We start from the raw sequence: 576,716 nt of genomic DNA, 5'->3' as shown, positions 1-576,716 counted from the left end.
CTGATTCCCTCTAACTCTTGGGCACAGACAGTGTTTTGTTCTTTTTAAATTTTCTTTCTTTTATTCTTTTAGACTTTCTCTGAGGGCTTCTTGACATCTCTTTATCTTTAGACCTTCTTCTTTGTTGAGGTTCCATCCTAGGTCTGGATAATGGGCTGCATCAGATCAGTCATGGTCCAGGGTTTCTCAATGTAGGAGGGAGTATGATTTTTCCAGCTTATGAGCTCAGTGGTGGTGAAAGGCTGGCACACAAAACTGCCTTGTCTCCCTCAGACATTTCCCTCTGGTCAACATGCATATGTCCTTTAGTCCCTTGCAGGGGCATCTGGAGAGTTTTCATCTGGGTTGTGGCTCACCTTCATCTTGGGAGGTGAAAGAGTCTTTGGTTCTAGGAAGCCTTTGGCTTTGAGGCCATCACAGAGGAAGAAATAGCCAGTATTGGGGGCCATCATTTGTTGCTTCTGAGGACAAGGGGGCTGAAGGGCCAGTCTGCTGTCCCAGTGGTCTTGGCAAAATTGGTCTTGGGTCCTCTTCTGGCTGGGGGGGGGGTGGCTGTTTCCTTTTCTGACTTTCCTAGTCAGGTTTTCTGTTTAGCTGCTTTCCGCTGGGTCTTAGAGACCTCTATGCTCCTGGCTAACATCAGCTTGGACTGTCCATCTAGACAGGCTCTCAACCAAGGGGGCTGTTTTTGTATTATCTCTTGCCAGCAATCAATATAAGAGAATTGGTTCAGGGTTCCAACAACAATCAAAAGGACCTCAGCAATGACTCTCTCATGTAAAAATCCTTCTGGTGGCCAACCCACATCTTGGGTGAGCCACTCTAATTCACAGAGTATGCAACCTTTGTGAAGTGAGTCTCACCCACAATTACCAGGAAAACCTTCCTAAAGGTTTCTAACACACATTTCCGAAGGCTCGGTTTCCTTAGTGTACCTCCCATGTTCCACCCTGCATCGGTGTCGCACACTTAAAACAAAACACACTTAGGACAAGACACGCTTAGTCCTTCTCCGGCCGCTCCCCTTGCGCTCCCCTCGCGGGGACTTAGGTCCCTCTTAGGCTTGCAGGTCGGTATCAATCCCCGACTTGGAGCTTTCACCTAGATGTTGGTTGGTGAAATTCCGCCACAGACTGTATGAGGTGCCACAGAACCGTGGATCAGGACTCTGCACTCGCTTCTGCCCTCGGGTTGGGTCGGAACCCTTCCCTTTGTCCGTCTCATTCACACACTTTCACACAGATATGGCCAGGACAGGATTTATATACCGCCCAAATTCCAACAATTCCAAACCAAACAAAAAGGGAGTCGGTGTCCCTCTGCTCGCTGACCCCGAACAGGAGACTACTCGGGCGACTCCCCAGGTCCGTTTCAGCTCCAACCACTTTGGAGGGTACTCCGGACCCAACAGAGGGTGATCAAGCCTCTCTTCCACTGGCTTAGGCCTCGAAAGGGCAGTCAGGTGGGCTGCAAAACCACATGGACCCGGGTCCTACCTGCTCAGATGGGCGGTGCTCCAAAACCCTAATTCTGGTTCCTGCTGCCTGTGGGTTCTGTTGTGCTCCAGGGTGGTAGCCCCAGGGCGCTGGGTGAGTCAATCCTCCTTCAGGCCAAGAGTGGCCTGGGCGTGCCAAGGGGACCACTGTCCCCCATTGCCCCAGGGAAGCCTGTCCGAGACAAGAGAGGCAAGATAGCCTTCCTTATCTCCTCTGTCCCATCTGGGTCGCCAAAAATGTTGTAGGGACAAAGGAGGCAATAGCAGGAAACAGTTTTATTTGGCTGCAGCCAGGTTCAGAGGGTACAGCTTTTGCTGTAATCAATCAATCCCCTGGGAGTTTCAGTGTTTTATACCCAGCATGTAAGGGGAGGGGCTCAGAAATTCACAGTCTGCAGAAGTTCACATAATAGCAGCTTTTTCTTTCACTGTTCTGGGCAAGTTAACTCTTCAAGGACAACACCTGAGAAGGGGAGAGCTTAATCTCCTCTTTCTTTCCTCCCCCTGCCAGCTGTTACCATGGGCCCATTTGTAACTTATCTTAAAAATATAGACATCTCTGTGAAGCTCAGCTCAAGGCCAGAAGCCTTGTTTGCACATTTCTTCAAAGTACTCTACTGATACGTTTGTGAAAAACTAGTAAGGGGTGTCCATCACCTGGAGTGCTGGTATCTTCTCGGCCAGTGGCCAAGTAAACAGGGCGACACGAAAATAGGAAGTTTATTTACAATGGACTCTTTCTCAGAGACTGTTTTGCTGACAGTCCTAAAATTAGCCATGTGAAGAGGGCTTTTCTGTGGAGAAAGGGGTGCCACTTCAGTCCCACTCTTAGAGTAAGGGTTTACCAATCTGCCTATTTCAGAGTGGTGTCCTCTGCTCCTCTCCACCTCAATACACCCCACACAGGCAGAGCAACAGAGTGTCCATGTTGTCCCAGAGATAGAAATATGCTGAGATTTCTGACCTCTAATGCAGTATAGACTCAGACAATAGGACCTTTTCAAGATACTTCCTGGCTATAGCACTCTGAGAGTTTGCTGGAGATGCAGTGAACTTCTTTAAAGCTAGCCTTCTGTGTGAACTCTGGGTCTCTTATTCATTTAGGCCTGTGAGGTGCAGGCTTCTGTGCCAAGAGAGCTTGCTGAGACTTTTTCTCCCTTACCCTTATCCTCTCAGAGGGGAGAAGCCCTCCCCTCCATTTGTGGTATGGGGGCATTCTATTTCTCTTACTATGTTTATATGCTTAATTTTACCAGCTCTTTTCCAGTTCTTTTCCCTGCTACTGAATTCCAGTGCTCACCCATGGCCGCTCACCTCCACATGCAGCTATACACTTTTCTTTAGTTCTGTCCCATAGAGGATGAAATGAGTGCTGAATGCTTCTGTTCCGCCATTTTGCCTCCTTCATTTAGGCATTTTAAAAGCTTTATATATTTGAGAGTTTTCTGAGATTCTTCTATTTTATCTAAACTGATGCATTGAGTAAGCAGACTACTTCCCTCTTTCCATAGCTCTGTTTTGGGGTTATTCTGAAGGAACATATTCCTTTCTCAGGAAAATTATGTGAATATTCCTGATTTGAAATTGCAGGAGCAGCAGCAAATTTGTCAACACTAAAGTTTCAAATGATAAGAAGCAGAGATACACAGAGGAAAATGATTTATCTAAGTTAATAATAGATGTTCTTTCTAATATGATCTCCTATCTCTAGTAATCTTGCTCGATTAATTGAGCACCTACTGTATAACAACACTGTGCTAGTGGATGACATTTTTATATGGATATATATTTATCCTTAATCTTTATGTCTTTGCCAATTACCAACTACAAATACTGTGAGAAGCACATTTATGGTAGGACACCCATAGAAATGTAATAAATTTTGTGATTCTATATGTAATGATTCCAGGCAAATGTCTTACCACAGTCTTATGCATTTTCAGATTAAATGTGACAGAGTAAAACAACACAGTCGCCAAGTTCCGTGTCAATCATGTACTGGTTATTAGCTTTGCCAATTAATTTTAACTCTCTGTACTTGAAGAAGACTAATATACTTTTAGAAATATTTAATACATAACATATACTGTGATCAGGGCATGTGGAGGATGCTATAAGAACACAGAGGAAGGAAACCTAGCAAGGCTGGGAGATGTTAGAGAATTAATACTTGACCTTCTGCTCTTAAAAGTTTAATATTCAGGCTCAGTGGAATGATTTAAGTCATGTAAGAAGAACCCCCGTTAAAAATAAAAGTTCCTTCCTTCATAATCAACCATTTTTATTCCAGTGTAAGACTACTGGAGTTACCTAAAAGTATCACCATTAGAATGATTTTTCTTGATGAAAGCCTCTACAAGACCTCAGTAAAATTTACAAATATTTCTAGGAAGTGGAGTACATGTTCAGAAACTATGTCTTCCGTCTGTCTTCTCTCCCTAAGTACCATCCACAAAGATCAGATATTTGGGAAAATAAATGATAACAAAAGAGCTGTAGGGAAGAGGATTAGGAGAGGATTAGTGAAAGGGCTTATCCCCAGCTAAGCAGGCAATGTCAAGAGATGTACTTCTTTAAATAAGGGAAGTTGCCCTGGAGACATGTAATGGGGGTTGATGGAGCAAAGCCCCCCCCCCAAAAAAAAACACTTTTAAAATTTTGTTTTTTCTACATTTACATGAGAGTAGAGAGTATTTTGACATATTATGCATACAAAGAATAAGTATAACTTGTTCCAGTTAGGATCTCATTCTTGTGGTTGTAGATGATGTCGAGTTACACTGGTAATGTATTCATATATGATCACAGGAAAGTTGTGTCTTGATTCATTCCACTGTCCTTCCTATTCCCATCCCTTCATTCCCCTTTGTCTAATTTACTGAATTTCTAATCTACTCCTCCCTTGTTGTGGGTTAACATCCACATATCAGAGAGAACATTCTGTCTTTGAAAAAACCCACTGTGCTTATCTAATTTGTTTCCAAAGACCCAGCTTAGTTCCTAAGTTATTCTTGAAATAATATAGACAAATATTGGGGATAGTGTCCATATAAGACACTTGACAGCTAAAAACCTGAGACTATAAAGAAGAATATTCTTCTATAGCATCAGAATGTGTAAGTCATATTTTAAAATGAGAGTTGGTATGGTTGTAAAGGTGGAAAAGTCATCTGACAAACATTTTATATTCTTTTCAATGTCTAAACCCAGGGCTTGAATGAAAGTTAGAATATAAGTAAAATGAAGAGAAACTTTTGGAAGGAAGTATCTAACTAACTCCAAAGCTGTGATTTTTCAAACCCATGAGTCACAATAGCTTATTTGTCTTGAAATGCAATTGGGATTTGTTAAAACAAATGAGGTATGGTAAGACTTGCAAATGCAGAAACTACCATCATGAAAGAAAGGTTTTCCTCATGGTTCCCTAGAAATAAGGGAATATGTCATGCAGAGGCACCAGGATTAGGAAGGAGTGAGAGGAAAGTATAGGCACAAGTCTTTGTTGTGGTTTCCACAGGGAAAGGCAAGGAGTGATAATCAAGCTTAAATTTGGCTAGATTGTTATGTAGTAACAAATAGATTGAGTTGGAAGGGAAAACAAAACAAAAAAAAACAGGCTCAGGTGCTGGGGTTGTGTCTCAGTGGTACAGTGCTCACCTAGGACGGGTAAGGCCCTGGGTTTGATCCTCAGCACCACATAAAAACAAATAAAATAAAGGTATTGTGTTCAACTACAGCTAAAAAATAAATATTAAAAAAAGAGTTTAAAAAAAAACAGGCTCACTGTCACACACCAGTAATCCCAATGGTTAGAGATGCTGAGGCAGGAGGATTGGGAGTTCAAAGCCAGCCTCAGCAACTTACCAAGGCTCTAAGTAACTTAGCAAGACTCTATCTCTAAATAAAATATAAAAAGGGGGGCTGGGGATGTGGCTCAAATGGTAGCGCGCTCGCCTGGCATGCGTGCGGCCCGGGTTCGATCCTCAGCAGCACCACATACCAACAAAGATGTTGTGTCCGCCGAGAACTAAGAAAAAATAAATAAATGTTAAAATTCTCTCTCTGTCCCCCTCTCTCTCTCACTCTCTCTAAAAAAAATAAATAAATAAAGTCTTCTACTATGATTGTTGAACTATAAAAAAATATATATATATATAAAAAGGACTGGTAATGTGGCTCAGTGGTTGAGTGCCCCTGGGTTCAATCCCTGGTACCAAACAAATAAATTAAACAGAATTCTGAGCCTCTACATTTTTCCCTTCCAGGAACTTGTAGCACAGAATGTGGGGTTGGGTCCTTTGTCCCATACATTTGAAGAATAAAATCACAAGGGTGTGAGCAAAGTAACAGTATTTATTAAAGTCATACAAAGAAAGCAGAGGTCCCAAAAAGGGAGGGGTCCCAAGAGAGGGATACTGAAGAGTGGCTATTGTCTGGGAGTTTATATAGATCTATAGGTTTAAGGAAGTCAGTCGCCTGTTCAATCCTGGATAATGCATTCAATGTATTCATGCAGCCTTGAGTCCAATCAAATATCAATCAGGCATTTTTGCTTCTTTAGAGAGGCATTGGACCTCAATCACATAGGTCTTGATTTTAAAACAGCCTTTTTGTAAATTTCTTAGCAAATATATGCAGGTACTGTTTGTGTTCTACTGCCAGGAAGTTACCCATGGGCCATCTCCCTATATTCTCAGCCTTATCTCTTCCTTATTTGTGAGAAATAGAAACTCTGGTGGTCCATTTTCAGAATATCCAATCTTAACTGGATCCAATTTATAGTCCTTTTTTGCCTGCCCTAATTCAAAATTAGACAGTCTCATGTGGATATTTCTCTTCTCACTCAAGGGTTGGATATCCTCTCTCAGAGGACACAGATGCAGTATAGAACTGTGTCCAGAGGGTACAAAACACCAGAAGATGCACTAGAGTTAAGGCCCCCTCTCTCACTCCCTCTTAGCAAAACCTTCAAGTCTGACTTTCAGAGATGCAATTCTGTCTTTGACCACAAGAGAGCATCCTCCTTTTTTAATATTTATTTTTTAGGTTTAGATGGACACAACAAAATACCTTTATTTATATGTGGCACTGAGAATCGAACCCAGGCCCTGCCTGTACTAGGCGAGCGCTCTACTGCTGAGCCACAATCTCATCCCCCAAGAGAGCATCCTTCTATATGACATTTTTTTTCTCCCTCTTTTAGTCCAGTGCCCTACCAAACTCAATTTCCTTTATACATTGCAGGTAAGTCCCAATCATGACCTTTTGGAGATAGGCTGGAGTTATTTCCTGCCACATGACTATTTAAAACCTTTCTGTAATTTTACATTTAAGTAAACCCTATATATTGTAGGGAGAGTTTATTAAAGGTATGCATAGTGGGGTCATGCCCATTCAATAGACACCTCAGTTCCAATGTTTGCATCTCCATGTACCATTTTAATTGCTCTTAGATAAACTCCTAAACCTCCCTTGGCTTTGGCAGTTTTAGGGAGGAGAACAGCAGCTGGGGGTTCTGAGGACAGTTTCTTTGTGTTCCACAAAGGAACACAATGTAATTTAGCCAACAAAGAGCCTGGCACACAGTCCCAGGAGTTTGTAGCAAGAACTTGAGTTCAGATCTCACAATTGTAGCTAATCTCCTTTGCAGGGATGGCTCAGTTACAGAAGGCTCCCTGTGTACTAGGCTGCTTGTAAACTCTGGGGGCAGTAAAAACAGGAAGTTAAGACTCTTTTGACCCCCACTGCTCTCTTCTTTATGCCCTTGGAGAAGTAATTTCCTGTAAGGACTCCATCTTGTTTGCATGGACCAAATGAAGTAAGTTTGTGGCCTGTCACTTTCATCACCGGCCCTCCTTGATCACTAGACACCCAACCCTAGACCACAGATATTTCCCTCACTGGAGCGCTGTGATATAGTGGTGACAGGTTACTCTCTTCTGGACATCATGGGTGAGTTGGTAGCATGAGGTTTTGGCTTTAAATTCCCACAAGGCAAGAGGAATTCTTTCTGTTACCCCACCCAACCCACAGTATACCCAGAAAATTGGGAACTCAGTGACAAAGGTCCAGACTATTTTTCACCCCCTTGAAGATATATACAGAGTGGGCCCTGACATGTGGATCCATGTGCTGGATCCACATGGAAAACCTCTCTTTCCAGTGGCTATGGTCATGGCAGATCTGAGATATCCCCCTCATTTAACAAGAAGGTTTGAGTCATTTAGACCTCTGAGGTCCATTATTTGGTAAAGAGGAGTATCACCTGGGGTGGAGGTATTGAAAATTAACATTTCTAGGATTGTACTAGTAGTGGAGGAGGGGTAGTGATCATACCAAGTGTCCCTGAATTATCCTAGCAACCATACAGAGTAAATTTTGTTTCCCCTCTAGGTTTCCAGAGGCTTGCTTGATGGCCCAAAAGATAGTGTATTCTGGAACATTGCATGTATTGTCATGCAGTGCTTTGTCAAGTAAATTTTGTACTGAGGTTATTTAACTCTTTACCTGACTGGGTTTTGTTGTTGTTGTTGTTGTTTATGTTACTCAAAGAGGTGTGTTAAATTTCCCGCTGAGAGGATGAATTTGTCCATTTCTCCATTTCTGTTTTTAACATATATATTTTCTCCATGTACTTCTATCAATATTTTTGTATATTTTGGCTCTGTGGCAAAAGGCACATACACATTTGTTAGGTCGGCCCTTTTAAATCTGCCTCCTTTGGCCATTGCCTCCCCCGACTGATCTGACATTTGTTTTACTAGCACCTTCATGTTGAATTGAACTTTTTATCAATATGAAATATCCCTTCTTTTCTCTTGTACTGGTTTCACTTAAAATATATATTATTTCTCTTGTAAATGAATTAAAAGTTATACCAGCTTCCACTTGGTCCGTGGTTTAATTGAATATCTTTTGCCATCTATTTTTTCTGAATTTTCTATATCATTATATTTTTTATGAGTCCCTTTTAGGAAACATTTTGATTGAATTAACTTTAAAAAAAAAATCTAGTCATGGGCTGGGGATGTGTCTCAAGTGGAAGCTTGCTCGCCTGGCATGTGTGGAGCTCTGGGTTTGATCCTCAGCACCACATTAAAAAAAAATAAAAATAAAAATAAAGTTGTGTGACCATCGAAAACTAAAAAATAAATATTAAAAAAATTCTCTTTCTCTTTAAAAAATAAAATCTAGTCATGATCTCTGCCGGTGTGTGTGTGTGTGTGTGTGTGTGTGTGTGTGTGTGTGTGTGCTGGGTGTGAAACCCAGGGCCTTGTGGTATACCCCCAGCCCTGTGATCTGTACTTTTTAATTTTAAGTCTTCATTCCATTTACATGTAATTCCTGATATAATTTGGATTAAATATACCATCTTTCTATATACTTTACATTTGTTTTCTTATTTTAATTTCTCCTTTATTTTGTAATACTTACCATTATTTTAAAATTATTCCATTTTGTCTTAGTAGTGAAACTTTCTTGTTATTTTTATAGTATTTAGACTTCAGATTATAGTGTGCATTTCTGCCTTATCATAAATTCTAATATAATTAGTTCTTTTACATTTCCTTGCATAATACATGCTTTCCAGATTTATAATGTCCTGATTTATTATTGTGCATTTTAATTATTTTTACCTATATATTTAAATTCTTCCAAGAAATTTATCTAGATTATTCAGTTGGTGCTCATTTAAATTTTCCTATATATTTACTAGTGTCTTTATTCTTCATTCTTTCTTACATTTACCTTGCTTCTATCTAGGATCATACTTCATTGATTTAAGGATGTTACAGAAAGCTTGGTCCTTGTTCCCAGTGCCAATCCAGTAATTAGGACACAGTTTTGAAGAACAAGAAAAAAGAAGTTTTATTGTTTTTCTAGTGGAGAAGCCCAGGGGACCCTTGTCCCAAAAGTTGTGGTTCTCTGTATCAGGGAGAGTGCAGCGGGACTTTTAAAGACTTGATGCAAAGATTACATTCCACATGTTCTGTCCACAGTTGTAATGACTTGTTAATCTGGGAGACAGTCATTTCAGAGATCTTCTGGTAACATTTTCAAAGTCTGAATAACTTTGTTCCTGTGGTGGATGTGTGCTCAAGGACAGATAACTCTGCCTAGGATGGAGAAGAAAGATAATCCTGTTTCTCCAGATTCTAGGAGGGGAAGAGATTAGGGAGGAGCAGGGAGAGAGGAAGAGAAAGAAACATGTCTATTTTTAAAAATCAATTGCAGTGGCAGAGAAGCAAGGATTATATTCAAAGCATAAAGTGTACCACTGTCACAAGGGTATCTCTTTAGTTTTGAATTGGCGACAAATTTGCCTAGGTTTGTTTGCATTAAAATGTCTAACTTATGTTTTTGAAAGACAGGTTTTTGTAGACATAAAATTCTAACTGTGCAGTTATTTTACTTGAGCACTATGGATGTATACTTTCATTTTCTTCAAGGTACCATTATTTCTGTTTTAAAATTAGGTGTTAGTCTTTCTCTCTCTGTTTCTTCTTCAATTATTTCCTCTTTTGGGGTTTCAACAGCTTTACTATGATGATCCTAGTTTAGGTTTTCCTCATACCCAATATGCTTGACAATATGTATTGCTTTGTGCATCTGTAACTTGACATCTTTTGATTCTTGTTAAATTTTTCTCAAATACTCTCTTTTTAAATATTTATTTTTAATTATAGGTGGATACAATACCTTTATTTTGTTTTTTTGTGGTGTTGAGGATCCAACCCAGTGCCTCACATGTGCCAGACTAGTGCTCTACCACTGAACCACAACCCCAGCCCCTCCAATACTCCCTTTCTGCACTATTCTCTCTCCTTCCTTCTAGGAAACATAAAATGTTTGATTTATTTACCGAATTTCCTTTAATTTGATCCCATATTGCTCTGTTCTTCATCATTTCATCTCTTTATACTTCATTCTGGATATTTTCTTCAGTCTCTTCTTTCGAAATTCCAATTCTCTCTTCAAACATGTCTGTTATGGCATATTGCTAGTCATATAATTGTTCATTTAAGTTATTGAATTTTTTAGTTCTAGTGATTCTGCAGATTGATCATATTTTGCAATTATTCGCTGAATTTTTAAATCTTTTATATTGTTGAAAAACTGTCATTATTTGAATTATCTCAATTTTGTGGTTTTTATTGTCATTCTAATTTCATTCATGCCATCTTACCTCCTTTTTCACAATTTTCTCAGGAAACTACATATAATTAATTGTAGATTTATTTATTTCAGTCCTAGAATGAATGAGTCTCCCTCCAGAGAAGAAATTTTTTTTTTTTTTTTCTGGTAAATCTCCTAAAAGTGTAACAAAAAGCCTGAACCCGGTGGACCCGCCCCGCCCTTGCCGCAACCTCCGCCTCTGCTGGCGCCACTGGGAGTTGGGGGGTGGGGTTGGAGTCTGGGGGCTGGGGGTTGGTGGGGGTGGGATACGGATCTTAGCCTTGCAACCAGCCAGCAAGAAATGCCGCGGTCCCTGGAAGCCTGCGTCCCAGGCCCACGTGAGTGGCGCTGCGCTAGACCTAGTTTGCAGCGCCTTTGCTTCTGTGGCTACCGGAGCTCAGAGGGCGGGTGGATGGGGCAGTCGCTGAGACTGAAAATTTAAGAAAAACAAAACAACACATAAACCCCTCCAAAAAAAATCTTGACTGCTGAGGAGGTTGAACATTTTTCCTTTAACAGTCAGTGTTGTTTTCTTAAATCCCTTAATGTGTTTGTAATTATAATGTACTAATTGTAATAAAAATAGAAGGGAGAGTAAAGTAGAGCAAGCAGATGGGGGAGGGAAGAAGAGCAGGAAATGAAAGGTGTTGGGAAATGAGATTGATCAGTTTTGTGCATGTACCAGTACAGCATTCTGAATCCCAGTATTATGTCTAATTTTAATACACCAATAAGAATATTTGAAAAAAATCACTTTAATCCCATTGGTGATTGAGATGATTAATCAGGATTTCTATCCTTTAAGGACTAGTTTGTTCTCAATTTGAGACATAGCTCTTGAAGCTCCCTATTTTAGCCAGAGTGGCTTGCCAGGGTCTTTTCTCTGGGACAGGTCTACCTTCATATTTTATGCTCTTAGTCCCATGACTGTGGAAATCTGGCATGAATTCATAACATCTCAGCACACTACATGCCTCCTTAGGAATCATTAACTGCTGCTAGCAAAAAACAGCCTCAATTCAATTGTTGAGATTAACTTTAAGGTATTTTTGCCCTATTTTTTTTCTATTTTTTATTGATGCATTATAATTATGCATTATAGTGGGATTCATTGTTGTATATTTGTATATGCACACAATACAGCAGTATAATTTGGTCAGTTTTGTTCCCCAGAACCTCTCCTTTACCTCCGCCATTCCCTTCCCTTGTAAATAAATTTTTATTTTAAATGATTTTCCCCACTTTTCTAGATGTTTTTCCTTGGACATTTGATCCAACTTAGCTAGTCTTTTGTCGCTGGAAGCAAAACTACATTTATTTTTTTCAAATGCTTAGTTTGGTATAGTCCTTTATTATCTTAGTTTTTATATTCTTCATTGTGTCTTCTAATGTTTAGGAGCCGGAGAACAGGTGTAATAAACCTTCTATGGAATTTTCCAGATGGACATATTGTCTAGCATAGATTTAGTACCACAGATATTTCTTTCTCATTTTATTATATTGCCATTGCTCATTCTCATTTATGCCCTTGTCCTTGACTCTTTGCCTGTTGTTTATGAGACACTCATCTCTTCCAGTCTTCAACTATTCTCTGAGATTTCAGCCACCTGGTTAACAATTGATCCTAGTTACCCAGCTAACAATAGATAATGAATCCTCTTCACACTACTGTCCTCCAGACTTACAAAAATATAAAAACATTGCTTGTATGTATGTGTGTGTATATATACACACACACACACACACATACATATGTATGTGTATTCAGTAGAGACAAAGTTTTTCAAAAAGATAAATTTGAAAAGTAATGATTGTTTCAAGTTATATGTTAGCACACAGATGAAGATATAGGCTCATTCACTCACTATTGATTATCACATAAAGAAGTATGATATATAGTTTTAAATGTCATAAAATAGTCTCAATGTAAAGCATGTTTTGATTTAAGTAATACAGTTACAAAAGTATTGCTTGAAAAACTGTGAACATGTGCAGAGAATGTGTGTTTAATCCTGTGCTTAGTAGCATTGCTTATAATAACAAAAACTTGGAAAGATTTGTTAAACTTTGAAATTTTATTAGTTAATTTGATAATAACTTGATATTATTATTATTATTAGGTACTAGAAAGTGACCCCCGGGGTGTTTAACCACTTAGTCATATCCCCAGTCCTTTTTTTTGTTGTTGTTGAAACAGGGTATTGCTAAGTTGCTTAGGGACTCCCTAAATTGCTGAGGCTGGCTTTGAACATGTGATCCTCCTGACTCAGCCTCCAAAGCTGCTAGGATTACAGGCATGTACCACTGCACCTAGCTAAAATTTTAACTAAAATAATAATCTAGGGGCTGAGTTTGTGGCTCAGCACGTGTGAAGCACTGGGTTTGATCCCCAGCACTACATAAAAAAATAATAAAACTAAATAAACAGTGTCCACCTACAACTAAAAATATTTTTTAAAATAATATAACATATTAATGTCAGAAGTTGTTATTTAGACATTTTAAAAAATATGAAAAATATATTTTGGATTAATATTTATCCTTTTCTGAGATTCCCAGTTAGTGATAGTCAACCCTCAGTTCTTGCTCTGGTAAACAAGTGATCTTAGCTTTAATTTCCACAGTATCTTTAAAGGAAAAGCATATTAATTTAGTAAATGATAAAGCTCAATTAAATATTATTTCTGAACATGCAATATATAAAAATATGAAATGAAACAAGTTATAGATATTTTACCATATGATTTCATTTTGAAAATGTCTGTATATATGCATAATGTATCCAATAGCATGCAAGAATACAACACTAAATATGTTCACATATCATCCTCTTCTCAATTTATTTGTTAAAATGGAGTCATTTTCATGCATTTGATTCTGCGCATCACCATGATGATGATACCTAAATTGCTGCTGAAGCTTAGTATCATGAAGATTTAATGTTTTGGGAAAGAATACTTGATAGATTGTGCCGTATATTACAAAGCACATGATGTTTGGTTATTTCCTATTTTCTGATGTGGTTTACCTGCTATTGTTATCTATTATATAGATCTTTTAATTAATTAGCAGTTTTTAAATGATCATAGTAAAATTCTACCTTGTTTTTTTATGTATTAGCTGAAATGTTCTTATAAAGAGAAACCCTCATCAACATTTTGTGTATCTTTATATTAACTTTTATAGAAAAGAGAATGAATATTTTATTCTTCTCCTCTGTTTTCAATTTTTCATAAGAATAAGTTTTTTTTTTGTATTCTACAGATGTCTCCACTAAGGTTCTTTTTTGTTATTGTTTTGGGATATCCTTATATATTCCTAGCTTTGCAATGTATTGATGGGTTTTTAACCCCTGTAACAGGATTCTGAGCCAAAGAATGATAAAATTTACCTTGTGCTTTTAAAAAAATCATTCTGCCTGATTTGTGGAATATAGATGGTAAGAGAGCAGGTGTTAAATTAAGAGTGCCATTTAGAAAGCTTTCTAATCTAGGAGATAGATGTTGGTGGTGGTAGCAATAGAGGAGGTGAGAAGTGGCTAGACTCTGGGTATATTCTGAAGGTAGAACTAAGAGAATTTCCTAATCAGTTGGAGATAGAGTTTGAGAGAAAGAGTACTCCAGGCCACATCCACATTTTCAGAATTTATTTATTTTTATTTGTTCTACTTAACTGTACATGACCACATCCACATTTTTAGTCTGAGCAAGTGGAATGTATAGATCAAATGTTCTACCCACATTTAATTTCACTTCCAGTGCCTTCCCTACACAGGGAAATTCCAAAGGTTGTGAATAACAGGACTTTTTTTTTTTTTTTTACTGCAGGTCAATTAACTATTACTCATAAGTGTGTCCTGAGACAACAATGAATAATTAATGTATAATATATATAAAATACAAACCTAGAGAACGTTCAATTTAGAGGTCAAAAGGAAGCTTTCTGAAAGTCCAATTGTGTTAAACCCTATCTCCAGAAAAACCACTGTTATTACCACTACTGGTACATTGTTTCAGTTGAATGTGACAAAAATAAAATGCCCTTAGTGAAAATACCCATGGGAGACAGAATTGGTGCTATCTTTTTGTAGATAAAAATTGAACTTCTGGATCTTACCACATTGTGAAGTGCATATTTTGGCAGAGAGTGTGCATATTATAAAGGAAATTTCTAGGATGGATACAGTCAGGAATACAATCAAAACACTTTACAGGTATACCTGAAGCTGAAATATCAGGTAAAGTAGTCTTTGTAGTTAAATTTTAAAAATAGTAGAGACAAAGAAAATGTTTTATAATAGTAAGAGGTTTAGTTCCACAGGAAGACATAAGAATCCTACGTGTGTATACACTTGGTATGATTTGGAGAAGAGTCCTCCAAAGGCCCGTGTGTTTTTAAAGGCTTAGTTCCTAGCCAGTGACACTATTGGGAAGTGATGGAACCTTTAAGAGGTGAAGCTTACTGGGAGAAAGTCAGGACTGGGTCATGCCCTTGAAAAGCAGGACCCTGGCTCCTTCCTATTTCTTTCTTTGCTTCCTGGCTGTCATGAGATGGGAAGCTCCTCCTTATGTGCTTGCTCATGGTGTACTGTGTCACCATAGACCCAAAGAAACAGGGTCAAGTGATCATGGACTGATACCTCTGAAAGTATGAGCCAAAATAAAACTTTCTTTCTTAAAATTTGATTTCTCTCAGATAGTTTGTTACAGTAATGCAAAGCTGACTAATAATACACGATTCCATACAACAGATCCTCAAAGTAAATGAGACAAAAACTGATGGAGCTGAAAGGAGAAATAATAGTTGGGGCATTTAACATCCCACTCTCAGAAATTGATAGAAATTGCTAGACATAAAATCTATAAGGATATAGACAATCTTAATAATATAATTAATATGATAACCAGGTCTACATGAAACATGAGATTATCTATGAGATTTTAGTCATGTTGTTAGATTAAAGAAACATCAGAGAAGGCAAGATTTGGATATCTTCCTGGTGTAGATGTTTATTTCAACCTGTGAATTCTTACACTTCAGTTCTTTATATAAGTACTGCTTCACATTTTATGAGGTTTAGCATTAATTTCTTCCTCTTCCAAGATATCTCCCCTGAATGTACCACCAGTGAGAAAAGGGTCTCATGTCTGGACAGACAGAGGAGTTTTTTTTGGTGGTTGTTGTTGGGGGGAGGGTTGTATGATTGGTCCTTGGAGCAGGCTGACATTTTGCTTGCCCTACTACACTGTTAACCGTTGATGCAGTGTATCGTAAGTGGACCATTTATGTGTCTTTAAACTTGTATTTTTGTTCCCAATTTCAGAAAAAAATGATGAAAGCTCTCTGCAAGAAAAAGATAAAGGTGAGAATTCTTTCCAAGGGAATTCTGACAAGGAAAACGTATATTATGAAGATGATAAAAATGAGCTTCCACCATCAAACCTCCAGAAGGATGATGGAAACAACCAGATGGTGGATGTCCATGAGGACCCTGAAGTAAGACAGTAAGTTACCAGACAACCCATTTTAAATTTAGCAATCCATAGGACTGTGCAACTCTTTCATTCTCTGTTATCTTGTTCTTCTCTCACTGAAAAAGTGAAGAGTGATAAAAGTAGAATTAGAGCAGTCATAATGATAGGTCATGTAATCAGTGATTTGAGACTATGTAGGAGACTTTGTAGCATTTCTATACATTTTTAAATTTCAGTCTTGTTTTTCTTTTTAAAAATTGCATTTCTGTACATTTATGGATACCTTCTTCTGTCCATTTCCCCCAGTGACTCCTCTACCTTCCAAGTCAACAATGGGAATATAAAATGGGATAAGGAATGCCAAGATAAAATTCCTTCAGAAAAAGAAATGAAAAAGAGCACACAGGATGAAGCTGTGGGGAGAAGGTTCAAGATCACAGTGAGTGTCCTGATAATATGTAGGTAAGGTGCAGGAGAGGTAGGTCAGAGGGAATTAGGTTGATACCATCTAAGGACAGGTCCAGAAAATGAATTAAAAGGGAAGGTTGTCTAAAGGGAAAGGTGGACTACTGCCAAGAATATGGAACAGATTCTCACTGGATGCCTTGCTTTGGCTCAAGCTGCATGTAGGATTATGAGTCTCTGAAATCTTTGTTAGATGGCCAGGAAGGATATTCAATATGTAAAATCTCCTGGAATCTTATAAATTAAGGCCATTTAGAACAGCTAAATTTTATTATTTTGAAGATCAATTTGCAATACAGAGAAAGGACAATTAAGAAATCCATGTATTGACCCAAAACAAAAAGAAAGAAAACCAAAAGGTGTATCATGTCAGTTGACCCCACATTAAAAGTCTTTTGCGGGGAGGTACTAGGGACTGAATCCAGAAGTGCTTTACTACTGAGCTATATCCTCAGTCCTTTTTTTTACTTTTTAATTTAAGAAAAGTTCTCACTAAGTTGCTTAGGACCTCACTAAGTTCCTGAGGCTGGTCTCAATTTTGTGATCCTCCTACCTCAGCCTCCTGAGCTGCTAGGGTTATAAGCATGTGCTACCATGTCTAGCTAGAACTATTTTTTTTTTTGGTACCAGGAACTGAACCCAGGGGAACTTAGCCACTGAGCCACATCCCCAGTCCTTTCTATTTTTTTAAAAAATTTTTAGTTGTTGATAAACCTTTATTTAATTTATTGATTTATATGTGGTGCTGACATCAAACCCAGTGCCTCACACATGCTGGGCAAGCACTTTACCACTGAGCTACAACCCCAGACCCCTTTATTTTTTTAATTTTGAGACAGGGTCTCACTATGTTGCTTATAGCCTTGTTAAATTACTAAGGCTGGCTTCAAACCTGTGATCCTCCTGCCACAGCCTCCTGAGCCACTGGGATTACAGGTTTGTGCCACCATGCCTGACCTAGCTAGAACTCTGGAGAAGGTCACAGTAAAATTCTTGATTGTATATGATAGCTGCCTTTAATTCCATGTTGTCTTTGTTTCATCCCTTCTTTTTACCTTTAGATTCCTTATGGGATGAAGTATAATAAGACTTGGCTAATGAATTCAATCCTGAGCCATTGCTGTGTCCCCTTTACACCAATTGATGTAAGAGAAGATGGTGAAGCCAGCTGATGGGCACAGGGGAGGGGAAGAGGTCTGCCTCAGCAGGGACCATTGGCATCTGACATTATTGCTTCTGCCTCCATTCCCTGTAGTTCCACTATATCAAAAATCGGGCCCAATTTTTTGTCCAGGATGCTAGTACTGCCTCTGCATTGAAAGATGTCAACTGCAAAATTTGTGATGAGGAAAATCAAAAGGTATAGGCTGAGAGCATTCCTTAGTTTTGTTGGGATTGGGCAGGGGAATGGACAGGGGCTGGTTATCTTTGGACCCTGATGCTTACCCTGCCTCTTCTTCCTGTAGATATCGATCTTTGTCAATCCCTGTATTGAACCGAATACCTTGCAGAATAAATTCACTCCAGAAAAAATGGAGAAGCTAATGGTAATATAGACCTAAGGCACATTGTTTGAAAAGTTTCCTGGCCCACATTTCAACCTCCGCCTGGTGATGTCCCTGTCACAACCACCCCCACAGCCTCAAAGCCCATTTCTCCATCTCTGTCTCTGCAGCTAGCGATGAACAAACGATATGATGTCTCACAGCAAGCCCTTGATCTCCAGAAGCTCCGCTTTGACCCAGGTATGACTGACAACAGTATTCCTAGGGCAGGTGAGGGCAGAGGGGTTTGCCTGGCAGGGAGACATAGAAATGGAAAATTGGGGAGGGGGTTCTTGCTACTGCTGCTCCACACAGACCCCTCTGAGCTTTCTGATCCCCTTCTCCTGGTTTCCTGAAGACTCGTTTTTTGTTTGTTTGTTTATTTGTATTCCTGAAGACTTGATGGAACATGACATTGACATGATCCTAAACCGAAGACAGTGTATGTTTGCTACCCTTCAGATCATTGAAAGGAATTTCCCTGAGGTGAGATCTTAGGCCCAGGTCTGGTATTTTGGTAGAAGGGTGGAAGGGATGTTGTGAAGGGTAGATGTATATTCCCCACTCTCAATAGTAATCATTACACTAACCATTTCTTCCCAAAAGCTGTTGTCCTTGAACTTGTGTAACAACAAACTATACTGGCTGGATGGCCTGTCTGACATTGTAGAGAAAGCCCCGCAAGTCAAGATCCTGAACCTCTCCAAAAATGAGGTGAGAAGAGAGCAAGATGAAATTTGGGTTGAGGGTGGCTGGTAACGCACAGCAGGATGTTGGCAAGAGGCAGACAAAAGCACCTCTGAGTGGAGGTATCTGGGTGCAGCTTCCCAGGTGTCTCTCTCTCCCTGGGTCTCCTTAACTGGTTCCCACCCCATCTTTCTCAGCTGAGGACCTCCAAGGAGTTGGTCAAGCTGAAAGGGATGAAGCTGGAAGAGCTATGGCTAGAAGGAAACCCCTTGTGCAGTGACTTCCCAGAGCAGTCTGCTTATGTAAGGTAGATAATGCCTGGTAACACCTGTCACCCTTCCTGGAGACCTTTGCCTCCTGGGAGCCGGAGCTCCCCCTGAAGTCCACCTCTGCAGGAGGGTGCAACCTTGATCCTCTGGAAGGACCACACTCCATACCCTCTCCTCTATCTGTGTCCCTCAGCTGTGCCCACAGGTCTGCTTTTCTTCTTCTGACCTGCTCCCCCTTTTCAGCTGGACTGGGGTGTGTGTCCCGCCCCTCTGCACTGGCCTCCTCCAGCAAGCCCTCCGAAGATGGGGCTGGGCTTCCTTCCCCTGTCCTATGAGTGGCCCTTCTTCTCATGTTCCAAAAAGGTCCCCCTTCCTGTCCCAGGAGATTTTATGCCCGTGCTGAGGACCAGGGTGGCTACCATCTCAACATCTGTTCCTCTAGGCCATTGGTGGGAACTGTTTCCTCCTTGGGGAGAAACATGGGTTCCCTGAGTCAAGGAGCCAGAGGTGGGCCACTGACAGCGAGCAGAGGCCTTCCCAAGACAGGAGGGGAAGGCAGAGGGCAAAGGAGGGGCAGGAGGAGGAGGAGGAGGCGGGAGCACAGGCCCCTCAGGGGCACTGCTGCTCTCTCCCCCACTCCACATCCCACATCCAACCTGGTCCCTCAGAGCAGCCCTGGGTAGCCCAAGTCAAGATGCTTCCTTGGGCAAGACACTGACTCAGACAGGCACAGGTGCACAGGGACCACCATGAGGGAACCTGGTGCTCATAAGAGGGGGCCACAGACCCTCTGTCACATGCTGAGCTGGTGCCTGATTCTTCACTACTGGTGCTGGGAATGACACCTCCTGTGGGGGCGGCTCCTTTTCCCATACCTGGCCCCCTCTGGGCCCACACAGGAGACAGAGGCTGAACCTGCATCCTGTGGGCCCCAGCCCAGCAGGTACATGTTTGCATTCCTGCCTGGGGCCCCAGGGCCAGCCAGGGGCAGGTGAAGGAATGGGCTGCAGTAGGACAGCTGGTTTCTTCTCACTTCCATCTTGACCTCCAGCACCAGGGGGCAGCATCTTCCCCTTCCCTTTGCTTTGCTTCCTCTTTCCCCATCTCTCCATCCCCTACCTTCACTCCTTTTCTGTGGCCATACCCCTGCCTTCCCCTGCCTGCCTCACTCACCAAACCCCCACCCCACCCAGCATCCTATCCTGGGAGGCGAGAGTATGACCTGGTCTTGGTCTGGCCAGGCCATGCCCCACGGAAGGCTGGACACCCAGCACAGTAGCAGAGCCCTGGTCTCCCACCCCATTCCCTGCTCCCTTCAGAGCCTTCCATGGGGGGACCTGGAAGAAGGTAAGGGAGGCAGGGTGGGCCCTGGAGGACGGGGTCAGGCCAGTGTAGATGGGAGGTACCCAGGGGGAGGGAGAGGGAGGAGAGCAAGAGGGAGAGAGTATGCACAACCCTCCACTGTCACCTCACTTCATTAGATTTTTCATTTGCACAGTGCTATCCAGGATTGTTTCCCCAATTTGTTACGCCTGGTAAGTACGCAGTTCCGGTCTTGTCTCCTTACTCACATGCCTGACCTCCCCGCTGGCCCCAGGCCTTGTGGGCCTTGCCTAGATTACGTGTGCACCAGACCCTCATTTTTCTTAAAGGGCATGGATTCTCCATGGCATAGACATTTTCCCTAGGGAGAACACACGTGCACGTGACACCCATACACACCCACTCACAGGGTGCATATACTGGCAGAGATTTCCAAGAGCTCATGATGCAGACACCAAGTGTGATCTCACCCATGGAATTTCCAAGGCCATTTTATACATGGCCTCTGGCCCTTGTTTCCCCTTGGGCCTGTTTAACTCCTTGCTCATGCAGTGCCACCACCCTGATCTTCACTGTTGACCTCCCCTTCCCTTCTCAAGGATGGCCAGGAGTTACCAGAATCAATTGGAATTGACAATGAAACACCTGAAATAATAAAACCTTGTAAGGTGAGGAGGGATCATCAATATTTGAGGTGTTGCAACGGAGGTTTTGTCAATCATGTAGTTTCAAGGTGTCTTCATTTCAGGAAAGCTATAAAGGATGTGATAATCTGAAGAGTCTAGTATTGCAATTCCTGCTTCAGTAAGTTCTCCTGGGATCTTGAGGACAGGGAGGGCTGGCACAGTTTGGGTTAACTTAGCACAGGTCTGCTCACAGTATTTTGAGGTATCATTTGGGGGCGGGGCCCCAGAGATAGCCTGTCCCCTTTGCTTCTCCACAGGTATTACCTCATTTATGACTATGGAGATCGACAGGGTCTCATTGATGCTTACCATGATGAGGCCTGCTTCTCCCTGACCATTCCCTTCAACCCTGAGGACCCAGACCCGTGAGTATCACAATTCAGACTCTGGCCTGGGACCATGTAGCTCTTTCCTGGAAATACCTGCACTGGCTAGACTACCACCTTCTGTTCCTCTTTTTCTTTAGGAATAGCTTGGAAGAGTATTTCAAGGATAATAGAAATATAAAGAAGCACAAGGACCCCTGTAAGTCTGTGATAAGAGAAGCTTGGCGTGAGAAATATAATATAAAGGACTCAATAATAAGCCACGGGGCAACAATTTTCCAGTCCCCATCTTTGCTTTTCTTCCCCATACAGTTTTGCGGATGCAGCTGCTAAAGCACACAAAATGTGACATTGTGAACTGCCTCAGTGTATTGCCCAAAACTCAGCATGATTTTAACTCGTATGTGATAGACCTATGTGTCCAGACAGTGAGTACCCATTTCTTCCCTCAGGCAGGCATAGGTAGTAAGTTTCTGAAGTTTCTCGACATAGGAAGTAAATTTCTGAAGGAACATGAAAGACCTAGATTTTTATTCTTCCATTTCAGGAAATGATGCTCTGTTTTTCTGTCAATGGATTGTTCAAGGAAGGTGAGTATCTGTAGATGCCCCTTACCAGAGTGCTCATGACTCCCTTCTCCTTGCTGGGTTCCCTCCCAGTATTCTCTGAGCCCACATCCTCTTCCTTCTTCTCCTTTTTCTTCCTTTCATATTTTCCCCACTGCTACTGGGGATCAGACCAAGAGCATCACACATGCTAAGCAAGTGCTTTACCACTGAGCTATATCCCTAGCCTCTTTCCTTCCTTTCTTTTCCCTTTCTGTATGACTCCCTTTTTGTTCTCCCACCCTATTTTTTTCTCTCGCAAGTGACTGATCTGATCTACATCCATGTCTGTCTGCCCTGCACAACTCAGGCATTAGGAACACAGGCTGTGGAGTTTGATGGCTCTCATTCCAGGTCCTTAGTGTGTTAAATATGGCCTGATACTTAACACCGTAGTTTCCTCACTTGAATAATGGAGGGGGGGGCTAGGGCTGTAACTCAGTGGCAGATCACTTGCCTAGCACTTATGAGGCACTGGGTTTGATTCTTAGCACCACATAAAAATAAACAAACAAAATCTACAACTTCAAAATTTAAAAAAAAAGAAAAATGGGGCTAATAATATTCATCTCTTGGGCAGCTGTGAAAAATGAATCAAGTGAGCTTATGTTTGTCAAGGAACCCACGTTAGGGGGTCTTTTCAGTGGGAGCTGATTTATTTCTACTGTGGCTGCCTCAAACCCTGAAATTCCCTCCTAATTCCCAGTAAAAAGTTGTTGGAGTTTGGTTTTTTTCAGGGTGCACATGAGTATCAGGCAAGACCCTTACTGGGGAACACTGTATGTAAACATGAATATGCAGGTCTAAGGGGGCATCATTGTTTATTGTCATTGAAGTGGAAGGAAAGTCTCAGGGTTCTGTTCGTGCCTTCACCCGGACCTTCATCTTAACTTCTGGCAGCAATTCCAGGTAAGCACAATGTTGTGGATGGCAATGGTAACACCATCCAAGCTTCCATTCAGTAGTGCGATTAGTATTGTCTTGGGGTCTTCTCAACACTGGGGAAAGCCAACAGATAGATTCAAGGAGAAGTCTAGAATAGTGGTTAAGAGCATGGAATCTAAAGTCAGAATAGATTCTCATTTATCCTAACACTTATTAATTAGCTGTGTGACCTTTGTCAAATTATAAGACTTTTCTGTAACTAGTTGACTTCCTCTGTAAATGGGGAAGAGTGCCCGCTTTTAAATAAAGGGAGTTAAATCTGTAATGTAATGAAGGTAGTAGACAATCTCTCAAAAGGTAGGTTCTAGCATGGGTTAAGGGTATCAGCCAAGAGAGCTAAGAGGTAGGCAGTGTAGGGGTTTGAAAGGAATCTGGTTGCTGAGTAGCAATGGAAACAGGATCACCATTGGGAGTGTGGGGTTGTCCATTTGTCTGTTTATTTGAGAATTCACCTTTCCTTTAGTCTGTGCATCGTGAATGATGAGATGATTGTGAGGAATGCCAGCCCCAAAGAGACCCAGAGCGCCTTCTCCATCCCCATGCTTACACCCTCCTCCAACTATGTGCCTGACCTCTACCAGGAGCAGCAGGGAATAGCACAGCCTTTCTCCACCAAGTCTGAGATGCAGAGCCTTGAGCGCTCTCAGAAGTGAGTGCTGAGAGTCTCTGGGGATAGACTTGAATTGGAAGAAGTGGGAATTTTATTAATAATGAAAATTTTCAACTAATTTGTAAAAATAACACTTGTATATTTTGTTTTCAAAATGGGCTCATGAGAAAATATATACTAACATTATTGTGATAATGTAAGTAATTTTAAAACAATGCAATGTTTAAATCAGATAGCATGATCTCAAATTCTAAGCATGATATCAAATTCTAAGGAAACCACCAAAAACTTAAAATTAGTATGTTAGGTCAGCACTGTTTCAGGGCACTCAATCAATATGCAAAAATCAACCATATCACCATATACTAGCAATGAACAATCAGAAAATAAAATAAAGAAAAAAATTCCATTTCCAATAGCATCAAAAAATAACATTTAGGGGCTGGGGATATACCTCAGTTGGTAGAGTGCTTGCCTCACATGTACAAGGCCCTGGGTTGAATCCCCAGTACCACAAAAAAGTAACATATTTAGGCTGAGTTTGGGGGCACATGCCTATAATCCTAGCAGCTTGGGAGGCTGAGTCAGGAGGATAGTGAGTTTAAGACCAGCCTCAGCAAATTTGAGGCCTTGTCTCAAAATAAAAAGGGCTGAGGATGTGTCTCTCAGTGGTTAAGCTTCTCTGGGTTCAAAAAAAAGTAAGATATTTAGGAACGTATTTATCAAAAAGTATAAAGCATACACTCCAAACTCAATAAAGCATTGTAGAAATGAATTACAGATTTAAATAAATGGATGTACATCCCATGGACCTGGATTGGAAGACTAAATATTGTTTAGATGGCAGTCACTTTCCAAATTTATATTGCAGATTCAGTGTAAATGCAAACTATATCAAAATTTTAGCTTCCTTCATTGTAGACATTTACAAATTGATCCTAAAATTCCCAAGAAAATACAGTTAACTTAGAAAAGAAAAATAATCTTGAAAGAGAAGAACAGAATTGGAGGACTCACTAAAATATGGCTGTAAACTTATAGTAAACAATTTGTACTGGATAGTATAGGCCTTTCAATAGACATGTATATGAATAGAATAAAATAAGAGTTCAAATAAAAAAAATACAACTTTTATGGTCAGTTGCATTTCAGTCAGAGTGTGAAAATAGCCTTTTTAAAAAACTGGTACAGGAACAACTGGATATCCACTTACAGATGAATTTATACCCTACTCTCATGCCATAAAAAAGCAAATTAAAAATGGGTCAAAACCCTAAAAGTTGGGCTGGGGATGTGGCTTAAGTGGTAGCGCCCTCACCTAGCATGCGTTAGGCACTGGGTTTGATTCTCAGCACCACATAAAAATAAAATAAAGATGTTGTGTCCACTTAAAACTGAAAAATAAATATTTAAAAAGCTCTAAAAGTTAAAGCCAAAACATTAACATTTTTAGATGAAAACATAGGAGTAAATTTTTGTGACATTGACTTAGACAATGGTATCTGACATATGACAGCAAAAGTGCAAGATAAAAGGAAAAATTTAGTGGAGTTCATCAGAATTTCTAACTTTTTTTGCATTAAAGGACACTATAAAGTGAAAAGGCAATCCAAAATAAGAGAAAATATTTATATACTTTGTGTCTGATAAAGGACATATCCAGAATCCATAAAAAACTCTTCAACCAGTCACAGTGGCACACACCTGTAATCCTAGTGGCTTGGGAGGCTGAGGCAGGAAGATCGTAAGTTCAAAGCCAGCCTCAGCAACAGTGAGGCACTGAAGCAACTCAGTGAGACCCTGTCTCTAAATAAAATAGAAAATATGGCTGTGGGTGTAGCTCAGTGTTCGAAAGCCTCTGAGTTCAATCACTGGTACCAATGCCAAAAAAACTCTTCAACAATAAAAAGACATGTAACCCAATTAATATGGCCAAGTAACTAAATAGACATTTTTTCAAAAAAAGACACACAAATATACAAAAAGTACTTGGAAGGATACTAAGGATTATTAGTCACCTGGGAAAAGCAAATCAGAAAGTGAGATACCACTTGTTTCACACCACAATGAATGTGATTTTTTAAAAATGGAAATAACAAGTGTTGGCAAACATATGGATTAATCAGAACCGTCCTACATGGCTAGTGAGAATGGAAAATGGTGCAATCATTGTGGGTTGGCAGTTCCTCACAATGTTAAACATGAGGTTACCATATAAATGAGCAATTCTACCAAGACAGATAAACACATAGGTTCACATGAAAACTTGTACACAAATGTTCATAGCAACATTATTGATAATAGCCCCAAAATGGATACAACCAAAGTGTTCATCAGTTTATGAATGGATAAATTAATGTGAGATATACACATACACGTCCATATATATGCACATATATGTATATTATTAAGCAATAAAATCGTGATACACTCTATAACATGAACCTTGAAAATATTATGCTTAAGCGAAATAGCCAGTTATAAAAGACTACATATATCATTATCAGTCCATTTATGAAAAATCCCCAAATGAACAAATCCATAAGGACACAAAGCAGAATAAGGTTTCCCAGGTCTGGGGACAGGTAGAACTGGGGAGTGACTGCTAACAGGTAAGGAGTTGTGTTTGATTTTGCTAAGATGGTGAAACAGTTTTGGCATTGGATAATTGTGATGGTTGTACAATTTTGTAAATATACTAGAAAACCACTGAATCATACACCTTAAGATGGCAAATGCTATAATATGTGCCATATATCTGGATTTGGAATTGACTGGAACATTTTTATTTTTGAATTTCAGTGTCTTATTTTATTGAGCATCTTTGATATCATTATATGTTAATATCATTTATTCTTCTAAACACTTCTGATTTTCTGCTTTGAATTCAGGTGAGCATGAATGTTAGTCATAGATATTTTAGTTTTCATAAGGTCATTATTCATCATTACAGTGGTACTCATTCTGGCTCATGTATCCTAGCATAAGAGTGGCATTAAGAGGTGGCATTTTGTAGCCAGTGTGCATGTCCTGGGATGTCATGGAGATCACCTGTTTTTCAGGTGCCTTGAAGACAAGGAGGAGAACTAACCAGAGTTGGTCAGGTCTTCACTGTGTTCCAGGTGAGGTATGGGAATCAAGGGATGAAAAATGGACTCTGAACCTTTGGAAAGGTGGTGGCCTGGGAATGGGGTTGGGGATGCAACTCAGGGCACCTGGTTCTTCTAAAAGCCTAACTCCTTCATTCCTTCTAGGTCAAGAATCCACAGGAGGCCTCAAACAGATGCCCTGAAAGGAGCCCTTGAATGTCATTTTCCTTTTAATCCACATTATTGTGTCTCTCTTACTAACTTACGACCATGCCCATGTCTGAGGTTGACAGTCTTGCTGTTCAAGAAGCCAAAGTTAACTTGTAGGTTGGGTAATACAACCATCCAAAAAGCCAGTTGTTATGATTATTTTTCACCACTGAAGATGGCTGTTTATTATCATAATAAAGAGTGAAATTGCATGTTGCATTTATGTGTCCTGGGTTGCTCTTCCCCTGCCCTAGCCATGAGCCAAGGGAGTCAGGACTGAAAGGCCATGTGCACTTCCATACACCACCCAGTTCATCCCTGGGAAGCCAGGTACTTAGTGAATAAAGCCTCATGAGAAAGGACACATGCTACTTTAGTAATTCACTTTTAGAGACATTAGGGGCTCTGTGAGATGCTCTTTGAGGAGGCCCACAGAAGCAGGCATATGCACCGGTACAACAGGTGCTTCTCAAGGATGTCTCTTGGCTACTGGGGGCTGCAGAAGGAAAGGATTAAGGGAGGGAAGGAAGGAATAAAGGTAGGTAGGTGAGGGCTTACATATTTTACTTCTCATTTCTAGTCATTTGAGCATTTTCATAGATCATACCATGTTCAACTTTGTGATTTGTGCACAGGTGAATGGGAAATGGGCTTTTCCACAGCTCTCCCTGCACTTCCATCTGTCTGGAAACCATGGCATGGCCCATCAACTTCTTCTACACCATCAGGCTTTCACATCCTCAACCTCCTTCCCTAGCTAGATCAGAAAACATGGTTTCCTTCCACTCACCCACTTGCCTATTCCCATAGCTACCTTTGGGCCCATGCTACTAGGCAAGCAAATGCTAACCCTGAGATGCCCACCATGTGCATTTGTGTGTGTACAAACACACTTCTCTGTATGCCGATTTTCCTATTTCTCCATGTGTTCACAAACACTTGTTATCCCCCTCTCTTTTCTTTTTGTTGTTCTTTTTATTTTTTTGGAGTTGTGGGCACCAGGGATTGAACTCAGGGGCACTCAACCACTGATCCATATCCCTAACCCTATTTTGTGTTTTATTTAGAGACAAGGTCTCCCTGAGTTGCTTAGCTTCTCACTGTTGCTGATGCTGGCTTTGATCTCACTATCCTCCTGCCTCACCCTCTACAGCTGCTGGGATTACAGACATTTGCCACTGCCCCAGGATGTTGTTCTTTTTCTTTTTGAGAGAGTTTTTATATACTCACAGAGACCCTAATCAGATACATGATTTTCAAACATTACTCCTACTCTGCAGGTAGTCTTTTCACTTAATTCATCCTCTCCTGAACAGTTTTCTGTTTTGATGAAGTCCAATTAATGCATTTTCCTTTGCTTCCTCATGTTTTTGGTGATCTGTACATATTATATACATATGTTAAAATATCACACTTGACCTCAGAAATATGTATAGTTACTATAGGTTAATCAAAATATTTAAACGGTTTTTTGAGAAAAGGTTCTAGGGATTGTACTCAGGGACACTCAGCCACTGATCCACATCCTCAGTCGTATTTTGTATTTTATTTAGAGACAGGGTCTCACTGACTTGTTAGTGCCTTGCTGTTGCTGAGACTGGCTTTGAACCCATGATACTCCTGTCTCAGTCTCCCAAGCCACTGGGATTACAGGTGTGAAAAATATTTAAAAGTTTAAGGAGGTGGAAATACTACCTACTGTGATGTAACCATACCACATTTTATATTGTATACATTTATCAAATTATCACCCTGCACTTCATAAAAATGCACAATTGAAATAAAAAACATTTATTGTCACATCCAAATTTCTCTGTTTTCTCCCAAGAGTTTTATCGTTTTAGCTCTTATAGTTGGTCTTTGATTCATGTTCAGTTAATTTGCTGTGTGGAATGGATCCAAATTCACTCTTTTGCATGTGGTTATCCAGTTTTCAAAGCCCCATTTATGGAAGACACTTTTGTTTGTTCTATTGTAAATTTTGGGGAGAGACTTATTTGCCTTTTTCCTCATGTTTTTAGAGGTCTTAGACTTGTGTATCTGTTGAGATGGATTCCTCTTGTTCTTTTATGAAGAGATTTTTTTGTGAGTGGTCCTGTGTTTTAGCTTCAATACATAGGATAAGTATTGAAGGATAAGTGTAATACAAGTGTTAATTTCAACCTCCAATGTCTCTTTGAAAGGAGAGAGTGCTACAAGTAACAGTAGTAGTTTAAAAGGGATTGGACTCAGGGGCACCATGTATTAACCATGTATTAATGTACATTGTAAATGTAATTACTAACAATCTCTACAACTCTAGAAATCCAAGTGAAACAAGGAGTGAGGTCTAATATGATATAGGTTTAAAGGGTGACAAATTATTAACTGAATACAATATTGAATTTGAAGGTGGGATAAAAATAAACAAAAGGAAAAGAGAAAAGGAGAGGAAATAAAACGGGAAAGAAGAAAGCAGGGTAGGGGGAGGAGACAGGTTCAAATAGGAAAAGTGAGTGCAGAACATCAGGTGGTATGGAATAGTTGTACATTACAGAGACTAGTTATTGGTTAATATAAATCAATGTACTAATTATCATTTGGCAGTTCAGATAATTGTTGCAGAAGTTTTTTGAAACAGCCTTTTGAATCTGCTGTTTCAAATTTTTGAAATTGCCTTCAAAATTTAAAATGCCTTTGATTTCATCTGTGACCCAAATGAGCCAAACTTGTTACATGAGTCTATATGCAGAATTCAACCCCTTCTTTGCCTGGCCATCACTTTTTTTTTTTTTTTTTTGGTACCAGGAATTGAACCCAGGGGCACTTAGCCACTGAGGCACTCCCAGCCCCATTTTGTATTTTATTAAAGACAGAGTCTCATTGAATTGCTTAGGGCCTTGCTAAGTTGCTGAGGCTGGCTTTGAACTTGCAGTTCTCTTGCTTCAGCTTCCTGAGCCTCTTGGATTCTAGGCATGTGCTACCACATCTGGTTCTGGTCACCACAGTGCATGGGTGTAAACAGGTTTTCACTTTCAAAATGGCATTATTGTGTCCTGAGGTGAGAGTGTGAGTCTGTCAGGACAATTGAACAACTCCTTCACCTGATTCCTCTGTAGACCTATCTGGCTTGAATTGCTCCTCTCACTCAGAATCCCTGTTCCTGTAATATGTTTGGGTGGGTTGGCTTGAGACTTTCCCTATGATCTTCCTTAGATCCAGATCCTCACCCCTGTCAGCCATACTGTATCTCGCAGATCAGTCTACAATTTCCAAGGCAAGTGACCTTTGTTTTTCTCCACTTCAAAGCCTCAAAATCAAAATATCTCTTTTATATTCAGAGTGGGGCTAGGTTTGGGCACCAAACATCAATTCAAAAGTATAACTTACATGCCTTACTTGGTTTCAAATCAGCATACTCCAGTGAGACAGCTATATCAATGTTTATAGCAGCTCAATTCATAATAACTAAGCTATGGAGTCAACCTAGGTGCCCTTCAACAGATGAATGAATAAAAAATGTGATATATATATATATATATATATTCACATATATATTAGAGTTTACTTAGCTATTAAGAAGAATGACTTTATTAAGTTTGGCAGTAAATGGATAGATCTGAAGACTATCATGCTAAGTGAAATAAGCCAGTCCCCAAAAGCCAAAGGTCAAATGTTTTTACTAATAAGTGGAAGCTAACACACAATAAGGGGAAGGGAGGGACAGAAAAGAGAAATTCAGTAGATTAGACAGAGAGGAATGAAGGGATGAGAGGGGGCATAGTAAAAAGAAATACAATAGAATGAATCTAACATAATTTTCCTATGCACATATATGAATACACCACAGTGAATCCCACCATTATGTATATCCATAAGAATGGGGCTCAGAGGAATTCACAGTGCTGCAGCAGCTCTGCAAGAATAAGTTATATTTCATGTTTGTATAATTATATGAAAATGGATTCTACTGTTATACTGTTATATATAACTAAAAAGAACCAATAAAAATAAATAAAATTTTAAAAAATTTAAAAGCTATCATACAAAGTACCAGACCAAAAGAAAAAGAGAAATAAAGAAACAAACATAAATCCAGCCAGTTAGCCAGGAGAAAAAATGTGATTGATTTCTGGAAAACAGTGGTAAGCTGTAGGAGTTCCAAGCCTGCTTAATATATCCCTTCAAGCTATTGTCAGTGCTTCCCCAGCTCTATCACCTCTGCTACAGCTATTCTGGTATCTTAGTTGGGGCTTATCAGTTCTGACTTCAGCCAGGGACTCACAGGCTTTCTCCCAGCTAAATACAGCCCAGATTTTTTGAGTTTATGACCTGCTCCAGTTGCGGATATGATGGGCATCTGTTTTTCTTTCTTTCTTCTTCTTTTTTTAAGCTCAGTGGGGAAGTGACTTTCTTCTTGATGAAAAAATTCTTCCCCTCCCCCACTGAGCCACCGCACACCCAACACTGCCTTGGTGTCTTCCCTCTATTAATTCTTTTTATGTTCCAACTTCCTCTGTTTTCCTACTGCAGTTTGCTATTGCAGAAATGCTGATTTGATTTATTCTTTCAGAGTTGCTGCAGCACTGTGAATTCCTCTGAGCCACCATATTTCTTCTCATTTGACTAAATTTTTGAGTATAAAATTGTGTGGGCTTGTGGGCGTGTGCATGTTTTGTGTATGCACGTGTGCACAGGAACTTTATGTACTTCATGGCTGCCCTCTTGTGGCTTTTCCCTTGTTGTTTAAATCCTTGTACTCATAAGTCCAGGTCCATATAAATGAAGGTGGAATTTTTTTTATAGGAAAGTTCATACTTGGACCCTATCCCCTGGTAGTTTTCAGTTCCAGAATGTTGATATCAAAACCTCCAATGGAAGAAGAGTAGCCCTACTCAACAATGACAGATTTTTTGGGAAAACTGGCAATACCTGGCAGAGGATATCTGTAGTATATAGATTAACTCAAAAATAAAGGGGAGGATTCTTCAGCTTCTTCCATTAATCTTGGATCCTATTGTAATAACAAGGCATAAACTTAAACAAAATATTTTCTTTTGCCTCTTCCAACACTCTACTTAATGACCCACGCATATTATGGGTAATTCCATATTTTCTGTCTAATCATAATGGTCCACAATTCCACAAGTTTTAGGATCATTAAAATCCTTAATGAATGATTTTATCAGAAACTTCTCAGGAGAAGGTGTGAAGGACATCTTAATGTTTTCTTCATATTCTCCCTATGTGTATGTTCTGCTTTCTGAAAGAAATCCTATCAGAATCTTGGGTCTCTATTAATTAAACTGATCCCATTGTCCACCCCAGGCCAGAGAGAGATCACAGATATACTTTGATCACTTTGCTCTCATTTTCTGGAGATATGACTAATGAACATCCTGTGGGTCTTTTGTAGATTCAAAGCATGATGGTGCTTTCTGGTCCTTGATTCTCTTGTCAAAGCAGGACTTTGCTGAGACCTTTCTTATCCCTTTTGTTCCTTAGTCTTGTGTGTATATTGACAGCTCTGTGGGCATTGGAATGATTTTTCCCAATAACTGTCCTTTGGTAGAGACTTCAGCTCACAGTCTGTCTCTGGCTTTCTCTGATTACCTAGTAGGCTATCTATTGCATACCCCTGCTTATACTCCAGGATGGTCCATATAAACTGAAGCCTGGTGCCTTCTCACAGATTTTATATCAGTCTGATGTCACTTTTTCTTATATGACTTTTATTACACAAGAAAGTATGACAATTTGCTGGGCGTAGTGTTGTACGCCTATAATCCCAGTGATTTGGGAGGCTGAGGTGGGAGAATCATGAGTTCAAATCCAGCCTCAGCAATTTAGCAAGGCTCTAGGCAAGTTAGTGTGTGTGACCCTGTTTCAAAATAATAATAATAATAAAAGGCTAGGGATATGACTCAATGGTTAAGTGCCTCAGGGTTCAATTCCTGGCTCAAAAAAAGAAAAGAGCTGAATCATTTTGACAACAGGATCATTCCTACAGTAACAAATGAATAACTGTTTTACTGCTCTCTGTTTTCATTAATGGAAAGGTGAAAATCTGGGAACTCTCCCAAAATAATAATAAGAAATTTAAAGGGTATTTCCCATAATTTTTATTTTCACTGGCTACTATTTCTTATTAAATGTATAAGTGTCAGAAGAAATAATTCACAGCATACTTCTGTATTTATCAGTCTCCTGAACAAAAAGCAAAATTATCTTTAATAGAAATAGCATTAGCAAGTTTAATGGTGAACTTTCCTAGTAAACTAGATTGTGAATATTTTAAGAGAAATGAGATGTTAAGGGACTCTCAGAAACCTGTCCTTCACATCTGGAGGGTAAGCCATCTACTTTAATTAATGCAGTTTCAGAATTGGAAGCATCCCTAAACCAACAAAAGGATCTCTCTCATTATCTTTTACTAACATAATGGCCCAGCTTAGAGTTGAGGAATGTAGGGCTTATAAGTTGGAACATTTATAAGAACAATGGTATAAATGTTTTATACCCTTTGATTCTAAGGCTTATTTTAATTAACATTTATTTTTGAATATTTAATATAAAAATGAGGTTCAAAGTTCACATACATAACATTTCATTCATTTAAAGAAATTCTTCAAGTCACCTTCTCATTCTTATCTGCTTTCCAATAGGTCACACTCAAAATCAGATGTCATGTTACCAGTTATTTGTTGATATTAACAGATACTCTACATACTATAAATAAACATATACATATATGTAATAATATATTTTAAGCAAGTGGTAGCATACTATAACTTTATCATGCACTTTGCTCATCTTGCTTTCTTCATTTAAAAATATATTTTGGTGTTCATTCTTTATCATTATATAATAGAGCTGCTCTGTGTTTGTATGTCTGTTACTGGGGATTGAACCAAGGGGTTCAGTTATATCCCCAGATCTTTTTTTTTCTTTTTATTTTGGGACATGGTCTTGTTAAGTTGTCCAGGCTGGCTTTGAACATGTATTCCTCTTGATTCAGTCTTCTGACTCCCTGGGACTACAGGCAAACACTATGATGACTAGATGTTCTTTTTCATAGCAGCATAATATACCATTGAATGGAGTTACACGATCATTTATTTAATCAGCCCCCATTGATGAATAGTTACCCATTTTTTTGCAATGATTTACCATTACAAACAAATCTGCAATAAATATTCTTGCAGACACAGTAGTTTTCAATGTGCAAATATTATTTTACAATAGATTCTTAAAATTCAATTACTGGTCAATTGCTATATGTATTTGTATCTTGATAAATAACCTTCATAGAGGGTATACCATTTAATGTTCCATCTAACAATGTGTGAGAGTGCATTTTCCAACCCCCTTATCCAATACAGTTTGTTATCAAACATTTTGTTCTTTACCAATCTGGTAGATGAGAAATAATATATGATGGTAATTATGATTTGTATTTGTTATTACCAATACAATTAAATTTTTATCACATATTTTAAAAACTTTGGTGTATCTTTTGTGAACAGTCTGTTCATATACTTTTCTGTCTTTTCCATTGGATTGTTGGTCATTGTTTTTTATTTATGAAATTATCAGGATTTGCTATATATTAAGGAGTTTAGCAATGCATCATGGCAAATGAGAAATTATTTACCACTATTCTTGAGTCTAAATTACACATATCTCCCCAAAGATTCATTACAACCTAAGATATTAAGATACCCCAAGCTTCTTTCCAAAACAGTTGAAAAATTTTTGCTCCCTTCTTCCACTGAAAAGCCACAAAGAGAGCATTTCCTATGTGGCAGATTCTGGGCTAAGTCCTGGGGTTACAGACATCAAAAACAAAGACATACCTATAGAATAGTATTGATCTGCAAGCAACAGAAGGTACTGTGGAATTCTCATGACTCAGTGATGTTTCACATCTTTCAACCATTGACCACTTTGTCTACTATGTGCTGAGGATACAGCAGTGAAACAGACTGAGGAAGAGGCCCTTCATTCATTGAACTTAGTCTAGTTCAAACTCCACATCACTTGGGAGAGTTCAAATTTTTATACATTCAGGGAAAGGAGCATATGCATTCATTAGGCAGGATGCAGGGCTGAGAGAAAAAGGAAGAGATAGGAACAGCTGAAATCTGCCTTGAGAAAGTACATGGGTAGTGATCTTCTGACAGAACAGTGGGCAAGAAGCCTCTCTCCAGTTCCCTCAAAAACAGAAGTACCTTCTTCCCTTTCATGTCTCTAGGAAGCAGTGGAAGAAACACATGAGGGAGTCGCTCTAGAGCCAGTGGGGCTGTCTGGGTTGAAATTACCTTTCCTCTCCCTGTCTCCTGCCCTGATACCCTCATCCCAATAGACTCTGGGGCAAGAAATATGGTGTGTCAGGCCTAGAAAGATCCCACAAAGTCAGGAAGGAGTTGGTTCAAGGTTACAAAAATATTATGGTATTAATCCTCTTCCATACGAATGTAGTTGTTTTCCCCATTCCCAAGTTCAGACCCCCACATATTTTGGTGAGAATATCATGGGAATGGGACACACCTACACAGAAGTATACTTTGATATTAATGTGTTTGGTAATTAATATTCTCTTTTCTGGCAAAGTTAAACCTGTAGTCTTAGTTTCCTAATATGTAACAAAATATGTTTGCTGTAATCTAAACCATGTGGTTAAAATGTACCCATTTTGAGCCCCCCAATATATCTCTCTCTGTCCTCAGTTTTCCAATCATAATGTCTATAGTGTAGTAAGAGATCCAATCATAATCATAGCTCTTCCCCCTGCCCTCCCCAATTTTAAATTAGTCAATTGCATAGATTGTAACCCCCAACTACTCCTAGCAGATCAAGGGGCAGTGCTGCCTTAGGGATTAAAAACTTGGGCAGACTTTTGGTTCAGTGTGCTTGCCAGCCAGAGTTTTTTGGTAGTACACCCTTCTGCAGAGGTAAAATTTGCCTTGAGGAGTAACTTAGGAGTATGTGTCTGATTTCTTGAGGCACTCTAATATATCTAACAATCTTCCATGCCTAAGTTCAGGCCCCTATATATTTAGGTGAGGAGACTATCAAGGGAATAGGACATACTCACATAGAAGTATATTTTGATATTTATGTTCTCTCTGATTGCCTCTGGTTTCCGTATATGTTTGTCCCACGTTATCTAAGACTATTTCAATACAAGAAATATGTTGGACAATAAAGGCTAAAGACTCAGGCAAGAGGTATAGGAAAAAAACAAGAGGAGGAATTGATATTGATCTGTGATGTCAGGAGAGAGAAGCTTTTCCAGACACCCCACTACAATCCCACGCATTTCGTGTAGAAAATTAAGCACTTGAAGGAGAGGCCAAGAGGGCTTTTCCTACACAGGTAATACAGAATGTGGAACAAATAAGAATTGATACTTTCATCTCAGTTTGGAGCCTTTCCACTCCACCCCATCCAGCCCGCTTTTATAAAAATATCTATAGTCCCTCCTCTGACCCGCCCATTGGTCAGGGATTTTGGAGAGGTGAGTTTGTAAACACTAAAACCATTTTATATCCGTCCGCCTCAGCAGGCCACAGCTGATTTCCTGACACCACGACCCGGAACCCATATGCATTTCAGTTTGGAGTGTGTGTGTGTGTGTGTGCGCGTGTGCGTGCGCGCGCGCGTGTGTGTGTGTGTGTGTGTGTGTGTGTGTCTGTCTGTCTGTCTGTCCTTAAAAAGAGGGAACTTAATACCAAGACACTTTGTCATTGGTCTGTTTCTCTCCATTCCAGCGCTATTTCCCCTAGGTCCCACTCCGGTCTTTGGGAATTCCAGTATGCGCTAGAAATAGAGTGGGCGGGGCGACAGTGGGTTGACACACGCAAAGCAGCGCTAGGAAACGGTTGGTATCACTCCGCTTCTCTAAGCCGGATCCCCTTAAACGACACCCTAGCTCCTCCCTTTGCCGATTTCAGTAATGGGGACGTGGCAGAACCTATTCCGCTCCGCGGAGGAAAAGGTGAATGCTAATTAGTCGCTACCTCCGGATTCCTGAGGAGCCCTGGGAACAGGAAAAAGAAGAGAATACCAGAAAGTTATAATAGTTTGCCAGTCACCGCCCTTTATCTGATAAAGCAAGTGTCTCGTCATAAGTCCCAGGTGCCGAGTCAACCCCCAAACACAGTCGCCGCCATTGTTTCGGGTATTTGCCTGTCTGACTGTCCGTCCCTCCTTCTGTGTGGCACGGCACCGCTTGAAACAACGAAATAAGAAAATTGCCTCTGATCCAAGCGGAGCAGGTCAGTGATAAGGCTAGCATCGCTTGGGGAAGTGAACATGGGTATCGGAGATGAGTGCGGAATACGTGACCTGGCCTTGGGAGGAGGGCGGTGAGAGGCTTAGAGGGACTAGAGTAAAATAAGATGGTCAGTTTTTTGCTAAGTTTCTAAACTCACCCTAATTCCGAATATATTTGGGAAGGGAAAGTAGTGTAGTCGCAGCTTTTAGCAGGGGAAACAAGTATGTAAGAGAAAGGGGCTGCTACTATTGGTGGGGAGTGTTTTCTAAGGACTCCTGAGAGGGAGAGAACTTATAAATGTGTGATAATAAAAGTCTTGTGTTGAAGAGGGTTTCATATCCTGTTTGCTTGACTGATCATTAATACACTCTCTTCATTAGTTTTTTGGGTGTGCATTATGCATTATCTGTGAGATCTGTTGTTAAGTTTGCAGTACTCCACATTTGTGTAAATATCTGTAGGGGGCAGCAGACCTCAAGGATAGGGGAGAAGAAGAAGAAAATTGGCCTGGCTTCTTTAGAATGGGCATTGCTTGAGGGTGCTAGACTACCAAGACTAGAGCAGGTAGGGATCTAGCATAACCTCCAGCTCTCCTATCTGCCAGCTTTCAAGATATGTCCTGCCCCACAACCATTATATTGCAGAAAATGATAGGCTTTGGGGGAGAGGAAGGAAATGTAAGAACTTATATAAGAAATGTGAAAATTATATTTTCCATTGTTTTCCAAGTTTCTGTAGCTTGTTTGGGTATTTCATTCCTACTAACACTACTAATACCTTGCAGGAATGTTTGAGTTGCCTCTGCATGGAAATTGTCAGATTTTGAGAATGGAGCAGAGGAACTTGGAGATGTGGGAGTGGGGGGAAAAATGAGACAGAAAATGTTTGCCAAACAGGTACCTGTATCCAAAAAGCATATATGCCCTAGGTGCTAAAGTACTGGTCTCTACCAAAGACTCAGTGTTCTTGGTCTCCTGTGCTCAATTTATTTGTCTCTGTGTGGATCTCTGTGGGTAGATATGTTCCTAGGTCTGTAGAACTAAAGTTTTTGTGAAGGTTTGAAAATTAACCCAACATGAAGCTAGGAAATATTGAAGAAAATCTACCTGTATCTTTTAAGGTTGGTATGAGGTTACAGGGATAGGAATGACTGAGGCTAGAGAATCCTATCTATTTTTTGTCAGTTTATCAATGACTCCTGTCTGCTCTCCTCTTTTCAGCCTAGTTGAAATTCTTTGTATACTTTGGATTTACAGAATGCAAAGGCTTGTCCTGTTTTCATGCTTCATACTGTAATCCAGTTCTAAGCTAGGCAAGTTCCAGAGCAATCATGGGAAAGGGAAAATGTGGGCAATAGGGGGGAGGAGGAGGAACAGCTCTGAAGCAGGAAATGGTGGAAGAAAACATGAGACAGAGTGTATCTAGAAAGACAAGACTAAGGGCCAGGGACCAAGGTCTGTCTACCAAGAGGTCAGTTTCCATCTCCTCCTGTTTGTGTATTTGTTTTTATGTCTGCCTGTAGGTATGCTCTAGGCTAATCACCATTGGAAGCAAGCAATTGAAGTGAAAAATTATTCCTGAAGAGTGAGATTGTATGAGTGTGGGGACTGCTTGGGTATTTTTGTAGTACAGGGTGGTGGAGATCTGCCTCCAGCAGGGGTCAGGATCCAGCCTAAGCATCCCTTAGCCTATCTCACTCCCATCCAGGTTCCCTGCCCTCCATACTCTTGTTTGTTACCTGGAAAGGATATTGGTAGCACTTGGAGGTATAGGGAGAGGGTGAAATGACATTTATCTACTTTTCCCACACATCACTGAATTTCTATACGTTCATATCTCTGTGTTCTAATCAGCATGAGGAGAAAAACTGGAAGAGACTTAAAGCCCCATTTCCTTCCTCCACTCCTAGGTCCAACTTCAATGGCAGATCTGGTGTCCTTGGAGTGGCTGAAGACCACCACCCTCTACAGGGATGCTCCCAGGCCCAGTCATCCTTCCTTACCTTGAGTGAGCTTCCTCAGCATGTTTATATCATTGGCAGAACCTGTAGTTGGAAAGGGGACTGAGTGACTGCTGGACTTTATATGAAAACACCAACTTGGGACAGACCTTCAGTCAAGGCTGAGACAGGGGTCTGGTGGGGTCTTGCCTTTAACTTGGATCATGATTGGCTCACGGGCTAGAGCAAGAGATAGAGAAGAGGCTGAGGATAGCCTGAAAGCTCAAATCAGTGGCCCTGATAATGCTAGAATGAAGACTCAGCCCAAGGCAGTGGTTGAGGCAGAACCAAAAGCAGAATTAGTAACCCAGGCCAAAGCTGGTGATGGAGCAATAGCCAGGACTCAAACAGTGACCTACACTGAGCCTGTGGCTGTGACAAGGGAAGCAAGCAAAACGAAAGATATGACTAATACTAGTCTCACAGCTGAGACTAAGGCAGAACTCCTGGCAGAGCCTGGTATAGTGCCTCAAACCAAGTCAAAGGCCACCCCTGTTTCTAGGGTTAGTTTGGTAACTAAATCTGAGGTAAAAGATTGTGCAGGCAGTGAGGCAAACATCAAGTCTTCTGCCAAGGCTGATGATAAGGCCAATATTGGGTCTAGGCCTGAGATAAAGGAAGAGACCAGCAACAAGTCCAGGGCTGGGAACAAAACTGGTATTGAGATCAAGTTCACTGATGAGGATGAAGAAAATGTCTGCTCCTGGTTCTGGAATGGAGAAGAGCCTAGTGTAGGATCTTGGTTCTGGCCTAAAGAAGAAACCCCTCCTCAAGTTTATAAACCCCCACCTAAGATACAGGAAGAGCCCAAGCCCACATATAGCCCCAAACTTACTACAAAACAAAAAGCAAAAGCCTGGTTAAGGGCCAGGTATATTGTCCTAGTCCCAGTTGAGGGAGGGGAACCAACATTGCCTCCAGAAGGCAACTGGACCTTGGTTGCAACCTTGATTGAAACTCCTCTGGGGATTCGGCCTCTGACCAAGATTCCACCTTATAATGGGCCTTACTTCCAGACCTTAGCTGAGATCAAAAAACAGATAAGTCAGAGGGAAAAATATGGGCCTAATCCAAAGGCCTGCCGCTGCAAATCACATACCTTTAGTTTAGAGCCTAAAGAATTTGATAAACTTGTTGACCTACTTAAGTTAACTAAGGATCCTTTCATTCATGAAATAGCTACTATGGTAATGGGTATCAGTCCTGCTTACCCATTTACTCAAGATATAATTCATGATGTTGGTATTACTGTTATGATTGAAAACTTGGTCAATAATCCCAATGTTAAAGAACACCCTAAAGCTTTAAATATGGTAAATGAAAGCTCTGAGTCTTCTGAAGAACCAAAAATGGAAGAATCATATATACATCAAATTTGTAAGGACATAATCTGTTATCCTTTGAATTCCCCTGTGCAACTGGCTGGACTGAAATTATTGGTGCAATTGAGTGTGAAATTTGAGAATCACCATATGATTGCCAGTTATATTCTAGAGTTCCTCACATTATTGAACAAAGGAAGTGTCAAAACCAAGTTTTATGCTTTAAAAGTGTTTTTGTGCTTGTCTAAAAATCAAGCCAATACAAGAGAACTGATAAGTGCCGAAGTACTATCATCACTGGTTGCGCTCTTTAACAAGAATGAGTCAAAGGCCAATGTTCTTTGTATCATTGAAATATTTGAGAATATAAATTTCCAATTCAAAAAAAGGGCAAAGCTGTTTACTAAGGAAAAGTTCACTAAATCTGAACTTATTTCCATATTCCAGGAAGCAAAAGGGTTTGGTCAGAAACTCCAAGACTTAGCAGAGCACAGTGATCCTGAGGTGAGAGATAAAGTTATACGATTAATACTCAAACTCTGAATAGTCATATGTTTTCACAAAGCCTTGAACATATTTTTTTTGCTTTTGGAATATGAAACCAATGCATATTATAATTATAAATTCAATACTTATGTTCTCTGTGTTGATTATTGCAGTTTTAAGGATACCAGCTAATCTTGCAGGCTTGAACATTTGCTTATTTTTATTGTGCTATAAAATATAAATTGAGATATTTTTAGTATTTCTGCAACATGACCTGATAATGATCATATTCATCCTGAATAAGCTACAAATCTGTTCATTGACAAAAGTGTATCCTTTTGAGATTTCATTTACATGTTGTTAATAAAGTTGCATGCTAAACTGGTAAAAACATTGTCCTAGTTCTTCAGTTGAAATGTAGTCAGAGGGATAAAGCACAAACAACAAAAAGATGGTGAAGAGATGGTGTCTGTGTCAGTTTATCTGTAGAGGGTGCACAAAGAAAAAAAAAGTTCACTGGCAGATCCTTTAGTGCCAACATGTTCAAGGAGTAGAATCACTCCAGAAGCAAGGGGACAGGACTGTACTACTACCTGTCTAGTTTCTGGCTGACAGTGCACCAAGAAATGAAGCTGAAGCCCTATCCAGGCAGCCCTAAGGAAGCAGAAGAGGACAGACTGAGGAGAAAGGGATCACAGATTATTTCATTCACTTGAATCCCAGATCTTGTGCTTGGACTTTGGTATAGGATATCTATCAGGACACCATGATGCTTTTTAACCCCCTTGAGTATTCATGGTTCTCACCCCATTCAGAAAAACCATGAGTGACTATGTAGGAAGTGTGGTTCTGAAGGGATCCAACCCTACTGTGTTCTCATCAGCATTCTCCCCATTCAGGGGTACTAGATTTAGTGTACCTCTGAGGTTCCCTCCCCCTGATATCCTGGACCTAAGAGGAGGGTCTGGGGTCCACCTATAGAAACTGCTTCATAATCAGTCTCATCTGTCTTACCTTGGTGACTATTAACTCATTGTTGGTTTTGTTTTATGGACATGCTTTGGAATTGGTAATTTGTCCTATTCTTGATGGCAGATCCTTGTTTGTGCTGATGCTTCTTGAAGGACAATTATATGTATGACACAACCATGGGATACCAAAATCCCTTAGGAGTGTATATTTTGTAAGAAATTCATTCCCTAATTTCACTGTTCTCTTTGCACAGTTTACAGAGTTGAAGCCATATTGTCTATATCACCTCAACCTCTTCTGTTTATTATTAACAAAAGCTAGGTTCTGGGCAGGGGTTTGTGGTATAGAATGACAGTATAGTTTGGGATTTGGGGTCACTTCTTCCTCTCCTGTTCCTCCCAAATTCATATGCTGTTATGATTCTCTTTAAAATTACTGCCTAGCAGTGGGAATAGTAGATAGTAGGATCTGATTGAAATGCTGGTATTTCTGTTGATCTTCCTCTCTCTGACTTTGCATGTATTTGGGGGAATGCCTAAACTGAAAATGTCAACATGGAATATACCATTGGTTTAACATCTATCCCTAGTTTAATTTCTATTATGGTCAGGTGTGACTCTTATCTTTCATAAGAGTTATAAATGAAGAACAATTGGCCTTACCTTTATATTGAGGGGCAAAAGCAGAGTAGGTTTTGTGTATTGTGCAGCTTCAATTTAGATGATTTTTGAAGTTCTTTATAACTTGTTCTTTAATCCGCAGAGCTCCCCTAGCCTATAATACCAGCTGTGGTGGGCACTGCTTTCAGTATTGGAGATCTTCACAATACAAATGGACCAGACTCTTTGGAAATATTCTGTGTCTCAAGTGCCCTGTGAAGCACACACTTAATCAGTTGATGGCTATGGAATTTTCCAATATCAGCTAAAGAGAAGGGTGAGTGTGAGATGTATGTGTATTTGTGTCAAAGCAAAAAGTTGATGGTCTCCCCTTGGGTGGGAATTGTGAGAAGTAGAATCATCATCCAAATTGTTCCTGAGGTATCATCTGTTGATGTACACTTAGGTTATTTCCACCTTTTGCCTATTATGAATAATGATGCAATGAACATAAGATACAAGTATCTGTTGAAGTCCCTAATTTCAATTATTTTGAGTATATACCTAGATATATACCTAGAAGTGGAATTGCTGGGATCTATAATTAAGTGTTTGGCTTTTTGAAGAATTGCCACCTTTTTGAAGAATGGCGGCTCTGTTTTACACCACCATCATTTTACATCATAAATGGTTATGATTTATCTACATCCTTTTTGATGTTTGTTATTTTCTATTAATTTTTTAAAATTTCTTTTTTAACGTGATACTTAGAACTATAAAAAGTTTTACATATTGGGACTGGGGTTATGGCTCAGTGGTAGCATGTGTGAGGCACAGGGTTCAGTTCTCAGCACCACATAAATGAATAAAATAAATGAATAAAATAAAGGTCCATCAACAACTAAGAAAATTTTAAAATTCACATATTAATGAATAACATAGTCTTTTAATACATGTATAGATTTTATGGTGCTCAAGTCAGATTAAACATATCCATCTCCTCAAATACTTACCACTTCTAATATACTGTGCATATCAACCTCTTATGTATAGTTTGCAAAAATTTTCTCCCATTCTGAAGGCTGCCTCTTTACGCTGTTGACTCTTTCTTTTTCTGTGAAGAAGCTTTTTAGTTTGTTGTGATACCATTTGTCAGTTTTTGCTTTTATTTCTTGTGCTTTTGGGGTGCTTGCTCATTCCAGTGTTCTGCAGTGTTTCTTCTGTGTTTTCTTCTAGTCGTTTCATGGTTTAAGGTCTTATATTTATGTCTTTAATCTATTTTGAATTGAGATTTATAACTGGTAAGAAATTATCCTATATATGAATATCCAATTTTCTCAGCACCATTTATTAGAAAACTGTCCTTTTCCCAGTACTTGTTATTAGCACCTTTGCTGAAAATCAGTTGAAGTAAATACATGGATTTACTTCTAGGGGTCTGTATTCTTTTCCATTGATGTATGCATCTAACTTTATGCCAACACCATGCTGTTGGAATTACTACAGCTTTGTAGTATGTTTTGAAGTCAGGTACTATAGTGCCTCTTGCTCTGTTCTTTTTTGTTCAAGATGGCTTTGGCTATTTGGCATTTTTGGAGAAGGATTTATATATAAATTTTAGGATTTTTCTAGTTTTGCAAAGGATGTTTTTTTTTTTTTTAAGAGAGAGTGAGAGAGGGGGACAGAGAGAGAGAATTTTAACATTTATTTATTTTTTCTTAGTTCTTGGCGGACACATCTTCGTTTGTATGTGGTGCTGAGGATCGAACCCGGGCCGCACGCACGCTAGGCGAGCGCGCTACCGCTTGAGCCACATCCCCTGCCCCTGCAAAGGATGTTAATGCTATTTTGATAAAGCTTGCATTGGATCTGTAATTTCTTTGGGTTGTGTGGACATTTTAATGATATAGAATCTTCCAATCCATAAACATAGGAGGTCTTTCCACATCTTTCGTTCTCTTCAGTTTTTTATCAGTGTTTTATAATTCTCATTTTAGAGATCTTTCATCTCTTAATATAAATTTCTTCCTAGGTATTTTATTTTGTGTGTGTGTGTGGCTATAGTAAATAAGATTGTTTTCTTGATTTCTATTTCAAATGATTTGCTATTGGCTTATAGCAATGCTATTGACTTTCATGTGTTGATTTGTATCCTACAACTTTGCTATAGGATTAAGGTTGGAGTTAGGGTTAGAGTTAGGGTTGGGGTCGGGGTCAGGGTTAGGGTTTAGGGTTAGTTCTAATAGATTTTGGTAGACTTTTGGATTTTCCATATATATAATCGTCATCTGCAAACACTGACAATTTGACAACTTCTTTTCCAATTTGAATATCCTTTCTTCCTTTCTGTGGCCTGATTACTGTGGCTAGGACTTACAGTATTGTGTTGAGTACAAGTGTTGAAAGTGGGCATCCTTGTCTTGCTCAAGAGAAAAGAGAAAGCTTTCAGTTTTTCCACAATTAGTATAATGTTGTTGCCTTATTATAAATGACCTTTATTATATGTTTCTATACCTAGTTTGTTCAGTGTTCTTATTGTGAAGGGATGTTGAATTTTATCAGATGCCTTTTCTAAAAATATTGAGAGGATTGTATAGTTTATTTTCCTTAATTTTGTCAGTGCAGTATATCTGTTTACTGATTTGCATATATTGAAACAACTTTGCATCCTTGGGATGAATCCTCTAGATCATGGTGAATAATAATCCTTTTAATGTGCTGTTGAATTCAGTTTGCTAGTATTTGTTGAGGATTTTTGCATCTATGTTAATCAAGGATATTGGTCTGTAATTTTCTTTTTTGTTGTTGTGTCCTTAGCTGGTTTTGATGTTAGGGTAATGGCTGGTCTCATAGAACATGTTTGGAAGAATTTGTTCTACTTTTATTTTTTGAAATAACCTAAAGTAAATTGGCATTACATTTGAAAGGTTCTTGCTTAGCATCTGTATGGTCATCTTAAGTGAGAGCTGCCATTTTAAGAAAAATTTTTGCTGTCCCACCCAAGGGTCTTTCTGAGAAAGGCTCACCACTCCCTTATACCAACCCACTCTTAACCACTGCATTTGGGCCTACCCGGCTCTAATCCCTGAGCCTGCCTCATAAAAGTCCCGAACTCCAAGCCTGTTTTGCTTCACTTGGTCTCTGGAGAGATGTGCTTTTATTTGTCAGCTCTGACAAATAAACTCTGATGCATCTCTATCTGGTGTCCATCTTCCATTTCTTTCTCGCCAGTCTCCTGATTGCTCACTTTCCTTTCAACATTTTCTTTACATATTTGATAAAATTCAGAAGTGAAGTCATCTGGTCCTGGACTTTTCTTTAATGGGAGGCTTTTTATTACTGATTTATTCTCAGTACTTGTTATTGGTGTGTTCATGTTTTCTCTTTCTTCATGATACATTCTTGGAAAATTGTATGTCTAAGAGTCTATCCATTTCTTCTGTTAGCATATTGTTGTTCGTAATAATCTCTAATAATAATTTATATTCCTGTGAAATTAGATATAATGTCAGCCTTTTCATGTTTGGTTTATTTTTATTTTATTTTATTTTTTTTTTTAAAGAGAGAGTGAGAGAGAGAGGGGGACAGAGGGAGAGAATTTTAACATTTATTTATTTTTTCTTAGTTCTCGGCGGACACAACATCTTTGTTGGTATGTGGTGCTGCTGAGGATCGAACCTGGGCCGCACGCATGCTAGGCGAGCGCGCTACCACTTGAGCCACATCCCCAGCCCCTGTTTGGTTTATTTTTGAGTATTTTCTCTCTTCTTCTTAGTCTAGTTAAAGGCTTTTCTATTTTACCTTTTCAAATAGCCAGCTTTTATTTTGTTGATCTTCTGTATTATTCTTTATGGGAGGTGTAGCACTGGGGATTGAACCCAGGGGTGCTCTGTCACTGAGCTACATCACTAGCACTTTTTATTTTTATTTTGAGACAGGTTGACATTGAGCTTGCTATCCTGCTTCACACCTGGAATATCTTTTTTGTATTTTTATGTTTTTGTTTCTTTTATTTCTGCTCTGACATTTATAATTTCTCTTCTTCTAATTTTAGGTTTGGTTCTTGTTTTTCTAGTTTCTTGAGATGCAGAATCTTTTTGCTTCCTTATTGCACATCTTTCTGCTTTTATTTAGGCATTGATTGTATAAACTTCCTTCTTACTACAGCTTTTGCTGTATTCCATAGGTTTTGATATGTTGTGCATCTATTTTCATGTTTCTAGAAATATTTTTAATTTCCTTCTTGATTTGTTGGTTGTTCAAAATTGAGTTGTTTAATTTCCATGTATTTGTATAGTTTCCCTAAATTTTCTTTTTATTGATTTCTAGTTTTATTTCATTGTCATCAGAAAAGGTAATATAATTTCAGTTTAAAAATTTTGTTTAGATTTGGTTTTCTTTTTCCTTTTGAGGTGGTAGGGACTGAAATGAGGGCTTTGCACATGCTGGATAAGCACTTTACCACTGTGCTGCACTCCCAGCCCTTTAAGACTTATTTTGTGGCCTATCATATAGTCTATCATGAAGAGTGTTCCAAGTATTGATGAGAAAAAATATATTCAGAAACCATTCAATAAAACGTTTGGTAGATGTCTATTAGGTCTATTTGGTGTAGGGTACAGTTTAATTCTGTGGTTTCTTTGTTGGTTTTCTGTATGGGTTGCTGAAAGTGGGGTGTTAAAAGTCTACAACTATTACCAAAATGGTATCTGTCTTTCTCTCCCTTTAGCTTTTTTTTGGTGGGGAGGTATACTGGGGATTGAACTCAGGGGCACTTGACCACTGAGCCACATCCCCAGACTTTATTTAGAGACAGGGTCTCATTGAGATGCCTCACTTTTGCTGAGGCTGTCTTTTAACTTCCGATCCTCCTGCCTCAGCCTCCTGAGCAGCTTGAATTACAGGCATGCACCACAGTGCCTGGCTTCTCTTTAGCTTTATTAACACTTGCTTTATATATGTGGGTGTTCCAATATTGGGTATATGCATATTTAGAATTGTTATTTCCTCTTGCTGAATTGATCCCTTTATATAATGATCTTTCTTCTTTCTTTTTACTGCTTTTGATTTAAAAGTCCAGTAAAGTCTTTTTTGAACCTCATACCATTATGGCCATTCTTGCTTTCTTTTGTCTTTCATTTGCATAGAGTATTGTATTCCATTCCTTCACTTTTAGTCCATGCAATTACTCAGAGCTACGAGAGTTTCTTGTAAGTGATATATATTGGTCTTGATTTTTTTTAATCCATCCAGTCACTCTGTGTCTTTTTAAATATATATTTAGTTGTAGTTGGACACAATACCTTTATTTTTTTTTTGTTTTTATCTGGTGCTCAGGATCGACCCCAGGCCTCGCATATACTAGGCGAGCGCTCTACTGCTGAACCACAACCCCAGGCCCCACTCTGTGCCTTTTAATTGGAGAATTTAATCAGCTTACATTTGAGGTAATTATTGAGAGGTAATGTGTTACTACAGCCATTTTGTAACTTGTTTTCTATTTTTATTGTGGTTCCTTTTTTGCTTCTTTCTGGTGTTCCTTTGTGATAAGTAACTTTTTATGAAATAGGTTTCGATTCCTTATTTATAACTTTTGGTCTGTCTGTTTTAGATTTTTGCTTTGTATGTATCAGGGAACTTACAAAAAGCACCTTTTATTCATAAAAAGCTATTTTGAAATGATAACATCTTAACATGACCATAAGGATAAGAACAGAAACAAAAATACAGGAAAAAATGCACTCATAAAAAAACTACACTTGTATTCCTTTCAGCCACCAACATTTTGAACTTTTGCTAACCCATTTTATACCTTTCTATGTTGCCTATCTCTAAAATATTAATGTATTTGTTACTAATTTTAGTTGTATTTTTAGTCTTAATACTAAAGATAATCGATAGTTTACATGCCATTGTTATGATTTAGTATTCTGAATTGTATAATTACTCTTATCCAGTGAGTTTTATACCTTCCCTTTTTTTCTTCTTATTTATTAATGTATCTTTCATTCAGTTTGAAGAACTTCCTTTTAATGTCTTGTAAAACTGGTCAGTGGAAATATATTCTCATTTTTTGTTTGGAAATCTTTCTCTCTCTCTTTCATTTCAGAATTTTCTGAACCATATCTTTGCTGGGTACAATATTTCTGATTGACAGTTTCTTCTTTCTTTCAGTACTATAAAAATCTATTGCTACCCTCTCCTGGCCCATATGATTTCCAATGAGAAATTTGCTGGAAAGTGAATTGGGATAGCCCTATGTGTTATTTGTTTTTCTCTACAGCCTTAAGAATTCTTTATATTTAACTTTTGAGAGCTTGATTTCAGGATGTCTTGAGGTATACTTGACTGAGTTAAATATGGATGATGACCTTTGACCTTCTTGTATCTGTATATTTGTAGTCTGCATAAGGTTTGGGAAATTTTCTGTTACTATTTCCTTAAATAAACTTTTAACTTCCACCTCTGTCATTCTCAAACTTTCTGGAACCCAAATAGCCCAAATATCTTCTCTTTTAATAGTGTCCCAAAGTTCCTGTAAGCTTTCTTAATTCATCTTCATTTTTTATCTCCAATTGTGTATTCAAATAGCCTGTTTGTGTTTATTCATTCTTTCTTCTGTTTCATCTGTCCTGCTATTGATTATTGTTGCCTTCTATCACATTTTTAATATATTAAGTGTATTTTTTAGCTCAAGTATTTCTGTTTAATAGTGTTTAGTTGCTTCCATTACTTTGTTGAATTTCTATATTAGATTATTGAAATGTTTGTGTTTTTAAGCTCATCAAGTTGCCTTAAAATAGCTGTTTTAAATTCAAAGACTATATTTGAGAGTTTTCCTAAACTGATTACTATCTGATTAGTTTCTGGCACCTTATTTTGAGTATTAGTTGAGTTCATAGTTTCCTGAAAGCCCCGATGATTGTTGATATGTGACGTCATCTTGCTATTAATGGAATAGTGATTTATTTCTGTCTTCCTAATCTGACTTCCTTAATGCTTACTTGTTTTAACAGAGATTTTTTTTTTTTTTGTAGTACAGGGGGTTGAATCCAGGGGTGCTCTATCACTTAGTACACCCATCCCTTTTTATTTGAGACAGGGTCCTACTAAGTTGCCCAGTCTGGCCTCAAACCTGTTATCCCTCTGCCTCAACCTCCCAAGTCACAGGTGTGTACCACCATGCCTGGCCTTTCCAGAGATTCCAATCAAGCTGCATATTTTCTCTGAACCTGCAGTCACTTCTGTTTCAGCACTAGATGGCGCCCAGTTCACAGGTTTGGCAGTAATCTGCAATTCTTGTGTTGTCTCTCTTTAAGTATTAGGGGGATGATCCAAACCCAGAGTTGTCCCATATACACTGTGGTATGTTTTTCAGAATGAATTGGGAGAGTATCTAGAAAGACTAGTTTGTCTACACACTCCTTTCTCTGTGACTGGGATAGGCCCAGATGCCTTGTCAACAGTTATTGTTCTGTGGTCAGGTACTGTGGAATTCTGCCCAGCTCTGGGCAAAGTCACTATTGATGGACCAGCCCTAGATTCCTAGGTAAGAATTGTGGCCACTGATACTGCCAAGCTGTGTCATATTCTGAACCCACAGCTTTCCAGGATCAGCACAATACTGGGGTAGGACCAAGGTCTATATTGCTATGTAGTGCCTATTTGGTAACGTGGATTCGTTGCCCAAGACTGCTGCAGCCAGACCAGATGATGCTAGAGCAGGGCCGCGTGTCTTTTCCTCGCACCAAAGCTCTTCCAGAGGCTTCATATACAGGTGTACCTAGGACTATTACAATCTGCCTAGTGTTAAGTTTCACCAGCCCAGCCCTAAGTTCCAGGATGAAGTCTTACACTCACTAGTTGTCCTTCTCCCACCAAAAGAGGTCTTGCACCATACTTGCTGCCTGAATTGAGTTAGTTGTGATGAAGGCAGTCCCTTGGCTACTTGGGTTGATGCTATTCTGGGTCATGTCTGTGTTTCACACCTTCAGGGAGACTGCATAGTCTGAGAGGTGTATCTAGGCCTATAGCTGGTGGTAATGCAAGCTGAATCACAAGTCCATCCCACTGGATTACAGGTATCTTCCTGATGCTGGAACAGTTCCATATCCCCATCTGAGAACAGTAGCCTGGTGATCATTGTGCTGCCCCAAACTGGGGATGAGTGGTGGAGACAGTCCTTTGGCTGTGAGGGCTGAAGCTAAGGTGGGTTGCACCTGAGTCTCATGGACACAGGATCCTTGGCGTAGTCCTGAGAGAAGGACAGATTTGCCTCAGGCCCATTCGAAGGCTGGAAATGGTGCAGGCTGAAATTGAAGTCTCTTTTGCCAGTGTCTGGTCTCTGCCTGATTCTTGAACAAGTCTACGGCTCTATCTGTGAGCTCTGTTCTAATTATTGGACCTTCTGTTTCTACTGGGTGCTGGTCTTACTGTGGTGGATCTCTCACTGAGTTCCAAGACATAGCCCTGTGCTAGCTTTTGTTGCCTGTTCCCCTGTGGGTTAAGTTTAGCTTCCCTGTTTGTTGCCCAAGAGTGAAGGAAGGGTAGTAGAAGTAGTCAGTTGTTTGGAGCTTATGGCTTGGTCTTGTGGCTCAGTCTGCAGGTATTGGATTGGGATTGGTAGTGGTTGTGAGGCATTACCCAGCACTGGGTTTCACCATGGTGGGGCTAGTACAGGGTTTCAAGGCTAAGGCGGGACTTAATTCTTTCTCTGTCGCTGAAGTAGGAGGCATCTCTCTTCAAGTTGGGCTGCCTAGAATTGGGGGAGGAATGAAGTGAACATCTTTTTCTTTATGCTTTCTTCATTGTATCTTTTCAGTTTGTATGCTAAAAGCAGGCCCTTTGGTCTCTCATCTGATTTCCTTAGCTTTTATGAATGTAGTTTTGTGTGTGAATAGGTATTCAACTTGGTGTGCCTGTGGGTAGAAGATCACTGGAGAATTTTATTCAGTAACCATATTGCTCTGCCTCCATCCATTAATTTAATTTAATTTTTTAGTAAGGGGGATTGAACCCAGGGGCGCTTAACCACTGACCTATATTTCCAGATCTTTTTATTTTTTTATTTTGAGATAGCATCTTGCTAAGTTGCTTAGGGCCTCACTAAATTGCTGAGGCTGGCTTTGAACTTGTGATCCTCCTGCCTCAGCCTCCCAAGATGCTGGTATTTTAGGTATGTGCCACCATGCCTGGCAATTCCCTCCATTAATAGCTATTTTTTGATAGCCATCCTACTAAATGTAGGATGGCATCACATTGTGATTTCAATTTGCATTTTCCTAATGATTAATGATGTTGAGCAACTTTTCCTGTGCTTTTATTCATTGTTTGCTTATCTTCTTTGTGGTAATGTTATTGAAGTTCTTTGTCCATTTTTAATTCTTTTTTGTTATTGTTGTTATATTGTAGGAGTATATATTCTTTATATATTCTGGATACAAGCCCCTTAACAGCTATATGATTTCCAAATATTTTCTTTACTTATGTAGTTTTTCATTTTAAAAATGTTCTTTAATGCACAAAAGCTTTTAATTTTAATTTAATTTTAGTTCAATTTATCTGTTTTTTTTTTCCTTTTGTTGCTGGTGGTTTGGTTTTCAGATCTAAGGAATGGTGAATTCAAGGTCATGACAATTTACTGTGGTTTCTTCTAAGAGTTTCATAGTTCTATGTTTAGGTTGTTGATCCATATTGAGTTAATTTTTTTTAATGTGGTGTGATGAACAGGTCTGATTTCTGCCTTTGGCCTGTGGAAATCCAGTTTTCCCAACACTAATTATTGAGGAGTCTTTTCTTTCTCCTTTGAATGAGGTGGACCCTCTTGTCAAAATCAATGGACCCATGGACATTTACATTTGTTTCTGCATCTCAATTCTATTCCATCTGCCTCAATGTCTGTCCTTATTCCAGTATTGTGTGTTTTTGTTCACTGTAGCTTTGCAGTAACCTTTGAAATTATGAAGTGTAAGTGTTCTAACTTTGTTCCTCTGTTTTAAGATTGTTTTTATTATTAGGAATCCCTTCCCCAAAATTTTAGGATGAGCTTTCCCATTTAATTAAAAAGTAATTGAGATTTTGATAGGGTTTGCATTGAATCTATAGATTTTTTTTGGTGGTATTGCTATCTATAATTTTAAGATTCCAATCTATGAACACAGAATACTTTTTCATTTAATAGGTCTTAAATTCACTTTTGTTTTGTTTTTAATTGTGTTTTAAAAATTAGTGCATTAGGGCCTGGGATTGTGGCTCAGTGGTAGAGCACTCGCCTAGCACGGGCGGTACCCGGGTTCGATCCTCAGCACCACATAAAAATAAAGGCATTGTGTTGTGTCATCTGCACCAATAAATAAATAAATAAATAAATAAATAAATAAATAAATAAAATTAGTGCAGTATACTTATACATAAAAGTAGAATTCATTGTGATATGTTCATAAATTCATATGACATAGTTTGGTTAATTTTGTTCTCTGTTCCTCACCTTTCCCAGCCCTCCTCATTCCCTCTTCTTCTCATTCCCCTTCCTATTCTCCATCATTCTCCCATCTATTTTCATGAGATCCCCCTCCTTTTTAATTTTTTTCTTGTTTGTGTGGTGCTGAGGATTGAACCTAGGTCCTTGTACATGCAAGGCAAGCATTCTACCATTTGAGCTATTTCTCCAGACCTAATATTCTTTATTTCATTGGAGCTTCCGCATATAAGAGTAAACATTTTGATTCTTGACTTTCTGAGTCTGGTTTATTTCACTCAGCATGATTTCCAGTTCCATCCATTTACCAGCAAATGATATAATTTCACTTTTTATGGCTAAGATAAACTCCAAACACACTGTGTGTGTGTTTGTGTGTGTACACACATCTTATTTTCTTCATGCATTCATCTACTAAGGGACACCTGCGTGGTTCCATAACTTGGCTATTGTGAATTCTGCTGCTATAAACATTGGCATGCATGTATCACTATATGCTTATTTTAGTTATTTTGGATAAATAACAAGGAGTGGGATACTGAGTCATATGGTAGGTCCATTCCGGGGTTTTTAATTTCTTCTAGTAGTACTTTACAGTTTTAGATGTATAATAATTTACCTACTTGGTTAAATTTATTCCTAGGTATTTAATTATTTTGTATACTATTATAAATGGGATTGCTTTCTCGCTTTCCTTTTTCAGATTGTTCATTGCTGGAATATAGAAGCATAGTTGATATTTATGAATTGATCTTTTAATTTGCAACTTCACTGAATTAACTCTAATAGTTTTTTGTGGATTCTTTGGGCGTTTTTGTATGTAGGATTATGTCATATACTAATAGAAATACTTTTCCTTCTTCCTTTCCTATTTGAATACCTCTTTTATTTCTTTTTCATGTCTAATCATTTTGGCTAGAACTGATAGTACAATGGTTTTTAAAAAAACATTGGTAAAAATGAGCATGCTTATCATGATAGTCCCCAGATCCATCCATTTACCAGCAAATGTCATAAAGTAATTTTTCTTTATGTCTGAGTAATACTCCAGTGTGTGTGTGTGTGTGTGTGTGTGTGTGTGTGTGACATTTTCTTTATACATTAATCTTTGAAGGGCACCCGGATTGGCTCCATAGCTTGGCTATTGTGAGTTATGCTACTGTAAACATTATGTGGCTGTGTCATTGTAGTATGCTGATTTTAAATCTTTTGGATATACACTGAGGAGTGGGATAGCTGGGTCAAATGATGGTTCCATTTCACGTTTTCTGGGGAATCTCCATACTGCCTTCCACAAGAAATTAATTTAAAAAATAACTGTAGGCTGGGTGTGGTAGTGAACATCTGTAATCCCTGCAGCTCTGGAGGCTGAGGCAGAAGGATTGCAAGTTCAAAGCCAGCCTCAGCAACTTAGTGAGGCCTTAAGCAACTCATCAAGACCCTGTCTCTAAGTAAAATACAAAAAGGACTGGGGCTGGGGCTCAGTGGTTAAGTGCCCCTGAGTTCAATCCCCATACCAAAAACAAACAAACAAAAAAACAGAAAAAACAAAACAAAACAAAGCAAAAACACCCCCAAAATTATAGATAAATGGCAGAAAGATCAATAGAGGGAAGGGAACAGGGTTGGGGATGGAGGGAAGGTGAAGGAGAGGTACTGGGATCTAAATTAGAATAAGATATAATACCATACTTGTATAATTATATCAAAATGTATTCTACTGTCATGTATAACTAAAAAGAACCAATAAAAATACCAAGCATGCTTGTCTTATTCTGTATCTTCCAGTGAAATTTATGATGTTAGTTGTGGGTTTTTAAAATAAATGCTCTATCGGATTAGGGAAGTTTCTTTCTGTGCCTAATTTTATGAATGGTTTTTATCATGAAAAGGTATCTTATCCAGTGCCATTTTTGCATCAATGGAGATGACCAAATGGAGTTTCTTTTTCTTTTTTAATGAAAGTGTGTCTTTCTTTTCTACTGTTAGAACAGAATATCACAGGCTGGATAAATTTTAAACAATAGAAGTTTATTTGGATCATGGTTCTACAGGCTGTAGCCAAGTCCAGTATGGGAGAGAGGTGAGAGCCTTTTTGCATTATAACATGGTGGAAGGGCAAGTGAGCCTGAGCCACACAAAGAGACAGCAATGAGGAGTTGAACTTACAATAGACCCACTCTCTAGTAACTAATCCACTCTCATGATTACAACATTAATCTATTAACAAAGGCACATCTCTTATCACCTGATAACCTCTTAAAGGTCTTGCTTCTTAGTGTCATGAAGAGTTGGAGGGGACATTCAAACTATAGCAAAGTGGGACTTTAGAATTCTTACGCTGACCACTGGTTATTTCTGGGATAAATTCAACTTGGTCATAGTAAGCTCTCTTTACTCACAGAAAAGAATTAGATCAGAAATATGAATTAACCCTTAAAGAAGGAAAATCAGTGGTTAAGCAGCAAAATATTAATTAGCAAATTTTGCAGCCTGAAAATGTGTAAAGAGAAAAGCATTTTTTTCTTTGCCTGAATTTGATATTCAAAATTCCTGATATACAAAGAAAATTTAAGAATTCTTTTAGTACTACTAACAAATTTGAGAGTTTACTATTATCAATTTTGAGTTGCAAGACAACTTAATCTTTTAATTGTTTCAAGTATATTGAGGCATTATTCAGATAATTATTTTATTAATGGTCAACATAATAAATGATAATTTAAAATTCTAGTAAATGATGTAATTCACCAGTAATGTAATTAAACAACAACAACAACATCATCATCATCATCATTTTTTTTCATACTGATGATTGAACCCAGAATTGATTTACCACTGAGCTACATCCCCAGCCCTTTTTATTTTATTTTATTTTATTTTTTATTTTGAGACAGGATCTCACTAATTTGCTTAGGGCCTCACTAAGTAGCTTAGGCTGGCCTTGAACTTGCAATCCTCCTGCCTTAGCCTCCTGAATCACTAGGATTATAGGTATGCATGACTGCACCTAATCTAAACTTTATTTTTAAAGAGAGAGAGAGAGAGAGAGAGAGAGAGAGAGAGAGAGAGAGAGAGAGAGAGAGAGAAAGAAAGAGAGAGAGAGAATCTTTTTTTGTAGATGGACACAACACAATGCCTTTATTTTTATGTGGTGCTGAGAATCAAACCTTGGTCGCACCCTTGCTAGGCGAGCGCTCTACCTCTGAGCCACAATCCCAACCCTAAACTTTTCTTAAAGGAATTAAAAACCTATAAAATTTTAAGTAACCTATTATCTTGGTAGTATTAAGAACAATGTAGCTCTCTGGTAAAGCACTTGCCTAGCATGTATGAGGCCCTGTGTTCAATTCCCCCATACCACAACATTTTTAAAAAATGAAGGAAAAATATCATATTTATATTATGGGATAACTCTTTAGTAAAATGGAATCTGATATGTTGTTTTCTAAAATATACTTAACACATATTTAAAAAATGTTTTATGTGGGGATGTAGTTCAGTGGTAGAACACTTGCTGAGCACATGCAAAGCCCTATTCAATCCCCAGAACTGATATATATATATATATATATAATCTATTATCTAGAATATTTAAATAACTTACAATCAAAAAAAGATGAACAGTACAGTTGAAAACTAGGCAAAGGACTTTAGCAGTTATTTCCCTTAAGAAGATACACATATAGTCAAAAAGAATATGAAGTTGTTAAATATCATTAGGCTTTAGGGAAATGAAATGAAAACCATAGTGAAACCACTTCACACTAGAGAAATTTGTACACTTCTAGTGAGAATGAGAAATGGTACAATGAATGTGCAAACAATTTGAATTTCTCCAATGTACAATTTTCATTTACTTCTCACTTCTTATTGTTTATTTTTTTTAGTTGTAGTTGGGCACAATACCTTTTATTTTATTTATTTATTTTTATGTGGTGCTGAGGATTGAACCCAGGGCCTCACATGTGCTAGGCAAGTGCTCTACTGCTGAGCCACAACCCCAGCCCTAGTTTTGTTCTTACTGATTACTCTATGGATTATAATAATACCTTAATTATATAGCACTCAAGTTTGAATTAATACCAGTTGAGTTGCAATGGTTATATAGGACCCCACTCTTTTATAGATCAATCCTCTTCTTCATGCTGTTATATAAATTCAGTTTTTTTTCTTTTTCCCTTTTTTGGGGAGTTGGTACCATGGATTGAACTCAGAGATACTCAAACCCTGAGCCACATCCCCTGCCCTATTTGGTATTTTATTTAGAGACAGGATCTCACTGAGTTGTTTAGCACCTGACTTTTGCTGAGGCTAGCTTTGACCTCATGATCCTCTTGTCTCAGCCTCCAGAGCTTCTGGGATTACAGGTGTGAGCCACTGTGCCTGGCTTATAAATTCAGTCTTTATATACTGCATGTCATTAACAAGATTTAGAATTATACTTTTAGGCATTTGGCTTTTCAAACATACAGGGAAAACATAGGAGTAACAAACCAAAGAAAGAATAATACTGACTTTTACACTTCAGTTATGTGCAGCATAATAATGTTTTAATCTAAGACTGCCTATTTATACAACAGTGACTTGATTTTGTGACATCATAACCATCTTAGTTTTTGTATACTCTATGATATTTGCATAGTGATGATGAAGTCACCTAATGATGCCTTTCTCAGAACTTATCCCTGTCATTATACAATCCATGACTATACTTCTTCCCCTCTTCTATGCCCCTGCACAAAGTTTCATATGTTACTAAAATTTTGTATTATTGTGGTATATTTATTTTTTATATTTATTTTTTAGTTGTAGTTGGACACAACACCTTTATTTCACTTGTTTATTTTTGTATGTGGTGCTGAGGATCGAACCCAGGGTCTCACACGTGCAAGGCGAGCACTCTACCACTGAGCCACAACCCCATACCTATTGTGGTATATTTTCTTAAAATTGGTAAATGAGTATTGATACATTATTATTAATTAAAGTCCCTAGTATAATTTGGGATTTGTCCTTTGTTTTGTACATTAAATGTGCCACTTTAAACTAATTTAACTATACATTTCAATGATGTTAAGTATATTCACATTACTGTACAAATATTATCACTATCTCCAGAACTTTTTGTTATCCCCAATTGAAACTCTGTTTATTTGAAAAAATAACCCCCCTTACCTTCTTTCCTCATTTACTGGAAGCACTATTCTACTTTCTATTTCTCTGAATTCGAATGCTCTAGGTACTTCATGTAAGTGGAAGCATACAATATTTTCCATTTTGTGTCTTGTTTGTTTCTGCATACCATAATGTTTTCAAGGTTCATACTTCTAGTGTGTTAGTTTTAAGGCCAAATAATATGGCATTATGTGTACCACATTTTGTTTATCCATTCCTCTCTGGGATGTACATTTTGGTTTCCAACTTTTGGCAATTGTGAATAATGCTACTAAGAACATTGATTGTATAAATATGTCTTTGAGTTTCTCAAAGACATATTTATACAATTTGGGGTATACTTAGAAGTGGAATCATGACATCATATGGTATTTCCTTGTATAATTTAGAAAGCATCATATTATTTTCCATAACAGCTGCACTGTTTTACATTCTGATCAGTAATGCAGAAGTCTTCCAATTTCTTCACATCCTTACTAGTACTTTTCGTCTTATTTTCTGTGTTGTTGGTAATTGTTCTAGTCAACTTTTTCACCCCTGTGACTAAAGGACATAAGCAGCACAACTGTAGAGGAGGAAATGTTTATTTAGAGGCTCACAGTTTTAGAGGTCTCAGTCCATAAATGGCTGGCTCCATTCCTCAGGGCTCAAGGAGAGGCAGGACATCTTGGGCAAAGAGAAGCAGTTCACATGATGATAAGAAATCAGAGAGAGAGAGAGAGAGAGAGAGAGAGAGAGAGAGAGAGAGAGAGAGAGAGAGAGAGAGAGATATTCCACTAACCAGATTTAGATATGTATTCCAAAGCATGCCTCCCAATGACCCACCTCCTCCAGCTACACTCCACCTACCTCCAGTTACCACTCAGTTAATCCCATCAGGGATTAATTCACTGATTAGGTTAAGGCTATAGCCCAATAATTTCTCTTCCAAACCTTCTTGTATAGTCTCACACATGAGCTTTTGGGCAATACCTCACATCCAAACCATAACACTAATTGTCATCCTGAGGGATACAAAGTGGTATCTTATGGTGATTTTAATTTGTTTTTTCCTATTGGTTAGTGATGACAAGCAACTTTCCCTGTGCTTATTGGCCATTTGCCTATCTTCTTTAGAAAAATATTCAAGTCTTTTATTACCTTTTAAAAATTTTTTTAATTGTACATGGACACAATACCTTTATTTTTTATTTATTTATCTTTATGTGGTGCAAGCACTCGACCACTGAGCCACAAACACAGCTCCTCCTTTACCCCTTTTAAAACAAGGTCTTTGTTTTTGAGTTTTAGTTATTTATACATTGTTGGTATTTGTCCCTTATTATATATTTTATTTATAGATAGTTTCTCCCATTCTGTGCATTGCCTTTTTACTCTCTTGATAGTGTGATTTGATACAAGATGCACAAGAGTTTTAAACTTTGACAAAATCCAATTTATCTATTTTTTTCTTTTGATTCTGGTGTTTTTGGTGTCACTTCCTAGGAATCATTGCCAAATCTAAAATGTCATGAAGTTTTTCCTTATGTTTTCTTCACAGAACTTTAGAGCTTTAGTTCTTAAGTCTTCTATTTTGAGTTAATTTTTGTGTGTGGTATAAAGTAAGGGGACAAGTTTACTTTTCACATGTTGATATCCAGTTTTCCCAGCAACATTTTTTGAAAAGACTGTCCTTTCCCCATTAAATGATCCTGATATCCTTTTCAAAAATCATTTGAACATGTATTCATGTGTTTATTTCTGGGCTCTGCATTTTGTTCTATTGTTTTATGTACCTGCCTTCATGCCAGTACTATTCTGTTTAGATGACTGTAGTTATGTAGTTAACTTTGAAATTAGAAAATGTTGATCAAAAAAAAAAAAAAGAAAGAAAATGTCAATCCTTCTTTTGTTTTTCTTTTACAAGATTGTTTTGCTTATTTGGGGTTCTTTGAGATTTCATATGAATTTTAGCATAGATTTTTTTCTATTTCCTCAAAAGGAAAACAACATTGATATTTGTTTAATAATTTTTAAAAATTTATTTATTTTTATGTGATGCTAAAGATCAAACCTGGTGTCTCACACATGCTAGGCAAATGTTCCATCACTGAGCCACAGCCCCAGCTCCATCCTTGGGATTCTGATATGGATTATACTGAATTTTTTAGATTGCTTTGGATGGTATTGACATCTTAACATTATTAAGTCTTCCAGTGAAAAATCACGTATATTTTTCCATTCAATTATGTCCTTAATTTTTTTCAGCAGTACTTTCTAGTTTTCAGTGTATAAGTCTTTCTCTTCCTTAATTAAGTATATTCATAAGTTTTTGATGCTATTGTAATGGGTTTTGTACATATATAATCATGTCATTGGCAAACATAGATGATTTTATTTCTCCTATTCCAGTTTAGATTCCTTTTATTTCTTTTCCCCTACTTAAAAAGGACTTAAGATACCATGTTGAATAGAAATGGAGAAAGTCATCACCCTTGTCCTTCTTTTAGTCTTTCATCATTGAATATGATGTTCACTGTGGGCTTTTCACCTGTATTTTTGTTTGTTTGTTTTTGTACCCAGGATTTAACCAGGGCGCTTAACCATTGAGCAACATTCCCAGCCCTTTTTTGTATTTTATTTAGAGACAGAGTCTTGATGAGTTGCTTAGGGCCTCGCTAATTTGCTAAGGCTGGCTTTGAACTTGCGAGCCTCCTGTCTCTGCCCCAGCTTCACATGTGCTCTTTATCATGTTGAGAATGTTTTCTTCTATTCCAAATTTGTTGAGATTATTTTTTTTCATGAAAGGCTGTTCAGTTTTGTAAAAGGCTGTTTCTATATAAATATGAATTGAGATGATATATTTTTGTGCCTTCATTCTGTTAACATTATGTTTGATTTTTGCATTTTGAATCACAGTTACATTCCAGGAATCAATCCCACTTGGCCATGAAGTATAATTTTTTTCAGTAGATGGAACCTAGGACCTTGTACACCAAGGAAAATGCTCTACAACTCAGCTCCATCCTCAGCCAGAGTATGATTTTTTTATACCTCTGAATTTGATTTTCTAGTATTTTGTAAGAATTTTATATTAGTATTCATAAGGAATATTGGTCTATAGTTTTCTTGTAGTGTGTAATTCTGTTTCTTGTAGTGTGTAATTCTGTCTTTTGTACCAGTTAATATTGATCTTATGAAATGAGTTAGCAAGTGTTCTCACCTCTTCCAGTTTTTGAGGAGTTTGAGAAAGAATACTGTACAAATTCTCTAAATGAAATCCTTAATTAACCAGTGAAAACATCTGGTCCACTGCTTTTCTTTTTCTTTTTTCTTTTTTTTTTTTTAGTCGTACATGGACACAATACCTTTATTTTATTTTATGTGGTGCTGAGGATTGAACCCAGTGTCTCACATGTGCTAGGCAAGTGCTAAACCACTGACCCACAAACCCAGCCCTGTTTTTCTTTCTTAAGAGATTGTTGGTTACTGATTTGATACCTTTTCTAGGTATAGGTTATTCAGATTTTCTATTACCTTATTTTTCAGGTTTGGTTGGATGTGTGTTTCTAGGAATGTGTCCATTTCATCTAGGTTTTCCAATTTGTTGGCATGCATTGGCTCACCACACTCTCATATCTATGAAAGTGGTAATGCTTGTAATTTCATTTATGATTTCATTATTTTTATCACTGTGACTATTGATTAACCATTTTTTAAAAAATCTTTCACAAACCTAAATGTTCACTGATTTTTCCTCCTATTATTTTTCTACTCTCTATTAATCTCCACGCAATGTTTATTTTCTTACTTTTGCTAGCTCTGGGTAAGTTCTTTATTCTTTTTATGATTCTTCAAGGTGTATGGCTGAATGTTGATTGGAAATATTTTTAAGTCTAATGTTTTATCTTTTCCAATTTCATTGAATCGTTCTAATTTTTATTATTTTGTTCTGCTCAACTTGGATTTAATAGGCTCCTCTTTTTATAGTTTTCCAAAGTGGAATTTTAGGTTACTGATGTTAGATTTTTCTTTTCTAACATACACTTTGAACTCTTAAAAAATCCTGTTACACACTGCTTTGTTTACATCCCACAAAATTTGGTAAGTTGTATGTTTTATTTTGGTGTATTTCAAAATATATATTTTAAATTTCTCTTAAAAGTTCTTCTTTAGACCATTTGTTATTTAGAGTATAAACTGTTTAACTTCCTCATATTTTTGGATTTTCCAGCTTTATTTATTTATTTTTTAAATTTTTGTTAGTTATTGATGGACCTTTACTCATTTATTTGTTTATATGTGGTGCTGAGAATCGAACCCAGTGCCTCACACATGCTAAGCAAGCACTGTACCACTGAGCCACAACCCAGCCCCTAGCTTTATTTTATTGTTTGTTTTTTTGCTTAATTTCATTGTGTTCTGAAAGCAGACATTGCATCATTTCTGTTCTTTTATATGTGTTAAGATATGGCTCATGGACCAGAATATGATCCATCTTGGTATGTGTTCCGTGGGAGGTTGAGGATAATGTATATCCTGCTGTTTTTATTTTTTTTTTATTTTTATTTTTTAATTTTTTTTTGAGATTTTTTTATTAGTTGTTCAAAACATTACAAAGCTCTTGACATATCATATTTCATACATTTGATTCAAACAGATTATGAACTCCCATTTTTACCCCATATACATATTGCAGATTCACATCAGTTCCACATATACTTTTTTACATACTGCCATACTAGTGTCAGTTGTATTCTGCTGCCCTTCCTATCCTCTACTATCCCCCCTCCCCTCCCCTCCCCTCCCCTCTCCTCCCATCTTCTCTCTCTACCCCATCTACTGTAATTCATTTCTCTCTCTCGTTTTTTTCCCCTTTCCCCTCACTTCCTCTTATATGTAATTTTGTATAACAATGAGGGTCTCCTTCCTTTACCATGCAGTTTCCCTTCTCTCTCTCTTTCCCTCCCCGCTCTCGACCCTGTTTAATGGTGATCTTCTTCTCATGCTCTTCCTCCCTATTCTGTTCTTAGTTGCTCTCCCTATATCAAAGATGACATTTGGCATTTGTTTTTTAGGGATTGGCTAGCTTCACTTAGCATAATCTGCTCTAGTGCCATCCATTTCCCTGCAAATTCCATGATTTTGTCATTTTTTAGTGCAGAGCCAAGGACCTGAACAGACACTTCTCAGAGGAGGACATATAATCAATCAACAAGTACATGAAAAAATGCTCACCATCTCTAGCAGTCAGAGAAATGCAAATCAAAACCACCCTAAGATACCATCTCACTCCAGTAAGATTGGCAGCCATTATGAAGTCAAACAACAAGAAGTGCTGGCAAGGATGTGGGGAAAAGGGTACACTTGTACATTGCTGGTGGGACTGCAAATTGGTGCAGCCAATTTGGAAAGCAGTATGGAGATTCCTGGGAAAGCTGGGAATGGAACCACCGTTTGACCCAGCTATTGCCCTTCTCGGACTATTCCTTGAAGACCTTAAAAGAGCATTCTATAGGGATACTGCTACATCGATGTTCATAGCAGCACAATTCACAATAGCTAGACTGTTGAATCAACCTAGATGCCTTCAATAGATGAATGGATAAAAAAATGTGGCATTTATCCTGCTGTTTTTAGATAAACTGTTCTATTGACATCAATTATATAATGTTGATTATTGCTGGTGTTCAGTATAACTATTTTATTAGTGACTTTTGCCCACTGGATCTGTCAATTACTAATATTATGGTATTGGAATCTGTATCATAGAATCCTATATTTTTTCTTGCAGTCCTATCATGTCATATCTTCTTTGAGATTTGACTTATTCATCATTATAAATTGCCCATCTTTGTGTATAATAATTTTTCTTGCTGTGAAGTCTGCTTTGCCTGAAAATAATATAGCCACTCCAATTTTCTTTTATTAGTAAATTATTAGCATGATATAGTTCTACCACTGACCTACATCCTCTACTTTTTCCTCACTTTTGAAGAATTATTTTCCTGGATACATGTTTTCATGTTGGTATTGGTATGTTTTTCCCTTTAACACTTTAAATGCAATCTTCTTGACTGCATGGTTTCTGAAGAGAAGTCTAGTATAATTCTTAAATTTGTTCCCCCATGAGTACTTATTCCTCTGTACGTTTCTCACTGTCCTAAAAATCCTTTGAACTAGGCCTACTTATTCTTCCCTTCCTCTTGTTTGAATGTCATTTAAAAAAGGATAAAGCAAGTGTTTTATCTTTATGAAAGATAAACAAGTATTGGTGAGAATATGGAGAAAAGGCAAGCCTTGTACACTCTTGGTGGAAATGTAAATTAGTATAGCCATTATAGAAATCAGTGTGGAGGTTCCTCAATAAATTAACGTAGAACTATAGTATAAATCAGCAATCCAACTGCTTAATATAGATAGGTCAAAGGAAACGAACAGTATGACATCTGCACTCCCATATTCATTGTAGTGTCTATCAACTTATGAATGGATAGAGAAAATAAGTGTATATGTATGTGTGTATGTATATATGTGTGTGTGTGTGTGTATATATATATATATATATAATGAATGTGTATATATGTGTGTGTATGTGTGTGTGTGTGTGTGTGTATATATATATATAATTTATATATAATAGAATACTATTCAGCATTTTTTTTTGGTACTAGGAATTTAACTCAGGGGCACTCAACCACTGAGCCACATCCCCAGCCCTATTTTTGTATTTCATTTAGAGACAGGGTCTCCTAAGTTGCTTAGCACCTTGCTGTTACTGAGGCTGGCTTTGAACTCACGATCCTCCTACCTCAGTCTCCCAAGCCACTGGGATTATATGCATTCATTGCTACGCCTGGTTGCTATTCACCTTTTTAAAAGAAATAAATCCTGTGATTTAGGATAACATGCACAAACCTGAAGGACATTATGTTGAGTGAAATAAGCCAAGCACAAAAGACAAATACTGAATGATGTTACATATATATAGAATCTAATGAAGTTGTATTTGTAGAAGTATAGAGTAGAATGATGGTTACCAGTGGCTCTGGAAGTGTAGAGGAATAGTTGGTCAAGGGTTATAGAATTTCAGTTAGGAGGAATAAGTTTAAGAGATCAATTGTAAATCATGGTGACAATAGTTAACAATTTATTATTATATTGTGTACTTGAAAAGTGCTAAGACAATGAATTTTAAGTGTTCTGACCACAAAAAATAAGTATTTGAGATAATGTATATGTTAATTTACTCAGTTTAACCATTCTTCAATGTATGCATATTTCAGAACACAATGTTGTATATGATAAATATGATACAATTTTTATCAATTAAAAAGAAGAAAATCAAAACATTTGCATCTAAAGTGAACCTAGAATGAATTGAACTTACAGTGAAATAAAATCTCTCTCTTTTCATTTGTCCCCCATTTTAATTGAATTACATACAGAATCAATAAATTTAGGGAAGAGTGGGAAGGCAGCTCTGAAAAAATTGAAATAAAAAATTTTAAAAAGCTAGGCGAGGTGGTGCATGCCTGTAGTCCCAGCAGCTTGGGAGGTTGAGGCAGGAGGATCACGAGTTCAAACCCAGCCTCAGTAAAAAGGCGAGGTGCTAAGCAACTTAGAAAGACCCTGTCTCTAAATAAAATAGAAAATAGGGCTGGAGATATAGTAGTGGAGTGCCCCTGAGTTCAATCCATGGTACAAAAAAAAAAATCAAAAAAGAAAACATTAATTAAGTAAGACACTTTTACCTTCATCAGGAGAAAATATTATTAGTTCCTACAAAATAATTAATATAAAGATTTTTTAAAGAAGTGCTGCATAGTTTGTTTGGTCATATATACAGGCTTTTAAAATCAGAATACATTTTCCAGACTTTAAAATATTGTGTAAACTTATATGACTTATATAATCAGCAAAGAAAGATATGCCTGGATTCCAGAGATCTTTATACAGTCAACAAATTGAACAATTTGTTATGTGCCAAGCATTGTTGTTTTAGGTTCTAGGAATATAGCATAGAATAAAGGGAAGTATTATATACTCATGGAGCTTATATTTTAGGGAAAAATACAATAATTAAATATATAGATATGTAATATTAATTAGATAAAAATAAAACAGGGTATAAAAAGAGGGTATTGGGAGGGAGATACTATTTTAGTCTTCCATGCCCATTATTTATTAATTTTTATTGGTGCATTATAAGTATACATAAGTTTGGGATTCATTGTGACATATTATTACATGCAAATGACATATTTGGTCGTTTTCATTCTCTAGTACCACCTCTTTCCTTCCCATCCTCTCTCCCCTGATCCTGTTCCCCCACTCTACTGGTATCCCTTCTATTTTCATGAGATCCCTTTTCTTTCTTCTTTATTTTATCTTAACCTTCCACATATGAGAGAAAGCACAACTTTTGACTTTCTGAGTCTGTTTATTTCACTTAATATAATGCTCTCCAGTTCCATCCATTTTCCTGCAAATGACATAATTTTGTTCTTTTAGGGCTGAATAAACCTCCATTGTGTATACATGCCACATTTTATTTATCCATTCATCTGTTGATAGACAGCAAGCCTCATTCTATAGCTTTGCTATTGTGAATTGTGCTGCGATAAACACGGGTATGCATATATTGCTATAGTATATAGATTTAATTCATTTGGATAAATAACGAGGAGTTGTATCGCTGTGTCATATGGTGGTTCCATGCCTAGTCTTTTGAGCAACCACCATATTGATTTCTGTAGTAATTTACAATACCGCCAACAGTGCATAAGTGTTCCTTTTCCCCTGCATCCTTGCCAGCATTTATTGTTATTTGTATTCATAATGTTTGCCATTCTGACTGTAGTGAGATAAAATCTCAGTGTAGTTTTGATTTGCATTCCCCGAATACTAAAGATGTTGAATATTTTTTTCATATATTTTCTGGCCATTTGTATTTCTTCTTTATTTCATTAGCTCATTTATAGATTGGGTTAGTTGTTTTTTTTGGTGTTAAGATTTTTGGGTTCTTTATATATTCTGGATATTAGCACTACATCAGACAAATGGCTGGCAAAGATTTTCTCTTATTTTCTTGTTTTTTAGAATCTCTTTGTGATTTTATTTCCTTTGCTGTGCAGAAACTTTTTAATTTGATGCCATCCCACTTACTGATTCTTGGTTTTATTTCCTGAAATTTAGGTATCCCATTGAGGAAGTTATTGCCTATGCATATATGTTGGAGTGTTTCCTTTATGTTTTCTTCTGTTATAATGTTTCTGGTCTAATTCCTAGAGGTCTTTAATTCGTTTTGAAGTGAGAATTTAGTTTTATTCTTCTACATATGGATATCCAGTTTTCCCAGCACCATTTGTTAAAAAGGCTGTCTTCTGGGCTAGATTTTTAGTTCAGTGGTAGAGTGCTTAACTAGCACATGTGAGGTACTGGGTTTGATACTTGGCAACACATAAAACCAAACAAATAAAATAAAGCTTAAATTCTTTTTTAAAAGGCTGTCTTTCCTCTAACATATGCTTTTTGTGCCTTTATGAAGGGTCATCAGACTGTATCTGTTTGGGTTTGTCTCTGTGTCTTCTGCCCTATTCCATTGGTCTATGTGTCTGTTTTTGTTCCAATACCAAGGTGTTTTTGTGAAAATAGCTGTGTTTGTAACTTAAAATTGTGTATTGTGATGCCTCTCCTATTGCTCTTTTTGCTTAGAATTATTTTGGCTATGTGGGATTTGTATTCTTCCATGTGAATTTTAGGACTGTTTTTTCTAGTTCTTTGAAGAATGTCATTGATATCTTGATTGGGATTGCATTGAATCTGTAGATCACTTTTGGTAATAGGGCCATTTTAACTATTAATTCTGTTTTTCTATAAACATGGGACGTTTTCCCATCTTCTAGTGTCTTAAATTTCTTTCTCCAGTGATTTCCCAATTTCTTTTTCAGTGAATTTATTAATGGCATATAGAAAAGAGAATGTTTTTATATTGCTTTTGTATCCTGCTACTTTGCTGGCTTTGTTTATCAATTCTAGAAGTCTTATAGTAGAGATTTTTGGATTTTGGGGGGGATGGGTACTGGAGATGGAAGCCAGGGGCACTTTACTACCCAGTACATCTCTACTTCTTTTTATTTTTGAGACAGCATCTCTAAATCTATGAGGTTCTCACTAAGTTGCTGAGTCCAACCTCAAACTTGTGATCCTCCTGCCTCATCCTTCGAAGTTGCTGGGATTACAGGTGTGCACCACTACCCTTGGTGTTTTTTTTTAAATTTTGTAAAGTATTGTGTTCAACTACAATTTTTTAATATTTATTTTTTTTAGGTGTAGATGGACACAACACAGTGCCTTTATTTTTATGTGGTGCTGAGGATCAAACCCGGGTCCCGCCAGTGCTAGGCGAGTGCTCTACCTCTGAGCCACAATCCTAGCCCCCTCCCCCCTGGTGGTTTTTGAATCTTCTGAGTAGCATCATATCATCTGCAAACAGTAAAACTTTGACTTCTTCCTTTCCTATTCACATTTCTTTTATTTTTTTCTCTTGCCTAATTCTTTTGACTAACATTTCATTCCTCCATTGATTAGGAGTTTTGAATGGACATCTTTGTGTTGTTCCTTGTTTTGAATGATATGTTTTCAGTTTTTCCCCAATCAGTAAGATATTGCCTTTGGGTGTGTTGTATATAGGCTTTATGATAGTGAGGGTATGTTTCTTCTATCCATAGTTTCTTCAGTGATTTTATAATGAATGGTTGATGAATTTTGTTGAAGGCTTTTTATGCCTCTGTTGACATGACCATTTGATTTTTGTCCTTAATTCTATTTAAGTTGTGGATTATATTTTTTGATTTGTGCATATTGGAACATCCTTGGATCCCTGGAATGAAACCAATTTGATCATGATGTAAAATATTCTTAATGTGTTGAGTATGATTTACTAATATTTTATTAAGGATTTTTGCATCTAAGTTCATCAAGGATATTGGTCTGTAGTTTTTTTTCTTTTCCTTCATGTTTCTTTATCTGGTTTTGGTGTAAAGGTGACGCTGGCTTCACAGAATAAATTTGGAAGAGTTTAAAAGTGGTAAATACTGTTTCAGATGAGGTAGCCAGAGAACTTCTCTCTAAGCACATAACAGAATAATACGAGGGAGCAAACTATGAACCTTTGTGATGGAGAAATATTCTAGCTTTGGAAACGGCAAGTGAAGAGGTCCTAGGGTAGGACTTGCTGTTCAAGAAACAGAAAGGAGGTCTGTGTGGCTGAAATGGAGAAATCAAAGTGGAGATGAGCATAGCTGATTGTAGAGTAATAGCTAGAGGCCACATCATGTAAGATACTGTAGGGCATGGAAGAGATTTAATTTATTCTCTTTCTTATAGAAAGCCAGTAGAGGGGTTTGACAAAGGGAGCAGTGTTATGTGATACATATTTTTAAAGGGTGATCCTGGCTACTATTTAGAAAATAGCCTTTAGAGAAATAGCAGTGGAATTGGGATGATTAAACTTTGGAAATCATGGTATTATGCAGCTTTGGAGTATATTTTGGATGTAGAGCAAATGGATATTGTGGATGGATTGCATATAAAGTAAGAAATAGAGGAGTCAATGATAATTCTAATGCTGGGCATTTCCCTTTGTATAATCCAGTGAATGAAGAAGTTACTTACTGAGATGGGTGAGGACTGAGAGAGACAGGTTTTAGAAGTACAGGAACTCAGTTCAGGATATGTTGAGTTTGGGGTGCTTTTTAGACATTTGTATATAGATGGAAAGTAGATAGTTGGATATATGTCTGGAATTTTTGAGAGAGGTCTAAATAGATAGAAATTTGGGGATCATCAAGATATAGATGGTGTTTAAAGCCATAAGAATAGATGAGATAACTAAGGAATATAGATATTGTGAGTAGTAAAGGAACAAGTCCAAAGACTGAGATTTGGAGCATTTCAGTGTTGAAATACAAGAGATAAGAATAAATTAGCAAACAACAAAAACAGAGCTAAGAGAGTGTAATCAAGTATAACCAGTAAGGCAGGAGAAAAACCAGGAGAGTATAGTGTCTTGTAAGCTAGGTCAAGAAGATATTTCAAAGAAGGATTGATCAACTCTATCTAAAAATTCTGATAGGTAAGGTAATCCGATATCCTTAGATAGGATATTATACATACATGGAGTATAACTTATTTAGTTAGTATCCTGTTCTTGTGATTGTACATGATGTGGAATGTCACAGGTTTTGTGTTTAGATATGAACATAGAAAAGTTATATCTGATTCATTCTGTCTTTCCTATTCCCATTCCCCTACCCACCTTCATTTCCCTTTGTATAATCCAGTGAACTTCTCTTTTTCCCTCTCCTTCCCTTATTATGTGTTAGCATCCACATATCAGAGAAAACATTCAGCCTTTGGATTTTTTTTTTTGAGATTGGCTTATTTCACTTAGCATGATAGTCTCCAGCTCCATTCATTTACCAGCAAATGCCATAATTTCATTTTTTTAAATTTTATTTTTAATTGATTTTTTAAAAAATAAATGACAGTAGAATGCATTATAATTCTTATTACACATATACAGCACAATTTTTCATATCTCTGGTTGTATGTAAAGTACATCGACACCAATTCATTTCTTCATACATGTACTTTGGATAATGATGTCCATCACATTCTACCATCCTTGTTAATCCTCTGACCCCTCTCTTTCCCTCCCACCCCTCTTCCCTATATAGAATACATCTATTCCTCCCATGCTCCCCCTCCCTACCCCACTATGAGTTAGCCTCCTTATATCAGAGAAAACATTCGGCATTTGTTTTTGGGGATTGGCTAACTTCACTTAGCATTATCTTCTCCAATGCTATCCATTTACCTGCAAATGCCATCATTTTATTTTCTTTTATTGCTGAGTAAAATTCCATTGTGTATATATGCCACATTTTTTTATCCATTCATCCACTAAAGGGCATCTAGATCCACAGTTTAGCTATTGTGAATTGTGCTGCTATAAACATTGATGTGGCTGTGTCCCTATAGTATGCTGATTCTAAGTCCTTTGGGTATAGACTGAGGAGAGGGACATCTGGGTCAAATGGTGGTTCCATTCCCAGATTTCCAAGGAATCTCCATACTGCTTTCCACATTGGCTGCACCAATTTGCATTCCCACCAGCAATGCATGAGTGTACCTTTTCCCCCACATCCTTGCCAACAATTATTGTTGTTTGTCATCATAAGAGCTGCCATTCTGACTGGAGTGAGATGATATCTTAGAGTAGTTTTGATTTGCATTTCTCTCATTGCTAGAGATGATGAACATTTTTTCATATATTTGTTGATTGATTGTATATCCTCTTCTGAGAAGTGTCTGTTCAGGTCTTTGGCCCATTTGTTGATTGGGTTATTTTATTTATTTATTTATTTTTTGGTGCTTAGCTTTTTGAGTTCTTTATATACCCTAGAGATTAGTGTTCTATCTGATGTGTGAGGGGTAAAAATTTGCTCCCAGGATGTAGGTTCTCTGTTCACCTCACAGATTGTTTCTTTTGCTGAGAATAAACTTTTTTAGTTTGATTTCATCCCATTTATTGATTATGGGTTTTAATTATGTGCTATAGGAGTCTTATTAAGAAAGTTGAGGCCTAATCCTACATGATGAAGATTAGGGCCTACTTTTTCTTCTGTTATATGCAGGGTCTCTGGTTTAATTCCTAGGTCCTTGATCCACTTTGAGTTGAGTTTTGTGCATGGTGAGAGAGAGGGGTTTAATTTCATATTGTGGCATATGGATTTCCAGTTTTCTTCTTTAAGGCTGAGTAATATTCCATTGTGTGTATATATACCATATTTTCTTTGTCAATTCATCTGTTCCACAGTTTAGCTATTGTGAATTGAGCTGCCATAAACATTGATGTGGCTGTATCACTGTAGTATGCTGATTTTAAAGGCTTTATGTATAAACCAAGGAGTGGGATAAATGGATCAAATGGTGGTTCCATTCCAGGATTTCTGAGGTATCTCCATACTGCTTTCCATAGTGGTTGCCCCAGTTCATAGTTCCATCTTCAGTGTATGAGTGAACTTTTTCCTCATATCCTTATCAACATTTATTGTTACTTGTATTCTTGGTAATTACCATTCTGACTGAAGTAAGATAGAATCTCAGTATAGTTTTAATTTGCATTTCTGAAATGCAAATTAGAAAAGAGCAATCATAAAATTTATTTGGAAGAATAGATATTGAACTTTTTTCCTATATTTTTGGTTCATAGAAATGGAAAAAGTAGTCATGAAAATCCATTTGGAAAAATAAGAGGCCCAGAATAGACAAAGCAATCCTTAGTGAGAAAAGTGATACAGGAAGCATCACAATATCAGACATTAAATTATACTACAGAGCTATAGTAACAAAATGGCATGGCATTGGCACCAAAACAGACATGAAGATAGTGGAACATAATAGAAGACACAGAGACAAAACCACATAAATACCATTATCTCAAATTAGACAAAGGCTCCATAAACATACATTGGAGAAAAGATAGCCTCTTCAACAAATGGTGCTGAGAAAACTAGAAATCCATATGGAGTAGAGTGAAATTGCACTCCTATCTGTAATCCCTTTCAAAACTCAACTCAAAGTGGATCAAGGACCTAGGCATTAGACCAGAGACTCTGTACCTACTAGAATAAAAAGTAGGCCCAACTCCCCATCATGTCAGCTTAGGAACTTTCTCAACAAGACTTCTAAAGTATAAGAAGTAAAATCAACAATCAATAAATGGGATGGTATCAAGCTAAAAAGCTTCTTTTCAGCAAAGGAAATAATAAAGGACATGAAGAGAGAGCCTACAGAGTGGGAGAAAATCTTTGCCACTTGCAAGTTAGAGCATTAGTCTCTAGGATATACCAAGAACTCAAAAAATTTAACACCAAAAAACCAAATAACCCAGTCACTAGTGGGCAAAGGAACTGAAAAGGCACTTTACAGAAGAAGAAATATGAATGGCCAAAAAGTGCTCTTTTCTGGATTTTATGCTAAGAGTATATTTATTTCTAGAAGACACTGCCGGATTCTCTTCAAAATTGGTGTACAATTTTGCATTTTCATCAGTAATAAGTGAGAGTTCCTGTTACTCCACATCCTTGTCAGCTTTTGATGTTGTCATATTTAGCATTTTGGCCAAATAGGTTGTCACTGTTTAGATAAGAGTTGTCCCCAAAATCTCCTGTGTTAATGAGGGAAGCAAAACTATCAGATTATGAGAGCTGTTAACTTCTTAGTGAGTTAATCCATTTGATGCATTGATAATTTGAATGGACTAACTGGCTGGTATCTGTACGCAGTTAGGGCATGGCTGGAGGAAGGGGGCTATAGGGGGTCATGCCTTGGGGATTATATATTTTGTACCAGGATCCTTGTGTATTTCCTCTAGTTCCTGGCTACCATGAGATGAGCAGCTTTCCTCCACTATGCTTTTCTGCCATGAAGCTCTGCCTCATCTCAGGCTTAGGGCAATGAAGTTGGCCAACCATGGACCAAAACTCTGTGCTCAATAAACTTTTCCTTCTCTATATTGTTTTGTTTAGGTATTTTGGTCACAGTGATGAAAACTGATCTAACCCGTAGATATATAATGGTATCTCATCATTGTTTTGATTTGCATTTCACTTGTGATATATGATGCAGAGCATCTTTTCATATACTTATTTGCTACCTGTATATCTTCTTTAGTGAGGTGTCTTTTAAGGTCTCAGATTCATTTTTTAGTCATGTTGTTATTATTGAGATTCAAGGGCTCTTTGTATATTATAGATAGCAGTTCTTTATCAAATGTGTCCTTCGAGAGTATTTTTCTCCTAGTTTATGGCTTATGTTCTAATTATCTTGACAGTGTCTTTCACACATCAGAGGTTTTTAATTTTAATGAGATCCAGCTAATCAACAATTTCTTTTATGGACATTCCTTTGGTATTTATTTAGAATATCATTGCTATACCTAAGGTCATCTAGATTTTCTTTTATGTTTTCATCTAGGAATTACAATTATGCATTATATATTTAGGTCTGTGATTCTTGAGTTAGTTTTTAAGAAATGTATAAAATTTGATTCTAGATTAATTTTGTACATGTTGCCTCCCATCTATTTATAATTTCTATTATGTTGCATTTGCACCTTTATTAATAATCAATTCATTGTATTTGTATGAGTCTGTTTCTGCACTCTGTTCTCTTGTGTTCATCTATTTCTCTACTCTTTTTCTAATACCATAATATCTTTTTTAAAATACTTTTTTAGTTATACATGGACACAATATCTTTATTTTTGTTTATTTATTTTCATGTGCTGCTGTGGATCAAACCTAGTGCCTTACATGTGTGAGGCAAGCGCTCTGACACTAAGCCACAACACTAGCCCTAATACCATAATATCTTGATTACTGTAGTTTATACTACATCCTGCAGTCATGCAGTGTCCATACCCCAGCTTTGTTGCTCTTCTTCAATATGCTGGGTTCTTTGCTTGTCCATATAATCTTTAGAATCAATTTATTGATATTTATAAAATACTTTGCTGGGATTTTGATTGGGATTACATTGAATTTATAGAAAAGGTTGGAAGAACAGTTACATTTATACTATTGAAACTTCCTATCTGTGCACATAGAATATTTTTACATTTATTTAGCTCTTCTTTTACTGTTTAAATCAGTGTTTTATAATTTTCTTAATATAGTTCTTGTTCAGATTTTGTTAGGTTTACCTAAGTATTTCAATTTTAAGTGCTAATCTGAATGTTATTTTTTTAATTATAAATTTCACATTTTCATTGATAGTATTTAGGAAAGTAATTTATTTTGTATGTTGACTTTTGTATCCTACAACCTTGCTATAATCACTTAACTTTTGCCCATTTCAGATTTCCTATATAGATAGATAGATGATCGTGTCATCTGCATGCAAAATTTTATTTTTTCTTTTCCAATCAGTATGCTTTTTATTTTATTGATTTATTTCATTAGCTAGGACTTCCAGTGCAGTGTTAAAAAGCAGTAGTGAGAAGGAATATCCTTGACATGTTTCATATCTTAATGGGAAAGATTTTAGTTTTTTACCATTAAATATGATGTTAGTTGTAGGATTTTTTAATGTCCTTAAGCAAGTTGATGATGTTTCCTGGTACTATTGTTTTTTGTGACAACTTTATCCTTTTGTATGTGGATGTACCATTGTTTCTGCATTACATGTAGTAAAAGGACAGGATTTTCAATAAATGGTGATTGTATGCACTAAATGGGATGTGAATGGAAATGATATTAGCATTATCTGACCAAGAATTTTAAGGAGGTAGACCATGTCTACCCTCCTTGGTCCAGTGTTGCTGGCTGGATGCAGGCTATGATGAGGTTCTGTTATGAAAAGTTAGGAAGTGATGGATTTGGTAATAAATAAAACCAACAAACCAGGCATGGTGGCACATGTCTGTAATACCAGTTGCTTGGGAGCCTAAGGCAGGAGAATTGCAAGTTCAAGGCCAGACTCAGCAACTTAGTGAGGCCCTAAGCAATTTAATGAGACCCTGCTTCAAAATAAAAAGTAAAAAGGGGTGGGGATGTATCTTAGTGTTAAAAGTGCCCCTGGGTTAAAAACTCAGTCCCAAGGGGAAAAAAGTAATGTTGATTTCTTATTATTATTTTCAAATTTTGAAAGTAATTTGACATTCCACTAATTTCAAATCTTTTCTAGCATTGTGGAAATCCAGAGTTCTTCTCCCTGCAAAGCTCATCTGCCCAGCTCCTATAGTTCTAAAAATCCTCAACAAATATTTCCGATCTATGGAATTTTACTGGTTTTCCCATGATTTTTCCAATTGCTGATGCCATTGTAAGCTTTATTGCCACAGATTTAAGCCCCTCCAAGTTTTTCATCTTGTGTTTCAACACTTCTACACAGACTCATATTTTCAGAGCCAAGCGGTAGTCATAACTTTAAAGTCATTTTGCAGGAGGACAATGTCCTCTCTTTAAGTTACTCTTTATTATTGGGATGTGCACACTGGACTGTTACAGAGTTTATTTGGAAACAGTTCTTTCTGGGATTACGTATAAATCAGCCTTTACTATGACAGATTTGGACAACAGACTTGTGTTGGAAATGGCAAAAATAGGATTCCTAATTCCAGTGCTGTCATTACAATAGCTATACTTCCATAATGAATATGCACTGTTCATGGGCTAAGGTCATTATGCCAAACTCTTTTCCTCAGGATGAATTCTCTTGACGTACATCTCTTGATAGGATGTGAACATATTTTACATTAAGGTCTCTCCACCAGTTATGAAAGTGTAACCTGCTCAAGTAGTAGATACAGGCTAAGATATTTCCCAGAGCATTTCCAGCCTGCACTAAAAGTAGATATGGATGAGGACCCTTTTCACCAGTTAGTTCACAAGACCCATTCCAGCTCAGGTGGTCCTGACTACAGGGGATGTTAATTCTTGTGTACAGTGTGTTAGCTTTCCATTACTATAATAAAATAAATGAGATAATCAACTTACAAAGAGAATAGATTTATTTTGTCTTGCAATTTTGGAGGTTTCAGGCCATGATCAATTGGCCCTGTTACTTTTGGGCCTGTAGTAAGGCAGCACATCTTGATGAGGAATGTATGGCAAAGTAAAACTGCTCACCTCATAGCCATATAGCAAAAATAAGGAAGGGGAAGAAAGACATGGATCTTTGGGACACATTCAAGATATAAACTAAAACATACAGCTCCTGAAATTCAGGTGGATGAGAAGGGATACATTCCAAAAATACATAGGGTTTGGCTCAAACTAGGCTAGAAGAGAGATCCCAGAAGGAAAATTTGTCAGAGGCACAATGACAGTCAGTAGAGAGGCTAGTTAAGCCAAATGAACCAAAACAGGTCTATGAGCATGGTGATTGAAAGAGACAAAATGTCATCATATGAACTGTAAAGACAAGGGATATGCTAGCAAGCAAATTCATGAGTAGACATGGGAGGAGGAGTGACAGTAGGGGGAGAATATTGGATAAAGTATGGTAAAGACCACAGCTGCCTCTGAATCCCAGGATTAACGCTTGTGGGTTGTTTGTGGAATTTAGAGTTCAGGGGCAAGTCAGTGTTACACAAATGCTAGAGGAGGCAGTAGGGAGTAGAATGATGGCAATTGCAATCTGTTGGATGATAGTCCACTTTTGGAAGAAGTAAATAGGGCTTAATTATCAGGATATAGGTAAGCATATTTAATCTTATTTGCCCTCTCAGATATAATAATCTGATCAATGCAAATAAAGTACTAAAACACATAAAATGTTTAAATGGGGGGCTTTTCTCAGTTCAACAAATATTAACCAAAGACCATGTTTTCTAAATGGAAGTGACAGCAAATTATCCAACAGATATTTCAGAGTCTCATACAGGTAAACCTGTCAGCTTTTGGTAGAACTGCGCCTCTCTCAGTAAACACTTTGGTATACAGATACTAGTACCTCCAAAATTGTGACAGAAGTATAATGTGGGTATAATTGTAGACAAACTTATGAAACAGAATGAAGGGAACTGGATGTCATAGTGGTGAGAGCTGAGACAAAAAATAAATACTCCCAGCACTGAAGGAAAGTAAAGACAGATAAGGGGAGTGGACTGCTTTAAGATTGTAAGTATTTTTGTTTCCTACCACTGCTATAACAAATTACTACAAACTGGGTACCTTAAAATGACACAAATTTATTATCATTTGGTCACGGATGTCGTAAATCCAAATAAGATCTCATTACACTAAAACCAAGCTGTAGTAAGAGCTGATTTCTATGTGCAGTTTCTAGGGGAGAATCTATTTGTCTTTTCCAGCTTCTGGAGAGAGCCTGCATTCCTAGGCTCCTGGCTGCCTTCCATCTTGCAAGCCAACACTGTCCTCTCTAGTCTTTCTCATGCTGCTTGCCTTAGACACTGACTCTTCTGCTTCCCCCTGCCCCATGTAAAAAGCCATTGGACTACTTTTGCCAGGATAATCCAGCATAATTTTATAAATTCAACCAATTAGCCATCTTAATTCCATCTGGTAACATGTTTACATGTTCTGTAGAATAAGGTGTAGGCATCTTTCCAGAGCCATTATTCTGTCAAACACAAAGAGGAGGCATTTCAATCAGTTTTAACTTGAACAGCGATAACAGCACCACATATATGCTTAACCCCCTTGCTCTGTCCAATAGTGCAAGAAGGGAAAAGAGAGGCTCAGGAATAGAGGAAGCATGTGGGAGTAAAAGGAGAGGATTCAGAAACAGCCGGGTTTGTCATGAGGAAGTGATAGCACAGTGGGTCCTTCCCCTGAGAATGACTGCTCAATCTAGGTAGGTGGTTATGGGCAAGATCCAAGCTAGTTGGAATCACCACATTTCTCAGTGCCAAATATCATAAAGGTTTGGACATGTCTGGCAAGCGAAGACATCAAACAGAACAGTGTGCAGGGATCCAGGTCAGGTTCTATCTGGTGCCTGACACTTTTCAGTGGGACACCAGGGGGAGGAGTGTATGGCCTTTGGGGGTCCTGGCCGAGCAAGGACCTGCCTTGGACAGCTGTGGGGACAACCCAAGCGAGGTCCAAATGAATTCCCATTTGGAGTGAAATACTACTAGTGTGGCATAAAGAATGTTGACATAGAGCAGCAATAGGTGTCTTAGGGCAAAGGGTGTAGATCAACCTTCCTTTGAAAGGAACGTAGTGGTAAGGTCTTTAAAGGGAGCCCCCACCTCAGTTCCATAAGCAACAGGAGTGCCTTCCTCCCTTTCATGGCTCTAAGAAGCTGTGAAGGAAAAACATGGAGGAAGAACCATCCTAGAGGCCTCTAGTCAGTCTGTAGTGAAGTCACCTGTCCGTCCCCCCCCAAAAAACCCCGCAGTCTGCAGTCGTGACACCCCCTCCCATTAGCGTCTAGGAAGGAGGGGGAGTGGAAGGAGGGGGGCAGGCACTGCGCAGTCTGGGGTGCAGGCACACCAAAGAGAGTTTTGGTATCCATCCGCTGCTCCCGCCCGCGCAGCGCTTCCCGACCTCCAGATACCGCTTCCCGCAGCCCCCAGCCGCCCGCCCTCTCGCCAGTCCCGCCAGAAGTAGGTGCGCGGGAGACTGGGTGGTGGTCTGCACGCTAGGGTGCGCGGGGTCTTACTGAGGCTGCTGGTGCTAAGCCGCCCCTCAGACCCGGGCTGGCGCTGGCCCCGCCCACCTCTGGGTCGGAACTACGGTGGGCCTGGGAGGGGGCGTCGAGCCCATTCGCGCCATATCCCTCCGCCCCCCTTCCCGACACCCTCGAGGCGAGCGGTTCTTGCCGCATCCTGCGTAGCCCCTGCCCGGTTTGGTGCAGAGGCGTGGGGGCGGGACGCTGCTTAGCATTTCTACTTGCACAGAATGCGGTGGGAGTCCCTGTGAGGAGCTGCCAGAGCACAGGACAGAGGAGGAGAGGACGGGAGAGGAGAGGAGGGGGATCCCGATGTCCTGGGCTCTGAACCTGTGAAGGCAAGTGGGGCGGGCAGGGGGCGTGGGGTGGTCTTCCTCTTTGGCCGGCTGACAGCTGCCCCCCCCCCCCCCCCCGCCTCCAGACATTGGCATCCCTGCGAGGAGACAGCGAGCTTGGGGGAGCTGCTCCCTGAGAGGGGTGTGTGGAGCTTGGGGACCCCAGGTGAGGAAGCAGCGGTGACAGGTTGGGGCAGGGGGCAGGGTGACCAGAGAGCCTCCAGCAGAGCTTCCAGAGGCCAACTGCGCCATCTGCTTTTCTGCTTACGTTCCTGGCGCCCGCGCTGCCCTCGACAGTGTTTTTGCCCGGTGAGAGTCCTGGGGAAGGCTGTGAGGGAGAAGTGGTGGCGCTGGAGGTGAGGATGCCTCAGCTGCGGCGGTGGGGGGGGGGGTGGGCAGGGGGAATGGGGTTTCCTGGAGGCCACAGTGGATGGGAATAGGAGCAGGGACTGGTGTCCAAGCTCTGTCCAGCCCAGCTGGCATAGCGGGAGGTGGGTCGCCTTTGCCACTCCAGCCGATTCCGGAAAGGGGCCTGTTGGACCCCGTGTCCCAGGTGCTGTCCCTTCCCACAGGCTCCTGCTTGAAGTCAAAATCTCCCGTGTGTGCGGTAGGTCTGGTGTGTTCTGACAGGCCAGAGTGCGCATCTGTAGAGGCGAGGCTTGAGGAAAAAGAGGAGCAGGAAAATGGCCTGGATTTCTGGAGGTGTGTGCGGATGGGGGGTGGGCACTGGGCACTGAGTGGACACCTGAATGGGAGTGGGGCGACTGTGACCAGACCTGGCCAGGCATTTAGTAGCACCTCGTCATCTCTTAACAGGTGTCCAGGCACTTCCCCTACCTTCTCCCTCCCTCTCCCAAATCGGGGTCCTGAAAAGATGGACTTTGCCTGGGTGGGAGTACTGGGGGTGGGGGTGAGGGAGTCTTAAGTAGCACTTACTCCATCACCTGCTTTCTAGAATGTGCGGTGCCCTTCCCCCATTTTATGCTGCGCAGGGCAAGGGGAAATGGCGCACCTAGTGGTGAGTCCTCAGAATTGGAGAAGGGAGTATTGGGAAGAGGATGACGTCAAGAGAAGGTGGTGTTACCTCTGGAGCCCTGCAACAGGGCCTAAATAAAACAAGAGTATTCTACCAGCAGGACCCTAAATGTGGAAAGACAGTTAATTTGGAGACTCCTATCCTTGTTGTCGGTCTGACCACCAAGCTCAGCTGCTGCCGGTTTTTTTTTTCCTGACTCTCCTAACTTTTCATCTGTTTGTTCATAGGCCTGCTTTAAGGCTGTTCAATTCTGCAAGAAAGGAAAAGAGGAGGAGGAGGAGGAGACTGGCTCAAATCTCTGGAGGTTGGTGAGAGGGTGGGGTGGGAGGCAGCTACTGAGGAAGAGCATGGTAGGTGGCTTTGGGCTTTGCTCCAAGTGGGTGCAAGACCGCGTTTACTTCTCTCTGCTAGACTTGCACACTGCCACAGCATCCTTTGTTTCTTCTGGCCAGAGATATTAGGAATGTTGAGGTAGGTGTAGGTTGGGCCCTGATGAATGATCCAAGAGCTGGGACCAGGAGACAGGGAACTTTAGACAATAGGACCCTTAAACTGGAAGAGAGCTATTTGTTTTGGGCCAGGTGTGTCCTACCTGTTGAGCACTCAGACTCCATTCTCTCCTGTATGTTTGTCTGTAGGACCCCCTGCAGTCGGCTGTGGTGCATAACACCACTTGAGCAAAGAAAGGAGAGGGAAATTGCACCACATCAGTGAAGGTTGGTATGGACGTGGGTTCACTTTTGGGTGGGGTAGTGGAGACCAGCCACTACTGGTGGGGTCCAGGAGTGATTAGGATCTGGTGAGAGGCTCTTCTGCCTCTCTGTGGATAACACACTTTCTCATCTCACCCATACTTATTTTGCAGCAGGCAAGAGAAACAGATTTTCTTATACCTGAGCTGTCCCATTTAGCATTCAATACTAGTCTCTCTGTGTAAGTCTCTGCATGAGGTGACACAGTTGGATGAGACTCAATCCCCCATTTCGTTCTCTCTCCCTAGATCCACCTCCAGTGGCAGCTCTGGTGGTGCTGGAGTTGCTGCTGACCACCACCCTCAACAGGTCCGCACCCACCCAGGAACCATCCATCCTCCCCCAGCTTGGTTGTGCCTCTTCTCCACTGTATCTATATTATTGACTGAGACTTTGCTTGGGTCAGAACCTGTTTGACTGCTAGATTGGCAATTTACTTTGATTTTTGTTCCAGTGTTATAGCCTAAATTGCTGAAAGATCTTAGTGTGAAGATACCATTCTTTGACAGATCTGTGCCTAAGGCTGAGACTTGGATAGTATATAACTGTACTTTGTCTAACTTTTACTATGACTGGGGCAGAGATTGAGCCTGGTACCCAGGCTATGCCTGAAAAGAAGTCTGGGGAAGATGTTTTAGGCATGGCTGAGATAGAGAATGAAGTCCCTTTGGTGGTCCGACCCAAGGTTAGGATACCTGCTCAGATAGTGACTGGAGCAAGGCCAAAAACAAAGACCAAGCTCATGCCTGGAGCAAGGTCCAAAATGGAATCCAGTATAGCAGTTGGGCTACATACTAAGGGTAAAACTAAGGTAAACCTTGGGTCAAGATTCAAGGATGATGTTAACGCCTGGACCCAGAAACCATTTGTGGCTGAGCCCATGTCAAAGACAGATGGAATTTCCCAAAACAATGCCAAAGACTCCCCACTTGTCAGTACTGATTCTGTGTTGGTTAAAACTAAGAGCCTGTCTGTGGGTAGAGAACTGGTTAATATGGACATTGACAACTTTCCTAGAAAGAAGACTCATTCTCAAGTGGGATTCCAGTCTTCATTTGGGTTAGAAGAGGTAACCAATATTGGGTCCTGGTGCTCTCCAGGTCCTATATCCAAACAAGAGGCCTCTCAGAATTCCAATTTTAAATGGGTAGACAGATCTGTGAATTCCTGGTTCTGTAGTGGAGATGAAGTCAATACCAAATTTCATCCTAGGAACAGGATGAAAGCCAGTACCAGGTCCAGGCACATGGCCAAACAAGAGGTAGATATCATGTCTAGGCGCAAAAACAAGCAGGAGTTTTATATTGTGTCTAGTTCTGGTTCTGAGGATGAGTCTGTTAAGACATCCTGGTTCTGGGACAAAAAAAAGGCTAATTCTTGGTACAGGTCCAGGTCCAGGGAGGAGGCCAATGACAGGTCCTGGTTCAGGTCTAAGAAAGAACTCTATGTTGAATCCAGTTCTGGGTCTGATTGTGAAAATAATATGAAGACCTTGTTCTGGCCTGGAGAAGAGGCCAAATCCAGGTCCAAACACAGAGCTAGGAATGAGGCCAATAAGAGGGTCAGGCACAATGCTAGGCGAGAACCTAGTATTAACGTCATGTCTGCATCTTTAGATGTAATAAAAAAAGAGTCTTGGTTCTGGAATGAAGAAAAGGATAATTCATTTTTAAGGTCCAAAACCAAGAAAGAGTCCAGGGCCAGGGCACTGGCAAAGGGAGAAGCCAAAACCAAGGCCAGAGCCAGGGCCAAGCGAGAAGCCATGTCTGAGGAGGAGGTCTTCATTGGAACCTGGTTTTGGGATACAGATGAGCCCAGCATAATGGATGGGGCCAGTATCAAATCCAGTCCACAAGTGGAGGATGAGTCTATTTTTGGGACTTGGTTCTGGACTAATGAAGAGACCAATGTGGAGACTGAGGCCAGTTGTAAATCCAGACCTAGGGTTGAGGAGGAGCCTGCTGGTAATTCCTATTTTGAGGCTGAGGAAAAAAAGACCAGTATGGAAATTGAGGCAGAGGCCATCTCTGAATCTGTACTAGCAGCTAATGATGAAGAGGCCATTGTTGGTTCCTGGTTTTGGGCTAGTGAAGAAGCTAAACTCGAACCTGAGGAAGAGACAATTTTTGGGCCTTGGTTCTGGGGTATTGATGAGCCCAGGGCGGAATCTGGTGTTGGCATGAGCTCTGAGTCCAGGCTGAGGTCTGGGGAAGAAGTCATTGATCCCTGGTTCTGGGCTGGAGAAGTCAACATAGAAGCTGGGGTTGGAGAAGAGACCAGGTCAGAATCAGAAGAAGAGGCAGTATTTGTGTCCTGGTTTTGGTCTGAAAACCAGACCCATATGGATTCTGGGGCTGAAGCTAGTTGTGATATCATGCCAGGGACTGAAGAGGAGGAAGAGGATGAGCCTATATTTGGTTCCTGGTTCTGGGCTGGAATAGATGCTTGTGTGGAGGCTGAAGTCAACAACAAGTCTATGCTGGAGGATGAGGATGAGGCCATTATATCATCTTGGTTTGGGGCCAGAGAAGAGGCCAGTGTGAAGTATGGGGCTGGTGGCAGATACAAATTTATGGCAGAAGCAGAGGATACTGATAATAGGTCTTGCTTCTGGGCAGAAGAAGAACCCTGTGTGAATCCTTCCAACAGAGGAAGTTGGAAGTCTAGACCTGAGGAGGAAGAGGACACTGTTGATTCATGGTTCTGGTCTAGAAAATATTCAAGACCAGAAGCCGCTGTAGGGTCCTGGTTGTGGGCTGCAGGAGAGGGCAGTATAGACCATGAGACTGGAGAAGAGGCCAAGTTACCAACTGAAGAGGAGACCATGATCAAGTCCTGGTTCTGGAAAGAAGAAGAAGCCATTATAGATGCTACTGACAGAAAGGAGTTCAGTTCAGTAGCTGAGGAGGAAGATATTATTGGTTCTTGGTTCTGGGCTGGGGAAGAGGATAGGCTTGAGGCACCAGCTGAGGCACGAGAAGAGAATAGGCTAGCACTTGAGGATGAACCTATGGTTGGGTCCTGGTTTTGGGCCAAGGAAGAGGCCATTAGAGAAGCTGAATTTTGCGACAAATACAGTTCCAACACTAATGAAGAGGAAGTCGTTGTTGGGTCCTGGTTCTGGGAAGAGGCCAGTTTGGAGGCAGTGGAGACAGGGGACATCCTGTTACAGGAGTCCAAGCCTGAGACTAAGGAGGAGGAAATCAGCGTTGGGTCCTGTTTCTGGACTGAAGAAGCCATTGTAGAGGCTGGGTCTCAGGCAGTAGAAGAAATGAGTTCAAAGACTGAAGAGGAGACCATTTTTGGGTCCTGGTTCTGGGCTGGAAAAGAATTCAATAGAGAATCAGGAATATGCTATGTGCCTAAGCCAGAGGATGATGAAGAGATGATTGTTGAGTCTTGGTTCTGGTCTGGAGACAAGGCCATTAAGGAAACTGGAACTGTGGCCTCCTGTGAGTTCATGCCAGAAAATGAGGAAGGGGCACTTTTTGGGTCTTGTCCTGAATCTAAAGAGGAGGTGAATAATAGTACTGGCAATGAAACCAACTACGAGTCCGGGACATTAGCTGATGAAGATGAGGACATAGTGGGGTCCTGGTTCTGGGCAGGAGATGAGGCCCATTTTGAATCAAATCCAACCCCTGTGTTCAGGGCCATTTGCAAGCCTAGGTATTCCATTGAGCAGGAACCTGATCCTTCACGCAGACCCCAGACCTGGGAAGAGGTCACTGTTCAGTTCAAGCCTGGTCCATGGTCTAGGATTGGCTTTTCATCCTTAAGCCCCTCTAGATTTCCAAAAGAAGCAGCATCTCTATTCTTTGAAATGTTTGGGGGAAAGCCAAAGCATGTGGAACTTAGCCCAGAAGGGGAAGAGCAGGAATCTTTACATCAGCCTGAGCCTGAATTCCCATTTCAGTATGATCCCTCCTACAGGTCTGTGAGGGAAATTCGAGAGCATCTTAGGGCCAGGGAGAGTGCAGAGCCTGAGAATTGGTCCTGTAGCTGTATACAGTGTGAGCTTAGAATTGGTTCTGAAGAGTTTGAAGAACTTCTTTTATTAATGGACAAAATTCGAGATCCTTTTATTCATGAAATATCTAAAATTGCAATGGGTATGAGAAGTGCTTCTCAATTTACCCGTGATTTCATTCGGGATTCAGGCATTGTCTCACTTATTGAAACCTTACTCAATTATCCCTCCTCTCGAGTTAGGACAAGGTTTTTGGAAAACATGATTCGCATGGCTCCGCCTTATCCAAATCTAAACATGATTCAGACATATGTATGTCAAGTGTGTGAAGAAACTCTTTCTTATGGTATAGATTCCCTTGAGCAGCTGTCTGGATTAAGGATGATTGAACATCTCACTATTACTACTGACTATCATGAACTGGTTGCCAATTATATGCCTGGGTTTCTTTGCTTACTAGCTACAGGCAATACTGCAACAAGGTTTCATATTTTGAAAATACTACTGAATTTGTCTGAAAATCTTGTCATGACAAAAGACCTACTTAGTGCTGGAGCAATGTCAGAATTTATGGGTATCTTTAACAGGGAAGAGACAAATGACAATATTCAAATTGTTCTTGAAATGTTTGAGAATATCAGTAACAATATCAAAAATGATGCAGTGTTTGCTGATGATGATATCAATCTTGATCCACTTATTTCTGCATTCCACGAAGCTGAGAAATTTGCTAAAGAATTACAAAGGAAAATAAACCATCAAAATGACCCTGAAGCTGATCAAGAAAAATCATATGAATAATCACTTGCCTCTGATTGTCCTTATGTTCCTGAATTATGATCCTTGGGTGATGTTTTCCTTTTCACAGTTGGTTCTGTGTTGCAGTGTACATCTTTAACTTTACCCAACCCTGTGTGTAATCTGGATCATTTTTCTCATGCCAAATGAATATTAGAACTGAAAACACATTTGTTGATATTTGTCTTGTTGAGATTGTGATATTTAGTATTTGAGCTTATAATGAACTGAGCCATCATAAATAAGCTACTCTTCTGATCATTGTTCTAATATGTAGATATCTATTAGAGTCTTGTTTGTGTTTCAATAAAGTTCTCTGTAAAAGTTAGCAGAAATCATCCTTTCACTTGAACTTAAAATAGAGATGAAAAGATGACACATTACTATCCATGTACAGGTAATTAATGTGTGAATGATATGCTCATTGTAAAAGCTTTTTCTCAGCTTGAATCCCAAAGGCTTGCTTCAGAGAAAAGAAACCACTTAAGTTGGACCCCAAAGTGTAGCAAAGAGGTTGGTGACATGAGGAAAAACATGGAGTTAGAAAAAGTTCCTGTGGAAGTGAGGTATCTATTTGCCTGGATTGGGTGGGAGGAGTATATTGAGGAATATAGAGGATGAGATAAATTTTAAAGAGCTGAGAAGTTGGATTTTTCTCCTCAAAGAACATCTTTTTCTTCAGTGCTATCTAAGGGTAAAATATAGACAGGAAAGCACACAGATTTAATTCAGTCAGGAAGATGATTCAGTCATGATGGCGCCAATGGCGAATGTTAAGGCAATATCATACAGCTATTAAAAGTGATGATGTAGCCTGATGCGGTGGTGCACAACCTATAATCCCAGTGACTGGGGAGGCTGAGGCAGGGGGTTGCAAGTTTGAGGCCAGCCTCAACAATTTAGCAAGACTGTCTCAAAATATAGAAGGACTGGGATGTATCTCAGTGGTAAAGCATCCCTGGGTTTAGTTCTCAGTACCAAAACAAAAAAAAGTTTTGATGTATATAGACTTTTAAATGAACTAAGAGAAATTACTTTCTCTTAGAATTACTTTCCATAATTTGTAGAAGAGGTGTGTTATATTTGGAAAGAGTGATCTCATTTAAAAAAATAGATATAAATGAACTAAATTTAGGCAAGATTTTATTATTTGATAATGGAAAATTCTACAATGATTCCAGACATATCAAAGGAATAGAAAAGAATGAGAGACTACAATTTCAGAACTGGCTTGCCGAATGAAAACACAAAATTATCGAAAGGGAATAAATTATAAAGTTATCAGTTTCTTAGCTTATTCCACAATGATTTTTACATTCAAAATCAAGAAGTTTGTAACACATTCAGACAGCAACAAGAATCAGTGATAAATTTGATTGGAGAGAAGGTCCAAGGATGAGGAGAGTTATACAAAATGTTTTCTTTCATGAAAAGAACTAGACAGTAAGCCTGTTAGTTTTTCTCAGAGCACAAGATGCTTTTTCCACCTGACTATAGTATATGAAGGTTAATAGAAGTAGCACAAAGTGCCAGTTTAGCATCCTTTTGCAAATCACAAATATTAACAGAAGTCATCCTGGTGGTGGAAATTGGAGTCTGAATGCTTCACCAATCACAATTTTTCAAAAGAGGTTGGTCATGGTTGCACATACCTGTGATCCCAGCAACTTGGGAGACAGGAGGACTGCAAGTTCCAGGCCAGCCTCAGTAACTTAGTGAGGCCCTAAGCAATTTGTGAGTCTTCCTCTCTCACCTACTTCCCATACATGTGTGTGCATATGTGTGTGTGTGTGTGTGTGTGTGTGTGTATGATTTTTCAAAAGAGATTGTGTGTATGTGTGAGAGAGACAGGGGAAGAGAAGGAGAGTGCTTTCATTTGTTGCCCAAACAACACAAAACACTAAAATTCAGTCCATCTCCCAAATCCTCCTGGAATACTTCTAACTGGCTGGATGCTGCTACAGAGGAAAGGCCCAAGCCTAGAGCCAGAAGCTGGTTCCTAATCCACCCTTCCTTCTAGTTCTCTATCTTTTCCAGGGTTAGGAGCTTTCTACCAAGTAGTGCAACCCCAGAGTCAGAAGATTCTGATGTTCAAGCTGCAGGGCTGCTGCAGCTGAGCTCACTGAGTGGTCATGTGAGGCAGACAGTAGGTCATGTGACCAGGCTGCTGCTTGAGCAGGCAGACAGGCATGTTTACTTGCATGAAGAAGAGACTGGGAGGACATAACATTTTCAATTGAGACAGGTGGAACAACTGGTGGAATGTTTGGGTGGATAGGCAGATGTCTGCATGTTGCATTATTTTGAAAATTTAGTTTCTCATGCAACCAGAAACAATCCCTTAACCAACTACAAGCATCTTAGTCAGGTTTGTCTTTTGTCCAGGAGCTCAAGAAGCGGGGAGTCATCCTGCAGGAAGCATTCGTGCAGAGAAGCTGCAGTTGCTATTGGAGGAGGTGGGTGCAAGGCCAGGGAATGGCATCCTTGGGAGGTTGTGACTGAGACTAGATTTCAGTCTTTGAAATGCCTCCAGCCCTCCCACTTCTTTCTACCTCTGAATACCCTCTTCCTCTACCTCAAACTCCCCACTCAACATTGCATGACTGTGTTTCTATGTATGAATGGGGGAGTTATGAATGGAACCCAGAGAGAAGGAAACAGTGACGTGACAATTCATGAAGAGCCAGCTCAAAACTGGGAGAGGGAGTACAATAAGAGGGAACACATCTGCCTTTTGTTGCAGAGTTCCAGCTTGCTGGAGGTGCAAGAGAAGAATCAACCTTAATCTGCACCAGGGTGGGAGGGGCAGACACAGCCTCAAGGGAAGGCAACTTATATACTTCGGGTTCTCCACATAGATTTCTTTCTTTCTTTCTTTTAATGTGGTGCTGGGGATTGAATCCAGGGCTTTGGGCATGTGAGGCAAGCACTCTACCAACTGGGCTATATCCCCAGCCCTCTCCACATGGATTTCTCATTGGGGTATTGCAAGCTTCTCACTCCCCAAGATGATTTTTGGACAGCAGCATCCCAGGAGTCTTCCTTAGATGTCAGGTTCTAAAAAGGCCCAGTCCCACCATATCATCAACAGCTCTCTCAACTAATGACACAGGGTTACTGCTTCATTAGATGCTCCCTGTCCCTAAAGCCCTGGGTCTCAGAAGAGAGTCTTTCTGGAAACCACCTATAGAAAATACTTTGTGGCCAGGAATGATGGTGCATGGCTATAATCCTAGCAGCTCAGGAGGCTGAGCAAAGAGGATGACGAGTTCAAGGTCAGCCTCGGCAACTTGGCCAGACCCTGTCTCAAAATTAAAAAAAAAAAATTCAAAGGGGGCCTCAGTAGTTAACTCCTGAGTTAAATTCCTAGTACAAAAAAGAAAGAAAAGGGAAAAAAAACTACTTTGTGAATTGTCTCACAGATTTCCCTCTGTAGACCTTTTGCTGTCTTCCTTGCTTTTGTTTTATTGCCAATGCTTTAGACTTACTGATTTGCACTTATTTTGGTGGCATCCTCTTGTTGGTGCTGATCCTTTTTTGTCATACCTCAGCTCTATGAGACAGCCACAGGTGTAAGAGAAGAATCAACTTAGCCAGACCCTGTCTCAAAATAAAAATGCCAAAGTCCTTTAGAAAAATAGACTTACAAAAAATAAATTCTTCCAGGGCTGGGGTTGTGGCTCAGTGGTAGAGCACTTGCCTACCATGCATGAGGCACTGGGTTCAAACATTACCACCACATAAAAATAAAATATAGTGTCCAACTAAAAAAAATAAATATTTAAAAATAAATAAATAGGGCTGGAGATGTGGCTCAAGCGGTAGCGCGCTCGCCTGGAATGCGTGCGGCCCGGGTTCGATCCTCAGCACCACATACCAACAAAGATGTTGTGTCCGCCGAGAACTAAAAAAAAATAAATATTAAAAAAATTCTCTCTCTCTCTCTCCTCTCTCACTCTCTCTTTTAAAAAAAAAATAAAAATAAATAAAAATAAATAAATAAATAAATAAAATAAATTCTTCCAGTATCATGAAGCTCTCTATATTTTTTGTGCATTTTATGGTTTTGAAGTTTTAAGTTTATTGATTTTTTTTCTGTTTTCTATTTCATTGATTTCTGCTCTTCTATGTATTTATTTTCTTCTGTTTACTTGGTTACTGAATTATTCTGTGAGACCTTTCTTCTTTTCTAAGATAGGCATTTTAGTACTGTAAATTTCCTTCTACTATTGTTTTAGCTACATCCTCAAATTTTGCTGTGTTGTGTTTTCATTTATCTTTCATTGAAATCATTCCCACATTTCTCTTTTGGTTTCTTCTTTGATCCAACAGTTATTTAGAAGTAAGCTGTGTAGTTCCCATGTATTGGGATTTTTTCTGAGTATTGATTTCCTATTTAGTTCCATTGTGATCAGATAACATGCTTTATATGACTTGAATCCTTTAAATTAATTGAGACTTCACTTGTAGCCCAGAAAATGGTTTATCTTAGTAAATATTTCATGTATGCTTGACGAGAGCATGCATTCTTCTGTTGTTGATTGTTCTACAATTATCAATTATGTTCAGTTGGTTCCTAATGTAAAAATACATATCTTTATGTATTTTGGCTCAACTTGTTTTAGAAAGAAGAGTGAAGAAATCTCTGACTATAATTGTGGATATGTCTATCTACAGTTGTGAATATACCTTTCTCATTGGAGTTGTATCAGAATATTTTGTTACTGCTTTTTAATATACCTCATTCAAATTACCATATTTTTCATTCTTCATCATGAATGAAATTGGTATAAAATTTTGTGGTTTTATACTGTAGTTTCTCATCTCTTTTTGTTATGTTAGCCTCATTAATTGATTTTGGGTAGCTTTTGTTACATTTCTAGTGTAAAGAACAGTTTTGATAAGAGAAGTTGACTATATCTCTTTTTTTTTTGTGGTGCTGGAGATTGAACCCAGGGATTTGTGCATGTGAGCCAAACACTCTACCAACTGAGCTATATCCCCAGCCCAAGAATTTGTCTATCTTAAAGATACCCTTGAATTTATCTCTAAAACATTTTGTACATGATGGCTTTTAGAATAACTCCTACATTACGTAACCCTTACAAATAAAAATTGACTTTTCGCAGACATTATCTGTCACAGCTTATTTATATAGTTCTTTGTTCTTGGAGGAGCTACCTTTCTCATTTTTCCTTGCACTCCACTGGTCAACCCTAGTTTCACATAATCTCTGCCTGTCAAAGCCTGTCCATCTGTTAGTCAGGTTTCTACCACTGTGATAAAATATCTGAGGTAAACACCTATAAAATGGTAAATATTTGTTTTGGCTCATAGTTTCAGGGATTTCAATCCATGGTGACCTGGTCCCATTGCTTTTGGGCCTGTGCCAAGATAGTGTGCATCATGGTGGGGAATTCATGGTAGAGCAAAACTTCTCACCTCATGGTGTCCAGGAAGCAAAAAGAAGAGGCCAGAATCCCAATATCCCCTTCAAGGTGATACCCCGAATCACTTAACTTCCTTCCACTAGGCCCCACCTTCTAAAGTTTCTACCACTTTCCAATAGTGATACAGGCTGGCATCAAGTTTATAATACATAAACCTTTGCGGGGTACTTCACATCCAAACTATCACACTATTCTTCCATATTTTCTGGAAGTCCATCCACCATCTTCATGATGACACTCCTGATTCTTCTTATCAACTTTGTGAACTCTTACCTTCTTTTGAGCCCACCTCTTAATATGTGATTGTATATTTTTACTCCAGTGATGACTTGTTCTATTTGAGTAGACAGGCATTCAGATGTCTTTGTGTTCTACCCTAACATTCCTGATCCTTTCTTCTCTTTGATCTTCATGTGTCCTTGGTTCAGGTGTTCAGTGCTGATCCAGGTCAGTGGTCATGCCTACTCAAGAATCAAGGAAGAAATTCTTCCTTTGGGATAATGCTATAAAATGTATAGTTTGTCTTAGAAAGTGACAGTGATCTTGTGTAAGTGTATGTTCTTTGTATATATTATTAATTTTAAATTATTTACTCATAGAATTAGATAATGTGATATTGCATTTTTATTTTTATATTGTTGATGGGATTAATGTATTTTTAAGTGTTTATCATCAGTCGAATTTTCTTTGTAAGTTTGTTTCTATTTGCCTTTTAGATATTCTTGGTTTAGAGGTTGTTCAAAGTTCAAGGAAAACCTCTTGGATTTCTGTGTATGCAGAAACCTATAAATAATCTAAAAGTTTTTTGAAAAATGAATAATTTGGAAGTTGGGCAGAAATTCAAAATTTTTATCAATCCATGGCTATTAAAACAGCAGAACTTATTCAGGATTCAGGAAAAGATAAACAAAATACAAATAGAAACAACATATGTGGAGGTTTATATTAGGGTGAGAATTCATGGAGAAAAGTGAAATATTCAGTGTACCAACCATCTTCAATACTACCCACAGGCTTACTGATTGACTAGCAGGAGTTATGGGACAGATGTGATTTATTAAGAGTGAAGGAATATAAAGCCAATTAGCAAAGGGAAAAATGCATCAAGACCAGAAGAAACTAGGCTTAAGCTTCTAAAACTCCTTTTCCAGTGTGGAGTCCCACAGGATAGATTTAATTCTTCCAACAGGGAGTTGTAACATGTCTGAAATGTTGTCTATGAAGGAACCTCATTAGATAATTAGTGACCTTTTTTTGTGGTACTGGGGATGGAACCTAGGGCCTTTGCATATGCTAGGCAAGCACTCTACCACCGAGGTACATACTCATTCAATGCCCAAGATTTTTATTGGGAACTTTTTACATAGGTGCCCTCTGCCTAGCACATACCCAAATTCCAGAATCCCAAAAAGAAAGAAGTCATTTAGCATACAGTTTGCACAGAAAGTTTAGGCTAAGTGATCCATTCTAATCAGTTCTAAGAATGGTGAGAATTCTCCCTTAATCTGAGTTCCTAGATTTCAGCTAAGGGCTAGTCTGGCAAGCAGGACTTTCAGAAGAGAGCATTCTCAGGCCTACTATATTAACTCTTTTTTGCACATTCAGTTAATTGTGTTGGAATATTTAGCTAATCATTTGAAAAAACAAGTTAGATTCCATTACACACTAACAAATTCCAGGAAGAGTAGATGTCTTTTTTTTTTTTTTTTTTTTTTTTTTTTTTTTTAGAGTTTTAGTACATGCCAGAAACTGGACACCTTTATTATATGCTCTTAATCACCCTAGAAGTAGAAAGTTTTATAGTCCTCATTTGAGAGATGGAACTTAGGCACAGAGAGGGGAGTGATGTGGTTATCCTGCCTGTGCACTGCAGAGTGGATCAACCCCAAGGTCCACACTGGCAACCTCCGTGTTTACTAACTCTTGTTGACCACCTTCTCAAGGTGTTTGGGCTTAAGTGGTACTTCTTAGGGCACTCTGATATTAAAGAGTGACTCTGAAGATTTAGGAAGAGGGCTTTATACACTGGACATTTTAAAATTTATTTTTCCAAAGACTGGGAGCTCACAAAGCAAATCCTCAGGACCCTTGAGCCATAGTTTGATAGGCAGGTGAATGGAAAATTATTCTACTTTGATCTGAGCTCTTCATAAGTTATAGAAATAGAGAAATGTGTCCCTTTGTATTTTAAGTGTTCAGATATAAATCTACAGGTTTCAAGATTCTGTCTTGGTGCCTTCAACGTAGATGGTAAACATATTGAAAATGGGCACTAGATGTCTCTGGAAGTTTGAAACTCTGCAGCCTGAATTTGCTTTCCCTGTAACATCACTAATTTGACATGATTAATTGCCCCTCCTCCCAAGCTTCACTATCTCAGGATTGTGGTTCTCTAAGAGTGGTCACCAATTAGCAGCACATGGCATCCTGTTAAAAATGAAATGCTTGGGCTCTGTTGAATGAGGAACTCTTGGGTGAGGGTCCATCAATCTACTTTACTTTTTTTTTTTTTTTTTTTTTTAATTGGTTGTTCACAACATTACAAAGCTCTTGACATATCATATTTTCATACATTAGATTGAAGTGGGTTATGAACTCCCAATTTTCCCCCAAATGCAGAATCACATATTACAGTAGATGGGGTAGAGAGAGAAGAAGGGAGGGGAGGGGGGGGGGATAGTACGGGATAGGAAAGGTAGCAGAATACAACAATTACTAATTGGGCATTATGTAAAACTGTGGATGTATAACCGAAGAGTAGATGTCTTAATAAATGTTTTAAAATGTGGGAGAAGAGAAACAAATACTAATTTCTAGGGCTTGTGGCATGTAGAGGAAGGAAATGGATACATTCCACATGATAGAAATATCATTAAATAGTTCCTCCTCCAAAAATTTCTCATATCATCTTTGTAATATATGGCATCATCTTCACATGTGTTTCTGAGACAACTGCTCTGTGGTGTTATAAAAACACCATTTTGTTTATTACATTTTTAATAAGCATCTGGTTTCTCTGAGATTTTACATCAATAACTTGCATGCATGGTTGAATACTTCAGTTTATCATTTCATCTTATCTTTAATATCCTATCCATCAGATTTATTGATGGTGGGGGACATCGATATTCTCATATCAGCCTGTATATGAGAAGTATCTGTTTGTGTTGCCAGGTGTACTGGATGTTCTTGAAGTCTTCCCTGATACTAACCAATACTTTGATGGCTTTAAAAAAGTACACCACATCTGGCTCTCAATCATATTAGTTCAGAATCACTGTTTCCTTATAACAGTAAAACAAGATCCACCTATATGGTGAAAGTTCAAGTATAACAAGATCTCAAGAATTAGAAAAAATTAGTTTGTTAATTTATTAGAAGAAATAATAACATCAAAAGAATTAAAATTAAAATAGTGTCCAGTTGATCTTTTATTGTATACAGACCTAGAAGAAATTAAAATTAGAAAGCCAAGTAATTAATTTGGATTGACATATAAATACTTTGTATATTAATTTATACATTATTTTTGAAGTTATTTTTAAATGAAAGTAGCAGTTATCCAATGTACATTATGATACAAGCTTCTTATGTCATAGTGGACTGATAATGAACAGTTTGCCAGGAAAAGAGTCCATGTATTCACTTTGAGAGGGAGCATTGCTTTATGGGATATTTGGAAAAAATATGAACCCTTCACAGGAAAGCAAATAATTCCATTTAGAAATCTACCAGCTCCAAAAGAGAAAGAAAAAAGAAAGGAAATACACCAGGTGTGATGATAGTCCCAATTCATTAGAGAGGAGTCATAAAAATATACAGTCTTTTCAGAAACAGTAAAAAAAAATAACATTTGAAATAGAAGAGAGTGGGACAAAATAGTCCAGAACTTTTGTGGCAACAGATAATTCTTTATAGGAAATAAACTCAGAATTCTACCCAAAACATAAACCTAGTAAAATCAAATGGGATGAACTTTAAAAAAATTCTTTTTCCCTTTTTTACAAAAGAAATTCACATTTTTATAAAAAAGTTATTAGCATGCTAAAGTTCTTCCTACATATGACAACAAAAGGGAAAATATAAGAGACTAAGTGATTTGGCAGCATAAAAATGTCTGTGTATAACAATAAGTATGATAAATTGTTAATATACATTTTGTAAAATAGCTTTCTAAATCGATCAAAACCTATATGTCGAAAAATTTTAAAGTAGTTTCCAAGGCCATGTTACGGTTTGGATGTAAGATGTCCCCCATAAACTCACGTGTAAGATAATGCAAGAAGGTTCAGAGAAGAAATGATTGGGTTATTAAGAGTCTTAACCCAATCAGTGAATTAATCCCCTGATAGGGATTAACTGAATGGTAATCAAAGTGATAGGGTATGGCTGGAGGAGGTGGAAATTGGGGCATTGCTTTGAGGTATATATCTGTCTCTGGCAAGTGGAAACCTTTCTCTCTGCTTTTTGATCATCATGTGAATTGCTTAGCTTTGCCACACTGTTCAACCATGATGTTCTGCCTCACCTTGAGCCCTGAGGAATGGAGCCTTCTGTCTATGGATTGAGACCTTTGAAGCTGTACACTCTCAAATAAACTTTCCTCCTCTACATTGTGCTGGTTGAGTCTTTAAATCAGAGTGGTAAAAAAGCTGACTAAAACAAGCCATATCACATATGCAAAAATATAGTAATACCCAATAAGTATCTGAAATTATCAGAAAACATTGTTCACTATTCAGTGGTCCAGTTGACAAAAAGACATGTTGAAATTATAATACCAGGGCTGGGGTTGTGGCTCAAAGGTAGATCTCTTGCCTAGCACATGTGAGGCCCTGGGTTCAATTCTCAGCACCACATATAAATAAATAAATAAAACAAAGGTCTATTGACAATTAAAACATTTTTTAAAAAAGATCATGTGATTAATTATTAAGAAAGAAATTACAATACCTATTATTTCTTATAATTCTAAGGATAAATTTTAGACATTTTTTCCTAATCAACCCCATCATGAAATGTTAATCTTTTAATATAAATTATATGTTTATTAAATTTTTGATTCAAAGGTGTTTATTGAATTTGTAGGTGTAGCAATATGGCTGGTATCTGACCACCATTTTTTATTTTATACTTTTAAAATTTATTCTAATTAGTTATATATGACAACAGAATGCATTTGATTCATTATATGCAAATAGAGCACAATTTTTCATTTCTCTGGTTGTACACAATGTAGAGTCACACCATTTGTGTAGTCATACATGTTCCTAGGGTAATGATGTTCATCTCATTCCACCATCTTTTCTTCCCACATGCCTCCCCCCTCACCTCCTTTCTCTTTGCTCAGTTGAAGTTCCTCCACTGTCACCAAACCCCCTAATTATGGATCAGCATCCACTTACCACAGAGAGCATTTGGCCTTTGGTTTTTTTGCAATTGACTTACTTTGCTTATCATGATATTCTCTAACTCCATCCATTTACCTGCAAATGCCATAATTTTATTCTCTTTTAATGCTGAGTAGTATTCCATTGTGTATATATACCAGAGTTTCTTTATCCATTCATCTGTTGAAGGGCATCTAGGTTGGTTCCACAGTTTAGCTATTGTGAATTGAGCTGCTATAAACATTGATGTGGCTGCATCACTATAGTATGATGATTTTAAGTCCTTTGTTTTTTAATTGGTTGTTCAAAACATTACAAAGCTCTTGACATATCATATTTCATACATTAGATTCAAGTTGGTTATGAACTCCCAATTTTACCCCAAATACAGATTGCAGAATCATGTAAAAATGTGGATGTGTAACCGATGTGATTTTAAGTCCTTTGGATACAGAATGAGGAGTAGGATAACTGGGTCAAATGGTGGTTCAGTTCCAAGTTTTCCCCATACTGCTTTCCAGAGTGGTTGCACCAATTTGCAGTGCCACAAGCAATGTATGAGTGAGCCTTTTCCCCCACATCCTCGCCAACAATTATTATTGCTTGTATTCTTAATAGCTGCCATTCTGAATGGAGTGAGGTGAAATCTTAAGAGTAGTTTGGATTTGCATTTCTCTAATTGCTAGATATGTTGAACATTTTTTCATATATTTGTTGATTAATTGTATATCTTCTGAAAAGTGTCTGTATAGTTCCTTAGCCCATTTGTTGATTAGTTTTTTTTTTTTGGTGTTAAGTTTTTGAGTTCCATTCATATGAAAAATGCCAATGGGATTTTTATGGGAATTGTTTTGAATCTATATTATCACTTTGTTATATATCCTGGAAATTAGTGCTCTATCTGATGTTTGTGTAAGAAAGATGTTCTCCTGCTCTGTGGGTTCTCTCTTCATATTATTGATTGTTTCCTTTGCTGAGAAGAAGATTTTTAATTTGAATCCATCCCATTAGTTGATTCTTGATTTTATTTCGTGCACTATGTGTGTCTGGTTAATCCATTTGATGAAGATTTGGGCCTACTTTTTCTTGTATTAGGTGCAGGGTCTCTGGTTTCCTAAGTCCTTGATCTACTTTGAGCTGAGTTTTGTGCATGGTGACAGATAGTGGTTTAATTGCATTTTGCTACATATGGATTTCCAGTTTCCCCAGCACCATTTGTTGAAGAGGCTATCTTTTCTCCAATGTATGTTTTTGGTGCCTTTGTCTAGTATGAGCTAACTGTATTTATGTGGGTTTGTCTCTGTGTCTTATATTCTGTACCATTGGTCTACATGTCTATTTTGGTGCCAATACCATGCCATTTTTGTTATTGTAGCTCTTTAGTGTGGTTTAAGGTCTGGTATTGTGGTGTCTCCTGCTTCATTCTTCTTGCTAAGGATTGATTTGGCTATTCTGGGTGTCTTATTTTTCCAAATGAACTTCATGATTGTTTTTTCTATTTCTAAGAGGAATGTTGTTGGGATTTTAATTGGAGTTGCATTAAATCTGTAAAACATTTTTGGTAGAATGGCCAGCTTGACAATATTAATTCTTTGTTTGCTTTAGTTGCCTGTATTTTTGGGGTCAAGAAATTGAATTGCCAAAGCCAATGACAGAGATTTTTTTCTTATGCTTCTAGGAGTTTCATTCAGCTTTTAAGTTTTTAACCCATTTTAAGTTGATTTTTGTGTATGGTATATGACATGAGTCCAAATTAATTCTTTTTAATGTGAATTTCTAGTTTTCCCAGCAATACTTACTGAAGAGAATTTTTTTCCCTTTATATATTATTGATATCTTTTCAAACATTGGTTAACCAAATACGCTTGGGCTGATTTATCAACTCTCTATTCTGTCCCATTGGTCTTTGTACCTATTTTTGTGTCAGTACGATATTTTTGGTTTATTTTAGCTTTCTTGTGTATCTTGAAGTTAGATAGTGTGATGCCTCTGGCTTTTTTTCTACCTTGATTGCTTTGCCTATTTGGAGTCTTATGTGGTTCCACAGGAAATTTAGGATTGTTTTTTCCATTCATATGAAAAATGCCAATGGGATTTTTATGGGAATTGTTTTGAATCTATATTATCACTTTGTTAATAAGGGCATTTTAACAGTACTCATTCTCCCCATTCATGAACATGAGATATTTTATAATTTATTGTGCCATCTTCAATTCTGTAATACATCATAGTTTTCAGTGTACAGATCTTTCATTTCCTTGATTAAATTTATTCCTAAATATATATTTTCTTTTGATACTATTGCAAATGTTATTATATCAGTTTCTTTTTAGGCTAGGTAATTATTAGTGTATAGATATGCAAATGATTTTTATATTGACTTTTGTATCATGCAACAATACTGAATTCATTTACTGGTTCTGAGAGTACTTTGGTGGAATTTTTTATTACTTTATATATAAGATAATGTTATCAGCAATCAGAGATAAACTCGCCAATTTTTTTTTCAAATGTAGAGCCTTGTATATTTTGTTTAATTTCTGTTGCTAGGATTTCTAGTACTATCCTGAGTAGAGATGGTAAACATGGATATCCTTGACTTGTTACAGATGTTAGAATGTTGAAACATCTTTGTGTCTTTGAGATAAATCCCACCATGGTTAGATGTTTCAACATATGCAAATCAATAACTATTTATAAAATCAACACAATGGTAAAAATTATATGATTGTATAAAAAGCATTTCAGTAAAATTCAACATCCCTTCCTCATTAAAGCTCTGACTAATTAGGCATAGAAGAAATATACTTTAACATAGTAAATGGTATGTATGACAAAACCATAGCCAACGTTTATATTTAATGGGGAAAATCTGAAATTTTTTCCCCTCAAATGTGAAACAACACAAGGACATCCACACTTACTGCTTTCATTCAATAGAGCACTAAAAGTTTTAGCCAGAGCAATTGGTCACGAGAAAGAAATCAAAGTCATACTAGGAAGTTGAATTATCCTCTTTGCAGATGATATGATTCTATATGTAGAAAAAACTGAAGAGTCCACCCAAAAGGCTATTTGAACTGATAAATGAATTCAGTGAAGTTGCTGAATAGAAAATCAACAAATAATAATCAATGATAGTATTATTATGAACCAATGATGAACCTGCTAAGAAAAAAATATCCAGTTTTCCCAGCATCATTTGTTAAAAAGGCTGTCTTTTCTCCGATATATGTTTTTGGCAACTTTGTTGAGTATCAGGTGACTGTATCTATATGAGTTTGTCTCTGTGATTTCTATGGCTTCTGTTTTATTCTATTGATCTTCATGTCTGTTTTGATGTCCATACCATGCTGGTTTTGTTACTATAACTCTGTACTATAAGATCAGTTTTGTAGTGCCTCTAGCCTTGCTTTTCTTACTCAGTATTGCTTTGGCTATTCTGGGTATTTTATTTTTTTAAATGAATTTAAGGGTTTTTTCTTTCTTTTTTTAAAATTTTTATTGTTGGTTGTTCAAAACATTACATAGTTCTTGATATATCATATTTCACACTTTGATTCAAGTGGGTTATGAACTCCCATTTTTACCCCGTGTACAGATTGCAGAATCACATCGGTTACACATCCACTGTTTTACATATTGCTATACTAGTGTCTGTTGTATTCTGCTGCCTTTCTTATCCTCTACTATCCCCCATCCCCTCCCCTCCCATCTTTTCTCTCTACCCTATCTACTGTAATTCATTTCTCCCCCTTGGTTTTTTCCTCTTTCCCCTCACTTCCTCTTGTATGTAATTTTGTATAACCATGAAGGTATCCTTCCATTTCCAAGCAATTTCCCTTCTCTTTCCTTTTCCCTCCCACCTCTCACCCCTGTTTAATGTTAATCTTCTTCTCATGCTCTTCCTCCCAACTCTGTTCTTAGTTACTCTCCTTATATCAAAAAAAAAACATTTGGCATTTGTTTTTTAGGGATTGGCTAGCTTCACTTAGCATAATCTGCTCTAATGCCATCCATTTCCCTGCAAATTCTATGATTTTATCATTTTTTAATGCAGAGAAATACTCCATTGTGTATAAATGCCACATTTTTTTTTATCCATTCGTCTATTGAAGGGCATCTAGGTTGGTTCCACAGTCTTGCTATTGTGAATTGTGCTGCTATGAACATCAATGTAGCAGTGTCCCTATAGCATGCTCTTTTTAGGTCTTTAGGGAATAGACCGAGAAGGGGAATAGCTGGGTCAAATGGTGGTTCCATTCCCAGCTTTCCAAGAAATCTCCATACTGCTTTCCAAATTGGCTGCACCAATTTACAGTCCCACCAGCAATGTACAAGTGTAACCTTTTCCCCACATCCTCACCAGCACTTGTTGTTGTTTGACTTCATAATGGCTGCCAATCTTACTGGAGTGAGATGGTATCTTAGGGTGGTTTTGATTTGCATTTCTCTGACTGCTAGAGATGGTGAGCATTTTTTCATGTACTTGTTGATTGATTGTATGTCCTCCTCTGAGAAGCGTCTGTTCAGGTCCTTGGCCCACTTGTTGATTGGGTTATTCGTTTTCTTATTGTTTAATTTTTCGAGTTCTTTGTATACTCTGGATATTAGGGCTCTATCTGAAGTGTGAGGAGTAAAGACTTGTTCCCAGGATATAGGCTCCCTATTTACTTCTCTTATTGTTTCTTTTGCTGAGAAAAAACTTTTTAGTTTGAGTAAGTCCCATTTGTTGCTTCTAGTTATTAACTCTTGTGCTATGGGTGTCCTATTAAGGAATTTGGAGCCCGACTCCATGATATGTAGATCGGAGCCAACTTTTTCTTCTATCAGACGCAGAGTCTCTGATTTGATATCAAGCTCCTTGATCCATTTAGAGTTAACTTTTGTGCATGGCGAGAGAAAGGGATTCAGTTTCATTTTGTTGCATATGGATTTGCAGTTTTCCCAGCACCATTTGTTGAAGATGCTATCCTTTCTCCATTGCATGCTTTTAGCCCCTTTATCAAATATAAGATAGTTGTAGTTTTGTGGATTGGTTTCTGTGTCCTCTATTCTGTACCATTGGTCCACCCGCCTGTTTTGATACCAGTACCATGCTGTTTTTGTTACTATTGCTCTGTAGTATAGTTTGAGGTCTGGTATTGCTATACCGCCTGATTCACACTTCCTGCTTAGAGTTGTTTTTGCTATTCTGGGTCTTTTATTTTTCCATATGAATTTCATGATTGCTTTATCTATTTCTACAAGAAATGCCATTGGGATTTTGATTGGCATTGCATTAAACCTATAGAGAACTTTTGGTAATATCACCATTTTGATGATGTTAGTTCTGCCTATCCATGAACAGGGTATATTTTTCCATCTTCTAAGATCTTCTGTTTCTCTCTTTAGGGTTCTGTAGTTTTCATTGTATAAGTCTTTCACCTCTTTTGTTAGGTTGATTCCCAAGTATTTTATTTTTTTTTTGAGGATATTGTGAATGGAGTGGTTCTCCTCATTTCCATTTCAGAGGATTTGTCGCTGATATACAGGAATGCCTTTGATTTATGCGTGTTGATTTTATATCCTGCCACTTTGCTGAATTCATTTATTAGCTCTAATAGTTTCTTTGTAGACCCTTTTGGGTCTGCTAGGTATAGAATCATGTCATCTGCAAATAGTGATAATTTAAGTTCTTCTTTTCCTATTTTTATGCCTTTAATTTCTTTCATCTGTCTAATTGCTCTGGCCAATGTTTCGAGAACTATATTGAACAGAAGTGGTGAGAGAGGGCATCCCTGTCTTGTTCCAGATTTCAGAGGGAATGCTTTCAATTTTTCTCCATTCAGAATGATGCTAGCCTGAGGCTTAGCATAGATTGCTTTTACAATATTGAGGTATGTTCCTGTTATCCCTAGTTTTTCTAGAGTTTTGAACGTAAAGAGATGCTGTACTTTGTCGAATTCTTTTTCTGCATCTATCGAGATGATCATATGGTTCTTATCTTTAAGTCTATTGATGTGGTGAATAACATTTATTGATTTCCGTATATTGAACCAGCCTTGCATCCCAGGGATGAATCCTACTTGATCATGGTGCACAATTTTTTTGATATGTTTTTGTATCCAATTTGCCAGAATTTTATTGAGGATTTTTGCATCTAGGTTCATTAGAGATATTGGTCTATAGTTTTCTTTCTTTGAGGTGTCTTTGTCTGGTTTAGAAATCAGGGTGATGTTGGCCTCGTAGAATGAATTTGGAAGTTCTCCCTCTTTTTCTATTTCCTGAAATAGCTTGAAAAGTATTGGTATTAGTTCTTCTTTAAAGGTTTTGTAAAACTCTGCTGTATACCCATCCGGTCCTGGACTTTTCTTAGTTGGTAGTCTTTTGATGGTTTCTTCTATTTCCTCAATTGCTATTGGTCTGTTTAGGTTGTCTATATCCTCCTGACTCAATCTGGGCAGATCATATGACTTAAGAAATTTATCGATGCCTTCACTATCTTCTATTTTATTGGAGTATAAGGATTCAAAATAATCTCTGATTATCTTCTGTATTTCTGAAGTGTTAGTTGTGATATTGCCTTTTTCATCCCGTATGCTAGTAATTTGAGTTCTCTCTCTTCTTCTCTTTGTTAGCATGGCTAAGGATCTGTCGATTTTATTTATTTTTTCAAACAACCAACTTTTACTTTTGTCGATTTTTTCAATTGTTTCTTTTGCTTCAATTTCATTAATTTCAGCTCTGATTTTAATTATTTCTTGCCTTCTACTTCTTTTGCTGTTGTTTTGCTCTTCTTTTTCTAGGATTTTGAGATGAAGTATGAGATCATTTATTTGTTGGTTTTTTTCTTTTTTTAAGGAATGAACTCCAAGCAATGAATTTTCCTCTTAGAACTGCTTTCAAAGTGTCCCATAGATTCCAATATGTTGTGTCTGTGTTTTCATTTATCTCTGAGAATTTTTTAATTTCCTTCCTCATGTCTTCTATAACCCATTGATCATTCAGTAACCTATTGTTCATTCTCCAAGTGATGCATAATTGTTCCTTCCTTCTTTTATCGTTGATTTTCAGTTTCATTCCATTATGATCAGATAAGATGCATGATATTATCTCTACTCCTTTATACTGGCTAAGAGTTGCCCTATGACATAATATATGATCTATTTTTGAGAAGGATCCATGTGCTGCTGAGAAAAAAGTGTAACTGCTTGATGTTGGGTGGTATATTCTATATATGTCAATTAAGTCTAGGTTATTAATTGTGTTATTGAGTTCTATAGTTTCCTTATTCAACTTTTGTTTGGAAGATCTGTCCAGTGGTGAGAGAGGTGTGTTGAAGTCTCCCATGATTATTGTATGGTGATCTATTAGACTCTTGAACTTGAGAAGAGTTTGTTTGATGAACATAGCTGCACCATTGTTTGGGGCATATATATTTATGATTGTTATGTCTTGTTGGTGTATGGTTCCCTTGAGCAGTATGTAGTGTCCCTCTTTATCCCTTTTGATTAACTTTGGCTTGAAATCTATTTTATTTGATATGAGTATGGACACTCCTGCTTGTTTCTGAAGTCCATATGAGTGATATGATTTTTCCCAACCTTTCACCTTCAGTCTATGTATATCTTTTCCTATCAAATGCGTCTCCTGTAGGCAGCATATAGTTGGGTCTTGTTTTGTGATCCATTCTACTAGCCTGTGTCTCTTAATTGGTGAGTTTAAGCTGTTAACATTTAGGGTTATTATTGAGATATGGGTTGTTCTTCCAGCCATATTTGTTTATTTATGTTACTTAACATGGTTTGTTTTTCGTCTTTGATTATTTTTCCCCCCTTTACTGTACTACCTCCCACTGTTGGTTTTCATTGTTATTTTCCTTTTCCTCTTCCTGTAATGTTTTGCCGAGGATGTTTTGAAGAGATGGTTTTCTAGCTGCAAATTCTTTTAACTTTTGTTTATCATGGAAGGTTTTAATTTCATCTTCCATCCTGAAGCTTAATTTCGCTGGATACACAATTCTTGGTTGGAACCCATTTTCTTTCAGTGTTTGAAATATGTTATTCCAGGATCTTCTAGCTTTCAGAGTCTGTGTTGAAAGATCAGCTGTTATCCTGATTGGTTTACCCCTAAATGTAATCTGCTTCCTTTCTCTTGTAGCTTTTAAAATTCTCTCCTTATTCTGTATGTTGGGCATCTTCATTATAATGTGTCTAGGTGTGGATCTTTTATGATTGTGCACATTCGGCATCCTGTAGGCTTCTAGGATTTGAGATTCTGTCTCATTCTTTAAGTCTGGGAAGTTTTCTCATATTATTTCATTGAATAGATTGCTCATTCCTTTGGTTTGGACCTCTATACCTTCCTGTATCCCAATGACTCTTAGGTTTGGTCTCTTTATGTTATCCCATATTTCTTGGATGTTCTGCTCATGGTTTCTTAACAGTCTCACTGAGCTGTCTATGTTCTTTTCAAGTTGAAATACTTTGTCTTCATTGTCTGATGTTCTGTCTTCTAAGTGTTCTACTCTGCTGGTAGTATTCTCAATTGAGTTTTTAAGTTGGTTTATTGCTTCCTGCATTTCTAGGATTTCTGTTTGTTTTTTATAACCTCTATCTCCCTGTATAGTTGATCTTTTGCTTCTTGGATTTGTTTATGTAATTCATTGTCAAAGTGATCTTTCATTGTCTGATTTTGCTGTCTAATGTCTTCCTTGAGACTCCAGATCATCTGAAGCATGTATATCCTGAATTCTTTATCTGACATTCTATCTGCGGCAGATATTACCTCTTCTAACATTGAATTGACCTGCATTGCTTGTGGTCCTTTCTTTCCTTGTCTTTTCATATTGCTTGCGTTTCTTTCTGCTTGGTGAAACTGTTGTGTTATTGACTTTTCCCCCTATATATTTATATTGCTCTTGTATAGTTACAAAGTATCCCTCGAAGGTGTGTGCGGCAGCTCTGCCCCTCCTCCAATTGGGACAATGTGCCTACCATGCCGGCAGGCCGCTGGGCCTGTTCTGCCGGGCGGTACAGGTCTGCCTACCTTGCAGGTGCGGGCGGCGGTTCTGCCCCTCCACGGGCCGCTGGGCCTGTTCTGTTGGTGGTCGCAGGTCTGTCTGTCTTGCAGGCGTGGGGGGCGGCTCTGCCCCTCCGCGGGTTTCTGGGCCTGAACTGCCAGTGGGTTGCAGGTCCGCCTACCTTGCAGGCGCTGGGGCGGCTCTTCCCCTCTGCAGGCTGCTGGGCCTGTTCTGTTGGTGGTCGCAGGTCTGCCTACCTAGCAGGCAAGGGAGGCGGCTCTGTCCCTCCCCCAACCGGGGCAATGTATCTACCAAGCTGCCGGCCCCTGGGCCTGTTCTGCTGGTGGGTCGCAGGTCCACCTACCTTGCAGGTGCCGGGGCATCTCTGCCCCTCCACAGGCCGCTGGGTCTGTTCTGTTGGTGGTCGCAGGTCCGCCTACCTTGCAGGTGCTGGGGCGGCTCTTCCCCTCCACAGGTCCACTGTTCTGTCAGTGGTCGCAGGTCCGCCTACCTAGCAGGCGAGGGCAGTGGCTCTGCCCCTCCGCAGGCCGCTGGGCCTGTTCTGTTGGTGGTCACAGGTCCACCTACCTTGCAGGCACTGGAGGCGGCTCTGCCCCTGCACAGGTTGCTGGGCCTGTTCTGCCGATGGGTCGCAGGTCCGCCTACCTAGCAGGTGCTGGGGCTGCTCTTCCCCTGCGTGGGTTGCTGGGCCTGTTCTGTTTTTTTTTTTTTTTTCTTATTCTGTGAAGAATGTCATTTTTTTTGATGGGGATTACATTGAATCTGTATATCACTTTTGGTAATATGGTAATTTTGACAATATTAGTTCTGCCTATCCAAGAACATGGGTGGTCTTTCCATCCTCTGTAATCTTCAGGTTTTCTTCAATGTTCTTTAGTTTGTATTGTAGGAATCTTTCACTTCCATGCTTAGAATTACTTTCAAATATTTTATTTTTGAAGTTATTGTGATGGATTTTTAAATTATTTCTTATTGCCCAATTCCCTGTTGGATTATGGTAAAGCTATTGATGTTAATGTAGATTGTATATCTTGCTACTTTGCTGAATTTGTTTATCAGCTCTGGAAGTTTTTTGGTGTTTTTTTGGGGGGGTCTTCTACATATAGGATTATGTCATCAGCAAACAGATAATTTTTATTATTTTTTTCCTGTTTATATTCCTTTAATTTCCTTCTTTTGCTTAATTGCTCTGGCTAGGGTTTAAAGAACTATACTGACTGGGAGTGGTGAGAGTGAACATTCTCATCTTATCTTCATTTTAGAGGAAATTCTTTCCTCTAAATGGAAATTCTTCACTCAACATGACGTTGATTTTATGTTTGTTAAATATATAGCCTTTATAATGTTAATGCACATTCCTTCTATCCCTAGATTGTTCAGCATTTTTAGCATGTGTGGTTGCTGGATTTTGTTAAAGGCTTTTTTGTAACTATTAAGATGATAATGTAAGTTTTGTACTTGATGCTATTTACATGCAGGATTACATTTATTGATTTGTATATGTTGAACCAACCTTATCTACCTGGGGTAAAACCAAATTGATAGTGGTATAAAATTGTTTTTTGCTGCTGTAACTAAAAGACCTAACCAACACAACTCTAGAGGAGGAGAGGTTTATTGAGGGCTCATGGTTTCAGAGATCTTGGTCCATAGAAGGCTAGCTGCATTCCTTGGGGCTCCAAGTGAGGCTGAACATCATGGAGGGAGAGTGTGGTGGAAGGAAGCAGCTCACATCATGGTTATGAGGAAGCAGACAGAGAGAGACTCTACTTGCCAGATACAAATATATACCCCCAAACCACGCCCACAACTAACCACTTCCTTCAGCTACACTCCACCTCTCTCCAATCACCACTCAGTTAATCCTATCAGGGACTAATTAACTGATTAGGTTAAGGCTGTAACCCAATCATTTCTCCTCTAAACCTCTTGCATTGTCTCACATGTGAGCTTTTGGGGGACACCGTATCTAAACCATAACAGCAATCTTCTAATGTGGTTTTGAATGCAGATTGCTAATATTTTTAATGATTTTTCCATTATCAGGGATATTGGTCTGTAATTTTCTTTCTTTGTTATATCTTTGTTGTTTTGGTATCAGGGTGACTGGCTTGATAGAATAAATTTGGGATTGTTTTTTCCTTTCTATTTCATGGAATAATTTGAGGAAGTTTGGCATTAGTCCTTTTTTACAGGTCTAGTTGAACTCAGGTTAGAATCCATCTGGTCCTGGGTTTCTCTTTGTTGGCAGGCTTTTAATTACTGTTTCAATGTAATTACTTGATATTGATCTGTTTAGGCTTTCTGTATATTCATGGTTCAATCTGGGCAGAATATTTGTGTCTAGAAATTTGTCAATGTCTTCTAGATTTTCCAGTTTGTTGTAATATAAATTTTCAAAATATTTTTTTTGGTGCTGGAGATTGAACTCAGGGGTCATTGAGCCACATCCCTAGCCCTATTTTGTATTTTATTCAGAGACAGGGTCTCACTGAGTTGCTTAGTGCCTCAGAGTTGCTGAGGCTGGCTTTGACCTCATGATTCTCCTATCTCAGTCTCCCAAGCCTCTGGGATTATAGGTGTGCATCACCGTACCTGGCTTAAAATAATTTCTAATGATCCTCTGGATTTCAGAAATGTCAGTAGTGGTATCTATTTTTTCATATCTAATTTTGTTGATTTGGATTTTCTGTATCTTACATTCTGTTAATCTAGTTAAGGATTTAAAAATCCTGTTTTATCTTTTCAAAAAACCAAATCTCTTTTTTTTTGTTAAGTTAATCCTTTGTATTGATTTTTTTTTCTCTTGACTTCATTAACTTTGGCTCTGATCTTAATTCTTTCCTGACTTATACTGATTTTGGAATTAGATTGTTCTTGCTTTTCTAGGGCCTTTAGGTGTCACTTTGCATTATTTATTTGGAATCATTTTTTTTAAATATAGACATTCAATGCTATAAACTTTCCTTTTAGTACAGTGGTAGAGCGCTTGCCTAGCATGTGCGAGGCACTGGGTTTGATTGTCAGCACCACATAAAAATAAATAAAAATAAATGTCCATCAACAACTAAAATAAATTTTAAAAAAGCCTTTAGAAAAGCCTTCATACTATCTTAGAGATTGTGATATATTGTATCTCTCTTCTCATTTGTTTCTAAGATTTTTTTATTTCTTTCCTGATTTCTTCTGTGACTCATTCCTCATTCAAAAGCATTCAATCTCCATATGTTACTCTTTTCTGTTTTTATTTTGTTATTAACTTCTAATTTGATTTATTTATGATCTGATAGGATGCAAAAAATTATCTCTTTTTAAAAATTTGCTGAGACTTGCTCTTTGTCCTAATGTATGACCTATTTTAGGGAAGATTCCACATGCAACTGAGAAAAAGGTGAATTCAGTGAGATCAGTGGATGGACTATTCTATAATGTCCATTAGGTATATTTGATTAATAATTTATTTATATATATATATATATATATATATATATATATATATATATATATATATATATTTGGTACTGGGATTGAACCCAGGGGTACTTAACCACTGAGCTATATCTCCAGCCATTTTTATATTTTATTTATAGACAGGGTCTCACTAACTTTCTCAGGGCCTTACTATATTGCTGAGGCTGGCTCTGAATTCCTGATCCTCCTGCCTCAGCCTCCTGAGCTATTGGGATTACAGGTATGTGTCACCATGTCCAGCCGATTGACAGTATTTTTTAGTTCTGAAGGGTCATTACTTAGTTTTTGTCTGGTTGGGATCTATTTATTGGTGAAAGAGGTGTGATGATATCACCCAGTATTATTTTATTGAGATCTAATTGAGTTTTTATATTGAGAAGGTTTTGTTTTATGTATATAGGTTCACTGATGTTTGGGTATAAATATTTACAATCATTATTTCTTGTTGTCAAATGATTTCCTTAACCAAAATAAAGTGACTCTTTTTTGCCTGTTCTGATTAATTTTGTCTTTACATCTACTTTGTTTGATAACAAAGTCATTATTCCTGCTTGCTTTCTGTCTCAGTTTGCTTGGTATATTTTTTCCTATTCTTTCATCCTCAGCCTGTGGATGTCTTTGTCTGTAAGTTGAGTCTTTTGTAAACAATATATGGTTGTGTCTTGTTTTTAAATCCACTCTGCCAAGCTATGTCTTTTCACTGGATAGTTTAAACCTTTTACATTCAGTGTTATTATACAGCTGATTTTGTATTTTCTTCTATTTTGATTTATTTCTAATGTTTAATTGAGACTTGATTCACCTTTAATTATTTTTTCATGAAATTCATTTATAAGCTGGCTCTGATGTTTATTTTTCATTTCTTTTCCATGTATCATTTGAGTGTATTTTGTAGTAGTGGCTTAGTAGTTACGAATTCTTTGACATTTTGCTTATCATGAAAGGTTTTTATTCCATTTTCAATTCTGAAGGGTAGCTTTGCTGGAAATAACAATCTTGGTTGGCACCTGTTACTTTCAGGTCTTGGTATATGTTATTCTAAACTCTTCTAGATTTTAGAGTCTGGGTTGAGAAATCAGTAGAAAGTACAATTTGTTTAACTCTAAATGTGACCTGTAATTTTTCTCTTTGGACTTTTAAAATTCTATCCCCTTTCTGTATATCAGACATTTTAATTGTAATGGTCTTGGAGAGGCTTTTTAAAAAATATTGTCTATTTGGGGTTCTAAATGCCTCTTGTATTTGGATTTCTATATCATTCCTAAAGTTTGGACATTTTTCTGATATTATTTCATTGAAAAGATTGTGCACTCCATTAGTTTGTAACTCAGTGCCTTCTTCTGTACCAATGACTCTTAGATTTGGTCTCTTAATATTATCCCAGATGTATTGAATATTCTAATCTTGGTTTCTTCACATCTTTTTTTATTGTCAGCTTTATTTTCAAGATTATATACTTTGTCTTCAAGGTGTGAAAATCTGCCTTCTATGTGGAACTAATCTATTGGTGATTCTTTCAACTGAATTTTAACTTTGATTTTTTGAGTCTTCCATTTCCAGGATTTCTGTTTGGTACTTTTTTCAGAATTTGTCTTTATTGAAATCTTCTTTTACTTCCTGTATTTTCTGTCTGAGTCCATTCCTTACATCTTCTTTAGATAATTGAACATTTTTACTATAATGTTCTATAATGTACTATAAGAATTTCCTAAGTTCTTTAGCTGATATTTCCTCCACTTTAGTGTCTGTGGGAGCTCTTGTTGAAGTCTTTTAGGCTATTTGAAATGGCTTATTCCCTTGCTTTTTTATATTGTTTGTATTTCTACGCATCTGATTATCTCTTTTACTTTTATGCAAGGGATTCTTTAGTGAGTATCTTTCTCCTAAGTGGCTCAGGTTGGGCAATTATTTAAGTATTGCTACTCCCACTCAATGAGTATCCACTGCTATGCCTAGTGTCCAGTCTCACTTTGAGAGAAGATAGTAAACATTATTAACTGCAATCACTTCAGAGCAAAGCTATGTACTGATAAACCATAGAGGAAAATGTTCTCCACAATTCTTCTAATCCAAGTATAAAATTGGAATAATATTCTTGAATAGGTTGAAAAATAGTTGTTAAAGATAACAAAATTGCTATTATATTATTTATAGGTTGAATGGAGAAAAAGAAAAATGAGCAGACAAAGAAATAAAGAGAAAATAAAAATAATACGAACTATAATTTAAAAAAGGAAAAGTGTGGGGGGGGACAGTTGAGACAGGAGCAGGTAATGCAAGAGGGAAAAGAGAGACAAAGAGAGGCAAGTGTAAACCTAAGCTTAAAAAAGCAAAGATAAGGAAGAAAAGGTGAGAATGATCCCTGGTCCAACCAAAGCTGTGTGCCACCATATCCCTATGTTCAGTGCCTGCATCCCGCTGCCATTTCCCATGCCCAAGAGAAAGGCTGAAGGATATGCTAAAGGAGATAAAGCCAAGGTGAAGGACAAACCACAGAGAAGATCCCAAGGTTGTCTGATGAACCCACCCCTGCAATGGAGGGAGAGAAGGTACCCAAACTGATCAGGCATAGAAAGATGAAGTTCTGGAGATACTAAGTGAAGTATGTGCATTTTTTTATATCTGTGGACTTCCTGTGACTGTACAGTTTGAATACTATTTTTATCACATTTTATAAAAATGCAGAAATTTTTTACTTTGTTTTACTTTTTTTAAACCTATGTTGTTAGCACACAGAACACTTCATTTTTTTTTTTTTTTTGCGGGGAGGGGGGATAGGTCACTGGTAGAATGTCTCCAAAGCTGGATTGCTGTGGGAGAAATCACCTTTCACTGCTAGTTTTGAAAGACTTCCTCTTGGCTCCCAGGAGGAGGGATTCCCTAATGATGGCACACATAGCCACCTTGGCACCAATGCCTTGTGGTATGGGAAAACTCAAATTTATCTTTATGTCCTCCTCTCCCTCTCTACCATTGGCATAGGCTTAACTCCCCTAGACTCAGTCTTGTTAAGACCTGACTCCCAACAATTGGTTTTATCAGTATGTCAGGCAATCTAGACTTTCCAGTGACATCATTGAGAAAAGCAAAAGTTCCTTTTCTAGATTGTGGATCTTCAGATTAATAATTCTGACATTTTCATTTCATTTCCTGAAAGTCAGGACCCACTCAAGAAAGTTGTTAAACAGCATGCTAAATGTGAATTGTCAATCCTCACTCTAAATTTCCCCTATTCAGAGCATCAAATGAAGACTTTATTGGATTTTATAGTGGCTTTATGATTTTGGTAGTCTATCCAAGAAGAGAGTTTGAAAGTTGTTGTATACTATTAATGATTGTCTGCCCATGTCCTGTCTGAAATTCCATGATTGTTTATGAAAATTATCTTTAATAAATCTGGGTAGAGTTTTGCTTAGAAAAAAAAAGCAAAGATAAAAAGAATGATTCTAGTTAAAGCTTTAAAACATTAGAAGAAATGCAATCATTTGGATTGAGGACTACAATACTGAATAATAAAGGAACATTTATCAATTCAATACAGAAAGAGTAATATTTAAAATCCAAATTGACATTAGAGCTATTTATGATATTCCCTGACAAGCTATTTGAGTTGGGGAGAGTTCTTGTTGAGTCTTTCTGATTTGGATTTCATCAGGATTTGGGACTTAGAAGATGCCTACTATTTCTTGGTTTACCTCTAAGTTTCCCTGGGGGTGGAGGTAGTAATCATAACAGCTTGACTGTGATACAATTCTAGGAGGCTCCCTTCTGATCTTTGTTTTCCAGGTACCTGATAGTTTTCTGATTGGTCAGAGGAGAAGTCCTTAGTTGTCATCTGTTATTTAGTTGCTCTGTATTTACTTATTAGGGGGTGCAGTCTTATATGACTTCCTGAAGAAAACCTCTGTGTATACAGTGCTGTTGGATCCTATGTGGGCTCACCAGTGTGTATTTTAGAATGTACATAGTATGTTGATCTAAGTTTGAAGTACTGTGGTTCAGTACTTCCAGTAATGTGGTGCTGGGTGGCTGGTAGGAGGTATAGAACTGCTGCCCCCTGGAGTGTGAAGGTCACAGGTTAATGGGCTTGTGCCTCAGCAGACTAGGCTGGGCTGGTGTCTGTGGAATGTCCCTCTGTAAGTCTCTTTGTGTGGTAAGTCATATTGAGTATGAGTGAAATTCTCTGTTGGCTGCTTGGGTGGTATTCTCAAGAAATGTCTTCTGTGGGTCTGTGTATCAGAGATAAGTGAATTAACTGGCAAATCTGTCTTAGCTGTGGACCCTCTGAGAGGTGCTGGGAAACAAGAACTACTTTCCTAATTGATAATATTTTCTCACTATCCAATGCTTGCTATATAGCCCAGAGGCTCATGTCTGTATATTTAGAGGGTGCTATATCTGCTGACTGGCTATGTTCCGTGTGAGGGCAGAGAGTGCAGGGTTCAAAGCTTTTCTGGCTTCCATGGAATGTAGAGCATCTACAGCCTCTGCTGCAACTTGTAGTGGTCCTATCTAACCACTTGGTGGCTCTTGGAAACTGTGGAGCCTGTGAATGCAGGCTCTCTGTGGGAAGTCTGGCACTGAAATTCTACCCTGGCTGCAACAGCTCACCAGGGTTTTACCCCATTCCCATGACAGGGTATAGCATCCGCTTCCTCACCTTCACCTGAGTTCCTGTGGCCTGCAGCTGTGAATCATTGAGCACCTCTCCCCCTCTGCTCTGGTGCTTGTTTGTAACAGCCATGTCTAACCACTTAGTGGCTGGCTGCAGGCTATCTGTGGCACAGAAGCCTCCATCTGGCTAATACAGCTCACTGGGGTTTTAATTTTAAACACAAGAGAGGTAGGGAATCAGGAGTTGGTGTCATTTGGTTTGTCTTCACCTGAACTCCTGTGGTGGCTGTGGGGAATGATGGACTGATGCTAGCACTCCCCAGGAGTGACTCTTGGGTCAGCTCCACCCCACTCACCTTGTGTGAGGTAAAGGGGAAGAGGTTCTGATAATTTACAGCTAATAGCCATCCTTCTATAAGTTCCTTCTAGATCAATTATAAAGTCAACCCTATTTAGAAGTGTTCCCTCTGTTTTTTTAATCTCTTAGTCATAGATGGACACAATATCGTTACTTTGCTTATTTTTATGTGGTGCTGAGGTTCGAACCCAGTGCCCTACATGTGCAAGGTATGTCCTCTGCCACTGAGCCACAACCCCAGTCCCTCTCTCTGGTTTTATTTGTCACTATCAGTAGGGAGTAGTGATATTGATTTAATTTCTTCTAGGGAGGCTGGTTAGCTATTCACTCTAAAATGGCTGCCCTGCCTGACATACTTTTCTGTCAATAATTTGAGCTTGGACTGGGGTTGTGGCTCAGTGGTAGAGCGCTTGCCTTGCACACATGAGGCACTGGGTTCAATCCTCACCACCACATAAAATAAATAAGTAAAACAAAAATATTGTGTTCATATTCAACTAAAAAGATAATTTAAAAAAAACCAATTTTAATTGTACAATCTCCTTCACTGTCTTTGCTGCTCCTGTCTCATTTTAACTTGATCTGCTTTCCTATCCAGCTTTCAAAGAAGTAAACCTTATGGGCTTTTCCTCTCTTTGCTGGCCTTCCCCCAGATCACAACCTGGTCAGGGTTTGGGATCATATAATTCTTTCTTTGCTTTCTGCTCTCATAACCAAATTCCAAGTCCTGCCAATCCTAGCTGTCCATTATTGAGTGTTAGAGTGTTTACTCTGTACCACTTATTGGGTCAGCTGTTTTTTCCCTGCTTTGTTTCTGGGTTGTGGAGGAGTTGAGAGTTGCTGCCCAGATCCCCTCTGCCATCTTCCTATCTTCAGATGTTACTCAGGGTTTTTTTTTTTCCATTTGACTTACTGAGTTGTTCAGTTCTAAGATTTTTTTGTTTGGTTCTTTTTTATATCTATATCCCTTTGCTAAATCCCTTATTCATATCTTGAATTGTTTTCCAAATCTTATCATACTTGTTTTCTTGAATCTTATTGTGATTCCTTAGAAGTAATCTTTTGAGTTCTTCACACTTCATTGATATTCTTTTCTTTGGGGTCTATTGCTGGAGAGTTATTGCTTTCCTTTGCAATTATCATGTTACTTTGTTTTGTCTTACTTCTTTTGTCCCTACATTGAGATTTGCACATCTTGTGGATCAGTTGTCTCTACTTGTATATGGTGGCTTTCATAGTAAGTGGCTTTCTCCTGAAGATAAGTCTTAGGGTATTGTTTTGACAGATTACCTTAGTTTTCATTCCAATTTGGATCTGGGCCACCAGGGTTGACCTTCTGCTGTAGTCTGCTGGTCTGGTACTTGTATTCTTGATAATTGTCATTCTTATAAGAGTGAGATGGAATCCCAGTGTAGTTTTAATTTGCATTTCTCTAATTGCTAGAGAAGTTGAACATTTTTTCATATATTTTTTGACCATTCATGTTTCTTCTTCTAAGTGCCTATTCAGTTCTTTTGCCCATTTATTGATTGGGTCATTTGTGTTTTTGGTGTTAGGTTTTGTGAGTTCTTTGTATGTCTTGGAGATTAATGCTCTATCTAAGGTGCAGGTGGCAAAGATTTTTTTTCCCATTCTGTAGGCTCTTTCTTCATGTTCTTGATTGTTTCCTTTGCTGTGAAGAAGCTTTTTAGTTTTATACTGTCCCATTTATTGATTCTTGATTTTACTTCTTGTAATTTAGATCCTTGTTGTGGATGTGGTTCCTAAGCCAACTGACAGAGAGTAGGTCCAGGGTCTCTGGTCTAATGCCTAAGTTCTTGGTCCACTTTGAGTTGAATTTTGTACAGGGTGAGAGATAGGATTTTAATTTCATTTTGCTGCATATGGATTTCCAGTTTTTCCAGCACCATTTGTTGAAGAGGCTGTCTTTTCTCCAATGAATGTTTATGGCACTTTTATCTAGTATTAGGTAACTGTATTTATGTGGGTTTGTCTCTGTTTGTCTCTGTGTATTCTGTTCCCTTCATCTTCATGTCTGTTTTAGTACCAAAACCTTATCGTATTTGTTACTATATCTCTGTAGTATAATTTATGGTCTGATATTGTGATGCCTCCTGCATCAACTTTTTCACTAAGGATTGCTTTGTCTATTTTGGGCCTCTTATTTTCCAAATGAATTTTATGATTATTTTTTCTCTTTCTATTAAGAATGTCATCAGAAGTTTGATAGGAATTGCATTAAATCTGTATAGCACATTTGGTAGTATGGCCATTTTGACAATATTAATTTTGCATATCGAAGAACATGGGAGGCATTTCCATTTTCTAAGGTCTTTTTGATTTCTTTCTTTAGTACTCTGTGGTTTTCATTGTAGAATACTTTCACCTCTTTTGTTAGATTGATTCCCAAGTACTACACCTTCAGTTGCAGTAGCATACATCGAAGGACACCAGCAGGATCTGGAAGTCCAATACCAAGGAGAGGTACAGACAATCTGTACAAGTACTATAGGAATATAGGGTAGAAACTGTAATATCTCATATCTGCACTGCAAGAAAGGAAGACACATAGACAACATGAAAATACAAGGGAAGAAAGTGCCCCAAACAAACCAGGATACTATAATAACAGAACCCATGGACAGTGAAGTTGATGAAATGTCAGAGAAAGAGTTCAGAGGTTCATAATTTAAATGATCTGTGAATTAAAGAATGACATAAATGAGCAATATAGGAAAAAATTGAACAATCCAACAAATAGCTAAGAGAGCAAATACAGGTAGCAAAAGGTTACTTTAAGAAAGAGATAGAGACTGAAAAAAACAGTAAAAAATCCTTGAAATGAAGGATACAATAAACCAAATAAAAACTCAAGAGAAAGCATAACCAACAGACTAGATCTCTTGGAATAAAGAACATCAGATAATGAAGACAAAGTATACAATCTGGAAAATAAAGTTGATCACACTGTGAAGAAAGTAAGAAACCATGAACAGAACTTCCAAGAATTTGGTCAAAAGACCAAATCTAAGAGTTATTGGGATAGAGGAAGGCACAGAGTTTTAAACCAAAGGAATGCACAACCTCTTCAATTAGATAATATCAGAAAATTTCCGAAGCATGAAGAACAAATTGGAAAACCAAATACAAGAGGCTTACAGAACACCAAATGTACAAAATTACAACAGATCTACACCAAGGCACATTATAATGAAAATGCCTAGCATACAGAATAAGGATAGAATATTAAAAGCTGCAAAAGAGAGGAATCAGATCACATATAGGGGGAGACCAATTTGTATCTCAGCAGATTTTTCAACCCAGATTCTCAAAAACAAGAAATTGTGGAACAACATATACCAAGCTCTGAAAGACCATGGATGCCAACCAAGAATCTTATATCCAGCAAAACTAAGCTTTAGATTTGATGACAAAATAAAAATCTTCCATGATAAACAAAAGTTAAAAGAATTTGCAACTAGAAAGCCAGCAGTAGAGAACATCCTCAGCAAAATATTCAAAGAAGTGGAAACGAAAAACAATGATGAACATCAGCAGAGGGAGGTATTACACTAAAGGAAAATCTAATCAGAGGAGAAACCAAGTCATGTCAAATACCAAAAATAAACAACAATGGCTGGGAATACAAATCATGTCTCAATAATAACCCTGAATGTTAATGGCCTAAAATCACCAATCAAAAGACATAAGACTAGCAGACTGGATAAAAAAGACCCAATAATATGCTGCCTCTAAGAGACTCATCTCATAGGAAAAAAAAACAACCACAGACTAAAGGTGAAGGGTTGGGAAAAATCCACATGAACAGTGGAAGCAAGCAGTGGTTTCCATCCTCATATCATATAAAGTAGACTTCAAGCTAAAGTCAATCAAAAAGGATAAAGAAGGACACTACATACTGCTCAAGAGAAGGCAAAATTAATATTGTCAAAGTGGCCATACTACCAAATGTTCTATATAGATTTAATGCAATTCCTATCAAACTTGATAAAAATAGAATAGAATACAAAAGCAGACCAAGATAGACTGAATAGATGATAACTCTGTGACAGAAGATGGGATGTTCAAAAATGGCATTTGGCAAGTGATATCAGGGGAATATGGTGCAATAGGAAGTGTCAGGAATACATCTGTCCACTTAGACTGCTATAAACTACAGTGACTGTTTTGGATCTGTGGATTTATTTAAACTCTCAGCTTCTAAAGGAAATCCTGGCTTATAAATTGTGGTTGTTATCAGTCAATTTCAGCCCTCGGTGTAGTAGGAGCTACTCATCCCCCACCCATAAACCCATGGCAGTGTGGGAATAGCAACCTGTGTTTCCAGCATGACTTGCTTGAGTCAGGGTGGAAGTCAAGGACATTGTCCTCCAAATACCAGGGGTGGTAATAGTTGCTTCTGATCACAGAGGTGTAGGCTCTGAAGCTGATAACCCTTGTTCAGTCCCCAGCAACTTTAGAAACTTTTAAGGAATTTAATGCTGTCACATATTTTTTGACATTCAAAAACAAGTACATACACAAGGTAATTTAGAAAAGCATTGTGCATATGTAGAATGAGAATGAGGCTCAAAAAAGACCTTAGAAGACTTTAAAAGACCTTTCATCTAATGCCAGTTTCTGGTACAGAGACATGCTATAATAACAAGAAAAATGGCAAAGTTTTAGAGAAAGAGAAATATAATGTGATTTCCAGAGTTTTCACACTATAAGATTCAGATGTTCACTTTCAACAATCAAAAGACATACAAAGAAACAGAAAAGTATATCCCATTAAAAGAAAAAAAAATTGACAGAAAACATTCCTGAGGAAGCACAAATGTCAAACTTAATAGACAAATATGTTAAAACAATGTTCTTAAATTTGTTCATAAAGCTAAAGGAATACACATATTAAGACAGAAAAATGTTGTACTTACAAAATGGTCACAACAATAAAAACAGAGCTGAAAGATATGATAAGTGAAAAATACAGTAGAGAGGTCCAAAAGCATATATGATCAATTAGAAGATTCAGAGAAATGAAGACCTACTGAAAATATTGAGTCTGAAGAACAGAAAGGGGAAAAATGAAGAATAGTGAACAGAGCCTAAAAAAACCTATGTTAACACCATCAAATAGATCAACAGAACAACTTTTGGAAACCTTAGAAGGTATATTAATCAGGGTTCTTTAGAATAATAGAACCAACAGGATATATATATATATATATATATATATATATATACACATATACACATATACATATGATTATGAAAAGGAGAATTTATTAGATTGACTTACAGGATTAAAAGATGTATAATGCCACAATGGTCATTGGCATGCTGGAGAGCTGGAGGAACCTGTAATTTCTCAGCCCAAGAGACTGGAGATTCAGAAGATGGAGGACCAGTGATGCAGTCCCAGTTCAAGACTGAAGACCTGGAAACTCCATGGAGAATTGCTAGTCAGAGTCCATTTTGGAAGAGTGAAGGAATTTGAGTCCAGTGTCCTAAGGCAATCAAAGCAGCAATCCAAACACCTGCTCAAGAAGAATAAAGCTTGCATCTGCATTGAATTCCTCCTTCTTCTACCTTTTTGTTTCATTCAGGCCCCCAACCTATTGGACTGTGCAGATCACCCTTCAGTGGGTCTCCCCCTCAGTTTGCTTTCCCACATGCCAATAATTCCTGGAAACATCTTCATCTGTACACTCAGAATCCTCTTACTTTTAGGAATCTCTTAATACAATCAAGCTGACAACCTAGATTAACCATCACAGAAGAAGAAAAAGAAAAAAATCCAAAAGATTATTTAAATAAAAATGGCTAAAACTTCCCACATTTGATAAAACATGAATGTAAAAATGTAGGAAACTCAATGAAATCCAAAGTGACAAATATTAAGATCCGTGATAGTCAAATTATTGAAAGACAAATAGAAAATCTTATAAGCAGAGAGAAGTGACTCATACAGTGGATCTTCAAGATTATCAGCTAATTTCTTATCAGAAATGTGGAGGCCAGAATGCATTGGGCTTAAAATATCAAAATGGTGAAAGAAAAAACTGGCAACTGCGAATTCTATGCCCAGCAACACCATTTTTTCAAAATCTGGGGAGGAATTAAGACAATCCCAAATGAGCAAAAACTGAAGGTGTTTATTTTCACTTTAAATGCCATGCAAGAGGTCTGGGGTTGTGGTTCAGTGGTAGAGCACTCACCTAGCAAGTGCGAGGCCCTGGGTTTGATCCTCAGCACCACATAACAATAGATAAAGGTATTGTGTCAAACTACAACTAAAAAATAAATATTAAAAAAATGCATATTAAATGCCATGCAAGAAATGATAAAAAGAAATCATGTAGACTACATTGAAAATAAACTACAGAGTAATTTCAAGCTGTGTGAGGAAATAAAGATCTCTAATAAAAGTAAACTACATGGGTAATAGCTATTGAAATTTTATATTGTAATTCCACTTTTAATTTTTTACAAGATCTAAATAACATACATAAAAGGCAACCATTAATGTATGTTTTAGAGCATAGAATGTATAGATAAAATAAGTTGCAATAATAACAGAAAATACAACTAACTAAAGATAAAAAGTTTTAGAAATGGAGTAATGTCAGCAAGATAGCAGACAAGGAAGCTCAAGGACCTCCTCCTATCACAGACTGACTTATCAATAATAGTTCTGCTAAACTCTAGAGAATAATTAATAAGAAAGAGTAACCAGACCAATTCAAAAAAACAAGAAAGAATTTCAGCAAAAAGAATGTGAAAAAACATGCTCTTTTGTATGCTTTTCTGTGAACCTCTCCCTACATAGCATACCATGACACAATTAAGAAGAACCCTACCATGAGACATTCTGCTTTTGAAAACAAGAGTGTACAGTGTTTCCACTATTCTGTCTTGTTCAGAAGATGTCTGAGAGACTGTTTTTTCTCTCACCTGACTTGAAGCACAGATAAGACAGAAAGCAAAATTAAGAAGCTGCTGAAAAAAGTTGCAGTTTTGCAAGGAGACACTAGGGGGAGCAAAAGATCAGAAAAGGTTTGAGAGGACCTAGAGCATCTAATCAGATATTGGTGAAGGTCTTCCCTTCACAAAGCCAGAACTCTAAGACTGGGAGTGGTGATTGCTTTTCAAATAAATGCAGAACTCCAAGAAAAATATTACAAGGCATGTGGGTGGTGAATAGAAACACAGCCCAATCAAATGTACAAAATAAAACTTAAGTAACCAACCATTAAAAAAATAGATATATGCATGGTCGTAAAGATATTTAATGAGCTACAAGAGAACACAGACAAGTAAACTAAATAAGAAAAATAAGGCGTGAACAAAATGACAATATCAGCAAGGAAATAGATTATATATAAAAAATAACCAAACAAATTCTGGAGCTGATAAATACAATACTTAAACTGAAGAATTCACTACAGTAATTCAATAGGTGGTTTGAGCAGGCAGAAGGAGGAATCTGCAAACTTTTAGACAGTCATTTGATATGTCAGAGAGGCAAACAAAATAGGAAATGAAAGATGAAGAGAGAATCATTAGGGACTTATGGGACACTATCAAGTAAACTGATATATGCATTATGGATATCTTAGAGGAGAGAGAAAGAAAGGGACAGAGTGCTTATTTGATGACATAATACTTGAAAGTTTCCCAAATCTGAGGAAAGAAATTTATGTACAAATTCAATAAGTTTAAAAACATCAACTAGTATAAATTTAAAGAGAACCACAGTGAGACATAATAAAATTATAAAATCAAAGAAAAGAAGAGAATCTTAAAAGCCAAAAGAGAAAAGTGGCTTGCCACATACAAGAGAGCTGTCATAAGATTATTGGTGGATTTCTCAGCATAAACTTTGTATGTCAGAAAGGGGTGGAATGATATATTCAAAGTGCTGGAAACAAAACATTTTCAACCAGGAATACTGTATCTATCAAAATTGTCCTTTGAAAATGAAAAGAAATTCACTTTGCCCAGATAAATCTGAGTTCATTACCACTGGATCCTCTATTATAAGTAATGCTAATGAGAATTTTTCAAGTTGAAATGAAAGAATGATAGATTGCAATAAAGCCATAAAAAATAAAAAGTTATCCAGTAAAGGTAAATACATGGACAAATATACTAATCTGTATTATTGCAATTTTGGTACTAGAGTTTAAATAACAAAAAATTCAAAACTATAGATCTTTGTTAATGAATATACAGTATGTCAAGGTGTAGTTTGTGACATAGATAAAGTAGGGAAGATGGAGCTATAAGGAAGTAGAATTTTTTTATATAATACAATAATACAGTGGTTGAAAGGAAGTTGTTAACAGTTTAAATTAAAATGTTACAAGTTTAAGGTATGTATGTAATTACAATGTAACCACAAAGAACACATCTGTACATAAAAGGAAATGAGAAAGAACCCACACCACATTCCAGGAAAACACAAAGAACAGCAATAAGAGAAAAGGAGGGAAAATCTAAAAGCATTCATATAACAGATAATTGGCAATAGTAAGTCCTTCCTTATCAATGTTTACTTTAAATGTCATTGTATTAAACTTCCAATCAAAAGACATAGAATTGGCTGGATGGATAAAAATGTAGAATTCAGTAAGACACTTTCTACAAGATAATCACTTTAGACCAAATTTACGAATAGGCTAAAAGTGAAAGAATGGTAAAAATATCTCATGCACATATTAACTAAAAGATAACAGGGCTGTCCCTACTAACATCAGATAAAATATATTGTAAGTTAAGAACTGTTATAAGAAACAAAAAGGTAATTATATAATGAAAAAAGGGTCAATTCACCAAGTATATAAAAATTTAAATACACACCAAAGAGCACCTAACTATATCTTACAAAATTTAAAGAAATGAAAGGAGAAACAGTTACACAATTATAGTAAAAGTCTTCAGTATCCCACTTTCAATCACTCGTGAGCAACCAAACAGAAGATCAATAAGGGAATAGAAGAAGTATGCAACACTTATAAATAGACATATATGGAACATTCACCTCAGCAGTAGAATGATACACATACTTTTCACATGCACATGGAATATTCTCTGAGATTCACCTAATGCTATGGATAAAATAAATTAACAAATTCAAGAAGACTGAAGTTATATAAAATACATTTTTTACCACACTGCATTGAAACTAGAAAATGCCTAGAAGGAAACTGAAAAACTAAAAGCGTTCATGACAGAAGAAGGAAAGTGAAAAATTTTCAGACATATTGAAATTTAATAACACATTATTAAATAACTGAAGAATTAAAGAGAAGTACCAGGGGTAGTCAGAAAATACTTGATAAAAATGAAAACAAATTATATCAAATCTTATAAAATGTACCAAAAGTGCTAATCAGAGGGAAGTTTAGAACTGTAAATATGCAAATCAAAAAAGAAAGATGTCAAATTGACAACCTAAAACTTTTTCTCTGGAGAAACTGGGAAAAGATGAATAAATTAAACCCCAAAATAGCAAAATGAAGGACATTATAAAGGTTATACTAGAGATTAACTGGAGAAAACAATAGAAGGAAAAAATGAAACTCAAGAGTAGATTCTTAGAAAACATTAACAAATTTGATAAGTCTTTTCCTAGATTAATATATAAAGAACAAAGATTAAAATAGCTAAAATAGAAAGTGGAAGAGCCGTGTTACAGTTAGTTGATGCTACAAAGAGCAGAAAAGCGTTATAACAAGGAATTGGATATGCACCTGGAAATGGATGGCTTTGGAGAAACGGATAAATTCCTAGAAACACACAAACTGCCCAGACTGAATCAAAACGAAATAGAACATCTGAACAGACCAATAACTAGTAAAAAGGTGGAACCATTAGCCAAAACCCTGCCAAAAAAACAAAAGCCAGATAGTTTCAATTGAGAATTCTACCAAATATTTCAAAATAATTGACACTGATTCTCCTGAAACTATCCCAAAAATATTGAAGGAGAAAACATCCCGAGTTCATTCCACGAAGCCAGTATTACCCCAATTCCAAAGCCAAGTGAATATATGACATGAAAATAAAATTACAGATCAATATCCCTCACGAATATTAATATAAAAATCCTCAGCAATAGCAAAAAGTATTGGAGAAGAACAAACTGATACTACCAGATTCAAGGCTTATCATAGAGCTGGAGTAATTAATACATTGGGGTATTGCTGAAAGAATATGCCCATAACTACTACAACATAGAGAGCCTGGACACATACCCACATAAATATAGTAAACCAGTCTTTGACAGAGGAGCAAAAACAAAACAATACAGCAAAGATAATCTTTTGAAAAAAATAGTGCTAGAATAACTGGACACCAATGTACACCTACCCTTAACAAAAATAAATTAAAAAATAGATTACAGATATAATCACAGAATTACAAAACTCCTAGAAGATAATATAGAAGAAAACCTAGATGACCTTGGATATGGCCATGACTTACAGGTCTGTCACCAATCATGATCTATGAAAGAAATAATTGATAAGCAGAATTTCCTTAAAATTAAAAGCTACTGTTTTACAAAATATAGTACAAACAGAATGAGAAAACAAGACAAATACTGGTGAAAATATTTTAAAAAAACACGTGATCAAGTACTGTTATGCCCAAGCAATTCTTAAAACTCAACAATAAGAAAATAGCACAATTAAGATAGGGCAAAGGGTTGAAACTGTAGCTCAGTGATAGAGTGCTTGCCTCGAACGCGTGAGGCACTGGGTTTGATCTTCAGCACCACATAAAAATAAATAAATAAATATATTGTGTCCATCTACAATTAAAAAAAAAATTAAAAAGATGTGGGCAAAAACTCTGCAGGGGTTGTGACTTGGCTGCAGTTGTGACTCAGTGGTAGAGCGTGAGACACTGGTTTTTATCCTTAGTACCACATAAAAATAAATAAATAAAATAAAGTTATTGTGTCCATCTATAATTAAAAATATTTTTTGAAAAGCTCTGCATCTGTAAAGACCAATCCCCTGAGGCCCAAGAGGGAGAAACAGGCTTACCTTTCCTGGAAACTTAAGAGAGAGATTACTTTGGCTGCAGTCTGTACTTTTGTGGGGAGTCAGATTTACAAAGAATGCATAAAACAAATTAGGAATCTCTAAAGGGTTTTAAACAATTTATCCCTCAAGTGATAGAAATTATGGGAAAAAAGACAGGGCATAAAGAATAGCATAGCATAGAGCATTCTTTTTTAAATACATTTTAGTTATAGATGGACACAGTACCTTTATTTATTTTTTTAAAACATTTTTAGTTGTAGATGGACACAAAAATCTTTATTTTATTTATTTATTTTTATGTGGTGCTAAGGATCGAACCCAGTGCCTCACAGTACTTAGGTAAATGCTCTACCACTGCACTACAATCCCAGCCAAGCATATAGAATTCTAAAATATAATGCTGACAATTTTAAACAGTGAGAGTAACTTAAAATGATAAGAATCTGAAAATTCAGCATATGATAAAAAGAGTAGGAATAAATTATGGACAGTTGCAAATAATCCATAAGAACTGGCCAAATTTCACAATCATTATATAGATGCTTTTTTTAAAAAAATTAGAGCTTGATTCTCCTCAGAGAATATATTCACATTTGTTTTCTATGTGATGTTATTTGTTTTGAAATTCTTCTATGATTTGACGTATAACAACATGAATATTCTCTATTAAAATTTCCCATCTTCTGTGCCATGCTTCTATGTAGTTTTGAGTAACTGGAAATCGATTCCATGTGCATTCACATATAGACAACAAATACGGCAGAAACAATAATGATGCTAGAACATAACACCATTGCATGTCTTTCTGTCCTACCATACACATAATTATTTTCAAACTGTTTGTAATGTCACTGGCTTCCTCAGGAAAATGCAGTTTTAATTCATTAAAAGCTCCTGAAATTTCATCCGATGAAAGAAATTCCAATGCAGATTAATGATGATGCAATTTTATACGGCAGTTTTAATCATTGCCATATTACATAGCCAATCCACTTATCTGGATTTCCTGCCAAGTATATTATGCTGAATGGAACAAACAAACTTTATTGGTAACACCTTGACATTTATGTTTAGAAACATTGATCAGCTGTGGTTCCAAATCTGTCATCATTTGGGGGGGATTCAATTGAAATAATTTTATTCTGGAAAGTTCACCAGATCTTCAGATAAGCATTTTTTTTCAAGTCAAGTAATTCATAAATGAATTGTTAAGTTGATGAGTCTTTTTTAAATTTTTGGATCCAACAAAGACATGAATGATATGTATTTGATTAAAAAAAAAAGCAATGGGGACAGTTCAAAGTTCCATCCATTAACCAAAGTGAAGCATTTGTTAGTTTTATTATGTTATATTTAGCAATAAATATATGAAGTCTGTCCTTTTTGATGTCAAATCTCTAGCCAACAACAACTAACTCTTTTATATGTTTTATAACACTGAAGAAACTTCTATATTAGCAAGTGTCTTTGGTTCAGAGAGCTTGTAGAATTATTTTTATTCTCTGAAGAAGGGTATTTTTCAAAAGCAAGCATGATGTTATGTGTAAAGGAGCAGAAACTACACATAATTGAATAGCTTGTCAAGGGAGTCCTCCCTTTCTTTCTTTCTTTTTTTGCTGATTTTATTTATTTATTTATTTATTTATTTTATTTTGGTACTGGGGATTGAACCCAGGGGCGTTTAACCACTGATCCACATCCCCAGCCCTCTTTGTTTTTTTTTTTTTATTTTGAGACAGGATCTTGCTAAGGTGCTTATGGTCTCACTAAATTATACAGGCTGGCCTCAAACTGGGAATGTTCCTGCCTCAGCTTTCTGAATCACTGGGATTATAAACATGTGTCGCTGTACCTGGCTATTTTTACTTGTATGATCCTCAAAACTCTTGCTGCACTTGTAGTTAGAGAATGGTTATAGTCTACAATTTTTTTAAGTATATGCCATCCAGTTAAAAGTCTGGTTATTGCTCATCCATTGAAATTGTGATTTTGTTTTGTCAGCACCAAAAATAGCTTTTCAACTTTGATCTTTGAACATTAAATAGCCTTGTGCACTTAATTTTTCACAGTCTTTTTATTTTTTGAGGGGAAATTTTCACAGATGGCATTCATTGTGTTGTAAAAACTGTGGTAGGGCAAGGTGCATGCCTATAATCCCAGCGGTTCAGTAGGCTGAGGCAGGAGGATCACAAATTCAAAGCCAGCCTCAGCAACTCTGTGAGGCCCTGTCTCAAAAATAAAGAAGGAGGGGGCTGGGGATATTGCTCAATGGTTAAGCTCCCCGAGTTCAATCTCCAGGATCCCCCAAAATAGGAGTACTGTAGGAATAGTAAGGTTCCCCAATACCAAATCTGTCCCAGGGTTCTCCAGAGAAACAGAACTAATGGGATATGTATAGAACTATATGAGAAAGAACTTATTAGGGAGATTGGCTAATGTAATTATGATAGCTGAGAACTCTCACAACAGGTTATATACAAGGTAGAGACCCTGGGACACCAGTAGTGTGCCTTATTTAGTCCAAATCCAAAGGTCTTATAACCAGGAAAACTGATGGTATAACTCAGTACTAAGCCAAAAGCCTGAGGATCCAAGAAACCATTGGTGTAAGTCCTGAACTCCAAAGGCCAGCAAGCCTGGAGTGATTTTTTTTGTGTGTGTGTGTAGGGATGTTGGGGTATTGATTATTGAACCCAGAGGTACTCCACCTCCAAGCTATATCCCTAACCTTTTATTTAATTTAATTTAATTTTATTTTATTTTAACACAGGGTTTCTTCATATTGCCATTGCTGGGCTTGAACATGTGTTCCTCTTGCCTGAGCCTCCTGATTTGCTAAAATGATAGACCTGTGCCACCATGTCTAGTGTGAGCCTAGACTTCTCATGTCCAAGTCAGCTAAGGGAAATTGTCTCAGCTCTGGGAGAGACCAATTTGCATTTGTTCTTTCTTGACCCCCAGCCTGATTGAAAGATGCCTACCAACACTGAAGATGGATCTTCCCCATCAGATCCACTCAGATCCACACACTATTCTTCTCTAACACCCTCATAGGCACACCCCAAATCATGCTTAATAGGTTTCTAGGTATTCATTATGCCTAATATGATGTAAATATCTGCAAACAACCCAAAACACACTAATCCCTTTTTCAAAATTCAGGGTTTTTTAAAAAATTTTTTTAGTTGTTAATGGACCTTTATTTATTTATTTATTTATATGTGGTGCTGAGAATCGAACCCAGAGCCTTACACATGCAATGCAAGTGCTCTATACCACTGAGCCACAATCCCAGCCCCTCAAAATTCAGTTTTCTGTGTCTTAAAGAGTCTTTTGTGGTTTGGGGAATTTGGGCTTTCAGGATTTCAAAAGTCAGGATTTTAATCTTTTAGGACTGTGATTTGTGGAATTTTAGACATTAGGAATTTTGCTCCTTAGAAATTTATACGCTCAGGATTATGGTATTTAGGATTGTATCTATTCAGATTATGATCAGCACCAAAGAAGTCTTTAAAAATAAACAAATATCTGGGCACAGTGGTACATGTCTGTAATCCCAGTGGCTTGGGAGTCTAAGGCAGGAGGATCACAAGTTCAAAGTCAGCCTCAGAAACTTAGGCCCTAAGCAGCTTAGCAAGGCCCTGTCTCAATAAAGGTGGGGGACTGTGCATGTGGTTCAGTGGTTAAGCACCCGCTGGGTTCAATCCCTGGTACCCAAAAATATACTAACAAAAATAATAATAAACAAATTCTAAGCAAAATACTAGCATATTAAAAGCATTATAGACCACTTACAATTGGAGTTTATTCCTAGAAATCCGGTATATTTTAACAGATGAAATTCAATGAATTATGCCATATTAGTATAAACAAGGAGGAAAAAAGGAATTGCATGCACCACTGTGCCCAGATATTTGTTTATTTTAAAAGATTTAAAAGATTGAATTTTACAAAATGCATTTCCATCCAAGAAAAGCCCAGGACAGGATGCCTTCACTAGTGAATTCTACCAAACAAGTAAGAAAAAAAAATAACACCAATTCTTCTCAAACACTTCTAAAAAGGTAAAAGCAGGGAACAATTTAAAACTCTTATAAAGCCAGCCTTACCTTGATACTAAAGTCATGCAAGGACACAAAAATAAGAGACCAAAAGCCCTTATGATCACAAATTAAGTAATCCTCAACAAAACACTAAAACACCAAGTTCAACAGCACATTAAGAGGATTATTCACCAAGATCAATGAGTTTTATGTCACTTTGATCAATAAATGTCATACCACATTCACACAATGAAGGATAAAATTATGTATTCATCTCATTAGATACTGAAAACACACGTGACAAAATTAAACATCCTTTTAAGATTAAAATTTTTAACAAACTAGCTAAAGGAAGTCTATCCCTCAGCACACTAAAGGTCATATATGACAAGTCTTCAACATACCCAATGGAGAAAAATTGAAAGCTTTTTCTTCTAAGATCAGGAACAAGACCAGGATGTCCACTCTTATTAACTGTGTGCAATAACAGTACTAGAAGTCCTAGCTAGAACATTTAGGCAAGAAAACTAATAAAGGACATCCAAGTAGGAAAGAAAATAATGAAATTTTGTCTGGTCCCTAATCATATATGTAATATAGTAAAACCTAAATATTCACCAAAAGAATATTAGAACTAGTAGATGAATTCTGCATGATTGCAGAATATAAAACCAACATACAGCATATAAAAATTGGTAGCATTTCTATACAACAACAATCTATACAATCTGAAAAAAGGCAAGCAAAAATTCTCATTTGAGATAGCTACAAATATAATAATAAGATACTGAGGAATAAATGTAACCAAAGACGTGAAAGGTATATACAGTGAAAACAATGAAACACTGACAAAAAATGAATAATGCACAAATAAATAGATATTCCATGTTTGTGGATTAGAATAATTAATATTGTAAATGTCCATATTATGTGAAGAGATCCACAGATTCAAGATTCCAATATAATTTTTCGTTGCTTTTTAGTTGTAGATGGACACAGTAAGTTTATTTTATTTATTTTTTATGTGGTGCTGAGGATCAAACCCAATGCCTCACATGTGCTAGGTAAGCACTCCACCACTGAACTATAGCCCCAGTGCCCTGTAACATTTTTGGGGCGGGGGTACTGGGGATTGAACTCAGGGGCACTCAACCACTGAGCCACATCCCTAGCCTTTTATTGTGTGTGTTTTATTTATTTAGAGACAGGGTCTCACTGAGTTGCTTAGCCTCTCATCCTTACTGAGGCTGGCTTTGAACTCACAATCCTCTTGCCACAGCCTCCTGAGCTACTGGGATTACAGTGTGTGCTGCCACACCTGGCCCCTGTGTATTTTTTTCTTTTATATACATTTTTATTTTAATTATAAAATTTGTTCTAATTAGTTATACATGACAGTAAAATGCATTTTGACACATTATACAGAAGTGGAGCACAATTTCTCATTCCTCTGTGCATGGTTCATAATCACACCAGTAGTGAAATCATACATGCATATAGGGTAATAATGTCTGTATCATTTGACCATCCTTCCCATCCACACAGCTCCACCCCTTCTTTCACTCCTCTCTGCACAATCCAAAGTTCCTTCATTCTTCCCAACCCCCCACCCATCTGCTTATCAGAGAAAACATTTGGCCTTTGGTTTTGGGGGATTGGCTTATTTCACTTAGTATGATATTCTCCAAATCCATCCATTTACCTACAATGCCATAATTTCATTCTTCTTTAAGATTGAGTAATATTCCACTGTGTATATATACACCACATTTTTTTTTATCCATTCGTCTGTTGAAGGGCAGCTAGGTTGGTTCCCTAGCTTAGCTATTATGAATTGAGCTGCTATAAACATTGATGTGGCTGTGTCACTGTAGTATGCTGATTTTAAGTTCTTTGGGTATTAACCTAGGAGTGGGATAGCTGGGTTATATGGTAGTTCCATTCCAAGTTTTCTGAGGAAGCTCTGTAATGCTTTCCAGAGTGGTTGTACCAATTTGCAGTTCCACCAGGAATATATGAGTGCACCTTTTTTGCCACATTCTCACCAACACTTATTATTGCTTGTATTGTTGATAATTGCTATTTGACTGCAGCAAGATAAAATCTCAGAGTAGTTTTGATTTACTTTCTCTAATTGCTAGAGATGATGAACATTTATTCATGTTTTTTGATTGATTGTATTTATTTTTCTGTGAAGTATCTGATCAGTTCCTTAGCCCATTTATTGATTGGGTTATTTGTTCCTTTTGGTGTTAAGTTTTTTGAGTACTTTATATATCCTGGAGATTAGTGCTCTGTCTGAGCTGGTAAAGATTTTCTCCCATTCTGTAGGCTTTCTCTTCACATAATTAATTGTTTCCTTTGTTGAGAAGAAGTTTTTTAGTTTGATTCCATCCCATTTATTGATTCTTAATTTTAGTTTTTGTTCTTTAGGAGTTTTGTTAAGGAAGTCAGGTCCTAAGCTGATAAGATGAAGATTTAGAACTACTTTTTCTTCTGTAAGGTGCAGAGTCTTGGTTCCAGTGCCCGTGTCTTTGATCCATTTTGAGTTGATTTTTTTAAGTATTTTAATTTTAAGTATTTATTTATTTTATTTGTATGTGAACCAATACCTTTATTTTATTTTTATGTGGTGCTGAGGATCAAACCCAGTGACTCATGCATGGTAGACAAGCACTGTACCACTGAGCCACAGCCCCAGCCCGCTTTGAGTTGATTTTTGTGCAGGGTGAGAGGAGTTGAATTTCATTTTGCTACATATGAATTTCCAGTTTTCCCAGCACCATTTGTTGAATAGGCTGTCTTTTCTCCAATGTATGTTTTGATGCCTTTGTCTAGTATGAGATAAATGTATTTGTCTGGGTTTGTCTCTGTGTCTTCTATTTTGTACCATTGGTATACATGTTTATTTTGGTGCCAATACCATGCTGTTTTTGTTACTATTGCTCTGTAGTATAGTTTAAGGTCTGGTATTGTGATACCTCCTGCTTCAGTCTTCTTGCTAAGGATTGCTTTGGCTATTCTGGGTGTCTCATTTTTCCAAATAAATTTCATGATTACTTTTTCTAGTTCTATGAAGTATGTCATTGGGATTTTAATAGGAATTGCATAAAATCTGTATAACAGTTTTGGTAGTATGGCCATTTTGACAATAATAATTCTGCCTATCCAAGAGCATGAAAGGAAGATCTTTCCATCTTCTAAGTTCTTTTTCAACTTCTTTCTTTAGTGTTCTGTAGTTTTCACTCTATATGTCATTCGTCTCTTATTAGATTGATTTCTAAGTATTTTATTCTTTCTGAGGCTATTTTGAATGGGGTAGTTTTCCTGATTGTCTTTGCAATGGATTCATCACTGATATATAGAAATGCATTTGATTTTATGGGTATTGATTTTGTATCCTGCTCCTTTGCCGAATTCATTTATTAGTTCTAGAAGTTTTCTGATGGAATTCTTTGGATCTTCTAAATGTATAATCATTTTGTCAGCAAATATTTATAGTTTGAGTTCTTCTTTTCCTATTTGTATCCCTTTAATTTCTTTCATCTATCTAATTGCCCTGGCTAGAGTTTCAAGGATGATGTTGAATAGGAGTGGTGAGAGGGCATCCCTGTATTGTTCCAGTTTTAAGAGGGAATGCTTTCAATTTTTCTCCATTTAGAATTATGTTGGCTTTGGGCTTAGCTTTTAAAATGTTGAGGTATGTTCCTACTATCCCTAGTTTTTCTGGTGTTTTGAACATGTAAAGGTGCTGTATTTTGTTAAATGCTTTTTCTGCATTTATTAAGATAATCAATCATATGATTCTGTATTTAAGACTATTGAAGTGATGCATTACATTTATTGATTTCTGTATGTTGAAACAAACCTTGTAGCCCTGGAATGAACCCCACCTGATTGTGGTGCACTATCTTTTTAATATGTTTTTTATGTAATTTGCCAGAATTTTATTGAGAATTTTTGCATCTATGTTCATCAAGGATATTGGTCTGAAGTTTTCCTTCCTTGAAGTATCTTTGCCTGGTTTTGTTATCAGGGTGATACTAGCCTCATAGAATGAATTTGGAAGGGTTCCCTCCTTTTCTATTTCATGGAATAATTTGAGGTGTATTGGTGTTAGTTTTTCTTTGATGATCATGCAGAACTCAGCTAAGAATCCATCTGTTCCTGGTCTGTTCTTGGTTGGTAGGCTTTTAATGGTGTCTTCTATTTCATTGCTTGAAATTGATCTCCTAATTTAGTTTGGGTAGATGGTATGTCTCTAGGAATTTGTCGATGTCTTTGAGATTTCTATTTTATTTGAGTATAAATTTTCAAAATGTTTCTAATTATCTTCTGTATTATATTAGTATTCATTGTGATATTTCCTTTTTCATCACAAATTTTAGTAATTTGAGTTTTCTCTTTCTCTTTATTAGGGTAGCTAAGGGTTTATCAATTTTATTTATTTATTCTAAAGAACCCATTTTTTATTTTGTCAAATTTTTCAATTGTTTCAATTTCATCTCTGATTTTAATTATTTCCTGCCTTCTACTGCTTTGGGTGTTGATTTGTTCTCTTCTTTTTCTAGGGCTTTGAGATGTAATGTTAGGTCATTTATTTGTTGACTTTTTAGTCTTTTAATGTATGAGTTCAATACTTTCCTCTTAGCACTCCCTCCATAGTGTCCCAGAGATTTTGATATGTTGTATCGGTGTTCTCATTTACCTCTAAGTATTTTATTATTTCCTCCCTGATTTCTTCTGCTATCTATTCATCATTTAATAGCATGCTAATTAGTCTCCAGGTGTTGGAGTAGCTTCTATTTTTTTATTTTATCATTGATTTACTACATTATGATCTGATAGAATGCAGATAGTATTTCTATTTTTTTTGTATTTGCAGAGAGTTGCTTTGTGGCATAACATATAGTCTGTTTTGGAGAAGAATCCATGTGCTACTGAGAAGAAAGTGTATTTGCTTTATGGTGGATAAAATACTCTATATATGTCTATTAAGTCTAAATCATTGATTGTATTATTTAGTTCTGTAGTTTCTTTGTTCAGTTTTTGTTTGGAAGATCTATCCAGTGATGAGAGAGATGTATTAAAGTCACCCAGTATTGTTGTGTTGTGGTCTGTTTGATACTTAAAATTGAGAAAGGTTTATTTGATATATGTAGATGCTCCATTGTTTGGGACATATACTTTATGATTAGGTCTTGTTGATTCCCTTAAGCAATATGAAATGTCCTTCTTTATCTCTTCTGACTAAGGTAGCTTGAAGTCCAGTTTATGTGATATGAGGATGGAAATCCCTGCTTCTTTACACAGTCCATGTAAGTGATATTTTTTTTCCAACCTTTCACCTTCAGTCTGTGGACGTCTTTTCCTAGAATGTGAGTCTCTTGAAGACAACATTTTGTTGGATCTTTTTAAATCCAATCTTCCAGTGTATGTTTTTTGATTGATAATCCTAGGCCATTAATATTCAGGGTTATTATTGTGGTATGATTTGTATTCCTGGTCATTTTGGTTTATTTTTGGTTTTTAACTTGATTTAGTTTCTCCTTGACTGATCTTCTTTTTTGTGTAGTACCTCCCCTTGCTGGTTTTCATTATTTTTTTTTCATTTCTTTCTCATGGAATAGTTTACCAAGAATGTTCTATAGTGCAGGTTTTGAATTCTTTTAACTTTTGTTTATCATGGATGGTTTTTATTTCATCTTATAATCTGAAACTTATTTTTGCTGAATATTAAAATTCTCAGTTGGCATCCATTTTCTTTCAGAGTTTGATATATATCATTCCAGGACCTGGCGTTCAGGGTCTTGGTTGAGAAATCAGCCGAAACACATATTGGTTTTCTTTGCAGCCTTTAAAATTCTATCCTTATTCTCTATATTAGTCATTCTCATTATAACATGTTTTGGTGTGGGTCTGCTCTAATTTTTTACAGCAAGTAAGTCTTTTGTATTTGTTTCCCATTTCATTCTTTAGATTTGGGAAATTTTCTGATATTATTTCATTGAAAACATTGTGCATTCTTTTGGTTTGTATCTCCATGCCTTCATGTAGTCTGATAAATCTTAAATTTGGTGTTTACATGTTATCCCATATTTCTCAGAAGTTCTGTTCATAGGTTCTTACCATCTTCCCTGTTTGGTCAACTTTATATTTCTTTTTTTAAAAAATAATTTAACCTTTATTTTATTTATTTATTTTTAAATTTTTTGTTATGTGATGCTGAGGATCAAACCCAGGGCCTCACCCATCCAAGGCAAGGGCTCTACCACTGAGCCACAGCCCCAGCCCCTCGTCAACTTTATTTTCAAGAGTATATATTTGGTTTTCATTGTCTGAAGTTCTTTCTTCTAAGTGGTCTAATCTGTTGGTGATACTTTTCATTGAATTTTTAATTTGATTCATTGTTTCCTTCATTTTGAGGATTTCTGCTTGATTCCTTTTTATAATCTCTGCCTCTTTATTGAAGTGCTCTTTCATTCCTGTATTTTCTCTCCAATATATCCTTTATTTTGAAGATCAGTAGAACTGTGTACCTTCTAAACTCCTACTCTGACATTTCTTCTACTCTGGTTTCTATGGATTCTATTGTTGGAACATCAAAGTTTGTTTTAGGGACTTTGTTCCATTGTTTTTTTTCATGTTGTTTGTGTGTCTTCCCATCTAGTGGTATAGGTCTGAGGCAGTACAGTTTCTATCCTGTAGTCTCATAGTGTTGCTAAAGGCTTCCAGTACTGTACCTTTAAGGAGGAGACCAATATTAACATCACCCAGTGCAAACAATACACAACTGTAAACCAAATATCTCCTATTAATGTGTCTATGGTTCTGTCGCAATAAACAGAAATGATGTGTTCAATTATTGTCTACAATATAAGCAGTAAATTTTCTAAAAGGATTTACAATTTCAAATGACAGACAATGATGGAAAAGAAGTAGGGTAAGATGTGATATTTATGAGTGAGAAATAGAGCAGATAGATATAAAAATTTATAGTAAGACAAGGGAGGGATTAATAGAGGCTGTTAGTATGAGAGAAGTGAGAAAAAGAATTCAGGGAGACAGGTGAGAAAAAATATATACAGATTTTTTTTTTTAGAAAAAGTAAAAAAAATAGGAATGCACAACAAAACTGCAATATAGTATTCAGACATCCCATTCCTCAATAAATGGATGCATGAAAAATATTTGGATTCAAAAATGGTAGGGATATGAGAGAGAGGGCAAAAATTTAAAAAAGGAAAATCTCAATGGAAAATTGAATGATTGCTTCAGTTGGCTTTCAAAAATGTTCTCAGCTTCCCTTCTCCACCGATAGGTGAGGTTGTTTTAAGTTTGATGGTAACTCCAGTCTGGTGGATGCGGGACCAGTTGGGTGGGTGAGCCAAGAGCAAGAAACTCTCACACTCTTTTTTAGTCTTCCTACCTGCTGTAGCCAGCTCCTTCCATCCCTGTGCACTTCAGAACACACTGAGCTGGAAAGAGTCTGGTTTTCTCCAGTTTCTCCAACCTGTACTCCACCCCCTACCCTGGAACTGCCCCTAGTCTCTTTCCACAGGCTTCCTAGGCCCAGACTAGCCTACACAAACCCGGCTACAATCTGATGGACCTGGGCTTCAGCTTCCCCAGACTCTGCCTTGCTACAGTCCCAAGATCTCAATGCTGTTTCAACTTTCAGAGAGACTAACAGGAATTTGCTCACACAAAGGAGTGACCCTACAAAGAGGCAGCCTTATGGCAGCTACTAGCACAACTAGCAGAAAAACCTTAGGTGCAACCAGACCTACAGGTACCCCAAAAATATATCTTCAGGCCCTGACCAGTGTCTTCAGACTGAGGCAGCCATGCCCCCAAGATGGCAGCAGTGGCAGTGGCGAACTTTCAGGCCCTGGCCAGTGTTCCAAGATGGTGGTGGCCGCATGTAACCAAACCTGTGGGTACAATGGATTTCCAGGCAGTAGCGAACAGCAGGCAGTCTGTGGGAGGTGTGCAGGTTAATGGTTGGTGATCAGCAGGTGGATGTCAGGCAGCGGGCAATGGTCAGGCAACAAGTGGGCAACTGGGAAAATGGTGGACAATAGGCACTGGTCAGCAATAATCTGCTCTTGAAAGTTAGGCAATATGCTGGCAGAGGAAGCAGCTGGGGATCACACTGGAGGAAATGGGGGGTAAACAGCCGGGGATTGGTGGGCAGTGATGGCTGACTCACAGAGAAACAGTATCTCCTCTGCTTGAATCCCCCAGTCAAGGAGCAACAAGGAATGCAGCCTCCCTCTAGTTCACCATCTTGGATCTCCTCCTGTATCAGTTTTAATAAATATAAAAAAGTCCAAAAATTTTAAGGAACAACAGAAGATTCCAAATAGCCAAAACAGTCTTTAGGAAAAAGATAAAATAATTTTAACATAAAACCTAATTCTGTAAAACTACTAGAAGAAAATATGGAAAAATATCCATTATATTAATGTTAGCAATTATTTTGTATGGTCTATAAAAGCACAGGAAACAAAAGCAAAAATAGGCAAATGGGATTTCATCAATTTAAAAGCTTCCTCACTGCAAAGAAAACAACAAAATGAAGAGACAAGCTACAGAGTGGGAGAAAATATTTGCAAACCATATGTATGATAGAAGTTAATATCCAAAATATGTAAGCAATTCAAACAACTCAAAAGCAAGAAAATAGCTGGGTGCAATGGTACACACTGGCAATCCCTCATGATTGGGGAGGCAGAGGCAAGGAAGATCACAAGTGTTACTGCTGTTTACCGGTGACAAGTCCTTGCTTCCCCAATGCTGAAGTATAACACCAGAGAAGCACATTGAGGCAAGTTTAGAGTGGAAAGTAGAAGCTTTATTAAAGGACAGTACAGTGGAATATTATTTAGCCATAAGTTGAATGAAAATTTGATTTATGCTACAACATGAATTGATCTTGAGGACATTATGCTTAGTGAAATTAGGCAGACACAGAAGAACAATATAATTCCACTTATACGAGGTACCTAGAGTAAGTGAATTTATAGAGACATAAAGTAGAACAGTGGTCACCCAGGGGCTGGGAGATGAGGTATAAAGAAGTTATTTTTAATGATTATGGAGTTTTTGTTCAGAATGATTAAAAAGTTTTGAATATAGATAGTGGTGATGGTTTTACAGCACTGTGATGTTTTCAAATTTATTGAATTTTAAATTTACAAATAGTTAAAATAATACACATTATGTTGATATACAATATCACCACATTTTTTTAATATTTATTTTTTAGTTTTCGGTGGACACAACATCTTTATTTTTTTTTTTATGTAGTGCTGAGTATTGAACCCAGCACCCCGCACATGCCAGGCAAGTGCGCTACCGCTTGAGCCACATCCCCAGCCCTCACCACAATTTTTTAAATGGCATTGGTCAAGTGGTGACCTGTTTGAAGAAAAAATACTCTAACATATATTTCACCACAATACATTTCATTTGGTTCATGTAAATACACATTTGAATCAAAAGTACTAAGAGAATATATTAGATATTCATTTTTATTTATATTCTTGAAGAGAGAAAATGTTATTTTTGGTTAGATAGAAATCAATGGGACATTTAAAGTTGATATGATTTATAATGCCATAAACATCTGCAGGTGAATTAATCTTATTTATAAAAATCCTAAGATAGCAACTAAAAGCTATTAAAATTAATAAAAAGCTAGTAAAGTTTTACAAATATTAATATACAAAAGTCAGTATTATTTCTCTAGTTGTAATGGTCAAATCAATAATGAAATATTTAAAGCAACTACAATAGCAAGTAAAAGAGTTCTAAAAACTAAGGAATAAGTTTTACCTAGGAAGTGTAATATTTGTACACCAAAAACTACAAAACTTTGTTGAAAGATATTTAAGAACATTTGAATTAATGGAAAGATACCCTGTGTTCATGGATTGGAAGAGTTCATATTAAGATATCAATACCAGCAAAATTATTTTCATCTATAGATCTAATACACAATTCTTACCAAATTCCTGCTGCCTTTTTGTAGAAATTTGCAAGATACTCTTAAAATTTACATGGAAGGGGCTGGGGTTGTGGCTCAGTGATAGAGCCTCACCTAGCACATGCAAGGTGCTGGGTTCAATCCTCAGCACCACATAAAAATAAATAAATAAAATAAAGGTAAAAAAATTTACATGGAAATGCAAGAGATCCACAATCTCCAAAATAAAAAGTCCAGTTGGAATAATCATATTATCCAGTTTCACTGTAATTCATACTCTATGGTACTGATTTAGGGGAGACATAAATATGAATGTAATAGAGGTGAGGGTCCAGAAATAAATACTTACATATATTGAATATTGGTAAGGTGATGAGAGCCATGCAGTAGGGTAAGAATTGTCTTTCCAAAAAATAGTGTTGGCACAATTGGTTAGGCACATGCAAAAAATTAATTTGCCAGGTGCGGTGGCACATGCCTGTAATCCCAGCAGCTCTGGAGGCTAAGGCAGGAAGATTGCGAATTCAAGCCAGCCTCAGCAAAAAAAGCAAGACACTAAGCAACTCAGTGAGACCCCCATCTCTAAATAAAATACAAAATGGGGCTGGGGATGTGGCTTAGTAGTTGAGTGCACCTGAATTCAATCCCCAGTGCCCCTGCCCTGGAAAAAGAATTAATTTGACTTCCTATCTCATACCATATATAAAAATTAACTCCAGGTCAGGCATGGTGACATATTTGTAATCCCAGCTACTCAGGAGGCCAAGGCAGGATGATTACAAGTTTGAGGCCAGCCTGGGCAACTTAGATCCTGTCTCAAAATAAAATTTTAAAAAGGGCTGGGATGGGGCTGGGGATGTGGCTCCCGTGGTAGCGCGCTCGCCTGGCATGTGTGCGGCCCAGGTTCGATCCCCAGCACCACATACCAACAAAGATGTTGTGTCCGCCGAGGACTAAAAAATAAATATTAAAAATTCTCTCTCTCTCTCTCTCTCTCTCTCTCTCTCTCTCTCTCTCTCTCTCTCTCAAAACAAAACAAAAAAAAGGGCTGGGATGTAGCTCAGTGATAGAGTGCTTGCCTAGCATGAGCAAAGCCCTGGGTTTGATCTGCAAGGAATAAGCAGCAAAAATTTCTCTGTCATATGAAAGCATATGTCTCCCATTATACTTTTTTGGTAAAACGTATTTCTCAGTTTTTACAAAAAAAAAATGGAATTGATCAAGACCTAAATGTAGGAGCTAATATATAAAACTCTTATAAGGATACAACTCTTATAAGCATCTTCTAATCTTGGACACCAAAGCACAAGAAACAAAGGGAAAAATAGGCAAATTGGATATCTTCAAAATTAAAAACTTCCATGCTTCAAAGGATACGAGTAAGTGAAAAGTCAACTTATAGAGAATGGAAAAAAATTGCAAATCATATATTTAGGAATTAAAATGTATAAAAACTGTTTCAACTTAAAAGGATAACTCAGTAATAAAAAGACAACCCAATAGTAAATTGATTTAAAGATATGAATAGATACTCTTCCAAAGAAAATTTTTAAAATGTGCATAAGGACATGAAAAAATGCTTGACATAATAAGCTAGCTAGGAAATGCAAATCAAACCCACAATTAGACACCTCTTCACACCTACTGGGCTATCTATAATATGAAGGCACATAATAAAAAAACGTTGGCAAGGATATGGAAATATTGGAATCCTTATATACTGCTGATGGGAATGTAAAATGGTGCTGCTGTTTTGGAAAACAGTGTCAGTTCTTCAAAGGGTGACCATATGTCCCAGCAATTACACTCCTAGGCATTTAAAGAGAAATTAAGACATATGATGTCTACACAAAATGTTGTACCCACATATTCACAGAGGGCATTATTCATAATAGATAATAGGGAAAAGCAATCCAAATGTCCATCAATTGATAAATGAATGAATAAAATGTGTAATATTAATACAGTAGACAAATTTTCCAGAATTAAAAGCAATGAAGGACTGATAAATGCTACAACATGGATTAACATTGAAAATATTTTGTTAAGTGAAAGAAGAAAGTCATAAGGGACCACTGTAGTAATTTTCTATAATTTTATCTTGCCCTAGCTTCAATTTTAAATATAGGGTCAGCCGGCTGCTGTGACACACACCTGTAATCCCAGCCACTCAGGAGGCATAGGCAGGAGAATGGCGAGTTCAAAGCCAGCCTCAGCAATAGTGAGGTGCTAAGCAACTCAGTGAGACCCTGTCTCTAAATGAAATACAAAATAGGGCCGGGGATGTGGCTCAGTGGTCAAGTTCCCCCAGTACCAAATATATATATATATATATATATATATATATATATATATATATATATATATAGAGAGAGAGAGAGAGAGAGAGAGAGAGAGAGAGAGAGAGAGAGTGTCAACTGTCAACTTTCTCATACCAGAAGCAGGGTTTTTGTCACCAAGTACTCTTAGTTCATTTCTTCAATATATTTGACCCAGATATCATTCTTACATAACTGCACTCTGGTAATCACCACCCTCTGAGACAAACAGATATAACCTTCTCGACTTGCCCACTGACTTTCATAACCACAAGGACTTTGAAGATATCCCACAGTGATTACCTTTAATCAAGGCATGACTTCCTTAAATTCATGCTTACTTAATTTAAACTCACCAGTTTGAATTCTCCAAGGGAAACCTATTTGGGTTGTGCCCTTGATCTCAATAATGACAGCCCATAAGTTCATCGGTTTCACACTTCCCACTCTTTGGTTGAGCATCCTGTTGTCTCTGTACTTCCCAGTGACCCTCTTAGGCACCTCTCTTTTATGGATCTAATTAGAAAATGCTTATTTTGTTTCATGTTTTTTATTGTGCCACCTTCTTTGTATCTCACCTGACCAATGTACCCAAATGTAACTCTCCTGCTGGTCAAGACTGACCTTAAAAGTGGTTATCTTGATAAGAATAAACTATATACACATCAGACAGAAGCCATAGGGTATCTGCTAGTGTAAATAGTTTCTTGTGAGAGAGATATCTGATCACATTATGTTATGCTAGAATAAAGAATTATTCCATAAAAGGCACAGTATAAACATCCATAACTACCTGAGCCTTGTCAGGGCAGAGAAAGAATTTATAGCCAGCCTCCAGAAAGAGACCTAAGACCAAATAAGAAAAAAAAAATCACAATAACTTTAAGTGTATGTTTCCACATATATGAAATATCAATAAAAGGTCAATTCATACAGACAGAAAATACATTAGTTTTTGCCTCTGGTTTGGAAGTGGGGGCAGTATAGTTGACAGTTAAGGAATCTGGAGAATTTTAGGGTAATGAAAAAAATTCCAAAATTGATTTAAGTGTTGAATGCACAACTCTGTGAATATAAAACAAGCCACTTAATTGTACAGTTCAAAATGGTGAGTCATATTTTAAGAAAGGTGTTTTAAAATATGATAAACAAGTAAAAAATGGCAAATACTGGAAACATTCTTATAACAAGGTAGTTGATGGGCTATTTTTCTGAATTTACAAATACTTTAAATCAAAGGTATAAATAACTTACTGGAAAGCTGAGTTAGTAAATAGTTCACAGGAAATGACACAGGTTTGCAGAACTCAGTGAAAAAATGTGGGACTTTTGTTAGTTATTAGTGTTGTCTACCAAGATTTTCTGCTGCCCAATTTCCAGACATGTAGACTTGCACTTCCACACACCTTTTGAACACAGCCACATCCATGTAACTTGTTTCAGTCAATGAAATGTAGCAGAAAGATTTTGTCTATTCTTGGGGGAAATATTTAACAGACACTAAGATTTCTCATGATCTGTCTTTTCTCATACATGTTAACCAGCAATGTTCCAGATGGTAACTGTTCTATCATTTTAGTTATAGTGAGCAAAGCCCTCAATGGACATGTGTTGGTCTTGTAGTACAGGCAAGAAATATATTTTTGTTATTTTAAGTTACTGAGATTTTGGGGACCTATTTTAAAACTGCATTGCAGTGTAGCATATATTGACTTGTAAGTTCATTCAAAATTGTACAGCATATTAAAATAATAATATTGCATTTTTACACATCACATTGACAATAGTCTTAGTTGGTTAATTTCAACTGAAAATATTTTTCTGAAATTAACAATTAAAATTTTAAATGTTACATTCCTTTTTTTAAAAAATGTTTTAGATGTTATGGACCTTTACTTTATTCATTTATTTATATGTGGTGCTGAGAATTGAACCCAGGGCCTCACATGCTAGGCAAGTGCTCTCTCACTACTAAACCACAACCCCAGCCCCACATTTCTTTTTTAATGTACTAAAAATGCATATATTTACAGTGTACAACATTATGTTTTGATATATGTATACATTGTGGAATATCTAAATTCAGCTAATTAACATATTTATTCCATCTCATTAGCTTGTCATGAATTAACAAAGTCCCTATACTCATATATTTAGGTCGTATCTATTTTTTCCTATCATAAACTACCCTGCAAAGAACATCCATGTAGGAAATTTCTAGTTTTAATTGGTACATTTCACTTATGCCTTTTTATTTGTGACAACCTAAATAGAGTTTTTGTCCTCTTTTGCCTGGAGTGCATTCCAGGATATTGAAAACAGACCTTGAAAATCTGTGGGTTGTGTGGGTGTTTGTGTATGCTGCTGCTGGATCATGTCTCTCAGTTTATTCATTTCTTTTTACTCTGAATGCATAATCTCTGTGGTGTTTTCTTCTCTAAAATCAACCCCTAAATGAAACTATAGAAAAGAGTTACTATCCTTATAGTTAAATTGATTTTCACATCCTTAGCTAAATCCTTAGGGAAAACTAAAAGTGGAATGGGTGTTTATATTGTCAAATAATCTGTATTAAGTAACTCTCAGATGTAAAAATAAAAAATTACTTCTTCTGTCACTTTCATTACAGTGACACAGCAACTAACACTTATCCAGTTATCAATTCAAGTACCTGAACATTGAAATAGAATACTTAATGGAGTCTTCAGAGACTTGAGAAAAAATAGTTGTCAAGACATATCAAGTAGTATAGCATTAAAAAGTCAGAAAGTGTAGTTTCAGCTGTAATATAGAAAGAGCATGGAAGTGAACATTCTCAAACTAACAATAAGTAAAAGCTAAATAAACCAAAAATGAATAACTTTTCTTGGGCCCATCAGAGAACTAAGGTCATAGGACAAACCACTAGCATAAAATCTGGAGAAATGGTTAAATTCAGAGTCAAAGTTCACATCTGTTTGTCTGGAACAGAGTCTACTGAAGCCCTAAATTTTGATGAATCACTTAAGGCTGAGTATGGAACAGTAGGAGAGAAATTTTGAAGGTCATAGTCTTACAAGGACTCTTGACTTTTAGGAAACCAACTCAGTTCTCATAGTGAAGATGTCACCAGCTGTCCATGGACTGTGTGTGTGAGCTATTACATATCATAGCCATATAAGGAGATAAGCCTGGCATTGAGGGACCCCTGTCAGGGAGAGATCACATGATGTAGGTGCATCTCCCCCTCAAGCTCTGCCTAAGATCCCACAAAGCAACTGAGATGGGTGTGACTTGCCAAGATGTTAATCAATCTGCTGACCACAAGACATCAAGGAATCAAGACTCCACCCTTAAAACCTTATCCTCTACCTTATTTGGTGAAGAACATTCTATGGAAACCACTTTGTTAGTCCTCCTATTAAAGAGATTCTGGGTGCACGCGCTCTTTTCAGCGGGGAAGCTGACCCTTAAGTTTGTAGAGCCATCCTTACCCTCAGTTTAAAAACTACTCTCTATACTACGTGATTTTTTGCCACTTTCTTAACTTAAAGTTGAGGCCAGCTCTTTTAAACCCAGTTCATCTCGTCTGCACAGGTGCTGGCGAGATGAAGAGCCAAGAAATCCTTGTGGATCTGACTGAGCGAGAACTGTAAATATTTTCAAGTACACCCAGAGCGTCGTTCATAACATCTGCCTGCTCTTCAGAGAAAGACTACCAAAATCTTATTCCACTTGGGAATGACATTTCTTCAATTTCAATCCCATCTAGCATTCCTGATTAGCTGGGGGGTGGTGCAGGGGAGATAAGAAATACTTGTGAGGTCACAGACCTGAGGAAAATATCCAGTTCTAGCAACCTCTAAACTTCAGGATACAATATCTGAAAGAACTACAGTATCAAACTTTATTTAAGAGAAGTCTGGGGAAACCCAAAGACAGAAGCATAGACAAAGACATCAGAAGAAAATTTTGTACAGCATAAAATAAACACATCCTAACTACTATTAAGACTAAAGGCCTATTTACCTCAGTTTATTTTACTTAGTTCATCATGGTAGTTTTTCAACAGCAATAACAACAACAAAAAAAAGGCAAACCAAGAGACATTAAAACAGTATCAAGAGGTAGAGCAAAGGTCAGAAGTAGATTCATATGTGATAGAAATTTTGGAATTATCTGACTGGGAATTTAAAACAACTATGATTAACATACTAAGGGTCCTAATGGAAATGGTGGAAAATATATAAGAGCAGAGTAGTGATATAAGCAGAGATGGGAAACTCAGTAAAAGAATCAAAAGGAAATGCTAAGAAGTTTTTTTTAAAAAAAAAAACTACTGCAACAGAAATGAAGAATGCCTTTGGTGGGTTCCTCAATAGATTGGATGTGCTGCATATAAAATCAGGAAGTTTTTCCAAAAAAATCAATAGAAAGTTCCAAAACAGATTACAAATTAGTAAAACAAGGAGGAAAATGCAACTAGGGGGAAATTCCAAAAAATGTAACATACACATAATAGGAATATCAGAAAGAACATAACAGAGGAAATATTTAAAGTAATAATTGGCTGAGTATTTTCCAAAATTAATTACACAACTGCACTACAGATCTAGGAAATGCAGGGAACAGGAAGCAGGAATAAAACCAGAAAATCTACACCTAGGTATATTATATTCAGATTGCAAAATTCAAAGACAAAAAAATTGAAAGACAGAAAACAACTGCATTATCTACATAGGAGGAGGGATAAGAATTACTTTCAAATCATCTTTGGAAACTATGAAACAAGAATAAAGTAGAGTGAAATATTTAAAGCAATGAAGAAAATAGCACCACCACAGAATTCTTTACCCAATTAAATTATTCTCCCAAAGTGAAGAAGAAATATATATATTCTCAGATAAGTGAAATTTGAGAGAATTTGTCTCCAGAAGACCTGCCCAGCTTCAGGAGATATTAATAACATTCTTCAGAGAGCAAAAAAAAATTGTATAGATTGGAAACTTACATCTACATAAAGAAAGAAAGAATGTTAGTGAAGGAATAAATGAAGGTAAAATAGAATCTTGTATTTTTATTCTTAATTGATTTAACACATAAAAATTTATCCAAAATAATATTATCAAAATATATGTGATGATTATAAATAAGTGAAATAAATGTTAGCAGTGTTTTAAGGGATGGGAAGGAGAAATTAGAAATAGTCTATCATAAAGGACTTTTCTCAGGACAGATTTTTAAATATTTTGAAAATGTTAAAATATAATTTATTAAATTTGTCAGATGCAGCAAAACAGTGCTTAAAAAGAAATACGTAGCATTTAATGAATATATTAGATAAAAAGGTTATTGAAAATCAGTAATCCAACATTCTACTTCAAAAACTAGACAAAGAGGAATTTAAATCAAAAGTAAACAGAAGAAAAGAAATTTTAAAAAATTAAGGCAGAGGGCTGGGACTGTGGCTCAGCGGTAGTGCACTTGCCTTGTATGTGTGAGGCACTGGGTTCAATTCTCAGCACCATGTATAAATAAATAAAAGATCTATCAACAACTAAGGGAAAAATATTTTTAAAAATAGTAAGGCAGAAGTTAATGATATTAAAAACAAGAGATTAATAGAGAAACTCAATGAAAAGAAAAGCTATTTGTAAAGATAAAAAATTTTTAAGCCTCTAACCAGACAGTCTAAGGAAAAAAAAAGATATAAATTACTAATATCAGAAATGAAACATAGGCTATTGTTACTTTCCTATGAACAATTAAAAGATAATGAAAGAATATTATTAACAATCTTGTCCTCAACTATGATAAATTAAGTCAAATGGAAATATCCCTTGAAAGACCCAACATACCAAAAGTCACACAAGGAAAAACAAAATCTACATAATTCTTTCACCAAAACTATTAATGAAATTGAATTAAAAGAAATTGAATCCATGTTTACCACCACCCCCAAAAGGGAAAGCAGCAGGCACAGATGTGTTCACTGGTAAATTTTTCCAGATATTTAAGGAAAAAGCTATACAAATTCCATACAATCTCTCAGAAAATGGAAACCAAGTCAATACTTCCCAAGAAATCCTATGATACCAGCATTTTCCTGATACTAAAACCAGGCAAGTAGGAATACTGCAGACCAACATTCCTTACACAGATAGATGTAAAATTTAACAGCTTGTTTTTAGCCAATCAAATCAATTTATAAAAATCATCATACAGCACAATCTAGTAGAATTCATTCCAGATATGCAAGACTGGTTTAACACTTAACAATCAATCAATATAATCCATCACATCAAAATATTAAAGAAGAAAAATGATATAACACAATCAATAAAGCAGGAAAAAAAAACTTTGGCAAAATTCACCACCCATTCATAATCTAGAAAATAAATAAATAAATAAAACTTCTCAGAAAATATTACTGTCTATATGTTACTATCTAAATGTGAATAGCCCACCAAAAATTCACATATTGAAACTCTAAGCCCCAATGTGATGATATTTAGAAGTGGGGCCTTTCAAAAGAAAACAGTTTCAAATTATGTGATGTGGGTGGAACCTTCCATGATGAAACCAATGCCTTTATAAGAAGAAATACTAGTGAGATTGATCTCTCTCCCTCTTCCTACTTGCACATACTGAAGAAAGGCTTCCTAAGAGCACAGTGAGAGGGACTTGAATATAAACCATGAAGCAGGACCTCACCAGCAACAAAATCTGCTAGCATCAGCCTCCAGAACTGTGGAAAATAAATGTCTGTTCTTTAAACCACTGTTTTAATCAGTTTTGTATCACCTGGACCAAAAGTCCTGATAAGAACAATATAAGAGCAGGAAAAGTTTATTTTGGCTTACAGTTTCAGAAGTTCAGTCCATGGTTTCCCAACTCCATATCTCTGGGCCCAAAATGAGACAGAATATCATGACAGAAGGATGTGAGAGAGGAAGGCAGCCAGGACATGGCAACCAGGAAACAGAGAGCTCCACTCACCAGGGTCAAAATATAAACCCCAAAGGCATGGCCACTTGATCTATTTCCTCTAGTCACACCCTACCTGACTATAGTTACTACCCAGTGAATTCATATCAGGAGATTAATCCACTAATTAGGTTACACCTTTCACAATCTAATAATTTTCCCACTGAACATTTTTGCATTGTCACACAGGAGCTTTTGGAGGACAATTCATACCCAAGACGTAACAGCCACTTAGGAATACCATTTTGTAACAGCAGCCCAAACTGAGACAGAGGTAACTCTTTTTTTTTTTAAAGAGTGAGGGGAGAGAGAGAGAGGAGAGAATTTTTTCTAATATTTATTTTTTAGATTTTGGCGGACACAACATCTTTGTTGGTATGTGGTGCTGAGAATTGAACCTGGGCCGCACGCATGCCAGACAGGTGCGCTACCGGGCGCGCTACCGCTTGAGCCACATCCCCAGTCCCGAGGTAACTCTTTAAAAAAAATGTTTATTCTTCAGTTGTAGTTGAATACAATACCTTTATTTTTATTTATTTATTTTTATGTGGTGCTGAGGATAGAACCCAGCGCCTTGCATGTGCTAGGCAAGTGCTCTACCACTGAGCCCCAACCCCAGCCAGAGGTAACTCTTTAAACTAAATTTTAAAAAATCTCCAAAAATCTTACAGCCAACTGCATAAGGGTCAGAAACTAGATGCTTCCCTGCTTAGATTAGGAATAATGCAAGGATGTTCCTTCACCACTTCTATTCAATGTCAAACTGGATATCCTAGTTGATTGAGTGGGAAAAGTAAATTAAGTAAAAGGTATGAAACTGAGAAGGAATAAAGAAAACCATCTGTTCCCAATCACATTATCATCTATATAGAAAAATCTCCCCCAAATTTCCTTCATTTGCTCCCAGTGAGCTGTTGTGTCCTATAAGAAAAAGATAAAAGACTTCCACAGATTGTTGAACCTCTCACTGTGAAACTGAAGCCCACTGGTTATAAATGCAGAAGATGACAGCTGTCTCTCAACAGTATAATCTCCAAACAGCTGAGCACAACTCTACTGAGGAGATACAAATTCTAGGGTTTGGCATTGTTCTTGAATCACCTTTCCTAGATCCAGAAGTGTAGTTCACTGAGGACTTTTATGTGTTTGTGCCTAAAACTCAGGAACACTATTGTCAAACTATACTTGCTAAATAAGCTGTTTAGAAAACTAGTGTGTGCATTTTTTGATGACAAGATTTTTGCTAAAAGTCCTCATGGAAGACTTTTTCCCAATGGAAAAGGGAAAAGAAGACTGAATGAAAACCAGAAAGTACTAGAACAAAATACTGCAAGTGAGTTGTGGAGAGAAGTGGTATAGCATTTCTAGAAAGGAGTAACATGAAAAAGCACAGTAAAACCATGAGTATTCAAAACACTGCAGGGCTGGAAATGTAGCTCAGTGATAGCATGAATAATGTGTACAAAGCCCTAAGTTCACATGATAAAATAAGAGGATAAGGAAACATACTAAGAAAATGAAATTAAGAAGCACCCTGAAGCAAGACAAGAATGCATGTATTCTTATAGCTATAGATGACTCATGAAGGGTTTTACATGTGTGGTAGTAATATGGTCAATTTGGATGTGCTATTCAATAGAGCTTTCTATGATAAAAAACATGTTCTGTATTTATGTTGTGCAGAATGGCACCCATGGCCACTATAGCCATCAAATAACTATTAAACATGTGAATCTAAAATATATAAAGAAAAATAAAAAAGATCATGAACAATGGTCTTTATCTCTGGATTACAAAGTTTGCTTAATACTTGAAAGGCAATTCATTATTTTAGCAGAATGAAGAAAACTTATATGATCATTTTAATAGTTTCAAATTTTTGACATATTTTGACAATCATTCATGATAAGGGGAAAAAGCTATGGAAAGGCTTGGGGTATAGCATGCTTGCCTAGGATGCTTCAGGATTTGGGTTTGTTCCCTAGCACAAGAAAGAAAGAAGGAGAGGAGCAGGGAAAGAAGGAACGAAAGAAAGAAAACTAGGAAAAGAGAGATTCCTAAGTCAATATTGAAAAAGAAGACCACTGTCAGAGGATATATTTACGTGAATCCAATAGTTACCAAGAAGCTACAGTAATCAAGAATGTTTGATACAGGCATGAATGTCAACAAATAGATCAATAAACCAGCCCATGCGTTAAAAAAAAAAATCGTTAGATTTTTCTGCAGAGGAACCAATGAGCAAAGTCTTTTCAACACATGATGCTTAGAATTTGGATTACAGGACATACATCTGGAATAAAATGAACTTTGATTCCTGCCTTATACTACAAATTAAAAAATGTGAGAAATCTGATAAACCATTAAACTGTAAAGCCTTTGAAGAAAACAAAGACTTTTTTCTTGATTGTGAGTGTAGGATACAAGCAATATATTAGAATGGGGAGTGAGTAAATCAGCCAAGAAAGGCAGATAAATTTTTACAAATTAAAGAGAAACAAACACTAAGTCCAACATGTATGCCTGGCTTTGACTCTGAACCATGAAAAAAATTACTATAAAGGATTGGGGGGGCAGTTAACAGTAATGTAATTTATAAGTTAGATAATAGTGACATATCAATAACACATTGTATCATTTGTATAAATAATAAATTTCCTGATTTTGATCATTAAAATAAAAAATCTCAGAGAATCAATACCAAAATAATTTATAATGAATAAATATAGCAATATCACAATATAGGTTAAGATGCAAAATTGGTCTTTTTCTTATATATCAGCAATGAGAAAAATAGAATTTGAATTTTAAAATATACTACTTAATTATATTAGCACCAAAAGTTGAAATACTTAGGTATAAATCTAATAAAATGTCTATAAGTTCTATTTGAGAAAACTAAAAAATGATGTAAGGAATCAACTAAATAAAGGAATAGATATTTCATGTTCTTGGATAGTAACACTATTGTAAAGAAATCGATTCTTTTAAACATTTGGGTAGATGAGAGGCAGGGTGGATACTGGGGAATGAACCCAGAGCACTTAAGAACTAAATTACATCCTCAGTCCATTTTTTATTATTTTTAAATTTTGAAAGTCTCTCATTAAATTGCCAAGGCTAGCGTCAAATATGCAATCCTCCTCCCTCAGTCTCCCAAGTCTGTGGGATTATAGGTGTTCAACACCATGCCCAGCTTCCAAAGTTCCTGCATGTTATTTTGTGGATATTGACAAATTGATTATAAAATTTTCATGGAGAAGCAAAAGATTCATAATGGCCAACATAATATTAAAGAAAAACAATCAGAGGACTGACAATATACAACTTCATAACTTACCATAAAGCCATCGGGATTAAGAGAGTTTGGTATTGGTGAAGTATAGATATACAGTGCAACAGAGAAAGAACCTAGAAATAGACCCATAAAAATATTGCCAACTGATCTTTGACCAAAAGTGAACAAAATTTGATGGAGAAAGGATGTTGGTTTTTAATTTTTTTAGTTGTATACACACAAAAATTTTATTTTATTTATTTATTTTTATGTGGTGCTGAGGATTGAACCCAGTGCTTCACAGGTGCTAGCTAGTGCTCTTAACCACTGAGCTACAACCTTAGCCTCAAGGATATTGTTTTTAATGAATGGTGCTAATCTAATGCAAAAACAGGAAAGAATTTAGACATGGACCTTTATCCTTTTACATATATTAACTCAAAATGTGTAATAGAAATAAATGTTAAAGGCAAAACTATGAAACTCAAGAATAAAACACAGAATAATATCTAGTTAACTTTAGAAGACTGTTTTAGATATAACACCAAAAGTAAGACAGATGAAAGAAAAAAATCAGTAAGTTGGGCTTCATTAAAGACTAATCTCTTCTGCAAAATACTCTGTTAACAAAGAGTGAAACACCAGAGACCAAGAAAATAGCTAAGAAACAGACATCTGATAAAAGATTGGTATCTAAACATACAAAAAACTCTTAAATACAACAATAAAAAAAACAAACCAATGTAAAAATAGGTAAATAGTGGGATTCTGAATTTTAATAAATGTCCATGCATGTATGAATTTGTCGGGTTGAACCATTTACCATGTATATTTATAAAGCTCTAATTTAAAAAAAATGGGCAAATGATCTGAACAGATACCTGGCCAAAAAAATATACAAATGACAAATGAGCATATTTAATAGATGTTCAACATCATATGTCATTAATGAAAATTAAAACAACACCAGAAATTCAAGTTAAGCTAAATAGTAAAAGCAGGTCCACATCCATGGTGATTGAAAGGGACCAGATCACGCAAGCCACATGGGCAATGGATATGCTAGTGTTGAAGTTCACAAACAAACATGTGGGAGGCAGAGTAAGGTTGGGGCCAGAGTGTTAGGTATGATGAGTCAGCATAGCTGTCTTTGTGCCACAGCTTAATGCTTGTGGGCTATTTGTTTCTGAAAAATTAGATTTCAGGGGCAAGTCAGGGTTATGCAGGTGCTAGTACAGGCACTGGGGAGTGAAACTGGCTGGTGCAATCTGTTAGTCTGGAATCTGTTTCAGGGGGAAGAAATAGTGCTTAGCAATTAGACAGACAAAAGTCAGCATCCTGTTTCAATATTTGATTTGTTCTCTGACTTTATAAAGCTGACATTTAATTATTTAAGCTGCTTTATGTGTAACACATAGGTAGAGAAAGAAAAAATTCAATTAAGAACATGTAAACAGCGCATTTAAAGTTGCCTTCCTTTGGTGGGCACATTCATTCATCTCCAGATATGGTATACAGTACTTCTCAGATATTTTCTTCATATTATCTATTGAAGAGCTAATCGTCTGAAAACAAAAGCTGATATGGAAGCATATAGATTCATGTTGAAAATAGGATTCCCTTTTCATCTATGGAAATATGAGTAGTTTTCAACAAAAATGGGCATTCCACAAGATAAACTTCAAGGATCATTATACAACTCTTTCAAGAAAAGGAGAGAAGGGGATTGGTGGAATGGATGGTGATGGTGATGAAACATGATCCAAAAATACATTGACCCAGAGACAGAAATACATTTAAAAAAAGGTGACATATCCTTTCCTGATGATGAAAGTACTTAGTTCCAACTGCTACTATAACAAATGACAGTCCTACTTTGGTGTCCTCAGGAGTTTGGTTCTAGAACCACTACAGATAGAAAATTCTACAGATGCTAAAATCCCTTATTTTAAAAAATGACATAATATTTGCTTATAATTTATGCACAACCTCCTGTATAATTTAAATTTCATCTAGATTATTTAGAATACCTAATACAATGCAAATGCTATGTAAATGTGTTATACTGTCTTCTTTGGGGTATGATGACAAGAAGAAAAATGTCACTATGGGTTCAGTACAGGTGCACTTTTTTCAAATATTTTCCATTTGGGTTAGGTTGAATCCACAGATGAAGAAACCATACATGTAGAGGGGCAACTCTATTACAATTGTGGTGACTTCAGATAACACAGATTTATTATCCTACAGTCTTGATGTTTGAAAATACAAATAAAGTATCATTACAATAAAACCAAGCTGTAGGCAGAGCTGATTTCCTTCTGCAGTTTCCAGAGAAGAATCTGCTTCTTCGTCTTTTCCAGCTTCTGGAGAGAGCCTGCATTCCTAGGCTCCTGGCTGCCTTCCATGTTGCAAGCCAACAGTGTCCTGTCTAGTCTTTATCATGCTACTTGCCTTGGACACTGACTCTTCTGCCTCCCCCTGCCCCATGTAAAAAGCCATTGGACTACTTTTGCCAGGATAATCCAGCATATTTTATAAATTCAACCAGTTACCAAACTTAATTCTCCTTCCCCAGGTAACATAATATGTTTACATATTGTGGAGTATAAGGTGCAGGCATCCTTCCAGGGCCATTATTCTGTCAAACACGAAAAAGAGACATTTCGATAGATTTTAACGTGGTCAGCAGAAACAGCACCACGTGTATGCTTAATCCCATTGCTATGTTTGTCCCATGCAGCAAGCAGGGAAAAGACAGGATCCAGAATACAGGAAGGATGTGGGGGTAAAATGAGAGCATTCAGAAACAGCCTAGTATATGTCTTAAGGAAGTGGGAGCACATTGGCTCCTTCCCCTAAGAAAGAGATGGTTATGGCCAAGCTGGTTCAAATCACCACCAAATTTCCACAGTGCCAAATATCACAAAGGCTTGGACATGACTGGCAAGAGAAGAAAACAGAACAGTGTGCAAGGATCTAAGACAGGTTCTACCTGGTGCCTGAAACTTTGTGCTGGAGCACCAAGGATAGGAGTGTGTGGTTCCCTTGGAGACTTGCCTTGGACAGCTGTGGGGACGACCCAGTGGCCAAGTGAATTCCCATATGGAGTGAGCTATTACTAGTGTGGCAGAAAGAGTAATTGTTGGTGCAGAGCAGCGGTACGTCTCTTAGGGCTAAGGGTCTAGGTTAATCTTCCTTTGGAAGGGGAGTGGTAAGGCCTTTAAAGGAAGCCCCCACCTCAGTTCCATAAGCAACAAGAGTGCTTTTCTCCCCGTCATGGCTCCTAAAGCTGTAAAGGAAAAACATGGAAGAGCCATCCCTGAGGCCCCTAGTCGGTCTGTAGTGAAGTCACATGTCCGTCCCCCCAAACCGCAGTCTGCAGTCGTGACACCCCCTCCCATTAGCGTCTAGGAAGGAGGGGGAGTGGAAGGAGGGGGGCAGGCACTGCGCAGTCTGGGGTGCAGGCACACCAAAGAGAGTTTTGGTATCCATCCGCTGCTCCCGCCCGCGCAGCGCTTCCCGACCTCCAGATACCGCTTCCCGCAGCCCCCAGCCTCCCGCCCTCTCGCCAGTCCCACCAGGAGTAGGTGCGCGGGAGACTGGGTGGTGGTCTGTATGCTAGGGTGCGCGGGGTCTTACTGAGGCTGCTGGTGCTAAGCCGCCCCTCAGACCCGGGCTGGCGCTGGCCCCGCCCACCTCTGGGTCGGAACTACGGTGGGCCTGGGAGGGGGCGTCGAGCCCATTCGCGCCATATCCCTCCGCCCCCCTTCCCGACACCCTCGAGGCGAGCGGTTCTTGCCGCATCCTGCGCAGCCCCTGCCCGGTTTGGTGCAGAGGCGTGGGGGCGGGACGCCTCTTAGCAATTCTAGCACGGAAAGCGGTGGGAGTCCCAGTGAGAAGCTGCCAGAGGACAGGACGGGAGAGGAGAGGAGGGGAATCCCAACGTCCTGGGCTCTGAGCCTGTGAAGGCAAGTGGGGCGCGCAGGGGGCAAGTGGGGTGGTCTTCCACTGTGGCCGGCTGACAGCTTGCCCCCCCCCAGACGTTGGCATCCCGGCGAGGAGACAGCGAGCTGGCGGGAGCTGGTCCCTGAGAGGGGTGTGTGGAGCCGCGGGACCACTGGTGAGGAAGCGGCGGTGACCCGCCCGGGTCGGGGCAGGGGGCGGGGTGCCCAGAGAGCCTCCAGCAGAGCCTCCGGAGGCCAACTGCAGCAGCTGCTTCCCAGCTACGTTCCCTGCGCCGCGCTGCCCTCCTGGGTGTTTGTGCCCTGGGGGGAGGCTGTGAGGGAGAAATGGCGGCGCGCAAGTGAGGGGCTCCCGGGAGGCCGCAGTGGGTGGGAATAGGAGCAAGGACTGGTGTCCAAGCTCTGTCCAGCCCAGCTGGCATAGCGGGAGGTGGGTCGCCTTTGCCACTCCAGCCGATTCCGGAAAGGGGCCTGTTGGACCCCGCGTCCCGGGTGCTGTCCCTTCCCACAGGCTCCTGCTTGATGTCAAAATCTCCCGTGTGTGCGGTAGGTCTGGTGTGTTCTGACAGGCCAGAGTGCGCATCTGTAGAGGCGAGGCTTGAGGAAAAAGAGGAGCAGGAAAATGGCCTGGATTTCTGGAGGTGTGTGCGGATGGGGGGTGGGCACTGGGCACTGAGTGGACACCTGAATGGGAGTGGGGCGACTGTGACCAGACCTGGCCAGGCATTTAGTAGCACCTCGTCATCTCCTAACAGGTGTCCAGGCACTTCCCCTACCTTCTCCCTCCCTCTCCCAAATGGGGGTCCTGAAAAGATGGACTTTGCCTGGGTGGGAGTACTGGGGGTGGGGGTGAGGGAGTCTTAAGTAGCACTTACTCCATCACCTGCTTTCTAGAATGTGCGGTGCCCTTCCCCCATTTTATGCTGCGCAGGGCAAGGGGAAATGGCGCACCTAGTGGTGAGTCCTCAGAATTGGAGAAGGGAATATTGGGAAGAGGATGACATCAAGAGAAGGTGGTGTTACCTCTGGAGCCCTGCAACAGGGCCTAAATAAAACAAGAGTATTCTACCAGCAGGACCCTAAATGTGGAAAGACAGTTAATTTGGAGACTCCTATCCTTATTGTCGGTCTGACCACCAAGCTCAGCTGCTGCCGTTTTTGTTTTTTGTTTTTTTTTTTCCTGACTCTCCTAACTTTTCATCTGTTTGTTCATAGGCCTGCTTTAAGGCTGTTCAGTTCTGCAAGAAAGGAAAAGAGGAGGAGGAGGAGACTGGCTCAAATCTCTGGAGGTTGGTGAGAGGGTGGGGTGGGAGGCAGCTACTGAGGAAGAGCATGGTAGGTAGCTTTGGGCTTTGCTCCAAGCGGGTGCAAGACCGTGTTTACTTCTCTCTGCTAGACTTGCACACTGCCACAGCATCCTTTGTTTCTTCTGGCCAGAGATGTTAGGAATGTTCAGGTAGGTATAGGTTGGGCCCTGATGGATGATCCAAGAGCTGGGACCAGGAGACAGGGAACTTTAGACAATAGGACCCTTAAACTGAAAGAGAGCTATTTGTTTTGGGCCAGGGTGTGTCCTATCTGTTGAGCACTCAGACTCCATTCTCTCCTGTATGTTTGTCTGTAGGACCCCCTGCAGTTGGCTGTGGTGCATAACACCACCTGAGCAAAGAAAGGAGAGGGAAATTGCACCACATCAGTGAAGGTTGGTATGGGCGTGGGTTCACTTTTGGGTGGGGTAGTGGAGACCAGCCACTACTGGTGGGTCCAGGAGTGATTAGGATCTGGTGAGAGGCTCTTCTGCCTCTCTGTGGATAACACACTTTCCCACCTTACCCATACTTATTTTGCAGCAGGCAAGAGAAACATTTTCTTATACCTGAGCTGTCCCATTTAGCATTCAATACTAGTCTCTCTGTGTAAGTCTCTGCATGAGGTGACACAGTTGGATGAGACTCAATCCCCCATTTCGTTCTCTCTCCCTAGATCCACCTCCAGTGGCAGCTCTGGTGGTGCTGGAGTTGCTGCTGACCACCACCCTCAACAGGTCCGCACCCACCCAGGAACCATCCATCCTCCCCCAGCTTGGTTGTGCCTCCTCTCCACTGTATCTATATTATTGACTGAGACTGTGCTTGGGTAGGAGCCTGATTGACTGCTGGATTGGCAATTGACTCTATAATTCTTATTTCCAACTTTATTTCCTGGATCATCAAAAGATCAGTCTGTGAAGATAAAAATCTCTGATAGATCTGTTGTCAAATTTGGGACAGTGGTAAAGGTCATTAATTGAGCCTTCTCTGTAAGTGTTACCATGACTGGGGCAGAGATTGAGACTGGTGCCCAGGCCAAGTCTGAAAAGAAGGCTGGGGAAGAAGTTGTTAGTGGGGCTGAGCGAGAAAATGAAGTCCCTCTGGTGGTCAGACCCAAGGTTAGGGCCCAGGCCCAGGTAACAACTGGAGCAAGGCCTAAAACTGAAACCAAGTCTGCATCTGGGGCAAGGCCCAAAACTGAGGCCCAGAAAGTGGCTGGGGCAAGACCCAAAACTGAGGCACAGACAATGGCTGGGGCTAGGCCCAAGACTGAGACTCAGGCAATGGCTGGGGCAAGGCCCAAAACTGATGCCAGGGCAGTAGGTGGTGCCCGTCCTAAAAGTGAGGCCAAAACAGTCTCTGGGGCAAGGCCTAAGGATGATGCCCAGGCATGGGCCCAGACTGAGTTTGGTACTGAGGCAATGTCACAGGCAGAGGGAGCATCCCAGACTAATGCTGTCACCTGGCCATTGGTCAATACTGATTCTGGATCAGTTACTAAATCTAAGGGCCTGCCTGTAGATAGAGAACTGGTCAGTTTGGATGCTGAAACCTTTCCTGGCAACCAGGGCCAGGCAGGAATCCAGCCCTGGTTTGGACCAGGGGAGGAGACTAGTATGGGGTCTTGGTGCTACCCCAGGCCCAGAGCTAGAGAAGAAGCCTCTAATGAGTCTGGATTTTGGTCAGCAGATGAGACCTCTACCGTGTCTTCTTTCTGGGCTGGAGAAGAAGCCAGTATCAGATCATGGCCCAGAGAAGAGGCCAATACCAGGTCCAGGCACAGAGCTAAACATCAGACTAACCCCAGGTCCAAGTCTACATCCAAGCAAGAACCCTATATTGATTCCTGGTCTGGGTCTGAGGATGAGTCTGGTAACCCATTCTGCTTTTGGGCTGGAGAAAATACCAATAACTTGTTCCGGCCTAGAGCTAGGGAAGAGGCAAATGTCAGGTCCAAGCTCAGGACAAAGAGAGAGGATTATTTTGAATCTGAGTCTGAAGATGAATTCTATAAAGAGTCCTGGTTTTTGCCTGGAGAAGAGGCCAATAATAGATTCAGGCGCAGAGACAAGGAAGAACCTAATAACATCTTGAAATCCAGGGCCCAGAAAGATGATAAAAACATTGATAGGGCCAAACAGGAGCCCAGGTTTGAGGAAGATGTCATTATTGGGTCCTGGTTCTGGGCAGAAAAAGAGGCCAGTTTGGAGGCTGGAGCTTCAGCAATCTGTGAATCTGAGCCAGGGGCTGAGGAGGGGGCCATTGGTGGATCATTGTTCTGGGCTGAGGAAAAGTCCAGTTTGGGGGCTGTGGCCAGAGAAGAGACCAGGCCTGAGTCTGAAGAAGAGGCCATATTTGGGTCGTGGTTCTGGGATAGAGATGAGGCCTGCTTTGACCTAAATCCCAGTCCTGTATACAAGGCCAATTGCAGGTACAGAGATCCTGCTGAGGATGAGCTTAATGCATCATCCAGGCCTCAAACTTGGGAAGAAGTCACTGTTGAATTCAAACCTGGTCCTTGTCATGGGGTTGGCTTCCCATCCACAAGTCCCTTTAGAATTCCTGAAGGGTCTTCTGAAATGAATGAGGCAAAGTCCAAGAATGTGGAACTTGGCCCAGAAGGGGAAGAGCAGGAATCTTCGCTTCAATCTGATCGGGCTGAACCTGAGTTCCCATTTCAGTATGATCCCTCCTACCGGTCTGTGAGGGAAATTCGAGAGCATCTTAGGGCCAGGGAGAGTGCAGAGCCTGAGAATTGGTCCTGTAGCTGCATACAATGTGAGCTTAAAATTGGTTCTGGGGAGTTTGAAGAACTCCTTTTATTAATGGATAAAATTCGAGATCCTTTTATTCATGAAATATCTAAAATTGCAATGGGTATGAGAAGTGCTTCTCAATTTACCCGTGATTTCATTCGGGATTCAGGTGTTGTCTCACTTATTGAAACCTTGCTGAATTATCCCTCCTCTCGAGTTAGGACAAGTTTCCTAGAAAACATGATTCACATGGCTCCACCTTATCCAAATCTAAACATGATTGAGACATTCATATGTCAGGTGTGTGAAGAAACGCTTGCTCATGGTGTGGATTCCCTTGAACAGATGACTGGGATAAGGATGCTTAGACATCTCACTATGACTACTGACTATCACACACTGATTGCCAATTATATGTCCGGGTTTCTCTCCTTGTTAACCACGGGCAATGCAAGAACAAAGTTTCATGTTCTGAAAATGCTACTGAATTTGTCTGAAAATCCTATGGTGGCAAAAAAGCTATTCAGTGCCAAAGCTCTGTCAATATTTGTGGGTCTCTTTAATATAGAAGAGACAAATGATAACATTCAGATTGTTATTAAAATGTTTCAAAACATCAGTAATATTATAAAAAGTGGAGCATTGTCCTTGATTGATGATGATTTCAGTCTTGATCCGCTTATGTCTGCATTCCATGAATTTGAGGAGTTAGCTAAGGATCTTCAAGTCCAAATAGACAATCAAAATGATCCTGAGGTGGGACAACACAGTTAGTATGGTTAACCACCTGCCGCTGATCAGCCTTATGTTCCCAAAGAACCCTGAATAGTGCTTTGGTGTTCACAGTCTGGCTTTATGTTGTAACAATTTTAATGCCTATGTTAACTTGTCAAACTCTTGTTTTGAGCTGGATTAATTTTTGGATGCCAAAATGAATATTAGAACTGAAAACACATTTGTTGATATTTGTCTTGCTGTCCAGATTGTGATATTTTTTCGTGTTGAGCTTCTGATGAGCTAAGTCATCTGAGTATAAGCTACCCTGCTATTCGTTGTTTAAACATGTGGTTCTCTACCTGAGTCTGTGTTTTCAATAAAGTTCTATGTTAAAATTGACATAAGTGACCCTTCTTCACTCTGAAAACCAGGTTTAGCTACATTGTTCACACTTACAAGCATTGGTAATTAATAGTATAATAAATATGCTCATTAGAAATTCCCATTCTTGGATCTTAAGAAAGGAGAGATTGTTGTGGGCCGTGTTACTGCAAGAATGCTTCAAAGACAGGGACCCAGTAAAATTAGTCAATGAAGGATAGGATGAGACAAATCATTCTTAGAAAGTGGGCCATGATAGTATGAAGAAAAGTGTGATTGGAAAACATTCAAATAGCATGAGTGTACCCAATATGCCTGAATTAAGTGAAGGAGTTCAGTGAGTAATACAGTTAAGAAGATGGGATAAAGTCAGTTTTGAGGACCTGAGTAAACCAAATCTGCATTTTATAATTCAAAGGACAGGTGTTAGTTCAATGTCACATAAGAGTGAAAGAAAGATTCAACTATATGGGCTCAGGTATAGGATTATCATTTATGATCCTAGTCCAAGGAAAGTGTTAAGGAAATACCATGCAGCCATTAAAATAGTTATGTGTGGATTGATTTATTGATATTAAATGACATTGTTAATTTTATATTCAGTAAACTAGATAACAATGTGGTGTTATCTATGGAAAATTAGATCTAGTTTTTTAATGTATATAAATACAATTTCTATGCAACTTCAATATGACTTATTAAGCAATTTCATATGTTCCACAGTCTGGAATAAAATATATCATGGAAAAATTCTCAGAGACAGGCATTGAGGAAATTAAAAACATCAATATGCTTATATCTAGTGCCTCAAGTTACCGGTGGACATGCAAGAATTGAGTTATATAAATGAATAAGTCATTTTTAGAGGTAAAATAACAGAAAAGTAAATGGATGTGGTTTCAGAAAAACTAGCTTTTTATATGAAATGTTTTAAAGAAAAATCACAGCTGATAAGTTTATATTAGTCTCTTGATGGTACAAAGATAACAACTTTTGCACATGATTATTACATTCAAACAATCATAACATTTCCTTTTTAGGTGACAACAAAGTTCTGGAACTAGACAGTGATGATGATTGAACAACATTGAGAATATACTTAATTTCACTGACTTGTACACTTTAAAATGGTTAAAATGGGTAAGTTTTATGTTATGTGTATTATGCCACAATAAAAAAGACCATACATTCAGACAGAATAATTACAAACATCAGAGATAAAAGTGGTTTAGATAGAAAATCAAAACTTGTGGAAAATATCAAATGTTTTATTATTTTTAGATATGGAAAAATATTACTTCTTATTTGTCTGATGCTGTCAATTTTCAAAAAGAAAATTATGACTTATATAAATTAAAATTTTTTTCAACACAACAAACAACTGCTGAGATCAAGAAAATGGTTAAAGGAGATGTGTGTGTATACAATGTACACAATATAAAGATATAAGCAAAATATATTTCTTTCATAGGAAATTAAAAAATATTAGAATCAGATAAGATTGCTGAGTTAAGTATAAAACTGATTAATATCTTACAGGGCAATAAATTGTAACATTTAATGTTATCTGTACCACTGGAAAAATAATTTATATATATATATATATCTATAGAACAAAATATCTACAATTTAACATTAACCTCTATGAAGTTGAAAAATAGTTCAATCAATAGAAAGTGAAACCCAGCACTGCACTGAAACAATATCCAGTAATCTATGTTGACTTTATCCAAATCTTGTATAATTTTCCTGACAGTCCAACAAAATTTTCTATACCTGTCTATCATACAAAGGTGAATAGAAGTAGGGCAAAGTAGAAATTTAGCTTCTATTTGCAAACTGCAAATATTAACATGATTATCTTTGTGGTGGAAATTAGAGGTTGAATGTTTGTTTTGCTTATGAATTTTTTTTCAACAGATCTTCTGTCAGTTCATGTACGTCTCTGTTTTAATACTTCCAATTATATAAAATACCAAAAATCAGTTCACCTCCCAAATCCTTATGGAACATTTATCCCTGGCTGAGTGCTCCTAGAGAGCAAGGTCCAGGCCTAGGACTCAAAACTTGGTTTTCTAATCCAGCCTTTCTTCCAGTTCTCTGTCTTCCCCAAGGTCAGGAGCTTCAGGTTCTTCTAGCAAGTAGCTCAACCCCAGAAGCATAAAGATTCTGCCATCAAAGCTGCAGAGCTGCTGCAGTCAACCTGGCTGCTTTGGCATGTGAGGCAGACAGTGGGTTGTGTGGCCAAAATGTTGCATGGGCAGACAGAGTTGTGTTTATTTGCATGGAGAAAGAATAGGAATGACACACACCTGGCAAATGAGACAGATTGGATGAGTGTCGGGGTATTTAGGTGGGTAGAAAATGGGTGAGGAGGTGTCTCTGCATGTGTCAGTAGCTTAAATTTCTCAGGTGATCAGAATTACATCATTTGTCGGTAGAGGAAACAATCCCTCAGCCAATCACAAACATCTCAGTCGGATCTGTCTTTTGTCCAGGAGCTCAAGAAATGGGGAGTCATCCTGCAGGAAGCATCCGTGCAGAGAAGCAGCAGTTGCTATTGGAGGAGGTGGGTGCAAGACCAGAGAATGGCATCCTTGGGAGGTAGTGGCTGAGACTAGGGCTGGTACTTGAAATACCTTGGACTCTCCCACTCCCTCCTGCCTTCTGAACTCCCCCATTCCCAGGCTCTCTACTGTGTTTCTGTATGTGGATGGAACAGGTGAGTATATGGACAGAGTTGGATTCAGGAGCCCAGATAGGGGAAACAGTGAAGTGACAATTTCTGAACACTTGTAGCTCTAGATCAGGTAAAGCAGTGCTAGGAATGAGAACTGTGAGCTATGCTACCACTCTTCCTTCTTTCATCATGTCAGTACTCCTGCTGTCTGTCTATTTCCTTAGTGACAGTATTCAGGCCATGGAGATAGCTGAGATCAACTTAACACTGGGAGAGGGTTGATGGGAAGAGAGGGGAACACATCTTCCTTTTGCTTCAGGCTTCCAGCTGACTGGGGTTGCAAGGAAGGAATGAACCTCAAGCTGTGTGGATCTCTGGAAAGGGAGAGGAAACAAGGCTTAAGAGGAAGGAACCTAGCTGCTATGGGCTCTTCACATCTGATATCTCATTGGAATATTCCAAACTTCTCAACCCCCAAGAGGATTCCTGGGTCTCTGTCTCATGCAGCAGCTCTCTCCCATTTAGGAACACAAAGTTGCTGATCTATTCAAGGCTCCCTGTTCCTATTGTCCTGGGCCTGAGAGGATGATCTTTCTGGGACTACCTACAGAAACAGTTTCATTGATAACATTATAAATTCCCTCCTCACTGTTTTGCTCTCTGCCTATTTCTTAGAAGACTTGTTTCTTTGGATCCATCCTAGGTAGCTGTCACTTAATACTTCCTTGTCCTCTTTCTATCTCCCCCACCTCAATGCATCCACTGGGTACCAAATGAAATAAAACTATTCCTCTGCTCATAACACTTCTGATATAAAATGTGTGGGTTCTTCACACTCTGTAGTTTTCCAGTTCTTTGAGGATACTAATTAGGTACACTACAACTTAATAACTAACTACCCAGGGTTATGGGAGACCCCACTGGTTAAGGGCTCAGTCCCACAAGATTACCCTCAACTTTAGAAAACACAGATAGTGAATCTTCTCAGGTTATTCACAATTCTGCCTGACTTGGGTACTAATTAGGAGTTCCCACAGTCATCCTTAGGACTGATAATTTGCTACAAAGTCTACAGAAATCAGAAAAACACTTTACCTACTATTACCAGTTCATTATAAAAATATAAATGATATAAGTGAAAAGCCAGATGAGGTGGTACAAAGTATGGAAGGGTCCCAAGCATAAGGGCTGCTGTCCCTATGAAGCTGAGGTGCACCACTTTTCTAGCACATGAATGAAGTCACCAACCTGGAAGCTTGAAAATCCATCACTTAAGGTTCTTATATAAGTTACATTATATTGACATGATTGATTAAATCATTGACTGTTGGTGATTAACTCTTGTTTCCAGTCCCTCTCCCGTCCCTGGAGGTGAGAGTATGAAACTGAACATTCCAACCCTCTAATCATGTTTTGGGCTTTCTGGTGGAAAGCCTATCCTGTAGTTACCTAGGGGGTCCAGTCACAGTTATCTCATCAGTATACTAATCTTACCTCACCAGAGATTCCAGGAGTCCTGAGGCCTTAGAAGTTCTTGTGTCAGAAACTAGGGAACTAAGACAAATTATGATAATAAAAGATGGTTCTATTGCATATATCTACCAATAAGGAAATTACAAGGGTTTTAGGAACTATGCCCATAACTGGGTACAAATATTCCTGCCTCCTTTGTTACTTTTATTTTTTAATTTAGATGTAATAATTCTGCATATTTGTTATTGTTTGGATCTGAATTGTCCCCCTAAAAGTTCATGTGTTGAAAGCATGATGCCCAATATAGCAAGGTTCAGAGGTGGGGCTTTTGGGCAGTGATTGGAACTGTGACCTCATCAGTGCATTAATCTATCTTGTGGATTAATAATTTGAATGGACTACTAGGTGTAGTTCTGCCTTTCTTCTCCATCTTCCAAAACAGTTTTCCAACTCAAGGCAGAATTAGAATGTGATAAAATGCTTAAAACGTTTAAAGAGCCATTCACTCTCAAATCCCTCACTTTAATATCTAGGTCCTGCTTCACTTTGCCCACATTCAAGCCATAGTCTGTTTCCCAACCCACCCATCACTGTAGATGGGTGAGTGTGGCTGGAGGAAGTAGGTTACTGGAACATGCCTTAGGGCACTATATTTTGTTCTGGCTCCTTGCTTTTTCTTCTTTCTGCTTTTTGGCTGCCATGAGTTGAGCATCTTGCCTCTACCATATCCTTCCCTAATATGTTCTGTCTCACCTCAGACTCAGAACAGTGAAGTTAACTGACCATAAACTGAGAACTGTTACACCATTAGCCCCCCAGATAAACTTTTCTTCCTCTGAAGTATTATTGTCAGATATTTTGGTGATAATAATGAAAGAAATGTGTAATGATAAAATCAGGGTAATCAATGTTTCCATAGTCTCAAACATTTCTGAGTGATAGGAGTGTCATTGAAATGCTAATGAAATGAATTATGGTGGGCTTATAGATAGTTTCAGATTGTGAGCTGGTCACCCTTGTAATTGAAAGGTTGGAAATTTGGACCAAATCTCCATGGAGAATAGTTGGGAAGAGTATTAGTTCAATCAAATGGAAAATGATTTAGTCAATTGTGCTTGTGTAATGAATCCCAATGAAACTGAATTTCAAGGCTAAGTGGAACTTCCTGTTTGGTAAACATACCATTACTCAGGGAAGGTGATGTTTCTTGACTCCACATAGAGCATGGGAGCTATAGTGAGGGCCTTTGCACACTTTGCCCTACATGTATCCTTTATAATAAAACTATAAACACAAGTATAACATTTTTAGTGAGTTCTGTGAATTGTTCTAGTGAATTATGAAATTTGAAGATGTGGTCATCCCTAATTGTACCTTGTCTGTAAGAAGTATGGGAATTGATAATTGTTGTTGGAGTCTGATTTAAATGTGGGAAATATTTCTGTTGACTATGCCCTTAAAGCTGTATGGTATGGTGATATCTGGGTAGTTGAGTCAAATCAATGATGTCATTGACCATAGTTTTAGCAACCACTCCTGAATTAATAAATGTAAAGCCTCCCTCTGATCTTATATATCCTATATCAAGTTAAAATGAAGGAGGCAGAGCCTATCAATGTCCTACATGTGAATGAGCAGTGTATGTTTTTGTGTCATATACTTAAAACTTAGATTTTGAAAGTCTACCTACCAACCTATCTACCTATCTAGTTATACCTATATATCTATATACCTATCTAGTTTTACCAGCAATTCCTTACTGTGGAAATCCTGTTGTGGGTACTATATTTATATTCAGGGAAGTTCAAATTGTGGCCTGGCCTGTGTATACCTAGGAACAGGTATGTAACCAGTTCATACCTGTTGAATTTTTCTTTCTCAATTAAAAGACCAGGTGAGTTTGTGTGTGCATTCATGCGGATAATTGTCTCTGTCCTGATAACTCCTTGGGTAAGACTTGTAGGGGGCAAGGATCATCCATCACATTTTTCCTGGAGTATGGTTGGAATAAAAATTTCAACATTTGGATAGCCTTCTGTTTTTTCCCCCTTTTTGGATAAATACTCTGTTATTTCACGTAACAAATATATCAGGGTCAGTTCAGATATTGCCTGACCTGAAATATTGCTTCTTGAAAATACAATTAGAGAGGATTTGTCATCTTTCTAGTCATGAATAAAAGAAAGGTGTCTTCTTATATTCATGGAATGTTATTACCCACCAATTCTTGACTCTGCCATCAACTTCAAAAGAGCAATCTTCAATGGGATCTCATCTATAAAATACCTCCAGATTTCCTATCAAGGTTTTCAAGATCCTTTGTCCTTCTGTACAGTTCTGCCTTTCTTCTCCATTTTCCAAAACAGTTTTCCAACTCAAGGCAGAACTATAATGTGATAAAACATTTAAAGAGCCATTCACTCTCAAATCCCTCACCTTAATATCTAGGTCCTGCTTCACTTTGCCCACATTCAAGCCATAGTCTGTTTCCCAACTATATGTGTACTTCACTATTTTTGTGCCTTTCCCCATTGCTGTCCCCAAGAATCTGAAATATTTTTAGAATTCTTTTATGCCCATTGATAATAGATTTATCCTTTTAGGTTCAGCTCAAATGCCATGGCCTGTTTTGAGTTCTTACTGATATCCTCATCCTTGTCCCTTGCCCCTTGGTAGGAATTAATTCCTCCATCCTATGTACTTATTATTTTATTTGCCCTTATATTAGCACTTCTTCCTTCCTTTCTTCCTTCTTATTTATTTACTTAATTATTTTTTGATGCTGAGGATTGCACCCAAGGCCTCACACATGACAGGTAAGCATTCGATTGTGGAGCTGCATCCCAGCCCCTTAATTTAGCACTTGTCTTTTTTTTTATATACCATGTATTGAAATTTTTTATAAATAATACAGAACTAGTGTTGGAAGACAGGAAGCATAGGAAAAGAGCTCAGACTCTGGAATTGTGATTTAAATAGTCTGTTTGACTACAAAACCTAAACTTTTCACTACTTCATATAACAATATTAAGATTTACTTGGTCCTTTCTTTTTTATTAATAGTGTGATGTGGGGGGGAGGGGGCTTGCAAATTGAACCCAGAGGCATTTAACCACTGAGCCATGTCCCCAGCCCTTTTTATGTTTTATTAGGGACAGGGTCTTACCAAGTTGCTAAGGGTCTCACCAAATTGCTGACACTGGCCTTGAACTTGTAATCCTTCTGCCTCAGCCTCCTGAGCTGCTGGGATTATAGGTGTGCCTAGCTCAACAGTGTGATATATTTAAATTTTTTTTTTATCTATCTCGGTTATCATTTTCTTTTTAAAATAATATATAAATTATATGTATTTATAATGTACAACATATATAAGTATATATACATTACATAATGGTTGAATCTAGCTAGTGAACAAATTAATTATTTCACTTAGTTATCACTTTTTGGTGAGAACATTTACTCCATTTTGTATTTTACAAGAATACAATATACCAACATTTACCCAGCTATACACAAGATCTCTTGAATTTATTTCTCCTAATTATAATTATGTGTCCTTTGACCAATATTTCTGTCTCTCTGTGCTAGTCACCCTAACTTCTGGTAACCACCATTCTACTCTCACAACTTTTATGAGATCAACTTTTTTAGATTTCACATAAGGATGAAAGCATTAATAGCTCTTTTTCTATGCCTGGTTTTAAAAAATTAATTAATTAATTAATTAATTAATTTTTGTGCCAGGGATTGGACTCAGGGGCACTTAACCACTGAGCCACATCCCCAGCCCTTTTTGTATTTTATTTAGAGACAGGGTCTACCTGAATTGCTTAGGGCCTCACTAAGTTGCTGAGGCTGGCTTTGAACTCACGATCTTCCTGCCTCAGCCTCCTGAGCAACTGTGACAATAGGCATGCACCACTGCGCCACGCCTGTGTCTGGCTTTTTAAATTTTTTTTTTAGTTGTATATGGACACAATACCTTTATTTGTTTATTTTTATGTGGTGCTGAGAATCGAACCCAGTGCTTCACATGCACTAGGAAAGTGCTTCATCACTGATCTACAAGTCCAGCCTCTGTGCCTGGCTTTTATCACGACTACCATAATGCCCATCAGGATCATTCAGGTTGTTACAAATTATAGGATATCCTTCTTTTTATAAGTGAATGGTATTCTACTGTATACATATGAGACAATTTCTTTTAATCTTATTTTTTTTTTGGTGGGGTTCTTTTTTTTTTGTCTTTTTTGGAACTGGGGGTCGAACCCAGGGCTTTTGCGAATGCAAGGCAGACGCTTTGCCACTGAGCTACATCCCAGCCCGAGACAATTTCTTTATATGTTATTCTATTGATGGATTCTTACATTGATTCCTTATCTTGGTAATGCTACAATAAATATAGTAGTGCATTTATCTCTTCAACATATTGATTTCATTTCCTTTGGATGTATGCTCAGTAGTGGGTTTGCTGTATCATATGGTACTGATGTTTTTAACTTTTTGAGGAAACACCATATGGTTTTCCATAATGCTTGTACTAATTTACATTCCCACCAACAGTTTGTGAGGGTTCCTTTCTTCTGCATATTTTTGTCAGCATTATTTTTTTGTCATTTGTTAATAGCCATTCTGACTGGAGTGAGGTGACATTTTACTTTGGTTTTTATTTCAGTTTAGTGAAGATTAGCGATACTGGGCATTTTTCATGTACCTTCTGGCCATTTTTAGTCTTCTTTTTAGAAATGTTTATTCAGGTGTTTTGACCATTTTAAAATTAGGTCATTTATTTTCTTGCTAGTGAGTTTTTATATTCCTTTTATATTTTGCATATTAGCTCATTCTCAGATGTATAGTTTGCAAATATTTTCTCCCATTCTGTAGGGTATATCTTCACTCTGTTTCCTTTGTCACATAAAAGATTTTTGTTTTGATATATTCCTATTGGTCTATTTTTGCTTTCTTTCCTTTGCTTTTGGTGTCTTAAAAATCATTTTGTTCTAGTATTTTCATATATTACATTTAGATTATTACTCTATTTTGAGTTGACTTTTGTATATGGTGAGAGATAGGGGTGTAGTTTCATTTTTCTATATGCGAATGTCTAATTTTCCCTGAAACATTTATTGAAAACACTGTCCTTTCACCAATGTATGTTCTTGGCACTTTTATCGAAAATCAGTTGACTATAGATGCATGGGCTTCTTTCTAGGCTCTGTACTCTGTTCCATTGGCCTGTGTGTCTGGTTTTACGCCAGTGTCATGCTGTTTTGGTTACTATAGCTGTGTAGTGTATTTTAAAGCTCAAGGTGGCTTTGGCTATTTGGAGTTGTTTAGGGTTCCATATCAATTTTAGGATTATTTTTGTTTTGGGAAGTATGAAGATTTTACCTATATTAATTCTTCCATTACATGAACAGAGGCTATCTTTCCATTTATTTAGGTCCTCTTAAATTCCTTCATCAGTGTTTTTATAGGTTTCAGAGATATATTATGTTTATTGAATTACAGGTTGAACCATTCTTGTGTGCCTTGGATGAATCCCACTTGATCATAGTTAATTATCTTTATAATATGTTGTTGAATTCAGTTTGATAATATGTTGTTCAGGAGTTCTGCATCAGTGTCCATCAGGTATATAAGTCTATACTTTTCTTTTTCATTCTTATTGGGTACTTTCAATGTATCAGGCACTCTTCTAAGGGTTATAAATGTGTTAATTTATTTAATCCTCAAAACAAACTTATGGGGGTTGATGCTGTTGTTCCCATTCTATATATGAAGTAACTGAGGTGAAGACTGGTTAACTTGGCCATGCTTACTGAGTTGGGTAGCAATCATTTGAGGTTTGAATCTGGAGCTGTTGTACATTATCACTGTACTATGTCTATACTTCTGTAATGCTAGTTATCATGAAAACCTTTAATTATCATTGTCACTATTATATTAATCAGATTTTCTTTTCCTTACAAGTTGTAGCAAAGTACTTTGTTCATCATTTTGAAAAAAACTTAACCCTGAATATTGTTAGACCTCCTTTCCTTTTTCCCATTTCACTATGTATTAGCCACTCCATATTTTCCTTCCTTCCCAACCTAATGTCCCATTATAGAATGCTGGTTTTTTTTTTTTTTTTGTCTGTGTGTGTGTGTTTTGTTTGTTTGTTTGTTTGTTTGTTTTGGTACTGGAAATTGAACCCAGGGGTGCTTAACCATTGAGCAATATCCCAAGATCATTTTATTTTTTTATTTTGAAACAGAGTTTAACCAAGTTGCTGAGGCTGCCTTTGAACTTGGTAATCCTCCTGCCTCAGCTTCCCAGGCCACTGGGATTATAAGTGTGCATCACCATGCTCAGCTCAGTACAATTTTTTTTTTTAACTATGTTCCTACCTCATTCTCTGGCATCTGGCTCCGCTGTCCTGACAAAACACCAACTTTCAAAAAATATCAAGTATCTACATCTTTCTATTATCAGTGTTGCTTAGTGAACCTGGAGAAAATTAATCAAACATGCTAACTATTGACACTAAGAATTTATCTTTTTCAACTTTAGTACAGTCCCCTGAGCTGAAAGTATATAGTTTCTGATACCTTTATATTTTTGATATTTCTATAAGGGTATACTTTAATACAATGATTCTCAGAATTAAGTCTATGCATATCTATGAGCTCAAGCATTTAATGTACTTCTGGACCCTCCAGATCATAAGAGTTTGGGCTCTACCCGAAGCTTTAGTTTTCAATCTGGAGCAGAAAACACAGTTGACAGACTTCTAAAAATTATTAGGTATGATGTTCAGAATCTACAGTTTTCCTTTTATGTCTAAATGCAAGTTTTGCCACTGTAGAGGTATATACTCACTGACATGCAGAAATCCACAGCTATTACTCATTTAAGAGCTATTTTGCACCCGAACATATGTGTCACTCAGGATTGTTCCATTTTTTCACATAACTAGAAAGTCAAGTAAAACTAACTTAATAAGAAAATGTCAATTGGAAATACTAAAATAGGGTAGCCTTAGTGGTTATTTAATTCATCTAAGAAATTGGATTTTTTTCCATCTCTTTCTTCTGCCATTTACAATGTTAAAATTCCATCCTAAAGCTGGTAGGATGACTGGATGACTGTAAAAATTCCAAGACTCAAGCAACTTCCTAAGGAAGAAGAGGAAACAGTCTTTTCTAATGTTCTTTTCTTATGAATTAGAACTTTCCTCAGAAATACTTCTGTAATCCTCCCCAAATGTCTCATTTATCAGAGTTAGATCACTTCCCCACCATGAACCAGACAGTAACCCGGGGATAGATTGCTCCTAGAACAAAGAGGTTTACCCTTGGAACTGGGATTAGCCTCTTTGGCACATGGCTACAAGAAGTGGGGTGGTATATTTAAGCAAAAACGATGTTCATTTAGTAAGGGGTTATGGTAAGCAAAACAGTATACAAAACACTGAGGTTATAACAACAAAGACCACAGTGACAATGTCTTAGCTGTTATAACCCCTATAAATCACCATGGAGTTTTCATTCCTTTTTTCCTGCTTTCCCAAGCTATCCCATGATATGAATAGATCAGAATTTTTAAAGGATCTAGAAATAGCTGGGCATGGTGATGCATAACTCTAATCCCAGTGGCTTGGGAGGTTGAGGCAGGAGAATCTTGAGTTCAAAGCCAACCTCAGCAACAGTAAAAAGCTAAGCAGCTCAGTGAGATCCTGTCTCTAAATAAAATACAAAATAGAGAAGGGGATGTGGCTCAGTGATCGAGTGCCCCTGAGTTCAGTCCCTGTGTCCTGTCCCCCCCAAAAGGATCTAGAAATACTAGTTCTTTTAAGGTGGTACAGTATATCAGATACTTTTTTTCTCAGTGTGCATAAGAATCCTGTGAAGTAGTATTTAGTATTACCAGTCTCTTTTAAGGATGAAAGAACTGAGTTATAAAGACATTAGTATTCTTTACCAAAGTTACAAAAATTACTAAGCAAAAGCCTGTGGCAAAGTCTATATTCAAACTTTGTATTTCCTGACTCTGAAGTCTGGGTACTCTTTAATATATTATGCTACTTCCCTTTACAAAGTACTTCCAGAACTCAGAAACTGTTCATTCAAGTCTAAGCAAGCACCTAACAATCATAGGCAACTAATGTAAAGTGTAAATTGTAGTAGTATTATGCACTGCTTCCTGGTGGTGGTGGTGACAGAGATTACTGTTTTTCTCCCTGAATTAAGTCAAGGTTTCTTAGACCTCACCACCAGGAATTTTGATTTAGGTCTAAATTCTAACTTGCATTCTGAGTTAAGAATTTTGGGACTAGGATGACAGGTTCAGGGAGCTACACAAATTTCCTGCACCTGGGAGAGAAAGGAGCTAATATTTGGGGAGCAGCTGGGTTTTCAAGGGCAACTTTATTCCTACATCCAACATCCAACTGAAAAGAAGGCAACAGCTATATTCACTGGTCTTTAGGCTACCCTTGTGAATTCCACAGCCAGATTCCAGTGTTCTCTCTGACATGTGACAATCTTGGAAGTCATTGTTCCTGTGCATAACAACCAGAGGAAAAAATCTTATTAATCTGAGAATGAACTGTTTTTCTTAGACCCACCAAAGAACTAAAGTCATGCAGTAAAATGGCTACACCAAATTTTGAAGAAAAGGCCAATTCAGAGAACACAAACTCTCTTTACATAGGACAAAAACTGCTGGAGATTTCATTTCTTACTATTCAGGTAAAAACACTTGAATGGTAATTTTGACAAATTTCTTCAGACTGAATGTGGAATACTATGAGAATGATAAACTTCCAGAGACCTGCAGTCTTGGAGGGATCCCCACAGTTGTATGGGATTTACCTCCAGAAAATTTACCATATTCTTGCAGTGAAGATGCCACAAAGATCCCTTAATGGCACTGGCCATGAGAAGGAAATTGTATGCTTGTGAAATATACCCAATATATTTATCAAAACAAAAGCCTACTCTGCAATGGAGAGAGCCTTATCCCAGTGGAAGAAAGGCATTCCTCCTACACCAGCCCCTTAAAGGCTTCCAGTCTTATGAAAGGGAGAGAAAGAATCTAAAAAATATCTTGTGAAAGTCATAGTGTCAGGACACAGGCCCCACAAAAGCCTTGAATTTAATCAAATTACTATAAAATACTTCCTCTCCTTCACACTTTACCATCATGCTAACAAGTCTTTAGTTAATCATAGTGGCTAACAGCTAAAAGAACTGCAAGATGCAGGCTCTCAAAGGAAATTTTAGGGAGGTCCAAATTTAAGAGGGGAGACAGAAACAAGGACACTAGAGGAATTTGATGTCTCTGCCACCTGTAGCTACCATAAACACTAAGCACAGCCAAACTCCTAACCAGCTTAACATAAAATTTTCCACCACAGATCTATTTACCTCAGTTCTCATTATCCAATACATACATAATACTCAGCTTTCAACACAAAACTACAAGTTATGTTAAGAGATAAGAAACAAAATAGTCTGAATATACAAAACATGCATCAGAACCAGACTCAGATATAATGCAGATATTTGATTATCATAGAGGGATTTTAAAATAACTATGTTTAATTCATTAACAGCTATAATAGATAAAACTGACAACATGCAAGGAAAAAGATGAGCAATGTAAAGTAAGCAGAAATACAGAAGCAAAATTAGATGCTAAAAATCAAAAACACTAACAGAAATGAATGATAACCTTATGGTGTCAACAATAGACTGGACAAAGTGAGGAAAGAATGGTGAGCTTGAAGATAGAGCAACAGCAACTCCCACATTGAAATTCAAAAAGAAAAAAAAATAAGAAAAAAAAACAGAATAAAACTTTGAAGAAATGGAGGACAATTTAAAAAGGTATAACATATCCATAGTTGGAATACACAGAAATAAAATAATGAATTTCAAACAGAAGAAATATTTAAAGTAATAACACCTGAGAAATTTCCAAAATAATGAGACACCACAGATCCAGGAATTACATAAAATACCAATCAGGATATTTAAAAAGTCGAGACCTAGGCATATAATATGCAAACTGCAGAAAACCAAAAAGAAAATATTACAACAACAACAACAAAACTTACCTGTAGCCAGGCATGGTGTTGCACACCTGTAATCCCAGCACAACTCTGGTGGCTAAGGCAGGAAGATCACAAGTTCAATGCCAGCCTCAGCAACTTAGTGAGACCCTATTTCAAAACAAATTTTTAATATTTATTTTTTAGTTGTGGTTGGACACACAACCTTTATATTATTTATTTTTATGTGGTACTGAGGATGGAACCCAGGGCCCCACATGTGCTAGGCGAGTGCTCTACCACTGAGCCACAACCCTGGCCTCAAAACAAAAATTTTAAAAAGGGCTGGGGATGTGGCTCAATGGATAAGTACCTCTGGGTTCAGTCCCTGATACCAAAACAAAACAAGAAAAACCCTTACATATAGAGGAATAAGGACAAAATCTACAGGGGACTTGTCAGAAACCATGTAAGCAAGGAGAAAGTGGAGCCCCAATACCAAAACCAGACAAAGATATGTCAAGGAAAGAAAACTACAGACAATATTTCTGATGAACATAGAAGAAAAAATTCTTAATAAGATATTAGCAAACCACATTGAAAAACACACTGAAAAGATAATAAACCATGATCAAGTGGATTCTATTCCAGGGAAGCAAGGTTGATTCAACATACATGAATCAATAAATGTAATTCACCACTTAAACAGAATTCAGCACAATAACCATACACTCATCTCACTAGATGCAGAAAAAACCTCTGATAACATCCAACACCCATTCATGTTAAAAATGCTGGAGGAGACAGGGATGGAAGGAACTTATCTCAACATCATAAACACTATGTACGACAAACCCAAAGCCAAAATCATAATAAATGGAGAAAAACTAAAAAACATTTCCTCTAAAATTAGGAGCAAGACAAAGCTATCCACTCTCACCACTCCTATTTAATATAGTTCTTAAAATATTAGCCAGAGTAATCAGGCAAGAGAAGGAAATGAATGTGATACAGGTAGGAAAAGAAAAAATCAAACTATCTCTGTTTGCCAATGACATGATCCTATATCTAGAAGACCCAAAAAACTGCACCAGAAGACTTCGAGAGCTTATAAAGTAGTTCAGTAAAGTAGCAGAATATAAGGTCAACACCCACAAATCAATATCTTTCCTACATTTCAAGACTGATTCAGCCAAGGAAGAAATCAGGAAAACCATTCCATTCACAATAACCTAAAAAAAATTAAATATTTGGGAATCAATCTAACCAAGGCGGTATAAGAGTTCTACATTGAAAACTATGGAACACTGAAGAAGGAAATTGAAGAAAACCTTAAAATATGGAAAGACCTCCTATGTTCTTGGATAGGCAGAATTAATTATCAAAATGGCCATAGTACCAAGAGCAATGTACAGATTCAATGCAATCCCCATCAAAATACCAATGACATTCCTCACAGAGTTAGAAAAAAATTCTGAAATTAATTTGGAACAATAAGAGACCCATAGCAATACTGAGCATGAAAAGTGAAGCATGAGGCATTACAATACCTGATCTGAAATTATACTACAGAGCTATAGTAACCAAAACAGTATGTTATTAGCATGAAAATGGACATGAAAACCAATGGAACATAATAGAAGACCCAGAGAAAAATCCATATACCTTCAGCCCTTTGGTACTTGATAAAGGTGCCAAAATATATTTTGGAGAAAAGACAGCCTCTTAAACAAATTGTGGTGGGAATTTTGGATAGCTTTATGTAGAAAAATGAAACTAGGTCCTTATCTCTCACTCTGCATGAGATTCAAATCAAAATGGATCAAAGACTTAGGGATTAGACCATAAACCTTGCAACTGCTAAAAGAAAATATAAGGTCAACACTATCATATTTGTGCTGGCACTGACTTCTTTAACAAGACCCCCAAAGCACAAGAAATAAAACCAAGAATCAGTAAGTGAGATGCCCTCAAACTAAAATCATTTTGCACAGTGAAGGAAATGATTAAGGACATCAAAATATAGCCTAAAGAATGGGAGAATATCTTGGACAGCTACTACTCCAACAGGGGATTGATATCCAGAATATATAAAGAACTCAAAAAACAACACCAACACAACAGATAACCCAATTAATAAATGGGCAAAAGAACTAAACAGAAACTTACCAAAGGAAGAAACACAAATGGCCAAATATATAAAAAAATGTTCAACATCTCTAGCAATCATGAAAATGCAAATGAAAACTACATTAATATTTCCTTTTGCTCCAGTCAGAATGGCAATGATCAAGAATACAAACAGGGCTGGGGTTGTGGCTTAGTGGTAGAGTGCTTATCTAGTATGCATGAGGCAGTGGGATTGATCCCCAGCACCATATAAAATAAAGATACTGTGTCCATCTAAAGCTAAAAAATAAATATTTAAAGAAAGAATACAAACAATAATAAATGCTGGTGAGGTTGTGGGAAAAAGGTACACTTGTACATTTTTGGTGGGATTGTAGACAAGTACAACCATTCTAGAAAGCAGTATGGAGATTCCTCAGAAAAAACTAGGGATGGAACCACCACACAACCCAGGTATTTCACTCCTTGATATTTTCCCCAAAGATTGAAAATCAGCATACTATAGTGATATAGCCACCTCAATGTTTATAGCAGCACAATTTGCAATAGCTAAATTATGGAATCAATTCAGGTGCCCATCAATAGATGAATGGATTGAAAATTGTGGTATGTATATGCAGTAGAGTTCTACTCAGCCATAAAGAAAAACGAAATTTTGGCATTTGCCAGTAAACAAATGGAAATGGAGAATATCATGCTAAGTGAAATAAGACAAACTCACAAACTCAAAGGTCAAATGTTTTCTCTCATGTGTGGAAATTAAGGGTAAAATAAAGGAAAGGAGGAGGGAAAGAGGATATCATAAAGATATAGGGAAATCAGTAGTATAGAAGAAAGAGATTGAGAAGCAGAGTGTATGTCAGAATATACCCTACTGTAATGTATATATCTAAAAACAACAAATAAATTAAATTTTTAAAAAATCATGTAAATATACAATAGGGAATTTTACCTTTATGTATAAGTAAAAAAGAACCAATTAAATATAAATAAATAGATGAGTGAAAAGAATTAGTAGAGTAGAGGAAGGAGGACAGGGGAGGGGAGAGAGTACGAGAGGAAATAGGGTGGGAGAGGGAACAAACATACCAAATTCCATGTATGTTTGTTTTTTGTGAGGATGAACCCAACTACCATGTATAACTACAAAGCTCTAATAAAATAAGAAAATGCAGTGAAATATTTAAAATGAAAAGCATCAACCTTTGGGTTGGGGTTGTGGCTCAGTGGTAGAGTGCTTGCCTAGCACAGGTGAGGCAATGGGTTCAATCCTCAGCACCACATAAAAATAAATGAATAAAATAAAGGTATTGTGTCCATCTACAACTAGATTTTTTTAAACCCTACATTTCTATGACCACTGGAATTGTCCTGTAAACACAAAGAAAAAATAATTTCTCAGACAAATAAGAATGGAGGATATTCATTGCCAGAAGACCTGCTCCACAAATAAGGTTAAGAAATTTATCAGGCAGCAGCTCAGAAGCTGAGCCAGGAGCATTACAAGTTCAAAGCCAGCCTTTGCAACTTACTGAGGACCTATGCAACTTAGTGAGACCCTGTCTCAGTATAAAAAATAAAGGGCTGAGGATGTGCTCAGTCTTTAAACACCCCTGGGTTCAGTCCCCAGTAAACTCTCCCCACACATACACAAAAAAAATTCTTCAGGGAGAAGAAACAATAATATTGATTAGAAACTTACATCTAAATAAAAAAAAGTAGAGCACTGGAGTAGAAATAAATGGAGACATGCTTGCTAGTGCCCTCATCATTGTTCATCTCAGTGTGTTAACAACCATCCTCACATGTAATACTCAGGTACAGTTTAACCAAACCAGGAAGAGGGAATTTTCACTCTCTTGTTCTAAAACCACTATGCTACTAATGCATTCATCAAAAGCACATGAGATGGCTGGGGATGTGGCTCAAGCGGTAGCGCGATCGCCTGGCATGCGTGCGGCCTGGGTTTGATCCTCAGCACCACATACAACAAAGATGTTGTGTCCACCGAAAACTAAAAAAATAGATATTAAAAAATTCTCTCTCACTCTCTAAAAAAAAGCACATGAGAATCTCATTTACAAATGTGTTTTAAGTATATAATTTTTCTCTGTTCTCATAAGTGAATTACACTTCCTAGCCCTATAGAATTTGAATAATACAACAGAATTCACTTTAAAGTTCTCTCTCTCTCTCTCTCTCTCTCTCTCTCTCTCTCTCTCTCTCTCTCTCTCTCTCCTCTCTCTCTCTCCCCCTCCCCCCCTCTTGAGGTGCTGTGGACTTTATTGCTGACAAAGTGACAGGTAGGGTTCCCTAAGGCCATCTACTTCTTCAGGAGTCTGGGATGGATACTGGGAGGGGGGTGAGATTCTCAGTGTGATGAGGGATTGAGTTGTGTGGCAGGGTCTCCCTAGCAGCTGAGGGTCTCTCTTTTTCTCTCGTGTTCTTCCTGGGGTGGGTGGATCAGGGGCCTAACTCTTTCGATGCCACATAAACCATAAAGTCTACCACCCTGTTGCTGTATCTAAATTCACCATAATACCAGAAAATGAACTTGACAAAGTGATTGTTGAGGCAATATCAGCCCCAGGATTGAAGGTGGAAGAGTGGATATCACTGTTTAAGTCATATGAGACAACCTCATCCTTAGTGACTCAGGATGCCCTTGAGGGGGCCCTCTGATGCCAGCTTCACCAACTCGCATTATTTATTTATTTATTTTTGGTACCAGGGATTGAAACCAGGGATGCTTAACCACTGAACCACATCCCCATCCCTTTTAATATTTTATTTAGAGGCAGGGTCTCTCTAAGTTGCTTAGGGCTTCACTAAGTTGTTGAGGCTGGCTTTGAACATGTGGTCCTACTGCCTCAGCCACCCAAGCTTCTGGGATTACAAGCATGTGCCACCATGCCTGGCATTCACTACCTTCTTGATGTCCTATTTGGCAGCTTTCTCCAGGTGGTAAGTCAGATTCATGAATGACATATTGGGGGTGGGCACAATGAAGGCTATGCCAGTGAGCTTCCTATTCAGTTCAGAAATTATGTTGCTCACGGCATTGGCAGTGTCAGTGGATGCAGGGATGATGTCCTGGGCAGCCCCACAGCCATCATGCCACAGTTTCCTGGTGAGGCAGTCCACTGTCTGAGTGGCAGTGATAGCATGGACTCTGGGTATTAGTCCTTCCAGAATGCTAAAGTTGTCATGGGTGTCTTTGGCCAGGGGAGCTAAGCAGTCGGTGATGCAGGAGGCATTGCTGATGATCTTGAGGGAGTTCACAAACATCACAAACATGGGGGCATAAGAAGAGACAGAGATGATTGCCATTTTAGCACCACCCTTCAAATGAGTCCTGGCCTTTTCCATAGTAGTGAAGACACCATAGTGCACTCCATGGCATATTCAGCACCAGCACCACCCCTTTGATGTTGGCAGGAGCTTGCTCTTGGAAGATGGAGATGGATCTCCCATTGATTACAAGCTTCACATTTCTAGGCTTGATTGTGCCATTGAACTTTCCATGGATGGAATAATGCCAGAACACATAGATAATGTAGTTGAAGTCAATGAATGTGTCATTGATGACAACAATATCCACTTTGATAGAATTAAATATATATCTGGTGACCAGGTACCCAATATGGTCAAATTCATTCAACCCTCACCACTATGTCTGAGGAATACAACTGGCACTGCATGAGATGTGGCAGATTGTGAAACAGGGCCTCCCCAGAGCTAATCACTTAGCAATTGGTATAGACAAATTCCACACATACATATGCACACATATGTAATACATGTGTATATATTTTTTAAACAATACATGATTACCATAAAAGGAATCATATGTATTACTCTACAACTTCGATTTTCACTTAACATTGGATCTGGAATTATTTCCATTTTGGCATATAGAGAGCTGCTTCACTCTTTCTGATATCACAATAAAGTAGAATAGGACTTTATCAAATAAGTGTACCAAACAAGTTTACTTTCCCTTTTGATGGACATATAGATTATTTACAATTATTGTTATAAGAAATACTTTTAGTGAATGTCCTTGTACATACAGATTGAATATCCTTTATGCCTTATCCCTTATCCAAAATGCTTGGGACCAGAAGTATTTCAGACAGACTTTGAGGTTGAGCATATTCAATCTGAATTCTCACATACTCCAAATACTAAGCTTGTGATACTTCAAACTTAAGTTTCTGATTTTGGAGCACTTCAGATTTTTGGATTAAAGATGCACAACCTTTAAACATTTCTGCTCCCAAGCATTTTGGTTAAGGAATGGATGCTCAGCTTACAAGATCAGGACCTTGAAAGTCATATATACAGGTGTGTCAGACTGAGGGACTCCCAAAGGGAATACAAATTAACAAATAAAAGAATCATTAATTTTTGCTGCCTTTTTGTGTCTTATAATTTAAAATGGAGGTATTCTTAGTATTTCTAAAATGCGTGTGCTTCAGAAATTGACTCACAATGTCTGTACTTGCCTCTTGCTCCCTTTCTCCACTGAAAAGCTATGTAGGGAAAATCTCCTGGGTGACTGACTCTGGGCCAAGTGCTGGGTTTACAGGCATCACAGATAAAGACATAGCTACAGAATATTAACATAGAGCTGAAAACAATAAAGAGTACTATGGAATTTTCATGACTCAGTGGCACCTAACTCCTTACCACTGTCTACTTAGAAGCTGAGGATTCAGTGGTGAAAAATACTGAAAAGGGAGCTCATCTTTCATGGAATATATACTTTTAATTCAAACACTCCACCTTTGGAGAGTGTCAAAAATTGTATATAATTAGGAGGAAAAATGCACATGCATTTATTAAACAGGAAGCAAGGCTGAGAGAAAGGGGAAGTTGAGGAAAGGAGCTGAAATCTGTCTTGCAAATGTACATGGGTACGGGTCTCTTTCTCTAACAGAGCAATATACAGGGATCCAGGAGTGGGGCACCAGGGTGAGGAGTGTATGGCTCCCTGGGAGTCCTGGCGGAGCAGGCCTTGACTTAGACAGCTGTGGGATGACCCAATGGCCAAGTGAATTCCCATTTGAAGTGAGATACTACCCGTGTGGCAGAAGAGTAACTGTTGACGCAGAGCAGTAATAGGTCACTTAGGGCAAATCTTCCTTTGAAAAGGGCTCAAAGGTAAGGCCTTTAAAAGCAGCCCCCACCTCAGTTTCCTAAGCAACAGGAGTTGCTTTCCTCCCTTTCATGGATTCAGGAAGCTGTAAAGGAAAAACATGGAGGAAGAGCCATCCCAGAGGCCCCTAGTTAGTCTGTAGTGAAGTCACCTGTCCGTCCCTCCTAGCCCCGCAGTCTGCAGCCCTGACACCCACTCCCCTGACCCTCTCGGAAGGAAGGGGAGTGGAAGGAGGGGGCAGGCACACCGGAAAGGTTTTGTATTCATCCGCAGCTCCCGCCGGCGCGGCGCTTCCCGACCTCCAGATACCGCTTCCCGCAGCCCCCAGCCTCCCGCCCTCCCGCCAGTCCCACCAGGAGTAGGTGCGCGGGAGACTGGGTGGTGGTCTGTACGCTAGGGTGCGCGGGGTCTTACTGAGGCTGCTGGTGCTAAGCCGCCCCTCAGACCCGGGCTGGCGCTGGCCCCGCCCACCTCTGGGTCGGAACTACGGTGGGCCTGGGAGGGGGCGTCGAGCCCATTCGCGCCATATCCCTCCGCCCCCCTTCCCGACACCCTCGAGGCGAGCGGTTCTTGCCGCATCCTGCGCAGCCCCTGCCCGGTTTGGTGCAGAGGCGTGGGGGCGGGACGCCTCTTAGCAATTCTGCCAGCACAGAAAGCTGAGAGAGTCCCAGTGAGAAGCTGCCAGAGGACCGGACGGAAAAGGAGAGGATAGGAATCCCGATGTCCTGGGCCCTGAGCCTGTGAAGGCAAGTGCGGCACGCAGGGGTGGTCTTCAACTGTGGCCCGCTGATAGCTTGCCCACTCCAGACTCTGGCATCCCGGTGAGGAGAGAGTGAGTTGGCGGGAGCCGGTCCCTGAGAGGGGTGTGTGGAACCTGGGGACCCCTGGTGAGGAAGCGGCGGTGACCCGCCTGGGTAGGGGCAGGGGGCGGGGTGCCCAGAGAGCCTCCAGCAGAGCCTCTGGAGGCCAACTGCAGCAGCTGCTTCTCAGACTTCCTTCCCGTCTTGACTGTGTCTGTGTCCGGTGAGAGCCCTGGGGGAAGCCTGTGAGGGAGAAATGGCGGCTTGGGAGCTGGGGCGGGGGCCTGGGGGGCGCCCTGGAGGCCGCAGTGGGCGGGAACAGGAGTAGGGGCTGTTGTCCAAGCTCTGTCCAGCCCAGTTAGCTTAGCGGGAGATTGGTCGCCTTTGTCACAACAGCGGGTTCCAGAAAGGGGCCTGTTGGACCCTGAGTCCTGGGTGCTGTCTCTTCCCACAGGCACCTGGTTGATGTGAAAGCCTCTCATGAGTGAGGTAGGTCTGGTGTGTTCTAGGAAATGGGAGCAGTGAGAGTTAAGAGGAAATTGAAATGAAATGTTCATCAGCCTTTAGTACCACACTGTCTTATTTCATTCTATATTTAGATTCCCATGCCCAATTTAGTACAACCGAATGGTCAAGATGGTAGAATTTCGTAGCAACAGGCCATGTAAATTAATGGTGTGGTGTTTATTTTGTCATTCAAAATCTATTTTTCTTAAAATCCTGGTGCACTATAAATAATATTTTGATGTGTGAGAATAGCAGGTCAGAGTAAATGGGAAGTCTCTCTGAATGATATATTTAGAACATTTGAAGTCAGTCTGCTTCTTTGGTTTCTTTTTCTGGAAACCCAAACATCACCCATCACAGCCTCACATTCCCTCTCATTTTTTTTAATACAGAAATAGTCCCACAGAAGGTTTTGTGATGTTTCTGAGAAATGGTGAGAGTGCTAGACTTCATTTACTTTGTTCCTCGTGGTCAAAAAGGAGGTGTTCGAACTTGGATTCTGGAAATCTAACATGTTTTTCTACCATTGTTAACATATTGTCTTGACTGTTTACTGAATGTCTGCTTCTTTTTATAGGTACTGACTCTTCTGTAACCAGGGGACTCTTCTTTGGTGCCAAGGATAGCATTTCATGAGGACCCCTCCTTTGTGACCAGGCTGGCATAAATGAGGTAGGTTCTATGTATGGGAATTGGCAGCATGCAAAGATGGCATTTAAATAATAATAATGCACATTAGTTTCCCTGCCTGCTTTCTAAACAGTTGCTTAGTTCCACTACCTATTCCTGTACTTCATATTTTTGTTCAGGAAAAGAGGTGTATCCTTTGCTGGGAAAATGACTGACTCCAGAGTTGGAAGGAAATATAATCAGATATACTACAGGTCTCGAGGGGTTTGGCTTGGGAATCTCTGGGGGGAGCAGACTAGTGGGAGACATTTGACATAGCCTTGAATATGCAAAAGCATGTTATAACCCCGTCAAGTGTATTATACCAACTCAGTCTCTTCTGTTTTGGGTTTTTTTTTTCTTCTATCTGTAGGTCTTTTCTTTCTAGGTTCCTGTAGGGATCTGTAGGTAGCTGTTCACTTGGAAGGTAATTAAGAAAAAAGGAAAACTATTCATTTGGATCCAGGTTAGGTGTGAGTGCATTAATACCCCTGTTGATTGGGGTTAGGGGTAGCTTTGGCATGTGGTTGAGACCAGATCATGTCTTGGAGACATTGTCTTCCAACTTTCCTGACAACTTGGCCCTCACATTTGTGTACAGATAATGTGGGCAGGATAAGCCAAGGTTATACCTATAGGTAGATAATTGGTTGATATTGGAACAGGAAATGGGGAGGGAAGCCATGAGGAAAACTAGGGTGGGGCAGAAGCGATATGTAAAAATCTCTACATATTAAGATACCAAAGTGCAGTCAGTCTAGCAAATACTCACAATTACAACACCACGTGTATTTTTGTCCTTAGGTCTGTTTGAGGGTCAACTGTTGCTCCTATCAATACTGAAAGCAAGGAAGAAGGACAACATTGCATCAGAACAGTTCAGGTTGGTGTGAAACCTGTCTGTATGGACCTATAGTGTTTATTAGTATGTATCACTATGGCACCAAAGGGATTGGACACTCCTTATCCAATTCTACATTCAGCAAGCTTATCTACCACTACTGTTGTGTTTAATACAGTGGAAAAAAAAAGAATGTTAGTATTTGGGCAGGATGTTTTGGGCATTAGTGGGATGTACAAGGAATAAAATGAGGTGACAGGGTTTTCTTTGTTTTTTTTTTTTTTTTTTAGTACTTTAACACTGAGCTATAGCCTCAGCAGTTTTCATTTTTTAATTTGTGACATGGTCTCACTAAGTTGCTTGGGGTCATGCTTGACTGCTGAGGCTGGCCTCAAACTTGTGGTCCTCCTACCTCAGCTTCTGAGTCACTGGGATTACAGGTGTGTGCTATCATGCCCAGGTAGCAGAGTTTTTTACTAATCCACTTCTGCCATACAATCATCTCTACTATCGTGTTTTTCTATGTAACTATGTATAGAGAGGCAAAGTTGCAGGAGACTCAAGCCCATTTTTTTCTTCACCTCAGATTTCTCTCCAGTTGTGGCTGTGGTGGTCTCAAATTGGTAGAAGATCTTCACATTCAACAGGTCTGCATTCAGCAACCATCATCTTCCCCCAGCCCATGTATTCCTCCACTCTATCTGTATCATCGACAGAGGTTGTGTGCTTAGAAAGGGGACTGTGTGACTGCTAACTGACAATTGACTCTTGCTACCAAGTTCATCTCTGACCCAATAAAAAAGAGTGTAGAGACACTGACCTGGGACACACTGAGAACGAAGGCTAGGACTGGACAAGACTGTATAACTGATATTCAAACATGCCTGGGACAAAGAATAAGGCTAAAACCCAGGCTAAAAATGAAAAAAGAACAAATGTACAGGCTAAAAGTGGAGCAGAGAGGGAAGCTACTGGCACAACCAAACCTGTAACCAAGACCCGGTCCAAAGCAAAAGCCAAGGCACGGCCTAAAACAGATGCAGTTGCAGAGACAAAAGCAATATCTAAAAACAGGGTTGTTGCTGAGAATAAGGAAGGAGCCCTGTCAGAGCCTAAGGCTCCAGTGAAAGCCATGGCAAATATCAGTCCCAAGGCTGATAATGAGGCTACCAGCTCCACATGTAAAGATAATGCTAGTGTTGATACCTGGTTCTGGGCTGGGGAAGAAGCCAGTATCAATTCTTGGTTTTGGAAGGGAGATGAAGCTAGTAATCGTACCAGTGCTAAAGATGAAAATAAAGCTCATGTTGGTGGCCAAGTTCGTCCTGAATTGGAGCCTACACCTGGGGTCAGCAGCAAGAATAGGTCAGGGGATGAGGAAGAAGAAGAGGAGAATGTTATTGGGAGCTGGTTTTGGGAAGGAGATGATGCTAGTTTTGACCCTAATCCTAAGCCTGTAAGCCGGATAGTTAGGCCTCAGCCTGTAGATGAAATTAATGAAAAAAACAGGCCAAAGGACTGGTCTGAGGTAACTATCTGGCCCAAAGCCCCTGCTGTAACTCCAGCAGTGTTAGGTTTTAGATCCCAGGTCCCATCTGAGCCAAAGCCTTCTTCATATATTGTCCTGGCCTCATCTGAGGAAGCTGCTCATTCTTCAGCTGCAGCAGCCTGCTCTTCTAGGAGTGCTCGCTCAAACTTACAGCCTATCCCTGAGTACCCATTTGGTTCTGACCCTTGCATTCAGACGATAGATGAAATTAGACGCCAAATTAAGATCAGAGAGGTAAATGGGATTAAGCCATTTGCTTGCCCTTGCAAAATGGAATGTTACATGGATTCTGAGGAATTTGAAAAGCTTATTGGCATACTTAAGTCAACTACTGATCCTCTCATTCATAAAATAGCACAGATTGCAATGGGTATCCATAATGTTCATCCATTTGCCCAAGAATTCATTAATGAAGTGGGCGTAGTGACACTTATTGAAAGTTTGCTCAGTTTTCCTTCCACAGAAATGAGAAAAAAGACTGTGATTACTCTGAATCCTCCTTCTGGGGATGAAAGACAACGCAAGTTGGAATTACATGTGAAACATATGTGTAAGGAAACCATGTCTTTCCCCTTAGACTCACCTGGACAGCAATCTGGATTAAAGATACTAGGGCAACTGACTACTGATACTATTCATCACTACATTGTTGCCAGTTACTTTTCAGAGCTTTTCCATTTGCTATCCCAGGGAAATCGTAAAACTAGAAATCTTGTCTTGAAAGTACTTTTAAATATGTCTGAAAATCCAACTGCAGCCAGAGACATGATCAATATGAAGGCATTGGCAGCATTAAAACTCATTTTTAACCAGAATGAGGCAAAAGCCAACCTCGTTAGTGCTGTGGCCATATTTATTAACATAAAGGAGCATATCAGAAAGGGCTCAATTGTAGTTGTTGATCATATGAGTTATAATACACTTACGGCCATTTTCCGTGACGTTAAAGGGATTATTAAAGCAATGTAAAATGAGCCAAAAACAAGAGAACACTGAACAATCTTCAAATTCTGACAGGCTGTACATTCCCAAAGAATCTTGCATAATGTTTTGGTTATTAGAGTGTGCACAAAATATACATTGCATCTTTAACATAATGATACCTGTGATAGGCTCTAGCTCAGAGCTAGTGTTTTGGTGTATCAAATGAATATTAAATCTAGAGGTAAAATGTTTGTTGATGTCTATCTTGTCTAGACTGGCAGATTTTTAACGTTTTACTTAATAAGATAGTGAATCAGTTCATTATACATAAGCTAGCTTGATCATTGGTATTTTCTTAGATCCATTTGTAGCTTGAAATGGCAAAAAAGAATATTATTATCTAGTTACAGTAATATGGCCTATATACACAAAAAGATAACCAGTAATACTTATAGCATATATGTGTGTGTGTGTGTACACACACACACACACACACACATCCACATATGCTCATTGCCAAATGTGACTTCTCAATTTAAGGAGGCAGGTGTTCTTACAACTGTTTAAGATAAATGTCTATTTTTCCCCTATTCTAGCTATATCAGACACTCATTCTATAATATAGAAATGGCCCTGCATTCCAGATAAAGTGTAATGTTTATTCATTTTTTTATTTTGCTACTACATTTATAACTCTTAAATCATTAGGCTATTTCATTTAAGTCAGATATATCTCACAGAAGAAAAGGGAGGTATGAGTGGGGAGAAAATACTTATTGAGTGCCTACTGTGTCAGACACTGTGTTGACACTATATTTTACAAAAATTTTCCCTCCTTTTGCAGTGATCCCATGAACTAGATACTTACATTATGATTAAAGCTCATTATTCTGGATACCCTCCAATGAATGAGAACATTTCCTAGATTCCCACAGCAGGCAGGTGGCATTGCTCTTCCTACACCAGACCCCATCTTTCCACATGACCTTACAGTCCTTCACTTTTTTAGGTGGTAGCTTTCAAAGCTCAGAGACTGGTTGTAATTGTTTAATTTTGCAGTAGATTATGTCACTTCTATGGGTAGACAAATGCACTTGTCACTAGGCATTTGGCTATACCTGGCTAGAGGTTAAGAGGAAGGTCTGAGATGAATGTATGTTTTTTACCCAGCAGCATCTGGGAAATAGTAGGTGTTCAGACTGTTGAATGAATAAGATGTGGGTGTGGAGTTGTCAGAAATTGAAAGTTCTTATACACCCTGTCTTTTTCTATTAATGTGTCCTCTTTTCAAAAAAAGAGGAATCATTCTGAATATTTCGCACTCTGCATTTGAAAAGGTAGTTGCTTTCTTTCTCTTTGCAAAATCATACCTTAACTTTTTAGCATTTATGGTTTATTCTCCTATGTGTCATATGAAAAGCTAAATGCTGTATCTTTTACTAGTTGGCAAGGGCATTTTCTGCATTTGTACTGGCTAAAACTGAGAATAAAGTTAATTGGAGAAATTTACATCCAGAGCTGCAGCTTCAATAATACAAAATAAGAAAGCAAAGAGTGGCACTACTGTCTCAACATACAAGACAGTGATTCCTGGAAGTCCACATGGTCTTGAAAGCATCTCAAGATTTCAGGCTATGGTTGAATTCTTTAAGACTCATGGTAATGATTACAGACCCTGGTCTAAGTTGTAGAGAAAGTTATTATGCAATGAAATCATCCAATGATTTGAGATTTGGGGCAGTTAAGAACTCAAGACCACACTTTAAATATTATTTGTAACTTGTATCCTCACAGCTAACTGTATATCGTGAATGTATTTTTTGTGTCAATAAATATAATTCTACAGAATATTTTTGAATCATGTAATATTTTCCTGTTAACAGTTGATGTAGTTTTATGATATTTTATTGTATATTCTCTTAACATACAATATGCACAAATTTATTATTTTGCAGAAGTAGTATTCAGCAACTCACCCTTTTATCTTAACAGTTATTTTTCCAGTTCAGTATCATGCAGATCTACCACATGCTTTTTGTTTAATAGCTTTATTGAGATATAGTTGACATACATTACACTGCATATTTCAAGTGTACAATTTCAGATATATATATATTCATATATATGTGTATGTGTGTGTGTGTATATGTATATATACACACACATATGTGTGTGTGTGTGTGTGTGTGTATGTATATACCATAACAACAATCAAAATAGTGAAAATATCCAAAAGCTTCTTTGTGCCTTTTTGTAATCTCTCTCACCCTGTGTCCCTCTGTCCCCAGGCAACTACTGATCTGCTTTCTAACAAAATAGAATCATTTTCTGTAATCATATACAAGTAGAATTATACAGCACATACTCTTTTGGAAGGGGGGAGCCTGGCTTCTTTCACTTAGCATAATTGTATGAGTTTCATTCATGTCATCTATCTCAGTAGTTCATTAATTTTTTTATAAGTAGTAGTCTATGGCTTTTTTTCAGTTTTTTTTAATCCATTCAACTGTTGACATTTGGGCTCAGATTTTGGTTATTACAAATAAAGTTGCTATGACAATTAATGTACTTGTGTCTCTATGCACATATGTTCTGGATTAATAAATATCTAGGAGTGGAATGGCTGGATCATATGGTAGTTACATGTGTAATATTTACATTTTTCAAAGTGATTATGCAATTTTTTAAAAAGTTTTTTTTTGTAGTTGGACAGTATCATTTTATATTTTTAAAATATTTTTTAGTTTAAGGTGGACACTATATATATATATATATATATTTTTTTTTTTTGTGGTGCTAAGGATCAAACCCAGTGCCTCATGCAAACTAGGCAAGCATTCTACCCCTGAGCCACAACCCCAGCCCTATTTATTTTTATGTGGTTCTGAGCATTGTGCTAGGCAAATGCTCTATCGCTCAGCCCCAGCTCCAACCCTGATAATGTAATTTTACAACTCCATAGTGGTATTGTGATTGTACAACTTTACATTCCCACAGCAGTGTATGGAGTTATGATTCCTCTACATCATTGCTAGCAGTTGGTATGGTCAGTCTTTTTAATATCATATCTCATAGTAGTTAAAATTAGCATTTCTCTGATGACTGAAGATGTTGAATGACGTGTGTGTGTGTGTGTGTGTGTATGTGTGTGTCAGAGAGAGACAGAGAGATAGATACTGGGGATTGAACCCAGGTCCTTATACAGGGTGGGTAAATGCATACCATTTACCTTTTTAAATTTTTATTTTAAGAAAGGTCCTTGCTAAGTTGCCCAGACTGGCCTTCAACTTGGGATTCTCTTGCCTCAGCCTCCCAAAGTAGCTGGAATTATAGATGTGAGCCAGCTTGAATATCTTTCCATATGCATATTTACCATCCATATATCTTCAATGAAATATGTGTAAATCTTTCCCAATTTTAAAATTTATTCTTAATTGCTGCATTATAGTTATTCATAAGAGTGGAATTCATCATGATATATTCATATATTCACCTAATATCCTTTGGTTGATTTCATTCTGCAGTTCCTCCCCTTTCTCATCCCTTGACTCTTTCCCCTTTTTCTCCTTTCTTTTCTCTACTATTCTCTTTTCTATTTTCATGAGTTCTTACTCCTTTATAAATTCCTTATTACTCTCTCACTTCTGCACATGAGAAAACATTTGACCCTTGACTTTCTGAGTATGGATTATGTCCCTCAGCAAGATACTCTCCAGTTCCATCCATTTACCAGAAAATGAAATAATTTCATTTTTTAAGCTGAGTAAAACCCCATTGTGTATATATACCACATTTTCGTTAATCATCAATTGAGGGACACCTAGACTTGTTTCATAACTTGGATGTTGTGAATTGTGCTGCTATAAACATTGTTATGCATGAATTGCTGTAGTATACTGATTTTAGTACTTTTCTATAAATACTTAGGAGTGAAATCGCTGGGTCATATGGTGGTTTCATTCCTAGTCTTTTGAGAAATCTTCATAGTGCTTTCCAAAGTGTGTGTATTGATTTGCAGTCCCACTAACAATGTATAAGTGTACATTTTCCCACATGTCCTCACCAGCATTTATTACTATTTGTATTCTGATAATTGCCTTTCTAACTGCAAACTTCTATTTTTCAAAGATCAGGTTGTTGATTTTTTTATTTATTTTGGTGCTGGGGATTTAACCCAGGTCCTTGTGCATGCAAGACAAGCACTCTACCAACTGAGCTGTATCTCCAGCCCCCATGACTTTTTTTTAAAATATGAAGTGGTTATAAGTGCATTATCAGGTATATGTTTTATAAATATTTTTTCCCAATCTATGGTATTTCTATTCTTTTAAAGATGTCTTGAAGAGCAGAGTTTTTTAAATTTGTGATTAATAACAATTCTTTCACCAGCTAGGCTTTAGTGTTATCTATAAGACATCTCTGTCTAAACAAGGTCACAAATACTTTATCCTTTATTCTAAAATTTTTATTGTTTCTCTAGATTTCAAGGCCAGGGATGTATAATACATTATGAGTTAAGTTTTATATGTGGTATAACTGATAGGTCAGAATTCTTTTTTGTGTGTCATTGCAATATCCAGTTTTTCCATTACCATTTTCTGACAAGAGTTGTCTTTCTTCACTTGAGTTGTCTTGGTGTCTTCATCAAGACTCAGTTTTCCCAATCTTGTTTATCTTTTCAAAGATCCAACTCCTTGTAACATTGATCTTTTATGTTATTTTTCTATTCTATTTAATTAATTTTGGTTCATGTCTTCTACCAGTTTTTTTTTGTTTTTATTAGTGTATTATAATTATACATAATAGTGGGGGGATCATTGTGACAAAGTCATATATACACATAACATAATTTACTCCAACTAATCCCCTAGTATTTCTTCTTTCCCTCCCCATTTTCCACTCTCTGTTTCTCTGGAATTCCTTTTATTTATTTATTTACATGTATTTTTATTGGTACATTATAATTATACATAGTAGTAGGATTCATTCTGGTATATTAATACATATACAATAATTTGATAAATTTTATTCTCCAGTACTTCTCCTTCCCTCCCTACCCCTTGATCCTCTACCTCTCCTCTACTGATATACTTTCTACTTATATGAGATCCCCACATTTTCATTTCTTTTTTCTCTCTAGTTTCCACATATGAGGGGAAAACATTCTTTCCTTACCTGTGTCTGGCTTATATCATTGAGCATGATGTTCTCTACTTCAATTTACCAGCAAATGACACATTTTCATTCTTCTGTATGCCTGAATAAAACTCTATTTTGTATATGCACATTTTCTGTATCCATTTGCCTGTTGATGGACAATTAGACTTATTCCATAACTTGAATATTCTCAATTGCACCACTATCAACATTGAAATGCATATATATCACTATAGTATGCTGATTTCAGTTCTTTTGGAGAAATACTGAGGAGTAAAATATCTGGGTCATAAGGTCATTCTATTCCTAGTTCTTCGAAGAAGCCACACTGATTTTCACAATGCTGAAAATATATGGGATGACATCAAATTAAAAAGCTTCTGCACAGCAAAGAAAACAAAACCATGAAAAGAGAGCCTACAGCTGGGCATGGTGGCACACGCTTGTAATCCCAGTGGCTCAGTAGGCTGAGGCAGGAGGATTTAGAGTTCAAAGCCAGCCTCAGCAACTGAGTGAGTCTCTGTCTCTAAATAAAATAGAAAAAGGTCTGGGCAACAATAAATATTGGCAAGGATGTGGGGATAAAGGTACACTCATACATTGCTCACCGGACTGAAAATTGGTACAACCACTATGGAAAGCAGTATGGAGAGACCTCAGAAAACTTGGAATGGAACCACTATTTGACCTAGCTATCCAACTCCTCAAAGTACCCAAAGGACTTAAAATCAGCATACTATAGTAATGCAGCTGTTGAGAGCCACAGCTGAAGGGGCCCCAGCAAACTTTCAGACTGCCAGCTGATGATTGGCTCACAGCGGCCCTAGCAACATCTAGATGATTGGCTCCTCTGCGGTGATGCTCATTGGGCTGTTTCCCTACCCTTTCAGGCCACGGAGTTGCTCATTGGGGGACTTTTTTGCCTCCGCCCATGCGACCCAGCCAATCGGCCTCAAGAGCAGGAGGATTGTGGAAGGGGGGGGAGGCTGGTGGTTTTGAGGAGAGGCTTGTGGGAAGCCGGTGGTGGCAGTTGGGCTCTGAGGGTTTTTCCTGAGGAGCTGTTTTGTTTGGCGTGTGTGGTTCTAAAAATAAAGATCGTTTCTTTTGACAAGTGGCTCCTGATTGTGCCCAGCCAGACTGCGGCATTTCGCCTAGCCGTCTCCTTGCAAAATTCCTCATTGGCAACCTTCCATAACAGGTATTGTCCTCCATTTAGCACAGCTTTACACATATTAGCCCAATCTGCTGATGTCATGTTCAAGTTGTTAATGGATTCATCCAAGCTTACAGTGAAGGGTGCTTGAGGACCATAGGTTGTTACAGCCTCTTTTAGCTGCGTCACTGTTTTGAAATTTAAAGCATGGTGAATTTGCTGCCCTACTGCCTCAAATACAGGGCATGTTAATATTTGAGATCCTGTCTCAGGATCCCAACTATCAACTGCAGGGGTTGGGAGCCTCCCAGCATATGGAGGTGGCACTGTTGGTTGGAGACTTACACCCTCTGGTGATAGAAAGGTATTAGTAGCAGTCTCCTGTAGAGGTGGCGCTGTTGGTTGGACCCTTACACCCTCTGGTGATAGAAAGGTGTTAGTAGCAGTCTCCTGTTGTAACTTTTCCCCTGATGGCTTTTTCTGCTCTAAACTTTCTTCCTCTGTCTGACTAGTTCAAGAGACCTTCTCTTTTACTTGAATCTTTTCCTCTGTCTGACTAACTTGAGAGATCTTCTCTTTTACTTGAATCTTTTCCTCTGTCTGACTTACTTGAGAGACCTTCTCTGTTACTTGAATCAATATGTTTTCTCCTTCCTCTACCATTGCCGATAATGCCAAGGTCTCGGGTTTGTTCCCCTTACAGGTCACCAAATGTCGCAGTCTGGCTGGGCACAATCAGGAGCCACTTGTCAAAAGAAACGATCTTTATTTTTAGAACCACACACGCCAAACAAAACAGCTCCTCAGGAAAAACCCTCAGAGCCCAACTGCCACCACCAGCTTCCCACAAGCCTCTCCTCAAAACCACCAGCCTCCCCCCCTCCCACAATCCTCCTGCTCTTGAGGCCGATTGGCTGGGTCGCGTGGGCAGAGCCAAAAAGTCCCCCAATGAGCAGCTCCATGGTCTGAAAGGGCAGGGAAACAGCCCAATGAGCATCACCTCAGAGGAGCCAATCAGGTAAATGTTGCTAGGCCGCTATGAGCCAATCATCAGCTGGCAGTCTGAAAGGGCGGGGAAACAGCCCAATGAGCATCACCACAGAGGAGCCAATCAGCTAGATGTTGCTGGGGCCGCTGTGAGCCAATCATCAGCTGGCTGTCTGAAAGTTTGCTGGGGCCCCTTGGGCTGTGGCTCTCAACATGCAGCCACATCAGTTTGTAGCAGTTCAACTTATAATAGCTAAACTATGGAACCAAACTAGGTTTCCTTCAATAGATGAATGGATAAAGAAAATGTGGTATTTATATTCAACGAAATATTATTCAGCTTTAAAGAAGAATGAAATTATGGCATTTGCTAGTAAATGGATGGAGTTGGAGAATATCATGCTAAGTGAAAAACAGCTGATCCCAAAAAACCAAAGGTCAAATGTTTCCTCTAATATGTGGAGCTGATTCACAATAAGGCTGGAGGCACTATAGGAGAATAGCATTACCTTAGATTAGGTAGAAGGAAGTGAAGGGAGGGGATGGGAGAGGATGTGGGGATAGGAAGGATAATTGAACGAAACAGACATTATTACTGTACGTATATATGTGACTACATGACCAATATGATTCTACAACACGTTCACTCAGGAAAATGAGAAATTATATCCCATCTATGTATGACACATCAAAATGCATAAATGCATTCTACTGTCATGTATAGCTAATTAAAACAAATTTTTAAAAATTTAAAAAGTGCTGGGGATGTGGCTCAGTGGTTAAGTGCCCCTGGCTTCAATCTCCAGTACCAAAAGGGGGAATGGGGGAGGAGCCTACAGAATGGGAGAAAATCTTTGTTCACTACTCTTCCAGCAGGGAATTAATATTCAGCATATTTTTTAAAACTTGGCACCAAAAATGAAATAACTGAATCAATAAATGGGCAAATGAAACACACATTTCTCAAAAGAAGAAATGCAAATGACCAACAAAGATATGAAAAAATATTAAACATCATTAGCAATAATGGAAATGAAAATCAAAACTACACAGAGATTTCATATCACTCCAGTTAGAATGCAAATCATTAAGAATAGTAACAGCAAATGTTGGTGAGAATGTGGGGAGGAAGGAACAAATATAAATTGTTGGTGGATCTTTTGCTGATTTTGGAATAAATTTGTTCCTGCTTTTCTAGAATGAGATATAACCTTAAATTGGGGGATAATTTTTTAACATAGGTATAACTTAATGCTATAAACTTTGCTCTTAGAACCACCTTCATAGTGTCCCAGAGATTTTGGTATGCTGTATCACTATTGTTGATTGATTCTGTGAGTTTTTTTTAAATTTCTTTCCTCTTTTCTTCTACAATCCATTCCTCATTCAAAAGTGAATTGTTGTGTTGGGGGTGTGGCTCAGTGGTAGAGCATTTGCCTGGCATGTTTGAGGCACTGGGTTTGATTCTCAGCACCACATGTAAATAAATAAAGTCCATTGACAACTAAAAAAGAAAAATATCTTTTAAAAGTAAATCATTCATACTGGGCGAGGTGGTGCACACCTGTAATCTGAGCAGCTAGGGACGGTAATGTAGGAGGATTACGAGTTCAAAGCCACAAATCAGTAAGACCTTGTCTCTAAATAAAATACAAAATATGGCTGAGGATATGGCTCAGTGGTCGAGTGCACCCCCTTCTAAGAAAGTGAATTGTTCAATCCCCATACGTTTATGTGGTTTCTATTATTTTTCTTGCTATTGATTTCTAATTTAATTTTGTTATGATCTGATAATATGCAAGGAATGATAGCATTTTTTTAATTTGCTAAGACTTGTTTTGTGACTTAACTATGATATATTTTGCAGTAGGTTCCATGAGCTGCTAAGACAGAAGGGAATTCAGCTGTTATTTGATAAAATGATCTACAGATGTCACTTAGGTCCATTTGATTTATATTATTTTTATTTCAGACGGGTCTTTGCTGATTTTATGTTTGGATGATGATCTACTGGTGAGAGGGGAGTGTTGAAATACTCAGGATTATTGTATTGAGGTATATCTGAGACTTAATGTCTAGAAGTATTTTGTGGGAGGCCATCATGTCATGTGAGCAGCGTTTTCCTTTCCTAATCGGTTGAGGCACTGTCGGTCATCTCCCACCCCACCCTGGCCTATGATCTGGCTATGTCTTCTCTTGCTGAAGACTGTAGTCCCTATCTTGAGGATAGAAATAATGCAACCTAATGTGTCTTCATGCATAGGCGTGCTTTCCTGCAGCCCCATGGGTCGAGCTACACTTACCTGTTCCTTTGTGATATTACCCCTTGCCCTGTTTGGGATAAAATGTTCCATGGAAATGCCCTTTGTGTGTCTCCTTCTCTTACTCTGCCCTTGGGTGTGGCCTTCCTAGATGTCAGTCAATCTGCTGTCAGAAGACATCATGAAGCTAGACTCAACCCCTCTGAAACCTGACCCCTTGACTCATTTGAATGGCTTCTTCTCAGTAGAAAGAGGTCAGCGCTCTCTCTCTCTCTCTCTCTCTCTCTCTCTCTCTCTCTCTCTCTCTCTCTCTCTCTCCAGACTCTTAAGGTCAGAGGAGCCGTCACAGGACCCCCAAAGAAAAAGGTATTTCATGCAGCCCAGTTCCCCTGGAGTGACCCTGAGTATTTAAGTTGGGAGCAATGCGACAGTATTTGTTTTATGTAATTAGGTGTATTGATATTTGGGACATAAATATTGCTATAATTATATCTTCTTTTCTATTTCTTTTTATTTATACATGATAGTAGAATGTCTTTTGGCAAATTGTACATACAAAGAGTATAACATTCTAAGTAGAATTGTATTTTTGTAGTTGTACATGATGTGGAATTACTCTGGTCATGTATTTAAAATACAAGGCTAGGAAAGTTATGTGATTAATTCTACTGACCTTCCTATTCCCCTCTCCTTTCCTTTCCCTTCAATTCCCTTTGTCTAATCCAATGGAATTCTCTTCTTCCCCTCCCTACCCTCCTTTGATTTGGGTTAGCAACCACATATCAGAGGGAACATTTGGCCTTTGGTTTTTTGAAATTGGCTTATTTCACTTAGCATGATATTTTCCAGTTCCATCCATTTACCAGCAAATTCCATAATTTCTTTCTTCCTTAAGGCTGAATAATATTCCATTGTTTATATTTACCACATTTTCTTTATCCATTCATCCATTGAAGGACCTAAGATTGTTTCCATAGCTTGGCTATTGTGAGTTGAGCTGCTATAAACACTGATGTGGTGGCATTACTGCTGTATGCTGATTGTAAGTCCTTTGGGTATAGACTGGAGAGTGGTATAACTGGGTTAAATGATGGTTCCAATTCAAGTTTTCTAAGGAATCTCTATACTGCTTTCCATAGTGGTTACACAAATTTGCAGTCCCACCAACAATGAGAGTACTTTCAATAAGACTCCTAACGTGCAAGAAGTTAAAATCAAGAATCAATAAATAGGATAGTATCAAACTGAAAAGCTCCTTGACAGCAAAGGAAATAAAGAATGTAAACAGAGATTCTTCAGAATGGGAGAAAATCTAAATTTCTTATAAGTAATAAATTATCAATTACTGAAATGTTTTCAACTGAAAATATTGTTTCTGAGTTCTGTCTAATAAGTTGGCTTTTGGGTAATTTCACAATTTAGTTATGGTGTTTTATAACGATTGCACACATGTACAAGACTCTGAGTGCAGATTTAAGAAAGCAGCTGCTAAGAAGCCCTTGCTTTACTCTCTTATAATGTTTCCAAGTGTGTCTACAAATAAGTTGTTCCGATGGGTTCTCTCTTAGCAATGTGTGGAGTTTTCATAACTGCATAATTTCAGCTTAAACAGGATGCAATGTAAATTCAAACTCCATGATCAGGTTTTATTATCAAACTCTAAAATTATTCCAGGGCACAATCAAGTTCATTCAGGAAGTCAGTTTGCCAGAAAATCTAAATCAATATTTTACAATATTGCCCTTATACGAAATAAAGTCAATGTATTGCTCCTATTATTCTTTGGTCATATTTCTTAATTTGTTTAAAGCTCAAACTAGGAGTGGGAACATATTTTGGGGGCCCATTAAAGATCCAAATATTGGGAAGTAAGATTATAGGAAAAATTGGAGAGCCAATTAGACACATAAAGGGGAGTACAGCTTTGAGTTATTATAAGACCTACCCCGAAAGCAGAGCAGAACAAGTGTTCTGAAAGCCAGCTTTGGTAATAAGGGAGAGGACTTGGACTAAGACACATTTCTCCTCTCAAACTCTCCAATCAGGTAAGTCATTCTTAAAATACAGAGGCCGTGAGTGTGTAGAGAGGCTATATGTTTTTTTTTTCCATGAATTTCCTTTCCTTTGGAAGTAAGCAGGAATAAAGAATAAGAATTTCCTCAAGATATACCATTATATGGTTGAACTGAATAGATTTTTTACTACCCTTGATTATATTATCCTAGATACGCTTTCCTGAAATTATTAATATTTTTGTATTCTCAGATAATTGTTACATAATTATGTGACAGTTTTCAGCCACAGTTGGCTAGCTGCTTTGTGTAGAGCATGAATTTTATATGATCATTCTCAGAGAACTCTCTCATCTGCAAGAACTCTAGAATACCTCACTGTTTCTTTGTGCACTGATATTACTATCATAAGTTCACTTTATTTATTTATTTATTTATTTATTTATTTATTTATTTATTTATTTATTTGCAGTGCTGTGGATTGAACCCAGGGTCTGTAGTACTGAGCTACATCCAACCTCTTTTTAATATTATATATATAAAATTTATTTATATTAGTGTATGGACAGCTTGCCTTTATTTTACTTTTATGTGGTGCTAAGGATTTAATGCAGTGCCTCACACATGCTAGGCAAGTGCTCCGCCACTGAGCCCCAGCTCCAATATTATATTTTGAGATAGGGTCCCCTCAAGTTCTATGGCTACTATCCATCTTGTGATCCTCCTGCCTCAGCCTACCCGCTCCCTGGGATTATAGGCATACACCATGCCATTGCGCCTGACTTTAAGGTCACTTTCAGAGCAAACAGAATTCATGACAAGAACTTCCATTTCTTTTACCTTAAGGAGTGGAATTCCAAATATTGCCTAAGTCCCAGCCTAATTTCTATAATTAATGTGCTTTCTCAAGTTGTGACCTGAATGACGAAGATGTTTTCTCTCAGTCAAATGCAAGAAGACAGGATTGAGAATGTAGCTCAGTATTGGAGTGCCTGCTTAGCAGGGGAAGTGCTCTGGGTTAGATCCCTAGCTCTAAAAAAAGGAGCAAGGACACAAAGGGCCAAGAAGGCATTTCCGGTGTGGCATCGTGGTTGCCATAGGAACCTGATGTCATTAAGGCGACTGAAACCGACATTGGACTCAGCGGAGGGTGTGGATGCCCCGCCTGCGGTGGGAGCTGAGCCTGTCTGGGGTGTGGGAAGACTAAGGGATCCCAGACCCAAGTTGCCTCGTTTGCGGTCTTGGTGCTCCCTTGACTGGAGAGGGAGAGAGATGGGGGAGGTTACTGACCACATGCAGAGGGAAGTCCTGCTGCAGGGTGTCCTGGACCTACTTTCCTTGTAAGGTGGGGCGCAGGAAGATAAAAGACAGGGTACAGCTCTCTCTGAGCCCTGCCTCTCTGCAAAATGGGGGCAAGAATGCTCACCCACATGCCCACCCACATGCAAACTCATAGCCCTGTGGTTATTGTGGGATCACAAATACATGTGTGAATATAGGCCACTTCGTATTTTCAAATTTATTGTTAGGGGATAGATGATGAAAGGAATAGAAAAAGCCTCTGGTGAGAATCCCATTGTACCTCCCGGTTATGATTTCTATTAAATTGTATCAGTGTCATTGGTCACTGCCAGTGCCTAGCATGTTGATGACAGGCACATAGTTCCTCCAATAACAGTTATTGCTGACTTAGTTTTCTTCCTGGGCAGCTCTTGATTGGGTGACTGAGCTTACATCAGGTGTGTGAAGAAGGTGGGTTCTAAGGATCTGGACCACAATGGCTGTTGAAGCCTCTAGTCCAAATTTAAAGGTAGCAATGCTCTGGACCTCCAGTGTTTCCTTTCATGGTGGAAATGCCTGGCACCAGTAAGTTCATGTATCTGAACAAAAGCATATTGTAAAACTGCACCTGTGGAATTCACAAAATAGCCTAAAGTAGAGAAGGTGCTCAGATCTCATCACTTAAAAACAGATGTAATTCATTCTATTGGCAACTGTATACTGGAATTAGGGGTTGTGGTCCATCTCAGAGATGCTGTCTTTGAAGGCAATGCATTTTCCAATTTGAGGAAGGAACTTGATGTTTATCATATCTTTTTGATAAATTTACATGCTTTTTCTGATTACATAAATAATACTGATTCCCTTCAACATCATCAAATATCAGATGGATATTTGAAAGATGCAATTGAGTAGAAGGTCTTCCTAATAATTTAAGGTTGTAATATGTACTCTTCCATGGTTATCAACATTCATTTTTGACAAAATATTTTATGAAACCAGAATTTATAAAGTATTACTTTAATATGTCAGATGCTATATTTTTACATGTATACATCCATCGTGGAATGACTAAATCAAGATAATAATATGATTTACATGTAATTTTTGTGGTAAGAAAACCAAAATCTACTGTCTTAATTTTTAAATATATAACATATTGTTGTTAACTGTAGTCAGTTTGATGTACAATAGATTTCCAGAATTTATTCCACATAATTGAAATTTTATATACTTTGACTAACATTTCCCAAGTGCCTCTCAGAAACTGACAATTATTCTACTCTCTACCTTTATGAGTTCAATTTATTTAGATTCCATATATAAGAGATCATGCAGTATTTGTCTTGCTGTGTCTAACTTATTTCATATAACTTATTGTCCTTTGAGTTCATCCTAGTTGTGGCAAATGATAGAATTTCCCTCTTTTAGGTTGAATAGTATTCCACTGTCTATATGTACCACATTTTCTTTTCTTATTATTTTTATTTTTGTTTGTTTGCTTTTGGGTACCAGGGATTGAACTCAGAGCACTCGACCACTGAGCCACATCCCCAGCCCTTTTCTTTGTATTTTATTTAGAGACAGGGTCTCACTGGTTGCTTAGTGCCTCACTTTTGCTGAGGCTGGCTTTGAACTGGTGATCCTCCTGCCTCAGCCTCCCCTGCTGGGATTACAGTCATATGCCACTGTGCCCAGCTTCTTATTATTTTTAACTAATATATAATATACTTATTTTGGGGCTATAGTATTCTAATTTTATATATCAGTGTAATTAGCCATCTCTTCAAATATGATTGTTCCTATGTGTTGGGACCTTCAACTATTTCTCCTCTATTTATTTAAAATGATAATTAATTGTTGTAGACTATAGTTACCCTACTGTGTGCTACAGAACATTAGAACTGTATTTTGGTACTCACTCTCTGTCCCCTCTCTATCCTTTCTCCCTTCTACCCTTCTTATTTTCTAGTGTTATATATTTTACTCTTTTATGTGATCACCTTTTTAGATTCCACAAGTAAATGAGACCATGTGATATTTGCCTTTCTGTGCCTGGCTTACTTCCCAAAATATCCTCCAGTTTTATGCAGGTTGCCACAAATGGCAAGATTTCATCTTGTTTTATTGCTGAGTAATATTCCATTGTGTATTCATGCCATACTTTTGTTTTTTTATCTATTTTTTAGTTGTAGATGGACACAATATCTTTATCTATTTATTTAATTTTAGACAGAGAAGAGAGAAAGAGAATTTTTTAATATTTTTCAGTTTCAGTGGACACAACATCTTTATTTTTATGTGGTGCTGAGGATCGAACCTAGTGCCTCACACATGCTAGGCAAGTGCTCTACCACTGAGCTACAACCCACCCCTTTTTTTGTCTGTTGATGGATACTTATGTTTATTCCATGTCTTGACTATAGTGAATAACATTGCAATGAACAAAGGAGTGCAGATAATACATTTACATGGATGCTATAAAGGAAGGGTTCTCGGGTGGGAGTGCCTATTGATAAATAACGCAAAGTTTATCCTGAGTCAGTTTAGCCTGATGTCATAGACCTACATATCTTCCAAACCTCCTATGTAGATAAACTTGATCTGTTTTTCACTGGTATGCTTATCTAGCCCTGATATTTATCCCTCAGATTAGTCTAAAAGATGCATTGTGGCCCCTAAAAGCCCTAACTGATACAGTTGAAGGGCTCCCTCTACAAAACATAGAGGTCATGTTAATGAGAAAGCTGTTTTACAGAAATCAGATTGCATTAGATATCTCAACTACAGCTGAAGGTGACCATTATAAAAACTAAATATTGTGTATATGTTTTTTAACAACTCTGCTAATGTTTCTGTAACAGCAGTCCACCTAATGCTTTGAATATATCCCTGTTGCTCTGCCACTGAGGCTTATTTTAAAATACATTTTTTTCTCTTCTCCCTCTCCCCCTCACTAAGCTGGTAGAGGTGGGGGCTCTATTACCTTTCCTACCCTAGGAGTTATCCATCCTGTAGCATACATCCACTGCAAGAACAAAGTAATTTAGACTTAGAGGATGTCCCCAGAAGATCTAAAAATTGACTCTTACCCAAATTAAGAAGTGAATTTTGACTTCCTTAGGTCACACCTGGAATGTAGCCTTTGAATCACCTCTTTAAAATCCCTCTGTTCACTCTGATGGGTAGAATCACAGCCTCTGGGATGGGAGTCTTCTATGTTTCTCCTTTGCTAGCAAAGCAACAAAACTTCTTTTTTCTTTTTTTTCAAAATTGTGTCCTCATGCTTGATGTGGGGGCATACCTGCAATCTCAGCAACTTGGAAGGCTGAGGCAGGAGGATCTCAAGTTCAAAGCCAGGCTCAGCAACTCAGCAAGACACTGTCTCAAAATACAAAAAAATAAAAATAAAAAGGGCTTGGGATATGGCTCAGTTTTTCCAATACCTGGTACCAAAAAACAAACAAACAAACAAACAAAAACAAAACAAAACATGTCATTGTGCTTGGGATTGGCATGGGGACAAGGACTCCCATTTTCTTGGGCAGGTCTGGCACTCCCAGCAAACCCCCTTCTGTGAGCTCACACACACAGTTAAGTTTTGCTGTGCTTAGCAAAACAAGGAGTTCTGTGAGAAACTATGAACTCTTTGAACTGTGTCCTTGTTGCTGACTTAAGAAGATAAAAGAGGGCTGGGGATGTGGCTCAAGTGGTAGCGCGCTCGCCTGGCATGCGTGCGGCCCGGGTTCAATCCTCAGCACCACATACCAACAAAGATGTTGTGTCCGCCGAGAACTAAAAAATAAATATTAAAAAAAAAAAGATAAAAGAAAAAAATGATCTGCCAAGTGTAAAATTTATGTGTGTGTGTGTGTGTGTGTGTGTGTGTGTGTGTGTGTGTGTGTTTGCCTGGGAATAACTAACCACAAGTTAATTGATAAGAAATATGGAGCACTGTGACCATAAACAAAGTTTTCCTGAGAATGTTTATCCATGCTTGTAAGGATTAAGCTGGCAAAAGGATATTTTTTTCTTTCCCCTTGTTTTAATTAACAATGCTGTGCAAAAGAAGGAGAGAAAAAAGTAAAGACAATGCTCATTTTCTACTGAATGTGTGTGTGTTCGTGTGTCTTTCTTAAGCATCTCTGCTGTACCAGGAATTACAGATTGTCAGCAGGTCTGACACCCTTCTATGCTGAGGCTGCAAGGTGGACGGTGAGTATGTTGAGAGCCCACTGGAGAATTAGGAGATGGAGTGTGTTTGCCTTGGACCCAATCAGAAGAGCTATTCCTGTGAATAAAGGGAGGGATTGAGGGACCATTCTAGTAGCTGCCAAATCTTGCTTTGGGTAACCACCCCCTTTTCTCCCTGATCAGGGATGCTTCATCAATTGGTCTACTTTGAGAAAAAGGAAACTGAATACAGTAAATTCTCAACACCTTGGCATTTGGTAAGCTCCTCCAGCGTGCATGCTAAAACCCTTGATTCTACACATCTGGTTCCCCTCTGTGGGAACATCTGGTCCTTCCTTGAAGGGACATAAGTGGGAGTAGAGATATGTCTATTTTAAAGGTTCCTATCTGTCAGCCATAGTTTTGGTTATCCCCTCTGGTTGTATGTGTTTTTGTATGTATCTGTTACTGTCCCTTTAAGACATAGGTAAAGCTTTGTTGATGCTACACATAGTCTCTTGGGAAAAATATTGGCTTAAAGAGTCACCTGTAGGTATGAACCTGTCTTAAAAAAGATGATGTTTTACTGTAACAATCAGGCCTTTGAATGGCATTCTGAATATTATACAATCTTGGAGTTGGTCTGTCAGGGGGAAAATAAGTGAAAGAAATTCTGTATGTGCAGACATTCATGCAGTTGATCTAGAACCTGAGTTGATGGTGCAAAAAGGCACTGCTTCTCTGCCTGGCCCCAGGAAGTCACAGATCATCCTGCACTGGGTCATGGACATTAACCCTAGGTTAGGGGGATAAGTCCCAGGAAATCCTCTTGGGCTATAAAAAATGGGCAAAGAGGACTTGGTCTCTGCGCTGCCTTTCGACCCCTTTTTGTCCATTCAAATGAATCCAGAATATGAGAACAGGGCTTGGTTTGCCACTTCTGCTGGTTGATGGAGTCTCTATGGGCTGCAATTCTCCGCAGTTTCTTTCTGGTTATTGTCTCATGGGTTCAAGGAGTGAAATCCACAGATAGAGATGGAGAGCAAGAATTAAAGAAGTGGGATTTCTGTGAGTGAGAAGAAGGGAAATGGAGCTCCCATGATGTTAGAGGGGACCTGGCAGTGGGTTTTTCCACTTAGGTGTACTAGTCTGGGGACTTGTATGGCTTCAGAGTTCATGATAAACAGTTATTGGAAAAGTGTTGGGGTTGCTGTTTGAAATTTGTGTTGAACAAATATCGGCAGGGTACCAGGGCTATTGGCCTGTGACCTTCTAATTGGCTTTGCCCTTTAGTCTTTGTATGGGAACTTTTCTGTAACCTTCATTTAGGTCCACCCTACTTCATTTTCCCACCCTGCTCCAGGACAGAGGAGTTGACTGGAGTGTTTGGCATACTTCTGAAAGATAATCTCATGGAGTTACCTTTACATTTTGAAAAAACCTTAATAGGGGCATATTACTCTGAGTGCCTGACCATTAACTATCCTATCTTATTCAGGAAGTGGAGGCTGCCAATCACAAATGATGTGGCAATGTTATATTATGACATGAGGAGAGGAATGATCTCCCCTTTTAAGGTCTAACAGGATGTCCCATTTGGCCAGGACATACCTATTGCTGGGACTGAGTAGTTCTTGCTTTGACAGTTTCCCATCAACCTAAATGCATGGGGAGAATGGCAGGATTAACAACTGTACACGGAAAGGGAAAAAAAAGCTATGGCTCGAAAGCAATACCTAGAGGAGAGAAAAAACTGCAACTACTCAGGCAGTGGAAAAAAGCAGCAGCTATGAAAATAGCTGGGCAACTGCAGGGTCCTAAGCTCCAACTAAAAATAACTAAAGGCCCTGGACTGCTGGGGCTGAACTGAAGTTGCACCACAAGCAGCAGGGGTCATGCTTGGGTGGAGATAAAGAAGAGCCACCTGTTTAGCCTCAGTATTAGGAAAAAAAAAGCCCTTCAGGCCCTGATTGTAATCCCAGGCCAAAGCTGCCAAGGAAAGACAAGGTTTCCTGTATATGCTGTCCCAGCTTGTGTTCTCTGAACAATTGTTGAACTCTTTCACCTATCAGGGGTCACTTCTGTGTGGAGCCCTGCCTGTTGACCACAGAGTTGAAGTACAAGGGTCTCTTGGAGTCCCCATATATGCAGGTACCTGTGTCTTGGCCCAACTGGTTTCTGCAGGGAGAGGTCACTAGCAGTCTCGGTATGGTCAATGTAACCTTCATTGGACAGAGTGCTCTAGACATAAGAAATAAAAGCTTCACTGGACAGAGGGGGAAAATTGATATAAACCCCTCACAGCTAATTGATAGTGCCTTTATGGTATATAATGCCTGGAAGGAACAGAAACTAAAGCCAACTCATATTTTTTTCAGCCTCTGCAAAGGGCTCTTCAGGGGAGCCTAAAGAAGGGAAAGGACCTGTTGAATATCAATATGCTTACTGTAAGAAAAAGACCTTAGAAGAGACTCTTGGTACAATTGACAGTGAGGAACTCACTTTAAGTTGATGGCATTGTGATAATGATTAGAGAGACAAGTCAGGCTTAACAATATCCTATGCTCCAACCCCTTGAATGCAACTTGGAAAAAGAAAAGATTAAGGCACAAGTTTTGAATATACCAGGTTTTCTGATTCTTCTCCTGGGACAAAATTTGTTGTGTAAATTAAATGCACAGATACCATTCATAAAGTTTGTTTTAGAATGTGAATTTAAGAAAGGGTCTGAAACTAGAAAAGAGATATAAGAAAGTTATAGTCATGGAAATATATTATAGTACAGAAAATTAAAAGGAAAAAGAAATGTTTCTGGATGAGAAATATTTTGTATGGTAAAGTAATATTCTTGTGCTATAGTCCAAAATGAAAGAGAGGACAAAATGGATGTAAACAAGTTGTAGAATGTCTAAGTAAGTTGCAGAGTGGAAGGTAAGTTTCAAAAGGTATTTTTAATGACTTAATTAAGTTGGCTATAATTAGCACAGTCATTTAAGGGTTTTATTAAAAGTCAGATTTTAATGTGCTGATACATTGAAGTATTGAAGTCTAAAATATTATGTCTGTTAGGTTTTATTACTCAGGGAAAGTAAGTCTTAAAGGAATTCAGGTTTGTAACTGCTTTAAAGTCTTTTAAATGATTACTGCATAAACTGGTTAAATAAACAACTGTTATTTTAGGTTATTACAATATAGTTGACACTCCAAGTATATATGGCTAGAGATATGTATATATCTGAGAACTATGTTTGTCTGAACCTTGTCTGGATATCATATAAAAGTTTATAAAATGAAAATTTATTCAGGTTTACAGGCAAGATAACAATAAGTGCTCTCTTTTATACATTTATCTGACATGAAAGGGCCACACTGTCATTTAAAACCTGGCTTTGACTAAGTCTATTTCTGATCATTAACAGTGTTTCCTAAATGCAGAAGAGATTTAAGGCTATCCTTTGATTTTGCTAGTACTGCTAACCTATGGAGATCTGTGATTGTAGTTACCATGCACTATGGATTCTAAATTTGACTTTAAGTTAAACTTGGTTAATATAAGGAATTCAGTGTAATTGTGATGCTAACCATTACTGGCTTTTTTCTGTATTAGATGTATTCATGTTCTTCAAGTATATAAGCCTTTTAAAATATAAAGCTTAAGACAGTATTTTGCCAAGTTGGTATTCTCCAATAGCCTCCTTCAGATTTATATAGAAATAACACATGTGGTTAGTATTTATTTATGTCATTTAATGTTTTATAAGTGGATAAAGATAACCTGTTATCAGTGAGTTATATATAAAGTTTTATGTTACTTTTTACACTGGGATGGGAAATTAAATGTATTTTTGGATGGTAGTAATAAGGAGAGCCTGGCCAGTGGCACACGACTGTAGTCCCAGTGGCTTAGCCAACCTCAGCAATGGTGAGGTGCTAAGCAACAAAATGGGGCTCGGGATGTGGCTCAGTAGCTGAGTGCCCCTGAGTTCAATCCCTGGTACTCCCATCAAAAAAATTAGGAGAGCCTGGTTTGTTCAAATGTTCCCAATGTGGAATGTGAAAACCTTTTGCCACTTCTTCCACAAAAAGGAAGTTTAAGAACTCTCAGACTTTCAGTTTGATTCATGTTTCAGATGTAATGTTGTATTATGTTAATTGATATTCAGATAGAGTCAGGAAATAATATATGAGAACTTTGTAGAATGATACTTTAAAAAAGAGGCAAAGATCAGCTAAAGAAATAAAGCACTTTAAGATTTTCCAAGAGGCCAGCCTTACCTGATTAAGGTTTTTCTCTTGTCCTTCTTAATGTTAGAATGGCTCCAAAGTAGGATAAAATTAACTTATTTAAGTTGTGTTCATTAAAAAAAGGGCTGGGACTGTGGTTCAGTGGTAGCGCACTTGCCTTGCATGTGTGAGGCACTGGGTTCGATTCTCAGCATCATGTATAAATAAATAAAGTAAAGATCTAGCAACAACTAAAGGAAACATATTTTAAAAAATAATTAAAGTTGTTTTCAAAAGATAAATTTTTAAAAAAATTACTATGGTCTCAAAATAAACTGGGGATATAGTAGAAAACTTAAGTAGGGATTGTAAAAGGTATTTAGGTTTATAAAAGAGGTTTTTAAAAGAGTAAAACTTCTATGTAATTGAGTTGATAAATATATGGGTCTTTGTAGAGGCTAAATATATACCAAACATACAATAGTTTTCATTTTGTATTTTCCTTGTAAAACTTTATAACTGTTTCATTTAGTGTTTTACAGAAGTACTACTTTTAAGAAACAACCTAAGTTAATTTAAGACAATAAGTCATCACCTACAGGACATATAGGATATAATGCTGACTTCTAGTGTTAATATTGACCACAATTAAATGAGAAGACTAACTGCAAAATTATGGACAATTGAGTTATAACCCATTACTTCCACTTTAAGACTGGCAAAACTGGCTTGTTCTATGTTTAAAACCAAAGAGATGAAAAGTCAAGTAAGTAATCTGGCGTTGTGGCTCAGTGGTAGAGCACTTGCCTAGTGTGTGTGACACACTGGATTTAATCTTCAGCACCACATAAAAATAAATAAATAAAATAAAGGTATTGGGTCCATCTACAGTTAAAAAATATTTTAAAAAATTCAAGTAAGTGGGCTGGGGATGTGGCTCAAGCGGTAGCGCGCTCACCTGGCATGCGTGCGGCCCGGGTTCGATCCTCAGCACCGCATACCAACAAAGATGATGTGTCCGCCGAGAACTAAAAAATAAATATTAAAAATTCTCTCTCTCTCTCTCTCACTCTCTTTAAAAAAAAATTCAAGTAAGTAAAAGCGCCAAGGAAAAAAGCAGCCAACATTTTGGTCCTTGCCCTCTAAAGTCAGCTAGAACCCAGGGAACAATGGAACCTCCTAAGGGCCCTCCAATTTTGCTGAGTCCCCCAACCTCCTAGTCAGAGGGATCGAGGTAACCTTAGAGAATAGGAAGCCATCCTGTGCACATTGTGCAAAAAAGGTTATTAGAGGGCAATGTCCCCTATGCTTCCAAGGGAAGCCCACATATGGTCAGCAAGTCCCAGACCCATCCTGGCAGATGGAATGACTGGGAGATGAAGGTAAAAGCAGCCAAGAGGTTCCTCAGACAAACCCAAGAGTGATTGCTGAGAAATCTCAGCTGGCCCTAAGAGTAGGTAAGAACAAGGTGAGTTTTGATCAATTGGGTCTTAAACACCTGGCAGGAGAGTTTAATTAAAGCACAATCATACATGGACATTTAAGAGAAAGATAGTGACTTTTTTTTAATACAACTTAAGATATATATTTGTGTCAGCCCTACCAAAAGTAAGTAAAGCTGGAAGCTATAAAGGAAGGTTTCTTATGTGGGAATGCATAAATATCACAAAAGTCTCTAGAGTCATGTGTTTGTCCTGAGTCAACTTGAGCCTGATCTCATAAACCACAAATCTTCCTAACCTCCTACATAGATAAACTTGATCCCTGGTATGATTTTCTAGTGCTGATATTTATCCCTTAGATTGGTCTAAAACACACAATGTGGCACAGAAGAGCTCTAATTAACTTTACCAAGAAAAGCCTAAATTACACAGTTAAAGGAATCCCTCTATAAAGCATAGAGCTAATGCTAATGAGAAGCTATTTTACAGAAATCAGATGACATTAGATATCTTTACTGTAGCTCACTGTGCCATTATACAAACTAAATGTTGTATATGTTTCTAACAACTCTGCTAATGTTTCAAAAGCTTTAAATGGCCTCCACTCACAAATCAATGGCATGTGGTATCCCACCTTGAGCTTTAATGAGTTACTGTCTTCATGGTTTTCAGAGACTGGATGAAATATAAATTGCGTTTGTGCTAATTGTTTACAAATATGTAATGCTTTGCTGTCTTTTATCATTGTCCTAGCAGGATCCCTACACTTTGTATGTCTTGTCCAGTTACCCACCAACTGCCACTGTGGGCTTCTGGACTGCTCTGATGCTAAATACCCTTAACTGTTCATTCCCCACTTGATAGAGAACTAGGACTTTCGGTCACTTTCCCCAACTTTGCCCTCTCTCTGCAGGAAACAGCTTGAAGATGTCATCACCCATTTTTCCCTAGAAATGGAATGTAGAAATTGACAGTGGTGAAATTTAATAGAAGTTCACTCCATGCTTTGAATATATCCCTTGCTGCTCTGCCACTGAGACTTGTTTTAAAACCCAACATTTTTTTTTCTCTTCTCTCTCTCTCGCCATCACTAACCTTGTGGATATGGCAGGGGTGCAGGGCTGTATTACCTTTCTTCCCCATCCATATCTGTCCTGGAGCACACAACTACCAAAGGAATAAAGTAGTTCAGAATTATGGGCTGGCCCAGAAGACCTAAGAAAGGACTATCACCCAAATTAACAAGTAACTTTCAACTCCCTTAGGGCATGCTGGAAAGCAGCCTTTGAATTGCCTCTTTAAAACCCCTCTGTTTTGGGGCTGGGGTTGTGGCTCAGTGGTATAGTGCTCACCTACTATACAGGAGGCACTGGATTTGATCCTCAGCACCACATAAGTGTAAATCTAAAACTTAAAAATAAATATTTTTTTAAAAAAAAACCCTCTGTTTCCCCTGATGGGCAGAATCACAGCTTGTGGGACAGGGGTCCTCTGTATTTCTCCTTTGCTAGGAAAGCAATAAAACTTCTTTTTCCTTTTTTTCCAAATCTGTCCTCATCATTGGATTGGCATAGGGACAAGGACCAAGCTTTTGATAACAATGAGACTGCCCTTTTCCTATTATATGTTTTTGTCACCTTTTTTGAAAATCAGTTGTCTTTATGTGTGGATTTATTTCTGGGCTCTTTATTCTACTTCATTGGTTTATGTGTATTTTTTTTTAAGAGAGAGAGGAGAATTTTTTAATATTTATTTTTCAGATTTCGGTGGACACAACATCTTTATTTTATTTTATGTGGTGCTGAGGATCAAACCCAGCGCCCCACGCATGCCAGGTGAGCGCATTACCGCTTCAGCCACATCCCCATCCCATGTGTATGTTTTACTGCTGATACTATGCTGTCTTGATTGCTATAGCTTTGCCCATAGGTTTTAAAATCAGGTAGTCTGATGCCTCTAGATTTCTTCTTTTTGCTCAAGGTTGATTTGTTTATTTGGGGTGTTTTCTGATACCATATGAATTTTAGATATATTTTTTGTTCAAGTATAAAACAATTGGAATTTTTATAGGGATTACATTGGATCTATAAATAAGACTGCTTCAGGTAGAATGAATATTTTGACAATATTGATTCATTTAGTTCTTAAACGTAGGATATATCTCTGTTTTCATCTGTTTAACTATTTCTATTTATAATATTTAAATGTATGGTTTCTGGTGTACAACGTTCATCTTCTTGATTAAATTATTATCTACATATTTCACTTATTTTGTAGCTATTGCAGATGGAAATTTTTTCTTAACTTCAATTTTGGTTAATTCATTGTTTTTGAACAAAGATCCAAAGACAATTCAGTGAAAAATGTATTTCCTATACATTGTGGCAGATCAACTGGATATTGCATAAATGTAAACTGTGATCATGCCACATTGAAAAGGTAACTAAAAATTAATCTCATAGATCTAATCAAACCCTAAATGTATAAAACTTAAAGAAATAGGAGAAAATCCTCTGTGCTGCCTCAGAACAATAACTTCCACCTCTTCCAACCACACATATTCACTTAACCCCAAGACAGGCTGCTCTGTGAGTGCACACATTATAGACCCCAGCTCTGTGTCTTCAGTGTGCTTCATACACCATAGTAAGCAAATACGTTCACACCTTGGGCCTTGGAACCAAAGTCTCTCCACATGTGCCTATACTGCAGATACCAGCTTAGCCAGCCTGAAAGCAAGTCAGTGCTCTGGACACTGGATCCATTTCCTAGTTTTCCTTCACTAGCATGGTTACCATAGTGACTCAATGACTGCAGTGAGATCTGGTGCAGACTGAGCATCCGTTTTTTTTTTTTTCTTGTCTGAATAATGTATTGCCATAATAGTTGTCCAGTGCCTCTTTTTGAATTCTCCTTTGCCTTCCAAAATTATTAGTTGACACTTGAATGTATAATTTTTATTTATAATTTGTTTATTTATAATAAACAGGTATGTATATTAAGGCTTGTATTCTCCTAACGGACGGTGATCTAATGCTGTCCATGACTCCATACAGGCAGTATAAAAAAAAATTCAGAGCAAGTGACACATTCTAGATACAAGTCAAAATAATATAGGTTATACATTAACTTAGAGGTTCTTTTGCATTAAATAACTTCAGAAGGTATCTACTCTCTAAGACAGGAAGGATCCTCTGTGGTAGGTATGTGCAGAATTGGGGTATGAGGGTGATGGGCCTGAGTACCACTTACATGCTGAAATCTAACTCCAGGCAGTGATCTCTTCAATAGGCCCCTCACTCCACAAAACATGACAGCAAATTTGTTTTCTAAAAAGTGTGTGTGTGTGTGTGTGTGTGTGTTTTGCTTTTTTTTAACCCATTCAACAGAAAGAAAAATTAGATACACAGTGAAATTTAGTAGGTGGCATCACCCATCACACTGTCTGTACTATCAAATCCTACTTTAAAGCTCATTATTATTGGTATAAAACTTAAGATGACATTAGGAATCTCAGTTGAATAAAAGGGGAAAATGAAAAATGTTCTGCCAACAACTGAGAACAACTGAACACTGACACATACTTAAAACACTAAATAATCCTCCCTAAGAGATTAGACAGTAGCAGGGGTGGGCAAGACATAGTGAAGGATGGCTTTTCCAAGGATACAAAGGTGGTCATCACGTTAGAAAAACTAAAACTTATCTTTCTATCCAGTAGAAAATCCAAATGGACAGATAAACATTTTTACACAGATAACACAAATAGTAAAAATGGCAAATCAATTGAAGAGGATCATCACTAACCATTTTATTTCAGCACTGTGAGATTGTAACAGCATTCTTTATATGACACAACAACCCATGGGTTCTTGAGTTTGCTACAAAGAAGTAGAGTGGTAAAAACTATTAAGTCATCTTGGAAATAATAAATGACTGAATATAAAATAATAAAATTCCAAAAAAATCTTTGAGATAAATTAGGTTTTTGTTGTTTTTAAGGATATTTATATTTTGCATTAGTTCTGACTGATAAGCTGACAAAACACTTCTCTGTTAGTGAATTCTGTAACATTATAACACAAGGAAAAATACAAATGAATGCAGATCCATCTGGCAAAAATTAACTGCAAAGTAGGTGAACATGAACATAGCATGAAGATAGCACCAAATATACTTTGCTTTCAAAGTCAACTGTTAACATAAGAGACTAGTTGGTCCTTATTGTTTGCCTCGATTTTGCCATTCATTGTGCACCACCTCTCCATCCTGACATTTCTCATAGTGAGAAAAGTCTCAAGGCTACAGATGGTGTGCTTGAAGGAAGCAATGATTCTCAGTATTTGTTTTGTTTTTACTAGAGACACCTCCTTTGTCTCTTAGGGGTTTGTGACTGATTTGTTGTTGTTCCATAGTCTGATGTGCTGGAGCTGGTTATTGGGCATATTTTTGACAAAAATCCACTTCATGTCAAACGTGACCTTCCACTTATCTTGAGACCAGACCACAGCTGTGATGCCATAGTCCACAGGAAACTTCATCTTGGCCACCCCACAGAAATGCCTAGTCTCATTGATGCTGAGAAGCAGGTAGACAGGCCCCTATCTGCTCATTGCAGGGAAAGTGTTATTCAGGAGCTTGTTGCCATGTTTAGTGTGGCACCAGATGCAGTACTTGATGCACTGATGGATGTTGTCTTCTGAATAACTCTTTTTGATGAACATGCCCATTTTTAAGGGCTCACTCAAACTATTTAAGGTTGTAGCTGTAGAGGGCCTTCTATTTCTCAAGGACAGGGTGGAAGTCTATTCTTGGGGAAAAATTAATCTGGGTGATTTCAGGAGTGTCACTACCACTTCTAGCTTCCCTGTTTAACTTAAATGAAGTGTTTTTGTTATAAGGGGTGATCCAGCAGGTTTGGGTGGCTGCTGAGGGCTCTGATACTGTGACTGGGCCAATGGGGGAGGCCTGAGCTGGGAGAATATGGACCACCTGCTGGGGCTGCAGGGTAAACTAGGCAGGTGACTGCCAGGAGCTGGGACCTTCAGCACAGGCCCTTTATTATCCTGGGTGCCAGTGTCCATGTGTTTTTTTATAGGTGGAGGAGGCATCACAACCCCTACTTTTTCATTTTAGGCTATGGTTTTGCAGGCTTGTCAGCAATGGCAGCCCAAGAGGTTGGCTTTGAAACTAGCATGTTTACATTTGTCCCACTGGTGCTAGAAAGGATTCCTGTCAGTGCCACATCATTGATAAAGAGACCACCATATTGACTTCAGAAGTGGTGACATCCTTGTGCCCCGTTCCAAGCTGTTCATCCCAGGTGCCTTGGCAAGTATGTCACTGTGAATACCTGTCTGTCCATCAATAACCATGCCACTCAGGGAGCTTGGCAGATAAGTATAGCTGCTTCTGTATGTGGAGCTCTGAGTCTGCTGCTCTGAGAATTACTTGCCCCTCCTGCTGAGAATATAGGGTTTTGAGGGAAGAAACTAAACCTATGTTGATACATGTTGTTCCCCAGGCCCCCTGGCTTCCTAAAAACAGCATCGTGCATGGAATGATTGTCTCCATTATGGAGCTGCCCATAGGTGGTGAGGTATGGAATTGGAGGCTCCCCTGCACATCAAGGGGTAACTGTTACCCTGATTGGACTGTCCAGAAAGGTAGGGCTCAAAGTTTTTGTCATGAACTATATCCTTGTGATGCAAAGAACCATTTTGTACTTTATTATCTTGCCTTTTTGTTCTCTGGGGGTCCACACCACTGGTCCACCTGCTTTATGAACAGGTGGAAGTTGGGCCTCTCAAGCCCTTCCGTGGGCCTCATCCCAATTCCACCTGGTACAGCTAGTTGCAGCAGTAGGCACTGGGTGTGCAGCTGTGAGTGGCCACACTGAGGGAGTGCTGACCCAAATGGCCTGTTTTATTTATTTATAAATATATTTCTCAATGTATTATTTATATTGGTATGACCCAAAGAACAACATTTTTAACAAAGGGTTAGCCTCTGTTGTCATTATCATATATACTGATGTTAAAATTATCCAAGCATTGGTCAGTGGAAGGCCCTTCAAATTGGCTTCAGTGTCAATTTGACATCTCTCTAGAGCTCCTAGAGCATGTACTTTGCTCTCTAAGCCCAGCTGTAGGAAGGAGGTAATGACCTGAACCTCAAAGTATCACTTTAGGACTTGAAGAGAAAAAGTCTGAAAATACCTAGCTATAATGTGTGGCATCTAGTAGGCCCTCAACAAATATTAGTTCCCAATTCCATCTTTGCCTCCTTCATTCTGTCCGTGCAATACATTTGACATTAACATAACAGCATAAATGTAGAGAGAATACTTGGGAATATAACAGCAAGCAGGGATAAGTCCACATTTCCAATATTTGTGAGCATCAGTGTCACTGCTGGGTGTAAGAGGGTAAGGAGATGGAGCTGAGGAAAAGTGTCATTGCACAACTTCAAGTTAACTGGGTAGGAGTAGGCAAGGCATCACTCCAGCCCCATTTTTTTTTTGTATGGTGGTTTCAAAAATAGTCTTTTTCTTTCAAGTGTACATCTGAGGAAGATGTGGACTGTACACCACAGAACCAATAACTCATAGATAAGAACCTAGTGAGATGTAGAGTCTCATAGGCTACTGGAGCAAGAATGAAATGATCATAACCTCATCACTGGGACACTAAGAAGGTGACTAACTTTCCACCAGTCTTATCTATGAAACAGGATAACAACACCTACAACCTCCTGATGAGCAGGCATGCTTTAGGTTTTAATTGTGATCCCATGTAAGAAAGCAATCTTCATTCTCAGATGGAGAGAAGGATCAGTGCAATTTGGGTTAATTACAATAACAGGCACGCCAGGTATCCTGGAATTCTGCATGACTGTCTGGTATGGTTTAGATATGAACTTTCCCGAAAAGATTAATGTGTTGAAAGCTTGTTCCTCAGTACAACAATATTTAAAGGTGGAACTTTTGGGAAGTGATTGGATCATGATAGCTTTGACCTTATCAATGGATTAATTCACTGATTGATTAATAATTTGATGGCATTATGGGGAGGTGGTAGAAATTTTAGGAGATGGGGCCTAGTTGGAAGAAGTAGGTCACTGGGAACATGCCCTGGAAGGGTATTTCTTTTCCTGGCCTCTCTTTCTCTCTCTCTCCCTCCCTCCCTCCCTCCCTCTCCCCTCCACCCCCCTCTATTTCCTTCCTAGCAGCTATGACATGAGTAGTTTTCCTCTGCTATGCCCTTCCGCCAAGATGTTTTGCCTTATCTGAGGCCCAAAGCAATGGAGCTTTCTGATCATGGAATGAAACTTATCATTCACTAATATTAACATATACCAAAGCATCACAGAATATCCCAATAATGTGTGTAATTTCCCCCTGTCAATTAGAAATAATATTCAATAAAATTAATTGATAATTAATATTTAGTTTTAAGACTTTAGAATTTTCTTTTCCATATGTCATGAATTTTTAAAATGTTATTCCTGAACATTTATATATTTAAAATTTTTTTTAGTTGTAAATGGACACAATATATTTATTTTATTTATTTTTTGTGTGGTGCTGAGAATCAAACCAGTGCCTCATGCATGCAATGCAAATGCTCAACCACTGAGCTATAACCCCAACACTATATTTTTAATAACCAAAGCACAAAGAAATATTTAAAAATTGTTTTCTCTTCTGTGAGAAGTACTATCTAATGTCAGTTTTACCAATGAGGCCAATAAGTGATAGTATGCTGAATAAATGTATTCAAAGAGTTTTCAAGTGATGTAACTAGGGCTTGTCCCTAGTCTGTCTCCAGAGCCCACACTCCTCACCAGTATACTTTAGAAGAAACAGACATTTGTTGAACTCTATCAGCCCATGATGTTTAATGTTACATTGTGACCATAGTTCTTTTGGGGGAATCTATGCTTGTAGAATCACCCCACATTGTATCAAATGAAATTTAGTTTAGAAAAACAAAAATGTAATAATTATCAAAGCAAAAATGTTGACAATCACCACAATTACTATGCATTAGACAGCTGGACTCTTAAGATAATTCCTTGAACCTCCATGGTGAATTTTTTCCTTTAGAAACTCATAGTGCTTTTCCAGATGGAAATCACATTGTTCTGTAATCCAGACTTCATTGGTTGGGAGACGTGGCTAATTAGACCCCCACTGATGGGTGAGTCAAATGATGTTTGGTGACTTACCCAACATCACCTAGAATATGTGGGTTAGATCTGGAACTGAGAGTCAGGTATATCTTGTCATTCACTAATGTGTCTGTCCATCAGATAAAGCATTTGCCACATATTTATATGTAGTAAGTCATTTTTCATGAGCTTAGGATATAGATAAATAGGAGACGATATTGAGTATCTTTGAATAAGAGGAAATGAGGTGTTGACTTTTTCTTTCTTTCTTTTTGTTGTAGATAGACACAATATCTTTATTTTATGTGTTTATTTTTATGTGGTGCTAGGGATAGAACCCCCAACTCCAGCTCCAAGTTGTTGAATTTTCTTATCTAGCACAATACTATGTTGGGAGATTCAATTTTCTGTCCAATTTCTTTCAATTAATTAACATGCTATGTGTGAGATTTACACTTATTGTTGTCTATAGATGTTGATTGTTCATTCTTATTAGTGATAGTATTACGTTGAATTAGTATATTTCACAATAAGTGTATTTGTTATGAGTATTTGGATTGTTTTAGTTCTTGACTTATGTATCATGACTGTCTTATACATATATTTGGATGGATACCTATTTTCATTTCTCTTGGGCCTCTATCTACCCCAGACCTAAGAGTGGAACTTCTAAGTTATAGGATATATGTATGTTCAGCTCAGCAGTCACTGCCAAGCAGTTTTTCAAAGTGATTATTCTAATTTATATTCTCCACAGCAGTGTGAGAGTTCTGGCCTTTTTACATCCTTACCAATACTTGGCATTTTCCATCTTTTATTCTCTTGTTTTCTATGTGCAATAGTATCTACTTATAGTTGTATTTTTTTGCTAATTCAACTTTCTCTGAAGTTTTAGCTCTCCTTTAATATGAAGAAGGTCATCTCTCTCCCTCTTCCCCTCTTTGCTTTCTAATTTCATTATTGTACTTGGTCTTTGGCCTATGTAATTTGTATTCTCAATTTTGCTCATTGTATATTGTATTATTTATTACTGTTCTGATCCCTCATATTTCCTATAAATTGGTAATTAGAGTCTTTATACAATTCAGATTTCTTTTGGTAAATGTACCTCAGATATGGTGTAAGTTACCTCCTATAGTCTCACACCATGTGTTAGTTCAGACTGCTGTAAGAAATAACCATAGAGTGGATGTGTTAAACAACCTTTATTTCTCACAGGTCTAGAAGCTCGATATCTGAGTTCAGAGTGCTAGCTCCAGCATTGTTCGGTTTTTGGTGAGGGTCCTCTTCCTGATTATGTCCTCATATGACCTTTCCTTTTTGTGTACTTGCAGAGAGGAAGCAAGCTCATTGGTGTCTCTAATTATTAGTAAATTAATCCCATCATGAGAATTCAACCCTCATGACCTAATGATCTCCCAAAGGCCCTATTTCCTCGTACTTTCATATTGGGTATTATGATTTCAATATATGAATTTTGGGGAAAAACAAGTATTCACTCCATAGCATAATAAACTAGGAACCTTATTATGTTGATTGTCACTGCTACTGTGACTTTAAGATTGAACACTGGGCTCAGGTAATACATCCATTATAAAATTTCCCATTAGTTTTTTTTTTACCTCATGATTTTTAATGTCTCTTAAGATTTATATCTAGATACGAATTTCATTAAAAATTATACAGTGGTCATGTTCTAATTCTGTAATTTCTTTAGTTATTAGCTGGATGTTTTCTAAAACAGAAACTACTACCCCATTGATTATTAGGATTCACACTTATAGTACACAGAGGAATAGAATGATGAATACTTGTATCTTTTATAGTATTTCCACTTTTCAAAATAATGAGATATTTCTTTAGAAACTTCCAAAGGTGAGAAATAAGTTGATATTTTTTGTTTTGTTTTCCTTTTTAGAGTGTCATCATGACTAAGAGATTTTTCTATATTTAATGTTTTAATCCATTACAGTCACTAATATTTGTTGTTCAAATTGTTTTCTTTGACTGTCCTTTTTTTACATACCATCTGGTGTGATTGTTTATTCTTATCTGGTAAAACCCCAATCTCAGACCTGGGTTTAGTCATATAGACTTGCTTTCTTCTTCCTTTTTTAAGTAAGAAATGAGTATAGGAGACTCAATCTTCATATGTAAGTTGCTTATTGTTCCTGGGTTGGTCATTGATTCTTGACTTTGTCAGTGCATGTATTATATTTTCAGAGAATATACATCATCAACCTCAATATGTGCAACTTCTCTGTCTCTATAGAAATATTTATTTTTATCAGACTTAATTTTAACCTACCAATTTAATGATTGTATATCTTTATGTGTATTAGATTTTTCTTCATAGCCAAATAGCATATTCTGTTATAATCTCAATGGCTTTTTCATGTTCTTCACCAGAAAAATCACAAAAAGATACAACTGTGATGGAAATGAAACTCTTTATTAGGACTTCTTGAGCAGAATGGAGACACAGCATTGACCATAGAGTGTTAAGCTTGCTAACCAAACAAAGAAAAGAGCTAGTTTTTACTTCTGTATAATGACAGTAGAGGCAGACTAGTGTTTAAGAATTTTGATTAGCTTTAGGTACATTTAAAAGGTGCTTTTCCTTTCCTTTGTGAGCATTTCAGCCTTGTGGAAAGGGCAGTCATTTGGTCAGTAAGTCAGTCTAGAGCCAAATATTACATATCTCCTATTATGCTGCATACTGTATAATCATATTTGCCTGTGATAGAGATGAGTTACTGCAGCTGTTAAGAGAACACATAGATTGGGGGTGGAAGAAGGCACAAATCATGCAAGTAACAAGGATCCTGCTGTTTGGTGATTCCTTAACAATTTTATCTTTTATGTTATTCATTCCTGGAGAGTCATGGCATGACTATCCTGGCTTTAATGATGTACCAGGTTTTGTTGTTGTTGTTGTTTTTGTTTTGTTTTGTTTTGGTACCAGGAATTGAATCCAGGGATTCTTAACCACTGAGCCACAGCCCTATTTATATATTATTTAGGGACAGTATCTCTCTGAGTTGCTTAGGGCCTTGCTAAATTGTTGAGGCTGTCCTTGAATTCACAATACTCCTGCCTCAGCCTCCCGAGATGTTGGGATTACAGGTATGCACTGCCACACCTGGCTGATACATCTGTTTCTTTGTTTGTTTGTTTTAGTCTGATAAGACTAAGTGTTATTAAGTGAGAAGGTAGAGAAAGGCAGATATCATGTTTTTTTTTACCTTTATTTTGTTTATTTATTTTTATGTGGTGCTGAGGATTAAACTCAGTGCCTCACATGTGTGAGTCAAATGCTCTACCGCTGAGCCACAACCCCAGACCCTCATGTTCTTTTTTTTTAATATTTATTTTTTATATGTAGTTGGACACAATACTTTTATTTTATTTATTGTATGTGGTACTGAGAATCGAACCCAGGGTCTTGCACGTGCTAGGCGAGCACTCTACCACTGAGCCACAACCTCAGCCTGCCTCATGTTCTTTTTTTTAAATATTTACTTTTTAGTTGTAGTTGGACACACTATCTTTATTTTATTTATTTATTTTATGTAGTGCTGAGGATTGAACCCAGGGCCTTGCACATGCTAGGTGAGCACTCTACCACTGAGCCACAACCCCAGCCCAAATATTTTATTTTAAATTTATATATAACAGCAGAATGCATTACAATTCTTATTACATGTATAGAGCTTATTTTTTCATATCTCTGGTTGTATACATAGTCAAATACCATGTTCTTAATAGTTAACATGCTATGGATTAAGGTCCTTGGAGTACATTTTCACCTTTTGAGTGGGGCTGATTGTCTTATTTTCCCCTCAGAGTTTTTATGCAATGGGACAGATTATATGACAGAATATGAGGAGGCAAAGATCATTGGGGTCATAATTAGAGCCTGTCTACCACAGCCTCATTAGACTAATTATCCATATTGGTTATTGGGAATGTTTCATATACCAGGAAAACTAGACCTATATAATTTTCAAGTATTTATTCTGCCCTCCTCAGACAAACTAATGATTTACTTCCTTATACAGTGTTTTTAAATTTTCAATGTTATAATTTAAAGTAATACATCTCATTATATAAATAAATTAAATCATACCCTGGGCAGCATTGCTTTTGAGCACCCAGGGAAATCAGAGCATACAATTCCTGGTGACTTCAGGATAGGACAATTTGGGGAAATTCTAATTTCTACTACTATACAGGCCTTAAAGAAGTTATTTTCCAGATTTTCTAAGTTTTCTTAAATTCCTATATCCGATATAAGCTATATACTTGACAATGTTATTTGAATAAATGTAAAGACTAAAGGAAATGCAAATTAAAATACTTCTTCATTACATTATTTCTAGAAACATTAATTTCCTACCCTCTAATTCATCTGTCTCAGAGATAATGTCTGATGTTCTTACTAATCACCTACATTTCACCTTAAAATCCAGTCATTTTATGTGGTTGCCATATCAAGGTATCTTGGCCTAAGAGGGAGAATTTTATTTCAACCATCACCATTACCAATAAGGATTGTTGAGTGGGTGAGTATCCATGGGGGAATGCAAAATATCAAGTTCCAAAGCTTGGGTGACCTATAACCCATGTAAGAGATCACAGGGTATGTACAATATTTTTCAACTTTTCTTTCATCATTATACCACTTGTAGAGGACTTTTGTACATTTAATTTCTCACATTTCCTTTATTCCTACAATATTAAAATTTAATAACACAGATAAAATGTTAAAGTTTATGCACTTTAGTCCTTTGTAGTGCTAAAAAAATTCTAATTTCTACCAATCTTCTACATTCAAGAACAAATTTTTAGCCCATGGAGGAAATGTGGCCCCTGTTGAGAATGTATGAAATAATGTCATGAGAGTAAAACACAGAATCTCATTTCTACTCCTTATTTCTACTGTGATGCTGGAATAATTTTTCAACCTCTGTCAGCCTGCCTTTTGTCGTATGTATCAGGGAAACCACAGTGCTTTCTGTTGTGAATGACAAATGAGAAATCCTATACAGAGTAGATGGAATGTAGTTTCTCTTTCATTCCAGAGAAGTGATGACAGTTACCTAAACTGAACAGGGAAAGTGCCATACAGACCACCTAGAAATGTAGCAGTAGGAATGAACACATACTTAAACTTATGTTATGAATGAAAGTTTGGGGTCATTTTTGTGTAGTGGGATGACTTTGCTGAAACATTTCAGGAGAAAGAAGATTGTTAAACCATTTATTTAATCCCTCATCATTTTTGTTCCTTTATTTGATCTTCTAAAATTATATTAGAAGGGCTGGGGTTGTGGCTCAGCAGTAGAACACTCACCTAGCATGAGGCCCTCCCTGGGTTCGATCCTTAGCACCACATTAAAAAAAAATAAAGGTATTGTGTCCAACTATAATATTTTAAAATTATATTGGAAAATAAGGATTCCATTTAACTTCCAAATGAAAATAAGGTAAGAATCACAAGCCCTTCAGCCTGATATTATACCTATTAGCTCTTACAGAACCTTAAATCGGGGTTTGATCTACACCATCAGCTTCTTCAGTGAGAGAAATGTTGAGTGAGTATATATGTGGGCACAATAGTAGAAACATAAAATAAAAGTTTTTAAATCCTAGAAGCTCATCATCTATAAAGGAGAATTCTACATGTTTTGTGGGAAGGGTGAGAGTTAGAATTCCTATTATTGTTCCTTACGACTAACTAAAAGATTGATTTTACATCAATGAATTTAATCTTGTCATCTGTAAATTGGGAATAATGACACAGTTGTGAGAGTCATACAAAATACATTATTGCATGCTTTTAGCTGTAAACGTATAAGTGGGACCATAAAGGAAGTGCCATTTTGAGGCTTTTTATTCTCCAAAAATAGTGTTTCTAAGATATACCTAATAAGGTTATGTAGTGTTGTTTTGCTATTTTTAGTCATGCGATTGTAATCATGCTTGCACATATGCCAAGGAATGTATGCAGTCCAGACCCAAGAGTACACTGGTTAATAGGTATATCATTTTCTTCTTTGATAGGTTGTTGGTAAATGTCTCTGTCTCTACAAACAGGTTTGTCAATTTGTCCTCCCCCAAAAATGTATGGAGTTCCTTTAGCTCCATTTTTTCTATTTGAATAGGATGATGCATAAACCCAAATTCATTAATTGAATTTTCTTTTCAAACACTAAAATTGTTTTAGGACATATTATCAAGCATCTCATGGAACTGTTATCTTCATATTTAGAAATGTACATTTGAAATATGCCATTTATACTAAGGGAAATAAGATAGAGAAATTAAAAAATAATCTGTCATTCCAATCTAGGTATATTATATTAGCAAATATTAACAATATTATTGCTGGGTGTGGTGGTGCACACCTGTAATTCAGTAACTCAAAGGCTGAGGTAGGAGTATCACAAGTTATTGGCCAGCCTGGGCAACTCAGTAAGACCCTGTCTGAAAATAAAAGGGGGCAGGCTGGGAGTGTATCTCAGTGATAGAGCATCCCGAGTTCAATCCCCAGTACTACATCATTGTTATCATATTATTATCATTATTAATTATTAAATTCTTTTCTATACCAGTTCTCAATATGTTTCCCAGTCTGGCCTCAAACTTGTGACCTTCATGCCTCAGCCATTTGAACAACTGGCATTATAGGCACATGCCATCATGCCCAACTTTTCATTTTAACTTACATAATATTGTTTAACCCATGAAAACAAAGTGCTCTTATCTCATATTTTATTGGGACATATTGGTGAAGAGATTTTAAATTTTGTTAGAAAAGTGTTTGATATCATGCTCTTTGATAGTCCCACTTATAGGAATTTATATCTCAACATTCAATGTGGGGAAGCCCCTGACACCATCATTCATGTGTTCACACTGCTTAGAATTGAGCTGACCATTTCTCTAACTATTTCAGTTCCTTCAGGATGCCCGATCCTGCTGAATCCATAATCAAATCAAGAAATTCTGTCTCTGGGCTGTGCATGTGGCTCAGTGGTAGAGCACTTGCCTAGCATGTGTGAGGCACTGGGTTCGATTCTCAGCACCACATAAAAATAAATTAAATAAATATATTCTGTACATCTAAAACTAAAAAAAAAAAAAAAGTTTAGAAAAAGAAATTCTGGCTCATGGCTGGGTGACTACCTTAGAAGGACCATCTAGGATCCTCCCCAAGCATTGACATTGAGCAGTGCTAATATTCCTCCTCCTAGAACGACCTGTAGACTTACTAATTCAGTGGTAGAGTGAAAAAGCATGCATGAGTTCATGGGTTCGATTCCTAGCAACACACACACACACATACACACACACACACACACACACACACACACACACACCACAAATTCATACCTGTCTTGGGGAAATTTCCTTCCTTATCTCCTTTCTGTGTCCTCAGAGGCTCTACCCTCCTTACCAAGTACAGGTAGCCCAATAATTTTGATATGTTTAAGTTTTATTAAAACGTGGAAGAATACTGGCTTTAGACAGTTTCCACTTCCACCCCTACCAAAAAGTTCCTTTGAGGCAAAAGAAAGGAGGGGAAAGTACACCTCGAACCTCACTCCTTGTTTCAGGGAGGATAAACATGGAGAACAGAAATTAACCATCATGGCCTGGGGTTGTAGCTCAGTGGTAGAGCACTTGCCTAGCATGTGTGAAGCATGGGGTTCTATTCTCAGCACCATATATAAATAAATAAAAAATAAAAATCCATAGACAACTTAAGAAATATTTAAAAAGGAGAAATTAACCATCACAGCATGTGTCCTGACATATACTGTTGCAACAGACTTGCCACCAGCAGATCAAGGTGCCTAGTCTTTCTCCTTGCCTCTGGTGGTGGGCCGGGGTGAGCAAATACTTTGTCATTCAGCTCTGTGGCTAGGAGCAGCCACATATGCTGACCAAGAGTCCATAGCAATATCTTACTAACAGTGTTTTTATGGTAGTTAATTAAGCCATTAAAGTAACAAAAGTGGAGCTAGACCCTCTAAACAAACTGTTGCATAAAAATTAATTTCTTTTCCTCCACAGACCAAGAACTCATTTGGATCCTTGACCTTACCCTTCATTGAGAGTTCTCTTACCTGAATGCAGGTCAGATTCAACATGGGGATCCTTTCTAAACCCTGAGCTGAAACTTTCTTGTTGTTAGAAATAGAACTTATTTTTTTTTAAAAAAATATCTCTTTTAGTTGTACATGGATACAATACCTTTATTTTATTTATTTATTTTTATGTGGTGCTGAGGATCAAACCCAGTGCCTCATGCATGCAAGACAAGCACTCTACCACTGAGCCACAACCCCAGCCCCCAAAATGGAACTGCTTTATTGAAGGTCATTCATGTTATTTTGTCCCAATAAAATGGGCCTAAAAAATAGGCAAGTTTGGCACTTACAGTATATACAAAAGCCTGTTCTGCTGAGTGTGGCGGCACATGCCTGTAATCCCAGCTAATTGGGAGCCTAATGCAAGAAGATCAAAAGTTTGAGATCAGCCTCAGCATGTAGTGAGACCCTGTCTCAAAATTAAAAAAAAAAAAAAAAAAAAAGGAAAGGGCTGGGGATGTAGTTTGGTGGTTGGGCACCTTAGTTTAATCTCCAGTATATCACACACACACACACACACACACACACACACACACACACACACACAGCCTCATACAACAGCGGTGAATATTACTAGCTTTTGCTTTTATTGACAATCTGCTTGTTTATTTTCTGTAGACCTGTCCCGATTGAAACATTGTGCTTAGATGGTGCTTAATCTTACAGACTCACAGATCTTGTTGTTCTATAATATCAAGCATTTTAACAGCTCAAAATGGAAAACCACTTCTATCATTAATTAGAAGAAAAATTGAAAGCATACAAAATAACATATTAGATGAAATTGGTCTGTTGATTTTTTTGTTTGTTCCAGATGCAAAATCTTATAAATCAAGTGATGAGATGGAAAATGATGGATGATGCCTTATTCTTTTTTAAAATTTTCTTTCTTTTTTGGTACTGGTAATTGAATTTGGAGGCACTCAACCACTGAGTCCCACTGACAGGGTCTCACTGAGCTGCTTAGTGCCTCACCATTGCTGACATTGGCTTTGAACTCACCATCTTCCTGCCTCAGCCTCCCAAGTCACTGGGATTACAAGCATACACCACCACACCCAGCCCATGCCTTATTCTTAACAAACACAATCCAACTGGATCTGGCAGCCCCAGTGTGGGCTCTTGGAGATACCTCTACTTCACTCCTTGAATCATTTTCTGTGGACTAAGATATGCTCCATCTGTGGCTCTGAGGATGTGTGACTTCTGGGAATTAGTTATGGAGAGGAATTCTAGGAAAGTGTTAGCATATGCAGAAGCCATGAGAGGAGAGGAACACGATGTGAAAAATGAGTGAAAATTCCGGGCACAGTTGTACAGCCTATAATCCTAGCAACTCAGGAGGCTGATGCAGGAGGATTACAAGTTCAAAGTCAGCCTCAGTAGCTTAGTGAGGCCCTAAGAAACTTAATGAGACCATGTCTCAAAAAATAAAAAGGACTGGGGGTGTAGCTCAGTGGCTAAGTGCCTCTGGGTTTAATCCCTGAGACAACAAAAATAAAAATCATGGCCCTAAATTATATTAATCAGTCATAGATATGATGACCAAAGTGCCACATTTTCTGTCCTCATGGAATCCATCTGGAATCCTATGTCTGTGTGCCTTGGAAACTAATTCCTGATATTGTGAGCAATGACAGCATTATTGTTACCTTCACATGGCTGAATCAGGGGAGGTCATGAGAGAAGGTGGATTCCTTTGATTGGCACAGGTGCTCAGGGTTACTTTAAGGGGCAGCAAGAGCTCCACACTGGTAAATGAATACCATCAGCTTTGCCTAAGTGTAATGCTGGCCTGGGATTTTAGAGGACTTTACATGCTTCCAATGAACTGGAACTAGAACCTGAGCCTGCTGAATCCTAGCTCTGTACTCTCCTCATGAACATCCTACTCCAAGCTGCCTATTGAAGAAAGGCAAACCTGATTCTTGCCATTTTGGAGACAGTTTCCCTGAGAGAGAGACAGAAGCCCTTTACAAGGGTGGTCCTGAAAATGCACCAGCATCCTGTGTGTGTGGAAAACAAGCCCCATGCAAGTAGAACCCCTTCATGTTAATGGGGTGCTGGGGCACTTGGAAAATGGAAGGGTCAACTACCAATGGAGCAGTTTGTCCAGAGCACCCAGTGCTTGGCATACAGGCTAGGACCATGGGGTGGGGTGGGGAGTCTTGGTGGGAAAAAATGTGGGCTGCTTTTAAGAATGTTTTGGAGATATGATCTTTATCTGTTTTCCTCATAGCACCAACATTATCTGGGGCCACTCTTCCTTCTAGGGGTTATATTTGGCTCTGAGCCTCTGTTGCTATGCAACAGCCTGCCTCTGAGCTCAGAGCATGATTCAGGGAAATTGGTCTGGGCAGCTATGTCCATGGAGTCCTGGAGAGGGACAGTGAGGGTGTGGGGAGAAAATGTGGGCAGCCATTACAGGGGTGGGGTCTTGGATTCTTGATGGCCTGCTTTCTGGGAGGGTCCATCTCTGCAGTATGGACAGGTCTGCCAACACTGATAAGGGAAGAGTGTAAGTAAAGGAGATGGTTGATGAACAAGATATATGGGGTCAACCTTAAGTGAAACTTCTTTTTAATCTTTTAATATACACAGGGATGTTTGAAGCAGAGTTGGCTGTATACTCTCCATACTTTTTCATGAATTCTAAAGAGTAGCATCTCTTTTCTTATTTAAAAAATTAGGAGCTTTAATAGTTAAGCACAAAAGGGCAAAACCATTCATAATTTTAGCTATCTGTAATCTCAGGCAGGGACTCAAGAAAGAATGGTGGGCGGGAGATAGCAAAACAAATTGATGGAGTTTTCCCTCATTGGCAGCAATTCTTCTGTATCCATTACTTTTTGGAATCTCTAAACCAAAAGACAATAGGCTCAACTTCTCTGAGATGAGAAGAAGCCTTACCTACTAAATGTATATATATGGGGTAGTAGAATTTAAGATCTAGAAACCAAGAGTCTCATTATGTTTCAGCCATAGAAATCCATACCTGCACATAGGCTTATACAGACACATCAAGTATGTCTAAACAATCATTGCTCTTTTTGTGGTGCAGGAGTTCAAACTTAGGACCTCATGCATTCCTTTTTTTTTTAATCTTTTTTTTTAAAGAGGGAGAGAGAGAGAGAGAGAGAGAGAGAGAGAGAGAGAGAGAGAGAGAGAGAATTTTAATATTTATTCTTTAGTTTTCGGCTGACACAACATCTTTGTTTGTATGTGGTGCTGAGGATCAAAACTGGGCCGCGTGAGTGCCAGGCAAGCGTGCTACCGCTTGAGCCACATCCCCAGCCCTAGGACCTCATGCATTCTAAGCAAGTGTTCAACCACTGAGATACAACCTTAGCCATAAGTAATAATTTTAATCTATTTCTCCCATGAGAAATATGTTTTATATGTATTTCAAAAATAGGGAGTATATGTGTACATATTTTTGATACTCCATGTACAAATTCAATATTTAAATTATGATAAGCATTTTCCTGATTATAACATTTCAAACAATAAGGGAATATGTATGTATGTATGCATTTATTTATGTTTTAGTACTGGGGATGGAATCCAGAGATGCTTAACCACTGAGCCACATCACCAGCCCTTTTTATTTTTAATTTTGAAACATGGTCTCCTTAAGTTGTTTAGAGCCTCACTAAGTTACTGAAACTGGCTTTGAGCTTACAATCCTCCTGTATCAGCCTCCTGTGTCACTGTGATTATAGGTATGTGCCACTGCACCCAGTTAGGAATATGTTTTAATAAATGAAATGAAATATATATAGGAGTATATACACATATATATGAACACACACACACACACACACACACACACACACACACATATATATATATATATATATATATAGAGAGAGAGAGAGAGAGAGAGAGAGAGAGAAATGATTGCTACAATGAAGCAAATTAACATATTCATCTCCTCACATAAATATCACTTTTGGTGTGTGTGAGATTATTAATTTTCTACTCTGTCAAATATCTAACCTGTATTACTTTATTAGCTATAGTCGTCATGCTATACATTATACCTTTAGACTTATTCCTCTTGGATAATTGCAATTTTGTACCCTTTGAACAATATCTAACCATTACCCACTTCCCCCACTCCTGGCAACATCTTCTCTACAATCTGTTTTTGCATGTGACTATTGTAGATTCCATGTGGAAGAGAAATCATGTATTGTTTGTGTTTCTGTGTCTGACTTATTTCACTTAACATGATGTGTTCCATGTTCCTCCATCTTATCACAAACAGCAGATCTCCTTCTTTAAATATGAATAATATTCCATTGTACATATTCCACAATTACTTCTGTCAACAGACACTTAAATTATTTCCCTGTCTTGGCTATTGTGAATATCGCTATAATAAACATGAGTGTATAGATATCTCTATGACATAATGATGTCATATCCTTTGGGTATATACTCAGAAGAGGAATTGGATTCCTGATTCATATGGTAGTTCTATTTTTAATTTTTGAGAGAACTTTCTATTATTTTGTATAATTTCTTTACCAATATACATTTTCATCAACAGTGTATCAGGGTTCATTTTTTCCACATTCTTGCCAACACTTGATATCTTTTGTCTTTTTTTAACTTGTTCTCTTTATATATACATGACAGTAGAGTATATTTTGACATATTATACACACATGGAGTATAACTTCCCATTCCTGTGGTGTACATGATGTGGAGTTTCACTGTGGTGTATTCATATTTGAACATAGGAAAATTATGTCCGATTCATTCTACTCTCTTTCCTATTCTCATCCCCTCCCTTCCCTTCATTATCCTTTGTCTAATCCAATTAATTTCAGTACTCACCCCCCCATTGTGTGTTAGTATTTGCATATCAGAGAGAACATTCAGCCTGTGGGTTTTTTTTTGGGGGGGGGGTTGGCTTATTTCACTTAGCATGATAGTCTCCAGTTCTATCCATTTACTGCTACATGCCATAATCTCATTCTTCTTTATGGGTGAGTAATATTCCATTGTATATATATACATCACATTTTCTTTATCCATTCAGCTATTGAAGGGCACCTAGGTTGGTTATCTTTTGTCTTTTGATAATAGTCATCCTAACAAGTATGAGATAATATCTCATTTTGATTTGGATTTGCATTTCCCTGGGGCTTTCTGATGTTCAACATTTTTTTTTTTCATATACCTGTTGTTCACTTGTATATCCTCTTTGGAAAAAAAATGTCTGTTTAGGTCTTTTACCTATGTTTGGATTTTGTATTTTTTGTGTGGTGTAGTTACACACACACACACACACACACACACACACACATATTAAATCTTTATCAGGTATATAGTTTGTAAACATTTTTTTCTCATTTCAAAGGTCCCCTTTCATTTTATTGAATGTTTCCTTTTTTGTTCAGAAGTGTTTTAGTTTGGTGTAGTCCTACTTTTAATTCTGTTTTTTATTGTCTGGGCTTCTGGTTCATTTCCAAAAACAAAATTAAAAAAAATAATCACTGCCAGGGCCAGTGGCAAGGAACTTATCTTTTGTGATTTTCCAGGAGTTTTATAGTTTCAGGTTTTAAGTTGAAGTCTTTAATTCACTTTGACTTTTTTGGGGGTGGTATGATGTAATTTAAAGGTCCATTGTGATAACATCACAGACATAGGTGCTGGAGTCAGATTTTCAGGGATGTGATACTAGTTCTCCCTTCTAAACTTCCTGATGTGTAAAAGGAAATCCTGACCCTATCTGAGGTGAGCTTTGTGAGAGTTCAAGCAGAAACCTTGGTCAAGATCCCAGGATGATATTAGGTCTATTATCTACAAGGACAATATATGCTTCCCTCATGACTTAACTGCTGTGATCTTCAATAGAGAAAATGCTTCTTTAACTGGAAGCATCAGTATATTTTAGTATTTAGGAATATAAGTAGAAAGGAACCACACATGTTCATATATATTATATAAGAAATTCAAGCCAGGCTCAGTGGCACCCACCTATAATCCCATTGTCTCAGTGAGGTGCTAAGCAACTCAGTGAGACCCGGTCTCTAAATAAAATGCAAAATAGGGCTGGGGATATTGCTCAGTGGTCAAGTGCCCCTGAGTTCAATTCCTAATACCCCCTCCAAAATAAATTTAATGCCATCTCTGCTGTACAGTATAATGGAGTTGGAGTAAGGGAAATGTACACATGACCTGGAGCTTCGAGACCTTCCGAACTCCAGAAGATGTGAAGAGAGTGAGTCTATAGGAGGAACACTGGAGTGATTCAGGAGCTCTTCTTGGGACAATTCCCACAATAGAGGAATAGATATAGAAAGGTTAGAATTATTTTGGTCATGTATAGCCCCTCACATGGAAGAAATTGTGAGGAACTGAGGATAAAAATTCCTCATGATATCCTAATATTTGTTTCAATTAACCAAGTTTCTGCCTAGCAAATAACATTAATTATAGGCTTTCTTCTGAAAAATTCCTTTAAATATATTTTGTGATGTTACTAGATCATTCAGTCACATCATTATGGGCAGTCTCAGATTTTTGCCACAGATGGCAGACAGCTTAGTGTGAGTTTTACATGTTTCCCTGAAGAGGGATAATTCATCTCCAGGAGCCCTGGGATAACCCTCTGATACTGTTTACTGATTAGTATTCCTCTTTGGATATGCTTTGTTTTTTTTCAGAGTGGAAAATAGAAGTTTATTAAAGGACAGCAGAAAAGACTTCTCCCAGAGGAAGAAAGGGACCCAAGAGATGGAATCCCAATATGCTTTGTTTCAACAATTGGGCAGAGGACTGTCAGTTGTCTGCATACCCACCTAGTTTCTCTGATTAGTATGCTTTCAGGTGGCCTGAAAGTTGAAGGTATTTTGCTTTAAGGAAAAAAAATAGGGACAGAAGACTATAGAAAGCATTTCCTGTGTAAGCGAATACCATGCAACACCATTGCCATAGAAACTTCACGTCGTTTTGGTGACAATAATGACTTTATTGGAGACCAACTTGCTCTGGTTTGAGAGCAGTGTCCCTACTACAAGTGTATGGACTCTGGGGAAGTGTGGTGGGGGATGAACCTCCCTAGGGTGTGGGTAAATGAAGGGATACCAAACCCAGTCACCTCATTCTTGCTCTGGCACTTGGTGCTTTGCTGACTGGAGAGGGAGAGAGATGTGGGATCCTTCTGTCCCTAGCAGCTTGATAACCTGCTCCAGGGTGTCCTGGACCTACTTTCCTTATAAATGCAGGGTGTGGGAAGGAGGATAAGAAAGGGAACAGCCCTCTGTGACCCAGTTACTCCTCTGTAAAATGGGAGCAAGAATGCTCACCCACAGAATTTTTGGTTTGAGGAAGAAACATGATGTTTAACATGCATTTGTGATAAATTTATATGTAATTTCCTGAATGAATTGAAAAAAAAGTGATTCCCATCAACATTGTCACATGTGTGTTGAAAGTTGTTGAGAAGGTATTGTGGTAAGGTAATATAGATTCTTATTTGATAATCAGGTTATTATCCTTTCTATATTGTTTACGGCTTAGAGTTCTTTTAAATAAAGATGGTATAAACATTTGTGTAAAAGGCTTTACATACACATATGTTTACAGGCATGTGCCTCCATACCCAGCTTATGTGTTTGTTCTTCTTTGAACATGTTTTTCACAGTCTAAGACCTTTGAAATTCCATGTGAATTTCAGAATCAGCCTGTTAACTAATTTTAAAAGAAGTTTAGTAAAGTTTTCATTGAGTTTGCATTGAAACTATTAGATTAGATTGGGAGAATTAACATTAACAATTCTTACTCTTCTGGTCCATGAACATGATGTATCTTTCTTTAATTCTCTGATCAATGTTTTTTGGTACTTAGTGTACAGGTAAACAATTATCCATAAATAATTTCATACATTTGATGCTATTATAAATCATATTATTTTAAAAGCACATTACTAGTTATTGTATCCTCACTAAGATGTCAGTAACCAAATGCTTTACAATAACTGCTGAGGAAGCTTTTTGTTTGAAAGCACAGGCTATCATATGAAAAAAAAGTGTTTGATGCTTAGTACATATTTTTCTATATTTTCTTATCATCTATTTGGAGTCATTATTAATATATGGTATGAAATTCAGAATAAAAATGCCCCAGAGATAATTCTACAGATAAGTTCCTGAAAACTCAAACTAAAGAACATAATTTGGACTGGGCATGGTGGTGCATGCCTGTAATTCCATCATCTCAGGTGGCTGAGGCAGGAGGATCAAAAGTTCAAAGCTAGCCTCAGCAACTTAGCTCAGCCCTAAGCAACTCAGTGAGACCCTGTCTCTTAATAAAATTCAAAAAAAGTCTGGGGATGTAGCTAAGTGGTTAAGTGTCCTGTGTTCAATCCCCAGTTACCCACCCCCCAAAAAACATAATTTGTTAGTTTTCAACTTTATATGTGGTAGAATTGAACTTCTTGAAGTATGTGTGTTTACTTTTTTACCACTGCACCACAGTAAATAAATTTCAGTGAATTTCTGGGATTTTTGGTGGTAAGAGAGAGAATGGGAGAGGGTATATATGTATGCATGTACCTTTGTATGTATACGTATGTCACTGAAGCTGTCAACAATGTTTATAGTTTGGGTTAATTGCTGGGTTAACTTTTCATTGCGGTGACTAAAATGCCTTAGAAGAGCAACTCAAAGGATAAAGGATTTATTTTATTTTGGCTCCCTGTTCCAGAGGTTTCAGTCCTTGATGGAGTCATTCCATTGCTTTGGGCCTAAGGCCAGGCAGAACATCCTGGTAGAAGTGTATGGTGATGGAAAATGCTCAGCTGTTAACAGCCAGGAAACAATGAGAGGGGGGAAGAAGAGGCCAGAGATAAGATATAGTCCCCGAGGGCATGACCCCTAGTAACCTACTTCCTCCAATTCTGCTTTCCCTGCCTACAAGCTTCCATTTCCTACTAGTAGGAAGAACATGTAAAATCGATTAATATGTAAAATTGATTAATCTGCTGATGAGATTATAATTCTCATGATACAATCACTTCCCAGAAGCCCCACTTCTAGACATTGCTGCATTGGGACCAAGTCTTCAACACCTGAGCTTTGGGGGAAAATTCCAGATCTAAACCATAATATTTGTGCTTAATTATTGTGTATTATGTCAGTTGTAATTGGTTCTTAGCACATATTAACAGCAAGATAAGAATGGTAATTGTTTTTGCTTTCCCAGCTTTCCTTGGTCAGTATGGTTACCTTGGTGATTCAGTGAAAGCTGTGTAATTTGATGCAGACAGAGCTTCCAGTTAGGATTCTTTCCTGAATCGTGTATTACTATGAGAGTTATCAGGTATTGCTTTTCCAATTTTGATATTTCTTCTAGAATCATTAGTTAGTGCTTTAGGGAAAGACTTCTCTTCTCCCTTGTTTATTAATGCATTTATAAGAATATTCATTTGTATGAGTATGATTCAGATTTCCATTTTTATCAATTTTTTAATAATTTTCTATTATTCTCATTATATATTTTGGTGCTCAAATTTTCCTCAAATTAAATAGTGGAAGCCCCTTCAAAATGATCTCAGTGTCAACTGGATACTTCCCTAGAATTCCTGGAGCTTGTACTTTGCTCTCTGAACCTGAGAACCTCCCCATCTGTATAAAGGAAGTAATGATGTCTACCTCAGAGCATCACTTTGGGTATTTGAAAAGAAAATGCCTGAAAATAATAATGAACAGTGTGGCATATAGTAGGCCCCTCAGCATATATAAATTTCCAATTCCTAGTTTGCTTCTTTCATTCTGTCAGTTCCATACTACTGACATTAACAACAGCATGATTACAGAAAGATTATCTGGACAAGTAATAGCAAGCATGTAAAAACTTACATTTCCATTGAGTATGTATGTGTGAGAGTTGTGGTATGGAGCTTGGAAGAGGAAAACTTTCATCATACAGTTTCTAGTTAGCTGGGTAAGGATAGGTAAGACATACTCACCCTAGCCTCTATGTTTCACATATTTCCCATCCTCTTACTTCTCTCTCTATTACATGTGCTTTCTATTCCATTACTGTGCCCTCCAGTGTAACATCAGGGAAAAGGATGGTATCTGTATCCCAGAACCAGGAGCTCATAGACAAAAACAAATGAGATGTGGACTCTATTAGATAGGCTACCAGAGCAAGTAAAGATATCAGAGTCCCATCATTGGGACACTACAGGTAAAAAGCAACAACAACAACAAAAAACTACTCTTCCACCAGCCTCCCCTATACAACAGGCTAGCAAAAGCAAGTTCTGATGATAAGTAATTAATACTCTGGAATTTGAATATGATATCACATGGGAAGGGAACCATGATGTCAGGTAGGAGGGAAGGACCAATGTACTTCGGAGTAATTACATTAAGATCCTTCAGGGGTCTCATAACCCTACATGGTAAGTGTTAAATTAATAATACTCCAGTGAGAGCTGTTGAGGTCAGAATTTTTCCAAATATGATCTATGAACTACTTCAAAATTGCCAGGAGGTGATGGTTAAATTTGCAGATATCTGAGTCTGCCCTAAGAAAGATGAATCAAAATCAGGGAGTGGCATGTGAGGTATCTACATTATTAGTAATTTCTCCATTTCATTCTGCTGCTCATCCAAATTTCAAAAACACTTCTATAGATTAGCATCAAGGTCTAAATTTTTGAATCCTCTGATATCCAATTTCACTGTTGGTTTCTCCTGCTACTTGGCTTTAAGTATCCGTGTCATGTCTTTTGCCTCAAATAGGTAGCATTTCATTCAATTAAGTAATATTTATTCAGTGATTTATGTACAAACCTATGGTATATGCTCTGGAGAAATAGCACAGAGAACAAGGCATGCAGGCTCCCTAGAACTGTCATCCTAATTTGGAAAAACTGACAATGAGGAGACAAACAAATCATCAGACAGAGAAGTTTGATATGGTGATTTGTTGTTTGAAGAGAATAACCATAGAGAGTAGAAAATCAACGAACAAGGATTATGATGTGTGGTATGTAAGTGAAGCATTTTCTTAGGATGTGGCATTTGAGCTGAATCCTGAATCCAAAAAGAATCCAACAACAGAGAGGCCATACAGAGTCCCTGTGGCATGTTTCTGTACCAGTTGATCAAGGACCAGAATAAAACCTCCAGTGGTTTGAGCCTGGCAGACAATGTGTAGACTTGTGGGAGTTGAAGTGCAGAGGGCAAACAGAAGCCCTAGGGTTTGGGCAATGTAAGAAGTTTGTATTTTATTCTGAGTTTTGTTAAAGGGATAGAGTTTAGTAGTGACATAATCTGACATTTGGTATTAGAAGGTGACTCTGGCCACTGTGTGGAAAATGGTCTGGAGAGAGACAAGAGAGCATGTGGGACAACCATTAAGGGACTATTGTAGAAGGCCAGGACATGGACTTTTTGTTCAGCAATGTGGAGACATGGTGGTATTGTTTTTGTCGTTTTGATACCTTCTCAGAATGGTTACATCGTCCAGCAGTAGTTGTACCAAAATTTTGTAATTCTGAAGATATATCAGTTTTTCAATAGAATTCAGTTGTAAGACTATTAGTTATTTTGAAGATAGATGCAAACTGTAAAACTGTCAAAACTGTAAAAATCTCAACATGCAAGAAGTTACTGTGTACCTACCACTGTTTTACAAGTTTTCTTGTATTAACTCAAGTCATTCTCAAACCAACAACCCCTTAGGTATGGACAATTGTTGTGTTTTTTTTTTTCTTTTGAAAAGAGGAGACAACTGAAACACAGAGAGTTTTTTAATTCTCTTAAGGTCACAGAGAGCCAGGTCAATATCTCCACCTTACAATTTTTAAAATAATGGGATTCCTGATTATTTATTCTTGTAAAATTAAACACAAGGAAATAGTCATTTAAAAATGTTTGTGGGCTGGGTTGTGGTTCAATGGTAGAATGCTCGTCTAGCATGTGTGAGGCACTGGGTTCCATCCTTAGACCACATAAAATTAAAATAAAGGTACTGTGTCTACCTTCAACCAAAAAAAGTTTTTAAAATATCTTTAAAAAATATTTTGAGCTGGGCACGGTGGAACACACCTACAATCACAGGGGCCTGGGAGGCCGAGACAGGATAATTGCAAGTTTGAGGCCACACTCAGCAATTTAGTGAGGCCCTAAGAAACCTAGTGAGACCCTGTCTTAAAATAAAAAAATGAAAAGGGCTAGGGATATAGCTCAGTGGTAAAGTGTCCCTGGTTTCAATCCCCAGCACGAGAAAAAAAAAATGTTTTATCTCCTACGGAAAGTACTGTATAATCCTGGTTTTACAGATGAGATATTTGAATAACTGTAAGATGAAATAAAATTATTCGATGTCACACAATTTGTAAGAACTAGGGTCTGTCCCTAGTCTTTCTTCAGAGCCTATGCTACCAACCAACCAGTATAATTAGGAGGACGAAAAAGAAAAAGATGTTGGGGCTGGAGTTGTGGCTCAGTGGTAGAGCACTTGCCTGGCATGTGAGAGGCACTAGGATCAATTCTCAGCACCATATATAAATAAATGAATACAATAAAGGTCCATCAATATCCAAAAAATATTTTAAAAAACTGACTACTATAGGAATGTAACAAAACATGGCATTTCTGAGTCAAAGAGTGTATGTATGTTCAGCTCAGGAGTTGTTTTTTTAAAGATTTTTAAAAAGATGGACACAATACCTTTATTTATTGTGTTTATTTTTATATGGTGCTGAGGATCAAACCCAATGCCTCACATAAGCACTCTACTGCTGAACTATTACCCTAGCCCAGCTCAGTGGATATTGTTCAACAGTTTTTGAAGTTGTTCTAATTTGTTTTTAGCATTGTATAAGAGACTTTGTTCTACATCCTTCCCAATATTTATTATCATTCTGGTGGCTATATGGTGGTATCTCCTTGTGGATTTAATTGTCATTTCTCTGACTTAATATGTAACTCTATTTGAGGTTTTGGGACATTTAATCTAAAGAAGGCCCCTCAACTTTAAAAAAATCCTATGTATTTGCAGTTTTAGTCAGATTTTTCACCTCTGTTACTGAAAGACCTGACAAAATAATTAGAGGAGGAAAACTTTATTTGGAGGCTCAAAGTTTTGGAGGTCTTTATTGATAGAAGGCAGACTCCATTTTTTGGGCCTCAAGGTGAAGCAGAATGTCATGGTGGAAGTGTGTGATGGAAGAAAGTTGAGAGAGAGAGAGAGAGAGAGAGAGAGAGAGAGAGAGAGAGAGAGAGAGAGAGAGCGTTCTACTCTCTGTGCCAAAATATATATCCCAAAGGCATGTCCCAATGACAAATCTCCAGCCATACTTTACCTGCTAATAGTTAACACCCAGTTAATCCCTATTGGAGATTAATACACTGATTAGGTTAATGCTCTCATAATCCAATCTTCTTACCTCTAAACCATCTTGCATTGTCTCACACATGAGCTTTCGGGGGACAGCTCACATCTAAACTATAACATTTCCTTAAGGAACTAGCCATTCTGTCCAATGGAAGTTACCCTGGATATTGCTAATCTTATCAATATCATGTTGTTTATTTTGTTTCTCTAGCCCTTCCTATTTCCTTTATTTTTATATAACAATTATTATATTTTATAATTGTATTGATTCTTTTTAGTTAAATATAACATTAGGATACATTTTGATATAATAAAAAAACATGGGATATAATTTTTTTCTAATTCAGTCCCCAGCACTTCTCCCTCCCACCTACTCACTCCCCTTTCTTCCCTCATTCTACTCTTGATCTTTCTGCAAATTCACAGTTTTTTTAAATTAGTGTCTTGTGGATATACTTGATATTGGGATTCACTGTGCTGTTTGTGTATGTACATACAATAGTCAGCTCAGATTCATTCCATTGTTCTTCCCTTTTCCCATCCCTCCTTCCTCCTCCTCAGTCTCCTTTGTCTATTCTACTGATCTTCCCTATTTTGATGAAATTCCCTCTCCCTTTCTTTCTCTCTTTCTTATCTTTCACTTATTTTGGATTAGTTTCTATGTAGCAAACATTTGACCTTTGACTTTGGGTACTAGCTTATTTCACTTAGCTTGATAGTCTCCAGTTCTATCCACCCATTTACCAGCAAATACCACAATTTCATTTTTCCTAATGGCTGAGTAATGCTCCATTTTGTATATATACCACATTTTCTTTATCCATTCATCTGTTGAAGAGTACCTAGGTTGGTTATATAGTTTGGCTATTATGAATTGTGCTTCTATAAACATTGATGTGGCAGCATCACTGTAGTATGATGATTTTAAATCTTTTGGATATATACTGAGGAGTGGGATAGATGGGTCAAACGATAGTACTATCCCTAGATGATAATGTAGTTTTTGTCCTTGATTCTATTTGTGCAATGAATTCTCACCTGTGACCTGAAGCATGTGGTGGAAATAGGGTTCCCCTTGGTGGAATGGCCTGGCTGAGAAATAAAAGATAAGAGAAATAAAAAGACAAAAGACAACGAACACAGAAAGTAATTTCAAAAGCGCGGGCAGGATGGGCAAGCTGATCATATGGATCGAGCTTCTATACTTTGGCAAAATGGAGCCCATGCCAGGTTTATTTATATCGGGAAACATCAAAGGCCTTCCATAGAATGTTCTTCACCAAAATAGGTTAAATGTGGGTTGTCCAGTTCCCAAGGGGTTATGCCCATCTCCAGAACTACTATGAGGGATCTTCCTAGCAGAGCAGAGATAAAGGTCACATGCATTGGGCAATCAATTGTGCAAGAGAGCCCCAGGTAGTTCACAATGACAAACCTAAATCTTCCTGGCTACCATACTGAGAAGACCCTCATGTAAATCATGGGTGGCTTCCTGCAATGAATTATATTTATTGAGGTTTGCTAATGCTTTATTTTTTTATTTTATTTTTTATATTTTTTTATTGGTTGTTCAAAACATTACAAAGCTCATGATATATCATCTTTCATACATTTGACTCAATTGGGTTATGAACTCCCATTTTTACCCCAAATACAAATTGTAGAATCACATCGGTTACACACTCACATTTTTACATAATGGCATATTAGTGACTGTTGTATTCTGCTACCTTTCCTATCCCCTACTATCCCCCCTCCCCTCCCCACCCATCATCCCTCTCTATCTCATCTGCTGTTGTTCAATTCTCTCCCTTGTTCCCCCCTTTCCCCTCACATCCTCTTCTATGTAATTTTGTGTAAAATTGAGGGTCTCCTACCATTTCCATATGCTTTCCCTTCTTTCTCCCTTTCTATCCCCCTACTCGTCTTTGTTTAATGTTAATCTTTTCCTCATGCTCTTCCTCCCTGTTCTGTTCTTAGTTGCTCTCTTTATATCAAAGAAGACATTTGGCATTTGTTTTTTAAGGATTGGCTAGCTTCGCTTAGCATAATCTGCTCTAATGCCATCCATTTCCCTACAAATTCTATGATTTTGTCATTTTTTATTGCTGCATAGTATTCCATTGTGTATAGATGCCACATTTTTTTTTTATCCATTCATCTATTGAAGGGCATCTAGGTTGATTCCACAGTCTAGCAATTGTGAATTGTGCCGCTATGATCATTGATGTGGCAGTATCCCTATAGTACGCTCTTTTAAGATCCTCAGGGAATAGTCCAAGGAGGGCGATAGCTGGGTCAAATGGTGGATCCATTCCCAGCTTTCCCAGGTATCTCCATACTGCTTTCCAAATTGGCCTTACCAATTTGCAGTCCCACCAGCAGTGTACAAGTGTACCCTTTTCCCCACATCCTCGCCAACACTTATTGTTGTTTGACTTCATAATGGCTGCCAATCTTACTGGAGTGAGATGGTATCTTAGGGTGATTTTGATTTGCATTTCTCTGACTGCTAGAGATGGTGAGCATTTTTTCATGTACTTGTTGATTGATTGTATGTCCTCCTCTGTGAAGTGTCTGTTCAGGTCCTTGGCCCATTTGTTGATTGGGTTATTTGTTATCTTATTGTCTAATTTTTTGAGTTCTTTGTATATTCGGATATTAGGGCTCTATCTGAAGTGTAAGGGGTAAAAATTTGTTCCCAGGATGTAGGCTCTCTATTCACCTCTCTTATTGTTTCTCTTGCTGAGAAAAAACTTTTTAGTTTAAGTAAATTCCATTTATTTATTCTTGTTATTAAATCTTGGGCTATGGGCGTCCTATTAAGGAATTTGGAGCCCGACCCCACAGTATGTAGCTCGTAGCCAACTTTTTCTTCTATCAGACGCAGTGTCTCTGATTTGATATCTAGCTCCTTGATCCATTTTGAGTTAACTTTTGTTCATGGCGAGAGAAAGGGATTCAGTTTCATTTTGTTGCATATGGATTTCCAATTTTCCCAGCACCATTTGTTGAAGATACTATTCTTCCTCCATTGCATGCTTTTAGCCCCTTTATCAAACATAAGAAAGTCGTAATTTTGTGGATTGGTTTCTGTGTCCTCTATTCTGTACCATTGGTCCACCTGGCTGTTTTGGTACCAGTACCATGCTGTTTTTGTTACTATTGCTTTGTAGTACAGTTTGAACTCTGGTATCGCTATACCTCCAGATTCACACTTCCTGCTTAGAATTGCTTTTGCTATTCTGGGTCTTTTGTTTTTCCATATGAATTTCATGATTGCTTTATCTATTTGTACAAGAAATGCCATTGGGATTTTGATTGGCCTCGCATTAAACCTGTAGAGAACTTTGGGTAGTATCGCCATTTTGATGATGTTAGTTCTGCCTATCCATGAACAGGGTACATTTTTCCATCTTCTAAGATCTTCTTCTATCTCTTTCTTTAGGGTTCTGTAGTTTTCATTGTATAAATCTTTCACCTCTTTTGTTAGGTTGATTCCCAAGTATTTTATTTTCTTTGAGGATATTGTGAATGGAGTGGTTTTCCTCATTTCCATTTCAGAAGTTTTGTTGCTGATATACAGGAATGCCTTTGATTTATGCGTGTTGATTTTATATCCTGCCACTTTGCTGAATTCATTTATTAGTTCTAGTAGTTTCTTTGTAGACCCTTTTGGGTCTGTTAAATATATTATCATGTCATCCACAAATAGCGATAATTTAAGTTCTTCTTTTCCTATTTTTATGCCTTTAATTTCTTTTGTCTGTCTAATTGCTCTGGCTAGTGTTTCAAGAACTAAATTGAATAGAAGTGGAGATAGAGGGCATCCCTTTCATGTTCCAGATTTTAGGGGGAATGCCTTCAGTTTTTCTCCATTTAGGATGATGCTAGCCTGAGGTTTAGCATATATAACTTTTACAATGTTGAGGTAAGTTCCTGTTATCCCTAGTTTTTCTAGTGTTTTGAACATAAAGGGATGCTGTACTTTGTCAAATGCTTTTTCTGCATCTATCGAGATGATCATATGGTTCTTGTCTTTAAGTCTATTGATGTGGTGAATAATATTTATTGATTTCCGTATATTGAACCAGCCTTGCATCCCAGGGATGAATCCTACTTGATCATGGTGTACAATTTTTTTAATATGCTTTTGTATTTGATTCGCCAGGATTTTATTGAGAATTTTTGCATCCAAGTTCATTAGAGATATTTGTCTGTAGTTTTCTTTCTTTGAAGTGTCTTTGTTTGTTTTCGGGATCAGGGTGATGTTGGCCTCATAGAATGAATTTGGAAGAGCTCCTTCTTTTTCTATTTCTTGAAATAGCTTGAAAAGTATTGATATTAATTCTTCTTTGAAGGTTTTGTAAAACTCTGCTGTATACCCATCCAGTCCAGGGCTTTTTTTGGTTGGTAGTCTTTTGATGGCTTCTTCAATTTCTTCCTTTGTTATTGGTCTGTTTAAATTGTGTGTGTCTTCCTGTCTCAATCTGGGCAGATCGTATGACTTAAGAAATTTATCGATATCTTCACTATCTTCTATTTTATTGGAATATAGGGTTTCAAAATACTTTCTAATTATCTTCTGTATTTCTGTAGTGTCTGTTGTGATATTGCCTTTTTCATCCCGTATGTTAGTAATTTGAGTTCTCTCTCTTCTTCTCTTTGTTAGCATGGCTAAGGGCCTGTCGATCTTATTTATTTTTTCAAAGAACCAACTTTTAGTTTTTTAAATTTTTTCAATGTTTTTTTTGTTTCAATTTCGTTGATTTCTGCTCTAATTTTATTTTTTTTTGTCAGAACTTCACCTTTATTTTTTTTATTGGTTGTTCAAAACATTACAAAGCTTTTGACATATCATGTTTCATACATTAGATTCAAGTATTATTTCTTGTCTTCTACTACATTTGCTGTTGTTTTGCTCTTCCTTTTCTAGGTTTTTGAGGTGTCGTGTGAGTTCATTTATTTGTTGTTTTTTTCTTTTTTTGAGGAAAGAACTCCAAGAAATGAATTTCCCTCTTAAAACTGCTTTCATTGTGTCCCATAGATTCTGGTTTGTTGTGTCTGTGTTGTCATTTGTCTCTATGAGTTTATTTTATCTCCTCCTTTATGTCTTCTGTAACCCATTGATCATTCAGTAACATATTGTTCATTTTCCATGTGATGTAGGAATTTTCCTTCCTTATTTTATCATTGATTTCTAGTTTCATTCCATTATGATCAGATAAGATGCATGGTATTATCTCCAGGCCTTTATATTTACTAAGAGTTGCCCTATGGCATAATATATGGTCTATCTTTGAGTAGGATCCATGTGCTGCTGAGAAGAACGTGTATCCACTTGATGATGGTTGATATATTCTATATATGTTGGTTAAGTCTAGGTTATTGATTGTGCTACTGAGTTCAATAGTGTCTTTATTCAGCTTTTGTCTAAATTTGTCTAATGGTGAGAGTGGTGTGTTGAAATCACCCATAATTATTGTGTTGTAGTCTACTTGACTCTTGAACTTGAGAAGAGTTTGTTTTATGAACATTGCAGCTCTATTGTTTGGTGCATACAAATTGATAATTGTTATGTCTTGTTGGTGGATGGTTCCTTTTAACAGTATATAGTGTCCTTCTTCATCCCTTTTGATTAACTTAGGTTTGAAGTTGATTTTATTTGATATGAGTATGGTCACTCCTGCTTGCTTCCGAGGGCCATGTGAGTGATGTGATTTTTTCCCAACCTTTTGCCTTCAGCCTGTGTATGTCTTTTCCTATCATATGAGTCTCCTGAAGGCAGCATATTGTTGGATTTGTTTTTTTGATCCAGGTTACTAGCCTATGTCTTTTGATTGGTGAGTTTAGGCCATTAACATTTAAGGTTACAATTGAAATATGATTTGTACTTCCAGTCATGTTTATTTATTTATTTATTTTAGTTTGGCTAGTTTTTACTTTTTGGTTATTTTCCTCCCCCTTTACTGAGATACCTCCCACTGTTAGTTTTGGGCACTATTTTTCAATTCCTCTTCTTGTAGTATTTTGCTCAAAATGCTTTGCAGTGCTGGTTTTCTGGCTGCGAATTCTTTTAGCTTTTGTTTATGGTGAAAGATTTTAATTTCATTGTCAAATCTGAAGCTTAATTTGCTGGATACAGTATTCTTGGTTGGAAACTATTATTTTTCAGCGTTTGAAATACATTGTTCCAGGATCTTCTCGCTTTTAAAGTCTGTGATGAAAAATCAGCCATTAACCTAATTGGTTTACCCCTGAATGTAATCTGCCTCCTTTCTCTTGTAGCTTTTAATATTCTCTCCTTGTTCTGTATGTTGGCCATCTTCATAATTATATGTTTTGGAGTTGGTCTATTACAGTTTTAAATGTTTAGGGTCCTGTAGGCTTCCAGGATTTGGCAATCCATTCCATCTTTCATCTCTGTGAAGTTTTCTAGAATTATTTCATTTAATAGGTTGTCCATTCCTTTGGTTTGATTCTCTATGCCTTCTTCTATCCCCATGACTCTCGAATTTGGTTTTTTTTATGACATCCCATATTTTTGAATAGATTGCTCGTGGGATTTAAGCATTTTTTCTGTGTTGACTATATTCTTTTCAAGTTGATAAACTTTGTCTTCATTATCTGATGTTCTGACTTCTACTTGATCTAGTCTATTTGTAATATTCTCGTTTGAGTTCTTAGTTTGGTTTATAGTTTCCTGCATTTCTAGGATTACTGTTTGATTTTTAAGATCTCTATCTCTTGGTAAAGCTCATTCTTTGCCATTTGAATTTGTTTGTTTAATTCATTTTCAAAATATACTTTTATTGCTTGGACTTGCTGTCTCATGTCTTCTCTAATATTCCTTTCCATCTGAGTTAGGTATGCCTTGAGTTCTTTCCCTATCCCTGTTTCTGATGCTTCTAGGTCCTCCTGTAGAATTAAGTTGTCCTGCATTGTTTGTACTCCTTTTTTTCCTTGTTTTTTTTCATGATGTTCATGCTACTTTCCAGCTCTATTTGATTGCTGTGTTTCTGCTCTCTTCTATAAATTTGTATTGTTTTTTTATATCTCTGTTGTCTCTCCTTTGTGTTGGTAGACTATTCCTGCTAAAGTGGATTCAGCTGGGAAGGAATTTTGACGGCCGAGCTCCATTGATGTCACCTCTCTGCTATGGCGGGCCCCAGGCTCCTTACTGGGGTGTCTGAATGGAGGGGTGGGACTGGACTGTCTCTGATTGGTTTCAGCTCCCGGATGCCGGCAGCCAGGCAGTCTCCAACCACCCAGTCGTGTTGGCAGCTGGCGGGCGATTGGTCGCTGGCGGGTGTGCAGTCTCCAGCTACCCAGTCGCAGCGGCAACAGGCCAGCTGTCGCTGGTGGGTGGGTAATCTCTAGCCGCCTAGTCGTGTGGTCGGTCGCCAGTGGGCAGGCGGTCTCCAGCTGCCCAGTCACGCGGTCAGCTGGCGGGCGATCGGTCGCCCACGGGCATGCGGTCTCCAGCCACTCAGTCGCAGGGGCAATGGGCTGGCTGTCGCTGGTGGGCGGGCGATCTCTAGCCACCCAGTTGCAGGGACAATGGGCCGGCTGTCGCAGGTGGGCAGGCAGTCCCCAGCTGCCCAGTCGCCGGGGCAGCAGGCGGGTGATTGGTCGCCGTCAGGCGTGCAGTTTCCAGCTGCTCAGTCGCAGGGGCAATGGGCCAGCTGTTGCAGGCGGGCGTGCGGTCTCCAGCCACCCAGTCGCAGGGGCAATGGGCCGGCTGTTGCTGGTGGGCGGGCAATCTCTAGCTGCCCAGTCCTGCGGTCGGTCGCCTGCGGGAGGCGGACTCCAGCCTCCCAGTCGCGGGGGCGGTGGGTGGAGTTTCGCCGGCCGCCCAGTTGCAAGGGCCTGGCCTCTAGTCCCCTGGTTTCTCCTTCTAGTCCTGGTTTCTCCTGCTATACCAGATTTCCCCTGAGTGATGCCTCTTGGCAGTTCAAACTGTACTCTGGGCCTGCTGTTTGTTGGGCGTGGAGGGTGGCTATTGAGAACCCCCCAGCACTCTATTGTTTTGATTTTTTCCACTTGCCCCTCCCCCCGTGCTGGCAATACAGGTTTCCTTTTCCCTCGCTGATGGGAGGGGGAGTTGAAGGTCGGGTGTCTCTAGTTTTCTCCGAGTCTTTATGCAGGCTTGCTTTGATAATCCCTCCCCCGGAGAGCCTAGGAGAGATTTTATGCGAATTCCCCGCTGTATGGGAGATGAGCTGAGTAACACGCACCTGTTTTATTGTTGCAATCTGTCGGAGAGTGGCGATGGTTACTTCAGCTCTCCAAGATGGTGGCCGCTGGTTTCCTTGGTGGAGTTTCCGTTGTGGGGGTAGAACTGTCCCGTTTCCTTCCCCATCTGATATCCCGAACTCAGCCTGGGGCTCCGTGAGTGCTCAGGCGGCAGGATTCCACAGAATATGCAGCAATCTCCCTGCTTGCTGGTCACTTCTCGGTGGCTCCCCGCCGTCAGTAGCCACAGGGCGGGCCGCGCGGATCAGTCAGCCCGGATCTCCGGTCGCACAGTTGGCTCGTGTATGAGACTCAATTACCGGACCTCAGTGCTGGAAATCCTTCCTCTAGGTTTCGGTGCACCCCCATTTTGCTGTAAGTTCCTAACAAGATAGTTTTTTGTCGTTCTAACTCGTTATTCACCCGCGCAGTGGCTTGGTACACGGGGTGCGATGCACTCTATTCGAGGCCATCTTGGGGATCTCCTGGTATTCTGCTCTGGGTGCCTGTGCCGCCCCTGGGTGAGTGCAGTGCCACCAAAGGGCCCGGGTCACTGGTGTCGCTAATGCTTTATTAAGGATTTTTACATCAATGTTCATTAGAAGTACCAGTCTACAGTTTTCTTTCCTTGATGTGTCTTTTTCTTGTTTTGGTGTCAGGGTAATACTGGCTTATAGAATGAATTTGGTAGTGTATCCTGCCTTCCTAATTTATGGAACAATTTGAGAATTCATCCAGTTTAAAAAATAAAATACAATATGTATATTAATTTTCTCCCCCATTCATGGGCAAAAGGTGGCATATTCTATACTAATACTGTCCAATAGAAATTTCTGGGGAAATGAAAATATTATGTATGTGCACTGTCCATCATGGTAACCACTAGCTATCTGTGGCTATTGAGCATGTGAAACATTGTGCATGCTATTGAAGAACTGAGTTCATAATTTTATTTAAATTTTCTTTCTTATATTTAAATTGTCATGTGTGATTAATGGCTATTATATTGGACAACACCAGCTCTTCACATTTTTCTGCACCTTACATTTTTTAACTTACAATGTATCCTGGAAATCATTCTATATCAGGATAGAGAGGAAATCCTTTTTGCTTCCTGTACCTACATAGTGCTCTAACTTGGAGATGTACCCTAGATTACTTAATCAGCCATCTGTTAGTGCATATCTGTTCATGTTTCTAGTTTTCTACTGTAGTAAATTATTCTGCTAGAATTGGCATTGTTAATATAACTTATTTTTGGGATAGTAACTTAGGAGAGTGATTGCTCATTCCAAAAGTAAATACCTATGCAATTTTAGAGATAGCATTAAATCCCCTCTAGAAAGTTTATACCATTTTCACATTATCTGCAACAATGTCCAAACCCATGTTAGGAACCTTCCTCACACTTGCATTTCAGACCTGCTATTACAGACTTTCAAGCAATATGGGATAATATATATTTCCTCTAAGAGGAATGCAGAGGGGAGGTAATGTTAAAAATCTATGAAAACGATTTCACTAAATCAGGAGAATTAAATATTCAGACTGGGGTCCTAGTCTTGTTCTTGTCTTTTGAGAACTTGTTCTTTACTTCTCTTTGTTTCTTGTGGATTTGGATCCAGTCCCACCAGTGAAAGGAAACAAGACTAAAACCCAAATAGGGTTGTGTTTATCTTTCCCTCTGTGAGGTGCAGTTAGTTACCTGTTAGCATTATCCTGTTAGCTCTATGCAAGATGATGCAGGTACAGATTACAAGGTGCCTCAGTTTTCTAAGGTAGAAACCTCTGTTTACTCATGCATTTCACTTTTTTGTGTAGATGCTGTGAGAAGCCTGGAAAAATAAATTTGGAATACAGTTTATTTGAATCATTCATCATATGTGAGCCCTAGCATCCATTTTTCTCCCTGTCTGCATTTTCCTTTATGTAGGTCTAGAAATCAAAAGGGTGACATTATGGAATGCAGATATGGAATTGGATTCATAATGCCTGGCATATAGTAAACTCCTAAAACATATTAATAAAGCAGTGACATGTAGATTCAAGAATAAACAGGAAATAAAATGACATATATATCCTCTTGTTCTTTTTATAAATATATGATTTTTTCAGTGTTGAGCCACTTGGTACTTACTGTTTCATAATCTGCTTTAAGGGGAAAAAACTAGTTTCTGTTTATAAAAATTATGCCTTTTTGTTTCATGAGACAATTACCCATTGAAAAAGAAGCTGGATGCCACCTGGTGAACATAGTCAAAATTGCAATAGTGAGACTGGGGAGGAAGTCTGGAGGTAGTGACAGAAGTATATATATTCCATTGTATAGGCCAGTGCTTCCTGGAAATTTTCATACCATAGTAGCAATCTTGCTACATTTGCACTGTCCTAGAATCTTCAAATCCTGGGGATGGAAATTCAGCCACCATGTAAACTAAAGAGTATACTGCATCAATTTGTTATCAAAATTTTATTCAATAAAGTTGACATAGTTAAGACACTAATGTATACATACTGAATTAATACTCAATTATTTTTTGCAGTACCGAGTATTGAACCCAGAGCATAGTATTGAACATACTAGGCAAACATTCTACTTCTAAGCTACATCCCTAGCCTTTTTGATTTTTTAAATTTTGAGACAGGGTCTTACTAAGTTGCCAAACTTGCTGTCTTCTTGGCTCAGCTTCCCCAGTAACTAGGATTGTAGGCATGCAACACCATGTGTGGCTCCAAATAATTATTTTTCATGTGCTATTTTATTATGATTCTAAATCAATAAAGATTCTAAATCAATAAATATATCTCAAATATCACTTTGAGATATATGTCATATGTTTCCTATTTTATTAAACTCTATAATTATTTCATAGTGCCAATTAATTTTTTATTGTTTAATAAGTATCAATATAGAAATGTATAATTAGAAGCTGGAATTATTCTGTTACTTCTTTGCACCACCTCCTTTTTCCATAATGGAAAAGATACTTCTGTTAACTTTTTGTTGCCTATTTACTATATATTTTTCTCTGTATGTAATCCCCTAAATTATGTTTAAACACATAACATCTACGATTATGGTTACTTTTATGTGTCAACTGGACTGGCAATGTAGTACTCAGCTTTGGGGTTAAATATTACTCTCAGTATGTCTATGATGGTGCTACTAGATGACATTAACATCTAATTCTTTAGACTGAGTAAAGCCAATTGACCTCCTCCATGTGGAGGGACCTCATCCAATCATATTAAAGCCAAATTAGAATAAAAAGAGTGAATGTACCATAAAAGGGAACTCCTGCTGTCTGACTTCCTTCAAACTGGAATGTAGTTTTTTTTTTCTTGCCTTTGGACTACAACTGAAACATCAGCACTTCCTGGATCTTGAGCTGACTGGTCTTTGAACAGAAACTACACTGTTGGCTCTCCTGGTTCTGAGTCTTTTGATCTGAGACTGAAACTACACAATTGATTCTCCTGGGGCTCCAGCTTTCTGACTGCAGATTTTGGGACTTGTCAGAAACCATATTTACATAAGTGAATATCTTATAATGAATGTTTATCAATCTACCTATTTATCTATCTCCATTTCTCTGGAGAACCCCAATACAGATTTTGATACCAAGTGTGTTTCCAGAGGATCAGAGTTTTAATGATGAGCTTTCTAAATTTGTTCTGGGATTTCTCAAATGAGCACTTTAGATCTGATTAGATTGAAAGATGCTAAGGACTCTATTTCCAATAGTGAAGCAGCACTAATAGGACATAGAATTATCTGACAATAGAAATACACAAAATATTATCATTTGGTAACCCTAATCTTCTACTTATGAGAAGTAAGGTTCTGGGAAACTGTGTATAAAATTACTTTGAATATTTTAGTCAAACAAAAACAATGATATTCATACAATGTCATTAGAAAAAATGAAGAAAATGGGGATTTGCTTGGGGATTCAAATTCCAACCTCAAATGCAACATACATTTATCTGAATGCTTCTGTAGGTGCCCTGAATGAATCCCTTATCTCCTTTGGATGCAGGGCTGATATTTCTGAAAATCAAATAAAGAATCTCATCCTGAGACTGGCTAAATTCCAAAACAACTTGAATTTCCAGGCTTACAGGGAGTGGACTGTTAAACTGATTTTCCCATTGACTGGGAAAGAAGTCCCCCGCCCCTTACCAACAGTTTTGCTTTCAATCGTTTTACTTACTTGTGGTGATCCACAATTTGAAAATATTAAATGTAAAATTCCAGAACTAAGCAATTCATAAGTTTTAAATTGTACACCATTCTGAGTAGCATAAATAAATCTCATATTACCCCACTCTGTCTTGGCCAGGATCATCCCCTTGTCCATTGTATCTACACTATGTACTACCTGCCTATTAATCACTTAGTAGCTGTCCAAGTTATCAGATTGATTATTGAAGAATTGAAGTGCTTCATAATGGCTCCAAAGTACAAAAGTAGTAATAAAAGATGGATATCAGGACATAAAACATGGAAGGAAAGGTTTACTTTGGTTGTGAGAACACTTCAGGGCATATAGGAAAAAAAATGAATGTATAGGGTTCAGCACACTCTTTTCAAACATCTAACAGGTGTCTTGAAAGATATTTTTTTGCAGTTCTGGGGATTGAACTTTGTGTGTGCTAGGCAAGTACTCTACCAATGGGCCACATTACCAGCCTTTGGAACATATCTAAATGTTGTCCTAAAAGTCTGAATACATACATGTGGGAAGACTCTGATGAAAGTGGAGACATTAAACTTGAAAATTCTGATGATTCTTCTTTGCCAAAGATAAAGGCCTCTCCATCCCCAGTGGAAGTGGCCTCTCTGACCCTATTGAAATTGCCTTCTCTACCCCTATTTGAGGGGGTTAATCTGATATTGTCTGAAGAAACTCTAATGGCTTTTCCCTGGGCAGTTGACATACAAAACAATGTAAGTCTCCTCAGGAGCTACCCCGGCCATCTCTCTTTGCTTCTAAATCTATAACTAGACTCAAGCCCCAGCAGACATGAATAAAGTGAGGTACAAAGTATGACCCATGAAATAGTGCACTGTACTTCAAAAGAACTATTAGAGGTGTCTAAATTATGCCAATAGGAATCAGAGAATAAGTGTGGGGATAAATATTCAAGGTATGGGATAATGGTAGAAGGAACATAAAGTTGGATCAGGCTTAATTTATTTATATGGGCTCACTAATAAGGGATGTTGTATTTAATGGTACTATTTATGGAGTTAGAATGAAATCTAACAGTTTGTTTTGCTGAAATGTGGACCAAAAAGGTAGCTCACAGTGAGCTAGTTAGAATTGCCAGACCTACTTTAGTTTAATATAGTAGAAGGCATTCAAAGATTTAAGGAGATTAGAATGTTAGAGAGATTTGTCAGTTAAAACCTTCTCAGCTACCCCTTTAGGGTTCTAAAGACATACCTTTCACCATGATCTTGAGAAATAAATTTGTGAGGGAGTCCTAAAATCCTTGAGGAGGTCTGTTATCACTACTCTGTAGGTCACACCTTTCAGTGGCCACTGAATTGGGAAATCTAAATGCAGTGGGAATGATTGAACCCCAAGTAACAAGGGAAAAGTGGTGGCACTCAAACATCAAAGACAAAGTCGGCATGGTTACCATGTGAGTAGCAGCATTAAAGCAACTATCAGAATATTATGACTTGCTCAGACCTATGAGGGATATATCAATTATACAAGCCTATGCCATAATTGAGTTTTCAGGGATAGATTGTATTTCTTGTCCATTATTGATGACATTTTGCTGATGGATCTAGTTAGCAAGAAGTAGCAACTCTTTAAAATTATTGTTAAGATGTTTGCATATCAGAAGTTGGGAAATGAATGTTACACATATTCAGGGGAATTCTACTTTGGTCATATTTTTAGGGGTCCAGTGCTGTATGGCTTGTTGAGATATTAGAGTACTTCTTGTTACATTAATTTTGGCAACATTAACTTCTTACCTTTCAGATAATCTTTCCTGGAAAAAACACCTGTTTTTCTGACTGAGCACTTGTCTGTCTGCTACCTTAAAATCCTATTGACTCACATGATCCCCAAACACAAGACTCTTTACCCAAGGGGTAGATTTCACTTTACCCTCCTCCTGCTTCTCCTTCTCCTCCTTCTCATTTTCTTCCTCCTTATCTTCTTCCTTCTGCTCCTTCTCCTTCTCATTATCCTCTTCTCTTCTCCTCCTCCTCTTCTTTCTCCACTTTATTCATCATGAGAGTTTTTGTTAATGAGAGCATTCATGGAGGAATGGTCTATGCTTACCCTAAGACTTGATGGTCCATTATCTGTATAAGAAAACACTGGGTATAGGCAATGTCCCTTTTAGAGGACTTTTACACATTTTTTTTCTCAAATATCTTTTCTACCCAGAATTTAAAATTTCAGTACAGCTTATGAAGTGTTAATTCTTCATACAACAGTCCTCCATAGTGTCAAAACCCATCAGGCACTGTAGCACACGACTGTAATTCCATTGACTCTGGAAACTGAAGCAGGAAGGATTTCAACTTCAAAGCCAGCCTCAGCAACTTAGTGAGGCCCTAAGCAACTTACTGAGATCTTGTCTCAAAATTTAAAAAGGGCTTGGTTCAATCTCTGGTACCAAAAAAAGAAAAAATAAATAAGTCCTTATAATGTCTGCCAACTCTCTACACTGCATTTACACCAACAATAAAAAAAAAGAAAAAGAAAAAGAAAAAAATTATAGATGAAAAAAAAGAAATAATTTTCAGTAATTTGATGGCAATATCAGGACATATGATTCCTGCCTCTTAAAAATATTGTAAATTGACATTTATAATTATATGTGTGTATATGTGGCATACAGTGATGTTATGATGTATAAGTACAATGTGGAATGGTTAAATCAAACTAATTACATATCTACTACCTCAAATATATATTGTTTTGTATAGTGAGAACTTTTGAAATTACTCTTAGCAATTGTGTAATGTATAATACATTATCAGTCATTATATTCACTATGCTGTTCAGTACATCTAAAATATTTTCTCATGGCTAACTGAGACTTTAAGACTAATTTCTCTGCACTCTTCCTACCTCTAGCCTCTGTTACCATCATTCTACTCTCTGCTTCTATGAAGTCAATTGTTTTACATTTCACGAAACTCCCAACTGTTTTCCATAATGACTGTACCAATTTACATTTCTACCAACAGAACCATTGATTGTTCCCTTTAGAAAACATCATTGCCAGATTTTTTTTTTTGTCTTTTTGATAATGGCCATTTTAACTAGGGTGAGATGATATTTCATTGTGGTTTTGATTTGCATTTCCCTGGTGGCTACTGATATTAAGCATTTTTTCATAGATTTGTTGGCCATTTGTATATTGTTTTTTGAAAAAGGTCTATTCAGATCATCTGCCCAGTTTTAAATTAGATTATTTGCTTTGCTTTTTTGCAATTGAGTTTTTTTGTTTCATCAATATTCTGATTATTAATCCTTTGTCAGATTTGAATAATGCACAAATATTTTCTCCCATTTTGTAGGCTGTCTCTTCAAACCATTGATTGTTTCCTTTGTGGGGTAGGAGATTTTTATTTTGATATAATGTGATTTATTTCTTTTTGTTTAGGCTTCCTGTTATTTTGAGGTTTTTTAAAAAAAATCATTGCCTATACCAATGTCTTGATGTGTTTCTTTCTTTTTATGCTATTAGTTTCATTATTCCAGGTCTCATATTTAAGTGTTTGATCCATTTTCAGTTGATTTTTATATCATGAGAGATAGGGGTTAAGTTTTAATCTTCTGTATGTGTATATCCAGTCCAGTAGATGTTTAACATTTTGAATATGTCCATTCTTATTGTATCTCAGAATCTAAGCAAGATTGGGCCTTGAAGGTACTTGAATAGGAGACTGTTCTTCTTTCCTTTCTAATTCTATTTTCAAAAAAGCCTGGGTGCCTCAGGCTTTTATCATTGATGTTTTCAAAGATATTCTGATATATGGATAGTTGCTAGTTTAAGCCTGAGACTTCCTATCATGCCATCTTGCCCTAAAGCTTATCTGTTGATGTTATTAAGATGTACTAATATGGAACTCAGAAAATGGATATAGCAGGCTGGGGATATAGCTTAGTTGGTAGAGTCCTTGCTATTCATGCACAAGGCCCTGAGTTCAATCCCTAGCACCAAAACAAAACAAAAGAAAATGGATATGGCCATTTGGGATTTAGGCTATATATGAAAGCCCTTTTCCCATCAGCACCAGGAAACTAACACCAGCTAAACACACTTTTATGATTAATCTGAAGGAAATTTTAAAGCACAACAAAATAACTTATTAAATGAAATTGGCTTCTTGATTTTTTTATCCCAGATGCAAATCTCATGAATCGAGTGATGAGATGGCAAATGACTGATAATGCCTTATTCTTAATAAGACACTATACAACTGGATATGGCAGCCCCAGGGTGGCTTCTGGAGCTCCCTCTACTTTTTAACTCCCTGAATCATTTTCTATTTACTTAGTTATGCTCCATCTGTGGTTCTGAGGGTGTGTGACTTCCGGGAATTAGTTATGGGGAGAAATGCTAGGAAAGTGCTAGTATACACAGAAACCATGAGAGGAGAGGAACTTGATGCAAAAAAAAAAAATGAATGAAAATGCTGGGCATGGTGACGCATGCCTATAATCCCAGAGACTTGGGAGGCTGAGGCAGGAGGATTGCAAGTTCAACTCCAGCCTTAATAACTTAGGGGAAGAATGGTAGAAAAGTGTCAGCATAAACAGAGGCCATGAGAGCAGGGTGTGATGGCTAAGTGTAATGTTCCTCATTCATAACTTACTGCCTTTTGAGAAGAAGCAAACCTAATTCTTGCCATCTTGGAGACAGTTTCAGAGAGAGAGAGAGAGACAGAGACAGAGACACCAGCCCTTACAAGGGTGATCCTGAAAATTCAACAGCATCCTGTGTGTGAGGAAAACAGGCCCCATGCAACTAGAACCCCTTCATGTTAATGGGGTGCTGGGGCACTTGGAAAATGGAAGGGTCAACCGCCAATGGAGCAGTTTGTCCAGAGCACCCAGTGCTTGGCATACAGGCTAGGACCATGGGGTGGGGTGGGGAGTCTTGGTGGGAAAAAATGTGGGCTGCTTTTAAGAATGTTTTGGAGATATGATCTTTATCTGTTTTCCTCATAGCACCAACATTATCTGGGGCCACTCTTCCTTCTAGGGGTTATATTTGGCTCTGAGCCTCTGTTGCTATGCAACAGCCTGCCTCTGAGCTCAGAGCATGATTCAGGGAAATTGGTCTGGGCAGCTATGTCCATGGAGTCCTGGAGAGGGACAGTGAGGGTGTGGGGAGAAAATGTGGGCAGCCATTACAGGGGTGGGGTCTTGGATTCTTGATGGCCTGCTTTCTGGGAGGGTCCATCTCTGCAGTATGGACAGGTCTGCCAACACTGATAAGGGAAGAGTGTAAGTAAAGGAGATGGTTGATGAACAAGATATATGGGGTCAACGTCTAATGAACTTATGTTTAAGTTTTTTGATGTAAGTAGGGCTTACCCAAACAGAATTAACAACATACTCTCCAAACTGATTCATGAATTATTCTAAAGAATAACACACATTTTTTCATTTCTAAAATTAGACATTTTAAAGTTTTAGAAAGCAGAACCAAAAGCAAAAAGGAGACAGATGTCTATTTGCTTATTTGCACCTTTATAATTCTCAGACGGGAGGGAAATAGGGACCTAGATAGACTTCATAGTATCAGCCATAGTCTTTTGGAATTTTCCACTTAGTGGCATCAGTTGTTCTGTATGCAACACCTTTTGGGATCTCTAAGCTCCACGAAAGAAAGCACAGCTCCTCTTGAGGTGGAGAGACAGCTATGCATGTGCATGTGTGTATACAGTGATAGAATTTGAGATCCAGAAACAAGGACACACACAATTTGTACTTCAAACATAGAAACACATATGCACAGATTCATAAGCATATGTAAACTTACATATTTACCATGATTAAGCTATTTTAATCTACTCCTTTCCCCACAAGCAATATGCTTTGTAAATATTTGAAAAATAGTAATTATATGTACATCATTTGTCAGTTCATTTACAAATTTTACCTTAACATTATTTTCCTGATTATAATATTTCACATTGTAAGGGAATGTGTATTTCTAAAATAAAATTATCTTGTATTTCCCACATTTCTGTTTCCTTACCCTCCTAAAAGGTGAGGGGAGCACATTCTGTCAATAGGTGGATATATATTCTCCAGGTGTCTTTACCTGAGGGTAGAGCATTAACTTGTATTTACATATATACAATTATGCCTACACATTAACATATTTGGTAAAATGATAATCACATGCATTATAATCTTTAGCTTGCTTTTCTCTTTAATATTATCCATCTTCATTATTATTTACATTTCACCAGTCCTTGTGGTTTGAGAATTTTATAAATATTTCTGTGTATATATATTTTAACAAAAATTATGTATTTAAGGTATACACCATCATACTTATGTTTATATTTGTATATTTATATAGAGAGATCAAATTATTACTATAGTGTATATAATGTATCTCCTCACATAGTTATCCTTTTTTTAAATTTTTTGAGGACCTTTGATATTTACTCTGTTGCCAAATTTTCAATGTATATTACATTATTAGTAATTAAAGACATTATGAAATACATTAGATCTCTAAGCTTATTCATCTTATGTGCTGTAGTTTTTTACCCTTTGGCCAACATCTTTATCTTTTCTCCTCTCCCTTGCCACTGGCAATGACAGCTCTATAATTTGTTTCTACGAATTTGATTATTTTTGATTTCACATATGAGTGGGATTATGCTGAAATTTTCTTTGTGTGTCTGGTTTATTTCACTTAGCATAATGTCTTCCTGGTGCATCATGTTACCACAAATGAAAGAATTTCAATTTTTAAGACTAAATTTTTCATTTTGTGCACATGCGCGCGTACACACACACACACACCACGCCATTACAATTATCCTTACCATCAACAGACATTTGTTCATTTCCCTATCTTGGCTGTTGTGAGTAGTGCTGCAGTAAACATGGGAATGCAGATATCTTTAACATACTGATGTCATATTCAACATACTGATGTCAGAAGAAGAATTGGATTGTTGGATCACAAGACAGATGCATTCTTAATTTTTTGAAGAACCACCATAATGTTTCACACAATGTGGATATCAATTTGCATTCCTACTATCAGTGTATATGGGCTCTATTTTCTCCAAACCCTTGACAAAACTTGTTATCTTTATTTTTATTGATAGCTGTGTTAGTCAACTCTCTCATGTGGTGACAAAATACATGTGATAAAAACTTGAAAGGAGGAAGATTTTGACTCAGTTTCATAGGTTTCAATCATCTAGCTCCATTGTTTTTAGGACTCTGGTGAAGCAGAATACCATGGTGGGGAATATATCATGGAGCAAACCTACTTAACTCATTGCAGTGGAGAGCTCACTTTCATAACAAAGCCTCTCCTCCCAAACCCGTAAGCTATGAATCCATAAATTGATTAATCCATCCGTGAGGTCAAAGCCCTCATGTTCCAATCACCTCCCAAAGGTCCCATCTCGGAGCACTGCTGCATTGGGGATCAAGCTTTCAATACATTAACTTGGGGGAATATTTAAGATCCAACCCATAACAATAGCCATCCTAATAAATGTGAGGTAATATCTCTTTGTGGTTTTCATTTGAGTTTCCCCAATGATTACTGAGGTTTGGCATCTTTTCATATACCTATTGGCCATTTATACATCTTCTTTGAAAATTGTCCCTTTGGTTCCTTTATACACTTTTAAAAATCAATTGTTTTTTTCTTTGCTATTTTGTTGTGTAGTTCCATATTATTTTGAATATTAAATATCAGGTATATGGTTTAAAATATTTTCTCCCATTCCATAGGTTGTCTTTTTCTTTCATTGATTGTTTCCTTTAATATGTAGATGATTTTTAGCTTTGTAGTTTACCTTTGTAATTCCACTTGTTTCTTTTTTCTTGGTTGCCTGAACTTTTGCTGTTATTTCTGCCCCCCAAATCATTGCTAAGACCACTGTTATAGAGCTTATCCTATATGTTGTATTCTAAGATTTTTATGTCTGATTTTATATGTCTTTGCTCCATTTTAACTGATAATTTGACTCTTTTGTATGTGGATATTCAGTTTCCTAGCACCATTTATGGAAGAGATGATGCATTTCCAATTGTGAATTCATAGCACCCTTGTAAAAAATTTGTTTTCTTAATATGCTTGGAATTATTTCTGAGCTGTCTTTTTTGTTCAATAACCTCTGGGTTTGTTTTTATGCTAGTATCTTGCTGTTTTGTTTACTATGGCTTGGTAATGCATACTTTCAAGTGAAATCTCTGTTGCTGTCATTTATCCTTCTTTCTGTTGGTTGTTAAATGTGCTTTATACTTCAAGATAATCACATTCAGTTTTGTTAGGCATTATCATATTGCTCTTCAGAGTAGCTGTATACTCAGTGACATGTGTCAATTACTTTTGCTCCAATCCTTCATCTGAAGGGGAGGGTTTTTTCCCCTGGACTCTTCAGTGTAATAGATTTGGATTAGAAAAATATCTTCACCTAATTTCCATTGAAAAAATGTCCTCACCCCTTTTTCATGATTTCTGGGCTTCCCTTCTAAAATGTCTAACAGTTTCTGACGTGTGTGTGTGTGTGTGTGTGTGTGTGTATGTGTGTTTTATATATATATATATATAATTATTTTAGTTAAAATTTTAGCCAGGTATGGTTAGCCTGTCATCCCAGCAATTCAGGAGGCTGAGTCAGTAGGATTGCAAGTTCAAGGTCAGCCTCAGCAATTTAGTGAGGCCCTAAGCAACTTAGCAAGACCCTGTCTTAAAATAAAACATAAAAAGAGCTGGGGATGTGGCTCAGTGGTTAAGTGCCTCTGGGTTCAATCCCTGGGAAAACAAAAACAAAAACAAAATCCTAACCTCACCCCTGAGTTGCTCTCTGGCTTCTTATTTGCAATGTAATCCCTTTTTCCAGCATACACTCCTGCCATCTGCCATGAGGCCTTCACCAGAGTCTGTGTTCAGCCTGTTCCATGCTGTCAGACTGTCTGCCTCCAAAACTATGAGTTATACAAACCTCTTTTCTACATGAATAGATATTTTCATAGTAAAGTAAAAATGACAAATAGTATGTCAATTTATAATAATTAAGAAATATAAATTCATATCCTAGCCCATTATCCTGAATTAAAAAGGCAAGTACTGGGGCTGGGATTGCGGCTCAGTGGCAGAGTACTCACCTAGCATGGGTGAGACATTGGGTTCAATCCTCAGCATTACATATAAATAAATAAAATAAAGATATTGTGTCCACTTACAACTAAAAAAAATATTTTAAAAAAGACAACTAAGGGCTGGGGTTGTAGCTCAGTGGTAGAGTGCTTGCCTAGCATGCTTGAGGCACCAAGTTCAATCCTCAGCACCACATCAATGTAAAGTAAAGATATTGTGTCCACTTTAAAAAATTTAAAAATAAATATATATATTTTTAAAAAGACAACTAACAGCCAGGAGCTGTGGTGCATGCCTGTAATCCCAGCAGCTCAGGAGGCTGACAGGAGAATTGCAAGTTCAAAGCCAGCCTCAGTAATGGCAAGGTGCTAAGCAACTCAGTAAGACCCTGTCTCTAAAGAAAATACAAAATAGTACTGGGGATGTGGCTCGAGTGGTTAAGTGCCCCTGAGTTTAATCCCCAGTAACCCCCCCAAAAGGGCAAGTACCTACAATATCGTTTAAAAAATTGATAACATTTTATTCAAGCCAACTATCTGAAATATTAATTGTAGACAAAAATGGAAAGGGCAAGAAAGCAAAAAAAATTAGAGATCATTAAAACTTTTCTACTCATGCATGAACATGATTAAGCTTGACTCAATATATATCTCACTCAGAAATTGCAAATATAATCAAGTATATTTACAAATAGCAGGGAGATGATACCTTACTTATAGCTTTGAAAGCTGTTTTTTGACATTTGTCATATATGAAGTTTGATCCATGCCAATCTATATAAATCCATGAAGTAATAGAACTGATGATAGAAACGTTGATGGTCAATTTAGTACAATAGTAATAAAAACAATACTATTTATTGCTGACTTACTCAGTGTCCAACACTCTTGTAAGTGATAACCTATATCTTCAAATTTATTCCCCACCATAACCTATGAGGAGGAGCTATTATTGCCCAACTTTAGACATAGGGGAATTGAGGCATATTGAGGGCAAGGCTAGAAAATGGTGAGGCTAGATTTGAACACAGGCCATGATGCTCCCATCTATACACATCTGATCAGTACCTGCTATTGCCTCTCACATGGTAGGATCAGCTTCATTGTTAAATAGGGCTCAACACAATAAAACAAATTAAGATTCTGTGTTTTTTCTATTAACTTTTTTTTTTTTTTTTTTTTAATTTTTTAATTTTTTTATTTTTTTTATTGTTGGTCGTTCAAAACATTACACAGTTCTTAATACATCATCTTTCACAGTTTGATTCAAGTGGGTTATGAACTCCCAACTTTACCCCGTATACAGATTGCTGTTTCACATCAGTTACCCTTCCATTGATTGACATATTGCCTTTCTAGTGTCTGATGTATTCTGCTGTCTGTCCTATTCTCTACTATCCCCCCTCCCCTCCCCTCCCCTCCCCTCCCCTTTTCTCATCCCTGTTTAATGTAAATCTTCTTCTCAAGCTCTTCGTCCTTACCCTGTCCTTGTTTACTCCCTCTATTAACTTTTAAGAAATTGAAAATATTGATAGCAGTCTATGTTGTTTTGAATTTAAAAGAAATGTGTCTAGTAATACTGTTGCTGAGTGCTTCCCTACCATCTTGCCACTTTTTCTGTGCCTCAGGGATGTTCCCGTTCTATAGTGAGTGGCTTTTGTATGGTTGGGGCAGATAATGATTTTTCCCCCAACCGTTGTAATATTTTGCATAATTGCAACATCAATAAGTATTTATTATAGGTAACAAAACAGACAACATTGAAAGAGCAAAACTAAAACCTACCACCTATCAAGAAGGCATTCTAATGTTTTTAATCTGCATTATAGTCTTCCAGAACTTTTCTTACACAGGGATTTCTATATTTATGCATGTATACAAAACATATCTGATCTTAGTTTTATAATTTTTAAAAATTTTTTAGTTGTAGTTGGACATAATACTTTTATTCTCTTTATTTTTATGTAGTGCTGAGGATCAAACCCAGCGGCCTCGCACATGCCAGGTGAGCGCTCTATCACTGAGCCACAACCCCAGCTCCTTAGTTTTGTAACTTAATTGCTTCACTGCAGTGGATTGAATTGTGTCTCCTCTGGAAAATGCACATATTATATTAAAACAGTTCTATCTTCTCTTGACTACAAATGTTTTTTCTTTTCTTTTTCATGGAACTGGGTATTGAACCCAGGGGTAATCTACTACTGAGCTTCATCCCTAGTTTCCCTTTCTTATTTTGAGACATGGTCTAATTATGTTGTCTAGGCAGACCTCAAACTTGCAATTCTCCTGCCTCAGCCTTCAGAATCTCTGCAATTACAGGCATGTATCATTGCATCTAGCTAGAAATCTACATTTCAGTCATGGATTTACCTCCCCCTTCCTCAGTTTAGGCTGAAATGTCCACACTTTGGAGAGGTGCTTCTCAGAGACCATGACATTCCCCCTCCATTAGCCCACCTCTGCACAGGCTTTCCAATCCTTTGCTCAGTCCTATCAGTCATAGCTGCCAAAATCCTCCAACAGTGCTAGCATCCTTTTTCAGTCACCTCCTGCCTGCTCTGTGCTGCCTTACGCATGCCCATCTGCTATAGCTGAGGTGGGTTAGAACTACCTGATATTTTATCATATGGATGCCCTGGAATATATGTGGTTTTTGTTGCCTTCCTCTGTGTTTATTTGTAAGATAAAATTAGAATCATTCTAGTGTTTCTACATAGTTTCATTAGCCAGGATTTTAGAGACGTCACTGAATTTTTTATCTCTGTATTCGCTGCTTTCTAGAGAAATCTGATCGGAGGTACATTGGTGCTACCTTGTGACAGAATATTGAACTGCAGCTTGAATGGGGCTGAGCAGGAAGGTGGGAGGGAGGGATTGTGGTCTAACCCAATTCTATAGGGTTTTCTGAAATTCTGGGTATAAAAAGGGGCATACACAGACACTGAGGCTCTATAAACAGGAAGGTATGACTCTTATTATGTTAAAGAGAAAGTTATGTATGGAGAGAAACAAAAGGTTATTTTAATTATTATGCATTCAAACCTCTAAATAAATAGCTAGAAACCAATATAATAAAAAATAGAATTAGACCTTTTATGATCTTTGTAACTTGCATTTACCCTTATTATGAATGCATTTTAAATTATACCAAGATTTTAGTTGCATTGTTTATTTCTCATGGCCAAGATGTTTTATCATGTGGATGCCCCCAAATTTATTTCATTAGTATCCTAGTGATTAAAATCTAATTCCCTTACTGATTTTCCATTTTAAGTAATAGTATACTTAACTCAGTGCTGTATATATGCAGATATGTTTATAAGCATCTCTTCAGAATAAATTCAAAAGGTATTATTTCAAAACCCTTTGAAATATGAAACTTTATATTAATGTATTTAATCCAATTACTAATTTGTATTCCTAACATCAGTATGAAAAGGTCTGTTTCTCCACATACTATAAATAATGTAAATTATTAATCTGAAATGCAGGAAATCATCTCTTGTCACTGTTTTTGATGATGTTATAACTTGTTTCTCTGCCTTCTGGAATTTCATTCTAAGAGTGTGACATAATCAGTTTTCACAATCCCATGCTATTTAGAGTGTTGTGATTTCATTGTTGTCTATATTGTGAAGTGGCATCTGTTCAAAGTCTGTACACTGCCAAAGGGTACGGTTCAGAGCAGAGTTCTGTTTGCCTTATGAGCAGAATGTGTTCTCTTTGAGTCCAGGAAGCTGTCTTTTGAGAATTCTAGTATTGTGTTAACAGAAACTGGTTGATATAGTAGTGCTGCCAACACATTTCTTCTGCTTCCTTCTGCCTCTTCATGGATTTGTGTCCTGTTGGGTCTCCTTCCTTAAATTTAGGCCCAGAATGAAAGAAGAGAATTCTCAGGATGGCATTCCTAACAGCCTCTGATGCATACCTGGTTTCTTAAGGGACAATTAATACAGGAAGAAAAAAAGTTTGACCATTTCAACTGTATGAGTCCTGATATATTTACTACGATTTTCTACCAACAATTCAAGGTGCTTAGGCTGGCAGTTTCTGACCTGGCTCTTGCAGCATGCCTGCTGAATGACTTCTTTGCCATATAACTCTGTGGTTAAGAGCACATATGTTGTAGTCACATCAATAAAGAGAGGTTATTAATATCTTAATAGCAGGGTTGTGGTGAGGATTAATTTCAGCCACTAACATGAAGGATGTGGCATTTGGTTCTGCTAAAAACTCTCTCCTTCTCTGGAGCAAGAAACTCAGACCTGCCTCCTTACCCAGGCTCCCTTAACCAAAATTTAGATCTGAATCTCCTTGGAATCACTTTCTAAACCCTAACCTGAAACTATTTTGTTGGTAGAAAAAAGGGCTTCTGCATAAAAGGCCATTTAAATTATGAAATCATAATGATATAGATTTCAGAAAACTGATATACCCATTTGTCATCAACAGTGTACGTTGAGTGACTACTGCCCTTTATAATCCCAACACCAAGTAGAATAGCTTTTGATTTTCATGCTAATCAGATCTGTTTATTTTCTCCAGTCCTGCCCTATTGGAAGATGGTCATTAAACTTAAAATTTTACATAGTTACCAGATTTAGCAAATAAAAATATATTATTTGTCATTTAATTTTAATTTCAAATAAACAGAACTATATGCATTAAAATTATTCATCTGAAATTAAAATTTAACTAGGTGCACTCTGTTTTATATGGCAACCCTACACATGGAGAACCAAGTTGCTCCAGGGAACAGCCTCCACTGAGCTCCCAGAATATGCCAGTATAAGGGCCAGATAAATGAGAATGGTGGGAATGTGAGGTTAAGAGAATAATTCTATAAAATAAGCCCACTGTGCTGACCCACCCCACATACTTTCTTTGCCAAAAAAAAAAGCAATCTGCCTGCAGCCCTGCCTGGCAGAGGCAGGAGCAAATGTCAGACAGTCAGTTTAGGCAATGAATGATGGAGGTCAAGAGAAGATCAGGACTGGTTATCAAAGAGAGAACAATGGTTTGTTAACCTTTGTGATCATGCTCTTGGGCACTCTGGATTGCTAACAATTAACCTCTGCTTTCCTGCCCTTGGTCATGTATATGGGAAATAAAGAGAAGATTATAATTAAAAGAGGGGTTCTGGGATCTATAAAAAAGCAAGACACGCCCATTCCCACAGAAGTTCTGGAGCCCCTTTGGAGAAGTCTCTCTGTGTCTTTTTCTTAAATAAAACTTGCTTTATATGCTTGTCTCAGTGTTTCTTGGGTTTTTAATCTTTAACACCAGGGAACAGGGATCTGTTTCTGATCTTCAAGACCAATATCACCATCACAAGTCATCATCCATGTAAGTGAGTTCTCTTCGATATCCCAGGCTGCATTTGTATGAAGAAAGCACATAGAGAAGACATCAATTTGCTGAGCTTACTTATCACACAGAATTCTGACAGACAATAAATGGCTCAGGGGCACTTTGTTAAACAGAAATGGATATTTGGGATATGGTGAACTTTCCTTCTTTTCCTGTGACCTGTTACGACCAGAATATATAAGGATTCTGTAAGCCTTGAAAACTTGATGAGAAGTTCTTATAATTTCTACTATAATCTGAGTATTGGTTTATATGTTAGAAATTTCTGAGCATGTCTCAATTCCTTCTTGTAGGAATTTCCAAGGAAATTTTTCACTATAGACTTCCAATACAATTTTGAAATTTAGAATCTAATTCTAGTCCCCATCCATAAGATAAGCTTCCACTGGAATCACTGTATTAAGGATTTGAGAGATTGTTGCTGCAAATTGCTCCATGTACCACATGGAAAAACCACATCTTCAGCAGACTTCTTTGTAAGTATGATATCATAACAATGAATATTTCTATTTACTTCAAGTTATGTTTTTCAGAGGTGTCCTAAAACACTTTGTCCTGCCACACAGATCATCTTATGACAAAGAAATCAATTTTCTTGGACAAAAATAGGGTATCTTCACAAGACAGGAGATAGGCACACATCATAGCCTTTGGAATTTGTGACTGCTTCTATGCAACACTGCTGGCTCTACTATTCTAGGTCTCCCCTTCTAAAGTGAAATGAAGATTCCTCAGATGACATTTTTGGTGTTCTTAGATCATTCAGTCACTGATTATGGACAGTTTTAGTTTCTCACAGATGGCCAACTACCTAGCACAGTGCATGAGTTCTGCGTGGTCCCCTCAGAAGGCTAGCTCGTCTTCAAGAGCCCTGGAATACTTCCCTTGGTCTCTGCATACTGATAACAGTCATCCAAGGTCATTTTTAGTGCTAATAAAATTTCTGGTAACAGACACATGCTTTGTTCCAAAGACTTGGGCAAAGTGCTCCAAATTGTCTGCATCTCCGCTGAGGGTCTCTAATTAGTGTTCTCTCTCAGGTGTTTTGCTTTAAAGGAGAGGCAAAGCCCTCAGAAAGGAAGACTGCATGGAGCCTGCGCAACACAGTTGCCACAGAAACCTGACGTCATTAGGGCGACTGTGACAACATTCTGAAGGAGACCGACTTGCTTTAGTTGGAGAGCAGGGCCCCACCTCCAGGGGTTTGGACTCAGCGGAGGGTGTGGGTGCTTCTTGGTGGGGACTGAACCTTCCTGGGGTACGGAAGACGAGGAGAATCTCAGAACCAAGTCACCTCGTTCCTGTTCTGGGACTCGGTGCCCCGCTGACTGCGGAGGGAGAGAGACTGGCCCCATGCAGCGTGATGTCCTGCTCCAGGGTATCCTGGACCTAATTTCCATGTAAAGATGGGGCGCGGGAGGGTAAGGCAAGGAAGCGTCCTCTGTGACCCAGCTACTCTGTAAAATGGGTAAGAGCTGGGCGCTGTAGCACACGCCTGCATTCCTAGTGACTGGGAGCCTGAGGCAGTAGAATCTCAAGTTGGACAACAGTTAGCCTCAGCAAGTTAACAAGATCCTGCCTCAAAATTAAAAAAAAAATAATAATAATAATAAATTTTAAACTTTTTAAAACGGGCCAGGGATGTAGCTCAGGTGGTAAAGTGCCCTGGGTTCAACCCCCAATACAAAAAAAAAAAAAAAAAAAGGAGGAGAAAAGAAGAAAAAGGGCTAAGAATGCTCACGCCCAGGGCCACAGGGTTGTGGGAATCTTCAGTGATAAAATTACATTCAAACCCATAGCCTAGTGGTTACTGTGGGACCATGAATGGCTGTGTGAACTCAGGATTCTTTTTTTTTTTAAAGAGAGAGTGAGAGAGAATTTTTTAAAATATTTTTTAGATCTCGGGGGTCACAACATCTTTGTTTGTATGTGGTGCTGAGGATCAAGCCCGTATGCCAGGCGAGCGCGCTACCGCTTGAGCCACATCCCCAGCTCCCAGGATTCTTACTATTCCTTTTCAAATATGTTTTTAGGGGACAGATGAGGCAAGGGGAAGAAAAAGGGGCCCTAGGTAGAAGCCCATTGTACCTTTTTGTTGTTAGGATCACTACCCAATTGTATCACTGTCATTGGTTACAGGTCAGTGCCTTGCCTGTGGCAGGCACATAGACTACAATAAAGCATCATGATTGCTAGATTCTTTCTCCTGAGAAAGAATCTCTTCCTGTGGATGACTGAGGTCATATCATATGGCAGAAACATGGCAGAGAGCTTCACAAAATAGCCTGGTAGTAGAGAAGCAATTTTGACCCCATCTTGGAGAATAGTTTTAATTTCCTTACAGCTACATGTTTTTTATTTTTTTAATTTTTTTTGGTGGTGGGGGGGATAGGGTACCAGGGATTGAACTCGGGGACACTCAACCACTGATCCATATCCCCAGGCGTATTTTATATTTAGAGACAGGGTCTCACTGAGTTGCTTAGTGCCTTGCCAAGGCTGAGGCTGGCTTTGAACTTGTGATCCTCCCATCTGTGCCTCCCGTGCCGCTGGGATTACAGGTATATGTCATGGTGCCCAAACAGCTGCATGTTTTGTAATAGACCACGGGACCCATTTTAGCCATGTCCTCTTTGTCTTAAAGCAATTAATTATCTAGCTTGGAGAAGAAACTTGATTTTAACATGTGCTTGTGTAAACATTTTTCTGACTGCATAAACAATAATCAGTGACACCTCAGATAGGTGTTTTAGATAGATGTCAGATGCAGTTATAAGGAAGACCTTCCTAGCATTCTGAGATTGTAAATGCATTCTTTCCTGGTGACCACAATTTTATCCATTTTTATACTGACTTTTTTTGAAAGATAGGAACACTCATGGTGTTAATTAAATATATTAGTTACAAAATTTATAATTTTTTAAAAGAATAATTATGTATTGACATTTTTAATTTTTTTAGTTATATACAACATCAGAATACACACTGATATAATCACAAAAGCATGAAATGCAATCAGCTCCAATTCAGTCCCCAGCACTTTCCCCCTATCCCCTGTTCATCTCCCTTCACTCCACCAATCCATTTTCAATCCATTTACATTTTTAAAACATTACTGTCCTGTGGATACATCCAGTGCCAGGATCCACCATGCCATATCCATGCACGCACGTATGAAAGTTTAGTTAGATTAATTCCACTGTTCTTCCCTTGTCCCTTCTTTCTTCTTAATCCCCTTTGTCTACTCTAATGGTCTTTCCTCTATTTTGATGAAGTCCCCATTTTTAATTATACCCAACATGCTAATCAAAATAGTATTATGTTTATATTGCCAGGACATCATATTCTACTTTCTGTATACTGGACAGCCTTCCCCCTAGCCATGCCCTGTCCCAAGGCAAATACTGGTCTTTTATTGAATCAGTTTTGATTCCCTGTTATTCCATGTAAATGAAATCATACAGTTTACTTTTTTGAAGGGAATTGGTATGGCTTGTTTCTTTTAACCTGTTTATTTATAGTTTTAAAAATTATCTTTTAATTTATAGACACTTGGGTAACATGTACTTGAATATTTAATGTATACTGTCCACTAGAGAAAGGCTTTTACTTGGGAAACCTGGGGATTGCCAAACTTTTTATGGATCATCAAAATATCCTATTATATATACACCAAAAAAGAAATACCAGCAGAATTATGTTGAGATTTAAGATTATAGAAAATATTTAACAAGGGGCTGAGGTTGTGAGTCAGCAGTAGAGCACTCACATAGCATTGTGAGGCACTGGGTTCGATCCTCAGCATCACATAAAAATAAAAAGAAATAAAAATAAAGGTATTGTGTCTAACTACAACTAAAAAATTTTTTTAAAAATTTAACAGTGAATATAACAAGTTGGAGTGGTAAAACTCTCCTAAAAATGTATGCTATGGATTGAATTCCTAAATTCACATGTTGATTCTCTAATTCTAATGTGGTAGTGTTAGGAAATGGGGCCTTTGGTAGGTAATTAGGTTTAGATGAGGTCATGAGTAGAACCTTTAGAATGGAATTCATGCCCTGATAAGACTACACAAGAGAGAGATCTCTCTGGTTGTCTCCGGGTGTGAACACATAGTAGGAAAAGGGCTATCTGTACATCAGGAAAAGGGGCCTAACTAGATAAGGAATGTATAGGCCTCTGGATCTTGGATTTCTCAGCCTCCATGACTGTAAGGAAAAACACTTGTTTAAGCCACTTAATATTTCATAATAGCAACTTGCACTGACTAAGCCAAGGTATGATAAAAATACTAGTAATTTTGCTAGTTAATAAACTATTGGATTTTAATGATGATAGAAACCCAAGCATGGAAATGAGTTGGTTCCTACACTTATTGTTTTGTATCTACACATTTAAGTACAAGAATAGGGAAGTTTATAAGAAAATAATCACATGAATATTTTCAATTTCAGTAGTTTTATAAATATTTCATGTAACACATATCCTTAGATATAATTTAATGACTATATGGATTAATGTAATTTTTTTCCTACTTATTGGTGAATATAGTAAATGGATTATTTTAAACCTATGTAATATTAATGGTTTTCAGCAGAAACTCTGACTAGCTATTGTAGACTAGTGTTTTTTAGATTTTTTAACAGCTTGACTTAGAGTAAACATAATTGTTTATAATTGGAACCAATAAATAATGACTTATGACCTGAAACCCGCTGTGTATTTAATTCCATTTGCCTTTAATCTTTTTTTAAGTTCTCTTTAAAAATGCTCTACCAAATTATTTAATAAGCCACTAATGGTTGCAGCTAACTATGTGAAAATACTGTTCTAGACTAATCTCTAGGACACAGGTTAAAGATATGCTATTACTAGATTTTCCCTGAATTTTATCTGCCTGGGGTACGAATGGTGTAGGTGTCCCTCCTCATGGTCACTATTTGTTTTCAAATGAAGGCATGCCTCTATCAGTTAAACATGAACACCCATCTCTTTTTAGAATTTGTAGCCATCATTTTTGGTATTAGGGATTTAACTCAGGGGCACTTAACTACTGAGTCACATGCCCAGCCCTTTTTAATATAATATTTAGAGACAGGGTCTTGCTAAATTGCTCAGGGACTTTCTAAGTTGTTGAGGTTGGATTTGAACTTGTAGTCCTTCTGCCTCAGCCTCCTGAGCTGCTGGGATTACAGGCGTATGTCACTGTGCCTGGCTGAAATTCTTTTTAACTCTAAATGTATGACTAAGTGTTTTTAGTATTTAACAATGTTGTACAATCATTACCACTATCTAAATTTGTTAAGGTTTTTTTTTCTCATAATATGGTGTAGTTTCATGAATGTTCTATGTGAGTTTGAGAAGAATATGTATTCTGTTGTTGAATGAAGTGACCTATAAAAATCAATTATATACAGTTGATTGATGGTATTATTGTTTACCTATATCCTTACTGATTTTCAGCCTGCAGGATCTTTCTATTTCTGAGGGATGGGTGATAAAGCCTCCAACTGTAATAGTGGATTCATCTGTTTCTCTGTAGTTTATCGATTTTTGCTTCATGTAGCATGATACTCTTTTGTAAAACATGTATGCCTCTTATAATCAGTGTGAGACCTTAGTAGAACTCCTAGTGGTAAAACTTACTACATTGTGGGATTCCCCTGTGACTGGGCACCCCTGGAATTTTTTAAAAAGATGTTTGTGGACTTTTACTTTATTCATTTATTTATATGCAATGCTGAGAATCAAATCCAGTGCCTCACACATGCTAGGCAAGTACACTATCACTGACCTACAACCCCAGATCACCCCTGGATTTTTTTGAAAAGAAATTATTATGGCAGTCAATAATTCTTTGTACACTTCAGCTGCCACTGGGGCTTTCTTGCTTGGATGCCAGGTGCCAGAACACTGTGGCACATTACATGGATAGGTTTCTTCACCTTCAGACATTCCTGAGGCCACACAGGCCAACAGATATGTCTGCAGGGGACCTACATCATGTTCTCATCCATATCTAAGCACATACCTGACTAGGGTATTGGCCTCTGTCATGGACCCTGCCAACTCTATACCAAGTATCACAGTCAAGCTTTTGTGCCTATATTTTGCTACCAAGTGCTAGAAAACTGTGGTATAACTTACAGATAGGTTTCTACCTTGCCAACACTTGACATGCTCATTCTTTAATTTTGATCATCAACACAGGGTATAATGGTTTATCAATGTAGTTTTTTTATTTGTCCTTTTAGGTACACATGACAGTAGAGTGTATTTTGACATATTACATGTACATGAAGTATAACTTAATTTGTATTAGGATGCTATTCTTGTGGTTGTACATGATGTGGAATTACCTTGGTCATGTATTTATATACAAGGATAAGAAAGTTATGGCCAATGTAATTTTAATTTGTATCTCCCTAATAGCTAATATTGATGGCCATATATTCATGGGCATATTTACCATTTCTGTATCTTCTTTGGTCAACTGTCACTTCAATTTTTTTTAAAATTCAGCTACTTAAGTCTGTTTTCTTCTTATAGGTTTTTGAGAGATTTTTTATATTTTCGTGTACAAATCCTTTATCAGATATATGATTTTCAAATATTTGAAATATTTCACTTCCATTAAGTGTTTCACTTTATTAATACTGATTCTGAAGTAACAGATTTTGGGGGAGGGGTACCAGGGATTGAACTCAGGAGCACTCAACTACTGAGCCACATCCTTGTTCCTAAATTTAATTTTATTTAGAGACAGGTTCTTAGTGAGTTGCTTAGTGCCTTGCTTTTGCTGAGGCTGGCTTTGAACTCACTGACCTCCTGCCTCAGTTTCCCAGGCTGCTGGGATTACAGGTGTACACCACTGTGCCTGGCAGTAACAAATAATTGTAAAAATTAATGTACTCTAGATTGGTGGATTCCAATAGAACTTCCACAGAGATGAAAATATTCTGTGTATACATTGTCCAACACACTATCCACTAGCTACCTGTGGACATTGACACTGGATATGTGGTAAGGACAATTGAGGAACTGGATTTGTAATTTCATCTATACTTAATCAACTGAAAACATGTAGCAACATTTGGTCATTGCATACCATATTGGAAAACAACAGCCAGACACATTTTTATGCACCTTGAATTCTTAACAATATATATTTATAACTAAATAGCAGTAGAAAGAAGGAATTTCCATTGCTTTTGACACCTATATTGTACTCTAGGATGTAGTTACACCTTAGATTTTTTTAAAAAAAAATTAGTTGTAGTTGGACACAGTATCTTTATTTATTTATTTATTTTTATGTGGTGCTGAGGATCAAACCCAGTGCCTCACATGTGCTAGGTGAGTGCTCTACTGAACCACAACCCAGCCCAATACCTTATATTTTTAAATCAATCTTTTATTAATCAACCTGACTCATTTCTGGTTTTGTACTATTATAGTTTGTTCTTCCAAGAATGACCTTGTGCTTATGCCTTTTTGTATTTCTTCATTGTAACTGTGGGATAGATTCTTAGGATATGCTGGTTCCAAGAGAAAACACCTGTGTTCAACAAAATAAACTATTGGAAACAGAAAGCATCTGGAAATGTAGCAGCAAGAAGTAAGCTTTGTTATTATCTCATTATTCCTTTTATTCAAGCTACTTTTTGCTCTATTATTTTCTTCCAAGTGTAACATGGATACAGAAATTTCTAACTGAACCCCAGGAAGACAAAACCATACAGAAAAGCAAAGAATAATAATGGGTCAGTTTGATAGTTAATCTGGGTTTGTAACTTGATAGGATTGAGAGACACCCAGGAAACACATAATGTTGAGAGACTTCTGGGTGTGTATATGAGGGTGTTTCCAGACACCATTGGCATGTGGGACAGCAAACTGAGAGAAGAGATCTGACCTGAATGTAGGCAGCACTGTACAGTAGGCTGGGGGCCTGAATGGAACAAAAGGCAGAAGAAAGAAGAAGCAGCAGCAGGTGCAAGCTCCATTCTTCTTGAACCAGTGTGTCTATTACTGCTGTCACCATCTGTGAAAAACAATCATCATCTCTTTCACTCATTCAATATGGACACTTACAGTGACTCTTCAGGAAGTTTCTAGGCCTTTAGTCTTGGACTGGGGCTGTATTATTGGTCCCTCTTGTTCTCAAGCTTCAGCTTCTTGGGCTGGGCAGCTATTGGTTCCTCTTGCACTCCAGTGGGAAGATGGTCATTGTGGGACTTATCCTGCTTCTGATTGTGTAATTTAATCTAATAAATCCCCTTTTACATATGCATATCTTGTTGGTTCTTTTCATTTAGAAAATCCCGACTTCTTTGGTCAGCTAGACAGAAGATGGGAATCATCAATCCTGTATCCCAGTTGACAGACACATCTATGAACCACAGGAACTTGGGTGAGTCCTTTCCATTTGCTGACCTCTGGGCTAATGCAGAAGAGAATTCAATACAGAAAAAGTGGTTAGTGCCATAGGCTTTGGTGTCATAAGCTCGGACTGGATCCTGGGAAACATTACTTGCTGGGTGTATGATTTTGAACAAACGATTTTTCTACTATATGCTTTATAATTACTGGCATCTATTATTATTGTTTATTATTATTCCACCACCCTTCCAAATAATGAATAATGGGAGTGGATATTACAGTTCCAGGTATTAACAATGTTCCATGAATCTTTGATTTTTATGACCATTGGTTAGTGCAGTTGACATACTAATTAAATGATAACAATAGAATGCTCATGAGCAGACCCAGACATTATTTAATATACAGGTATGGCATTTCTAATCAAATGCATTAGCTATCAAATTGGCTGGGACAGATGACAAAATGTTTATTACAAAGTAAAACTAGGGCCTGAGAGTGGAGTTCAGTGTTAAGAGTACTTGCCTAGCATGTTTGAAGCCCTGGATTAGATCTCCAGCACTATAAAAAAATGGTAAAGTTAGATTATATTTTTGCCTTGTCAATGAATCAGAATGCTTTGTCCACATGTAAATATTTAAGATAAAACAAAATCAATACAAAAAAGTCAGAATCCTACACTGTACATGCTTATAATGGCCATATGAAACATACATATAATTAATGTACAGTAGAAGTACATATATGAATGCACAATATAGCCACAAGAATGGCATAATAACTTTAATAATAACTTTAATCATGGTACTATTGCCTGGTATTCATATTTTTAACCTTTGCAGTTAGATAAATATGAAACTATTTACTAAGATTAATATGGATTATATTTATGAGAAAAACTATATCCCCTAAAACATTTGCTGGTTATGAAACATTTCAGATAAGCAAACATAGCTATAAAATTAGTTGAGGTTAAGGAAAAAAAATTTCCTCCCTGATCGCATCTCTTTTCTTCTCCCCTAGACATAATCACTGTCTAGAATGTTTATCATTCCCATGTATTGCTTTATCATTCCATATGATAGCTTCTCTAAAGAGAATGCACAACTTCTTTTTGCATTTCACTATATATAAGTACACAGATGCATAAACAAAGTGCTCATTTTCCCCTCTAATTTAACATTGCATATTTATATCTATACATATTTTTATGTTTTTACATATGTTTGTACATGCCCACAAATGCATGCACACGCGCACACGCGCGCGCGCACACACACACACACACACACACACACACACACACACACACACACCCCTCTGATCCTTACACTTGAGGGAACACTTGAAGAGTTCAAGGAGAAACCTTAATCAAGATCCCAGTGTAGCATATGGTACAACATCCAGAATGCCAGTGTTTGCTTCTAGTCTATCTAAACTTTTCTGATCTTAAATAGGAAGATTGTTTATTAACATTTTCACTTCTACTTTTGCATTTAACTATTCTTTCCATCTGCTCTCTTTTAGTTTATATATTGTGTTTTTCTTTATGGTTTTCATGTCAAATGTTTAATTCACTTATTTTCCTTATTGATATAGATATTTAATGTTCACAAATGTAACATGATAACTGTACTAGCTATATAGTACATGTTGTGTTTTCATTATTGTATTCATCAAATTATGTAATTTTAATATATTTTCATTTGTTCTCAAGATTCATTTTAGTCTTAGAGTCAATTTTCGTGAATTTCCCACACTCCTCTCTAAAGTATATCAATTATCTGATATAGATGTCTCAATTTAGTATTTCTAAGATATATTCTTGGTATTAAGTTGTTTTGGTCTTCTGTATAATCATTAAATTTTGCTCCACTTGTACATATTTTGGTTATGACAAGTGTGCTAGAATTATCTAAGTGTATTTTTTTCTATTTCTGCTTGGACCAATTATAGCTATTGCTCTATCAATATTTTTTGCTCTATGATTGAGTACATAATTATTAATATCTCATATCTTCTTTGTGAATTATAGCCAATTTAGCTTTATCACCTATGTTTTTGGTCTCTTTAAACTCACTTTAGCCTGAATCCTTCTCTCTTACTTATCAAGACTATTACCCTCACTTTCTTCTTATTGGCAATTGCCTGGCATATAATTATTTATTTTATTTTTTAACCTATTTGAATACTTTCTTTAGGTATATTTCTTGAAGAAGCATCATTTTGGATTTTGTTTTAATAGGCAATCTGAAATAATTTTCTTTTAATAGATGGTAAGTTAAGCCCATTAACATTTATTAATATGATCAGTTTCTTTTAATCATTTGTGCTCAGTTTTAATTTATTGCTTTTAAGCACAGAAACTGTATAGTTTTTCACTCCCTTGTTTAATTTACTCTCTTTTAGCTTAGTACTTAGTATGATTGCTTTATTCCAAAGGTTTCTTTTTTTCCCCAATGCTTCACTTTACTAATTAGTATCTTGATATGTAATGAAATCTTATTAACAAGTAGAGACATAGTCAAATGATATAAATGGATAATGGGCATAAAACACAATATACATACCAATTAAATTTTTTAAAATATACCAAATTTTCAACAACTAAAAGAATGCAAATTAATACTGAATTATGAACTTGAGCAAAGAAAATATGTTGCTAAAAATCATGCATAACATGATAATATGGATAAGGAATATATATATATATATATATATATATATATAACACAAGCATGTATTGCAATAATAAATATGATCCTGTAGTGGGGAGATACCCTTAGAGATCCTGAATTTGCTGGTCTATAAAATGAGTGTACCAATATTTAAATCAGAGGGACTTTATGAATAGAAATGAGCAAAACAATAGAAGTATATGATATATAATACTTCAATATCTCTCTATATATAGTTCCCTTTATTCTCTCTACCACAAGAGATGACTTGAAGATGACTATCTCATAGAAATCAATTGGATTTGAAGCAGAAAAATGAAATTTTTAATGCAATTTCTTTGGAGGGTGATATACTAAGTATGGTGGAAATTTGGATGAAAATCATTGCCTTGTTATTTTTTATTTGAGGCATTCTTCTCTTTTTACCTTCCATTTTGATACTGAAACAAGAAGCTTCCTCTCATGATTTGTATGTTAAATAACCCCCAAAGGCCCATACACTAAGGGCTTTGTTGCCAACCCTTAGCACTACTGAGAAGTGGTAAAACTTTTAGGATATGGATCTAGTAGAAGGAAGTTGGCCAATTGGGGCATGCCTTTGAAGAGAATATTGGGATCCTAGCCTGGCCCCTTTGCTTCTTGGAGACAGTGGGAATTGAAGATAAGCACTAAAAACATTTGAAAATATTTTTTTCAGAAAATTTACTATACAAATGTAAATATATTTAAGAAAAGAGATAATATTCTATTTGCACACCTTTATAAACCACTTTTAAAATGGTAAACATATCATGAAGGTGAATTCATGCCAATCAAAAAAAATCTATATAACCAAAAAATATCTGTAGAGACAATAATAGTCAATTCAGGTGTGAAAATAATGATAAAAATGGTTAATACTTATTGGGGCTTTCTCAATTCTTGACACTATTGTAAGTGTGAACTTTTACTTACTCATTTCATCCTTACTATAACCTTAAACATAAGGGAATGTAGGCAGAGCCAGGGCAGAGTTATCAAGTGATAAGGCTGATATTTGAACATAGTCTGTGTGACTCCTGAGTGAATATATGTATTGTAGTATATGCTACTTTTGCTCTTATCATAAGTGCTACACCTTACTGTTAATCACAGCAAACAAAAAATATGTTAATAAAAAGTACTATATTATATCCTAGGACTGCTCTAATAATTTACTCCAAATTTGTGGGTTAAGAAACTAACATTTAGTCTCTTGCAGTTTTAGATGCTGAAAGTCTGAAATCCTGGTGTTAGCTGGGCCTTGCTTACTTTGAGTCTCTGGGAAAATCTTATTTTTTTCTTTTCATAGCTCATGGATACTTGATGTTCCTGATATACAGCAACTTCATTCTGATCTCTGCCCCTATCATCACATGTTATTGTCTCTGCATGACTCTAGCTTCAATGGGCCACAGCTCTTATTGACAGAGCATATTGATTAGAGTCTACCCCAAAGAGCTCATCTTAACTTGATTACATTTACAAGCACCCCAATTCCAAAAGAGTCCACATTCACAGATATCTAGGGTTAGGACCTTAACATATCTTTTGTGAGGATAGAATGCAACCAAATAACACTATATTTGATTTTTTCCAATTGACTATGCAGAAATTTAAAGTATTTATTATCAGTGTGGCTTGAAATTTGCAGAATATTCACCCCTTGCAACCCTGTTCTCAAAGTCTGTGTCTTCAGTGTGGTTGGGGCCTATAATGTGAAAGTTTTATTTCTGCTTCATTATTTCGTATAATTGCAAGAGTAATAGGTGTTGACTATAGTTAAAATTGGATATCATAGGAAAGTAAATAAATAGCATTATCCTCCAATAAACTACCAGAAAAGAAGGTCTGCTAATGTTTCCATCTAAATAATAGTATTCTATAAGTTTTCATACTTACATATTTATATAATTTCATACATTTTCAAATATTTATATTTAAATGCATACATTTATATATTTATCTACAAATGATAAGCTTTCATCACACATTTATTTTTGTGATAGTCTTTTCTCTAACAATATACCTTGCAGGTTATTTATTATAAGTAAACCCAAGCCTCTGCTATAGGGATAGTGGAGATATGAATAACCATTAAAGATGGAGAAAAAAAAAGAAATGTACTCTGTGTCAAATATTTGTAAGGTATTGACCATGTAATGCTTATAGCTCATTATAAGGTAAATATTGTGGCAATATTCATTGCATTGTTAAAAAAAATGAGGGACAAAGATAATAATGACTTTGACCAAGACTGCACATATAGTGAGTAGGACATCTTAAAATTGTACCCAATACATGATACTCCAGAGCCTTAATAACTGTTAAAGGTTTATTTTTAAGTAAGATATGTAGTCTGCAAAAACATATACATTTTAAAAGGTTGTTGAATTTAATACCTATGTGTTGGTATAGCCATACAAAATAGTTGACTCTAGTTACAAAAAAGTGGTTTATGACCTTGGTGAGATCACATTCATTGCAGTCCTGGTGACAGTAGCCCAAGTACAATGGGATAAGGAGTCAGGGGCAAGTGAAGAATATTAACAGTAATAGAATAAAATACAGGGAAAAGTATAAAAGGTTTCATGGAACTTTGAAGAAGAAGAAGAGAGAGAACAGAAAAAGAGAAAGACATAGTAGAAGTGAGAGCCTGTGGCTAGATGGAGGAATTTAAAAATCTTCATTTCCTTGTTACTTGAGCAAGTTTAAAAGTAAATATGAAGGAGCCATCTCATCCCAGGTTAACCTTTGAAGTTGTTCATATATTCATTTCTCCTCATACCTTTTAATTTTTACTTTAGAGATAATGAGATGCCATTAGTAGAATAGCATGGATTATGAGCTCAGTACAAAAATTTCAGTTATTAGTGAATGGAAGAATGAACAACTATATGTCAAGGAAATTCTATTAATTCTTGGATTTGTGTGAGGAAGCAGATATCTGACATTCTGATGCATTGGGGCTAGATACTATATCATCTGAGGACCCTGCACTGGTGATGAGGTCCAGGTCAGAATTTTCTACACAAATGTTAACATATAAAATGATCCCGGAATAATCATTAGGCAGAAACCATGCCTTGCTTCCCTGGTGTGATCTGTCACTCACATGAGTTACAAGATATTCCTGTCTTTCCAGCATGTGGAACTGGATTTGGGACTTTTCAGAGAGAGGTACAATGTGAAACAGCTCTTATGACCTGATGAAACACTAAAAAGGAGAGCAACTATTGTCATCAAAATTTTGAACTCATGGTGTATCAGGGAGTTATTTGTTTCCTTCATCTAGAGGAAGGCTAAACAATGAGCAGTGAGTTTTTATAATGGTTATCTTAGACCTAAGGCTGAACCTCAGGTTGTGTGGCAGTTGATTAACAGAAATAGATATCCAAAATATTATGTTTCTGATGAACTTTACTTCTTTTGTTATGTGTTATTATTAGATAAGAAATTCTCTTTTTTTGAAGGTGAACCTTCATTATAATTTTGACAGTAGTCTGTGCATGTATGTATCTCTGTAGATTTCTGAAGATTTCATCAATTTTTTCTTGAAGAGATTTCCAAGGGTGCTTTTCACAATTTTGCTTTTCAAGCTACCTTGGAATTTTGAGTCTCTATTTCAGTCACATTAATGAAGAGGATGTTGATATAAACCACTCCATAAGGAAATCCTTGCAGGCTGGTTTAGTGACTCTTCATTCTGAACAAGGCACCTTTATTTATGTTGAGAAGTGTTTCTCAAATAAGGTACCTCAAAACACCATCTCCTGTTACAGGATCCCTTTGCAAGGAATTCATTTTCTTTAAGCACCTAGAACAGGACTCCTTCAGCAGACAGCAGATAGATGTGCATTGCAGTCCTTGGACTGTGTGACTATCCCAAAACAGTACTGTCAGTTGGATGAGTCTGTTATGGGGTTTATTTAGGAGGTCAACTTATTAGCAAATCTAAGTCAATATTACCTTTATAAAAAATCAAGTCAATATATTGCTTCTCTTTATTCTTCAAACATATTTGCTTAGTTGGTTTAAAGCTCAGAGGAGTATATTTTAGGGGCCCTTTAAAGATCCTGTTACTAAAAGCTTTGTCTTCCCTGAGGCTAATCCAATAGTGAGTCAAGGTTTGGAGAAAAGAAAGTTGTTTTATTACTTTACTAGCAAAGGAGAAACATGGGGGACTCGTGTCCCAGAGACTGTGATTCTCTCAGGGGAAACAGAGGGCTTTCAAACTGATGATACAGTCTGTTTTCCAGCTGTGCCCTGTCAAGGGACATAATTCACTAATAGCCTTTAGAGGTAGCCATTTCTTAGAACTTCTGGCACTAGTCATGAATTCTGGATTCCTTCATTCCTGTGTTGCATGAGCTTAAGGACAGATAACTGGGCCTAGGACCGGAAGAAGGTTCATCTTGCTTCCCTCATGGTTAGGGATAAGGAGAAAAGAAAGGAAGGAAAAAAACCTGTGTCAGTTTTAAGATAAGCCTCAGTGACAGAGCAGCAAGGATTATATTCAGAGCATGAAGTAGACTCCTATCACAATCCAACTATTAGGAAGTAAATCTATAGGAAAAAACTGAGAAGCTAGTGAGACACATAAAGGGGAGTAGAGCTTTGATCCTAATATAAGACTCACCCCTTGAGGGCAGAGCAGACAAGTATTCTGAAGGTCTGCCTATTACCAAAATTACTGAAGGGAGAGGACCTGAACAACACTAGTGTTTTCTTACAAACTCATGAATTATGATATATGGATGTGCAAAGGCTTTTCAGATGTCGGTGATAGGCCTGTGCATAGTGGTTGCCATAGAAACCTGATGGCATGACAACTTTTTAATGGAGGCTGATGTGATTTGGTTTGAGAACAGGGACTCACTTCCAGGTGTTTGGTCCTAGTGAGGGTGTGGGTGCCCTGTCCATTGGGGCTGAAATTTCCTGGGGTTTTGGGAGAGGAAGAGATCCCAGACTCTAGTCTTCTCATTCCAACTTTGAGGCTCAATGCCCCCTATCTCAAGAGGGAGGGTGATGTGGGACCCTCCTGGTTCCAGCGAGTGTGGGGTCCTGCTCCAGGGTGTCCTGGACCTACTTTCCATGTAAAGGCATGCTGGAGGATAAGACAGGGAACAGCGCTATGTGACCCAGCTTCTCCTCCATAAAATGGGGGCAAGAATGGTCAGCCACAGGATTTCTAGGACCTTCAGGGATAGCACTTGCTCAAATAATAATTAGTGATACCTGTGTATCTTTCTCTTGAATGCTGAGTCATGCCATTAGTTAGACATTCTTCCTAGCAATTTTAGAATTTGGTATGCATTCTAAAATGGTCACCAATTTATATGTCTTATAGTGAAATTTATTAAGAAGTTAGAATTGGTCCTTGAAGGGTTAACTTGCCCAGAACAGCAAAAGAAAAAAGCTACTTGTGTGTGAACTTCTGCAGAAGTTCCTCCCCTTACACACTGGGTATAAAGTTCTGAAACTACCTGAATCGGGGTTCAGGGGGATTAATTTATTACAGTGAGAGCTGTAGCCTCTGAAGCTAGCTGCAGCTAAATAAACTGTTTCCTGGGCTAGGGTTGTGGCTCAGCAGTAGAGCACTTGCCTAGCAAGTGCAAGGTGCTGGGTTTGATCCTCTTCAGGACCACATAAAAATAAATAAATAAATAAAAGATATAAAAATAAATAAATAAAAATATTGTGTCCATCTACAACTAAAAATATTATTAAAAAACAAGAACAAAAGTCAGAATTATATCAAATGTAATTAAACATGTAAAAATGTCAGAATATGGTCTATCTTATGTGTAGAAGTTTTAAAAAAGTTGATCTGGGTGTAGAATAGTGATCACTAGAGGGTTGGAAAGTAGAGAAACGGGATGGATAAAAGGGAGGCTGGTAATGATCATGTATGCTATATGTATGCTATATGTATGTATGAAATATGGCAACCCTATCAGCATGTACAATTAATACATGTTAATAAAATAAAATATTAAAAGAATTCAATATTTTCAAAAATAATAAGTATATTATTATTTGCTATATTTGATGATACCCAGTCATGTCCCCTAAAATAACTATATAGTTCTAAACATCATTAGTATTTTCATTTTCAGTTCTATGGTATCCAGTCTCCCCACCCCTCTACTGCCCTGGTCTCAGGCAAACACAGTACTTCTATAACTTATGGATTAAATTTCATGACCTAGAAATTTATTTAAATAAAATCATGCAAATGGGGTTATTTTGTTTGTTTTCAGCAGAGTCCAGTTTCTTTCATTCACCCTAATTATCTTTTTTTCATATATCAATACTTCATTCTTCTTTTAATTACTGAATAGTATTCTGGTATATGACTATTCCACACTTTTATTTTTAAGCCCAGTTGCTTAACCACTGAGCTATAACCCCAGCATTTTTGTATTTTATTTTGAGACAGGGTCTCCCTAAGTTGCTAAGGCTCACTAAGTTGTTGAGGCTGGCTTTGAAGTTGTGATACTGCCTCAGCCTCCTGGGCCTCTGGGATAACAGATATGTACCACAACACTCAGCTATCCACCAATTTTATTATCCATTTACTCATTGATAGACATTTGGATTATTTCCATTTTGAGGCTCTTTTTAAAACAATATTTATTTTTTTAGTTGGACACGAATCTTTATTTAATTTATTTTTTTATGTGGTACTGAGGATTGAACGCAGGTCCTCACACATGCTAGATGAGCACTCTACCACTGAGCCACAACCCCAGCCCCATTTTTGTGCTCTTATAAATAAAGTTTCTGTGAATAATAGTGATTAAATCTTTTCATGGGAATATGCAATATTTCCCTAATGTTTAATACTTAGGTATTCAAAGACTGGATCATATGGTAAATGTAAGATTTACATTTTAAGAAACTTTAAAATTATTTTTAAGGGGTTATACCATTTTTATTGCCATCAGCAGTGTTTGAGAGTTTCATCTTCCAAAAAAGTTCCAGTACTTGTTATAGCCAGTTGTGTAATTTTTTGTTATTCCTCTAAAATTTAATAATATCTCATTGTAGCTTTCATTTAAATTTTTAATGATTAATGATGGTGAGCATTTTTTTTTCACTTGTTTATTTCAAATTTGCGTATTTTCTTTAGTGGAGTCTGTATTCAAATCTTTTCCCCATTTGTTTATTGGATTGTCAATTTTCTTATTCTTTGGTCAAATTTTCCTATAATCTGGCTGGATACAGTGACCCACTCATGTAATCCCAGTGGTTTGAAAGGCTGGGGCAGAAGGATCACAAGTTCAAGGCCAGCCTCCGCAATTTAACAAGGCCCTAAGGAACTTTAGTGAGACTCTGTCTTCAAATAAAAGGATTGCAAATGTGACTTAGTGGTTAAGCTTCCCTGGGTTCAATCCCTGATACAAAAAAAATCTGAATGCAAGTCCTTTACCAAATATATGATTTTTCAAACATTTTCTCCCAGTCAGGGCCTTATCTTTTTCTTTTTTCAACCAAGTATTTGGAAGAGCCAAAAATTTTAACTTTGAAGAAGTTGTCAATTTCTTTTACTTATGGACTGTGGTTTGAGTGTCTCATTTATGAACTCCTTACCTAACCCTTGTCAGCAGCATCACAAGGGTTTTCTCCAGTATATTTTTTCTCAAAGTTGTATATTTTTAAGTCTTATGGTCAGATTTGTCATCTATATTGAGTTGACATTTATATGTGAATGTAGATATCCACGTGTCCCAGCACAGTTTGTTGAAAAGATTATCCTTTCTGGATGCCATGCCTTTGTGCCTTTGTTAAAAAAAAAAATCAATTGTCAGTATTACTATATGTTCATTTCTCAATACTTTATTCTTTTCTTTTGATTGACTTCTTTTTACCTTGATGCCAACATTTCTTTTAGCATTAATGCAGATTTAATAAGGAGTGTTGAAATAAGATTGTTTGCCCTCTTACATTTTTATTTTTCAAAGTTAATTCATAGTCTACATTCTTTGCATTTCCATGTGAATTTAGACTTGACCGGTCAACTTCTTTTAAAGAAAATGTCTTTTTTTTTTATTTGAAGAGAATAGACATCCTAAAAACAATGAGTCATCCAGTTCATGAATATGTCATTCTGTTTATTTAGATTTGTAATCTCTCAGTAATATTTAGAAATATTCAGTGTATAAGTATTATACATCAGTGGGAAGATATTCCCAATTATTTCATACTAACTGATGCTATTATATATAGTGTTTTAAAATATAATTTTATGTATTTTATTTTCACTGAGATGTCAGCAGCAAAATTTTTGACAGTAGATGTTAAGAAATCTATGATGTTAAAATTTCAGGATACTTACTCTGAAGTTGCTTGTGTCACATTTTGATGTGATTGGCAATGTATTGAAACTTGGGAGAAAAATATCCTAGAGCTAATTCAACAGATAACTTCCAAAAGAAACCATTCCTAAAAGTAGTCGCTTTTAATTATATATGTGTGGCCAAAACTGAATGTGTTCAATTGTGTGGTTTCTCTTCTTTATCTTCCAGCAGTCTACCTCCACAAATTCCTGGGATTTGGGGTGATGGTGGTGGTAGGAGATAACATGTATGTATGTGGGTTTGTATGCATACATGAATATGTATATGGATGACGATTTTGGGAGTACTTATTGTGAGGGGACCTGCATGAAGTTAATTACTGTGCAATTGGTTCCTAGAACATATTATAAACAAAATCAGGGTGGTGTTTTTTTTCCACCTTTCCTAACTAGCATGGTGACTCAATGACTGCTATAGATTCGGTACAAACTAAGCATCTATTTATGATTCTTACCTTAATCATTTATTACAGTGAAAAGAATACTGTTATACTTTGTATAATAATTACCTGGAACTTTTATATAAAGCTTTCACTTTCCCCTTGTTTATTTAAAAATGTGATTATTAATGTGTTTGTCAGTATGACTCAGAGATTCACATTTTTCTCAAAGAGTTACTCATATTCTCTGTTTATAATATTATGCTAAAATTGTTATAGAATTGGCCAGTGGAAACACCTTCAAGTTGGCCTCAGTATCCATTTGATAACTCCCTAGAATTCCTTGAGAAGGTACTTTGATCTCTGAGCCTAACCATCTCCAGATCTGTAGAAAGGAAGTCATGATGTTTATCTCAAAGCATTGTTTTGAAGACTAGAAAATAAAAAAGTGTGAAAATAACAGCCTATGGAGTGTGGCATCTAATAAGCCTTCACCAGAATGTTAGTTCCCTATTCTAACTTTACTTCCTTCATTCTGTCAGTGAGATACCTCTCACATTAACATAATATAATGACTACAGAGAGAATACCTGTAAATATAGCTGCAAGCAATAAGAAACCCATATATCCATTATGAGTGAGCTACAGTGTCACTGCTGTGTGTAAGACGGTTGTGGGATAAAAAAACAGAGTAAAGGTAGGCAAGACATCATTCCTCTATCCCTTGCATTTTGTGTTTTTTCTCATCATCTTACTTTCCTCTATTCCATATACTTTTTATCCCTAGTTTAACATCAGAGAAGCATGTGTACACATCCTAGAAAGAGGAGTGCCATTAACAATTCTCTATTGCTTTTCATTTCATGTTTATTGTAGTCTCTGCAGACAGCCAAATAAGCTGAATTTCATAAAATGTTATAAAATGGTGATGTTCTAATTCTGATTTATTCTACATTCATCAGCTGGAAATCTGTAAAAGAAACTTCCCCTCATCAACTACCAGGATATACTAAGGTATGTATACAGGAAACGTAGGGTGGATATTTAATTTTTTTCAGTATCTTCACTTTTCAAAGCAATGAGTAGTTTCCCTGGGAACCCTCAAAGATAATCAATGAGTTAGATTTGTGTTTGGATTTTGTTAGAATGTCATCATGGACACATAGATGATCCTATATTCAATGTACTTTAATACCCAGTAAGAATTAGCCTTTTTGCTGTTCTTTGTCCAGTGGCAGCTCTTTCAGCTTGACTTTTGAGTCTTTTTGACATATTCTTTGGTATGATATTTTGGTCCATTCTCATCTAGAACAATCCAGATCCCAGACTTAGAATCAGATATTTCTGAAAGGGAACTCACATTTTTTTTAAAGAGGATGAAATTTTAGAGGATTCAGTCTGAGTACTAGAGTAGGTCACTGTTACTTTGCTGCTCATTGTTTTATCTTTTTAAATGTATGAATCCAGTAAAATACGTATTATATTTTAAGGAGAATAGACATCATCCACTTCCATCCGGGGCTACTTCTCTATTATTATTTTAGTATGCCAATGTAAAATATAACCAAATATAATATATATTATTTCTTTCCCATGTTCATAGCTAGAGTGTTGCATATTATACACCAATAGAAATTTCTGTTGACATAAAAATATTCTGAATCATCAAATATGGTAGCCACTAGCTGGTAAAGTATGGTGAATGTTAATGAAAATCCAAGTTTGCAATTTAAATTTGATCAGTTTGAAATTACCAACTATGGCTAGTGGCTCCTATATCAGAGAGCCACAGCTAGCACTTCCTTCTGCACCTTAATTTTCACTGAACAATCTATCCGAGAGATCACTCCATAGCAATATAGTGAGAGAGTCTTCATTGCTTGTTATAGTTGCATAGCACTCCTGGATATAGATATACTTTATGTTACTCAAACAGTTCCTACTTAGTGGTCAACTGTGATATTTCCAGTCTTCTGCTGTTCCCTCAGGAAGGATCTTGTGTTATTCCGTTTTTCTTTTCACACTCTTTCTATTGTATCAAATTTTAGAAGAGATAGTGCTGGTTTCTAGAATAAATACCTATATAATTTTTCCTGTGTAGCTTTACTAGATAGTATCAAATTCCCTCTAGAGCAGTTGTTCCATTAGATATTACTCCCACAATGTCTAAAAATGCCGACTTCCTCACAGTTTCTAAGAGGAACTGAAGGAATCTGTGAAAATTATTCCATTAAGTAAGGAGGATTAGATGTTGGGGCTGAGGCCTAGTCCTGTGCTTGTTTTTGAGAATTTGACCTTTATTCTTTTCTGTCTGTGTGGCTCTAGGTCCTTACCACCAACTCAGAGAGAGGGTCTTATGTGAATCAAAACTCCACGTCCCATCAGGAGATTCAATAGGAGGAACCTCCCTCCCAGGGAAAGACAGGTAAAAATACAGTTCAGAAATCCATCACTCTTACTTAACAAAAGGTAAAGGGAAATGGAAAACCTGTAGATCTCTACCTATGAGAAAAACTGAGACAGTATTGGTTCCACAGAAGAGTTACCTCATCATTTATTTTCTGTGAGTGAGATCCCATGGGGAGAAGGTTGGCCATTAGCACTAGGTGCTTCAATTTCCCACAGTTCCACTTTTCCTGATTCAGCCATATCATTTTCTGTTTAGATGCTGGGTTCCCAGCACTCAGGATGACTGTTGGACTAAACTTGCCTAGAATGGAGTCAGTTTGAGGTCATATAGCATGGGTTGGGCTGCAACATCTGTTTCTCCCTTTGGACATTGCCAGTTGTGCAGGTCTAGAGATTGTGAAGGGATTGTGGGATATGCATACACAATTGGACTGACAGTGCTTGGAACACAGTAATAAATAAATTACATGTAAGTAAATTAATTACATATAGATGTAGGAGTAAGTAGGAAATGAAACTAAGTATATGACATTTCATTTTTTATATACATATAACTTTTTCAAAGACAGTTGTAGTTACAATGTACTAATTCTTCAGTCATCTTTTTTGAGGAAAAATTGTCTTCTGATTATAAAAATTTTTCCTTTTCATTGAAAAAAACATGACTTGCAGAAAATGGAGGATGATGCCACTTGGATGAAAATTTCAACCAGGGGGCTTCATAAGGGGTAGGGGATTTGGGAGAAGTGAAAGAGATGCCTGAATTCCTTTGTATAGTCCAAAGCTTTCTGGATTTTTCTACATACTGGTGGCAATCCTACTATCTTCACATCTACTCTGGAATCTTTCTTCCCTGGGACTGTAAGTCCAGGCTGTATGTGAACTGAATAAAAAACCAAATGAGATGGTGTACGAGTACTTACTGAAAAGAAGGATGAGACACAGAAGAAACAGACACCCCCCACAGACACGCTGTCAAATAACTTGTTTTGATATGCTTCTTTTAAACATAAGACTATATACCATGAACATGTTTCCAAAGCAATGAATATATGAGCATCATGTGTGTAATCAATTCACAACTAGGTTTTCATTTTATACAATAAAGATCCTGTATATAAAACACTAGAGAAATATACCTTCATAAAAGTAACAAATCCTCAGTCAGTGCCTACATACAAAATTATTGATTTTTAATGTGCTATTTTTACAAAGAGTATATGAACATGATACTTAGTCAACAAATATTTTTCTATACTGCATTTTGAAACTCAGTTTACACATTTTTTCTCATTTACAAAATTTTATCTTAATAACTTTGCACAGTATTGTTAATTCCTTTTGTTGTTTAAAGTGTAACAAACATAACAAAAATTATTTTAGAAATAAAAAATGCTCAGCTTCTTATGTTGTTATTACTATCTAATCCTCTATAATACAATCTCTTTAATTTACTGCATCTGTTCTTCAATTTATTTTCTATTATATAGCATACTAACTTATATTTAGTCACCATAAATACAAAAAACATTTTGATTTATATATTCCTTTGTATCAAGGGATTATAGTCTATATTATAGTTTATAATTTGTATGATTGACTAAATATGATTCATTTTTATTTGTTTACATGATTTTTATGCTTCTGAGAGGTTTTCAGGATTGCTTTATGTTTATTGTCTCTTAAAAAATGGCCAATCTGTATTGTTTAAGAGTTTTTCATAATGTATGAAATCTGATTGAATATCTGTTAAGAATAACTTTGCCCAAATTTCCACTCTTATATATATTTTTAATGACTTTTGGTGTTTAGAGAAAGGAATTTATTTTTCTGTTGTGGTGCCAAGGATTGAATTCAGGGCCTTAGGCATACAAGGTAAGTCTTCTACCACTGAACTACATCCTCTGTCCAATGGCTTTTGGCATTTAAAACTTCAAAAGGTGTCTTGATGTTTTTCACTGGAGAGGCAGCATTTAAAATATTGATGATTGTCATTGTAGTTTGGAATCTGGGGAAAATATACGCTGTTATACTCATTCAATATCTTGTTTTCCTTCCTGAGCCTGAGAAACATTCCTAATGCTGAAAATGAGTATCTTTTCTGTGATTAGAACTGTGAATGTTTATATTTCCCTGCCATTGTATAATTTTGTGTAATTTCAACACCAGTAGGGGTGTATTATAATTAAAAAATAAATAACATAGAAAGAGAATAAAATAATGATTCCCTAAAACAGAGTACTCATATTTAAGTCTTGATAATGTCTTTTTCTGTGTAAGATTTTTTATAGAAAATTTCTCATGCAGTTATTTGTGCAGAAATGTATGCATTTATTTATTTATTTTTTTAGAGAGAGAGAGAGAGAGAGAGAGAGAGAGAGAGAGAGAGAGAATTTTTAATATTTATTTTTTAGTTCTTGGCGGACACAACATCTTTGTTGGTATGTGGTGCTGAGGATCGAACCCGGGCCGCACGCATGCCAGGCGAGCGCGCTACCGCTTGAGCCACATCCCCAGCCCGAAATGTATGCATTTATATATTTATATTCAAGAGGAAAAGTCTTAGGCTGGGCTGTGACTCAGTGACAGAGTGCTTGCCTAGCACTTGCAAGGCACTAGGGTTCAATCCTTAGCAACACAAAAAATAAACAAATAAAGGCATGCTGTCCATCTATAACTGCAAAAAAATAAAAATAGAAAAGATAAAATCTCACTCTAAATTTAGTTTTGTAACCTTTCAAATGACATTCAGTGTGAATAAACATGAATCTACATTATAGGAGTAGTAAAAATACTAATGGCTAATAACAATAGAGAAAAATAAACAAAAATAGCTAGAATGTAATGTACCAAATAATTTTAAAGCATTGAGTTATTTAATGCTAACAGCAACCTTAAAATACAATTAATATTGCTAATATCCATTTATTTATTTATTTATTTGTGTTATTGATTTTATTTTTTAAATACATGACGTGGAATGCATTACAATTCTTATTAAACATATGGAGTACAATTTTTCATATCTTTGTATATAGAGTATATTCACGCCAATTCATGCCTTTATACATGTACTTTGGGGTTTTTTTTGCATTACAATTCTTATTACACATATACCACAATTTTTCATATCTCTGTTTGTATATAAATATATATGTGTGAATAACTGAGCTATAATAAGGACATTGCCTAAGACTTCACAGTTAGGAAAAAGGACAGCTTGGATTTGAGCCATGTATGTCATGCTTCAGAGCCTGGAAAACTGTCAAAGAAAGATGTCTTGTTAAGTGAAAGAAGCAGTCTGCATAGACATGCATATTTTAGGAGGTCATTAAAAGTAATTCTCAGTATGTTTTTGATACACACAATTGGACATAGTGACAGAAAGATAATTTGTGACCTTGGAGAACACTAATGTTGCAATCCTGGGGATAGAAGCCATAGTGCAGAAGGATGACTCAGTGGTAAGTAACAAATGTTAGTAGGAAATGCCTGAAACTTTCTCAGAACTTTAAATGGGAAAAGGAAGAGAGAGACAGAATATTTATCTGGTGGAAGAATGGGTAAATGGGGCCAGGAGGGATTTTTTAAAACCTTCAGTTTCTTGAAACTTGAATAAGTATAAAATTTAAGTTGAAGGAACCATCTAATCTCAGACTTAACTTTTAAAATCACTCATGTATATATGTACCTTTCTGTCCTTTCATTTCCACATTAGAGCACATGAGATGCCTCCAATGAAATAGTATGGGTTTAAGCATAATAGCTATTCTAATGAAAAATGGACAAATGTGTGTAAAAGAAATGCCAGTAACAATAGGATTTTTGTCTCTGTGAAAGACAAGATGGCTGAATAATGTGATAAAGTTAGATAATACATGATGTGAGGACATTGTGACTGTGGGACATTTCAAAGTTTGTTCTGAATATATTATCATATTGAGCAGTCCAGGAACAGCCATTAGGCAAACTCACCCTACATCCAAGGTATTATCTATCATTGAGCTCACCAGATGAGTTCAGACGTACCTGTCTTCCCATCACGGGGAATTGGAATTGAATCTGCTCAAATGAGTGATGTGGAACCACTTTTGTAAGGTATGAAATGCCCAAGAATATAGAACAGCTTTTGTTTCTAAAACTTTGAACTCAAGCCATCTCAGAGAGATTTGCTTCCACTGTCTAGCTGTCTGTGTTCTTATTAGCAGAAACAATGAGAAATGACTTCACAATTCCTAATTTAGTTAGCCCTGAGGTTCCTAGTGCTGTGTCTGAACATTTTAAAGGACATTGGAGTCCTGTTCTATGCCACACTGTGGGCAAGTGTTCTTAGTTACCTTTAGGTCAGCTGTGTAAGGATGGCATGGTCAGTCCCATTTAATGGATAACCAAACCAAGGCTCACAAAGCCTAAGTCACACTAGCAAGACTGGAATGAGCTTCTATCTTTTACTCTACCTAGAGGTCACAGAGCAGCTTTTATATATATATATATATATATATATATATATATATATATATATATATGAAGATGGGCTTCCAGAGCTTGAGACATGGTCAGATTAACTCCCCTGCTATTACATGAGCCCCATAGAACAATCCCTCTCAGTAGTGAAAAGGGGAAAGGAGATGAAATACCAATCTATGTGCCAGGAGACCTGGGTATAGGGCTACATAAGGTGGTTGATCCCTGAATTGGTGAATAGGATCAGAAAGATCAGCTATTGCCATTGAAGCAAGTAACCTAGAGAGAAAATAATATGTACTAAAATGCTTTATGCTAATGCATTTTATATTTCACTCCTTTAATCCCAACATCTATCAAGTTACCAATTGTTAGCACCATTATTCAAATTAGAGTACTAACTTTAAAGGAGTTTAAATAAACCAGAAACTATCTTGTCTCTTGATCGTCAGCTAACCTTGGAATTGGTGTAAAGTTTTTTTTTTTTTTTTTTTTTTTTGCCAATTTTTATTTCATTCTTCCTTGGCTCTGAAGTCTAATTTCTAAGGCTGCTATTAAATGTTCCCTGGGGTATTGTTAAATTTTTAGAAAAATAAGGCCTCTATAGTTTTTAAGTAACAATATTATTGGAATTTTAAAACATTCTAAAGGAAACATATACTAAGAATTTTATGAAAATGAGGTAAAAAATTTGTGAACTCATATATCCATGATTTCAGAAGCACACTTACTAATAAATAAAGATCTTAGCACTTCCAATGGATAACTCACATAAGATATATACCAAAAAGAAACATTGAAATGTGTCAAAAACACTGTAACTGGTGAAATGTAAAGATAAATTATGACACTAGATGAAAAAGAATAGTTTCAATAGAAGTCAAATACTGATGTTTTACTTTTGGAAAAGACATGTGTGTTTGTGTGTGTAAATATATATATATATATATATATATATATATATATATATATATATATATTCATGTACATTGTTCATAGGTGGACACTATGTATCATTGTTTGAACAGCAGACATTTGAGGGGTCATGAGGTAGGAGGGAAGCTAGTGAGAGATGCTGCTTAATTTCAATTTATAAGAATGCATTTGTGTATCATTTTAAATTTTATATTGCAAGAAAAACATTTTCATAAAAATTGAACACAGAATACTTGGGAAAAATAGACAAAAGTAATGTGCACATATATTCTTTAATTTAGAAAAGCATTCTTTGCATTCAATTTAGTTTGGAAACAGAAGTATTGCTTATAGAAAGTGGAAAATTTTAAAATATTCTACTTAATACCATTAAGCCAAGCTCCAAAACTCCATCCCTCCGGCTGCTGAGGCCCCTGGACTGAGATTCTCAGAGCTGCTGTTCTTAATCTAACCAATATGTGGCATCATATCCACTTTCTTTTTTAATGAAAAGAAATAGATTTTCCAGAATATCAAATATGAAATGGTTTGTTTACTAAGATAGTAAATTTCTTTGGAAAACTCCCATGTACATTAAAGATATAGTTGCTGTTGACCCCAAGTCTACATGCCATGCACTAATTTATCTCTTCTCCCTTAACATAGGTTAAGATGTCCATACTGCAGAGGGGTCCCTTCCAGAGAGCAGGGGCCTTTACCCTCCATTACCCATACTTGCAGAGGCTCTCTAGACCCCCCACCTCCTTCTCAGTTATCCCTTCTTTAGAACACTATGGGCACAACTATCCATACCCTGCTTTGGGAGGCCCATCCTCTTAGTCACCTTTCACCTGCACTGCACTGCCTGATGCACACTGATAGTTGCCAAGATGCACTAGAGCTACCTGGTATTTTATTGTTTGGATGCCCTGTGTATGTGTTTTTACAATCCTCTTTTGCACCTTCCAGTTTTTTTTCAGATACAATTAAAATCATTTTGTACATAAGTTCATCAACTGGGTTTTAAGAGATGGTAGAATAGTCCCTCCTTATCCTCAGGGGATATATTTCAAGAATTTCTGTGGCTCTATGAAACTGGGGATAGCACCAAATTCTATATATACTATATATTTTACTTTAATATATCCCTATAATACATTTTGTAAATTAGGCACAGTAAGATATTAACAAAAATTAATTAATAATAACAACATACATATATAGAACAATAATTATAACAATATATCATTACAAAACTTACATGAGTGTGCACTCTGTATATACTATACATTTTACTTTAATATATCCCTATATATTACATTGCACTATTACAGTATTTTCAGACCCAATTTGACCATCAATTACTGAAACCTGTGAAAGCAAAACCATGAATGAAGAGGGATTAACTGTATTTTTTGGTCCCTTGCATACAGTTCTTTGCAGAGATGTTAGACAATGAAAGTACATTGAGGGCTGGGGCTGTGCCTCAGCGATAACACACTTACCTGGTGTGTGTGAGGCACTGGGTTCAATTCTCAGCACCACATATAAATATAAAATAAAGGTCTACTAATTAATTTAAAAAAAGAAAAGAATTTCCCTCTCTCTCCCTTGTTTAATGTTGGTCTTCTTCTCGTGCTCTTCTTCCCTAGTCTGTTCTTAGTTACTCTCTTTATATCAAAGAAGACATTTGGCATTTGTTTTTTAGGGCTTGGCTAGCTTCACTTAGCATAATCTGCTCTAATGCCATCCATTTCCCTCCAAATTCTATGATTTTGTCATTTTTTAATGCAGAGTAATACTCCATTGTGTATAAATGCCACATTTTTTTTTATCCATTCGTCTACTGAAGGGCATCTAGGTTGGTTCCACAGTCTTGCTATTGTGAATTGTGCTGCTATGAACATCGATGTAGCAGTGTCCCTGTAGCATGCTCTTTTTAGGTCTTTAGGGAATAGACCGAGAAGGGGAATAGCTGGGTCAAATGGTGGTTCCATTCCCAGCTTTCCAAGAAATCTCCATACTGCTTTCCAAATTGGCTGCACCAATTTGCAGTCCCACCAGCAATATACAAGAGTACCCTTTTTCCCACATCCTCGCCAGCACTTCTTGTTGTTTGACTTCCTAATGGCTGCCAATCTTACTGGAGTGAGATGGTATCTTAGGGTGGTTTTGATTTGCATTTCTCTGACTGCTAGAGATGGTGAGCATTTTTCCATGTACTTGTTGATTGATTGTATGTCCTCCTCTGAGAAGTGTCTGTTCAGGTCCTTGGCCCATTTGTTGATTGGGTTATTATCTTATTGTCTAATTTTTTGAGCTCTTTATATACTCTGGATATTAGGGCTCTATCTGAAGTGTGAGGAGTAAAGATTTGTTCCCATGATGTAGGCTCCCTATTTACCTCTCTTATTGTTTCTTTTGCTGCGAAAAAACTTTTTAGTTTGAGTAAGTCCCATTTGTTGATTCTAGATGTTAACTCTTGTGCTATGGGTGTCCTATTGAGGAATTTGGAGCCCGACCCCACAGTATGTAGGTCGTAGCCAACTTTTTCTTCTATTAGATGCCATGTCTCTGATTTGATATCAAGCTCCTTGATCCATTTTGAGTTAACTTTTGTGCATGGCGAGAGAAAGGGATTCACATGGAAATGGAAGGAGACCCTCAGGGTTATACAAAATTACATACAAGAGGAAGTGAGGGGAAAGGGAAAAAATAATACAAGGGGGAGGAATGAATTACAGTAGAGGGGGTAGAGAGAGAAGAGGGGAGGGGAGGGGAGGGGAGGGGGGATAGTAGAGGATAGGAAAGGCAGCAGAATACAACAGACATGAGTATGTCAATATGTAAATCAATGGAAGTGTAACTGATGTGATTCTGCAAGCTGTATACGGGGTAAAAATGGGAGTTCATAACCCACTTGAATCAAAATGTGAAATATGATATATCAAGAAGTATGTAATGTTTTGAACAACCAACAATAAAAAAAAAAATTAAAAAAAAAAGAAAAAAGAAAAGAAAAGAAAGAAAGTACATTGATGCCACCTTGTGACAGAAGCCTGAACTTCAGCTTTAAATACTAATCAGGAAAGCGAGAGGGAGGGGCTGTGGCCAGACCTACCAGAGCCTTCTGGAAGTCTAGGAGGAAAAGGGGGCATTTCCAGTATACAGGGATTCTGAAGGCTTCAAACATAAAGTACAGACTATCATTATGATGGGAAAAACATTCTATGTGAGATGAATTTATTTAATTTTTATTTGTATTCTTTAAGACATCCTGATAGCTAGACCCATATAAATAAAAATGGATCTGCCAAGAGTGGTGGTGCAATCCTGCAATTCCAGCAGTTTGGGAGGCTGCAACAAGAGATTCTCAAGTTTAAGGCCAGCCTCAGCAACTTAGGCTTTCAGCAACTTAATGAGACCCTGTCTCAAAATAAAAAAAAATAATAATAAGGACGACTGGGGATATGATTCAGTGGTTAAGCACCCCTGAGTTAAATCTCCTGTGCCAAAAGAAAAGTATCTGTGCCATTTATGAATTTTGCAACCTGCTTTTTCCCTACTTATGATGACCTTTCTATGTAAATATATTTTATAATGACATTTTCTATTACTTTACAACAAGATTTCATTTGTGTTTGATTTTTTCTATATGTTGAGCATTTTATTATATATATGGAGGCCCAAATAAATTTCATCAGTACCTAATAAGGAAATTTAGACCCCTTACCTTATTTTCTATTACACACAGTGTAATTGACAGTGTTTCTCATATATATGCAGACATTTTTATATATTTCTTATAAGTTTCTAAAATGTTTTTCAAAACTATATAATCTGTTAACTTTTATATTAACACATTAAATTCAAAATTCTATTGCCAGTTTATATTCCTAATCTTGTAGTATGAAAGTGCTTCTTTTTCTGTACATTGGAGATAATAGGGATGGTTGCTTGCCCATCTGATAGACAAAATATCATCTTTCATTATGTTTTTTAATTAACCATTATATTTTAATGTTTCAGAGTAAGAAAATTACAATATTGGCATAATTTTGTTCCATTTATACAAAAGTACATATTCTTGCATCACTGTAAAATTGCAAAATGTAGACAGTAAGATAGGGTTTTCTACATTTATTGAAATAGTCATTTATATAAATTTTTTGGTACTGTTAGGTGACAGATGATGATGGATGAACACATGAATACTAAAATTAAAGTCATGATATTATTTCTAATTACTCATAAAATGAAATACTTAGGTGTAAATACAACAAAACCAGCATAGGATCTGTATGCTAAAAACTGAAAAATGTTGAAAAAAGAAATAAAAGAAAGCCTAAAGAAAAAGAGAGAGATTTTGTGTTCATAGATTAGAAATTTCAATATACTAAAGGTATCAAATCTACCCAAATTGATCTATAAGTTTAATGAACATTCTTTCAAAAATCCAGGGATTTTTTTTTAGATATTGATAAGCTCATTTCATTTTGTGTGTGTGGGGGGGGGAGAGGTGTACTGGGGATTAAACCCAGGGCCCTTTGCCTGAAAGGCAAGCACTCTAACAACTGAGCTATATCCCCAGCCTGCTAAAATCATTTTTTAAAAAGAAAAACAAAGCAGAAAGAATTAGTCTACCCAACTTCAATAACTATCATATATCCACAGTAGTCAAGACAGTGTGATACTGGTGAAAGAACTACATATATATTAAAGAAATAAAATGGGAAAACCTGAAAATAGATCTACACAAATATGCTCAGCTCATTTTGGACAAAGTTTTAAAGACAATACAATGTAGAAAAAAAAGATTTTTCAATAAATTGTGATGGAACAATGTATAGCATAGGCAATAAATAAATAAAATTTAAAAAGTTAAAGTGCTCAGCCTAATCTACACTTATTATATAAAAATTAATTCAAAATGGAACATGGACTTTATTTGTGAAATAGTTATAAGGCTCTGAGGGAAAAAGGAGAAGAATCTTGAGGTTAGGCAGAAGTTCAAAATTTGACACCAAAATAACATTCATATAAAGAAAAATCAATAAATAAGACTTCATCAAATTTAAATGCTTTGCTCTGTGAAAGATTCTGTGAAGATGAAAAGACAAGCTACAGACTGGGAGAAAATATTTGCAAGCCACATAACAAATAAAAGACTATTATTTAAAATATAAGAAGCTTTCTAAAAACTCAACAAAAAACCAAACCAGTTGGAAAATGGGCAAAAGACATAAAGAGACATTTTATCAGAGGATATAAAGATAGCAAATGAGTACATGAAATGATGTCTAAAATCACTAGCCCTTAGGACATGCAAATGAAGGCTGTGAGGAGAAAGCACTGTGTCATCAGAGAATTTCACAGTACTATATGTCACTGGGAAATTTCAAATTTAAACAATGAGATACCACTACAGACCTATTAAAATGGCTACATTTTAAAAATAGTGACATTGCCAAATGATGGCGAGGATGTGGAAAAACCCGATTACTCATGCATGCATATACAAGTATTTGGGAAAATACTTTGGCAGTTTTCTATATATGATCTAGTACTGGCACTGGTGACTATTTATCCTAGAGAAAAGAATGCTTATATCCACATAAATGCTGTAAATAGGGATGAGGATATAGCGGTAGAATGCTTGCCTCACATGCCCTGGGTTCAATCTCTAGCAACACACACACACACACACACACACACACACACACACACACACAACCCTGTAAATAGCCAAAACCTGGAAACAACTCAGATGTCTTTCAATATATACAATGATACTGTAGAACACTACACAGCAATATAAAAGAATGAGTTATTGATGCATGTAACAACTTAAACAGACCTCCCAGGGAATTATGCTGTATGATCAAATGCAGATCCCAAGAGGTTACACATTGCATGATTCTCTCTCTCTCTCTCTCTCTCTCTATATATATATATATATATATATATATATATATATATATAAAGATTCTTTTGAAAAAAATGACAACTAACAAATAATATTGACCAAAATTTGACAAAGTTCTTTTGAGGGCAGTTTAGTGATTGTCCCAGATGAAGAAAGGGGAGAGAGGGACAGAGGGACCTGAGGGAAGGGCTGCAACTATAAAAGAATGATAGAAGGGATTCTTGTAGTGATGAAATTCTATATCTGTCAATGTCCTGTTTGTGATATTGTACTACAGTTTTTCAAGACCTTAACCATTGGGGAAAACTGGGTAAGTGGTTCCTGAGATTTTTTTCTGTATTATTTCTTACAACTGCATTTACAGTCATGATCATCTCCAAAAAAGTTTAATTTTACAAAAATACTGTGCAGGTGCCTGGGAGAAAAAAGTGCATGACTCAAATAATTCTTTTTCCCCATATAGGCTAATAACTGCTTTTCTGTTTTCTGGATGTTTAAAGAGTATCATGACATATATTTCATAATCAGTCTCTGTATGGATTCAAATGAGAGCCCCTGAAAGAAAATCAGGCTGATCCAAGGATCTGTTTTTTAAACCCTTTACATATTTTTAAAAATTTTTAATTTAATTTTTAAAAATTTTTGAGGTAGGTCTCACTATTTTACCAAGTCTAGCTTTGAACTTGTGATCCTCCTGCCTCAGCCTCCCAAGTCACTGGGATTACAGGTTTGTGTCACCACACCTGGCTCTAAAGATCTATTCTGATATTTAAGCATTAATCAATGCATATTCAGAACTAAAATAAGAATTCAGATAATAGTTTGTACAAAAGACAACCCACTTGTTTCCCACTCCTACCCACAGAGTAAGATCAGCTTGACAGGAATGAGTCTCAAACAATTTCATTTAAAAGTCTTCTCTGATGTCTTCAAGCCCCATCATTTGGAAGCAAGTGTACTTACCTCCAGTTTCCTACAGCATTGCATTTTTTTGCTATGGAAGATATATTTTATACTGTGTGGTTAAGATGTATTTTCTACTCCCATGGCATGTGAATGGGTGTACACTAGTGCAAGCCTGTGCCATGCACACATTTATGTGTTTGAGAAAGAATATGTGAATGAGTGTTTTAGATTTTATCCTTTGAGGATTTAAATAGAAAGTTAAACCAAACTAATAGTGTTTACAACTCATATATAGATAAAATATTAGTGAATTTATATTAATAATTATATTGTTATATTAAATGCTTATTTTATTATTACACTGGTAATAATATATATACATTTTGTCATTCTGTTCTTATTCCTGTAGAGTATATGGCATAAAGAAGGGATTCTATACATCATATTCTGATGACTAAGAATAGTGCATGGTGTTACCCTGTTTCACAGATGAGAATATCAATGTGAGAGAGACTTACCCAAACCATGAGAGTCAGAAATGGTTCAGGCACTAATACAAAGACCTTTTGACTCCTCCTGTAATGCTGTGACCAATAGCTCAATTATGATTGTTTCTTTCATAAGACCCTCTCATATAGGGTGTTTTTATCTTTCAGGGCTCAAAGTTATTTATAGACATGCAATTCACTCATTTTTCTGATGTTAATCAACAGCAAAAAACAAATCAGAAAAGCATAATAATTAAATGGTAGGATTACACAGCAAACCATCCAGGAAAATCACAAGAGTGGTTACTATTTTGGGTCCTGCCACTCTTTCAGCTGCTAATTGATTTTGCCTCTCTGAGCTTCAGATTCATTGTCTGTAAACTGAAGTTGGTGGATTGGGTAACCTCTAAGATCGTTATATCTGATACAATAATAAAGAAGATGAAGGGAAATCCATATGCAGCAAAGTGAAATTAAGCTCCTATCTCTCACCATGCACAAAACTCGATGTGGATCAAGGACCAATTATTTAATTTTAATGTATAAAATACAAGTAGTTTCTGTATGTAAAAGAAGATGAAGGACTTGGATATTAACACATTTTTGTCACCTACAAGGTAAGTGAAAATTGTCTAGTAATAATAGATAGGAACCTTATTCACCATGTGTTTGATGAGACATAAGGCTGACTTTATGAATTCTCACATATGGCTCCATGTTAGTCACAGACATTTTAATCATGTAGATAATAAATATAGGTGTGCCCTAATCATCCACTCAGTGTTAAATAGGGTATGAGGTGAGGGGGGAACTGATATCAGCTGTATGCCCTAGGTGATAACTGCTGTATTGGGCATTTTAAATACTTGTTTCCTTGGTTACTCACAATAATTCACTAATGTAAGAATCATTGCTCACACTTTAAAAATGGGGAATGGGGCACAAATAGGTTAAGGTCATTTTTAGGAAAACAACTAATATAAAGGATTATAGAAATTCTAGCTCACATTTTTCTGATTCCCAAGCTGAAACTGTGCTCTGCCTACCAATCTTTCTCACAGATTACATACAACTAAAACAATTACCTGAGTGCTTTTATTCAAGATGATCATTCTGCTTTTATATATAGAAAATACTTTATATAAAGTTTTGACTTCATCACACAGTATTAAAAGTACATATTCTCAAGTGTTGTGATCTAATAAAATGAACGTATTTATACTGCTTCATAGAGGACATTTGCAAGGTAAACTTTTTTTCCCTCTCTTCCTCACTTTCTTTTTTTGTCAGACTGTGCAAGTAAAGAATTTAAGTAACACTATTACAATTTGGTGCCAAAACCTTGATTCATGCTCATGTGTCTTTTATACTCTGTTGAAACTTACATTGATAATGCAAATATGGTTGTTGTTAAAAAATCATATTGCCAATAAATTTAGCAACTTATATTAAATGAGAAAAATCCCTGGAAAATAGAGCTATACAGATGGGTCCAAGAAGAAATAGAAAACTTGAATAGTCCCGTATTTGATAAAGAAATTAAATCCACAGTTAAAATCCTATCCAAAAACTCAATCTACAAAAACAAGATGACTTCACTAGTGAATACTTCCAAACATTTTAAGATGAAATTACACAGATAATACACAAATTCTTTAAGATAACAGAAAACAGAAAATGATTCTCAATTTGTTTCATGAGTCAGATTATTAATTTTCTCTATTTTGTTTTCAATCAATGGAAGCTTATTTTAAGGAGAAACCTTCCCCCAGTAAAACATATTCAAGAAAGTGTGTGCTTAAAAAAAAAGGAGAGAGTTTATGGATTGCCCTATTTTGTCCACCAACTTCCCCTCATCAATAGGTAAACAAGCTCAAATTTACATCCAGGTAATTAAACTTTCCCCTTCATATTTACACACTCTTCCTCAATTCTTATTCTCTTCCAGATGAAGTCACTTCCTATTTTCCATCTTAACAACCAAGCTTCTCCAAAGAGTAACCTATAGTCTAACTTTTTCACCTCCTACTCACTCCTTAGGCTACTCCATCTGCCTTCTGTCCTTGCAGCTCTACTAAACCATTCTTGACAAGATCACCAGTGGTATTATTGACTTACAATTCAAAGGGATATTTTTCATCCCCATCTCTAGTCTCAGCCTGTGATTATTTCTTCCTGATTATACTATATGCTTCTTTTTAAAAAAATCTAAAAATATTTGGAATAGAAAGTGTTGTCTTTTTAGATCTCTACTTCCAGAAATCAACATTGTTAACAATTCTTTGTATATAGGTATATTTTAATATAATTGATGAAATGATTATGCTTTAAAAATGTGTCATAATAAGTATAATGTACATTAGTTTTAATTTTTCAATTATCAATAATACCCACTGGTTTATTATCTGAATTTTCCTCCCTAAACTCACAAAAAAACAAAACCTCAAACAAAAAGTCAAAATATTAAAGGACAACATGTTAAACAAAATCTATTAATATAACATGAAAACATTCTGAGGACTGTTATTCATTGTTTTTCCCTCTTGAGACAAATAAAGACATGACATAAATAAAAAAGTAAACTAACAAACATAAATTCTGCTAATAATAGAAAAATATGAATGGATTAAGATCTAATTCAAAAGGATCGATTGTCATATTTGATTAGAAAAAGTCAGATTATTGGGCTAGGAATTTAGCTTTGTGGAGCACTCGCCTCACATCTGTGAGGCCCTGGGTTCAGTCCACACCATAGCAAAAATGAACATACAAAAAAACCCACCAAGTGTATGCTCTCTGTGGGAGACACAATTCTAATTAAATATTACAAGTATATTTATGTAAAATAATGACAAAATATGTAGCATGTAAATAGCAACTATAAGAGAGCTAATGTGGCTCTACAAATATGAGGATATATATATATATAAATTTAAAACACACACACAAATGTTATAGAGATAAAAAGTGGCATTTTATAATGAAAAAAGTGTCAGTCTAAGTCATAAGAATTAAGAAGGTTGTGCACATAACAGAGCCCCAAATATTGTCATGTGTAGAACAATGACTTCCCAAAGTTGCTCACATTCTAATCCCTGTACCATTTTATGTATGATAATATACAAATGTAATATTCTTACATATATATATATATACACGTTATTTGTTCATTTCTTATGGCTATGATTTTACACACACACACAAACACCTTGTATCTTTTCGTTTATAACATAAAATTAGATATAACTTTTCTTTTAGGGGAAGAGTATACAGTTGACCCAGCCCCATTTAAAACAAATTATAGCTTTTATTGGGATGTATTATAATTGTTCATAATAGTGTAATTTATTTTGACAAACTCATTATTGAACTATATGTATTTGATAGTATGTAGCATCACACATTGCACATATGCATGTAGTACAGTAAATTTGCCTGTATTATGCTCCTTGTTGATAATAATACCAATATTGGTAAAAAGGAATGAATATTTACTTATTACAAAGTATCAAGTACCATATTGAATGTTTTACAAGTTTATCTCATTTATTTTTCACTATAAGCATATGAGGTAAGTATTATTCCCATTTTAGAAATTAAGATATGGAGACTTGGAACAAAAGGAGATCTTGTGCAACACCATACAGCCAGAAATTAATGGTGTTTAGATTTAAACCCTAGTTTATCTGACTCTAAAGTCACCATCCCTGACCATAGGATTATATCAAGTATGATTCTGTGTTAGGATTGAGGCCAGCACAGAAGTGACTCACCCAAGGTCCTGTGGTCACTAATGGTTATGGTATCTGAAGCTCACTTCCCCTGATGCCAACCTTCAGTCCAAAAGATCCTTTATTGGTGTTGTTCCCTTGGAATATCTGTTCTATCTAGATTTCAATGGTAATCTGCATTTCTCACATTCAATCTAAAAAGTAAAGAAACAATGAAAGGTATACAGATGTGATTAGATAAAAAGACATGATGATTTTCTTCCATTATTTCAGCTCAGTGAGGGATATATAAAGAAAAACAGAAATGACACGAAATACATATGTTTCATAGAAGTTTATTTGTTTGACCTGGATGCTACATCCCAGATGGTATCTATGGCAGCTAAACCCTTTGTTTTAGACCATAATCTTCTCTTTCATGACAGTGAGGAGGCAGAATGGGGACTGGACAAGTATTTGTTAAATCCTATTATGTATTACCCATACCTCTAAATTTTAACATTTGTATAAGAGGATAATAATATTATTTCCACTTCACATATGATCCAACTCAAGCTCTGAAAGGAACATACTCTTCCAGGGTCAAATATCTGGGTGACAGGAATGGATATCTATTTCTTGTCTATCCTACAGGACACTGAGCAACTAGAGCTTCCTGGATTGAGGACTGTTAATTTTAAACATCATCTTGGTGATTAGGAAGGAATGTCATCTAAAAAGACATGAAATTTTGCCCTTTAGGTCAAAAGACTCAGATAAGGGGCTGTGTGGGACTCAGGCACAAGCAAGCATATAGTTTATTCCTGAAAGAAAACCAGAAGCCAGAAAAAAAGTCAGTGTATTTCTTTAAGCAAGAGTTGCTTTACATTTTATTTTCTTTAATCTTAGTGCATGTGGTTATCCCTATTATTCAGATCAAATTACATGAATTAAGTGATGGTTAAATAAATCAGGGAAACAGTTTTGTATGACTGTGCAATCATTAAATCTGGAATTACTCTAAAGCTTTTCCCATTGTATTTTGAAACCTCAGAGCTATGAATGCTCTAATCTCCCTTGGCAATTGATGCTGGCCATGGTATTGCTCAATTTCTATTACAACAATGTGTGTTGTTTTAAAATCAAAATACTATTGAAAAATTTTAAATATCATCTATTTGCAAAAATAAAAGTTGGCTGAGAAACTAACAGAAAATATCAGCAAACAATGTAAAACCTATAACCATAGTTTTTAAAGCTTGTTATAGTTAAATAGGAGATTATGAGTAGATGATTGTGGCAGAATATTCATATAATTAATATGCATATCCAATAAATATCTGATTATATGCCAAAGCATATTAACTGACGAAATACAAATTAAAATCCTGAGAAGAATTTGGATAATAAGATTTCAATATTGAAGAATACATGATTGTGAATACATATTTGTTTTTATTTAAATACAAATTAAGATATAATTTATAGAAAAACATATCTGGGGAACATGCCCTAACCCATAGACAGTGGACAATTTTAGGCCAGGGGTAAGGATGAGGCAGATGGATGATACAGGATAATTTTGTTTTATTAATATGTAATTCTATATTGCTTAACACATATTGTAACTAGGAAAATTATTGAGATAAAATTTTTTAAGGAAACACTTTAAAAGAAATATATCCATGGTGTTATTAATCTGGAAATAAATTGAAAATAAGTTTTATAGGGGAAAGAAGCAAAATTAATAATTTTATTAGAAAGCAGATATTTATATCTAATTATCAGTAATTGTTTCAATGAGATTTGACAGTGAGTGAGTGTGTGTGTGTGTATGTGTGTTGTGTTGGCATGTGTATGTATATAAATCTCAAACTCTTTCACCTCTACTAAAATGCAGCTTTCTCTTCAGGATTATATTTCACATATTGTAGTTAAGCATGTCAAGAAGTCAAGGATTCAGAGTAATTGCTGCCAATGGGTAGAAGATTCTAAAAAGTTCTGCTGATATCATGAAGTTCAGACCCTTCGTTTATTCTCACACTACTCGCTGGACCCCTGGTCTGACACTTTGTGAGCTGCAATTCTGACTTTGACTGCCAGATGGCATCAATTTCCTTTTCCTCCATTTTTTTTAACTTTTTTTTGTTGTTGTTGTTATTTGTTTTCTCCAGTGAAAGGTCAGAACCTAAATTTTCACACAGCACTTAGTATTTCCAATTTTTTAAACAAATACTGACCTGTTACCTTCTCTGATAGGATGGAGCTACATGCTGAGTAAAGGATGAGGCAATCCTTGGAGTGTTTGATTCTTGAAGGCAGGAAGGAGGAGTTTTAGACACACTCTCATTTAAACTTGCTCACAATGAGAGCATTCTTGCATTGACTTTGTGCTGTTTTTATTTCTTGAAAGGTGACTCCTTCCACTTAATCCTCCCATTTTTCTATGGTACTGTGTCTGAACCATCACCTTTGAATTGGCAGGGAGTTGCTTTTTCATATACCACCTCTTTCTCTAGTCACAGGGCCCTGGGAGAAAATAAGTTCTGAATGGTTGGCTGAAAAGACAATAGGGCAGTGACAACAGTTCAGCTGAGCCCATTACTGATGGTGCACATTTGTACTATATTATTGTGTCCAGCTTTCACCTCACAGCTGTAAAGAGCTTCCTTTGCTGAGGTTCTAACCTGTATTCTCTATAGGTTATCAACAGGGAAAAATGATCTGGAAATCAGTCTACCATCCCAAGGCTTTAGTACTTCTTCCATTACCAATAAAGTTTGATCATGCTGTACACAAGAGTGCATGTTTATGATATAGGTTCCTATTCTATCCAATGGAAATCAGTGACTTTCAGCTCTCTCCAAGATGGACTTTCAAAGGTCCATTCTGAACCATCATTCTGCTAATGGAATAAAATTGTCACCTACTAAGTCCCCCATCATACAGTGAGATAACACTGAGATGTCTACTTTTGAGTTTTTTTCATAAGTTTCTTGAGAGACATTTCCTAATAGGATCAATGCCCAGAAGGAGGGTAGGGTTATGGTTGCATTCCTTTCAGAAGCTTGGTTCTGGATCTACATGGGAGAGAATGAGAATTCCTGAAATATGTTGCCCTTTGTCTTAGGAGCAGATGATATTCAGCTGCCATGGAACAGAGGTTCTCAGGCCCTGCATCTTTGCAAGTCCATGCACAAGAATGTGGGTGCTCATGCAGAGATTTAACCCAGGAGTCATATTCATTCTTTCATCTATAACTACATGCTGATTGGTCTGGTATGTGCCAGATGGAGGATAAAACGTCAGTGTTAGCTCAGAAGCTCAGCCAGCCCCTGTTGCTTTGTTTCAACATTTCAAAGGCTATTAAAGTGCAACTACATGCTATAGACTCTGGACAGGTTTTCCTATTTAATCCTTGGGGCAGATTAGTAAGGAATGTGCCTTAAGTTCCTTTTCACTGATGACCAAGTTCAGGTTTACAGAGCCTATGTCACCTCTGAAGATAAGTGTCAGGATTGAAATGAAGTTCCATTCCTGGCCCTCCCTCAAGGTAACTGTGCAGCCTCCCTGGTAGAAGATAGACTTCCAGAACTTGAGATGTGATTATACTTCCCTGCTATTGTGGTCCCAAGGGCCCCACTCAACCACCCCTTTCCATGACAAAAATAGAGAAGAAATCCCAACCTATTGCCAGGAGACCTGGGAATAGGACCACATGAGGTGGCTGGTCCCTGAAGTGGCAAGTGAGGCCAGGAATCAGTTCAGATGTTGCCCTTGAGACAAATAAACTAGAGAGAAAGAAAACAACAAGCACTGAATGCTTTGTGGTTAGGCACATTATATTTTGTTGCCTTTAATCCCAATAGCTGTTCAAGTTACTCATTATTACCATTATTCAGATTAGGAAACTAACTTTAAGGGAGTTTAAACAAATCGGAAACAACTTTATTATTTCCTGATCAGAAAACTCTGGAATAATTATAAACATTCCCTTCCCCAGATAATGACTTTATCGTCTTTTATCTTCCCGGGCTTTGAATAGTCTAATTGGGAGTCCCTTGGGGCTACTAGTAAATGTTCCCTGGGGTGTTTTCAATGTGTAAGTGTGTGTGTGTGTGTGTGTGTGTGTATGTTTGTGTGTGTGTGTATGTGTGTGTTTAATTCTGTCCTGTATATCTTTTTGCTGTTGTTTGGGGAGGGTACTGGGCAATGAGCCCAGGGATAGTCGACCACTGAACCACATCCCCAGCCCTATTTTGTATTATATTCAGAGACACAGTCTTACTGAGTTGCTTAGCATCTCACTTTTGCTGAGGCTAGCTTTGAACTCACGATCCTCCTGCCTCAGGCTCCCAAGCTACTGGGGTTACAGGCATGTGCCACTGCTTCTGGCTCCTGTATAGCTTTTAAGACACAATAGTATTGAAAGTTAAAATCATGTTCCCATAGAATAAAAACACCAAGAATTGTGTGAAAACCAGGGAGAATACATTGGCAAACTCATATAATGGGTTAGTATCCAGGATTTGTGAAACACAGTTACTAGCAAAAAGGTTAAGAAACAATTTAAATAGGTAATTCATATAAAACATACATGAACATATTAAAGTATATGCAAACACAAGAACTAATAAAATACAAAGATGAATTCTGAGAATATTAAGTGAAAAAGAATACTTCAAATAGAAGAGAATTACTATGATTTTGCTTTTAGAAAATGCTATGGGTGTGTGTGTATTCTTCACCTTCAGGGACACATCTGGAGAATATGTTCTGTTCTTTTTTTTATTGGTTGTTCACAACATTACAAAGCTCTTTGACATATCATATTTCATACATTAGATTGAAGTGGGTTATGAACTCCCAATTTTTACCCCAAATGCAGATAGCAGAATCACATCGGTTACACATCCACATTTTTACATAATGCCCTATTAGTAACTGTTGTATTCTGCTACCTTTCCTATCCCCTACTGAATATGTTCTATTCTAAGGGCAACATATATTTGACTCAAGAAACAGAAGTCGGACCAATGGGAGATGTAAATTAATTTTTAATTTATGAATATGCTTTTGGCCATGGTTTCAAATTTTTAATCAATAAAACAGTTTTTCATAAAAAGTTGAACAAAGAACATACTTATGATCAGGCTAACAAAAGTAATTTGCATATATATTCCTTACTTTGGAAAATCATTCATTGTATTTGATCTTATGGGGAAACAAAATAGATTAAAAAAAAACAATTGTTTTGGTAGTGTCTGTGTATGCGTGTGCATGTACACATGACATTACACAATCACAAGTGCAACTTTACCAGTTTTACCTTCACTTCAGCAGGGTCTAGACTTCCAATTTTAAGTTAGAGGTCCAGGAAGTAATGGACACAGAGTGACTATCAGTAGATAAAAAATACCAGAAAACTCTGGTTGATATCATTAAACCAAGCATCCAACCTCATCCTCTCCTTGTCTGCAAGCTGCATCTGGCCACTAGCAGACATCACAGCTATTTCTGTTTTTGTCATTTAATGAAAAGGAGTATATTTTGTAAAGAGTAACAGATGTCTTGGAATGGTTTGTTTATTGTGACATCAATTCTGTTTGAGAGGTTCATATGTAGGTTAGAGCAGTTCTATTTGCTGTTGTCCCCAAAGCTAAGTCATGTTCATTGATTTATTTCTTCCCTCCTTAATGTAGGTTGAGGTGTCCACATTGTAGAGAGGCCCTTCCCAGGGAACGGGGCGTTAATCCTCCATTACTCTACTGAAGGTGTTCCTAGTCCCTTCGTGGTTGATGGTCACTGGGCTACCTTGTTGCGGGGGTAGAGACGCGGAATCAACACACAGACTCCCAGAGCTGGTGAGAGAATTTGCTGGAGACCCGCCTCAGGTCGTCCTCCAGTAGCTCAGTTTCTTTTTGGAATGCACACAACGGTTATAGGGTTTGAATGGGGCGTGCCTGTCAATCATACATAAGCAAGACAATATCCATAAGCCAATCATCTTCTGCCTAACGTATCCGCACTGTGAGGAAACCCTAAATATCGCTGTTGTGGCAGAAAGCAATCTGGAAGGGTCTTTAGCCCTTACTGAGTCAGGGGTTTCATGCCCTGAAGCCCCTGACTCTTGGTTTCCTGGCCAGGCAGTTCGGCAATGCTAACCACAAGTGCTGAGGATGTGGTTTCACCCCATCCTGCAGGCGCTCCTGTCAGGCCTGAAGGAAGGTGGATATTTCAGGCACTTCCGAGCTGCTAGTAGCTGCTAGCTGAGACTGAAAGTTATTCCAACACTCTACCCCTATACAGGCTTTTGAAATCTTCTCCCACTATCTCTCATTCATCTCTCCAAACAGTCTGGAAACTACCCTCTCACTGATTTCCTGCCTGTCCTGTGCTGCATTATGCCTGCTGGCTAATACCAAGGCATACTAGAGTTACCTTGATGTTTTATCCTATGGATGCCCCAGAACATATGGTTCTAATCTTTGCTATAGTTTGGATCTTGAGGGTCCCTCAAAGGTCCAAATGTTAAAGGGTTGTTCCCAGGGTGGCACTATTGGGAGGTGGTGGGACCTTTCATAGGTGAAGCCCTGTGGGAGGTTCTTAAGTTTATTGGGGGGTGTGTCCCTAAAGGGGATTGTGGAATCCTGGCTTCTTCCTTTTTCTTTTTGCTTCCTGGCCACAGGGTGAGTGATTTTGTTCTGTCATGCACTCTCAACATGATGTGCTACCTTGCCACAGACCCAAAGCAACGGAGTCAACTGATGATGGCCTGGAACTTCCAAAACTATGATCTAAAATAAACATTTTTTTCTTTATAAGTTGATTACCTTAGGTATTTTGTCATGATTATGGAAAGTTAACTAACAATATTCTTTAACATCTTTCAGTATTCTTCAGAAGAATTACAAACATTCTGTACACAAGTTCATAAACTAAATTTTTTTTAATACCAAAGGTTGAATCCAGGGGTGCTTAACCATTGAGCCACATCCCTAGCCCTTTTTACTATTTTATTTTGAGACAGAGTCTTGGTAATTTGCTTAGGAACTTGTTAATTTGCTGGGGCTGTCTTTTGAACTTGTGATCCTCCTGCTTCAGCCTCCCCAGTTGCTGTGATAACAGGTATGTGCCACTGTGCCCAGCTCATAAATTAATTTTAAGGGAAGTATACTTTTTTGCTCCTTGCATAACTGTGTAGAAAAGTTTGAAAATATTGGTACATTACTGTTGCCCTGTGACATAATCCTGCACTGCAGCTTGAACATCCTGAGAAGGAAGGTGGATAGGGGGCTGTGTTTCACACCATCCAGATATAGCTTCATGGAAGTATGGGTGGAAAAGTGGGTATTTTTAGGCTAAAGGGACACTGATGGTCTCTAGGCAGAATGTGCATTTTCTATGCTAAAGAGAAATTTCTGAGTGGAAGTAGTAGTTCATTTTTTATTTTTGTTCTGAGAACTCTGGATATATATATATATATATATATATATATATATATATATATATATATATATATATAACAAAAATGAATTTGTGTCATTTTTAATCCTGTTAATCTTTTTATAACCATCTTTCCATGTAAATACATCTATATGATAACATTTTAAATTTCATTGCAACAGAATTTGTTTTTTGTTTCTACATTGATGTAGTGTTGTGTGATATGAAAGTCTCAAAATGCTTTTCATCACTACCCTAGTTGAATTTAGTTCCTTTACCATGTTTTCTAATATAAGGAATGGTACACTTTGTAAGCATTCATGTATAATAGAATCCTGAAAGTGTTCTTTCAAATCCATAAAGCTGTATTTTATATTAACACTTTGTACTATTACTAATTTATATTTCCAATAACAAAATATTAAAGTGTCTGCCTTTCCATGCATTGGAAAAATGTGAGTCTTTGCTGTTCTGATAGATAACAAATCATCTCTTAATTGTTTTCTTTTTAAAAAATATTTTTTAAAAAAGAGTGAGATGAAATCTTAGAGTACTTTAGTTATACATGGATGCAGTATCTTTATTTTGTCTATTTACTTTTTCTGTGGTGCTGAGGATCAAACCCAGTGCCTCACAAGTGGGAGGCTAGCACTTTACCACTGTGCCACACCCCAGCCACCTCAATTGTTTTCTTTATAACTCATTTTTATTCTCTGCCTAGAGTTTCATCAGTTTTCACAATGTTGTTTTAGAGTGTTCTGATATTCCCTATTATCTACACTTTGTGAGGGACATTTTTTTTTTGAATCTGTGTACTACTTAAGGGCACAGTTCAGTACAGAGTTCACATGGCTATTTGCACTGATGATCTGAATGTGTCCTCTTGCTGAGCCCAGCACACTGTCTTAGGAGAATACCAGTATTGTGATAACAGAACCTGGCTCTTGTATGAGTGTGTGTGTAAGAGTGTATGCATGCATGCACTGAAAAACCACATTTTCCTGTTTCTTTCTGCTTTCTTTGCAAATAAATATTGTATTTTATTATATGAGAATCAATAATTTCTTCCTCATATCCACTACCACCTTTTATATTTTAATTTATTCTCTTGGAAAACCATCAGCATACCTCCACATGAAAATTTTAAAATTAAAAATTATTTAATTTGTTCTAATTAGTTATACATGACAGTAAATGCATTTTGACACACTGTATACAAATAGAACATATCTTCTCAGTCCTCTGGCTGTACATGGTGCAGAGTCACACCAGTAGTGTAGTCATACATGTATATAGGGTAATAATGTCCATCTCATTCCACTATCCTACACATCCTTATATCCTCTTCCCTCCCCTCATTCCCTTCTGCAAAATCCAAAGTTTTTGCATTCTTCCCTACTCCCCCCTCCATTATGGATCTGCATCTGCTTATCAGAGAAAACATTCAGCCTTTTGTTTTTAGGGTTTGGCTTATTTCACTTAGCATGATATTCTCCAACTCCAACCATTTACCTGCATAATTTCATTCTTCTTTAAGGCTGAGTAATATTCCATTGTGTAAATGTACCACACTTTCTTTATCTGTTCATCTGTTAAAGCACATCTAGTTTCTTACATAGTTTAGCTATTGTGAATTGAGCTGCTTTAAACATTGATGTGGCTGCGTCAGTTTAGTATGCTGATTGAAGTTCTTTGTGTACAAACCAAGGAGTGGGATAACTGAGTGAAATGGTGGTTCCATTCCCAGTTTTCTGAGGAATCTCCATACTGCTTTCCATAGAGGTTGCACCAATTTGCAGTCCCACCAGCAATATATAAGTATGCCTTTCCCCCCACATCCTTGCCAATGCTTATTGTTGCTTGTATTCTTGATAATTGCCATTCTGACTGTAGTGAGATGAAATCTTAGAGTACTTTTGATTTGCATTTCTTTAATCACTAGAGATGATGAACATTTTTCATGTTTGTTGATCAATTGTATTTCTTCTTCTGTGAAGTGTCTGTTGAGTTCTTTAGCCCATTTATTGATTGGGTTGTTTAGGTTGTTTTTTTTTTTTTTGGTGTTAAGTTTTTTGAGTTCTTTATATATCCTGGAGATTAATGCTCTATCTGATGTGCATGTAGTAAATATTTTCTCCTATTCTACAGAATGGAAAATGGAAATGAAAAATGTAGGCTCTCTCTTGACATTATTGATTGTTTCCTTTGCTGAGAAGATGCTTTTTAGTTTAATTTCATCCCATTTATTGATTCTTGATTTTACTTCTTGTACTTTAGGAGTCTTGTTAAGGAAGTCAGGTCCTAAGTCAATATGATGAGGATTTCGGCCTACTTTTTCTTCTATTAGGCAGGGGTTCTCTGTTCTAGTGCCTAAGTCTTTGATCCACTATGAGTTGATTTTCATGCAGGGTGAGAGGAAGGGGTTTAATTTCAATTTTCTAGATATAAATTTCCAGTTTTCCCAGCACCATTTGTTGAATAGGCTATCTTTTCTCCAATGTATGTTTTTGGCACCTTTGTCTAGTATGAGCTAAATGTGTTTATGTGGGTTTGTCTCTGAGTCTTCTATTTTGTACCATTGGTCTACATATCTATTTTGGTGCCAATACCATGCCATTTTTGTTAATATTGTTCTGTAGAGTAGTTTAAGATCTGGTATTGTGGTGCCTCCTGCTTCACTCTTCTTGCTAAGGATTGCTTTGGCTGTTCTAGGTCTCTTATTTTTCGAAATGAATTTCATGATTGCTTTTCTAGTTCTGTGAAGAATGTCATTGGAATTTTAATAGGAATTGCATTAAATATGTATAACAGTTTGGTAGTATGGTCATTTTGACAATATTAATTCTGCCTATCATAGAATATGAGAGATGTTTCCATTTTCTAAGGTCTTTTTAGTTCTTTCTTTAGTGTTCTGTAGTTTTCATTGTAGAAGTCTTTCACCTCTCCCATTAGATTCATTCCAAAGTATTTTATTTTCTTTTTTGAGGCTATTGTGAATGGGGCAGTTTTCCTAATTTCTCTTGCAGTGGATTCACCATTTATATACAGAAGTGCATTTGGTTTATAGGTATTGATTTTATATCCTGATACTTTGCTGAATTCATGTATTAGTTCTAGAAATTTTCTGGTGAAATTTTTTTTCAGTCTTCTAAATATAGAATCATGTTGTTGGCAAATAGTGATAGTTTGAGTTCTTGTTTTCCCATTTGAATCCCTTTAATTTCTTTTGTCTCTCTGATTGCTCTGGCTAGAGTTTCAATGACTATGTTGAATAGAAGTGATGAAGGGGGGCATCCCTGTCTTGTTCCAGTTTTTATGGGGAATGCTTCCAATTTTTCTCCATTTAAAATGATGCTGGCATTGGACTTTGCATAGCTTTTACAAAATATTGAAGTATATTCCTATTATCCTCAGTTTTTCTAGGGTTTTGAACATGAAGAGGTGCTGAATTTCATCAAATGCTTTTTCTGCATCTATTGAGATGATCATATGATTCTTGTCTTTAAGTCTATTCATGTGATGGATTACATTTTTTGATTTCCCTATGTTGAACCAACTTTGTATCCCTGGGATGAACCTCACTTGATTGTATCTTTTTAATATGTTTTAATATGTTTTTGTATTCAATTTGCCAGAACTTTATTGATAATATTTGCATCTAAGTTCATCAGAGATATTGGTCTGAAGTTTTTTTTTTTCCATGATATTACTTTGTCTGGTTTTGGTATCAGGGTGACACTAGCCTCATAGAATGAGTTTGGAAGGGTTCCCTCCTTTTCTATTTCATGGAATAATTTGAGAAGTATTGGTGTTCATTCTTACTTGAAGGTTTTGTAGAACTCGGCTGAGCATCCATCTGGTTCTTGGCTTATTTTGGTTGGTAGGCTTTTTTTAAAAAAATAATTTTAGTTCAGATGGATACAATACCTTTATTTTCTTTATTTAGTTTTATATGGTGCTGGGGAGTTAACCCAGGGCCTCTCACATGCTAGGCAAGTACTCTATTACTGAGCCACAGCCTTAGCCCCATTTGGTAGGCTTTTGATACTGTCTTCTGTTTCCTTGCTTGAAATTAACCTCTTTAAATTGTGTATGTCCTCCTGATTCCGTTTTGGTAGATCATATGTCTCTAGAAATTTGACAATGTATATGAAATTTTCTATTTTGAGTATAAATTTTCAAAATAGTTTCTAATTATCTTCTTATTTCAGTGGTGTCCATCATGATATTTCCTTTTGTATCACAAATTTTAGTAATTTTAGTTTCTCTTTTCTCTCTCTCTTCATTTATGTAGCTAAGCATTTATCAATTTTATTTATTTTTTTCAATGAACCAACTTTTTGTTTTCTCAATTTTTGAATTGTCTCTTTTGTTTCAATGAACTTTCCCCTTAGCATGGCCTTCATAGTGTTCCAGAGATTTTGATATATTGTATTGGTGTTCTCATTTACCTCTAAGTATTTTTTTAATTTTCTCCCTGATTTCTTCTGCTATCCATTTGTCATTAAATAGCATACTAAATAGTCTCCAGGTGTTGGAGTAGCATCTACATTTTATTTTATCATTGACTTTTAGCTTCAATTCATTATGTTCTGATAGAATGCAGGGTAGTATTTCTATTCTTTTGTATTTGCTAAAGTTGCTTTGTGGCATATTAGTTCTATAGTTTCTTTGTTTAGTTTTTTTATGTCTTTGTGTGTGTGTGTGTGTGTGTGTGTGTGTGTGTGTGTGTGTGGTGCTGGGGATTGAACCCAGGGCCTTGTGCATTCGAGGCAAGCACTCTACCAACTGAGCTATATCCCCAGTCCTCTTTATTTAGTTTTTGTTTGAAAGATCTATCCAGTGGTGAGAGAGGTGTGTTAAAGTCACCCAGTATTATTGTGTTGTGGTCTATTTGAATTTTGAAGTTGAGAAGGATTTGTTTGATGTATGTAGATGCTCCATTTTGGGGGGCATAAATATTTATGATTGTTATGTTTTGTTGATGTATGATTCCATTAAGCAGTAATGAAATGCCATTCTTTATCCCTTCTGAATAACTTTGGCTTGAAGTCCACTTTATCTGATATGAGGATGGAAACCCCTGCTTATTTACACAGTCCATGTGAGCGATATGTTTTTTCCAAACCTTTCACCTTCAGTCTGTGGATGACTTTTCCTAGGAGGTGAGTCTCTTGAAGACAGAATATTGTTGGGTATTTTTTTAAAAATTCAATCTGCCAGTCTATGTCTTTTCATTATTGGAGTTTAGGTCATTAACATTCAGGGTTATTATTGAGATATGATTTGTATTCCCAGTCATTTTGTTTACTTTTGGTTTTTAACTTAACTTAGTTTCTCCTTTGATTGACTTTTCCTTTAGTGTAGTTCCTCTCTTTGGTTGTTTTTCATTGTTTTTTTTTTCATTTCCTCCTCATGGAATATTTTGCTGAGAATGTTCTGTAGTGCAAGCTTTGCTGTTGTGAATTCTTATAGCTTTTGTTTATCATGGAAGGTTTTTATTTCATCTTCAAGTATGAAGCTTAGTTTTGCTGGATATATAATTCTTGGTTGCCACCCATTTTTGTCAGAATTTGTTATTTCAGGATCTCCTGGCAGTGAGGGTCTAGGTTGAGAAATCAGGTGGGACCTGATTTGGTTTCCCCCTATATGTAATTTGATTTTTTTCTCTTACAGCTTTTAAAATTTTATACTTATTCTATATATTAGTCATTCTCATTATAGTTTGTCTTGGTGTGGGTCTTCTGTAATTTTGTACATTTGGGTTCCTGTAAGCCTCTTTTAGTTGAGTTTCCATTTCATTCTTTAGATTTGGGAAAATTTTTATATTATATCATTGAAAATATTGTGTATTCCTTTGGTTTGTATCTCCATGCCTTCATCTATTCTGATATATCTCAAATTTGGTCTTTTCATATTATCCCATATTTCTTGGAAGTTCTGTTCATGGTTTCTTATCATCTTCTTTATTTTCAAGAGCATATATTTTGTCTTCAAATATATGAGAGATATAAAAATTCATTTTCTGGGATTCTGTCTTCTAAATGGTTTAGTCTTTTGGTAATAATTTTCATTGAATTTTTAATTTGGTTTATTATTTCCTTCATTTTGAGGATTTCTGCTTGATTCCTTTTTATAATCTCTGCCTCTTTATTGAAGTGATCTTTCACTGCCTTTATTTTGTCTCTGATACCATCCTTCATTTTGAAAATCAGTCTGTGTACCTTCTAAACTCCTTCTCTGACATTTCTTCTACTGTGTTGTCTATGGATTCTATTGTTGGAGCATCTTGGTTTCTTTGAGGTGCTTTGTTCCCTTGTTTGTTCATGTTTATTGTGTGTCTTCCCATCTAGTGGTATGGATCTGAGACAGTACATTTTCTACCCTATAGTCCTATAGTGTCCTTGTAGGCTTCCAGTACCTCACCATTAAGGGGGAAACCAATATTAACAGTATCCAATGCAAACAATATATGACCTTAAACCAAATAGCTCCTATTAAGGCATCTACAGTTTTGTCACAATAAACAGAAATGATATGTTCAATTATTGTCTATAATATAAACAATAATTTTGCTAAAAGAGTTTACGGTATCACATGATAGACAAAGAGGGAGCAGAAGTAGTGTAGAATGATGCTTATGAGGGAGGAGGAGAGAAGATAGAGAAAAAAATTATAGTAAGAGCAAAGGAGGAATTAATAGAGGTTGGCTGTTAGCATGAGAAGTGAGAAAGAGAATCCAGGAAGTTAGAATGAGAGAAAAAATATATGCAGACTTTTAAAAAGGTAAAAATATAAGAATATACAATAAAACTGTAACATACTGTTCAGGCATCCCATTCCTCAATAAATTGATGCATGAAAAATATTCAGATTAAAAGATGGTACAGATGTTAAAAGAGAGGGGGGAAAAGGGGGGAAAGTCTCAATGGAAAATTGAATGATTGCTTCAGTTGGCTTTCAAAATGTTTTCAGTTTCTCTTCTCTACCTATAGGTGGAGTTGTCAGAAGTTTGATGGTAGCTCCAGTCTGGTGGGTGTGGGACCAGTTGGGTGGGTGAACTGATAGTAAGATGCCCTCCCAACCTCTTCTAGTCTTCCCACCTGTGGGAGCTGGCCCCTTTCATCCCTGCACACTTCAGGACTTACGAGATGGAAAGAGCCCAGTTTTCTACAGATTCTCCAGCCGGTGCTCCCGGGGGTAACTGCCTCCCTTCTCCATCTCTGGCTTTACACAAACTTCTCTGGTCCATATTGGCTCACACAGACCCAGCCACAATCAGATGGATCTGGGCTTCAGATTCCCTAAGGTCTCTCTTGTTGCAGTCCTAAGATCTCAGTGCCATTTCAGCTTGCAGACAGACCACCAGGGTGGGACTCACACAAAGAACCAACCTTTCAAAGAGGCAACCAGATGGCAGCCACTGGCATACCCAGCAGGAGGACCTCAGAGGCAACTAGACCTTCAGGTAACCCAATAATATATCTCCAGGCCCCAGTCAGTATCCCCAGACTGAAACAACTGCCCCCTAGGATGGCAACCATGGTATTGGCAAACCTGCAGGCCTCTTGGCCCTGGATTCTCAGGCCCTGGACAGGGTCCCAAGATGGTGGCCAAGGCGTGTATTCAGGCCTGCAGGTACCCTGACATTGGACTTCAGGCAGCAGTGGGCCGCAGGTGATCTGTATGCCATGCAGTCAAATGGCAGATGATTGGTGGGTGGACATAAGGCGGGCAGGCAATGGCAGGTGAAGGGGAAACAATAGGCAGTCAGCATCAATCAGCAAGAGATCAGGTGGTATGCTGGCAAAGGGCAGATGGTCATGGTGGACAAATGGAGCAAAGAGCAGGGACCAGAGAGCAGCAAGGGCTGCCTCTCAGAGATACAGTCTTTTCTTTCCTGAATCCCAAGTCATGGAGTGACAAGGAATGCAGCCTCCCTTTAGGTCGCCATCTTGGAACCCCCTCTCTTTCTGCTTCTTTATGATATTGTTTCCCTATTCTTCTGAGGAACCACTGTGGCTGGCATCAAAATGAAGTGCTTTATTGGCTGAGCCTTTGGACCATGCAATATGTGCTGTTTTGATTGGTCCTTTCCATATTTTCAGTGTTCTTTTTCCATACTACAGGTCATAAAACACTTGTCAGTAACAGTATATTAACAAAAGAAAAAAAAAGAGATACAGTAGGAGAGAAAATAGACTAAAATGCAATAAATTAGAAGATTAATCTAAGAATTCATCAGTCATATTAAAGTTCATTTTGTTTCAATATTTTGGTTAGCTATTTTTATGTATTGTGTATTTCTTTGTGTTATCTGGGTCTTTTGAAAAATATATTTTTAATGTGCATATTGCTAAAGAAAAGCATGAAAATATCTTAATAAAACCTATTAAATCTAGGTGTTATAGGTGGAGTCTTTTCAAAGTACATGTTCTGAAGGTCATTTTCCATTACTTTGTTGATTAAGGGCCTGTTTATCTCACATTGGTTGATGGCCAATAGGACTATCCAATCAGAATTGGGCTGGAATATATCGTTTACAAAAATTCCTATATTGCTTTTACTTCACTCAGGCTTTGAGATTGCCCAAAATCTCATCTGAATATTTGTCATGATTCCAGAACCAATCCTTTTTTCCAGGCAACCTCAAGTCTGGTTTATTGCAATAGAGCTTCATAAATCATGAGCCCAAATCGAGAAGCAAAAAGGTGAGAAGATTAAATGATGCAGTATGGACAGCTGTGGTAGCTACTTCTATAAGTTTCAAAATCAAGTTCACCTCAGGGATAGCTTTTCCAAGGCTATGTGCCTGGATTTTTTTCTTGGCCCTTTATTTAAAGCAGACACTTGATGATTCTGGAAAAGCCAGATGTCTGTGGACCTGCTGCTGCCAAGGAGCTAGCCAAAATCACATTTTCCAAGAGCACTAGCAACAACACCAAAGCTCCTAGAAAACCTGAGAGATAGATACTTGTTTGCAGAAACCAAAGGCACTTTTCCAAGCCATGAAAAATAAGGTATGGCCAATTAAAGTATTTTGACCATTTTGAAAGTCCTTCGCTTGTTCTCTTTGGGGATTGTTTTGTTTGTAAAATTTTTTTCTGTCATTTTTGACAGTAAACATTTTATTCCTTGCATTTCCTATATCAATAAGGATGAAATCTGCTTACAGTTGTTTTTGTGGTTGAAGTCTGCATAAGCTTATGTTATATGCACATTTTACCACACAGACCTTTACTAAATTATTAAACAATCAGGATTTGCCTCAATGGTATTGTCAATTATCATTTTGTATATCTGTCTATCCTTTTTCTTTGTACTAACAAAATTTTCATTATGTTCTAAAGCCCATTTAAATTTGTTTCTGAGTGGACAGTGAAATTTACTCTTCAAATATCAAGACTTTTTTACTTTTATTTTTCTCTAGATTATCATTGAAACACACATATACGCAATTCCCAGTACTCTGTGGAAAATTGTACTTGAATTAGATTAAATTTCTAAACAATTGTGTTTAACTTTTTTTTTGTCCTGAGTTTTCTTCTCTCAATAAGCAGGTACATATGTTTGAAACTGTTATATTCCTTTTTAGATATTAATATTTTCATGACTACATATTTTATGCAATTTTCATCCAAATTGTGTATAGAGTTGAAGTTATTAAACTCTGACAAGTAATATTTTATTGATCTATATCTGCTATTCTGCTTTTCTTTCTCCAGGATTTTTTAGGTATGCAGTCTATTCAGCTTGAAAAAACGATTTTGTGTCATCATTTCTGTAATTATTGTTCATGCTTAGACACACTGTCTAAAATTCCTGAGTAATAATTAATATTGAGTCTCACAGGATCCCTTGCCTTGCTCCTAATAGCAGGGACACTATATGTGACTGTGGATGCTAGAGCTCCTCTTCCCTTTAAAGCTGATTGCTCATGTTAAAAATTATTGAGAGAACATGCCTTGAAAGTCAGTGCATGGTGGGATCAATGTCACTGTGGCTGCTGACAACCCCCATCCAATTACCTGCCCCCACAGACCTGCCTTCCCCATGCAGTGGGAACCTGTAATCCCCAAGGAACATGTGGGGGGGGGGAGGGGGCGGTGGTTGGCTGCTTAAGCTCTGGCTTCCAGTACCCAATTTGTATCCTCACCTCTGGGGTAGGTGGCAGCTGCACCCCAGGACGGTTTTGACAGGCAGTGGCATGGAAGAGATAGGCCTGTAGGTGCTAACCCCACTGAAGCTGGTTTCCATTGTGTACATCTTCCAGGCACTGTGTCTGGACATGAAAGCACTATTGAGCCTAGCTTGGACCACCACTGACCACCAATTCTTGTGGGAATCTTGCCAGAAACCTGCTAGCTTAGACATTTGGCATTTCAAGTCCACATTCAGCAGTGTTTGGCAGATTGCTACTCTGGCTCTGCTCTTGGGAGGCATTGCCATCACTCACTGCATTCTTGGTGGGTTTGATTTATATCTATGTGGGATATTGAAGGTGCTTCTACAGACTTGTTGCTGTCATGCTTTTTGAAGCAGTTGTTTTATAGGTTTGAGACCTGGTCTTTTACTGAATCAAGTTGATTGAAATTGTAAGCTTGAAATTTTATCATGAGTTCAAATCGGTTATGGTGTGTGGGGTGCAACTATTTTCATTTGAGGGTGCCATCTTTTATTGCCTGAACCTTAAGAACTATGAAGACTACTACTAAAACCAAGTCCAAAATTTTTTAAAAAAAGAAAAAAAGAAAAAGCAGCCATTCAACAAAAGATGTACTTCTCTATCTTTTTTAACTCACTGTTTTCTAAAATACTTGTGCAGCATCAGTTTGCTCAATTCATTTAATATATTTTGTCTTTTGCCTGTCAACATCATAACCAGCTTTTATAGCCACTTGAGTGACCTGCACAAATTAAGATATGGATTAGACATAGGCAAAAGCTGCAAACTTCCAATATGTTCATGTCATTTTTCTTGACAAGTGAAATGGCTGTATGAACCAGCAACAATTGTGAGAAACTAGTTGGAATGAGAATTACCTGAATCTCTTATTGTCTGCAGGGGAGCAGCTGACATAAACAACATTTAAAAGCTTCTTTGTGGGCTGGGGTTGTGGCTCAGTGTTAAGAGTGCTCGAGTAGCATGCATGAGGCACTTGATTTGATCCTCAGTACCACATTAAAAAATGAAATAAAGATAGTGTGTCTGCCTAAAAAGCAAAGTTTCTTTGCCCTAACAAGGATTCCACTGTTCAAGTTCTTATCCCACCCAACCATATAGAATGAGTGTTGTTTTTTTGCTTGAGTGAGCTCTTGAAAAGTGAATGCCATTCAGCACCTAATGTGAGCTGTGAATATAATTGGTTAATGTTACACATTCCACCTTCAAGAATTCTCTTTTTAATGGGAGGTTATGCTTTGGCAATCAGCATCTCCTGGGGAAGGAAGTTTAGAGGTAGAGACATGTGCTTTTCATTATGTAGTTAGAAATTGTGCCTCAGACCCATCTAGAATGAAGGAAATTGAAAGTCTCTGTTTTCCCTGGGGCAATCAGAAAGAAATATGCATGAGTTCCTTTTGAGCACTATAAATCATTTACCAAACATTGCAGCAAACAATTGTGCATAAATTTTTATAGAAAAAAGTGAATCTTTAGTATAAAATGGTAAAAAGTTGTTTCATAATCCTCCATATACATTTACCAATTACACATAAAATTATTATTTGCTCTAGTGAAGTGCACTGAACACTAATCTTACACATATTCTTAAGAGGCTTATATTGGTATTCAGACTTATTTACCATACAGAAGTACATGTACCTTAAAGATTTTGGTCTATTTTCCATACTCTTCCACTGGAAAATATTAATGGAATTGCCTAAGAAGAAAAATTGAAAATGTGTTAATCTCAGTATTAATGATTGTTCTGTAAGGACTGTAGTTCCAAAGAAAGTAGCAATTAGGATGATCACTTTGTGTGAAATTCATTAAAATAGAAAGCTGCTATATTTGAAAGTATTTTAAATGTCTTCATTAAAAAAAAGAAATAGCCTTAGATTTATATACATTTCCTGAGAGAGGAGTAGAATTTATGTGATACCACCTGGTCCAGTAAATTCAACTAATGGGCTGATTTGTGCACAGAATTTTAATGTATTTATGTTAGGGTAATCATTAACTGACCATGTAACAGTGGACTACCTTATGCATTGACTATAACCCTTGCTGCTCTGACACTGAGGTTTATTTTAAAATGGACATGTTTTCTTTTCCTCTTCTCCTTCTCCCCCTTCCTAACCTGGGGATGGGGAACAGGATTACCCTTTTTCCATCCTAGGCTGAGTTATCTGTTTTTGAGCACAAACCAAGCAATTCATACTTCGGGGATGGCTCCAGAAGATCTAAGAAATGGCTATGTCCCAAATTCACTTGTTAGTAAATCACAACCCACTGCCCCTCCCCCACAGGGAACACCTTGAATGAATCTTAACCCTCTGTACTCCCTGATGGGCAGAATCACAGCCTCTGCAACAGAAGTCCCCTGTGCTTCTACTTTGCTAGCAAAGCAATAAACCTTCCTTTTCCTTTTTCTCAAACCCATGTCCTTGTAACTATGGTTTGCTTAATGCTTTTGAATACAGTCCTTGCTTCTCTGCCACTGCAAGTTATTTTTCAAACAGATATTTTTCTTTCTCTTCCTCTCTCCCGCCCTGTTTCAAGGGAAACAGGATTATCTTTCTTCCCAATCCTAGATAGACTTATCTGTTCTTGAGAACACACTCACCACAGGAACAAAGTAATTCAGACTTTGAGCATGTTACCAGAATATCTCAGAAATGACTATCTCCCAAATTAACAAGTGAATTAGAACTCTGGCAGAGAACAAGTGGAATGTAGCCTTTGAATCATTTCTTTAAAAGTTCCTTGCTCCCCTTGATGGACAGATCCACAGCCTCTGGGAGAGGAGTCCCCTGTGCTTCTCCTTTGCTAACAAAGCAATAAAACTTATTTTTCCTTTTCCTCAAAACCATGTCCTCATTATTGGATTAGCATCAAGGACAAGGACGCAGCTTTCATTACTGTTTTTTGTAAAGCTTTGTAAAAAGCTTTCAGTCAGCTTTTTGCTGCAGTGACTATAATATCTGACTAGAACAATTGTAGAGGAGGAAAAGTTTATTTCAGGGATCATGATTTTTTAGTCCATAGAAGGTCACCTCCCTTCCTTGTATTTATGAGGCAGAACATCATGGCAGAAGAGTGTGGCAGAGGGAAGCTGCTCACATGATCATCAGAAAGCAGAGAGATAGATAGATCTCCATTTGCCAGATACAAATATATACCCCAAAGTCATGCCCCCGATGTTCCACCTGTCTTCAATTACCACTCAGGTGATTAATTCACTAATTGGGTTAAGGCTCTCACAACCCTATCATTTCCCCTCTGAATCCTCTCACATTGTCTCACATGTGAGCTTTTGGGAGACACCTCATATCCAAACCATAACAAGTATCAAGGGAACTATTTCAAGGGAAGGAAATGTTAATAGTAGGGAATAAGTTTGCAACTAATCTCTCATTGAAAGCTTGAGTTAATTCTGTTTAATATACAAATTTGGAAGTTTAATTATGAACCTATTTTTGTATAAAATATACAATTTTTCCCTTTTTTTAGTAACTACTTATCTTCATTTTTTCATATGGAACAGCCAAAAGTCCAGTCTTTAACAGCATGCTACACATAACAGCTTGATATACAAAGGATAGAAATGACTCAAATTATATTCAGGCCAACCTATTGAGAAATTAGACCAGAGCTGGCCAAGATCAAGCTGGTTGTCAAAGAAAAGTGTTTACACTTTGAAAACTTACTCTGTGGATTAAAAAAAGTCCCAGTTCATGTCACTAAGAAACCAAGTAAAAAATATCACATATGGAGCTCACCAATTGTGCTGAGGTCTTCCATCAGAACATGAAGGTAGAGTTAAGTACAAGGGTTAAAATATTTTGATATTTTAAAAATAAATTACTTAGTAACAAGAAATTAGACATACCACACTCTTCCATTTGGTATAAAATAAAATTGACAATGAAGACTATTTAAAAGAAATTCTCAATGTAAAGAGGGAAGTAGTGGTAACACTTTATACTACAGCAAACTTCCTGCATTCCCAATTAGTAACACTGCTATTCCTCCATGATATATATTCATGTGGGAAAACTTGTTGAGCTTTTGCCAGGGGCAGGAGATGAAAAACATCATGTCCTGATCAGCTAATTAAGCTCAGTGAACATTCTTGGAATGGCCCCCAAAACTCTAGCTATTGTTTTGTTAAACATCTGAAAAATACAGGATTCCTTAGTCTTTAGCCCCTAGTTTCTGCTCAAAATCTTAAAGGTGGGTACAGTCTCATTGTGACCCTTCTCAGTGCTTAAGTGCTAATCATCAAAGTTTGGAATGACATCACAATAGTAACTCTTGTAGCCTTTGGATACATAGTGGGCCATATTCTGATGGTAAAATCCTGGCAGGAACACCAGAATGCCAATGATCAGGACAGGAACTGCTTGGTCTGACCCCACTTTGCTGATGTAGCCTGACAGCAGGATAGAGCCTGAAATAATGGGAAAGGCACCAATCAAAAACAGCACAGTGGCAAGTGCAATGACCTTGTAAGGAATCTTAGGAGGTTTTTCTTAAACTGAAGGTCAATATAGTCATTGTCTGTGCTGGAGAGCCTTGAATATTTTACTTTACTACTGGGGATTCCAGTAGCTAGGTTACCCTGACACAACTATAGTACTATTTTCCTGCCCATCTCCAGTCATTTTCCACATGGAGAAGAACTGTTGCAAATTTAGACAAAAATCAAACAAAACTAGTTTCTGGAAAGCAGCCAACCATTTCAAACTGAGAACTATGCTGTGCTTGCTTCAGGCAATAGCCCTGGCTCCTGACAAAGAGGGCGTGTTGCTCCCACCCTGCCTCAGGTATGTATTACCAGAGCCTTCTACCAAGCTGCCTTCTTGCAGGGAACTTGCCCACAACTAGTGGCCTAGAGGTCCCAGGCTGCATGGCATAGCCAGCCTTACTGATACTCCTAAAATATGCAATTCTACTATAAAAGTTTTAAATAATTATTTTGTTGACAAAACACTAAAACAGTATGTTCTGGTTTGGCCCTCCTACAAAAATAAGCATAAGAAAAATAAAACTTTCCTATGTGCTATTGTATTGCAATATCCATTAAAAGTAGGATATCAATAATAGTACTAATAATTTGCTTTACTGTCCAGAACAGAGTTCTGTTTTCAGCTTCTCTTAAGAATAGTTGCCAAGAACAATAGCCTCCTCCTCTCAAATAAAACTAATTTAGTATTCAAATGCCAAAGGCCAGATCTTGTGAATTTTCTATAGAATCACAAAGCAAATATGAAGTACCAGGTTTATTATTACCAGGTTTAGTTGTGATAGACAAAAGTGATTAAATGTATCCTAGAGAGAAACCTTTATAAAAGTGTATGATTCTATAAAGAATCATTAGAAACTGTGAGTGGAAAATTTCCAGAATTAGCAGTATTATAGAATATTTTGAAGCAATTTCTTGAGAAATAGTAAAATCTGGGGCAGACTGTATTGCAGTTAATTGCCTATTGTCATAACAGCATGAGAAATATATTTGAGTAGGGATTTCAGCTACCAGATACACTCTACTGTGAGATCTCTTTATTCCTGAAAAATAAAAGTACAGTACTATGGTGCTGACATTAATTAGGCATTTTTCTTGGACCTAGTGGGGGATGCAGTATGCTGTTAAACCAATATGTTTTCTAGAGTCTTATCAAGTTTTTATTTTCTGTCAGTATGACAAGCTGGGAAGCAGCAGAATATGCTACAGATTGAGGCATACATATTTGTCATTTATTGAAAAGTAGATTTCTTCTGTAACATTTCCCCCTTCCCAAGAAAGAGCCATACACTATATTTCTTCCATCAATAATATTTTAGAGTGTTTCGTACCTAACAAGGCTCAGCACAACAGGAAAATTGGAATAAACATGAGTGAAGTTTTCACTTACATTAACGTTACATATTTGTAGTTTTAGATTTGTTTGATGATTTCATAAGCAAAGTTATTAACCACAAACCCATTGTTTGTCTTAGATAAGTAATACACACACACAGCATAAAAGTACTCAAAAAAGTACTCAACAGGGTTAATTGTTCAGATATCTTGCACAAGTATTTAGCTTTTTGTAATTTCAATGTATAAGTTTTAAAGAAAGAAATATAGAGAGATTTATGTGCTTGAAATATAAATTATATACCTGGATTAAGATGTATCTGTATATTATTAAATATTCAATGAATTGACTGGTAAGTGATATCTAATTGTATAGCCTGAAATGTAACTTATTTAAGACTATATTTTTGTACAGAGCAGTGCATACTAAGGTATAACTCTGTGTCCTCTTTAATACCTAAAACTGTGTTTAGAAATTTAGTCTGTCTTAAAAATATATGTCAGGCTCTTTGTGCTGGTAATTTCCCCTCTGCTATACTATATTTATTATTTCTCAACATATGATGTGTTTAATACTTAAATATGAACTTATGATATCCTGGTTACTTATAACAGTGGGGAAGCCTGTTTATCACTCCAGTGATTTGGGGTTTGCAGTTCATGATCAGTTCTTCATTTCATGATTTTTGTAGTTGACATGAAGTTAGTTATGTGGAAAATATAAAAATAAAAGTGGTTTCACTGAAAAAAATAAATATTAAAAACTTCCTGCTTTCTAAGAATATTTTATTAATATGAAATATCACATAATAGAAAATATATTTTTCACAACTGAGACATGTTTTTCAGCTTTTTAAAAATATTTCTCCAAGTGTATTTATTTATAACATTATGAAGTGTACACTGATACACTGATTTATTGAAGTTTATAACACATGGAAATGTATGGCATACTGTTATTTTTTTTGACGTATCATACATTTGAATCAGATGGGATATAATTTTTAAATAAAATGGACAGATAAAATTTATATAAATTCAAAGTTTCTTATGTGATTTATATATATAAATGAGGGTGGAGCCCCTATGACATAATTACCTTCTACTATGTATGTAATGTGAAATGTATGCAATGTGAAATGATCGCTACAACCAAACTATTAATATATTATTATCTCAGGTGGTTGCTTTTTGGTTGAGAATATTTACGATCTTCACTTTTAGAAAACTTGAAGTGTATAATACATTATTAACTATTGTTACCATGCTGAATATTACTCTCCAGAACTGGCCTCCAGAACTTATTCATCTTAAAACTAAGTTTTTGTCCTTCAACTAACATCTACCCATTCTCTTCACTCCTCACCCTGAAAACTATGATTCTGCACATTATGAGTTCAACTTTTAAAATTTCATATATAAATGGGATCATATAGTACTTATCTTTCTATGACTAGCTGATTTCAATTAGCATAATGTCTTCTAGGTTCATCCATGTTGTTGCAAATAGCACATTTTCCATCTCTTCCCAGCCTGAATAAATATCCCACTCTGTGTGTGTGTGTGTGTGTGTGTGTGTGTGTGTGTGTGTGTGTGTGTATGTGTGTATGAGAGAGAGAGAGAGAGAGAGAGAGAGAGAGAGAGAGAGAGAGATTTTCTCTAACCATTCTTCTGTTGATGTACAATTAAGTTGATTCCATGCTTTGGCTTTTGTAAATAATACTGGATAAATAAGGGAAGGCAGCTATCTCTTCAAAATAGAGATTTTATTCCCTTTGGATAAAATACAATATACAATGAGTAGTGGGATTGTTGGATTATATGGCTTCAAAAAATTCCATTCCCTCTGATAATTAATTTATAAGAGTTCCTTCTTCTACATTCTGACCAATACTTCTCATCTTTTGACTTTTGATTAATAACCACCCTAACAGGTTTGTGGTTATATGTTGTGGTTGTGATTTGAATTTTCCTGATGATTAATGATGTTAAGAAACCTGTTGGCCATATATGTGACTTTCTCGGCAAACTATCTATTCAAGTCTAGATAGTTTCATAAATAGGATTATTATGATGATGATGATTGTTATTTGCTAGTGAGGTGTATGAGATCCTTATGTTTTGAATATTAACATCTATTATGGTTTGTCTCCCAGAGTTTCATGTGCTGGAAGCTTGGTTCCCAGTATGGCAGTGTTGAGATGGTGGGCACCTTAAGAAGTGGGGCATAGTAGAAGGTAATTATGTCATAGGGGCTCCACTCTCAGGCATAGATTAATGCTGTGCCATGGGTTGGTTGGAGATTTCTTCCCCAAGGGCATATATATTGGAAGCTTGCTCATCAGTCACAAAGTTAAGAGGTAGTGGGACCTTTAAGATATGAGGCATAGTGGGAGGTCCTTAGCTCATTGGAATCATACCCTTGGGATGGATTAAGATACTTCTTATGAGGCTCCAGAAAGTCCCCAGTATATAACTGGCTTTCTGTCTTACCATATGACCTTTCCCTCTTTCACAAGTTTTTACCATTGTGATGCTATCTGTCATGAGGCCCTCACCAGAACCAAGACAATATCAATACCATGCCCTTGATCCTCCAGAATTTTAAGCTAAATAAACTTATTTTCTTTAGAAGTTATCCAGCCTCTAGTGTTTTATTATTTAGACTAATACATGCTGTCTTATGAGAGTGGGTCAGGTCTGTTAGGAGTGGATTAATTCACATGAAAGCAGATTGCTATGAAAAGAGTGATCCTGGCCTGTCCCCAGTCTCTGATTTCCATGTAAACTCTTCCACATGTGCTCCTGCCATTTTGATGCCATCTGCCATGAGGTCTACATCAGACCCAAGAAGATGTCTTGCTCTAACTCTTTATAAAATTCCCATCTTCAGACATTTTGTTATAGTAACACAAAATGAACTAAGACACCTCTTATCAGATATAAAATTTGCAAATATTTCTCCCATTTCCTAGATTGCCTTATCATTTTGTTGATTCCTTTTCTCAATCCAGCAAAGCCAATCTGAGTCAAGATCTTCACATTTGTTTCCCCTAGGATAGTGCCCTGAAATGCTCAAGTTAGTGTGCCTTCTCCCAATCTTGCAAAGTCAGCTGGCTGATTGTACTGCACACTTATACTCACAGCCCACAGATGTGTACTTGCAGAGCTAATCTGGTGGAGAGCATAAAGCACACAGCGTGTTTGGAATGTTTTGTGGTCCACATGGAGGTGTGTTCTGCAGGGGAAGCATCCCAAGCAGCTCAGAGGCAATCATCCTGATGGAATCTGCAGAGTGATTAGTAGATTTTTTTGGCTACTTTTCCCTGTTCCCATCCTCTTCCAACTATTCAGCTGTGCCAATTACCTCAGTATTAGGTGGGATGAGGAAGAGCTGGGCCTCTTGGCTGTGTTTCACACTCAATAAGCTCTGATTGTGGGAAAGTGTTTTCTTTCTTGTGATTTACTGTCAGTGAATTGCCAACAAACCAAAAACCAATTAGGTATAACACATGATGCCTGTAATTTCTATTTTCTGCACTTGTAGCTTGACATTTAATAAACATAAGCTTACTCTCTGATGAACCAGGTTTAATTTAAATTATTTCTGTCTTCTAGAAGCTTACTGATATTGACTTTCTACTTGTCTAAGGACTGGAATTAAACATGTGCTTTCATGCCAAGCTTCATTTCATCAGCTCCTGAAGGAGCACTTACTGTGCAATTGTAACATTTTTTATTAAGTCTTCTAGGAATTACCCCATAGATTGAAATTAAGAATAGCCAACGGGAAAGTGTCTCAGTCTATTTATGCTGCTATAACAAAATTTATAAAGAACAGAAATTTATTTCTTACTGTTCTATAGTCTAGAAAGTCCAAGATCAAGCTACTGGCATTCAGTTTCTGGTAAGGGCCGTTTTGCTGCATCCTCACCTAGGGGAAGAATGGAAGGGCAAAAAGTGACCTAGCTAGTCTCCTTGAACCCTTTTATAAGGCACTAAAGGTTCCACCTCTTAATATTATTGCATTAGGAATCAAGTTTTAATAAGTTTTGGAGAGGACATAAATATACAAACCATAGCATTATTCCCTTGGCTCCCTCCAAATTCATTTCTCACAAAATGCATTCATTCAGTGCCAATATCCCAAAAAGTCTCAATTCATTCCAGTATCAACTTTGAAGTCAAAGTCTGAAGTATAATCTAAATATTAATTAAATCATTTATGTATGAGGCTTAAGGTGTGATTCATCCTGAGGCAAATTTTTTCTCACTGTTGAGTCTGTAGAATCAAACAAGTTAGGTGTTTCCAAAATACAATAGTGGGAAAAGCATAAGGGAGACATAGGTGAGAAGAAAGGGACAATGGGTCCCAAGTAAGACCCAAGACCAACAAGGTAAATATTAAATCTTGAAGCTTGAGACTAACTTCATGCCCTGCCTTCTGGACACACAGGACAGGGGTTGGGTGCACATGGCTCCAGGTGGGCCTGTATCAATGATTTTGCTGGGTCCAGCACATAAACACTTTTCATGTGTTGGAATCAGATACCGGAAGCTCTCCCAGGCTGGTGTTCCATGCTAGTAGCTCCACAGGTATGGGATTTTGCTAGGTAGTCCATCCAGTACAACTCCACTAGGCATTGCACTTATGGGAACTCTCTGAAGTGGTCTTGACCCTCAGCTCTGCTGAGCATTTCCCTAGTGGAGACTCTCTGTAGTGGTCCTGACCCTATGGCTCCACTGGGCATTTCCATAGTGGAGTCTTTCTGCAGCAGTCCTGCTCCACTGGGAAATCTTTGTCTAAGTCTTTGAAACTAAGATGAGATAACCATACCTCCACAGATTGTGCACACTGCATGATTATATCATGTGGATGCTGCCAAGCCTAAACACTTGTGCTCTCTGGAGCTTGGGCCCAAATGAGTCACAGCTATCTGATCCCTCACAAGAAATACTCTTAATACCCCATTTATAGCAATGTAGGCTTTTCTAGCATGCACCTCCAAACTCTTTAAGTCTCTACCCATTACCTAGTTTCAAAGCTACTTCCATACTTTCAGGAATTTGTTATAGCAATGCCCTACTTTTCAGTACCAATTTCGGTCTCAGTCTGTGTCTGATGCTATAACAAAAATGCCTTAGGTTGGGAGTTTATAAAGAATAGAAATTTATTTCTCACAGTTTGGGATATTGTGAGGTCCAAGATCAAGACAACAGCATTTAGTGTCTTGTGAGATCCCTTTTCTTATACTCTCACATAGGTGAAAAGTAGAAGGACAAAAGAAGAACCAATTGGTTCTCTTGAGCCCTTTCATACAGCACTAATTCTATCCATGAAGGCTGAGCCCTTGTGGCCTAATCACCTCTTAAAGACCCCAACTCTTAGTACTGTTGCATTGGGAATTGTCAACATGAAATTTGGAGGGGACACAAACATTCAACCCATAAGAGACAATAATCTTCATTGGAAATTCTATAAGTGTCCCCACTTTGCCTACGTGGATTTGTAATCAGTGACACTCTATTTAGTATGAGCGGAGTGTCTTTGTGACTATATTTGCATTTTTGAGATGACGAACAGAGTGAGAGTGTCTCATTCACTACTGAGGGATAAGGATTTCAGAGTTCAAAGCACGGAGGACATTGGAAAAGTCAAACTTTTTTATATTTTTTTATTTGTTTCAATTAGTTACACATGACAGTACAATAATCTTGACATATCATATATTTGAATCAGATGGGATATAATTTCTCATTTTTCTGGGAAAGTCAAACTTTAATCACGTTTCAGTTCATGTCTAGCCAGGTATACTTAGGAGCAGAAGTACAACTCACAGCCTAGTCAACTCCACTCAGGAATTTTTTTTTTTAATTTGAGGCATCAAAAAAGTACAGATGGTACATTCCTTTGTGTCACAGATGAATGATTTGTTGAGGGCAGGCTAATTTATGTAGTTTCAGTGGCCCCTCCTTGTCCTTATGCTACTTAGAACTGAACACTACAATCTGAACCTTATTTCTGGCCAAAACTCATCATGTTCATTGATTTAGTCTTGTAGCAATTTATCCTCCTTACATCATTCAAACTTCAATACCAGGCAGAAGACTGCCACTAGTGTTGTCCTGCACATAGATAAATATCTCACTCTGCACCAAAGTCTGACTCATAGAGTTACAGCCACTGCTCTCTTTTTTTTAAAAAAAATATTTTTTTAGTGTTGATAGACCTTTATTTTATTTATTTATATGCAGTACTGAGAATTGAACCCAGTGCCTCATAGGTGCTAGGCAAGTGCACTACGGCTGATCCCCAGCCCCAACAGACACTGATGCCACTGCTGCCTTTGTACTGATACTCTTGGTAATCCACTCATATATCTTTATTTTTCTTTTTAGTGGTCCTGTTTAGTTATAAATAACATTAGGATTTATTTTGACATAATTTTAAAAGTATGGAATATGATTTATTCCAATCCAGTCCCCAGTGCTCCCCCTTCCCTTCCCTCCTCCCTCCCCCTGTGTCCCTCTCTCTACTACACTGATCTTTCTGTATTTCCATTTAGTCTTTTTAACAATTAGTGTCTTGTGTATATACATGATGGTCAGATGCACTGTGATATATCCATATATATATATATATATATATATATATATATATATATATATACACATGTGAAAGTTAGGTCAGATTCATTCCTCTGTTCTTCCTTTATCATGTCCCTTCTCTCTCCCTCTCAGGCCCCTTCATCTAGTCTACCAATCTTTCTTCTATTTTAATGGAATCCCCTCTTCCCCTCTCCCCTTATTTTAGACTAGTTTCTGCATATCAGAGAGAATATTCAACTTTTTGCTTTCTGAATCTGGCTTATTTCACTTAGCATGATAGTCTATTTCCATCCATTTACCACCAAATGTCATACTTTCATTCTTTTTAATTGCTGAATAATATTACATTGTGTATATATACCACATTTTCTTCATTAATTCATTAGTTGAAGGGCATCTGAGTTGCTTCCGTAGCTTGGCTATTGTGAATTATGCTGTTATAAATACTGATGTGGCTGTGTCACTATAGTGTGCTCATTTTAGATCTTTCGGCTATATATCAAAGAGTGGTAAAACTGGATCATATGATGGTTCCATTCTTAGTTTATTGAGACATCTCCATACTGCTTTCCAGAGGGGTTGCACTAATTTGCAGTGCCACCAACAATGTATGTCCCACTCATATTTCAACATTCTGCTCCTGGTCACATCTGCTCACACTCACTACCTACATAGCCAAGTACTCTGCTCAGTACCCCTAATTCCTGTTTTATTTTAAAAATCTTTTTTTTAATTTTAAATAATATATTCACGAGAATTGCCAAAATAGTACAGAAAGGTACTGTATATACTTCCCCCAGTTTCTCCGAATGGCATTTTCTTACATAACATAGCACAAAGTCAAAACTGTGAAATTGATATCAGTACAATCAATCAACCATATTCAAATACAGCCAGTTTTACTTTCAATCATCTGTATGTACGTATCTCACCCTTGTAGAAAATCATTTGACTACAGATGTAAAGATTTTTTTTAAGATTTAATTCTGTTTCATCTGTGTGTGTGTGTGTGTGTGTGTGTGTATTTAAGCATTACATTCTTTTGATTGTTGGTAGCTTTGTATTAAGTTTTGAAACCAGAAATTGTGTCTTCCAACTTTTTTTTTTTAAGATTACTTTGAGCATTCAGGTCATTTTCAGTTTCATATGAATTTTAAGGTAAGCTTTTCCATTTCTTAAAAAAAGATGTGATTTCAATACGGAATGCATTGAATCTATAGATTGCATCAGTAGTATTGCCATCTTGACAATAATAAGCCTTCCAATTCATGAATACTGGATGCCTTTCAATTTATTTAGTTCTTCTATCATCATGTTGTTTTCCTTGTTCAAAGCATGCACTTTCTTGATTTAATTTATTCCTAAATATTTTATTCTTTTTTATGCTACTGGAAATGGAATCATTTTATAATATTCCTTTCATATTAAGTATGGTCAGTTTATAGGAATATAACTGATCTTTACATGTTGATCTTGTACCTTGAAACTTAATTCATTTATCATCCCTAGCAGTTTCTTTTTTGTAATATATTTTGCGATTTACTAGGATCATGTCATTTGTGTTTAAAGATAATTTCACTTTTTCCTTTCCTATTTTCATGCCTTTTATTTCTTTTCCTTGCTAAATTGCTCTGGCTAGAATTTCCAGTTAAAAGTTAGCTGAGCATGGTAGTACATACCCATAATCCCAGCTACTTGGAAGGCTAATGCAGGAGAACCACATGTTTGCAGCCAGCCTGGTAACTTAGCAAGATCCTATCTCAAAATAAAAAAATAAATAAAAAGGGATGGGTATGTATCTCAGTGGTAGAGTGCCACCGAATTCAATCCCCCATATCACAGAATAATAAAAGAGCATTTCTAGTGCAATACTGAATAGCATGAATAGCATCACCGCAGAGGAGCCAATCAGCTAGATGTTGCTGGGGCCGCTGTGAGCCAATCATCAGCTGGCAGCTGGAAGTTTGCTGGGGCCCCTTCAGCTGTGGCTCTCAACAGGTGGGGGGAGCTCAGAGGTTCACAATCTGCAGAAGTCCACACAAAAGTAGGGTTTTTTCCTATTGTTCTGGGCAACCAATTCAGGTCAGGTTTTACAACAATAACCCCAAGGATGGTCTCTGAATCAGTGCCTATGAGAGGGAGAGTTCCCCTCTACTTTTCCCACCAGCTGTTTTCCCTGGACCTAATTCACCATTTACTCTCATCTTTTGAATTGTAAAAGTCCCCCTACTATTATTGTACTGAAGTCTATATATCCCTTTAGATTTAAAAATATTTGCTTTATGTATACATATAGGATGCTTATATATTTAGAATTGTTATTTCCTCTTGTTGAATTACCACTTCACCATTATATAAGGAACTTCCTTGTCTTCTTTTTACTGCTTTTGATTTAAGGTATATTTTAATTGGTATATATAGGGCTACTCCTGCTTTCTTTTGGTTTTACTTTTACATGAAATGTTCCTATTCTTTTCTTCACTTCCAGTCAAATGTGTGTCCTTAGAGGTAAAATGAATTTCTTATAAACAGTTTACACTTGGTTTTTATTTTTTTTTATCTATTCCATCACTCTATATCTTTAAATTGGGAAATTTAATCCATTTACATTTATGACATTTATTGATAGGTAAAAGTCTTACCACTATCATTTTGTAACTTTTTACTAATTTTATTATAGAATTTTATTTATTGCCCCCTTCCTTCCTTCCTTCCTTCCTTTGTTCCTTCTTCTTCTTTCAGTGCCTCCCTTTGTGCTTAAATGACTTACTCTAGAAGTTTTTATTTCTTGTTTATTATTTTTGGTACGTCTATTATACATTTTTGCTTTGTGGTCACTTTGAGGATTACATAAACATCTTTTGATTATAACACTATATTTTTAAATGATAGCAACTCATCATGACTGAAATAATAACAAAAGAAACAAAAGAAATAGAATATATTCATGAAAAAGTTTACACATGCCCTCTATTCCTTCCCACAGTTTGAATTTTAAATGTTTTATTGTACATGTTTATATATTGTCTCTCTTCATTTGTTAATGCAGTTATTTTAATTGTTTTCTTTTAATTCTTCATAGTAAAGAAATGAATGGTTTGCAATATTTGAGCATTCTGAAATTGAATAGTCTTACCAGTGAGCATTAGATCTTCTGATATTTTCTTTTTACTCATCAACATATCTTTCAGTTTGAAAAACTTCCTTTAGCATTTCTTGTAGGATAGCCCTGGTGGTAACAAATACTCTCAGTTCTGTTTGCCTGAAAATATCTTTATCTCTTCTTTACTTGTAAAGGATGGTATTACCGGGTACAGTATGCTTGGTTGGCAGTTTTCCTTCAGTACTGTGAAAATCTCATGTCATTCTCTCCTATAAGGATATTGCTGAGAAGACTGCAGACAGTTGAATGGGGCCACTCTACTGTCTTATTTCTTTTCCCCTACAGCCCTGAGGATCTTTGTTTCATGTTGAGAGCTTACTTTTAATGTGCCTTGGGGGTAGGCTTAGTTAATTGAAATTTGGCTGATTACCTTTGACCTTCCCATCCTCATCATTTGTATCCCTCTTTAGGTTTGGAATGTTTTACAATTATTATCAGTTTAATCAAGATTTCTACCCCTTTGGCATTCTCAAGAACTTTGAACCCTAATAATCCAAATATATGTTCTTTTAATGCTGTCCTCAAAGCTCTGTAACCTTTCTTCATTCCTCTGCATTTTTATTTTATTTTTATTATTTTATTTTCCTTCTCTCACTGTATTTTCAAAAAACATGTCTTGAGAACACTAATTCTTTCTTCTGTAAGACCTTCTTGGCAATTGATACTTTCTATCATGTTTTTAATTTTGCTTAGTGTATTTTCAGGTCAAGTAATTTTTGTTTAACATTTTTTAATGGCTTCCATCTTTCTGTTAATTTTCTTTGTCAGAGTATTGGATCATTTCTCTTGTGTTTTCTTGAAGCTTGTTGATTTTCCTTAAGACGGGAGGAGAGGGGAGGGGAGGGGGGATAGTAGAGGATAGGAAAGGTAGCAGAATACAACAGACACTAGTATGGCAATAGGTAAATCAGTGGATGTGTAACCGATGTGATCCTGCAATCTGTATACGGGGTAAAAATGGGAGTTCATAACCCACTTGAATCAAAGTGTGAAATATGATATGTCAAGAACTATGTAATGTTTTGAACAACCAACAATAAAAATTTAAAAAAAGACAGCTGTTTTAAATTCTGTGTTGGAGAGATTATTCATACTGGTAACCATCTGGTCAGTTTCTGGAGACTTATGTTGGTGCCTAATGAGTGAAGTAATGGTTCTCTGAAAGTTCTTGATGCTTAATGTATGATGAAATATGCACATTGAAGGATTAGGCATTTATTTCAGTCTTTGTTATATGGCTTTTTTAAAAGCCTGTCTTTTCTGTAATTTTATGTAGGCTCCTCATTTTCTCTGAGTATTCACTTCCAGTACTTTCACACTGGATGGTGCTCAGGTCCAGGTTTGCCTACAATCTGCTATTGGTGTGTTGTCACGATCTTACCACTAGAGGGCAATCCAAGCCCAGGTTTTCCTCAAAGATACAGTTAGTATGTTGCTGAGAATGAATCAAAGTACCTAAAAAGATAATCTATCCCCAAAATTTTCTCCCTGGAGTTGAGGTGGGCCTAGATACCTTCTAAATAGTCACTGGCTTCTGGTCAGGCATTGCAAAATTCTACCTTGCCCTGAGCAGTTTTACCAAGGAGGAACCAGTGCCAGGCTTCTATGCCAACATGTACATACTGATACCAGAGAGCCAAATCACACCCTGAGCCGTCAGCCCACCTACAGCACTGGGTAGGAAAAAGATACACACATCTATTGGCTGCCTATTCCTGAGAGGGAACAGTGGCCCAAGATGGCTACAACCAGTCATGAGTGATGCTGACTAGAATGGAAGTCCGATATATTAGGGCCACATGTCTTCTTCTTGCACAAGAGTTATTCCAGAGGCTCTGCCTACAGGCAGGCCTGGAGAGTAAAGTTATTAGGATCTGCCTAATGTTAGGTTTTCCCAGTCCAACACTCAGTTCCAGAGAAAAGTTTGTGCTTACTACCTTGGCCTACCCCTCAATGAATGGGGTCTTTGCCATACAGACTGATACTAAATTGATTCATACCAGAGTCCCATAGCTACAAAAGTCTGCACATTCTCAAGGGGACACTGAGGCCCATGCCACAACCAGCAGTGATACAGGCTGAAACATGAGTCTGTTGCACTGGGGCACAAGTTTCTTCCTGGTCCTGGGGGCAGATCTAGAGGCTCCTTCAACCAGCCCTGGCCGGTTGGCTGCACTATCCCAGGTTAGGGAATAGTTTGTAGAGATACTTCCTTGGCCACCAAGGCTATAACACTAAGCTGAGTAGCATCTGAGTCTTGCCCACAGGATCAGTGTGCAGTTCTGTGTGTATGTATATGTGTGTGTTTGGGGTTTGTGCCAGGTTTATTGAAATACTGGCAATATGCAGGCTGAAAGTTGAATCTGGCTAACCAACACATAGGTCTCCACCTGACACTGAGGCAGGTCTAGAGTCTCGGTCTATGAGTTCAGGGCCTGGCCATGGAGAGTTTGGTTTGTACCAGGTGCTCACCATGGCAGGCCTGGCACTTAGCTCCAAGATAAAGTTCTGTGCTAGATTTTGTGCACTCCTCATTTGGTATAGTTTTGCCTCCTCCTCTGTTGCCTGAGGTTGGGGAGGCAGTAGTAGAGGTATAGTTAATGCCATTCTAGGAGTTCAGTCCATGGGCATTTTGTTAGACAAAATAAATGATTCTGATATGGCAAGACTTTTAGCATTTGGAAAACATGCCTCTAAGCCATTGTACTCACATGCTAGGGCCTGTGGAGTCTTTAGGGGAGCCTAAGAAAGGGTCGGGAGCAGGTCTTAATGAAAGACAAGTCATTATAAAAAAAATAGTTATCTTGTTGTATGGAAATACCTTAGTCTATTTATCCATTCATCAGTTGATAGACATTTCCAACTTGAGGTGATTATAAATAGAGTTATTATAAACTTTGGTGTATAAGTTTTGTGTGAAAAATATGTTTGCATTTCCCTTGAATATACCTTCCCCAAAAAGAGCCATCACACATAGAATTAATTTAAGAGATGCATTAGGAAAAAGATACTAAAAGTGGCAACCGAAGGGGATTATTCATTCTTCCTCCTAGGCAAAGTAAAAGTACTGGAAGTAAATCTATGTTTAGTGTTTTGAGGAACCGCCAAAATATTTTCCAACTATCAATATGTGAGGGGTTTCAATTCCACTACATCCTTGTATAAACTTGGTATAAGCTGTATTTTTTATTACAGCCATTTTAGTGGCTAGGAAGTGATTATCTCTTTGTGGTTTTGATTTAGAGTTCCCTGATGAATGCTGATGTTGAGTATATGTTCTTATGCTCACTGGTCATGTGTGCACCATTTTTTGTAGCAATATGTATTCATGTCTTTTGCCCATTTTTAAATTTGATTATATTTTAATTGATGAGTTATAGAGATCCTTTTTTTGTTGGTTCCTTTTAGTTATACATGAAGTAGAATCAATTTTGACAAATATACAAGCATGAAACACATCTTGTTCTATCTGATTCAGTCCCTGGTACTTCCCCTTCTCTTCACCTCCTCCAAACCCCTGCTCCCTTTGGTCTACTGATCTTTCTGCTATTCACTTATAGTTATTTTTTTTCTTTTTTTTTTTAAAGAGAGAGTGAGAGAGGAGAGAGAGAGAGAGAGAGAGAATGAGAGAATTTTTAATATTTATTTTTTTTTTAGTTCTCGGCGGACACAACATCTTTGTTGGTATGTGGTGCTGAGGATCCAACCCGGGCCGCACGCATGCCAGGCGAGCACGCTACCACTTGAGCCACATCCTCAGCCCACCTATAGTTATTTTAAAAATTAATTTATTGTGAATATACACAATGGTGTGACACACTGTAGTATATTCATCTATGTACATAGGAAAGATATGTCAGATTCATTCCATTATCTTTCCTTTTTGCATTCCTCCTCCCTTCCCTTCATTTTCCTTTGTCTAATCCACTGAACTCCTATTCTCTTTTTTATACCCCCTTTATTGTGGGTTAGCTTCTACATATCAGAGAAAACATTCAACCTTTGACTTTTTGGGACTGTCTTATTTCACTTAGCATGATAGTCTCCAGATCCATCCATTTACTGGCAAATGTCATTCTTTATGGCTGAGTAATATCTTATTGTGTATATATACAACATTTTCTTTACCCATTCATCTGCTGAAGTGCACAAGGTTGGCTCCATATCTTAACTATTGTGAATTGTGCTGCTATAAACATTGATGTGGCTGCATCACTATCATATGCTGATTTAAAATCCTTTGGTTATATAATGAGCAGATAGATAACTGGATCAAATAGTGGTTTTATTCCTAGATTTGGGGGGAATCTCCATATTGCTCTCCAGAGTGGTTGGACCAATTTTCAGTCCCACCAGCAATGTATGAGTGTACTTTTCCCCCCACATCCTTGCCAACATTTATTGTTACTTTTTTTCTTGATAATTGCCATTCTGACTGCAATGAGATGGAATCTCAGTGTAGTTTTTCATTTGCATTTCTATAATTGTTAGAGATGTTAAACATTTTTTCATATATTTGTTGAATGTTCATATTTATTCTTTTGAGAAATGTTTTAGTTCCTTTGCCCATTTATTGATTGGGTTGATTTTCGGTGTTAAGTTTTTTGAATTCTTTGTATATTCTCCGTATGAATGTCCTATCTGAAGAGCAGGTGGCAAAGACATTCTCCCACTCTGTAGGTTCTCTCTTTATGCTCTTAATTGTTTCCTCTGCTGTGAAGTAGTTTTTAAATTTGATGTAATCTCATTTATTATTATTATTTTTTAATTTTACTGTTTGGGCTTAAGGAACCTTCTTAAGGAAGTTGGTTTCTGAGCCTATATGTTGGAGTGTTGGGCCTACATTTTATTCTAGCAGGTGCAGGATTTCTGGTTTAATTCCTAGGTCTTTGATCCACTTTGAGTTTTGTGCAGAATTAGAGATGGGGTTTAATTTCATTTTGTTACATATGGATTTCCAGTTTTCCCAGAACCCTTTATTGAAGAGGCTATCTTTTCTACAATGTATGTTTTGGCACCTTTGCCAAGTATGAAATAACTGTATTTATGTGGGTTTGTCTCTGTGTCTTCTATTCTGTTCCCTTGGTCTTCATGCCTGTTTTGGTGCCAATATCATGCTGTATTGGTATTGTGATACCTCCTGCTTTGCTTTTATCACTAAGCACTGCTTTGGTTATTCTAGGCCTCTTATTTTTTTCAAATGAATTTCGTGGCAACATTTTCTATTTCTATGAAGAATGTCATTGGTATTTTGATGGGAATTTCTTTGAATCTATGTAGTGCTTTTAGTAGTATGTCCATTGTGATAATATTAATTCTGCCTATCCAAGAATATAAATATAAGTACATAATGATCTATATGTTTATTGTTCTGCTGGTAGCATAAAAATCTTTCTTATTGTAGCTTTTGAAATTGGGAAGGGTAAATACTCCAACTTTGTTATTTTTCAATATTGTTTTGACCATCTCTGATCTCTTTGTATTCCCAAGTGAATCTTGGTATTATCTTGGCAATTTCTACAAAGTGTTCAACCAATGCAGATAAGCAGGACCTTCCTCTACCAAGCTCCCACAGTTCCCACTGTTAGTACTGCTTAAATCCATTATTTCCAATGCTCCTAGAGGGATCCAAAGTGCTTTATTTACTACCAAATATACAGTCCTCTTACATATATCCTATGACCTATTTTTCTTTGGTTGCCTCATTATAATGTTTCACTATTTCACATTATATACTTTCTTTATACTATCTCTGTTTTCTGTGGTTTATTGTCAACCTCCATCTATAATAACATGGGAATAGGCTGTTGTGGATAGAAACTTTATATATTTCATTCAAATGCTGCTTTATCCCCATGCCTAGATAAGTCTTCACACAAATGAGACTGAGAATAATTTTGAATGAACAAATGAAAGATCTTATTAAATTGACTTCTGAATTCCAGAGAGAATGGACACACAACTTTCTTGTAGCAAGTTAATACATTATGTATACTATTTTTTAGGAGACTGAAACCAACTGGACAAATAGTCTTTCTCATAAAACCTCCTTGGTATCCCTGTAAAGGATTCACAAACGGGCTGGTTGAAGGTATTAATTCAGACAGCTGCTTATAGGCGACAAAAATCAATTTGAGCTGGTGTGATCAGAGTATACATTCTCACTGTTCCAGTTTGAGGGGCTTGCCAATGTTCATTTGAGTATCCAAAGTTCAAGGCTACTTCTCACAACCTTGCCAATGTCAAAGCTTCCCACATGATCTTAGAATTGTCCTATGGTCTCTTGGACAAAGGCTCTTTCATTAACATCTAGATGGACAGAAGCAAAGGCAGCTGGCTAACAAAAGTGCTTGTTTTGCCTGGTGCATTCCTATGAAGCCCCTCAGGGCCTCTTTTGCAGACCACTTGGATACTACTTGGATAAAAACCAGCAAGTCAATGGCAAGAATTCTTATCCAAATTTCATTAAATAATTATGATTCAATAGATCAAAGCAGAAAAAAAGCATCCTTTTTATCCACACTTAATCTTTAAATATAATTAAAAGAATTATTTTCCTGTTTCTTAGGAAATCTTGGTCATATCTAGCAGCTTTTGGGGTTCTTTTCACATGTGAGAATAGTCTGGGTTTTTTTTTTGTCATTTTAAAGTTACATCAAATGTAATGTCAAATCAAATCCTTAATTAGTTTGAAAGTTCTTTTTTTTCTCCATCTAACTGAAATTTTGTACCATTTTATCAACATTTTCCCATATCTTAGTCTGGATGCCTCAGGCAAAGAACTCCACAGTTTAGAGGAAGGATAAAATTGTCTTCTTCACTCTTTTCTTTCTCCATCTTCTTCCCTACTCACTATTCCTCCTAGAAATTACATGAATAGAAGGAAGAGAGGAAGAAGAGTTAAGGAACAAAACAGGCCATGGTAACTGGCAGTTGTCATCAAAAACCAGGACCTTCAATATAGCAGATAAAAATATTGAGGATTCATCTGTTAGGGTGCTTAAGCAGGTTTCTTGGTGATCCTTCTCTGGGAATATCTGACTATGAACCTTGCCCCCTTCATCTGTTGCTTTTAAGATCCCATTTAACCCCTAAGATTCTGATGGATTCCTGTCCTCTGGTGTCTTGGTGTTCTCTAGACAGTCTTCTTGATGTGGTTCATTTTAAGATTACCCCAGAAGAGCCCCCTTCTCTTGGAATTGCAAGATAACTCATACCTTAGTTATGCTTTCAGTGAAACTTCAGTATGTTTAAAAACAGAACTGTAGTATAATTTTATCAGTGGGCTAGGGCCACCTTAGCCACAGCTTATTCCCTTCAGTCTTCTATGGGCAGGACTGAAACACTGATCCCTTTCAGCCCTTCAAGTGCAAAGATATGAATCAATTTTTTTAAATGTATCTTATGAAAGCCTACTTGAGAGTGAAGCCTGGATGTCTAGGACACTGAGAACTCTCCCCCCACAAGCCCTCCATCCAGGCCTCTTTTAATTTTCTTTTTTTTCATATTTGTAAAGATTTGTCTTTTACTAAAAATCCCAGGGATTGGGTATTACCACCTGTCAGCATATCTTACACTGGTGTCTAGACTCTCCTAAGGGGTTGATTCTCAAAAGACTAGGTATGGAACCACCATATGACTCAACAATACCACTTTTCAGTATGTATCCTAAAGAATGAAATTCATCATACTACAGTGATACATGCATACTCATGTTTATAGCAGCACAATTCAAAATAGTTGAATCACAGGACCAGCTTAGTTGTCCATCAACAAATGAGTGGCATTTTATTTATCCATAAAGAAAAATTATCTGGGTGTGGTGGCACACACCTGTAATCCCAGTGGCTTGGGAGGCTGAGGTAGGAGGATTGCAAGTTCAAAGCCAGCCTCAGCTCTCAGTGAGATCCTGTCTCTAAATAAAATTCAAAATAGGGCTGGAGATGTGGCTCAGGAATTGAGTGCCCCTGATTTCAATCCCCAGTACCACCCCCCCAAAAAAAAAGAAAAAAATGAAATTTTCATTTGCAGGAAAATGATTGGAACTTTAGAGCATTATTTTAAGCAAGATAAGCCAAACTCAAAATATGAGGGGTTGTATGTTGTCTCTCATTTGTGGAAGCTAGAGAAGAAAACAGAAAAGAAAGGCGAGGGTGATCACATGAAAAGCAATGGGAGATCAGTAGAGTAGAGACAGGGGACAAGCGGGTAAGAGGAGGAGAGGGAGGCAGGAAGTGCTAGGAAGGAATATTAGTCACATTATATTGTTATATGTGTGCATGTACTAACATATAACGACAGTTCCCACCATTATGTTCATAATGCACCAATAAAAATGTGGAGGAAAAAACATATCTCCAGAAAAGAACAGTCGTGTGCACACCTTGATTTCAGCTCTGTGAGATCCTGAGCAAAACACTCAGTTAAACAATGTTTCAGACTTCTGACAAAGAGAAATAGAAAGATAATAAATATACATGTTCTTTTAAGCTGTCTTTAACTATTTGTTGAGCAGCAATAGAAAACCAATAGAAGTTTTATACAGGTCATAGAGTATGCACATTTTCCATTTTAATAGTTACTACCAACTTGCTCTCTTATGTGACAGTACACAAGAGTTCCTATTTTCCAACAACCTTGTTCACACTTGATTATACAAATGAAATTATTACTTTTGTGTACTACATTTCAGCCATCACACACACACACACATACACACACACACAAATTTTACATTTCTATATTTCTTGAAACAAAATTTGGAAAGAAATGAATGGCACATACATAGTCTTTATCAAGACCTTCAAGTCATCTAGGCTGTGCGATTCATTTATTGTAAGTTACTTATTTGTGTTCAGTGGACTAGCTTAGGGTGCCAATAAAATTAGTTATTAGGACAAAAACTAGAAACCCTTGGATCATAATGACACTGAGTATGTTACCATATTTAGGGTAAAACCCATCTTTTGTCACTTTCATTTCCTCAGGAACCAATATAACAAATCACTTTCCCTTGTGATGATGTTTGAATTTAGATGGCTTTTTTTATCATAAACTAAAATCTAGTTAACTTAGAAAATATAGAAAGAGGGGGCTGGGGTGGTGGCTCAGTGGTAGAGTGCCTGGCCTAGCATGTGTGAGGCATGGGGTTTGATTCTCAGCACCGCATAAAATAAATAAAATAAAGCTCCATTAACAACTAAAAAAAAAAATAAAAAAAAAGAAAATATAGGACGAAAAAAAAAATCTGTCACCACACAAAGGTAGGTGCCTTTAACATTTCAGTTTACTTTAAGCCACAGTTTAATATGTTCATACTACAGAGTTAGAATTGTTAAAGAAACAAATTTGGTCCAAACCAGCCTCTGTAAAGTTTAGCCTAAAACAGTTTCTAGACATAGTTTGATGGGAAAAAAAAAATCGTAGCTTAATCAAGAGTAGAACTTTGTAACCGAGCAACAAAGTCTCAGCCAATCACAGCAGTGGAGCTTCAGCCAATCACAGGCTGCCAACTGACCAGACCATGCCCATATAAAGTAAATGCAAACTTCCAATCCGGTTATTTTTGTATGTCACTTCCTTTTCTTCAGCTATAAATATAACCTGCACTTGGGAGGGCAGGGTGGACAGGGGAATTCTGAACCTTGTTTGGTCTCTAATGCTAGCTGAGCATATTCTTCTTGCTCAAGTACACTTTGTTAAATTCAACTGTCTTTAGCTTTTCTTTTAACAGGATCTTGTGATAATAATATTACTTTTTTCCACTTAACATTTTAGATATCTTCTATGCTATTGAACCTTGTTTATGAATACAGAATTTAAAGTCTGCATATTAAATATGTATATTTACTTAGGGGTGACCACTTTGTCATTGTGGTTTAATTGCATATTAGTTTTTTTTAAAAGTTACTACCACAGATCTTTTGTTTATTTCATGGAATGACTGCAGAATTTTAAAAATATTACATTGCAAACACAAATATTACCTAAAATATTAATACAGTACTACTAATAATGGTGATTGTGGCTTAGGTGAATAATATATAATGTGAAAAAGTCTAAAACATCCACTTTTTCCTTTTTATTATTTTGCCAACTTTTTGGAAGTATGATTGACAAATGAAAAGTGTATATAAAGTGCAAAACATTAAGTTTTGATATATATGTGCATATACATATATATATTCTTTATTTTAAAATAATGTCTCAAACTGGCTATTGCACAGGCAAGTAACTGCTATTTCTTTGGAAGTACTTGAGATAACATAGAGCAGCATCAAATAAAAGCTATGATTTCTTTGTCCTTGCTCACATTTTAGGATCCCGGTAAAAAATAACTTCTATAAATGAGAACTAAAATGAACTCCAGAAAAATGAGTAGGAGAATCAAAGAGAATGAAAGACTGAGTAAAAAGTTTTATAAAAGTTTATCTATTAGTTTATCTAAAAGTTTATCTATTAGTTACTCTAAAAAGTGGCAATGTTTTATAACAGCTTCATTTAAATAGTGGCAATATTTTATAACAGCTTCATTTAAATATAATTCATGAACTGTAAAATTCAACCTTTAAAAGTATTTGATTCACCACTTTTAATATATTCACATTTGTACAACAATTATCTAATTTTAGAAAAATTTCACCTTAAAATAAATTTTAGATCCATTTGCCATCACCTCCCATTCTCCAGCCCCTTGTAATTCATGTTATTTTGAGTCATACCTTTCTCCAAACACAATGAATATTCTTGTTCTTATGTTGTGAGAATTTCATCAGTTAGAATGTTATAAGACTATCAAGTGCTTTTAAAAGTTAAACATTAATGTAACTTAGGGCCCAGTAATTCACTCCTGGGTATTCATCCAAGAGAAATTAAAACATATCCAGAAATCTTTGTACAAAGATGTTCATGGCAGATTTCATCCATAATAACCGAAAACTGGAAACAGCCTAGATATTAATCAGTAAGAGACTCTATAAACCATTTATGCTCCAATAATGTAATGAAATACTACCCAGGAACAAAAAAAGAATTCACTGTTGATATTGCAATTAATATTGCAACAATATTGGATATACCTCAAAAGCATTATTCTGAATAAAAGTAGATATGCTCATAAATGCTGTACAATTCAATCTATATGTGTCACAGTGATTTCCTCTAGTTTCAGAGGTTGGCTAATTGTTTGCAAAAAGCAATAGGATGCTTTCCTAGGTGATGGAGGAGTTGACTTGATATTGGTATTAGGTTATAGTAGTGTATGCCCTTGACAAAACCGATTCAGTGGTATATTTAAGATTTTAGCATTTCATTTTATGTATATTTTATTTGGGGGTTATCATTTTGGGTTATTTATTTTGGAATTGAACCCAGGGGCACTCTACCAATAAGTCACATTCAAAGCCCTTTTTATTTTTTATTTTAGACTGGTATCTAAGTTTCTGAAGCTGGCCTAGAACTTGTGATCCTTTTATCTTGGCCTCCACAGTTGCCAGGATTACAGGCATGCACCACTGCACCCATTTGTACATTTAATCTTAAAAACAGGATGAATTTAAGGCAATTTATTATGCAATTGTCTACACATACTATAGGTAATATGCATAAATAAATGTTTATGTATTTATATAATTATAAGGCATAAGTACAAAATGAGCACCTGTGAATCTGCCATCTGATTTAACTAGACCATTGCAATATGATATAACTTCCCCTTTTTTCCCCTAGAAGTAATTGTTATCCTGATTTTTGTATTGTGTCTCTTTAAAAACATTCTATCATGTATCTATCCATAATGATATATTCTTTAGCTTTATTATTTTTAAGCCTTATATAAAATTGCGTGATCATGCTGGGGTTGTGGCTCAATGATGGAGCACTTGCCTTGCACACTGGGCTCCATCCTCAGCACCACATAAAAATAAATAAATAAATAAAGGTATTGTGTTCATCTACAACTAAAAAAATTTTGAAAATGAATATTATTTACCATAACATCAAATAAAACAATATTGAGATTATAAATCTTAAAAATATGTGGTCTTCTGTGACTTGTTTCTTTCACTCAGTAGTATATTTGTTTCTATGAGTCATCCATATTATCTTGTGCATCTAATAAAAATGAATAAACTGCATGTGAATATACCACAATTAAGGATATTGGAGCAAGAATTTGGATCTAAGCCTAACTTCAGAGGTCATACTCCTTCTATTATATTTGTCCTGTCACTGATAAGCAGAGATTAAAACCAGGAGATCTGCTGAAGTCTCATGCCATTCTTTTTCACACTTTCTATAACCTCCTAAAGCCATGTTATGATCACATTTATTTTCAATTCTCAATTTTTAAAATTTTGACATTTTTTACAGAAAAAGGAAAATACAGAGAATTTTCACATGTATTTCACCCAGCAAATTTTCCAAACACTACCATCTTTCATAACCAAAGAAAAATTATCTGATCTAGGCAATGAACATTGATACAAACCTCTGTAGAGGCAGCTAAGATTATTCTATTGTATCCAATTAACAATTAGATTTTATAATGTAATGGCTAGACGTAGAAGCTCCTCTATCACCAGACAGTCCTGGTTTCTAGTCAATTTCATCTTACTGGTTAATTGTGTGATATTTGGCAGTTCATGTAACCTCATGAAATTCTGTTTTCTGTTCCAAAAAGTACAAATATTAACATCACTGTACTGAACTATTATAAGAATTAAATTAGATAACATGGGAATCACAAACACATGGGAAAAACTCAGTAAATGTTAGTTGTTATTATTTTCATAACAATCTCCCTGTTTCAGCATAGTCATTGGCATTGAGAGGAGCATCCTATCCTGCCTACATGAAGGTACCACTACCACATATCAAATTCCACCTTTATACTCCTTGCCCATTGCCTACAATGTAAGGGATGATAGAGGACCTGGTATTGCAGCCCCACCATGAAACTCTGGCTCTTATTTCCCTGATTCCCAATACCCTTCAGTTACCAAGATGTTCCTGGCCACCTGTTTCAATCTAGGAAAAGGAAGACTCATTCCAAATTGACTATCCACACGGATTATATAGATTCCTTATGGGAAGAGAAGTCACTTCTCAGAGCATGGAAAATTTCAGGACTTTTAACTAAGAAGCAGCTGAAACCTTCAAAAAGGAGTAGAGAAGAAGGGAGAAAAAAGATAAAGAAAAAAGCAGGGATGGGTGAAATGAGAGTGGGAAGTCAACAGGAGCATTACAGCAGCAGAAACACACCTAATTACAGGTTCTTTAACTATCCTTGGTCATGACACTCAAAAATTATGGTTTCCTGAATGGTGCATAACAGTCCAGATATAATGCCATCAACTTCTCTTGCATCTGGACCATACCTTTCTTTTTAGCTCTTGTGCATATTAGCTTCTTCAACAAAGCTTCATACTAATTTTAGATTGTGTTGCAAATATAGTCAATTAAAATATTTAGGTATTGCTGGATATTCGATCACATGCTGCTGCTTAGTGAGAGCTTTTCTTGGTGTTCTATATTGCAATTAAAAAATAATCTGCAGTCAGATTTTCACCTTTAATATTGTCTAGTTACTGTAAATCTAGCACACAAAATTTCAAGGTAATTTGATTTTTGATCATTCCATCTTTATATTTCTAGGCCAAGTTTTGAGTTATCTGCAAACATGAAAGTATGTCATAGGTCAATAAAGGGAAGATAGATGTGTACACTCTGGATATCAGGAGCCAGACCTGGAGGGAAGGAAGAAAAATATGAGGGTCAGAAATAGTCTGAAGGGGGGAGCAAGCATGATCATAATAGTTATTACTGTAAATACATGCCTTTCGTTACCTCTCCTCCATCTGCTTCAAAGATGCTGGTTAGGGAACAATCCCACAATGTTTTATACCCAAAACTATATTTTAGAACACTTCCAGTATAATACTTAATATTCTCCAGGAACCATGGGCACAAAATTGTTACCATTTCCATATAAAGTTTTTCTTTTTATTATTCAAGGGTTCACTAGGAGACCTATGCTTCTTAAGTAGAATTTCCCCATCTTTTCTCAGAGCAAGATACTATTTCTATATTGGACTTTATCATGCTGGATCTCATCACTTAATACATATTCAATCAGTCCTGATTCTCTAATAATTCACCTGGCATTAACTATAGCTGTATTACACCTGTAAGACAAAATTTTCTAATGGAATAATAGCCTTTGGGACAGGAGTCCCCTGTGCTTCTCCTTTGCTAGTAAAGCAATAGGACTTGTTTTTCTCAACCCATTGGCAATACAATGGTAATATTATGAAATATTTTACAATCTTGGTTTCTTTATTATTATGTGATTTTTCTCATTTCCAATGTACTGCAAATCCAAGAGCAAAGAGAAAAAAGTCAGGCAACAATGTTATAATGTAGTGAAACAAATAGAATTAGAATCTTAGATTTGTCACCAAAGTATCAAGCAACTTTGGCAAACTTTCTTCATGTTTGATTTTACTGTGAAAGAAGAAATAGTGACTGGGTTATAGGTTTGAGTTAATTAGTTTACTTGTTAATTAGTTAATTAATGTCCTCGTTATTGGATTGGCCTCACAGACAAGGACCCAGCTTTGATAACAAATTGGCAGCCTAGATAGAACCTGAGAGCAGCACCCACTCCAGATTTCTTGGGCAAGTCTGTTACTCTGAGTAACTCACCCACTTCCATCCTAAGGATGCAAGGTAACTGGCAAAATTGTTGAGAATCAACTGCTGGAGAGTTAGTAGACAGGTAAGTTTGCCTGTAGTTGATCTGGAGGAGCTATTCCTGTGAGTAAAGGGAGGGACGGAGGGACTGTCCCAGCAGCTGCCAAAACTTCTCTTGCTTCAGAGAACTTCCACCTTCTCTCCCTAAGTGGTATGGATTGCTCCATCTTGGTTCCTGATTTAGAAAAATGAAACTGAAGCCAGTAAAGTCGCAACACCTTTGGCCATCTGAATTATCTGCCCTGGGTATACCCTGTCAATTTACCTGCCAACTGCTACCGTGGACCTCTGTACTGCCTTGATGCTGAATACCCTTAACTGTCCCTGTCCCATCTGACAGAGAACAGGACTTTGAATCACTTCCCCCAATTTTGCACTCTCTCAGCAGGAAGCAGTTTGGAGATACCGTTGCCCATTTTTCCATAGAAAAGGAATGTAAAATTTGACAATGAGGAAGTGTAATAGTAGTTCACTTTATGCTTTGAATATAGCACTTGCTGTTCTGCCACTGTGAATTATTTTTAAAATAGATAAGTTTCTTTCTCATCTTCTCTCCCTCCCCTTCCTAATCTCAGGGGAAACAGTATTACCTTTCTTCCCTATCCTAGGCAGAGTTATCTGTCCTTGAGCACACACCCGCTACAGGAACAAAGTAATTTAGACTTAGGGATGACACCAGAATATATCAGAAATAACTGTTTAATAAGTGAATTATGCTAGGAGTAGTGGCACATGCCTGTAATCCCAGCAGCTAGGAGGTAAGAGGATTATGAGTTCAAATCCAGCCTCAGCAATTTAGTGAAACCCTGTTTCTAAATAAATTATCAGAAAGGCTAGGGATATGGCTTAGTGGTTAAATCCCCCTGAGTTCAATACCTGTTACCAAAATAAAATAAGATGTGAATTATAACTCTGGACAGAGTGCACATGGAATGTAGCCTTTGAATCACCTCTTTTAAAAAAAAATAGTTTCCCCTGATGGGCAGAATCACAGTCTGGGATAGGAGTTGCATGTGTTTCTCTTTGCTAGCAAAGCAGTAAAACTTCTTTTTTACTTGTTCTCAAAAGAGAGAGAGAGATAGGGAGAGGGAGAGAACAATTTTTCCTATGTCTTCAAAGTGACAAATAACCATTTAGAACACTAGAAAGTTTTAAGACAGGACCCAATAGGGCTGCAATAGTGACTTCAACACGTTCTGGTTAACAGGAAGACTTTTAACAACACTTTTAATATAGTTATCTATCTATGCTTAATGAACTCAACAATAATTTTACCAGTATTTTTTCCATCTTAGGACCAAGCATGACATCACCAAAACTTTGAAATTTCTGTTTTTTTTTCACATTTTCATTTTATTTTTATTTTCCATGTTTTTAAAATTGATCTCTTTCCCCATATTTTTGGTGCATTATAATTATACACAATTATGGGATTCATTGTTATACATTCATACATGCACATGATATGACAATATAATTTGGCTAACATCATTCCCCAGAAATTTCTACTTTAACAAATATTCACTTATTAGGCAAAATATCATTGTTTTGGAAATGCTGTTTTCATAGTTAAAATCAGGTATGCTCCATATTTTAATTGTTCACTTTTTTCCTACAGACTCACAAATCTGTTTTATATTACAGTCTAAAATTACAGTCTAAAATTCCAATTATGGATTGGAATCAAGCATTAAATTGGCAATACAATGGTAATATTATGAAATATTTTACAATCTTGGTTTTTTTATTATTATGTGATTTTTCTCATTTCCAATGCACTGCAAATCCAAGAGCAAAGAGAAAAAAGTCAGGCAACAATGTTATAATGTAGTGAAACAAATAGAATTAGAATCTTAGATTTGTCACCAAAGTATCAAGCAACTTTGGCCAACTTTCTTCATGTTTGATTTTACTGTGAAAGAAGAAATAGTGACTGGGTTATAGGTTTGTGTTAATTAGTTTACTTGTTTACTCTAAGTGGTCACTTAAGTTGCCTAGGCCTGTGTGTTGATGTCATTTATCCGTTGCACCTCAATGCACATGGTCGGGGGCTGCCTTTGACTAAGATACCCGTAGTAATGGAATCCTGCTTTGTGTTTCTCATTGTGTCTAATTTAGTCTGTCTGTGAAGTTAAAAAGAAAGCTGTCTATGTCTTTGTGGATACTTTCAACATCCCTCTCATACTGTCATTCACTGGGTAAATATTCATCCCTGGTCAGTGAGGCCTCAATATCCTGAACAGACACCAGATATGAGGATCAAACTTCAAAGGATAACATTTTATTTTATTTAGCTGTCTGGTCATTTGGACATCTGGGAAGTTGTATAACTGGGAGGTCCACAGACTGGTTTCCATCTTGTTTGGCTTAACTTTATATTAATTATGTAATGGTCTTTGTCTTCCATATATGTATAAAAGAAAATCTTCAAACAAAATAAATCTAACGGAGTTAATTTGAGCAAAGAATAATTCATGAAGCAAGCAGCACTCTGAAAAAGAAGAGGTTCAGAGATTTCACTAAGCAGCTTTAGTTTATAGGCCAAACACGGAAGCAAAGTAAAGAAATCACCTGTCTGGCTACAAGTAGGTGTTTGCCATATTTAGGCACGATGTGATGAGAAATTTGCCTTAACTTGGCATAGTATGATCATTTGGCTGCATTTGATTGGCTGAAATCCAGATTTTTGTTATAAAATATACTCCTAAATTAGGTTTCAGTTGGTTTATTATATAGGAGCTCAATATGGAGACAGCTTCAGGTCAATGGCCTCCTGCTTTTTACCTTTAATACATGGTTAGGCTTGTGGTTAGAGAATTTGGACTTTACTTATAAGCCAGGAAAATTTTAATCCTGAAAGTCACCTTCAACCAGAAGATAAAACTCCCAACAAACACAAAACTGAATAATCTAACACGCTAATATAGCCAATCTTTTTATGTCTTCAATTATTTATATTAAATGTAATATTTCTCATTACAGTTAGGCCTGGATCTCTAGATCTAGAGACAAGAATTCTAAAGTTAAAGGTTAGATATAGTATGGGCTAAATTGTGGGTGATTAAGTGTATGTTTCTGAGAAAGATTCCCCCTAAGTGATTCAGAATGTTTTTTTATCATCTCTCATTTGGAGTTGTTCATCCTGTTATTTCTCACTTCCTGATCACCAAGTGTTAAATGTATAATTATAAGCAGTTGATCATATCAAGCCACCCTTTTATCAGGAGGATAATATTTGCAAGGCAGCAAGCCCTTCCTCTATATTCATGGCTCTAGAAATTCAGTTTATAACCAGCTCTTAGTATGAATTTTTAAGGATGGCAGAACTCCATTTCCCTTCCCATCCAAAATTAAATAGAACAAACTTGGTTTCTCAAAGCTTTTAATGTTTTTATTATAACTGCTATTGGTAATGAATGTGTTAGCTTTAATTCCTTTCCCTTCACCCAAATATGCCATTAGTTGATGACAATATAACCAACTCTTCTGGTTGGAGCTACAATGTAGGCATTCCTCTGATACGACAGATTGTTTATCTATGTTTGAATTCTTCCAGATTCAAAGTTGTGAACTTCTAGTTTTTATAAAATATCAAATAGATATATTTATTAAAAAGCCAAGCATAAAAAGTGAGCATAAAAAGTTTTGAAAACTTAAAAAATTCAAGCACATTATAAAAATATTAAAGGCCTGGCTTTGGGCATATGTCTGAGTTTTAGCAAATCTCTTCAGATTCCATGTGTATTCAGTTGCCATAGGCATTGCTTTTATGATTTCACTAGTATCTTGGAAACCTCAGTTTTCTCATTCATAAAAGGAGAGAGTTGAACTAACTGATTATTTATTCCTTCATGTAGTGACACTCTATCATTTCACTGGTTGATTTTCTTCTTCATTCTTTTGATTTTCCCCAGTCTGATAATCCCCCACTTTCAGACTCACCCGAAATCTTAAATTGGCATCATTTTTTTTCTGATCTTCTTTATACATGCATGTAACTATGTATGTGGTAAATAGTTTTAATTTTATATTAATTTACTTTTTCTCCCTGTGTTTAGCATCCACCCATGAAATTCACAACAGAGATATTTTCCAACTCTTCAAAGTTGAAACTCAACTTTCCTTTTTCTCCTCCTTTCTTCCTCCTTCTATGGCTCCTCCCCTATTGTCCCCTTGATCCTTGTTGCCCACCTGCCTGTTTTCCTTCTATTATTTTTGAGGCTCCTGGAGCAGGTCTGATCTATCACTCTACTGGGCCTTAAATCATGTCTGTGCACCAGGGAAGACTTTATCCCTTATCCGAGTTCAAACGTGGAACAAATTAGAGGAGTGAGAACTCTTTCAAAGGAAACTTTTTGGTATAAATCTACATAATGTGTTTTTGTTAATCTATGAATAACAGTCACTCAACTAGATTGTTTTGGAAACCTTGGCAATTGATTTCTTTTAAAATTGTTATTGATATTCACTAGATATGTCACTAGATATTCTTTTTTAAGTTTTTTTAAATATTTATTTTTTAGGTGTAGATGAACACAACACAATACCTTTATTTTTATGTGGTGCTGAGGATTGAACTCGGGTCCAGCCTGTGCTAGGCGAGTGCTCTACTGCTGAGCCACAATCCCAGCCCTAGATATTCTCTCACAACAAATTTTAGTAAAATCTATATTAGTGTCCGAGTGCTTTGCATAAACCATAAGGTTTATTGAGTATTTTAAAATTTGAATATCATGAGATTAGAGATCAGAAATGATAATAATAAAAAGAGTGGTCGTGAGATCTAGCACTTGAGATATAAGGAAATATTGTATTAAGCTAAAAATAAAGGCTAACAGGTGTGTGTATGTGTGTGTGTAGTACCAAGCATAACACTCTGCATGAACCAACTGATAGATATATGGACCTCTTCTGACAAATGATTTTGATTCAAATGTATTTAGGAAAGCAAAAGCATCTGCTGAAATGACTTTTCTGAAACAAAGAAATGATGTAAGTTAACAAAAGCACCATAATGAGTAAACTTACTATTTTGCTCTTCTTTGGATGCTAACTGGTTTCTAGTATTTGGTTGCCAGCATTCATGCCTGATCAGCACGGACCGATTCTTCTGTATTGATGGAAAGTAGACGTCTCTTAAACTTTTGTGTCTCTAGGATACCAGTAAAGAACTTAGGAGCAATTCAATATCTTTCTAGTGCTCCTGAGATAAGATCAGACAGAAAGATAAGATTTCCAAGTCTTTTCAGATCTGTGGGTGTATTTCTTGCTGCATGTTAGGCAGCTTGCACAACTGCTCTTTGGGGCTAAAGCACTACTGTTGTCAATGACAGAGCAAATGAAATGATGGTGTCTGTTTGTAAAGGGCAAATAGAGCATTTCCTCTCCTCTTCCAAGAGCCATTCTACTGGAAACCTAATTAGCCATGGGTCCTTACTCTAACCTTTTGGAATGTAAATAACTTTCTCTGAGAGTCTGGACTTCATCCTTTTTAAAATGTAAACAACAGGGAAGTCTCTTTGGCATCTTGGGAAATTAACTCAAGTTTAGTATCTCAGGCTGTAACCCTTTAAGATGAGGCTACAAAGGTTCTCTTATACTTTGGATGAAAGAAATTAAGTAGAACAGCGATAGCAATTTGATAATGAATTTAGGATGAACTATAATGAAAACAACGTGCAAATTGTGCTGTTAATTTCTTTTATGAGAAAAAAATACAATAAATTTGAAGGACAAATTATCTATATAAATGAAGCTACAAATTATCTATATAAATGTATTTGAAAATGCCCTACTTTATAACATTAAATAAAAATTATCAGAGACCATTGTTTTGAATTCTAAGTTCTTCTGTGAGGCCACTACAGACCAGACTAAAAATAAAAATGGTGTTATTCATACTTAAGTTTCACCAAACTGAAACTTAGTTGTTATTTGACCTTCTAAAGATAAGAAGAAAGAAATAATAGCCAATTTTCCCAAACAGCCCAGTTTTTAAAAATTTTTTTTTCAGAGAGAGAGAGAGAGAATTTTTAATATTTATTTTTTAGTTTTCGGTGAACACAACATCTTTATTATTATTATTTTTTAATGTTGTGCTGAGGATGGAACCCAGCGCCCTGCGCATGCCAGGCGAGCACTCAACCGCTTGAGCCACATCCCCAGCCCCAAACAGCCCAGTTTTAATAAGCATGATAAAGAAATCCTCTCTGTTTCCAATCCGAACATAAAAAAGTAACTTGAAGCAACCTAATGCTAATCAATCAGTTATTTTGATGTTGATTTGTCTTGGTCCTTCCTTACAAGGAAAGTAACTTTTAAAGGAACTTTGAAAGAATGATTCACTCTTTGTTCTTTGTTTCTGTTTTCTTCTGCCCTTCTCTGTGTACAAATCCCACCCCTTCTCTGCTCGGGTCACTGGAACATTTATTCTACTTTGTAGAATGAAGTGTTTCTTGATTCTAGAATCACAAATAAAGACACCTAAAATCTTTAAACTTTTTGTAATTTTGTCTTTTGACAGAAGTCTCATTCAGATTGCCTATATGCACTTAGCTTGGATATGCTTGTCCAGTAATACAACATTGTTTTCTCTTTTTCTATATTACTCTGTGTTCATAGAATTTCTATATCCTGAATACTATAGATATACACAGTTTTTTTTTCTGGAAGGATTTTTTTTTATTAGTTCTAATCAGTTACACATGACAGGTTTGAGACATGGTAAAGAACAGATGAAAAGCCAAAAATTCAATATGGAACCTTTTTATCTAGATTGGGAAGAAGCTAAAAAACTAAAATTATACTTAAATCAAAGATTAGCAGAGGGCTGGGGTTGTGGTTTAGTGGGAGAGAGCTTGCCTAGTATGTGTGAGGCACTGGGTTCGATCCTCAGCACCACATAAAGATAAATAAATAAAATAAAGATATCTATCTATATCTATATCTATATCTATCTATCTATCTATATCCATATCTATCTATCTATCTATCTATCTATCTATCTATCTTTCTATCTATCTATCTATATAAAGGTTAGCACAAAGATCAAGTCAGAAACTATTCCTGAAAATAAGAGACATAAGATTGTAAGATGCATACAATAGGGTAAACCTAGAGACAAGCACAGGTAGACACCCTGAAGGAATTCAGGGAAGACTTTAATACATAAAGACATAGAAAAGAGAGTAGTCAGAATTTCAAGGGTATTCAGGAATTCCACAGAATCCAGAGTTATTGGGGTGAACCAAAGAACAAATATAATTTTGCTTCCTACATTAAGAGGACAATATAAGGCATGCTATCCTGGCCATGGGGACTCACATTTTCTGTAAGAATGTCAGTTACAAGACATTGGTCTATGGTATCTTGAAAGAATGTAAGGGAAGATGTTCATTTCCATCTATAAAATGAGAGGGTTTTTTTATTCTATTGGAACCAATGCCTACTCTTCTGTTACTTTTTGGTAGTTTAGGAAGAGTGACTAAATCTAACAATGTATGCAGAAAATCTAAATAAATAATTTCTGGGAATGAGATTGTGTTTTCACCTTCTCACCAAATAATAAGTGACTGAGACAGGGTTCAAGTCCTGAATGGCTGACTCCAGAGTTCACATTCTTTCAACTACACCACAGCCTACTATTAAAACTAACAGCACCTCCTGACCCAATACATCTCAAAGTATATTTAAGAATGGAAAAATAGAAGGAAAAGAAATGAAAATGAAGTTACAATTCATTAAATGCTTACTAGTAGCATACTCTGTAGAAAGTGTTTTACACAAAGCACCCTGTAAATAGAAAAGCACTTTTCAAAATGTATTAATTAATAAAGATAGGTGAGGCTATGTCTTTACCACTATTTCCCTTCATTGCACCCCAGTACTCCCTTTAGTATCTTTTTAGCTTCTTTTCTCCCATTATTCAATGTCCTTTTGTCCTCTTACTTTTGAAGTAAACATTGGTGTTTACCATGGTCTGCATTTCTCTAGTTATAGATCTTTCCTTTCTTCCTCTTCCTCATCAAAAGTTACTTTTGAGCCAGAGACATAGCTCAGTGCACTTGATTAGCATGTGGAAGTCCCTGTGTTCAGTCTTAAGCATTCAAAAAAAAAAAGGAAGAAAAAAGAAAATAAATAAACAAAATAAATAAACAAAAGACCCAAACCAAAATTCTGTCCTATGTCCGATCAAAATGGCTATTCAATAAATTTAGCAATGGGCCTTCTTTTTATGCAAATGAATGATTAACACAAAACTCTATTTCAAAAGAAGTTCTTATTGATGGGCTTGCAATCACTGCAGTGGGCCAATGGAGGAAATACTTTGAGGGTGATAGTAGCATTTTGCATTCATAAAGACATGATTTATATTCTCAGTTCTGCCATTAGTGGACTACATATGTTATTAAGTTAGTCACTTAGTCACTTTCCCTCTAGTAACTTTATTTTCCTGATGAAATAAGTGACAAAGGGTTGTATCATCTATTGCAGCACTAAAATTGTGTGATTTTTATTAATAATGAAACTTCTCAATGAGAAGTTATAAGTAGAAAGAGCACTATGTACTATGTACACTATGTAATGTTGACATTTTGCAGTTCACATTAAAGGCTGGCAAAACAAGATACAGGTACACAGTGATTTTGGGAGCTGCCACCAGTATACCTACATAGGATTCCTTTCTCAGGAATTTCATCTGCAATTTAGCTGTGTAACCTCAGGCAAGTTGACCTCTTGGTTTCCACTTCTGAAAAAAATGGGATGATACTAATAGTTTTTAATTGGGCTGTTGTGTAATAATGGCAATTCATGGAAGGCACTTAACAAATTATTATTAGTGTTGTAAAGCTCTGGATTAATATAGTATCTTAATCTGTTAAAAGAATTATTGAGAAAAATAGAAATATCCATCAGAGGTAGTGCAGAAAAAGGTGTGTGTGTGTGTGTGTGTGTGTGTGTGTGTGTGTTGAGAATATGTGCATCAACTATTATATAGTAGATATTCCATGAGCAAGCTGAACATGGCAGTGAGATGATGAATCCAAAACTAACTCTTAACCATCTTTCATGTGTGTTTCACAGATTGATGATCTTCCTTTTCTTTTTCTTATTATCACTTGACAATCTTTCTTTTGGTTTGGAATACACAGAACTTAGCCCAATAGGATGAATTATATCCCTTTCCTCAGATTAGCATGGAATTAAGATGAAATGTTGTATTGTGACATGCTAAGAGTACTGAAATCTTTTCTAAGTGAGGTTTTTGGCAGAAATGAGTGGGTGCTATTCTCAATTTTTCAAATGCTATAATTTAAAGTCTATGTCACAAGAATAATTTTCATCTCTAGAAGAAAAGGACTATCTTCTCACACACACCCTTTCCACCAAGATTTGTGGGTTTTTTAATTATATGAGAGCTACCTGGAACTTTTAGTGTCCAAGATTCCACTGGAGTCTGCCTAGTGCAATTAAGAGGACTCATAGGGGTGAAACTGAAAGAAAAAAATTAGAAGCACATATGTCTGCTGATTAAGGGTGCCAGTTGAGGCAACAGAGCAGAGCTTCTGGGACTTTATGTGACTACACATGCCAGGGTGAACTTTAACACTTTAGCCCTTATTATAGGTCCCTGATGAGGTTCAATGTCTACATTGAATAAATATTACTTCTGTTATGAAATTTCTTCTCACATCTTCCCCAATTCATCCATTCCCTAAGGTGCTGTTCCTCTTTTCATCAGAAGAAACCATCCTCTCAGGTCCCTATACAATCAGGAAAGGATCTCTTTAGGGCTATAAGGAATCACTCCCTATTTCCTGGCAGACTGCTTTTGTTTATTTCTAAGAAGTGAGAGTCTTGGGGTCAATGAATTTTGTTGACCTGTTATTATAAGCTAGAAGTTCTTCTAAGATCTCCAGATTTTTTCACGAGTGTTCTAAGTGGATTTTGTGAAAATAAATAAATAAATACCCTCTTCTATCAGATTTTCTACTCTGCAGTACTTGAGATAGTACCTGTTCCTGAGTTCCACTTAAAACCTTGAAATTAGATAATCTCAACTTAAATCATATCTGTCATCTCTGTCCATAATGATAGCTCTTGAAATCCCACATACTTTTATACCAAGAACTCTCTTTCCTTCCTCTGAACCTTGTCTATTGACTTAAAATTCCACTGGGTTTTCACTTTTGCAGAATGCTTGAAACCACCACTTGGCTCTCATTTAAGGGCATTTCCTTTTTCATGCACCTCTTATAAAAGAATTGATGGTTCTTTCAAATCCCATTACACAGACCTAAAGATGATTCCAACATTCTCCTGATAACCTAATGGCTACTTCTTAATCATTTTTCTTATCCCTTCACATAACAACTTCTTCTCATGTCATCTGATTATATGTACTCATCAAACATTCTTGATTATTAGTGTTTACAAACCTTCTGGTCATTATGTCCCTATTCATATCCTTCCTCTCTTATCTTTTCCATCTTCTGTGTCTTCAATGTCTGTTTATAAAAACCAACTAACCCCTGGGGCTGGGGATGTGGCTCAGTGGTGGAGTGCTTGCCTAGCAAGTATGAGGCACTGGGTTTGATCCTCAGCACCACATACAAAGATGCTGTGTCCGCTGAGAACTAAAAAAATAAGTAAATATTTAAAAATTCTCTCTTAAAAAATATACACATACATTTTAAAAAAGATCCATCAACAAATAAAAAATATTTTTTAAAAATCAACTAATTCTTTAACTTCATACATTCTTGATTTATTCAATTCCAGTTGTTTTCACCATTCCTACATACTGAGAACAGCGTTTCATGGCATATCCTGAAAACAGTTGTCACTCATATTTCTATACTTCTGACACCTTAAAGACTAATACCACTTTCTAATCACCACTTCACAACTTTTCACCTTTCTCCTTACTCTCTCCACTTGTTATGGCTTATAAATGAGGTGTCCCCAAATGCTTATGTGTGAGATAATGCAAGAACATTCAGAGGAGAAATGATTAGATTATGGGAGTTACAATCTAACCAGTGAATTAATCTACTGATATGGATTGACTGGGTGATAACTGTAGGCAGGTAGGGTGTGGCTGGAGGAGGTAAGGCCCTGCAGGTGTGTCTTTAGGGTTTATATTTTGTCCCTGATGAGTGGAGCTCTCTCTGCTTCCTGCTTGCCATGTCCTGAGCTGTTTTCCTCCAACCTGTGTTTATGCCATGATGTTCTGCCTCACTTTGGACCCAGAGCAATCAAGTCAGCCATTTATGGACTGAGACCTCTGAAACTGTGAGCCAAGATAAACTCTTCTTCCTCTATGTTATATTTGTCAGGTCTTTTTGTCACAGTGATTAAAAATCTGACCAAAACACCCATAAAATCTGTATAGATATTATTGAGACCTTGAGAATTTGCCTCTACATTTTTTCCATCAACAATATGCTGTCTTCACTTCCTTCCCTCTTGCCAATTTATAACTTTCACCATTTTCTTGCAAATACATATAAACTTCTATCCTTTTTGACCATCCTAACCTCTTGTTTGCAGCTTTAAAATCTGATTTTATTCAACTTCATTTTTTCCCTAACATCACCCAAGTGTGCTAATCACAGCTAAGGACAATAGCATATCTCTTAAGCACATGTTCCTTTATAAACTCCAGTTTTAAAATGTCAACTTGCCCTTCAGTACTGTATATGCCTCTCTCTCCCACTTATTCCTTTTATCCCAGTAGTTATTTCAGACATTTGCTACTGTCCTTGAATCCTCTGCTTTCATCACATGATTTCATCACTTAAGAAAACAGAGATTAGAAGATAAGATTCCCCAATTTTCTGCTGCCACACTCACAACCATATCTGTACCTGCATTTATTTCCACTCTTTTTCACTAGAAGTTCAGTGGAATGGGAAGACTCCTTTTCAAACTGAGTCCTCCATTTCCTTCATCTCTGCCTGTATTGTTTGCTTTTCCATACACACATACTTTGGTGCCTCAAATACCTCACTTCTGAACCATTAGCTAAAAACTTCAGTGCAACCTCCAACTCTTTGGAACCCCCTTCTTCCCTATGACTTTAAGGCCTTGCTCCATAAATAGTCCCCTTCATCCCTTGAATTCTGACATTTGACTATCTATTGAGCTTTTTATAGCAGTCAATAAAAAAGATGGTAACTCTTTGATCACTTTTTCACAATAGAGTATTTTTAAAAGAATTGTTCTTATAATTATCCACATTTTCACCTCTAATTCCTTCTTTACTCTATTATAAACTAAAGCCCCCATCCCTCCATTAAAATAGCTGTTTTAGATAGATTTTTGCTGCTATGACCAAAATTACCTGATAAGAACAAGTAAGAGGTTGAAAGTTTACTTTGGCTCATAGTTTCAGAAGTTCAGTCCATGATCTGCTGACCCCATTGGTCTGGATCCAACATGAGGCAGAACATCATGGCAGAAGGGTTTGGTGGAGAAATGCAGCTCTGCTCATGGTAGCCAGGAAGCAGAGAAAGAGAGGGGAATGGGCCATAGAGAAGATGCACCCTTCCAGGGTCTACGACCCATGACTCAGTTCTTAAAGTCACGCTCCACCTGCCTACAGTCATCAGCCCATTATTCCACTCAAACTAGGATGGACTTAGTTTAAGTTGTAGCTCTCATAATCTAATAATTTCACCTTTTAATATTCCTGCATTAACATAGGAGTTTTGCAGGGACACCTCATATCCAAATCACAATAATAACGCTCTAAAATTGACTCCAGTGAATACTTTTTATTTTGTTTGAGCTCTTCATCAATGGATGCTTTCTGCCCTTAAATTCTGTGATACCACTTTCTTGTATTTCTCTTTCCAATGTGGCTAAGTACTTATCATTCTCCATTATAGGCTTCTCATTCTATAACTGCCTCTGATATATTAGCCTTTTCTGCTGCTGTCTTTGCTTTTGTCTCATTTTCATTTCACTGTATAAACACTATGTGAATTTGACCAGCTTCTTAGCTTAACAACCTCTGATAGGCTAATGATTCACAAATATGAACCCCCTGCTCTTACTCATGAGTTGTGGATCCATACACTCAATTGCCTGTAAGACATTCTGCAGATATATCAAACTTAGTGCATACAAAATAAGTCTTCTTATTTCCTTCCCTCAAATAAGTTCCTCTTTTTCTTTTCCTGTTTTCTACCTTAACATACCAGCCATATACAAGTTGAAATTTTGGGAGTCATTTTTTATTACTTCTCATCATTGTCCTGCATTCATTCAGCTGCCAAATTCTACCCACTGTCAGTTAACATTTTCCCCTCCTCTCTATTCCTATTGTCTGTACCTTTATTCTAGCTATTGTTACTTCAGAAAAACTGTGGAATACTACAAAGTTCTCTTATAAGATCTGTACTTTTTTCTACCTAAATTTCTCCCAACAGTACTGCCAAAGTGGTCTACATGTAATACAAAACTTTTCAGCAATCTCCTATTGACTAAATAATAGGAACCAGACCCTTAGCATACCACTCAGGGTCCTTCATGATTTGACTGCTGACATTCTCTTCTTTGGCTTCTTCCCTATGTGCACTCTATACCTCAGCTAAATTCAAAGATTCACTAATCTTTGAAAGGACCACATTTTCCAAGTCTCCCTAACATCACACATACTTTTCTCTTTTGAATCTTGAAATATTATATCTAGAATACTCTCAAGTTGGCTCAGTCTATTTCACCCTTAAAAATCCAGGTTAGAAGTATCTTCTCTATGGTGACTTTGAGTTCCCTTTATTCAGCTAATTACTCATCTGGGATATCTTCTTTCATCCTGGAATACCCTCATCATAACACTCTTTATATGCTTTGTAAGCCTATTTTTTTAATCTGCCTATTTCATTAGGTTTAAAGGATCCCAGAGGGTAGGAACTGTGCACACTTACTCATTTTTCTATCTAGTAAAACTCCTGGAACAAAGTAAGTATTTAATGAATGTGTATTGAATGAGTGGGTGGCTTTTTTTTACACCAGAGCAAAGGTTTTCCCCACTTTTATCTTTTCTCTGTGAAACTGCAGAAGTTTCCCTTATTTGCTTTTGTAAAAGAAAAAGGTTTTCCAGATCATAATATATTTGGCTATTATGTATCAGAGCTTTCTTTCCACCTTCTTTATCCTTTGCCGTTTTTTCTTAAGTAGCTATGTGCATGGAATAATGGTCTGTTTCCCTTTTAGGAATTGTCTCATTGAATGGCATAGAAAGGAGCCAAGGAATGCTAATTGGAAGCAAACGCCTCTGGGAGGATTGGGGGGGGGTTTGCATGCACCTGCTTACTTAGGCAGACCCAGACCAGTTGGAGAATGGATAGCCTATCTCAATTGCTGAGGTTGTGGTGGAAGATGAACAAATCCTGTTGTTATAGCAACTCTACTTGAACACTGAAAAGCTTTTTGCCTGCAAATATTAGGTTCATATATGGAAATTTATGACAGTAATCCTTTGGCATGAAAGAGGTATTACTCATTCAGGTGGAGAAATCCTGAAGCAAAGTACTGGGAAGATGGCATGCTGTGAAAAGTTCAGAAGGGAGAGAGAGAGGGAAAAAAAAAAACACATGGACATTTCATAAAAGGGAACCCAACTGGTATGAGTTTAAAAGAGGCAGCTTCCAGAAAAAAAAAGTTGAAAAGAGGAATCAAGAGGTTGCATGAATTTGTGGGGTATGTGTGTTGGAGGTCTGAGACTTCTCAGGATCCTAAAGGAGGCAAAAGCACAAGACACAGGTACGAAATGTAGCTTGGGGGTTTCTGGAACTCAGTCAAATTCAGTAAGGATATAAACTACCTTGCTTTCTTCTTTTCTTTCATCTTTCCTTCCTTCCTCCCTCCTTCCTTCATCCCCACCCCCACCGATATCCCCATCTATACAGTCATTCCTGATGTTTGAGTTAGCACAGCAACCTTTCAGGTTTCTTGAAAATGAACTTACCCTTGGTCTGAGAGAAAACACGTTTGCAAAGTTATTTCAAAATAATTAGATAACCAATTATTGTAGCTCTCTAAAGTAGTGCAGAGCTAGTCAATGCCAGCAGAAGGAGATGGCAAGAAGAAGAAATCAACTAAGGTTCAGAGACTCTTTTAAACTCATATTGTTGTATTGATTATTGTATCTTGTTGTATTTGTTTTAATATTCTGGAGAACTTACCTATATTCTTGATCTACATACAGAAAAAAATCTAAGTTTAAAACACAACCTTACTTTGAGATTTCAATGAGTACTCCAATACTAATCTTCTGTCAGCCACTGCAGCAGTTAGAGAGCTTTATGCCATATTAAGGGTCTAAGTCTTGAGTTTCTTAGTGTGTGGTCTTCCAGGAGTTCTGACAATGTCTGGGTGCCCTTATTAATTGATATCATTTTACTAAAGAGAAAACACCTAAATTTATGCCTGTTGTACCAAAGATTGTAATGAAGATCAATATGATAGATAAAAAGATGGCTCAATGCTTCTTTTTGTGGGAAGGCTAGATTAGGAAGGTTGTTGTGGACTGCATGTTTGTGTCACCCCTAAATCCATATGGTAATATCATAACCCACAATGGGTATATGGAGCCTTTGGAATGTAATTAGTTCACGAGAGTGGAGTCCTCATGATGGGATTAGTGACCTTATAAGAAGTGACATAAGAGAGCTTGATTTCTTTCTTCTTTTGCTGTGTGAGGACATAACAAGAAGATGTCCATCTGAAAACCAGAGCCTTAAAATGATTGAACATGATCTTCAACTCTCCAGCTTCCAGAACTGTGAGAAATAAACTTCAATTGCATTCTGTTATAGCACCCTGAACTAATTCAGATAGTGATGGATTTTCTAGTTTGACATAGGGTAAATTGAGTACTAAGTATACATAAAACAAAGGTCAAGTTACATAAGGAAAAAAGGGATAGGGATGTAGGAGTAGAATGTGTAACCTTGGTAAACAGGAGAATCAATATCCCAAGAGGACTTGGAAGGTGAAATTTCTGGTGGATAAATTGATCTTAGTGCAGACATGTCAGGAAAGACATGGCTGTGTGTAATATTGATTGAAGAGGTGTCAGGAAGGATATTAGGTCCACAAAGGAAAAGTAAATGAGGTAAAGGGAATGCTGGAAGGAAATTCAAGGGCCATAATGAGAATGGGTAAGATGATGAGCTCTTGCCATGAATATTCAATACCTAGAAAGAGGAGAACTTAGCTGTATAAGTGGTCACCTGTACTGGAAAACAAGTAGACATGGCTTGGGTATGATCTAGGCAGGTAAGAGTTTACCAATAACCTTCAGTTTCTTGTAAGGTAGTTTGTGTAAGATAGAGAGATAGGAAATTACAAAGACATGCATAAGCAGAATCAGTAGCATTCTGATAATGCTTAATAAACAGTTAAATAGTTTACAGTACCCATGGTGAGGTTGGCATCAGTTGAGAACAGATATCTGTATAGACTGAAACTTAAAGGAAGGAATGAAGTGAGAGAGAATAAAGGGAAATTGAGGAATTTATAGAAAATTCAAGGTGTATACAAGTGGAATGGATTAGCCAAGATTTGCGTTTGAGGAAGGGATGGGATTAGAATTTTTCTTTGGTTGATTTGAGTGTGGAATTGTTGTGGCAGAACATTTTAGAGTGCCATTTGTTCTGAGATCATCATTTGGGATATGTTGGTCTTCTCAGCAGAGCTCATCATTTTTTTTTTTTTAGTTTTGGGTTGTCTGAGTTCATCATTTCCTGAGGTGATGGACACTGAGTATTCTTGTCTGTTACTGACTTGAGGATGTTGCCTGTAAAGACCTTAATGTGGTAGAGGTTAGGGGTTCCTTAATATAAGTCCTAAGATAGGACTTTGAGGTGAAGTTTTACATTTGAAAAATTACTACAAATGTGGCTGAAGATTTGGAATTTGCCTTGAGTTTTCTGGAGTCACTTTTGTGGAGAAAATGTAACCTCAATACTACAAACAAGTAAGATGAAAAGGATTACAAGGAATTTAACATTGAGCTGGAGTAATAAAAATCCTATATCCAAACCATGAATCAAATAAAGCATACCCAGGAAAAACTGAACAAGAATGAATGCTCTACAACATTTTTGAGCTTCTGCCACATAGTCTTTGGTTTGCAGGGAGGTGTTTGTTTATTATGGTGGGAGTCATGGGTATTGTCACTCTGGATCCTCTAGTAGCTGCTCATTCAAGATCACTATAATGAGGTGGAGCCATATCTGGTATCCTATTTAATATTGGCTTTGAAAAATAATTTAAGATCATTTTCTTTTTGGGAAGATGCTCACAGTTGTAAATAAGTAATCTGTTCCCTGCAAAGAGAAACTTTCAGTTAACCAAAGCTTACAACCATCATTCTGGAGAATGAAAGTCTACTGTGGTAGAAAGTTTCCATTCATAGAGGATAACCTTTTGGGGTGAGGGAAGGTTATGAATTTTCAGTGAATCCCATTTTGTTATCTATCTTCAACCTAGGTGCTAATATAGTATGATTTGTGAAAAGATAGAAAGGGGATAGTAGAATGAGGCACTGTCATTAAGCAGAAGGTGTGTTACATTTGGGTTTTGTGTACCTAGAATTATAAATGGGAAGTGTCCTTTTATGGCTAGAAAAACCTGACAAAAGGTTAAGGAATAAAAAGGCAAGAGATCTATATATGGACCTATTTAATGAAACTTAAGTTCAACCTCTTGCTATTTGCATGATAATTTATCAGTTATTTATTTTTTCTAAGGACTTATTTCCTCATTTGTGAAATATAAATAAAAGTATATATCATATAAAGTATCTTTAAGAGTAAAATAAAGAATGCACATATCTTAAGTGGTATTGTTCTTGATATTTAAATTATCAGTATATGTTACCTGTATATCATTGTTTATAAGCTTCTCAGTAAACCAGAAGGAGAATGAAGGTTAGTGGATACTGGTGAAGGTTAATGCATTTTGTCCAATCCAGTACCCTCCCTCTGGTGTTGTATTATGAAGAGACCCATATAGATACTTTGCTAGGAAATTCATGGTCAGGAATTTCCTTGGACTGCTTAAGTGTAATTGATCAGCTCTGGTGGTAAATGATTGACATCATGGAATCCATTCATGACTATTTAGATAATCTCTTAAGAATACTGATATTTTCTCTATAGCTCTCCTTTTACTGTGAACCCTCCCCAGTATCATCCTTAATGCTATGCTCATGGCAAAGTAGGATTTTCTAGCATACTCCTCCAAATTCTTCCAGTAATTACCCATTTTCAGTTCCAAAGTCACTTCCACAATTTTATGTATTTGTTACAGTACCACACCATTTCTCAGTACCATTTGTATCTTAGTCTGCTTGGACTGCTAATACTTTATACTAGGTAATTTATAAACAACAGAAACTTATTGCTTACAGTTCTGAAGGGTAGGAAGTCCAAGATCAAGGTACCAATAGATTTCATATTTGATGAGGGTTCATTCCTCATAGATGGCGTCTTCTAGTTGTATCCTCAAAAGCAGAAGGAAAAAATTAGGGAAACAAGTTCCCTCAGACATCTTTTATAATGTCACTAATCCCAACTAGTCACCCTTACAGGCCTCACCTCTCAATACCAACACATTGAGGATTAAATTCCAACATACGAATTTCAGAGGGACACAAACATTCAGATTATAGCAAGTATCAGAATTTATGGACATGATTTAAAATAATCATGGTTCCTTTTTATCCTAATAACTCACATCCTTTTACCTTATTAGCTTCTCATAAGAAAAGCCAATAAGTAATATTATTTTTAAATTGCTTGTTGGTTGTTACCATTAAATAATTGCCCACTGGGGTTTGCAAGGATTGAGGAAAGTTTGCATGGTCCTTGTACTCTGGGGTCCCCCAGGGGATTCTATATTACTATGGGCCAAATACTGTGCTTTCTCATTGTCACAGATTACCCCAATTTTTCCCTACAACGTAACTGTTGTGTGGAGTATTTTCATATCCATTCATTTAATGATATCTTGGGTAAGAGATATTCTATTTTGCATACCTGTTAACAGGTATGCAAAGATTCATGTTGTACTTCATATCTTTATAATATTGAGATATTATTGCCTTTGGAATTGGAGACATATTTGAAAAGAACCTGCAGTAAAAATATTGGAATTGACTTCCTAAGTCATCTATACTATATACTTGAATTTATAATACATAGATATATGGGGCTGGGGTTGTGACTCAGCGGTAGAGCACTTGCCTCTCACGCATGAGGCACTGGGTTCAATCCTCAGTATCATATAAAAGGAAATAAATAAGATAAAGATATTGTGTCCATCTACAACTATGTAGATAAAATATAAATGTTTTAAAATCATAGGGTTCTGGAAATGGAAACTATGGTTTGAAAAACAGTTGGAAAAAAGGCAACTCAGCTGAACTTTTATGACCCTGGAGGGGTTGTGAACATCATACATTGGTTGACTGTAACCACTGTCTTCATCAATAATAACGTTACCAAAAAGTTGTGTGTTCTCACAGGAATGGAGGTCTATTTGGAAGAGCAATCCTGGTTTTGCATTTTAAATTCTAGTTTTGGTGAAGAAGGAAAGAAATACACCTCTTTACTTCATTGATACTGGAGTGTAAAAAAGGGGCCTCCAATTATAAGAAGAAAGACACATGGGGCTGGGGATATAGCTCAGCTGGTAGAGTGCTTGCCTCACATGCCGAAGGCCCTGGGTTCAATCCCCAGAACCACACACAAAAAAGACACCTATATAATCTAGAAGAGGAGCTAGTGTCCTTTAGCAATGGACACATGTTTGTTTTATGGGGACTTGGGTAGACTCTCAGTAGATGCAATGTTTAACTGGATTCCATTTTGTAGTGAAATGATAACCAATAACTTTAATATAGGGTTCTTTAAACCATTTTTACATGCTTCTTATGAATCAAGGATCAGTATCAGGGCTACTGAATCTAAGACTTCTACTTTTGCTAGTAATTAGCCTCATTGCGCCTCTTGATGCTGCCGTGCCTCAAGGTCATGAATCAGAGGGCATTTAATTAAAACAATTCACCCAATCCTCTCATTTGCCCCCATACAATCCTGTACATTTTAGAAGAAAAGTAAGTGAAATACAGATTGATAAACGAGGTAAAGGAGAGAGGCAAAGGGATTTATACAAGGTTATTAAAGCTATTAGTTAAGTCTGTCACAATGACCCAACGAATTCTTTCTGAATTCACTCTAGCAATCTCTCTAGCATCCAAAGTACTGATTTGGTTTCTTGTTAAGTGGTTATCTTATCCTTCAGGGAAATTGTGCATGCTCCTGCACATGAATGTACACAAGCACAGCAGGGTGAAGGACACAGGCATTTAAAATTATTTTTAAGATTTATCGGTTATAGAATGAGTTACCTAATGGAGTTGGTAAAAAAAAGTAATTTTCCATTTTCTTTTATGTTTTTTCCTATCTTCTGGTTTTATTGTATACTATGATTTAGGAGAAAAAATTTCGTTTCATTCCAGGAGTAAATGATAATACAAAAAGAAAGAAAGAAATAAACCCAGAATATAACACTGAGATTTCTAGATAGAGAAATACATTCAAGAAACCTATGGTATTGTTCACATGCATAACCTCCATCCTTGCTATTAATGGTTACTCTATTTGGGTGCCCATATTTTGTGCACTTTAGTAGACTGCCAGTAGGAACTGGCTGGCTTATCGTGTCTCAACTGTTTAATATCTCTTCTGTGCTGAATGCTGTCTAGTGGGTGTTAAAACATAATACAAAGATTTTCATTTATTACCTACTTTCATTAATCCATCCACCTGCTTCCTCTCCATGCATTCTGGTACCTTATATTCCAGCACTTCTTCCTCCAGGACACTGACCAACTTGACAAGTCATTTTCCACTGCCTTGAATTCATATTTATTTTTGCCTTCAACCATTTCTCTTTGAATCCATTGACCAGATGCTCTGCCTACAGTTATTCATATTGGAAAGTTGGACCCTTAAAGTGGATATCATTCAGGGCTGTCTTTGAATGAGGCTTAATACTGCAGCATTCCTCTTCAATTTGTACGGTAATACTGAGTCAATCAATCTAGGAATCAGGCTTTGTCCTTTCCCATCTCCATTTGCTCATCATAGGCATCTCCTATGACCATAAATGTGAGCTGAGACCTGAGGCTTTGCTCCAAGTGTTGATGACTTGGGAGTTTGAGACTCCCCCTTCAGTAGTTTCATTGTACTTTCTGGACATGACAATGCCCAATCTCAGCAGTACCACTTTCAATTTACAATGAATTTTTACTGGGCCCATTCACTCAAGATTTTGTCCCCACATTTTGTATTAGTGCATTATAGTTGTACATACTGATGGGATTTGTTGTTACATATTTATACATGCATACAATACAAAATATGACAATACAATTTGGGCCATATTGCTCCCAGCACTTTCCCCTCCTACCATACCTCCCATCCCTTGATCCCTTTCCTCTACTGATCTCCCCTTGATTTTAATGTCATGCAAGCTTTTAATTTTGTGGGTCTGATGGTATCTGGTTTATGGTGGGAAATTTAAAATGTTGTCTAATTTTTCATTGCATATTGCTCTAGAACATCAAGCATTATGTTGTAAATATCCTGTTGAGAGCTGCCATCAATTCCATATGGAATCTGTCCCCCCTGCATTTCCTCTAATGTCATAAGATCTGTTGGGTCATATGCCCTAAGTAGCAGGGCTGCTAGTACCCCAATTTGCACCCAGTACAGAGTCTTTTACTGCTTTTGGCCCTATTCAAAGTTGTTAGCTTTGCATGCCACTTAGTCAATGAATGAGAGCAATATTACCAAATTGGAATAAATTGCTCCACAATCTGAAAAGGTCTATCAGGTGTGATGTTTCCTACTTATAGTGGATACCACAAAATCCTATAATGTGTTATGTGTTTTAATGTGGTTTTCCGAATATGCAGAAGACCATGGACCTTTACAATCTTCACTGATATAAAACTGGGATAGTTTTCTCTCTCATTCTCTGGAGCACATGTGATTTACTAAGCACTCAAGTGTTCCTACAAATTCTATCTAAATTGATTTAATTCAATGTTTTTATCTATATAGTGTATCAAAATAATATTCTACAGAATGTCCATATGGTCTGCATTTCTTCAGACTGTGTTACAACAGAATGAGAGTGTTAATACATCCTTCAGGATAATAATTTTTTTTGGTGGTTTACTCTCCCCCTCCATAATCTCTCTGGACTTTTAATAGTCTAAAGAGTGAATTAAATGAGAAAATGGTGGACATTACTACCCCTACATCCTTGAAGTTTTAAAGGGTGTCACAGATTTCTGTCACCCTCTGCAAGATTTTGTATGTTTTTAAATTTATTTTCTTGGCTGTAGTATTTCCAGCTTCAGAGGGTTCCACTTATATATCACTAGAATGATAGCCATTTCTTTACCAGTTAAGGAACAACTGTGGAGGTTCCATCACTTGGCATGTACATCAATTTAATTATATATTTGAAGATCAGAGAAATGACAAGCAGGTTAGTTCATGAACTCATTAGAATGATAGCAAATCAAAGCTGGATGACTCATCTGCTCCCTCTTCCAGTGCCATGAAAATGTCTCAGGTCTTCAGATATCAATGTCAATAGAAGTCTGTGTCCAAAGGTCTAAAGATGTCTGTGCATCTTTCTTTCCTTTGTACAGTTAGCTAAGTAAATGGCCATAGATCCCTTTGTGGAAAGATTGTGAGAACCATTACTATACAAACTTGCTATAAAGTTGCAGAGTCTTTCCTTTTAGGGACCTCATGTCTGTGCTATCCCTAGAGACTGACAGGACAAAATACTTAGTGGGGTAGGCCTGTGGGACTGAGTACTGAATTGAGAGTCAACAGATGTGTGTCCCATAGTCAGAAACATCAGTCTCTAGCATCTGAGAGAGGTTACTTTCTCTCTCATCATGTTTGTTGCCCAGCAAATGCAACTCTTATTATAATTAGTCACATTTCCTATGTTACTACTTTTGAGTGATTTTGGAATACCAGAATCTGTACAAATACAGATTTGTATTTCAAAGACTTCAAACACTTATAGAATGGAGTCATTTAAAAAGACAATCTCCTGAAGAAAAGACTTACAGTGAATAACTCTATCAAAGAGGAGTTCAAAGATGTGGATCTAGTTTATTTAGTACCTTCATGTGTGTGCACATTCCCATACACAATATATATCAAGCTGAATTTTCAAATAATTTCTGTAACAATGAAATCTTACTTTGTGTAGTTGTGCTGAATCCTTTCGGAATGCCCATTCAAGGAATATACCTTTTAGCAATAACAAAAAGATGACTACAGTGATTTATTCTGCTATTCTTTACATCTAGAAGATACTTTTTAACTAGGTTTAGGTTCAATCCTCAATTTAAAAAGATCTTCAAATCCATAGTATTGGGTGTGCAATTGCTTTTATTTAAATTATTTGTTAAATGCAGAGAATAGTCTCCACTGAAAATATAACTCTAGACTAATCACCTGTGAGGATAGCTGATGTCTCTTAAAGCAAAAGCTGCACAATGATGTAAAGAAGATGAATAACATAAAGCATAAAAGCCAGAGGACATGAAAACATATGAAACAAGAGACAATGGGATGATGGAATTGCTCTCTGACTGCATAGTCCAGTGTGACCATTAAGTGACTAATGTATAGCATATTTTTCCTTTAACAAATTAAAATACAAACTTAGGTTAAAGGGGAAAATCCCTTCTCTATAGTTGAATTTACCCAATAGAATTTTCTGGAAATTTTTAGATGTTTATGTGTCACGGGAAGCCTAAAGCATGATTTTAGCATAGATTTGGATGCTAAATTACTGAAGGATGTTCCCTTGAGATTCTCTCTAGGTGGTTGAGGTGTATGTGAGTCAGGGGGCAATCTGTGTGATGAGAGTATGGAACAGAACAAGAAGGAGAATCCAGGAAGGTTCATAATATGAGAGAAATAATTCAGGAATAAAGAGGCAAATTCTTACAAAAACTCTGGATAAACTCATTTTAATTAAAAATATATATTTGACAAACTTTAATCAGTAAAGATTCATTTCTATGACATCAATCTCTAACCAGACACATACTATAGTATAATAATTTTATCTGGTATTATCTTTTAAAAATGTGAATATGGGTTAATTATCTTGTATTTTCATCTTAACTATGATCCACCATAAGCTGTCAACTCTTAGTATTTTCATATATATTTTTCATATACACAGAATATTTGAACTATATATAAATATATATAATTTATATATAAATATATAATATATTTAATTGAAATATTCTACCTGTTCATATGTGTAAAAGTTTTAGTTCAAAACTGAGTCACCTTATACACACTGCTATGATCTGAATGTCTCCCCAAACAATTATTAGTTATATGCCACAAAATTATGTTTTAATTATCATTTCAAATGAGGCATGTTACATTGCACTGTAAATATAGTGAAAGGAGCCCTAATATGTTTTTTTTTCACTGATTTCTCCTTTATGCAAAAATATGCTCCTTTTTTAGCACCTTTGACCTTCCCTTCCACCTTAGATCTAAATTCTCTTTCCCACCCTCACTCCCATCTTCTTTCTATGATTTGAGGGGTTGGTAGTTAAAATTCATTTAAATCAATACAGTCTATTCACTTTGGCCCAATGGTATAGACAGACCATTTTCAATCACTAAGTTAAAAACCATAGAACAGTTAGTTGCACTCATGAGACTGAGTTTTTCGTTCTTTAAATGGATTAATGAGCTCAATAGAACATCAACATTGTAAGATGAACAGGAAATTATGGGAAATGTCTGGTCCATAATAAGGCATTTACAATTATTATTCTTTACAACATTCTATGCCTTTCCTGTGAAATAAATTACTTTAGCATTCATTTAATAACATTATTGTTACTGAGAAAAATGATAAGTATAAGAGAGAGAAAAAAAGTATGTAGGATTATCATAGTATATGACTGAAATCTGGTGAAATTTTCATGTTATAGTGTAAGAAGGCAGTGGGTTCACCCCTTGGGGAATACAAAGCTAATTGACTATAACCAAGGAAATTAAAGTGTGAAGGTAGGTTTATTACTTGAAGAAAGAAAGGAGACCACTGGGGCTCATTTAAAAAAAAAAAAAAAGCAGTGTTTCCCCAGGCAAACAAAGCAAGGGTTTTTGTTTGTTTGTTTTTAAGAAACTCATATATTCATATACAATAGACTCATCAGGCACATTCTTTTTGTAAATTTTTTTAGTTGCCAATGGACCTTTATTATTTATTTATTTATATGTGGTGCTGAGAATTGAACCCAGTGCCTCACACATGCTAGGCAAGTGTTCTACCACTGAGCCACAACAGCAGCCAGAAGGCACATTCTTGAGCTTGCTGTTTGACATCATGCCTCTTCCTACATTGCATGTTCAGAAAATGACAGATAGGACCACCAATGAGCACAGAATTTAATATTATAGCAAGCAAAATTCACTTCTTGGTCACCTAAATGTGGGGCAGGATAGCTGGGCAAGTTTAAAGACATATTGTTCACTTCTAGATGACCTTGGAAGTTTCTCTGACAGACCTTGTCTGACACAAAAAGCAACTTCAGAGGCCAATTTACAGTTATTTAAAGGTGCCACAGCCTTTTTTTTCTGCAAGCTTAAGTGATTGTGCTTGAAAGTACTGGCCTAGCAGATAGAAATAGCATGTGACCAAATGGATTTGAAGAATGGGGAGAAAAATCATTTTCTTTCATTTAATGTATTACTCTTTCTCATATTTTTACTATTTGATTGAATGGCAGACACAGAATTTTCCATGGGATCTCAGGAGGAAGAAGTTATTCTATAATTTAATAAATATTTGTTATAAATAAATAATGATTATTGCTACACAGGTCAGAGAACTGCTGAATATTTCTGTTAATGTCACAGATCCTCAAAAGAAAGTCACAGAAGAATGCTAAGACTCCCCCTCACCCCAAATTCATATTCTTTACCTGCTGAATTCCAGGTAAGCTGGCTTTTAAAGTCTCCATTCTATAGAAAAATATCATACATATTCATATAAATGTTTTACTCCTCTAACCTTTCTTATTCCTTTAAGTACCTGATTCCTACATTAATTTTCTTTTCTGTTTGAAATACCTAATGCAATTTCTTTTTTTGCTGACTGAATGTTGACTGATTCACACTCCCCCATTCTGAGTGAATATTTCTTACACAAGTGAACTGTGATTCATATTTAGAGGGACAATGTGTTTGAGGGATTTCCTCCCTCATATTGGAAGGGATAAAATCACATCCCATTTTTATGTTTACCTTGTCCTACTGGCTATTTCAGCAGAACATTTCTTTTGCCTGGCCTATCTAATAATTTCTTCAATGACCAGAAGATACCCTAATTTACAGAATGCCAGTGAGAAACCACTTACTTACTCACTCCAGTATTCTTGGGTAAATCTGAACAACAACAACAAAATCCCATAAAGATACATTCTTATAAACCCAGCACACTGAGCCTTTGAATTTGTTATTCAGCTTCAGCTAATTGTTGCCATTCAGGAATGCAGAGCCACACAACTGACAAATATTCAAATGTTTTAAAGTAATTTTTGCTTGAAACCTCCCTTTTAAGCTTTGAGAAAGAATAAACAATTGTGCAAGGAAAAACACAGGTATCTGTAGGGCTTAGGGACCTGGAGGAGGGGTGTCACTGCTTTTGTCTTAGGACTTTACTGGGCTGGGGCATTTGGAGTAAAAAATAAAACAAAATATCTTTAGTCTCAAATGGCTCCAGGCTATCAAGAGGGGAGGCAGAAAATATGATTAATTACAATAAAAATATGCAACAGGTATAGGTGTAAGTACACAAGATGGGGATTAACTCTAAGAAAAGACAAAAGAGGTTACCAGGAGGAGGTGATTTATTATCTTGTTTTCTGAGTTCATGTGGGCAGAAGGGTATATTAGGAAGAAGGAAGAACATAATAACACTGTCTCATGAAATAACATGGACTCCACAGGAATCTGTAAGATTTAGTATTGTTGAATCATAAACTAAAAGAGGGGAGGGTTGGGGGAGTGAAAAGAAGTGAGATCAGAAGGCGAGGGGGGATTAGTAAATGCAAATATGTGCCCTTTAATTTTACCCCATAGGTGATGGAGAGCTGGTGATGGACAATAGCAATATTGAAACAGGTTGGAGACACTGAGACCACAGGTAAGGAGATTAGTGGGATAGGATACCATAGTTCTGTCAAGACATCGTAAGTACTTAAATACAATAATGAAAGTGAGCCTGGAAAGGAGAGTATACTTTTGCATACATGTACCAGGAGGTATGTTTATCAACAAGGCAATGGATGGGATGTAAAACACTGAGAGTGAATAACTACAACTCCAAGTGACAACATGCGTGTTTCTTTGAATCAAAATGCTGAGTTAAAGAAACAGTTTCAAGCCAGGCAGGGTGGCAGGGTGGCACACACCTGTAATTGTAGTGGCTACAGAGGCTGAGACAGGAGGATCACGAGTTCAAAGCCAGCCTCAGCAACAGCGAGGTGCAAAGCAATTCAATTAGACCCGATCTCTAAATAAAATACAAAATAGGGTTGGGGACGTGGCTTAGAGACCAAATGCCCCTGAGTTCAATCCCTGGCTCCCCCACCCCCACAAAAAAGGAACAGTTCCAGAATGCTACCTAGAAAAAGATATAAATATTTGTGAAATTTGAAACCAATCAAAACTAAGAAACATTAGTTAGACAAACATCTATGTGAAAAAAATGTTAAAAGAGCAAGGAAATAATAAGCATGAATCAGGTTTGGGGAGTAAGGGAATTTGAAAGAAAAGAAAAAAAATATCAGTAATATCCCAGTTCTTTGGGTACCAGATTGACGGAACTTCACTGTAATTTAGATGGGTAGATGTACAGATAAACAGTCCTTTAAGAGGCCATGGGGAAAATGTATAGTGACCAAAGATTCTTATTTTTAATCTCTTTACTAAGGGTTGTAAAACAGAATAAAATGTACTTTAGAGATAATTTGGAGTTGGGATCAATACATTTCCAGACTTACTTATTATTATTATTAAATTGGTTTTAGATAGATGCTCCAAGAGGCCTCACTGTGTGAGGTCCACGTGCTTTTACACCCTGCGCTTTTTGACCTTTACCCTTGGCTATCATCACTTTCCCTCCAAAGGGAGGCTGGTGACGCCAAGCAGGAGGAGGTGGGAGGGGGAGGCGTCCTGTGGGTGTACAGCATTCCCATTGGCGGACAGAAGGAGCCAGAACGAGGCTCCAGTTGAAGCGAGGAAAAGAGGGGCGAGGGGGAGGAGCTAAGAGGAAGGCGGAGCTAAAGAAGCTTAACCGGAGCGGGGCGCAAGTGCAATTGTATGCGCCTCGCTGTGCGATGGCGGCGGCGCCGAGCACAGTCATCCTGCTGACCGCGGAGTCTTCCCCTCAGGAAGCTACCGTCTCTGCCGCCTCCTCCTCCTACGTCGCCTGCGCGGCGGCGGCGGCGGCGGCGGTGGCAGTGATTGTGCCTGCCTCCTCCGCCACCTCCACCCAGGTCTGCCCGCTCGCCGGTGGCTGTGGCGACGGCAGCGGCTTTGGCGGCTCCACTATGGCGGCGGCGGGGAGGGGGGGCAGTAGTTTTAAAGTAGACACCCGCCCTTGCCTCAGAGAAGGTGAGTTCCCGTCCCGGGGTGCGGGGGCGGCCCCATCTCCTTCTCTGCCTCTCTTCAGCTTGTCCGAAATCGGACTGGGCGCGGTTCGCCTCCGCCCCACCCCCCACCTGCTGTGGCGCAGTAAAGGCCAAACTCGCCCCGCCCCGCCCCGCTGTATTAGCCCTGAGTGTGCAAGAAGGACTGAAGCAGAGGGGCTTCCCTACCTCTTCCCCTTCCCCGCAAAGGACTGGGGTCCTCAGGCAGAGGAACTGCAGGTACTCACAAGGCAGGAGTTAGAAGGGAAAAAATATGTATATAACACATTATTTCTCTCCCAGCCAGACGCTTTAGTGTGATGTAGAACGGAGGTGTGATTTGGGAAAAGAAGAGGCAAGGTAGAAGTGCTGTAGTCCTTAAGGGTCAGGGAAACGAAAGGGGAGGCTGATGGAGGAAGGGCACAGAAATCAAAGAGGAAAGAAAAGAAATGAGGGAGACACCCCCCCCTCCCCCGTGAAATTCAATGTCCTGAAGTGTAGAAACTAGCAGTAGGCTATTTACAGAGAGACGGGGTTAGGATTTCCCGGAGGTTAGCTTGTATACTTGGGCTTTCAAGTAGGATCTGTTGTATTTTAGGATCCAGCGTATGGTGCAGAAGACTACTGGAGAAAGAGAGGCAGAGAGTTTGACAGAAGTAGAGATTTCAGAGACCACTGGAGAGTTTTCTGTGGCTATTTGAGGTTGTATACTAGTAAAGCAAGGTTTACAGGCCCATCTTAAAGGTGCTTTGGGTTTGAATCAGTGCTGTATTACTTATCAACACATACTACTCCTAACAAAAATGTATTTCTTGGCTATTTCAATATAAATGGACTTTAGTTCACATGAAGTACAATATACTTGTAAACAGTCTACTAATATCAGACTTATAAAATGTGCCTTTGAAATGTGTTTTAAAGCAGTTTTGGAAATGTTCTTAGATGGTGGAGACCGATATCATTGTAGAAGATCTCAGAGAATCTTGCCATTGCAAATTTTGTAATTTCCACTGTATGCTTTGTTACTTTATCTTGCTAACTTACCTCCAAAGTGAAAGATTATGGATGCCAAAATTGAATAAAATAATTTAAAATAAGTAAAATTACCCCATAAAAATTTGCTCTTCACATTTGTAAATGATATATATTTGTGTGTGATATTCCATAATTTTCATACCTTTCACTTTGGTAGAATGGAAAATCAATAAAAACAAATCCCTCACAATAATTGTAATAGGCACATTACATAAATGCCACTTACTAAATATGGATATTAGAAATACACTGTAATATGATGGTGTTTTATTTGTCAACTTTCTTAGCAAAGATGTTAGTATCTTCGATCAGCTTGGATTTATGTCATTGTCCTAGGATGAAACTCTTAGATTTTTAAGTTTTATACCAAACTGTGCTGTAACCAGCAGGAAGGTGAGAGCAGTGTTATAGGCATCAAAATCACCACTCAATTTCGCTCTCATACCTGTTCACAGTTAAGGTTAAGCTCATCATTTCATGGGGTGGGGGGAAAGAGGCTTTTGCCAGGCTCTCTAACTGGTTTGATTGTACTATCTTTGAATATATGCAAACATTAAAGGCTTTAAGAGATGTAAGTTCATAAAGTAGCAGCAACACCTTATCTGTATGAAGAGAACTCTGGCTTAGAAGTCCAGTGCTGCTAACTAATCCACTAGACTTTGTGACCCTGAACAGGTCCTAAGCTTCTTGGATTTGGGTTTTGTCATTTCTGAAATGGGGGAATTGGACTGTCCAAACTCTTGAGTTAAATTTCATATCTAAAAGCATGAACCATGATTTTGGAGTTCTGCATTGATAGTCCTTTGTGGGTCATTTGCATGGTTGTGTATGGGGACAGTAACTTACAAAATATAAGAAACCTTGACCAATAATCATCATCTGACATTCACTGAGTAATGAATTCCGTGTTGAATTTGGGTTCATACAATTTATTAGGGTATGAAAAACCAAGTATAATTGTTACCTAAAAATCATTTATCATTTCTTTTTAGCTAAATATCCATCATTAACTCTTTAGTCCAAATTAAAATTTTCTCACCTTTTCACTTCACAAATGGTGAATATTTGATATATCACAATGCCCAAAACACTGTTAGGCCTCAGTGGCTTTGTGAGGGTGTTATGAAAATAGATAGTTATAAAAGTCATAATGGCTGACAGTTACAGTGGATAAAGGAGAAAAGAGAAAAATGTTACTTGGTTGTGTGCCAATATCTTTTGCCCATTTGGTTTTTTGAAGTCTAGTTAGGATACAGCTCAAAAGACACCAAAGGATTGTCAGGATTCCGCTTATTATAAGTCAGCTCCTGATAAGATCATTAAATGTGATTTGAAAAAGCCTTTGCTGATACATTTTTTCTTTTGTTTTCTTTTTTTTTTTTTTTGATACTAGGGATTGAACCCATGGTACAACTGAGCTATATTCCCAGTCCTTTTAATTTTTGCACAGGGAGGGACAGGGTCTCACTAAGTTGCTGAGGCTGGCCTCAAACTTGAGATCCTCCTGCCTTAGCCTCCTGAGTCACTGGAATTATAGGCATTTGCCACTGTGCCTGAGGCTTGATAAATTTTCATTTCCTGCTAAGATTCATGGATCTTGTCCCTCCTGGGTTGGCAATGGGCAAATGTCAGTGGAAATCAGAAATTGTCAAGGAATATCATCAGACACTGTAAAAAAATGGGATGTGAACAGACATGAAAAAATTCAAACATATACACTCAATACACTCAGAATTCATGGTAAGGGGGGGGGTCATGAGATTTTGTAGAACATATTTCATTTAATGAAGCTTTTAAAAAATGTTCAATGGCTCAAACATGAATTTTCACCCAGTAATGATGTTACCTGTACTCATAGTAAAAAACAAAACAAAAAAATAAATGAAGCTCCCTGTTAATTTGCTATTTTCTTTCAAGAAAAATAAATTATGAAATAGTTGTAGTTTTAGATTCTTGCTTTTTATTTAGTTATTAATCCTTTTGCATAGCACTAGAAGTGTTTTGTTTCCATATTGTTCAATAGAGTTTCAAGTCATATGTCAGTAAGTCCACCGTAAGAAAACCTAGTTACTAACCTTTCCTTCATTTATTCAGGAATCACTTAATGAATACTTGTGTATGTGTGCCAGGCACTAGGCTTAGTGCTTAAAGATACACAGACAAAAGACACAGCTATACTGAAGAGCTCAATAGTATTTCTCAATATTAAAACTACAAAATAAACAAGTGGGAAAAATGTAGTTTTAAATGACTAATTGTGCTCCTGAATGAATTGTGTTCCATTGTTTATTATAAATCTGCATTCTGATCATGGTGGTTTATATAATAGCGGCATACTAATGCACATAATATTTTCAGTCTAGTATATTTGTGAAGAATAATTAGTAAACTGTTAGAAATATTTTTTATTTTGTATTTCACAGGTTGGGGATGTCTGGAGAGAGGTTAATGAACATTTGTTGGCCCTCTCTCTTAGGTGTCAATATATGAAAATATTTACTAAGCTTATAAAGAATAACTTAAGCAAGTTTCCTACCATATTCATTATATCTGTGAGAACTTTGATTCTTTCCCATCTGAAAACCAGTCTTACAGATCCAGTCACATTTATTAACCTGTTGGAATGAATGGCATGTATTTGGTGGCTTTCTGATGCAAAGTAGCTGTCATGGGATCAAGTAAGTTAATGGATTACACAGGACCTAATTCAGTTTCTGACTTCAGAAGCATGAACCCTGAATTCACTAGCCACAAAGGTTTATGATTATAAAGGTCAAGGTTTAGTTGAAATAAAAATGACATAAATGTTTAACATTATATCTAGTACTTTTCAATTATTTTGTTAATTCCTTTTTATTTGTAATTATTAATGTACAATGGGAAATGTCATTATCTGATTGTGATAATTTCTGTAAATTAGTCAAAACTTGGTAAACTAATGAATCAGACACTAACCTAATAACCTGAAAGTTTAAGGATATTAGATGGCTTTATAGCTTTGAGTGTTCATCACGTTGACCAGTACAGATTTGTATTTCTAGCGCAATTAATCTTTCTGAAAACTCCTTAAGAGGAGTGCAGCCTTTAAAACACCTTGGCAAGATTAACACAGTTCCTCATTCTGCTGTGTCTTAGTATTGATGTGCTCTAGTCATTCTTTCCTGAGGTTATGATGGTATGCAAAAGATTTCAAAGGTCAAGCCAGCATTTACCAAAAAAGTCCTGTTTATTCAAGAATGTTTGACAGATTATCTCTAAAGATGTAATCATGGAGAATATAGCACATGCACTCTTTGCACAATTAAAATGCTTATTTCTCAAACTTCTCTGTGACTATGTTTATAGTATTACAGCCAACACTTTTGAGGTTTGCTCCATTTTGGTCACTTTATTTTAAACAGGGATGTACAAGAAGTTCTTTACAATCCTGGATATCTTTGCATCAAGATCAGTTAGACTATGAAATTCTCATTCAGCAATGAATTAAAACAGCTAATAGCAAGTTCTTGCCATAGATATATATGATTTGTCCTTAGGAAGAGATTTGATGTTTGTATAACTAAACCTAATTGTCATTTAAGAGATGCAAGTAAGATTCATTTTATTCATACAGCCAGATATATGTAGAATCACCTAATTTTAAGAAATTTAAACTGATTATCAGGCTAATCAAAGAACATTTCATAAAACAGAGAAAATTATATTTCCCCAAACTGAATAAATATGGTAATCTTCTGTTTCCCTTCCTCAGACATCCTGTAACATTTATAATTCCACAAACAAGTGTGGACCAAATTCATTTTTCTTTTCTGATCCAAGCCATAAGTGTTATATTTTTGTCACAAAAATCTATTTCATTTTAAATTGTCTGGTGTTATCTAGTATATTAGATAGGAGAACGTTTCAAATATGATAATTTGGTTTTAACACACAGTTGCATTTTTGGAAGCAGAAGATAGTGATATTTTGCATTTTCATAATAGTGTAACTATTCAAACTAGGCCCAACCTAACAAAAGTCACTAAAATTAAGTTTCTATCAAATGACTCCATCTTATTTTATTTCATTAAAGGCAAATATTCTGGTATAAGCTGAATCAAATATTTTTATATTGTAATCCTGTAATGCCCAAGTCCACAGAACATGAGCTGTTCGTATTCATAATTATGGTTTACTGATTAGCATTTCTCTGATATTACTATTGACTTTCCTTGGACTACTACAGTTATTTTCTGGACCAAATCCAACTGAATCTAGAATTATATCTTTTAAATTTTAGTCACCCCATTCATTTATTTCCTGTAACCTCCCTGGGCCTTAGCTTCCTCATTTATGAAATGAGGACATTAGGATGGATTCGTCCTGAATTGGAGGCAGTTTTGCCCCTCAAGGGACATTTGATTATGTCTGGATATGGTTTTGTTTTTAAAACTAGGGAATGCTACTGATATCTTATTGATAGAGGTCAGGGATGCTGTCAGATATACCTATAATGCATAGGACAGCCTCTCACAACAAAGAATCATCTGACCCAAAGTAACAATAATATCAAGAATGAGAAATTTTAGACTAGATGATCTTTCAAATAACCTGACCTGAACTAAGATGTTTAAGCATAATATTAAGTAAAAACTCAAAAGTGTTTGGATTGGTTAAAAAAAAAAGTGTACTTTTTTTAAAGTGTGTACATGTTGAATGAAAAAATTTTGATCTCATTTAATATTTGCCAAATCCTTGGAATTACATATGCATTTCTGTACTTCTTAGATGAAAAATCAGTTTAGAATAATTAAATAATTTCTTGAAGTTTATATAGTTACAAGTACAGATGGGATTTGAATATATTTAAACAACTCAAAAGCTTAACTTGTTTTCTCTTACTACCCAGTGAATAGGTCATAGTTCTCTCCCATTCCAAATTATTATGAAAGCTTTATTTTTTTCAGATCATGTAAATATTTCCTGTAGTAAAGAAATAAAGAGATAAACACTTTTATTTTTATTTTTGCAGTGCTGGGGGTTAAACCCAGTGACTTGTGCATGCTAGACAAATACTCTGCCCCTGAGCCACATCCCCAACACAGTAGTTTTATTAATAGAATATTGGGGTTGATTCATTCTCCCACCAAAGGCTAAAGCCACACTTAAATGTAATAAAATACATTACATTGAATTATGAATACTCTTGTCAGATTCCATTTATAATTTGTCACAAAATCACTCTTTCATTCAAATAATCCTTATAAATATTATTCAGGAAGTTCACTTATACTGTGGTAGCAAACAAAAAACGTTTATCACTTGCTCTTGCATTTTCTTCTCATTAATGGGTTTATTCTGGGGCACTTGTTTTCATGCACTGATTCCAGAAGAAGAAGGTGCTTTAATCTTTTATTTTCTCAATATTTAAAAAGTTTTGCAAAAAAATTGCCTAAATATTATAAGTGTGCCATTTAGTGGCATAAAACACATTCATAATGCAGTGTAGGCTTTACAGTGATTCATTTCCAGAACTTTTCCATTGTTCCGAACTGAAACTCTGTACCTGTAGGTAATAGTTTTGTTATATGACCATGTTTCTCCACTCTGTACAACTTTCTGACATGTCTAACTTCTAGAAAATAACATATTTAAAAGCTATGCTTAATTTGTTAACAGTTGACAACCTGAGGAAATACAGTTTATTATGACCACAAGGCACAAAGCAAAACAGTTTTACCCTCTTTACCATAGTATAAATGGGACCATCCGTTAAACACTATTTTATCTTTTCCATATCCTATCATTTTAAGCCTTATTCCATTGCAGATTTATTTTTTCCCATTTCCGCTCTAGTTTTTGTGACAGTTATTTCCTATTTCTCATTACACGTATGTTAAAATGTAAAGAAATGATGTTAGCATTAGAAATTCTTATTTCAACAACAGTACATCCCTGTCCATATTTGAGAGCATTCTGTTGTATTGTTAAGATCTCATTACTGTTTTACTAAAGTAAGCTTTGATTCTGAGAATAAAATCTTGCTCTGCTATCTGTATATCTTTTCCAAGTTCATAGTAGCATAAAAATTTAAGTACCATGAAATGAAGAACAGTTCAGAAGCACTATGCTAGAAATGTTAAAATAACATTCCAGAGATTGACTGGGGGCATTTACCTTACCATGTTCTATGACATTTATTCAATGCAAATGAGAGATGAATTTATACTTTGCAGCATTCAGTATATTGTCATTTGATATTCTAATGTATAATCTATATTTTTTACCCTACATCTCCTAACTTCTTACTGAATTGGATTGAAAGCTACAAGACCCAACATGCTATGAATTTTGTGTATTTATTGGCGGAGAAAAAAAATGAGCTATTTATACCAATCTATAACAAGAATGTTAAATTGCAAAAAAATTCTTTTCTGACACTTGTAATAATGACTAAAACAATATAATTGTTGATAGAAAGGTTGTGTGTGTTTTTGCAAAAAAATATTTTGGGGAGAGCCAGCTTTAGGGTTTGGACATAGACAAGAAAGTAAAGGGAAGGAAGGAGTAGTGGGAGAAATATCGATTTTTTAGGCCCTTAAAGTTCCATGTTTACAGTAAGGCTTCTTAAAATGTTAAGTCATCTTTTTTGTTTCTGATTGTCTTATTATGTGGATGCAGGTAAAATATTTATGTCCTCTGTAAGTGTTTCACCAAAATTCTGCTTCTATATGTATTCCTATCTAAAAACTTTTTTCCACCAATCACCATAAAAAAAAATATAAAGTCAAGTACAACAGAAATCTGAAAGGTTGTGATATGTTCTTAGTCATACAGTAAGTAAATAGCAGGATGACAACAGTAATGCAGTCTCTTACTCTGGTGTTTTTTGTTCGTTTGTTTTTTGTTTTTGTACTTGGGATTGAACCCAGGGGCACATTACCACTGAGCTACATCCCCAGCTCTTTAAAAAATTTATTTATTTTGACTTGGATGGGGGGTCTCACTAATTTGCTGGGGCTGGCCTTGAAATTGTGATCCTCTGGCCTCAGCCTCCAAGTTGCTGGAATTACAGATGTGCACCACTTCTCCCAGCTACTCTGGTGCTTTTTACAACTCTGTTTATGGAATTAAGAAACAGTGTAAAACTGAATGTAACAACTAACCAATAAATACATTTGTTTAATATTCTAATCAGTTAAGGAAGAAAAGATCTTGGAAAGACTGTAAAGAAGAAAAGAAAAGAGGATGACACAAACCCCCAGGTTTCCTCATTTCTTCAGCTATGCTTTGGTTCCCATTACTAGCAGAAATACTTTCTAAGTTCCAGTTCTTTTTTTATAGACAGGGTCTCACTAAATTGTTGAGGCTGGCTTTGAGTTTGTGATCCTCCTGCCTCAGCTGCCCGAGCCACTGGGATTACAGGCACACACCACCTTGCCTTACCCCCATTTTTTACTAGAACACTTACTTTTAATTTGAGGCACATCATGGATATTTAGTAAATAATAATTTCTGTCCCCACCATCTTCCTCACAGCCAACATCATCTGCTTACCTGACTTCTAATTCAACATCTGTTCCCTGAAATTATCCTTCCCTCTAGGCCTTCACACTGAGACAGGCTGAGAAACATTTGTACTATGAGCACCAGTTTCCTCTCCCACTCTCAGAATTGGCTATTGGCCATTTATTTCTGGGAGTTCAAAAGTCATGTCTCAAATAGTGGAGGAAGCAGGTAGGGTGGGTCTAAAGAAACAATTATTTAGCGTCTTATGAATGCTGAGCCTAGAAAGGAAGTTTCCCATTCCAGATATTGCCACCTCTTTTTTGTTGTAACTGGGAATTGAACTCTAGAGTCTTATACATGCTAGACAAGAATTCTACCATTGAGCAACGTGTCCAACTCAAGACTTTGGCCTTCTTGAGAACCACCTCAAGGAAACCTTTTGTCAACATATATTTGAATCCTGGCTCTGACACTAAATGTGTAACTTTGGGAAAACCACTTAATCTCTCCAAATCTCACATATCACTTTTAGAAAGTGAAGATCATCACATCCATGTCAAAATTTAGGGGCCATGCAACTTGAGAATTTGTCAGTACAGGGTGACCTCTAAGAAACAGTATTCAAATTACTTCTTAATAGAAATTCACCACCCACAATCCCCCAGATGACAAATTCAGAATCCAGAAAGATCTTGAAACACTAGAATGATAAACTGAATCTAAGAAGATGAAATTTAAATGGAACTAATGTGTTATGGTTTAGATAATAGATGTCACCCCCTCCCCCCAAGCTCATGTGTTAGACAATGCAAGAAAGTTTAGAGGTGAAATGATGGGATTATGAGAACCATTATCTAATTGGTGTATTAATCCACGTCGATGGATTAAATGGATGGTAACTGTAGGCAGGTAGGTTATGCCTGGAGGATGTGGGTTACTAGGGGCATTCCTTTGATTTATATATTTGTTCCTGGTAAGCAGAGCTATCTCTGCTTCCTGGTGGCTATATTCTGAGTTGCTTTACTCCACTATGTTTCCACCATGATGTTCTGCTTCTCCTTGGAATCAAAGCAATGGAATTGGCCGTCTATGGACTGAGACATCTTAAACCGTGAGCCAAATAAACTTTTCCTCTTAAATTTTTCTTGTTAGGTCTTTTGGTCACAGCAACAAAAAGCTGATTAAAACAAAAACTGTATACTGGGTCTGTTTAGGGGTCCAGAATTTTTTCTGATTATATAACTGTGCCCTGCAGGAACACAGATTAATCAGTCCTAGGTGAAGTAGAACCAGATATTTGAGTCAAAAGTTAGCTGAGCATGAGTCAATTGATGTGACCCCCACAAGTAGTGAATTTAACTTAAGCTTCCTTGATAAATTTTCAAAACAAGGTATTGAATATAGTTAATGCTAATGAATTGTATACTTCAACGTGGTTGAAGTGGTAAATTTTGTTTTTTTACCATAACTTTAAAAAAGAAGATGATCCCATTTTACTTGTTTGTTGTCATTGTGACCCTATTAAAGAGATTGTGTTAGTTATGAATGGCAAGGATTTAGGCAAACTAATAAGAGGACTAGAAATCATGCCATATGAACTAACTGGAATTAATTCACAAAAGGGGTAAAGACAAAGAAAAGGAAGAAAAAGCAATAGCTCTTTTAAAGGATTGAAGGAATATTAGAAGAGGGGTCATACTCACCATGTCTTCAAGAAATGAAACTTGGCCCCATGGAAGCTCTAGATGGTCCCTACACCAACAGCATCAGTATTTCCAGGGAACTTTTTAGAAATGTAATTCTTGAGCTCAATCTCAGAACTACGGAATAAAAAAATTCTAGTTGTGTGAATCCAGTGATCTCTTATGACAATTCTCCAGGAAATCCTGGTATACACTAAAGTTAAAGAACTCCTACACTAGGAAAACAACTTTCAGTTTAACAGAAGCCTGGAAAATCCTTAAAAGATAGCATTAGTTCTCAACTCTCACTATGCAACTGAATCATCCAGGAAACTAAAATAAACAATGAATGGGAAACACTTAGATTCTTATTAATTAATGTGGGATGGAACCTTGGAATTGGCCTGTTTAAATTGGTAATTCTGATGGGCAGCCAAGGTTAAGATGATGGAAAGCTCAATGAGGTAAATAGTTCTGCTTTTTCAGAGAGTACAGCCAAACACCAGCTTCTCAGAAACCTGCTTAAACACAGATTCTTGGGCTTCAACCATGGAGAGATTTGAATAGTGCCGAGGAATATGGGCATTCACTCATTCATCCTTTTTTTTTCTTCTAAAACCTTTACAGATTAGACTAAACATAGTTTAGCCTGATAAGTAACATTCTAAATGACAATCTTTTTACAGTTCATTTTACTCACCAAATAAATATTTGACCATCATTATGTGTAAGAATCTGAGCCTGTCCTATAAGGAAGGGTTCCCATCAGGTTGATCATCATAATCACTTGTGGATAAATTGAACCACCCACAGAAATTTTTATTTTAAATCAGTATGTATGATTTTGAAAAGCTTCACATGTGAATTTGATGTGAAACCCTGATTAAGAAGAATTTTACATAAAGAATTATTGCTGAAAATTAGAGTAGAATTAATCATATTTAAATTAAGAGAGTTGCTATTTATATAAAATTTGGGGAAAGTATTTCAAGTCAATTTTAAGTGTGAATCATCACTTCAGCATCATCTTTTATAATTTTATGTTTTCATTTTTGATTCACTGAAGTCGGGACATCAGCACATTCATATAAAATTCTCCCACAAAGAGAATTTGCCACTGACAAACAGTTGTAGATACATTCATTGGATGTAATGCCAAAGCTCCACCTCTTACATCAGAAACAACATTACTGAAGTTTATTTGTAATAGATGTAAAGGCTTATAATATTCACAGAAAGTTCTTATCTCAGTCTTTAATATCCTCTAGTTTTGATAGGCATCTATGCCCATTGCCCCTCTTCTAGTTCAAGCCTCAGGTCTTCCATGGACACCTAACTGATATGCCAATTTTAAATCACTCCTTTTGTCTATTGTTTACATAATTAAATCCAAATGCCCTAATGAATCTCATTATGATTTGACTCTATTCTTTTTTCCCAGTGTTATTCCTTCATACTCTTTTACCTTCCTTGAAATACCATTATTCTACTTTTTAAAATTTTGCATATCTTTTAATGCTTAGTTCAAATTCTGTTCTCTTCTATGAAGTTTTCTCCAAAATTTTCAGCAAGAATACGCTATACTTTCTTATGCCCTATAGCATATAAAATATTTTGGTTTTCAGATTTTAGCACTTTCTATACACATATTATCTTCCTTACTGAATTGTACATTACTTGAGATTAGAAATTACTTAGTTTGCATTCCCAATAATTTACATTCCAGCTTGATCACGTAACATGTGACAGGTTAGTTTTGGTTCACTGAATCACAATTTCCAAACTTTTGGAATGTCAAAAATACCATTTACCATATGCATTTGTCTTAAATTCAGAAGAGGTAATCTGTCACCTTGTTTGACTCACAGAAAACCCTCAATGTTCAATCATTTTTCTAACTCTTTTCAAAACACCTACCACAATACTTTGGATCTAAACACAATAGATATCAGTAAAGCTAAATTATACCCAAAGACACTTGAGGGCCTGTACTAGGTGGTGTTAAGTGGCATTAAGAGGTAAATAGGAAAGGATGTCATGTTATAATTGGTATGAATTAGTGATTTTCTAGGGACAATGGTTGGAATTTTGAGCCTGAAGATATTATATCATTTGAGAAAAACAGACCCAGGCCTTGTTTGAGGAAATGAGTCAAAGGCAATCTAGACAATATTATCCTAAAGGAAAAGTTATAGGGACACCAGCAATTTCCTGGACTTTATGGAAGTGATCTGGAATACCAGTAATAAAAGACTGGGTGGAAAAATCTAGGCTTCTTGTTTACCAACTTGAGTGTCAATTTCAGATTATCTCAGTAGTGGAGAAACTTGGAATTAAAGGTTGATCTAGGAGAAAAACCAGGGTAAATTTTTTGGAATTCTTGAACCTATAAATTAGTGGTTCCCTACTTCTGAAAGAAATGTTTCTGCAGGGTGTGATGCCCCATGCCTATAATCCCAGCCACTAGGGAGGTTGAGGCAGGAGAATCACAAGTTTTAGGTGATTCTCGTCCTCATCCTCAGCAACTTTTAGGTCTTGAGCAACTTGGTGAGACCATGTCTGAAAATAAAATATAAAAAGGCTTGGGGATATGGCTCAGTGGTTAAGCGCCCCTGGGTTCAATTCCGGGTAACAAAGAAAAAAGAAAGAAAAAAAGAAACACTTTTTTCTGTAAAGATATAATGCCACCACAGGATAATTAGTGATACTTACAAACTTCTTATTCCTTGTTTCTGTTTGTCTGGGGAAGTCTTTATTTATCTTTAATTTCTGAAGGGCTGCTTTTGTGAGTATGTTATTTTTGGTAGTTATTTCCTGCATCATCTTGAATACATTTTCCCATGTTCCTGGTCTATAAGGTCTCTGCTGAAAAATCCACATTGAGAAGTTAAGATTATGACACTATGCTTACATTGCATATAGCGTTTATTACTGAAATAAGGAAAGTCCTGAAATAAATTTTAGATAACCTTTTTACTTTGCTGATGTTAGAGTCAGATAAATCATATATTTTAGGATAATCTCAAAAATAATTCAGAGGTGATGTGATAAATTATAGGGATAAACTTGAAAATATTAATTATTTTATGACATGTTTCTAATTACAGTTATTCTAATCTTGAACATGTAATTTTTAAAAATAGAAAGGTATTGAAAATTAAGCTTAGTGAAAGATACCTCACTTAAGTTTTAAAGTAAACATCTTCAATTGTTTTCATGTAAGTGTAGTTATTCCTTCTATTTTTGGTATTCATTTTCATAGAAAAACTTTCCATCTTCTCACTTTCTACATGTGTTTTTAACATGTGAAGTGAGTGTCTTATAGGCATCATGTGTTTGGGTCTTGCTTTTTTATCCATTCAGCCATTCTCTTTGGATTGGAAAATTTAATCTATTTATATTCAAGATAATTATTGATATGTGAAAATTTAATAATGTCATTTAATTGCTTAATGTCTCCTTTCTCTTCTTCATCTCTTACAGTCTTCCTTTATGATTGATTTTCTCTGATGTTATGCTTTGATTCCTTATATTTCACCTTTTGTGTATCTACAATAAATTTTGCGTTATGGTTACTATGAAGATTTCAAGAACATCTCATAGTTATAACAGGCTACTTAAGCTAATAACAACTTTGATCATCTAAAACCATTTCACACTTCTTTACTCCTCCCACATTTTATATTTTTTTAGATGTTGATGGACCTTTATTTTATTCATTTATTTTTATGTGATGCTGAGAATTGAACCCGGTGCCTCACACATGCAGGACAAGCACTCTACCACTGAGCCACATCCCCAGCCCACATTTTATATTTTTGATGTCACAGTTTATATTCTTTTATATGTGTATCCTTTAACAAATTATTGTAGCTACTATTATTCTCAAAAGTTTTATTTTTTTAGCTTCATTATTAACAATATAAGTGATTTACCCACCACCATTTCAGGACTAGTGTATTCTGAATTTATATGTGTACTTACTTTACCAGTAAGTTTTACACATTCCTACATTTTCATGTTACAAATTAATATCTTTTCCTTTCAGCTGGAAGAACTTCCTTTAGCATTTCATGTAAGACAAGTCTGGTGGAGATTTATTCCCTATTTCTGTTTGTCTGGGGAAGTCTTTATTTATCTTTAACTTCTGAAGGGCTGCTTTTGTGTGTATGTTATTTTTGGTAGTTTATTTACTTCATTATCTTGCATACATTATCCCACATTCCTGGTCTTTGGGGTCTCTTCTAAGAAATCCACTGCTGGATTTTTTTGTTATGCTGACACTCCAGCACAGGGACGTGAGCATTCTAGGCAAGCACTGTTCCACTGAGCTAGATTATCAGCTTTCACTGCTAGCTGTTTTGAAACTCCTTTGTATGTTATTTGCTGCTTTTCTCTTGCTACTGTCAAGATCCTCTCTTTGTCCTTGATATTTCAGAATTTCATTATAATTTGTCTTGAGATAATCTTATTTGAATTGAATCTGATTTGATACCTTTTCTCTTCTAGTATTTAGATATTTATACTTCTCCAAATTTGGAAAGTGTTCTTTGTTTTTTTTTTAATTTGTTCCTTTTTGTTATACATGACAGTAGAAGGTAATTTGACATATACATACATGGAGTATAACTTCCCATCCTTTTGATTATCCATGATGTGGAGTTACACTGGTTGTATATTCACATATGAACATAGGAAGGTGATTTCTGATTCATTCTACTATCTTTCCTATTCCCATACCCTATCCCTTCCCTTCATTCCCCTTTGTCTAATCCAAAGTATTTCTATTCTTCATCATCCCCTCTTATTGTGTGTTAGCATCCACACATCAGAGAGAACATTTGGGCTTTGGTTTTTTTGGGATTACCTTATTTCACTTAGTATGATAGTTTCCAGTTCCATCCACTTACCAGCAAAAGCCATATTTTCATTCTTTTTTTATGACTAATATAACATTGTGTATATATACCACATTTCTTTATCCATTCATCTATTGAAGGGCACCTAGGTTGGTTCCATAGCTTAGCTATTATAAATTGAGCTGCTACAAATGTTGATGTGGTTGCATCACTGTAGTATGCTAATTTTAAGTCTTTGGGTATGTACTGAGGATTGGGAGGACTAGGTCAAATGGTGGTTCCATTCCAAGTTTTCTGAGGAAGTTCCATACTTCATTTCAGAGTGGTTGCACCAAATTGCAGTTTCAACATAAATGTATGAGTGTACCTTTTCCCCCAATTCTCACCAACATTTATTGCTACTTCTATTCACAATAATTGCCATTCTGACTGGAATGAGATGATATCTCAATGTAGTTTTAATTTGCATTCCTCTAATTGCTAGTGATGTTGAACTTTTTTTCATATATTTGTTGACCATTCATGTTTCTTCTTTTGAGAAGCATTTGTTTAGTTCCTTTGTCCATTTATTGATTGGATTATTTGACGTTTTTTGGTGCTAAGTTTTATGAGTTCTTTGTATATCTTGGAGATTAATGATGTATCTGAGGTTCAGGTAGCAAAGATTTTCTTCACTCTGTATGCTCTCTCTTCACATTCTTTATAGTTTCCTTTCTTATGAAACAGCTTTTTAGTTTGTTATCATCCCATTTATTGATTCTTGATTTTACTTCATGTGCTTTAGGAATCTTGTTGAGGAATTAGGTTCCTAAGCTGACTTAACGGAGAGTTGGGCCTAGTTTTTCTTCTAATAGGTACAGGGACTCTGGTCTAATGCCTAGGTCCTTGATCCACTTTGAGTTGAGTTTTGTGCAGGGTAAAAGACTAATTTCATTTTGTTACATAGTTTTCTCAGCACTGTTAAAGAGGTTATCTTTTCTCCAAAGAATGTTTGTGATGCCTTTGTTTAATATGAGACAACTGTATTTATGTGGGCTTGTCTCTGTGCCTTCTATTCTGTACTATTGGTCTTCATGTCTATTTTGGTGTCAATACCATGCTGTTTTTGTTACTATAAGTCTGTAGTATAATTTAAAGTCTGATATTGTGATGCCTCCTGTTTCACTTTTCTTGCTTAGGATTGCTTGGGCTATTCTGGGGCTCCTATTTTTCAAAATGAATTTCATGACTGCTTTTTCTATTTCTATGAAGAACATCATTGGAATTTTAATAGACATTGCATTAAATCTGTAGAGTGCTTTTGGTAGTATGGCCATTTTGATAATATTAATTCTGCCTATCCAGGAACATGGGCAGTCATTTTCTAAGGTCTTCTTCAATTTCTTTTCTTTAGAGTTCTGTAGTTTTCATTGTAGACAACTTTTACCTCTTTTGTTAGTTTGATTCCCAAATACTTTTTTGAGGCTATAGTCAATGGGATAGTTTTCCTAATTTCTCTTTCAGTTGATTCATCACTGATGAATAAGAACGAAATTGATTTGTGGGTATTAATTTAATATGCTGCTACTTTACTGAATTTATTTATGAGTTCTATCAGTTTTCTGGTGGGATTTTATGGGTGTTCTAAATACAGAGTAATGTCATTGGCAAGTAGGGATAGTTTGAGTTCTTTTTCTATTCATATCCCTTTAATTTCTTTCTTGTAATTGTTCTGGCTGGAGTTTCCAGGACTTTGGTGAGTAGAAATAGTGAAATAGGGCATCCCTATATTGTTCCTGTTTTTAGAAGCAATGCTTACAATTGTCTATTTAGAATGATGTTGGACATGGATTTAGCATATATAGCTTTTACAATGTTGAGGTATGTTCCTACTATTCCTAGTTTTTCTAGGGTTCTGAGCATGAATTGTTGCCCTACTTTTTCAAATGCTTTTTCTGCATCTACTGAGATAATCATGTGATTCTTGTTTTTAAGTTTGTTGATGTGATGAATTATGTTTATTGATTTTTGTATGCTGAACCAATATTGCATCTCCTGGCATGAACCCCACTTGATCATGGCATACGATCTTTTTGATATTGTTTTGTATGTGATTTGCCAGTATTTTATTAAGTGTTTTTGCATCTGTATTCATCAGGCATATTTGTCTGAAGTTTTCCTTCTTGATGTATCTTTGTCTGGTTTGGAAAGGCTCCCTACTTTTTGATTTCCTGGAATAATTTGAGAAGGCTTCTTGTTTGTTCTTTGAAGATCTCATAGATCTTGCCTGAGAATCCATCTGGATTTTCTTTGTTGGTAGGCTTTTGATGGTTCTTCAGTTTAATTGCTTGAAGTTGATCTGTTTAAATTTTCTATGTCTTCCTGATTAAATTTGGGTAGGTCATAAGTATCTGGAAATTTGTCAGTGTCTTCAAGATTTTCTATTTTATTTTATTAGAGTATATTTTTTCAAGATAGATTCTGTTTATTGTCTGTATTTCAGTAGTGTCCATTGTGATATTTCCTTTTTCATCACGAATTTTAGTAATTTGAGTTTTTTCCCCTCTTTCTCTTTATTATCTTGTCTAAGTGTTTATCAATTTTATTTATTTTTTCAATGAACCAACTTTTTGTTTCTTTTTAATTTTTTTTGTTTCAGATTCATTGATTTCAGTTATTTCCTGTCTTTTGCTGCTTTTGGTGTTGATTTACTCTTCTGTTTTGAGGGCTTTGAAATGTAATATTAGGTTATTTATTGGGTGACTTTCTGTCCTTTTAATGAAGGACCTCTGTGGGATGAACTTTACTCTTAAAACTGCCTTCATAGTGCCCCAGAGATTTTGATAAGTTATGTCACCATTCTTATTTACCTCTAAGTATTTTTTTGTTATCCCTGATTTCTTCTGCTATCCATTGGTAATTCAATAGCATATTATCTAGTCTCCAAGTGCTAGAATAGCTTTTATTTTTTTATTTTATCATTGATTTCTAATTTAATTCCATTATGATCTGATAGAATAAAGGTATTATCTCTTTTTTTTGTATTTGCTAAGAGTTGCTTTGTGGCTTAAGATATGGTCTATTTTAGAGAAGGATCCACATACTATTGAGAAGAAAGTGAATTCAGTCATTGATGGATGGAACATTTTGTATATGTCTGTTAAGTCTAAATTTCTTATATTTTTAAGTTCTATAGATTATTTAGTTTGTTTGGAGTGTGTAGCCAATGTTGAGAGAGATGTATTAAAGTCACCCAGTATTATTGAGTTGTAGTCTATTTGATTCTTGAAGTTCAGAAGGGTTTCTTTGATGCACATGTATGCTCCGTTTGGGGGATATAAATATTTGTTATACCTTGTTTTTGTTTAATTCCCTTAAGCAGTATGAAATGTTCTTCTTTGTTCCTTCTTATTAACTTTGGCTTGAAGTCCACTTTATCTCATATGATGATAGAGACCCCTGCCTGTGTATAAGATCCATGTGAATAATATTTTTCCCCATCTTTCACCTTCAGTCTGTGAATGTCTTTGCCTAAGAGGAGACAGCATATTGTTGGATCTTGTTTTTTTAATCCAGTCTATCAGTCTATGTCTGTTGGTTGATGAGTTTAGGCCATTTATCTTCAATGTTATTGAGAAATGATTTTTATTCCCTGACATTTTGATTTAATTCTGGTTTGACTTTGAGGCAGTTTCTCCTTTGATTGACTATTCTTGCAGTGTAGTTTCTCCCTTTTCTGCTTTTCACATGTATTTTTCATGAACTATTTTATTGAGTATGTTTTGTAGTATAGGCTTTCTAATTGTGAATTCTTTTAACTTTTGTTTCTCATGGAAGGTATTTATTTCATCATCAATTCTGAAGCTTAATTTTGCTGGGTATAATATTCTTGGAAGGCATCCATTTTTCTTTCAGAGCTTGGTATATATTATTCCATGACTTCTCAGCTTTGGGAGTCTATGTTGAGAATTGAATTGAGATCTAGATTGGTTTCACTCTAAATGTAACCTATTATTTTTCTCTGAAATACTTTAAAATTCTATCCTTGTTCTGTTTGTTAGGCATTTTCATAATAACGTGAGTTGGTGTAGGTCTGTTGTAATTTTGTACATTTGGGGACTTTAAGCCTCCTGTATTTGATTTTCCATTTCATTCTTTAGATTTTGGACATTTTCTGATATTATTTCATTGAAAAGATTATATATTCCTTTGGTTTGTATATTGAGCCTTCATCTATCCTGATAAATCTTAAATTTGGTCTTTTCAGTTTATTCCATATTTCTTGTAATTTCTGTTCATGATCTCTTAACATCATTTCTCCATGGTCATCTTTATTTTCAAGATTATGTATTTTGTCTTCATTGCCTATCTTTCAAATGGTCTAGTCTGTTGGTGATACTTTCTGTTAAATTTTTAATTTGGTTTATTGAACCCTTCATTTTCAGGACTTCTGCTTGATTTTTTTTCAGAATCTCTTTTTATTGAAGTGATTTTTCACTTCATGTATTTTCTCTCTGACTTCACTCCTTACACCATCCTTTACCTCACAGATCAGTTTAATTTTGTACATGCTAAATTCCTTCAATGACATTTCTTCACAGTGATATTGATGGATTCTGTTATTGAAGTATCTTGGTTTGTTTGGGGGCAAATTGTTCAGTTGCTTTTTCATGTTGTTTGTGTATATACCCATCTAACAGTATGGATCTGAGGCAGTAGAATTTCTATCCTGTGGACTTGTAGTGTCCCTGAGGCTTTCCTGTATCTCACTCTTTATGGAGAGATAAATAATAACAACCACCAATGCAAACATACAGCTTTAAAACAAATAGCTCCTGCTAAGACATTTACAATGATAATTTTCACAATAAACAGAAATGATATAATCAGTTATTGCCCACAGAAAAAACAGTAAGTTTGAAAAGGGTTTACAATTTAAAATGGTGGACTGAAAGAACAGAAGTGATATAGGGTTGGGCATAGTGTGCACCCCTGTAATCCCAGCAGCTCAGGAGGCTAAGGCAGAAGGATCATGAGTTCAAAACCAGCCTCAGGCAAAGCGATTGCTAAGCAAATCAGTGAGACCCTGTCTCTAAATAAAAATACAAAATAGGCATGAGGATGTGGCTCAGTGGTTGAGTGCCCATGAGTTCAATCCCTGGTACCCCACTCCCAAAAAAGAAGTGATGTAGGATGATTAGTAGAGAGGAGATGAGAAGATAGGAGTAAAATTAAGGGAAGAATGAAAAAGAGAATAATAGAGTTTGGCTATAAGCAGAAGAGAAAGAGAATCAAGGGAAATTTAAGAGGTGTGTGTGTGTGTGTGTAATGTAAATTTTTAAAAAATGAAAATTAAAAAAATACAAAACAAAACTGAAATATACTAATCAAACATTGTAGTCCTCAAAATACTGATCCATGAAAAATAACTAGTTTCAAAAATGCTAGAAATGAGAAAAAAACAAATATGAATATGTATAAATGTCCATGAACCATTAAGGTCACAATTAAACAGAGGAAAGCAATAAAAAGAACCTCAATGAAAAGTTAAAGAATTGTGTCGGTTGGAATTAAAAATATTCTCAGTTTCCCTTCTCAGCACTGTTTGGTGGGGTTGCCAAAGAGAGGGAGGTAATCCTGTAGGTGGAACTCATGTAGGCAGGGTTTAGTCTTAGGTGGATGCAGGTTCTTTGCTAAATGCCAGTTGGTCTGGAGATTTTAAATCAGTTCCCTCCAGGGCCCAGTACATGCTGATCCACACTGAAAGACTGTATTCCAAGGATCTCTCTTGGGTTCTACTCATGTAGTCAAGGAGCCAATTCTTAGTCTACTACATCACCTGCAAACCTGTTTCTTGGGTTGGGTACAGTCTCCAAACTCAATCTCTCCCGCCCCCACTCTTTCGAATTCCTGGCCAGATGTTTCTTTCCCCAGCTGGTTCTGCAAGCAACCTGGATGGAGGAGGAGGGGGAGAGCCATGTGGGTTTCTATGACCTGTTGTCCCATGTGTGAACCTCTCTCCACGTTTGATTTTCTTCTAGTCACTTAGGCACACTCTATGTTGTGCAATGTGAGTTTGCCAGGACTGTTTTTCAGGCCATATTTAGGTTTGCCAGGAATTGGCTTCCCCAGCTGCCAGCTTCAGTTCTTTAGCTGCAAATGTTTTTTTTTTTTCCTCTGTCCACACACAGCCAGGAGAGATGCAGTTTCCTTCCTGTATGAGGATATTGTGTAGCACACCTTTAGGTTTAGTCAGGCAGTCTCTTTGATCTCTAAACTGTGTGTACCTGGACATGCCTCAGTCCTCCTAAAAATGTGGGTTTCTTTAATTCCCTTATCCTTCCACTTTGTTCATGGAGGGCATGCCCCAGATGGTGCCTCCAGTCACAGCTGTGGCTGTGGGGTACTGTGGATTTCTTCCTTATTTTATTATAGCCAATTATTATCCCCAATCTGGTTTGAATGTCCAGTATTTAATTCCAGTAAAGCTCTCCTTTTTGTTGTTGTTGTTGTTGTTGTTTACCCACCTCACTGAGAAGCTGCCTGTTTGCTTTCTTGGTTTCATAGTCAGGAAAGCAATCTTCTCTATTCCACCATCTTGAACCCCCCCCACACACACTTTGCTTTATACTCCTTTGTCTTTCTCTTTTCCTTCATGAACATCCGTAACCTGAACATTTGCTTTTTTTTTTAATTGTTGGTCGTTCAAAACATTACACAGTTCTTAATACATCATATTTCACAGTTTGATTCAAGCAGGTTATGAACTCCCAACTTTACCCCGTATACAGATTGCTGTATCACATCAGTTACCCTTCCATTGATTGACATATTGCCTTTCTAGTGTCTGATGTATTCTGCTGTCAGTCCTATTCTCTACTATCCCCCCTCCCCTCCCCTCCCCTTTTCTCTCTCTACCCCTTCTACTGTAAATCATTTCTTCCATTTGTATTATCTTGTCTTACCCCTCCTTTCCTCTTATATATCATTTTGTATAACCCTGAGGATCGCCTTCCATTTCCATGCGATTTCCCTTCTCACTCCCTTTCCCTCCCACCTCTCATCCCTGTTTAATGTAAATCTTCTTCTCAAGCTCTTCGTCCCTACCCTGTCCTTGTTTACTCCCCTTATATCAAAGGGGTCATTTGGTATTTGTTTTTTAACGATTGACTAGCTTCACTTAGCATAATCTGCTCTAATACCATCCATTTCCCTCCAAATTCTATGATTTTGTCATTTTTTAATGCAGAGTAATACTCCATTGTGTATAAATGCCACATTTTTTTTATCCATTCATCTATTGAAGGGCATCTAGGCTGATTCCACCATCTTGCTATCGTGAATTGTGCTGCTATGAACATCGATGTAGCAGTGTCCCTGTAGCATGCTCTTATTAGGTCTTTAGGGAATAGACCGAGAAGGGGAATAGCTGGGTCAAATGGTGGTTCCATTCCCAGCTTTCCCAGAAATCTCCATATTGCTTTCCAAATTGGCTGCACCAATTTGCAGTCCCACCAGCAATGAACAAGAGTGCCCTTTTCCCCGCATCCTCTCCAGCACTTATTGTTGTTTGACTTCCTAATGGCTGCCAATCTTACTGGAGTGAGATGGTATCTTAGGGTAGTTTTGATTTGCATTTCTCTGACTGCTAGCGATGGTGAGCATTTTTTCATATACTTATTGATTGATTGTATGTCCTTCTCTGAGAAGTGTCTTGAACATTTGCTTTTTGATGCTATCTCCTAAATCCTATAAATTTCTTGTTTCTTTTCATTCTTTTTTCTCCTCTGATTGTATTTTTAAGTAACCTTTCTTTGAATTAATAGATTGTTTCTTTCACCTGATCAAGTCTTCTGTTAATGCTATGGATTCGATTTTTCATTTCATTCATTGTATTTTTTAGATTTTTAAAACAATATCAATCTATTTGTTAAATTTATTATTTTTGTCACATTGTTTTCTTGATTTCATTAAATTGTTTCTCTGTATTAGAGTTTTCTGAGCTTCTTTAAGACAATTACTTTTAATTCTTATCAGGCAGGAGTCAGCTATAGGGAAATTATTGTGTTCTTTTGGTGGTGTATGCTTCCTTTTTTTTTTCTTTTCTCATTGCCTTACATTGATGTTTGTGCACATAAAGAAATAGGGACTTATCCCACTCATTGCATACTATCTTTGTTTGGGAAAGCCTTCAAGAGTCAGACTGTCCAGAGATTTTGAGCAGGCCATCTGATGTAGTCCTCAGGAAAGCTTGCTGCTGGAGGCTTTGAGCAGTCTATCTAATGCCTAGGTCAGCAGGTGGGAAGGCCTGTCACCTGAGTCCTCAGGATTGGCCTGAAGCCTAAATCCAGTGTGGTAGACTAGTTGATTTGGACTTTGGGGATGAGCCCAGGGCCTGGGTCCACAAAGGCAGGCCTAAATCTTGTACCTCTGCTGGCCAGCCTGAAGCCTGAGCTCACAAAGGTTGAAGTGGTGCTGGGGTGGGCCATAACCTGAACCTGCATGGGCTGGCCTAGCTCTTGGTCAAGCTTACTACCTGGAACCATTGAAATAAACCTGGCATCTGAGTCTCTAAGAGTGATCTTTGAATCTCAATCCAAGGTGTCTAGCCTGGCATCGTGGTCTACTTGAGTGGGCATAAGGCCATGGTTCCTCTGGAACCTGGGGCATAAGAACCATCCTGAAACCTGAGACTGGCCTGATTCTGGGGCCACTCTAGAGCCTGAGTCCACAGGGACAAATCTAGAACTTAGGATCATAGGTACTATCCTGATTCTTAGAGCACTGAGGCAAACCTGAAGCATGTGGCTGTGGTGCTTGCCTGAAGGCTGGGTATGCAGGTGCCTCACTTAGAAGTTATATCCAAAATAACTACCCTAGGTCCTGGGTCTTCAGTGGGATAGGCTGGGTCCTGGATACTCAGGTCATCCTGGAAACTGAGTCTCTGAGTGCATGGTTCAGAACTGGGATCTAGTGGAATATTCCTGGATCTTGGTTTGTTAGAGCATGGGGACAGAGGGGCCAGCCTGAAGGGTGAGGCTGCAAAGGCTGGAGGATCCTGCCTGGTGCTGGGTCAGGCTTGAAGGCTCAATCCACAGGTACAAGCCTGGAGCCTGTATCCGTATCTGCCCAGAACCAGAGTTCACCTCAGCACTGAAACAACCTGGAGACTGAATATTTTATAGATTTGGAGACTGGGGTGGCAGAATCTGGACTGGCACCAGAACAGTCCTGCAAGTTCAGCCTTTTAGCACCAGCCTAGAATCTGGGACTATGGAGACCTGCTTAGTTTTGGGTTTCACTGTGGCAGACTCAGTGTTGGGGTTCAAGATAAAGTCTGGTTCTAACTTTCCTCTTCTTCCCTCATACACAGGGTATCTCTCATGCTGTACCACTTGGGATTTGGGGAGGGGTGATGCAGGTAATGTTGGTCTTTCCTGTACTCTTCAATTCATTGTATTTCTGTACTACACTCAGAAGATATTATCTCTCAACTGATTTCCTTAGCTCTTGAAAGTATTTTCACGTGTGAATAGTTGTTCACTTTATGGTTTTAGTCAGGTAGTAGCAGGATCAAGTGCTAGAGGGTCTTATTTTTCCATATTTCTGACAGCCATCTTAATCATTTTAATTAGAAAATACTACATACTTTTTACAAAACTTTAGATAGTTGTACAGAGAGTTAAACATTATTTTATCTCCCCTTGTTCCTTTTCTTGCTTAACTTCCCAAAGTTAACTACTTTTAAATTTAGTTTACATCATTCTATACATTCCTATGAATATATGTGCATATATTTAATTTTTGTTAGTGTTGGGGATTGGACATATTGCATTTGTTCTACAAATTTTAATTTAATACATCAATGGAATCTCTTCATGAAAGTATATATGGTACCAAATTATACATTAAATGCCCAAATAATAAACAAAATTTTGATATTTTGTGATACATGCCCTATAGATAAACTAATAAACTTTGGTATAATACATTGAAGCTCTTAAGGACTTTAGATATAAGTGTGGACACTAAGTATAAATGCAAAATTACTTGGCTTGTGTTACTTATTACATTGAAAAATACTATAGTATAAATTTCTGTATGTTAGTGTATGTACTCACACACAAACACAATCTTTGGGGGTTAATATGAAATTTGTTTGGCCAAATGATTGTCCTAGAGTTTGTACAGTGATAGAAGATATTTGCCTATGGTGGACAAAGGTGATTTGTAGTTCCAGGTGATTTCCTTTTTCTTTTTCTTTTTTTTTCTTTTTTTTTTTTTTTTTGCAGTACTGTGGATCTAACCCAGGGCCTCATACATGCTAGGCAAGCACTTACCATTGCTCCACATCACCAGGCCCCTCCATGTGATTTTTAGATAACATTGGAGTCATATCTTGAAATAAGTGACAGACTTAAAACAACAAATTGCTAAGGATTCTCTACTATAAAACTCAAAATATCAGGCTAAGTTTTAAAACTCAGTCTTTCATTATTGATTGCCCAAATCATTCTATGAAGCTCATGAAGTTACTGATGCCCCATGACTATTCCTTTAAAATGTCATTGATTAGACTTATCATACTAAATGAATGTAACTTTTCATATTAGACATTAGAGACATTCTTAATATATGCATATTAAGTTGAATGTTTTAGAAAAAGCTATTACTGCAGCCTCATAAACAGTCAAACTTCAAGTGGTATATGAAATATATAGTTGAGGAAAGAAATTGGTACCTGTATGTATCCATTAAAGTGATACATTGTCTTACTTCCCTCTATTTTATTCATAGATGCCACTTGGAATGAACAGGGAAAGACTGAACTTTTTACAGATAACTTTTGTCGAGTATGTGGAGTGATGCTACAGTTCGAATCACAAAGGATTTCACATTATGAGGTTGGTTAAGTACAGTGGTAATAGGGTTGAAAGCAAGTTTTTGAATATAGCAAGTAAGTTTCATATAAGTAATCTTATTTTATGATTTCAAGAATCCTGTGAAATGGTGGTATTATTTCCCTGTGATGGAGAATACTGGTTCAGAGAGGGACAGTAATATACTACCTTAAGTTTGGGGAATCCAGATTTAAACATAGACTGTTTCCCTATATCTATTTTACTTTCTTCACATCATTCTCCCTCCTTTATATCCATCAAGCAACTATACTATTCATCCTTGTAGTAAATATTCCACGTGGTGTAGGAAACTGTTAATGCAAATCAAGGGAAACTGTAGAACTCCAGGGATTTCCTTTTACAATACAAGATGACTACACAAACAAAATTAACCAGTTATTGACTTGGTCACATGATTTTAGATACTCAAACATAAATTCTTCAGCTAGAAGAGAAAATGTTTAATATTCTTACTCTTTTAGTTAATACATTAGGAAACAGACCCAGGGTGATTTTTTTCTTTTTAGCATTGGGATTGAAACCTGGGGTGCTTAGTCACTGAGCCACATCCCCACACCTTTTTAAAATTTTATTTAAAGACAGAGTCTCATTAAGTTGCTTAGGGTCTCACTAAGTTGCAGAGGTTGACTTTGAACTTGTGATCCTCCTGCCTCAGCTTCCTGAGTCACAGATGTGTGCCACTGAACTTGGCCAAGGGTTATTCTGCATAGCTATTCATTGACATGATTAAGCCTAAAGTGATTTCTTCTGATTTCATATTCAGTGTTCTTTGCTTTCATTGGATATTGTTCTACATTATACATCATTTGATAAACCATTAAATTTCTTTCATATCTGATATCTAGATTACCAAAAGTAATAGATATTTTTACTTTAAACAGTGTAATGCCCATATGACTTTTTAAAATACTTATTCTATTTTTGTTCATTACTAATCTTACTGGAAACTATATTTTAGTCCTTATGTTGACTAGGATTAAGTTATAATTACTGATAGGAAAATTTTGTTTGTTGTGGATTAAGAGCTTGGTTCAAGTCATAGCTCCACCACTGAATAGTGGTGTAACCCTGGGAAAGATACTTCACCTCTCTGAGCATGTTTATTGAACCTACAAAATGTGGGTAGCAAAAGTTTTGAAGTTGCATTTATTAATATCTCCTTTTATATCTATGCTTATATGTTTAAGAAACTATTCTATACACTTTCTTCTAAAACTTTGAAAAATTCTACTTCATATGTAAAAGTGTTTAATCCATCTGATATTGATTTTTGTGCATGATATCCCAGAACTGTCTGTTGTATAGTCCATCCTTGCCCCCACTGATTTGTGGTGGACACGTCATTGTATACTAATTTCTACCCAATGGTCTGTTTTGAGGATATTCTTCTGTTTTATTATATTGGACTGTTTCCCTATATCTACAGCAATTTCACCTTTAAGTCACAGCTTTATAAATTAAATCACAGTATCTGTAAGAGAAATTTATATTATCTGCAAAAAATGTCACAATAAAGTCAAATATAAGCCACACATTGGGTGATGTTTATAACTCATATAAATAACAAAGGATTAGTGTCTAGAATATACAAAGGATTACCACTAAGTTAGAATAAGAACCCAAAATAAAAATGGGAAAGGGATATTAACTGGCTATAGAAGAGATACTGAATTAGTGATCAAACAGGAAATGCAGTTAAAATGATATTGTGGTACTTTATATGGATTACCATATAAAAGTGATACTTTATATGGACTATCATATAAAAACCATAATACTGGCAAAATATAAAATCTAATGATACTTAACACTTCAGAATATCAGGAGACAGAAACACTACCTTGAGAGATATAAATTGCCTCAGAATGTTACAATACCTCATAAGGTTGAAAATTTACATATTTTAGAAGCCAAGGATTCCATTTGTAGGTATCTGCTCAAACTTAAACATGTATGTTAAGAGATATGTTTATTGCAGAAATGTTTGTAAAAGCAAAATAAATTCAAGCATAACTGCACTTGATAGAGGACTGGATGGGTAGAATGTGGAGTAGAATATTATATAGTATGTAACATGAATGAACTAGAACTGTATGTATCAATATGGATAAATCTTTAATACTGAGTGTTTTTTAAAAAATTTATTTTTTTAGTTGTTGTTGGACATAATATCTTTATTTTAATGTGGTGCTGAGAATTGAACCCAGGGCCTCACACATGCTAGGCGAGCACTCTACTGCTGGGCCTCAACCCCAGCCCCTTTAATACTGAGTTTCAAAAAGCAATTTGAAAAAAAAAAAAAATATATATATATATATATATATTAAGTGATTCAATTTTTGTATTTTTGTAATGTTTTAAAGAGCAGTATGTAAACTTTACATACACATGTAAATGTGGTCAAAGAATAAATGCAGGAAAGGAAATGCTATATATCAGATTTGCCTGTGGGGAGGAAGAGAGGTGGAAAGGATTGTGGGCATGAGGGTATAGGACTGTGTCTATAAAATTTTACCTCATAAAAAGGACTTTTGAAAGAAACAGAGCAAAACCTAGACATCTATTGAAACTAGATAGTATTACAGGCTTCTGGCTTGTTATTTCCTTTCCTATTCTGTATGATGGACTATTTAAAATTCTGTAAAGAGAGTACTTTACCATTAATCTAGGTACATGTATGATTACACAAATGGTGTGACTCTACGTCGTGTACAGCCAGAGAAATGAAAAGTTGTGCTCCATTTATGTACAATGAAATGAAATGCATTCTGTTGTCACGTATAACTAATTAGAACAAAGAAAAAAATTACAAAAACCCGCCAAAACCCCCAATATAGAATTTACTTCTCTGTTAAAAGTGTATATATTGTGTCTTATTTCTTTTATTTTTTATCATATCTATGTTTCAATCATAATTAAAGTTTTGGTTATCTCTATTTAAAAAAAAAGAGAAATGTTGCCTCAAGCAGTATGTTAAGAAATTGTTCATTTACCCTCTCCCTACACTAATTTTAATCTTGATTTTTCTTACGTATTAGGTTATATATTTGTTCAGAGATTGTTTCTAATATTGCTTGAATCCAGAAAGGTTTAATTCCTCACATAAAATATTTTGAGAGGTAGGCAGTGTTAGAATCCTATGACAGCTCAGTACTATTAGGAGTGACCTAGGCATTTCATGTCTTTCTGATCTGATGAACTGGCTTTTGTCCTCACAGTTACCTGTGGTCCAAGGTGAATTCTGTCCTTTTCAACATAATTCTAGAAGCATGGGGGAAGTAGGATAGAAGAAGGGCTTATCTTTTTAAGGAAAGTTTTAAGGAAACATCCCAAAAGTTTCACCAAACACTTCAGATTATTACTGGCCAGAATCTAGTTACATGACTAGATCTTATAGAAAGGGAGGCTGAAAAATATATTCTTTTGTTGGGACCATTGACGAGGGTTTGTAACTAAGGAAGAAGACCTTTGATATTGGGTAGCAACTAGAAGTCTGTCAAAAATGAGAACCTAAAAATGATTGACTTCTAAATTTTAGCATTATTTTTATGTTAAGTGAGATTTAGAGATTTGAAAGCCTGTGAAGTTTTTTACATAAGCAATACAGTTTAAATGTAATAAAACTCATGAGTACTGTCTTTAAATTCAGAGAGAGATAAAATTTTGATGACTTTGTTATTGGATAAACAAAGTCATATCTTTTTTCAGAGTGAAAAACATGCTCAAAATGTTAGATTTTATTTTCAAATGCATGGGGAACAAAATGAAGTGCCTGGTAAGAGAATGAAGATGCATGTTGGGAACCTTATGGTGAGTGGTCTATGTTAATGTCATAATTCTAACCTTTGGGTCTGGGATTGTGGCTCAGTGATGGAGTGCTTGCCTAGAATGTATGAGGCACTGGTTTCAATTCTCAGAACCACATTAAAAAAATAAAGATATTTGGTCCATTTACAGCTAAAAATATTTAAAAAAATAATTCTGAACTTTGAGCTATTGAATCATTCTAACATGCTTGTGCTTATTTCAGGTGCATAGGAGTGGAGTAGTGGACAGAAACAAATTTTGTGATCTCTGCAACATGATTTTTAGCTCTCCAATTGTTGCTCAATCTCATTATGTGGGGAAGGTCCATGCTAAAAAACTGAAGCAACTAACAGAGGAACATTATCATGTATCTCCATCAGGATTTCAACCAGAGATGGGTAAGGTTCTACTCACCTCTTTTTGCTTTTTAGAGAGAGAGAGAGAGAGAGAGAGAGAGAGAGAGAGAGAGAGAGAGAGAGAGAGAATTTTTAAGATTTTTTTTTTTTTTTTTTTTTTTTTTTTTTTAGTTTTTGGCGGAAACAACATCTTTGTATGTGGTGCTGAGGATCAAACCTGGGCCGCACGCATGCCAGGCGAGCGTGCTACCACTTGAGCCACATCCCCAGCCCCTACTCACCTCTTTTTCTTTAATAAAAGATCTAGACATCTTTTCCCTCAAACCTGCCATCCATTTTTTATCAGGCAGACTTTCACTTCAGTTTAAACAACTTAATTATTTTTCTTCTACTCAGTTAATCTCTTTCTGTGTCCTTGTCAATGGAGATTATAATTGCTAGCTGAATTTAAAAGGTGTTATGACATCTCACTTTCAGTTTGCTAAATCCAAATAAAGCAAGTGACTTGCTATACTGCTGTAAATATTAACAAGTAGCTAGAGCTCTATCAGTTTATAATCAAGTAATAAGCTCTTTAACACTTTCTTATTTCTGCCCCTTGGCATCTTCTTTATTGCTGTAGTACTTGCCAAAATGATGTCTTAAATGTGTGTTCAGAACAATGTTTTCACCATAATATAATCACAGATGCAGCCTTTCCTGGCTATAACTGCAGGCAAAAAGAAAGTTATTGACTTTCCTTTTACCCTGGCTTTCCATTTATTTCTTCCTATGAATATAAAGAAAAAGTACCACTAGCATTATCAATCAGTAGTTGCTGAGTAATTTTGTTATGTTAAATTCAAAAGATACAGAAAATTATAAAATATTATTTTTTCCCTTCTTCTTGTAATGTTGGGCTACCAGTGCAGAGAGATATGACCCAAAATTATCTAAAAAGGCAGAGCACACTCTGGGGAACCCAACTTCTATTTTGAAAAACTTGTGTGCAAAACAAAAAAGATGATGATTAATCCTCTGAAATAAATTTTTTTTTTTACATTCTAAGTAGCTTCAACCTTGTAGTTCTAAGGTATACCTGGCATGTAAAATTCATCTACATTAATTCCTAAGTCATTTTATAGGCATCACCCAGCAAAGTCAATGCTACAAGAAGCAGTATTAAAACTTACTATTTTCTTAACAAATGAAACCAGAATTTGTTTTTAAAGTTATTCTAGTCTCTTTAATTGTATTTTTTCTGACTGCCAATCTAATGAAGGACAGAATTAGTGTGCCTTAAAAGAGAAAGTATTTTATAACAACCATATCTTCCGTACACCAATATCCATTGTCTTGGCCTTGAGGAGAGAAAGTGAAGTAGCAATGAAATAACTGGAATTGTAGAAACAGGTATAGTTTCATGGTCTTAACTGCATCAATTTCATTCTGATGCAAACATTATAAATCTAGGCAGGGGCTGGGACTGTGGCTCAGTGGTAGCGCACTTGCCTGGTATATGTGAGACACTGGGTTCGATTCTCAGCACCATGTATAAATAAATAAAATAAAGATCATCAACAACTGAGAAAAAATTTTTTTAAAAAAGGAAAAGAAGAAGTTAAAATTTAGCCTAGGCAGAATAGGTGCATTTGCTATGTTACTTAAGAAAGACATCAACTTAGAGGTTGGTACCATTTGTTTTACACTAAGACAATTGTCATACTTTTATTGGTTCCTCAAATGAACCAATAAAATTTAGGCAATGCCTGATGTGGAAAATTCCTTCCCTCTCATGTCTTTATTGGCAAAACCTGGTGATAAATGAGTGTTCAAATTTCCATTCTCAAAGAAGGAAATTCTTTTTGACTTCAGTTCTTCTATCCAGCATCCCTGTGCTGAAAAAGTCCAAAGATGCTGGGTTTTTAAAGAATTCTAAATGTCTGTAATACTTTATGAATGCAGCTCAAATATATGAACACATACTGATCTCTTTTCATTATAACTGTTTCAGCAGGTGTGCCTGTTCGTACTTACACAGAGTCAACCTTCCTGAAGCCTTTTGCTGCCAAGCCTCCTCCAGGTGGGACTAAAGACAAGACTATGCCTTCCTCTTCCAGCAGTGCTTTGGATTTGAATAATCTGTCCTGCTTCCTTTAATAGTCCAATAATGGCCCAACAACATTATGTTGGGAAAAAAAACACAAAAGAAATGAAGCTAGGAAGACATTTGTAGACAAGATAAGAGAGAAACCTCTTCCAGTAAAATCAAATGCAAATGATAGACAGCAACATTATCCCAAAACTCTTTCATGGGAAGTTCATGTTTCATAAAACATACTAGTTTATTTATATAACATTTTATTCTTATTGAGTGAGGGACTGAGGGTATTCATGGAATCATGGAATTTTAGATAAGTAAGGACTTTGAAGTCCATCTACTTTGATCTGTTTGTATTCTAGAAAATGAAACACAGAATGGTTTAGGTGACCCTTATTAATTCAGAAGTAAATATAGGTATTCACATGGTTGTATGCTATCTTAGGTTCATAAAAAGTACCTTAAATTTGTATTGTGATGGTACTGTTCATTCACTAAATATGGCTTAAGTGTCTCTTGTGCACTAGGCTGGCTATTCTTGGGAATACAAATGAGAATATATCATTTTCCCTGAAGGACCAAGTATGTAAACTAGTTGGGTTAATAACACTTTATTGCATGAGGATATATATATATATATATATATATATATATATATATGTTATTTGTATATATATGTCATTTGTCTACATATTTTTGGTAACTAGAAGTGTGAAGCATTATGGTTTATAAGATCTTTATAGACTTCTGTGATTTCAGTTAACAGAAGTGGGAAGGAGAGATGATGAATGAAGAAACTAAGAAAGTCTGGCAAGAGTTCAGGCACAATATAGACTGATCCTGACTGGAGTGACCCACTTGCTCTTCTAACCATTTGTTTTTTCATTTTCCCCCACAGGCACCTTCTCATTACTAGTATATTTTATTCCCCTTTCATACTTTCTCTTCCATCCATTTCTTTTTCTCAACTTGCTGTTATTTTTCAATTCCTTCTTTACTAAACTTTGCTATTTCATGTGGAAATGCTCATTACTCCTATCTTCTTGAAGCTCTATTCTTTGTCATATGTAATTCCTTATGCTCTGGTTCTTCTAATGTGTTTCTATTTCTTACCTGTTCTCTATATGGGCTCTTTCTTTGTGGTTGTTCATTACCTAGATGTATTCCCATAATTCCATTCTTGACCTTACTCTAGAAAACACGATTCAAATCTATTCCTCTGGTTTCATCTCTCATCTGTAGGCTTATGATCTTACTGTCAAACTTTAGACATACATATTCAAATGGCAGCTGCTGTTTTACCTGGATACCTCAAAGCCATTTAAAATGTATTCATCCAAAGTAGAAACCTGTGAACTCCCCAATGCTACTTTTTTCACTTTCTATATCTAATCAGGCACCAAGCTGTCACTATTTTATGTCTTTATCTCCAGCCATATTCTTCCCCTAAATTCTTAGATCCCTAACATCTTTCCTAAAGTAGTACTACTCAGATTGTGGGTTGTTGATCAACAGCATTGGTATCACCTGGAAGCTTATTAGAAAACATAATCTTAGGCCCCACTGCAGACCTACTTAGTCAGAATCTGCATTTTAACAAGATCCCTAGGTGATTTGCACCCAGTAAATTTTGAAAAGCATTATCCTTCCATAACCTCCTGACTACTCTCCCTCTCTCCAGTTTTTTTCTGCCCAAACATACCCTCAATTAAACCACTGAAGTGTTTTAGTTAAGATGCAAATATTTTCTTGTTGTTCCCCTTCTTAAAAAATCCTCCATTGTCTCACCATCTCCTAAGAATAAATACTAAGCTTCATAGCTATGCACCTTCTTATTCTTGCCTATCTTCTCCAGGCTCACTCTTTTCTGCTCCCTGCCATAATCTATGCAGGTCATTTCCTGTGAACCATTTGTGGTTTCCAGAAACCATTGTCTTGTTTCTTGTCTCTATACTTTTGTTCATGCTGTCATATTGCCTGAAATAATTCCCATAACCCTCCTCTGGCTAACTCCTATTCATTGTTTAAAATGCAGCTGCTACCTGGAAGCCATTTTACTTCCTTCAAGGCTAATTTTCTATGCTTTCTTAACTTGCATTTCCAAGTATCTCTCCATGTGTTTTTATCTCCCATTACAATGTGAGATCCTTGAAGGAAGGGGTGTTATTTAACTCTTATAATTCCAGTACTAGAAATAAAAACTGGCATAAAAATTAGTCCTACCTCAGTAGAGATTGGTATAATATATAAATCAGTGAACTGTTAATTAATATTTATCAAGTGCTTACTCCATGTTTGTACTATTTTAACCTACTTAAAGTGATTTAACATATCCCCCAAAGTTCCATACAGATGTGATTTTATCTATGATCTTATTTTATTTCTTTTTTATTATTTTTGTACCAAGGATTGAACCCATAGGTGCTTAAACGCTTAGCCACATCCCCAGTCCTTTTTATTTTTATTATAAGACAGGGTCTCACTAAGTTTCTTAGGGCCTCACTAAGTTGCTGAGACTGGCAGGATGTGATCCTCCTGCCTCATCATCCTGAGCTGCTGGGATTACAGGTGTGCACCATAACTCCTGGGTATTTATGCCTTTAAATGTTGATTTAAGCAAGTGTAGAAATAGAAGTGATAGGGCTTCTGAAGGTAAAAGATGTTTAGAGAAATGACAGAGTCCTGTTGTTAAGATATTTTTCCTATCTCTGAGCTGAAAGTATCTGAGATAAGTGGCTTATAGTTTAGTGGCATAGAGTAAATTTTAATTGAGTCAACTATGAGTAGTGTTTGCACTTTTGTCACTATTAAAGGGGAAATCATTTTAGTACTCTGAAGTTTCAAGGTTATTATAATGAGAGATAAAGAATTTTGGTGAAATTTTCATATGATGAGGAGGGAGGGGAATGATCATCAATTTAATTCAGTCATTGAAGTCATTTTACACTAGTTTCTAAAGCTAGAACTCAAAGAATAGATTTGTCCTTTCTTGCCTATTGCCTGAAGAGCAGTAAACATTTGAGAATTTAAAAATTGCTAGAGAAATTAAATTAACTAATGAGGATTTCAAAGAACTGTGGCAGTAGAAGCCCATATTACAAATAAACAGACAGTAAGAAAAAAACAATTTGACATATGCCACCTTAACTCTTTCACTCTTTACCAATTTCTCCTTTATGTTTCAACCTTCCTCTCCATCTGCTGTTGCTTATATGTGTTTCTTCCATATGAATCTCTTTTCTCGTTTTTTTTTTCCTTCATCATTCTCACTGCTTTCTTTATGTCCTTTATCCAGCCCAGGCCTTATTAGCCCAGGAATGGCTACCATAACGATATGGAACTAAAGTATGTATGTATTTTTATTTATTGTATTTGTTTTGTTTATCTTACTAATTTCTAGCTCTATTATTGCACTTAATGTCTTGCCTTCACATGCAACTCAACGTATCTAAAAGTGAATCAATAATATTCTCTAAAACTAACTTGAATTTCCCAAGATTTCTGTCTTTGCCAGTAGGACCATTATTTATTAGCCATCTATACTTGAATCTTTGAGGGCATCTTTGATACTTACATGCTGTCCATCCTCAAGTATTATAAAATATTAGAACTGGTTCTCCTTTCTGTAGTCCTTTATTGTATTTCCTCTACCATCATATTGCACCTTGATGCTGTAAGAACCTTTTGGAATGGCTTATTTGTACCTCTTACATTCTCGTAATGAAATATTATGTTTTCCACCTTTTCTATTTCAGCATACAGGCTACTGAGTAATGCTGAGAAAATTATATAAGTTTAGAGATTGAGTACCTCTTCAGAGTCTTGGTATCTAACCACTTTGGGTCTTTAGTCCTACTTAACCTTTTTCTTTTCCTTCACTTTTCTCCTTAGCAATCATTTTTAATTATTTTTTATTTATATATAACAGCGTAATGCTGCTATATATAAATAAAAAAATAATATAACCCCATTCTTTACATTCTTATTATATATAGAGAGCTCAATTTTTCATATCTCTGGTTGTATACACAGTATACTCAAGCCAATTCATGTCTTCATACATATACTTTGGATAATAATGATCCTCACATTTCACCATCATTAATAATCCCATGCTCCCTCCCTTCCCCTCCAACTTCTCTGCCCTGTTGAGTTCCTCTATTCCTCACATGCTCCCACTCCCTATCCCACTATGAATCAGCCCCCTTATATCAAAGAAAACATTTCGGCATTTGTTTTTTTTTTTTTTCGGAGGGGGTTGGCTAACTTCATTTAGCATTATCTTCTGTAATTCTGTCCATTCATCTGCAAATGCCATGACCCTTAACAATCATTTTAAAACTGTATCACTCTCCAAGACTCTCTTCCCTTGCTCTACACTCCCCCTCATCACACTTCTTAGACAAGCTTCTTTCTTAATTTTATCAACAAGGAATTTTCCATCAGATGTGGATTACTAAGTATCTTGCCCTTCCCAGATCCTCTTCCTCCTCTAACCCTAAGCACCCCCCTGCAGATACTTCTCTTATAACCCTGAGTTCCCTTTTAACTACAGCACTCTCCTTGTCTCCTCGGTAGCCAAGTTTCTGTTTTTTAAAAACTTATTCTACCCTTACTGTCTTAATTTGTTATTCACTCACTCCTCAATTCATTGCCATTGTTGGTCCATATTCACCCAGCCTTCATGCTACCACTCTATCATATCACTCCAGTGAAACTACTCCTCACTGGGTCATAGTGACCTCCAAATTTCTAAATGCAGTGGACATCTTTACTTAGCTTCCTAAAACATTGTTTTCTCTGTTCATCATTATAACCTCATCCTTTACATTTTGTACTTTGCATAGGCTCCTCCTTCTCTACTATCTTGGTTTAAAGAGTGACATTCTCCAGGGTTTTTATCATTATTTTGCTGTTCCTATGCACACCTATACATTATCTTAAGGAGATTTCACCCATTCTGATTATTTTAACTATCCCCATGTCCTGATATCTCCAAAATCTCTCTGGACTTTCTTCTGTCTCTTTCTTCTGACTCTTATCTATAACTGCCTATTGGATAACTTTACATGAATGTTTCAAGAATATTTCACATACCCTTAAGTATTCAAACTTATACTCATTATTACTTATGCTTCTACTCTGTAAAACAACACTTCCTTCTGAAGTTCCAGTTTCAGTTAGTGGGATCATCACCCACTCAATTACCAAAGTAGGATTCTGGGAATTATTTTACACTCCTCTAGATTCCTCTCTCTCCTTACCCCTCACTTCACCTAGTCACTAAGTTTTACCAATTTTGATACTAAATATTTCACCAACTTGCCTGTTTCTCTCTACTTCTACTTAGAACCTTTTAGTCCATGTCTTCATTTTCTCTTACCCTGTTAATTGTATTCACTTCATGTATGTGGTCTCCTTACATATAGGCTTGCTCTTCTTTTTATTTATTTTTTAGTTATAGGTGGACACAATGTCTTTATTTTATATTTATATGGTGCTGAGGATCAAACCCAGTGCCTTGCACATGCTAGGCGAGCACTCTACCTCTGAGCCATAATCCCAGCCCGGAGGCTTGCTCCTCTTAAAATTATATTCTATATTATAGCCAAAAGAGACATTCTTCAAAAACACATAGTTGAACAACCATGTCATTTACTACTTAAAACACTTCAAGTTTTCTTAACATACAGAAAAAAAGTTTTAGATCTGTCTTTTATCTGACCCCGTATGCCTCGCTCAACTTGTCCCCTGGTATTTTACTCTACAACAATTCCAATTTAAAAAAAAATTCCTAAAAACCTATCAGTGTTTTTTTCTATTTCCTGTATCTATAAGGCTCTTAGCAACTCTTTCCATCAAGTTAACTATTTTTCATCCTTCCAAGTTTAGGTAAGTCATTGTCTTTCCTGGTAACCCATTTTTTGCAAGTTTTCCCACAAATTTTATTATTATTTTTTGGATTGTCAATAAGAGTAAGGAGTTTAATTCAATTATTAGAAGAAAAAAGATTTTTAGAATGGATAACAAAGTAAAACAATTCTACAAGGTATCAATTCTCAAAATTGTTGCCTCAGGACCTACCCTCTTATAACTCAGAAATTATAAAGAACTACAAAGAGTGTCTACTTGTGTAGATCACTTCCATTGGTATTCACTGTTTGGGAAATTAAAACTGAAATTTTTATTTTTTTAATAATTATTATTTTCTCTAAAATAACAAAATAAGCCCATGGCATATTAACATAAATAACATTTTAAGGAAAAAAAACTACATTTTCCAAAACAAAAATTTAGTGAATAGAGTACTACTGTGCTATATATTTTGCAAATCTCACACCTGGCTTGAGAGAATAGCTAGATTCTCATATATGCTATAAATATAGTCTATTAATTCCAGAAAGCAAAAATAAAACAGACAAAACTGACCACTATGCAATAAAACTAGAAATTAATACAATTGAAAATTTAAAAGATCCTTTCATCTGAAAATTTTTATTGGTTCTTTTTAGTTATACATGATAGTAAAATCCATTTGATTTAATTATATAAGCATGGAATATATCTTATTCTAATTAGGATGTCATTCTTGTGTATATACATTATGGTGTGATTTACTGTGGTGTCTTCATATCTTCAGATAGGAAAATTATGTCAGATTCATTCCACTGCCTTTTCTTTTCCTTCTCTTCTCTTCATTCCCCTTTGTCTAATCTACTGAATTTCTCTTCTCCCTCTACCTTATTGTGGGTTAGCTTCCACATATCAGAGAAAACATTCAACTTTTGGCATTATGGGACTGACTTATTTCATTCAGAATGATAGTCTCCAGATCCATCCATTTAATAGCAAATGTAATAAAAACATTCTTCTCGATGGCTGAGTAATAAATATTTCGTTGTGTATATATACCACACTTTCTTTATCTATTCATCTGTTTAAGGGTACCTAGGTTGGCTCCATAGCTTATCTATTTGAATTAAGCTATAAACATTGATGTGGCTGCATCATTGTAATATGCTGATTTTAAATCCTTTGGATATGTACTGAGGAGTGGGATAGGTTGGTCAAATGGTGGTTCCATTCCTTTTTTTTTTTTTTTGAGGAATCTCTATACTGCTTTTCAGAATGGTTGCACAAAATTGTAGTCCTACTAGCAATGTATGAATGTACCCTTTTCCCCACCTCCTCACCAACATTTATTTTTAATTGTTTTTCTTGACAATTGCCATCATGACTGGAGTGAGATGAAATCTCTGTAGTTTTAATTTGCATTTCTCTAATTGCTAGAGATGTTGAACATTTTTCATACATTTGTTGACCATGCATATTTCTCTTTTGAGAAGTATCTTTAGACCCTTATACTGTGCTAAGTGCCTATGCCTCACTGTGCTCCCATACCTCTCAAACATACTTTTCTTACTTTTACCATCTGAGATCGAAATCCTTTGTTCATTTATCTGTTTCTCACATTGGTCTTGTAGGAAACCTGGCTGTTTAATTCATTTCGTACTTCTAACATGTAGCATGATGCTTGGTGCAACATAGATACTCACATTTTGTTGAACAGATTGTTCAAATTCCACACATCATGCTCATTTCTGTCTCTTCCATATTTGATGTTGTTTCATCCCCTGGTAAGCTTTCCTTACAATTCAAATCCTTCCTGTACTCTGTGATACATCACAACTTCCATTACTGCTATAGCTCTTGCTATTATACTTTTTCTCTTATAGTCTACTGTTCATTGACAATTGCATCAATTATAGCCCCACAACTGACTCACTCTCCTTGAGACAAGGGGTTATATTTTATTCTGCAATATACTTCTTAGTGCTTTATATGGTAATGAGTTTTTCTCAATTTATATTTGGTAATTGCTTATTTTAGGCAATATCATGTAGAGGGATAAATATAGGTTTAGACATGTGTTTGAAGCCACTTGTGAATTTGCACCTCAAATTTGTTGGGTAAAAAGTAAAAATAATTTAACATCATAGGATTGAACAAAGGTGAAGTGAAATAAGGTGTAAGTATGCGTGTGCATGTGTGTATGAGTGTGTGTGTAGAGAGAGATAGAATAGATTCCTCTGTGTATATATAGATATGTGTATGTATGTGTGTGTACGTATATCTCATCACAGAATAGGTTTAAATATTAATTTTTTAAAAAAGTTTTGTTTTCTATCATAATTCTAAGACAAGTAATTTGGATGTTTTTTGTTTTTCTTCATGAGTTCCAAATTAAGCTGCTTTTTATTTTTTTACTTTCATGTAACTTTCAATTGTTGCCCCGGATTTAATACATTAGACCTGAGGTTCTCATCCTTGACTTCACATTAGAATTATTTGAGGGGCTTTTAGATATCCCAATGCTCATATCATTCCACTGGTCAATTAAATTACCATCCCTGGATCCTACACATTGTGTTTTGTTTTGTTTTTTAAAATTCATTGAGTGGTTCCAACATGAAGCCAAATTGGAAACTACAATGTTAGATTATAAATACATACCCTACCCAATTCATGTTTTAAAAATAAAGACCTTTATTCAAGGAGTTCTGAGATAGGGCTGTGATTAGGAGAAGATTGGACATCCAAGTGCTGGGTTGTCGAAGATTCTGAAAATTACAAGATGCAAAGAAGCCTCAGTTTCTGGATAAACTCAGAAACAAAGGATCCTAGCAGGGGCAAGTACAGCAAATCTGAATGGGGCGAAGGAGCAGTTTCTAAGATAATGGAGAGTGTAAGAAATAATGAAGTTTTATTATAGGATTAGACCAGGAGTTCTGATATTTAGATCAATGAATAGGTTTCCTGACTTCAAAGAAAGTGTTTACACATTTTTTTAACATTTATTTTTTAGTTGTAGATGGGCACAATGCCTTTATTTTATTTATTTATTTTTATGTGGTGCTGAGGATCCAGTTCAGGGCCTTGCACATGCTAGGCGAGTGCTCTACTGCTGAGCCACAATCCCAGCCCTGTTTACACAGTTTTTATACATTATTTTATGAGATGTCTACAGATGAGAACAAGAAAAGAACATCATTCTGTGGAAAAGCCAAGGGCTAAAGTAATAGTAATCACACCACAGTACTAGAACTGCCTCTGGATATATGATTGGCAGCTCTTTTGAAGTCCTATGTTGTCTCTATTAGACTCTGTTGTAATTGTGGAGAAACAAAGGAGGAATTAAAGATAAAACTACATACAGTGTATTTTATAATTATAAGCACTAAATAAGTGCACAAATGCTCTGATATATAATCTGAGTTTTTAATCACAATAAAGATCATTGGCTCAGTCTAGGGAAGGTGCTCAACAATAGTTAAAGTATAAACATCTGAAAAGCTTTCACAAAGTAAGGAAGCCATGTTCCACCCCTAAAGAGTCTGATTTAATTGATCTTACATGGAGCTGTAACATGACTATTTCCCCCAAACAATTTTAATATAGCCAGCATTGAGGACCACTTATATAGAGGAAGCCAGGATTCCTTGCATACCTTGGGTGCCTTAAAAAATGCATAGTATTGGCTATATAAATCTAAACCTTAAAATAAGGATAGTAGTAATTTCCTATAAAAGGTTTTTGTAAAGATTCATTTTAGTCCCATGTTTTTCAGGAAGTCCAGAATCTTCAGTTGATCATTATCAAATCAGGGAGCCACTAATCACAAACTTGAAAGGGGCTGAAATTAACCAAGGATCAGGAAAATATTCCCTTGGTATATTTCTCATGAAATATCAGATAATAATAACTAATGATATTCATTAAAAAACAAATTCCCTGTCCCTGCCCCTAAAAGAGTGAATCATGTTCTGCAGGATGATACCCCAGGTGATTCTTATCAGAGAAGATTAGTAAACATTATAGTTTAAGTTGATATATTGTCATTCTGCTATTGATTTATGGTAGGAGGATATATATATATACCATAAGGATATGGATATATATAGATATATATATAGATATATATCCCCAGGATATATATATGTATGTGTGTGTATATATATATATATACACACACACACATATATTTATATGACCCCAATGCCCAGTTTTTATGTTTGTCATCTAGATTGTACTTTTCTTGGTATCAAAAAATATGGGAAAAATTATAAACAGAGAGTGATATGGTGAGCATGAAATCAGAATACAGGGATAGGAGGACAAATTTGGGGAATCATTCATTCAAATTTTTACGTGACCTGCTGAGCTCTTCTGGTATCACACTAAGAGTATATCTTAATAGTGAACAGAGTCTCATGTCTTCAAAGTCAGCATCTTTCTTTCCATTTGACCGTAGTCTTTTATTTCTGTGAATAATCTTCACTCAGACAAAACAGATATACTTCATAATGATTAATTTAGCTTCCTTTCCATGATTAGCTTATTGTTTGATATAAAAGAGGGTGACCTTAGTTGTCCGTAATATCTCTACAGCACCAATTTATTGCCTCATTTCCTAGTGTGGGATTGTTTTTATATTTGATTTAGGAAATTTATTAATTTGTTTCTTCTGACCAAAGATGAAGTAGAAGGATGGTGAGAGTAAGACAATGAAAATAATTTATTCCCCCACTTCTATCCAAGAAGCAAACTATTAAGGTAGTTGGACATTTCCTATTTTATAGTTTTTGACTCTTTTAAAATAGTAACTAGCAGTTTTGTTTTAGAATTTTGCTTTCAGCTTTTATCCTGTGAGTGAGGCTCACTGAACCTCTCTCCTTTCTAAAATATGTGGAAATTACTTTTGGTAGCTAATGCACTACAGTGATTTCAGGTAAGAGTGTAAAAATTTGCTTTTGTTTGTCTTTAATCTTTTGGGACATTTCAGACTTTGGTTGGGTGGAAAAGAATTAGTGGCAAACAAAAAGAGGTTTGTCAAGGGACAAAGAGTCAAAAGTTGTGCAAGCACGCTAAATTTGAGGTGCCTGCTACACCATCATGTAGCAACAGTAAGCAAGCAGATACCAGATTTTTAGGGAATAAATCAAGGCTACAGAAACAGTGTGGTATAGTGCAAAGAATTCTGGGGATTAAATTAAGAGACATGGGCACAAAGGCTCACTACTACTAAATGACTCTGTGACTTTGACTAAGTCATTTTGCCATTCTGGGCCCAGTCCTAATTGGAAAATTTCAAGTAGATCATCTCTAATAAATTCTTCTCCAGTCCTAATATCAAATGATTCTAAGTGTATCCATACTAACCTTCTTAACTTGAACTTTCTATTTTTTTCAGCATTTAATATGAGAACCTACATTTGCCATATTTGTAGTATAACCTTTACATCTTTAGATATGTTCCGGTCCCACATGCAAGGGAGTGAACATCAAATTAAGTAAGTGGTTTTTTTGATAAAATGTTCCTGACACCAAACACATATTTTACAAAACTTCTCTGGGCATTCATTTCCTTATGAGTTGAACTAGATATGGTTAACAGTATTAGTAACATTGTACACTAGTGTTCTTGTGTCACCATAGTGTGCTGGAAGAGCTGGCTCTTTTGTATCCCTCCTGACCAGAGAGCATTACATTTTTTAGAGAGATGCTAAGGAATCATTCTCAGGCTAACCATACAAATTCAAAGCATTTCTAGAAACTTGGCTTAGTTCCACAGTTTCAATGATCCAGTCAGCATTCAGTGAGGTGTAGTGGTTAAGAACAAAGGTTTTGCTGTTAGACAGACCTGGATCAGAATACCAGATCCATCTTTTGTAAAGTGTATAATTGTGAAGAACTCTTATATAAGATTGTTAAAAATGAAATATAATAACATATGTAAGGTACCTGACTCGAACATAGGTGGAGCTCAATAAATGCTTAGTTAACAGTTATTTTAAGGAGATAATAATTGAATGTGCAATTGAGGAGTGGGTAATTTAGGTAATACAACAGAGGGACATTTAATTGTTATATAATTGGCTTATTTTTAAAAAATCAAATATAACATTTCTGTTACTTTATTATAGATGAATATTTAGGACCTAAATTGTCTGACTTGCCAAAATTAACCTACATTTAGATATGTTAAGAAGAAATTCAGGGTTCTAGAATACTTGCCACATTTGTAGATCTATACAAGGAACTGATTAATCAAAACACATATCATTTTAACATTCAGATCAGACCATTTATTAGAGCATTAAATATTAATGGCCCTTACTCACACATCCAAACATGTCTTAAGGTTTTTAGTACATCAGCATCTGATATATATGCTCCTCCCTTTAATCCCAGCCAGAGAAAGTTTTCTTAAAAACAAAAATTGTGAGATGCCTGGGAGATATCTGATCATTCCCACTGTATCTTTTTATCATGAAAAGTAATTCTGTATAGCTTTTATCCTGAGGTTGATTTTAAAATTTTATTTGGATTTTTTTTATTTTGAGAGCAAAGAAAATATTCAGAATAAAATATTCTTGTAACAAGAACTTTCTGTCCTTTTTGCAGAGAATCCCTTGTTATCAATCTAGTAAAGAATTCAAATACACAAGATTCTTACCAAGTTGAATGTGCAGATTATATCAAAATTCAGAAAACGAGAGAACTAGAGTATAGGACTTGTTTCAGAAAGATGGAAGAGAATTACTTGGAAAGCCTTGGGTACAGAGAAATGGTTGATTCCAGATCCAGACCTAAAATGTATGAAGAAAGACTTCCATTTGAGACTTTCCAGACATACCCAGGATCATACAATAATTCACAAACAGTGGAAAACCAGTTACCACATTGCTTACCAGCTCATTCAAAGAAGACACATGACTCTTTCAAAGATGAACTTGAAGATTACATCAAAGTGCAAAAAGCTAGAGGACTAGATCCAAACACTTGTTTTAGAAAGATGAGAGAAAACTCTGTGAACCGAGGGTATAGAGAAATGGTTGATTCTGGACCCAGACAAAGAATATGTGAGCAAAGATTTTCTTTTGAGACTTCCCATACCTACCACCAATCATACAGTAGTTCACCGGTGGAAGGCCAGTTACCTCATTGGTTACCAGCTCATTCAAAGAGAACATATGACTCTTTCCAAGATGAACTTGATGATTACATCAAAGTGCAGAAAGCCAGAGGATTAGAGCCAAAGACTTGTTTCAGAAAGATAGTTGATAGCTCTGTGGAAACTCATAGGCACAGAGAAATGGTTGATAGCAGAACAAGATACAGAATGTTTGAGCAAAGACTCCCATTTGAGACTTTCCAGACCTATACAGGACCATACAATAGTTCACAAACAGTAGAAAACCAGTTACCTCATTGCTTACCAGCTTATGACAGCAAACAGAGACTAGACTCTGTAAAGTACTGTCAACTTCCCAGAGACTATTTCTCAGAAAAACCAGTACCTCTGAGCCTTAGTCAGCAAGAAAATAACTCTGGCCCATACAGTGCAGAATGTGAAATTTATAAGCACTTTTCCTCAGAAAACAACACCAGCGACGATCAAGCAGCTCATAAACGGCGACACCAGAAGAAAAGACGACACCTTGAGGAAGGTGAAGAAAGGCAAGAGAAGGAGCAGTCCAAGCATAAAAAGAAAAAGAGTTATGAGGATATGGATTTAGGCAAAGACAAGAGCATCCAACAAAGTAAACGAGAAGAGGATAAAGTCAGAGTCAGTTCAGGAAAACTTAAGCATCGAAAAAAGAAAAAAAGCCGTGATATATCCTCTGAAAAAGAAGAACGTAAGCACAGGAAAGAGAAAAGAAAATCTGTTGAAGAAAGGACAGAAGAGGAAATGCTTTGGGATGAGTCAATTCTTGGATTTTAAACTTTTAGTTTACCAAAGGATGATTTGAAGAAAATAGTATGGGTTTAGATAAAGACAGGAGAATCCAATGAAGAAAAGGAGAGTTTGATGTGGTCATTGTTGGTGCAGGAAAGCTTCATTGTTTTGTGTGCAAAAATTAAAAATGAATTGAAAGAAGAAACACACGAAAAGCCTAAGTCAGTCTTTTAGAAAGAAGAACAGCAGAGAAAATCAAACCTATGAAAGAAAAACAGAAAAGTCAGTATTTTGGGATGAATCTGCTTTTGGATTTTAAACTTTTAGTTGGTGTTTCCTCAAGGATGAACTGAAGAAAACATCAAGAAGATGAAATTAGATAAACACAAGAGCATCAGATGAAAAGGAGAGGTAGATACAGCCATTGTCAGTTAAGGGAAACTGGTTTTCTCTTTTTCTTTCTTTCTTTCTTTCTTTCTTTCTTTCTTTCTTTCTTTCTTTCTTTCTTTCTTTCTTTCTTTCTTTCTTTCTTTCTTTCTTTCCTTTTCTTTCTTTTTGTAAAACTTGAAATTTAACTGAAAAAACAACCAAGAAAACCCAAAACTAACTTCTGAGAAACAAGAACATAAGAACACAAGAAGAACATAAGAGAAAAGGAAACTTATAAAAGAAGTCAGAAGAGTCAATGCTTTAGGGTGATTCTATCCTCTAATTTCAAACTTCCTAGTTTTATTCCCTTAAGGTTGAAGAAACAGGTTGAAAAGTTTGGTTTTATTAAATAATTATTTGATTTTTCACATGGACAGTTAATGTAATAACTATAAAAGCCAAGTGAACTGAAAGTATTCACTATGCCTTTTCCTCAAATTACTCTCCTCAATTTTTTAAAAAAGAAGAAAAAAGAAAGAAAGAAAGAAAGATTATTAAATGTATCTTACATAAAATGTAATTTCCCTAAATGGGGTTATCTCTACTTTGTCCATCAGATTGCTGTGATAGTGGATTTTTTTACCCAAGAGAGATAATTTATTTTTTAATGAGAGAATTATCAAGAATTGCAGTGTACAGCCATACCACCCTGAACTCACCTGATCCTATTTGTTCTTGGAAACTAAACATGGTCAGCCCTATGGGAGACAAGGCATTGCTGAATCCATTCCTTTTGGGGTTTGTGTTAGTGTTGGTGGTATTTTATTATCGATGTGTTTGTTTATGTTTCTTAGTTTTCTCAAAAGAAAATGTATGAAACAATTTACACTGATTTTTTTCTTTGTTAAATCTAATTTGCAGTGTATTTTTGTATTTTCTAGTTCTGAAATTGAAAAATTAAATAGTCTATAACAAACTTAGAAGATATATACTTTTAAAAAAAGTTCTCAAAGTGCTGATACAAAAATCACTCTATATTCTGGAAGTGTTTATATTAAAGTGTTCTAATTTCTATACATTGTTTTATTTAAATGATCATTTTCCATCCATAGATGATTGATCTTGGAGTGAAGGGGCAGTAATTAAATAGTTTGCACTTAATACTTCTGGGAAGATCACACTATAAAGCTATAATAATTTCATTGCTTTTACAGCTTGTCTAGTAGAAACTGGTACTTTATCTTCAGCTTAGTGTTATCTTAGAAAAATATGACCAGCTAAATACTTGAAATTGAAGAAGGAAAAATTTTAAGTGATAGGGGCCCATGAGGGTTTATTACCTTTAAATTGTTTGATTTTGATGATTTTTTTATTCTGGTGCTCCTTTTTTTTATCATCAGCAACTCCTGTAAGCATTTGAGCATCACTGTGGTATAATAGAAAGTATAATGGCCTGGGAATCCAAATCCCAGGGTTGGATTCCAGTTGTACCATCAAGTTGCAGCGTGATCTTGAGAATGCCATCAGAATCCAACATGGAGTCACCAGGAATAGGAAAAATAGGCTATAGTAGTCCCTTCACGTGCTAAACCTATTCAAAAAGTAAGTAAATTTTAATGGTGATATATCTGCATTTAGGCAAGCCATTTCATAGTTGGTTTTTATATTTGAAATTTAAATAAAATGGTAGATATGTGCTAAAGCATGATATTATTGGTTGGGCTTATACCTAGTTAAATAAATAATCCCAAAGAGTTAGATGGTCCCCAAATCTTTTTTTTCTTTTATGAGACTGTTAATATAAGATTATTTTATGCTATAGTATCATCCCCCCCTTTTAAACCATATTTGGTATACTAGTGAAAGGAGAGGAAGAAGAGCCAAGATAGAACAAGTAGACTAAATTGTCAGCCACAAAATTGGCATTTTTTTTTCTGAGCACACACACATAAATACAAAAGTACAAAGTTTTTTTTTTTCCGTACAGAAAATGCAAGATAAGATCAATTGAATCATTAACATTTTTACAGTTGATAAATTCTTATGCAGAAGTCTTTTTCTATTTAAATCTGTTGGGGGAATTCAACATTATATGTCAAGAATATTCACTAAGATACCAAATTACTGTGTTATTCTCAAAATGTATAGATACAATGTTCCATTAAAATTAGCCATACATAACTTTATAGAAATGAATCATGTAAATTAAAAAAAACATTAAATTGGGTAGTGTGGCTATTGTAACAAATAGGGTGTGGTTTTGATTACAATCTTAAGACAGTAACTTGGCTTGCCCAAGAAAAGTGGTTTTCAAAGATTTTAGGATAAATTTTTTGGCAAAAGTAAATTATTTGTTAACCAGAAAATTTAATTTTATGGTTGAAGCTGGTGACAAGCACTTGGAACCCAAGTTTTGCATATTTGCTCTGCTCCCATCTTCTGCCTCTAAGCATCTGGAGGTAAGAATATATCTAAGTCAAAATACATCAACACACAGAGAGAAGATATAAAGTGATCTCCACTTCTGGAGTTGACTGCTGACTCTGTTAAGATTAAATTCAGTAGTAAAAGTTTTTTTTAAAAATCCTGCACGGGGTATGGAAGACAATATAAAGACTTATTTGAGGAAAAATAATTTAATATATTACATATGAAAGCAATGTTTGGGGATGTATTACATGTTTGGTTTGAAAGACCAATATCTAGACATAAATTCACATGTGATCTGAGGCAAATGTTAAAGACAGTATTCAGAACAAGTAAACTAATAGTACCTAACATCAGAGATGTGCCCTGAACTGGATAGTAGAAATGAGCAAACATAGGCTTAATTTGAAAAATATTTTTCAAAAATGGGAGTTTTAGAAAAAAATATATAATTGGCTGTCCTATTATATACATGCATTGAGAAAATAATAGCTGACTATCAGTATTGTGCCAGAAAGGGACCTGAGAAAGAAATGAACATATGTCCTGTTTCGCAAAAAGCCCACACAGTCCACAAGAGGAAAAGGACCAATAAACAGGTAATTGTGATATGAATTGGATAAAGGCTACAACAGGAATGATTATGAAGGGTAACATGGCATTCAGGAAAGGCTTCACAAAGGAAACTGTTCTAAATAAACTTCCCAGTTCAAAGTTGTATCTCTTTAATATATCCATGTAGCTAGAAGGCACCTCAAACTTAATATATTCAAAATAGAGTGCCTGCCTCTATCATTATTAATCATTCATTTTCTAGTTTACCCATTTATGTAAAAATCTTCATTCAGTTGCTCAAGCAAAAACAAACAAACAAACATTTTTGAGCATCTCTTCTTTGCATTAAACCAAACAATTCCTCTTAATTATATGACCAAAAGAGGAAAATGTTTGAGAGCAACTAAAACATTAGAAGTCATTACAGTTTCTGAATTACAGGTAAGTGAAGAAAACTGCACAGGATCATCAAAAGAGAACTGTGGTGAACTAACTCCTTGAGGATCTCAGAACCATTCAGCATACATTTTCCTCCAGGGTAAATCCATGTGAAAAAAGAAAACTTCTAGTTTCTGAAATCAAATTGAACAGAGCAGAAAGATTGTAAGGAAAAACGTAAATTCATATGTTAGAGGATGGGAGAAGAATCTAGAGAAAGCAGATCTCAGAAAGCATTATGGCACCAAAATAAATATATAAACATGAGATTAACACATTAGACCAAGACCTGTTGAATGTGAACACCAGAAAATGCAGACAAAAAGCAGCTGGAACATCTGACCTAGTAATTTTTTAAGTGCGCTAAATGGAAGAAAACATTTAAACCTTTGAAACAGAATGAATCAGAAAAATAATCCAGAAACAGTCAACTGAAGGGTGTGAAACAAAAACTGACAGAAGGGAACAATTAAAAAAATCCATAAATGAAAGATTTGGAAGGTAGGAGAAACACTGTGATAAAAATGGTAAGGAAGATAAGAGCAAAGTGAAGACAATTTTTAATTATATAAAAGATTGATAGGAGTAATAGGTAAAAAAGCCAATGGAGATCTAAATTAAATATGTTGTATTGGATGCTGTATTGTGCTGACCCAAACCATCCTCTATCTGTCACACCTTTTTCAGGTGAGAGGCATTCATTTCTCCAGTTTCTAGGGAATAGTCCTTGTCTAAGGAAACTGCCCTTCCTAAGACCAGGCCTCCTGCTTCAATCTGGGACACCTGCAAAAGGCTATTCTAGTTACAGAGTTCCTTATGGGATGAGCAGAGGTATTTGTCGTGACTGTTTGTAGTTCCATTTATCCTTCTATCACTGCCTTACAAATATTTTTCTGATAACCCTTTAAATTGCCTTCATCAAATCCCTACCTCATAATAATTTCTTCCCAGAACCTTACCTAGGACAAGAGGAACCAGAAATGGTCTTAGGAAATAGACACCAAAGAGGGGCGGTTTGGAGCAGGCAATATGGATTCTCTTATTTGTAGGAGGTAAAATACAGATGATAGGTGGTTTCTCTCATGCTATGGCAGTATAGTTTTAAAAGTTTCACCAGTGATGCTGTTGGACAGGAATATACATGCATGTGTAATATCTCAAGCAGTTGAGAGGATCAGGGGACATAGCAATTATATGAAAACTGCTAAATTTCAGAGTCATTGTTGCATTGGAGAAAGAAAATGAAGGCTGACAGAAACACCAATTTAAGGAAAAATATGAAAGTTAAAAGGTGTTATGATTTAGATACCTGGTATACCCCAGAAGCCCATGTCTGAGAATGCAAGAAGGTTTAGAGGCCAGATGATTGGGCTATGAGAACTTAACCTAATCAGTGTGTTAATTCCTTGATAGGGATTAATTGAGTGGTAACTGAAAGTGGGTAGGGTGTGGCTGAAGGAGGTGGGTCATTAAGGGAATGCCTTTGGGGTTTATATTTTGTGGTTGTGAGGAGAGCTTTCTCTCTGCTTCCTGGTGCCATGTCCCCAACAGCTTTCCTCTGCCACACACTTCTGCTGTGATATCCTGCCTCACCTCAGGCCCTGAGAAATGGAATTCACTGTCTGTGGATTCAGACTTCCAAAGCAGTGAGCCCCAAAATAAACTTTTCCTCCTTAAAATTGTTCTTGTCAGATCTTTTGTTCACAGCATCAAAAATATGTCTAAACTGAAGGCATCCTTGGTAGCATATAAAGGGATTTTCATCTCTTCATCTTCATCATACCTTCCCCTGGACCCTCTGAACTCTAGAATTGCCAGATAAAATACGGGATGACTAGTTAAATTTGAATTTCATATAATGAGCTAATTTTAGTATAAATGTGTTCATGGAATATTTGAGATAAAATCACTTAAAATTGTTTATATAAAATCCAAAATTAACTGGGTGTCATTATATTTAATTAGTTTTGATAAATGTGGCCACTTAACACATTTCTAACAATTAATGGCTAGCATTCTTTTCTTGCTTGAAGATAATATTGCCTTGAAAGACAATAAGGCCCTTCCCCAAGCATTTATACCCATCACTCCTACTGTCCATCAGACCAATTACTATGATCAAACCACAGTTTAACCCAGCCTGAGAAGTACTAGTCTTATAAGGGGAAAAAGACTGTATGTATTCAACAGAAGGAAAGAACTAGGAAGAGGTTTGGTGGAACTGGTCTCTAAGATTAGACAATTTGTGGCCAGAATGTAAGAGAGCTAGAGGTTTCTAGGAGGAGCTCCAGGAGAAAGGCAAGTCAGGAAAGAGTAAGGGTGGGCTCTCCAGAAATGGGGCATAGAGGACTTTGATAAACAGTATTAGTAGCCTTGTTCTGTTATGAAGCAGGAGTTGCTATGGTTTGAATGTATTTATATTCTCCATAATTCACATGCTGGAAACTTAATTCTCAATGCATCAATATTGGGAGGTAGGCCATAGTGGGAGGTGCTTAGATCATGAGAGTCCTGCCCTCACAAGTGGATTAATGTCACTATACAAAGGACTTGTGCATGTGGCTTCATTCTCATCAGTGCTTATGCCATATGAGGAATGGTTTTTACCACCCCTCTCCCACCCCTGGTAATAAGTATTCAAGTCACTATCCTGGAAGTGGAGACAAGGCCCTTAACAGACAACAAAAATATGCCAGCATGTTGATTTTGAACTTTGCAACCTCTATAACAGTGAGAAATAAACTTCTGTTTTTTATAAATTACCCAGTCAAGTCTCAGACATTCTGTCATAATAGCACAAACAGAATATAACAGGAATCATGAAATATTTCTAAGCAAAAAATAAAATAAAAAGTTGGACTGGATTGTCTCTGATGATATTTTATGAGTCTAATGTGCTCATAAAACACATTTAGTGTGAAGCTGGAGGCTAGGCAGGGAAGGAGACATAACATAGGATCTGTACAGTAATCTAAGTGTGATATTAGGTAATAGGGTAGTATCAGAGAGAACTGGGAGTGAGACACAGAGGGAGAAAAACTGTAGGATTCCTTGACAAAACTGAAATGCTAGGCTAGGTCATAGATTCCTAATGAATATTTGAACTGAGAGGAAAGTGGGAAAGCAAAGCCCTATTTAGATGGGCTAATATCAGAAACACTGATACAAAGAAAGTCAAACTGAGATCATGCTGAGATTAATGGGAAAAGGCTTCAGATTGAAATAAAACCAAATAATTTTTCATTACAAATGTTAAGTTTCTTAGGACATTCTAGACCAAGGAGGATTAAAAACAATTTTAAGTATGTAATAATTGACCTATAACACTTGGGATCAGTAAAGCTTCACCCTGTACCTCAATTTAAGATAAGCACTTAGTAAAAAGATGTTTGGGAATAGCAAGGATCAGTCATATTATGGAAAAGTCAAAAAGGATTCCCCACATACCTGTTATTCTAGAATATACCATATGGGTACAGCCTCACCAGATGTTTGATGCATTTGTTTTCTTCCTTGTTTTTAATGAGTAGTTCATATAATTCTTAAGCATATTATGACAAGGTTCTGGAGGAAGATTTCATAAAATCTTTCAAAATTTTTTATTTGTCTTTAATTGGCACATGGAAGATAGAACAGTTTAGACAGGAAATCTATTTGTGTACTTCTTTTCAAAATATTAGCTGTACATCAATCTCACCTCACCAGCTAGACACAAATGTAAAGGATATTTATTAGAAAAAAGAAAGCATAGATGCAAGGTAACCCCAAAGAGATGGAGAAGAAGGAAGTGTGCAGTACTTAGGTGATTTTCATAAATGATGTATCTAAAATATAGAAATAGGTATAGGCAGAAGTGAGAGTCATCAAGCCCTTCTGTATCCTGAAATGCTGTATAAAGTAACTAAGAAAGTAAGCATTCATTTGACTGTATATTTTCCACATAATGTTTCTCTTTTGCAGAACTCATAGATCCTGAAGAGGTTGGGTGGGGCAGAGTTTTTTTCCATCCCAGAAAAAGATAAAATCCTGGCCTTATATATTTCTGCATCTTACATCAAATAAAACCAGTAGGTGATACTGAAATGTTCCTTGAATTCACTTCTATGTAATATATCTTATTTAGTAACTAGAAGTAAACTACCATGTACCAACATAACTCATAGTGCCAAAAGTGGGAGAGAAAACAGGATCCTAACATGTAAATGGTTCAGGCAATGGATTCAGATTCAGAAGACTGGGTTCAAATAATCACTGACACTCATTTGTTTTAGGGTCACTGAAGGCAAGTCATTTAGCTACCTTAAACCTTTTTCTGATTTGTGACAGGAAGACTTTGTAAAAAATTTCACTTAGTAAGGTTATTTAAGGACTAAATAATATAATATGCCAATATATTTTCTGACCTATTGAACTCTCAATAAATGTAATTTAATTAGAATGCCAAGTAGAGTAGTATTGAGGGAAACATTACTAAATTGACCAAAATTCAGTTGCTAAATTACATGATGGTAACCCTAGGAAAAATCCCTCTCCAGTAATAACAGCCAAATATAAAATAGGTTATCTCAAGGGTTACTGAATAATGGAGTGTTCAAAGGCTGGAAGGTTATTCAGGTAGATTGTATGGGAGTGTGTGGGAAGCATTACTTGTGTTGTTTGATACCAAATTCACCCTCATTTGTCACTCCACTTCAGTCTTAGTTCTTTCTACCTTATTTTTATCTACAATTCCATCACTTTATCTACAATTTTATCAAGCCTATCTTTTTAAGCTGCCTTGAAGTTTTGTTTAACAAAACCTGGTACAAACCAATACACAAATTTCTCCAAAATGATATGTAGCATTGGACCTCAGAATTTAAAATTTTATGTTTTCATTATTTGTGCTGAAAATAATTTGGTAGGAGTCTACTCTCTAAAAGGCTGAGAGAATAAACATAAGACAAATTTCTTGTGTTAGTACAGTTTTGGGGCTAATGCTTTGTGCATAGAATTTATTTTACTAATAGCTAAGGTTATATAATGGTTGATCTGTATATTAATAATTATATTGGCTTACTGGTTAAGTTCAATTTTGTAATTGTTTTCACGTGTCACCTTCATTATCCCTGGTTCACAGCGGAGCCAAGCAAAATTTCTTTTTCTCAAATCTCACAATTTCCTACCTACAGATAGTTAATATATACATATTCGTCTCTAAGTGGTCCAACTTGTTAAACATCATATCCTTTGATGAAAAAGGTTTTATCTAGATGAGGCATCTACTAGAGCTCCTCCTTCATTAAAAGCATTTGAAAAGACTAGTCCTTCTTTTCAAAGTGCACTTCTCCTAGAAGAAATGTGACTTTCAATTCCATTGAGATTTAAATCCTGTGAATTAATGAGTATCCTTTGTGAGCCACCAAACATTTTTCAAGGAATAATTTATTCAGTTATTCCCAGCTACCAATTTCCCTTGTGGAAAAAGCAGCAAATGATTTTCTAAAAGAGAGGAAATAGAATATTCAAGAAACATTTGAACGTAAGGGGAGGGAGTTGGAACTAGATTTTTGAAAACCTGTATTGGGCTGGGCACTTTCACAATGTATCTCTTTGAAATCTTAATTCTGAGAACCAAGTGAAAAAAAGGAAAGTGAGTCTCAGAATAGTTAGGTGTATGGCTTAAGATCATAGAGATGGAGGCTGGGCTGAGAATGCAATCCCCATTTTTCTAACTCCTGAAGTTGGTCCATGGTGAGTCAATCCATTAAGTACAGTAGGCACAGTACCCAGGACTCATGATACATTTAGGGATCTACAAAAATTGTTTAATTTAGGGCAGTGGTGTCACTAAGAAGTCAAGTGGTGAGTTTCAGGACCCTGTCTCTCTATAAAAGCAAGTAATAAGCTAACAAAAATCTGTCAGACTCACAGAACTCTTGAATGTAGTCAAAATTTAAGTTTCAATGAAGAAAGAAAATTCAGTGTTGTGGGAAGAAAGTTTTATGGCATTTTAAATAACTCTTTTACCATCATCAATCCCCAGATCATCAGCAGCCATGAAGATTCCTAGTGCAGGTGGTGAAGAGCCAGAGTGAACAGTACAGACCTTTCTCTCAAATAATTATAGTTGTGTGTTTCAACTACTCTGGCAACTCTGTGAAGGACTGTCTCAGGGCTTCCCTTTGTTTCTATTTACTTAGAGATTTCCCACAGCTGAGGCAACTTCCCAGGTAATATTGGCCAAAAGTGTTTGTGGTGATTAATATTATGTGTCAACTTAGCTAAGCTAAAGTTTCCAGATATTTGATCAAATGTTATTCTGGATGTTTCTATAAAAGTTTTTTTTGGGGGGAGGGATGTTAACATTTAAATTGAAGCATATCACTCTACATAATATGAGTGGGCTTCATCCAATTAGTTGAAGGACTCACTGGAACAAAGACTGACCTCCCAGGGCAAGAAGGGATTCTGTTAACAAGTTGACTTTACACTTGAAGGGCAATTCTTCCCTATGTCTCTAGCCTTTAGTCCTATTAAGAAGCCTCCTATAATCTCAGGCTAATTCCTTAATATCTGTCTATCTATTCATTCATTCATCTATATACTGTTAATTATCTTCCTCTGGAGAACCCAGACTAACATGAATTTTGGTATCAAAAAGTACAGTGCTACTATAAAAATGCTTAAAAACATGGAAATGATTTTGGAACTGGGTAATGAGGAACTGGAAGGGTTTTGCAGTGCATGTTAGAAAAAGTCTAGATTACCTTAAAGAGAGATTGTTGGTATAAATATGAATATTAAAGGTAAATTTGGTGTTTTTTAAAATTTATATTTGTTCTTTTTAGTTATACATGATAGAAAAACTTTGACATATGTATACATAGACTACAACTTCCCATTTTTGTGGTTGTACATGAAGTGGAGTTCCACTAGTCATGTATTCATATATGATCATAGAAAAGTTATGTCTGATTCATTCCACTGTCTTTCCCATTCCCAGCTCCTGCCCTTCCCCAAACTCAGCCCTGTACAATCCAGTGAACTTCCCCTCCCCCCACCCCCTTTTTATGAGTAAGCATCTGCATATCAGAGAGAATATTTAGCCTTTTTTGGATTAGCATGGTAGTCTGCATTTTCATACATTTACTAGTAAATGCCATAATTTCATTCTTCTTTATCACTTAGTAACATTCATTTGTGTATATGTACCACATTTTCTTTATCCATTCATCTGTTGAAGGGACAACTAGGTCAGTTCCATAGCTTAGTTATTTTGAATTGAGCTGCTTTAAATATCGATGTGGCTGTATCACTATAGTATGCTGATTTTAAGACTTTGGGGTATATGCCAAGGAGTGGGATAACTGGGTCAAATGGTGCTTCCATTCCATGTTTTCTGAGAAAGTTCCACACTGCTTTCCAGAGTGGTTGCAACAAATTGCTGTCTCAACAGAAATATATAAGTGTACTCTTTTCCCCATACCCTTAACAACATTTAATGTTACCTGTATTTTTGATAATTGCCATTCTGACTGGAGTCAGATGAAATCAGTGTAGTTTTAATTTGCATTTCTCTAATTGCTAGTATTGTTGAACATTTTTTCATATATTTGTTGACCAATTGTATTTCTTCTTCTGTGAAGTGTCTGTTCAGTTCCTTTCCTCATTTATTGATTGAGTTATTTGTTTTTTTTTTTGTGTGTGTGTGTGTGTGTTAACTTTTATGAGTTCTTTATATATCCTGGAGATTAATGCTCTATCTTGAGGTACAGGAGGCAAAGATTTTCTTCCATCTATATGTTCTCTCTTCACATTCTTGATAGTTTCCTGTGATGTGAATAAGATTTTAAGTTTGTTACTATCCCAATTCTTGATTTTATTTCTTGATTCTTGATTTTATTTCTTGAGCTTTAAGAGTCTTGTTGAGGAATGAGGTTCTTAAGCTGACCTAATGGAGAGTTGGTCCTGTTTTTTCTTCTAGTAGACACAGGTTCTCTGGTCTAATGCCTAGGTCCTTGACCCACTTTGAGTTGAGTTTTGTGCACGGTGAGAGATAGGGGTCTAATTTCATTTTGTTATATATGGATTTCCAGTTTCCACAGCACCATTTATTGAAGAGGCTATCTTTTCTCCAATGTATGGTTATAGCACCTTTGTCTAGTATGAGATAACTGTATTTATGTGGGCTTGTCTCTGTTCCTTCTGTTCTATACCATTGGTTTTCATGTCTGTTTTGGTGCCAATACTATCATGGTTTGTTGTTGTTGTTGTTGTTGTTGTTGTTACTATAACTCTATAGTATAAAGTCTGGTATTGTGATGCCTCCTGCTTCATTTTATTGCATAGGATTGCTTTGGATATTCTGGGGCTCTTATTTTTCAAAATGAATGTCATGACTACCTTTTCTATTTCTTATGAAGAATATCATTGGAATTTTAATAGACATTGCATTAAATCTGTGGAGTGCTTTTGGTAGTATGGCCATTTTGACAATATTAATTCTGTCTATCCAGGAACATGGGCAGTCTTTCCATTTTCTAAGGTCTTTTTCAATTTCTTTCTTCACAGTTCTGTAGTTTTCATTGTAGAAATATTTCACCTCTTTTGTTAGATTGATTCCCAAATATTTTTTGAGGCTATAGTCAATGAGACAGTTTGCCTAATTTCTCTTTCAGTTGATTTATCACTGAAGAATAGGAACAGAATTGATTTATGGGTGCTAATTTTATGTCCTGCTACTTTACTGAATTAATTTGTGAGTTCTAGAAGTTTTCCAGTGGAGGTTTTTGAGTCTTCTAAATATAGAGTCATGTGATTGGCAAGTAGGGAAAATTTGAGTTCTTCTTTTCCTATTCATATCCCTTTAATTTCTTTCTTCTAATTCTATTCTTCTATTTGAAGTGGTAAAAGAAGGGATCTCTTGTCTTGTTCCAATTTTTAGATGGAATCCTTTCAATTTTTCTCCATTTAGAATGATGTTGGCCTTGGGTTTAGCATATAAAGCTTTTACAATATTGAAGTATGTTCCTACTATCCGTAGTTTTTCTCATGGTTTGAATATGAATTGATGCTGTGTTTTATCAAATTCTTTTTCTGCATCTATTGAGATAATCATGGGATTATTGTCTTTTAAGTCTATTGATGTTATAAATTACATTTAGTGATTTCTGTATATTGAACCTACCTTATATCCCTGGGATGAACCCCACTTGATCATGATGCATTATCTTTTTAATGGTTTTGTATGTGATTTGCTGGTATTTAAAGGTAAATTTTGTGAGTGCTTAGGAAAGAGGAAAATATAATAGGAAACTGGAGAAAAGGCAACCCTTGTTGTAACGTGTCAAAGAACTTGACCAAATTGAGCTCTAGTGTTTTATAGAAATTATAACATTTAAGTTTCAAATTTGGATATTAGCAAAATATATTTCTAGGTAAGATTGCTGAAGATGCAGCCTGGTTTCTCTGTTGCTTTATAGTGAAAGGAGAGAGAGAAACTTGATAAATAATTATTAAGCAAAAATTGACCAGAACTTGAAGAGTTCCAGTCTATATATATTATAAAAAGTGACAAAGCATGTTCTGGAGAAAGCCTCAAGTGTTGTGACTGGTCGGTCACACCATGAAGAGATTAAAGGTGTGACTCATGTGTCTGATCAGTCATCTGAGCAGAATCCAGGAATAGAGATGGGGTCATACCAGCAGAAATACTGCCAACTTCTATTGAAATGACATGTAGCAAGATGAAGGAAAACTATCATACTTTTAAGACTCTACAGGATGGGATAGTAGAACTATCTTGCTGTTGATATCTTTCAAGAAAAGGTAAGAAATGGCCATGAAGGTAGGAATGGCTGTTCTTGGTTTCAGAAAGCAGGGGTACCTTATCAGTTTCATCAGGCCAGGCTAACATGCCTAGGGTCTGGATGCAAGGCTCCTACCACAGTGAGACAAAAAAAGTGAGGCTACCACTCCTGTGGGCCCAGAAGACAGAGTATCAAGCCAAAGAGGATTGTCTTGAGAATTAAACTTTAATGGAACTTGCCTTGCTATGTTTTAGACTTGTTTGGAAACTGTGGTCCCTTTCTTTCCAATTTTTCTAGTTTGGAATGGAAATATCAATCTTATGTTAGTCCCACCATTGTATTTTGGAAATAAACAACTTGTCTGGCTCCACATGTTCAGAGTTGGAAAGGAGTTTTGCCTTAGGATAAATGATAACCCTGTCATTCGAAAGAGGGTCTGAGGAAGTCCCTCTGAGGGGGAAGCAGGACTTCAACTTGGACTGGGTATATTTTTGACTTATGCTGCTGAAAAGAATTTCAGTAAGGCAAAAGCAAATATTTTTTAAAGGACAGCATAGCAATACTATACATATCCCCAAAGTAGGGGGCAGATGTTCTTCTTCTCTCAGACAAGTGACACAGCCAGAGTTGAGCTTTATGACTACATATATGATTTTCCTGGGAAGAAATGTACAGGTTCCCAGGCAACCTTTTGTGAACATCAAATCCCATATAAATCATTTGATATTTAGGGTTCAGAATGTTTCTCCTTGGTTAAGCATTCTAGCCATAAATCAGTTGTGGGCACATTGTATAGGTTTTTAAATTTTATCTGGTATAAGCATATATTGGAGGTTTTATTCACCTAATTAAATAGATGAGCATGGCTGGTCATATTCATACATCTGGGTCTCCATCTAGTAAGGACATCTTTTCCTTTCTCCCTGAGAACCCACCTATCTCAATACCCCAAGTCTCTTTCACTCTTAATTTAGATACTTAGCTTTATGACTTAGAGTTGATACTAAAATAAGTTAAGACTTTGGGGATATTGAGAAGAGGATGAATGTATTTTGCATGTAAGTAGTACATGAGGGTTGGGGCTGTAGCTCAGTGGCAGAGCACTTGCCTAGCATGTGCAAGGCACTGGGTTCAATCCTCAGCACCACGTAAAAATAAACAAATAAAGGCATTCTATTCATTTAACAAAAAATTAAAAGAAGTACATGAATTTTGCAGGTCCAAAAAGCAGAATATTATGAATTAAATTGTTTCCCCTCCATATTCATGTGTTGAAGTTTGAATGCCCAGTTCCTCAGAATGGGACTGTATTTGGAAATAAAGTCTTTATAGAGGTGATTGAAGATGTTAAAATGGCTCCTAGACAAATATGACTGTTGTCCTTGTAAGAAGAAATTAGGACACAAAGAAACATTATATGTACATGTGCATACACATAGGAAAGAGCATATGAGAAAACAGAAAGCAGTCAACTGTAGGCAAGAAGAGAGGTTTCAAGAGAAACCAAGCCTGCCAAATAAAATCTTTGTTATTTATATACCCTTTTCTATAACTCAATTTTTTTTATTGGTGATACTGGGGATTAAATGCAGGGGTATTTTACCACTAGCTGCATTACCAGCCCTTTTTATTTATTTTATTTTATTAAAATATCTTTAGTTGTAAATGGACACAGTACCTTTATTTTATTTGTTTATTTTTTATGCTGTGTTGAGGATCAAAGCCAATGCCTCACACATGCTAGGCAAGTTCTCTACCACTGAGCCAAAACCCCAGGCCCCCTTTTTATTTTTTATTTTGAGAAAGAATCTTGCTAAATTGCTAAGGCTGGCCTCAAACTTCCAATCCTCCTGCCTCCATCTCCTGAGTTATTGGAATTACAGGAACCTGTCCTACAGCACTTTTAATGGAAGCCCTGGCAAACTAATAGAACATTTATAGGTAAAGAGATTAGCTCCAGTAGCCTGGAGCAAAGCACAATAATCAAGATCAGTAATAGACAAAAACCTTAGAAGTAAAAGTTGGGAAAAAATGGATGCAGGAAGGGAATGAGATTCTTTGAAAGCTCCTTGTATATTACGAAGTCTAGAAGTCCACTTACTACTACTAGTATTAGTAGCTGTTAGATTTTTTTCCCTTTCAGTTTAAAGAAATTCAATTAATATAATCTAAATTATTAGTTTGGGCTATAATTTCCCACATTTAAGACATTTTAAATACAATGTGTACATGTTGAAAACTCACCTATAGACATTTCCACATTCTGTAGTTTATTGAGTAGTACTTATTATTTTATAAGAGATATGCTGTGATATCATAATTGCCAAAATAAGCTAATCAAAATAAAAAAGCACCAGCAGCACCAGCACATTCTCAACCTTTTCATTAGACAACTCTCACAAATATACTGCTTGCTCTTTATTCCTGAAGATCACTTGTGTGAGATGTTTCATTTAGTGATAACTGTGGTTCCATCCACATCACCACTGAGTTCCTAGGAGGGAACTGAAAAATCATGTCCCTATCCATGTATATTCTAGAGTTGTAACTCCACTTAAAAGGGAGCAAATATTCAGCACAATGGGATCTCACATTGGTATATGTTTGCTGGGAATTTTTTTGCTAAATTATCCAGAGTGGCAAGAAGTTTATGAAAGGAAGACTTTTTATCAGAATCAGACATAAGGTAATATCTGTTAGGCCACAAACACAATGACTGGCACATAACAGGTCTCCAAAGTTCCTCAGAGTCCTTAGAAATGAAAACATGACATCTACTTACAGTCATGTCTTACACAAGAAGGTATTAATTCATTCATTCAACAGCTATTTCTTGAGCACCTTCTATGTCGCAGATACCATTGTTGGCATTGAGAACACAGCAAATAACAAAACAGACAAGAATCCCTGTTTTCATGATGCAGGGAGAGAGAATATAAAGTACATTATCTAGTAAATTATAGAATGTTAGATGCTAGGTAAAAATAAAGAAGGAGGATAGAGTGTTTCTCAGGGTTCAGTTACAAATAGGGAAGTCCTCATTGATAAGTTGACATTTATGTTTCATCTCTGTGACCAAAATACCTGACAAAAAACTTAGAGGAGGAAAAGTTTATTTGGGCCCATGGTTCCAGAGGTCTCTTGTCCATGGAAAACTGACTCTATTGCTCTGGCCTGAGTCAAGGTAGAACATTGTGGTGAAAGGGCATGGAAGAGGAAAGCTACCATGGCTCATGCCAGCTGGGAAGTGAGTGAGAGGGAAAGAAGTGAGTCAGAGACAAGATATAATCCAAGCCAAACCCCCAGTGCCTTCTTCCTCCAGCTATGTCCTACCTGCCTATGGTTATCACTCACAATCCATTCAAATTATTAATCCATAAAATGGATTAATCCACTGATGAAGCTATAGGTCTCATAATCTAATCATTTTACTACTGAAAATTGCCTAACATATGAACTTTTTGAGGACATTAAAGATTCAAATCATAAAAACAAAACAATTAAGCAAATATCTGATGGAGATAGGGAAGAGAGCCTAGAAAATGTCAAAAGAAATAGTAATTTAAATAGAGTGAATAGCATACACAAAGAGTCAGAGGCACAGTTTGTCTGGTGACTGACATATTCAAGAAGCCTCACAGAGGCCAGTTCGACTGGCACAGATTGAGAGAACAGAAGAATAATATGAATGCGTGTTAGGAAGGAAACTAGTATTATTCAACAGGCCTATTCCAATGTGCTGTTTCAAAATCATGACCCAATATTTTAGTTACTCTCCTGTTAGGTTTGTTGATTCTCTCACCTCTCTCTCTGTCCCAAAGAGTGTTTAGAAAATCTCACACAACTATATATTCCCTGTAACAGAAAAAACCTGGAAATAAGTATTTCTTACAAATAAATTTTCAGAAATGGTTCTATGGCTCTGTACATTTAAAATAGTTAAATGGGAAAATAAAATAGTTAAATGGAATAATATCTATATTTTATAGTGTAATAATTTTTCCAAGATGAAAATATCTCCAAATTTCATAAGCAAGTTTTACAGTTGAGGGAACCTGATCCAGCTCCATGTCTGCCCTCTCCAAGGAGTTGCAGAAAATGGTACAGACTTTCTCCACCTAATCTGAGATGAACCTCAAGTGGTCTCAGAAATGAGTGCTCAGTGTGCACAAGAATGGGATGGACTCAGAGAAGCATGGGCATTAATAATTGGAAATAGCAGGAAATTATTTAAAATCTATTGTTTTATACAAAAGTTTCCCTTTTTAAATTTTTTAAAATTTTATACTAAAACATTTAAATATACTATACAAATAAACATTTTCCTACCATACATACTGTTTTAAACTTCATGTTTATTTATTATCCAGCATAGTTTTCTCCTCAGTGTATATTAAGCTACCTTGTTCCTTCTAAGGGCTTTTTGTTAAACAATGAATTCTAGTAGGCCACAAATAGATATACATTTGCCTTTTTACTACTCTCTCCCCCTTATATGCAGTGCAATCTGTTTATTCTGATACATATATCCTGGTAAACTTGAAAGCATATATCTATAGCAAAGATTTATCATTGGAATTATGTAGTCAGAATTTCTACATTTTCATCCCAAAGGAGGTTATTGTACTCCTCAGCACAGTTACCGCAGTACAATTACTGGACTATAGAAGGACTTTAAAATTCTTCACTCTTATCAAAATGTAGTCTAGGAAACACAAGTGTAAAAAGAAATAGGTTTCTAGGTTTTCAGGAAGGTCAAGTAGGCAGAACTCAGGTGCTCAGGGATGATATTCAGGGATTCTGTCTCTGCTGATGTCTCAACTCTTTCCCTTCACTTTCTTCAAAAATATTTTGTCCCAGAGGATGACTTGGACCTTGCAATGAACAAAGATATTAAAAATAAATCCTTTAAATTATCCCTTAGATGCTTTTATTTTTATTCCATCATGTTTATTTTATTCTTCTTTCAACCTGAAGCCATACCTATGACTGAGATTGGGCTCTGGCTTATCAGGAAGCTAAAGTTTACCTTGTAAAAGCTGAAAGGTGTTCTGTGTTTTTCCCCACTAAAGATCCTGCTTCTTTTCATAATAAAGAGTGACTTTGCACATTATATATTGTATGTCCTGGATTGCTCTTCCCTTACCCCAACCATGAGTCAGTCAGCAGTGCTAGGACCAAAAGATACCATCTCTCCATCACTGAAAGTCCCTAGCATTTACATCAGGCATTCATAGTGCCTGAAAATTATACAGAAGGGATTCAAATCCTGGACTATTCTGAAAATCACATTTTTCTCCCTTATCTATTTTTTTACTGAGAATTGAACCAGAGGTGCTTTACCACTGGGCTACATCTCTAGCTCTTTTTATATTTTTATTTTGAGACAGGGTTTTGCTAAGTTGCTGAGACTGGCTTTGAACTTGTGATCCTCCTGCCTCAGCCTTCAAAGCTGTGGTATTATAGGCATTCACCATCACCCCAAGCTTCTGTTCCCAATATCTTGATAACTGTGGTGGTTAGCTTTTTGTCACTGTGACCAAAATATCTGACAAGAATTAACTCAGAGAAGGAAATATTTATTTTGGCATACAGTTGCAGAGGATTCAGTGTTTGGTCTTCTCTCTCCAAGGCAGAATTTTCATGGGGGGGGGAGAGGGAAGGATGGAGGAGGAGGAGGAGGAGCAGGAGGAGAGAGAGAGAGAGAGAGAGAGAGAGAGAGAGAGAGAGAGAGAGAGAGGAAGGACCCCAAAACAAGATAAATCCTTTCAGAATATGCTCCCAGTGACCTACTTCCTTCAACTAGTTCCCACCTCCCACCAGTACTTCCAGTTATCAATGGATTAATCAAATGGATTACTCCATGGTGAATTCAGAGGCCCTATGTTCCAATCATTACCTAAAAGCTTCATCCCTGAACTTTGCTGCATTGAGCATCATGCTTTAAAAACATTCCCTTCTGGGGAACATTACAGTCAAAACCATAACAGCAACCTTCACCCATCACTTCATAGTAACTCACAGTTCCAACCATTCTCATGCCTATTTATATAAACAAATTTAACACCTTATCGAGTAACATGTCATATTTACTTGGTATTTATGGATCTCTTATCAGATCTAAAACAGTACATTCATTTTATTAAGTATTTTCAATGTGTTACTGATTAACTTATTAAATGTTGTGCCCCAACCTCATTTTCCCCACAAGTCCAGTGAATTTTTAACTTTAAATTTTGAAACATGGTCAGTATTCAAAAAGTTGCAAAAGAATGTGTATGGAGGTTGTATATACCCTTGATGCAACTTCCTCTAATTATAATGTTTTGCATTAGTATACTACATCATCAAAACAAGGAAACAGACATTAGTACAATCCACAGAGCTTCCTGAGGCTTCACTAGTTTAATATGCATTCATTTGTGTATGTACTAATATCTGTGTGGGTATAAATAATTCTTTGCATTTATGGTACTTTCTGCTCAATTCTCCAACTGCAGTTTTCATGGGTTCAAACAAAACTGCTCTTTTGGAGACATCTGAGTTTGCTCTCTCATTAGCTAGACTCTGGCTGTATAATCATGACTTAGCATACATATATTTAAGTCACTTAATTCCTTCAACAAATATTTATTGGTTACCAACAAAATGTACAGTCCTGTGAGGAGCACTGGAAATAGAGCAGATAATTTGACTGATATGGCACAACTTCTCATGGAACTTACATTCCAGAGGGGTTGATATACTGAAGAATTAAGAACCACAAAAGATAAAATGGGGAAATGTGATAACTTTAGTGGGGAAGGAAGTAAGGATTATTTGAGGAAGTTATTTTGATCTGATACTCAAACATAAGTCAGCAGTGGGAAGATACAGGAATTGAAGTACTCTAGTCAGAGGGAATAGCAAGAAGAAAGACCCTGAAATATGAATAAGCTTGGCACATTTAAGGAACAGCTTGGATGCCACCTTGTGCTATGGAACATTGGTAATAAATAAGGATGGAGTGGTAGGCTCTTTAGGACATAGTAAGGATTCTGGGTCTGGTTCTTATTATGATAGAACAACTAATTTTTTCAGAAAGCAAGGGATCTCATCACAATGTACTTTATTAGGAGTTCACTCTGGAAGTTATTTACAGTGTAGACTAAAAGAGAATAACAGTAGGAACCAGGAATCTAGTTAGTGGGTTTGTTAGTCAACTTTTCATTTATGTAATAAATAGCTTAGATAAGCAATTTAAAAGAAGAAAAATTTTATTTTGCCTCATGTTTTCAGTAGTTTCATCCCATGGGCTCTTGGACTGATTGCTTTGGGCCTGTGGCAAGACAGATCATGAAAGCAGGAAGTGTATGGTAGAACAAAGTTGCTCACTTCATGGCAGTCAGGAAGCAAGAGAGAAAGGAGGGGAAGGAGAGAGGAGCCAAAGTCCCAAATCCTCTTCCAGAGCATGCTTCCAATGACCTAACTTCTTTCTACTAGGCCTCACATTCTAAAGGTTACACCATATCTCAATAGTGCCACAGGCTGGCAACCAAGCCTATAATATATGAGACTTGGGGGACATTCCACATCCAGACTATAACAGCAACCACTGCAATCATTCAGGTGAGCAGATATAGTGCCAATGTACAAATGTTTACAATGTAGAACATGAGAAGGAAATAAACCCTGGGAGTGCTGAGCTTGCTGATGAAGTAGATGTTTGTGGTAAATGACAGAAATGAATTAAGTGTGTCCCTTGGAATGTGTACCTTTGCAATTGAGACAGGGAAGTTTGTTGAGATGAGAAAGTGAGGGAAAGACAAGGTTTTGTTTGAGGCCCAAAAGGTAAAAGCTATTTTAGCTGTGTTGTTTGTGGATACTATAAAGAATCTTGGTAGGGCCATGTGGTTGGATATATAAGTCTTCAAGCCCTTGACTATATCATAACAACAAAACAAAAAAATCCTATATTGCTTAACAGAATAATACAGATGACTTCATACCTGAACAGGACATAGCTCTAGAATCTCAGAGGAATTCAAAGATATTTTCAAAGACAATTCTAATGAACAAATGATATTGATGTCAAAGAGATATCTACTCTCCACATTTATTGCAGTATAATTCACAACAACCATGATACAAAGTCAACCTAAGTATCCATGAATGAATGCATGGATAAAGAAGATATGGTACATAAACAGAGTAGAATACTGTTCAGTCATAAAAAGAATGAAATCCTGTCATTTGGAACACTGTGAATGGAACTAGAAATAATTATGTTAAGTGAAATAAGTCAGGCACAGAAGACACATCACATGATTTCACTTTGATATTGAATTTCTGTCTTCGTTGTGCTCATGAACTATCCAGCATAAGGAAGGAGTCACCATCCTGCCAGGGGTAACTGACTCTGATTTTCACAAGAAGAAAGGATGCTGTCATTCATTGGAAGAGGGAGAAATAAGTATGACTCTTAGGTGATCTATTAAATTTTTCTTGATACTCTTCTGCCCAGCATTGTCAGTAAAAGGACAAGGTAGCAAGATAGGCCAGGAAAGGGTAAGATGACGAAGGATGAGTGTATGGATAATTCCATATAAATCACTAAGACAACCTTTAAGTCTTAAGGCTTAGGAACTGAAGGTGAAATGATTGTATAGTGAATTGTGCAAGAAATAGTTAAATACTAGCTGTGGCCACAAGGCCAGGTACAATGGTATTGGCTAGTATCTATATTCTTCTAAGTTTCCTTAGTAATTCAAACCAAACAGATCCTAGAGAAGCTGATACTTGAATGTTATGTGGAAACATGAATCCAATCACAGCAAAGAGTAAGCTGTGAGGGACAACATATGTGTGTTACCTATATTTTTCCTGAGTGAATGACTTGTTGCCCACCTGCTGGCATTGATGTCAACAGACTTCCCTTATTTGTTGTGTTTTCAGGGCTAACTCTGCTGCAGAAAGCTATATTGACCATGGTTATGTTCTATCTATGTGACTGAAGGAAGTAGTATATAAAGGCTCAGCCACTTAGGTCTAATACTTGGCAAGTCTAGTAGGACATTTTAGCTCCTAAACTTCAAATGGTATTGGCAAAAACTGTCAATAGACCTGCATTGCAGACTGACTTTTTTCTTAGTTCAATCAGTCTGCCCACTCTTACCTATGAATGTTGATCCCAATGAAACTTCATAATAAACATCCAGTATAGTAAGTTTAATCTCAGAGCCTGTTTCCAGGAGGGCACCTTGGAACACCCATTTAGCTTTTGGGAATGGAGATATGCATATTTATCTGCTTTCTTCAAGGCTGTGCCCACAGAGTCCAGAGTATTGCCTGGAACATAGTAGAACCTCAATAAGTATTGGTTAAATGGAGATATAAAATAGTTCAAACATTTTGCCAGGAATGGAGGTTAGACAGTCTAATGAAGCAAGTTTGATGAGGTTTTATTCTGCAGTGTGCCAGAGATTTCCCTCCTTTGTCTCTCTGAAGATGTCCATAAAAAAGTACATTGATTATTTTTATAATTATACACATCCTTGGCAGAGAGATAGGGATATATGTACACCCTTGGCAGAGAGATAGGGATAGAGTTCAGTGTGCACGCTCAAATTTGTGGTAAGAGAAAATATTGCCCTAAGGTCCCCATAATATTCTGCTTCATTAAGTTAGGTGCAGTCATAGTAAATTATTTAAACTGAAGTTGAATGGTCAAATATGGGTTTCACTCAGATAAATAGAACAATTCTGAAGAAGTAGAGGGAAAAGATTCAAATTTTCCACAAGCAGATAGCAACAGGTTTTCTAGTTATCTTCAGAGGAGTTTAGCTGTTAAAACATTGGGTGATTTTTCCAGGTGACTGGTATTTCCCATACCTACCCTGTTCTTAGTCTTCAGTCTTATTGTTATATCAGCTACCTGCTAGTCTTGAGAAGAAAAGGTATAACATGTTATGGTCTTATTTTGGCAAGTTGATTTTTTAATCTTTATTTATTTATTTTTATGTGGTGCTGAGGATGGAACCCAGTGACTCACATGTTTGAGGCAAGTGTTCTACCACTGAGCCACAACCCCAGCCTATCAAGTTGATTTTTTAAAATGAGTATTTGACAACTTTTTGCAACCCCAGTAACCATAGAATGGAAAAAAACTGAGGTGCAATGGATGTTATAGGCACTAGCAGAGTATAATGAGGATGTGAAGAAAACTTGAGTTCATGTTGAGGCTGACATAGGAATTCTGACTATTTAGGGTGGAGGACAGTAGAGAGGTAATGGCTTTTTTGATGTTTTCCTTGAATCATTCAGTAATTATATATACTCTTCAATCTCTGCCTTGGATATAACTTGATATCTCCAATTCCAGAGTTTTTAATTTGTTTCCTATAAGATTAGTTTCATTCTTTGTGACTGTCTAAGGGCTTATAGTTCATCCACCTGTTTTCTAGCTCCTGAAATTTTACTCACATATTTTTCTTGGCTTCCAGACCCTATTTTACCCCTTTACTTCTTTACCAGCAGTTTTCTGAAAGGAGAAATGAAGCATTTGTATTCATTTTTCAGGCATTATTAGAAGTTTGTTGATTGATTTTTTACTAATATTTTACTATCCTTTCATTTTAGGAACAAATATTTTGTGATTATGCATTGGTTAGTTCAGGTTGATAATGTTTTATTTGTAATTTTTACATTTACATTTAAACATGTACTATATTTTTTTCTTGCTTATATTGTCTCTTTCTGATGTTTATTTAGTGTCCAATTTTACCAGCCTCATAAGAGTATTTTTATCTTGTTGATTTTACTAATTAATGTCCTCTCACCTATAAATTGTAATGGAGGTAGAACCTGGACAAATTAATAAATTGGATTATACTAGGATGAAAGGAAAAGAAGAACACTCTTAACATTTGCTAAGAGACCATTAGTATTTTAGAAGCACTGCTCTGTGAAATGAAGCAAAGTAAATCTCATTGCATTGACTATTACTCATAGGATTGGGGTAAAGGGTTGTTTTGGGGGACTGTTCATTAAAATGTCCTTATTATTTATAATGTTGATTTAGAGAAAAGCCAGTAAATTGTTTGAATCAATTAATACTCTCTGAAGCCCCCACAAAGTCAAAAGTAAACCCTGAACTAATAATTTTCATCTAAATTACTTAGTACCAGGATCTGGTATACTAAGGCCTGACATGGGCCAAGAAATAACTGTGCATTTCTAGTCATCATTGCCAGGATGGAAGGAGGGATGTGAGAGAACACTGGAGCTCTCTTCTTTAGCTACTGTTATGAATAATTGTCCTGACCAGACCTGGGAGGAAATCTAAGCACTGTGAAAATTCATTCAGGTTTTCTGTCTTATCTCACACTGGTTTCTTGGAGTTGAGCAGACAAAACCCTTAGTTGTACATGCCTTAGAGAAGTTTTCTGTTAGCCTCTTTCCTAAAGCAAGAGAAAGTGATATAGACAACAGAGAATGCAGAACCAAAACATATTCCAAGTTCCACTGGTATGCAACATGAAGTTTGAGAAACTTTGAAGTTGTTGCTTGGAGTCTCTTAGAGAAGAAAGGACTTGATGTAGGTAGGAGCTGAACATGTATTTTTATGTGTGATGCTAGGGATTGAATCCAGGACTTCATACATGCTATGCTAGTGCTTTACCACTGAGTTACATCCCCAGCCCCTGAATATACATTTGAAGTACTTGAGCATGTTATTTAATGTCATTATGGTAATGATGCATGACTGTGTGAGATGTGGAGAAGGATTTGGGAGGATAACTGGATAAAACAGTGTCATGGCAGAAATGGCTAGTTGGTATTAACTAGGTTGGTGACAGGAGAAAGGATCAAAAAATGCCTCTTACAGGGATCCACTGCCACTGCTCCTATACCCGCCCTACTGTATTGAACTTAAAGTAAACATTGCAAACCTTCCTTCCCCACAAGATGTTGAAGCTATGGTGTTTGAAGTTAACTCATGACTTGAGAACTAGAGGAATGCATTTGAGACCTCATCTGTACTCATTGGCATTATTGAAACATTGTCAGAGACAGAGGCATACCAGTTCATAGCCAATCCTAAATCAATTTATATGAGTATCTATTTAGAAAACAAATAATTATACCACTTTTGCATAATTAGGATACTATGACTATTAAACATATATCACTGGTCAGGCAATACTTCTAAAACTAAATATGCTAAAGGTAATGGTTTTGATAAACAGGTGGGATTTGTATTTGTGATTTTCCTTTTACTTTTAAAAAATCTTTCCTGTGAAAATACACACGAACATTTTGCAGGTGGTTGATTTAGTTTCTCCTTACCTATTGCAGAGATAGGAGGAGCACCAGGGACCCTGTGACTTCACTATAGGGCACAAATGAATGCCCACCTTCCATTCTACAGCCTTGGGTAAATCCATGGAATACTGGAGCTGTAATCATTCTAAGAGGTAAGCTTGCATTATTGGACACAGTTTTAACTCCTGTTCTTTACTTCATCAGTATAGATTAACATCTAGGGAAATCACACGATGGACAATATCTTCAAGTCTTCCCTTCTGACTCCTCCCTGTAGAATAAGTCATATCATCTCCAAATGTTTAACTTGATTATCAACTATCTCTCAGGACAGTTACATAGGTCACTCAGACAAGTATGAAGAAAAGTGTTCTGAAGACACAAAATCCATGATCCCCACATAGACCCTCTGAAATCTTATCAAGTTAGAGGCAGAGAGAGAAGATGGCAGATTAGAGGAAGGCTGTGCTTTCCAGCAGTTCCTTTCCTTAAGATTTGAAAAAGGGATGGCAGCACCTCAGAAAGATGGATAACTAAGAAACTCAATGAAATTCAATATTTGACAGTAAAGGAAACCAGAGAGACATAGTGTCAGAGTAGCTGGTGCAAATATCCATGAGAGACACAGCTCTGAGTTCAAGCAAAGGTTTACTAACAGAGAAAATCTGTCAGGCTGCCCTTCTGCAAAGTGCAGCAGCCAGTGTCACTTGAATGGAAGCTTATATATCTTTTGGACAAGGAGCAAGAGCAAGCTAGAAATGACTTTGGTTACAGGTGTTTGGGTAACAACAGGTTTTTATTGTGCTTAGGAACCTTGGGGGGTTATGGGAACAGGGTATCTCAAGTTTCTTTTTCTTGGCAATTTATAAAAGTTTTGGTTTCAGGTCAAGATGGAGTCTCAGAACCAAAATGGAGTTACTAATATCTAGGGACCTAAATTTTGGCCTTTTGTCTTATAATAATAATGAGTGTTGTTCATTCTTCTTTGAGCTGAATGGGGGTGAAGAAGGGTTTAGGCCAGAACTTTGGGGAGGGGGCTATGTTGATTCATAAAGAGCTGGTTTACAGTCTGATTAGTGAGTGCCTTTACTCAATCTTGTAAAAAAAGTTTTCAGGCATTTTACCAGACAAGGTCTTATTAAGAGCACTATGATGAATATAAGGAGAGGGCCCATCAATGGGAGCAGCCAGAGGAGAATCTGACCCAAAAGGTTCCAGGGAGATGACTGCTGCTGCTCCTGGTGGCGCTTCTTAATGCTCTCCTGGAGCTCAGCTATTTTTCCTTGGACTATTCTGGATTTGTTGGCAAAATAATAGCATTCCTCTTCTAAAAAGACACAAGTGCCTCCCTTTTCTGAAGTTAGTAAATAAATAGCTCTCCTATTTTGGAAAACTACATTGGCTAAAGAAGTGACTTGAATTTGAAGAGATTCTAGGAAGTCTGCCACCCGCTTAAAGTCATCATTCAATTCTTGGGAGAGTTTATGGTAAAGATGGGTGGCTGTACCAATTTCTACTACCCCTGTGCCAGCTGCTGCCAATATGCCTGAGCCAATGAGGACTGGGTTGAAGATTGTTCTTTTGCATCTGGGATGTTGAAGTGAAGTCCAGGAAGGAGAGAAAAGGGACAGTTCAACCCCCCCTCATAGTGTATGGTGATATCAGGTGTAAGGAGGACAGGGAGGCAGAAAGTGGGAATAGGGATTGTCAGGCAGTGAAGAATGGAGCTTCCACAGAGGAAGAAGATGCCAGGTTGGCTCTGAAGTGCCTGAGTGATATTGTAAGTGGTATTACATAAGGAACTATTAGATAGAATGGTGGAATAGAAACATAGGGTGGGGAGGATGCAGCAAAGTAGGAGACATTGGAATAAAGTGGTCCTGAGGAATTACATGAGGAAGTGGTGAAGATCTTTTTCTGGTCCTTTGGGAAATTTTGGTGGCAACTGAAAATGCAAGGACCTATAAGAATTACTAAGAGAATCTGCTGAGGGCCATTGCCAAGTAGGAATGACGCATCAAAATTTCCTTGCCAGCGTACCCCATGTTAAATGGACTTGCCTTGGAAATTCGCTGTGACATTGCATGTGTGTTTGAGAAAGGTGACCCTGCTCAAGGACCAGGGTGGATCCAGGTTTAGGGTGTATCCTGCAGGTTTTAGGAAGTATCTCACTCCTTGGGTTTAGGGTGTTCCCGGTTTAAGACAATCTGGGTTTAGGGCAGTTCCAGGTTTAAGGTTATTCCTGCTGGGAACAGGACATATCCTGCTGCCTGAGTTCCCCTTGAGTTCTCGTGGAATTGAGAAAGTACTTTGGGACGTGAATTGAGGGCGGCCGAACTTGGATTTCCCCAGAACGTGTTTGTAGAGGGCCGGTGTGAGTTCGGGAATAAAGAATTCTGTTTGAATCTACAAAGTGTGAGTGGCTCGTGATCTTGTGCCCAGACAGACTGCGGCAAGAATCATTAGTGAAGGCCCGATGAGGGGAATCTCCTGTGTCTGGTGTGTGCTGTTATTGGAATGGGTAGCCTTTGGTTGTGGGGTTGAATGTCAGTTTGAGAAGTAAAGAAAATTAAGGTATAGAGGCCAATTTATGAGCCACTTAAAGAATATACCTCAGGAGTTTGGGGGCATCAGGGCTGTGGGACTGAAATAAGTGTACATCTTAAGTTTTATTAAAAAAACTATTGGGTTTTTTGTTTTGTTTTGTTTTTCTAAATGTCCATGTGTGGCTGTGTTTTGGTTATACTCTCTTGCCAGGTGTTTAAGACCAAGTTGGTCAAAAATTAACCATGTTCCTATCTGCAGTTAAGAGTCAGCTGAGTTCCCTCAGGGGTTAATCTTGGGGAACTTGAGAGTAACTTCTTAGCTCTTTTAGTGCCATCTACTAGGGTCTCCTTGATGAGATGGCTTCCCTTGGAAGCATCAGGGATGTCTCCCTTCTCAAATGACCTTCTCCTTTTGTAGAGGTGCATGGATTGGCTTTCCATTTTCCAGTGGTCCTGTTGATCTCTCTGATCAGGAATTCATGTGGCCTAGAGTTGGAAATCTCCTTAGAGAAGTTCTCTTGTTCCCTAGGTTCAGGCTGACTCAGAGTTAGAGCCAAATATTGGTTTTCTTGGCCCTTTTATTTTAACTTTAATCTTTAAGCCTTGGTTTTAAACATCTAGCAAGTCTGTCTCACCAGTCTTAAAGTAAGAGTGCTGAGCTTTAACTTCAGTGTTTATAACCTTACAATCATTTACCCATTGTATTTAATTGGGGTATGTATTAGAAGTTAGTTTTATATCCTATTTGTCCAGTAGATGATGGCTTATTATCTTAAATTAACCCAGGCTGTGTGTTCTTTAAGCAATACCTCTGTAGAACATTAACAGGCAACAGCTATGAAGTTTACAGGAAAATATAAAATGAAGTCAGTAAGAGTAACAACATATTCAGTTTGTATAATGACTTTGAACCAAGAAATATAATTTCTATAATAGTACTAATTTAAATTTGATATCTATTTAGTCCCTAAAAAGACCAAATAATTTATGAACTTAATCACTTATGAAATCCTTCACAGTTTATTTTCTTTTTAAACTCTCTTACAACCATAAATACCTTTTATACTTTATCAAAATCTTTATGTAATTTTGTATTATGTTCCTTATTTATTTTGAAATCAGTTATCTTTATAACAAAAAGTTATCCTTTGAACATAACTTTAAATTAGCTTAAATTTATCTACTTTGAGATTATCTTAACACGAAGCAGTAACATGAGAGACAGGGTCTTAATTTATGTGAGCTGGGGCTCTTGGTAAATTTTAGTTTAAGTGTTCCAGTTCTGAAATTGATCTTTGTCTCTTTATTAAATGTAATTTTATAAAGTTTGTATATATTTTTCCTGAGTTTATATGAACATTAATTAACATAATATAACATATTTAAAACATTAATCAGAGAAAGGTTGAGTGAGCTTTTAACTTTACTTTTGTGTGGTTAAGTGGCAAAATGTTTTGTTTTATGATATTACCTTTAAATAGATCATATTCTCCTCATTATCTTTCAAAAGTGCATTTAAATTCCAATTCTAGTGTGAAGAGTAACATAAAATTGTATATATAACTTATTGACAACAGATTAATTTATCCAGCTATAAAACATTAGAAGATATGAATACATACCAATTTAATTTGTTATTCTACACAAATGTGAGACTCTTGCTACAGATAATTTTAGTTTGGAGAACACCAATGTGACAAAGTGCTCTCCTAAGCTTTACATTTAACTAAGTTTACCTTTTAAAGTATAATTTAGAATACATAGGTCTACATAGGTTAACAAAAATCAAAGGATAGCATTAAATCTCATACATTTAGGAAACTGTGTTAATAATCAGAAATTGACTTAGTCAAAGTAAACCAATATAAGACATATCTTCAAATGACAGTGTAACCCTTTTATGACCATGCACAAAAGAGATAACTTAATGGTTATCTTGCTGGTAAACTTATATAAATTTTCACTTTATAAACCTTTACATAACACTTAGATAAGACTTAGACAGATGTAGTTCTCAGATGCATAAATATACCTAGTCACATATATTTTGGGGTCAATTATATTGTTATAACCTAAATAATATCTGTTTATTTAACCAGTTACAAAGTAATTATTTAAGACCTTAAAATAGGTATATACCCTAATTCCTTTAAGACTTAGTTTCCCCAAGTAATAAAACCTAACAAATAAAAGAAAATTATCAATAGATAAGAGCAGATCAATGTTTCATACTTTGCTTCATATCAGTACATTAAAATTCAAATCATCCTTTTCCATTGAAGGAAAATCCTAGAAGCAATGGACATTACACTTTAAACATTTTTTTTTTTTGGTACTGGGGATTGAACTCAGGGGCACTTAACCACTGAACCACACTCCAGCCCTTTTTTTGTATTTTTTTTATTTAGAGACAGGGTCTCATTGAGTTGCTTAGCACCTCACTGTTAATGAGGCTGATCTTGAACTCGCAACTTTAAACATTTTATAGAAAACAACATCCTTCATTGTCTGATCCTCTGGGAAAAAAAGCTTGTGGGTTAGTGATTTTAAAGACATTAAAATTTTTATTTATTTACCCAATTTAAATTGAACCTTTTTGAATCAAAAGTATTTGGATCCACATTTTTAATTTTAGTTTATGAGTGCTCTATATGTTGGTTTTGATACACAAACACATGTAGACAAGACAATACACAGAACGAACAAAGGCCTTATAGCTTTTTGAAATCTATAGACGGGGAATATTTGTCTGCTGCTTGGCCATTTGTCATCTCTGTAACTTGGTGCTCCTAAAATGTGTTATCTGAGGTGACAGGGGCAGTGGAATTTGGGTTCTCTCATTCCAGCAATTCAGTGTATGAGACTTAGGAAGTTGGCTTCATTGTGGGGAGGATTTGAAGAGGGGCTTTGGGGAGGGGAACCTGCAGGAGAGGAGAAGACTACTGGGAAGGCTATGGAGTCCCAGGATCTCTGTGAAGAGGATTCATCAGCTATCTCTATAGCTGTGAATGAAGAAGGGGATTGTGGTCAACTTTAGTATAGCATTGAAGTGCCTTTGTAAGGCATGAAAGAAACTTGGCTAGATTCTCATTAGGGTCCTTGGGTAATTAACTTAAATTTATCAAAATTAACCACTTTCTGAGAGGCCTTTTTGAGAACTGTCAGGATACAAATAACCATCTGGTCTCTTAGTGTTTGGCCATTGGTTTGATAATCCCCATTAGGCTCAGATGAGGGAATTGCAATAGCTCCAATAAGAGAAGCAGGATTGGTTCTATGTGTCTCATCTGTCTCTCCTCAGAGGAGGGTAGAAGATAGAATGATGTAGATTGTGCCCTGTCATATCATAGAATCTGGTAAGATTTTGGAATTCCCTAGTATAGGTATCAGGATGAGTAGAATAGGAATCTAAATGTTTTTCAATCTGGGACAGGTCAGTGAGTGAGAAGGGAATGTGAATACATACAATGCCTTTGGCTCCAGCTGTGTCCCCTAATCATAGGAGGGGGGCTGCTGAAGCTGCAAGGTGGGGTTCATGGGAGCAATTATGAGGGAGAGGAGAAATAAGGAGAAGAAGAGGTGGAAGTAGGCTTTGAGGTCAAGAAAAGGGGAAGGGGGAGGAAGGACAGGGCTGGACAGGGAAGTTGGCTACCTATTTAGTGAAGGTGTGTCCGAGTCAGGTGATGAAAATGTGGCTGGGCAAGGAGTTGAAGAAGAATAGGGTGGAGGTCAAGAAAGTGAAGAGTGATCTTATTATGGGTCAAAATAGGGAAAATTGCTAGGATTGGGAGGTGAAAGTGTTAAGGGAGAGTGAGCAAGGTGGACCTGGGCAGGGAAGCAGAATTGACAAAGAGAGGAGTGATAGCGAAGAAAAGAGAGGGCTTGAACATAAGGAATCTCTGCCCAGTTGCTACTGTGGTGACAGAAGTTGTGTAAATCCTGTATAATGGTGGGATTGAAAGTCCCATTCTCTGGCCAGGAGGAATCATTATCTAATTTATATTGTGGCCAGTCTGTGTTATAATAGAAAATGGGCCTGTGAGGATTGAGATCAGGAGTCATATGGAGAGGTTTTTGAGAAGAAAGCTGAGGGGATGGGAGAGTTGCAGGGAATTTTAGATTGAGAAGAGCCCATGGCTAAGTTCTCAGGATCCCAGAGTAGGGAAACAGAGGATGCATTCCCACAACTTCTCTTATTTCTCACATAGAAGTAGACCATCAGTGAAGGTCATCATTATGCCTGACAGGTGTATGACCAAAGCCAAGGGAGGCCCTGAACCAGGACTGGGATCTGGTGTGTGTGTGTGTGTGTGTGTGTGTGTGTGTGTGTGTGTGTGTGAAAGAGAGAGAGAGAGAGAGAGAGAGAGAGAGAGAGAGAGAGAGAGAGAGAGAGAGAGAGAGAGAGCGCACTCTCAGAGCTGCCATAGAAGGGTTCTGAGAACTCACTGCCAGTAGAAGGAAGGCTAGTTGAATTCTGTGTTGAGTGAGGAGGTCAGCAACAGCAAGAGGCAGAAACTCCCTATTGTGGATACTGGCCAGGGGGAGGGGGCACAATCAAGGTGGTCAAGGCAGCTCAGATCCCCGTGAGGGGAGAACCAGCAGGCAATGACCATAGACCCCCTCCTGAGTTTCAGCACCAGAATGTTAGGGTAGCTGGCACAAATATCTATGAGACACGGCTCTGAATTTAAGCAAACATTTATTGACAGAGAATATCTGCCAGGCTGCCCTTTTGCAAGGCACAGAAGCCAGTGATACTTGAATGGAAGCTTATATATCTTTTGGACAAGGAACAAGAGCAAGCTAGAATTGACATTGAGTGCATAGGATTGGGTAACAACATTTTGGGGGAGCTTAGGAACCTTGGGGTGGGGTTACAGGATCAAAGTATCTTAAGTTTCTTTTTCTTAGCAGTTTATGAGTTTTGATTTTGGGTAAAGATGGAGTCTCAGAATCAAAATGGAGTTACTAATGTCTAGAGACATAACACACAGAAATTCAGAAACTTCAAACATAATATAAGAAATAATATGTTAGAGTTGCACTGGCTTGACTGACTGATGGTGGCAGTCTAGGCTGCTAAGGGGACTGGGAGCACAGACAGAAAAAGAATAAAGTGTGGTAGGGAAAAATAGATTTTGGGGAACCTTTGTGATAGGGAGGTTGATCTTAATGGACTCAGAATTGCTGGAGAATGTTGAGCGAAAAGCAACCAAAATTGGTCAGCCCATGAGCAGATAGTTTGACAGGAACCAGGGTTGCTTGTGTGGAAACAATTTATAAGCACTCTGCAGCTGCAAGCAGAGGCAGGAGATCATGAACACATAAAGGAAGTTGCCAGAATGACCCAACAGTTGCCTATTCTGGGACCCAGAGTGTGGGGACCAGTGTGACTGAAATGGGCACAAAGAGAATTGTACCTAGGGTATCTAGGCTTGGGATACTGAGAGATAGAAAGCTCCTGTTGTTGCCGGTGTCCCTTAAGAGCTATAGGGAAGACACCAATAATGGCCACATAGGAGCATCTGTGCTCTAGGTCTGATCCTGGGTAATTCATATGAATAGCAGCAAATGTGAAACCTGTAGAGGTTTAGACTCTGTATCCTAAAAATTGAATTTACAGGAGTCCCCTGAGACCCATATGTCCAGCAGAGATCTGTATCACCCCGATGAAAGGGGATATGAATCAACTCTCAAATACCCATGAACAGAGTTCCAAAGGTCATCTGGGACTAAATCCCAACTACTGGAACTTCCAATTTAAAACTCTGCACCACCCCTGCTACAAGAGTATCCACTACATGCTGGTCTCAAATTATACTATACAGTTGTAAAAACAAAAATAACATGATACAGACATAAAAAATAAACATGAAGATCAATGGAATAGAATAGAAAACAGAGAGGAGAAACCCACATACTTACAGTCATCTGATATTTGACAGATGCCAAAAATATAAATTGGAGAAAAGATAGCATTTGTAACAAATGGTTGTGGAAAAACTGAATATTCATATGTAGTAGAATGAAACTAGATCTCTATCTCTTCCCTGCATGAAAGTTAAATCAAAGTGGATCACAGACTTAGGAATTATACCAGAAACTTTGCAGCTGCTAGATAGAATAAAATGTAGGGTGAGCACTCCATCATTTTGGGGCAGGCACTGGCTTCTTAATCAGACTCCTAACACTCAAGAAATGAAATGAAGAATAGATAAGTGGGATGACATCAAATTAAAAAGATTCTGTACAGCAAAGGGAATGCTTAAGAGTATGAAGATATCCTGCAGAGTGGGGGGGAATCTTTTCCAGCTACTCCTCTTACAGGAGATTAATATTCAGAATATATAACAATCTATTTTTTAAAAAGCCCTTACCACCAAAAAGTCAAATTCCCAATAAATAAATGTGCAAAAGAATTCAATGGACATTTTTCAAAAGAAGAAACACAAATGGTCAACAAATATAAGAAAAAATATTCAACAACTCTGCAGAAAGGGAAATGCAAATTAAAACTACACTAAGATTTCATCTCACACCAGTCAACATGGCAATTATCAAGTATACAAATAAATATAAATGCTGACAAAGTTGTGGAAAAAAGGTACTCTTATAAATTGTTGGTAGGACTACAACTTAGTACAACCACTCTTGGAAGCAGTATGGAGATTCCTCAAAACACTAGGAATGGAAGCACCATACGACCCGGATATCCCACTTATCCAAAGTGTCTGGAATCAGCATACTATAGTAATACAACCACATCAATGTTTATAGCAGCACAATTCACAATAGTCAAATTGTGGAACCAGCCCAGATACCGATCAATAGATTACTGAATTGAGAACATGTGATATATATTCACAATGGAGTTTTATCAGCCATGAAAAAGAATTAAATTATGGCATTTGGGGGTAAATGGATAGGACAGGAGGATATCATGCTATGTGAAATAAGCCAGATTTAGAAAAATCAAGGGTTGCATGTTTTCTCTCATATGTGGAAGTTAGAGTTAAACAAGGGGAAAATGGCAGGATGGTAGATCAGATATCATAAAGGGCAGATCAGTGGAGTTGAAGAAGGAGATCAAGAGGGTAGAAGGAGGGATCAGAAAGTGGAGAAGATGTGGAATAAATTTAAGAAAATCACTGTTATGGTTTAAATGGCAGTGTCTCCTCAAAACTAATCATGAGATAATGCAAGAAAGTTTAGAGGTGAAATGATTGGGTTATATGAGCCTTAACCCAATCAGTGAATTAATCCCCTAATAGGAATAACTGAGTGATAACTGAAGGCGGGTAGGGTATGGATGGAGACAACATCTGTTTGGTGGAGGGAGAGGGGATAAATTCCAGGCCTTTGATTTGAAGCAGTTCTAAGTCCACCACAATGAAAACCAGAGATTAACGGAGATCCACAACCCTTGCTTCCAAGCCAGAATTTTGAGACTAAGCTGGACCCTCCTTTGACAGGTGGACAAGGGACTCTCCCCACAATTACTTCCCCAATCTTGGATAGTAAATCAAGGTACAAAACTCCAGAAGCTAGGAAGTAGGTCAGAAAAGTTAACAGGACATTGTCTTGCAGCCCAGTGCTAAATCTGCTAGAGTGAGACCCAGAACCAGGTAGAGGCCAAACCTTATTTCCAGGCAAATGCTCACAAATAGAGACTCTAGACCTGAATCGGATGGAAATCTGTGTCCTTGTGTGAGATACTCTTGTTTCAGCCTGCATTACCACCTGCAGTGGGTCTGTGACTGTATGACTCAGGTGCAATCCCTGGGCAGCCAAGGGATTGCCTCCACCAATCCTCTCCTCCCCCAACCTTGAGAATGAGAGGAGAGAAAGACTCCTTCCATTGAGAGACAGAGCAAGAAAGTAAGCACAGATTTTTCCTTTGAACTCAGTGACAGACTTGTGAAATCTAACACTGGAAAGATCCTGACAGTCCCTGTTCACAGGTCACTATGCCTCCAGATGAAGCCTCTGAACTTACCCTGGAGCTTGGTAGAAACTTGTAGCCTCAGCAAATTGGACTCATTTTCTGGTGAGCAACACCCATGTCTTGTTGCCATGTTCTTGGACCACATATCTACCTCATAGTAGGCAACTCATGCAAGTGTGGGCCTTGGTCCTATTCCTATGTTGTGCTGTTCTCAGTGGGCTGAGAGATTCAGTTGTGACCAAACACTGTGGCATTTGCGGCACTAAGATTTGCACACTGCTTTTCACCTACTATGAAGTGAGAAGCTCTTCTCTACCACATTAACCTGACCATTATGTTCTGCTTTGCCACAGGACCTTGCCACAGGGACAATACAATCAGTTGACTATAGACTGAGACATCTGAAAACATGAACCAAAATTAATCTTTTCTTCCTTTAGTTTGATCTCTATTCAGGTATTTAGCATAGCATTGGAAAACTGCCTAACACAGAAATTTGGTACCAAGAGAGGGCTCATAGAACTGGAGTTGTAGCTCATTGGTTGAGTGCTTACCTAGAATGTGTAAGGCACTGGGTTTGATTCTCAGCACTGCATATAAATAAATAAAATAAAAGTTCATCAACAACAAAAATAAAATAAAATTTAAAAAAGAGTGGGGTAATTGTCTTTGGTACTTGTTGGCCAAAGAAATTTGAAAAGATTTGAAGATGCATGCCTAAAGAAGTCCTAGAATGCTGTCAGTAGAGCCTGATTTGCAATTATGATGACGATTCAAAGAGCCAAGATGCTGAGAGGAATACAGAGAGTTAAGATTGTTCTCAGTTTCAGACAGAAATGAGGACCATGTTGAGAATTGGACTATAGGATATTCATGTTATATTATGACAAAGAACGTGTCTAAATTTTGTCCATGCCCAGAGGCATCATGTGAGGCTTTGTTTTAAGATGATGGACTAAATCTTGCAGAGGAAATTTCAAGGCAGCAGAACATTCAGGCTGGGACATGGGAAGCATAGCATTCATGATGTTGTTATCCAGATTTACAGTGAGAATTATGATGAATAAGTAAACCAGGAAATTTGAAAAATTTGCAGTTTGGTCAGAAAAGAGGCACATATAAAGTTAGTTCTAGGAAGATGTGGTTGCTGAAGAGATTAGCACCATTAAAATGAAACCAAGTACTTTGCATCAGTACAATAGGAAAGATGTCTTGGGGCATCTCAGGAATTGGCTGGACCTCACCCATTGCAGCTCAAGGTTGCAAAAGTGAAAATTCATTTCAAATTTTTCTTTGAGGAGAGAGTTATGGGATGTTCTGTTCCCACGGAAATCACTTAGAATGCAGTTACCCCAAAATTTGCTTCATTGTGCTCAGTCATCCAGGTACTCAGAGGCAAACAAGTAGCAAGTACTACTTGGAAGTATGTAACTTGATTTTTTCTTTTTCTTTTTCTTTTTTGAAAGGGCTCACATGTAAAATGTTTTTTTGAATATTAGAGGAGAATTTGGACCTGGACTTTTAAACAATACTAAAATTATTAAGATTGCAAGACTCTTGGATATGGACTAAATGGAATTTGCATTATGAGGAGGATATGAACTTTTGGGGGCCAAGGGTGGAATGTTATGGTTTGGATCTTGTGTTAGTCAGGTTTTTTTCTCACTGTGACCAAAATACCTATAAAGTACAACTCAGAGGATGTTTCTTGGTTTATATATGAGTTATTCCCCAGAAGCTCATGTGTGAGACAATGCAAGAGGGATCGGAGGGGAAACTATTAGGTTGTGAGAGCCTTAAATCAATCAGTGAGTTGATCCCTGATGGGATTAACTGGCTGGTGGCTGAAGGCAAGTGGGGTATGGCTTGAGGAAGTGAGTCACTGTAGGTGTGTGGCTTTGGGTATATATTTGTATCTGGCAAGTGGAGTTTCTTTTTTTTTATTGGTTGTTCACAACATTACAAAGCTCTTGACATATCATATTTCATACACTAGATTCAAGTGGGTTATGAACTCCCAATTTTACCCCAAATGCAGATTGCAGAATCATGTCGGTTACACATCCACAATTTTACATAATGCCCAATTAGTAATTGTTGTATTCTGCTACCTTTCCTATCCCCTACTATCCCCCCTCCCCTCCCCTCCCATCTTCTCTCTCTACCCCATCTACTGTAATTCATTTCTCTCCTTGTTTATTTTCCCATCCCCCTCACAACCTCTTATATGTAATTTTGTATAGCAATGAGGGTCTCCCTTCATTTCCATGCAATTTCCCTTTTCTCTCCCTTTCCCTCCCATCTCATGACTCTGTTAAATGTTAGTCTTTTCTTCCTGCTCTTCCTCCTTGCTCTGTTCATAGTTGCTCTCATTATATCAAAGAAGACATTTGGTATTTGTTTTTTAGGGATTGACTAGCTTCACTAAGCATAATCTGCTCTAGTGCCATCCATTTCCCTGCAAATTCTATGATTTTGTCATTTTTTATTGCTGCATAGTACTCCATTGTGTATAGATGCCACATTTTTTTTATCCATTCATCTATTGAAGGGCATCTGGGTTGGTTCCACAGTCTAGCTATTGTGAATTGTGCTGCTATGAACATCGATATGGCAGCATCCCTGTAGCATGCTCTTTTAAGGTCTTCAGGGAATAGTCCGAGAAGGGCAATAGCAGGGTCAAATGGTGGTTCCATTCCCAGCTTTCCCAGGAATCTCCAAACTGCTTTCCAAATTGGCCGCACCAATTTGCAGTCCCACCAGTAATGTACAAGAGTACCCTTTTCTCCACATCCTCGCCAGCACTTGTTGTTGTTTGACTTCATAGTGGCTGCCAATCTTACTGGAGTGAGATGGTATCTTAGGGTGGTTTTGATTTGCATTTCTCTGACTGCTAGAGATGGTGAGCTTTTTTTCATGTACTTGTTGATTGATTGTATGTCCTCCTCTGAGAAGTGTCTGTTCAGATCCTTGGCCCATTTGTTGATTGGGTTATTTGTTATCTTATTGTCTAATTTTTTGAGTTCTTTGTATACTCTGGATATTAGGGCTCTATCTGAAGTGTGAGGAGTAAAAATTTGTTCCCAGGATGTAGGCTCCCTATTTACCTCTCTTATTGTTTCTCTTGCTGAGAAAAAACTTTTTAGTTTAAGAAAGTCCCATTTGTTGATTCTTGTTATTAACTCTTGTGCTATGGGTGTCCTGTTAAGGAATTTGGAGCCCGACCCCACAATATGTAGATCGGAGCCAACTTTTTCTTCTATCAGACGCAGAGTCTCTGATTTGATATCAAGCTCCTTGATCCATTTAGAGTTAACTTTTGTGCATGGCGAGAGGAAGGGATTCAGTTTCATTTTTTTGCATATGGATTTCCAGTTTTCCCAACACCATTTGTTGAAGATGCTATCCTTCCTCCATTACATGTTTTTAGCCCCTTTATCAAATATAAGATAGTTGTAACTTTGTGGATTAGTCTCTGTGTCCTCTATTCTATACCATTGGTCCACTCGCCTGTTTTGGTACCAGTACCATGCTGTTTTTGTCACTATTGCTCTGTAATATAGTTTGAAATCTGATATCGCTATACCGCCTGATTCACACTTCCTGCTTAGAATTGCTTTTGCTATTCTGGGTCTTTTATTTTTCCATATGAATTTCATGATTGCTTTATCTATTTCTACAAGAAATGCCATTGGGATTTTGATTGGCATTGCATTAAACCTATAGAGAACTTTTGGTAATATCGCCATTTTGATAATGTTAGTTCTGCCTATCCATGAACAGGGTATATTTTTCCATCTTCTAAGATCTTCTTCTACTTCTCTTTTTAGGGTTCTGTAGTTTTCATTGTATAAATCTTTCACCTCTTTTGTTAGGTTGATTCCCAAGTATTTTATTTTTTTGGAGGATATTGTGAATGGAGTGTTTTTCCTCATTTCCGTTTCAGAAGTTTTGTCGCTGATATACAGAAATGCCTTTGATTTATGCGTGTTGATTTTATATCCTGCCACTTTGCTGAATTCATTTATTAGTTCTAGTAGTTTCTTTGTAGACCCTTTTGGGTCTTCTAAGTATAGAATCATGTCATCTGCAAATAGTGATAATTTAAGTTCTTCTTTTCCTATTTTTATGCCTTTAATTTCTTTCGTCTGTCTAATTGCTCTGGCCAGTGTTTCGAGAACTATATTGAATAGAAGTGGTGATAGAGGGCATCCCTGTCTTGTTCCAGATTTTAGAGGGAATGCCTTCAACTTTTGTCCATTCAGAATGATGCTAGCCTGAGGCTTAGCATAGATAGCTTTTACAATGTCAAGGTACGTTCCTGTTATCCCTAGTTTTTCAAGTGTTTTGAACATAAAGGGATGCTGTACTTTGTCGAATGCTTTCTCTGCATCTGTTGAGATGATCATATGGTTCTTATCTTTAAGTCTATTGATGTGGTGAATAACATTTATTGATTTCCGTATATTGAACCAGCCTTGCATACCAGGGATGAATCCTACTTGATCATGGTGCACAATTTTTTGATGTGTTTTTGTATTCAATTCACCAGAATTTTATTGAGGATTTTTGCATCTAGGTTCATTAGAGATATTGGTCTGTAGTTTTCTTTCTTTGAGGTGTCTTTGTCTGGTTTCGGAATCAGGGTGATGTTGGCCTCATAGAATGAATTTGGAAGAGCTCCCTCTTTTTCTATTTCCTGAAATAACTTGAATAGTATTGGTATTAATTCTTCTTTAAAGGTTTTGTAAAACTCCGCTGTATACCCATCCGGTCCTGGGCTTTTCTTGGTTGGTAGTCTTTTGATGGCTTCTTCAATTTCATCCATTGATATTGGTCTGTTCAAATTGTGTGTATCCTCCTGACTCAGTCTGGGCAAATCATATGACTTAAGAAATTTATCGATGTCTTCACTATCTTCTATTTTATTGGAATATAGGTTTTCAAAATAATTTCTAATTGTCTTCTGTATTTCTGTAGCATCTGTTGTGATATTGCCTTTTTCATCCTGTATGTTAGTAATTTGAGTTCTCTCTCTTCTTCTCTTTGTTAGCATGGCTAAAGGTCTGTCGATCTTATTTATTTTTTCAAAGAACCAACTTTTAGTTTTGTTAATTTTTTCAGTAGTTTCTTTTATTTCAATTTCATTAATTTCCGCTCTGATTTTAATTATTTCTTGCCTTCTGCTACATTTGCTGTTGTTTTGCTCTTCCTTTTCTAGGGCTTTGAGATGAAGTGTGAGCTCATTTATTTGTTGGTTTTTTCTTTTTTTGAGGAATGACCACCAGGCAATGAATTTTCCTCTTAAAACTGCTTTCATTGTGTCCCATAGATTCCGATATGTTGTGTCTGTATTTTCATTTATCTCTAAGAATTTTTTGATTTCCTCCTTTATGTCTTCTGTAATCCATTGTTCATTCAGTAACATATTGTTCATTTTCCATGTGATGTAGGATTTTTTCCTTCCTTCTTTTATCATTGATTTCCAGTTTCATTCCATTATGATCAGATAAAATGCATGGTATTATCTCCACCCCTTTATATTTACTGAGGGTTGCCCTGTGGCATAATATATGGTCTATTTTTGAGAAGGATCCATGTGCTGCTGAGAAAAAAGTATATCCATTTGATGATGGTTGATATATTCTATATATGTCAGTTAAGTCTAGGTTATTGATTGTGGTATTGAGTTCTATAGTTTCCTTATTCAACTTTTGTTTGGAGGATCTGTCCAATAGTGAGAGAGGTGTGTTGAAGTCACCCATAATTATTGTGTTGTGGTCTATTTGATTCTTGAACTTGAGGAGAATTTGTTTTATGAATGTCGCAGTGCCATTATTTGGTGCATAAATATTGATAATTGTTATGTCTTGTTGGTGAATGGTTCCTTTTAACAGTATATAATGTCCTTCTTTATCCCTTTTGATTAACTTAGTCTTGAAGTCGATTTTAATCGATATGAGGATGGCCACCCCTGCTTGCTTACAAGGACCGTGTGCGTGGTATATTTTTTCCCATCCTTTCACCTTCAGCTTGTGTATGTCTTTTCCAATCAGATGTGTCTCCTGGAGGCAGCATATTGTTGGATTTGTTTTTTTAATCCATGATATCAGCCTAAGTCGCTTTATTGGAGAGTTTAAGCCATTAACATTCAGAGTTACTATTGATATATGGTTTGTACTTCCATCCATGTTTGATTATTTATCCTTTTTTTAAAAAAAATTTAGTTTGTTTCTCCATGATTATTTTTCCCCTCGCCCTCTGTCTTTACCGAGGCACTTCCCTCTGATGGTTTTGGTTATTGTTTTTCATTTCTTCCTCATGTAGTGTTTTGCTCAAAATGCTTTGCAATGCTGGTTTTCTGGCTGCAAATTCTTTTAACTTTTGTTTATCATGAAAGATTTTTATTTCGTTGTCATACCTGAAGCTTAATTTTGCTGGATACAGAATTCTTGGTTGGCATCCATTGTCTTTCAGTGTTTGAAATACATTGTTCCATGACCTTCTTGCTTTCAGTGTCTGTGATAAAAAATCCGTTGTTAACCTTATTGGTTTACCCCTGAATGTAATCTGTCTCCTTTCTCTTGTAGCTTTTAATATTTTCTCTTTGTTCTGTATATTGGATATCTTCATAACAATGTGTCTTGGCGTTGGTCTACTGTGATTTTGTGTGCTCGGTGTCCTGTATGCATCTTCAATTTGTATATCTGTTTCCTTTTTTATTTCTGGAAAGTTTTCTGTAATTATTTCATTCAGCAGGTTACTCATTCCCTTGGTTTGAATCTCTGTACCTTCTTCTATCCCGATGACTTGTAAGTTTGGCTTTTTTATGTTATCCCATAACTCTTGGATGTTTTTCTCGTGATTTTTTACCAGCCTTTCTGAGTTGGCTAGACTCTTTTCAAGATGAAATATTTTGTCTTCATTATCTGACGTTCTGGCTTCTACTTGCTCCACTCTGTTAGTGATACTCTCAATTGAGTTTTTGATTTGGTTTATAGTTTCCTTCATTTCTAAGATTATGGTTTGATTCTTTTTTATAATATCTATCTCCTGATAAAGGTGCTTAACTTCTTCTTTTATCTGTTTGTGTAATACATTCTCAATGTGTTCTTTCGCTGCTTGAATTTGCTGTCTCGTATCCTCTTTAAGGTTCCATTCCATCTGTCTAAGGTGTTCCTTGAGTTCTTTATATGACCATTTTTCTGATGACTCTAGGTCCTCCTGAATATTTAGGCTGTCCTGCATTGTTTGTACTCCTTTTCTTCCTTGCTTTTTGAAGCTGCTCATGTTACTTCTTGTTCTTTTTGACTGCTGAGTTACTGTTTACTCCTATAAATTTATTTGATGCTGTAGCTGCAGGTTTCAATGAAGTTATCTCCTCCGCCGCAGTCTGATGACGTCAGTTGTCTGCCATGGTGGTATCTCTTGCAAATGGCGACAGTTCATTTCCCTTTGCCAGGTGACCAATGCAACGGGTGGGTCCTTACTGTCTCTCCCAAGCCCCGTTTCAAACCTGTGGCCACTACCTATGAAGGCTTGGTTGGCATTTACCTCCGTAGGATCAGAAGGGCTGACCAGTTGTTTCAGCCGGATGGATTAGTGCTGAGTCACAGCTGTTTGTCCGCAAGTGGAGTTTCTTTCTCTGCTTGCTGATCATCATGTGAGCTGCTTCCCTTTGTCATTATGTTCAGCCTCACCTGGAGTCCCTGGTAAATGGATCTGTCTGTATATGGAGTGAGAACTCTGAAACTGTAAGCCCTTAAATAAACTTTTCCTCCTCTATAATTGTTCAGGTTGGGTGTTTTAGTCACAGCAGTGAAAAAGCTGACTAAAACAGGTGGAAAGATTTATTTTGTTTCATCGTTTCAGAGATTTAAGTCTATGGTCAGTTGGTTATAATGCTTTAGTCTTGAGGTAAGACAGAACATCATGATGGAAGGATATAGCAGAGGAAAGCTGCTCAGCTCATGGCAGCTGAAAATGAGAGAGAAAAAGAGAGGGAGAAATAGAGAAAGAGGGGGAAGGGTCCAAGGAAAAGATATTTTCTTCAAGGGCATTTCCCCAGTGACCTTTTCCCTCCAACCATGCCCCACCTTCTTATAATTTATACCACTTCCACTTTCAGCTATCAATGGATATTAATGTACTGATAAGGTCACTCTGTAAAATCCCCAACTCTAAACATTGTTTCACATGAGTATTTGAGGGTTGCTTCACATGCAGATATGAAATATCCTCAAAAGTTCATGTGCTAAATTACTGCTTGCCAGCCTATGACACTATTCGGAGGTAGTGGAACCTTTAGGATTTGGGAACTATTTGGAAGAAGTAGGTAACTGGGACATGACTTTAAAGGGTTTATTTTGTCACTTCCTCCCTCTCTCTCTGCTTCCTAACCACCATGAGATAAGTGTCTATGCTTCATCAAGATCCCTGCCATAATGTTCTGCCTTGCTACAGGCCTAAAAGCAATGTAACCAGGCAACAATGAGCTGAAATCTTTTACACTGACCCCAAATTTTCTTTCCTTTAAATTAATTTCTGTTTAGGCATTTTTTCACAGTAATGGAAAGCTAACAAACTCATGTACATAGAGAACCCCAAAATTGCCACCACAAAAACCTATTAGAGATGATAAATGAATTCAGCAAAGTTGCAGAATACCGAATCAGCATATGAAAAAACAGTACCACTGCTGTACACAAATAGCAAATTATCTTTAAAAGAAATTAGTAAATCAGTCCTATATCTAATAACCATACACATATGAAAACAAAATACTTAGGGATAAATTTACCAAATATGTAAATATGTAATATAGACATATGAAATATTTCTATACTGAAAATGATAAAACATTAATGAAAGAAATTAAAGAGGCCAGGTAAGATGACATACTCCTGTGATCTCAGCTACCCAGGAGGTTGAAGCAGGAGGAACACAAGCTTGAGATCAGGCAATTTAGCAAAACCTTATCTCAAATTTAAAAATATAAATGCCTGGGAATGTAGCTCAGTGGTAAAGTACCCCTGGGTTTAGTCCTCATACAAGGAAGATAGATAGACAGATAGATAAATAGGACACAAAGGAATAGAAAGATATCCCATTATAGACTGAATAGATGATACAATATCATTAACATATATGCATTACCCAAAACAATCTACAGATTCAATGTAATTCCTATCAAAATACTAAGGAATTTTTTCTCAGAACTAGAAAAAATCCTAAAATTCATATGGAACCACAAAGAATTCTCAATAGCCAAAACAATATTGAGCAAAAAGAACAAAGCAGAAGGTATTACACTCCCTGGCTTCAAAATATACTACAGAGCAACAGTAATAAAAAGAGCATAGCTTTGGCATTAAAATGATTAATTGAAATAAGCCAGGCACAGAAACATCAGTATTACATGATCTCACTCATATATGGAATCTAAAAGAATGTAGATTTCAAAGAAACTGAGAGTGGAATGGTGGGTTTTGGAGGACTGGGAGCGTAGAGTAGAGGGAGAGAGAGAGAAAGTTTAAAAGGAACCCAGTTACAGTCAGATGGAAGCAAGTCTGGTGTTCTATTGAGTATCAGGATGACTATAGATAATATAAAATGTATTGTATATTTATTTATTTATTTAGTACCAGGGATTGAACTCAGGGACACTTGACCACTGAGCCACATCCCCAGCCCTATTTTGTATTTTATCTAGAAACAGGGTCTCACTGAGTTGCTTAGTGCCTTGCTTTTTCTAAAGCTTTCTTTGAACTCAGGATCCTCCTGCCTCAGCCTCCCAAGCCACTGGGATTTCAGGCATGCACCACCACTCCTGGCAAAAATGTTTATTTTGTAAATGCCAAAATAAAGTTGGGTGAAGTGGTGCACACCTATAATCCCAGCTACTCATGAGGCTGAGGCAGCAGGATCTCAAGTTCAAGGTCATCCTGGGCAAGTTAATGAGACTCTGTCTTAAAATAAAATAAAGTGCTAGGGATGTAGCTCAGTGGTAGAGTACTTGCCTAGCATGTTCAAGGACTTGTTCAACTTATTCCCACCACAAAAGCTAAAATAAATTACTTTGAGTGTTCTTATGATAAATAAATGATAAACATTTGATGGGATAGGTATGTTTGCACTGATTTGAGCATTACACAAAATATATGTATATATATATATATGTATATATATGTATATGTACGTATATTATATATATCACATAGTTCCCCCAAATATGTATAATTTTAATGTATCAGTCAGGTAAAATATTTTAAAGATAATGGTAAAGTATTTTGAAATAAAATATGAGTTCTATTGGTAATAAGAGAATGTTAGACCTTATTATATAAGTTATTAACTAGAGCTATGGTTTTAATATGGGTTTATTCTCTCTGAAACTCAAGTTGAAATTTTATTTACTTTGATGAAGAGGTGGGTGAGAACTTTTGGGGGTGATTAGGTCATTAAGAGAGATTAATGCAGTTCTCTTGTGATTGTATTAGTTGCCTTGAGAATAGGTAATTATAAAGGATAGTCATCCCTCATTTTTTCCCTCTTCCCCAATGCCCCCATACCTTTCTGCTTTTTTCCCTCCATGTTATGATACAGCATAAGAGCCTTATCCAATACTGAGCAGATGCTGGTAGCATGGTGTTGCACTTCCCTGCCTCCAGAAACATGAGCCAAACTAAACCTCTATTCTTTAAAATAACTAACCTAGTCTCCAGTAGTATATAGCAATGGAAAAAGAACTATGACAACTATCGTGAGACACTGGCTCTCATCCTTCAGATCCAGGCTTACATAAGGACAATGCAAATTTTCCAGTCCAATGTTCTGAACCTTGAGGGTTCCTAAGGCTGCTGGTCATATGGATGCTTCCATCATGTGGACACTATGATGTGGCAGACCTTGGTCTACTGTCAGGTCAGCACCATGAACTCTTAAAGGCTGAGATAATTTGGTCTCCGTGGTTACTTTTCTGTTATGATCATTTGGTAGATGCAGCTTTTCTAGTGACTAGAGTATCCTGCTGGCTATCTGTATTCTTTCATCATGTGGCCACTGCTGGCTACCAGAATGTGGAAGTTTCTACCCTCATGTCATATAGGTGACTTACTGGGTTATGTGTTTCTATGATCATATACACCGTATTACCTACCCCTCAGGACTCCCTCCTTCACAGTGTCAGGCTCAGCCTTCTATCTAGCAAGGATTACAAGCTATGGAACTCTGCAGATCCAAGGTCTGCAGCCAGGTGGCTCTCACTATCACATAGGAGGCAAAGACCTTGCCATCACGTGAGCATTGTAGCTACCCTATAGCTGTTGTTCAGGTAGTCATGTGTCACACTATGGTCACGTGGTGCTCAGCCCTCTCAATCACGTGAAGACAGAGCGTGCCTGATCCCTGAGGGAGCTAGGATATTGCCATCATGCGGTCCTCTTCAGATAAGCGCCAGGCAGTCAGGTAAGACCCCACAGCTGTGGGTTATGTGGATCTTATGGTCATGTAACTGCCCCTTTGATCAGATACCATTCCCCCAACCCCTGTACCTCCATCGACCACCGTCACCCCTCCTCCGCTCCCACCCCCACCTCACCACCCACCTCACCACCCATCCCCCACAGCATGCTTGGCCTTCTGAGGAGACAGCACAGTGTGTGCAGATATTTAAAACTGCAATCAGTGGCAGAGCTCAGGCTTAAGTTTGATCGAACTCTGCCTTAAATCACAACCTTCCCACAAACTTTTATATTCTGCCACCATGGACAGTTTTCTGGTAGTAGAATTTTACTCAAGGAATAAGGCTTCGAAGGGTAGCCAACTGGCCACCACAGAGCCAAAATTTGTGAGGAGTGAGAATTGGGTGGAAGTAGGGAGATGACTTTCTGATCGAGGTCAAACTCCTGTACACGTGGCAAAGAAAGAACGCAGATGAGTGCTGCCCCCACCAGGGACTTAGTGGCACTGTTGATGGTGGAGAGTGAGGCAGAGGAGAACAATGCAAGGGACTCGGGGCGGGTAGCAGGGAAGGGTGGGCGGGGTTCCTGGACGTGTCAGTCATCTCAAGGGCGGGGCTCTCAAGCCAGATGGAACCTTGCTCTCCTCCTCCCACCCTCTGAAATCCCGTCTAGGCGCATCACACTGCCTGATTCACTGTTTGTGCCTCGCATCCGCTTCGACTTCCTCTGTCCCATTGTTTCTAAATTTTTACCAAACATTTTCTATATGCTAATTTTTATTGATGATTCTAAATCCAATCTTAATTTCCTACTCATATTTGATTCTCTGAGGAAAATGGAGGGGGCTGAGAATGTGGATTGGTGGAATAGTGAGTGCTTGCTTGCATGTGCGAGGCTCTGAGTACCATCCAAGTACCACCACCACCACCACCACCACCACCACCACACACACACACAAGGGGAGGGAAGCTTTTTTGAAAATAAGAATTGGGCATATTGCTAAAAATGTGGACATAGCCATCATGTGAAAATTCAGGATTTGTTTCTTGTATTTACTTGAATTTCAGTTGTTTTCTGAAGTGCATATGAAGTAGGGTGCCATAATCTTTATTGAGCTTGAAATCTCTAAATATCTTAAAGTAGTTCAATCAAACATTATTTCTGTGGGGTGCTCTCCCCTTCCCCCAGTTTTCTGTTATTTCCTCCACTCCTTGAAAACTACATTACAAAGTAATAGTGACTTAAGAAAACGTATTAAGTAAAATTATAGGTAATATATGTCAAAATCCATGAAGATAATACTAAATAAGTAGAGTTTGACAAATAAATGAGTGTTCTTACATTTATGGGGCACTTGATGGATGTGAATAGTAGGTATTTAATGTAGACATAGCACGAACATGGATATTAACTCAGTTACTACATTTGTATTTTGGGATTATAGAAAATTTGTGTGTTATATGCTTTACTTCTAAAGTTATTTACAGTCAATTTATGTTTGGAACTATTAAATCTTTTATGTTTTGTATCTTGATATATGTAAAATATTCTGAATCTTGTAATTCTCTACTACCACAGTGATAGTGCTTTAATCATTTTGACAAACAATTAATTTTGGGAGAAATATAAAGTATTATTTCTATATAAAATAAATAAATATCCATTGAAAGAATGTTTAAAATATTATAGCTTGTGATACTTTATTTTATATGAACCTTACATAATTCCCTTTTTTAATTCTTATCTCAGTACTTCCAAGGTTATTCTGCAAAACACTAAGTCTGAGAGAGAGCCACAACAAAAATGTGATCAACCGTTAGAGAAATGTGGGACAAACAGAAATGAAGGTAAAAGGATTTCAATATTGTAAGAAAGTTTTAGATAATTTGCTAATATGAAACATGAGTCTTGAAAGGAGAGGTAGTTTGTCCAATTTATGCCTGAATGGAACAATTTTCCATAGTGTATAGGTATCTCAACTTCAGAAAATATTTTGGGAAAACCTGTTCAAACTAAATACTTTATACTACATTATTATTTTGTTCCCAGGGCTGGGGTTATAGCTCAGTATTTGAGTGCTTGTTTCGCATGCATGAGGTACTGGGTTCAACCCTCAGCACCACATAAAAAATAAATAAATGAAATAAAGATATTGTGTCCATCTATAACTAAAAATATTTTTAAAAATAATGATCCATCAGTGATATAAATTGTTTTAAAAATATTTTGTACCCATATTTACAAAGAACAATGGGTTGTGTGTTTACTAATAATTATAATATACTATATTATAATTATTACATTATGAAGTTACTTATTGGTCTTTAACCCATTTTCTTATTTGACTAGTCAGTCTCTGTCCTGCTGTAATATTTTCACTTTTCTGTTCTTTATGGATATCCCCAAATTATAACATATTACTTTTTAAAATTTTTAGTTGGATATGGACACAATACCTTTTTTAATATTTAATTTTTAGTTGTAGTTGGACGCAGTACCTTTATTTTATTTATTTATTTTCATATGGTGCTGAGGATTGAACCCAAGGCTTCACATGTGCTAGGTGAGCACTATACCGCTACACTACAACCCCAGACTCTTTTTTATTTATCTATTTTTATGTGGTGTTGAGGATTGAACACAGTGCCTCACACATGTGAGAAAAGCACTCTACCACTGAGCTACAACCCTAGCCCCATATATTACTTTTAAATTTTTTTCATTGTTGATGGACCTTTATTTTATTTATTTATATATGGTACTGAGAATTGAACCCAGTGTTTCACACACCACTGAGCTACAACCCCAGCCCTGTAAACATATTCCTGACATCATGATGGCAAGAAATTTATTGAAAAGTTTAAGTTGTTTGGAAGTATTATGTGTAGTAATAAATAAAATGCATCACTTTTCTAAGAAGGATACAATTTTATTTTTCAGGATAGGCAGATATAATACCTTTCATTTTATACAATTTTCCCATATTTTCCAGAATTGTTAGGTTATTATCAAGTATACTGTCATATTTTGAGATCTTATTATATGTTAATCAATTACATCATCATGAAACTTATCCTCAGAAAAAAAATCCTGTGAGAGTGTTATTTTAATTTATAGATGAGATATATGAGTCAGTACGGGCTGGTTAATGCTGTGGTTCCAGGCAACCTTCAAAATTTGGTGGCTTATTTTTTACTGCTACTACATGTCTATGGCACGTACACATCCTTCAGAAGATGGTGGATGTTGAGGCCTGAATGATTCATACTGGAATGGCTCAAAGACACAAAGTGATGAAGCAACCACCATTTAGAAAATGGTCTGTCACTGTGCCAGATGTAAAGTGAGTCCCAGTCTCAAACTAACAAGATGTTCTGTCCCATAAATAGCACACATCACTCAACAATGGTTTAGCCAGAGCTAGTCACTTACATTGCACCACCCAAATGAAGGCAGTTAGTAAGTTCAGTTCTATCAGGTAAGTGCCTGGAACAAGGGAGAACACTTGGCAGACAGAATCACTTGACTTCAACATAGAAGAATGGAATCCCAGAGAGATTCAGAACTTTCCTAAAACCACATAGACCATAAGTGACAGAGCCTGGATTTGAATCCAGACAAGTATGATTTCAAAATGAGTGTCATTTCTAGGCTGTATGCTATTCTCTTAAACAAACTTCATATATTTTCATAATAATAATTCCTTTACTTCAGTGATGCAGTTCCCTCTTCCTTAATCATCTGATATTCCAACAGTTGAATTGAACATACATGATGACATTTATTAAAAACACTAACATTGAAAAGCCACAGGTCTTTTATGAACCATTGAAAGTATTGGATATTTGAATATCCATTTCATTCAAGGATAAAAATTATAATAAATAAAACCTGGTGGTATATGAAAAGATTGTTACTTTATTATTGACTTAAGAGAAAATAACCTCAAATCTTTCCACTTTTTCATGGAAAAGTAACAAAAATAAGCACAAATATTAAATGAAACTGATAACAGAGATGATATAATTGAATAAAAAATGCTAGAAGTTAGTGCTTTAGAAATACAGGATAATGATAAATCCTCTGCAAGATGGGTAGAAAAATTAGAAGGTACAGAAAATCCATTTTGGAGTGAAGAAGGAGTCATGTTTACAGTCACAGAAGAGGTGAAAAGATAATATGAAAAAGATATGCTGATAATTAGAAATTTCAGATTAAATAGACAAATGCCATAAAAATAATTTTCCAAACTAAATGAATAGAAAAATCTTAATATTTTTAAAAGTGTTGTTGACAAGGAATACATGCAAAATCAAAATTACTAGTCAACATCCATTAGTTACATAAATGCAAAAGCCCACCAAATAAATCAATAGCAAACTAACTCCAACAATAGCTAAAATAGATAATGCAACATCACAAAGGGAACACGTTTACAATGCTGGTGGGATTGTAAGAACAAGAGGTTGGTTTAGAATTGTAAGATATTTAAACATATTACCTGAACAAAGGAAGAAGGAGAGTGAGATTATGACAAAATATCCAGCAAAGACATATTTAGTAAATTAATCAGCCAATATTAAACCACAAAATAACAGTAAATCTCAGCAAATTGAAAACAGAACTTTGTTTCTGTGAACTGACAACCAATGTTAAGATAATAAACTACATCAAATGCCACCCTTAGTAGTAAAACATTAGAAGTATTCCCTTTACAATTAGAAAAGAGGCAAAGACAACTCCTATGGAGACCTCTGATCAATAAGCTACACATTCTACCAGGCACTGCAGTGATATATAATACATACTTGCAAACATACATACATAGATTAACACAAATATGATAGTGAAAATAAGCAAATCTATCCATTACTATCTTCTTATAAAATTCAAAATAAGGTAAGAAAATTAAAATTAAAAACAGATTAACAAGTATGTTGGGTAGAAGACTAATACACACAAAACCATTTTAACAAATAGAAAATACCATTTTCATTGTGAATACTATTTATAATAGCAAACATTATATTGGTTTTTGTTTTTTCCCTTATTTTTATTGGTGTATTATAATTATAGTACATAATGGTGGGCGTCATTGTTACATATTCATACATGCACATGATATAACAATATAAATTGGCCAGTATCATTCCCCAGTATTTCCCCCTTCCCTCCCCTCCTGCTTTACCATAGTTTCCTTCCTCTATTGATTTTCCTTCCATTTTCATGAGATTCCCCCCCCCTTTTTTCCTCTTTAGTCTCCACATAAGAGAAAAATATGACCCTTGACTTTCTAAGTTTGACTTATTTCACTTAATGTAATGTTCTCAAGTTCCATCCATTTGCTACAAATTCCATAATTTCATTATTCCTTGTGATTGAATAAAACTCCATTGTGTGTGTGTGTGTGTATATATATATATATATATCACATTTCCTTTATCCATTCATACATTGCCAGATTCTTAGGTTATTTTCATAGTTTGGCTGTTGTGGATTGTGCTCCTATAAACATGGTTATGCATGTGTTGCTATAGTATTCTACTTTAATCCTTTAAAATAAATATTGAGTAGTGGTATAGCTGGGTCATACAGTGATTCCATTCCTAGTCTTTTGAGGAACCTCCATATTGATTTCCATAGTGGTTGTACTAATTTGCAATCCCACCAGCACTGTAAACATGTTCCTTTTTATCCATATCCTCTCCAACATTTATTATTGTTTGTATTTTGATGGTTGCCATCCTAACTATTGTAAGATAAAATTTCAGTGTAGTTTGGATTTTAATTTTCCTGATTGCTAAAGATGTTTGACATTATTTAATATATTTGTTGTCCATTTATATTTTTTCTTTTAGGAAATGTCCTTTTAGTTCATTTCCTCATTTATTGATTTATTTGGAGGTGTTAAGTTTTGAATTATTTATATGTTCTGGATATTCATCCTTTGTCTGAAGAGTAACTAGCAAGGACTTTCTCCTGTTCTGTAGGTTCTCTTCACATTCTTAATTGCTACCTTTGCCATGCGAGTTATTAATTTGATGCTATCTCATTTATTAATTCTTAATATTATTTCATTAGTTGCAGGAGTCCTCTTTATAAATCATTGTCTGTTCCAATATGCTAGAGTGTTGACCCTACATTTTCCCCTAGGAGTTGCATATTTTCTGGTCTGATGAATAGGTTTTGATCCATTTTGTGCTGGGTGAGGGAAAAGATCTACTCTCACTCTTGTATATATGGAAAACTAGATTTCCAAGCATCATTTATAAAAAGGCTGTCTTTTCTCTAATATATGTTTTTGGCACCTTTGTCAAGGATCAGATGATTGGATCTATGTGGGTTTGTCTCCATCTTCTGTTCTGTTCCATCAGTTTGTGTGTCTGTTTTTACATCAGTACTATGCAGTCTTTGTTCATGTGGCTTTGTAGTGTAATTTGATGTTAGGTAATGTGTTGACTCCAGTATTGCTTTTTTGGAATAGAATTGCTTTTTTTATTCTTGGACTTTTCTTCCAAATGAATTTTAGGACTATTTTTCCTACTTCTGTGAAGAATTTCATTGGTATTTTGATGGATTGAATCTTTATATTGCTTTTGGCAATAGGGCCATTTTTTAATTCTGCCTATACATAAATATCCATGTTGTGTCTTCAATTTCTTTCTTCAGTGGTCTATAGTTTTCATTCCAGAGGTATTTCAGCACTTTAGATTTATTTCTAAATGTTTTTTTTTAAGCTAACATGATTGGAATTGTTTCCCTGACTTCTTTCTCAGCTGATTCATTATTGGTATACAGGATAACTATTCAGCTTGTATGTTGATTTTGTAACCTGTTACTTTGCTGAATGTCTATTATCTCTTGAAGTCTTTTGGTGGAGCTTTTTGGATCTTCTAATTATAGGATCATGTCATCTGCAAACATTGATAATTCCTTTCCTATATGTATCTCTTTTATTTCCTTCTCTTCCCTAATTGTTCTGACAAAAATTTCCAGTGCTATATTGAAAAACAGTGATGAGAGTGAACATCTTGTCTTGTTCCAGTTTTTTAAAGGAAATGTTTTTGGTTTTTCCCCATCACTATGTTTGTTGGCTTTGGGTATATTGTATATAACCTTTATGATGTTGTGGTAAGTTCCTTTCTTTTTTTTTTTCATGCTCTCATGTGGTTTTCTTTTTTTAATTTTTTATTTTTTTTATTGGTTGTTCACAACATTACAAAGCTCTTGACATATCATATTTCATACATTAGATTGAAGTGGGTTATGAACTCCCAATTTTACCCCAAATGTAGATTGCAGAATCACGTCGGTTACACATCCACAATTTTACATAATGCCCAATTAGTAATTGTTGTATTCTGCTACCTTTCCTATCCCCTACTATCCCCCCTCCCCTCCCCTCCCTTCTTCTCTCTCTACCCCATCTATTGTAATTCATTACTCTCCTTGTTTATTTTCCCATTCCCCTCACAACCTCTTATATGTAATTTTGTATAGCAATGAGGGTCTCCCTTCATTTCCATGCAATTTCCCTTTTCTCTCCCTTTCCCTCCCATCTCATGACTCTGTTAAATGTTAGTCTTTTCTTCCTGCTCTTCCTCCTTGCTCTGTTCATAGTTGCTCTCATTATATCAAAGAAGACATTTGGTATTTGTTTTTTAGGGATTGACTAGCTTCACTTAGCATAATCTGCTCTAGTGCCATCCATTTCCCTGCAAATTCTATGATTTTGTCATTTTTTATTGCTGCATAGTACTCCATTGTGTATAGATGCCACATTTTTTTTTATCCATTCATCTATTGAAGGGCATCTGGGTTGGTTCCACAGTCTAGCTATTGTGAATTGTGCTGCTATGAACATCGATATGGCAGCATCCCTGTAGCATGCTCTTTTAAGGTCTTCAGGGAATAGTCCGAGAAGGGCAATAGCAGGGTCAAATGGTGGTTCCATTCCCAGCTTTCCCAGGAATCTCCAAACTGCTTTCCAAATTGGCCGCACCAATTTGCAGTCCGGTGGTAAGTTCCTTTCATCCCTAGTTTCTTCAGTGTTTTTTATCATGAATCCATGCTGAATTTTGTCAAAGACTTTCTCTGCATCTATTGAGATGATTATGTGATTGTTTTACTTAATTCTTTTTCTGTGGTGAATTACATTTATTGATATGCATATGTTAAACCATCCTTGCAAATCAGGAATAAAACCAACTTGATCATGGTGTACAATCTTATTATTATGTTGTTTGCCGCAGTCTGGCTGGGCAAAATAACGGGAGGGGGGGTGGTGACAAGCAACTTGTGAAGATTGATACATCAGGAGCCGCTTTATTGCAGGACAGCAGAGATATATATACTTAACTAATTACACACAGCTTATCTTAATTAACATAAACTAGATACAGCAGTCAACCAATAAAGAATCCTCATCTTAATGATTACACACAGCTTAACTTAATTGACATAATCTAGACACAGCAGTCAGTCATTAAGGAATCTATCTTAATGGCTTGCTGGTGTTACTTCTCAAACCACTCCTCTTGGCATAGTGCCAGGTGCCATCTTGTCTGTGGCTCTCAACATTTCCCCCTTTTGTTTAATTTAAATAACAAGTTAGGGACTGTGCCTGTTTTAGGTTGTCCAATACTACATATGGTCCTTACCCATCATTGGATGGTCTGACCTCAAATCATCAGCCTCCTGTCTTAGGTTGGTACCATTGTAATTGGATCTTACCCGTCCTTGACTACCAGCCCAACACACTCAGCCACACTTGTGGATAACGACCATAGTGGTTTTTACACAAACACCATAAATAATCTGCTACAAGCAAAAGGGGAGGATACAAAATACCATGATACCAAGCCAATTGATGGCTCCAAGTAAGAAGCCCTTGGAAAAATTGTACCACAGGTGACACCATCAGCAAAGATACCCTGGTACTATCACAATTCGTTGCATCAACAGATAATTCACAATGCATATAAGTAACACATAGTCCAGGTAAATCACAGTCCAGGTAAGTTCGAAGATCAATAGATTAATTAAATCACAGTCCAGGTAAGTTCACAGTCCAGGTAAATTCACAGTCCAGGTAAGTTCAATCACAGTCCAGGTAAGTTCTGCAGGCAGCTAGCTTAAGCTGTAGCAGCAGAAACAGCATCAGCTCCGAAGTCCCCTTCGGTTCTCAGCAACACTAGAAATCCCTCCACCCTCGTCCTCGTCCTGCACTGGAATGAAGGCAGGAACTCCGGCAGTGATGGCTAAAGAAAATCCTGTAGCATTCCACTGAGAAAACAACCTTCTGAACAATTTAGTACATGATCTCAAGGTTTTTTACATTTGAAATAGGTCTTAATGGTGCTCATTATTCATTAGCCTCCAGGTGTGGGAGAACCATTGTAGTTATTGACATTGGAAATGACTAAACTTCAGGGGCGCAGGGTGTATCCTCTGCCGCTGGCTGTAGCGTCCTCAGGCAGTCCCATGGGGGGGGGAGGGCCACCGGCTGGAAAGTCCCTGCTGCGCTCACAACCAGCGGCAACTGCCACGCTGCTTCTGGCATCCTCCGGTAACAAAAAGTATTCAGTAGTAGCCTTTTGCAATTCCTTTCTTGATAGTCCTTCCTCCTCTGAACCTTCTTTCTCTTCCTGACTAGAGTTCCTGGGCCCTTATCAACGTATGCCCTAACTGTTCTTGGTTCCACTGGGGTGTTTCCTTCCTTAGTAATTTACTTAACACCCCTTCCATATTTTCGTTACAAAGACAATACAATACACCAAGACAAAGCAAGACACAAACATACTGTATCAATCTTCTCCATTTTCTTGAAATGGCCATCCTTCCTCTCGTCCTATCTGCTTCTAGGGATGAGCAGATTTGCTACCATCCTATCTAGGGACTGGCAGCTTTTCCTTACCCCCGAGCGTCCCGGGGCTCCCCGTATGGGCCACCATCTGCCACTCTCTGGCTGGGCAAAATAATGGGGGGGGTGACGAGCAACTTGTGAAGATCGATACAGCAGGAGCCGCTTTATTGCAGTACAGCAGAGGTATATATACTTAACTAATTACATACACCTTATCTTAATTAACATAAACTAGATACAGCAGTCAACCAATAAGGAATCCTCATCATCTTAATGATTACACACAGCTTAACTTAATTGACATAATCTAGACACAGCAGTCAGTCATTAAGGAATCTCTATCATCTTAATGGCTTGCTGGTGTTACTTCTCAAACCACTCCTCTTGGCAAAGTGCCAAGTGCCATCTTGACTTGTATGTGGCTTTCAACAGTTGTTAAATGCAATTCGTTAATATTTTATTAAACATTTCTGCATCTATGTTCATCAAGAATATTGGTCCGTAATTTTCTTTCCTTAATGTGTCCTTAATCTAGTTTTAGTATGAGACTGATACTAGCTTCACAGGATGAATTTGAAAGTGTTTCATCCCTTTCTATTCCATGAAATAATTTGAGTAGCATTGGCATTAGTTTTTCTTTAAATATTGGATATAATTCAGCTAAGAATTCATCTGTTACTGAGTTTTTCTTTGTGTCAGAAGACATTTTAGTACTGCTTCATGTTGCAAGTCAGTGGTCTGTTTAGGTTTTTTGTGCCTTGTTGATTCAATTTTGGCAGGTTGCCTGTGTCTATAAATGTGCCCATTTCTTCTGGGCTTTATAATTTTTTGGAGTATAAATTTTCAAAATAGTCCCTAACGATCCTCTGGATTTCTGTGATGTCTGTGGCAAATTCTCTTTTATCTTTAATTTTATAGATTTGGGTCTTCTATCTTTTGTCCTTTGGTTAGTTTGGCTAAGGTTTTATTAGTCTTACTTATCTTTTCAAAGAACCAACTCTTTATTTCATTGATTCATGGTCTTATTGTTTTATTCTCTATTTCATTGATCTTGGCTCTGATCTTAATTATTTCCTTACTTATACTATTTTTGGAATTGGTTAGTTTTTATTTTGCAAGGTGCCAATGTCTTGGCTGGGCACTGAATCACGAGCCACCACACACCTTGTAGATTCAAACAGCAATTCTTTATTCCCGAACTTACACCGGCCCTGTACAAACACGTTCTGGTGAAATCTCAGTTCTGCCCGCACAATTCACATCCCAAAAATACTTTCTCAATTCCATGAGAACTCAACGGGAACTCAGGCAGCAGGAACGCCCTATTCCCAGCAGCAATAAACTTAAACCTCGAACTTCCCTAAAACCCATATTGTCTTAAACCGGAACACCTTAAACTTGTCTTAAACCAGGAACGCCTTAAACCCAAGGATGGGATACTCCCTAAAACCTGATCAGCTCTAAACCCGGATCCACCCTGGTCCTTGAGCAAGGTCACCTTTTTCAAACACACATGCAAGGTCACAGCGGATTTCCAAGGCAAGTCCATTTTACATGGAGTACGCTGGCAAGGAAATTTCGATGCGTCATTCCTACTTGGCAATGGCCCTCAGCAGCAAGGGCCACAGAGAGATGTGAGATTCTGCCCTTTTCATGGTCACCCTCATTTCACCTCTGGAGCCAGAGGGTGAGTAGAAGCAAGTAACTTCCTGGTTGAAATGGAGTGCTATTGACCTTGAGAGCAAGGTTGGAAAAATAATCATAATGGTTTGACCTACAGTTATTTTCAAAATTGGGTAGTTAATCAAAATATTTCCTGGATATTGAAATATCTGAACATCTTATAAAGTTGTTCCTATAAGGTTATGTTATGATTTAGATCTTTAATATCCCCTGAAAAAATTCATGTGTTAGGCAATGTAAGAACTATTCAGAGGTGATATGACTAGATTATGAAAACTATAACCTTGACAGTTCATGAATCCATTTGATGGAGTAATAAGTTGAATGTACTTCTGAGTGGTAACTGTAGGCAGGTAAAGGAAGTAGATCACTGGGGGCATGCATGCCCTTAGAATATATGTTGCCTCTGGCACCTCTCACTCCCTCTGCTTCCTAGCTGGAATGAGCTGAGCAGCTTTCCTCTACCACACCCTTGTACCCTGTTATTATGCATCACAATCAGGCCTAGAGCAATGGAGTTAGCGAGCTAACGAAAGAACCTCTGAAACTGTGAGCCTAAAATAAAGTTTTTACCTGTAAGTTACTCTTTTGCCAACGAAGTCCTGGAAGGTCAGGTAAAGTGTAGCAGCATTGGAATTATTGTGAATAGCCCCTGAGGAAAAGATGCATTAAGCTGTAAGAGTGAAACCAAAGCTGGGATGGTGACCCCAGGAAATAAGAGATGCCAGAAACCTGGAATGTCTGTCAATGAAAACTGTAGGAAGTGATCAGAGCCAAATCAAAAGAGAAGCCAGGTGGGCTGAATCTGGGAAGGCCAAAGTGGTAGGGTTGTTCAAGTCCTTTGGGGCCCACATCTTGCCACCATGTTCAACAGGTGCTAGACATGAAGCTCTAGAACTTAATATTTCCCAGCTGGGTTTTGGTTATGCTTTTATACCATTTCTTCATTCTATGTTCCTATGCCTCCCTTTTGAAATGGACATATTTACTCTGTGCCATTTTATATTGGATATATGTATTTGTTCTTTATTTTTACAAAGGCCTTGAGTCTCAGAGGGGATTTAGGCTTGGGCTTTTGGGCAGTGCTGGAACTGTTAAGACTAAGGGACTTATGGAGATGGATTTAAGGCATTTTTTACTATGAGATGGACATGAAGTATGGGGAGCCAGTGTTGGAATGTTATGGTTAGGATCTTTAATATCCCCAAAAAGCTCCTGTATAAGGCAATGCAGAAATGTTCAGAGGTGAGATAATTAGATTATGAGAACTGTAACCTTGTCATTGTTTTAATCTATTCGATGTATTAATAATTTGAATGGACTTCTGGGTGGTAACTGTAGGTACATGACATATGGCTGAAGGATACATCAGTGGGAGCATGCTCGTGTACCATATCTAGTCTCTGGCTCCTCTCTTGCTCTTTCTGCATCCTGGACACCATGAGCTGAAAGCCTTTCTTTGCCACAACCTTCTGCCATAATGTTCTGCCTCAACTCAGGAACAGAACAATGGAGTTGGCTGACTATGGACTGAACCTCGGAAACTGTGAACCCAAATAAATTTTTCTGTGACTTAAGTTTTCTTATGAGGTATTTTGATCATAACAATGAAAAGCATACTAGCATAGGTTGTATTTGATCCATTTAAAAGTAAATACAATATAAAGAATATTTCTTTATAAGATATAATTTAAAAATATACAAAGAAATTAAAAATGAAATTCAGCTTCAGAGGAATTGAACAATCATGATGGTGAGTGGTGGTCCCTTACTCCATTTCTACACCTATCCTACAGTGCTTTGAATGAAGGGATTATTACAGAAGAACCTACAATGAAGTCACACAGGACTCCAACAAATCTTTCTTGGCTTAGCCAAAGGGACCCATGACCATTTACCAGAGTTACTGTGAGCTTGCTCTAAGCCATAGTTCAACAAATTTGTCCTGAGAAGGGCTGAATTATGAATATTTAGGGCTTTGTAGGCCATTTTGTTCCTACTAGAATTATTCAGTTCTACCCTTCTAGAACAAAGGCAGCCATAGGCATAGCATGAGCATGACTGGGATCTATTGTACCTTTTTGGATACAAAAGTGAATTCAAATGATTTTAACATGTCTGGAAATAATATTTTTTTCATTTTTTCTAACCTGTTAAATATGTAAAAGCCATTTTTAGCTTGCAGACTGCACAAAAACAGGCTGTAGGCCAGATTTTGCCATCATTCACTGTTTAAGTTCATAGACGCTTTAGGTCTCCAAAATAATGCTTAGTGGAAGTCAGCAAAACAAGGTGGAAACCATTTCAAGAAATCTTCCAGCAAGTGTAAATCAAAAGTAGAGGCTTCCTCAAAATCGTTTGCAACCTCAGTTGCACACCTCAGTGCCTGATGTGGAAAGTTTAAAAACTGTGCTTATCTGGTCAGACCCCAATTCTTCTTTAAGAGTTCTGTGGGTAGCCTGGTCCTGATGATTTTTTCAGACTCCCCAAGCAGCCATAAGGTATAATCAAAGTTGTCAATCACCAGAACAGTTTAAATGATGAGAATCCAGGTATTGTACAAGATTTAATTTAAAATGTTTATAATTTCTATTTTGGGATAATAATGTTCCATTCAAATAAATGTAAAGGTACACTGGAAAACATGAATCAAAATTCTCATGTAGAAAAAATAGAGAAAAATGGCTTTTTAAAAGAGAAAGGAAATGGTAAATCACAGTGATAAAGCACAGACCAACACAGTTTGGATGTGAGGTAAAGCTAAACTGCTTGCAAGGCCAGAACAGGGTCTGGATTAAAGCCAAGTATCAACAGTTCCAGCGCAAGACTGTCAGAAATGAGGATCAGCAAGGAAGGGAATGGCACAAACAACAAATCCAGTGACCAATTCTGAGGGAGTAGAAAGCATGGAAAAATCTGGATGGCCTTGAGATAATATTTCCCCAGAGAGATAAAGTAATGAAAAGGATGAAGTTGTAACCATTATAAAATGGTACAAACTGTCCAAGGAAGATGACTAACAAAAGCATTTATTTTCTCTCCCTACTCAAACTACACTGAAACAACCTCAAGGGTAAACAAATTATGATCTCTCCATATGATGGAATATTTCTCATCAGTAACAAGTCCAAAGCAGGGATGACTCCAACAACATTATGCCAATTTAAGGAAGCCAGACACAAAGCAGGAGAGACTGTATGATTCCACTTACAGGAATCTCTATAACAGGAAAACTAATATATAGTAATCTAAAGCATATCAAGGTCTGCATGGAGTCACAACCTTGGCTTGTATTATTTTTTTGTATACCATGATTGAGGTGGTGTTTAGCCCTAATCCTTGAGTTTTACATGTGAGGCACCTGGCATCAGATGTTGGGTGTCTTATCCTAAGTGATGCCGCTTATTTATCAGTGACAACATACTGACATATAATAATATATTGCTATTATTTTGTACAGTGGATCCATAGGAATAGTGTTGTATCCCCAAGCATCTGTCAAAACCCCTACTTGGCCATTAGCATGCTTTTATACAAGTAAATCATAGATGTGAAAGCATAATTATTCTGCATTATAATCATCCATTCATATACACAGTTGACATTCCACGTGTTCATTTTCCTAACTTCTTTGTGTTTAAGTTCACACAAAAATGCTATAAGTCTCATTAAATGCTGAAAGTCTCATTTCTCTTCTGAGAAATAATGCCATAATATACAGTTTCATAAACTAACTTTTGTCTCTGCACAAATATTACTTCTTGCTTCTTGTAGTCTGCCACTGAAACCTGAGCCATTTCTTGAACGATAATACATTTTTTGCCCAAAGATTGAAAATGGGAAGAAGGTAAGCCCCCAACTTAATCCTTTCCCATACTTGTTTCATTCTTGGTGTTTTTAATTTTGTTTCACTCAATCTATATATCAGATTATTTCCCATGAGAACCACCGTGATTTACTATTGCCATTTTGTAAAATATATTAATAGCTGACATGGCAGCCTGCCCCATTCACCCATCTGTTTTTCTTCTTGTTGCCAGGAGGACTAATATGAGCAAGTGCAGTGAGTACATATGTATCCCTCACTAAACAGCAGACGATATACCAAGTACTTGACCTAGTAATAGCTAACTTACTTTAGTGCTTATTAGGTTACAGACATTTCTCCAGGTGCCTTCCACTTATTTCCATATGTTAACTCACATACTTTTCAAAATGACCCTAAGGACAGTGACAACAAAAAAATCCCAAACCGAAAAAACTTTAACACTGAAGCCAAAGTTACATGCCCTAGAGCATAGAATTATGCACCAGGATTCAAACACTGATCAATCTAACATCAGTCCCTATGTCCATAACCAATAGCATATGACTCTGTGTTTGAAATGAACACTGGACAGGACTCACTCAAAGTCTGTAGGGCAGTGATGGGTTGGTGGCTAGGGAGCTGAGATCCCCAGCTTTCTGACCACGAGACCCATCATCATTGAACATTGTTTCCCTGCAATGCCTCTCCTTTCTCAGAAGGTGTGGGAACTATTTCTCTGGGGTTCAACTTGAAGTAACAGAGACAGACGATATATGTGTGGAAAGGAAGGTTTTCGAGGAGTGCATATCTCCAGGATGAATTCACTTCCTCAGAGACTTTCTTAGTGTGAGTTTCATGGTCTTTCCAACACTCCCCTCATCTTCCTGACCCATTCATCCATCCCTTGGCTTTTTCATTCTCTATCAGGTACTCTTATTTCTTCTTTCCCATCTATACTTTGTTCCAAGGACAGTCATTTCTACTCCTCTCTTGACAATATTAGCCACTCTCTGACCTCATCATCCTTCTGTTCCAAAGAGCCTGAAAAGCACAGACATATAATCATGTGGATATATTAAGGCAGATATATTTTGCATGATAAATTAAGAACCTGAAATGTCTTCATCAAAGTATAAGTTCTGGATTGTTAAACATATGGTAGGAAATTAGTCACACATGATTAGTGGAAATGTGTCTGGGTGTAAACATCATTTAATCTCCTTGAGAAAAAAAAATTACTTTTAAAAATATTCATGTGCATTTCCTGGGAAACTGTAGAGTAATGATGCAAAATTCCTGAGCCCACTCTGAAGACCAAGCTATGCTCCACTGTGTCTTTAAGCCTTCTCCAATAGGGATATTTTCTAACTCTAGCTAAACTATGGATTTTGCTCTACTATATTTTGATACAGAAAACTCTAATACTTTCTTAATTAGAAACATTCTAAATATTAAAACACCAAGATTTTAAAAACACACCAAGATTAAAGAAAATAGCACTAAAAAGCACATTCACAACAAGGAACATGCTGGGCTCAGTGGCATGTGCCTGTAATCTCAGTAACTGGGGAGGCTGAGGCAGGAGGTTTGTAAGTTCAAAACCAGTCTCAGCAGATTAGCGAGGCACCTAATAACTCAGGAGGACCCTGTCTCTAATTAAAATATGAAAAAGGGTGGGATGTGGCTTGGTAGTTAAGTACCCCTGGGTTCAATCTCCAGTACCAAAAAAAAAAAAAAGAAAAATGAAAAAAACAAGGAACATAATTTGCCCATATATAATATGTAACACATTAAAAGAAATTCTGCAGTGAGATCCAGTTCTGTGTGGCAATGCAGTTACCAACATGATTTGAAATGTGCATATCTGTAACCTATGTATAGAAGCACATCACACAAAGCATTCATACATGCCCATGTGTCCATATGCATATACACTCATACCCACACACACATGTGCACTTTCCTTCCTCTGTGATAAGGATGTTCCTTTATGTCTGTCACGAGGCTGAGTGCCACAGACATGCCTGTGGGGCCAGAACATTCTTCCTACACATACCATGTGTTCAGAAAGCTATGTCTGCTGGATTCAGGGAAAGCCTCTCCTCATTTTGGTCAGCAGTATTTACAAATGCCTCCTTCTCTGACATTGTCAAAGCTACAGTTTTAGGATTAGTCTATAGGGAGTTACTTAGTTCTATTTTTCACTGCAGCCCAAATTTGGGATAGACAAACAGATGGAGGTAGAAACAGGTGCGATGTATGTAGTCTTCTCAAAAGTGGTTTTGTTGGTGATCCCAAATTTACATCATGTGCTCTCATAAAATAAATATTAGTTAGGGTCCTGCCAGCCCAAAGTAACTCCTAATCTGCAAACCTATGGCCCAAATAGATTCCTCCCATCCGGTCCAAGAGAGCTTTCTCCACTTTGCCCTAATCATCTGCTTCTTACCCCAAGAGGAGCAACTAGCACAAAATCTTATCCCTCACCCATTCCTAGAAATCTTTCCTTGAGATCTAGAAGTTCAGAACAGTGCAGTTGTTGGAGAAGCACTTAAACTGTGGAGGCAGACCAGAGGGTCCTGAGAACAATACTTGTTCTCCACTTGCTGGGCTAGAAATCCAGGTAAATGTTCCTCATGTCTGTGGGCTTCATGTTCATGATCTGAAAAGGAACTGTGGATATACTTCTTGTGGCATTTCTGTGAGGAGGTCAAATCAAACCTAGAGTTCGCACAACACTGAGAAAATGTTGGTTGGCACTGGGCAAGTGCTAGTTTACTTCTTGCTCCATTTTCCCCTACCACACAGCAGGATGAAGTTGCCATGTATTGGGGGAATTGGAGGGGGTGTGGTTCTAAAATGACACAGTAAGTAGCATGGGAACACATACCATGTCATAAAGGATCCTCACTAGTGTTTTGATGTGGGAGGAAACACCTGAGGGGGACCTAGGCAGACCCAAGCAGAGACACTCTGGCTCCTTTCTCATACTCTTGTCAGGGCCTTTGGTTCTGGCAGCAGGGCCATGAGCCAGGGACTGGGCTGAGATGTGGGAGTTCAGTAAGTGGATGTGAACCTGTGTGTGTTTAGTCTTCAACATCTCTGACTGTCAAGGCCCATGGTACTTTCTATCACATGTTCACTGTCCCCTGTGATTCACAGCACAGGGCCTTGCCTGAGATTGTAGCTATAGGCATTTTCTAGCTCACTTTTATATTTTCCCCTCAGTTATGTTATCAATGAAATCATATTCTCAAAATGACTCAGACTCTGCCTGAACTCCATACCTGGACAAAGTGCCCTGTTAACCTTCAGTTTAACATCCAGAGTTTTCCTTTTGTTTATGAACATTCATGGAAATGGGCTGGTTTCCTGGCATTCTCCAAATATCACCAATAAGGTTCCCTTTTGTTGTCATTTTGGACTCATATCTCTTTAACATATTGATGGGCTCCAAACCTCTGTTACAGTATTTTGAGCAGAGGAATGACAAGATTTGACTTGTACTTAAAAAAAAAATCACTCTGGTGCCCAGGTGTAGGGGAGCATGCCTATAATCCTAGTAGCTCAGGAGGGTGAGGCAGGAGGATTGCAAGTTCAAAGCCAGCCTCAGCAAATTATCAAGGCTCTAAGCAATTTAGGAAGACCTTGTCTCAAAAATATATAAACAAACAAAAAGGCCTGGGTATGTGGCTTAGTGGTTAAGTGCCCCTGGATTCAATCCCTAGTACAAAAAAAGAAAGGCAGGGAGGGAGGGAGGAAGAAACAACAAAGAAGAACAGGAAAATCCCCACACCTTTGGGAATTGTATTTGAAGCTACTCATTCCAGTTTGTCATTCAGACTCTTGTTACAGAAGAGTAGAGTTTAGGAAGAGCCCTGTTCTGGGCTGAAAGCATTGCAGGCTGTGCAGAAGGAAAGCTTGCTCTGAACGTTTCAAGCTGAGTATTGTTGAAGGCGAGGGCGGAAGTGTCAGGGACAGTGTAGCAGGATGTTAGATTAGTCCCAACTCGCATTAAAACTTTTACTATACCAGCAAGGGAAGCTTGGCTAGCTGATTATTCACAGTGAGTTCTGGTGGGTGATTAGAATCAGGGTGTGTTACAAAGGTTACCTCCCAGCAATTGGTGGTGATTGGAGAAGCCTGAGAAGGCAAGTGTAGAACAGCTGTCTGGTGTGCAGATGATGTCTAGCCTAACCCAAGGGCAGACACATCCTTGATCCTTACCAATCCTGCTCCACTTATTAAAAGGTCCAACAGAGTTACTTCTTCGTCTATAGTATCTCCCTTGATTGTGTCACCTATGAGAGAAGGCTCTCATATCTGGACAAAGGAGTTTGTTTTCTGGAGTTTGTGTGATTGATCCTTAGGGAAAGTTGGCATTTCGCTTGCCTTAACTCACTGTTGGGCCATGACATGGTAAGTGGATAATTAATGTTTCCTTAAATTTGTATTTTTTATGTTTTTATTAGTACATTATAATGTACATAATGGTGGGGTTTATTGTGACATGTTCATATATGCACATAACATGATTTACCCTAATTCATCCCCTAGGACTTACCACTTCCATTTCTTCTCCCTCACCCTATTCTGCATATAATTTTCTGGCCTTCATTTTATTTATTTATATATGTATATTTTTATCAGTATATTATAGTTACACATGAAACTGGGATTCATTATGATATGCTCACACCTGCACATAGCATAATTTGGTTGATTTTATTCCACAAGTTCTTCCCCTTTCTCTCCCTTCCCTCCTCCCTCTTGGTCTACTGCCTTTCCTCTACTGATACCCCTTCAAATTTGCTGAAATTCCCCACATTTTTATTCCTTTAATCTCTCTAGCTTCTGCATATAAGGGAAAACATTTAATCCTTGACTTTCTGAGTCAGTTTGGCTTATTTTACTTAGCATGAAATTTCTTCTCATCCCAGTTAGAATGTCAATCATCAAGAAAATAAATAATAATGCTGGAGAGGATGTGGGGAGAAAGGAATATTTACACATTTTTGATGGGATTGAAAATTAGTACAAACACTGTGGAAATCAATATGGAGATTTCTAAAAACACTAGAAATAGAATCATCATATGACCCAGCTATTCTACCCTCTTTGTATTCATCCAAAAGAACTGAAATCAGTGTGCTATACAGTTACATGCATTCCAATGTTTATAGCAGCACAGTTCACAATAGCCAAATTATGCAACCAGGCTAGTTGCCCATAAGTAGATGAATGGATAAAGAAAATATGGAATATATACACAATGAAATTCTACTCAGCAATGCAGAAAAATGAAACAATGTCATTTGCTGATAAACAGATGAAGCTGTAGAACATCAGGCTAAGTGAAATTTATACTTGCATTTTTGTTACCAGTTTCAGAAATCAGTGATGATAACAGTGCTGTTCAAGGAAAAAAGAAAGGTGGAAAAATTTCCCAGGGTAATCTTGGCAGGAAGAATCTTCATTATGAGCATACTGGGTATAAACTGCTTCCTTCGAAACTCCAGGAGGGAGATCGAAATGTGGCAATAAGGTATGTCCACAAAGACCCACAATAAGACAGGAATCAGGTAGCCTGCTTTGCAGATAGCAGCCCCTTGGACAATGCAACTCTTTTACTCTCTGTGGTCTTTTTTTTTTCTTCTCTCACTGGAAAACTGAACAACAGTGGAAGTGGCATACTGGTGAAGCAGTCCTCATTGTGACCCTGGTATCAGTGAGGGGAGGGGTATAGAAGGCTTTCTTAGCATTGATGGACACCCTCCTTCTCTCCATTTGCCAGCACTCAAACCACCCGCCGCAATAAGAAGAGAGGGAAATGGCATAATGAAGAGCAAATCCATATTACTGTGTGGAAAGATACAAAACCTGAAGAGAGAGAAACAGGAGAGGACACACAAGGAAAAACAATGGGCAACTGGTTCAAGGTTACGGTGAGTGTCATGGAAAGGTCTGCACTAAGTAGGATATTTTGGAAACTAATAGAAGGAAGATGACATTAAACCCATACATTGGTTATTTGGAGAAGAGCTTCTGAGAAGGAGGTTTCAGAAATCCATATTTGGCACAGAAACAAGAAATCATGTCAGTGGTCCCTTTAGAAGTACTTTAAAGCTAGATAGAATATTGGAAAATAGCACTTGGCTGGGTCTGTCCTCCATCCTAATTCCTTGCTGTCTCCTTCCTCTCTGACTCTTTCTTTTTATCCTTAGATTCCACATGGGAGAAAGTATGACAAGGCATGGCTAATGAATACAGTCCAGAGCCATTGCATTGTCCCCTTCACCCCGGTGGATGTAAGAGAGGATGGTGAAGCCAGCTGAGTGGGCACAGGGGAGGGGGAGAGGCCTGGCTCAGCAGGGGCCATTGTCATCTGACACCATTGCTTCTGTCTTCACTGTAGTTCCACTACATCAGAAATCAGGCCCGGTTCTTTGTACAGGATGTTAAAACTGCTTCTGCATTAAAGGATATCAGCTACAAGATTTGTGATGAGGAGAACCGAAAGGTGTGTGCTAGGGGCTTTCCCTGTATCATGTTGTCTTGGAGTAAGAGCATGGTTGTTATCTTTAGGATTAGAACTCCAGATGTTTACCCTACCTCTCCTTCCCACAGATATCTGTCTTTGTCAATACTTCTGCTGTACCTTACTCTATGCAGAATAAGTTCACGCCAGAACAAATGGAGCAGCTAAAGGTAGTGTAGACTCAAAGCAAGTTATATGCCCATTTCTTAGAAACTACCCATTCCCCTACCCCCTGATGTCACTGTCCCCATCCCTATAGACTAAGAGCTGCTATTTCCATCTCTGTCTCTGCAGCTGACTATGAGCAAACGATATGATGTCTCCCAGCAAGTTCTCAACCTCCAAAAGCTCCGTTTTGACTCAGGTATTGCTGACCACAGTAATCCTAGGGCAGGTGAGGGCAGAGGGTTCTTCCTGGGAGGAGGACATAGGGATGGAAACTTGGGGAGGGGTTTGTGCTGACATTGATCGAGCTGGACCCCTCTTAGCCTTCTGATTCCCTTGTCTTGGCTTCCCAAAGACTTGGTGGGCCATGACATTCACATGATCCTGAATCGAAGAAACTGCATGTTTGCCACCTTGCAGATCATTGAAAGTAATTTCCCTGAGGTGAGACCTTAGGCCCAGGTTTGGTATTTAGGTAGAGGGGTGGAAGGGATGGTGTTCAGGGCAGATGTGTCTCCCAGGTGCTAGATAATCCCCATCACTCTAACACTTCCTCCCCAAAAGCTGTTGTCCTTGAACATGCAAAACAACAAACTGTACCAGCTGGATGGCCTGTCTGACATTATAGAGAAGGCTCCCAAAGTCAAGATACTAAACCTTTCCAAAAACGAGGTGAGAAGAGAGAGCCAGGTGAAATTTGGGTTGAGGGTGGCTGGTAGTGCACAGCAGGGTGTTGGCAAGAGGCAGACAAAGGCACTTGTGGGTAAGGATTCAAGGGGCTGGCATGTAGGATCCCAGGTGTCTCTCTCTCCCTGGCCCTCCTTAACTGGTTCCCTCCCCATCTTTCTTAGCTGAGGACCACCAAGGAATTGGACAAGCTGAAAGGGCTGAAGCTGGAAGAGCTGTGGCTAGAAGGGAACCCCTTGTGCAGTACTTTCCCAGACCAGTCTGCCTATGTAAGGTAGATAATGCCTGGTAACACCTGTCACCCTTCACGGGGACCTTTGCTTCCTGGGAGCCGGAGCTGCCCCTGATGTCCCCGTCTGCAGGAGGATGCAGCCCTGGTCCTCTGAAAGGACCACAGGCCACGCCCTATCCTCTATCTATGTCCCTCAGCTATGCTCACAGGTCTACTTTCCTTCTTCTGACTTGCCTCTCATTTTCACCTGGGCTGGGGTGTGTTTCCCACCTCTCTGTACTGACCTCCTCCAGCAAGCCCTCCGAAGATGGACTTGGGCTTCCCTCCCCTGTCCTAAGAGTGGCTATTCTTCCCTTGCTCCAGAAAAGTCCCCCTTCCTGTCCCAGGCTGACATGGAAATTTTATGCCCATGCTGAGGACCAGGGTGGCTACCATCTCAACATCTGTTCCTCTAGGCCATTGGTGGGAACTGTTTCCTCCTTGGGGAGAAACTTGGGTTACCTGAGTCAAGGAGCCAGAGGTGGGCCACTGACAGCGAGCAGAGGCCTTCCCAAGACAGGAGGGGAAGGCAGAGGGCAAAGGAGGGGCAGGAAGAGGAGGAGGAGGCGGGAGCACAGGCCCCTCAGGGGCACTGCTGCTCTCTCCCCCACTCCACATCCCACATCCAACCTGGTCCCTCAGAGCAGCCCTGGGTAGCCCAAGTCAAGATGCTTCCTTGGGCAAGACACTGACTCAGACAGGCACAGGTGCACAGGGACCACCATGAGGGAACCTGGTGCTCATAAGAGGGGGCCACAGACCCTCTTCACATGCTGAACTGGTGCCTGATTCTTCACTATTGGTGCTGAGAATGACACCTCCTGTGGGGGCGGCTCCTTTTCCCATACCTGGCCCCCTCTGGGCCCACACAGGAGACAGAGGCTGAACCTGCATCCTGTGGGCCCCAGCCCAGCAGGTACATGTTTGCATTCCTGCCTGGGGCTGCAGGGCCAGCCAGGGGCAGGTGAAGGAATGGACTGCAGTAGGACAGCTGGTTTCTTACTTCCATCTTGACCTCCAGCACCAGGGGGCAGCATCTTCCCCTTCCCTTTGCTTTGCTTCCTCTATCACCATCTCTCCCTCCCCTGCCTTCACTCCCTTTCTGTGGCCATACCCCTGCCTTCCCCTGCCTGCCTCAATCACCAAACCCCCACCCCACCCAGCATCCTATCCTGGGAGGCGAGAGTATGACCTGGTCTTGGTCTGGCCAGGCCATGCCCCACAGAAGGCTGGACACCCAGCACAGTAGCAGAGCCCTGGTCTCCCACCCCATTCCCTGCTCCCTTCAGAGCCTTCCATGGGGGGACCTGGAATAAGGTAAGGGAGGCAGGGTGGGCCCTGGAGGAGGGGGTCAGGCCAGTGTAGATGGGAGGTACCCAGGGGGAGGGAGAGGGAGGAGAGCAAAAGGGAGAGAGTGTGCACAACCCTCCACTGTCACCTCACTTCATTAGATTTTTCATTTGCACAGTGCTATCCAGGATTGTTTCCCCAATTTGTTACGCCTGGTAAGTATGCACTTCCGGTCTTATCTCCTTACTCACATACCTGACCTCCCCGCTGGCCCCAGGCCTTATGGGCCTTGCCTAGATTATGTGTGCACCAGACCCTCATCCATCTTAAAGGGCATGGATTCTCCCTGGCATGGACATTTTCCCTAGGAAGAACACACATGTATGTGTGCACACATGCATGCACACTCACCTACAGGTTGCATATAATGGCAGAGATTCCCAACAGCTCATGATGTAGATGCCTAGTGTGATCTCATCCACAGAATTTCCAGGGCCATTTTTTACCTAGCATCTGGCCCTTGTTCCCCCTTGGGCGTGTTCAACTCCTTGTTCATACTGTGCCACCACCCTGAGCTGCACTGTTGACTTCCTCTTCCCTTCTCCAGGATGGCCAGGAGATATCCACACCAGTTGTCATTGACCCTGATGCCCCCAAATTAATAAAACCCTGCAAGGTGAGGAAGAAGGACCAAGAGAGATGGGGGTGTTGCAGGGGAGACTTTATCCACCACAGAGTCTAAAATGAATTTTTATTCCAGGAAAGCTATAAAGGATCTGAGACCTTAAAGAATCTAGTTCTGCAATTCCTACAGGAGTAAGTTCCCCCTGAGACTTTGAGGAGAGGAAGGCTTGGGACAGGCTTGGCTTCCATAGCACCAGTCTGCTCATAGGAGTCTTCTGGTCTCATTTGAGGGTTAGGCCACAGAGATAGCCTGTTCCCTTTGCTCCCCAATAGATATTACCTGATCTATGACTATGGAGATCGACAGGGTCTACTTAGTGCTTACCATGATGAGGCCTGCTTCTCTCTGACCATTCCCTTCAACCCCAAGGACCCAGCCCCGTGAGTATCACAGTTCAGGCTCTGGTCCAGGATGGTGTAACCCTCTCACAGACACATATGAGTTCTGGAAATAAACACACTGGCTGACCCACCCTCTTATTCCTCTTTTTCTCCTAGAAATAGCTTGTGCAAGTACTTCAAGTATAGTAGGAATATGAAGAAGCTCAAGGATTCCAGTAAGTGTGAGAGGGGGAAGACTGGGTAGCATAAGGGGGCATGACAGGCAACAATTTTAAGGACCAAGGGCCAGGGTATGGTATTGCTCCTATTTTTGTTTCTGTTTTCTCTACAGACATGAGGAGACAACTGCTGAAACACACAAAACATGACATCGTGGACTACCTCAGTGTGTTGCCCAAAACTGAGCATGACTTCAGTTGCCTTATGGTAGATATGTGGTTCCAGACGGTGAGCACCTGCTTCCTCCCTGAACACTGGAGGTGGGAAAGAGATTAAGCAAAATCCTGAGCTCTTGCGTTTTCTCCTTTTAGGAAACAATGCTCTGCTTTTCTGTGAATGGGGTGTTCAAGGAAGGTGAGTGTCTTTTTGGCCCCCTACTCAGATCCCCTACTGCTTCCTCCTTCTCAGAACTTCTCCAGCTTCTCCAGTTCTGGCTGGAACTTTCCGTTCTATTCTTCTCTCTATGTTCTCCTGCCTACACTATCCCACAAACCATCCTGGCATGAATATTGTCCATGATTGTCTGTCCCATAGCTCAGGTGTTAGAGACATAGGTGTTGGATGTTGATGGCTGTTCTACAAGGTCTTTACTTTATAGTCTTGGATCCGTTACTCTCTGCTTCCCCATTTGCAAATCAGAGCTTACAGAGCCCATTTCTCTGGTAGATGTGACAGAAAGATCAAGTAAACTTTTGAAGTGGTTTTCACATGGCCCAACGTGTGATAAGGGATTCATCACTGGGATTTAATTGTTCCAGTTGTTGTCCTCCATTCCTGTCATGCCTCCCAACTCCAAGTGAATGATTGTCTGAGTCTGGCCCCCTTCAGCAGAAGACCCTGATGGGAAACATTGTTTGAAGTATGTGCATCTCTAAAGGGGTATTGTTTGCTGTCCTTGAAGCAGAAGGAAAGTCTCAAGGATGTGTTCATGCCTTCACCCGGACCTTCATTGCTATCCCTACCAACAATTCCAGGTAAGTTCTAAGTTATGGGTGGGAAAAACCACACCATCGTGGGGCCAGAATTATAGTACTGTGATGGTGCAGTCCTCAGAGTATTCTTAATATTGGGGAAAGTCAACAGATTAGTTCAAGGATAAGTCTAACCTAGTATTTAAGAGCATTGACACTTGGGATAGACCTCTCTTTCTGACCTCAACACTTGCTACCTATATAACATGGGTCAAGACACATGACTTATCTCTGATTCAATGTCTTCTTCTGAAAACAGAAGTTCGAGTGTTGTGCAGAATAAACGCAGTGGAGTTAAGTCTAAAACTCTGGTCAGGCTGGTAGATAGTCCCTCCAAAAGTAGGCAGTGTGGGAGGGATGGAGGCTTCCAGACAAGGAAACCATGCAGAGTAGGGATATGGAAAGAATCTTGTTTACTGAGTGGCAGTGAATGTAGGATTGTCATTGGTAGTGAGGGATTGTCCATCTCTACTATTGTCTGAGGGTCAATTTTTCCTCCAGTATATGCATCATGAATGATGAGTTGATTGTGAGGAATGCCAGCCGTGATGAGATCCAGAGCTCTTTCTCCATCCCAATGCCTGCACTGTTTTCCACCTCCATGCCTACCCTCTCCCAGGAGCAGCAGGAAATGGTGAAGGTTTTCTCTACACAGTCTGGGATGAAACTTGAATGGTCTCAAAAGTGAGTGCTGGGTATGTACAGGAATGGGTTAAACTGGAGACTGGGTGAGTGAATCATGGGAACTAGCAGAAAATTAAGAAAAATAATTATTGGGATATTTTACTTCCCCCTACAAAATGGGCTCATAAAAATGTATCCTAATTTTATACTGTAAAGAAATGTTAAAACAGTTTAATGTTCAGCCAACAAAGTCTTGCATATGGAAAATCCTAAAGAACCCCCAAGAAAATATCAGTGTTGATTTAAAAATTCCACAAGATTGCATGATAACATATCTATATACATATATTATTTGCATTTCTGTGCACTTGCATTGAACAATCCAAAAAGGAAATTAAGAAACCATTTCCATTATAATAGCATCAGCAAGAAAAAAATAACAAAAGATAATGGGAGGTAGAGCAAGATTACAGCCTAATAAGATCCTCCTGTAATCTCTCCCCAAAGATTTACCAAGTTGAATAGCTATTAATGCACCAACTACCAGGACAAGAACTAATGAAATCAGGTGAGAGGGCTGATTTACAAAATCAGAGAGACCTAATTTACAAAAACAAAAAATGCATTGAAGAAGGCAAGAAGGAAGGAGGATTTAAAAATTTAACAAGCTTACAGGATATTAGACAAAGGGGAATGAAGAGAAGGGAGGGGAATAGGAAAAGAAAAGATAGTGGAATGAATCCAAAATAACTTCCCTATGTACTTATATGGATACACCACAGTGAATCCCATCACCATCATGTACATCCATAAGAATGGGGTCCTAACTAGAATAATGCCACAGTCTGGCTGGGTGCAAAATCATGAGCCACTCAAGCAGGAACAAACTTTATTTTTGAAACTGCCACCAATGCCCCGTATGCTCCCTACGCTCCCGGGAAGATTGCCAACTGACCCAGTGACCCACCGCAGCGTTCTCCGGCACCCCAACAGGAAGTCTCTCCTCCGGAATTCCCTCCTACCACACTTCCCCAACCAATGGGAACTCTCCAGGAGTCCCTAGCAGGCCAAGGTGGACAGCAGGAGTCCAACATCCATATGAATGCAGATCTTAACATAATCATATCATCTCAATGGCTTGCTGGCTCACCTTTCAACCAAAAATGCCATGCATCATATTACTTTGCTGTGGCTCTTAGCAGAATAAGATATATTCCATGATTTTATCAAAATGAATTCTACTGTCATGAATAACTAAAAAGAACCAATTTTTTTAAAAGGTTGCAGGATAAAAGGCTTATCCTTACCTTCTTCCTCCAACTCCAAGCAGCTCAGAGCATAGAGAAGCACCTCCCACTTTGGGGAGGGAGAAAGATGTTCAGGTCTTGGCCTTGAAACTCAGTACCAGGCCTGCCACAGTGAAACCCCAACTATGCAGAGCTCCATAACCCCCTACCACCAGGCCAGTACCCCTGGACTGAACACTGAAACTACATTAGACAAAGAGACTACCTCTACCTCCCCTCCTCAATTCTTGGGCAGCAGAATGGAGAGTAGGACTTTACTTGCTGGGGAGCAAGACAGGAAAGCTAGCATAGGGCTTTGTCTCAAGGCCCAGTGCCAGGCCTGCCGAAGTGAGACCAAGCACCCAGTAGAAATGAAAGTCCCATATGCAGGCCAGAACTCATAGACAGAGCCTCTAGACCAGTCTGGCATCAGAAAAAGACTGTATGTCTGCATGACAGACTTGAGTTTTGACCACATCAGTTCAGCCTTTGAGTGGACCTAGGGAGCATTCATTCTCCTGAGATTGTGCAGGCCCCTGCAGTTGTAAGACTCAGGTGGGACCAGCTTGGTACCAACCTTTGTGGCCAAACAACTCTTTCCACCAACAATCACCAGTACTAGACAGCACAGCTATCACCAGGACAATGCTCACAGACTGAACCCTTAAACTGCCCAATACCAGGCAGATCTGTGTTTCAGTGGGACAGATTGATGTTTCAGCCAGTATTACCACACTGGCTTTGCCATTGGACTGGGTGTACTCCTGAGACTGTGTGGATTCCTGTGGCTATGAGAATCTGCTGCAGCTCAGCTGAGAGTCAACCCAAGTGGCAAAGTACCTTGAGCAACACTACTCTAACCTTGGGCATTGTAGTGGTGGAAGACCCCATTCACTTCGGGTAGGAAAAAGCAGAAAGCACAGGACATTATTACTAGCTCTTAGTGCTGAACTGATGAAACTTAACACTGGGCAGATCCTAATAGTCCTCTCCTCAGGCCTGCCTATGAACAGAGCCTCTGGAACAGTTCCAGTGCCAAGGAAAGACATATGTCCCCACTCAATTATACTTCTGTTCCAACTACATTATCTATGGATGGTTCCAGCAGTCTTAAGCCATGAGTCCTCCTCAGTAATAGCCCATAACATTGTGTGCCTTGATCCTAACCTAGTGTCTCGGTAGTCTTAGTGAGGTGTTGGCTCAGGGTGTGATAGAATTTGGTGGTTTTGATGGCCACAGGTGTAACATAGGAGCCTCAGGCTGATACATCCATGGTGATTGCCTACAGTTGGGAAGAATCTTACAGTGTCAGACTACACTCCAGTAACTATGGTTTAGGGATATAGGCCTAAACACACACATGCCCACACATGGCATTTTACACATCCATAAAGAAGAATGAAGTTTTGTCATTTGCCTGTAAATGGATGAAATGACAGAACATAATATTAAATGAAATATGACAGCCTCAGAAAATCAGGGTCATATTTTTCTCTTATATGTGGAACATAGAAAAAAAGAAGGGCAAGGAAATTTTCATGAAAATAGAAGGGAGACCAGTAGAATAGAGAATGGAGATTTGGATGAGGGAGAAGACAAGAGCAAAGGGAGGTACTAGGCAGTGAAATTGAACAAATTATGTTATGTTTATGTACAAACATATCATAATGAATCCCACCATTTTGTATAATTATAATGCATCAATTCTAATCTTGTGTGTTGCAAGATTAGATTTCTGTTCCAACTACATTACCTATGGATGGTTCCAGCAGTCTTAAGCCATGAGTCCTTAGTATAAATACTAAAACAAATTATTAAAAACTAGTAAATGATATTAATGTGTTAAGTGATAGGCAATATTGAAAGATGTAAAAATGGGATATAAAAATTTTTAAATATGAGGAAAAATGGAATGCAACAGGAGAGTTTTCTTGTGAGTATATTTTCCTCCTGTTCTTTTTCCATTTTGTTTCTTTCTCTTCTTATGCTCATGTTAAATTGCTGTCATTCAAGCTAGATATGATCAGAAGATTTTGTTGGTGAGCCTTATGGTAATAGACAAACAAAAATAAGCAAGAAATCAAAACATACCAGTAAATTCACTTAACCACCAAATAAAACTACAAAAGAGGGAGGGAGAAAGAAGGAAAAAAACTACAAAGAAATTAGAAAACAAGTAAGAACTTAGGTATCCATAAATACCTTGAATATAAATGCCTTAAGTTTTCCAATTAAAAGATATAGAGTGGCAGAATGGATTAAAAACAATGGCAATATGTTACTTAAAAGAAACTCATTTCACCTGTAAGGACACGCATAGATTGAAAGTGAAGGAATAGAATAAGGTATTCTATGCAAATAGAAGCCAAAATAAAGAAGTATCCATATTTATATTGAAAAACAGAGTTTAAATCAAAAGCAGTAAAATGAAACAAGGAAGGTCATTATATAATGATGAATCAGTCAATTCATCAAGATGAATGAACAATTCTAGACCACAGATAATCAGGGGGCACTCCTTCTAACTCTTCAAAGAGCAATTAGGTGCCTAGACATGCCAAGGAACTGTGTAACACATCTCTGCCTTGGCTCTGAGATATACCCCCAGTAAGAGATCACTCCATGTTAAATAACTCAGCAAGGAATATTTTTAGAATCTTTAATGTAAGTTTTTTACTTCATTGTTATTTTCTTCTGTGTTTACTTCACAGTTTTCCTCACTTTTTGATATTGCATACTTTAATCCAATTTTATGTATTTTAATGTATTAATTGGATTTACTCTTCTGTCTTTCTCATTGTTATACTCTGCCCTCTTTTTTTCTCTGTGTCTGCTCACATTATCTGTTTTAGTCTCTCTTCTGCCTTTTCCTCTGCCTTTTTTGTTAACTTCCTCTTTACTTTTCCTTGTCATGCCCTATATCATTTAATGGAAATCTTTCTTCCTTTAATACTTAATTTTTCACTTTATTCAAAATCAAAGAAGAAATAAAAACCTTCCAAAATAAGCATGAACTAAAGGAGTTCATAATCATTAAACTAGCATTGTAGAACATACTCAAAGAATCCTATACAGAGAAGAGCAAGATAAAAATAAGAAAGAATGGAGGAGAAAGAATAAATCACATTAGAAAAATAAATAAGCTGCTGAGAAATAGAAATGATTCAAACCTTAGAAATAAACCACAATTACAGGAAGTAACATATACCTCTGTATATTAACAATGAATGTAAATGGTCTTAATTCTTTAAGTACATGACCAGAAATTTTGAAACTGACAGAAGGAAAAGAAAATGGTGGAAACACTTCAATATAGGTGCAGGCAAAACTTCATAAATAGTATCCCTATAACTCAGGAAATAAGAGAAAGAATCAATAAATGGGATGGCATCAAACTGAAAGTTTCTGCATATCAAAGAGAACCTACTCAATGGGAGAAACTCTTTGCCAGCTACTCCTCCAACAGAGGACTAATATCCAGAACATAGAAAGAACTCAAAAATCTCAACATTAAAAAAATGCAATCAATTAAGAAATGAACTAAACAAATATGTCTCAAAAGGAGAGTACAAATGGCCAATGATTATATGAAAAATATTCAACATTTTTGGCAATCAAGTAAATGTAAATCAAATCCATTTCATTCCAGTTAGAATGGCAACCATCAAGAATACAAATTACAATAAATGCTGGTGAGGATATGGTGAAAAAAGAATCTTATATACTGTTAGTGGGAATGTAAATTACTACAGCCACTATGGAAATTGGTATGGAGGTTCCTTAATAAACTAAAAATAGAACTACTACATTATCCAGCTTTACCACTCCTTGGTATTGATCCAAAAGAATTAAAGTCAGCATATTTTAGAAATGTATACATACCCAAGTTTATAGCAGTACAATTCACAATAGCCAAGTTATGGAACCAACCTAGGTATCTGTCTACAGGTGAATGGATAAAGAAAATGTGGTGTATACATGATGGAGTTTTATTCAACCATAAAAAAGAACAAAATTATGTAATTTGCAGGTACATGAGTGGAACTGAGATTATAATTCAAAGTGAAATAAGTCATACTCAAAAAGAAAGCTATCATGTTTTCCCACATCTGTGGAAACTGGAGGGGGAAAATAGGGATGCCATGAAAGTAGAAGAGAGACATGTAGGGTAGAGGAAGAGAATCAGGAGAGCTGAGATGGGATGTTGGGATGTTATTAGGAAGTGGAGTTGATCAAATTATATATTTATTTGTGCACCAATATGCCACAATGAAATCTACCATTTTGTAAAATTAATATACTCCATACAAATGAATAAATAAATCACCTTTGAAACATAAAATATGAATTGTTCAGTATTACACTGAACTCTATTAATAGGTACAAATAATATGTACTAATAAAAATAAAAATAATTAAAAATAAGAAAAATTGGTAAAAAATGAAATCAAAATGTCACAGTTACAGATGACATGACGTTCTATGTAGCAAACCCAAAATCTCAACAAAAAATTAGAACTAATAAATGAATTCAGCAAAGTTACAGGATACAAAATCAACATAAAAAATCAATAGTGTTGCTATATACCAGTAGTGAGTTATACAGAATAGAAATCAAGAAAGGAATACCTTTTACAATTGCTACAAAAATTAAAAGAACTAGAAATACAGTTAACCAAAGAGGTGAATGATCTCTACAATGGTTATTATAAAGCATTTATGAAAGGTGCAGAGGACAAAAGAAAATGGAAAGACATACTGTGTCATGAATTGGAAGAATCAATATTGTTAAAAGGCCCATACTAACCCTAAGCAATTTATGGATTCAGTGTGATGTCTATTAAAATGTCAATGGAGGGCTGAGGCTGTAGCTCAGCAGTAGCACACTTGCCTGGAATGTGTGAGGCACTGGGTTCCATCCTCAGCACCACATATAAGTAAATAAAAGGTCCATTGACAACTAAAAGAATATTTTAAAAAATCATTAAAATGTCAATGGTATTCTTCATAGAACTAGAAAAAAAACATATAATATTTATATGGAACCACACACACACACACACACACACACACACAAACACAAAAATAGCCAAAGCCATTTTGAGCAAAAAGAACAAAGCAGGAGGCATTATGCTACCTAACTTCAAAACATGGTCTCAGAATAGCCACAGTAGTCTTTAGAGAGAAGAGAAAATTAGTAATCTCATACTTCCCTGTTTCAAAACTTAGTACAAAGTTACTGTAATCAAAACTGCAGGGTGGACTGGGGATGCAGTTCAGTGAGAGTGCTTGTGTACCATAAGAGAGGCCCTGTGTTCAATCCCCAGCACTACAAACCGAAATAAAAATTTAAAACACTGCATGGTACTGGCATGTGAATAGATATGTAGATCAATGCAATAAAATTGAGAATTCAAAAATAAACCCTGACATTTATGGTCAATTTATTTTTTTTTAATTTTTTTTAATTTTTATTGTTGGTTGTTCAAAACATTACATAGTTCTTGATATATCATATTTCACACTTTGATTCAAGTGGGTTATGAACTCCCATTTTCAATTGATTTTTTAAAAAATTATTTTTGTTGTTGATAGAACTTTATTTTTATTTATTTATATGTGGTGCTGAGAATCAAACTCAGTACCTCACACATGCTAGGCAGGCACTTTACAACTGAGCTACAACCTTACAATCTTAATTTTTATAATTTTTATAATCTTAAAAAAATAATTTTTAAAGAATTTTGAAAACAATGAAGAATAATCTTCCTTAAAATAAATGGTGCATCTATTCGGTGGACAAATAGATAATTATATGTATATAAAATTATAAGATAAAAAATTTTGAACCCTTCCACTTATCACAAACAAAAATTGACTCAAAGGATCAAATATAAAGATCTAAAAGTAACACTAAAACTAAAAAGCTCTGAGAAGGAAATAGAAGTTTATATCCTGATGACCTTGGATTAGGCAATAGTTTCTTTCATATGATATCAAAAGCTCAAGCAACTGAAGAAAATAGATATGGTTAACTTCATGAAAATTAAAAAGTTGTTTGCACCAAAGGACAATATCCAGAAAGTAAAATACAACCCAGAGAAATGGAGAAAACGTTTGGAAGTAAATAGTACTATCCAGAATATATGGAGGACACTTACAACTCAACAATAACAAGACAAAAAAAATTGAAAGTGGGGAAATCATTGGAATAGATGTTTCTCCAAAGAAGATATATAAATGACCAAGCAAATCACATAAAAACATACTCAACATCAATGGTCATTAGGGAAATACAAATCGAAACTATAATGAAATACTGCTTCACACAAAAATGACTTTAATAGTTGAAAAAGAAGATAAATGCTCGTGAAGTTGTAGAAAAACTAAAAACCTCATAAATTACTGGTGGGAATGTAAAGTGAAGCTGTTACCATTAAAACATTTTAGTGGTTCCTCAAAATTTTAAACATGGAGTGGCCCAGTAATCCCATTCCTAAGCATATACTATGAATAATGATAATGTATCTTTTTTCAAAAATTTGTATGTCCATAGCAGCATTATTTCTAATAGATGAAAAGTAGAAAGAACTCAAGGGTGATGAGCAAATAAATAAATGTGGTACATACATGCACTAGAATTTTATTCAATCATTAAAAATAATATAGTCCTGATACATGCTATAACATAGGTGAACCTTGAAAATATAATAAGTAAAAGAAATCAGTCACAAAAAGACACATGGTATGATTCCACTTATATGAAATGTCCAGGATATAAGGAAGAGTTGTTGTTGCCAGGGTCTGGGAGAAGAGGGAGAATAGTTATCTCTAACAGTTAAGAGTTTCTTTTTGAGGAATTTGATAGATGAGGAAATCACACAATATTGTGAATATGCTAGAAACCATTAAATTATACACCTGAAGAGAGTAAATGTGTCTTTTATCTACAATTTTAAAGGGATTGGAATTCTTTATTTTTGAATTTCAATTTGTTATATTCTTGAGCATCTTTTTATCAGGATGATCGATGCTTTTGAACATCCCTATTTTTCTGCTTTGAATTTGGGTGAGCATGAATGATAGTGACAGACATTTTGGTTTTCACAAGGTCTTTTTTCATCATTACAGTGGTCTTCATTCTAGTACATGCATCCCAGCAAAAGAGCAGCATAGGTTAAGAGATGGCATTTTGTGGCCAGTGTGTCTGTACTATGGTAATAATGGAGATCACCTGTTCTTCTCTCACTGAAGGTGCCTTGAAGACAACGAGTGGAACTACACCAGAGCTGGTCAGGTCTTCATTATGCTTCAGGTGAGACCTGGGGGCCAAGAGGGTAAAAAATGTATGTCTGTGGGCCTTCAGTAAAATAGAGATTGGGTGGATGGAACTCAGGGCACCTAGCTCTTCTGACATTCCAATTCCTTCCCTCCAGACGGAGGGCAAGATCCCAGAAGAGGCCTTCAAACAGTTACCCTGAAAGGAGCCCTTGAATATTGATGTTCTTTTCATCCACATCATTGTTTCTCTGTCACCAACTTAAGTTTATGATGCTTTGGAGATCTAGCTGACCAAGAAGCCAAAGTTAACCTGTAGGCTAGGTAAACATAGCCTTCCTAAGGGCCAGTTGTTCTGTTTTCCCCATTGAAAGTGGCCGTTTATTTTCATAATAAAGATTGATATTCCACTTTACATGTTGTTGTGCCCAGGATTGATCTTCTTTGACATAGCTGTAAGCCAGTGAGGACTTGGGCACCCCTGCTCCCACCAGAAGTGTGGAGAATAAATTTGGTTCAAAACTTGCCTGAAATTTGAAACTGCTAACTGCCAGTCATTGGGAAAGATCCAACAGAACTGACCATATGATATGAGATTCTGTGCTATTGTTATTTGAATGTGAAAATAAGTGGCTGAAGGCCTTCAAGAACATGAAGAGAGAACATCAATATCACTTCTGTGAGGGATGCTGTCCTGGCTGTCCTTAAGCAGATCTTTTTAGGCTTTCTTCCATGGGTACTTGTAAATAAATTTTCATGAGAAAGGACACACGTATATACCATGTTGGCCTTTGATGATGTTGAGACTGTGAGATGCTCTACCCAGCGCTCTTCAGAAGCTAGGGTGTGACTTGGCACAAGAGAAACTTCTCAAAGGATGCTTCCTGGATTTCAGGGGCTGTGGACGGATGGAAGGAAGGAAATTAGGTAGGTGAGGGCTCACATATTTTACTTCTCATTCCTAATCATGTGAGCATTTTCATAGACCGTACCATGCTTAGCTTTGTGAGATGCACATAGGTAAATGGGAAATGGGCTTTTCCACAGCTTTTCCCACCCTTCCATCTGTCTCCCTACCCAGCTTTCCACCCTTTCCCTTTCCTGAAGGTGCTCTGGGAGGAGTTTGCAGTCAGCACTTGCAGGGGAAGAATCAGCATGTCTGCCCAGTGCATCCCTCACAGAGCTGATAGCAGGTGCTCAGGGCCATGATCTTGAGTGGCTTTAACCACATGTGTTGTGTTCATTGACAAATAACAACAATGGTGTGGTCCTATGGGATATTCCTATTGACTGGCAGTTAGAAGTTCCAAATTCCATGCAATTGTTGAACATGCCATCTGCATACTATATTCTTCACACTTCTGGAATGCTTGCACTTTAGAAAACAGGTATAATTTTTTAAAGTAAAATAATAGCAGTACAAGATTTTCAAGTTGTTATCCTATAAATGACATGGGTGAAGCACCACCAGTTGGCAATAATTGCCTGTACTTCTTGGGTGTTTGGCAGAAATAATTTCTTACCACTTGACACTTTTGGATTTTTATATATGCTTCCAGTAGGGAGCCAGATATTGAAGTGTGGATTTCTGAAAAATTGGTACTGAGGCAACAGTTGGCATTACATAAAGAATAATGACAACTGTTCTTCCAAATAGGACCTCAGTGGTCAGAGCCAAGCTCCTGCAACTCACTAAGCCTTGGCCTTCTTACATTGGGAACAGAGATTACACCACATACTTCTTGGCCTCATAGGAAGGGATAGAGATGGCCTCACATGGTATTGAACAATCGCAGTGTCTGGCTCAACTCAGGCTCTCTCAGCTATCTGGGTTCCCTAGTAGGCAGGAGCCATGGAAACCATGGCATGGATCCTCTACTTCCTCTACCATCAGGCTTCCACATCCTCAAACTCCTTCCCTAGCCAGATCAGAAAGCATGGTTTCCTTCCAATCACCCACCTGCTAATTCCCACAGCTATCATTAGGCCCATGCCACCAGGCAAGCAAATGCTAACCCTGAGATGCCCCCCAGGTGAGTTGGTATATAAATATGTACACACACAAACACGCACACACTTCTATCTACAAATATTCCCTTAGGATATTTCTTGGAAGAGTAAATGATGATTCTAATATTGTTACTGAAATTTGTGGTTTGGGGACAGCAGGTATACTTATACATTGTTTATGAACATCTACTTAAGCATATTTATTTTTAGTGCCCACACAGAACAATTGCATCCTATATACATACATATTTACACATATAAATATTTTATATAGAGATAAATATTTTAGAGAGATTCATAATGCATGTACCCATTTATATCCATTATTGACACAAAGTTGTTTACAATCACACATGCTATCAATTTTATAGGATATATGTGATGATCTTTTATTCTTGACATTGTTAATTTGGGGTTAATTGCATATAGTGTCTGGTGAGAGAACTGATTAGTGTAGGAGTCAGCAAATGGAAGCTGTGGCCAGCAAGGTCCATCTACAGCTCCTATGTTCATTTCCCTGGGTCCTTAAACAGTCTGCTTAGGGATAAGGTGAGAAGGATGCTGAGACTACAGAACTCACATGAGCTTAGATCTAATAGTGGTATTATTTTCCATATGTCACTTCCCTTCCTGTCCATCACGTACAAAAGCATCAAGTTCATGGACACCTCCAAAAAAGTGCACCTCTTACAAAGGTTACATGTGAGGGTAGGTAGTAGACTTCCGCCCGTGACCCATCAGGGCCCAGCAGCCTCTGTGGGGAAGGGGACCCAGGAGTGCCTACAGGAACACCAGGGACAGTGGCCCTGATGATGCTCTTTTCCAGAACTCACTCCAATTGTGTGCCTCTCCTCAGAATACCCTTGGGTCCTGCTTATTACTCTTCACTCCTAACTCTTTGTTCCAAAATCTGTTTCTGAACTGATCCCCATACTCCTGGGACGCCGCCCATAGCTCCAACCCTCAGCCCTATGCTTAACTGCTGATTATCATTGTAAACATGGATTCCTTTCCTCCTATTTTGCTTCTCAGAAGGCTTAGCATTATTCCCCTCCACACAGACTTCCCTTTCACACATTACCCCTTGTGATTATACCCTCCCATAACCTGTCTACTGGAGAAAACCAGAAGGTAGTTGTGAACCCTTCACTCCCACAGTGAATATACAAAGGCATGAAACTCAGACTCAGAACAGGAAATGTTAGACACTAGTCCCCACCCTCACCAGAATATAAAAACATAGAGAAAGTTGGGGCTGGGGTTGTGGCTTAGTGGTAGAGTGCTCGCCTAGCATGCACAAGGCACCAGGTTCCATCCTCAGCACCACATAAATATAAAATAAAGATATTGTATCCACCTAAAGCTTAAGAATAAATATTTAAAAAATAGAGAAAGTGTCTGGGTGTTTTAGCATCCTAAACTGCATCAAAGGAATGTGATGATGAAATGGTAGGAAGACACACTTTCTGGGGATTGGGAAAGTTGTGCTAAGGCCTTAAAATCTACATTTGTAACAGGATCCAGCTGTGATACTTAATTTTATAGGTCAATTTGGGTAGGTGACAATACTCAGATATTTGGTAGAACATTTTTAATGTTTCTGTGATGGCATTTTTAGATGAAATCAGCACTTAAATCAGCAGGCCTTGAGTAAAGCAGATTACCCTGCCTAGTATGGATTGGCCTCATCCAACCTCCTTCAAAGATATTGGAGGAAGAAATGACTGACTTACCCCAAGGGAGAGAGAATTCTGCTACAGACTGCCTCCAATTGGAGCTGTTTGTTGGGTGTTCAGTCTGCTGGACTTCTCTGTAGATTTGGGACATTCCTGGCTCCATTCTTTCATGAGCAAACTCCCAATAAATACACAAACACACACACACACATACACACACACCTTATTGGTTCTGTTTCTCTGGAGAACCCTAATAAATCAAGTAATTCTGAAGCTGCTATTTAATGGATTGTGCTTTGAGTAACAGGTAATTAGAGAATATCTGGCATGTGGGCACATGGCCTGACTCATATATAATAATATTCATTGTTGTATTGTTTGTGAAAGAATGAAAAACCAAAACATCCATCAAAGTTATCCAAATAATACATTGAGATGAATTCTTTGAGTATAATATTACATAGCAGAGAGAAAGAATGTCCCAGACCTATAAGAATAAGGAGATTATCTATCTATCTATCTATCTATCTATCTATCTAGATATCTCAGAAAATATAATGTTAAATAAAATTATCAAATGAAAGATAAGAACACCTACAGTATGAAATAAATAAATATAAAACATATACATATAACATTTTAAGGATCTTTTCATTCACAATACAAATATAAAGCAACTTGTGGAGAGGATGAACAACTTATTCTGGTTATGTTATATCTTCAGGGCAAAGGAAAAGACAATGTACAATTTAGGGGAAGGGCCCAAAGCATTTGTCAAGTTTATTACTTAGTATGAGTATTGGGTACATAAACCTTCATTTTATAGCTCTCTGTAACACTTGTATATTTGGTATGTTTGATAAGTATCAAAGATTTTAGAGGTTAGTTTTTATTATAAATCTGATGTATACTCATTTTACCAACTGATTAAAATATGTTTAATTATACAATAACCAGCACTTCCACCATCACTGAAAAAAAACATTAATATTTGTTGTGTTTCATTCCTTTATTTTTTGTTTCTTTGAATATGTGCTAATACATGGTATATATTACATCCAAATTTCATGGAACCATGATGTATATGTAATTTTATGCTATCCTTGTCCTGTTGACTTTTAATATTAAATCATGTGACATGGGAAAAATATTGAGTTTTGATTTTTATGCACCTGTCCAATTTCTTGAACTATGCCTCCAAATGCGCTGGATGGCAATGTACATCAACCAGTCTGTTCTCAACAATAATGAAATTGCCCCACTACCAAATAATTGCACTACCTGGCAATGCAAACCCCAATGATTTATCTTTTGAATGGCTGGGAGGGGTCCTGGTAATCATAATGAATGATGCAAGCATACACTTAATATTAGAAGGTGCTAGACATTGCTCTGATTGCCTTCAATGTAGTCATTTTTTAATTTTCACCACAACCTCAAGGGGGCAGGTACCATTACAATTCCCCTTTAGCACAAGAGGAATTTTTGTTTTGTTTTGTAATAAATATAATGTATACTTGTTTTACAGAGAGTAAAGAAAGTAAATTACTTATTCAAGATCACAAATCCCACAACAGAGGGTTCCTAGGTCAAATCCCTCTGTCTCCTCCCAAATCTTGCACCCATAACAACTGTTTTTAATTTGAGTGTTCTTCTGTGTTAAGGCTGAGGCCAGTGTAGAAGAGGCTCACCCAAGATCCTGTGGTTTTGCAGTGGGCACGGATATTATTTTGTTCACATTTATACTCTTATCTAAAATTAGATGGAAATTGTTCAAACAAGGAGGAAAATAAGGGGACAAGAAATTACTTAAAATAAAACTGAGAAGTTAAGCAAATTTCCTGGAGAAAGAACCTTGTCAATTAATTATCAGGAATTCAAAACCTGTAATTAAACAGAACCAATATTTTTATGCTCTATTATCTTGGAAGACAATCAATGAACTTAGGAGTATTGATTAGGATTTTTCTTTAATGATGAGCTTTACTGCTTATCTGTCATCTACCCATTTACCTGTCATCTACCTAGAAATTACTAAATGCGTAGCAAAATTTAAAAATTCAAAGTATATAAAATATTTGCAACTTTTACTACAGATATGAGGTTAATATCCTCAAACGCATAACAGAGAAATAGGCCAAAACTTACAACAGAGTATGCACATAAAATATAACATAAAATCCCAATAAAACACTTGAAAACATGCCCAATGATAGAACTGATTAAATGCTAAATAAGCTCTCAGACTACATGAAACAGGTAAATATCAACACAATATTTATAGGGCAGTCATAAGTTTATAAAAGAATATTGGGCTTACATTTGAATAAATATATCTGTATTATATTAAGATATACACAAAAATCAGATGAATATACATCAAATTATTATTAATATTTTCTGTTGGGGTGGGAGGGCAGGCAGGATGATTAATATCCCGAGGCTTGAATTTGGCAAAATGAATTAACCCCCAAATATCTTTTCGAAATACTGATTATGAAATACTTTTCAATAAACAATGATTACCCCATTCTGAAATAACCATTTTTTTCTTTCTTCTTTATTCTTTTAAAATATATAATTCATAGTAAGAGCTACTGTATTTAAGTGGCTACAACCCTGTTCATATCTCACAGTGTTGGTGAGCAAAAGTGTCTAGGGTCATAACAAAGAGGTCACAATGTACACAAGTGTAATATTCCTACAGCAGTGGTCAGGATCTCAAAAGTAAGTAAAACCAGTATATGTCATCTCCCTTATACACATCTCAGCAGTGATAAGTCCAGTATGAATGTTCAGAGTACCCCTTCCCAGGAGACCATTCATAAAGTGTCTGTTCATATTAGGATACTAGAAGAAGTGCTTGAATTAGACACATTTGTAACATAATTTACAGACATAATTAATCTGCCTGACAAAGGGAAATCAGACTAGCCAAAAGAGTCATGTTCACCTATGACAACAGGTAATTTAAAAAAGAAAAATGAATGGCAATCGACATATGTTAAATTGCTCAAACACACCAAAACTTCAAGAAATATAATAAAAGCACTGAGGTATATAAATATATAAGCAATATACAGAACATGTTGTTCAAAGATATCTGATTTCTGAAGAATACATATTTTCATAAGAATATACATATTTTTAAAAAAAAACTATTTTTGATGGTAGTTGAACCCAATACTTTTATTTTATTTATTTTTATGTGGTACTGAGGATCAAACCCAGGGCTTCACATGTCCTAGGCAAGTGCTTTACCACTGAGCCACAACCCCAGCCCCTATTATTATATTTTTAAATATAAAGAAACCCACATAAAACATCTGGAAAGTATTTAAAAATCAATTGAGTGATTATTTTGAGGCAAGATACAATAAGGTAGTAGGCAAAGATAATGCCTCCTTTACATTTATCCTTCTGCAGTTTTGCCAAGTGCTGAGAGAACACTTACACAGAATTTTAATTAGCAAATTACTAAGATAAAACTATGCCAGCATATGATAAAACTGATTGTAGTTTGATTTCTAAAACTAATGCTGCAAAAATATATGGATAGTAAAAGATACTAAATATATTGTAACATAAAAAGGAGCTTGATATTTATAACCACACATGCACATTAACTTAACTACATTGAATCAGAGAGAGGAGCCTAAGGAAATATTGTATCACAAGATTAAATGTCTGTGGGCCCTGTCTGCATCATCACCTAATGCTTCCTTTGTCATACAACTTCCAGAAAGTTTCTCCTCTGAGCTTCCATGAGGATAGTCCTCTTTCTCCCCCTCTATATTTCCTAAGTCTCTTTTTAAAATTTGTTCTTTTAGATATACAAGACAGCAGAGTGTATTTTGACATATTATGCATACATGGAGTATAACTTACTCTAATTCTAGGACTCTTGGAGGCAAGAATAGCCAGGGTGCCAAGCTGCAATTCTAAGTTTGATCACCAGATGGCACTGACCACCAATTTCAATCTTATTTTTCCATGTAAAGATATTCATTTGGTAAACCAACAAATACTACTTTGGAAGTTATGAAAAAAGTGAAATAAAATAATTATTAATTAATTAACTCAGAAGTTAACACTTTACATTTGCTACATTATTTAAAGAATTTTCAGAGTATGGGTCTCAAATTTCAGTTTACATCAGAATCACATGATAGGCTTATTAAAGGATTGCTAGAACTCATCCCAAGAATTTCTGATTCAGTAGTTCTGGAATGGAGCCTAAAAATTAGTATTTTCTAGAAAGTTCCCAGCTGTTGCTGGTGATGGTCTGAGGACCACACTTTGAAAACCACCAATGCAGATCAACAAACAAAACAGTATTTAGCCTTTACAGAGTATTTAGAGAATCATACTGTGTTGAGAGTGCTAGTTGGGGTACATGATTTGGGGTTGAGGCAATGGAGTTGAAGTGTGCAGTGGGACTACAGACTGAAGCAGTGAATGTTGTAATGTCACTCTCTCTAAAGTATGAGGGGACCAGTCATAGATGTCCTATTCATAGATGAATAGGACAGCATAGATCCCCCACGTGGACATTGGTAATTTCATCATGAATTTCCAAGGAATAACCTTCTACTTCTGGGGAAGTGATGTAATTACAAACAGGTCAGGTCACAGGTGTTCCCTTACTGTAGCCTTCTCTCCTGCAGATCTGCTATTAGTATTGGTTCCCTCTACTGTCTCTTCCTTGAAAGGGAATCTACTCTTATACCTCTTTTTTTAACCTCTATTTTACTTATTTATTTTTATGTGGTGCTGAGGATTGAAACCAGTGCCTCACACATGCTAGGCAAGTGCTCTACCACTGAGCCACAACCCCAGCCCCTTCTCTTATGTCTCTTACAGTCTTTCTTCTCTTACAATATAAAAGGCAAAATGCCAAGGGCAGGAAAGCATGTTAGATGGCAGAAAATGGTGTGACAATTTTTTGTTGTATTCCCAAGCCCCTTAGGTAATTTATCCTACAAAACTAGAGTCATCATGGCTAATACATCAAGAGAGTTTGCACATATTTGCCTCCCTACTTTCAGGGACCCAATTTCTGAGAGTTATGCTATTTATTTAGTTTCTATCACAGTCATCTCTATTGCATGAGAGAGAAGGCAGGGTCAGGCAGAGACAGTAATCAGTAAAGCCTTCATGGGTTTTTTGTTGTTGTTGTTGTTTCCCCAAAACAACTGTGTGAAGAAAGCACCTTTATTTCCAATTCACTGATGATCAGCATCAAGATTGCCAAGGATAAACCACATTTCTAGGAAAATAGCAAGTAAGAGATTCAGCTTTTTCACCTCCACATGGTATTCCCAGCAACCTTCATTGCGGAGGATACCTTCCAGAGAATATGAACTGGCCATTGTAAACTTTTATGGTTTTGTTCCTGAATTATGCCATGCACATAGTGTATGTGCACACAGACTCTGAAACCCAAGCTTTGCCCACTGTGTTGTCTTCCTGGGCTTTGAATGATCTCTACCTTAAATCTTCCCAGAAAATGGCAATCTCTGCACTCCTCCAATTCTTTGAAACTTTGACAATGAACTATATTGTTTTATTCATTATAAAAATCAATTACATTTTGGGATGGAGATATGGCTCAAGCGGTAGTGTGCTTGCCTGGCATGCATGCGGCCCAGGTTCAATCCTCAGCACCACATACAAACAAAGATGTTATGTCTGCCAAAAACTAAAAAATAAATATTAAAAATTCTCTCTCTCTCTCTCTCTCTCTCTTAAAAAAATCAATTACATTTAAAATTTAAAAGATGTATAAAAATTGTGGGGGAAATTTTCACATATACCTCAGAAAACACTTTGTATATCAGAGACTTTTAACCAAGAGAAAGAAAAATACATAAAAAAATGTAAATCTCATAGAAAATTATTCGAATGCAATTAAACTATGACGTGTCCAACAAAAATTAACACAAAAATAAAAGTCAAAGTAACTTTATCCTGAGCTAACAATGGTAAGTTGCATATACAGTTTAGAGTCATCACATTTTTATAATATATGTGTGTATACATCTATACATGTATTCCCATATAAATATATTCTCACAAACATTTTCTCTCTTTGGAGAAAAAAGATCATCAACATATTATGCCCTGAATGATTAACAATGGATATCTTAGGTAGGAGAGAGGAAGTAGATACAGGATTATTTTACTTTCCACATGTACAAGTCTTATTGTTTGATTTCTTTCAATTGTAAACATATTTTAGTTTTGTGATTTAGGAAAGTAACAAATTTTGTAAGTGAGGAAAAAATCTTGTTATGATTTGACTTCAGAACTAATTTCATATAAATCTACTAGCCTGAAAAAGAATTCACAGTTAACAATTTATTTTTTAAAAGGCAAATTACATGCCATATGTATAGTATGTTCAGTCACATTAATTGTTGATAATAACAGATATGTATGAGTAGGTTCATGTTATAAAGCAAATGTGTCTAAAAGGATATGACCAAGAATACAAAATAACCTCCCTCACCTACACACAGGCACATGAGTGCGCACACACACACACACACACACACACACACACACACAACTCCTTCAGATACACTAACACTGTTTTCTTTTCATTAGAAGACAGGAATGGAACTTCCTGCCAGGAGCTGTGAGCCAGGCAGCAACTGATTCTGCAGGAAAGGCTGCCTGTGTCATTTAAGTCTCCAGCAAGCCCGGTTTGTGGGGTCAGGTCTTAGGCTGGTTTTGAACTCCTGATTCCCCTGCCTCAGTCTCCCAAGCTGCTGGGATGACAGGCATGCACCATCATTTCCAGATCTTGAGACTATTTTTTAGCATATGTTTCCTAATGGAGTTTGAAAGAGGAGAGGAGATATATGCATTTCCTTTTATTATTATTGCGTTATCCTGTTAGATTCCCTCCCTCTCCCAATTCCTTGCATAAGGGCCTCCAAGATATCTAGAGTTGTAGTTCTAACTTTGACCAACTGGTGGCGACAGGCTCACTAGTCTATCTTTGCTGCAATAGAAAAGCATCGATTTTTGCAGAGATAAAAAAATATGCAATGAATATTACTAAATATATTTAAAATTTTCACATGGGGAAACAAAACTAAAAATGTCTATGCAATTTCATTTATTGATAACAACTCCCAGAGCTGAGTCATTCACCATCTTTTGTTTATTCAGTACACATTCATGGGGCACCGCCAGGTGGAGTCTATTTGTCCACCTCGTTCTTATCTCTGATGCCCAGATACCCATTTCCAACTTCTTATAAACATGTTCCCTTGAAGAAAGATGACTGCACTTCCTTTCTGCATGTTACAGTGAACGTGTATTTCTCTGTTACACTGAAGAGTAAAAAAATTGACAGGATAAAGCATTAAATAATAAAAGGAAATGCATATATCTCCTCTCCTCTTTCAAACTCTGTCAGGAAACATATGCTAAGAAATTGTCCCAAGATATGAAAGTGATGATGCACGCCTGTAATCCTAGCAGCTTGGGAGGCTGAGGCAGGAGATTCAGAAGTTCAAAGCCAGCTCAGCAATTTAGTGAGCTCTAAGCAACTTAGTGAGACCCTAAATATAAAAAAGGGCTGAGGATGTGGCTCAGTGATTAAGTACCCCGAGTTCAATCCCCAGTACCAAAAAAAAAAAGTCCCAAGATCTTAAATTACATAAGTGTTTGTACAGTGCATGTCTTGTGTATCTTTAATATAGTTATGCTATTTATTTACACCCAAATACCCTCATTTATGGAAGAAAGGATTCTGGGAATTGCAATTCTGATATCTTAAAGGCCATATAGTACATTCCAAACACTTTGTATAATTTCTCTGATATTCTCCTTTAAAATGTGGTTAGGCAGAATTTTTGCTACTTAGCAATAATCTATTGCTTATGTCATTATTTTACATTGATTTTGACATATATTATATATGTATATATGACAATAAAGAGGTAATGTACTACTTTTGAAAACATTGTGGTGATTAAAGAGTTGGGGACCCAGGAAAAAGGTCATGGCCAATATCTGTTATACCTCAGCATTCATGAGTGCGGGGAGCTGCTTACCACCACAGGGACAAACTACCACTGTTCCTTGTCTGTCCACTCCACAAACACCCACATGCCCAAACCTGTAATGCAGAATGTCAAAATGGAGGGCAAGGTCAACCAGAAAAACTCTGTGTATTCTCAACAAGACACAGATAGTGAAGATGCAGACGGAGCCAATGAAGACAATCTGTAAAGTCACGCAGAGATAAAGGTGCTACATAGTTTTGTACATCTGAGTGCATGGTGGGCAAACTTTGGCACCACTGTGCTAAAAGATTATCAAATCAGAATTCTCAGTTTATTTCTCAGTGTGTAAGTTCATCTTTTCAACTGAAAAGTCTATTGCCTTTCCATGTAGACATTCACCTCTTCACTTTAAAATAACACCCTCTGTCAAATCATTTCTTTTCCCAGTGTGTGAAAATGGATTGTCTCAACAGGAGAACAAGTATTCCTTTGTATTCAGTCATATTTATTTTGAGAGCTTAAATCAGAGTATTTACAATGATTCTGGGACTTTTTTGTCACATATTCCTTATCTAGGAATCAAAGCAACCTAATTTTGTTCTTAATTTGTATGATTTGAATTTACACTATCCATAAGCAAACATATTGTTGTGCAGTCTCATATTGGTGTTTGGATTAAAATAAAAATATTGAATTTTGAGAAAAATCATTCAGTAGGAAATTATGTATTCTGTATGCTTTCTGCCTAGTTTTGACAAAGAGATATTTTCCATTGGTGGGTATCTTTTCAAAGTCAAATGATAAGTAGATTTCTCTCTCTTGAAACACTATCCACATATTAGCAGATAAAACTTCACAAATGCTGTTAAACTGAGTACTGTTTTTTTCACATTAATAGGATTTTAAAAATAGTATTCAAAGCTCAGCAAAGACTAGTAGTAATATTCTGAGTCCTAGACATCCGGTTGACATTTCCTCCTTCACTATGTGAAGTTGTAACTGAGATTTGCATGAAGAAAAGACTACTTACTCCCTGTCTTCTCTGTGAAATATGTTCTATGCTCAGGGTTTCTTGATGTATGGAATTTAGATCATTACTCATTGCCATAAGAGATCACGATCATACAACAACAGTCCATATAAACTGAAAATCCCTGTAAAATAAAATAAACTGGTATTAGTGTGGCAGGCAAAAACAGTTGTTCTTATTTTAGGAAGGCTCTTGGGGCCTGACCATAGTGTCCCCATTTTTCTCATTGGATATTATATTTAACCTTGATCGTTGAAACTTTTTGGTAAACATTTCCATTAATGTCCATAATAAATCAAGTAATAAATAACTTCTTGTTTCCTATATCTGGACAAAGCATGTAAGGTCAGTTTCTTTGTGTTTTGCTGTTGATTTAATTCCCTTTTTTTCTACTTTTAAATCTTTAATTGGACTTTGTTTATATAAAGATACTTGTGAAATATTAATTAAATCTCTTTCATCTTGATTTTATTTATCTGGTTTTAGATGTTATATCTTTCAATAAATATCAGTTTACAACAATTAGAAGGTAAAAACTGATGATTCAAGGGGTACAATTTTGTCTACACACTGTTTAATTTTTAGATAGTTGCTAATATGTAAAAATTGGAAGATTCTCTCTCTCTCTCTCTCTCTCTCTCTCTCTCTCTCCTCTCTCTCTATCTCTCTCTCTCTCTCTCTCTCTCTCTCTCACACACACACACACACACACACACACACATATCTCCCTGCCTTATCTTGAAAAGTGAAAAGTTCGGCCACATGGGAGGAATACCTTCCCATATGCCCTCAAGGAAAAGGACTGACTGGAGCTGAGTAGCATCTTCTTTATCCTGTTCACCACTGTACTTCCCTCTCCTATTGTACGACTGCCCAAATGACACAAAATGCTGTTTTTTATTGTACTATTATTACTATAGCTTTTCTTACAGTAAAGAGAAAAAATGAACTATTTCGTGCCAAAATAGTATATTTTAAACATTCTCACCATAAAAAGTGAGTCCATAAATATGTTAATTAGTTTGATTTAATTATTCCACAATGTATACATGTATCAAAACATCATGTTATACCCCATAACTATATACAATTAGTATTTGTCAATTAAAAATAAAATTTGTAAATGGGCAAAACAAGACTAGAGAGCACTTACTTGTGGTAGCAATGAATTTTCCTATATTTGTAATATCTGTCTGCTTCCATTATTTACATAATCAATTTAGCTCCTGTGTGCCCCATACAACCCTTCTGAGAATATGATAAGTACACACATTTTAGCATTTTGAAACAAATAAAAGCATATTTGAAGCAACATTTAATGACATGTTAGAAAAAATATTCAATAAGACACGAGAAACTTCCATTTGTCTTATTGGTGTTGGTATAGTCTTTTATGTGACCTCCTTCTGGAAGTCATAATGGAGTATTGGAAGATAATATATCTTAGATGAATTCATTTCTGTGCCAAGTTACCTCTGGCCATGATATTTTTCTATGACCCTATGAGTGATGTGGGAACAGTATTTCAATCATACCACCTCACATTAGAGATAAGATAGTGGTCTGGACAACCTTTGCCTGTTTTCAAAATGGTTTGCTTTATGCCCTTATATGAATTGTATGGCAAACATTCAACATGACTCTAAGTGCCTGAAAGCTTAGGGAATGAATTTGATGGATTTAGATTGCAGGTAACCAAATCAACTCCTGCTGCTGTCTACATTTGTAATTTTTATTTGTGAACCACAGGAAAGCATTAACTTAACTGCTAAATGTGCTCTTTGAAAATTTCAGGTATTTTATTTGTCCATACTCCCTACAGGTCCTTGCTCATATGCAGCCATTTGGTAACACTATGAAAAGAGGGGATTTTTATTCATTTGGGGTTTTTTTGTTTTAAATTGATGCATATTAATTGTTAGGTAATTATGGGGTACAGTGTGTTATTTCAAATTATGTATACAATGTATAATGATCAGATCAGAGTATCTGGCATGTCCATCACCTCAAGCATTTATAGTTTCTTTGTGATGAGAACATTCAGAGTCCTCCCTTCTATTTTCATATACACACTACAATACTGTTAACTATAGTCACCCTACTGTGCTATAGAACACCAAAACTTACTCCCCCTATCTAACTGTAATTTTGTACATGTTGACCAATCTTTTCCTATTATCCCTTCCCCACACAGCTTTTAAGTGGGCAGAATTGCAATGGATCTTGGCTTCTAATTCTCTGCTCTTAACTATTTCTATACTGTGCCTCTCCAAATTAACTATAGCATCTCACATACTCTATAGTTTATATTTTGTTTATTTTTTTATCAACACCACCATAACTTGAATTCCAGAAGGGCAAGAATTCTGTTCATGGGTTCATGGCTATAACGTAAGGCAGAGGTACAGTGTCCTATAGCCACCAAGTAAAAAACCTGGTATAAACATAAGCACTCACCTTTCTTATGTTTAATGTTTGGGTGGTGCACCTTTAGCTATCCTTTAACTTTTAGCCTATTTGGCTATAATATTTATATTTAGATCTTGTTTTGTACATTTTCATAATCTGTACTTTGGGTGGTCTATTAACATTCAATAGTCTATTATCAATAAAATTTGATTTAATACCAACATTTTATTATTTTGAATGTCTTCTTTTACATTTTTTTTGTTTTTCCTCATTGACTTCTGTGTCAAATGAGTTTATTTTAGAATTTCATTCTACTCTATAGAATGACTTTATAGATATACCATTTTGCATTTTTAAGTGGTTACATTAGGGATTGGAATGTAAATAATTAACCTGTTGCAGTATTCTTAGAGTTCATATTGTACCACCTCACATAAAATTAAAGAAGCATAATGTCATGTATTTTATTTTACCAGCCCTCTCTTTTATGCTACACAGATGGTTCTTAACTTGTGGTCTGGCTTACAATTTTTTTTTTACTTTACAATGGTTCTAAAGCAATATGCATTCTGTAGCAACTCTACTTCAAATTATTAGATCTTTTCCTGATTGTCTCACATGATGCTAGGCAGTGATAGTGAGACACAGTTCCCAGTTAGCCATGCCATGATGAAGGGAAACAATTGATACTCTACAGCAAACTGTTTTGCTAAGTTCTAATATTTCATAGGTTAGTAGATCAGATGTATTTTCACCTTAGGATATTTTTCATTTACCATAGGTTTATTGGGGCACGACCACATTGAAGTCAGGGATCATCTATCATTGCCATATTATTAAACACACATGCATTAAACCTCAAAATGTGATCATTTTTGCCTTAAACAATTTTTTTATATTTCAAGTAAATAGAGAGAAATAAAAGTGTTTTATATTTACTCACATATTTACTACTTATTATGTTTTTCATTCTTTCCTAGAGTTGATTTTATACCTGGCATCATTTCTCTTCAGCCCGAAAAATATATTTATGGATTGATAGGGTTTTATTTTCCTTTCTGTCTTTTCCTACTGTCTTCTGGCTTCTGTTGTTTCTGATAAAAATTTAGTCACCATTTGTACTGTTGCTATTCTACATACAATGGGTCATCTTGATCTGACTGCTTTCAAGATTTTTCTTTTTAACTTTAACATTCATCAGTATTTAGGTGTGCTTTCTTTATTTTGTCTTTGTCTTGCTTGGAATTTTCTTAGCTTCTGGATCTGTAAATGTATGTCTTTCACCAAATTGTGTCAATTCCCATCATAATTTTTTCAAATACATTTTATTCCCCATTGGCTCTCTTGATTTCATATGGAACTCTAGGCATTGTCCACAGGTCACTGTGACTTCTTAAATCTTTCAAATATTTTATCCCTTTTTTTCAGGTTGTATAATTTCTACTGATCTAATTTTAAGCTCACTGACTTCCCCACTGTTTTCAGTCCTCTGTGAACTTATCCAAGACTTTTTTCCTCTTGGATATGTTTTCCAGGTCTCACATTTTAATTTTTAAACTGTTCAGATTTCATATGCTTACAAAATTAAGAGTTGTTTTCATTGAAAAAGCAGCAGGATTGTTCAAAAGGAGCTTATGTTTTAGGCTTGGATTAGTATTACACAAGCTAACAGTCTTTGTCCTTGGTTTACTTTCTAATCTGTGTAACAGGGATTATAGGTTTGGCCTCCATCAGCTATGATTAGGATTAAAAGGTCTAAAATATGCCAGCATGAGGTGGGCTCTAAAATTGTTGATTTCTTACCCCTTACCCTGACCTTTCCCCCACTGTATAGTCTGTGGTTTTACAAAAGTATTTCAGGAACTTGGGGACTAGCTTAATCATGAGGCCTTTGACCGCTTGTCTTCACAGCTACTCATGAAGCAAATACAGCAAGTTAAGACTATCAATCTTTGAGCCTGGAAGCCCATGAGACTTCCAAATGGGAGACGTGGTTATTTTAGGTCAAGATTCAAAGTCCTTCTTCTGTTTCTTACAGGATGGATGATCCTGTGTGCCTCAGATGGATTATATATAAAATAAGACTAATGGCATCTTTCTGATAGTATTGTGGTCTATAATGCTAGGGAAAATTAAGAAAATCCATAGAAAGTATCTATCATACAGAAGATCTACAAAAACAACTGGCCCAGGCCTTAACCTGTCTCCTCTCTACTCCCATAAAAGAGATTCTTAACAATGTAATTCTTTGAAAATGTGTCTGGAAATCTAACCATGAGAAATGACATAAACCTGTTGTTAATGGTTTGAGTGTGACATGTTCTTCCAAAAGCTCATTTTGAGACAATGCAAGAAGGTTTAGAGGGAAAATGATTGGGTTCTGAAAGCTTTAACCCAATCAGTGAATTAATCCCCTGATAAGGATTAACTGAGTGGTAACCGAAGGCAGATACGGTGTAACTGGAGAAGGTGGGCACTGGGGGCATACCCCTGGGGTATATATTTTATATCTGATGAGTGGAGTCTCTGTCTCTGCTTCCTGATCATCATATGAGCTGCTTTCCACTGCCACACTCTTCTGCCATGATGTTCAGCCTCACCTCAAGCCCTGAGGAATGGAGCTAGCTGCATATAGACTTAGATATCTGAAACCATGAGCCTCCAATTAAATTTTTTCTCCTTTTGTCCAGTCTTTTAGTAACAGCGGCAAAAGAGATGACTCAAACACCTATTGTGTTATGAATGAAGATCAGGGCTATTTCTGAATTGTAGGGCAACTTAACCAAGGGTTGGAAGAAGAAAAGTAAATCATCTGCACTTCTGACATCATCATTGTGTCAATGGAAAAGAGATGTCTCTGAATGAAAGGTTTGAATAGTTGCAGAGAGAAGGGGGAACTCTACTCAGAACCAGCAGTGTTTTGGGCATACATGATGGAGAAGAATTTCAGCATATTCTAGTCAGACGCAGAGACAGAGGTTTGTTTAGGAAACTGGACACATATTCAAGGAAGAATGTGGACCACCTCAAGAGCAAGAGATATGTTTTTAGAGTTCATATCTCTTCTTTTAAAGTAAATTTGGTGAGGGGTGGATATGGAAAGGTATATAGGACAATGTCAGTCTGGTGATCTCAAGATGATTTCTGGTGGTGTGGTCAATCTCCAGATCCTTAGGCTGACATGGTCTTCATTATCTGGTTAATATATTGCTGCAAAGTCCCCTAAATTATTATAGGTTCCTCAAGGTTTAATGTGTTTATTGGGGAACCGATTAACAGTGCACATGCAGACTTATAGATTTACTGAGAAATTGGGAATTACAGGCCTGCAAGAGAGAATGGTTGAGGGAGTGACATGCCTGGAAAAATATACAGAACTTCTGAACTAAAATATTTTATTCCTGTCCTTCTTGTATGTCTCCTTCTACCTATTTCTTATTCCTTCTATCCTACTTCAAATTGGAGTACATGGTTGTGATCATCATCATTAGTGTAAGGTCGCAAGTTTTCCATAGACTTTTTGGCCTCTGAACTCTTACATCTGCCAGCTTCTTAGTACAGCAACAAAAGAGGTACACAATCTATGCCAATGACATTGTTTATACATATAATATATAAATGTTCATACAAATATATATATAAATCCTCACAATAATAAGCAAGAAAAAACTATTACTAAGTAAAAGCAACAATCATAATTTTTCTTCTTTCTGATAATATCTCTATTTTTGCACATTTTAAAGTATGAGTATATTTCTCAAACATAATATTAAATATATTAGAAGAGTGTCTTCTCATTTAAAAACATAAAATGTGCAGGACCATTGAGCCTATAATATTTTGGGAGAATTTAGCCCTCTCTCATTTCCAGGTATTTTGTGATAAATGATATCACTGTGTACCTTATGCTGTGGTGTTTTGAACAGTGGCTGAGACAGAAGGAAGTTAGGATGAGAGATTTGAGGAAAATTGTAGGAAAGCAATTGAAGCAATGGTTTGTCATGATATTGAGACTTCCTGGCAGAGGGTAAAGGTTAATATGCTATGAGATCATAGAGCTTATAAAAGGGAGGTACCCAATCTGGAGGTTAATGTTAAGGTCAGTAAGAGTATTGGTAATATAATGAAGAGCCAAATTCATACTGGCATTAGTCTCCCCCCTAGGAGCTTCCCTCCTGGAGTAATATTGTGCCTTTTCTTTGTTTAATCACTGTGTTGGGGAAGGAAGGCACAAAAGACTGAGGGGTAGGGGAAAAGCAGAAGAATCCAAAAATAGGAGACACAGCTTCTTCCTGCTTGAGAGCTGAGGGAATTCTGAATGCCTACTGTGTGCTTGGTAATGTAGCTACATCCCTGCCAGTACTGTCAGACTTACCCTCTATATTCTTGTGATGTAAGAAAATTATCACATCTATTTCCTAGGTGATGAGATTGGGACACAAATTGATGGATTATCTTTTTTTTTTTTTTTTGGATCACACTGTCACTAAGTGGATAAACAGAGATGAACACCAATGTCCTTCTGATTTTCAGTTCTGTTTCTACTAGGACACCATGGAATCTCAAATGTAAATCCCATGCTTACCAATCAGGTGATATAAAAACATTAATTTACTATACAAGGTAATAGATATGCTTTATATCTATAATCTGGTCATACTTTTCTCTCATTAATTGACTGAACATCTTGGATGGTTTGTTGGACCTCTCTGAACTCCAGTTAAATTGCATGTGAAATACCTGGATTTGTGGTGGATCTTTAAGTTCTTTTTGACCTTTTTAAGTGAGCATTATGTTTCACTGTCTCCTCCTGTTGGAACTGAAATGCAGATACTCAAGTACATCAGGCATAGACTTTTTGTAAACTAAATCTTAACTAATGAAGATGTGATGAGAGGTCTGGTTGAAGTGGGTTTCCAAGACTTGGATTTGATTAATTGCACAGAAGACATATAATCTCTCTCTCTCTCTCTCTCTCTCTCTCTCTCTCTCTCTCTCTCTCTCTCTCTCTCTGTCTCTCTCTCTTTCTCTCTTTCTCTTTTCCCAATGAGAGTGTCAAGCATAAGGAGGAGAAGACTTGGATGTGTGAAATGTGTGACATGCATGTGGCTCCATCAAAAGAGTCAGCTATCTGAACAACCATAAACACACCTCCTTTACCAAGCATAAAATCCCTTGCCTCTCATGATCATCTTTCCATCTGTATGACTATATGTCTGTAGGGAAGGTATAAACTGAATATTTTAGTGTGGTAAAAGGAGCATTAGTTTCAGCAAATGTAGAACAGTCAGCCTGTACTTTGCATTCTTTCAATTCCTTTAATTATTAGGAGATTTGAGGGCTGGGGTTGTGGCTCAGCAGCAGAGTGCTTGCCTAGCACATGTGAGGCCCTGGGTTTGATCCTCAGCACCACATAAAAATAAGTAAATAAAATAAAGATATTGTGTCCAACTACAACTAAAAAATAAATATTTAAAAAAATGTTAGGAGGTTTGAGAAACTATTCACACCTTTGATTCCCTCACCATTTTACCACCTGGTTGAATATTAAAGACACAGGTTTTCATGAGCATGAGACTGAAGAAACAGATAACTCAGTTTACAATTACTGAGTGCTCACATTGTGCTAGGTATTGTTAAAGATCAGGAGAAACAGTGGTAAAAAAACTGACAAAAATTTGTACCATCTTAAAATTTATATTATACAGGAAAATTTAAACATTGAAGAATTACCAATAAAGATTCATTGGGTCCAATAAATGGCAGTTACTGTTCTAAGTGTAGCAGATATTTTGGTAAACAAGCATGAAGAACCCAAGCATGATGGACCAAAGCATTCCTTGTATTGAAATATTCAGTAATCAAAATGAATAAACTCATGTGCTTGTTTTTAAAAGTACATTTTTATGACAGTATATAGAGCTATAATTCACAAAGTGTATAATTCACCTCTTTGAAGTGTACAATGCAATCTATATGATAATATTTTCAATATTTATTCATATTGTATCATGTATCACTGTTTTTTTATTCAATAATATTCTAATGTGTAGATATATCACTGTGTATATTCACCAATTGTTATGGTTTAGACATTAGGTGTCCTCAAAAGCTCATGTGTAAGACAATGCAAGAAAGTTTAGAGGAAAAATGATTGGGTTTGGAGAGTCTTAACCCAATCAGTGAATTAATCCCCTGATGGAATTAACTGAGTGGTAACTGAAGGCAGGTAGAGTATGGCTGGAGGAGGTGGGCTTTGGGGTGTGGTTTTATGGTATATATTTTGTGTCTGGTGAATGGAATCTTACTTTTTTTTTCTTTCTTTCATCATCATCTCCTCCTCCTCCTCCTCCTCCTCCTCCTCCTCCTCCTCCTCCTCCTCCTCCTCCTCCTCCTCCTCCTCTCCTTTCTGATCATCAGTGAGTCACTTCCCTCTGACTCACCTTGAGACCTGAAAAGTGGAGCCCACTGTCTATTGAGACTCTGAAACTGTGAGCCCCCAAATAAACTTTTTCTCCTCTAAAATTGTTCTTTTTAGGTATTTTGGTTGCAGAAGTGAAAAAGATAACTAGAACACCTTTTGATCAGCATAGGATTGTTTCCATCTTTGTTTATTATGAATGTTGCCATAAATATTCATGTACAAGCTTTTAGTTGAACAAATTTTTTTAAACTCTCTGTGTATATACCTAAGAGTGTGATTGAAGACCATGTGTTCATTTTTAAATGAAGCAGATATTACCTGTGCAAAAATTATAAGCCAAGCAAAGACAGACACATACTTCATGATCTCACTCATTCATGGAATCTAAAAAATCTGATCTCATAAGATTACAATCATGTTTAGTAGAGGTTGTGGAGGGGAAGGGAAAGGATGATGAAGAGAAATTGGTCAATGGGTAAAAAATTATGCTTTTATAGGAGGATAAATTATGATGTCCTATAAAACAGTAGGGTCACTAGAGTTAACAATATAGCAGCCTGTGTTTCAAAATAACTAAGAGAGGGTTCTTACTGTTCTTGCCACAAAGAAATGATAAATGAGGTGGTGGATATACTAAATACCATGATTTGATTATTACATGAAATGTTGAAGTATCAAAATATCACAGTATACATATTATTATCATGTGACATTAAAAACAAAATAAAACCTTTAAAAACCAAGATAAAATAAAAACATAACTGACCTTATTATGGAAGCTACTTAAACCTCTCAGTGTCTCCCTTTGCTCATCTCACAGATGAAAAATTGATGATGATGATGATGATGATGATGATACCTCCTCTCCCTAAATTTTGATATGAGAAATAAATGTGTTAATGGATATGAAACACTGAGAAAAATGATTGGCTAAGAGTGAGAATTACCTAAGTTTATACTATCATTTTTTATTTTAGAAATATTAAAGCTGGGAGGAAGGACGAGGAATGCCTGGAGGTATGTGAACTTTCCAAGCAGTGTAGGAATTGAAGTTCTCACTGATGAAGGTGACACTTGAGCAAAAACCTATTTCTATACAGAGGATTCTTGAATTTTACAGCAGAGACCAGCACCAGGGAAATGGCTCACTGAAAGTTCTATGATCAGTGATAGATCTGGTATTTGGGGCCTACATATCTTGATGCCAGCCTTCTGGCTAGTAGATACATGACTGTCATTTCTTTCTCAGACTTAATGGGAAATTGCTTCTTTAATGTGCAACTAGAAGTTGAAATCACAGAGGCAGAAAAACCACATAGAATAAAAAGTTCCAAGGATGAATTCTCTCTCACTGAGGATTTTAACATTTCATTCTAATTACATAATACTCTTCTTTACATTAGCTTCTAAATTTCTCCTTCTTAACACTCTCAAAAACATCTTTATTTTCCAATTTTAATTTTAATTAAAATTAATCAGTTAATTAATTTTAGTTCTAAAATCCACTACATCACACACTTTAAAGACAAAATCCTTTACTTATGTACATTATCAGTGGAGTTACAATTTTTTAACAGTGATCATAAGTGGTAAATACATATTGATTGGTTCCAAAACTTTTACAGTGAGTTATATTATGAATTTAAAATATAAATATTAAGGGTAAGTTAAAAGAGACTTTATGTATCCAAAAAGAACCAGAAAACATGACTTTAAGGAAACATGAATTGTGGGGGAAAATCCCAGTATAATATACAGATGGATATTTAACATTCCTATTATGTCTAAATACCTAAAACTCTTTATTAGAAGTCTACAAAGAAACAATTCAAATAATTTTGTATTGCAAACATATAAAGACTAAAGAACAAGCAATTATAATGAATAGAAATAAAAAGTGATATTAAAAGAACAGAATATACACATATATGCAGTATTCTGCATGTACAGTGATCAACATTTTAAAGAACAATATATAAGTTTATGTGAATTTAAACTACATATTTCTATACACATAGAAATAAAGCTAGAAAATATAAACTAAATTATTAAGAATGAATACCTTACTATGTAATAAGATGAAAAATAAAAAGATTTTCTCCAATAAATGAATATATCTACACTGTATTTATTTGGTTAATAAGTACAATAATTTTGAAATCAGAAAAAATAAAACATAAAACATTGTAACAGGCACAATCCCAGTAGCTCAGGAGGCTGAGGCAGGAGGATTGCAAGTTCAAAGCCATCCTCAGCAAAAGCAAGGTGCTAAGCAACTCAGTGAGACCTTGTCTCTAAATAAAATACAAAATAGGGCTGGGGATGTGGCTCAGTGGTCAAGTACCCCTGAGTTCAATCTCCAGTACCAACAAAACAAAACAAAACTTTATAACATTGTATCATTGCTAACTGGAATTTGATCACAAAAATAATTTTGTCAAGATTTTCTGGACATGAATATATATGAATAAATACACATATTTTAATACATATACACACAAATAATTTTTAAATAAAACTTTTTCGACACTAGAAATTAAACCCAGGGGTGCTTATATCCTCTGAGTTATATCCTCAGCACTTTTTCATTTTTTTTATTTAGAAACAGGGTTTTGCTAAGTTGCTTAGTTAGGGCCTCACTAAGATGCTGAGGCTAGCCTTGAACTTGCAATCCTCCTGACTCGGCCTCTTGAGTCACTAGGATTACAGGTATGTGCAACCATGCTTAGCACACACACAAATAATTTTTTAAGAAAATACAGCTTTTTCCACATTGTAAATTGCTATTTAAGTAATGCATCCTGAATAATTGTGCATTTTTGGCAGATTTGGTTTAGGGACTATAGGTTTCTATGTTAATGACATTTTTCTGTTAATGACATTGAAAAACAAAATACAATTTTCAATGCATATCTATATGCAGGCATTATCTCTCTCTCTCTCTCTCTCTCTCTCTCTCTCTCTCTATATATATATATATATATATATATATATATATACACACACACACACACACACACACGTATACACACACGCACTCACAATCACTCTCACATACTCAGACACACATACAGAGCTTTCTTTTTATCATGGATGATGCCAAATAAAACTTTATACCACATATTTTAATGTGATTTAACATCCATAGGCTCTATCTGAGTCACTCCACTTGCCACATAATCTTCCAGAAACTTTCTCCTTATTTGGAAGTGGACTCCTTCCCATTTCCATTTTTTTCCAGTGAAAAATATTATTTGGTAAAGTGAAACAAATATCTAAGAGATATTTTATACATTCATGAGTGTATAAAACAAAATTATGATAAAATTTATTTGTTCAGCATCTTTTTTCTTTTCTGTAATTCCACAAATATAAATCATAGTAATAATGGTAACATGATCCAGGCTGATGGATATTAGAGGCCTGAGGCCAGAACTAAGAAAAAAGAAAGAATTCAAACACTTTCTCCAATTGTCCTATTAAGTTTCACATAGTTTTCTAGACATGCCAAACTGCCTGGTAGTGGATTTCCATACAGGATTTCCCCAGGGATGAACTAGGTCAATAGAGCATTTCCTGTCTGCAAATCTGAATAGAATTTGGGCATAGTTCCTCTTTCTACCCTTTGCCTGGCTGATGCATTCTTTTCCTTGGAGTCTCAGTTTAACCATCCATTTCTGTGGGAAACCTCTACAACACACTCAAATGTCTTGATGAATTTAATCTTCTAATAAGCCACCGACTTCTCTATTTTCAGGTACATATTTTCATTTAAAAGGGGTCCAGTGAATTTAAGTTCATAATTTCTCATGGCTGTGGTTTCAGAGAGTGGAAGTCTCTGGAACTTTTAAGTATCTGATGACTGGCTCCAGAATTTGCCTTTTCCACTTTAGAGAGGAATGCCTGGGACATAGGTCAGATGTGCAATAGAATTCCAGAGATGTTCCATAGAGAACAGCTGGTGTATACTTCAGAGAAGCTGTCAAAACTACAGAGGACTGTGGATTAATGCTTCCTCCTCTGAAAGATTCCATGAGAGATTAAAATGACAGCCACTTTTTTATAGCAGACATGGTTTTGCATAAGAAAGTTCATGTGCACTTCCTAGAGATGCAATCATAGAACTGAAAGTTTTTAAAAGATTTATTTTGTGGAATTCTCTTTTAAATATAATTCTAAAATATTTACATTAATTTTGAAAGAAGGAAAAATTTTAAAATCAATAAAAGTTTTAACTCCTCCTTAGATATTCTCATTTTGTACATAATTTAACTCTCACTTATCTTTGAAACTACACAATATTTAATCCCTTTGACATAGCTGCAAGGTCAAAATGATGTTTCTCTGTTTACAGTCCTAGGCATGACTGATAACAAAACATCTGTGTGACTTTGGCTGGCTATTTTTATCAAATTCCAATAATAACCCTATAAGGGAGGGAATCCTCACTCACTAAATGCAGAACCAGAGGTTCAAAGCATATATGAGTTTCTTATTACCATGCATCATATGCCCAGCCATTGGTAGAGTCAAGATCGAAACCTGATTCTTTCTTGCTCCAAAGCTCTTAATCTTCCCCCTGTTTCCTTGATTATGGGCTACACTTTTATCATTTTTGTTTCTGAATATAACGGGAATTCACCCTCAACTTAAACAGTATGGAAATACAATCATAGATACAGGAGAAAATATAAATAAGCAGCTCACTCACAACAGAATCACAAACAGTTTTGGGGGGTTTCCTTTTTTTTTCTTTTTGTCAATTTTTTTCTTTTTTTAGTTGTCAATAGACCTTTATTTTATTTATTTATTTTCATGTGGTGCTGAGAATCGAATCCAGAGCCTCAAACATACTAGGCAAGCACTCTACCACTGAGCCACAACCCCAGCTCTTGAAGTTCCCTTTCTGATGCTTGAAAACTACTTTCAATTTAATGATCATTTAGGAAAACTCTGAATTTATTTCTGCAGCTGTAAACCATATTTTAAAAAGTATTAATTTTGCTGGGTGCAGTGACACATGCCTGTAATCTCAGTGGCTTGAAAGACTGAGTCAGGAAGATCACAAGTTCAAATATATATATATATAAAATTTTAATACAGAAGGAAAAGTATATATAATTTGCTTTGAAAGTGAACCATTGCAGGAAAGTTAGTAAAACATTATCAGACACATTCAAAGAACATAATTCCTTTCTCTCACAAAATTAAAGATTTTTATTTTAAATGAAAATGCAATTAGAGTCTGCATATCCATGTATTTGGTTATAGGTAATGCAAATTCTAGGCTAAAGAAATTGAGGCCAAAACTCATGATCAATCTGAAAAATAAAACTTTTAATTTAATTTGGTGATGCATGAAGATATGGTTAAAATACATCCATTACACTCTCAAAATAGCTGGACACAAAGCAACCTTTTTTTAAGAGAGAGAGAGAGAGAGAGATAATGTTTTAATATTTATTTTTTAGTTTTTCGGCAGACACAATATCTTTTCGGCAGACACAACATCTTTGTTTGAACGTGGTGCTGAGGATCGAACCCGGGCTGCACACATGCCAGGCGAGCCGCTACCGCTTGAGCCACATCCCCAGCCCCAACAAAGCAATCTTTTGATGAATACAAAGTACTACTTTAAATCGCAGAGAAATTGATAAGTATGTTAGATAGAGAACCTGTTAATTGGCTTGATTTAGCCATTCTACAATGTATATACACTTCAAAACAATTTTGTAATATATAAAACTCTTGTCAATAAAATGCAGAAAGTGTCCATAATAATAGGGAAATTTACTTTATATTAGAAAATACAATACATTTATTCCTTAATATATTGAGATGAAATAAAGCATGAGAAAAAAAATGTTGAAAACTTCATTCATGGCAAGCTTTCCCCTGAAGAAAACCCTAGGGGTGTTTATAAACAAACATCCACATCTCACTTTTTCAAAACTTAACGTTCTCAGCCTTAACTTTCTGCCAGTCTAGGATCTATCTGCTTTATCAATTCCTTACATAAAAACTGCCCCTAGATGAATTGAATTCCTTCCCCTGTGCTGGCCTCACTAGTAAAGAAGCATTAAATCTTAGTGTTCAGGAGTAGATAACGAGGAGTATAGCATCTGGGTTTCAACTCTTGTTCCATTACCTTCAAGCACAATGTTGTCCATGTTTCCTTGCCATGACCACATATGTGCAAAAATATGTAGGGTCTTTGCCTCTATAATTGGTCTGGTTGTCCTTATTGGCTCCAGTTACACCTGGATTTACCTAGTTCAGCATTTTCTGGGTGTCCTATTAAGAATACTAACAATCTCTTAGGTTTGCTTTGCCCTCCACTTAATCATTCTCCATCATAAAGTGGCCTGGTATTCACAAGTGGATAGTGGTATTCTGCTGTTGAACATAGACCATCTCAGAACACCAACATTAGACGACGTCATTCTGTGACTTTGATAAAGTGAAACAAAAAACAAGACGAATATAAAAAGCACAAAAATCGCTAAATATCTTTTGGTCAATTAGGGTGGCTATTTCTTCAATACTGATAATAATATTATTATAATATCATTAACCTTGTTCTATTTTCTTCTTCCAGATAAAATGCATTAAGATGCCCAATCACAGAATTATTCCAATTTTCTGAAAGCACCTGGTCTTGACCAATAACCCATTTCCTTATATTTTCCAAAATCTCAATACAAACCCAAATATTAAGTAATTTTGAACACTGTCTCACTGGGACCCTCCATTAAGCTCCACGGTATGCATTTTTCCTCAATGAAAATCCCAAATTTGTTGGCTATAGGTGTGTGTTCCTGGTGAACTTTTGGCTAAAAAACACAGCAGGATTTTCCTAAACTGGTTCATCACTAATTCATGATGGCAATGCAGTTTTTCTAAGCCCAGTCACTCCCTGTTTCCAACAGCTCTATACTGACCAATTATCTGCAAGGTACAAAGTCACCACAATGACAGTACAAATGTGGGTAGATGGTCTGTGAAATAGTATAGTGTGGTATGGAGTGTGGGGTGAGAGAACTGATTAGTGTAGGAGTCAGCAAATGGAAGCTGTGGCCAGCAAGGTCCATCTACAGCTTCTCTGTTTATTTCCCTGTGTCCTTAAGCAGTCTACTTAGGGATAAGGTAAGAAGGATGCTGAGACTACAGAATTCACATGAGCTTAGATCTAATAGTGGTATTATTTTCCATATGTCACTTCCCTTCCTGTCCATCACGTACAAAAGCATCAAGTTCATGGACACCTCCAAAAAAGTGCACCTCTTACAAAGGTTACATGTGAGGGTAGGTAGTGGACTTCTGCCCATGACCCATCAGGGCCCAGCAGCCTCTGTGGGGAAGGGGACCCAGGAGTGCCTACAGGAACACCAGGGACAGTGGCCCTGATGATGCTCTTTTCCAGAACTCACTCCAATTGTGTGCCTCTCCTCAGAATACCCTTGGGTCCTGCTTATTACTCTTCACTCCTAACTCTTTGTTACAAAATCTGTTTCTGAACTGATCCCCATACTCCTGGGACGCTGCCCATAGCTCCAACCCTCAGTTCTATGCTTAACTGCTGATTATCATTGTAATCATGAATCCCATTCCTCCTACTTTGCTTCTCAGAAGGCTTAGCATTATTCCCCTTAGTGATCATAAACCTCACAACAAAGAAAAGCCTAGGGCCAGATAACTTCATTAGTGAACTGTACCAAATACTTAAAGAAGAATCAACACCAATCCTTATCAAGATCTTCCAAAAACTTGATTAGAAGGGAACACTTGCTAATTCATTCCATAAGACAAATATTAATCATATAACACAACAAAACTGTAGCCATGAAAAACTTGGAAGACAATATATTTATTTCACACATAAGGTTAACTCCATTTGAGAGAATACAAATCTCATTAAAAGTAAGAGTAATCAGGGCTGGGGCTGTAGCTCAGTGGTAGAGTCCCTGCCTCACATGTCTAAGGCACTGTATTCCATCCTCAGCACCACATAAAAAAATAAATAAAGATATTGTGTTCATTCACAACTAAAAAAAATTTTTTTAAAGTAAGAGAAATGCCAAATGTAATCATCAATATCTTCCCAGCCACAGTATGGCAACTATGAAGTACAAAAATACATTGTATATTTTTTAAAAGCAGGAAGGAAAGGAGTTTGAATATTTTTTACCATAAATAAATGGTAAATGTTTGAAGAGATATGTTTACCCTGATTTGAACATCACCCAATGTATTAATGTATCAAAACCTCACATGTATACCATTAATATGTACAAATTTTATGTCAACTAAAAATAATTAAAATGGGGATTAGTATAAAATCTATTCAACCATAATGACTACAGAAATGCAAATGCAAGTTTTGACATAATATAAAAAATAAATTTTGGAAGTATAAATTCTGGGGCAGAAAATAAATTATTATCCTGTATTTTTAAATTGTACTCTAAGACAGTGCTGGAGGGAATTCAAAATGATATGACTTTGGAAAACAATTAGGCAGTTTTTATAAACTTGAGTATAAACTTAGCATACAATCCTGGGTATTTACTCAAAAGATAACAAACATGAGTCCACACAAAAACTTATACTGTTTTTGAATATTTGCAGTGCCATAATTCATAATATACAAAACGCAGAGAAACTAAAATGACCATCAATTGATGAATAGATAATCAGCATATGATCTATCTGTAAAATAAAATATTCATATTTCAGAAAAAATGAAAAATTGATATATGCTATACTGTGGATGAACCTCAAAACATTATGCTAAGTGAAAAACAGACAAAAGATTAAAAAAGAATATTTATTGTATGACTCCATTTATATTGACATTGGGGGAATTTAAAATTATAGGACCAAAAAAAATCAGATCAGAGGTTGCCAGGGACTGATGGGTGTGGGGAGGAAATTTACTCTAAAGAACAAGACTGAAATTTGCCAATGATAGAAATGTTTTTGACTGTGCTATGGTAGTGGATGCCAATTGTATTCATTTTCCAACTTATAGACCTGAACACTTGAAAACAATCGGATTGGCTATTGGTAAAGCATATGACAAAAATCTGAGTTGGGGAACAAAAGGACCACATTTAAGACCAGTGCAGAATTGATGACGCTGGTGGAACACTCAGAGAAGAATACTTATCAGAAGCCACAAGAAACATTTAAAAATAGCTATTACAGCAACTGTTCACATTTGTTATTTCCTTTTCCCTCTGTGCAACCTTTTTTGTTTTAAAATAAAAGGAGTATATTGTAAAAGAAATTCTTAAATTCAAGACTAAAATGAGTAAGTTAATGCATACTTTTTGAAGGAATAGAATTAAACTAAGGAGTTAAGGGGGGGACCTTAAACAGTGCAAAAGATGTTAGGAAAGTAGGGGGAAAAGAGGATCAAAGGTAGGAAAAAAAAGACACAAAATAAAATGACAGAGAGAAATACAGATATATATGAAAGCATACTAAATATACACTAATCCATTTAGTTTTTTCTTGATGTGATTTTCAAGAAAGCCAGCTAATATACCATGAAACAGAAAGGAAAAAGTATTTCCAAATATGTGGAGTTGATAAGATTAAAACTGAAATAAGATAGCATAGAAATGTTGGAAGTAATGGGCCTGGAAAAAAAGATATACTAGGCAAATACAGAACAACAGAAACCTAGTGCAACTATATTATTATCAGAAAAAATAGCCTTTACAGCAAAAAGCATTATTAAAGATAATGAGGGTCAGTATAAAATGATGAAAGGTATAATTCTCCAGAAAAGTATCTCAGTTATATGCTTTTATGCCTCCTAATAACACAGTTTCAAATCCTACAGAGCAAAAATTGACGAATTACAAAGAGAAATTGACAAATCTACCATTACAGTGAGAGTTCTTAACATTCCTCTCTCCGTAATTGATAGATCAAGCAGGCAAAAAATCAGTACAGATATAGAAGATTTGAAAAACAAAATTAACAAGCTTGATCTAATGGACATAGAAGTCTACACCAACAATTAGAGAAATCAATTGCTACTCAAGCATTTTGTAAATGGAACAGTTATAAAAATTGACATTATACTCGCCCATAAAACAAGTATCAAAAATGTACATGCTGATTCTAAAGTATGGTGTCAGCCTTCCATACTTGTGGGTTCTGTATATGTGTATATAACTTGCAGATTGAAATATTTAAACTAAATTTCATCTTTACTGAACAAGTGTAGACTTGTTTCTTGTCATTATTCCCTAAGCAGTACAGTATATCAACTATTTACATTGTATTATTAAAGTATAAAGATTATTTAAAGTATTCAGGAGGATGTGTGTAGGTTATATGCAAATGCTCAGCCATCTTTTTTTTAACTTTTTTTTTATTAGTTGCTCAAGACAATACAATGTAAGAAGGAAGAGCTCAGCCATCTTATATATAGGTCTTGAGCATCCACAGATTAGGGTATCCAAAGAGTAACTGGAACTAATTCTTTTGGTAAATACCAAAAGATGACTGTATTTAAAGGAACAGAAGTTCCAGGAGCAGCCAAAATCATATTGAATCCCAACACAAGTTAGGGAGACTTTCACTACAGGACATCAAGACCTACTACAGGACATCAAGACCTAGAAGCTATAGTACCTAAGAAATTGTTGTATAGGCACAGGGACAAATAGATTTACCAGATAAAATACAGGAAGCCAGTTAAATTGGAATTTCAGATAAACAACAGGCATGTATTTATGTGCTAAATCTGGCCACTCTATAAATAAACAATCTAGTGGAAACTAAGAGACAGCCTAAAAACAGAACCATATGCCTATGGACCCTCAACATATCACATATCAGGTCAGTAGGTAAAGCGGGGTTATTCAGTGTGTAGTATTAGGACTATTGTTTATATGTAAAAACTAAGCAAAATCACATGTGTTGTCTCACACCAATTAAAATTTGGTTGCAGGTGGATAAAAGATATAAATGTGAAAAATGAACTTGAAACTTTTAGAAGTAAATATAGAAATTAACTTTCTGACCTTGGGGTAGGAAAACTTTCTAAAATGAGACACAAAAAATACAAACCATAAAAAATGATTGAGAATTAAACTATAATAAAATATAAATCTTTGGTGTATCAAAACATTCAGTTAAAAATACATAAAACAGCAAACCTAAACAAGAAAAATACATTTGCAACAAATACAGTGGACAAAGGATTAATATCAAGAATTCATGAAGAATATGTAATATATTACACGAATCAATAAGAAAAAGATACCATCCAGTCTATGGAAGGCTCTAGAAAATTCAAATATCTTCACTGCTTCTGAATTTAAGGTGACTGTTTATCACATAAGTCTGATCAGGAATGGACTCCAAGAAGTCCTTTAGTCTGAAGAAGTGTGGAATGCAGAACTCTTTTCTCTGAGTAGCTGCTGTGAGTGGGAAAAAATGCCTTCACATGGGCCAGGGAAACATAAGTCTCCACTTCACTTTTGTAAGCAGGAAATACTTTTGCAAGGTAGAGTATAAAAAGAGTCTGAATTAGTCAAATGATTTTACGTGCAGGCTTGCCAAAGCAGACATATAGAATCACACAACAGGGTCTTGACAAGCAATGAATACTTTGAGATTTTAACTTCATAGTTTTTATTTTTTGAGTTATTAAAGACACATATAGCAAATAATGTGATGGTTTTATAGCTCATACAATATAAATATAAAATGATCTTATCATGTATTTCAGAACTTTCCCATTTATCTTTTCCTTCTAACATTCATCTCTGTCCCCCTTTAAGAAGGTACATTTTGTGAGGTATCTCACTTTAACACATTTAACCATTAGGACCCTATATATTTAGTGGATAAACATACAAACATAATGCTGTATATCCAGGCATATTAAGAAATTTAGATTTCATTTAAAAACAAAAATAATTCATCACATATGAATGTGAATTCTGTAGGGTAGCACATAGCAGTCTAGAATGATTAGGAGCATAGGAAGACTTTTATAAATTTTACTTTAAACATGTCTGTATTGTTGAAAATTAACAAGACAAGTACTGTTTTATTATTGAAATATGGATATAAAAGGAAATGAAAATCAAAATTCTAAAGTTAGAGTTTTATCCTTTTGAAAATGGTCTTGTTTATATCTTCCCTCCGCTTTTTTTTTCCAACCAGAATTTTAAAGCCCAACCAAAATCATTTATTTTCTACTTTTTTGTAAACTTCCCATGTCTTTTATAAACATGCCCTTTACAAGGTTTTGCTTGGGTTGTTTCCAACATCCTGGCACTTTTGATTTACTTCTATATGTATGTGTTCTGCATTAAGAGAACTCCATATATGGCAATGTGGAGCCTATTAAGGGGTAAATCCTTTACATAGCAATGCTACCAGAGGCATCATTCAAAAAGAACACCCTCCACCACCCTACTTCATTACAACCAACCCTGGCCCTGAACAGAACATATTCAGGGAATCTTTTAAAATTGTTCTGTTAATAAAATAGGAGGAAGAGAGAGTAACAGAAAGCTGAGTGTCAGGCAAGTGAGGATTTTAGATAATAAAATATGAATGGCTTCAATTGATTCTGGTGTAAGAGTCCATTTCTTAATACTTTGAGCTCAGGAAAATGTGGCACATAGACATGTAGTGACTTTTCCAAGTTCACACAACCACTATTCAGGAGGGAAAATCAGCAACTAGCTAACCGAAAAGAAGATAAATATTTCTATTGTACCACACAAAAGGACAATGGGAGAAAGGAACAATGATTTGTACAAGTCTAACTTATTATTTAGATTTTGTATTATGGCAAAACCATGGGAGTTTGATATCAGAAAGAAATATATTCCTTCAATCTCAACTTTTTTATGTGATGGATACCTTATGCTATGGAAGCTATTATTTATCACCATACACAATCTATTTCACAGATTCGAAAGCACTTTGTTTTCACTTTTTAATACCTCAGTCATTGGTGTGTTACCATTAAAATAATTTTATTAAAATAGCAAGAGTTTTTAAAAATTTTTTTAGTTATACATGGACACAATATCTTTATTTTGTTTGTTTATTTTTATGTGATGCTAAGGATCAAACCCAGTACCTCACATATGCAAGGCAAGCTCTCTGTCACTGAACCACAACCCCAGCCCAAAATAGCAAGAGTATTGTCTCCCTTAATATTACCTAAAATAGCACGTGTCTGAAGAGTAATAGCATCTTAGTTTTAATGAAATACAGTTCTTCTCTTGTCAGAGCCTAAGTTTCCTCATCTAGGAAATTAAACTCAAAATGTTCCCTTCACAGAACTGTGAGGATCAAAGGAGGTAAAAACTGCATATGGTAGCAATCTTAGTGCCTGACACAGAGCAGTGCTCAGAGTTCAATGGTGGCAGGGCAGGAGGTGGCAGGGGATCAACCTTCCCCTGAGTCTTTTATTTTTTCCCAAAGTGTCAGGTCCCTTAAATTTGCGCTCTCCTTTCTCATCCAGCCAAGAGTGCATGATTCATTGCTTCACCTGTTTTGCTTCAGTGAACCTCACCTCTCTTCTCCCCTGGTCCTTCTCCTCCAAATGCAGGATAAACACAGGCCCTGCAGTATATACTTTTGATCAAATTATCCTGGTGGACAAAAAGGAATTGCCAAGTCAAGTACATAAGCCCCCTTTAACTGATGAGAGGACTATGGGGAAAGAAGTATGGTCATCCATTGTCAGTGGGACTAGAACTTCAGATTGAACATTTTAAATCTGCGTTTGGCCATGCCACATGCTTTGGTTGAAATTTTCACTTTCAGGAATTTATTCTATGGACTTTCTAACACAGGTTCCAAAAATATATGAACAATAACCTATTGTTTCAATAGGAAATTCATAAAATGTATCTTGTTGTAAGATAAATTCCTCAGGGCTCTATGGCTGAATCAAGGCTTCTTGGGATATAAAATATTTAATTAAATAGAAGAAAATAAGAATCAACATTCATTCTTTCACTGACAGTCAGAATCAACCACCTCTTTCTTTTCTGAGGACATATGATATTTATGGAAATATTTACCTGAGTGGTGTGTGCCTATTATGGCACTCACTACGCTTGAGAGCTAATATGCATAATATTTTGAAATCAATATTAACACTGTATTTAAAGATGAAGAAACTGAGATTCAGAGGGTAAAGTATCCTGTGGGAATAAACAGTAGATCTGGGATGGTATCCCAGGTATACTAAAATAAAGTGCATCACATTAATCTGTATGTCAATAATTCCATCCATTTATTTTAAGAACCCAGTAAAGAAAGAAATACTTTCCTCCTTTTCAGAACAATGAAATAAAAGCTTAGGGGGTTAAGTATCTTAGCTTTGGGGTGCTCTCTAGTAATAGGCAGAGCACTATAGGAACACAAGGTAAATATGACCCCAGAGCCTTTTCTCTTTCCAACTCATTACACTATCTTGTGTTCTTGTAACTATAAAAGATTTTATGGGTGCTATTTCTGATTATAAATTTAATTCATTCTTCACTACAAATAAATTTCAAACATTTGAGATAATGGATATGCTAATTACCCTGATTTTATCATTACACAATGCATATATGTATCAAAACACCAGATTGTACCCCATTAATTTGCACAATTGCTGTGTCAATTAGAAAAACAAAAAAATAAATTTTATGAGTTACTCTGATTTTATTTTCAGAATTGAAATCACCAAAACATGTACAGGTTCAAAAGTCTTTACTGGCTGGGAATGGTTATATATCCAGAATTTTGAAATCAAATGAAGATGTAATACATTCAGAATAATATCGATGTATGGAATGAAATTTTATAGTTAGATATCTGAAAATGTTATTGTATTGCTTGAAATTATAAGGTTCTTAGCAATTCAAATCTAATACTTCTTGTGACTTAAAAAAATTTTATTTTGATAAGTTTTTTATTGTGCTCATTAGTTCAAAGTCTTTTAGCAATTACCATGCTACATAAAATTTTATCCAGTTACAAATAAGATCAAAAGAAGATTCCCATGCATTATTTTTAATAAAATGAAATTGAATAAAATTTTATGGCACTGCTAACAATATGAAACAAAAATTCAATCTATAGTACATAAAGTAAATCACTATTAATGTTAATTAAAATTACTATTTTATACTGTTGTGAAAGAGTAAAAAAATTAACAAATTAAAAAAGTAATTCATGTTCATTTAGGATATTATCAAAAGTATATACAAGTATTAAAAAATTCAAGTAACCTCCAATTACACTCTCATTGATAAATAGTGTTCATAGTTTGCAACCAGTAACATCCACATATATGCACTACCTGTAGAGCTTTATATGCATTTTATGTTACTGGAATCATACTGGATGTCTATATGGTGTTGTGTAGTAACACTTGTATATCATATGGCACAAGGATAAGATCTCCCATTCTTTTTGATAAACCATTTAAATGACCCAGCACCAATTCTTATTGTCTATGAATTCTCAATAGGAAATACTATATTTATGAATTATTCAATGATTCTATGCACTTGATTTTACTTCATAGTTTTCAGTTCTGTTCCATTAGTACATAATGTGAGTTCTCGCACTAGCATTGGACTGGTTTTATACTGCGTCTTCATAGAACCATGTTATCTAAGATGATACATTACATTCTTCCTGGCCCCAAGCCTTTTTCTTCTTCTTCTCCTTTTTGGCTTGAAAGGGCTAGTAATAAAGCAACATGAAGATGACACTTATTGAGCACTTAGTGCCAGATATTTTACTAAATATTTACATGAGTTTTCTCATTTAATGTTCGGTACGACCTAATCAGGTCATTGCTGTTATAACAGCATCTGAAAGATTTTTTTAAATGAGGTTCAGAGAAGTCCCAAAATTTGCCAAAATCATGAAGCCAGAAAATGGTAGCACTGAAGACCCAAATCCCCTAATCAGTTATAGTGCATGTGATTTCAGGTTAGAAGTGAGGCCAGCTCAGGGGAAGTGTGCTATGGTCCTATGGTCCATTATACTTGTTTGCCCTGTATTTTTCCTTTTCTGGGGCTGAGCACAAAACTGTTTCTATGTATGTTCAATTAGCAAATAAAGTAACAAGAACAGAAAATCAAATGAAATAAAAGAAGTAGAAACATGTTGTCTTTTCTTTCTCCACATTCTTCAGATAAATAATCCCACAACTCAAAAAAAGGCACCCAACATAATAACATTTAATTTACTGTTGCTACACTTTCAAATTATCTGACAGTTCTGCTCTTTGTTTTGTGTCAAAATCTCTTTTATGGTGGAGAGGAGGCATGGTGGGCAGTACAAACATTTGTAGAAGTGACATTATGTGCCAAATATTTCTTTATATTTTCTCATTTTCCCCAACATAACTCTGTGGAGAAAGTATGGATATTTTTTCCCCATCTCCAGTGGTCAATTTCAGGCTCACAAAATAAATCAGTTTTCCAGACTAATACATCTAGGAAGAGACAGGAATTGAGTTCCATCTTTCACCCTCCATAGAGATCACTGACCAAAATCTCTATTAGAAGATGAGCTTCTAGGACTTGAGATGTGGTAGATTACATTTCTCTGCTACTTTTGTCCTGTGGGTGCCACTCAAGAACCCAAATTGGTGATGAAGATAACAGAAGAGAAAAAATTCTACCCTTTTTACCAGGACACCTGGGCATAGGGCCACATAATAGCTGAACCCTGCAGTGTTAACTCAGGGTTCCCTTACTGGGAAGCTCAGAATTTTAAAGACTGAGAAGGGGATCTCGAATACAGAAATATACATAAAAATAAAAATCATTCAATACCATGGTATCTTTATATTTCATCTTCTTTAATCTAGGAAACAAACATTCCACATAGAGATTACTATCTTCTTCCTATCCTATAGTGAAAGCCAATAGATCCAGGTCACCAATATTGTAAATTATAGACTAGGGACTTAAGCTTGGAATTGTTCTAAAATGCAAGCTTTTACCATGGCATTCTAAGGTCTCATGGGTTTTAAATGCTTTCTGTTGCTAATCTTCCAGTAGGCTGGCAATTATTTCTCTCCCATGCGTTCTTTAAATATTTATAATTTATAACATTTTCTTTTAATAATAAAAATCATTAGAGTTTAAAATACTTGCATTGTAAAAAATAATACAAAGAAATACAAAGTGGTAAAACTGTTCACATTATATTATACACATAAAGTTAATGTTAATGTTATATAAGAAGATGAATGTACAATTTAGTATGCTCCCAATTTACATCTATAGTTTAACAGTGCATCTTTCATTTTTAAAAGTACCTAGTTAAGGGCTGGGATTGTGGCTCAGCGATAGAGGGCTCACCTCACATGTGCGAGACCCTGGGTTCGATCCTCAGTACCAAAAAAAAAAAAAAAAAAAGAAATATATATATATATATATATATATATATATATATATGTGTGTGTGTGTGTGTGTGTGTGTGTGTGAAATAAAGGTATTGTATCCAACTACAACTAAAAAAATAAATATATTTTTTAAAAAGTACCTAGTTAAAAAATAAATAGAAGTAAGATGAATGATGAGCAGAGTAGCAAAAAGAAAACAGGAGGAGGGAAGAAGGGAAGGAAAAATGAAGCACTGGTGACTGAAGTAGAGCAAATTATATGCATATATGATTATGTCAAAATAAATGCCAATATTATGTAAAACTATAATGCACTAATAAAAACATTAAAAGATTATCAATTTAAATAATAAGTTATATGGTCATTTTCTACATGAATAATTCTTTTTTTAAAGAGAGAGAGAGAATTTTTTAATATTCATTTTTTGGTTTTTGTGGACACAACATCTTTATTTTATTTTTATGTGGTGCTGAGGATCGAACCCAGTGCCCCGCACATGCCAGGTGAGGTAATGACCGCTTGAGCTACATCCCCAGCCCATGAATAATTCTTTTTGATTAGTATAAGATAAATAAAGGATTACTTCCAATTTTAATTGAAAAACACTTTTTATTCCCAACAAACTTATGCAATAATTACCCAAATGAAAAGCAACACAATTTAAAAATTATATATTTCATAAGTGAAAGAAGGAAAGGAGCAAATTAACATGATATCACTTTTTTGTTAAAGAATAAATATGTAGAAGTGTACATCTATATTGTGCATGTAAATGTATTCAGAACTTCTTGCATTAAAATACATGAATCTAAAAATATATGCTGCTACATTATATGGGGATAGAAACACTTTGAGAAAACTGTATATAGCATTCCACTAGGAATATTTATCTTGGGACGGTAAACAAAGCACAATTTCATTTTCTGTTTACACATTACTGTGTGGTTTGGTGTTCTTAAAGCACAAATATGAATCAATTTTGTAATTTTAAGAAGTAATCAAAATACAATTTTCAAAGCACAGAAAAATTTGTTCTTAATCTGATTCACACAACTAATAGTATAGAAGTATTCACTTGGTAATATTAATCATTAAACATAAAAAGCAGATGACACACTATGTACATTATAATCAGTAATATTTCTATGTGTATGATGAATAGCACATGTTATAAAGCAAATCTGCCTAAAAGAATATAATCCAAATAAACACACACACACACACACACACACACACACACACACTTCAAAGACACACTGGCTGTTTTCTTTTCATCTGAGACAGGGGTGGAACTTCCTGCTAGCAACTCAGAGAGCCAGGCAGCAGCTGATTCTGCTGGAGAGGCTGCCTGTGCCATTCAAGTCTCCAGAAAGCCCTGTTTGGTGGGGTCCAGCCTGAAGCCCCTTCCTCCCCACAATCGCCTCCCAGAGACACTCAGAGATTCAGTTCTGATTTTGACCAGCAGGTGGCGATTAGCTCAATAGTCTACCTTTTCGCCAGTAGGACATTGGTTTCTACAAGGAAAAACACTAGTAATAGGATTGTGCACAAGAAAAGTAAGGGTTTTTTTTTTATTATAATCAAGTGTTGGTGACTTAGGGAGTCAATGTATGGTGGCATTAAGATGTAGCTTGTAGGTAATTACTGCCAATGACACAGGCCTGTCCTCAACCCTGGGTACCAATAACAGATGAGAAAGATGTGAAAGTGTTTTAAAGCCCACTGCATTAGTGATTTGGGGTTTCATTTTACTATAAAACACACATGAGTCAGTCGGACTTCACTCAAGTCCCCTCCAAACCCAAGTATGTCCATTACCTTAAGAGATGCCATCAGGCAATCCTCCCATTTTATTTGTAGTGTCCTATATTTTCAATTTAACACCCCTTTTCGATATTTGTTAGGTAGTAAGCAAGGAGCAGTGAAATAAATAACAGGGTCACAAGTGTTCTTTAAATTACTTTAGGGTCTTCTTTAAACTATTCTCAAGGTGGATGTAAAAGCAAATGGTGGTAGTTAATTTGTAAAAAATAAACAGAAGCCAAAGTAGCTAATTGGGAAATCGGTCAAAAGAAAAGGATTAATGGGACTAAATCTTGACAGGGTCCATTGAGATTGATGTGAAGTGAGGAATTATGTCTATAGGTGTCTCCATTTGTCTTGGAGGGAAGATTTCTTTAGTAGTGCAGCCACATTAAGGTAACTTCTGACCAGCTACTGACCCCAATGCTAATATTAACATGGGATTGACTTGTAAACGAACACCCCCACACACACCTGAATAGGATGGCCACCATGACAGTTCCAGAGAGAACTGTCAAAAACCAGCCAAAAACTCCACCACCCAGCTGGTGTGGTGGTGCACTCCTGTAATCCCAGCGGCTGGGGTGCTAGTAGAAGGATCATGAGTTCAAAGCCAGCCTCAGCAATGGTGAGGTGCTAAGCAATTCAGTGTGACCCTGTCTCTAAATAAAATACTCAAAGGAGGAGAGTTGAATACTTGATTGGTGAAGGTTGCTGAAGGAGGAGCCCAGTTCTGCTAAATGCCAAACAGTAATAAATTTGGAGGCAACATTGTCTCCTTTGTTGTTCTCTGCTTGGAGATTGCCCACTGTCTCTTGAGAGTACTCTCTGCTTAAGACTTGACTTTACTTTCACTTTACTTTATAATAAAGTTGTCTTGCATGGCTTTTAGTATCTGACTTTAAATTTTCTTTCATCAGAACACAAGAATCAAGGTTTGGTGTTGCACCTCCCTGCTTTTCTGTGACATATTCAAGTGGCAAGGAGTAAAGAGGTATAATTCTGTCCATCCTTAAAAATATCAAAATTTAAAATAAAAAACATGAAAAATAACAAACACATGAAATCCTAGTGACTTAGGAGGTTCAGGCAGAAGGATAACAACTTCAACATAGTCTGAGCAAATGAGTGAGACCTTTTCTCAAAATAAAACAAAACAAAATAAAAGTGCTGAGGATGTAGCTTAACAAGTGCTAGGCCCTGTTTTCAATTCCTAGTACTTCAAGAAATTAAAACAAAGACCAGTATTGCTTTTCAAAATATACCTTTATTGTCATGAACCAACACACTTGAGCAATGAGTTTTTCACTGATTCACGTATTGATATCTGGCTTTACAACCAGTTTACGATCCTCACAAGAACACCAAGGTCTTTATTTTATAGTCATAGTCAATATTCTGGGGTTTTCCTTGATTCATTCCTTAGATTTTTCTTGAACATAATTCTAACTCAAAGTAAAACAATTTTTTCCTATTTTCTGAACATTTTGAAAAAAGATATCCCTTATTACTCCATCTTTATATATAATAATAAGTTATACAAAATTGATGGCTTATATTCATATTTTCATGAATTTATTTTAGAGGCTTCTTTCAAAGAGTCTTATTCTCAAAGCATTTATGGGCATCTATGCACATTTTTGTATACTTGACATGAGAAAAGAGGCAAAATAAACATAAAATTGAATATTAGATAGAATAAAATAATAAATTATAGGCTGTAAAATATTTGGAGTTCTTCTCAGTGACATCCAACTTGTTTTCACAAGTGACAAAATGTAACACAAAGAGGTTCAGTGGCTTGCCCAAGTTCAGACAGATAATGATTGAAAAAGGACTGAGATTTTTCTACCATGTCAGAAATAAACACACTTATTTCCATTTAATTACATATTAACACAATATGAAAACATCACCTGGTTTACAAACATGGCATTTACAGATGAGGTTCTGTGGTATCCTGGAAGAAACATGCAGCTGGCAGTCAGGACACTCATTCCCATCTCTGTTTTTACCCTTAGTGACTGTGTGGCCCAACACAAAGGTATATCATTTCTCTGTTTTACTCTCCTAATCTGTGAAAGGGAGGTAAAAGTTTCTCACACCAAAGTAATCACAGTTTCAAGGACACTGCATGTATTCAGAGTTCCCTGGGTTCCCTAGTGAGCAAGTCCAAAACCTCCAGTTGAAATACTGCCATGGGCTAGGGTAAAGCATCCCTAAAAGAGGCACTTCCTCCCAAGAGGATATTCATACTTAGAATTGTGCAGGGGAAGGACTGGCCTTTCAATAACCCCAAGGTTAAGTGTCTCCTTAAATCTTGTTCTTTAAGTGCTTCACTTACTTCACCCTAGTCCTGGCCCTAGTTGAAAGAGAACTAATGATAACAATGATTAAAATTTACTGAATACTCACTATGTGTTAGTCATCATGCTAATAATGTTCCATTTGTTATCACTTTAATTCTTCCCTATTACTATATAGAATAGGTAATGTTATTATCACTTGTTTAGATGTTTAGAGATTTGTGCAAGATCACATAGTTACTGACAAAATTGTGATAATGGACTGTGTATATATAAAATCTATGTTAAATATCACTGATGGACAACATATTTTTTTCTGTTATAGAGATGATTTTGAAAGGAGAAAAATGACTTACCCAAGCTAAGTTCAACAATGAGCCAGTTGCTGGATCCTGGATCATCTGAATCTCAATGCAATTATCTCTCAAACAGACCCATTATTATGCTTTGTTCTTCTGTATCATCTTGTCTTTCAGGAACTGACAGGAAACTTCTCTAGCATTAACCTAGATAGTAATAAAAAGGGAGATGGTAAATTTTAGTATGTCACCTGCATCGTGTATATATGGTAATTAAAGAACAATTCATATAAATTGCATGCCCAGTGTTTGTGTTCATCTGTATATGCATGACCAGGCTCTGGCACTATAGTCTACCAGCATAATTCAGAACCTGAAAGACTACCCTTTAAAGGCGGAGGGAAAGGAGCAGAGACATCTTGATGCTTTGAGCATTTCAGTCCTATTCTCAATCATGCATTCTTTTGAAAATACGCTAATTATTGGGCTCACTGTTAAGAAGGTGTAGAAAAAGATTTAAGGATCAGACAACTCTTTGGAGATCTCATCCTCGGTTTCTCTCATGGATATGAACTACAGAGTCCAGACACTTTATACAGTTGTCTAAGTTTCACACACTTTTCTGGACATGCTCTCCTGTCAGGTAGTGGATTTCCCCAGGGATGAACCAGGTCATAGAGCACTTCCTGCCTGTTATATCTGGATAGGATCTTGGATTAGCTCCCCTTTTTACTTTTCCTCTGTCTAATGCTTCCTAATCCCTCAGGCCTCACTTTAAACATCACTTCCTGTGAGAAGCCTCCCCAGTACATCCAAGACCAGTTGAATGCCTGTGCTTTTCACTCTGCTCCCCTAGTACCCTGACTTCCCATATCATGGTACCAGTAAAATTTATCATTATTGCTGGCTTCACCGTATTTCTCTTTAGATGGCAATCTCCAGGAAGACAGGAATCACATTCATGTGTTGTTTACCACCATGATGTGTTGTACCTCTAAGATTTCCTATCTATGCTTTAGTTAATTTCAAAAGTGATTCTTAGTGATGAATTTTTGCTATACTAAGTTGAATATTAGATAGAATAAAATAATAAATTATAGGCTATAAAATATTTGGATTGTAAAAACCTAACACTTTTACAATTTCATTATAATTTAAATTTACTTAGGTCAAACCAAATGAGTTTCTACATACTTTTAAAATTACAGGAACTAGTTTCCTTATATTAATGAGAACCGTACAATTAGCTGGGCACTGTGGTTCATGCCTGTAATTCCAGCTGCTAGGGAAGCTGAGGCAGAAGGATCACAAGTTCAAAGCCAGCCAGCCTCAGCAATTTAGAAAGGCCTAAGCAACTCAGGAAGACCCTGTCTCTAAATAAAATATGTAAGAAAAGAGAACCTTACAATTTTTTATTGACAAATCTTTGTTAATTATTGTATTTCATAAGTAACACCTATCCATGAAACAAAATAATACCAAATATAAAAATATAAATATTTTATAATCCTACTTAACAACTAATACATCATTCCTATAATAAGCAATGAGATGACTAACATTTAGATTTTCGATTGTTAAAGGTGTATTTCATATTTGCATTTACATTAGATCTAGATCATTTATGAGTTTGCTCTCTTTGTGCCCCTTAAATTCATATGGGTACGTTAAAGTTAAGTTTTTATGCATAGAACTTGATGATTAGTTTGATATGAGTGTAAATGTGTGCCCCTAGAATACTTATCTATGTGTCCACATACCCTACTCAGTGATAGACATTCTTTGTGTTCTCTTTATCCTTCAATAAAAATGCATTTGAGGTAAAGACCAAAATTAGGTATCTAAGTTGATGCATTTTATTGTTTCCATACTCTTGTGCACATCTTTAACTATTTCCTTAGGGTACATTTCAAGACATAGAATTGCTGCCTCAAATGGTATACACATGCTTAATTTAATTCCCCACCTGCCACCCAGAAATGTTGTACCAATTTAAAGTCCATAAACTGGAATTAAGTGCAAGAAAGCCTCAGGGGAGTGAGAAGCATGGCTGTACTGTGTCTTGTTATAAAGCACAGCCCTTAGATTTCACTGAGCAGAAGTTTTGAGGCCACAATAACAGTAAATACACTTGGTCAGTAGTGAATGGCAATATTAAACCTAAGCTCTTCGTGAAGCAGTATGGTGTCAAGACCACAGGATTGGGAGTCAGTGTCACTTGGTTATAGTTACAGTTTGATGAAGAATATATAAAATTGATTTAAAATCCTTGTATTATCATTATTATGAGACAAACTATTCTCCTAAATCAGGCAAAGGTAGTCCAAGTTCTCATGCAACCAAGTTATTCTAGGAGATACCAACTTCTGTCCTTCCCACCTCCTCAGCAGAAGACTATTCTGCCCATCGATCACAGTGCCTTCTAAAATAACTTACCCTCCTCATTTCCAGAACACTCATTGCTAAGGATCCCTTGGTAAAGAGAAATGCTTGGACTTTGCAAGAAGCTTCTGGTTCTTGTTTTGAAAACTTAAATATCTCATACTCATGTTTTGGTGTCCAAAAGAAAGAAAGGTTCATGTAAATGGCTAGGTAGAGATTGCTGATTTTTGATGCTGGGTTTGGCCTGGCTTGATCCCCAACAGAAACCACTCAATAGTAAATGGTTTATATAAGTAGTGACTGATGCAGAAAGCAATTAAGCAATTCCAAACACTGTGTCTGCCTTAGACCTTGGAAAGAGCGAGTCATTTATTTTCTTACTTGAATGTAAGCTCCTCTTTCTCTATTTCAGCAGATATAGTCTAGCACAGCAGAGTCCCTCTGAAAACAGTATGACTCAGCCAGATGCTGTAGAAAAAGGCCTGGAAATGCAGGTTTGTTCCATTAAATTACATGAGAATTTTCAAAGGGTAGGCAGGCATTACATAATGCTGTTTGGTTGTAAAAGCTTTGACTTTCATATTTTACTTTAGATACTCCTAAATTAATTCAAAATTTTCACATTACCAACAATATTTGTGATTTGGAATTTAAAATAAATTTTTTAAAGATCAAGAAAAAAATTAAAAGGAAAATAAGGAGGAAAAACACCATAATAAACTGGGTTTTATGTCAGTCTTCTCTAACCCTTTTTTTAAAGTAAAATTTCAGCTTAACAAAACAATTTCCTTTGCTCTCATTGTCTATGTTTTTCACAGACGTACTCTGAAGTATGATATCTGCACTTACGTTATTTGGAGTAAGTTAATTACATCCTGGTTTTCCTTAGTACTTAAAGATCTTACAGCAAAGATTTCTTGTAAAGATAGCCAAATCCTTATGTTTAAACTATTATTCAGTCATTGTTCCTTTTATAATCACAAAAGAATCACAAAAACAAAATTTTATGGAAGGTCACTGAAGTCATACATCCTCAGATGTAAAAGTGATAGAGGTAACCATGATATTCAGTTAATTCTCTTATTTTGTGGTTGAGAAAACAGTGACTGGATGACAATAGAACTGATTTGTGGATCAGAAGGGATTAGATATCAGAAATGGAATATAGCACTATTTGTTATTCTTAACAACAGACAAGTATTTTCCATCATCCTTGTAACATACACCCAAGTTGTCTTTAACATTCCATCACCACAAATATCTTTGCATACATTCCCTTATTTGGTTATAGTTTTTAAATGGTGATAAGATATATGTCCTGAAGTAGGTGCTGCTTGTACACTCTTGATATGACCATGCACTTCCATATTGATTTCCAGATTGCATTTCTGTCAGTACTGTATGCAGATCCCCATAACTCCCAATACTTAGTATTATCTAGTGTTTAACTTTGGCTGTAATACAATATTTCCTTTTTGCTTAATTGTAAACTACTAATAAATTTGAGTGACAAATATGTAAAATACATACTGTGTAATTTAGTGCCATTTATAGGGTATAAATTTTTTGTTATTTACTAAGCTGTGTATTAGTTTTAGTACTATGGCCATGGTGATTTTTTTTTTACTTCATATCTTAAAGAGTGAGAAAAAGATCAAAATTTATGTTTTTAAATGAAAAATTTTACCAAGTGACTCAACATCATTTCCTGAATAATCCATGGTACTCACTGATAAGAAATATCAAGTTTATCACATTTTAAAACCTTCTTGAGACTGAGCTTTTATTTTGTTCCATTAACTGTATCTCATATTTTCTGCCAATCTTATCTTGTTTTAATATTGTTGCTTCATAAAACATTTTCATAGCTGAAAATACAACTTTCCCTCATTTCTTGTTCTCAGAAAATTAAGAATAACAATAACAACAATGAATATAGCTAACATTTATTCAACATTTGCTGTGTATTCTACACTTTACTTACATTATCACATTTAATCCTCAATTATACATGATGATTCAGATATTCTTCTTACCCCCACTGAAAATATGAGAAGCTCCAGGTACAGAATATTTAACTGATTTGGTGTAGCATCTATTCTCAAAACCAGGTCTTATTATAGGAAGCCCATATTCCTAACACTATTATATTAAAATGAACAATATAAAAATAGTCAATATTGAGGGCATTTTGACCAAAAAAAAGTTTAAATTTCTTATTGCTAATGCTAACATACACTATTTTATATTTTAGAAATGAGAGGTCATCACAGAGAAAGATATGCACCCAAAGTCAATAATTGGTAATGGTTCTGGTATCTGATATTGGTCTTCTAACCAGCAGAGCCATTACTTGGACTCAATAGAAAAGCATTTCTCTGGTAATTCAGTAGAAAGTAACGCACAAGAATATAAAAGAAATGAAATATGATTATTTTCCATTTTTTCTATATTCACCAAGTAATGCATCCTACAAAACAGAAATGGCGATGAAGTTCACAGATTATTAAAATGTATTTACATTTTACTTGTTGCTGTTACATTTTCAAATATCCTGTGTATTAAATTTGCCTTGTAGTTTATACTAAAGTCATATCTTTAATTGGAGAGAGAAAGCAGGGAGATAAGAATAATGTTTGTTAAGTCTACTATGTGCTAGGCAATATTAATGATGTTGCCATTTTCACCCTGCAGTAGCTCTAAGAATGAACAGTCTACCATAGCTACTAAAAGTATACTTTTCCACAGGACAAAGGAAATATATTTTTCTTTATTTACAAAAAACATTTCTGAAACAGCATGTTCAAAATTGTCTCAATTCTGTTATATTTTTTTTAAATTTTATTAGTAGTAGTTCAAAACATTACAAAGCTCTTGACATATCATATTTCATACATTTGATTCACGCGGATTATGAACTCCCATTTTTACCCCATATACAAATTGCAGATTCACATTGGTTACACATCCACTTTTTTACATACTGCCATACTAGTGATTGTTGTATTCTGTTGTCTTTCCTATGCTCTACTATACCCCCTCCCCTCCCCTCCCTTCCCACCTTCAATTCTATTTTATATCATATGAATAAAAAAGGAAAGGTGTTCATCCAGTTTTATTGAATGATTTGATGATGACTAACAAAACAAATATACTCTTCCTTCTCTCTTATTTATTTAAGAAATATTTACTATATACCAAGTAAGAGCAAGGAACTTTCAGTCCAAACATTTCCAATACAGGAATTTTCTTCTGAGCTTCAGACCTTGTTATATAACCACAGTATGATTAACATTAACATGCATGACCAGATATAGACACTTTATCAAACCAATTCAAATTGTAGTCTTTGAGTTCTGAAAAATTACCATCTAAATAAGAGTACAGTGTGGTCTAGTAGGAAGAGAATAGAGAGTTTGGAATCAGGAAAATGTGGGTTAAATTCCTATTCTTTCATTTATTTAAGGTATATAAACCTGAAAAATTTACTTAGTATCTCTAAGACTTAATTTCCTGCTTTTTACAAGTTGATTGTTATCTGGGTTTCAAAGGAAAGCCAAGGAAATGTAGTCCACCCAAACATTCTGCCGGAAAATTCAATGCATGTTCATTTTTTCCCACTCCATTTCTTTGTCTCTTAGCAGAAATGAGTCTGTCATGAACTCAATAGCATAACTACACCAGAAAGAACATGAAGAAATATAGAAACAACAAAATTAACAATGTTTACATTATTAATATAATCCAATGTAATTTCTGTGGAATAGAATACGTTGACTGATAGAATTCAATCATTGTGCTTTTCCAAATCCATTTGAACATTCTAGATGGATGTGATGCATGTGTATGACTTGGTAGGTTCTAGTATTCTTTGAACCTCCAAATGTTAATATATAACACAAACCTAATGCGTAATGATGGGTCTTCAGGAGACATTACAAGAGCAGGAGTTAGGAGCTGTGTCTGGGTTCAGTTCCTAAACAATCCCTGTTGCAGAAAAAAGCACTCCTAAGTATTCATAAATATCAGGGAAATAAATAAGGGCGCCAATTCTGCATGGATTCTGTACTCTCAGAAAGGAAAGGTAAAGCTCTGTTATGTGCAAGGAATCAATTTAACATGAATTATCTGTAACAAAGTTAGGCTTCTAAATAGTATTTACCTAACATATATCTTCCATTAATTTTATCTTGCAACTGCCAATAGTGTTTGGTAAAGTGTATGGTAGAATTCAGAGACCACCAAAAAACACATGGTACCTGCCCACTGAGAAATAAACTAAGGGAACTGTCACTGTGATAACTTCTTTATGCCAGCAAGCCTCTGAGATAGAAATTGTTCTGAACGAGGGATTGTTCTAAAACAGTAATGTTCTATAAATACATAGAGACAAACATGTATGTATTGTTTGTACCTTGGCTTCCGTTTATAACGAATTTTCTGCATATCTTTCTGTTGGTTCATTGCTGCCCTTCTATGGTAATACTATTTTATCTCTGAATTTGCACCTTTATCAAAAGATTTAAGCTTGGCTTTTAGGTGAATCTATAAAATCAAACCTGAACTGAGTTGCCTGTCAGCTCTGGTTGTGCTGACCCTGATGCCAAGGCCTTTGCTAGCAGGGGAGTGGATCTGTTGAATGTTAATGGATGTTATTGTGGCTGTCTGGAACAACTGTACATTCCATTCCAGAGATGTAATCATGACAACAAGGTGTCCAAACAACCAATATTCAGAATCCTTGCTCCCTATTAAAATGATATGGTATATTTTTCTTATTCTAAGGTTTATTTCCTTCCTTCCTCTCTCCCTCCTGTCCTGGAACAAATTTAATTGTGGAAATTGCTCATGCACAGATTTTTTTCCACTGGATTTGGTAGCGAGGATCTATTGATAAATATGGAACAGTGTAGCACTCCTTGGATTTTGATCAAATTCTCCCTTCTGAAATCAAAGTAGTCAGTTCAGGATATGAAATACCCAGAGAAAAAGAGGGCATTTTACTCCTTAATTTCTGTTTCAAAACCAAAGGACCATTCTTATCATCCTTCAAAAAAAAAAAAAAAGGATTTGACAGGCAACTTAGTTCAGGTCTGATTTTATATGTTTTGCCAAAAAGCCAAGCTTTCAAAACATAGATGGCTTCATATAAATTCTGTAAGGAAAGAAGCATAATTCACATTTTTAGATGATCAATATCAGATTCATAGTCAATAGCTTTTCTAGGAATGAGCACCTAATAAATGGCAGTAAGAGGATTCTTACTCTTGTTTTCACCATCTGCCTCTATTAGAAGTGTTTTCAGGATTCAGAGACTGATTGCTTCAAACATGTTAGCCATACTGTTCTGGGTGCATGTTGAAGATGATGATGATGATGTCAACAGAGGATATGAAATTATGTCCCTTAGCTTAAAGAGCTAGAATAGGGGAACTACATAGCGCCAAATTTATTTTATATATTTTAATAGTAGCAAAAACTTCAAAGTCTAAGAAAAGTTAAATATTTTTATCAGATCATTAAATTCGATTGGTACTGAAAGCCTTACACAAAGTCGCACATTTCTCAATTTTTAACCTTTTAGACTTCTAATCACTTTCTTGGCTCACTTTCAGATTTGAACAATAAAGGGAATGGTGAATGCACTGTTGTTTGTTGTAAATTTGTTTATGTAAGCAAAATTTTAACACATTCTATGTGACAAGGTCTCCATGAATAAGATTAAAGGTAGAGCTGAGGCTGGGGCTTAGCAGTAGAGCGCTCACCTCACACGTGTGAGGCCCTGGGTTCGATCCTCAGCACAACATAAAAATAAATAAGTGAAATAAAGGTATTGTGTCCAACTACAACTAAAAAATAGATATTAAAAAAGATTAAAGGTTAAAAATCTAAGAGGAAAAAATATTTGCAATATGCATTATAAAAGTGGTCAATATTCATAATATATAAGGAGACCTTACAATAAAGAGTGGAATTATAGACTAAGGAATTACAGTGTGTGTGTGTATTACTATAATCAATGCAAAAAAACAAATACCCGAAAAACAAACAAAACAAAACAGAACAAACAAACAAACAAAAAAAGGGTTTTAAAACCAAAGAGTATTTTTGGAGGAAGGAGAAAATACATACAGATTTGCTGTCCAAATTATTCATATCTGCATTATTTAAAATTTTTATAACAAACCTTGTATTTGTTTGTGTCACATATCATAGATAGTTCTGAAAATAACTTGGGATTCTAGGAATATTTTCTTTCTAGAAAGCACTCTCCAGTAGGTTAAGGCAATAACCCTTTCCTTACTTCCTTTTTCCCTCTTTTGTCTGTGACACTTGTGTTTAATTTCTGAGTCTGATCAGTGGTTAACAATTTTTTCCAGTAAATAAATATGGTATTGGGGTTGGGGATGTGGCTCAAGCGGTAGTGCGCTCGCCTGGCATGCGTGCAGCCACGGTTCGATCCTCGGCACCACATACAAAGATGTTGTGTCCGCCAAAAACTAAAAAATAAACATTAAAAAATTCTCTCTCTCTCTCTCTCTCTCTCTCTCTCTCTCTCTCTCTCTCTCTCTCTCTCTCTCTCAATAAATATAGTGTTTACAAAAAAATGTAGTAGGCATGAATTTTCAAGCCATCATCAAGCACTCAAGAATACAAGAAGTAGTCTGGGTTGTGGCTTAGTGGTAGAAAGTTCGCCTCACATGTGTGAGGCACTGGGTTCTATTCTCAGCAGTGCATATAAATAAATGAATAAAATAAATGTTCATCAACAACTAAGAAAGTGTTTTTTTTAAAAAAAGAATACAAGAAGTGTCACTCTGTGTACTTTTCTATATCATAACAGAAACTAATTTCCATTTTGAACCTCAAATTGGCTGTGAGTAGGAAGTATAATGTCTCAAATTTGGGCGAAATTCAATTCCTTCTTGATATGCTCAATCAATTTATGATAAACTTAATCAATTTATAATCCCCCCTCCACCCTCTGCTTCTCATATGGTATCTAAATTTTCAGGGCTTATGTAGTATCTTGATCTTTACCTGTCCTTTCTGCCACTTCCCAAGATATTTGGATTATTATCTAAACCTCCAACATTTGGTTCATGTATTTATACTGCAACTTCCCATTCTGTACATCAGAGTGGTTGAGGACTGTAGGCACATATGCTTGGCTAATTTTGTGCACTGGAACCCAGGAAAACCAGACTATATTTCCACAACTCCAAAGGATATAGAAAACTGAGTGGGGCTCTCTCAGGCCTTATAGGACCATCATATGAAATGAAGCCATTTCTATTAGACTTTACCCACACTTTGGTGAGATCTTGTGAGGCTGTGTGTGTCCCAGGTATCCAGACAAGGAGAGTATCATAGGTAAGAGGAATTTGTGAGGGAAATATGTCAGGTAGTATTTCTCTTGTTCATTTCCTAACCTTACAAGCCCCTTGTTTTCTCCCAAAGAAAATGTATTTTTCATCTACATATCACCCCTTAAAGAAGGTAAGAACAGAGTTGCTTTCCAAAATTTGTCTAAAATAATAATTGCCATACTCAAATCAGCAAGTGGGTTCTAGCTTTCCCAGAACCCTCTTTTGTTAGGTGGATGAGGCTGGTTAGTAGGTAAATTTTTCATCTCCCTCATTTAAGGACTGTTGCTTGTCTTTCAGGCCTATAGCCAGACAAAAAATTCTTATCAATCTTATGCACCCAGAATTCCATGATACACATCCTGCAACCCTAGGACTTAGATTCCAGTTTAAATTGATTCAACTCATGCTGAACTAGTTGTTCAAACCCCAAAGTGACTAAATTTACCTTCAATTGGCAGTATTAGATTTCTACAACAGGGCTCAAAATGTATACTAAGATGAGTTCTATAAAAACAAAGAGATATATTCCTTTACCAGCTGAGCTTGATATCCTGAAAATTCATACACACCACAAATTAATGTTATTTTTTAAAGATTACCAAACAGTTTGTACATTGTCTCAAATACTTTGAAAATGGATATGCATATAAAAAGGTTAAAAGGAAAGAGTCGATTTTGCTGAACCAAAATGTATCATTCATCCAATAATTCATTCATTCAAGACATTTATTGGGTACTGCTAGGTGTCAGACACTAGAAATTCAATTCTGTATCTTCATCACACAATTTATTTCTCTTAATGTATATACTTATTTAGAAAACTGCCTACTACACATGCTCATTTGAAACAGATAAATCAACCAAATGTCTATAAACTCACATGGACAACATTCAACATATTTAGACTTAGCTGGCCCAGAACCTAAAACCTCACCATTCAAAACAGGCCATGTGGTAGAATGGCAAGAGTATGAACTTTAAGATAGACACAATTGAGTTAGAACTCCTGCTCTGCCTTTTATTAACTATAATTTTGGAAAATTTAATTAACTGCTCTGAGTCTTACAGAGCATACTTATTGAAAAGATGAGTGATAAAAGAGGTCCTGATATCTACTTACAGGATGTGTGAGCATTTAAAGAAAAAATGTAGGCAATGTGCCTAACAGAGTTTCTGGCCAATACTAACCACTCAGAAAAAGGGTTTTTCCTTATCCCTCCCCTCTCTTCTATAGTATAGGAGAAATTGCCATAATGCAATTGCACAACTATGTGATAAAAGGCATTTGAAACATGCTACATGAGCAGAAAAACCAGCACACATTTCCATAATTTATAATAAATACAGTGCATTTATTATCATATTTGGCCACACCACATGAAATTGCTGGTATTCACTCCATTTTCTCCAAAAAACAACAATTTCATATATCTCATTGTAATAGAATGATTTGCATGTTGAGTTAAAGTAAGGAAGCAATCTTCATCATTTATCTATTTGACTTGCATTTTTTTTCCATTTGCCTCTTTTTAATTCTCAAGATAAACATCAGGCAACACTATAGGTGAACTGTTATCCTTTTAGCCCCAGAAAAACTATGGAAGCACAAAGATATACTGATAGATTTGGGGGGCAGGATGTTAAAGTGAGGGTCAAGATTGCTCCCAGGAACAGAGAGAGACATCAATGATGACAAGACTTTGGATGACTCATTAATCTGATATCCTGGACTGAGCACCAGGATGACATTGGGGAGCTTATCTAATTGTCCTAAAGTGATGTGGGGACCCACAAGACCCCAGCTGAGCAAACATTCTAGGTTCTCAGATGAGATATATTAAGGTCTGGAAGGACCAGTGGCCAAATTTAAATGAGGGAGGTGAAAAATCTATCCACTAACCAGAAGATATGTTAAGGTCAACAAATTAATAGAAATTAATTTGCAGATATAACAATGAACTTCACATTAGGCACCCAAAAGACAATTATTTATGAAATGTCAAAAACGCTTTTGAAACCAAAATGATATTCACATAGACATGGATCCTAACCTTTGCAGAACCAAGGAAATGCATGCAAACTATACCTGGTATGTGATAGAAGCTTTTAAAGTGCTGTATTCCTTAATACTTAAAGTAAACCAACGAGGTAACATTCATTATTTCAATTTCACACTTCATTAACTGCATCTCATGGGATATACATGGCAGAGAATAGAATTCACATCTTGTTGTTTTCTCAATCTATGCTCTTTCCACTTCAGGGCTTTGCCATTAGGCTAAGAAATTCCTGTACTATTCAGCCCTAGACCTCTTAACACAATGAAAAGCATGGCATATCTGTTATTACCACCACCAAGAAACCAATAAAATGTTTTGAGTGAGTGCTTTTGGATGTATAACACAGGATGGTACACAGAGAACAGCATGAACAAAGATATGACATTCAAGTGGATACTTGGCTTATACAAGAACTGAAGTTGGACTGCTAGGGCTAGAGACTCTGCAGAAAGTAGTTCTTTGATCTAGTATGGTTCCATCAGTCAAAAGCCTATATATATATATATATATATATATATATATATATATATATATATATATATATATATCAAGCAACAGTATAGTACAACTGGAAGGCAAATGAGTCATAAAATTACTTGAGTCTTGATGGTTTTCATTCAGTTGCACAATCATAAGTTAGTCAAATTATAAAAGAAAAATTTTGTAGAAATAAAAGTAAGTATATCTCAGATACTCCACTGGGTATTTTTATCTTTCTTGACAACTTCTAGCTCAAATTTTAGGTTGAATTTTCTTATAGAATTATAGAACAGCCTCCTGTTCCTCACCAAACTCCCCTGGGTTAATAATAGGTTGTATGATGAAAGACTCATCAATGTAGGGACTGCTTATTTCTTCAGCTGTCCAAACAAGTCCTGCTGCTTACCCCACCCCACTGTGTGTGTGTGTGTGTGTGTGTGTGTGTGTTCCTGTCTTCCTAAAGCAGTTATGTATCTATTTCTTCATTGCTGCTATTCTCTCGAGGTTTCTCTCTTGTTCTCAAATTCAAGTCTTTATCAAAGAAATTAAGGCAATAATTAAAGGGGATGTACTACATCATACTTGGACTGGTTCCCTTGGCAGTCATGTGGAATATTGTCTTGATGTCAAGCATTCCTTACTAGAGGGTGGACACATAGAATGTTGATGGACAATATGCTGACAAGCTCGGACATCTGGCAGATAACACATAAAATTCTACAGATACACATTCAGGAATAAAAGGGAGAGCTGTAGGGCCAAGGTGGTAGAATTTCCAGACAGCCAATATTTGAATTATGACTATCCATTTGAGAAGAATGATCTATTTTTGTTTGTGTTTTTACTATCCAAGGTACACTCTGTCATTAATTCTTTTATCTATTTATTCTTGTATTATTCCCAATCCTGGTAGTGTCTAGTGTTGGCTACTTTTTGATAGAGGTTCTATTGACATTTTGTTAATTAGTTTAAGTTGCTGCACCATCCCTTGTATATTGGTATTATTTTTCCTTAACAAATACAAGAGTCCAAAACACAAAATAGTCACTGAGAGAAAGAGACCTTTTCCAAACTCACTCTAACAAACACCTCATAATGATCCTGGCAGTTAGAGATATCAAATGCAGAGATTAAGCTCCAAACCCACCACCTGTCCCTGCTGTGACTCATAATATAAACATAGACCCCTGTGTGGCATCTTTTCCAGAACCTTAAAATAAAACCCACAGCTGGTATCTTTCCTTCTGAAAGGCCCCTATGTATGAGAGGCACTTTCTTGAGGTGGACCAAAGAACCCAAGTCTAACAGTCTTGCATATTTTTTTAATCTTTAGCATGTTCACAAACTTTGTGTTTTTATTCAAATGTAGTAGTACAATCTGAAGCACCATCTCTTCCAGAGTCCTTCAAAATCTCTGGCCGTATTATCCACTTCAAACTTATGCCACAAAAATCCCACCTCTTCTTTTCCTCACCCAGAGATTGTCAAGCTTCCCCTCCCCTAAACATCTGTTGAGGAGTCATCAGACCTCAGTCATCCATTCCTTTGAATTGAGTATTGCTTTACACATTGACAGAATATTCACGGTCAGTGACATCTCACCCAGTTTTGATAATGTTTATTTTTCTTTGTTTGCTTTGAACATATTCTCTTGAAAGAAATAGAATTCTATGAATCCCTTACACCTATTATCCCTAGGAAAACTAATTCTCTGAGAATGAAGACCTCCAATTCTCAACTTTCCAGAAAAACATAAGGAGGACAGAAAGAAGACCTAACATTCCAACAATCCGACCAGGTAGTAAACCTACTGAAAGAATTGTATTAGTTTTTCATATCAGTTTTACACAGGATTTTGCAAACATTTTCCAGAAAAAAGGTCATATAGTTAGTATTTCAGTCTTTTTGGATTATACAGTCTCTGCTTCAACTATCCAAAATTGCTGTTGTAGTACAAAAGCAGTCAGAGACTGCTTTTATCAGCTCTAGAAGTCTTCTGGTAGAGTTTTTTTTTATCTTCTAGATATAGTATAATTTCATCAGCAAACAGAGATAATTCAACAGATGGATGAATTCATAATATGTGATATATTTGCACAATGGAGTTTTACTCAGCCATAAAGAGGAATGAAATTATGGCATTTGCCAGTAATAATGGAACTGGAGAATGTCATGCTAAGTAAAATAAGTCAGACTCAGAAAGTGAAGGATTGAAGGCTTTCTCTCATATGTGGATGCTGCTAGAGAAAAATGAGGGGAAATGGAAGATCAGTAGAGTAGAAGAAGGAGTTTGAGAGGGAGAGAGAGATGGGAAAACGGTGGAAATGCAGAATGAATTTGACAGAATTATGCTATGTACATGTATAAATATACCACAGTGAATTTTAACTTTATGTATGTCTATAAAGCAACAATGTTAAAAAGCAATAAATAAATAGAAGGAAGACCAGTAAAGGAAAGGGAATACGGGGATGGAGGAAGGGAAGGAAAGAGGAAGTACTGGGGACTCAAATGGTGCAAATTAAGTTCAATGCATGTATGATTATGTCAAAGTGAACCCCAATATTTATGTATAATGCACTAATAAAATAATTTAAAAACAGTGTGAGCTGAATTTGACCTATAGGCCATATTACAAACCCTTAGTGTAGCAGAGTGTGTAGTCCATACAAAATATTGAATTATGGAATTATGAGTAAAAGAATGGTTTTGATGTACCCTCATGTCCAAACAATCAATATTCATGTGCTAAAAGTTGTTTGAAATAAGAGGTTTTTATTCTTCAATTCAGTGCTGTCACTCACTGGTTCATATTATAAATAAATCCTTATCATTTGTACTCTTCAGCACTTTTCACTGGAGAGTTAATGTTAAGGTCCATAAGTACCTGCAAATCACTACAATCTCTCTTGAATACTGAAATATGTAACTCTTACAAGTGGAAAAATGTTCATAATACTAAAGGGTAGCAGGGGAAAGGAAAAGTTTTTATTTCCTAATACTTGACAATAGTACTATAAATAGGTCTAGTGTATGGTAACAGCACTCAGAAGTATTATTGCAGAACAGCTACCTGCTTCTGCTGCTACAACAAAATGCAAACATACACAACCCTTAGATTCATTTTCTTCTTAGCATTATTATTAACACCTTTTAACCTATTAAGGTGGATAATATTATGTTAGTGTTAAAACAGAACCTCAAATTTTGAGTGTCAAATGAAAATAAAATAATCAAAAATAATAATATTTTATTTTCTGCTTCCTTCTACTTCCTTCAAGAATTACCTAATCACACCACTATAATTTCTGCTCTCAAGTTAGGTAATACTGCCTTTGACATTTAATTTCACTGGCTGATAATTAAATATTATATATACGTGTGTGTGTGTGGGTGTGTGGGTGTGTGTGTGTGTTTTACTTGTTTGCATTTCATTTTAGTTTGAGATTAGAAGGAAGGGGCTTGCTTTCATAATCATGCAGAGGGATATTATCCCCCTCCATTTTCTTCTTTAGCAGAACTTATTTTGGTCTTGACAATTCACTTATTAGTTTTCAATCTGATACATTTCCTATGTTGGAACAGATGGATACACAGTTCTCTTTGGTTGCTTTACTCAGGCAAGTTCTGAGATATGGGTTCTTATATAATATGAGAACATTGTTAGGGAGTATCTTCTGTTCTCCTAATGTCATGTTCAAGTAAGAATCTACTGAGACATCTCTGTCTTATATGGTGGTTGGTCCTCTGTTCATATCAGTGGCCCCACTCTGCATTGGAATTAATCATAGCATGTGGCTCAGTGGTCAAATGCCCCTGGGTTCAATCCCAAGTACCTAACCTCCAAAACAATTAATCATACCAAATACACAGCCTTTTGCAACAAAGTTCCACTTACTGTCTCTGTACCAGGCTTCCTTTGATTACATAGTAGTTTCTTTCCATTACAAGCCTTGATTTATTAAAAAAAAAAACTGTGTAGCATAGTGTCTCATGATGGCCATCTTCCCTTGAGTTACCCCTTCCTTAGAGGCCAGAGATCCAGTGTACCTAGATATGCTTGGGTCATTTTGTAATTCATTTCCCTCTTCGTGTATCTTTCCTAAATTCTACCACCTCATGAGTCATACATGTGCAATCTATTTCTCAGTTCTCTTCCAAAAATATCTTTCCACATTATCCCTAGGACTTCTGACGTCTGTATTTATCCCAAACCTCCTATTTTGTCTCCTGAACACAGCTTAGATTTTTATCAATGAATTCAAGTGCCTTTCATCCTTGCCACCATCAGATTCTTTCCACTTCTCCTTTGGTTGGATTGACAGTAATACATGCAGTGAGTATCTCCATCTTTAGTCCCAGAATTGGATAGCATTCAACATTGCCAGCAGATGGTAATTCATTAATTATCAAGTTGTATGCTTATTTCCAATTTATTTGGGGAGTCTGGGAAAGTACCTCACAGCAGCACCTTGGGATTTATATTATTACCTTTATTGTTAGTATTCATTGTATTTGGAGGTACTGGGGATTGAACTCAGCGAAAGTTTACTGAGCTACATCCACAGCCATTTTAATTTTTGACATAGGACTTTACTAAGTTGCTGAAAGTCTTGCTAAATTGCTGGGATTGGCCTCAAACTTGCCATCCTCCCATCTCAACTTCCTGAGCTGTTGGGATTATAAGTGTGCACCACCATACCTGGCACATCTTCTTTTTTAAAGAGAAATGATTGATGTGAAGCATATGACCAGGAGCATTAAATTGTTTAGGAATGGTCATATTTTCCTAGTCAATAAAGGCAAGACCTTTAAAGAAGAACTAATACCAATACTCCTCAATTTATTTCAGGAAATAGAAAAAGAGGCAGTAATTCCAAACTCATTCTATGAGGCCAATATCACCCTGATCCCCAAACCAGGCAAAGATACATCAAAGAAAGAAAACTTCAGGCCAATATCTTTAATGAGCATAGATGCAAAAATTCTCAACAAAATCTGGCAAATCGAATACAGAAATATATCAAAAAGATTGTGCACCATGATCAAGTGGGATTCATCCAAAGGATGCAAGGTTGGTTCAACATATAGAAATCAATAAATGTAATTCATCACATCCATAGACTTAAAAACAAGAATCATATGATCATTTCAATAGATGCAGAAAAAGCATTTGACAAAAAAAGCAGCCATTTATGTTCAAAACACTAAAAAACTAGAGATAACAGGAACATATCTCAACATCATAAAGGCTATCAATGCTAAGCCTCAGGCCAACATCATTCTAAAAGGAGAAAAATTGAAGGCATTCCCTCTAAAAACTGGAACAAAACAAGGATGCCCTCTTTCACCACTTCTATTCAACATAGTTCTTGAAACACTGGCCAGAGCAATTAGACCAACAAAAGAAATCAAAGGGATAGGTATAGGAAAAGAAGAACTTAAATTAGTACTGTTTGCTGATGATATATTTCTATACCAGAAAATCCAACCAGAAAACTTCTAGAACTAGTAAATGAATTCAGCAAAGTAGCAGGATATAAAATCAACACCCATAAATCAAACGCATTTCTGTATATCAGTGACAAATCCTCTGAAAAGGAAAACTACCCCATTTATAATAGCCTCAATAAAATAAAATACTTGGGAATCACCTTAGTGAAAGAGGTGGAAGATCTATATAATGAAAATTACAGAATTCAAAAGAAAGAATTCAAAGAAGACATTAGAATACAAAAAGATCTACCTTGCTCTTAGATAGGCAGAATTAATATTATCAAATGACCATACCACCAAAAGCACTATACAGATTTAATGCAATTCTGATCAAAATCCCAATGATATTCCTCATAGAAATAGAAAAAGCAATCATGAAATTCATCTGGAAAAATAAGAGACCCAGAATAGCTAAAACAATCCTTAGCAGGAGTGAAGCAGGCGGCATCACTATACCAGACCTTAAACTATACCACAGAGCAATAATAACAAAACCAGCATGGTATTGGCACCAAAACAGATTAGAATACCAATGGTACAGAATAGAGGACACAGAGACTAACCCCCCAAATTACAATTATCTTATATTAGACAAAGGTGCCAAAAACATGCACTGGAGAAAGATAGCATCTTCAACAAATGGTGCTGGGAAAACTGGAAATCCATATACAACAAAATGAAATTGAACCCCTCTCTCTCACCATGTACAAAACTTAACTCAAAGTAGATCCAGGACCTAGGAATTAAACCAGAGACTCTGTGTCTAATGGAAGAAAAAGTAGGCCCTAATCTTCATCATGTAGGATTAGGCCCCAACTTCCTTAATATGACTCCTATAATGCAAGAATTAAAACCAAGAATCAATAAATGGGATGAAATCAAACTAAAAATTTCTTCTCAGCAATGAAAAAATCTGTGAGGTGAACAGAAAGTCCACATCCTGGGAGCAAATTTTTACCCCTCACACATCAGATATAACACTAATCTCTAGGGTATATAAAGAACTCAAAAAGCTAAGTACTGAAAAAACAAATAACCCAATCAACAAATGGGCCAAGGACCTGAACAGACACTTCTCAGAAGAGGTTATACAATCAATCAACAAATATATGAAAAAAATGTTTATCATCTCTAGCAATCAGAGAAATGCAAATCAAAACTACTCTAAAATATCATCTCACTCCAGTCAGAATGGCAGGTATTATGAAGACAAACAACAATAAGTGTTGGCGAGCATGTGGGGAAAAATGTACATTTATACATTACTGGTGGGACTGCAAATTGGTTCAGCCAATGTGGAAAGCAGTATGGAGATTCCTTGGAAATCTGGGAATGGAACCACCATTTGACCCAGCTATCTCTCTCCTCGAACTATACCCAAAGGACTTAAAAACAGCATACTACAGAGACACAGCCACAACAATGTTTATAGCAGCACAATTCACAATAGCTAAAATGTGGAGCCAACCTAGATGCCCATCAGTGGATGAATGGATAAAAAAAAATGTGGCATATATACACCATGGAATTTTACTCAGCAATAAAAGAGAATGAAATCATGGCATTTTCAAGTAAATGGATGCCATTGGAGAAGATAATGCTAAGTGAAGTTAGCCAATCCCCCCAAAAACAAGTGACGAATGTTTTCTCTGATATAAGGAGCCTGACTTATAGTGGGGTAGGGAGGGAGAGCATGGGAGGATTAGATGAATTCTAGATAGGGAAGAGGGGTGGAAGGGGAGGGGAGGGGGGAGGGGATTAGCAAGGATGGTGGAATGTGATAGACACCATTATGAAGACTCGAATTGGGTGGCAACATACTTTATATATAAACAGAGATATGAAAAATTGTGGTATATATGTGTAATAAGAATTGTAATGCAAAAAACCAAAGTACATATATAAAGGCATGAATTGGCATGAATATAATCTATATACAAAGATATGAAAAATTGTACTCTATATGTTTAATAAGAATTATAATGCATTCCGCTGTCATGTATTTAAAAAGTAAAATCAATAAAACTAAAAAAAAATAAAGGCAGGAGTTTGGGCAAGTATCACTATGCTTACTGGAGATTTTCTTACTACAGGTGACTGTTCAATCCCAAGTCCACCATCACATGCTCATTCTCTTCCCGTATACTATTTTCTCTTCCTGGGGCCCTTTTTCTCAGATGGAAAGCAGGGCATTTGACAAGACTGATTTAATGCAGCCGTTATGCAAAGGCTGCTCCAAAATGTCAGTGTTGAATGTCAAAAGACTATTTTTTATTACAAAGCCATGTACGTAACAGCATTCCCTGACCCTCACCCTATCCTTGACCTTTTCCTTCAGAGAACAGACCAGCTTTTCTCTTAACATTTTCCATTTCCAATGTCTATTGTCAATATGTCTCTGTAGGATCTGAGGCTATTATTCAATCATTCTTTATCCAGTCATCTTCCCAGTGGAAAGTATTACTTGAAATTTCCCCTCACCATTTGCATGTTGATGAGACCACTAACATTGCTTCTAAATCTGATTTACATAGTCTCAGGGAGTTACACTTCCTTATCTATTTTTTCTTTTGTTTTCTGAAATAATACCAGTTCTTGAAAACTGTTTTCAGTACATATTACACTGTCACCAAGGTGTAGCTTTGCTCTTTTTATATTTCACATATAATTTCTCTGAAATTATATCTTCATCTATATTTCATGGAGCCAAAAAGGAATTTACAGCATGTTAAATGTGTTATATATTATAAGACCTAAGTTTATATTAATAGGCCCTAATAATTTCTGATGAAGATATATCCTCACTCTCAATTTTTATTAGACAAATAGTATTCTTCCTTATAGAAATTTAGGAAACATAAAAGCTAAAGGGAGAAAATTGCTTATTTTCACTTTTAGTTTAAAACATTATTATTTTATGTATATGTTTCATTAATTTGATGGTGCCCATATGAGTTTCAATATATATTTTTTACAAAAACAAAACTTCGTTGCAAAACCTTTCTCCACTTAATATATCTAGAATACATTATTATTAAGGCAGACTTCAAATGAAGATTTTAAATGAATGAAATCTTCATTTCTCTTCATATCTGGAATAATTTATTGTTTAAAAGTACTA

At 36.9% G+C, this 576,716-nt stretch overlaps 7 protein-coding genes and 3 pseudogenes across 54 annotated transcripts; 7 read left to right on the top strand and 3 right to left on the bottom strand.

The window, feature by feature from the left end:
* Positions 1-10,940: 10,940 nt before the first annotated feature.
* On the top strand, positions 10,941-27,124 carry LOC101971760 (nuclear RNA export factor 2). 2 transcript variants are annotated; one of them, XM_013365375.3, is made up of 21 exons: positions 10,941-11,010; positions 15,996-16,176; positions 16,453-16,585; positions 17,673-17,756; positions 17,867-17,971; positions 18,078-18,158; positions 18,287-18,356; positions 18,553-18,641; positions 18,762-18,869; positions 19,040-19,149; positions 20,610-20,646; positions 21,034-21,102; positions 21,183-21,238; positions 21,378-21,485; positions 21,587-21,645; positions 21,759-21,874; positions 21,994-22,036; positions 22,888-22,960; positions 23,460-23,645; positions 26,669-26,728; positions 26,861-27,124. In XM_013365375.3, the coding sequence occupies exons 1-20, from the start codon at positions 10,974-10,976 to the stop codon at positions 26,694-26,696; spliced, it is 1,773 nt and encodes a 590-aa protein (XP_013220829.2). In that variant the 5' UTR covers positions 10,941-10,973; the 3' UTR covers positions 26,697-26,728; positions 26,861-27,124. The 2 variants fall into 2 exon arrangements, with proteins under 2 accessions (XP_013220829.2, XP_040139094.1); XM_040283160.2 differs by lacking the exons at positions 20,610-20,646; positions 21,034-21,102; positions 21,183-21,238.
* A 12,039-nt stretch (positions 27,125-39,163) lies between these two features.
* Armcx5 (armadillo repeat containing X-linked 5) lies at positions 39,164-41,361 on the top strand. Its single transcript, XM_005340707.5, has one exon. It carries the CDS (start codon positions 39,327-39,329, stop codon positions 41,025-41,027), a length of 1,701 nt encoding a protein of 566 aa, XP_005340764.2. The 5' UTR covers positions 39,164-39,326; the 3' UTR covers positions 41,028-41,361.
* A 40,036-nt stretch (positions 41,362-81,397) lies between these two features.
* On the top strand, positions 81,398-86,614 carry Gprasp1 (G protein-coupled receptor associated sorting protein 1). Its single transcript, XM_013365378.3, has 2 exons — positions 81,398-81,475; positions 81,760-86,614. The coding sequence occupies exon 2, from the start codon at positions 82,080-82,082 to the stop codon at positions 86,280-86,282; it is 4,203 nt and encodes a 1,400-aa protein (XP_013220832.2). The 5' UTR covers positions 81,398-81,475; positions 81,760-82,079; the 3' UTR covers positions 86,283-86,614.
* A 71,726-nt stretch (positions 86,615-158,340) lies between these two features.
* On the top strand, positions 158,341-161,394 carry Gprasp2 (G protein-coupled receptor associated sorting protein 2). The gene has a single exon (XM_040283213.2). It carries the CDS (start codon positions 158,519-158,521, stop codon positions 161,045-161,047), a length of 2,529 nt encoding a protein of 842 aa, XP_040139147.1. The 5' UTR covers positions 158,341-158,518; the 3' UTR covers positions 161,048-161,394.
* Positions 161,395-179,936: 18,542 nt separating this feature from the next.
* LOC101974904 (glyceraldehyde-3-phosphate dehydrogenase pseudogene) lies at positions 179,937-183,433 on the bottom strand (annotated as a pseudogene).
* A 1,351-nt stretch (positions 183,434-184,784) lies between these two features.
* Zmat1 (zinc finger matrin-type 1) lies at positions 184,785-434,337 on the top strand. Of its 24 annotated transcripts, XM_078034533.1 has the most exons (14): positions 184,785-184,833; positions 185,635-185,713; positions 275,818-275,912; positions 278,083-278,157; positions 287,109-288,333; positions 289,645-289,744; positions 380,147-380,225; positions 381,371-381,434; positions 407,337-407,384; positions 408,761-408,867; positions 412,916-413,090; positions 415,042-415,110; positions 426,380-426,479; positions 427,594-428,948. In XM_078034533.1, the coding sequence occupies exons 10-14, from the start codon at positions 408,829-408,831 to the stop codon at positions 428,912-428,914; spliced, it is 1,704 nt and encodes a 567-aa protein (XP_077890659.1). In that variant the 5' UTR covers positions 184,785-184,833; positions 185,635-185,713; positions 275,818-275,912; positions 278,083-278,157; positions 287,109-288,333; positions 289,645-289,744; positions 380,147-380,225; positions 381,371-381,434; positions 407,337-407,384; positions 408,761-408,828; the 3' UTR covers positions 428,915-428,948. The 24 variants fall into 24 exon arrangements, 23 of the variants coding, with proteins under 23 accessions (XP_077890659.1, XP_040139210.1, XP_040139219.1 ...); XM_040283276.2 differs by lacking the exons at positions 380,147-380,225; positions 381,371-381,434 and having other exon boundaries at positions 287,109-287,166; positions 288,282-288,333; XM_040283285.2 differs by lacking the exons at positions 380,147-380,225; positions 381,371-381,434 and having other exon boundaries at positions 288,282-288,333.
* Positions 185,629-189,992, top strand: Gprasp3 (G protein-coupled receptor associated sorting protein family member 3). Its single transcript, XM_021720479.3, has 2 exons — positions 185,629-185,713; positions 186,258-189,992. The coding sequence occupies exon 2, from the start codon at positions 186,552-186,554 to the stop codon at positions 188,187-188,189; it is 1,638 nt and encodes a 545-aa protein (XP_021576154.1). The 5' UTR covers positions 185,629-185,713; positions 186,258-186,551; the 3' UTR covers positions 188,190-189,992.
* LOC101974628 (YTH domain-containing family protein 1 pseudogene) lies at positions 215,706-219,817 on the bottom strand (annotated as a pseudogene).
* LOC101974059 (transmembrane protein 230 pseudogene) lies at positions 328,023-334,469 on the bottom strand (annotated as a pseudogene).
* Positions 430,706-556,106, top strand: LOC101973495 (nuclear RNA export factor 2). 24 transcript variants are annotated; one of them, XR_013431766.1, is made up of 26 exons: positions 430,775-430,840; positions 431,624-431,697; positions 454,786-454,904; positions 478,455-478,552; positions 497,447-497,606; positions 497,856-498,006; positions 498,286-498,369; positions 498,477-498,581; positions 498,689-498,769; positions 498,894-498,963; positions 499,120-499,208; positions 499,329-499,436; positions 499,616-499,725; positions 501,191-501,227; positions 501,620-501,688; positions 501,773-501,828; positions 501,970-502,077; positions 502,195-502,253; positions 502,370-502,485; positions 502,569-502,611; positions 503,135-503,231; positions 503,730-503,912; positions 512,393-512,453; positions 534,964-535,003; positions 554,123-554,196; positions 555,834-556,106. XR_013431766.1 is itself a non-coding variant. In XM_078034521.1 (25 exons), exons 3-25 carry the CDS (start codon positions 454,837-454,839, stop codon positions 555,871-555,873), a joined length of 2,067 nt encoding a protein of 688 aa, XP_077890647.1. In that variant the 5' UTR covers positions 430,775-430,840; positions 431,624-431,697; positions 454,786-454,836; the 3' UTR covers positions 555,874-556,106. The 24 variants fall into 24 exon arrangements, 20 of the variants coding, with proteins under 20 accessions (XP_077890640.1, XP_077890647.1, XP_077890651.1 ...); XR_013431769.1 differs by having other exon boundaries at positions 503,730-503,923; XM_078034521.1 differs by lacking the exon at positions 534,964-535,003.
* The last annotated feature ends 20,610 nt before the right edge of the window (positions 556,107-576,716 follow it).

The sequence above is a fragment of the Ictidomys tridecemlineatus genome, chromosome X (assembly GCF_052094955.1).
Source record: "Ictidomys tridecemlineatus isolate mIctTri1 chromosome X, mIctTri1.hap1, whole genome shotgun sequence".
In the NCBI taxonomy this organism is placed as follows: Eukaryota; Metazoa; Chordata; class Mammalia; order Rodentia; family Sciuridae; genus Ictidomys; species Ictidomys tridecemlineatus.
The sequence above is the reverse complement of the archived record's forward strand: the minus strand, read 5'-3'. Positions and strand labels throughout refer to the sequence as shown.

Coding starts and splice junctions, on each gene's coding strand:
- LOC101971760 (XM_013365375.3), top strand. CDS start 10,974: ATGCCGCGGTCCCTGGAAGCCTGCGTCCCAGGCCCAC. Junction 11,011..15,995: donor AGCCTGCGTCCCAGGCCCAC/GTGAGTGGCGCT, acceptor TCCCAATTTCAG/AAAAAAATGATGAAAGCTCT. Junction 21,239..21,377: donor GTATTGCAATTCCTGCTTCA/GTAAGTTCTCCT, acceptor GCTTCTCCACAG/GTATTACCTCATTTATGACT.
- Armcx5 (XM_005340707.5), top strand. CDS start 39,327: ATGATTGGCTCACGGGCTAGAGCAAGAGATAGAGAAGAGGCTGAGGAT.
- Gprasp1 (XM_013365378.3), top strand. CDS start 82,080: ATGACTGGGGCAGAGATTGAGCCTGGTACCCAGGCTATGCCTGAAAAG.
- Gprasp2 (XM_040283213.2), top strand. CDS start 158,519: ATGACTGGGGCAGAGATTGAGACTGGTGCCCAGGCCAAGTCTGAAAAG.
- Gprasp3 (XM_021720479.3), top strand. CDS start 186,552: ATGCCTGGGACAAAGAATAAGGCTAAAACCCAGGCTAAAAATGAAAAA.
- Zmat1 (XM_021720472.2), top strand. CDS start 382,630: ATGGCGGCGGCGCCGAGCACAGTCATCCTGCTGACCGCGGAGTCTTCC. Junction 408,868..412,915: donor AAAGGATTTCACATTATGAG/GTTGGTTAAGTA, acceptor TGCTTATTTCAG/GTGCATAGGAGTGGAGTAGT. Junction 415,111..426,379: donor TGCTGCCAAGCCTCCTCCAG/GTGGGACTAAAG, acceptor TATTTTTTTCAG/CATTTAATATGAGAACCTAC.
- LOC101973495 (XM_078034514.1), top strand. CDS start 454,837: ATGCCCACCTTCCATTCTACAGCCTTGGGTAAATCCATGGAATACTGG. Junction 498,370..498,476: donor TCCCCTTCACCCCGGTGGAT/GTAAGAGAGGAT, acceptor TCTTCACTGTAG/TTCCACTACATCAGAAATCA. Junction 501,689..501,772: donor AATTAATAAAACCCTGCAAG/GTGAGGAAGAAG, acceptor TTTTTATTCCAG/GAAAGCTATAAAGGATCTGA.